Source organism: Myxocyprinus asiaticus, chromosome 18, assembly GCF_019703515.2.
Source record: "Myxocyprinus asiaticus isolate MX2 ecotype Aquarium Trade chromosome 18, UBuf_Myxa_2, whole genome shotgun sequence".
NCBI lineage: Eukaryota > Metazoa > Chordata > Actinopteri > Cypriniformes > Catostomidae > Myxocyprinus > Myxocyprinus asiaticus.
The window spans coordinates 26,287,010-26,863,725 of NC_059361.1; the positions used below are offsets into that span (position 1 = coordinate 26,287,010).

General features: G+C 38.2%; 17 protein-coding genes, 3 non-coding genes and 1 pseudogene across 38 annotated transcripts; 12 read left to right on the forward strand and 9 right to left on the reverse strand.

Moving 5' to 3' along the window:
* Nucleotides 1-770: 770 nt before the first annotated feature.
* On the reverse strand, nt 771-11,889 carry LOC127456007 (ras-related protein Rab-11A). 2 transcript variants are annotated; one of them, XR_007899774.1, is made up of 6 exons: nt 11,731-11,889; nt 9,825-10,020; nt 4,966-5,159; nt 4,717-4,797; nt 3,373-3,681; nt 771-1,683 (listed from the first exon to the last, which is right to left on the reverse strand). XR_007899774.1 is itself a non-coding variant. In XM_051724278.1 (5 exons), the coding sequence occupies exons 1-5, from the start codon at nt 11,768-11,770 to the stop codon at nt 3,545-3,547; spliced, it is 648 nt and encodes a 215-aa protein (XP_051580238.1). In that variant the 5' UTR covers nt 11,771-11,889; the 3' UTR covers nt 771-3,544. The 2 variants fall into 2 exon arrangements, 1 of the variants encoding a protein (XP_051580238.1); XM_051724278.1 differs by having other exon boundaries at nt 771-3,681.
* Nucleotides 11,890-16,774: 4,885 nt separating this feature from the next.
* Nucleotides 16,775-16,846, forward strand: trnaq-cug (transfer RNA glutamine (anticodon CUG)). The gene has a single exon. It is a non-coding gene; the product is annotated as a tRNA-Gln (tRNA).
* Nucleotides 16,847-25,142: 8,296 nt separating this feature from the next.
* Nucleotides 25,143-71,228, forward strand: LOC127455989 (C-myc promoter-binding protein-like). The gene is made up of 30 exons (XM_051724241.1): nt 25,143-25,346; nt 33,049-33,396; nt 34,116-34,362; nt 34,788-34,857; nt 36,519-36,688; nt 37,747-37,985; nt 39,620-39,686; nt 39,845-39,903; nt 40,144-40,288; nt 41,040-41,215; nt 41,987-42,087; nt 43,006-43,227; nt 45,565-45,710; nt 50,354-50,487; nt 52,341-52,473; nt 52,567-52,773; nt 52,907-53,035; nt 53,860-54,004; nt 56,932-57,054; nt 57,934-58,053; nt 58,622-59,547; nt 59,763-59,979; nt 62,331-62,422; nt 62,630-62,805; nt 62,935-63,040; nt 66,822-67,040; nt 67,162-67,276; nt 67,905-68,067; nt 68,192-68,256; nt 69,268-71,228. Exons 2-30 carry the CDS (start codon nt 33,086-33,088, stop codon nt 69,402-69,404), a joined length of 5,160 nt encoding a protein of 1,719 aa, XP_051580201.1. The 5' UTR covers nt 25,143-25,346; nt 33,049-33,085; the 3' UTR covers nt 69,405-71,228.
* Nucleotides 71,229-71,320: 92 nt separating this feature from the next.
* Nucleotides 71,321-99,084, reverse strand: LOC127455995 (sodium/potassium/calcium exchanger 1-like). Of its 5 annotated transcripts, none has more exons than XM_051724253.1 (11): nt 98,992-99,084; nt 96,897-98,107; nt 92,151-92,213; nt 88,531-88,593; nt 88,003-88,111; nt 81,348-81,431; nt 80,691-80,779; nt 79,217-79,483; nt 78,901-78,990; nt 74,277-74,443; nt 71,321-72,924 (listed from the first exon to the last, which is right to left on the reverse strand). In XM_051724253.1, the coding sequence occupies exons 2-11, from the start codon at nt 97,944-97,946 to the stop codon at nt 72,675-72,677; spliced, it is 2,232 nt and encodes a 743-aa protein (XP_051580213.1). In that variant the 5' UTR covers nt 97,947-98,107; nt 98,992-99,084; the 3' UTR covers nt 71,321-72,674. The 5 variants fall into 5 exon arrangements, with proteins under 5 accessions (XP_051580213.1, XP_051580212.1, XP_051580214.1 ...); XM_051724252.1 differs by having other exon boundaries at nt 80,691-80,782; XM_051724254.1 differs by lacking the exon at nt 92,151-92,213 and having other exon boundaries at nt 80,691-80,782.
* A 2,579-nt stretch (nt 99,085-101,663) lies between these two features.
* Nucleotides 101,664-111,360, forward strand: LOC127455999 (integrator complex subunit 14-like). Of its 3 annotated transcripts, none has more exons than XM_051724264.1 (12): nt 101,664-101,743; nt 102,282-102,562; nt 102,718-102,825; nt 103,942-104,097; nt 104,343-104,461; nt 104,568-104,710; nt 104,904-104,996; nt 105,094-105,238; nt 105,444-105,577; nt 110,314-110,432; nt 110,552-110,617; nt 110,772-111,360. In XM_051724264.1, exons 2-12 carry the CDS (start codon nt 102,341-102,343, stop codon nt 111,024-111,026), a joined length of 1,560 nt encoding a protein of 519 aa, XP_051580224.1. In that variant the 5' UTR covers nt 101,664-101,743; nt 102,282-102,340; the 3' UTR covers nt 111,027-111,360. The 3 variants fall into 3 exon arrangements, with proteins under 3 accessions (XP_051580224.1, XP_051580223.1, XP_051580225.1); XM_051724263.1 differs by lacking the exon at nt 101,664-101,743 and adding an exon at nt 101,904-101,962; XM_051724265.1 differs by lacking the exon at nt 101,664-101,743 and adding an exon at nt 101,991-102,010.
* A 98-nt stretch (nt 111,361-111,458) lies between these two features.
* Nucleotides 111,459-119,703, reverse strand: LOC127456002 (very-long-chain (3R)-3-hydroxyacyl-CoA dehydratase). 5 transcript variants are annotated; one of them, XM_051724268.1, is made up of 12 exons: nt 119,501-119,641; nt 119,001-119,248; nt 117,825-117,867; nt 117,680-117,753; nt 117,302-117,466; nt 117,003-117,051; nt 116,783-116,893; nt 116,272-116,399; nt 116,066-116,178; nt 112,830-112,936; nt 112,547-112,678; nt 111,459-112,127 (listed from the first exon to the last, which is right to left on the reverse strand). In XM_051724268.1, exons 2-12 carry the CDS (start codon nt 119,118-119,120, stop codon nt 111,982-111,984), a joined length of 1,188 nt encoding a protein of 395 aa, XP_051580228.1. In that variant the 5' UTR covers nt 119,121-119,248; nt 119,501-119,641; the 3' UTR covers nt 111,459-111,981. The 5 variants fall into 5 exon arrangements, with proteins under 5 accessions (XP_051580228.1, XP_051580232.1, XP_051580229.1 ...); XM_051724272.1 differs by having other exon boundaries at nt 111,459-112,162; XM_051724269.1 differs by having other exon boundaries at nt 119,001-119,239; nt 119,501-119,515.
* A 1,339-nt stretch (nt 119,704-121,042) lies between these two features.
* LOC127456134 (phosphopantothenoylcysteine decarboxylase-like) lies at nt 121,043-123,254 on the forward strand (annotated as a pseudogene).
* Nucleotides 123,255-139,229: 15,975 nt separating this feature from the next.
* Nucleotides 139,230-163,595, forward strand: LOC127455992 (uncharacterized). The gene is made up of 4 exons (XM_051724245.1): nt 139,230-140,999; nt 151,116-154,054; nt 154,984-155,020; nt 163,399-163,595. Exons 2-4 carry the CDS (start codon nt 151,153-151,155, stop codon nt 163,448-163,450), a joined length of 2,991 nt encoding a protein of 996 aa, XP_051580205.1. The 5' UTR covers nt 139,230-140,999; nt 151,116-151,152; the 3' UTR covers nt 163,451-163,595.
* A 3,466-nt stretch (nt 163,596-167,061) lies between these two features.
* On the reverse strand, nt 167,062-195,660 carry LOC127455998 (E3 ubiquitin-protein ligase arih1-like). 2 transcript variants are annotated; one of them, XM_051724260.1, is made up of 15 exons: nt 195,544-195,660; nt 194,314-194,653; nt 189,898-189,965; nt 189,670-189,814; nt 182,397-182,489; nt 181,942-181,997; nt 181,583-181,649; nt 181,093-181,199; nt 178,273-178,315; nt 177,218-177,289; nt 177,009-177,139; nt 172,752-172,809; nt 171,675-171,935; nt 170,738-170,850; nt 167,062-169,428 (listed from the first exon to the last, which is right to left on the reverse strand). In XM_051724260.1, exons 2-15 carry the CDS (start codon nt 194,596-194,598, stop codon nt 169,344-169,346), a joined length of 1,584 nt encoding a protein of 527 aa, XP_051580220.1. In that variant the 5' UTR covers nt 194,599-194,653; nt 195,544-195,660; the 3' UTR covers nt 167,062-169,343. The 2 variants fall into 2 exon arrangements, with proteins under 2 accessions (XP_051580220.1, XP_051580221.1); XM_051724261.1 differs by lacking the exon at nt 195,544-195,660 and adding an exon at nt 191,382-191,521 and having other exon boundaries at nt 194,314-194,453.
* Nucleotides 195,661-195,707: 47 nt separating this feature from the next.
* On the forward strand, nt 195,708-198,987 carry arl2bp (ADP-ribosylation factor-like 2 binding protein). Its single transcript, XM_051724280.1, has 7 exons — nt 195,708-195,779; nt 196,051-196,120; nt 196,212-196,273; nt 197,110-197,216; nt 197,301-197,386; nt 197,779-197,875; nt 198,148-198,987. The coding sequence occupies exons 1-7, from the start codon at nt 195,761-195,763 to the stop codon at nt 198,253-198,255; spliced, it is 549 nt and encodes a 182-aa protein (XP_051580240.1). The 5' UTR covers nt 195,708-195,760; the 3' UTR covers nt 198,256-198,987.
* A 199-nt stretch (nt 198,988-199,186) lies between these two features.
* LOC127456009 (plasmolipin-like) lies at nt 199,187-206,210 on the reverse strand. Its single transcript, XM_051724281.1, has 4 exons — nt 205,884-206,210; nt 202,420-202,593; nt 201,953-202,066; nt 199,187-199,631 (listed from the first exon to the last, which is right to left on the reverse strand). Exons 1-4 carry the CDS (start codon nt 206,013-206,015, stop codon nt 199,524-199,526), a joined length of 528 nt encoding a protein of 175 aa, XP_051580241.1. The 5' UTR covers nt 206,016-206,210; the 3' UTR covers nt 199,187-199,523.
* A 650-nt stretch (nt 206,211-206,860) lies between these two features.
* trnal-cag (transfer RNA leucine (anticodon CAG)) lies at nt 206,861-206,943 on the reverse strand. The gene has a single exon. It is a non-coding gene; the product is annotated as a tRNA-Leu (tRNA).
* Nucleotides 206,944-210,385: 3,442 nt separating this feature from the next.
* LOC127456471 (protein-glutamine gamma-glutamyltransferase 2-like) lies at nt 210,386-224,358 on the forward strand. Its single transcript, XM_051724988.1, has 13 exons — nt 210,386-210,668; nt 215,083-215,259; nt 215,625-215,855; nt 216,822-216,940; nt 217,356-217,484; nt 217,607-217,784; nt 218,717-218,855; nt 220,083-220,186; nt 220,357-220,599; nt 221,134-221,400; nt 222,471-222,631; nt 222,723-222,859; nt 223,390-224,358. Exons 1-13 carry the CDS (start codon nt 210,653-210,655, stop codon nt 223,565-223,567), a joined length of 2,079 nt encoding a protein of 692 aa, XP_051580948.1. The 5' UTR covers nt 210,386-210,652; the 3' UTR covers nt 223,568-224,358.
* Nucleotides 224,359-226,075: 1,717 nt separating this feature from the next.
* Nucleotides 226,076-246,375, forward strand: LOC127456239 (alanine--tRNA ligase, cytoplasmic-like). Its single transcript, XM_051724630.1, has 21 exons — nt 226,076-226,139; nt 227,251-227,407; nt 227,497-227,685; nt 227,902-228,047; nt 230,445-230,636; nt 232,441-232,585; nt 232,660-232,805; nt 232,899-233,007; nt 233,206-233,356; nt 234,265-234,389; nt 240,902-241,046; nt 241,151-241,329; nt 241,424-241,537; nt 242,319-242,525; nt 242,816-243,000; nt 243,691-243,799; nt 243,913-244,026; nt 244,128-244,247; nt 244,355-244,441; nt 244,970-245,083; nt 245,261-246,375. The coding sequence occupies exons 2-21, from the start codon at nt 227,264-227,266 to the stop codon at nt 245,438-245,440; spliced, it is 2,901 nt and encodes a 966-aa protein (XP_051580590.1). The 5' UTR covers nt 226,076-226,139; nt 227,251-227,263; the 3' UTR covers nt 245,441-246,375.
* A 501-nt stretch (nt 246,376-246,876) lies between these two features.
* Nucleotides 246,877-281,817, reverse strand: LOC127456423 (CMP-N-acetylneuraminate-beta-galactosamide-alpha-2,3-sialyltransferase 2-like). Of its 2 annotated transcripts, none has more exons than XM_051724904.1 (9): nt 281,501-281,817; nt 271,113-271,236; nt 266,080-266,137; nt 264,060-265,929; nt 256,334-256,527; nt 254,501-254,680; nt 252,845-252,890; nt 252,289-252,408; nt 246,877-250,483 (listed from the first exon to the last, which is right to left on the reverse strand). In XM_051724904.1, exons 4-9 carry the CDS (start codon nt 264,549-264,551, stop codon nt 250,310-250,312), a joined length of 1,206 nt encoding a protein of 401 aa, XP_051580864.1. In that variant the 5' UTR covers nt 264,552-265,929; nt 266,080-266,137; nt 271,113-271,236; nt 281,501-281,817; the 3' UTR covers nt 246,877-250,309. The 2 variants fall into 2 exon arrangements, with proteins under 2 accessions (XP_051580864.1, XP_051580863.1); XM_051724903.1 differs by having other exon boundaries at nt 271,103-271,236.
* Nucleotides 281,818-288,220: 6,403 nt separating this feature from the next.
* On the forward strand, nt 288,221-330,118 carry LOC127456504 (splicing factor 3B subunit 3). 2 transcript variants are annotated; one of them, XM_051725030.1, is made up of 27 exons: nt 288,221-288,346; nt 288,979-289,128; nt 289,318-289,473; nt 289,575-289,745; nt 289,918-290,090; nt 291,227-291,368; nt 291,764-291,876; nt 292,161-292,298; nt 293,218-293,321; nt 293,676-293,841; nt 294,133-294,228; nt 294,386-294,458; nt 300,191-300,342; nt 300,982-301,137; nt 301,223-301,378; nt 302,952-303,095; nt 303,609-303,731; nt 303,821-303,975; nt 311,542-311,716; nt 312,257-312,462; nt 316,507-316,663; nt 318,924-319,049; nt 319,696-319,908; nt 320,394-320,492; nt 326,812-326,955; nt 328,842-328,946; nt 329,308-330,118. In XM_051725030.1, the coding sequence occupies exons 2-27, from the start codon at nt 289,059-289,061 to the stop codon at nt 329,446-329,448; spliced, it is 3,654 nt and encodes a 1,217-aa protein (XP_051580990.1). In that variant the 5' UTR covers nt 288,221-288,346; nt 288,979-289,058; the 3' UTR covers nt 329,449-330,118. The 2 variants fall into 2 exon arrangements, with proteins under 2 accessions (XP_051580990.1, XP_051580989.1); XM_051725029.1 differs by having other exon boundaries at nt 288,238-288,346; nt 289,008-289,128.
* LOC127456550 (small nucleolar RNA SNORD111) lies at nt 292,819-292,894 on the forward strand. Its single transcript, XR_007899869.1, has one exon. It is a non-coding gene; the product is annotated as a small nucleolar RNA SNORD111 (small nucleolar RNA).
* Nucleotides 330,119-332,363: 2,245 nt separating the features above from the next.
* On the forward strand, nt 332,364-354,780 carry LOC127456509 (interleukin-34-like). 3 transcript variants are annotated; one of them, XM_051725040.1, is made up of 8 exons: nt 332,364-332,457; nt 337,642-337,776; nt 350,324-350,430; nt 350,698-350,775; nt 352,058-352,249; nt 352,604-352,766; nt 353,881-353,932; nt 354,095-354,780. In XM_051725040.1, the coding sequence occupies exons 2-7, from the start codon at nt 337,737-337,739 to the stop codon at nt 353,922-353,924; spliced, it is 624 nt and encodes a 207-aa protein (XP_051581000.1). In that variant the 5' UTR covers nt 332,364-332,457; nt 337,642-337,736; the 3' UTR covers nt 353,925-353,932; nt 354,095-354,780. The 3 variants fall into 3 exon arrangements, with proteins under 3 accessions (XP_051581000.1, XP_051580999.1, XP_051580998.1); XM_051725038.1 differs by lacking the exon at nt 332,364-332,457 and adding an exon at nt 333,088-333,549; XM_051725039.1 differs by lacking the exons at nt 332,364-332,457; nt 354,095-354,780 and adding an exon at nt 333,071-333,549 and having other exon boundaries at nt 353,881-353,935.
* Nucleotides 354,781-355,444: 664 nt separating this feature from the next.
* On the forward strand, nt 355,445-404,961 carry LOC127456512 (lon protease homolog 2, peroxisomal-like). Its single transcript, XM_051725042.1, is given in 15 exon segments — nt 355,445-355,763; nt 357,936-358,170; nt 358,948-359,079; nt 362,211-362,333; nt 362,420-362,583; nt 365,832-365,926; nt 368,463-368,721; nt 377,115-377,256; nt 379,442-379,592; nt 379,778-379,904; nt 382,769-382,896; nt 387,060-387,178; nt 391,450-391,657; nt 391,926-392,110; nt 404,032-404,961. Coding segments are annotated over 15 exon segments (2,523 nt in total). The 5' UTR covers nt 355,445-355,530; the 3' UTR covers nt 404,254-404,961.
* Nucleotides 404,962-405,980: 1,019 nt separating this feature from the next.
* LOC127456508 (E3 ubiquitin-protein ligase Siah1) lies at nt 405,981-452,685 on the reverse strand. Of its 3 annotated transcripts, none has more exons than XM_051725036.1 (3): nt 452,530-452,685; nt 420,027-420,083; nt 405,981-408,085 (listed from the first exon to the last, which is right to left on the reverse strand). In XM_051725036.1, exons 2-3 carry the CDS (start codon nt 420,034-420,036, stop codon nt 407,235-407,237), a joined length of 861 nt encoding a protein of 286 aa, XP_051580996.1. In that variant the 5' UTR covers nt 420,037-420,083; nt 452,530-452,685; the 3' UTR covers nt 405,981-407,234. The 3 variants fall into 3 exon arrangements, with proteins under 3 accessions (XP_051580996.1, XP_051580995.1, XP_051580997.1); XM_051725035.1 differs by lacking the exon at nt 452,530-452,685 and adding an exon at nt 426,263-427,090; XM_051725037.1 differs by lacking the exon at nt 452,530-452,685 and adding an exon at nt 420,176-422,591.
* Nucleotides 452,686-467,889: 15,204 nt separating this feature from the next.
* n4bp1 (nedd4 binding protein 1) lies at nt 467,890-493,536 on the reverse strand. Its single transcript, XM_051725031.1, has 7 exons — nt 493,038-493,536; nt 481,888-483,428; nt 475,192-475,322; nt 471,298-471,394; nt 470,996-471,103; nt 470,746-470,847; nt 467,890-470,650 (listed from the first exon to the last, which is right to left on the reverse strand). The coding sequence occupies exons 1-7, from the start codon at nt 493,344-493,346 to the stop codon at nt 470,350-470,352; spliced, it is 2,589 nt and encodes an 862-aa protein (XP_051580991.1). The 5' UTR covers nt 493,347-493,536; the 3' UTR covers nt 467,890-470,349.
* Nucleotides 493,537-576,716: the final 83,180 nt, after the last annotated feature.

Consider the following 576,716-nt stretch of genomic DNA (forward strand, 5'->3'; position numbering starts at 1 on the left):
GTTTTTGTTTTTTTAATTCCTTGACATTTCCGGGGGCCTGGATAGCTCAGTGAGCATTCACGCTAACTACCACATCTGGAGTCGTGAGTTTGAATCCAGGGCATGCTGAGCGATTCTAGCCAGGTCTCCTAAGCAACCAAATTGGCCCAGTTGCTAGGGAGGGTAGAGTCACATGGGGTAGCCTCCTCGTGGTCGCTATAATGTGGTTCTCGCTCTCGGTGGGGCGTGTGGCGAGTTGTGCGTGGATGCCACAGAGAATAGTGTGAAGCCTCCACACGCGCTATGTCTCCGCGGTAACGTGCTTAACAAGCCACGTGATAAGACGCGCGGATTGAGGGTTTCAGACACAGAGGCAACTGAGGTTCGTCCTCCGCCACCCAGATTGAGGCAAGTCACTATGCCACCACAAGGGCCTAGAGTGCATTGGGAATTCCAAATTGGGGAATTTTTTTTATTTTTTATAATAATTTTATTTATATATATATATATATATAATTCCTTGATATTTCCAGGTTTTCCATGACAGTGGGAACATGTTGAACACTGTAACTGCTCACTGCATTTGTGAGCACTTCTCTTTTAAATTAACCAATTCTACTAACTGTAGATATTAGATTATGACCACTTGGTCCTAAGGAACTGAAATAAAATATCCTATTGAAAAAGATATACATGACATAACTACGGTGGTTATAAAATGGTTACATCACAATTAGCTTTTTAAAGAAAAGGTTAAACACAAATTATAAGCCAAAAGAACAGCATGCACATTTTTTGAAATAACTACATATTTTATTTGCTCTTTTAAATTGGAATTACAGTGGACAGAGTAATAGTATATCATAACAATACAAAATAAAATCACAATACAGTGCAGACAAAAGAAATAAGGTGTTTGAGGCAATATGTGAAAGATGTGACAGTCAGAAAAGTAATATCCAGATAATCTTACTAGGTCACACCAGCTATGTGCAGTGCATGGGCAGGTCATAGTTGTGCCATCTGTACCCTAACATCATTGGCACTGGCCTCTGTTAGCACCAGAGACCCCTGCCTCTAAAGAACAGTTATACAATCAGAGTCAGTGTCCTAAACGTGGCAAGCCTCCAAACACTATACAGAAACTGACCCTAGCGCTTGTATATCACGTCTTTTTCTTTTTATGCCAATAAGTAATACAATACCTCAACATGCTGCTTTCATTCTAAGATCTAGATTTTTACCTTATAGGATAGAAGTGACTCGCTGAAAACATGACATGATTCACATGCACCTATGCAGCAATGTTGGTCCATTCTATTCTGTATCATTCTGTAATTACATTACTTGAGTTTGAACACAAGCTACTGCTGGTGGAAGGGCATACAATTCCATCTGGAATGTATTCTGGTACTATTGAGAATTCTCTTGCTGAACTATGTTGTTTTACCTGGGACTACGGTCATTAAAGTCAAAGGGATCGATAACCAAAGTGAAATTAAAGTAAATGACTTATGGGTTGCAGACTAAGATGTTGAGGTGTACATCTGTGGTGACCATTATAAAACATGCAATATAATTTAAGTCATTACTGATATTTTGTCACACTGAATAATTTTTTTTAGACAGCCATTAAGCAAAGATGAGCATCACAGCTTGTGGTAGTTTCCCCATCTGCTGGAATCAGGACAAGACTGTTGTAGGCTAAAACACATAATACATTCATAAATTATCACACTGTGTCTTAACGTTTAGCAGTCCCTTCACTTCGCCACGACGATTAAAGGCTACTAACTGAATTCAAGTGACTACCACAGAATAAATACAAGTTACAGGTCTTAAGATCATAAACTGTAGTGCGGTTAGTCAAATAGGAAATATTTTACAATCAGTGCAATAACAGAAAGTATCCAGTCTATTCCCTAGAGTGCTCTTGTGTGATGTGGTTGTCAGTTGGGCAGTTGGTTTTTTTCCTGTTCTTACTTTAACAACAGAGCGTGACCTGCAAAAGTACAATGGGTTTGAGGTGGAGGTGATAAAACAATGTTACATGTGTTTGTATGTTTAGAGGAAGTGACAAGCTAAAATGGTCTCTATTCCCTTGCTTCACACTCAGCAGGTTGTGGTAGTGTTATTTAGTTTCAATTGTGCCCAGGAAGTACTTGTGCCTGTTTGTGGGCATTGAAGTACAAGCAAAAGTTCTTTCACCTCTATTACGCTTTAAACCGCAGAGAAATAATCTTTCCACATTATATCACTTACTGTTTATTAAAAAATGAAATATGCAGTAAAATTTCTAAAATATCTCAGACAATAACAGAGTTTAAAAGGGACAGTTCACCTTACTCCAGTGGAACACAAAAGGAGTTGTTAGGCAGAATGCTAGCATCAATCACCATTCACTTTCATTGTATGGACCAAAGATGCAATGAAAGTGAATGGTGACTGAGGCTAACTTTCCGCCAAACATCTCCTGTTGTGTTCCACAGAAGAAATCAAAGACATACAGGTTTGGAACAATATGAGCATGAGTAAATTACAGAATTTTCATTTTTGGGTGAACTATCCCTTTATGTCAAAGAAAGGGTCAGTTATTACAGCGTAAATATAGCACTGCAGAGCATCATGTGATGAAGGCCTTACTGCACTGGCATGGAAAGCTGTAGAGGTGTTTAAAGCACATGCATGAAAGTGGAAATGTCTCATGTGATGTTCCATCAAGAAAGGCACTAAAACCACTTTTCTACCTCAAGGAGGATGCAAGAGATGCACATGATGGTGCAGTCGCATTAGCTATGGATTGGTCTGAGGCACTGTGCTCTGGATGATTCCAGTGCCACAAGCTTAAAGGAATAGTTCACCTAAAAATGAATATTCTGTCATCATTCATTCACCCTCATGCTGTTCCAAACATGCCTGACTTGCTTTCTTCTCCTCAATAAAGGTTACATGGGACTGAAGCAATATGAGGGTGAATAAATGAAAGAATCTTCATTTTTGGGTGAACTCCACCTTTAAGACCTCTTCTCTTGGACCTGATGGTGAAATAAAGAATGCAGTTCTGCTTTGTAAGTGACTGCAACTTAGCATTACATGCAATGGATACCATACTTGGATATGGCTAAAGGTGAAGTCTGTGGTCTTTGAGCCCTAATCATTGTCTAACATCTATTAACAGAGACGTCATCTTTCTACATCACAACATTAAATACAGCAATACCTCCAATACTGAACGTTTCTCCCCTCCACCCCAGACGCAACAGCAAAAATAGGGCTACTACTAGGGACATACATGAGCAAACTTCATACATTTGCAAATTAAATTATATATTAAGACATTTCAGTGAAGACCGGCAAAAATGATTATTAAAATTCTGCAATATAAAAGCCTACCATGGCAGGAAGAAACAAAACGAGCTTAGTCCAGACTGCAGGTGGTGACCCTTTGAGATTCCAGCTTTTGGAACCAGCCTCTGTGCTCAAGACTAGTTGTGCAGCTGCATCTCAGACCCAAAGCAGTCTTGAAGAGGAGGGGAGGGGGTGTTGCAGGTGGGTGGGGGTGCTGCTAGATGCTCTGGCAACATTGCATCTTTGGTTTGTTCTCAGTAGGCTGCACCTGGATGGACACCACGTTGTTGCTAGGTGACATGTCATTGTCTCGGCGGTCTGACATCTGCTTTTGGGACACAATCCGGTAGATTTCTGCAGGAGAGAGAAAGAGAGAGAGAGAGAATAGAACTAAAACACTGAGCAAAGGTCTAAATAGTTAAGTCTTCCTTATAAAGTCGTACACATATTATTGGTAGTGACAACGATTTACAAACTAATAATGAATACAGACTTTGTGTTGCCATAAAGGCCCACAACCAGTCATAAATAGATGTTAGAGCAAATGTAATTACAGCATTGCCTTTTAAACTTTTGTTTCTGCTCTGCAGATGCCAGGATCTGAACAGAGGAGCAAAAGAAGACAGAAACTTTTTATTGCAGTCACGTAAGGCTAGAGGAACCTACCCAAGCAAGGCAGGGCTTTTGAGGAGTCATTCAGCCACTGGCCAATCATTTACTATCTTTTTTTATTCCCTTTAGACTCCCACATTCTCATTTACTCAAGCCCATTTCAAAGTGTATTTTCCTTATTCACTTTTTCTATGACCATTAAGAAAATAAAAGTTTATTATCCTTAAAGGAATATTCCAGGTTCAATGCAAGTTAAGCTCAATCGACAGCATTTGTGGCATAATGTTGATTACCACAAAAATAATTTCGACTCATCCCTTACTTTTCTCTAAAAAACGCAAAAATCTGGGTTAAAGTGAGGCACTTACAATGGAAGTGACTGGGGCCAATACTCACTGTTTCAAAAGTATAGCCACAAGACTTAAATATGCATGTTTACATGATTTTTACAGTAAATTGTACAATTTTGTTGCCATGACGATGTAGTCAACAAACCCTAAAACGACTGTAAAAATGATATAAACAACTTTACAGCTCAAATAATACACAAGTTTTAACAGAAGAATTAATGTAAGTGCTTTTATAAAATTATAAGCTTCACTAAACCCTCCAAAAATTGGCCCCATTCAGTAAAGTTTTGTGCTAATCAACATTATGCCACAAATGCTGTCGATTGAGCTTAACTTGTATTGAACCCGAAATATTCCTTTAACCTTGCACGGCTGATACGATGTATATATTGAAACATTACTCTGGTCTTCTATGCAAAGCACTTACCAGTCAGGATGGTCTGAAAAGCAGTCTCTACATTGGTGGAATCCAAAGCCGAAGTCTCTAGGAAAGACAGCCCGTTTTTCTCTGCAAACATTGGGAACGTACATTAACAGTTAATAATGTTGAGAAGTACACAAAAGAAACTTAAGCTTACAGAATTCAAGAAGCCCTTGTAAAACACTGGCTATACATTCTTCCTATAATGCATCAGGAGTTCAAGGTCAACTTCTATGTTTTTATTGAGCATCTAACCTGCAAATGCACGTGCTTCATCAGTGGGTACAGCCCGAAGGTGACGCAAGTCACTTTTATTGCCCACGAGCATGATGACAATGTTGCTGTCTGCATGGTCTCTCAGCTCCTTAAGCCAGCGTTCCACATTCTCATAGGTCAAGTGCTTGGCGATGTCATACACTAGAAGCGCCCCAACAGCTCCTCGGTAATATCTTCATATCAACATGTTAAACAAATGGAAAGATAGGAAAACTGGAACCACTTTATATTATTCGTCTTTAACTACTTTGTACTTAAAAGGGATAGTTCACCCAAAAAATAAAATCTGAACACAAAGATTTTTAGGAGAATATCTCAGCTCTTTAGGTCCATACAATGCAAGTGAATGGTGACCAGAACTTTGGTCCAAAATTCACAATAAAGGCAGCATAAAAGTAATCCATATGACTTCATTGGTTAAATCAGTGTCTTCAGTAGCAATATGATAAGCGTGGGAGAGAAACAGATCAATATTTATGTCCTTTTTTACTAGAAATCTTCACTTTCACATTCTTCTTTTGTTTTTGGCGATTCGCATTCTTTGTGCATGTCGCCATCTACTGGGCAGGGTTTTATAGTAAAAAAGGACTTAAATATTGATCTGTTTCTCACTTACACCCATCATATCACTTCTGAAGACATGGATTAACCACTGCAGTCATATGTATTAGTTTTATGCTACCTTTATTGTGATTTTTGGGCTTTCAAAGTTCCAGCCACCATTCACTTGCATTGTATGGACCTACAGAGCTGAGATATTTTTCTAAAAATCTTTATTTGTGTTCAGCAGAAGAAAGAAAGTCATACACACCTGGGATGACGTGAGGGTGAGTAAATGAGAACATTTAATTCTTTGGTGAACTATCCCTTTAAGCAATTGATACAATGTACATATTATACGTGTTGTTGCATTTTACCTACATTTAAAGTACCTGATAACATCTGTAGTTACACTGTTAACCTTACCCCTAACCCTAAACTTACCCATACCTCAACCTCAATAGCAGCAAAAGTGAATCTTGTGAGAATTTAGCAAAACAACTTGTAGTTACACAATAAATACATTGTACTGTATGTATTTTAGGGTGGTTTCATATATAGTCTGTTTAAAATGAACCAAACCCAGTTCAGTTCGAGAACCAAAAAGGGAACCAGCTGCAAATGACCTCAGTGCTTTTGGTGTTCACAATGCAAGTGGACTTAAAGAGGACCAAGCTTAATTTTTGGTCCTTTTTGCATTGACGTGGTCTCAGACCCTTTGTTGTTCATACCACAATTCCTTTAGAACACAGACCCCAGTCACAATTACTGTATGTCATTTGGCTAACAATAAACTGGCACACATATAATTGTGATTATGATGATAAATTGTCACTAAGGTGCATGTGTGCTGACGAATGGGTGCACATTCACCTCAAGTAGTAATGTATATAACTTGGAATCACATAATAGGGCTATATGGTTTCCTTTAAAGCTTTAACAATTGAAAATATTGCACGGGGTAGAATGACATGAAAAATAATATTTTAAATGCTAAAATATTTCCAAATAGGGCTGCAACTAATGATTATTTTGATAATAGATTAATCTAACAATTATTAGACTATTGTGATTGCAACGATTAATCATTAGCTCTTAACTTATTATTCAGCTTGTGCCTGACTTAAAAGGCTGTATTAAATGTGCTTACAATAAAGAGGACAAAATCTCCTTTAAAAATACCTCTAAATGACATTCACTGAATTAAACTTAAGTTTAATTCAGTAAAGAAATTCACTGCAAAAAAAATCCTATTATCAAGTGTTTTAGTCTTGTTTTCCATTTAAAATTGTCTAAAAATCCTTAAAACAAGATACATTTACTCGAGAAGCAACATAAGATATTTAGACTTGCTTTAAGAGAATGTACCTTAAATAAGTGTATTTTGTACATAAGTGTGTTTTTTCACTTGACAAAAATATACTTGTATTCAAAATCTATTCTCTAAAATCAAGTCTAAATATCTTATATGCTGCTTCTCAGGTGAATGCATCTTTTTTTTTTTTTAAAGGATTTTTAGATATTTTAAAATATTTGTATTTTTAATAATATATTCAACATTCTCAGATAAAACATTTATCTTCTGCTGTATAGCTGCTAAAGAAAATGTACGTTGTTTTAAAGGAGTTTTAGATATTTATATTGGAAAACAAGCCTAAACAAAAACAAATCAAAAATGTATTTGTTGCAGTGTATAATGGGGTGAAGACTACCCTCTCTCACCTTTCTGTTTACTTCAATCCATCTTTAACTCACAAAAAAAAAAAAAAAAAAAAAAACTCTCTCGTATGAATAAAGCTGTGTATTGCCAATTTTCTTCGTGATAAGAAATGCACAGTGACACATACATTATGATTGAATAAGTCGCGAGCCATCACGTTCATGGTCTAGCTGCAGCAAGCATGCGCTCTCGAGGGATGAGCGTCCCTGCAACAGAGTGTGCATCAGATGTGTGCAGTTTCAGTCTCTCCCCCTTAGATCGGGACACTTGGCGCAACTCATAAAAGAGGCACTGACCGCACAGAGAAATGCCAGTTTGGAAATTTGTAGTCATTTACATGACCTGCTTCCATTTTATTTGAACTTTAATAAAGCTATAATGCATTAAATATAACTGAATTTAAGATGTAACACCGGGGTGTTTCCTTTAAAGACGCTCGACACGCAAGTTTTGCTTCAGCAGAGCAGCAGCTCCGGCTCTACTTATTCCACAATGAGAGTGCTTCTGTATTTACTTATTTGGTATTTTTGCATTATAATTCTCTCATACTTTGCGATCTACACCACCTGAAGCTGTGAAAGTTTAGTGTGCATCTGGACTATGAGCTGTGTAATTCTTCCTCTCCTCAGTCAGGCACAAACTGCAGTGCTGCTCTCGCGCATCAGAGTTTAATGTGATCTCACGTTACGTTAAATGAGATCAAACGACTATTCGACAATGAAAATTTTTGTCGACAATTTTTTTTATTGTCGACGTTGTCGATAACATAGACTAATCCTTTCAGCCCTATTTCAAATACTTAAAACATGTCCCTCTTTTTAGGTCAACTTTACATTTACACAGTTTATAATATAACCCAGACAACCCAGCCAATTTTATTCTATTTTAATCTATTCTAGTAATACACTAAGCAATAGTAATATATTTCTGTCCTAAATTCTTTACTTTCACATTATGTTAAGGGTCTCCGATTAAACCCACAAACCCTTATTTTGCATGAAAATATGTTTCTCAACAGAAATAAAGTGGGCGTCTCCTCCTGCATGTCATTAACACTGCATATATTAATGAACCTAAATCATCTGCCATTACGCAAACATTAAAGTGAAACGGAGAGCGTTGCTTTCACAATCAAAATAGCTTGTATTTTCGTGGGAATTTGGCGTGAACCTCAGCAAAATGCACACTCATCACAGCGCTCCAAAGCAGTTCATCTTCACATGCTCTTCAGAAGCTGCTCTGACTGCAGCCGGTTTTATATGGAGTGCTCAGATAACAACGCGGTCATGGCAATCATGGTATTTCAATATTCGTTTAAAATTCCATTATTTGGACAGTAAAATGTGAGTGCAATTTAAAGCTCATAATAATCACAGTTAGATAAAATAATCTCGATAAGGCGATTATGTAATGCAGCTGAATGGCAAGCCTCGAGGTACTTATGTCATAACAAAAAGCAAAACGGACTGGTACCTCTTCGCCACATAGCAACAATCAATCGAACCACAAAAGGACCCGCAAACAAACCGTACTGAATTCGGTTGGTTTGTGGGACCTTTTAGGGGGGTCTGAGATCATCTGGGTTGTTCATACACATTATATCACTCCGAGACCGTCCGGAGTGCTCAAACAAACTAGGTGTGAAAATGCCTTTAAATGTTAGTACAATGTTAGTAATTAAAGACACCTAATATAAAGTGAGACCGGCAAACTAAATATTATGTTCAATAAATGCACTTAAAGTCAACATGAAATGAAAATGTACCCCATTTACTTTCTTAATACAAAATAAGTCTTATTGTGCACATGTTATTCCAAATATAAGAGTAAGTCTTCTTAATCTGTTATCAAAATTTATTAATTAACCATTCAACCAATTCCTGATGGATATTTTTTTTTTCCTTATTGAATATCCTGTTTTACTCAAATACATCAGATTACAGAAGTAAAATTGGTTGTGAACTGTATTTCACATTGACTTTAATCTCAACACAGAGTCCAAACAGAACATTATTTTTTTTATCAAATGATTAAGAATGTCAATGAGGGGGGCCTGGGTATCTCAGCAAGTATTGACGCTGACTACCACCTCTGGAGTCCACGAGTTCGAATCCAGTGTGTGCTGAGTGACTCCAGCCAGGTCTCCTAAGCAACCAAATTGGCCCGGTTGCTAGGGAGGGTAGAGTCACATGGGGTAACCTCCACGTGGTCGCGATTAGTGGTTCTCACTCTCAATAGGGTGCATGGTCATTTGTGCGTGGATCGCAGAGAGTAGCATGAGCCTCCACATGCTGTGAGTCTCCACTGTGTCATGCACAATGAGCCACGTGATAAGATGTGCAGACTGACTGTCTCAGAAACGGAGGCAACTGAGACTTGTCCTCCGATTGAGGTGAGTAACTGCGCCACCACGAGGACCTACTTAGTAGTGGGAATTGGGCATTCCAAATTGGGATAAAAAAGGATACATTAAAAAAAAAAATTTTTTTAAAGAATGTCAGTGAGGAATGATTTTAAGAAATTAATTTAACAACAAGATAGTATTCTTTAAAACATATGCAAGAACAGCCAGCCTTACGCTGAAGTGATGGCTCGGTAACGCTCCTGTCCAGCTGTGTCCCAGATCTGAGCCTTCACTGTCTTTCCATCTACCTGAATGCTACGTGTAGCAAACTCCACTCCAATAGTGCTTTTGCTCTCAAGGTTGAATTCATTGCGGGTGAAACGGGACAGCAGGTTACTCTTCCCCACACCAGAGTCTCCAATCAGGACCACTTGAAAATGAAACGCATCATGGTTTTATATCTGACATCAAATCAGCAATATATCATATTATTTGAATAAGCAAGTGATAACAATACAAAATAAAGGAAGAGACCTCTTTAAAATAAGGAAATTATGCAAGTGCTTATGTCACAGCTTGATTTGTGTGTCAAATCACATGAATAGACTGAAATAGACTACTATGTGGGAGAGATGACCATTTTTGGTAACCATTTCTGTGACACAAAACTGGGATAATTTGATCAGCGTATACTTTGAAACAATTGCTGAACACCTAATAGCTAAATACAAGAATATCTCATTTGAAAACACCCACACAACGCTGGGACTAAACCACTAGATTTGAGGTGGTTTTACCAGCACTAGATTCAAGTCAAACATAAATTTCTTAACTGATGATGACAACAGAGCTCACATGGGTGAAAACACACAAAGATATGAAAACAATGTATGGCTAAGATGACTAAATGCAAAAAACAATAAGAAAATAATAATAAAAAAATCACAACTTGTTTCAGGAACTTATTCCAAAAGGGCAAACATTTCACAAATTACTTCATGAAAGAATAAACACTGATAAACACATACTTGTGTAACCGGTCCTATTCGACCCGCTCCGAGCGGGATTCAAACCGGGGTATCCAGCATGGGAGGTGGGCACGCTAACAAGGAGGCTAAAGGCTACAGCCCCTAGTGTCAGTCGCTAGTGCGCCTCTTGAGGCCAGGGGAGTGAGGTTTACATACTGCACAGCTACCTACCAGTTGGCTCCCTTTACACTCACCCGCTCTAAACCTCACTCACATCCGGGTCATGGCACCACTGTAACCGGTCCTACTCGACCTGCTCCGAGCGAGATTCAAACCGGGGTATCCGGCATGGGAGGCAGGAATGTTAACAAGGAGGTTAAAGGCTACAACCCCTAACGTCAGTTGCAAGTGCGCCTCTTGAGGGGAGTGAGGTTTACATACTGCACAGCTACCTATCAGCTGGCTCCTGTTACATTTGCGCAAAGAGAGGTCATATCAACTGACACTGTGTAAACATTATTTTTTTAGCTTAATAGATACTAACAGCAAGCTCATTCGAATAACTGTCATTTTCTGTTTAGTAAACTGTTAAAGACCGAGCTGAACTTCATCTTGGTGATGAAACTGACGTTGCTTTGTTCCTCAAATCGTACACAAAACCGACCAATGTTGACATGAGCACTATCAACGAGCAGACAACGCCATGAAAAACGAAACGAGATGAAATCAACCACACAGTGGGAATGGAGCCAGTTCATCAAAACTTAATATTATTATTGCGCAGATCTGATAATACAGGCGGTTTCCCATTTCCGCCAGCTCCACTCAAACTCCTTCAGCGACAGTACCAGCTAACAGCTTGGCGCTTCAAGGTGTGGTCCTACCTGCGGTGAACGCTGTTTTTATGTACCAACTAAAAACACACGAACATCATAAGTGTGTGGTGTTTGAGTTACATTTCAGTCCAATAAAGCCCGAACCCTCCAAATGATGCCACTCCAGCCACTAAGCAGGAGTTTGTTTGGGTTGTTCTGAGCGAGTTAGCCGGTTAGCTGGCCTTTACAGCTCGAGCGTTTAATAAACAACCATACTACCGTTTCCCGACACATAAAAACACGATCATCAGAGCCGTTTTAACCTATACACTCAAGACTAATGTATTTTATACTCACCTTTAAACAAGTAGTCATATTCGTCGTCTCTCGTCCCCATGTCGATCAAAACAAAGCTCAAACAATGGAAGAATTGAGAAGAAAAGCGGTGCTGACTCGTCCCTGTCTTCTCCGCTGCTGCACTGCAGTGTGTTTGTGATCAGGCTGTAGCCATGCTAACACGACTCCTGAAGTGTTCCGGGTTAGGACTTTTAAAACATGTCATGATAAAAGCCCCCTAGAAGTGTTTAATGTAATTTATTTCATTATATGTTATTAAAAAAATGCACCATTGGTTTGAAGAGAATGTGTCATTTTGCTCAGAATATTAAATGACTGAATGTTTGTGTGCACATGCTTTTTTTTGTTCTACGGGTTTAACCATTAAAGGAATATTCCGGGCTCAATACAAGTTAAGCCCAATCAACAGTATTGTGGGATAATGTTGATTACCAAATAAAAAATAAAAAAATAAATAAAAAGCAAAAATCGAGGTTACGGTGAGGCACTTACAATGGAAGTGAATGGGGCCAATTTTTGGTAATAACTCTTACATTAGTTATTCTGTTAAAACTCATGTATTATTTGAGCTGTAAAGTTGTTTAAACTGTCATTTTTACCGTCGTTTTAGGATGTTAAGGTTTGTTGAGATGACATCTTCATAGCAACAAAGTTGTGAAATTGGCTATAACTTTACACAGAAAAGGTAAGTAAGTGATTTTATCACACTAAAATCATGTTAACACACTTATTGTTTATGTCTTGTGGCTAAACTTCTGAAACAGTGAGTTATTTTAACGTTTACAGATTGGCCCCCATTCACTTCCATTCACTGGAATCCAGATTCTTTTTCTTTTTAAAGAAAAGGAGGGAGAAGTCGAAATACATTTTTGTGGTAATCAACATTATGCCACAAATGCTGTCAACAGAGCTTAACTTGTATTGAACCCGGAATATTCATTTAAAGCATGGGTGTATCACTAAACATTATGGACTCTTTTCAAATATCCGGGTTTGTAACGTGGAAGTAAACGATAGCAGGGTAAACTTGTATGACGGTAAATGGTAGACCAAATATAATTTTTTGTTTACATGTTTGCTTCAACAACAAAAAAATCTGCTATTAAGCTTTCACAGCTTTCCAAAAGTAGAAAACAAATAAAAATAGAGAGCGCTGGATAACAGCAGTCAGAAGAGAGAAAGAGGCCAAATTATATGTCACTTCCTCAGCAGCTGTATTAGAAGGCTCATCACAGCTGTGGGAACTAATGTTCTCACACATTTCTTCTCACATGTTTTTCAAACATATTCCAGTGTTATATAATACAAAGTACAATGTTATAAATTTATTGTAAATAATTGAAAATTTCAAATGATTTTTTTTTTCTAGATTTAAGATGCTAAAGAAGTCGGAAACACATCATCACAATCTGTGAAAAGGGTCCATTACATACCTAGGGTATCAAGAGACCCAACACATACTGTATATCAATCACAAATGGATCTACAAAATACCCAGATAGTGTAAAAGTTTCAAAGCATTTTCAGACAATTTGATCATAATTGAATAGAATATATTCCGATATACTTTGATGTATAATTTTTTTCCATATATGAAAGAGATAATGCAACAATCACAGAACAGGATTCATTATTTTCATACTGAAATTTCATGAGACGCAACTGGCTGCCAAACACATACTGAGCTACACAAAACACATAATCTACACTTAAGTATTTTCTCAGGCATTTGAGACCCAAAGGCCAATAGTCATATCATACTGTTCAAGTGTTGTACTTGCTATAATTTACATCTACGTTGTTTCTTCATCAAATAGCAATGTCAAATGTAAATCAAGTCAATCACTGAAACAACAGCCACCTTGAGTACCAAATAGCATGTATAATATGTATGCAACATACATGGAAAGCATATGGGTATATGTGTATATACCCATATGCATATTTATATATACAGTTGTGCTCAAAAGTTTGCATACCCTGGCAGAAATTGTGAAATTTTGGCATTGATTTTGAAAATATGACTGATCATGCAAAAAACTGTATTTTATTTAAGGATAGTGATCATATGAAGCCATTTATTATCACATAGTTGTTTGGCTCCTTTTAAAATCATAATGGTAACAGAAATCACCCAAATATTAAGCGCTATGTTTGGAGAGGGGTCAGCAAGGCCTATAGTGAAAAGAATACCATCCCCACTGTGAAGCATGGTGGTGGCTCACTGATGTTTTGGGGGGGGCTCTAAAGGCACGGGGAATCTTGTGAAAATTGATGGCAAGATGAATGCAGCATGTTATCAGAAAATACTGGCAGACAGTTTGCATTCTTCTGCACAAAAGCTGCGCATGGGACGCTCTTGGACTTTCCAGCACGACATTGACCCTAAGCACAAGGCCAAGTTGACCCTCCAGTGGTGACAGCAGAAAAAGGTGAAGGTTTTGCAAGTGACCATCACAGTCTCCTGACCTTAATATCATCGAGCCACTCTGGGGAGATCTCAAACGTGCGGTTCATGCAAGACGACCAAAGACTTTGCATGACCTGGAGGCATTTTGCCAAGACGAATGGGCAGCCATACCACCTGCAAGAATTTGGGGCCTTATAGACAACTATTACAAAAATGTATTGTATTATTAGGACCCTTTTGTCACTGTGACATTATTTTCAGGACAATTAATCACATTTTACCCTCCAGTTCTCATTTCTGTAAAACTTTTGACTTTGTCTCTCTCATTATTTTGTACAGACGATTCTTATTACAGCAATAAATTCTGTTGTGCAATGATTTTATATATATATATATATATATATATATTTACAGTTGTGCTCAAAAGTTTGCATACCCTGGTAGAAATTGTGAAATTTTGGCATTGATTTTCAAAATATGACTGATCATGCAAAAAAACTGTCTTTTATTTAAGGATAGTGATCATATGAAGCCATTTATTATCACATAGTTGTTTGGCTCCTTTCTAAATCATAATGATAACAGAAATCACCCAAATGGCCCTGATCAAAAGTTTACACACCCTTGAATGTTTGGCCTTGTTACAGACACACAAGGTGACACACACAGGTTTAAATGGCAATTAAAGGTTAATTTCCCACACATGTGGCTTTTTAAATTGCAATTAGTGTCTGTGTATAAATAGTCAATGAGTTTGTTAGCTCTCACATGGATGCACTGAGCAGGCTAGATACTGAGCCATGGGGAGCAGAAAAGAACTGTCAAAAGACCTGCGTAACAAGGTAATGGAACTTTATAAAGATGGAAAAGGATATAAAAAGATATCCAAAGCCTTGAAAATGCCAGTCAGTACTGTTCAATCACTTATTAAGAAGTGGAAAATTCTGGGATCTCTTGATACCAAGCCAAGGTCAGGTAGACCAAGAAAGATTTCAGCCACAACTGCCAGAAGAATTGTTCAGGATACAAAGAAAACCCCACAGGTAACCTCAGGAGAAATACAGGCTGCTCTGGAAAAAGACGGTGTGGTTGTTTCAAGGAGCACAATACGACGATACTTGAACAAAAATGAGCTGCATGGTCGAGTTGCCAGAAAGAAGCCTTTACTGCGCCAATGCCACAAAAAAGCCCGGTTACAATATGCCCGACAACACCTTGACACGCCTCACAGCTTCTGGCACACTGTAATTTGGAGTGACGAGACCAAAATAGAGCTTTATGGTCACCACCATAAGCGCTATGTTTGGAGAGGGGTCAACAAGGCCTATAGTGAAAAGAATACCATCCCCACTGTGAAGCATGGTGGTGGCTCACTGATGTTTTGGGGGGGTGAGCTCTAAAGGCACGGGGAATCTTGTGAAAATTGATGGCAAGATGAATGCAGCATGTTAAGAGAAAATACTGGCAGACAATTTGCATTCTTCTGCACGAAAGCTGCGCATGGGACGCTCTTGGACTTTCCAGCACGACATTGACCCTAAGCACAAGGCCAAGTTGACCCTCCAGTGGTTACAGCAGAAAAAGGTGAAGGTTTTGCAAGTGACCATCACAGTCTCCTGACCTTAATATCATCGAGCCACTCTGGGGAGATCTCAAACGTGCGGTTCATGCAAGACGACCAAAGACTTTGCATGACCTGGAGGCATTTTGCCAAGACGAATGGGCAGCTAAACCACCTGCAAGAATTTGGGGCCTCATAGACAACTATTCCAAAAGACTGCACGCTGTCATTGATGCTAAAGGAGGCAATACACAGTATTAAGAACTAAGGGTATGCAGACTTTTGAACAGGGGTCATTTCATTTTTTTCTTTGTTGCCATGTTTTGTTTTATGATTGTGCCATTCTGTTATAACCTACAGTTGAATATGAATCCCATAAGAAATAAAAGAAATGTGTTTTGCCTGCTCACTCATGTTTTCTTTAAAAATGGTACATATATTACCAATTCTCCAAGGGTATGCAAACGTTTGAGCACAACTGTATATGTGTGTGTGTGCGTGTGTGCGTGTGCGTGCGTGCGTGTGTGCGTGTGCGTGCGTGCGTGTGTGTGTGGAATCTAAACAGAGAGAGAGAGAGAGAGAGAGAGATAGCAATTTTTGGCTTTTTGTCCCTATTCATGAGAGAAAGGTTGAGGAATACTAAAGAGGTGTGGGCTGGGCATAACTTCAGAAAATGGATGAGGTACAAGGATGGAATGAGGTCAAGGGTCACTAAAAACCTAAGGGCATTGAAGGCACAAATCATGGAGAATTTCAGTTTTGTATGACATATAACATTGCAGTTTCGTGATGCGGGAACAATGCAAGGGAGGGCGACTAGAAGTTGTCCATATATTATGTATCGTTCACATACAGCGAGGGATTGAACCCGCGTTCAGTCGTGTCTTTATTTTGAAATGATGCTTTTAAGAGTGCGTTGCCATGTTTGTCACACTTCCTGGCAATAAAGGTTTGGTAAAATAATGAAACAAGTAACAAAGTGGACACAATTTATTAACAACGATGAAGTAATCGCGAAACACCCTGATTGAGAGACTATTGAGAGACTGTAATTTATCACGTAACTGTAGGGCGGTTCCATGGTGTAATGGTTAGCACTCTGGACTCTGAATCCAGCGATCCGAGTTCAAATCTCGGTGGAACCTGATTTTCTTTAAGCTTTGAATGTGCAGGATGCAGATTTTTTCTTGACATTACATCAATACACAACTGCACAAATAAACGTCTTTCATTTTGGGTCACATTATTAGCTCAAAACTGTAGCATCTGTGACTAACATATTGGAAATAAAAAACATATACAAGATTACATGTTCAGAAATCTGATTACCCTTTACCCGTGGAACATCAGTGACATTCTACCAAGCGTTTTATCTCAAAAATGTTTGTTGATAATAGATTGAAACAAGTATTTCAGTTTATTGCATATGACCACAAGAGTGCACTATTGTATGTATCTTGGCTCACACAGAAAGTCACAAAGACGTCTTGTTGGCATTCTTAAAATGCACAGAATAAGTGATTGCGTGGAAAAACATGGATTTGTCCGACAAGCCAGTCTTTGAATTCACGTTAACATAAAGCTGTACCTTAAAATAAATAGACAACAAGACTGTTCCTGGCAGCGGTGAAGAAAAACCCCAATGAGTCACACTGAGTTAGAACCACTAAATGACGATGCAGACCCCTGTCATATTTAAAATAAAGGTATTTCATTCATATTGAGAGGATAGTTTAAAAACCACTGTACATTTTAAATATAGTCTTAGCTAACAAAAGTATTAACATTCTACATAGTATTTCATGGCCTACTTGGTTGCACAATCTTAGCAACATAAAGCATTAGTCTGAAACCTGTGACTCATAGGCATAACCATATGCATTTCCTGGCAATGCTCTGACCTATTCTAGTGCCAATTTCAGTTCTAGATTCATCTGAGTTTCCCCTGCCTTTTCTTCATTATGTGGAATGCATGCTCTGTTGTATTCATATTGGTGATTGATTTGGCTGGAGAATCTTAGAATTGAACATTTTCCACATCAAAAGTTCATTGATTACCCAAGAAGTTAGGGGTTATGCTACTATTAACAGTTACAGAATAAAAGAGGTAAAAACAGCATTCAAACATTCCTTATTCCAGCATGTTTAATAAATAAAGTATGGGTACCTCCTTTCTTTTTCATATTATTGAGATGAATCTCTCAAGATGTCATGCTGGAGCAATACTGCTCATCTGATGTGGTTTTGAGCAAACTGTAACAAGATTTTGACTAATCAGGGCTGCATTAGTTACAGTATGTATACTCTACCAGGGTCTGCCAGTTATGTATTCTGATAGTTGCTGACTCATCTTTGGCAAGAGTCATCTGCTGGATAGTTGGGGGTTTTCCTTCACTGTATAAAGTGTTCTTATACAATCCACTATGATGGATGTAAAAGGCTATAAAGGCTATATGTCATTACCACCATGCAATATTCTGGATATTTAAGGTGTTTCCCTCTCATATTACTTTGACCTACAGCTGACATACACTGAAATAAATAATTTTGTGGTAAAGTAAATATAGCAGAAAAGATTATGTTTTTTCTACACTGAATAAGTTAAAGTGTTAACTTGAAATATTAAGTAAATTATATCTGTGCTCAATTTTAGCATGTAAAAATGAATGCTCTGGCTTACAAGTAAATATTATTTACGATTGTTTGTTATCTTTACAATACATTATCATGTTTCAGTCCTAAAGTAGGAAACCTTGTCATATTTATTTGCTAATTTTGAGTAAATTTTACTTAACTTTTCAAAGCTGGTGTTCCCAGCATGCACCAGGCTTGAATAATTAATGAGCTTGCATTCAAGTTTATATACACCTGTTTTTATCATTGATTTTGTTGTTACATTTTGTAACTTCTTGTTTTGTGAAGTCTGAAGTTCATTTTCAACTCAAAAATAACTGTTCATGATAATAAATAAATAAAATAAAAAATACCATGTCTAATCATGTTTTGCACACCAAGTGTTGAGGTCTGTGTGTGCAGCTCTGTATTTTCTTTCTGTTGACAGTAATGCATGGTGATGTTGTCTAATAGACTGCACAGCATGCATTAAGCTTCTCTGTGGAAGGCTTCCATATGTCATGTGGTACATGATTAAACATGTGCTTCTAAGGAAAGTTCAAAACATGAAACGTTCATATAAAATGTTGAGTTAAATTTTAGTACGTTTATTAAGGTCCCATGTACATCAGATTTGTAAGTAAAAGTTACTGTATTAACTGAAATGTTTAACCTAAATTTACTCACTCACTTTAATCAATAGTATGTCATGAAGTTAAGTAGATTTTACTTAATTCGATACCATTCGAATTTACTGAGAAAATCTGTGTGCAAAAACATGCGAAATAAAAATTAAATAAATTTTTCGTCATTTTTTTTTTTCAGTGTACATTCTTTAAGAAGTTGTATTCTCATACAGTGTAAAATAAAATGAAAATAAACTGTGTTATATTAGGTTATATTTCTTTTCAGCTTCTCAGACAAGCCTGTTTGAGCTTTCCATAAAGTATAATTCTCATGGCCTGTGCTACTTTTAAGATTGCTCTACTTTTGGAAGTGACAGGTTACTTTAGTATCCTCAAAGTTTCTTCAACTGCTTAAGTACATGTTTGCCTTATGTTGTCTGCACTTAACTAAACAATGGCATCCACATATTCAAGTTCAGGTTTCAAGTTTGAGGTTATTTGTCATTCCAGTCAAACACAAGTACACAGTTCACAGTGGAACAAAAGTACATTCCTCCAGGTCCACATTGTAATTAAAGAGGATACTGAGGTAGAAGTTGTAAACAGAATACAGTGCAAAGCATTTTTGTGCAGTACAGTACAAATAAAAATGTAATTAATTTGCAATTGTATCCCTCTCAGTGCTTATGCAATATAAATACATCAAGATGACATAGCTATGGTGGGATGAAGTAGTACCACTAGTGGGATATGTATATATTCTGTTTCAGACAAATACAATTTGCAGCCTGACAAACATTACTATAGCTAAACAAATGCATGGAGAGTGCTGAGAACCAATCTGCGAAGCTCTGTGAAACTGTGCTGAATACTGACTGGCACTGAATGTCAAGCAATGATTCTGGCAGAGTATTATCAAGAGGACACAATCAAACTCTGTGGTAGGCAGAGACCATCAGTGTCAGCCTTCATGCACTAATCAATTTGTTCAGCTGTTCCTCTCACAAAATGAGCTCAACACCAGTACTGGTTTTGGATCCAAATAAACACAATACAACTGAAAACTGCTCCCTGATGCTTTATTTAGATGTTTACATGCTCTGCAGCTCTTGAAATATTTCAGTATACATGTCACCAGCATAATCCAAATAAACTAACATGCTAGTTATTGGCATCTTCTGGAAATACCGGAGATGCTCACTTTTGTCATTTACTACTCTGCATTTTAGTCTTTTTGGACAGTAACTAAATTAACTTATTAAAGGTGCACTCAGTAACTTTTGCGTTTGTGTCATCTTGGACCTACAGTGACACCTAGTGGTGTGGATGTAGCATAATTCAAAATCAATAGTTTTAGTTATAGATGCCATTGTAGAAATTCACTATACACAGTCAACCATGATTAATTTAATCCAAGAGTGAAAGTGTCAAATAACAGGACAGTTACTGAGATTGAGCGAGTAGTATTCGGTGGGTCGTGTGATTCTAACATATCAGCACCAATGAGCAGACCCTCTCCATGTAGAATAAAACAGCTTTTAAAAGGTTACTGATATGACTGGAGTCTTCATTTCATGTGATTGCTCATTATTTTATACCTAAGTTTCAAAATCAAAAGTCTCAGCAATAAGATAATGCTGTGATGAACTGCAAAATGTCACATTTCTTTTACTGTTTGTAAAATCTTAGAAACACAAATCTCCTCCTCAGTTGAAAAATGTTTACTTTTCACATCAGTCTGCATCGCACTGAATTACCTTTCTTTGGACATTCATGTTCAGTTATGATGGATATTGTGAATAGTATGTTGATATGACCCAAAATTTTGATTAATACAGGCATACGCCAACTGTCTTATTCAGATTTTTAGAAACCAGAATATTGGCATAATCTGGTTATCATAATCAGGTTAATGCTTTCGCATGACGTGTACAGTACATAATCAGAATATGACTAAATTCTGATTAAATGGATATGAAAATGATGTCATCATTTACTCAGCCACCTCATGTGGTACCAAACCCATATGCCTTTTCTTTCTGTCATGAGACACAAAAGGAGATGTTAAGTAGAATGTCAGCCTCAGTCGCCATTCACTTTCTTTGTATGGAAAAATGTGGCATGTAGAACATTCTAACTAAAATCTCCTTTTGTGTGCAATGGAGAAAAGAAAAGTTTGGAACAACATGAGGGTGAGTAAATGATAACCAAATAATAATACTGATAATACTTTTTGGGTGAAATATCCTTTTAATATCTGAATATTAATGTAAGGACTTTCCTAATCAAAGAAGTGGAATAACAGTGCTAAATGCATGGTCAGTGTCAGTGCCGGTCCTAGCATTTTGGGGGCCCTAAGCAAAGATTTGTGTGGGGGCTCCCATCCCTATGTTTGTAACACTACTTAAAATGTCTTTGGCAGTTCCTGGTGGATTGGAGGCCCTAAGCAACTTGCTTAGTTTGCCTATAGGGAGGACCGGCACTGGTCAGAGTCATGGTAAAACACTTGTTGTACAGTACATTGAGTGCAGTAGTTTAAACTCCGGGGCAGACTGACACCATTACGATGTTCACAAGGTGCCATGAAGTTTTACATACCTTGCTTTTGCCAAGATGGCAACTATTTAGGTCTGTTGATGTGTGAGACTGCCATCTGGGTGGCCAGTGGCCTTTGGAATTGCAGAAAGACCGTAACACAAGGGCCTGGACGATGTCCTAATCCTTCTAATGTTTATGGGTTTTCAGAGCCAGCTGGGTGGCCAGACAGCATGCACTTCAGCTAGTTATTTATTTATTTGCATTATTCAGGTAGTAGGTGAAGAAACCTGAAGCACTTTAAAGACTGGTCCTAGTAGTTGTACTCTCTTGGGGCCTTTGCAGCACCATTTGTTCTTTGACCCTTCTAAACAAATACACACACTAGCAGCACATTAACCCACACAGAAGTTCCCAGATTAGGATATGTCTCTGCCATTTAGTATTGTAACACATAGCTACTGTATATACATATAGTTTTTCAAAATCAAACTTATTAAAAAGTCTCCAATTTGGAGAAAATTATACAGTATGTCAATGGCTGCACCAGCACATTTTTATGGGGGGACCTAACATTGTTGTTAGTTGAGGCATATTTTTTTGCTTAACAAACTGAAGTGTTGTACAACCCCAATTCCAAAAAAGTTGGGACAGTCTGAAAAATGCTAATAAAAACAAAAAGGAGTGATTTTTAAATTATATTCACCCTTTGCTATATTGAAACACTACAACTAAACATTATATGATGTTTTTACCTTGTGAATTGCATTGTTTTTTTTTTTTTTAAATGTACAGTAATTTCAAATCAGTTGATTGCAACATGCTCCAAAAAAGTTGAGACAGGGGCAATTTAAGACTAATAACAATTTGACGAGTTGAAATAACAAGGCGATGTGAAACAGGGGATGTTAAACAGGTGAGGCAATTGTGTCATAGTACTTTATACTATATAAGGAGCCTCCAAAATCAGCCTAATCCTTCAAGAGCAAGGATCATTCGAGACTTGTCAATTTGCCAAGAGATGCTTCAGCAAATTATCCAGCACTTTGAGAACAAAGTTCCCCAAAAACAAATTGGAAGGATTTGGGGCATTTCACCCTCTACAGTGCACAATATAGTTAAAAGATTCAAGGAATCTGGTCAAATCTTGGTGCGTAAAGGGCAAGACGAAAATCATTTCTGAATGCGTGTGAACTCTGATCCCTCAGACATCACTGCCTTAAAAAACATCATTCATCTGTAATAGATATCATGAATATGGGCTTGGGATAACTTTAGTAAACCTTTTTTAGTCAACACCACTCGCTGCTGCATCCACAGATGCAAGTTAAGACTTTACTATGCAAAGCAGAAGCCCTACATCAACACTGTCCAGAAGCGCTGCCGACTTCTCTGGGCTCGTTCTCATCTTAGATGGAAAGTAGAACAGAGTAACTGTGTAATTTTTGTCCGAAGAGTCCACATTTTAGAAAGTTTTTGAAAAACACAACCATCGTGTTATCCGGGCCGAGGACAAGGACCATCCAAGCTGTTATTAGCGTCAGGTCCAAAAGCCAGTGTCTGTATGGGCCAGAGGTGTGTCAGTGCCCATGGCATGGGTAATTCGCATACCTGCGAGAACACCATGAATGCAAACAGATATGTAAAAATTTTGGAGAAACATATACTGCCATCCAGCACCGTCTTTTCCAGGAACGTCCCTGCATTTTCCAGCAGGACAACTTCAAACCTCATACTGCCCAGATTACAAGTGCATGGCTGTGTAAGCAGAGAGTGTGGGTGCTAGATTGGCCTGCCTGCAGTCCTGACCTGGCTCCAATTGAGAATGTGTGGTGCATTATGAAGCACACCATACGTTAACGAAGGCCCCATACAATTGTGCAGCTAAAGACCTACATAATGGATGAATGGGGGGAAAATTCCCCATTCTAAACTTAACAAACTTGTGTCTTCAGTGCCCAAATGCTTAAGTGTTATTAGAACAAATGGTGATGTTTCACAGTGGAAAACACTTGACTGTCCCAACTTTTTTGGAGCGTGTTGCAATCATCTGACTTGAAATTACTGTACATACTTTTTAAAAAAAAAAAACAATGAAATTCACAGGTTGAAACATCATATAGAGGGCCTGGGTAGCTCAGCAAGTAAAGACGCTGACAACCACCCCTGGAGTCACAAGTTCAAATTCAGGGCATGCTGAGTGACTCGAGTCAGGCTTCCTAAGAAACCAAATTGGCCCGGTTGCTAGGGAGGGTAGAGTCACATGGGGTAACCTCCTCGTGGTCGCTACAATGTGGTTCACTCTCGGTGGGGCGCATGGTGAGTTGTGCGTGGATGTTGCGGGGAATAGCGTGAAGCCTCCACACGCCTAGGTCTCCGTGGTAATGCATTCAACAAGCCACGTGATAAGATGCGTGGATTGACGGTCTCAGACTCGGAGGCAACTGAGATTCATCCTCCGCCACCCGAATTTAGGCAAGTCGCTACGCCACCACGAGGACTTAGAGCGCATTGGGAATAGGGCATTCCAAAATGCCCTAAATTCCAAAATGGGGACATTATATATATGTATATATATATATATACATATATATAACATATAATGTTTAGTTGTAGTGCTTTCAATATAGCTAAGGGTTAATATAATTTACAAATCACTATTTTTTGTTTTTATTAGCATTTTCCATATTGTGCCAACTTTTTCGGAATTGGGATTGTATTTGCCTTGGTGTGAATTTTAGCTAAGGATTGCGACAGTCTGTCCTCATCAAGACCACCTAGAATGCCATGGAACATCTGAGTCAGTGGGCACAGTTTCAGATGTTGGCAGTTATACCGTTGCATTCAACCAGAGCAAAATATCTGCAAGCTCTCTGTCTGGTGTGACGGCTGCATCATAATTATCAAAGCTCTGCAAGAACATGTAGATGTGGGGGCATTGACTGATTTGGGCAGGGTCAATATAATGGTGATATGGTAGCAAATTGAACTTGTTTTACACAATATCTACTCTGAATTCTGAGTAAATATTTGAAAACCCCAAATGTGCACTGAGGATGTCAGTAGATTTTGGAATGGTAAAATATGTGCCGATTAATAAGCCTGGTCTATCACTAGTAACAATCTATCTCACACTTAAAGCAACACTGTTTAGCACAATGCAGATGGATGCCTAAAACAACACCTTAAAGGGAAATTTCACGCAAAATTTTTAATTCTGTCACCCTTGTGTTGCTCCAAAACTTTATGACTTTCTTCAGTGGAACACAAAAGATGGTAGGCAGTATGTTAATCTCAGTCACCATTTACTTTCATTGCTTTTTTTTTTTTTTCATATCAAAGATGGATCAGAATTTGCTGTCAGCCATACACAATGTTGATTGCAGACCTATTATAAAGCAGGCTATATGAGTTTTTTTTATTAAGGGCTGTTTATTTAAATCAAGATAGCAAGTCCAACACATTTCAATTGTAAATGTTAGTTCAAAAGCATTCTTCCAATAGCTCTCAACATCACAACCTTTATATGGACTTGTCGGGATGCCCCCACATTGAATCACCGACAGTCCCCGGAATGCTCAATGACGTCACAATTTGCTGGCAGTCACGTGTCCGTATGGCAGGTTTAGATAAGCGCTTGCGCGAGTCAGAGCGCATCTCTAAACGCGTATAGAGAAGATGTGGCATAGCCCTCTCTAATCGTGCCTGGGTTATATGGAGGATTATTTATATACGTGATGGAAGAAAATCTATTTGTCTGATGAAAATGGATGGGAATACACAGATGCTTCATCTGTCGCACGATTAATAATCAGAATAACGGTGCGCGTGTCAATGAGTGTATCCTCTGCATCGTCGTCCTGCTGAAACAGTGAGTGTGAATTGCTCATATTTGTTTAATGGTTACGTTTGGTGAACGAACCTTTGTACGTTTACCTTCTATTATTAACACAAAACGCACAATTGCCTGATAAAAAAAAGAAACGATTGATTTGGCGTGTTATGTATTTTATAGTCTATATTTAAAACGGACAGGCGATGGGGCGCCTGCTGTCAGTCATCACGCGACGATAATTGTGCGCTTGTTTTGATTCTGCTCGTGCATTTACACACCAAGCGGTGATAGTCATCAGTTATATTATGATTATGTAAAGTATTACAAATGTATTATTATTAAGGGAATTTTATTATTAAGGCTGTAGAGCGTCGAAATTAAATGTCATGGCCCTTATGATTTATGAGTTACTGTCAGACTGACCCAACCCTGCCTGTCTGGAAGCAATGTCATCTTCATACTTATTTCACAATATTTCACAATTTTAACTGTAACGCTCATGTTTGTCTATTGATATGACTTAACATGCAATGCTTAATTATCACTGCCACCCCTGAAATAGATCTGTATTAGAAGATAGGATCACTTTCATGTCAGTATTGTTGTTGTGATGGATGCAATACTATTTCAGTTGGCTATATATATATATATATATATATATATATATATATATATATATATATATATATATATATATATATATATATCCTATAGCCTCTCTCTCTCTCTCTCTCTGAGAGATATATATTTCAAAATACAGGTTTTAAGATTTCAATTACAAATAAAGAGATTATGGTATTTTGGCTGATGTGTTAATGTGATGCTCTAGTTGTTTCTTAATAGGAACCCGGTTGAGCAATTTTTCTACAGAGATATTTGCGGAAGGATAAGGAAGATTGTTCAAAGCACTCATTCTGAATCCTGCTGGTTTTCCTTTCATTCCTGCATTTAGAATTGGTTGTGATTTATATCTGAATTCAGAGGATTTTGCAATATCAGATTCATAAACATGGGCCTTAGGAAAGCAAGATGATGAAGTGTGATATATAGCCTATCCCTTGTGTATTCATCAAACCTACATTTTTTTTTACGTATACGTCATGGATGATTCATTAGTTTGTGTCTGTTGATTCTTCATTTGTTGTCTCTAGGTGTCTACATCTAACATAGCTTCCTCCATCTTTTCCTGTTCTGTTACATTTCATCATTGCTCAGACCAACTTTAACAATGCATTTGCCAGAGGCTTAAGTGTTGTTTCAGAGTGTCTGTTGTGAAATTTGACTCCTTGTTAATAAGCTTCTCATTCATCTTCTCATCAACATGACTGTTGAAGTCCTGCATTGGACAGAAATTGTTTTGAAACTGCAGATGTTTACAAGAATTTGTTCAGTTTGACATGAGGGAAGTTGTTGTCTGTTCAAGTTGGAAAATATGACATTACGTTTATATGTGTCACCAAACCGAAAAGTTTGAGATACAGGAAAAGACATATAATGTGGACAAAAAATGAGTGCCAGTCCTGTACCTCAGTAAAGCCTTACCGGGAAATAGCTTGCCTGCCTCCTCCTATCCAAAGTATGCAGATGTCTGCTTGTTTCTCGCCATGGTGCAAAGGAATCAAATGTCCGCCCCTGTGTCTTAAGCAGGACCAGATGCTCGGCCAAATGTGCTGCATTAGTTCCCCCTTCTTGTGTTTTCCTCTGCACCTCCCTGCTGTCCCAGGACTGTGTAGTATCAGGAGTCTCTTGGTCCATGGAGCCCACACAGCTATGGGCCCCAGCTCATAGCTCTAACACAGCTGGATGAGAATACGCTCATTTTTATGGGCAATCTATTAAATTGGCTTACCCGCGGGCTCCTATTTGCCAAAGGATGGTAAAAGAAGGGCAAGGCTTATCATATCATAACAGTCGTAAGCATGCTAATAGAATTATTGAAAGATGGTGCCTTGCTTTGTTGTGCTCTGGGTGTTCTGTTGTTCTGTTATTTTAGGATTTTATGTAATGAAGAAAAAGGTTGTTTAATAGACCAGTCTATTGTGTGCTTATCATAGGTAACATCATTTTGTAAATGAAAGATTTCTTTATAATGCGGTGCTTCATTCTGTTGGCATCATTCTGTTGTGTCATGCTTTCAGTTAAAGGGTTAGAAGGTCATTACTTTCTCCCCCTTCTTGTCGTATTAAACCTGTATATCTTTCTTCCATGGAACACACAAGAAGAAATGAATGTGTACTGAGGCTGCCAGTCCCTAACATTCTGACTAAGAAAGTCATACAGGTTTGGAACAACATGAAGGTGAGTAAATGATAATATAATTATAATTTTTGGGTGAACTGTTTATTTAAGATGGGAACTGTCCAGTCATTTAAATGGAAAAAGGAACCATTTAAAAAAAAAAAAAAAATATATATATATATATATATATATATATATATATATATATATATATATATATTAGTCCATTTCTTAGGAACGGTGTGTAGGAAGTCGGTCAGAGATCAGAGGACTTCCTTATTTTTCACTCGGCAGTCAAATCGGATGGCTTAGACACAGACTGTCATTTTCTTTCATGGGTTCTCCATGCCAGAATTTCCACTGCGTAGGACACATGCTGATTTCACTGATGAAAGAGCCATTTCCAATGCACTTCCGGGTGTTTTTGAGTCTCTCTTTGACGTTACCACGGTGTTTCTCAATAAGGGAGTAACATCCTACTAGTTGTCTGAAAAGTGTTTAGTGCAAGAGTGTTTATAATTACATCAGATAGCAATGAAATCTGCTTCAGGATATTCCAACTGTAGTTGGGTTTCCATCCACATATTTTTATGCACATTTGGGATATCGCATAAAAACTGCTGGATGGAAACACCAAGATGTGAATAAAATCTCCAAAATGTAAAAAAAAACAAACAAACAAAAAAAACCGTATAAAACGTATACGCTTTCTTGAGGGGGATGAATTTTTATTCAATAAGAAGAAATGCGCATAAACTATGATTGAAATACATTTACTGAATAAACTCCTATTGAATTTATTAGGAATGCAAGATGTGCATCAAAAAAAGTCATGTGACTGAATAACTGGTTCAGAACTGGACTAACCAGAGGACCAATCATTGCATCTGAAATGTTGCTCTGGTCATGCTGAAATAACAGTGCCCTGAATACAAACTCAAACTATGCCTAAGGTTTATTGACACTTTAGTAAAATATATTATAGATCCGCATGGCAAAGACGTAAGGAAAGAGGAACGCACACACATAGTGCTCCCAGAACTGTGGATGCGTCTCAGTCAGCTCCCTAGTTCAGTAGTCAGGGCACTGATAAGAGAGTCAACCATTTTTAGGGCTGTCTCCATCGCAAAATCATTCCAGGGCCCTGTAATGTTCGCTCCCTAAAAAATCCCACAATCACCATAAAAACCAGGGAGCATCGTTGCTCACTATATTCCCTTACCGGAAACGTTATCATGTCTTCTGAATTCTCTCAAGTTGTTAGAAGATGAGTACAAGTGTAAATATATAATGTCAAAGCCTTATTTTCTCTTTAAAAGAGATGTTGTTTGATATGTCTTTCTTCCATAAATCATCCATAAAAATCTTTTAAATATTAAAGTTGTTAAAAATAGGTTTAAAATACACTCCTTTATATTTGTATTTCTTTATTGTCATTTATCTTTTATAATAACACTGTACGTTTGAATATCTTCAACGAAAATGAACTATAGTGTCATTTATACAGCGATGGTGCTGATTAATAACAGCTGCGCTTGAATGTGCGAGTTTGTTATCATGTCGCAGGTACTTGAGTCATAAATCACAGTAGCTACAATCTCTCCGAAGGTGACGATATCATGGTTTTTTGCATAAATTAAATTCACAATTTGGATGCAAAGATTGCTAATAAAGTTGTAATTCTCTGCAGTTACATCCAATTTAGCATAGAATTTAGCTCTAATCTGTACATTTCTGTTTAGTTTTTTCCCCGTCTCCAGCAGTTGTCATTTAAAGGGATAGTTCGCCCCCAAACTAAAATTCTGTCATCATTTACTCGCACTCCTGTAACTCCTATAACTTTCTTCAGTGGAACACAAAAGGAGATGCTAGGCAGAATGTTTGGGACTGACAGCCTCAGTCACCATTTACTTTCATTGAGTAAAGGGTGAGTAAATGATCACAGAATTTTCATTTTGGGGTGAACTATACCTTAAATGTTTATTTTTGATTGTCAGGTTCACATAACATCATCATCACCTCTTCCAAAAGAATCAGCTTTCTGATAATCTGTGATTCATGTTTACTTGTTTTATGCAGGTAGTTTTTCTCTCCCTGACATTGTAATGATGAATATTTGCTGGTTTTTCTTCATCGTTGCCATGGTGAGGATTATAATTTCTCTGTGCTGTTGGTGGAGAGGGTAGCTCCAGCCTCGGCGGATGGAGTGGTTGTTGCACTGAGAGATTATGTCTATATATAATCTTAAATCTGTCACGTTACGTGACACATCTGCTACATTTTCTCCTCCGTGCGTTTGTTGGACTACCAATATAGCATCTGTCTAGAACAGTGTGGGTGTGATTCAATCTTGAGATGTTTCTTTGTTTATGTAAGCTGATTTTTTTTGTTTTGTTATTTTGATAAAAAACATGTATTCAATTTTAATTTTGTCATTATTTACTCCTGTTGTTCCAAACCCATACGACTTTCTTTCTTCTGTGGAACATGGGTGTATATCTTCATCTTTCTCTTGCTGGACAAAAGTTAAAGAGAGTGTTCTAGAGACCCCTCCTTCAACCCAAAGGTTTTATAAGGATGAGAGGGATTAGAGTTTTAAGGCCTGTAATTATTCTCGGCATTTTATCAAGATCATTAAGTCTGCTGACATCATGTCACCATTTTCAGAATGTTTGATAGAAATAGCTACTTCCTGATTTATACTGTTACCATCAATGTCACCGGTTCCTCATATGAAGCATTTCTTCACGTCAATGCTTGGTTATGGCAAAAGAACTAGTCAGTAGGTCAGTTTCATTTCCTTAAGCTCTTAAGCCGTGTCCCGTGTCTTTGTTGGCCAGTACTGTAAGCCACAGACAAGCCATTGGCTAGAAGCTGCAAGCCACCAAAACCTTTCAGACGGTGAAAGTGTATGTCTAGTATAATAATGTGGGTGATGTACACAGAGGGTAAAAAAAAAAAAAAAAAAAAAAGATGGAAAAAACAGCTTATTTAGCCTTTAATTGGTGATTTGTAGGGATTATATGACTTGTTACAATGGTAATCATAAGAGATTCCTTGTTCTGATTCAGATTGTACCGGTTCCTTAATGATGCTATTAACGATTCTTAGTAACATTTGAGGAAGCACCAAGTAATTGATCCTAAGCATATTTACTTTTTTTTTTGTATATTTATTATAAATAAAAATACTAAACCAGAACATTTTTAAAGCGCTGCTAATGTAAACTGTTCCTAATGTGTATATTTAACTACACATTGTCATAACCAGTGAGTAATAACTATGATTTAAGTCTCACAAACCTTAAAGCCTAAGTGTGCAACTTTTTCAGCATTAAAATACTGTTCTTTCTCTTATCCCAGCTTAAATCGAATTAACAATTTGTAATTTTCTCGAAAACCGAAACACTGTTTGTCTTTAGTGCTATAAAAGTTTGTTTTGAGTGGCCCGTCCAGTCTGACACAACAAAAGTAACTCAACAAATGGCATGAGTTGGGGTCAGGACTATCTGTTTGATCGACCAACGTAAGACGGAGGGTGTTTCACCCAAAAATGTAAATTCTCTCATAATTTACTCAGCCTCATGCCATCCCAGATTTCTTTCTTCTGCTGAACACGAATTAGATCCTGAACAGCTCTGTAGATCCTCACAATGCAAGTGAATGGTGGCCAGAACTTCAACGCTCCAAAAAGCACATAAAGGCAGCATAAAAGTTAACCATACAAGTGGTTAACTCCCTGTCTTCAGAATCAATATGATAAATGTGGGTGAGAAACAGATCAATATTTATGTCCTTTTTTATTATAAATTTCCACTTTCACATTCTTCTTTTGTTTTTGGCAGTTCGCATTCTGTGTGCATATCGCCACCTATTGGGCAGGGAGGAGAATTTAAAGTAAAAAAAAGGACTTAAATATTGAAAAAAGTTTCTCATCCAGCAGAAGAAAGTAAGTCATACACATCTGGGATGGCATGAGAGTGAGTAAATTATGAGAGAATTTTCATTTTTGGGTGAACTATGCCTTTAAAGCTGGTTGAAAACAATATTTATTTTTGCAATTCCGCTTGGTGGCGATAGTGGCGTAGGAATTACACACTTCAGCTTCAAGTACGCTCTACAGCATAACACGGTAGCAGTCCTTTGTTTATTTCAAATTGGATATGACCAAAAATAATTACTTGTGGTTCAGTGAGTATGTCAGATGTTAGGAAACTGCAGGAAACACTGTCAGAGCATTTTAGTACAGTGTGTCCACATTGGCAGAAGAATGCAGACATTTAATGTTACTGAATGTCATGAAAACCATTCGGTTCTGGTATTTGGAGCCAGTTCTTAACAAGAAAGAGTTGTCGATTCCCATCCCAAATGACCTGTACAGAAAGACAACGCTAGACACACACTGCTCCACACCAGCAGGCGCCCTGCTATTTACAGCACCATGAAGCCTTGTGAGAATCTGTAACTTGTAACTGACTCCGAGCGAGTAAACCTTGTGCATGTGCCAACCTGTGTGTTGTAAAAGCATCAGGGTTGTTCTGGAAGGGATTGGAGGTAACTGACACATCTAATTAAGATATCAGTGGTTTTATTGATAAGGAGGCTTTATGGCGGCAATTGACATACTGTATATTGATGCAAGAAAGAGGAATTCCCTTTGCTGTCTGAGCTCTTTTTTTTAAAAGTACATTGCATTCTTGCTGTGGAGTGACTCAGCAGATAACAACTGTAGATGCTTTCTATTACTCATACTTAAAAGCATAATAGAGTATATTCTTTTATCCTCAGCAGGAATGGATAATTGCTTCCGTATGTCCAGTTTATTTTTCTCACAATGCTTGTTACATGAGGTTGTGTTCTGAGCCTATGGGAGTGGATGTGTAATGGTCATATCCTTTTCTAAGCACATAAGAGACCAAATGTAACTAGATGAAAAAAAATGTCATGGCATTTCCTTGGAGTGCTGTATATCTCGCACTTTGCTGCTTGTGGTGATTTGCTTTTTAAAATCCCTCCCAGTTTGCCTTTTAGTTTCTATACAAGAATGTTTTCTTTCATGCAGATATTTATTAGAGATAATTCACAAAAAAAAAAAAAAAAAAAAGAAGAAAACTCAGTCATCATTTACTCACCCTCATAGTATTCCAAATCTGTTTGACTTTCTTCCATAGAATGCAAAAGGAGATGTCAGGCAGAATGTTAGCCTCAGTCGCCATTCACTTTCATTGTATGGAAAAAAGTCTATGAAAGTGAATGGTGACTGAGGTTAACATTTTGCCTAACGTCTCTTGTATTCCACAGAAGAGGAAAAAATAATACAGGTTTGGAGAACATGATGAACTATCCCTTTAAGCAACAATGTTTAGCCCTATAGTTGTACATTGCTTTCTAAGCAGATGGCACGCTGTAATATAGTCCTTTTGTGCTGTAAATTCCTCATCCTATTCACATCTCTCTCTTTCCCTCTCTAATTATGTATTTCTCCTCCCCTCTCTTCCCAGCACATATAAAGTCCTCCCTCTATGGGGATGATAGAAGATGGAGGAGAATAGCCCTCGTGTAGCAGACTACTTCGTGGTGGCAGGACTCACCCACTCCTCTAAGCCCCTAGAGGAAGACATCCACCCTGAGGAAGGCAGTCACAGGAGCTCAACTCAGCCTAAGGCTCCCATTACAGATGTGGCGGTGGTGATCCGCTCCTTTGGGGAGGAGGTACCTCGTGGGTATACCTGCATTGAATGCACACCCTCTGGCCTGCCTGCAGAACTAAATGGAGGTAGTCTCTTGGGGCCGCAGATCTTCCTCTGCTACAGGAGAGGCAGAGACAAACCGCCGCTCACAGACCTGGGGTAAGGCATCCATGCTTCAGATGTGTTTACATAATAGTTCTGTTACAAAACCTTGTGAGATGCCAACCTACCTAGACAACATTTTAAGACCTCGTAGTCTAGTCTCCCAGCCTGACCATCTAAAAAGTGATCAAAACCCCTCTAAAATCAGCCAAGAGACCAGCTGGACCAGACTAAGGAGACCTACTAGGAGACTGCTGTTTGTAGCATAATTATGCTGCCTTCATAGATACCTCATTTTGTCAAAATTCTATCCTTTGCTTACAGCGCAATCCCAGAATTTATTTTAACAAACAAGATGAATGACGGAAATGTTGATTACATACTTAATTTTAAACAATACTGCAAAAATATTGAGGAAAAAATAGTGCAAACTATGTGTTTTTATGCATATTAGAGTCTCATGTCGTTAGCTTAGCAACATGCTAATGCTAAATTCTATTAAAAGCAACCGTAAGCAAGTTGCTTCTGTTGTGCGCTTTGAGTGCTACTCGTGTGATGCTTATAAGTGACTGTTAATGGAGTTGCTGCCTATGTAGAAGGTTCCAAATCAGTCATTATTGAGGTTCCTTTAGAGTTGGGATGCTGCACCTTAGAAGGAAGCTTCCTAAGTAGGCAGTCAACATGCGAGGCAGCTCTCTTAGTTGTGAAACCTGTTGTATTATCACTTTTTGCAAAGAATTCCAGTTTCCTCATGGATTTTCCTTCATGTTTTTCAGGGTCCTTTATGAGTGGAAGGAGAAATTGAAGCCAGACTGTGACATTATACAGACCACGCCCTCTGGCCGTCCTGCTAATATCAGTAGCTCCTCCTCCCAAAGGATCTACATCACATATCGGCGTGCCTGTGAGAATCACTCTCATGCTACACTGGCTGTCACAGACATCTGTGTCATCATACCCAGCAAGGGGGAGACACCACCACATGCCTTCTGCAAGGTGGAAAAGAACCTCAACACTAGTATGGTGAGCACAGCAGTTTCCCTAGTTACACACTATATATGAAATTATGAGACATGATGAGAGAAGTCTTTCACTTATCAGTATATGAATCTGTCATTAAAGTCAACATAAAATCAAAATGTACCCTATTTTCATTTTTCTAGTGCATTTTTTTGGTCTTATTGTAAACGATTCATTGGTGCATCTTATTTCAAATAAAACAAATGTTTATTTGTAACTTTTGTAACATTTCCTCAGAAATAAATAACCTCTCGGGCTGTTGGATGGTGTTAACCAAATAGCTATTTAGGCATAGTTCACGAAGCCACTTTTCACGATGCCATCAATTCCTAATGGATCAAATGATATTCCGCCTTACATACAAAATGGGCTGCAAATGGCAAATCACACTGACTTCAAGTTAATTTCTGTTGTTCTTGCTTTTACAGTGGGGGTCCTCTGTATACTTGTGCTACAAAAAATCTTTGGCCAAAACCAACACACTTGCATTCAAAGCAGGTACTGTATCCAGGTCTTGAGTTGTTTTTTTGCCATTTTTGTTGTGCAGTTTACAAGGAACCGCTGGAGGTGACCGGAAGTGTTAGTGAGATGCCCATTAGAGCAGGAGTCATTGTTGCAGCGGGATAGTGTTGTGGATGAGTGATATCTGATACTTCCATGATACAAGAACCATATGATGTCATAGTTAAGCTGATAATTGTCTGTCTTTATGCTCTTATTTTCACTGTTGGAGTAACTACATAAAAGAAGCAATGCTACTAAATGAACTACAGTACAGTACACAACAGTAATTGAACTGTTTTCATAATACTATAGCTTTTTTCAGCAACAAGCTACTTTTTCCAACTAGTAGCTGTGTTGTTCAATGAAATGCCACATCACTGTTTATATGTCAAAGCTTCATGTATGTACACACGTGCAGCTTTACAGTTGAACAAACAATACTCATACAAGCTCTATTAAAGAGGTAGTTCACCCAAAAATGAAAAATCTCTCATTATTTCTCACCCTCATGCCATCCTAGATTTGTATGCCAAGAACTATAAACTAGAAGAACTAGAAGGTGCCAAGAACTATGAAGCTCCAAAAAGCACATAAAGTTATCCATAAGATTCCAGTGGATAAATTTATATCTTCTGAAACAGTTCGATATTTAAGTCATTTTCTTTTTTTTTTCTTTTTTTTTTTTTTTACTATACATTCTTCTCCCAGCCCAGTGGGTGGCGATATGCATGAAGAATGCAAATCGGCAAAAACAAAAGAGGAAGAATGTGAAAGTGGAGATTGATGGTAAAAAAGGGACTTAAATATTGATCTGTTTCTCACCCACACTTATCATATCGCTTCAGAAGACATGGATTTAACCATTGGAGTCTTATGGATAACTTTTATGCTGCCTTTATGTGCTTTTGGAGCTTCAAAGTTCTGGCCACCATTCACTTGCATTGTATGGACCTGCAGAGCTAAGATATTCTTCTAAAAGCCTTTGTGTTCTGCAGAAGAAAGAAAGTCATACACATCTGCGATGGCATGAGTGGGAGTAAATTATGAGAGAATTTTCATTTTTAGGTGAACTTTTCCTTTAATTTGTTCTTGGGAAATGCATTTGTTTTAGTTTTAGTGAATTGGTTCTTTATTCATTTTAGTGAATCGGTTTATTTGGATGGTTCATGCAAATGAACCAGTTAAAAAATAATTGATTCACTGATTTAAGTCCCTGTGCAGCATTTTGCCTCTATTTTTATTGTGAAGTATTTAGTTAAATGCTGATGTTCATCACTGTTTTCCATTCAGTTATATTCCAAATGTTTGGTTGTATTTAGTGCAATGCTGTCGCCCTAAAAAAGATTAATTAATTTATTTAAAAACCCTCAGTGCATTAAAATATATTGTACCATATTTTATTTTATGAGTAGCTTGTAGCTTGGGAAGCTACAGTTTTAAAGTAGCTTCCCCGACACTGCTCATTTTATATTCACAGTATACAGCAGCACCACACAGCTCTAGGCCTTAACTGTTGCCTGTGATTATCTTGTCATTTGGAAAACTGTAATTAAGTAATTAATTACAGAGTAAACGTGACAGTGATCAATGATCAGTATTAACTGTTGTTTTTAACGGAGCTAACAGTCAAATTGAGGGTTTTTTGATGTGTGCAGGTCTGTTGTCCAGATATCCAGAAGAAGACTATGATTCTTTTCCTTTGCCTGAATCTGTGCCCCTGTTTTGTCTACCTATGGGAGCATCCATCGAGTGCTGGCCCTCTCAAACCAAATATTCTCTCCCTGTCTTTTCCACATTCGTTCTCACTGGTGCCTCTGGAGAAAAGGTACACACACGAACATGCTTGCATGAGCACACACACACACACACTTACATGCGCATTCTGACTCGCTGTGGTTTTAGATCTTACTGCAGCACAATCTCTGATAGCATTCTTTAGGAAAATCAGGCACAGCGGCGGGTGAATCGTCTTTGCTGGTTTGGAGATGTGCAATGAATTTAAAGCAGCAAGAAACTGGTGCATGTGGAATATGAAGAACTTCCATAAATGGGCATTAAAAAAAAATTCTAAATAAGATGAAGATGTATTATTGGCATGTTTCTTAATGTATAGCTAAAGCTCAGTTGCAGTCTGCTCAGGTATGTCAAACACATCAGTGCACTCAGCTCACGCTCCTCAAGTCTCCTGGCTATTTGTGCTGCAGTATTCAATAATTTATTCATCTAGGTAAGCGACTTCAGAGAAATCTTGCTAAGCTGAGATGTTCCTGATCTGAGCTGCTTGAACAGAAAGCAAAAATAAATCTGGAATATCGCTTTATATCTCACCGAACAGATCTGAGTAAAGCACTTATGAGTTTTAAAACACATATAGTTGGTGATGCTTTTTGAATGTAGCTACTAAATTAGCTTTGCTCTTTAGAAGTTGTATTACATCAGGTGGTATCAACAAGGGTGCCTGTAAGATTTGATTTCGGGGTATGCACAGTAACCTGACCACATCCCACTCCCAAAATATGTATCTGTAATGACACGTATGCTATTTGCAAATAATTTTATATCACACGAACAGAGAAAATAAAGCCACTTGAGTTTCTCTGCAGCATGTCAAAAATAGAGACAAATCCTCTGTTGATTATTATCACAAGCACACACACAGCTCTCTGCTCTCTCTCGATCAGGAATCAATTGAATACCAAAAATCATATAATAATAATAATAATAATAATAATAATAACACCAACAGGCGAGCTCTCATAGCACTCATGGTGCGTACAGCTACATGCACGACTGGGCAGCTCACTCCTTTTTTGATCTCTAAAATGTTAACCTACTGTACTGCAAATGCTAGAGAGTTTTCATGAGTATGTCTTGTGTTCTTAGGTTTATGGAGCTGCCATCCAGTTCTACGAGCCCTACACAGAGGAACATTTGACTGACAAGCAGAGATCTCAGCTGGGCCTGCAGGATAACGGTCTCAGGCCTGATGGGTCCATGACTGTCCACACCAACAAAAGCATCTGCCTTCTGTCTCACTGGCCCTTTTTCGATGCTTTCCATAACTTCCTTACCTTCCTGTACAGATACTCCATCTCTGGTCCACACACTCTGCCCATTGAGAAGTGAGTACTAGGGCAAATAAAATACATGTTTAATAAAAATAAATGCAACATTGCATAAGATATTAACCCTTTAACCTCAGAAGGTGTTTTAAAGATTTCCTGTTTCACTGGCATGCCCAAAGTGAAAGGCTTATAACTCTACAAAAAAAAAAAAAAAAAAAAAAAAAAAAAAAAGAGGTTCAATTGTTTGGTATCATTTTAAAGAAAATGCTACAAATGTTTTAATGATCTAGATTATGATAAATTAATGAGACTCTCAGCCTAAGAATCTGGTCAAAAATCACCAAACAAATTTAGCCAAAAAGTGATTTGGGACACACACACGCACACACACACACACACACACATATATATATATATACACACACAGGGTGTAAATAAGGTAGCTCCAAAAAACTGCTTTTGTTTTGTTCCGAATCATGTCACCTGTTATCTGAGCAATATTTTGTGTTGATATGACAAAGCAATCAAAAGTTATATCATTACAAAAATAATTTAACCTAGTGTCCAAAAGCCTCTCCAAACAATAAAATATAATAATTGTACATAAGAACTTATTACACATGCAAATACAACAATGACCAAAGGTATGCTTTCTCTCCAAAGCATGCAGGCATGAGTAACGAGATCTCATTCAGATCCATTCATTGTCATTTGAGTCATCACTGAGTCTGTGTCATGTACTTGGCACCATCTCCTGGTGGCCATATGTAATTAGAGTGAATGATCCTCTCTGCCCATATTTGGATGACTTCCACCTCTGGTTGCAGCGATCCTAATTCAGTTTAGTGCTCCAAAATGCTGGACAACATACCACATCATTTCCGATGAAGTCACCTGATACAGGAAAGCTAATGTGTTTTTAGCCATGCAAATAGCACATTATGCTTCGTGTGGATTATCTAATGATCTGCGCATCCAAATACATTGTGTGTGGGCTTGTTTTAAAGATAATCGCCTCATCTAAGTAATGTGATATTTTATGTTCTGTTTATTTTTCATGAAGTTATAATCAAAAACGCAACTTAAAAAGCAACACCTGTTTGCATGTTACATTTATGCCAAAGACATATACGTAGCTGTTACTCGCTATGTTGTTGCCTGTGAGTAAAACAAATCGGCAGGTTGTATTCTACTCTTTGAGAGCTTTCCAATGACATATGACACATGGCTCTTTGATCAGTTTGATATTTTTACTGATTACAATAATATGTACAGTGCAACATTTTTATAAAAATGGAACACTTCCAATTTGTTTGCAAATTTCAAAGCACTTTTTCAGTATTGGTTATAATGCCTACATGCATTGTAAAGTAGAGCTTCTTAGCTTTAAAAGATACCTATTTTGTGTTGGTCAAGACTGTAGTTATTAATATCTTGATAATTATTATATTTTTACGTGCCCAATCCGAGCTTAAAGGGTTAAGACTTATTTTCATAGAGTGAATGAAGTTTAGTTTTCTTACCTCATTGGCATTTAGATTTTCTTGTTTTACTGTAAGCAAATATCTAACTAAATTTAATGAGGTTTATGCTTAAAACAAATACAAAGCAAAAAAAGTTAAATTCTGCATATGAGTTCACAGTCCTTTTGATTGTTGAACTTGTTTCATTTATTTTTGTTTTCCCCTCAGGCATATTTCTCATTTCATGCACAAGGTTCCTTTTCCTTCCTCTCAAAGGCCACGTATCTTGGTGCAGGTGAGTTTTATGCACATCATGCCTTTGTTTGACTAATGTTGTGCCTGAAATGGTAAATACCAATTGCACCATTTGTTCAAATATCTGCCAGCCCTGGCGTCAACTCTCTGCGACTGTGTGTTTGTGTGTGGTTGTGTTTGTGTGCTTGTTTTTCTCAGCTGTCTCCACATGATAGCCTGATGCTGAGCCAGCCTGTTTCCTCCCCCCTCCCTCTTAGGTGAGTCAGACACACAGACCACAGATACAAAGACCATATCAGGTGAATGCTGACTATAGTGTGTTGATGATTGGAAATTATATTTCAGTAGGACCTGGTCCAGTGTTATAACTTTATAACATTCAGTGGGGTCCAAAAGTCTGAGACCACATTGAAAATCTGAGATTGTTTTCCATTTAAACCTGGAAATATTTTAATGTGCATGTGGGTTATTTACATGCCTGTTTACCTTGCCCACAGTGGTGGAAGGCTCTCTACACTGCTTTTAAACCTCGGACCTAAGAATGCAGTGACTCTGCTGGTGTTGGCCGTGACTGAGCACAAGATCTTGGTGCATTCTCTGCGTCCGGCAGTTCTTACCAGCGTTACAGAGGCCCTAGTGTCGGTGAGTGGGAGAAGATTATGTTGAATGGTTGTAAAGTGGGAGTGATGATTACTTTTCACCTATAGCATTCCCAGTACTAATGGGAAGCTTATCTATTTCATTTACCTCTTCTTGGTGAATGTAGGACACCAAAATATAGCTTAAATTCCTTTCGCTCATGCTCAATATTGGTAAATATCCAGGGCACAACATTAAGATGAATTATTTTCTATAGTTCGTATTTCGACTTTCTCTGTCTATATTTTCTCTGGCCGTGCCACTATATGACAAATTACTATTTCAGATAGTTGTATTATATTAAATATGTTTATGTTCGTCTTTATTTAAAGAAGCTATAATTGAACTCTTAAACAGCAATAAATACATCAACACATTGTTTCTGGAAAACAAAACAGATTATGGTGTGAAAAATTAATGATGCTTATTTAAGATTATTTCAAGTAATCCTAGTTATTTTGCCAAAACATAATCCATGCATTAGCCAGCTTGATATTGTTACCTTTGAGGCATATTTAACTCTTCAGTTTGCAAAAACAATATTCAATACATCACAGAAATGTATAAATTTGGCTGACGATTGTTTGCACATATGTCAATGATCAACCAATGTAAGATGTAGTGTTAACGCAGCACTGGCCCAATAGGTCAAAAATAAAACTTCTGTCAGTTGGCCCAAACCTCTCTCATTCTGGCCATCCTTTTTGTTGAGCCCTGATATGTTAATATTGTTTTACTTCTTTTGTACCCACAGATGATTTTTCCCTTCCACTGGCCATGCCCTTACATTCCTCTGTGCCCCCTGGCCCTGGCAGATGTTCTAAGTGCTCCATGCCCTTTCATTGTAGGGGTGGACTCGCGTTACTTTGATATCTATGAGCCACCGACAGACATAAGCTGTGTTGACCTGGACACCAACACTATAACCCAGTGAGTGACCTTTTGACCTCTACATACTTCTGAGTTCCCCTGAGAGCCTCTCCTGACCTTTTACCTCTTTCACATAAATTCACAAAATAAACGTCGATTTCAACATAAACTTGAGAACGATTTCTCATTTCTGTACTGAAGAGTTTTTTAATGAAGTGTTTTCCAGCAGAAACTCTTGAGTAATGGCAAGTGTTAATTAAGTGAAATTCTGAGTAACAATGATCTTTATCATGATGCAGATGGTTAAAAGATCAGGCTAGAGATATATGACCACGGAGGAATGTTGTTATAAAAATATGACTCCCGGTACCTACATGTGTTGAACACATGCTCCTGTTTTTTTGGTCTGTTAGTATGTACCTAAATGTTTGTGGATTGTAAACAAAACAATAAACCACAAGAAGCCATGCATTCCAGTGCTTTTTACTGATTTTTGCAGAAAATAACTGTAACACACAGACTCTTGTGTATTGTTGCTTTAGCAACAATAGCAGTATGATAAAATATACAAATGTTCTATAAACAGTTACATTTGCAGTTTTAATGTTAAATGTGTGGTAACAGGTGTGCGTTTATAATCATTTTACAACAGCTTCAAATGCAGATCATCCAATCAGAATTTAGACTTTGAACTATTTGCTTCATAAACCTACAAAAAATTCTAAGGCAGCTTTTAATTCTGTTGTTCATGGGTTTGGACTTTACCACTTTTCCCAAAAACTGTTTACCCTTGCTGTCTCTCTAATGACAAACACGTGTGGCCTGTTTCAGCAAAGAAGAGCGCAGAGCCTTGACCTGGAAGATCCTGCCAAGAAAAGCCTGTAAACATCTGATCAACACCCTCAGCAAACTCTACCAGCAACTGGATGAGGGTTAGTGTGTGTGTGTGTGTGTGTGTGTGTGTGTGTGTGTGTGTGTGTGTGTGTGTGTGTGTGTGTGTGTGTGTGTGTGTGTGTGTGTGTGTGTGTGTGTGTGTGTGTGTGTGTGTGGTGTGGGGGTTGTCACAGTGGTGTCACCGGGAAAATGATTCACTCATTTCTTTCTCAGTTCTTTTCAAGGCAATATTAGTTCACCTCACTACACAAGAAATACAACTCTAAGTGGCCTTGTACTGTCCTTTTTGACACTGACAGTATCATTTTTATTACCTAACAATGTTTTATGAATGCTTGACAAAGAGCAAAACAAAAAAGTCATCCTTGAGATATGATGAGATTTAGAGATGGGGCAGTTTGATAGAGGAAGAGCATGGCACAAAGTTGTATTTTTTTTAATGTTGGGGTGTTATAGAGTTTTGACTGATACCTAAGATTTGATTGATGCTTCAGTCTTTGAACTAGGCTTAACCCAGGGCTTCAGTGGGTTTTCAGTTCTTCAAAATTTCATGTACAGAATGTACTGACATCAGCATGTCTCTTAAAACTAGGCCTAAACACTGAAATTATTTACTGGGAAGCTGTGATAAAAATAATGTATCTCTCTGCACTAAGTGACTGTGTTCCCATATACTGTATTTAATTGGGAACATTATGTGTCCGTCTATGTGACTGTTTATTAACAGATAGAGCCTATGATCTCTTTGCTGACCTAGCTGAAGTGATGGGAGTGGGGCTTATGCAATGTACCCATTTCTCAAAATGGGCCCACTATATCTTCATTGTTAAAATGTTCTACTTATGTAATCTGGACATTGTAAATTAGATGTGCATCAGTACATTTAGCAGTGATCTGGTCTCTTGCGTGACCTCTTTGAACTTTGCTTATATAACTTGAGTGTAAATGTTCTGCAGTTTATCAGATGAGTCGTGAGGACGGGCAGATGGAGGCGTTCATGACTGAGCGGGAACCTGGCAGTGGTGGGAAGAGTCTGGAGACCTTGGAGCTAGAGATCCAGGAGGCTTTCCTGCGCTTCATGGCAGCCATCTTGAGGGGCTACCGCTCGTACCTGTTGCCAATTACACAAGCTCCTTCAGAGAAAGCAACTGACGCCAGTTCACTCTTCGATCTGCAAGGTGAGCCATGTGCACGTCACCGGTGGTTCTCAACTGGTAGGTCGGGACCCAATAGTGGAAAGGTGCCCTAATACTCGAAAGCCATGCAAGGTACATGTAAAAGAAAATATGACCCAGAATGCATTTACAGTAAATATGGGTTTACATGCAATGAAGAAAACATGGAGATGTTTACATTATTTTTACTTAATTTACAGTATATTTTATTAATAATATTAATGTCAATGTTTGATTTCAAGGACATACTGCATTTGTCAACTTTGTACGATAAACAGTTTTGATATTGCATTGGGTTTCCGCTTAATGTCCAATGCAAAATCTGCTCTGTTGAGAAGACCAACTTAGACCAGCATGAATTTCCATACTGGTCCCAGCTGGATAGTGCAGATTTTTTGCTGGTCTTGCTGGTGGACCAGCATAGCCATGTTGTTAGCCAGTATTGCCTTTTTAATAAGGCTGGTTGACCAAGGGATGCTTGTGTAATCTGCATTGTTTGATGATGGTTTGATTATATAGACATTGGACATTTGTGGTAGGGTCGACTCTTCATTTATTCTCTGATGAAAAAATACATAATTTACACATTTATCATTTTGTGTAATTCTACAATTCTACAAATACATGTGTGTGCAAAATATATTTTCATAACTGTTTGTGGCGAGCAGGGTGGGGCCGAGCGGCGTCTGTGCAGAGTTAGGCTGGGAAGATAAGTGGTGAATGAGCTCCACCTTTGTGCCACACCAGTCTCTCGTTCCAGTGAGGGGCGGTGGGAGTATTTGAGGAGAGGAGACAGCGGCAAATGAGAGAGAGAGAGAGAGACGCACGGACCTGACTGTGTGTGTGTGTGTGTGTGTGTGTGTGTGTGTGTGTGTCAATGTGTCGGTGTGAAGCGACTGCTGAAAAGCAAGCCTTCTGTGTATTTTGTTTTGTATTGCTGAAAAGTAGTCTGTTATGTGTGACACTGAAAAGTGTAGTACTGTGGTGTGTAATTAAAGTCTCACGTGGATTGTCAAGCCTGTCCCAGCTTCCTGCTTTGCCATCATTGAATCGTTACACTGTTATACTTGCTCCATGCTGAAAACCAACATCCAAAACACAGCATATAGTATGCAGGTGACCAGCAATGCTGGTCTTTTCAACAGGGTGGGTCAGCGTGAAGCAAAAACCAGAACTAGAACCAGAGAGTCCACTGTAATTCATTAGTGGAATGCTGAAGCTCAGCAGCTGCTCAGATTGCTCAGATCTGGCCCCATGCCTGTGCAGTCTGGCGCAAATCAGGCTTGAAATTATTGTGGCAATTTTGGTGAAGACCCATTGGAAATTAGGCATGGCTGACATGTCCAACAAACTGCAGTGATTAATAGAATGTCTGAAAACACATCTGCAGCCTCTTATATAATCACTGTTTTTGACTCTCTTACTGGGTCTGTTCAAACTGAGCACACTTGCCCAAGACTCTTCGTTAGCTGAGTTTCCACTATTGGGCTAAGTGAGAGCATGCTAGTGTGCCAGGGCTAGTTGCATTCCCACTGTCACTTCCGGGGCATCATCGTGCCTCCTCGGGGCTTCCTTCGGGGCCAACAGCCAATGGCCTTTGGCCCGCCGATTACCCTTGGGCCAAAGAAGGCTAACTGGGGATTGAAGCGGGGTCAGAGGTTTCAGCACCAAGATACTCATTCCCCAATTTTTCATATTTAGCTACCAGGTTTCCTCAATAGATCAGTGGAGAACGGAGAATCGTCAGTACTGGTTAGTAGACGAAATCAGGGCTCTTCTGAACATTTGGGCTGATGAAAATGTGCAATGTCATATCGATGGTGTCTGCCGAACGAAGACGTGATTAAGTATATTTTGTTGGCAAACTTGTCAAGTTGTGTATTCAGTGCACAACAGTACGTGTTTGGGAAAAATTACAATGAAATTTCAGGCACAGTACACAGTACCAGAGTCTGATACCTAAGCTTGAGTTTCCTTCTTGCTTGTGAAATGGGTGTGATGTTGGCACCAGAGCAGCGTATTAAGGGCGGTTTTAGGGCAATGCTGTGGGGCTATTGACCCGATGGTGGGAAAGCAGATCGATTTTTGGTATCGCGGCTTGAGGTCCGAGGCTAATGGCCCCAGCTGAGCAGTTGATAGCCCTGGTTTGCACTGGTCCAATGGTGGAAAAGCGGCTAATGAAGACTTTGATGTAATTTACTACACGCCTTATAAATTCAGATTAAATGTTTAATTGCAACAGACAATAGTGGCTGTGATTCTAGTATACAAATCATGAATGCAATCACATTTTCTCTGCTTGACGTCCTTGACTTTGAATATGGATTTTGTTTTTTGCAGGCTTTTTGAAGAGTCGTGACCGATCCCATCAAAAGTTTTACTCCCTAATGACCAAGACTCAGATGTTTATTCGTTTCATCGAAGAGTGCTCTTTTGTCAGCGATAAGGACGCAAGCCTGGCTTTCTTTGATGACTGCGTTGACAAGGTATCAAACCTTTTGATCTGTATGTATATTTAGCTCCCGCTAAGAAATACACATCATCCCTTTATCTTGACTAGAACTGCTTCATTACAGAGTGCTTTTAGACGGCTCATAAATAGTTACCATTTTAAACTACACTCCAGGCTCTTTACTAAAAGTAAGAAATGGGCAACTATGTGAAAAATACAAAGGGTTCAATGGAGCACACCCTACATGAATTATTAAAACAGTAAGGGGAAATTATGTCATTATTAGCTGTGCTGGTATGATCCCTTGGGCTTGCTTATGTCATGTAATTAATTTTCTGTGAGTATTGTTCTCTCGTTCACTTCGGCTTTTCTTCTAAGTAATCTGCTTTCTTCCCTCTTTCTCTTTCTTTTTTGCTCTCTTTGCTTTACTGCTTGCTTGGAAAGCTATTCGGCACAGAGAAAGGAGGGAAGGTAAGCTGCTTAAATATGTGGCTCTTTTAACTTCAGATATGGGATGTGTGTAGGGAAACCAAACACAACACAATCACCAGAATAATTTACCTTTGGTAATAAAAATGCCCTTCACATTTCTGCATATCTGGAATGGCCTTGATCAACTGACATTTAATTATTACAGGTCTTGCAGGGTGAGCACTCTATTAAATGCACAGAGTCAATTCAGACTTTGTTTTGTAGATAGATTCAGTGTTGGGTGTAATGAACGCGGCTTCACGATTGCTGTTACCACAGAGATAGCCACAATCTCCCAGCTTAATATTGTGGAGGATGAGAGTTTAAGAGATTTAATGCCCATTACAATGAATATGCAACCTATTTGGGGACTAGATCTTTCAATCAGTCAAACGCCCACTTAGACTTTGGGAAACATTTATTGTTACTTGAACTGGTGCTATTATAATGCAATTCTAAATTTATACTGTGGAAGAATTTGTTTGGAAAATGGTAATAAAGCATTATTGTTACATATTGTTTTGTTTTCTTTCCTAAGAAGGAAATATGTGCATTTTGACAGGAAAAGTAGTATATTTAGAGTCAAATTTCAGCACTTTCAAAATCTGCGATTAATGCCAATTAACTATGAAAAATGATGCGATTAAACAGTATTTTACTTTTTTATTTTATTATTAATAATAAATTAAAATATATTTTAAAATATTAAATTAAATATTCAAGTAAATAGATTTGATATTATTATTTTAAGACTTATTTTTACCTCTTTTATACGTTTCTCTCTTTTTTGGGGTGTGTTTCACCAAGGGTGCATGGTCCTCTTAAAGCTCTGCACATACTGTATGTGCTTTCTACCTTTATTATTAAAAAGCAGTGCTGTTTAGGTCATAGTCTCTGCAGAACACTAAGAGTGATCTTGCCCGCATAATTAATTTTTCAGTACTTTGTGCCACTTCAGTCTCCCAATTGTGTTCTCCTGTCTCAGGATGCTCCAGACTGCACAGGGATCTAAAGTGATATTTTCAGTAAAACAAGTGTTGACAAATATACCCTGGGCTGGCTGTATTGTGCCTTGGTAGTACATTTATACCTGTCTTGACAGCACTGAGATGGAAGGAACAGACAATTTATTCTGTTTAGAGAAACAGTAGTCATCTCTTACCTTTCCTCCACACAAGGCTTTGGTGTGCAGTGAAAACTCTCTGCGGCACACTTTCAGTTATACTACTATCTTGCTCTGGCCTTCCCTCGTGTAAGGACCTTGGAGGACAGTTCTTTAGCAGTGTAGTGGTAATAAAAAGACAGCTTAAATTGATTTAAACTGGCATGGGTTTGTGAGTTGTGTTCACACTGGAGACAATAAAAGAAGAATGACAGAGCATGTTCCACTGTAGCCTGGCTGAACTTATTTGGTTAGTTCAGAAAGAGAGGGTATTTTTCAATTATAAGAAATCAAAGAACGAATTTGTATTTGTATGAAGACCAGTCTTGCCAAGCTACCTTGGAAGAATGAACTCAGAAGGACAGGAGGACGTACAACGCATCTATTGCAAGCTTTGAGATGTGCTGCGATCTTCCCGTTGAACAGTTGCCTGTCCCAGCACATTTTTAGCCAGTGAGAGAACTTCTGGCATTACGACCAGTTACAGCATTATTATCATAACATCAGTGATGTTTTTCAGGACTAGTGACACATTGAAAGAATAAAATCTGTTAAAACTCATTTCTTCCATGAGTTTATTACTTTCTTAAAATGATGCCCATCAAAACAACAAATGTTGATGGAAAAAGAAGTCAGACTTTAGCGAGATTACAGTGGGAAAACCTTGAGGGAAAACGATACGATAAATGACCTTTGTCTGCCAACGTAGTGCCACTATGACTTCTGGGACTTCAAATGGGTTCTTGCCCACAAGTCACCATCTGATGCATCCTGGATATTCAGCCTGATCAAGAACATATCCTGGTAATTTTATGCATTCTCTGTACTTACGTTCTTGAGTATTGGAATCTATGCCCACTGAGCTGCTACCGATTCTCAGCGGCATCTCTCCACCAAATCTTCGCAGAGAAGCAAGTTGCATCAACCTTGCGCTGAAAGCCTTGGATAACCCCAACCACCTGCTGTACAATGCCATCTGCAACCGGAACACCACGATCCTCCGCCTAGAAAACCAGCAGTCACCTTCTAACACGAGGCGCCTTATGAAAGAAGCAAATAATGACAATGGCACCATTGGGCTAACAAAAAGGGGCAAGATGCATGGCATAATAACAACCACAGACTGAAACAATTTATCGACAATGTATCTAACAAACCCGCTGGAAATGACCTACCCAGACAAGCCTGGGTCAAGCTAAACCGACTAAGAACTGGACATGGCCATTTCAGGGCCACACTACACAAGTGGGGTCTCGCTGATGACCCAATCTGCGAATGCGGCGAAGGCAAGGAGCAGACGGCTGATCACATTCTATATTCCTGCTCCCGCTTCAGGTGCCCCGGCAACTTCACCGATTTGGATGATGCCAGCCGCGACTGGCTGAGGCACCTGACTGTAATTTCTGCATGTTAAGCTCACACGAAAAGAAGTAGTATTGGAATTTAACTTCGGCAGTGGATGATGACGTCGAACAATGTCCACGAGAAAGCAAGAACAGAAAAGAATGCACATTGACTATAAATTCTCCTCCCTGCCCAGTAACTGGCGATATGCACAAATAATGCGAATCGCCAAAATCAAAAGAAGAAGAATATGAAAGTGGGGATTTGTAGTAAAAAAAGTCTTAAATATTAAACTGTTTCTCGCCCACACCTATCATATCACTTCTGAACATATGGATTTAACCACTAGAGTCTTATGGATTTATTCTTTTCTGACTTTATCTGCTTTTTGGAGCTTCAAAGTTCTGGCCACCATTCACTTGCATTGTATGGACCTACAGAGCTGAGATATTCTTCTATAAATCTTTGTTTGAGTTCAGCAGAAGAAAGAAAGTCATACACATCTGGGATGGCATAAGGGTGAAAAAATGATGAGCTATTCCTTTAATGCGTATCTAGTAAGCTTAGAAAGACATTCAAAAACGCTGTTGCTTTTTTGTTTCTTATAGAGGCCTAAATAGAGTTTCCCACTATCTACACATAAAATTCATGCTTTATTTGATAGCTTGCCTAATTTCCAATGTAGTTCATGGGCATGGACTTTAGAATGCATTTACAGTCCAATTACAGGACTTGTAGACAGATTTGTCTGAAGGCTAAATGTTTAGTGGCTCCTCCAAGCCCTGGCTTACCCATATACTGCACTGGAACATTTTACTTCCCTTGAGCAACACAACATTACATGTTAAGTCCAGGTCACTGCACTTGTGTCTGTGGCAGATGGGGGAGGTTTGGATGGAAGCTAGGAGGATCAGAGCATCTTGTTACAGATGTGAGATCAGTGGGCCACAGTGATGAGGGAGATTAATGTGCTCATTTACACTAAAACCTGTGCTCCATCTGATCTGAGGTCAGATGATCTGCACTTAAGGTCTCTTTGCCAGCTGCAGCATGTCCAGACACTAGAAAATCCCTTTGGCACAGTTTAATGGTGGGGTCAGACGTGTGTGCATTTCCTACATCAGTTCTCAATTCTGAGCAAAATCAGGTCTGGATTGACGTATGGATAACTTCATTTGAAATTTGAGAAAAAAATAGTAAGTTAGCATGTGACGAGACAAAATAGCAGTTCTGAGTCTTTCATTTGCCATTAATATTGTTTCCATTACCTCTCTCTACCTGGCTGGGCTATTAGAAAAACATTTGACCATGCCAAGAGAACCATGGGGGAAAGCGTGTCTAATGCCCTGAGGACTCTAGGAGCTATTTTCAATGTATATAATAGGCATGCATGTACAGCTCCTTTCTACTTGAATGGGAAAAGACAGAAATCTCCAAAAATGTTTGTCAAGATTACAATTCAGTAGCATATTTCAAATCAGCAATAATGTCTGACAGCAATGATATCCTACATTTTGCAACTTTAACTCAGCTCAAGCTTAAAAAAACAGTATTTTTTTAGACTAGTTTAACTAATACGCATGCATGTTCAAAGTCTTTTTTCAATAATGAAACTGTAGGCTTACATTGGCACTTACTATTTTATGTTTCTATAAAAATATAAGACAGTTTGTCGCTGATAAAGAGTGTGTTTACTCTAGGTGGACAGCGAGAAGCCTGAGGACACAAGGCTTATTGAACTTGACAAATCTCACCGCAGCGAGCACACGGTCTACATCACCCCTCCAGATCTGCCGGCACTGCCTGAGGGAGAGGAGCTGCCTGTGGTTTATAGGTACGGCAAACTCAAACAGACATGTACAGGATTCTGACACACAAATTTCCATGCATACTCCTACACAATACACAACAGTACATCACACCACAGACAGCATTGTAGTGACATCATATACAGTGTAATCCCCTTTCAAAACCTCTCCCAGTATGCAAAGTCTAGAATAAACCTTTCTAAAGATCCAGTGTGTACAGAATAGACCCTCCACAGAGAGCATGTGTTTAAATTAAGTGGATCTGTTATTAATGTAATGGTGTTTCTTGACTTTGAAGCTTAAGATTGTTACATTTCCCATGCATAAGCAGGCTCACACAGAATCTGCTCGTGCAGAAAGTGCCACTTGTTTCAGCAGAATTTGAATGCCTGTCATTTTCTAAAATGTTTCATTTCTAAATTCCCTTGGATGTTTGTGTATTAAATATTTTGGTTGATTTGAATATGCTTTTAGCTACCAAATAAGAATGTACCCTGTTGAAAAGACTACAATTGCTGGTCAACAGCATATGTTGTGTTGTGTTGTGTACCTAGTCTCAACCTCAGATGGCACCCCCACCGACTGCCCACAGTCCATGCTCTAACCATGCTCTGCTGTTTTAGTTAAAGGTTGGGCTACGTGAGACTACAGGCTTCCTAACTAGCTTAACCAGCCAATTAGTCAACCATCTTCATCTAAAAAAACTGGTGGTGAACAAGATGGCTGTGCTGGTCCACTAGCTAGGCTATCACCAAACCAGCACTAACCAGCATAAACTGGAAATTGGTCTAAGCTGGTCTTTTCAGCAAGGCAAGGCATGGTCTAAGCTCTGTATAACAAATTTTACTTAGTTCAAATCAATTTCGTAGAATTCCAAAGGTTTTTCCCTTGAAGGTAGAGTATGTAATTTATGCACTACTTGTGGCACCAAATGGAATTACAAAAATAAAGTATGTTTTTAAACAACCTCATCACGCCCTTTCACACTCTCTGATTCCATATGAACTAATATTCTATACTAAATAAATGGTGATAAATGTTTAACGTCGTATTAAACAAAACCATTTTTACACATACACAACGGACAGAAAGCATGGCAGAGGAATTGGGTTGTCCGATAACATTACCGGATTGAACGGCAGCTGGATGTGCGGGGGATGAATTTATCTGGAGCTCGACTGTAATGAGCTAACATGTGTGGCAATACATTGAGTGTAGCTTACCTATCGAGAAGAAATTCAGTAAGTTTGGCATCTCAATCAAACCCCAAAAATTCCCTCTAAGTCCTCCACCTTGTAAATGCAATGCCAATGTTCATTCTGATTTCACTCCGTTCTCTGTCTCTATCTCTTTTAGCAAGTCTTCGAATTTTGCCGAAGCTAAATTTATTTTCTTCTGTACACGTCTGCCATTGATGTTCATATTCTACTGGCTGAACAGCTTACTACAAGTAGCCACGCCCCAAAATCACGATATAGGTTGAGCTAGAGAGGGATGGGTGGAGATGTGCGCCGTTTTGATAGTGCCTGGGAGGCGCAATGTTTATATTTTTTGGAAGTAAATTGACAAATGGCTTACTTATAGTTGTTAATGAGCAATGAACTGGGATAGTAGAACATGTTTTGACATAAAAAAGTTACATACTTCACCCTTAAAATGAGTGTAGAAAATAAAAACATTTAAATAAAAAGTCTGCAAATTCTATTTGGGCCTAGTTTATCTGTATGTGGCATGTTCAGAGTAATTGAAAGAACAAAATGTCATGTTACTAGGTTTGTTTTTCATTAATTTATTGCTCAACTGCAAGCAAACAGTGGTAGAACAATGAAACAAAGCAAGGATGAAAAGTTCTTATATCACACTGTTGTTTGCCATGAAGCTACATTGGGTTTCCGGTACTGAACGCCCAACTCTGCGAGCTCCAGGACGGTCCCAGAGTCCCCAAGGCAACTTCAGCTGTGAGACACATCAGTCCCATCAGCCCAGCAGCCATTTTCAGACGCTCCCAACAGGTCACTAATCTCATCCTAATCACACCCATGACTTGCCAAATCTCTCCCCCACCTCTCTAATACCCCGTCCTTTCTCTGATCCGGCCTCCGTAGGAAATCAAATCAGCCCAGAGAATAGCAAAGATGTACTCCTCCATTCCTCAGATGTGGTCCAAGTGTCTGCTCAGGCACTGCCATGGTCTGTGGTTCATCTGCCTACCTGCGTACGTCAGTGCCTGCCACTCTAAGGTGCGGGCACTGCATACTGCCTACGATGTGCTGAGAAAGATGCAGGACAAAAAGTTGCAGCCCCCTGATGAGGTACAGTCAACTAATAGACTTTATTGATTGGTTTTGGTTATTAACGAGAACAGTTTGTACTGCACCCAGCCAGTGGAAATTTTCGTCCGTGTTTTGGTTTTGTATGTAACGTTTTGTTTCTGCTCTACTGGAGGTGTGTTACCGGGTCCTAATGCAGCTGTGTGGGCAGTATGGACAGCCTGTTCTGGCTGTTCGGGTTCTTTTTGAGATGAAGAAAGCCGGAGTGCAGCCAAATGCCATTACATATGGATACTACAACAGGGTGAGTGCTGGAGACACAAAAATATAAATCATTCTAGATAAATATGCATAGACAGAGCAGTCCTAAGGCACAATTATAATTGATTCTGTCTCAATGGGTGTTCGCACATATAGCGATTTTGTATTGTTGTTCGTTGTGGGCATTCCCGTTCCTTAATGTACAACTGGCCATAGTGTTTAAAAATCTGAGAGAATCATGAACCGTACGTTTTGACAGGAAAATAAGATGTCATTCTAATTTAACAAGGAATCAGTTGTCTTGCTGCTAAAAATGTACATTCTAGAGGCGAAAGCATTTGTTTATAAATTGCATCAGCACAGAATAAACAAGATGAACACATTTGCATAGACGCATTTTTCTTTATTGCGTTACTGGACATGCCCACATTGCATTTTGCTACAAACTGCCAACTCTCATTGAAAATGTATGATTTTTGGTCACTTTGTTGCTGCAAATCACTGTTAGTGCTCCAACTGTTTTCATGAGTAGGTGTTTTATTCTCATGCTCAAGGGCCTCAAGCTGGCAGAGAATCTGGTGTGTGACTTTGTTTCTCATGCCTATTATCATTTGACAAAAGCATAGTCTAGCAATCATTTCACTAGGCACCCACTTCTTTGCAAGATGTCCCATAATACCAAGAGGACACTCAGAGAGAGACATAAGTCTGGGCAGAGTGTTGTTCCAATTCTATCAAAGTAATTACAGCTAGTCCTTGAGAGAGAGCACAATCTTCTTAAGATAATAAGAGGCATTGCACTGTAGAATTATTGTGTTAATCTAAATGTGTGTGCGTGTGTGCCTCAATGTATTCTTCTTTCCCCAGGCGGTGCTAGAGAGCACATGGCCTTCCTCCACCAGAGGGGGTTACTTCCTGTGGGGAAAACTGAGAAATGTGCTCCGGGGTGTGGTGCTGTTTAAACAAGTGTGGAGGAGTCAGACCACCCACCCGAAAGACACCCATATGTCTGGTAAATCCAAACCACTGCCTTTCACACAAGTGGACTCATTCTTTAAATTGACTGTAAAAAATAAAGATTTAATTTAGGAATTATACACATGATTATGCTGACTTCTAAGATGCCTTCTTTTGGCCGAATTGTAAGGCAGCAATGCATGTACCCTTTGCTAAGAAGGCAATGGCTTTCAAAAAGACAAAGGTACAAGAATGGATACTTACTATCTTTCACAAGGGTATGAACTACAGTGCCATGAAGCATTGCGAATAGCATTATCGAAATAAAAAACAATTATAAAATATAAAACTATTGATTTTAAGTTGTTGATTATAAATATAGGAACAATATATTTTAAGTTAACTGCAAAATATTCAGATATATACAAATATATTAGTAGTTTGAGGGTGTAGGAAGACCGACTCGATTGCATCATTCACAGTGCGTCATGGAAGTGGGTGGTCACTGCTGGACTTGTTTGGCGGACTTTGTGGGCCGCATTTCTCTGATTGGTGGATCTCTCTTCAGGATTATGGGTAGTATAGTTGTCCACCAAGAATTCCACTATTAAACACAGACTGGGTCCTGGGTATCTCAGCAAGTATTGACGCTGACTACCACCCCTGGAGTCGCGAGTTCGAATCCAGGGTGTGCTGAGTGACTCCAGCCAGGTCTCCAAAGCAACCAAATTGCTTTGGTTGCTAGGGAGGGTAGAGTCACATGGGGGTAACCTCCTCGTGGTCACGATTAGGGGTTCTTGCTCTCAATGGGACACATGGTAAATTGTGCGTGGATTGCGGAGAATAGCATGAGCCTCCACATGCTGTGAGTCTCCGCGGTGTCATGCACAACGAGCCACGTGATAAGATGTGTGGATTGACGTCTCAGAAGTGGAGGCAACTGAGACTTGTCCTCCGCCACCCAGATTGAGGTGAGTAACCGCGCCACCATGAGGACCTACTAAGTAGTCGGAATTGGGCATTCCAAATTGGGAGAAAAAAAAAGAAATAACACAGACTGATGTTTCAACAAAGGCATATACCATCGATGAACAACCACAAAGTTCACACTAGGTCTGTCTTTAAAGTTTAAGTTATCAATAAAAATCAATTAGTCTATGGAAAAAATTAAAGAGATTTGTTCTTCTGGAACCTGTACTATTGTGCTCTATTGAAAGCAGTTGAGTCAGGTTTCCCATACACTTATCATGAACGCTATTTGTATGATGCACAGAGTTGCTGCCAATGAAGATTGTTCTAAATTGTTACTTATAGGGTCCCATTTCAGCAGGAATGTTGACGGGCTGTTCAGCCTGAACATGTTCTTGCACTAAACAAAGCTAATCGCAGCACAACGAATAGAACAGAACACAGGTGCTGCATTTTTAAAAGGTATTTTTAGCTTAACACGGCATCTAAAAAAACGCTCTAACGCAACATAGAAAAACAATAATCCCCTTAGATGCAGCTGCCTATGTTGGCAGAAGACAGCAAAGCAGCTCACTAGATTTTGGAACAGAAATATTATTAGGCAAAGGCCAGAATATTCAGACCAGTTCCCTAATAGCTACATAAATTGTTTCTGCAAAGTAATAATCATTCTGGTTCCTTATTCCTCAGCAGGCCTTTCAGTTTTTATTTAAAACAGCCGGTTATATTACAAGAGTTCAGTTTTGTTTCAGTGTAATGATATGCCTTGTTATTTCACGGGCCAGACTCGTCTATAGGGGACCACAAACTCAATATCATTTCCCACTGTTAGAAGAACTTTCCACCATTTCACACAGTGGTAAGTTTGCCTGTCCAGAGTTTAGTGCCTCATGGAGGCACAATCTCCCAGATATCTCCCCCCTCCTCACACAGAGCTGATCCAGCCTGCTGAACCAGAGAGGCTTTTATAGGTCTAATTAAGATGAGAGCAGGATAGCAGCCTCCTCAGCCACCACAGTTCACAGTCCTCTCTTGATGTAATCTTCTTTCCCACACAGCCCCCTGTAAACATATTACAAGAAGTGCACAAGGGGCTTTTGTAATTAAAACAAGCTGCCTCAACTTGCCCCTGCAAAAAAACTGTAGCTTTGTTGTGCAGTCTGAATTCATCTCACACATAAGGGACTAAAGTACTGATTGGCTGATGCATTTGTCGATTGCTTTTCTTGGTTTGTTGTTCCTTTGTAATATGATGTATTCTTTTGGCTTAGAGATTGTCATCTAAAGTTCATATTGCAAAGCAGTGGTTGCAGGTCTGTTCTGATAGGGTCGTGGACAGCAGGAAAACACAATGCTAAATATAACTAATTAAATGCAACTACCCATATAATCGTGCATTGTTAGGATAACAAAATAAATAGACTTATGAACTTTTGTCAATGTCAATGGCTGTGTGTCCTATCAAGCTCTATTGTATTTTTCCCCAAATTCAAATTAAAACCCAAATTATGCCCTCATCCTCAAACCATGAAACCATTGTTTATCCATTTATGAAATAAATTTACTAAGCAATTTTGTCATGCTTCATCAAATTATCATATTTACATTTATGCATTTGGCAGACACTATTATCTAAAGCTACTTTGTGCATTCAGACTATTTATACTAAACATTTTATCAGCATTTGTACTCCGTGGGATTCAAATAAACAACCTTGCCATTGTTAGCGTAATGCTCTACCAGCTGAGCTATAGGAACACAAATTATGTTAAGAATTTTGTAGATTGTTAAACCTCTGCAGTTTATGTTAATACTATTTTTTTCATTTTCAGGACATGTTTGTTTACTTTTATACAATAAACAATTTTGGTACTATGCTGGGTCACCACTTCACTACATCTGGGTCCTGAAGAAAAGCCAGTTGAGAAGCACTGTTGTAGTCTGTGATTGTTTTGAAACATGTTACTTATTAGTTCCCATGCTAACATGCTTTTTAATACTGTTCTCGAGCAGATGCCAGTGATCTCGACAGTGTCAGCCATGGCAGTCTGGACAGCGCTAACGATTCAGCAGAGCGAGTTTCGATTGATACAGACTTCACTAAAATGGATTCTAGTGATGACAGATCCAGCACAGGTACCCGGTCTGCCTTCACTCTCTCTCTTTCCTCTCTTCTATCATCGTTCTCTGCTCTCTACAGAACAGAACGTGCCTCCCTCTCCTTCAAACTCATCAGAAGTCTCTCCTAGAGCCATTATTTTTCACAGTGGGAGTGAAAAAATATCTCTCCTTCATGTAGCAGTTTTTCTCGCTTTTCAATCTTTTCTCTTTTTCAAGCACACACATTAGTCTCACACATCTGGTTCTGTGAATATGCTGAAAAATGTCATTAGAGAGAAAGGGAGCAGAGTAGAAAGGGTTTCTGGATGTTTGCATGGCACTTTGAAGTATTCTAAAGCTATAGGCATTGATGCACATTGAGCAGATCTGAGACATGAAATGTATGGTTTTGACAGAAGAGACTCAGACTTACTCAGGTTTTGAAGTAGTGGTACAGCAGAGGTCTGTCTGGAATAAAGAGAGACAGAGGCGAGAAAGGACAGAAGGAATGAGTAATAGTGTTATTTTAGCTCACCTCTGGAGGCAGTACTATGATGTTAACTTTATGCCCCATCAGCTTTCTCAGTATGACTCAAAAGCAGCCGCCCTGTGAGTGCATGTCTGTCAGTTTGTTTCTACCCTGTTACAGTATATGTGAGAGTATATCAGTACTTTCTTAATGTTATCTTGTGTTAAATATGTTTGAAGCAGTTATCCTAAGTTGCCCAGTTGCATCAAATCTCACAAAAACTTTCTAAAATTCTCCATTTGAGTAGCCCTGCAAAACCTCTTTCTAACATTTAAATATATGTCTTGTGCTTGTAGGTTTTGCACAAATTCTCTTAGCTTGTTTTGTTCTGAATTGCACACAAAGATTCCTCAAAGTGTTTGTTTGAAAGTATGGTTTTGTTCCAGGTGGTCAGTCTGATCAGGGTTACGACTCTCTGTCGAAGGATGAGGTGAGGTTAGGAGGAGGTGTGGAGCACAACTCCTCTCCAGACTTGAAGGAGAAGGAGGAGAGAAACTCTTGCTCATGTAAGTTACACATAATGCTCCTTTCCCTAAACATAGATGGCATGTTCACAATGACAAACTACCATACTACTCATACTACAAAATGCAAAATAAATGCATATATTTTCTAAGATGGTAATGGATATCACTTGCTTATTTAAAATGCAATAAGGTCATGTGACACCACTGTAGAATAATCATAATTTGAATGGTTAATTGTTGCATGCCACATAATCTGTCACATACTATTGTTTTGTTAAATAGTATATTCGCATTGTATTGTATATACTGCGCAGTATGCAGTACGCTAGTATTCGATTCTAAACGTGTATGGGGGTTCTGACTTTTGCACTGAACACCTCTTTGCTTCCACCAAGAGCTAAAGTGTGGTACTGCAAGTTATTTAACAGCTTTTTCTATTTGCCTTTTTTTGTATTTTTTTAAATTTTATTTTGTATTACTACTATTATTATTATTATTATTATTATGACACTTATGGAAAAAAAACACATGACTCCTTTTCTCAACTGCATATTTTAGCAAATGTCCCTTTTTTTGTATTTCTTGTCATTTTCATGGCAATATTCAGTGTCTCAGTCTGTGCTTGCAAAAAAAGAAGAATCATCCCTTGTGCTTGGATTCAATCCATCCACAACCATTGAGGAAACCAGTAATGACTTCTCTGGAGCCTTCACAAAAACAAAAAGGCCAAACTCCCTGGATATTTTTGGAGAAAAGCTCGTAAGACCCAGCACACTGAATATAACCCCAGATAAGACAGTGGGAGAGCTCAGCACTGAATCCATTGCAGTTTTTGAGCCGACATCAGTGTCAATCAAAAGGGAAGCAGTGGGGGGCGTTGTAAGCCCACCTAAACTTGCTGTGGAGAGGACTGTAAGCAGCACGGTTGCCATGGAGAATAGAGTTGCCATGGAGAGAGAACATTTTGGCATGGAGAGGAGCATGAGCTGCAGTGATGCCCTTGGCCGGGTGGTGAAGAGGATGGGTATTGAAGCAGGGTTTGATCCTCTCTCCCTGATGGCTGCTGAGACTGAGACCTCAAGTGAGGGCAATAGTGCAGATACCCCCACCGCACGCCGAGACCTGGCCGAAGAGATTCACCACTACATGAACAACCTGAGTAGCCCGTTGAGCCAGCGTTCTCTCAGTGTGGACTTGAGGGGGCTTCAGACCCCATCTCCACATAGCTCTCCTCACATATCTGCAGTGGTCAGCTCCCCCAGCAACTCCCACCGTCAACCTCAGCCACGAACCAGACTGTTTTCCTCGCCCTCCCTCCCACAGGGCCGCGCACAAAGGGTTAGGGAACAGCGGCCCAACTCCTTGGCCTCCCCACCCTCACCTGCTCATTCCACTTCTTCTTTCTCCATGGACTCTCTGCTCACGCCGACCTTTGACGTGTTCAAGAGCAGCTTCCTATTTGCTGGGAAGGGTGTCGCTGAGAAAGCCAGTCGTCTATATTCACGACTTTCCTCCCAAACTTCCATTGCACAGGTAAATATGATTACCAGTGCTTACACCTAGTATTAATGAGATAGTTCACCCAAAATGAACATTTGGCATCATTTACTCACCCTCATGTTGTTCCAAACCTGTATGACTTCCTTTCTTCAAAATTCTTCAGAATGTAATCCTTAGTCACCATTCTTTGTCATTGTATAATTTTTCCACAAAATGAACGTGAATCTCACTCCACTCTTGTACACCAGGATTTGAACTCTGACCGGGTCAGTGTGTCCTCGCTGGGGTCATGTGAACCTGATTGCTCCTCTCTGATTGAGAGTGATTCCTGTGTAGACCCCGACGGGCTCTCCTCCCCTCTGCGGGACGGCGCTCAACCCATCACACGGCCCAAGAGGAGCCCTCACAGGAGTCTCGAAAGTCCTTCTGCACCATCACGACTCTTCCACCAGTCCTCCCTCACTGGTTCGTATGTTGCATTCACTGTTCACTATACTCATGAAATAATCTAAATGTCAAGACACTCATCCTAGTTTTTATTCTATCCCTTTTCAACATCCTATATATATTCTAGATTTATCCTGTCCACTTCCAGACAGTGTATGTTACATTCATTAAAGGGAAAGTTTACCCAAAAATGATGAAAATTCTTTCATCATTTACTCACCCTCATGCCATTCCAGATATATATTACTTTCTTTCTTCTGCTGAACGCAGAGATTTTTGAAGAATATCTCAGCTCTGTAGGTCCATACAATTCAAGTGAATGGTAACCAAAACTTTGAACTTTGAACTTTAAAGTCAATCCATATGACTCCAGTGGTTGAATCAATGCCTTCTGAAGTGATCTAATCAGTTTTGGGTGAAAACAGACCAAAATGTAACTCCTTTTTCATTGTTCAACTTGCCATTTCAGTCTCTAGGCAGGGTCATGATTTCAAGCTTGATTACACTTCCTGGTGCTTGACACATGTGCAGGGTGCTGAATGGTGCTAGGAAGTGTAATTGAGCTTTGATGATGATCGCCAAGGAGACTGCTGATGTCAAGATTTATAGTGAAAAAGGAGTTTTTTTTGGTCTGTTCTTACCTAAAACCAATTGGATTACTTTAGAGTGTATTGATTAAACCATTAGAGTCTGATGGATTACTTTTATGCTGCCTTTATGTGCTTTTTGGAGCTTCAAAGTTCTGGCCACAATTCATTTGCATTGTATGGACCTTCAGAGCTGAGATATTCTTTTAAAACCCATTGTTTTGTGTTCTGCAGAAGAAAGAAAGTCATACGCATCTGGGATGGCATAAGGGTGAGTAAATGATGAGAGATTTTTTTAATTTATTTTTTATTTTGGGTAAACTATTCCTTAAATATTGTATATTACTATGAGTACTACAAGTATGTCCATACAACCTGATGGGGATTACTGAAATACACATCATGAGAAATACACCTGTGTCTTGGCTAAAAAAAAAAAAGGGAAAAAACATGTTTTTTTTTGTTCAGAAAAATTATCTTCATGTGAATCATTTTTGATTTGATGTCTTTGGAGGGTGGGGTTTGAAAAGACATTGTAAAGTTAGCAAAATGACTGAAGTTGGCTGAAATCAGGTACAGGACCTTTAATATTGATAAATAACATTAAATTTAAATAGCTCCTTCTGTTTTTGCAAATCTCTGAGGTTTCCCCTGAATAGCATGTCTGAATAGACTAAAAATAGAGGATCGGTTTGCTAGAAAATTACATATGATTTTTTTCCTTGAGTAATGCTTGGTGTATTCCAGTCTTTTGTTAAAGGTGCTGTTAGTCAATTTTTTCTTTCTTTTGGAGCACCACACTTAATATATCACATGAAATGGGTGTCCTCAGAAATCACACTTGTTTCTTTGACAGCCATAGTCACTGTAAATGGCAAAAAAGAATCAACCCACAGTTTTTAAAATCAGACTCTCTCTGCCTGTAAATCATTGTGCACGTTTGGGTTTGCTGACATGTTGGGATTTTGGAGAAAGTGTGTGAGATCGAAGCAGTGTGTTTGGTCTGTTGCGCTAGCTAAGGGGCTGTTCATACCGGATGTGTTCTTGCGTAAAAAAAAAACTAAACGGAGTGCAACATAATGGAACAAAAAGCAGGAGTCTGTTTTTTTTACTGTTTTAAGACGTTACAATAGTTAATGAAATCCGTCTAGTGCATGTTTACCATTGACGTTCAATAAAAAAAAAAGAATACATTCTGTTTAAACGGAAATCAAGTCTGGAGGAAAATCGCACCTAGGGATTACAGGGACAAAAGGTTGCAAAATAGTGAACGCAATGAAAAAGGGAAAAAAATATGCATAAGTACATGTAAAAGACTGAAAATTCACAAAACAAATGCAAATTGTAGAATTTAAATTTTGGGGGTTTCATTGGTACTATGGGTAGGTGTATGCAGTATGGAGTGCTGTGTGTCGTTTTTGAGGCTGGTCATTGTTTGTCCTCCAGCAGCTGCAGAAGTAGGCCAGCAGACAGAGCTGTGAGTGTGTCTGGCTCTGCAGTAATTGGGTCCGAGAGGGGCTTTTTATTCATGCAGACAGGGTTGTGCTGGAGTGCCTACCAATCAATCACATCAGCATACACGCTCTTATCCTAGACTTCAGTAGAGCATCTCCCCTCATTCAGAGCCATCGCAATTAGCATTCATAATCCCTGCCAGCAATCACCTTGAAATGTAACCTGTTTTTGGAGAAGAATTATCTCTGATGGAAAACAAGTAAAGCCTCTGTTTTCAAAGCACATTTTGATGCAGAGAGTGACTTTGTTCTGTCTTCTGTCCTTTAGGTTCATCACTGACAGTTGTGAAAGCGCTACAGACCCCAGACGTGTGTTCTGATTCCAACCTCGCTCAGTCAATGCAGAATTATGCTATTGAAGTGAGTTTATTGCATTCTGTATGAAATCTGAGAGAACAGAGCTTTCTTAAGATGAATGATTTATATTTGCCTTTCACTTTTATCCAAATCAACATTTTTTTTTTATTAGGTGATATTGGTCTAAGCTGGTCTTTTCAGGAGTGATGTGTTTAAATCTTTGTGTAGTGGGAGATATTAAGGCTAATTTGAAATTGTCTGCCTTGCCAGGTACGTATGTCCAGTTGTTCACGCTGTAACACCTGTGAGTGTCTGGTGTATGATGAAGAGATCATGGCTGGCTGGACAGCTGATGACTCCAACCTCAACAGCACGTGCCCCTTTTGTGGCTCCCCATTTCTGCCCCTGCTCAATGTGGACATCAGAAACTTGGGTGACCAGGAGAGGTAATTGTACACTCAGTGTGCAACCAAAACAAAAGAAATATTGCCACACAGAAAGGAATCAGCTTGGCTATTTGTCACAACTATATCATAAGCAACAATCCCTAACATTCATCGTACTGTATTTTTCAGAGCCCCCTCTCAAGTAACGCATTCTTGCCAGACAGATCTGGAAGAGGAACTTGCACAAGTTTGTGATGCCACTGGCAATCTATCCAGAAATGGCAAAAAAGACCCTGTAAGGCTGAATTTCTTGCTCTAACATTAATTACATTATAGTGTTTTGGATCATTAGATGGTGTTTAAAGCTGAAGTCTGTAATTTCTGCACTACTGTTATCACCAAACATAGTAAAAAAATTCAAACAGGTTTCCCGAACACTCCACCTGCAATGTTGCTGTGTCGGGCCTGTCTGAATGCTCAAATAAACAGAGCTATGTTTTAATAGTGCAACAGTGTTTATACTTTTCTGGAAACTACCCTATAAATACTGTAGCTTACTTAAAGGTGAAGTATGTAACTTTTTTTTAATGTTAAAATATGTTCTACTATCCCAGTTTATTGTTCATTGACAACTACTTTATAAGCAAGCCATTCGTGGTTTTACTTCCCGCAAAAGTATAAACACTGAGCCTCCCAGGCACTATCAAAACATTCATGTTTATATTTTGAGTGGCCCGCTCAGCTCCACCCATCACTTTCTAGCTCAACCTGTAGCGTGAGTTTGGGGCGTGGCTACTTGTAGTAAGCTGTTCAGCCAGTAGAATATGAACATCCATGGCAGACGTGTACAGAGGAAAAGAAATTTAGCTTTGCCAAAATTCAAAGACTTGCTAAAAGACACAGAGACAGAGAATGGAGTGAAACCAAAGTGAACATTGGCATTACATTTACAAGGTGGAGGACTCTGAGTGAAACTTTGGGGTTCGATTGAGACTTCGAAAATGATGAGTACACTCAAGGTATTGCCACACAAGTTAGCTCATTACTGTCTAGCTCCAGATAGATTTGTAAGATAATCAGAATATGTATCGTTAAGCTTACTGGTTACCAGAAGAACCATCCTACCTCATGTGCTGGATCCCTCACACACTAAGCCATCGTTCAATACGGCGATGTTATCGGACGACCCGATTCCTCTGCTGTGCTTTCGGTCTGGTGTGCATATGTTATAGTGGTCTTGTTCATTACGACGTTAAACGTTTATAAACTTTTATTCAGTATAGCCTATTTGTTCATAGGGTATCAGAGAATATGAAAGGGCCTGATGAGTCTAAGGCAGTGTTTCCCAACCACTGTTGAAAGATTGTCAGGTGTGCCGTGGAAAATTATCAGATTCCACAAAATAAATAAATGCATGAAAAAAAAAAAATAATTTCTGGGATCCAAACTCCTCACCTTTCAGAGAAATTCGCCGTTTTGAAACCATAATCGGTCATTTTTGTGATTGTGAAGAGCAGGGTTGAACTGGGAAGAAAATTCGGCCCGGGATTTTACATAGAAACTTCCCAAAAGTTGTTGAGCGGGGTGGGGGGGTGGGTTGTTGCTGTCCTTTTCTGCATATCGCTGCCCCCTTCCGCATATCGCGGCGCCGTTTTGTGGCGCATTCTGCATAACGTGGCGGCACATGCAGCCCCATTTCGCGGCCGGCCCACCGGGAAAAGTCCCGTTTCTCCCAATGGCCAGTCCGCCACTGGTGAAGAGCAGTGATTAATGTGCAAAAGTGACTGATATTTATACGCGTTAAGGGTCTTTCACATGACTCGCGTCAGCGCTGCAGAATACATTGAAGTCTATGAAGTGACACCACTTTACACCAAAGTGTTTTTCACACACACCTTTTTGCTTCACCAATAATGTCTTTGAGAGTACTAAGCAACAAGAAATATTTAAAAACTGTCCAAATTGGGGGCCTGGGTAACTCAGTGGTAAAATACGCTGACTACCACCCCTGGAGTTCGCTAGCTCACTAGTTCGAATCCCAGGGCATGCTGAGTGACTCCAGCCAGGTCTCCTAAGCAACCAGATTGGCCTGGTTGCTAGGGAGGGTAAAGTCACATGGGGTAAACTCCTCGTGGTCACTATAATGTGGTTCGTTCTCGGTGGGGCACGTGGTGAGTTGAGCATGGTTGCCACGGTGGATGGCGTGTAGCCTTCACACGCGCTATGTTTCCATGGCAACGCGCTCAACAAGCTACGTGATAAGATGCGCGGGTTGATGGTCTCAGACGCGGAAGCAACTGGGATTCGTCCTCCGCCATCCGGACTGAGGCGAATCACTACGCGACCACGAGGACTTAAAAGCACATTGGGAATTGGGCATTCCAAATTGTGAGAAAAAGAAAAAAATTTTTTTCCAAATTTGTGAAGAGACATTGAATGTCTCATAATTTCTTTTAATTAAATATTACCTTATTGTTTACGAATATCAGAGACCCCTGTTATTGAACTAATTTAAATTCACCAAGAAAACGCTTAGACCAAAACATAAACGAGTCCTTTTATTACTTTCTGCTATCAAAGCAACTGCAAGCTTTTTTTCTCTCTTCCAAATACATGTTTTCAATGTTTATTGTGCAAACCTCCCGCTTTTCTACGTGGCAAACTCGCCCCTCTGTGACGCTTTCTGCAACTCTTGTCATGTGGATGGCAATACGGCGCTTGACGCTTGGCGTTGACGCCTCGACTCAACTCGTGTGAAATGTGCTTTACGATGACGAAAGAACATTATTGAAACTCAAAATGATTATTATTTGTCTATTATTGTGGTCTTTTCTGATAAAAGCCATGCTCAGCAGTTTAAATAGGCTACTGTAGGAAAATGATACCGTAGATCTGCTTTGTGTTTATAATTCTTATAATGAAGTCAACAGATTTGTAGCCATGCAAGTTTTAAAAAAGGAGAAGGTAAGGACGTTATTGACACTCACTATTATTAGACTATTATTGTTGTCTTTTTGGATGAAAAATAATGCTCAGACTGAAAGAAGACTGCTTTGTTCTTTTAATGTTTAAACACTATAAAGTCTCTTTGTAGATTTCAGTCATGAACGACTCAAAATGATTCAATGACTCAATCATAGATCATAAGATGCTCATTTGTCGCCACCTAGTGACATTTCCAGAAGGGGTCACTGAACTAATCAGTTAATAAAACTGAACAAATTTGTGAAACAGAAGCAAGCCTCACCAAAATACTCTTTATTTTGCAGCTAATTCTGCACAGCTGTAAACTTAAATAAACTTGAATCACTAAAATAGCTGGAATTGGTGCTCTTCTTTAAAAAACAAAAATATCTCCAGAAAAAATGTTCGTGGACCAGTGATTGTCTTACCTTTTTTGCCCCTCATGATTTTGCATCCCTGTAATTTGTTGTGGCATTGCAAGAACAAATCTACAAATTAGAAAAGAAGCAAATTTGTTGTTTTTGCATTACCCATTTAGCGCTCTTACCACCTGTGACCTCACACAGCGTAGCCTACCTATGTGACTTGTTTTTTTTGCATAGCCGAATTTCAAACATTACAAATAAACACGCTTCTAAGAAGGACAGAAAACATGGACAAGTTCTTGAAAAGGAAAAATATTGACGATGGTTAGCCTATGTGGGATAGTGGTGTGCCGTAGAATGTTTTAGTCGTAAAAAGTGTGCTGTGGCAGAAAAAAGGTTTGGAAACATGCTCTAAGGGCTGTTGGCAAAGGTTGTTTAAAAACATACTTTATTTTTGTAATTCTGTTTGGTGCCACTAGTAGCGCAGAAATTTCATACTTCACCATTAATCAGGCATATTAAGATGGGATAAGAAAATTTATTTTAACATTGAAACAATGACACACTTCAGCTTTAAGCTTTCCAGAATTTTTTTCTTGTTCTTTGTCTTACTGTTTTGTGCATTTATCCAAGAAATACTAGGATTTTTAGATTTCTGCTCTATGTTGTGCTGATCTGATTGTTTTTGGCCAAAAAGTTTATGCTCTTTACGATGCTGGTAGTCAGTTTGATGTTTCTGTACCACAGGAGCCAGTAACCGTGCCCTACCTGAGTCCTCTGGTACTTTGGAAAGAACTGGAGAGCTTGCTGGAGAATGAGGGGGACCAGGCCATCTCGTCTGCAGCCATTGTGGATCACCATCCCATTGTGTTCTGGAACCTGGTGTGGTTTTTCCGTAGGCTGGACCTGCCCAGCAGCCTGGCAGGACTCTATCTGAGCTCCAGACACTACAGCAAAGATGCTCAGGTGGAACATTCGAGAATTGTCACGTGGTGCTCCAGCACTTGGTGTTTTAATGAATTAATATTTTTTAATGCATTGAATTTTAGTGACAGCTTGCATCAATATTATTTATGTTTTCTTGCAGCCTCCGCAAAGTGCATCAGAGGACAGTAAGAATGTCTTGGTCCAGATCCTGTGGGACAACCCTAAACTACATCAAGACCCCATCCAGCCCTGCTACCTGCTCTGGAAATCATATTGTAAGAATATGCCCTGCAAAGTCATGTGTACAAAGAAAAGTGAGCTTTATGACTGTAAATGTGCTTGAAAGCATTACCATATTTGAACAAGCTGCCGGTAAAACGCATAAAAAATTGCCTTAGATTGAAGATCCCTTACATGGAAGGAGCGGCGTGAGCCACATCTAGGGAACATAATATAATAGATAATTGTGTGGGCTCTTTTGATCTGAGCCAGTAAGCAACCACCTAGCTACCACACAGAAGTTTAGCAATGTACAAAAAAATCACTCAGAATACCTTAACAACAGCATAGCAATGCTCTGTCAACGTTGCTACTCACATTTCCTTCTGAAAAGGGAAAAATGTAGTTTTACGCTATAATGATGTTTTGAGTGTTTAGTTGACACATTTTACCCAAAACAATTTGCAGTACACGTTCTACAGGTTCAGACTCCCTTGGAACCTTGATCTTTGTTCCTAGGTACAAAAATGTTTAACTCAGCAACTCAGGCTTTCTGTTTTTTTGTGGGGTTGGGACATTTAATTTAGCAGCCCAAATGTTTAACTACAACACTATCTCTTTCTTAATGATATTCATGCAGAATACTGTGTGACTACATCATAGTGGGTGCTCTCATTTTTATAGGTGCAAATCCCACAGTATCTGCTGCGCTGTGGGAGGAGGAGCAGGCTGTGAGCTTGGAGCTGCTGCAGAGTGTCGTGAAGAGCATCCAGAAGAATGATGTCTATCAGCCCATGAGTCAAATACTGCAGCTACTGGGCACCAGATTGGGCTTTGTCAGACAACGGTAGGACCATAATTCTTGTGCCTCAAAATAAGTTTCATGTTTTGCTCCAAAAAAAGAAATAGAATTAAATAAGAAGCATTTCTAAATTCCTAATCATAATCTCTCTTCGATGTTTCATATACAGGAGCTTATATAGAGATATTCTCTTCTTGTCTTTGGTGGCTTTGGGCAAAAGTAGCATAAATATCGGTGAGTTGACTGGTTTTTGATAACATATTGTATGCCGATGAAATTCACCATATGAAAGGAATATTCCGGGATCAATACAAGTTAAGCTCAATCAACAGCATTTGTGGCATAATATTGATTACCACAAATTTATTTTGACTAAAAAACAAAAGAAAAAAACACAAAGTTACAGTGAGGCACTTAAAATTGAAGTGAATGGGGCCAATTTTTGGAGGGTTTAAAGGCATTAATTCTGTTAAAACTCATGTATTATTTGAGCTGTAAAGTTTAAATCATTGTTTTTGCAGTCATTTTAGGGTTTTAGAGTTTGTTGATATTACATCGTCATGGCAAAGAAGTTGGCTATAATTGGCTATACCTTTACACGGAAAAGGTTAGCAAGCGAATTTATCACACTAAAGTCATGTTAACACACATATTGTTCATGTTTGGTGGCTATACTTTAGAAACAGTGAGTATTTTAAAGTTTACTGATTGGCCCCATTCACTGTCATTGTAAGTGCCTCACTGGAACCCAGAGTTTTGCTTTTTTTTTTTTTTTAAAGAAAAGGGGCAAGTCAAAATAAATTTGTGTTGTAATCAATATTATGCCATAAATGCTGTTGATTGAGCTTAATTTATACTGAACCCGGAATATTCCTTAAAAAAAATGTAGCTTTTTTAGTCTGACCTAAATTGACCAAATTAACCTTTATCATATTAAAATAATTTTCCAGAAAAGCAGACCAAAAATATTGATGACTCTTTTACACACTGAATTTTGTCCAATCAAATGTGATTAAGAATATATAGTAGAATGAGAATATCCCATCCACTAATACCACCTGCAACCAACTACCAAATAGGGTGATGGCTGTGCTGTAACTAAAGCATATTGGCTATTTAAAAAAAAACAGTCCTTTGATACATGTCACCCAAAGGATAAACGTCAACAGGACAGAAAACTGCACTTGTCAAGTGATTTCATTAGGTCTTTATCAGTATCATCCCTAACATGTTTTATATCCACAGATGCATTTGATCGAGAATACAAAATGGCATATGACCGTATGACCCCCAGCCAGGTCAAGATGACTCACAATTGTGACCGGCCACCCAGTGCTGGAGTCATGGAGTGTAGGAGAACTTTTGGGCTGCCCACTCTGTGAATCGCCTTCATTTATAATCTCATTCCTCCCTCTTTCCTTACATCCATCATGTAGATCAAGGCATCCAGAGATCTAAGAGGTCTAAGGCCCAGCCACAGAAGGAAAAACTTTCATTCATATGATCCTAAACATTCAGTGTAACCAAAGCTACCTCTGGCTCCCATGAGGTCCCTTTAGAGACAGAGAAAAACAGTTCCTGGACATCTGTGTGACTGTCATACACTACCTGTGAATATACCACTTTCTCTTGTCTGAGATCATGTCCTTTACCTCGTATTTCCCCCCTCACATTACCTTTGCTCGTCTGCCTAATGTCTGGATCCTCAACCCTTCTTAGAAGCTTTGGGCCACATTCAAATACCCTAGATCCACTCAGGTAAACTTGAGTTGTGAGGTCATTCTAGATTTAAAGCAAAAGCTTGTGCTCAGGTCATTCCATCACTCTTTAGATCACATAGAGTGGATTTGGGACCAGTAGCTGTAGAACAATCAGATTGGATTCATGTTTAGTATAGAAGCACAATGAGCGACCCAAACACACATAGTCCGCTTTTGACCATCTATGGGCAGTTGTATATGTCACGTACAAAGAGACTTTTGTGTACAAAGTCTATTATTATTTTGAATAATTGTATTATACAGTTATATTTTAAAACTGGAATTTGTTATAACTGATATGTCTCCATTTGTAAAGAATATGCTGTGCGTTGTGTATAGGTTTCACTTTGAATGTGTAATGTTTGCTGTCCTGGTCCCGGAGACCAGTTGTATGGTGACTGTCAGTGACACTGTCGTTTTAATACCTGAGGTACAGAACTGGAAAAAAATATTATTACATGAATTATGAGACAGTTTACACGGTAATAAATATGTTTGATGGGATTTTGGACTGAGAAATGCCTTATTGCAGGATGGACCAATCATGTTAGAACAGGATGGAGAAAAACAGGGTATAAAAAGTAAAGTATATAAAAAGCGTAAAAATAGACTGTTAATGTGATTTTTACTTCCTGTTGCAATATTGTTACATAATCCCTTTTTTTTTTTTCTTTTGCTAATGAGGTTATGTCATTTTTATATTTTGACAATTGTTTTACATTATACAATGATGTATAAACATGGATTGCATTGTCAACGTTCATTAATTACCAATTTCATGAAGCATCAGGGTATACATGCACTTACAGTATTTAGACGATTCAAACTCTGATCAAAATAAACATACAGTAACTGAAACTATTGTTTTAATACTCTAAGTCTTGTTTCCTGATGATGTTTATTGAAGATGTACATTGAGTCTGGTAAGAGGATTGCTGAATTTTAAATGCTCCTGACAGGAGCAGTTTACCATCTTGGATTAAATAATATGTATACATGTAATGATACACAATTACTTACTGATGTTTTCTGCCCTAAGTGAGAAAAGTACAACAGATAATACTGCCCTAAGCATTTTGAAAAAAAGATTTGCAAACACTTTTATTTTTTTTATCGACCTGATGCTGTGTAAAACTACATATATACAGTTAACACTGCTGTTAATGTTTTAGCAGTTTTTATATCACCTGCTTTTTAACTCCATATGGCATGGTAGTGAAAAATTTGTGTATGGTGATTAGTTTTCTTTTTTTTATATAAATATGTTATAGAACTTCCTCACATTTTAATATGTTAAATATGTAACATATGTTTATGTTATAGGGCAATGTGCTTTACATATCAATTCTTATGTTACTTCTATTTATATTTGTATACATCATTTTGTCAGATCTGAGCCGGATCTATAAAAATGTTTAAAACTGTAAATAAACACACTCAAACTGGCTCCAGTATGTTTGTGTTACTGTCAATGGATTGTTTATTTACAAGAGAGTGAGACAACTGCCACAATTGAAATCCCATTTAATTTTGCGCGATACCGACAAGTGAATATTTACAATGAACAACTCTCAGAGACATCAATACAGTGAGCAACAGTCAGCAGGACAATTTTCTCTATTCTGCATTGTTCAAACAGCAACGTGGCATTTGTATGGAAATTCACAACTGTTTATATCAGAATAACACTGATTACATTAGAATAAGTTAAGTATTTTGATTCTACTTTTATGTTGAAAAAAATTGTAAATCATATTTTACATACAGCACAAGAGCTGCATTTAAAACGCTTGCTAATGGAATCATTTCCATATTACAAAAAAAAAAAAAAATTCCATTGCAGAACATGATTAAATTGATTAAATTACATAATTTACAATAAGCTCACAATTTTTCCAAATTTTGTGAATTCTTGCTTACAGTTTGGAAAGAAAAACTCACTCATACTGTAGCTATATCTAAAATCCGCAACATCAAATAATACAATCACAATATTAAATTCATCAAATACAGATTTGGAAACAAATTTTCATCACAGACAAAAATTAAAGGGGCATTTCCTGTTTCCGCCATGTTTCTATGTTGTGGCAATGGCATGTAATCTTTGTGATTCTGTTTGTTGTCAATAAATTTATATTTTGCATGCTTGTTTTAGTATAAACACATATTGAATTAAATAGTTAGTTGGCATCATCTTCTCAGATTTCCACAGATCATTATAGATTTCCATATTCAGTATACTGTGGCCCTGTCCCAAACAGCGTACTTAATGTGAATATGTGGTCTACTGGCTTTTGTTTGCATGTCTGTGATGTCCAGAAGACAGTAGGGTGTCCCATTTGTCATTTTACAGTTCAAAAGGGTGCTCAAGAGTATTTCCCTATGTGGCCTCAATACACCCTCGATATGACCTTTTGCAAAGCCCACACTGGTGCGGACCTCGTAGCAGTTGATTCAGCATTACATCAACAAAATGTGGACTCAGAGAGTACCATTTTGGACAGGGCCTGTGACGTTACAAACTATGAAACATAAATGAGCATTTCATTTTAAAGGGACAGTTCACACGAAAATTCTGTCATCATTTACTCACCCTCATGTTGGGATGTTAGCCCTTCATTGTTTACACTACAAGGGAAATGAATGGTGACAGACTAACATACAGACTAACAAACATTTTTGTGTGGGAAGAAAGAAGAAAGTCATACGTGTTTGGAACAACATGAGGGTGAGCAAATGATGAACGAAAACCTCACTGAGTCCAGGAATGCTTTAAATACATTATACTTTATATGTAAAGTGACAAATAAGAGCATTTTTAATGGTGATGCATGACATGAGAGTCTCCATTCAGTGCTAGCTGAATGTTAAGCTGTATCAAAACTGTTGTGCTCAGATGGACACAGGACATACAATGATCCGATCCTCCAGCATGACACTGAGCACCAGGAACACAAAGTAGAGGATGAACATGGTGAATCCCAACACTTTATTCATCCTCCACTTACAGGCAGCAATGGAGATGATGACAAAGAGAAGCATGATGAAGAGCAGCACAATAGCACAGAAGAGCCCATTACTGCTCACAGTCACAGGGGCCAGCGAATGACTTAGCGAGAACATCAACCAGGGCACTGGCAGCCTGTAAGAGTGATATAAAGTATTTGGATAGTTAAGCCACACTTATGTCAAAGACACAACAGAATTTCAAACCAAACACTCCAATTATTCATAAATAATATTGTATATGTTTACAATCTTATGATAAACAGAAAGTTAAAAAAAAAAAAAAAAAAAGTCCTAAATTTGTTAGTTCTGGCCTCCCAGCAAAAATGCTTATTTTCTTCTGCTAGATGGCAGCAAGTACTATGGAAAATATTTATTTCTCCATCACCTTCCATCAAAAAATGCAGATCCAAAATGTAGGTGGCACTCTAAAACATTTTAGCCCTCACAGATGTGCTTGTCCATAGACATTCAGTGTAATTTTCAGTTCATGCACCACCCCAATTGTTTCATCAAATATCTTGGCCTCTGAGTGGACTAGATCAATCTAGGTGTCATTAAAAAGCTGAGAACTTCCTCTTTGCGATGATATATAACAACATTTTATCAACAACAATTTTATTAACAATAGTCGATAACATATATTTCCGATGATTTGGTTAGCATGCTATTCCTGCTGGACTGCATATTTTGTTCTGAACATCAAAAATATAATATTGGATTATTCACACAAGCAAGCTCACAGACAAGTATTGGCTCATTTTGTAGAAAACTGCCTAAGTTAAGATCAGTTATCAAATTTGTGGCTATTTGAGGCTTACAGCAGCAGTGATCACCACATAAGAGAGACGTTTTTATTTGATGTCTAACAGAAATTATATTTCACTTTGTGATTCTTTTGAAAATCTTTTGAATTGTGGCATTTGGGAAACATAAACGGTATAGTCACATGAGAATCAGAGCTTTCATTTGATGTATGACTTGCCTATTTAAGTGCTATGTGAAAGACTTTTATATTCATATTAATATTTCTACCACATTATCTCTAGGTGGCGCTTATTTGCGACACAGATGTTTTTAGTCCTAATGTTGTTATTTTATGTAGCATAATTGCAAAAGTGATGGTGTTTATGAAAAGTTCAGATTCTAAGCTTTCAAATGATATGCCATATGCCTGACTTATGTAACTGTGGACTTTAAAGTTTTAAGGGTAAACTTAGTTTGCAATATAGCGTCCTCCTTTGGACCCATGGCATAGCTGATAAGATGAACTACACCTGACCTGTGATTACTCTGCTAGGGTTTAAAAGTGAAATTAGCTCTAAGAAAAGTCTATCATTGTTGTGTGCTGATGCCCCTTGGTTTGTTATTTTGTTATCTAGTGCAGTAAAATTCATACATTTTAAGTGTGGCTTATTCAAGATAACTGTGGATGTCATATTTCTGATTGATTATTTTCAAAACACCACTATGTTTTAATCGGCTTACCCCATGGTGATGTCAAATATGTTGCTGCCCACAGAGCTTGAGACAGCCATGTCTCCCAAGCCTTTACGAGCCACAATCACGCTAGTGATAAGATCAGGAATGGATGTTCCTGCAGCCAGAATGGTCAGACCCATAATCTCCTCTGAGATGCCGATGGTCTCACCCACCTAGGAAAGAAAATAATGATGAATAATGTGCACTGTATAGCAGTATATTTACTGAAAAATATCAGCGTATAAGGGAGGAACACAATGAAAGTGGCCCCAAAAAGTATTTGAACAATTATGCCACACTTAGAAATGTACTAATTTAATTGCATTAGATAATAAAAAATCAAACCAAATGGCATCTGAAAAAAATGTATCTTACACCTTTTAGTAGTTCATCACACATTGAACATGTGTAATACAAGTTAAGCTCAGTTGACAGCATTTGTGGCATAATGTTGATTACCACAAAAAAACTATTTCGACTCATCCCTTCTTTTCTGTAAAAAAATCAAAAATACGATTTACAGGGGGCCTGGGTAGCTCAGCGAGTAAAGACGCTGACTATCACACCTGGAGTCACAAGTTCGAATCCAGGGGGTGCTGAGTGACTCCAGTCAGGCTTCCTAAGCAACCAATTGGCCCGGTTGCTAGGGAGGGTAGAGTCACATGGTGTAACCTCCTCGTGGTCGCTATAATGTGGTTTTCGCTCTCGTTGGGGCATGTGGCAAGTTGTACGTGGATCGTGGAGAATAACGTGAAGCCTCCACACATGCTATGTCTCCGCGGTAACGCACTCAACAAGCCGCGTGATAAGATGCGTGGATTGACGGTCTCAGACATGGAGGCAACTGAGATTCCTCCTCCGCCACCCAGATTGAGGCGAGTCACTACGCCACCACGAGGACCTAGAGCGCATCAGGAATTGGGCATTCCAAATTGGGGAGAAAAGGGGAGAAATTAAAATAAAAAATTTACAGTGATGCACTTACAATGGAAGTGAATGGGGCCAATTTTTGGAGGGTTTAAAGCAGGAACTAAAAGCTAAATATTTTTCATTTCGGTTCATTCTGAGCAAAAACTGTATTTTTCCATTCCACTTCAGAAGTTCCGCAAAAATAATGGTTAATAATATTCTTTTTAAAATTACAGTACTGTGCGCTAAGGGGTGGGTGAAATACCAATTGCAGTGTTGCCAGATCTCGCAAGAGAAAAACAAGCCCAAAATAAGCTAAAATAAGCAATTATTTTTTTCCTTTGTGGTGGATTATCGGCAAAGAAATCATAACAAGCTGTTAATTAACAGTTACGTATAACTTTAATTACAAAGCTGCTTCTCAGACAAAACCCGATAGGATCAAATCTGTATTAATGCATTACATCTAACAATCATTTAGTGAAGATTTGGAAACAACTGAGAAAAGTACTTTTTACCTCTAATAATGTTTTCCTTGTATCTGGATTAGTCGTGCATGTATATGTAGTAATTATACATAGCTGTTAAAAAGGTCTTCATTCAGAGAATGCGACATCCACAACAGGCAATTAGGCAACGAAATGTGTCATGCAGCAGTTTCTTTCAGGATCGAAGCACGTTTCATTTTTTCAGGCAACATGAAGTGGTGCAGTTCCAAAAAGTTAACTGTGATAAACCCTTTGGCCTTTAGTTTCATGAAAAAATTATCAGAACAATATTAATCGGTTATAACCGGTTACCAGCATTGTATTTATTTATTTATTTATTTATTGTATTAACATATTTATTGATTCATCTATTAGAAAGGAGCAACAAAACATATATATATACAGAATCAATATTTAACCCTAACTATCCCTAATATTTAACTACTAACTATGTTTTTTAGAATCCTAGCCCACACTCCCTCCTCCAATACCAAGTTTTGATCTGAAGCTGAAGTTCCGTCCCCAAGACTCTGAATTAACAGGGAGTAATACACCGATGTGTCATGAACTTTTCCGAGTATCTGCCGCTTTAGGGGGTAAATTGGACGGTAACTCTTACACTCGCTTGGATCTTTGTCCTTTTTAAGAATTAGACTGATCCGGGCTTGCGTCATGGTTGGCGGAATCTTCATCTTCATCTTTTAATGATTCCATATATACCTCTAAAAAAATGTGGAGCCAGTTCTTCCAGATCTAAAAAATTCAGCAGCAAAACCATCTGGCCCCGGAGCCTTGCCTGTAGGCAAGGCCTTAATGACCTCATCAAGCTCCTCCAAGTTTATTTCAGAATCAAGATAATTTTTTTGCTCAGTCATCAATTTAGGGAGTTCTAATGGTTCCACAAATTTTCTAATATCTTCATCAGTAGGCGAAGATGTGGAACTATAAATATCAAGATAGAATTCTTTAAAAGCATTGTTAATATCAATGGCTGAGGTAAATATTTCACCACCAGCAGATTTCACTGCTGAGGGAATGGTAGAAAAAAACTCTCTCTGTTTTATATATCTAGCCAGAAGCTTCCCTGCTTTGTCCCCTGACTCAGTGTATGACTGTCTTGCCCTGAATAACCAAAACTCCACTTTCCATGACAAAATAGTATTATATCTGTATTTTAATCGGGTCAATTCTCTGAGGCCATCAGATGACATTTGGTGCTTCAGCTCTGCCTCTGCACTTTTAATATTCTCTGCCTAATCCACGAGTTCTCGTGCTTTGGATTTTTTGGTGAATGAGGCATATTGTATTACCTGGCCCCTAAGAACTGCCTTAAGTGCCTCCCAAACCATGCCCACAGAGGATACTGAGGACCAGTTGGTCTCCATATAAACATTGATTTCAGTCTTTAACATTTGTTGGAAATCAGGATTTTGCAAAAGGGATACATTAAAGCACCAGCTATATGATTTATTTTTCTCTGTATGTGGCAAAATCTCTAAACTCACCAGGGCGTGATCTGAGACTAAGATGTTTCCAATTAAGCAGTAGACAACAGATGAAATGAGGGATTTAGATATCAACAACAACAAAAAATCTATTCTAGAATAAATCTTATGAACTGATGAAAAAAATGTATAGTCCCTACCAGATGGTTTCAAAAGTCGCCAGATATCTGCAAGACCAAAAATTGTACACATTCTGTGAAGTGTCAGTGTTGCTCTAGGGGGCTTGCACACTTTTGCCATCAAAAGATTAAAGTCTCCTCCCAATATTATATCATGAGGGGTGCCAGCGGCTTGCAACATCCCTTCAAGATCTATAAAAAAGCACCGATCATCAGCGTTAGGTGTTTAAATATTAGCCAAAATCAACCTTTGTCCCTGAATGTCTGCTAAAACAATAATGACTCTTCCTATTTTATCTTTAATTTGTTTGAGAAATTTGAACTGTAGATGTTTATTTATCAGTATAATGACCCCCCTGCTCTTACTTGAGCCAGCACTAAAAAAAACATGTCCACCCCATATCTTCCCAAATTTTTCAGCTTCCTGCGGGGAGAGATGTGTTTCTTGAAGAAACACTATATCATATTTCTTACGTTTAAGAAAAGTAATAACCTTCCTTCTTTTTATGGGGTGCCCCAACCCATTTACATTCCATGTGGAGAAAGATAACCCACTCATATTAACAACTGACATAATGATATAATAAAAAAAATGTATTATGTATCAAAAGCAAGATTATACAGACCACATTCCCCATTAATGCAACAATCAAACCCCAAACATCCCCCTGAACAAAACAAACAGAAAAAATAAAAACGTGCACATTAACCCCGCGCATGACAGCGCCAACCAGCGTCCATCCCTCCAAACTCAAAAGGTCCATGTACGCATGCAAAAGCCCCCGTGACAACTTTGCCGTCAGATTGCTCAAGTCCGGTGCGTCTGCACAAATTTTGTGAGGCAAAATTACATAACAGAAAATACTTTGTAAAACAGACCCCAGCCAACAGGTAGAATAAACACAAAGAACATGTAGATTCATTCACAGAACTGTCTTGAAGGTGTGTTCCTCCACAAAACAACTTCCAGCTAAATAAAGCTGTTCAGTTTCCTCGGACAGACAGAGAAGTGTTCAGTGAGCCAGCTGTTATGAGTGCTTGCAGATGATGTAATCATCTTACATACAACGTTATGTCATCATGGCAAAGAAGCTGTAAAATTGGATTTTACTTTACACAGAAAAGGTAAGTAAGTGATCTTGTCACACTAAAATCATGTTAACACACATATTGTTTAAGTCTTGTGGCTATATAACTGTAACATTACGAATTGGCCCCATTCACTTCCATTGTAAGTGCCCAGATTTTTTAATAAAAGGAGGGACGAGTTGAAATAATTTTTTGTGGTAATCAACATAATGCCACAAATGCTGCTGATTGAGCTTAACTTGTATTGAACCCGGAATATTCCTTTAACTATAAACATGTTCCACTATCATTTTAAACAGTATATCTGTTGTTCTATAATTATAAACTCAAACTTTTTTTAAATGTTAACTGAAAAAAATTGTGCTTGCGTTATCTTTCTTTAAAATAAATCTACTTGCTTATGTATATTGCTATCTAATGCAAATACATGCAATTTTAATTGTGGCTCAAATGTCAAAAAAACAAAACAAAAACAAAAACAAATACAAAAAAAAAAAAAAACAGAGGTTTCTAAGCTGACCTGATGAGCCCACCACACCATAAGATAGGAAAATATAGCAATCCACACTATAGAGCCAAGGAAGGTGATGGCAAAGAATCTCTTTGATGCCTGTGAAACACAATTTACAATTTATTTAGCTATTATACATCCTCACAAAGCACAAATATTACATGAATAGAGATACATTTGAGTAATTAATTTTTCTTCATTTTTCCTCTTGATCGTTACCTATTTAAAATGTTATTGATATTTTAAAACAATGGCAACTTATCAGAAAGTAAAACATTGCTAATCATGTGATCGTGCATATTGGGATGTTTTGTTTGGTTCTTACAGGATTTCTGACGTCTGGAACTGTCAGCCACAATGGGAACACGATGGGCAGCAGAAACAAATACGTTGCTTGTTTACGTCTGGTGTCTGGCCATTCTAAGGACAGAGGTTCTTCACTATCCCCATCCTCTTCAGCTTCATCTTCATTTTCATCATCATCATCACTGTCCTCATCACTGTCGTCATCACTGCCATCTTCCTCACTGCTGTCTGAGCCGTCTGACCCTCCTGGCTTCTCTGATCCACCTCCTGCTGCAGTGTCTCCCTCCTTAACACAGAGCCAAAAACAGACTTGGGTGAAAAAAGTAATACCTCATGTTGTTCCAAACCTGTATGATTTTGTACTTCTGTGAAACACAAAAGGTGAATTTCTGAAGAATATCCTGAAGAACATCCTGGCCACTTTATTCCATATAATGAAAGTAAATAAGGACTGGGGCTGTCAGCTTCAAAATAAAAAATAAATAAATAAATAAAAAGCACCATTAAAGTATCATAAATATGGTCTATACATCTTGTGCACTATTTCCAAGTCTTCTGAAGACATCACACATTTGTGTGAAGAACGGACCAAAATTTAAGATGTTATTCCTTATAATCATTCCCTCAGCTTATTTTTAAAAAATCCGACAAAGCAAGAAATCTGCGTTTACATGGCATTTGAAATAATCACGTTATTTGCTTTCGACATCAAATCGTGAAAACGCATGCACACAAAAAGCACGCACATTGGATAAGCTGGTAAGAAGGCCGGTTAATAAGTTTACATGCAATGCGAAATCGGTGTAATGGACAAAAATCTACCCGTGTCTATCGATTTATTCGTACTATGTTTATGACCTTACACCGATAAAGGAAAGTCATTAGATGTGTTTACATGACCACACGCATTGTCGAGCATAATCGGTGTAAGTACATGCATGTAAATGTGCTCAGTGAGTTGAACTTGAGAACAGGATCAGTCCAATTTTTGAATAATCATTCAGATCAGTTCTGTGAACCAGATCAATTGATTCATTGAAAGGATCTGACTCAAAAGAATGATTTGTTCACAAATCGGACATCACTATGAACCCTCATGATCATATTCTTTTTGCTGTCAAGATGTACAGTGAAAAATGACATATTTCGGTCTGTTCTAACACAAAACCAACTGGACTGCTTCAGAAGACATGATTAAACTACTGGAGTCTTATGGATTACTTTTATGCTGACTTTATCTCCTTTTTGGAGCTTTTGGAGTTCTGGTCACCATTCACTTGCATTGTATGGACCAACAGAGCTGAAATATTCTTCTAAAAATATTTGTTTGTATTCTGCAGAAGAAAGAAAGTCATACACAGCTTGGATGGCATGAGGGTGAGTAAATGATGAAAGAATTTTAATTTTTGCATGAACTATTCCTTTAAAAGCACTCAAGTGTATCGGAGTGAGTCTATTCTTCTAGACTGTTTGAGACGCAGGAATGGGCCCACCTTTTGTGTCTCAGGTTTTTGATTGGCATCTTCTTCCTTGGCTGCAGCAGCCGTGTCTTTGGAATCCTTGGGTGGCTCTGTCTGATCACCTACTGAGATATTTTTAAATGTAAATCACAAAAAGAAAGCACAAATCCTGAAATACACATTCAGTCACGTTTGCAATCACTTCAGAAATGTAGCAATACTACAAGCTCCTCTCTCAGATATGGAGTGAAGATTTCCTCAATAGGAGTGAGGCACTTCAGATTGAATAATATCACTATATCATTTGGCAGCAATTTCAAACGCTACAGTTGTGGCACAAGATAATCCTCGCTGATTCCAAGCATCTCATATTTAATTCATGAGATAGAGCTTGGTCATTATGTCAGCTAATGTGTAAAGCAGCTCTCAAGTAGAAACAAATGGTGGAAACATGGAATGCGGGATGCTGTGTGTGAAGAGGGCAAAACGGGCCAAACTCCTGGCAGTGTGCCCTCTCTTTGTACCTTTCATCCAGTACACAGCTGGTGCGTTAACGCTCGTGGAAATGCAACATTGATAACCATTTTGAATATGCAACAGAGCTCATCTGTGAAAATAGCACAATGCACTGACCTCTCTACAAAGCTCTGTGCAATTATAATAGAACAGACTAAGATTATAAGATCTCACCTTCACCAGATTTTTCCTTCTTTTTGCTCTCTACTTTCCCCCGGGCCATGTCATTCAAAATCTGAGCCTTGTCTTTAAATTTCACTGCAAACCAGGAAAGGAAGAATATAGCTGTGATATTTTTCTTGAAATGTACTTGACTGACACTGTCAGGGTCAACAATGACAGTAGTACCACACATTAAATAAGCCCTGATTAAACAGGTGTAATACAAAACGATGATGTCATTTCCTCACATTTCACAGGCTACTACGAAGCAAACAAACACATCACAAACACTAAGCCCCTTACCTTTACATTCCAAAGAGCTTCTAGCCTTTGCATCGCCATTAAACACTGACTCTGAGTAAAAGTAGATTCATATACAATAAATGCCATAGTAAGTGTCACAAATCTTCCACGTAAACCTCCCAATATCCTTAAAAACCACTTATATGTGCATTGTTAAATGTTAGAACTTCACACTTCACACGAGTTTTGTAAAGCTTCATAATACATAAAGAAGGCAAAAATGCATTAGGGCAATTCTCGTGAAAACTGTCAAGAAAAATGCCCGGGTCATATTTAACCCCAAAAGTTTTGCATAAAGGCTATTTTAAAAAGACCAGTAATGCATTTTGACATTATTTTTATGACAGTTTAGTATATTTAAAACCCCCTCCCTCAATTATCAGTAGCCTACTGCACTACTGTAATGCAAAATCAATATTGATATAATACAGTATTTACATTAAATATATTTGTAAATATACATTTAATTTAATGATGCTGATTGTAATTTAAAAAACTAAAATCTTTGAGTCCAGACAGAATAAATTTCATTATTCATAATTTTTTATAATTTCATCATTCTACATCACTGTAATAAAAATAAGATTTTTTGGAAACACTTTACAATTAGGTTCTATTTGTTAATTACAGTATATGAGTTACCAAGAACTAACAATGAACGATGCATATACAAAAGTTGGTTAATGTTAATTTCAACATTTACTAGTACATTATTAAAATGAAAAGTTGTATATGTTAACATAAGTTACTGCAATATGAACTAACAATGAACAATAGTATTTTGATAAATCAACATTAACCAAGATTAATAAAAACAATATTGCTCATTGTTAGTTCATGATACCTAATACATTAACTAATTCGTGTTATCGATTTGTCTTGCATTAAAACAATGACAATAGGAATTTTTGCATTACAATAATGAGAACTTGGGGTGAAATAAGCTTAATTATCATGAAAATACACATCACAATGCAATTATTTTTTTTTTTTTTACTATATATGACCCACATATTTTTTTGTGAGATTCCCCCAAATACTGACTAGCAATAAAGTTACAGTGTATCAATACAGTGAACAGTAAGTGAGGTCCTTTCAAACTAGTTGTTAAGTTCTGTGATCAGTTAAACTTTATTAACCCCAATGTAGATCGCCGCAGCATATGAATGAATTGTACAAATAGCTTGAAAGATGTCTAAGTGACCACAGCCTGTAATTGAAGAGGGCCCTATCACAATAACAGGATTGAGCTGCAGGAGCCTGGCTCTGATCCAGCCTTTATGAGCTCAATCAAAAGCTGCTTAATAAGATGGAGCAGCACAGGGCTGGGAGGTTGTGTTGGGACCCTGAGAGCGCAGGTGCTGCACAACCTCCTGAGGACAGACTGAAGGTCATCAGCCACAGCAGACCCTTGACACCCACCCATCAAACCATTGACCCCATAGCGACTTCACCAACAGGGTTTCAGCTTTACACATATGCATGTCGGCCATCAAGGAGACATGCAAGATTTGAAAAATAATAGTATGATATCAATATTACTTCAAAGCACATTCAGCACATTCAGAAAGTATTCAGACCCCTTCATTTTTTTCAAATTTTGTTATGTTGCGGCCTTATGCTAAAACGCTTTTAATTGTTTGTTTGTTTTTTTCACACCAGTCTACACTCCATACCCCATAATGACAAAGCAAAACCAGATTTTTGATAACTTTGCAAATTTATTAAAAAGAAAAAACTGAAATATCACACTGACATAAGTATTCAGACCCTTAACTCAGAACTTAGTTGAAGCACCTTTGGCAGCGATTACAGACCCAAGTCTTTTTGGGTGTGATGCGATAAGCTTTGCACACCTGGATTTGGGGATTTTCTGCCATTCTTCTCTGCAGATCCTCTCAAGCTCTGTTAGGTTGGATGGGGACCATCGGTGGACAGCCATTTTCAGGTCTCTCCAGTGATGTTCGATTGGGTTCAAGTCCGGGCTCTGGCTGGGCCACTCAAGGACATTCACAGAGTTGTCCCTAAGCCACTCTTGTGTTGTCTGTGTGCTTAGTGTCCAGTCTGAAGTCCTGAGCGCTCTGGACCAGGTTTTCATTAAGGATATCTCTGTAAATTGCTGCATTCAGCTTTCCTTCAACCCTGACCAGTCCCCCAGTACCTGCCACTGAAAAACACCCCCACAGCATGATGCTACCACCACCGTGCTTCACTGTTGGGATGGTATTGTGCAGGTGATGAATGGTGCGTGGTTTCCTCCAGACATGATGCTTGGAATTGAGGCCAAACAGTTCAATCTTCATTTCATCTGACCAGAGAATCTAGTTTCTCACAGTCTGAGAGTCCTTTAGGTGCTTTTTTGCATGTCTTACACTGATGATAGGCTTCCATCTGGCAACTCTGCCATAAAGCCCAGATTGGTGGAGTGTTGCAGTGATGGTTGTCCTTCTGCAAGTTTCTCCCATCTCCACACGTGATCTCTTGAGCTCAACCAGAGTGGCCATCAGGTTCTTGGTCACCTCTCTTACCAAGGCCCTTCTCCCCCGATTGCTCAGTTTGGCCAGGCGGCCAGCTCTAGGAAGAGTCCTGGTTGTTCCAAACTTCTTCCATTTAAGAATTATGGAGGCCACTGTGCTCTTGGGAACCTTCAATGAAGCTGAAAGTTTTTTGTAACCTTCCCCAGATCTGTGCCTCGACACAATCCTGTCTCTGAGCTCTGTAGGTAGTTCCTTTGATCTCGTGGCTTGGTTTTGCTCTGACATGCATTTTCAGCTGTGAGACCGGTGTGTGCCTTTCCAAATCATGTCCAGTTAATTGAATTTGCCACAGCTGGACTCCAATTAAAGTGTAGAAACATCACAAAGATGATCCAGAGAAATGGGATGCACCTGAGCTAAATTTCAAGTGTCATAGCAAAGGGTCTGAATACTTATGTCAGTGTGATAGGAGTTTTGTCTTTTTAATAAATTTGCAAAGTTATCAAAAATCAGTTTTTTGCTTTGCCATTATGTGGTATGGAAAGTAGATTGATGAGAAAAAATATTTAAAGCATTTTAGCATAAGGCTGCAACATCACAAAATGTGAGAAAAAAAAATTAAGGGGTCTGAATACTTTCTGAATGCACTGTATATGAGATATACATTGGGGTCCAAAAGTCTGAGATTACCACATTGAAAATCTAGGAATCAAAATCCTTTTTTATTGTAAACCTGGAAATAAACAACACTTAAAACAAAGAAATACTATGACGTAAAACAATACAAAATATAAGATTTTGCACACTTTTGCATCTCTAGGTCACTAATTAAATAAGCAGATTTGTGACATTGACCATGTTAAGTACTTAGTACAAAAGGTTAGATTTCCTTGCTTCCATGGAAGAACACAAGATGTTCTTCGAAACATTCTCGGATCATTTTTGGGTAACATGGATCGACTTAAGGAGTCCATGCCAGCTCAAGTGCATGCTGTCATTAAACCGAAAGGGGGACATACCAAAGTAGAATTTCTGAAATTCATGTTGTTTTTTATTCAACTTTTTACTCAAATTGTTATGCTGATAATATAATGTTTAATTTTTAAAAAATTAAAAAATTGGTCTTACTCAAAATAATTAATTTTTCCTGCTTGTTCAATTTACTTAATTAAAATGAACTAAAGCAACACAATTCTAGAACATTTTGTCACAGCTTGATTTCATTGAGTTCTATCCATTTAATTAAAAAAAATGGAAGTTTACTTAATCCATTTGAGTTAGGACTATATGAATAATTTTTGTGGTGTAAATGTAGCATTTATCAAACTGGGCAGGGGATTTCCATTTCCCAGCATGCTTTGCATGGAACGTGATAGGGAGAGTAAATGTTAAAATTAAGTGTTATTTTATGTGTTTTTGTGCAAGATGAAAATTAAGGGGGAGACTTGTCAGTGTTTAATGTTTTATGTTGAGAGTCAGAAGAGTTTCTGTTATGTTGGTGTTTTTGGGGTTACTGTTATGGTGAAGAATGGAGCTTGAGCAAACAATGAGGACAGGTAGGCACTGCACATTAAATTATTTGCTTGCTTTCTTGAGCAAATGCTGTATTAATCACAGCATAGTTATTTAATTGCACTCTGTAGTGCTTCTAACCAGCATGTTTTTAGCATACTAACTAATAATTGGCGATACCACTTATTTTCTTTTTGATCTGATACCAATAATTTCAAGTCCAATATCGTTGATACCAATACCGATACTTTTATTACATTTTTTGGGATAAAATGGGTAATTTATAATATTATTTTTAGTTATAATTCAAGTAGTTTTTTTTTTTACATTTGTGAGCTTAAACAGAAAATTATTAGACGTCTGTTTTGTTTACCCTTGCAAAAACTAACCATGTTTTCACAACAATAACTATAGTTTAACCATGGTATTTAGTTAAACCATAGTTACCACACAATTAACCATACTTACTACTACAATATCACTGTAGTAAAACCATGGTGTCAGGCAAAAAACCCCAAACATGGTGGGTTACTATAATATTACTTTAATAAATTATTTTTTAAATTACATTTTAACAACAATAACACAAACTTGTTATAAGAAATGTCTTTAGATATGTTGTTATTTTAATGTGAATTTACTCCAGAAGCTGTTTCTTTGATTTTCTATCATTATCTCTACAAGGCACTGATCTCTCTTGTTTGAACGAGTCTTGTGACAGCGCAAGCGCTTGTCTGCTTGTATCTTTCAGCATTTATGCATGTTAAGATGAGCGGAAGAAGAAATAGTTCCCATCCTGCACAAGTATTTGCCAATATAGCCTAATCCTTTTTATTACACGTTGAAGCTTATGATTATTGTTTATGTTCATGGGAACCAAATGATAATATCCCTAGTTTAAAAAACATAAATGTTAGAATCAATATTTTTGTGTGAGGATCGATATTTTTGATACAACATCGGTATCAGAACTATCGATACTTTAGGATCGATCCGCCCAACCCTAATGCTAACATCCATTTTTACAAGCTAGTACATAAAGAAATAAAAAAAGAGATTTGAGTTACATTGACACACTTAATTTTGTTGGGTTTACCCAGTTCAGCTAGGTTCTCTCTAAACAAAGTGTTTGTGTTGAGATTACATAGTAATTTTAAGTTAAGAAATACAATTTTAAACATGTGGAACCACTGTCCACGACTGAATCAAGTTCAACAAAAGAGCTATTTTTTGAGTGCAGACTTTTGGATCACACAATATATTTAGGATGATTTTTAGCTCACAGTAAGAGATGATATTTTTCATTACACATTTGTTGTTATGCTAATATAATAGTGTTTCTACATACTAGTTCATCTCTGTCATTTCACACACAATTTCACTGAAATCCCATGTGGAATGAGAAAAAACGAATGTATGTTTAAATGGCGACAAACATGTTGATGTGACATGACAAAATATCATAGAGCCATTGCTGTAAGCCCATCCCTCTCTCACCACTATGAATTACTCTCCACTCCACAGACTGAGAAAGAGCTATTTATCTTCTTAGTTTCAATCTGGACTTAGTGCTGTCATCATATGGAACATGCTTTGCTAATCCATTTGTACTGGGAGAAGGACAAACTACACTTCTGAACTTCATGCAACACTTGTCTGAGGGAATAAACTACATCTTTATACAATTTGTTTATTAACTTATTATCAGTATCTGATCACAAAAAAAGGTGCTGGCAACAGTCTGTAAAAGGTATAACCATAAAAATCAGAAACTGTAGAATCTGAAGCCATAAAGAATGTGCAACTTCAATATCTATTTCTGGAGATGTGACAATTTTAAGCCCCCCTCTTATGTCCCTATCATTTCAATACCAAGAACAATGTATAAATAGTTTCATAAAAAAAATAATTTGTGAGACTAATCTGCTCATACAATATGCATCCACAAAAACATCTTAATTCATCCAAAAATAAAAAAAAATCTGTCATCATTTATTCACCCTCATGTTGTTCCAAACCCCTATGACTTTCACTGTTTCATGGAACACAAAAGGAGATGTTAGGCAGAATGTTAGCCTCAGTCACCATTTACCTTTATTGTATGGAAAAAGATGCAATTAATGTAAATAGTGACTGAGCCTAACCTTCTGCCTAACATCTCCTTTTGTTTTCAACTAAAGAAAGAAAGTAATCCGGGATTTTAACAACATTAGAGTGATTCAATAATGACAGAATTTATATTTTTGGGTTAACTATCCTTTAAACCACCAAAATTGTAACATGGTAACATCATGCAGAGGAAATCTAGAACGCTTCATGCTATGTTTGCTTAATGATTTCTAATTATGCAGACACAGACACTGAAGTGCTCTTACCCTCTCCAAGAGGATCCAGTGTGTGAATCATCAGCTGAAAGATGGTGTTTCTCATGGTGCTGTTGTGTAGAGAAGCAGAACTGCCCCCGCGCTGCAAAGTGGGCTTCAGCTACACAAGAGGGAAAAATGCTCATGCTAAATGATCATGTGAAGAAAATTTACATTTGCACCAGCAAATTATATTTGCCAGTAGTAGAATATAAATATAAATATTATACATATTGTTAAATATCATGTTAATAATTAATAATCTCATATTCATATAACAGAAAAAAATTGTCAAATGTTTTCAGGGCTATCATATGTGTATCTGATGAGTCTTTATGGTCTTTTAAAGGTGATGTGTATAATTTTTTTAAGCTAAAATACTCCTGTCCCAGCATAATATGCAGAGATAACTTAATGGACAAGTATGTAATTTCTACATTAGATGATTTCCCTGAAATGTGTAAAAACTGTGGCTCTGTAGTGCTATTAAAACTTTGTTCTGTTTGTTTGAGAAGCTTTTAATTTAATGGTTTATTTTACCTTTAATCGATTGTTGTCTTCTGGTTTAGGTGGCCTGTTGTCTTCACCTGAGGTCCCATTGTCCTGTGTGCAAAAACAATTTGAAACATTACAGAGTCACCGATCTGACCTTTGATTATCTTGAAGCCTTTTCTGCCTGACTTTCACCTCTTCTTTTACTGTTAAATGTAAGATTAAATGTGACTAGAATGCAGCAAAGTTGATAAAACACACTGTACATTCATGTCCTCATAGAATGAAATGGGACCATTATGAGTGAAACTCGTAAACTGGTGGTATAAACCATGCATGTGTAAACGGTCCTGCTCGACCCGCTCCGGTCAGTTGCTAAAGCGCCAGGGGAATGAGATTTACACATACTGCACAGTTATCACGTACCATACCCTGGCAGAAATTGTGAAATTTTGGCATTAATTTTGAAAATATGACTGATCTTTTATTTAAGTATAGTGATCATATAAAGCCATTTATTATCACATAGTTGTTTGGCTCCTTTTTAAATCTTAATGATAACAGAAATCACCCAAATGGCCCTGATCAAAAGTTTACATACCCTTGAATGTTTGGTCTTGTTACAGACACACAAGGTGACACACACAGGTTTAAATGGCAATTAAAGGTTAATTTCGCACACATGTGGCTTTTTAATTTGCAATTAGTGTCTGTGTATAAATAGTCAATGAGTTTGTTAGCTCTCACGTGGATGCACTGAGCAGGCTAGATACTGAGCCATGGGGAGCAGAAAAGAACTGTCAAAAGACCTGCATAACAAGGTAATGGAACTTTATAAAGATGGAAAAGGATATAAAAAGATATCCAAAGCCTTGAAAATGCCAGTCAGTACTGTTCAATCACTTATTAAGAAGTGGAAAATTCGGGGATCTCTTGATACCAAGCCAAGGTCAGGTAGACCAAGAAAGATTTCAGCCACAACTGCCAGAAGAATTGTTCGGGATACAAAGAAAAACCCACAGGTAACCTCAGGAGAAATACAGGCTTCTCTGGAAAAAGACGGTGTGGTTGTTTCAAGGAGCACAATACAACGATACTTGAACAAAAATGAGCTGCATGGTCGAGTTGCCAGAAAGAAGCCAATGCCACAAAAATCCCGGTTACAATATGCCCAACAACACCTTGACACGCCTCACAGCTTCTGGCACACTGTAATATGGAGTGACGAGACCAAAATAGAGCTTTATGGTCACAACCATAAGCACTATGTTTGGAGAGGGGTCAACAAGGCCTATAGTGGAGGGGGGGGGGTGAGCTCTAAAGGCATTTGGAATCTTGTAAAAATTGATGGCAAGATGAATGCAGCATGTTATCAGAAAATACTGGCAGACAATTTGCATTCTTCTGCACGAAAGCTGCGCATGGGTCCCTCTTGGACTTTCCAGCACGACAATGACCCTAAGCACAAGGCCAAGTTGACCCTGCAGTGGTTACAGCAGAAAAAGGTGAAGGTTCTGGAGTGGCCATCACAGTCTCCTGACCTTAATATCATCGAGCCACTCTGGGGAGATCTCAAACGTGCGGTTCATGCAAGACGACCAAAGACTTTGCATGACCTGGAGGCATTTTGCCAAGACGAATGGGCAGCTATACCACCTGCAAGAATTTGGGGCCTCATAGACAACTATTACAAAAGACTGCACGCTGTCATTGATGCTAAATGGGGCAATACACAGTATTAAGAACTAAGGGTATGCAGACTTTTGAACAGGGGTCATTTCATTTTTTTCTTTGTTGCCATGTTTTGTTTTATGATTGTGCCATTCTGTTATAACCTACAGTTGAATATGAATCCCATATGAAATAAAAGAAATGTGTTTTGCCTGCTCACTCACGTTTCCTTTAAAAATGGTACATATATTACCAATTCTCCAAGGGTATGCACATTTTTGAACACAACTGTATGTTGTTTCATTGCAAATAGTTGTTTCGTGTGATGTCACCATTAGGGTGATCCGTTTCCCTTTTGGTCAAGGTGGACCCTGTTAACTGTTATCTCAGGTCTTGTGCATGAGCAACTGAAGTACAGGTGTCTATGAATTTCTGTGGAGGATCAATATTTAAGTCCTTTTTTTATGATCAATCCCCACTTTCACATTCTCTTTCACATTCTTCTTCTTTTGTTTTTGGCAATTCGCATACTTCATGCATATTGCGACCTACTGGGTAAGGAGGAGAATTTATAGTTAAAAAAAAAAGACTTAAATATTGATTTGTTTCTCACCCACACCTATCATATCACTTCTGAATATATGGATTTATCCACTAGAGGATCATGGATTACTTTTATGATGCCTTTATATGCTATTTGGAGCTTCAAACTTTTGGTACCCTTTCACTTGTATTTTGAGGACCTACAGAGCTGGAATATATTTGTGTTCAGAAGAAAAAAAGAAAGTCATACAAATCTGTCTATGAATTTCAGTGGAGGAATACGTTTATTTAATAACTGACACAGAATAAGTTATAATCTTCATTATTTAATCTGTGTTATTGTATGACCTACATTTGAGTCCATTCAATTAAAACTATTAAGTTCAAACAACAACATTTAAATGGCAAATCTGAGTTAAAGGTATAGTTCATCCCAAAATTAAAATTCTCTCATCATTTACTCACCTTCATGCCATCCCAGATGTGTATGACTTTATTTCTTCTGCAGAACACAAATGAAGATTTTTAGAAGAACATCTCAGCTCTGTTTGTCCTTAAAATGCAAATGAATGGGTAACAAAATTTTTAAGGTCCAAAAAGCATATAAAGGAAGCATAAAAGTAATCCAAAGGACTCCAGTGGTATACATGTCTTCAGTAGCGATATTAGTGAGTGTGTGAAACAGATCAATATTTAAATCCTTTTTTATGTTCAATCCCCACTTTCCCTTTCACATCCTTCTTTTATTTTTGTCAGTTTGCATGCTTTCTGCATATCGCCACCTACTGAGCAGGGAGGATAATTTAAAGTAAAAATTGATTTATATCTCACACACACCTATTATATCACTTTTGAAGATATAGATTTAACCACTGAGTCTTACGGATTACTTTTACGCTGCCTTTATATGCTTTTTGAACCTTCAAAGTTCTGGTCACCATACGCATTGTATGGACCTTCAGAGCCGAGATATTTTTAAAAAAATCTTAATTTGTGTTCAGCAGAAAAAGAAAGTCATGCGCATCTGGGATGGCATGAGGGTAAGTAAATAATGAGAGAATTTTAATTTTGTCTGTTTCATCCCTTTAAATCTACTTGCATCTAGTTATCTTAACTTAAATAAATAAGTTCATTCTATATGAACACCAAGTTAAGTGAACTTAATTACTCAAGTTCTGGAGACGCCATTACTCAATTAAATTAAGGGAATGAGTTCATTTATTAGGGTTTTCAATGTACCATAATCTGTATGGATACTGTAAATATAAGAAATCAGGGTGCCTTATTGCAAGTGCTGATCTTTCTAAAAATATAAAGGGATAACTTCATGGACATGTATGCCATTTCTACATTAGACTGGTTTCCCTAAAAATGTGTAAAACTTCGGCTCTGTAGTGCTATTAAAACTTTGTTCTGTTTGTTTGAGAAGCCTTTAATTTAATGGTTTATTTTACCTTTAATTGATTCTTGTCTTCTGGTTTAGGTGACCTGTTGTCTTCACCTGAGTTCCCATTGTCCTGTGTGCAACAACAATTTGAAACATTACAGAGTCACCGATTTGACCTTTGATTTTCTTGAAGCCTTTTCTGCCTGACTTTCACCTCTTCTTTTACTGTTAAAGGTGAGATTAAATGTGACTAGAATGCAGCAAAGTTGATAAAACACACTGTACATTCATGTCCTCATAGAATGAAATGGGACCATTATGAGTGAAACTTGTAAACTAGTGGTGTAAACCATGCACGTGTAAACGGTCCTGCTCGACCCGCTCCGTCAGTTGCTAAAGCGCCTCTTGAGGCCAGGGGAACGAGATTTACACATACTGCACAGCTATCAAGTACAAGCTGGCTCCCATTACACTCACCCCCCCAAACCTTGCTCCCATCCGGGTCATGGCACCACTATAACCGGTCCTACTCGACCTGCTCCGAGCGGGATTCGAACCGGTGTCGACTGGCATGGGGGGCGGGCTCGCTTACAAGGAGGCTAAAAGCTACAGCCTGTAGTGTCAGTCGCTAGTGCGTCTCTCGAGGCCAGGGGAATGAGGTTTACACATATTGCACAGCTATCACATACCAGCTGGCTCCCATTACACATGTACACAATATATGCTTATAGACCATCATACTACACTGTAAACACTAATATTGTCATTACTGGAAAAATCAAGTTGTCTTAATTAAACATTAATTGAAATATCAAGTTTTGTGCTCATAACTCAAATATCTAAGTTCCATGAATTTTTTTCTCAAAAATCCATAGACTTATGATTTTAAGTGTTAATAACTATGGGGAATACCCACAATGCCTTGCGCTTGAATCATTTAATTATGTTTCCTTGGTCAAATGGACATTCATATAGCTGTTATCAAGAATTCATAGACGTGGGGTCCTGGATATCTCAGCGAGTATTGACGTTGACTACCACCCCTGGAGTCGTGAGTTCGAGTCCAGGGCATGCTGAGTGACTCCAGCCAGGTCTCTTAAGCAAACAAATTGGCCCGGTTGCTAGGGAGGGTAGAGTCACATGGGGTAACCTCCTCATAGTCACGATTAGTGGTTCTCGCTCTCAACAGGGTGCGTGGTAAGTTGTGTGTGGATCGTGGAGTGTAGCATGAGCCTCCACATGCTGGGAGTCTCCACTGTGTCATGCACAACGAGCCACGTGATAAGATGCGTGGATTGACGGTCTCAGAAGCGGAGGCAACTGAGACATGTCCTCCACCACCCGGATTGAGGTGAGTAACTGTGCCACCACGAAGACCTACTAAGTAGTGGGAATTGGGCATTCCAAATTAGGGAGAAAATTAGATAAGAAAGAAAAAAAGAAAGAAAGAAAGAAAGAAAGAATTCATAGACATTTTAGCTCTTTTGTAGTATTATTTATGTTGTTTCGTTGCAAATAGTTGTTTCGTGTGATGGTGATCCATTTCCCTTTTAGTCAAGGTGGACCCTGTTAACTGTTATCTTAGGTCTTCTTGTGCATGAGCAACTGAAGTACAGGTGTCTATGAATTTCTATGCAGGATCAATATTTAAGTCCTTTTTTATGATAAATCCCCACTTTCACATTCTCTTTCACATCCTTCTTCTTTTGTTTTTGGCAATTCGCATACTTCATGCATATTGCGACCTACTGGGTAAGGAGGAGAATTTATAGTAAAAAATAAATAAATAAAAATACCTAAATATTGATTTGTTTCTCACACACACCTATCATATCACTTCTGAATATATGGATTTATCCACTAGAGGATCATGGATTACTTTTATGATGCCTTTATATGCTATTTGGAGCTTCAAACTTTTGGTACCCTTTCACTTGTGTTTTGAGGACCTACAGAGCTGGAATATATTTGTGTTCAGAAGAAAAAAAGAAAGTCATACAAATCTGTCTATGAATTTCAGTGGAGGAATACGTTTATTTAATAACTGACACAGAATAAGTTATAATCTTCATTATTTAATCTGTGTTATTGTATGACCTACATTTGAGTCCATTCAATTAAAACTATTAAGTTCAAACAACAACATTTAAATGGCAAATCTGAGTTAAAGGTATAGTTCATCCCAAAATTAAAATTCTCTCATCATTTACTCACCTTCATACCATCCCAGATGTGTATGACTTTATTTCTTCTGCAGAACGCAAATGAAGATTTTTAGAAGAACATCTCAGCTCTGTTTGTCCTTAAAATGCAAATGAATGGGTAACAAAATTTTTAAGGTCCAAAAAGCATATAAAGGAAGCATTAAAGTAATCCAAAGGACTCCAGTGGTATACATGTCTTCAGTAGCGATATTAGTGAGTGTGTGAAACAGATCAATATTTAAATCCTTTTTTATGTTCAATCCCCACTTTCCCTTTCACATCCTTCTTTTATTTTTGTCAATTCGCATACTTTCTGCATATCGCCACCTACTGAGCAGGGAGGATAATTTAAAATAAAAATGTATTTATATCTCACACATACCTATTATATCACTTTTGAAGATATAGATTTAACCACTGAGTCTTATGGATTACTTTTACACTGCCTTTATGTGCTTTTTGGACCTTCAAAGTTCTGGCCATCATACGCATATTTTTTAAACAAATCTTAATTTGTGTTCATCAGAAAAAGAAAGTCATGCACATCTGGGATGGCATGAGGGTAAGTAAATAATAAGACAATTTTAATTTGTCTGTTTCATCCCTTTAAATCTACTTGCATCTAGTTATCTTAAATAGCTAAGTTCATTCTATATGAACAAGTTAAGTGAACTGAATTACTCAAGTTTTGGAGACGCCATTACTCAATTAAATTAAGGGAATGAGTTAATTTATTAGGGTTTTCCATGTACCATAATCTGCATAGATACTGTAAATATAAGAAATCAGGGTGCCTTAAGGAACACGTCACCAAATATAAACTAATTTTCAACAAATCTTCCTATTTTCCTGACATGAAGTAAAAGTCCCAACAGAGAGTTTGCTACAAAAAAATGACAAATTGGATAACTACGCACTTTTCAAAAGGATGCAGCCAATAAGCAATCTTCATGGTCTGTAGTAGGTTCATATGATTTCTATGTTATTCGGAATCAGAACCCATGCAGTGGAGTAACATCACATCTTGACATACGGATAAAATATTTGCAGCAAATCCATATAGAAATTTGTGCACTGAATTCTTCATAATTTTCCAAAATTACAGTAGACTTATTTATTCAAAATGGATGAAAGACTATAATGTAAGAAGTTGTGGCATTTTCATACATGAATCACATACTATATTCTCTGTTTCTATTGTTAGGGCTGCACTTTTAATCATCTGTGATAGATTCAATCCAGTGGGTTTAGTTTGACTGAGATATAGGTTCTCTGGGTCTAGTAAGCCTTCTTACACAATATAAGCTCCAATCACACTTATCAGATTTAAACACTCTATATGTTGCACAGTTTGTACATCACAGTACACCCTCAAAGAATTAAGAGAGCATCTTTGGTTAAGAGTTCCTAAAAGACATCATCTTACAAGCCCACAAGAAAAAAGAGGCTATAACAGAGACCACGTGCCAACGATACAAATTGGAAGGGAATTTCATTTCTCAAGGTTTTTACTAATTCATCATTAAAAAGTGTGTTTTGCAGTCTGTGGATGCACAACATTCCATTGATGTTTATGTTTAGTGTGGCCTCTGTCAATGAAGTATATCTATCTATATCAATCAGTCTATCTATATGTCTGTTTATCTATATGTCTGTCTGTCTGTCTATCTATCTGTTAGTTACAAGGTGAGATTGTTACAGTAATCTCTAGTTGCACATTACATATTATTATTATTATTAATTATATCATGTGCACTTGGTGTATGGTGTAACCGTTTCATTGGATGAGAAGCGTTTACAACAATCCACAGGCTCTGTTTTTCAATGCAGCTTAAAGCCTTTAAGCGTGAAGATGTTATGGCAGATAACTGCAAGTGCTGATCTCTCTAAACCTCCCTCTCACCACAGCATCTAAGTTGAGGGACATGAAGAAAAGAACTTATGAAAATGACCACACAATTTTAATGATGGCATAGTGTCACTACTACAGATGGGGATGTAAAATGTAAGCCACACGCACCTGCTCCAATACCTTGTCTATTACAGGACAACTCATTACCAATGTCTGGCCCCAGCAGACACAAGAGATCCTTTTTATTTCTGTGTATCAAAGGAAAATGCAAACACATGTGTATCTGCTCGATGAATAAACATAAGTGACTCACATTCACCCGAGTGGGATGCTATTATAGCTCTGTTATCACATCTATGAGCAGATATTATAGCAGAATAATTGCTGCTCCACACTATATGGTTTACCACAGCAGACATCATCAAAATCTATAAAATATAATCCAAACCAAGACGAGTTCACCGATCAGATCAAGTTTCATGTTCTGGGCTTGCATATCTGTGTTGCTGTGTTCATGTATTGTTTTTGTGTTCCTGTAGCTAAATTGGTAGAGCATGGCATTAAAAATGCCAAGGTTGTGGGTTGGATTCCTAGGGAATACATGTGCTTATAAAATGTACAGCCTGAAAAAACTGTGAGTCTCTTTGGACAAAAGTGTCTGGTAAACCAAATGTAAATTAAAAAATATCTATCTACAGTGAATTTATATGACAAGTTCACTGAGTTATACATTAAAGTCAAAAGAAATGGGGCGTACCTTCTCAGGTTCTTCCACAGCGATGACTTTGACGATGCTCTTATGTTTCCTGAGTTGAGTCTTAAAGGCTTTTTCAATCTGAACGTTGAATTTCATGAAGACCACATAGAGAGCATAACCACCCACCAGCATCATACTTTCCCACCACATAATGGTGTTGTCCAAGAAGAATATGATGAGCATTATGAGATCAAGGATGTAGAAGGAAACATCTCGAAAGAGAGGCCACCAGGTGAGGTGAAGCATCTCCCGAGAGAACAGAGCACACATTCCAATCACAAACAGGATATTAAAGACAGCTGAGCCAACAATGGTTCCAATGCCCACATTGCTATGGGAGATGAAGACACCAATCAAGGAAGTAAATAGTTCAGGAGCAGAGCCTCCAGCAGCCATGAAAGTCGCCCCAGCCACATCATCCGAGATCTCCAATTTGTCTGTGATAACCCCCAATGTAGGGACAAAGAACTCATCACAGACAATGGCCAAAGAAACAAACATGTATACCATTCCAAAAATGTGAAGAGAAACCCAGCCTTTGCGTCTGTCCTCAATGGAGAAGATGTCCTCCGGATATTCGCCCTTCATGTAAGGTGCCTCTCCGGGTCTGGAGGTTGTAGTGTTGGGCACAAGAGTCGTAGTATCAGTTGCTGGAGTGGGAACTGGGGTGGGTTTTGGAAGGTCTGGATCCACATAGATGCAATGGATGATTGTCCTATTTGTGGTTGTTGAAGGTGGATCTGTTGTTGTAGGTATGGTTGTAGGGGCTGCAGTTGTAGCTGTTTCAAACAGCTGAACCCCATCTGTGTGGTTGGAGTGCTTTGTCTCAACAGCAGTGGTCAAATTAGTTGTAACCTCTGTCACAGCCAACAGTCCTGTTTCCATAATATTTCCAGAGCCATCATCATGGTCCTCTGATATCTGTGGCTCTGGCCAGGGTTCTGGTAGTCTGGCTCTAATAGTCAGCTGATATAAAGAACAAAGGAAAACCCCAGAGAGAAGAAATATAATCCGGCTCAGATGAAGTCTCTTTCTCCGAGTCAGGAACATTTTTCAACAACGTTTCCTAAAGGGCACCAAATTGCTATTTGGGCAATAACACCCAGAGCGTCCAAAATTTTCCCCCAGAATATGCCGGGGAATGCAGGACTCTCTCACAGAGTGTTTCATCTCATTTTCTCTGTGGTGCAGGTTTTCTTTCACAGAACGTACTGTAGGAAAAAAATAAATAATTATATATATATATATATATATATATATATATATATATATATATATATATATATATATATATATATATATATATATATATATGTAAAATTGAATGCAAAAATTTTATAGATAACACTGAATATTGGATCAACAGATTACAATATCCATAAGACTCCTCAAAGTTGTTCCAATACTTGGTCTTCATCATACGAAGATATTTCACTGGACAGTAATATTATATTGTAAATGAACTACTCCATCATTCTGATCACTTTGAACCAGAAACACATTTTAAATTGCACTATAGTAAGAAGGAAAGTCAACACGTTCTAATGATATAATTATTATGTTTCTACTCCAAACGTTGTTGAGATATAATCATTTAAATGCTTTCTTTTTTACTTTAGTGCATTAAACTCAAAATGTGTTTCTGGGTCAAAGCGAATCAAAATTATGGAGCAGGTCACATATAATAGCATTTCATACAAATCTGAACTTTTTTTTTTTTTAAATCATATTGACAATACATGCACAAATGTAGTCATTCAACTTCTCAGTGAATATATCTGATGAAGAAAAACATAGCTTGCACATTTCTGTCTAAAAAAACAGAATGGACATTAGCCTACACATCTGTGATATTTCTATGCTTACCATAAACTAACCTTCCCAGAACGTTCTTAGAAACCAATAATCGTTGGTTGTAAATACAAGTAACACCAACACCAAGTGTGACCAACTCTTTGGTAGCATTGCTTTATCGTTACTGGGCTATAAAAATCACAATGTAATGATGTGAACCATATTTCCTAAGAAATGTAGCCTACAGAATTTATTCTGTCCTCAGATGCCAACTAATGTTTAATAAATTGAGGAAACCTACCGGTTGAGAGGTGCTGCGTGCGGCGGTGCGGTCTCACTGACAGCTGGGCTGCAGGGAAAGGCACGGCTGCTGTGAGCGCTGTTCAGGTCAATCAGGACGCACCGCAGGACAGCTCTTCAGCGTGGATCAGCACAATACCTAATACCTGAAGTCTTTTAATAAGAGGATTACATGTACCCTCTCCACACACTCTCATTATATCTTGAACCATTTTATCCCAGTTATTGTGCTCATTTACATTTCTTGAAGAACTGTGAAAAATTAATGCACAGGTCATTTGGCAATTTCAAAATTCTAATTAAAGCCTAAAATCTATGTAACTCTTGACTTCTTTTGATTTCTAAGTTTTTGTCCGTAGCATAGGCTTTTCCTTTAACTTTGAAGTTTTTGGACAAAGTTAGGACAAAGATCTCTTCTATATATATACACACAAAAATAAACAAACAGAAAAAAAATGTGACGGAAAAGAAAAAATAATAATGAGGTGCCAGTAATAAAAATGAATAAAGCCGCCTGCAATTTTTAACACACAAATTTAAAATCTCACCTTTTTACACATAGTGTGGACTAATTGCCAAAAATAGGTCTAATTTTTCTGAAAACCCCGCAATTAAAAATAAAAATTACAATTATTAATAAACAATATTGTATACGTTTACAATCTTATGATGAACAGAATTTTTTGTTGTTGTTGTTGTTGTCCTAACTTTGGTTCAGTTCACTCTTTATCCCTCCAAAAAGTCTTATTTTATTCCACTAGATGGCAGCAAGTACCAGAAAAATAATTCTTCTTCTATCAGTGTTACTTACATGGTTGTCTCAAACCCACTTTGGGTTGAGACAACCATTTAGAGGGCTGCACCAGTAGTGTAGTCGAAGGCATACGCCGTATGTCCACCTAAAATAAGTGATGATACGTATGGTCGCCAGAACAACGAGTAGGCTTTTGACCCGGAACTTTTTCAATCTAATAACACGATGCATGTTGTACTTTTTCTTCCAATATTATCAAATATCAACTGAGAGCAAATTCAGAGCAATAAAGCACATGCAATTGATATGATGTACAGCACATCACAAATATATACATACACACATCAAATAGGCTACATAATGTATTTTTGATTTATTTTTGATTTTTTTGTCACAACATAATTCCCATAGTTCCATTTATGTTATTCCATAGTTTTGATGACTTTACTATTATTCTAAAATGTGAAGAAAAAATACTGATAAAGAATGAGTAAGTGGCCCCAAACCTTTGAATGGCAGTGTATATTTCCGATGATCTGTCTACCATGCATTTCCTGTTGGACTGCATATTTTGTTCTGGACATCTAAGATATAACATTGGATTATTCACACAAGCAAGCTCCCAGACAAGTAAAAAAAATGGCTCATTTTGTAGAAAACGGCCTAAAATAAAAGCAGATATAATGTTTGTGGCTACTTGGGGCTTACAGCAGCAGTGTTTGTATTTGATGTCTTAGAGAAATCATATTTCACTTTGTGATTCTTTTAAAATCTGTGGTATTAGGGCAACAAAATAAACAGTGTAATTCCTGAGAATGGTATATGATCAGTTAAAACAGCCCCATTGGGGGGGGGCCTGGGTAGCTCAGCGAGTAAAGATGCTGACTACCACCCCTGGAGTCACAAGTTCAAATCAAGGGCGTGCTGAGTGACTCCAGCCAGGTCTCTTAAGCAACCAAATTGGCCCGGTTGCTAGGGAGGGTAGAGTCACATGGGGTAACCTCCTCATGGTCGCGATTAGGGGTTCTCACTCTCAATGGGGTGCGTGGTAAGTTGTGTGTGGATCGTGGAGTGTAGCATGAGCCTCCACATGCTGGGAGTCTCCACTGTGTCATGCACAGCGAGCCACGTGATAAGATGCATGGATTGACAGTCTCAGAAGCAGAGGCAACTGAGACTTGTCCTCTGCCACCCGGATTGAGGTAACCGCACCACCACAAGGACCTAGTAAGTAGTGGGAATTGGGCATTTTGGGGAGAAAAGGGGATCAAATTAGAAGAAAAAAAAAAGGAAAGAAAAACAGCCCCAGAGCAATAAATATATGCAATACACAGTCTATTTATATTTATCTAGCATGTCCTACCTCTTATGCCATTAAATTCCTTTGCACTATATAACAGATTTGTTATATATATATATATATATATATATATATATATATATATATATATATATATATATATATATATACACACACTACCGTTCAAAAGTTTGGGGTCACTTGCCTGAAATGTTTCTCATGATCTTAAAAACCTTTTGATCTGAAGGCGTATGATTAAATGTTTGAAATTAGTTTTGTAGACAAAAATATAATTGTGCCAACATTAATAAAAAAATGTTTTTAAAAAAGTTATTAAAATGGATGACTTGGACCGAATAATAATAATAATAATAATAAAGCAGCCAATAAGTGCCCAACATAGATGGGAACTCCTTCAATACTGTTTAAAAAGCATCCCAGAGTGATACCTCAAGAAGTTGGTTGAGAAAATGTCAAGAGTACATTTCTGCAAAATCTAGGCAAAGGGTGACTACTTTGAAGATGCTAAAATATAACACAGTCTTGATTTATTTTGGATTTTGTTTAGTCACAACATAATTCCCATAGTTCCATTTGTTATTCCATAGTTTTGATGACTTTACTTGTCACGACTTGTAGTAGTGACGATGATGAAGAGGTGAGAGGCGATGGATCTGTTTGCAGGCTTGAATGAAGACGGTAGTGAATCTTTCTTTCTCTCTCAAGATTTTCGATACAGTATTCAAGAAGCTTTATAGACATGACATTGCCAAAGCATAGGTACCATTATATATACACATGTATACACGATAAAAAAGGAAATATAGTAGGAACGAGTCAGTTATCTACTGTTTCCAGACGGTCAGCTTAGCACGGTGCACACTTGATAAAGAAGAAGGATTTTGTTTTCAACAATGGGTAAAACGTTAACGTTTTATTGAAACCGTCTACACACTGGTTATTCAGGTCAACTGGATGTTTTCGAAAATATCAAGGATCTATGTTTTTTTTACTCATTTCTAATGTTTTGACGTGCTTGTAGTCATATTTACAGTGCGAACAATTGCCAAAGTAACACTGATTATTTACTTTGCTCTGTAATACAAGCAGATAATAAAATGGATGTTTGTGTAATAATATCAAGCTCGGGAAAATATCCTGATTTGTGTTTTCAAATAACCATAACTTGCTATGTAAACCTGCTGTATAACACATGTGTCTGTTTTGTTTTTGACAGATATCTCGGGTGATTGTCCATAACTGTTTATCAAAGCGTGTTAAGCAGAGCTTGCCATCATGCCCACGGTGGTTCTTATGGACTCCTCGCTGTCCATGACGCGACCCGTGTCAGTGGAGGGCAACGAAGAGTTTCAGAGGAAGAACCTGGCAGTTCATGGACTGACCATGCTGTTTGAACACATGGCAACAAATTACAGACTGGAGTTCACTGCACTTGTCGCCTTCTCCTCCCTCTGGGAGCTTCTGGTGCCATTCACCAGAGACTACAATACACTACAGGTAAAAACCAGGCCTAATTGTCACACAGTCGGCAGTTCCATAAAACAAGTGCCAAAATGTCCAGCGCAGTGTGAATAAGTATGATATATGATATATTTTGTTTCTGAAAGTTGTTGGGGGTTATTTACTGTTCTCTCTCACTTAACGATTTGCAGGAGGCCTTGAACAACCTCGAAGACTACGATAAAACCTGTCTGGAGTCAGCACTACAAGGTGTTAGTAACATAGTACAGCAGGAGTGGGGAACGTCCTGCCCATGCCAGGTAACATATACAATACAGTACAATATGGATTTATTAATCCCTTTAGGCAAATCATAGGCACACATAGTGGAGCAGGCAAAAACAGGTAAAAGTAAAGACTTGATTAGATATGGTGGACTGTTGCATGGGAATAAGAATATATTATAGGAATACAATTTTCTATGAAAACACAGTGTTATGTACAATAAAATATATTATGAAATATACAATAATGTAAGTGCAATAACAACTGGCACAATTGTTAAACGGGAATAAATATTGGCTTCTTGAAAAATTACAGCGTTATGTACAATTAAATATATATTATGGAATGTGTAATATAATGTACTATATACAATATTGTAAGTTGAATAAGATATACAGTACATGTACTGTAACATTATATGAGAGAGAAAGAGAGAGCTGAATTTGTTTCTCTGACTGCATTTACAGTATATCAGTGTTCAAGGGATAGTACACCCAAAAATAAAACAATTCTTTCATTAACTCACCATTATGTCATCCCAGATGTGTATGACTTTCTTCTGCTGAACATAATCAAAGATGTTTAGAAGAATATTTCAACTCTGTTGGTCCTTTCAATACAAGTGTATGGTGACCAGACCTTTGAAGCTCCAAAAATCACAAAAAGGCAGCATAAAAGTAATCCATATGACTCTAGTGGTCAAATCCATGTCTTTAGAAGCAATATGAAAGGTGTGGTTGATAATCAATATTTTAGTCCTTTTATTTATTTAATTTTTTTTAAACTAAAAATCTCCTCTTTCACATCCTGAAAGTGAAAGTGGAAATTTATAGTAAAAAAGGATTTAAATATTGATCTATTTCTCACCCAAATGATTGCATCACTTACAAGACATAGATCACCACTGGAGTCTTATGGATGATTTTTATGCTGCCTTTATTTGATTGTTGGAGCTTCAATGTTCTGGTCACCATTCACTTGCATTATATGGACTGCAGAGCTGAGATATTCTTCTAAACATCTTTGTTTGTGTTCAGCAGAAGAAAGAAAGTCATACACATCTGGGATGGCATGAGAGTGAGTAAATGATGAGAGAATTTTAATTTTTGGGTGAACTATCCCTTTAATAGTGTACTTACGGTGGCCTGTAGGTGGTGCTGGTTACTGATGGTGCTCTGGGTATTGGCCGTGGTTCTTTGCGTCACTCGTTGCAAACACTGAAACAACGTGTGGAGGATAAGAAATTCCCACTGCCTTTCCCATTCCCTTCCATACTCTATGTCATGTGCATTGCCAATGCAGAGGAGGTACATCAATCTGTTTTCATCTTGTCTTTTTACATGTTTTAATTTGTGATTTATAATGATGAGCCATCTGACACAAGATATTTATTAAGGAAACTAACTAGATTGTAATCAAAGGATACTGTCATTACAGTGAACATACCAAAGTCATACAAGCATCTTACAGTATGTTGTTCATAATGGTATATATGACCTTTTTCCCTTTATGTGCTGTAATCTGTGTTGTGGTGTTTTTATGTCCCCTAAAGCTTCAAGCTACTGATGGTATGGATAACTTGGAGCAGTTGGTTAGTTTAAATGGTGGAAAGGGTCAGATATACACTATGGAGGGACCCCTCTGTCTTAAAAATATCCAGTCTATGTTTGGGTGAGTGATGTTGCTTTCAGTATAAACTGCCTTAAATACTCTCATGTATTTGATTAACAGGTTATTAAGAGTGATTAACAGGATCGCTGCTCTTGTGTCTTGGCAGTAAGCTGATTGACCAGGCATACTCTCCCTTCCATGCGGTGCTGCGTTGTGGGAACATGGCCTCTGATGTGCAGGTCTTTCCCAGGCCAGAACCTGTGCTGATAGATGAAGAGGTGGATCCCCTGCCCAAAACGGTTCAAACAGGTACTACCACAGAATTTTTTTTTTCTAAATAATCATGCTCTATTAAATATGAAAAATACCTTGCATCAAGATGTGCACTGAAACTTTGTTTCATAAAGCTAAGCAGCATCTGTATGTATTTTAGTTCATTGTACAAGTTTCCATTGTAAACATACATCCAAAGCTTGTGGTCATTGTTGTATTTTGTGTACAGACCTTGAGATTGTAGGCTTTATTGAGATTGGAGACATCTCCAGCCCTCCTGTTTTATCCAGACACTTGGTCCTGCCCATTTCTGTGACTAAAGGTTAGTGTTTTGCCCCATATTTGTTCATAAGTCATTTTTTCCCCCCACATTTTTAATGTTTAATACTCACACACAGGCATGTCCTTTTGATTGATAGAGGGGGATGAGATAGGTACAGGGGCCACTGATGAAACCGAGGAAGAACCCTCTACAAATCAGATGGCTGGCAAGAGTCCAAATTTCTGCGTTCTTCTACATGGCAGCCTAAAAGTAGAGGGCATGGTGGCACTTGTACAGCTGCAGTAAGAATGCCATAGGAAAATATTTCTCACCCTTTCATAAGCATTGTTGCACAGTTTCAAAATGTCTACGACGCATACATTTTACTGATATTGTATTCTTTTTAATGATGTGGTATTCTACTAGGTCAGATTTTACAAGAAGAATGGACAAGAAGAATGATTAATTACTCTAAAAAGAAAGTGTTCTCTGCCTCTGATTTATCAGGCCAGAGTGGTTTGGAATGCTTTATTCCCAGGCAGACAGTAAGAAGAAGTCCAATCTGATGATGTCACTCTTTGAGCTAGGTTTAGACCCTCTGCCCTGGTTGGGCAGAATGTCACAGCTTGGTCCTGCCTCAGGTAGGTTTTCACTTAGTATTGTTATACTGTATATCTCACTGCCACACATGCAAATCAAAATGAAAAAGGAAATGATTTAAGGCATAGTTCATCCAAAAATGAAAACAATCTTTGTTGTTTCAAACCCATATGACTTTCTTATGCAGAACACAAAAGGAGATGGTTTAATTAATATCATCTTTTCATTACAAAGGCTGTGGATAGTGCCGCTCTTTAAAGCTTAAAAAGCACTAAAAAACATCTTGTATGAACACGCGAGTCACTGTGAAAAGGCTGCTTTCATATCACTCATGAATGCGCAACAGACATCAAGAATTTCACTGAAAAATAACTTACATATCCGATTATTTCTCACCCAAAACTATTATATATCTCAGAAGTCTTGGAATATGACTACTTTAAATGGATAGTTCACCCAAAAATGAAACTTTTATTGTATGCAGATGATGTCATAATGTTTTTAACAGAAGTAGAAACTTCACTACCTGCAGTGTTAGAGGAGATAGATCTGTATGGAGCTTTTTCTGTATATAAATTAAACTTGAATAAGACAGAAGCTATGGAAATAGGGGACAAATTACAAAAGGGTTAGATTTTAAGTGGGATCGAACAGAAATAAGGTACTTGGGAGTGATAATTCCAAACAATTTAGCTAATTTGTATAATTGTAATTATGGCATATTAGAAAATACAATAAGACAAGATTTGAAATGGTAGAAAGTATTATCATTGTATTTATTAGAGAAAATTAGTACAATTAAAATGGATGTTCTCCCAAGATTCTTATTTTTGTTTCAAAATGTACCAGTATATATACATTTTAACAGTTTTAAAAATTGCCATAGTCTCTTTAGAAAGTTTAATTGGGATGAAGGGAAACCAAGAGTAAAACTTAAGATCTTAAAACAAAGTAATGGAATGGGTGGATTGGTGGATTTGGAGAATTACTATTATGCATCACAGGTTAAGCCAAATTTGAATTGGATGCATAATGATAACAATTCAAAGTGGAAGTTTATTGAGACTGGGTCAGTTGATGCAATTAGTACATTGATATTTAATGGGAAAAAGAAAAATTTGGATAATGTATTTTACTGTGTAGGTGAAACTTTTAAATGTTGGAGAAGAATTTGTAAAGTAATGAATATTAGAGATCAAAAGATGGTTTGCTTAAGAGAAATTGCACAAGATCCAGACTTTGCACCAAATAACTTAGATACATTTTTAAGGTTTGGGCTAGTAAAGGACTTGTAAGATTTTGTCAAATCTATGATGTAAAGGGAATACAGACATTTGAGAACATAGTACAAAAATATGCATTATCTAGAATATTTTATAGATGCATACAAATAAGAAGCTATTTGAAAGATTAAATAAAAATGAAAAAATTAGATGATATTCACCCCCCTTTCGCGGTACATGATTAAAGCAAGTAAAACTAACAAATTTGAAAATTTAATAGGACAAATATATAAAATATTTCAAGAAATTAATTATGAGACATTACATAGAATTAAAGTAAAATGGGAAATAGAATTAGATTAAAAAACATAACAGATGGGGACTGGAAACAAAGTTTTAATGAAGTATTTATAACTATGCTATTTCCATTTCTGGCAAGAATATGCTTGGAAAATGAACATTAGATATTTATAACACCAGAAATATCTAAATATAACCAGTTATCCTCAGGATGTGTGGTGAGCTCAAGGCTCATCATACACATATTTTTTACTCTTACAAAAAAAAAAAAAACGTATTCTGGACAGAAGTCATTCAGACAATAGAACAAACTTTTAAGAAATTAAACATAATAAAAGTTTAAAATACAGTTGTGCTCAAAAGTTTGCATACCCTGGAAGAAATTGTGAAATTTTGGCATTGATTTTGAAAATATGACTGATCATGCAACAAAAAAAAAAGGATAGTGAGCATATGAAGCCATTTATTATCACATAGTTGTTTGGCTCCTTTTTAAATCATAATGATAACAGAAATCACCCAAATGGCCCTGATCAAAAGTGTACATACCCTTGAATGTTTGGCCTTGTTACAGACACACAAGGTGACACACACAGGTTTAAATGGCAATTAAAGGTTAATTTCCCACACCTGTGTCTTTTTAAATGGCAATTAGTGTCTGTGTATAAATAGTCAATGAGTTTGTTAGCTCTCATGTGGATGCACTGAGCATGCTAGATACTGAGCCATGGGGAGCAGAAAAGAACTGTCAAAAGACCTGTGTAACAAGGTAATGGAACTTTATAAAGATGGCAAAGGATATAAAAAGATATCCAAAGCCTTGAAAATGCCAGTCAGTACTGTTCAATCACTTATTAATAAGTGGAGAATTTGGGGATCTCTTGATACCAAGCCAAGGTCAGGTAGACCAAGAAAGATATCAGCCACAACTGCCAAAAGAATTGTTCGGGATACAAAGAAAAACCCACAGGTAACCTCAGGAGAAATACAGGCTGCTCTGGAAAAAGACGGTATGGTTGTTTCAAGGAGCACAATACAACGATATTTGAACAAATATGAGCTGCATGGTCGAGTTGCCAGAAAGAAGCCTTTAATGTGCCAATGCCACAAAATACCCGGTTACAATATACCCGACAGCACCTTGACACATCTCACAGTTTCTGGCACACTGTAATTTGGAGTGGTGAGACCAAAATAGAGCTTTATGGTTACAACCATAAGCGCCATGTTTGGAGAGGGGTCAACAAGGCCTATAGTGAAAAGAATACCATCCCCACCGTGAAGTATGGTGGTGGCTCACTGATGTTTTGGGGGGGTGTGAGCTCTAAAGGCACAGGGAATCTTGTGAAAATTGATGGCAAGATGAATTCAGCGAGTTATCAGAAAATACTGGCAGACAGTTTGCATTCTTCTGCATGAAAGCTGCGCATGGGATGCTCTTGGACTTTCCAGCACGACAGTGACCCTAAGCACAAGGCCAAGTTGACCCTCCAGTGGTTGCAGCAGAAAAAGATGAAGGTTCTGGAGTGGCCAACACAGTCTCCTGACCTTAATATCATCAAGCCACTCTGGGGAGATCTCAAACATGCGGTTCATGCAAGACGACCAAAGACTTTGCATGACCTGGAGGCATTTTGCCAAGACGAATGGGCAGCCATACCACCTGCAAGAATTTGGGGCCTCATAGACAACTATTACAAAAGACTGCACACTGTCATTGATGCTAAAGGGGTCAATACACAGTATTAAGAACTAAGGGTATGCAGACTTTTGAACAGGGGTCATTTCATTTTTTTCTTTGTTGCCAAGTTTTGTTTTATGATTGTGCCATTCTGTTATAACCTACAGTTGAATATGAATCCCATAAAAAATAAAATAAATGTGTTTTGCCTGCTCACTCATGTTTTCTTTAAAAATGGTACATATATTACCAGTTCTCCTAGGGTATGCAAACTTTTGAGCACAACTGTATAGTTTTAGGTATATGTCCGACGGTTGTTAATAGAGATGAGCTGTATTTATTTAGAATATTGAGAATTACAGCACTAAAGCAATAACAACACTTTGGAGAAGACAAGAATCCCCTGTCTTAAAAGATAGATCGCTGGAGAGAGATATAAGGGCAGTCCAGACTGCCGGCAGGGAGAGGAGTGATGCGTTGGATGTGTGTGTTTATGTGGACATTTTGGTACATCACTGAAAAGTGCTATAAAAATAAAAGAACAGAGAAGGTGGAAATTCATTGGCTCCTGCTTCCTCAATTCTGGAGAGTCATGAACATGTTACAGCGGTCCACAAGCTTCATTGGTTTTGCTTTTATTTGAACATGCCAGCGTGCTTGCGTCACACGACAGGTGGCGTGAACTGAGTCCTGTCGTGGAGGCCCTTTGCAGAGCAACCGTAAGTAAACAATTATAGGAAAAGGACTTAAATATTGATCTATTTCTCACTCAAAGTGATTGTTTTGCTTAAGAAGACATTCATTAAACCACTGGAGTCTTATGGATTAATTTTATGCTGCCTTTATGTGATTTTTGGAGCTTTAAAGTGCTCATCATCCACTTGCATTGTATGGACGTACAGTTCTGAGATATTCTTCTAAAAATATTTGTGTTCAGCTGAAGAAAGTAAGACATACACATCTGGGATGGTATGAGGATGAGTAAATGATGAGAGAATTTTCATTTTTGGGTGAACTATCCCTTTAATGATACCTTTGGGTCCTTTTTTAAGCTTAAAGTTAGGCACTATTCACTGCCATTGTATTGAAAAGACGGGCCAAGATATTTTCATAAAAACATATTTAGTGTTCCGCATAAGAAAGTCAAATGGGTCCTGAACAACATGAGGGTGAGTAAATGATAACACATTTTTTTATTTTTGGGTGAACTATTCTTTTAATTATTATATTATGATCATATGCAGTATCATATTATTATAGTATTGTAATTTTTATGCAGTGTGTGCAAGTACATTTTTAAAACACTGAAATAAAAGAGATCAACCTGGATGATTCACTGTGTTCAGTAATATAGGTAAATACATTGGGATCAAGGATAACTGTTGCACCACACATTTGCATCATTAATTTTTTTTTTTCCTCTCACTGTTTGGTCCCTTCTGAGAGTAGAGGGCTTCTCAGACTTCATGCCCATAATAAAAAAAACTTTTGCTCGTTGTTTTGCATAAAGTTTTGCTTACTGGCCAACGGTAATTATCTATTCACTATGACTCTTTGTTTGGTTGACCTGTAGATGCAACTGAAAATCCCTATGGTGAAGATGACAGTAAAAGTCCTTTCCCCATACAGCCGAAACATAAGAGAAGCTATGCTCAGAATGTTACGGTCTGGATTAAAGCTAGTGGATTGCAGGTATTGACCTGAACATTACACCATATCTGACTAAAGAATAATGGTGATTAAGTGATTGTTAAATGACTGATTAAACATCAACATAATTAAAGTTGTATTAAATAATTAAATGCTCACAGACAGATGTACAGAAAATCCTCCGTAATGCAAGGAAGCTGCCAGAAAAAACACAAACCTTCTATAAGGTTAGTAATCAACATTTAAAAGTTTTGTGGATGTGTGGAATTTCTGCGGCACTAGTGTCGCCAAACGTAATGGCAAAAATAACTGTTTTCAAACGGGTTTCTCTAACCCTCCTTTATCCATTGGTTGTGGAATTTTGTATTTTCATAACTGAAGGAATTGAATCGACTTCGGAAGGCTGCTCTTGCCTTTGGCTTCTGGGAGCTTCTGAAGAGTGTTGCTGAACTGCTGGAGAGGGAGTGCACTCTGCTGCCTGACTCCGCCCACCCTGATGCTGCCTTTCAGCTCTCACACGCTGCACAGCAACTTAAACTGGCCAGTAGTGGAGACTCCAAGTATGCGGCCTTTGAACACAACATCACCCCCATGCTCACTGACTTCTCTGGGGGCGGAGGAGCTGAGAGAATGTAGGGGATCAGTGTACAATTTTCAGTGGACAACTATTTGATCTGCAAAAGACGAATGGACCTCTAAGAGTCCCTCAGTGCTTTTAAAGGTTTCTCAATAGGAAATGAGTTACTGCAGTCCTTCATACACACAAAATGTGGCATTTTCAATTTTAGTAATGTCACACCTCAGCAAAGCCAAGGATTAAGAGGAAAAGTTTGGGTTGCTGTTTTGGTGATAGAGATAGGGAACAATGAACTTTGTGACTTTGCACTCCATTCAAGGAAAGAAAGACCATTATTTTTTGAGTAAATAGCATTTTCTCACAGTGACCAAATTAATAAAAAATAAAATCCTATTCTTTTTGTCTACATGCATTGATTTGGATAACAAATGTCTGTTTAAATGTAAATAAAACCATGTATTACATGCTTTAGAGTAGTCTGAAAATCCAAATGATATTTCAGTGAAATTTTTTATTAATCATCATCAGTTGCATTTATACATACTTGTCCAGATCTCACAAATAATGACACTGAAATGATTATTACAATGCGAGTTCAATTGTTTCATGAGGTTTTCCCTGAGGTTAATGGTCTGTCTTGTTGTTATCAGTACTCCACAGAAATAACTACTACAACACCTCTCAGGGTATAACAGGAAGATAAAATGCTGCTTGTGTTTTCAGTCAAGTAAGCCTGTCACACAACTACTCTACAACATCAAACACTCAAAAAGCAAACATACTGCACACAGGTGTAATGACAATATGTATAAATAACTTCATTGTCCAGTTTAGAACTATTCGTTAGGTCATCAATTTCTCTTTCTAATGTTTCTATAGTCATTTGTATACAGTACAGCTTGGTAATTGTCCTTCAGTACTTTACTAAAGTGTAGAAAGTAAATGCACTTGATTTGGGGTTTGAAAGTAGAGGGTTTTGCATCAGTAATGTGTTCACTGTGAGAGAGGGGTATATCATATCATTGGTAAATGGAAAGGGAGAAAGGTTAAATCGCTAAAAAGAGATACAGGAAGAGAAGTTATGAAGTTGAAGCAGGAGTCTTCCCTTGGACGAAAACTCAGTTGGCTTTCCTCTTCTTTGTGCGAAACCGTCTCTTCCTCTGTTTGTAGAGGTGGTGAAAATTGATAAAGAGGCCTGAAATTGTTGGAGGTTAATTAATAAAGCATAGCACAGTTTTACTGTTAGTGATAAAAAGAGAAATGTGCTTGTATTTTATACAGTTCCCACAGTCTTGGAAAGCCTGGGAATATCAGATAATTTTAAATTGTGATTTCAAGACCTGGAAAAGTCATGGAAATTTCTATAGTGATTATAAATTTGTCTTTTTATGCTTAGCTCTAAATATTTCATTGGCTAGAAATTTCTCTTTGAAGCGTGCAATCTATATAAAATGACTTTTAAAAATAGTTTTTCCAAATACCGAACAACTGGAAAAGTCAAGGAAATTCATTGGTCAAAATGTGTGGGAACCCTGGTTTTCCATATAGCCATTTCCACATGCTATTATGCGGGCCTTACCCAGAAACATTAGTGCCAGGTAGATCTGCAGGATGTAGGAGAAGCTGAGCGATGTGCCTATGGCTTTAGGCAGAGGAATGCCGAGGAGTTTGGTTTCATCAAAGATGGGGATGGACTGAATCACTGCCACAGCTGATCAAAAGTAAGAGAGCTTAAGATGAAGTACACATATATATTGTAAGATTATTATTGTACAAAATGTGTCTCCATCTCATGAGGAGCCCGTCATTTGTTTTCTCCATGTGACAGTTGCTTGTCTAAAGATTAAGACATAAACACATACCTTCAGCTAGCACACCAAGAGGGTACAGCGGAATCCATATGGTGTATCTCACCCAAGTCAACAACTTCCATTCCGTATCAATACAGGCCAACATGTAGAAGGGATACCTATGATTCATTTTAAGAAAGGTGAAATTAGATATGTCTTTAACATTGTTTTTTTCCCAACTATTCCTTTAAGTTACAGCTGTAACCCTGGTTCTCTGAGGTAGTCAACATCCCACTTCTGGCAACACCAATTTATGAGTTATCGAGTGACTTGAGCTTGAGATAGAAGAAGTGGTGTGGATAAACTGGCTCAAACCACACATGAGAGACAACCACATCATTAACAGCAAAGAGCATAAAAGCTCTAGCTAAAAGCATTAGGCTCTGTCTTCTTTTATCTTGTTTTTTAACCATGTGAAATTGTAACATATTAGACACTGACCAAGTAAACATGACGAAAGCCCCAATATACACACCAAGATCAAAGAAATGCAAACTCTCTTCTGATGCACTGATGTTTTCATGATTAAATCCAAGACTGTTTTTATTTTCACAGGGTTTGGGAAAGAGTTAATACATTTTCTTGATCCTTTAACAAACTAAGGAGTTCACACAACTGTATAGGAAGTTGAAATATTAGTAACAACTGGCCTGAAATACACAAAAGAGGATATCCTGTAAATAAAGAAATTCATACTACACTGTCACTGACTTCCACATCATCTCAACACTAACAGAAACTACACTTAAAAAGGGACAGTACACCCAAAAAAGTCAATTCTGGCATAATTTAGTCAACCTCTTGTTCAAAACCTGTATGACTTTGCAGTGTAGGGCAGAATGAAGAAATCAGTCACCCTTCACTTTCATGGATCAACATGAGGGTGAGTAAATGATGAGAGAATTTGTATTTATTTATTTTTTTTTTATGAAAATTCTCTCATCATTTAGTCACCCTCATGCCATCCCAGATGTGTATGACTTTCTTCTGCTGTACACAAAGAAAGATTTTTAGAAGAATATCTCAGCTCTGTAGGTCCATACAATGCAAGTGAATGGTGACCAGACTTTTCAAGCTCCAAAAATCACATAAAGGCAGCATAAAAGTAATCAATAAGACTCCAGTGGTTAAATCTATGTCTTCAGAAGCGATATGATAAGTGTGAGTGAGAAACAGATCAATATTTAAGTCCTTTTTTTACTATAAATATCCACATTCACTTTCACATTCTTTTAGATTCCTACAACTATTCTTCTAAAAATCTTTGTTTGTGTTCTGCAGAAAAAAGAAAGTCATACACATATGAGAAGGCATGAGGGGGAGTAAATTATGAGATATTTTTATTTTTGGGTGAACTATCCCTTAAAATATATCTGATTTTACATTATATACTAAGCAAAAAAAGAAACGTCCCTTTTTCAGGACACTTTATTTTAAAGATATTTTTTTACAAATCCAAATAACTTTACAGATCTTTATTTTAAATGGTTTAAACGGTCACAACCACACCGGACTCAAATTCCCATTCCACGCTCCGCTCTCTCTCCCCTGATTATTAATTGCCCCGCACCTGTTTCCAATCCATGGCTCATCACTCTCCACTATAAATATTCACTCCGCCACTTCGTCATTGTCAAGTCTCTGCTAGGAAACCTTGACTCACTAGCTCTCCCTGTTCTAAATGTGAAGCTGAACTTGGAAGCAGAACTCCTCTCCGCTAACCTTCATCCAAGTCCTTCTAAAGCTCCTTCGTCTCCCAGAGAATTCCTGTGCTCACTTTTCATCAACCTTCCTGCGATCTCCAACTCCGTTGTCTACAAGCTAAGTTTGCCTCCTTACTAAACTGACTGTTCTCTGATCAGTGTGTTCAATAAAACTCCCGCATCTGGGTTAACCAGCCATCTGTGTCTGTGTGCTACGTTACAGAAAACAAAGTTTTCCATGCTTGTTCAATGAACCATAAATAATTAATGAACATGCACCTGTGGAACGGTCGTTAAGACACTAACAGCTTACAGACAGTAGGCAATTAAGGCCACAGTTATTAAAAACTTAGGACACTAAAGAGACCTTTCTACTAACTCTGGAAAAACACAAAGAAAGTTGCCCAGGGTCGCTGCTCATCTGCGTGAACGTGCCTTAGGCATGCTGCATGGAGGCATGAGGACTGCAGATGTGGCCAGGGCAATAAATTGCAATGTCCGTACTGTGAGACGCCTAAGACAGTGCTACAGGGAGACAGGAAGGACAGCTGATCGTCCTCGCAGTGGCAGACCACGTGTAACAACACATGCACAGGATCGGTACATCCGAATATCACACTTGCGGGACAGATACAGGATGGCAACAACAACTGCCCGAGTTGCACCAAGAATGCACAATCCCTCCATCAGTGCTCAGACTGTCCACAATAGGCTGAGAGAGGCTGGACTGAGGGCTTGTAGGCCTGTTGTAAGGCAGGTCCTTACCAGACATCACCGGCAACAACGTCTCCTATGGGCACAATTCCACCTTTGCTGGACCAGACGGGACAAGGGGTGATGGTCATGTTTATCGTCGATGGAATGAGCGTTACACCGAGGCCTGTACTCTAGAGCGGGATCGCTTTGGAGGTGGAGGGTCTGTCACGGTCTGCGGTGTGTCACAGCATCATTGGACTGAGCTTGTTGTCATTACAGGCAATCTCAATGCTGTGCTTACAGGGAAGACATCCTCCTCCCTCATGTGGTACACTTCCTGCAGGCTCATCCTGACATGACCCTCCAGCATGACAATGCCACCAGCCATACTGCCATTCTGTGCATGATTTCCTGCAAGACAGGAATGTCAGTGTTCTGCCATGGCCAGCGAAGAGCCCGGATCTCAATCCCATTGAGCACGTCTGGGACCTGTTGGATCGGAGGGTGAGGGCTAGGCCATTCCACCCAGAAATGTCAGGGAACTTGCAAGTGCCTTGGTGGAAGAGTGGGGTAACTTCTCGCAGCAAGAACTGGCAAATCTGGTGCAGTCCACGAGGAGGAGATGCACTGTAGTACTTAATGCAGCTGGTGGCCACACCAGATACTGACTGTTACTTTTGATTTTGACCCCCCTTTGATCAGGGACATATTATTCCATTTCTGTTAGTCACATGTCTGTGAAACTTGTTCAGTTTATGTCTTAGCTGTTGAATCTTTTTTTGCTGAGTTTATAATTATAAGATCACATATGTAACACTCTGTTTGTGAATGAATAACTCAAATACTTACCTGAATATTTCGATTGCACTCCACAGATAGAAGACAAAGAAGACCACTGGCTTGTTCTGCATATCCTCTAAGTTTCCAAATATGACAAAAAGTATGAAGTTCCTGCCCATCACCTTGGAAAGTTTGGCAAAAGAAAAATGTGTGTTTCTCACTGCTATAAAATGGTGCACAATGAAGAGCATCTATTTTGGTCACTAAACATATACCTGTATGAAAGCAGGGATGACTCCAGTCTTAACCAGCCCCACAGCAGGATTAATAACTTCCATTATTGCCAGCATCTGACAGAAGTACATCACATCAGCAATGGTATGAAAGGTGTCATAGAAAGAATCTGTTGGGTTGAGGATGTTTTAACACGTTATTGCTTGGTCCGAACCCCCTTTCTACCCTCCTCCTCTTGCCCCCCACAGGTCTCTTTGCGTATTGTATTATTTGGGTTCGAAACCCTGCATGTTTGCGAAAACCAGTGTGCCCATGTTTACCATCACACATAAACAGATCACTTCCTCTATATTGCTCTCTATGAATAGTATCTACAGAAATTTGCATAACAGGCCTGTAGGTCTTCTCAGAAAAATTAAAACGAGATGCATTTCCTGACAATGAAAAATGCTGAAACACAATCAGAAATACATTTTAAGTGGCCTGAAAGGAAAAAACGGACTATTTCAGCAGCTGTGCTTGTAAAAAAAAAAAAAAGAAAAAAGGACTTACCTTGCCCAAGTATGAACAAACGTACAGTCATATTGACAAAGATCCAGGAGAAGCCAAGAAACTGGACCAAGTTGTACATAAAGAGAAATCCTTTTTTCAAGCCAAGAAAAGCTGCAAAACATTAACATTAAAAGGCGTAATGAGCTTGTTGTTTTTTTTTGGTAAATAGAACCACACAACAGATTTATTTTCTACCCAAAGAATTAAAAAATATACTTACGGTCCTTTCGGACCCTTGACTCAATGCTGACTTTGTTTAGTTTCTCTTCCTGTATACAGAAAACACCAGACAGTCAACACATCAGACATTGCAGTATCGCATACAGTACGAACAGAATCATTCATGTTTTTCAATTAAAGCTGAAGTGTGCATTTCTGTGCCACTAGCATCACCAAACTTACTTATGGTTGTCTCTGCATATTAAGCTCGGATAGGTATTTTAAGTATTTTAACATTACACAATTCTCAGCTTTCAATCTATTTCGGTTAATGGCGATGTGGCCATTCCTCCTCTTCACCTTTTCTCTGAGCTCCATTTCTGCATCTGACTCGTCCAGCCAGCGGTCAAAATCAGGCGCTAGAAACCAAAGCTTCCTCTCCTGTTTAGTAAGCCGATCCCACCAAATGTGCTCCTGCTTCTTTATCGTAATATTCACCTGCCGCTGAGTGGATTTGTGTTTCACCTTTGCATAAAAATAAAAAAAACAGACTCACAGATTTTGATACACGATGTATGTGGTTCCAAAATAAACAAACAAAACAGCACTAAACATACTAATGCCTTTGGCAATGTAAATGTTCACTGTACATAGCGACTACTACAAATGTCTTACCTGTAAGTAAGAATTTCTTCAATTTTTCACAACTGCATAAATAGCATACAAGATGACTCTTACCTCTGGTTTAACTGGTTTTAAAAATTCCAGGCTGAATTCATATTCATTTTCTCCTTTTGCTCCATGTCCTTGGCCTTGTAAAAAACAGAATTAAGTCACAATAAAGTCAGAATGAAGAAAGACCATTTAATGGTTACAATTTTACCTCTGAAGTGCAGGATGTTCTCTTCTACACCAATACTCAGATTCTGTGAGATAGAGATACAAAACAAGAAGTGTGAGGTTTCAAGCTCCTCCTCTTACAGTACACTGTGCACTGACTTCAAATGCATGAAATGATTATGGAGCAACTGTAATGAACTGAATGCATAATGTAAATACATTCACTTAGTCACTGTTTCAGGGTTCCTACATTTTTAATCATTGTTTTTCATGACTTTTCCAGTTGGAAAAAAAAATCCATATTCACTATAGAAATTCAGTATTTTTTACTAACTTACATTAATTTTGCAGGTCTGGAAGTCACAAAAATTTCCAGATATTTCCAGGTTATTTCACGACAGTTGAAACCCTGCTATTTTAAGGAGGATTTTCATAAATAAGCATTCATTTAACTTCTTTAGCCTGTGATTATGGGGTTGATGTACACAGATGCACCATTTAAAGGGATAATTCAACCAAAAATGAAAATTCCCTCATCATTTACTCACCCTCATGAAACAGATCAATATATTAGTCTATAAATCTCCACTTTCACTTTTTCTTCTTTTGTTTTTGGCAATTTGCATTCTTTGTACATATCACCACTTACTGGGCAGGGAGGAATATTAATAGTAAAAAAGGACTTGATCTGTTTCTCACCCACACCTATCATATCGCTTCTGAAGATTTTAACCACTGGAGTCTTACAGATTACCATTATGCTGCCTTTATGTGATGATTTTTGGAGCTTCAAATGTCTGGTCACCATTCACTTGTATTGTATGGACCTACAGAGCTGAAATATTCTTCCAAAAACCTTCATTTGTGTTCAGCAGAAGAAAGAAAGTCATACACATCTGGGATGGCATGAGGGTGAGTAAATGATGAAAGAATTTTCATTTTTGGGTGAACTATCTCTTTAAATAGTGTTATGTTATAATGCTTTGACCCATATGTGGCAAAGGTTTGACTTTCCCTTGCAATTTTTCTACAAGCTTTTACAGAGACACACTACTTAAAACAATGTGAAAGCTTCCTAACCTGTTTTAACATATAGTTTACCATACACAACTTTATTTGCATATACAGTAGTCATAGCAACCATATTAGTACAACACCAATACCACATTTGTCCTAGTGCTCCCAGTGACAAAAGACAATGACATTTTATATCAGTTACCTTCATGAGAAGATAGGTCAAACACATGCCTTTTCCTGCCCTGAGAAAGAACAGAGGAAGCTGCTCCTTGTGTGTTCTCTCTGTCGTTAACTGGTTTGTTAATAAAACATGCCCTGCCATTGTAACTGGACCAGATGGCTTGTAGGTCCAGTAGGATCAAGTCCTGGTCTCTCTTTCAGCTAGTAACCATCTTTATTCTCTATGATCTTCATTTGATGATGCAAGCTTTGTAATCAGACCTACAGTAGCTGTCAATAATTCACAGATCACCCTTTCAACTCAGTGATAGATAGATAGATAGATAGATAGATAGATAGAAAGATAGATAGAAATTGCAATAAACACACAAAATTGCCAAGAATAAACACTATAGACGAAAATAAACATATTATATATATGATGACGTGAATGAAAAATGCCATGGTAAATATAAATAATACGTAAAATAGTATAGTGTCTAACTGTCAACAAAAAGAGTTTCCGCATATCAGCAGTCGTACCTGTGCATCACTGATTTCCACTCGCAGGTAAATCTCCCCGTGCCGCTGAGCCCAGTTTACGTGAGGCGTAAGAGCCTGCATTGCAAATATTCACATTAATAAACGCGCTTTATGCCAGCGTAACAATGAATGACATGCAGCACAAAATCGTATGTGCAAGCTGCCGGAAGACGTTTCCAAGGATTCTGTCATAGACCAGAATATTCTTCCAACGCGCGTGCGCACACGTGCATGTGATCTGAAAAAAAGGGAAGAAATAGAGGTTACAGTGAGGCACCTACTGTGGAAGTGAATGAGGTCAAGTTTTGGAGGGTTTAAAGGCAGAAATAAGCTCATAATTTTATAAAAGCACTTACATCAGAATCAGAAGAATCAGAATGAGCTTTATTGCCAAGTATGCTTACTCATACAAGGGAGTTTTCTTGGTGACAGAAGCTTCCAGTGCACAAATAATGCAACAAGGCAGAAATAATAAAAAATTGAATAAAAATAAAAAGCGAATAGAAAATATAAGTATATATAGAAATACACAATAAGACAAAAGACATTACATTAATTCTTCTGTTAAAACTCATGCAATATTTGAGCTGTAAAATTGTTTAAATTGACATTTTTAGGGTTTTAGTGTTTGTTGACAGTACATCGTCATGGCATGAAGTTGTGAAATTGGCTATAACTTTACACAGATAAGGTTAGAAAGTGATTTTATCACACTCAAATCATGTTAACACGCATATTGTTTATGTCTTGTGGCTAAACATTTGAAACTGAGTATTTTAACGTTTACAGATTGGCCCCCGTTCACTTCCAATGTAACTGCCTCACTGGAACCCAGATATTTTTTTTTATTTTTTTTTTTTAAAGAAAAGGAGCGACGAGTCAAACATATATATATTGTTTGTAAACAGTATTATTCCTCAAATGCTGTCGATTGAGTTTAAATGTTATTAAACCTGGAATATTCCTTTAAAGAGATAACATATTCCAACTCTGGAATGCCTTACTATAATTTGTTTACTGTTTCTTTGATCATGAATAATTATTTGAAAATCATTATGTAATGTATGAAGCAACATTTTCCGTTTCTGTCAGTTTATGTCTGGCATTTTGCACTATAATTGCACTCCCCGCCAGCGGTGCCGCTGTGGCCATTTTTAAAACAGAATTTACGCTCTTTCCTATTTCTCTACGGTTTTATCAACGTCATTCTAAGACGCTAGTGTTTACGGAAGTCGAGAAACCCTGGAGAATCCCAAACTAGAAGATGTGCTGAAGTTTAAACTGTGAAATTCAGTTTCTCAGTCCGAACTATAATATAAACATGAACTATACACATATAAGGTCTTACAAGATAAATACATTTAACCAAACAAATACATAAGCTTGCATAGTTGATATATATATATATATATATATATATATATATATATATATATATATATATATATATATATAATCATTATTATTATTTATTTATTTTTTATGCAGAAGCATTCTGAATTTGATCATGTGCAATTGGACTTGCAAACAAATAGTTAAAAATTTCTGATCCTGGTCAGTTTGACCGGTAGTGTTGCTGCACTCAAGGCGCCTTTGTTGGTAACACAACTACTTGAAATTCCAGGGGTAAGTTTATATAAGATACTGTGCAAAGGTTTTAGGCACTTGTGAAAAAATGTTGCATAGCGAGGATGTCTTCAAAAATAATGACATAAATAGTTTTCATTTATCAGTTAATGTCATACAAAGTCCAGTAAACACAAAAAAAGCTAAATCAATATTCGGTGTGACCACCTTTGCCTTCAAAACAGCACCAATTCTTATAGGTACACCTGGACACAGTTTTTCTTGGTTGTTGGCAGATTGGATGTTCCAAGCTTCTTCTATCTATTTAGACTGTCTCAATTGCTTCTGTCTCTTTATGTAATCTCAGACTGACACAATGTTCAGTGGGGGGCTTTGTGGGGGCCATAACATCTGTTGCAGGGCTCCCTGTTCTTCTATTCTAATCTTTTCTATTTGCAAAAGTAATGTTTGAGAGTCTAACATTTATATTTCCTACTGACACACTAAAGCTGAAGATATAAATAACCATCTTAAGACAAATGCTTTTGTGAAACATCTTATGTGCCTAAAACTTTTGCACAGTACTGTATATAATTAGTTCTGGCTCTGCAGGGCTCATAAATAGTATGAAAGATTTAAGCTGAGCCATATCTGTCATATCCTCCAATGCCCTTGCCATGTCACATATTTATCCACCAGAGTGTGCTGTCTGCCTGAACTGAAGTTATTATAAAAGTACAACATACTCATTAATCATTAAAACTCTTAATGACTGTCGCTCTCTTTTAAATACTAGAGGGTTTAAAAGATACTTTTCTGCTCTAAAGGTTAATGTGCGAGTGGTCACCACAGACAATGCCACTCATTTTTATGATCTCAATGAAATCCCTGTCCGTGTCTACACAGATAAGGAAGAGTGGGAGAAAGGTAAAGCCTTTAAAGATTAGGAGATGCATTCAAATTATAACACTATCTTAGTCAATATCTTATTTTCTACCGTGGAGTTAGATCCATGCCCAGACTGTCATGGTTAAATGATTCCTTACTGGACATATCCTGTATCCTATATGCTTTCCCTATATTTCTATGTTAGATGTGGACAAAGCGCTCTGATCCTGTGCTTCATATCAAACTTAGATATTGGGTGAACATTTTAGTCATTGCCCCACTGGATGCAAACACGCTTGGCAAAATTTCTAGTGGGATTTGTGACAACCTCCTGGTAGGTGGTATACATGTCATTCTGTATAGATTTTAGATGCATTATTAAGTTTGCTTTCCTGTTTTCTTATTAACAGACATGTGTAGTGTGCGCATGGGACACAAGCCGTCCTCTGCCATGTGGCAGCACCCTATCACTGCACAGCAAGTGACCACGCTTAAAGGCATTGGCTACATTGAGATCCCCTGTATTACCAAAAAACTTGTCTGTGGAGATGAAGGTATCTTTTTAATTGGTGTCATTTAAGTTTGAGTGGTTTTAATGAGGCATTTGCATTGATAAGGGAAGTTGGTGGACCGATAAGAATTCGCATCAATGTGTGAAATTGCTTATGCATTATTAGTTATCTGAATATCAAACAGCTGTAATCTGGTTTTAATTAGTATGCTCCCTGGTCAAAGGAAGATTTAATTAATTGAAGTTTCTCTTGTTATCACTCGTCTTACGTTACAGCCTTTGTATCTTCACAGGTAAAGGTGCCATGGCAGAGGTTTCAACTATTGTCGATACCGTCAAACAATACCTCCAGAAACCCGCTGAATGACCTCACTAGGGCCAGCGATCAGGAGAGACGAAGTTACAATCAACAAAAACAGACAAGTTTGAAGTGTTTTTATTATGTATACAGGTTTGATATATTAGTCTTTTACTATTATTGTGATACAATAATGATATTTTTTTCATGCATATTTGTAATGGTTGTATTCTTTATATCTATTGATGTTTGCACAGAAATTTCAAATAAATTATTCTTTTGGTATTGAAAACATGACTCTATGACAGATATCTAATTTCTTTAGTTATTCCTCAGTCTTGGGAACTCTTGTGCCCTGGTAACTGGTCCTCAATATGAAATGAAGTTCCAAACGTAAATTCGGTCCTGCCAATCATATATGTATATCTCAAGGATAAGTAAGCTGCTGCTTCCCTCACTCCAGTGACAATACTATGGGCATCCCTCTGCCTCCACATCACCAGCTTTATATTTCATAACGCCTGTATTTATTATTTAATTTTTTTTTATTCTTTGCTTTAGTCAGATTGTCCTGGGGGGATCTTAGAGCTCATGTCCAGTCCTGTGCTTGAGCCCCTCTGTTATGGACAGCACACCAAATCCATTTACCTTATACATTCTAGGATTAAATGAACCAACCGGTGAACTCGCGAAACGAATAAGAATAGATGATCAGAAGACTGCCACAGCCTATTTGTTAATGACCATCATAGTAATGACCACAGAACTACTATAATACTAATGACCAATTGAGAGACAAACAGGATATCATGTGGGATATCAATTACATTGCTACAGTGAGCAGTCCATAACAGAGGTAATGAGATGTTCCAATTTCAGAATGCAATGTTTCTGTCCAGCAGTATCAGATTGCAATGGATTATACTGTTTTTGTGTTCTCAATTCGAGCATGTATGCTGTATACAGACATAGTCACAATTATGCAAACACCTTGTTCTATATGTTCATTACAATCAATATTGGGTGTAATTCAATTACAAAGTTATTAGTTTCTGCAATCGAATTACTTTTAGTAAAAAAATGTGTTGAGTGGAAAAGTGTTTTTGAAAGTAACTTAAAAGTAAATAATTAGTAATGTGATTACTTTTTCAATTAAGTAATTAGTAAAGTCATCTGATTTCGCTTTTAGAGAAATAATTAATTTGTAGTGGATTGCTATGTTTAAGTAACTTAGCCAACACTGATTACAATATTTAATTTCAATAAAGTATTTCTTTATAACCTGCAGTAATTATTAAATCATACTGATTTCATATGCTTTCAAAAATACCTAGTCAGATTACTTGAGATTACTATATCAAACAAATCACCATAAAATTACCAACAAAAGTTTTGCTAAAACAAATTACATAATGTTCACACTATTTCAGATGTTGTATACATTTATAAAGGTTTGGAATAACATCTAATTTTCTCAAAGATAAAACAGCCTAAACTTAATAACTTCAGATAAAGCAATACAGTAATCAAGGTAAAACATTTTAATATAAATTTGACTTTGGGTGTAGATATACAGTAATTAGCTGTCAGAAAGAAAGCTCAAAGGGCTCATACTAAATTAGTTTCAAGATTTATTGTAGGGGGAAGAAAGCATGTACAGGAAACCATTCCTGTTGAAACCTTCGTGATTTGAAGTTTTGCAGATTCCTGTTTATGCACGATTTGACACCTGTTTAACTGTGCTGTAAATATGAACAATGTTCTATATTCAACATTCCTAAGATTTGAGAATATTTAAATTGAATGGGTTTCATCTCAAATATTTGTAAGATTCAAAAAAGCCATACATATATTGTACGTTCTTGTTCCATTTACCTACTTCCTCTACATAATTAATTTTTTCCATAATTCCTTTATATTTATGTCTCTACCTTGAGGCTGTACAGTTATAAAATGATGTATGAAATGTGATGATATTAAATGTACATATCTGACATTGGGTTTAGAACAAAGGGTGTATCTGTGTCTAATGGTTTAAAAGGATTGATAACATCCTGCTAATGTGTGTATAGGGATAAACAGCTTATGTGGATATTTCTAAGCCACTGTTTTTAAGAGACAGTTTAAAAGCAAATTTCTCTGGACCAGTGTCACATTGACCAGAACTACTAATGTAACCCTCTTTGCCAATTCGGCAATAATAATTTGTTACTTTATTTGTAATATTTCACTTTCTGTCTCATTTTCAGTAAGAATCATCACTGTTCTGCTTTTTTTTTTTTTTTTTTTTCTCCCAATATGGATCTTGAAGAATAAATACTCAGAGTCAGGTTTTGCAGTAAGCAAATGAGAGAGAATTTACTGATTGTTCTCTGTAGGTTCCATAGGCATCACAAGTCAACAAGATACAACAGTTAGAAAGACATTTTACAAACTTTCCAAAGCAATTATAGTAATATGCAAATTACATTAAGGGTGTCATCGTACCACATTTTATAGCATTCTGATAGGTCAATTACTTCAAACATTTTAACATATTACAAATATGGATTGTTTCCATCTTCATGCAAACAATAATTGTTAGCTACAACATGATTCAAGTTCCCATCCTTGGTTGAAACAAACTTTTGGTAAGATATCAGAGGTTAGCTATCAGTTATGGCTACTCCTTATTTCTTTATGTCAAAGGGGTACCAAGGAGAGCAATTAAAATCCTTGGAAGTTGTTTTCGACTATGGCAAAGTCACATTTGAGAGGGCACAATAACTGTAAATAATTCAGAGACATGAGTTTAGACATGCAATGTGTAGGTGTTATCTTCTCAGGAATAGAGGCCTTCTCCCCAAACTTGATGGAATGCCGGGCCTCACCATCTGTGGAACATTAGGACAGAGCACAGAGAGGAACAAAAGGGCACAAGAGAGCACACCATTGCTGCATCTAGTTGCCTACAATTATAGTAAAATCAGGAAGTAAATTCAAGTTTCAATTCACTGATGACATGAGGTAGATCATAATGAGGTAGGTGTTGTCCAGTCATGGTTACTTTTACGAACCATAAAACAAAGATAATAACAAAAAATCATAACTACAATCTCTCTCTCACATTACTGTTTGTGATAAATCAATCCTCAGTATAATCAAATGGTTAAATAGGGTATATGATTCATTATGTAATAGAAATGGAATAAATGCAAAACAACATAAAATGCACATTCTCCGGAGGCCGGGCTGAATGAGTAAACCCTGTTACTGCACTCCTGACATGGGCCAGACCCTCAGTCACCCCTCAGATTACATACATATTACTTGTACCTTTTAGGAAAAGAGAACAGAACATTTATTAATATAATAAGAATAAGTGAGGATTATGAAATATAAGATATAATTTTCAAGAGCAAAGAGGGATTAGAATTGTTCCCCTTCAGTATCTTTTCAAGACAAAAAGCAATACAATGTACAGTGGTGTCCAAAAGTCTCAGACAACAAGTGAAAGAGATTTTATTTTGCAATCTCTTTTTCATTACAAATTATTTTCTCAGTATAACTGTTTGAGTGAGTTTTATTAAAAAATGTATATGAATATACGATTTTTGTTCATTTGAATTTGAATATGTCCCCACTTTTGCTTTAATTACAGCATACACTCAAGGACTCCACAAGTTTGTGCCAAACATGATGATCCATGTTTTTCCAGCATGAATTGACAATGTTCCAAATTGCATCTTGTGTGCAAGGAAATCTGACCTTTTGAACAAAAGAGTTAATATAGTCAATGTCACAAGTTTGCCTACATATTTCTTTCTCATTTTACATCATAACATTTCTTTAAGATTTTTTTAAAATCCAAAAATGTTGTTTATTTCCAGGTATTTTCAATGTGGTCTCATCATAAAAAATGTGATTTAATGACTTTTAATGTGGTCTCAGATTTTTGAACCCCACTGTATATGTGATGCATTAGTGGGCAGGGCAGATGACTCTATCATGCTGAATCTCATCATATCAAAGAATCAGTAGGTTTTGAGTCAATTGAATCAAGATAATGCATAAATGTTTTTTAAGGCATATAATCAAAAAGTTGTTCATCCTTATTTGTTTAGCAAAGCAGCTGAGGTGTTGTCATCAGATCTAATCGGTGCTGCGTTTCACATGGCCCCCTCTCTGATGCTGCGACTTGTCCTCTTGTCATTGGCTGGCAAGCCAGACTTTAAAAACAGACACCCCCAACAGGAGGCGAAACATTTATCAAGTGGTGGTGGAAGGGAGTGACATTATAGTACTGGGTGTAATGCGGAGGAGGTTCCCATTTCTTGGCAAATCAAATGAGAGAAAAATCATCTCAGTCACATGTGGGTTGTAGACAGTTTCTGTTTCAGTCAAGGTCAGTTCACTGAAATGTTCTTTGTTGAGGATTAGCAGGAAGCTGACTGGGAAATACTGTATATTGCAAAACACCAACAGCCTAACTGTTGCACAATTTTGGTACACATGCACATCTCCCTTTATTCTCTCAAGGATTAAGAGCAATAGAAAAGGTGTTTATGATAGAAATTTCATTTTTGAATCATGACTGAACCAGTAACACTTTACAATAAGGTTCCATTTGTTTACATTATTTAACAACATTAGTTAACATGAACAATACTTTTACATCATTGATTAATTTTGGTTAATGTTAACATTAGTTACTGCACTATGAACTAACAATAGTATTTTTATTAACTTACATTAAAAAAGATGAATAAATGCTGTAAATATATACATACTATTTATATACAGCTCTGGACAAATTTAGAGACCAGTGCAAAATTATCACTTTCTCTGAATTTACGACTTATAGGTATGTGTTTGTGTAAAATTAACATTTTAATTTTATTCTATAAAGTACTGACAACATTTCTACCAACTTCCAAATAAAAATATCATCATTTAGAGCAGTTATTTAGAATTATTTAGAAAATGACAACTGGTCAAAATAACAAAAAAGATGCAGTGTGTTCAGACCTGGAATAATGCAAAGAAAACAAGTTCATATTCATTTTTAAACAACACAATAATAATGTTTTAACTTAGGAAGAGTTCAGAAATCAATATTTGGTGGAATAACCCTGATTTTCAATTACAGCTTTCATGTGTCTTGGCATGCTCTCTACCAGTCTTTCACACTGATGTTGGGAGACTTTATGCCACTCCTGGCGCAAAAATTCAAGCAGCTCGGATTTGTTTGATGGCTTGTGGCCATCCATCTTCATTCTGATCACATTCCAGAGCTTTTCAAAGGGGTTCAGGTCTAGAGATTGGGCTGGCCATGACAGGATCTGGATCCGGTGGTCCTCCATCCACACCTTGATTGACCTGGCCGTGTGGCATGGAGCATTGTCCTGCTGGAAAAAACAATCCTCAGAGTTGGGGGACATTGTCAGAGCAGAAGGAAGCAAGTTTTCTTCCAGGATAACCTTGTACATGGCTTGATTCATGTGTCCTTGACAAAGATGAATCTGCCTGATTCATCTTCAGCCTTGCTGAAGCACCCTTAGATCATCACCGATCCTCCACCAAATTGCGAGACACTGTGGCTTGTAGGCCTCTCCAGGTCTCCAGGTGTTGGTCAAAGCTGAAAATAGGACTCATTAAAGAAGATGACCTTACTTCAGTTCTCTACGGTCCAATCCTTATTGTTTATTGCAAACCTCAGCCTGGCTCTTCTTTGCTTCTCATTGATGAAGGGCTTTTTTCTAGCTTTGTACAACTTCAGCTCTTCCCCTAGGAGCCTGTTTCAGACCATCCACGCCGCGCACTTCACCCGTTTGCCATTCTTTTTGTAGGTCACTTGATGTCATCCTACAGTTGTAATTGACATTCGAATGAGTTGGTGGTCATCTCGGTCAGTGGAGAGTCGTTTTTGCCCTCTGCTGGTCTGTAGTTTGTTGTCACCAGTGTCTGCTCCTTGACCTTGTTCTTATGAACCGTCGTCTTTTATATTTTAAGGATGCCAGAATTTAACCCTTATTTTCCTCACTGAAAACTTTTCTTTTCAGCTCTTTTGGCATGGTCAGTAGTTATTTTTTGATTCCAATTACTTTTGAAGTATTAGTAGCACTGTTTTTGCCATCCAGCTGGTCCTATTGCAAGAGGATAGTGATGACCACAGCAGTGGTTTTTATATTTTTCCTTGTTAAATAAGATTGGTTCAGGTAATCACCTATTCAGTACCTCATTAAGTAGAATGTGGTGTGCTTGTGTTGGAATTCAACAGACACTGGAATGGAATGGCTGCTATCTACGTATATATATACACTATATTGCCAAAAGTATTCGCTCACCCATCCAAATAATTGAATTCAGGTGTTCCAATCACTTCCATGGCCACAGGTGTATAAAATGAAGCACCTAGGCATGCAGACTGCTTCTACAAACATTTGTGAAAGAATGGGCCGCTCTCAGGAGCTCAGTGAATTCCAGTGTGGTACTGTGATAGGATGCCACCAGTGCAACAAGTCCAGTCGTGAAATTTCCTCGCTACTAAATATTCCACAGTCAACTGTCAGTGGTATTATAACAAAGTGGAAGCGATTGGGAATGACAGCAACTCAGCCACGAAGTGGAAGGCCACGTAAAATGACAGAGCGGGGTCAGCGGATGCTGAGGTGCATAGTGCGCAGAGGTCGCCAACTTTCTGCAGAGTCAATCGCTACAGACCTCCAAAGTTCATGTGGCCTTCAGATTAGCTCAAGAACAGTGCGTAGAGAGCTTCATGGGTTTCCATGGCCGAGCAGCTGCATCCAAGCCATATATCACCAAGTGCAATGCAAAGCGTCGGATGCAGTGGTGTAAAGCACGCTGCCACTGGACTCTAGAGCAGTGGAGACGCGTTCTCTGGAGTGACGAATCACGCTTCTCCATCTGGCAATCTGATGGACGAGTCTGGGTTTGGTGGTTGCCAGGAGAACGGTACTTGTCTGACTGCATTGTGCCAACTGTGAAGTTTGGTGGAGGGGGGATTATGGTGTGGGGTTGTTTTTCAGGAGCTGGGCTTGGCCCCTTAGTTCCAGTGAAAGAAACTCTGAATGCTTCAGCATACCAAGAGATTTTGGACAATTCCATGCTCCCAACTTTGTGGGAAAAGTTTGGGGATGGCCCCTTCCTGTTCCAACATGACTGCACACCAGTGCACAAAGCAAGGTCCATAAAGACATGGATGAGCGAGTTTGGTGTGGAAGAACTTGACTGGCCTGCACAGAGTCCTGACCTCAACCCGATAGAGCACCTTTGGGATGAATTAGAGTGAAGACTGCGAGCCAGGCCTTCTCGTCCAACATCAGTGTCTGACCTCACAAATGCGCTTCTGGAAGAATGGTCAAAAATTCCCATAAACACACTCCTAAACCTTGTGGAAAGCCTTCCCAGAAGAGTTGAAGCTGTTATAGCTGCAAAGGGTGGGCCGACGTCATATTAAACCCTATGGATTAAGAATGGGATGTCACTTAAGTTCATATGCGTCTAAAGGCAGATGAGCGAATACTTTTGGCAATATAGTGTATATATATCGATCAGCCACAACATTAAAACCACCTGCCTAATATTGTGTAAGTCCTCCTTGTGCCACCAAAACAGTGCCAACTCACATGCTATTCTTCTCACCACAGTTGTAAAGAGCGGTTATCTGAGTTACCGTAGACTTTGTCAGTTCAATCCAGTCTGGTCATTCTCTGTTGACCTCTCTCATCAACAAGGCATTTCCATCAACAGAACTGCCACTCACCGGATGTTTTTTTGTTTTTGGCACCATTCGGAGTAAATTCTAGAGACTGTTGTGTGTGAAAATCCCAGGAAATCAGCAATTACAGAAATACTCAAACCAGCTCATCTGGCACTAACAATCATGCCACGGTCCAAATCACTGAGATCACATTTTTTCTCCATTCTGATGGTTGATGTGAACATTAACTGAAGCTCCTGACCCATATCTGCATGATTTTATGCACTGCACTGCTGCCACACGATTGGCTAATTAGATAATCGCATGGATGATTGTTGGTGCCAGAGTCTACGGTAACTCAGATAACTGCTTTGTATAATTGTAATGAGAAAAAAATAATCTCAGAATGCTATTCTGAAATTCAGGTTGGCACTGTTTTGCCAGCAAGAGGAGGACATACACGATATTAGGCAGGTGATTTTAAAGTTGTGGCCGATCAGTGTGTGTGTGTGTGTGTGTGTGTGTGTGTGTGTGTGTGTGTGTGTGTGTGTATATATATATATATATATATATATATATATATATATATATATATATATATATATATATATATATATACAGGGTTGAAATGTATTCCACTACAGATTACAGAATACATGCTGTAAAATGTAATTTTATGTATTCCGTTAGATTACTCAAGGTCAGTAACGTATTCTAAATTCTTCAGCACTGATAGATTTTTTCACTTGTTTTGACTATAAAAACTCTGTCAGTACAGTAAGACTAAATACACATGTTAAAAATACATTCTCTGAAAAACCTAAATATCTTATACAGTGTTGTTTCTAAAACAAGATAAATCTATTTGAACAATACAACATTTTTTATCAAGAATATGATTTTTGCCCTAATATCAAAGGTCTTACTAGAAAAAAGACATGATGATCCAACGTGAAAAAATATAATCGTGCCTGGTAACATGTGCATGTAAAATGGCTAGAAATAGCATTTTAGCTTAACGTAAAGCTGACAATTTACACAAGGTTTATTTCTGTTTCTTCTGCTCCAAACTTACTTCAGACTTACTTCTCTGTCTGCTCGTATGAATGTAACACATCATAAGAAAGTGTTTCACTGCTGTTCAAATGCACTTTGGATCGCATCATTTATATTTATAAATGTTTTCTGTCTGAAAGGACTAAATATTAAATGAAACAAATGGCAATAAAATGCAAAGTAATCTCTTCAGTAATCAAAATACTTTTTGAAAGTATTCTAATTACAAATTATTTAAATTGTAACTGAAGTGGAATACAATTATTTATATTTTGTATTTTAAATACGTAATCCCGTTACAGGTATTTTGTTACTCCCCAACTCTGTATATATATATATATATATATATATATATATAGTTCATTGTTGTTTCATGATATCAAATGCATTCATTAATGTTAATGAATGGAACCTTATTGTGAAGTGTTACCAGTGAACCTTATAATTCAGCATCTTCGTGAAATGTAAAATAAATAAATAAACTCTAAATGTGATTTTAAAAAGTAAGCAGGTGACGCACACAGGGTGCAGGTGTACCCCAGCTGACTGCTTGATGTTGGAGATGTCACTAAGGTTGAGTAAACACTTCTCACATTTCCTGCTTGTAGTCCTTTGGGATGTTGACAGGCCCATGGCACTGCTTCCCCAGATAGCAGAGAGGTAATAGACATGGCTGATGTAACTCTACAGCTGAGTGAACTCATGACACTAGGGCCTGGGCTACCAAGGTTTCATCACACATTTAGTATAAAGACATTGCACATTCAAAACTACCATGATTGTTCTGATTCTAAAGATGGAAAAACTCGCATAGTGGAAAAAATATTTTTGTAAACATTTATTAGGCTAAACAATTCACACACAGGGTACAACGGGGCCAAACACCCTGTGGAGTAAAAGCATTTTTTGTTTTTTCTCCCAAAACACTAAACAGCAACAAAAACTACCACAGTAGTTTCCTAAACACCTGTTTGTCACTATATACTGCAAAATATTCATCATCCATGAAATCACTGCGTGCAATGTCTAAAGTTTTATTTTGAGGTAATTTGATCTAACATTTAATAATTTTCCAAATGTTGCAAATTTATGTAGCTAATGAGAATCCCTGAAACTATCACATTTATTTAGAGGCAAAATACTTATTTTGCATTTTCAGTTTTGTTCAAGGTGATTAAATCAAAAGTTTTTAATAACTATCCAATAAGTGAAAGGATAGTATTTGGGGTTAAAAGCCCCCCATTAAACATGTTTAATGACCAGTGTTTTTCTTAAAAGTGCTATATGTAATATTTTTACTGTACTAAATCATAAAATGACCATAATATGTCATTAGAGAATTAGGAAACATGCTAAGTTGAAATACTGGCTTCTCCGATAACAATGCTACAGCCAGTATAGTCTACTTTGAAGTTTCCATTCTGGGCCGGAATTTCTGTTTATGTTTTGGCCTGTGTGATCCCGCCCACTGCCCACTCACCAATAGTATTTCGACACCGCCAGGTTGCCAGATTTTAACAAGTTAGGCAAACAACACTGCCCACTCATCAATAGTATTTCGACACCACCGGGTTGCCAGATTTGAACAAGTTTGCAGGCAAACAACACAGCGTGCTGTGTCGTGGCTTCTGCCGACTCTGTGAAAAATCACTCTCAAAGTCTTGGGGTTTTGATGCCAGAAGATAGACTTTATTATCAGAGATAAAAAGTCTGCAGAGCAACTGTAGCATCTGGGTTTATACCCGCTTATATACATATGATCTACCAAGGCGTGGCTAATACATTTCATACATGTCACTATTATTTATCATATTTTTACCATTTTGTTCTGTGACTTCAGTCTGTTGTTTTTTAAGAAGTGGACAGGAAAACTCTGTGGAGGGGCCTCACCATATATTTTCTCTAGTGTCAAAACAGGAGACTCAGTTTATCATATGTGAGCACATTCCATTCCTACACAGGCCCCTACACAGACACACACAGTAAGATACATGCTTGACCATCAGAAATAATTGTAGAATAAAATGGCTATATTTACATTGATTATACTTGATTAATTTATATTCAATTTATAATTGATTGTAAGATATTCTACAGCTGCAGCCATGGAAGCCAGCAAACGAACTGGATCAGAGATAACAGATTCCACCCGACCTAAAAAGCCTCGCCATCCATCTAAAAACCACAATGACCAGAGGCGTAGTAAAACAAGGATAAATATTGGAGATGCTTTTGGAAGATGGAGACAGCTTAAAGCCCAGAAATCCTTTAAAACGGACGCTGAGTTAGCTAATTCTGGCAACCCGCATGAGGTTCGAATCTGGGGCGGGGCAGACAACTCTCTAATTTGGACTGCAGTACCCATTTCAAATGCTTGTTGTCAATCTTACATATAGCACCTTTACGTGGGGCGAATAGATTTGTCATAAAAACATAAAAATGTACAAAGTGGTCTCACATTGACTGATCCATTCACAATGGAGTTTAATTTGTTTTTAGAATACTTGAGATGTATGACATGCCAAATGTGACTGAAATTGGTTCTGAAGTGGTTATTTTCAATAATTATCTTTATTTGTAACTCAAAAAAGCATCTTGCTGTCTCAAAAGTATTTACCCTCATTGACAATTTTTGCCCTATAACTTTTGTCCCTATATTTACAAGATATCACTTTAACTCCCCTGTGGGCTTTTTACCCCAAATGTGGTGTAAAAGGCTCCCTCACCACCTTTTTTTAAAAAAGAAAGAATTTTATTTAAAACAACCTTCCGGTATTATTTCTTTTCAGAGCAAATTATGTTGCTCCATCAATATTTAATAAAAATTCATGTAATTTTTTTCAATCTTGATACACTTTATGATCAGGGGGAAAAAAAAATCTTAAGGTGTGTCTTTAGCACGGTTGTACCCTATATGCTATCTCAAGCATTGTTTGTATTTTACCTTATTTAATCACAACAGTTGTTGAAATTTGTCTGATAAGTGTTCCAATTATTGACCTTCGGCTCACTATAATTTTTTCAACCCGATCTCATGAAAAGTCGTACATAATTTACGAGTTGGCTATTTCCTGTGGTCTCACACGATGTTGTTTGCATAAACTTGTACGACTTCTTCACGTGCAAATTCCCATATGTCTAATGTGGAAGAAAGTGCCAGTTCCGTGCACAAGGCGTTAAAGACATACTTGTTAATATTATGCCCTTACCCAAACCCCTTATCTAAACTTAACCAATCAGTAGAGTATGTAAACATGATAGAAAGCTGTTGTGTGTGACAGAAGATGTCCAGCGACATCTTTAGCTGTAGTGAAAGTCATAGGAATTCAGACGAGTGCAGTCGCACGATATCATACGAATAAGCCAAATTTAGAAAAGTCGTACAAATCCTGACAATTTCGCCATGAGAGTGTGTTGAATTTATTTATTTTTTCTTAATCATCCCAAGACAGCAGTTTGCAAGTTTTCAAGACTTTTCCATCAATTACCTAAATGTAACTGTGAAAACACCATAGCAGCATTGAATTTATGAAGTAATACAAACATAATCAAAGAAGATCCTATATAATTACACTACAAAAGATGGCCACTTTCCATGTAAATAAACAGTTGTTTCATATTAAGTGCTGTAGCTGGTGATATATACATGTTTAATAAGTAAAGTGTTAGAATGCTCATATAAGGACCTTTATACAAGAGCACTGAGAGTCTCAGAGCAAGTCTCACCTTTTTAGGTGTTATTTCAGCAAAACGAAAATACTGCAGATGTGTCAAACATCTTTTGAAAGAAATGTAGAGTACAGCAGAATATCAGGGTTTTTTTTTTTTTTTTTTTTTTCTTGTTTTTTTGCACAAAACTCTTTCAGATTTCAATCTCATCTCACCCATTCCCTCCTCCCCAGAACTGGTTTACTGTGTTGCAAACTGGGGGAACTCATGGTTTGGTTTCCTGTTTCCCTTATCTTGTTGTTTCACAGCTTTGCTCTATTTCTAAATTTTGTTTATCTCCCTTACATATTGATGGACTGTTTAGATAAAATTGTATCCCTGCTGAAAAGAACACCACTGCTGGTCACGAGATAATGTTGTGTTTTGGGTGCTGGTCCACCAGCATGGGATACTGTTGTGCTGGTGTCCTCACCAGGCTTTTAAACCAGTAATAGCAATCAAAATTAAATTAAAATAAATTTTATTAAAAAAAAAATGTGTATAGTAAAACTAGAGAACTCATGAACCCTTTTGACAGGAATGTTCCAGGTGTAGTACAAGTTAAGCTCAATTGACAGCATTTCTGGCATAATGTTGATTACCACAAAAAAACAAAAAAACATTATTATATATATATATATATATATATATATATATATATATATATATATATATATATATATATATATATATATTTCGACTTGTCCCTTCTTTAAAAAAAAAAAAAAAAAAAATCTGGGTTACAGTGAGGCACTTAATATGGGAGTGAATGGGGCCAATTTTTGGAGGGTTTACAGGCAGAAATGTGAAGTTTATAATTTTTCAGAAGTACTTACATTAAATCTTCTGTTATTTGAGCTGAAAAGTTGTTTAAATTGTCGTTTTTACAGACGTTTTATAGTTTTAGGGTTTACAGCGTTGCGTTTCATGGGAAAAAGTTGTAAAACTGGAAACAACTTTGCACAGAAAAGGTTAGTAAATGATTTTATCACACTAAAATCATGTTAACATGCATAATGTGGAACTGTTTAACATTTGCAAATTGGCCCCGATTCACTTTCGTTGTAAGTGTCTCACTGTAACCCAGACTTTTATTTTTTTTAAAGAAAAGGAGGGGCAAGTAAAAAATGTTTTTGTGGTATTCAACATTATGCACCAAATTCTGTCGATAAAGCTTCACTTGTATTGAACCCGGAATATTTCTTGACAGAACATTATCTATAACTCTTTGTTTCTAGATGAAACTGCTGACTCATTTTGAATAGTAGCATTAATAGCATTATCAGCATTTTATGACAATGAGAAAGAATATATAAATAAATAACATAATAACTGTGTGGAACAAGTTTTTGAAGATTCTTTGTAATGAGAAATGATTGATTCTTTTATTCATTGTGTTTCGCACATCTAATGGCATTGTTTTCATCTTCTCTTGTATAGAGTTTTATACTGTATAAACTCCTCATGACATGTGTGGATTGGCTCTAATGTTTAATGCCATGGAAACGCTAGGTGCTGTGGGGACTCCTGCTGAGACCCCGCTCTTAAAGGAATAGTTCACCCAAAAATGAAGATTTGCTGACTTTTTTGCTGAAGATTTACTCACCCTCAGGCCATCCAAGATGTATCTGAGTTTCTTTATTTGTCGACTGGGGTCGTGTGGATTATTTTGATGCACCCTAAATATGCATTTTGGACTGTCAAAAAATGGAGTACATTCACTTGAATTGTTTAGAGGAGGAGGCCTGAAATAAAATCCTAAAAGTCTTAAATTCTGTTTTGATTAAGAAAGAAACTCAGATACATCTTGGATGGCCTGAGGGTGAGTAAACTATCAGCAAATTTTCATTTTTGGGTGAACTATTCCTTTAAGGAAAGCCCCAAACGTCTGGGGAACAAAGGGTCTTTCGGAGGACACCAGCTCGTCTACACTACACAGTTGCAATCTCAACGGGCATACAATTAGGCACAGTTGACAGATATTTTGTACCTGTGATTCAACTGCAATCTAAAATGAAAGAGGTCATGGACAACTTTGTTCTTTTTCAGAACATAGATTCTAAAAATCATAAATTGCATTAATTTCCGGTTCAACAGCCATGCTTCTCTCTCTGTTGACAGAAAACACAGGTATCCTTATATTAGTTGCAAGGCTACAGTAGTAATGCAAAATATTGGTGTATGATGGCTGTGAAATACATTATTTGAACACTGTTTGATTTGGAAATAAACAAAAATCATGGACTCTGCAAATAAATGACCTAGTTCTGGCCTCCTATACCAATCATGGTCAACCGTTAACTCCAGCAGGAAGACTTGGTTCAATAAACAACAGGCTGCTGGATTACCTTATCTCTGTCATCTGTGTTGTGTCAAAACTGAAATGTAGAGACTCCTATTGACTTGGGACAAAAACGTAACAATAACCTCAAAGTATCTTCTGTATTAGCCTCTTATCATTTACCGCTTTTACTGTAGTGTACACCTGGAATATCCATAAATATCTTCATTTTGCAGACAATTTGTAAAACATTCATATTCACATATGATTGAAGCAGTTTCTTTTATACGGCTTTGTAAATGGTCATGTGCAATAACACATAGCTGAGGTAAATGGATAACTGATGTGTCTTATTTATGCCTTCATGGTAATGAATTAAGGCATCTTATTGTCCTTCCAAGAAATGTTTACTTTAGCTTGTTTTTGCTTATCAAGGCCAAATTTTTAAGACTGTATGAAAACCAAGAACAATTTTAATAAAGTCTTATTGGCAATACATATTTGCCCTCAGGATGATATAATATAACTGGATGATACATTATCATAGTACAAGTATTGACAGTCATCCCTTCAGACTTTGCAAGGTCAGGGAGGCATTGCAACATATTGAGTGATGGCTGGTAAAGTCCCTTCCTCTTCAGTGGTAGGATTCAGTGAAGATGTCTAATTCTATGAATCAATTCATTTAAAAAAAGAACAGAAAAAAACATCTTTCTGAATGCTGGTGCGCCGTATTTGGCATCTTTGGACCATTTTTGATAGTTCACATACTCTTGCTAACATTGAAAGAATCAAAGAAAGTAGTATGTCCTGTTTAGTGAATGCTGTGTGTCAAAGACCACACATGCCTAAATATCTTTCACATAGCAATCTAATAATAGCATCTCAGAATGCACAAGTTGAACTTTATTAGGACCATAGAGTTCCTCATAAAGTGAGTGTTTATTTAAGTAAATGAGGTGCAAAGCAGACATCAACAGCAAATAGATAAGTAGAATAAAAGGTGTTAAAAGTATCACAACATTAAAATAGTTTCACACAGAGTGCACTCAAAGTGACACTGGCCGAGTTAGAGATGCTTTTGAACAATGAGTCACTTACATACAATGTCAAGTACTTCTAGATTCTCCCACCCGCATGTTGGCAGAATATAACAATAAAATGGATTATTTTAAACCCATGATACTGTCTTTTTCTTTGCAAGGTCAGTTTGTACTGTAAGGGATAAAATTGAAATGTGTTCACTTCTAGTAATCATCACATATATTTTCATAATTGATATTGTGAGTAAATATCTGTAACCTTATATTCTTGTAAGAATAAATGAGTTTTACATGTAAGCTGAGCAGAGAAGGGCTCTTTCCCTCTCTGCTCAATTCAGACTAAGGGGATTCTAAGTACTGAGAACAGGATATAGCAAGGAGGTTCTTTTCAAAATGACATATTTTGGGAAAATGTGACATTTAACCAAATATAGAATTGTTATTATTAAAGAATTACTGATTAATGCATGGGAAAGTGGTAAACGCCTTCTTTGCATGGTATAAACTGAGTGTCCTGAGAGAGAGATTTGAAAAGTACTCCAGCCACATTTCTTCTGTTTGAAAAGGGTTGTTTATTCATCTCTCATGGAAAATTCCAAGACAATACAATTTAACAAAAAAATGATCATTTAGTCTCTAATACAGACAGAAAAGGCATGTGCCACAGGTAATAAGTCAAAAGCAAAAGGAATGAAGAAAAACACATTCTTTTAAGATCATTAGAAGATAAATGTTCTCCAAGGGGTCATTTTGGTGTCTGACACTTTAACATTTTGGTATCAATTTCTTACATCATGATTTTCAGTTTTAGTTCTATATTCTGTTTTGGACAACATAATCTCTTGTCCTTCAATTTTGTCAGGGTTAGCAGGATGACTGGAAACATTTGTCTCAGGATAGATAAAAAGGGAAGTATTACATTCCTCTAGACAGACACGTGGAAAAATGCCAGTATTCAGTTGGGCATAAAATAAAATATGCTGTTAGATCACGTCTGAGTCAGATGAGGAACAAAAGACCAAGACCTGTTTGAAAGTGTTGTACCATTACCTTTATTCTACCACATTTCTCTGCAGTTTTCCTCATCTACTGAACATTGTCTACTGAATTAGAAGTTCACTTGTTTATTGAGCAAACACAATTCCTACAACTTAGATATGATATCATAAATGTGAAGAGGTTAGTGACTCATTAATAAGAGGCATATTCAGATCATGACTCAAGAGTAAATAAACTTTGTGTATAATGTACCAGTGAAAATAATGTGCCTTATTAATCTCGCAAGTACATCACATAAACCAAACATCAAGTGGTAGAACTGGATGGCATATACTGTACAAACAAACACAGGTGTTTCACTGGTTTCCCCCTTTCTCTAATCAAACATGTTTTCAATATTGGTTTAATTTTAAAGGGGTCCTCAATTTCACTTTCCACCTTGTTAGTCTGTTGTAATATCACTTTAACCAACAAAAGCCAGGTCCAAAATTGCATCATCTTCCAGGAAGTGACGGGAGTCCAGTTTGTCGAAGTAAATGGCTTCCTTTTTCATTCCTTCTGACACAAGCTGTTCATTTAGCCAAGCAACCATACTGAGTTAAGTTTTTTCCTTACATGAGTTCATCTTAAATGCAAAATTTTAAGTAGTACACCATCTGCTATTAAACATGTTTAATGATTTTGTTTAGTAAGTTCTAAAGGAAACCATAAATCTGCAGCTTGGCTTACACAATATTCCTCCACGTGTAACCAAATATACAACAATGTCCAAAAGTATGACACAACTTTAAAAATCTGGGATTGTTTTTTTTTTAATTTTTTTATTATTTTTTTACTTGGAAATAAACTTAAAGTTTGGGGATGATGAAAAAAAAAATGAAGAAATAAGATGAAATATTTAATATTCTGCACTATTGTTTTTATCACTATTCAAATGTACGCAAATTTGTGACACTGATCATGTTAATGTCAGATTTCCTTGCCTCTATTGAAGCACACAAGATGCTCTTTGGAACATTTCAAATCAAGCCAAATAAAACTCTTTTATGTAGACCTAATAATATTTTATTACTAAACTGCAACCATTTCAATTGATATGCTTATACTGTGAGCTAAATATGACAACGTACCTTTATTTTTGTTGTTGAAATCTCTCACAAAACACTCACACATGCTGCCCGCCTCTGTTCCGAAGCCACGCCTTTTTTATTTCTTGTCGCCTTTTGATTGGCTAAACGTCCGGCAACCGATGTACCTCGACTGTTAATCGAAAAAACCTTTTGCAAAATATGCTGTAGCTTTTCCGTGGAAGCATGCTTTCTGTTCTCCGGTAAAAATAAAACAAAAAATAAAACATTTCACCCGCTTCCAAACCATTTGGTTTATACTTTTGCATGTTTCAGTTGTCATGGATTGGTGGGGACGGATAGGAATTTCAGAGCGTGAGGTGAGTGTTGACGAATAAAAATGGCTTTGGAATGATTAAAAAGTAAACAAAATAACCTACAAACTTTAATTTTATGTTCCTTTGATCAGCGAACATCAGTTCATTGATAAAAGTTGACAAAATTGTATTTCTCACGGGTTTGTCATTGGACTAGGAGACCAAGTGAGATGAATTGCCGCTTGTCATTTATCTCATCTTACAGTCAGACGTTTTATGTAAAAACAAACAAATAGAAGTCTTTTAAAATGTATGTTGGATCACGATGACCCGTCTAAATGTCTCGCGCTCGGTGGTCTCGGCCGCTTTTTTTTTTTTAAACCAAATTTCACAAAAGTTTTTATTTTAACTAAATGTTGACGGAAGTTAACCAGAACACTTACAAAAAGCGTGTCCAAAATGGTCTCTCCTCTTAAAATGTATTTGCATGAATATATTTGCATGTCCGCCTCGCACCCACAATAGAGTGTTGTCCTCAATTTGACAGTGTGGAATAAAGATCAGTACGTTAAGCTGCTTTTTTGTCTTTTATCATTTTAAAGTATATATATATATATATATATATATATATATATATATATATATATATATATATATATATATATATATATATTTTTGTAAAGAAAGTAAAAAAAATAAAATAAATAAATTTAAAGTATTTTGTGTGTGTACGTATATATATATATATATATATATATATATATATATATATATATATATATATAATTTATTTATTTTATTATTTATTTTTTATTTGAAGCATTCTTTCCAAAAAAGAGACAATTGCTAAGTCTTTCATTTGCAATCATAGCTGGAAATTAAACATATATAATCCATGACAGTTGTATTTTTATACAACATATGCATCCAAGACTATCTCAAATAATTCTTACATCGACCAAACCTCATTGATGTCAAGCAGCTCGAAAACTACCTGGGGGACAAGTGAATTTACAACAGCAATGTTCAACACATCACAGAAAATGCTGTCAAAATTCAGCATGCTCTTATAATGCTTAAAAGTGCTGTATGCGTGGGTAGCAAACTAGGTTTTGACACACAGCCATAGTGTGCTGAAAGATGTTATGGGTTATTTCATCACTTTGAGGCCCCCGGGTGGCCTCACATGGGGACTGTCTCCAGCACTGAAATCCCAGTTTGACTGCCACTCTGAACCCACGTTACCCTCCTGTGAGCATCATTATGCTCTCATGGCTCCTAGGGGAGCAACACTGGGGGGAATGGTCAGAGATTCTTTTATACTGCTATATCAACCTCCACCGCTTTACCATAAGAGAGAGCATAACAGTCAACTTGGATCATGAGAGTCTTCTAAGCCAATCATATAATGGCTCTGACGAAAATGAACCGTATTCAGAGTGTTACAACAGCTAAAACAGCTATTGTATTGTAGTAATTTCAACACATAGTTCAGTCCAAAAGGATTGTTTAGTGTAAAACATGTGGAAGATTAACGGACAGGTGGTCAATTCGTTAAGTGATGAGCTGTTTCCCCACAGAAGCAGTTTATTCAGCGTACTGAAGCATCTCCTCCATAGACATCCATTAAAAAAGAATGGCCTCTGGTCTTCTCACCAGTGTACCGCTGTGTTTTGCTTAGTTTTGCTAACCTTGTAGGCTCTCCCTTGGTAGAGGGACTCTGGGAATGTTATAGCTACTATATGCTATATGTTGCCTATACAGGCAAGTATGAAAGGTCACAAGGTTTTCAAGTTTCAAGATGCATTATCCCAGTGGTTCTCAACAGTTTTTGGTTGTGCCCCCTTTGAAACAAACAAAAAAACTTTCATACTCTCCACCCCCACCCCATTTTTCAAGTTTAAAAAAGATATACTTTTAAAAGATTAACATCATTTTTTCCCAACTTAATGTCACAAAAAAAAAATTTCAATTTTTGCATAGAAGTTACACTCTTCATTGAAATCTTTTTTATTTTGAGTGAACGTCAAACTGTTCTATTATTTTCTGTATAATTTTTCTGTTACATAAATACATAAAACATATTAATAATGCCTATATACTTGTAAAACATCCAACAAAAATATAAGTGTTTTGTGCCCCAAAACAATTTCTGCCATAATTTACTCACTCTTCTAGTTAAAACGAGTATAACTTTTCTCATCCTTGAAACACAAGATTGAGGGGTTAGAGGATTGTCAAGTTCCAAAAGCACCATAAAAGTCGTCCATATCACTTGTGTGCTATAGGCTACTTAAATTCTTGTGAAAATGTCTTTTTTTACATAAGCGCAGTGTAGTGAGCGCACATGACACTTCATAAGTATAAAAACCTCAGGCCGTTGAGAGCTGTGCACACAGGACGTGGTGCAGCGCCAGGCGAAAGTATAAACAAGGCTTCAGGAGAAACAAAAATTGCACACATTGGTTCTTGCAAGTATTGTCATAAATTTTGTGAATGTGTAAAAGTAAAAAGAGATTTGCATGAGCGGTGGCATGCCTCATACTTTGAGAACCACTGCATTATCCTATTATTTCATATTGTTCAATATTTTACATTCACCAGATACAAAATATTAATAATAAAAATACTCATTATTACAATATTTAAATATTGTTTTAATTGTTTTAATATTAACCTTATTTAGTGAAATCTTATTTCCTCCAACCTTACTGAACTGAACTCATAGTGCACTCCACCTTTTGAACATTTGTGTATATTCACACCTAATTGACTTATCTGTGCAAAGCTGCAAAAAACTCTTGCACACAAAGGAAGTAAGGTGCACCCACTGCTGTGAAGTAGAAAGGTGTGCCTGCTTTTTTTTTTTTTTCATTTTATTGTGGTTACCGCTCACGCATTTCTTCCTAATGTATGGGGGAGCCTGTCACATGATACTTGTGGAAAGTGCATAAAGACGTGTAAAAATAGTTTGTTAGGAGGCGTATTTAAAAAAAAAAACACAGAAAGGAAGGTACTGCTTATTAAGATAATAACCCACAGAGCTGAAGCTAGGAGAATATACAGAATGTTTGTAAGTATAAATAGTTAATCGTTCAAATCAATGTGTAACTCTTTATTTCACTTAAAGCGATAGTTCACCCAAAAATGAAAATTCTAATCTGTTACTCAACCTCATCTTGTTCCAAACCAAACCTGTATGACTATCTTCTGTGGGAACACAAGAGTAGATTTAGTTAGGAGAATGTTACTGTATGTTTCCATTGGCTTGGGAGCTGTCACTTCGGGTGTGTTTGTAATATGTAAAGCGAATGTGTATTGTCTATCACAGTTTTCAGTAAAAAAGCAATAATATTATCTTATATATACACGATTACAGTTGGAAAGATGCTAGTTTAATTTCCGAATGCCTAAAGTATGCAAACAGTGTTGGTTTTACTCATGGATTAATCAATCATTGCTGAATATGAATAGTGAATTTCTTCGATCAGTTTAATGGCATTGGTTACTTAAAACTTTTGCCTACCCTGCCACAGTATTGCCACAATGTATGCATGCAATCACCATTTGAAGACTGAATTAGGCTAAACATAATGATGTGATTAAAGCACTGAATCCAGCAAGAACTCTAGCATTATCATCATACTCTGAGCAATTTATTAGGAACTCCTGTACACCTACGTATTCATGCGATTATCTAATCAGCCAATCATGTGGCAGCAGTGCAGTGCATAAAATCATGCAGATACATAACAGGAGCTTCAGTTAATGTTCACATCAACCATCAGAATGGGGGAAAAATATGATCTCAGTGATTTGGACCGTGGCATGATTGATGGTGCCAGATGGGCTGGTTTGAGTATTTATATAACTGCTGATCTCCTGGGATTTTCACACAGAACAGTCTCTAGAGTTTACTCAGAATGGTGCCTAAAACAATAAACATCCAGTCAGCAGCAGTTCTGCGGACGGAAATACCTTGTTGATGAGAGAGGTCAACAAAGAATGGCCAGACTGGTTTGAGCTAACAGAAAGTATACGGTAACTCAGTTTTCCATTAATTACCTAGACTGTGGTGGCCCACCACATTTTCATAATGAACCAAAAATAATTTTACACTTCTCATAATAACATAAAAGATCTCTAACTTTGTGTTATGTGCCATTGCTTCAGCAAAGCATCTCTCACTCCCAGTCAGTCAGCACTGACTGACTGACCACCTGCACGCGCATGCTCGCACACGCACTGGAACTAATTATCGTCTCGGTTACGTACATAACCTCGGTTCCCTGAGATAAAGGGAACAAGACATTATGTAGCTACGCATATGGAGAGTGCCTTCTTACATGACCTAGTTGAAACCTCTCTACAATAATGCTAATATTCTAATATTGGCTATGGTGTTTGAGCCCCACTTGTTTTGGTGTGAAACTGTCCGCTATAAAAACAGGTGCACAAACACCATTTCCTCAGAATTTCTGACAGAGAACAAGGAGCGCATCGCTCGTGCCTCAAAAACTTGTAGTCTGGCTAGTGTTCGCAATGTCTCCTTCCCTTCGTCTCAGGGAACCAAGGTTACGTACGTGACCGAGATGTTCCCTTACGACTCAGTACACTTGACCTTGCATAGCTACCCATATGGGGAACAGAATCGCATCCCATCACGCCACACTACACGACATTACTTCCCAGAGAGGAAACATGGCGCTGCAGTCTTGTGGAACCACGACCGACATGAGTATGCCGCAGTGAGTGATCCTCGTGTTGGCCAGGAGGAGAGCACTCATAACGAATATATGAACTATAGTCATATAGTGTGAATTAACTCCTGAACCCAGTCGGTAAGGGAGTTTATTTATAATGAAAGTGCATGTGACTTTATGGTAAATTATAACGGCCTGAATGCAGGCGGTTGTGCAAATGATGGGGAGCCCATACTTAAAGGGAAGGGCATAAGTATATATATATATATATATATATATATATATATATATATATATATTTGGCCAATGAATAGCAAGTGCTCTGAACAGAGAGGCAAAACATATGTCTTGTAAGGACACACCATTCGTCCATGACCATGAGGAGGCCATGCCTCTAGTTGAGTGTGCTTTAACACCAATTGGGCAAGTCTTGCCCTGCGACTCATAAGCCAGGGTAATAACATACACTTTGAGTGTTGACAGGGTGAGTCCTGCGTTAATCGCTCTTGAAGAAATAATAGAATTTCATGTATGGGGCAGTTTACTGGGTCCTTGCCATTTAAGAGACACCAATCAGTGAACACCTTCCATTTTAGTGCGTAGAGGCGTCTCGTGGACTGTGCTCTGGCCGGTAAAGTGGTGTTCATGACTGAACACGTCAGTTCTGGCATGTGTAGTGCACCCCGTTCAGGGGCCATGTGTAGTGCGCCCTGTTCAGGGGCCACACATGCAGGTTCCACAGCTGGGGCTGGGGATGCCAGATTGTGCCTTGCGCCTGAGAGAGAAAATATGTGAATAAGACATACTGGAGGAAACGCATATTTGCCTTTCGCCGGCCATCTGTGTGCCATTGTGTCCGTTCCCAGCGGGGCTTGGAACTTCGAATACTAGAGGGGATAGTGGGCATTCTCCACTGAGGCAAATGGATTGATTTTTGCTTTGCCAAATATTTCCCAAATCCTCAATACAGTTTGATTTCTGCTTTGCCGTATATTTCCCAAATCCTCAGTACAGTTTGATTTCTGCTTTGCCGTATATTTCCCAAATCCTCAGTACAGTTTGAGGAAGAAGTCTCCTGAATTCCGCCTTGGCGATTTATATATGCCATTTATATATTGTACATGTGATAATATCTGTTTCTGAGTAATCATATTGAATGGCCGCTTTATGAGTGCGTGATTTAAATGTCTCAGATCCAGGATCGGCCGAAGTCAGCCGTCTTACTTTGGAACAAGAAAATAATGGCTGTAAAACCCTTTTTGTGCTTGACAGTTTGGCACAATCTCTATTGCGTTTTTCACGATGAGATTGTGTATTTCGGCTCGTAACACTGGCGCGTCTTCGGACGAAACTGTGTAAGAGTATAACCATGTTCGATCGTTTTTTGCACCCATTCTGAAATACCCATTAGGGCTCCCCATGCATCCGCGTAATGGGCAAATTGGTTTGCTCACTGTATATGATGCGACACTCACTATAGGAGAGCGGTTGTGCATAATGTGTGTGCTTTGAAGAGGAAAATGGCTCTTTTTTTGAGAATGTGTGAGCATCTCGTGCATTTGCAATGAATGCTGTATTCTTTTTTGCACTTAATGCATTTTTTATTGCTTTTATTTGAGTGCAAGACACAGAAACAACATTTTGAACAATACTGTGCATAACAATATTCCTTTCCTGACAAACAGAAGTGGGGAGATGGGGAACAGTGTTTGTGTCTCCAATCGAGCCTTTTTTAGATCAGACCCAGAGGGAACCACAGGCTCTGCTTTCCGCTTCAAAGGGTTGTGCCTGTCAGGAGCACTTTTGCTGCGTGTGCTGATATGCAGGTGGTGGTGAGGCAGCAGGTATGGGGCTTTTAGTTGGGCGCTGGCTCGAAACAGAGCGAGGGCGAACCGGCTGTGATATACTCCGTTTGGGCGTAAAGTGTCTCATAGCCTGTGACTGCTGCTGAGTCGTGATGTAACGCTCAGCAACTTTATTCACAGAGCTGGAGCATCCAATAGAGTGGCTTTTTCCTTATCACTCATTTCTGTGAGGGTCAGCCATATATGTCGATCCAGAACTGCCAAGTTGCCCATGGACTTGCCGATGGCCTTTCGTGGCATGCAGCGCTAAGTCTGTAGCAGTGTGGAGCTCTTTGAATGTCTCTGGATCGAAGCCGTTCTTGTCCATTTGCCTGATGAGCTTGGCTTGAAATACATAGAGCACCGCCATTGCGGCAAGACTGTTCAGGTTCATTTGGGGGAGACCACTCAAGGTGAAGCTCTTCGACCACCCTTGTAAGGACGTGGAGCATCTCCCTGTTTGTGGCGCGTGCACGTTCATCTCCCTTGCTGGGGGAGGGGTGGCAGCATCATCGACTAATCACTCGCTTGATGCAGCGAGAGTCATGACTTAGTCATTTTCATCCCCAGCGTCAGAACCGCTGCACGAGACGAAGCCTCCCGCTCTTTCAGAAGGCTAGAGCTCGTCTCGCACATAGTGTATCGGAAAACATGCGCTTCGTAGAGATTGAGGGGCTCGTGGGGCGTATGCCGCCACAAGGACCACCTCAAAGTCGTGCCTCCTTGTGTGAATCCTCAGGTAGCATAGAAGATGCAGGTGGGAGAGCATGTGAGGCTGAATCGTCCCTCAGAACGAGGGTGATTCACGAGCGAAGCGTCTTGAGACTCATGCCCTCACAGTGAGGACAGTCTGTCTCCATGGCTGATCTGACGGTGGGATGTGTCTCTCGCACATCTTTAAAAAGACTCGAACATGTATGTGACTCTTTTAGATATATAAATATATAAATTAATATATATTTATATTTATATCATACGATATACAATACACAATATACAGTTGGTTTGTAAGGATACACAAACCCTGCCGAAGGGCTGCGGGGAATCAGGATGCTGAGGCCCATTCACCAGCAAAGCGTCAAGCGGCGAGGCGGTGTGATGTTCGCCGGAGCACTGCAGGGGAGCGGAAAGTCTTCCCGTGAAGATTCCGCCCGCTGACTTGTGTATATCGATGGCGAAGGTAGAGGGCTTCTAGACAAGAGATGATCGCTGTCTTGAAGGAAGAAATTCTGAGGAAATGGTGTTCGTGCACCTGTTTTTATAGCAGACAGTTTCGTGCCAAAACAGGCAGAGCTCAAACACCATAGCCAGTATTAGAATATTAGCGTTATTGTAGAGAGGTTTCAACTAGGTCATGTAAGAAGGCACTCCCCATATGCTTAGCTATGCAATGTCAAGTGTACTGAGTTGTAAGGGAACTAACGTTAACGTTATTACCAGCAGCTTAACGCTTATCCTGGACAAATGGATTTTTGAAGGGGAAAGTGAAAGATAATTTTTCTTGCCCGACCGGACAAGCAGACTGATTAAAACGTCAATAACAAAAACAACCAGCTATATTTGTGATAGCCTAGGCCTGTGTCACTTATTAGAAAGTTAATATTCTTATTCTGCTGTTGAAAGTAATGAAGAGCACGTCATTTTATAATTCGCTAGTGATCCAGTAACAGCTGCGCCCTGTTTGATTGACAGGCAGTGCATGCGTGTGTTTTCCGAATATGCTCGTGCTAATGCGCGCCTGAACGGACAAATACATTTAAAAATTCTGCCAAAATGCCCGTCTTGGTGAGGTATTCATGCAATAGAGAGTGATGTCTAAATTGAATGTATACAGCGGAGAAAAGGCAGATTTGTATTAAAATGTCGGACTTAAGTATAAATGTAAGCTAATAGACCTGCTGCTGTCTAAGAAAACGAGAAAACACTCACTGTTCTTGACTGAGTAACTTTAGTAGCTTTAAAAAGTATTAATGTATTATAATCATACACTGAAGACCAGTAGTAGTTTTATGTTGCATTTTATTCTAAATGTTTACTTGAATACTTGATAGCCTACTGCTGTTAAAAACTTTTAAAGCTGTTAAAAAAGCACAGAATTTTCTTAATTTGTATTTATGTTCTATTATTTTAATCTATTTCTATTCATTGCTGTTTTTTATTGTTATTTTATTACTGACTGTTTACTAGTCTTGAATAATTACTTAAGAATATTCTTCCATAATTAACATATTAGTTAGTGTTATTATTTGGTTTTGAAGCTGGTATTGAGAATCGTCAAATTTCACTACAGACTACTGAAATTTTGGTATTGTGATAATGTATAGCCTTTATTGTACATGGTAGATCTTGCTGCAATAACATGATGAAAAAGTAGACCGCATTCCATAGAACTATGAGCACTCGTGGCGATGGAGACTTTTCTTTATTTGACTATCATATATGACATAAAATAATTATCATATGACAACATCTTCTCCCCTACCCAGTGCAGTTTGCATTTCTGTCGCAGAGAATTGAGTTGATTGCATAGGTACACTATTAGGTTGGGCAACGGTCATAATTTTAGTAAAATATACGACATGTTTTTGACATGTTACTTGAGCATGTAACTTAAATGTCCTTTTTTCTCTCTGGACATGTAACTTTTTTACTCGGACAAGTGAATGACCAATTTACTTGTCCGGAGGACAAGCACATGACAATGCTTAATGTCGAGCCCTGGCTGAAATGTATGCTCTCGTTGATTTTGTGTTTTGACCATTTGTGAACTGCGTTAAACTCCGTCTCGTTTATGCTTTGTGGGTGTGACTTTTTTGCTGTGTAATCACCATTCATATCTATACAACCAATGTGTTTATGATTAAATTAATACTAGAGCACAAAATTATTTACAAGAGCACAAATTTCTTCATAATTTTGCTCTCAAAGTGCACCAGATTCATGCATTTAACTTTAAAATGTAAAAAAAATTATTATGGGGAGCATGCCCCTGGACCCTCCTAGAGAGTCAGAGATCCATCCACAATAGTCTCACAAAATCCTGTGGGAAACACTGACTCAGATGACTGCTCTGTAAAATTGCAATTAGCAGAATAGCATCTCAGAATGCACAACATGTCGAAACTTGAGGCGGATGGGCTACAACAGCAGAAGACCATGTATGCACTTTATTAGGACCGTAGTGTTCGTAATAAAGAGCTCAGTGTGTGTATTTTGAAGCACTTATGACAGACGTTACTGCTTCAATTTCAAAGTGATTGGCTGCCGCCCACCATTTTCTGCTTCTCACATTTCTAAAATTTTCACACCCTCAATGCTTGCTCTGCTCTGCTGTCAATCCCACAATCCCCATGCGAGCGTGGTGCTCGATTCTCATAGGAATGAATTGAAAACACCCACTTAGCTCAACTCAAAATGTGCCAGTGGACACATACCGTTAGCCTCAGACACCATTCACTTCAATTGTACGGAAAAAAGATGCTGACCGAGGTTAACATTCTGCCTAACATCTCTGTTTGTGTTCCTTGTAAGAATTTTTTGGGGGTGAAGGATCCCGTTAAAATTAAGAAACAAAACCATCAGATCCTAACTTAAAAGCTAATGTTTATATTTCTTCTTATTTCCTTGTGTAGCTATGATTAAGCTGGGTCAAGCCACAGCTGGAAGTCCATGATGAGCAATAAGCAGATACGGAGCTTCATCGACCCTCTAGTTCAAAGAAAGATGGAAGGAACCATGGGGACAGTAGTCAGTGCAGGACACCCCAAAGCAGACAGCCTACCCCACTATTCCCACAACGAAGCTCTACCAATCAGCAGGACCTACTTCTCTTACTCTCTCAGTGGACAAGATGCCCTTGACTTTCCCTCTTCATGGGGCCCTTCTAAGACCTGCGTAAGAAATAGATTGAGCCCAGGGATTCACTCATCTGCCATTTACAGGCCTGAAAATATGTCTTTTCCTGTGGATGGTGGCCACTCTGCTGTACCGCAAGAGTTAGCAACAAAGCAAAGGTTGGCCTATTATGCCAGTAGTCCTAGACAACACAGCCCCAGAGCTGCTGGAGTCATCTCTCCAGTGGCTGTTCCCAAGGGTCACATTGGAGGGTCAGGCATATCCTCTACAGCTACAGAAAACTGTGTTGGGTTGGCTATTCCAAGACCCGTGTATGGTCATAGCCCCTGCTGCGCTGAGCGTGGATGTACTGCAAGCCATAACTATGTCATGGAACATGGGCCACAAAGGATGTCTCCTCGCATGTATGAAGATGAATGGGCTGCACATTTCAGTCATCTGGCTTACCTGCATAAACAGGGCCAAGAGGCTTTGGCACAGCAGAGGGTGTTGCATTTGGAACATGGTGTGGAGGGAGTACCTTTAAAGGATGGAAACACAGAGGGTTACCAAGGGATCAGATCAGATGGGCCCAGGAGGTCACTTCCTGTAATGGAACCACATCATAGAAGCTATACCTATAACACTACATATCCATTCATTCGTTCCACATCAGAGTACAGCCAGCATACCCCAATTCCCTCACAAATATACAAGGGTCTCCCCCCTGCCTATGACCCGGGGACATTAACACACCGTGGTGTTCCTTTCAAGGTATATCAGGATCGTTCTCGCGTTTCTAAATACACACAGATGCCTCCATGTCCCATCGTCTATTACCCTCAGAATGGCACTGAGGCTTACCGAGCTGATACCGATTTTATTACAGACAAGCAGGCTCAGCATGGTCACATGGGTGAGATTCATTCTCCACAGCCTGATTTGAACAATATGTCAAATTCCTGCTCTGCTGTCCCCCCATGTCATCCACTGATCACGAACTTTCCCACTTATCCATATGGAGTGCATTTAAATAGTAACCCAGCATCCCTGCATGAGAGGCCACATCCACCTTTCCCCATGCATCAGTCAGAGCGACCTCTTGATTTCTCTATACGAAGGATGCAGACACCTGACTCCCCTCGGGAGCTTTGTAGACAGTCTGGAACTTCTGGGGCTTTCCAACCCACACTGGCCCACTACAGATATCTCAATAACACTGCTGCTGAGAGGCCTAGCCGTGAGCTCTCAGAGATGGCTGGAACTGGCTCACTTGTAGATGGTGGCAAAGAATTTGGCAACATTCCCAAGTCTCATGGGCATTGTGTAGCAGATTCACCCAACAGTGATTCATTATCTAAAAGACACCGAGGGGAATGTGGAATCAGTAGTGAAATTGACATACCTAGGAAAAAACAAAATACTGATACAACCCATGAGCAGCCAGATGAGCCTCAGTCACCATCCTTCCCACCAATGCCAGTTATTAATAAAGTTTTTAGCTTGGCTCCGTATAAAATCTATTTTGAAGCTACAGGCATGTTGTCTCCACCAGGTGACTCAAAAAGTCCAAAGCCACAGCCTGAAGATACACAGCTTAAACAAGAGCCAGAAATTCAAAACAGTGATGTAGAACCAAATTCAGGTGAAAATAAGCTCAGCTTGAAACAAGAAGCTCAAACGTCACCAGCTAACAGTAATGGTCCAGTTGAAATTCCAGAGACTGTGACGATCAAAAAAGAAAAACTGGATCCAGATGAATCTGAAATGAAAGTGAGCATCACTGAGGAGGTGAATCATCAGGGTCATCATTCTGTGGTCAAAGAAGAGCAAGGGAAGTTGAACTCAAGTATGTCTGGCTCTGTGCCTTGTCATATTGTGATAAAGAGTAACTCTGAAGAAGAAAGCTATCCACCCTTAGTTAAAAAGCCAGAATCTCCAGCCCCATGCAAGACAGATCAAGTTGTGAAGGAGAATGTGGAATCTGTTCCAGTTCATTTGCTGCCCTCAAAACCTCCATTGGCACCTTCGTTTACCAAATTCTCTCTCAGTAAAATCTCCCCTCATTGCCTAAAATTGTCCAATTGTAAGATAGTCATCCCTGAGGTCCTGAAAGCTCCAGAAACCCAATCTGTCAAGATTCCTCAGTCTCCTGTGGAGGCAAAGCCTATCATAAGTAGCAGCAAACATGCCCATCATCAGTTTATGGAGCTTCACCAGTCCCTCTGTAGACTCTTATACCGCTGTGTTACTCATACTCCATGTCAAGAGCTTAAGGACTGGTTATCCAAACAGGACCTTAGAGAATCAGTCTCTCATCCAAGCAAAACTCAGAGAATCTCTGGCCTCCAAGGGTCCAAAATGAGGGAGATATGGCTGAAAGGTGAAGATGTGGTGATGGCTCTTCAAAAGGTTGTCAGCCAGCTACAGAAGTACATTGAAAGCCGCGAATGTCCCTTTCCCCATGTCATGAGGGCAGGCGCGGTGTTCATTCCCATGTTGGTGGTGAAAGAGGTGCTGTTTCCTCAGGTTCAGGGCACATTCATAGACCAGGTCCTCCAGGAGCATCGGGTGGAACTACGGCCCACCACTCTCTCAGAGGAGAGGCAACTGACTCAACTCCACCGGAAGGCATTTTCTTCTAAACTCAGGAGGCTTCTGTCCCTTAAACATCTTCCAGATATCTACCCTGATGTTGTCAACCTTCTCTACCATGCCAGTGTCTGCAAGTTCCTTGGTGAGTTTTGGATAGTTGACCTCTGTTATCGACTTAAGACCTCCTTGATTATGTATAATGTAAAGATACTGGAGGGGTTACAGTTGACTAATGATATTAAGTATTGAACTGCAATGTGAGAGAATGCCAGACCTTTTTTTCTTATGTAACTACAATTCTAAGTGTTTAATATGACTGCGCAAAATCTCATTTAATAAAGATTTGCATACCTCTAGTTTCAATTAAATTTTTACTTCTCAATGATTTTATCACCCATTTTAAAAAAAATTGAATTTAGTACTAAGGTGATGGTGGAACTGTTTTCTCTGTGGCTTGAAACATATTGTGGAATACTCAATTGTAGAAAGTTCTTAATTATCAGATTAGAGGTCTGCATTTTTATGGTTATGTAGACTAACAGGTTTCTCTAATATAAGCAGGGCAGAAGACATTTGTTTAAAACGTATTTATTTTCTAGGTTTCATTTGATGATTTGAGGAAATTTAGGACATTTCATTAATGCTCTATAGACACAATAATGATTCATGACTGTAACTGAAACTTTGTTAGCATTTTACTTGCCTTAAATTTCAGTTCCACATTTCTAAAGTATGCAGAGCTGTTGGGTTGCTTTGTCTCTTTGATGTTTGTCCTGTATACTCTTATATTCAGGTTGTGGCCTTGTTCATAGTTCCATAGTTATACAGTTGTACAAACTAATAATAATGAAAACTTTGCACAAACCTTGTTTAATTTTGAACAGTCTGTCACTTGAATTATTTTCATGTAGTTTAATTATTTGTATAGCTTTTTATCTTAGGATCAGCCATATGTAGTGCTTACCTGTAGTGACATCTCTTTTAATATTATTATTTTTTTTGTTGACATTTTTATTTTAAATAATACTTTTGGCATGCTTATTTTGATTTGATACACATTTGTTTTTTCAGATTCCACTGCTACAGATGGTGTCCATATATTGCCCAGGTACCTTCCTAATTACTTTGTCCCAAAAACCTTTTATCTTTCTGATCACTTAAAATGCCAAACTTTGTGTTCATAGTAAATCTATTGACATTTGCAGAGAGGCTTTCTATGTCTTCTAACTGCTCTTGCAGTCACAGTGTCTTTACTGATACAGTTTTATTGCAGGTGTTTATTAATCAAATATAATTTGGAGCGGAACAGTGCTATTCAGTTTCTGATGCATTGCATACATCTCGGCCTGGGAAATGAAGTTAGCATTAATTTGGAGGAATGCAGGGTGGGGGCTGGAAAGGCTTGCTATATACACTGTCATAACATTTCTCACTCACTGTTTTAGATCTTGTCTTATTAGGCCCTTAGCATCTCAGTTATCATTTATAATAGGAGATTTGTTTAATCACCCAAATAGTTTTTCGTACATTTCAGTGCATATTCAGCTCAAATTCAGAAAAATAGAATTAGTTCATAGGAAGTCTAACCTACGAAAATTATATAATTGTTTTTTTTTTGGGAGGTTCACTGGATCATGCCCCTTCTTGCATCAGGCATCCTAATCCTACTGCATTTTGATTTCTCAGTGCTTCCAGTCTATCTCTTTCTGCAGTGTGCTAATGCTTTTAGCTCTCATTTTTGACACCTTTTACAATGTTTTCTTTTTCAGTATGCTGTTGCACCTAATGGCTTGCTGTTCTTATTTGCAGTGTTGGGAAATATTGTTTCTAAAGCCCTAGGTATACTTCCAATTTGACGTGAACACTCTGCATACAGTCAAACGCGAGCCTGTCAAAGTATGCTCCATATAACTGTGCGCAGACTCGAGGTATACAAATGCAGGTATCTCCTGACCTCCTCAAACGCTCTCTTGACTTGCACAGCCACTGTTGTTGTTTTTACCTTCATCTCCTGATGTTTAGCAGCGATTACATCTTCTAGCGCTTCTTCCTAACAGCAATGGCTCAAAATGTAAGTGTTGCCACATTGTGGACCCACTAATGCTAGTAGCAATGTTATGCAACTCACATGTGCATTCTGCGTGTTCAAAGTTGGCGGTTAGAAAAATCGGGCTGCGCTCATTCAGTGCTCGCACACTCTGCTAATGATGAGATTTGTGTTCATGTCGGAGCGAAGCATTCTTTGGGCTTAAGAGTAACTTATAACATATACTGCATGGTTCCCATTAAAGTAACTATATATATTACATTGTTACATATAGTAGTATAGTAAGTAGGAATGTACACAAATAATCATTAAATATTCGACTAGTAAAAATACTACTCGAGTATTGCAGTTTGATTTTCCTTTGTGCCTTTGCCTGCTGTGGGCGTCATTAAAACTGCTTCTCTCACCTAAATCTTGCCGTTAGTTCTCTCAAAAAGAAAGTTCTGCCGTTAATTAGTGATTGTATTCCTTCAGAAGACTTGGAAAGTATGTTTCTATGTTTGAGTGCAAATGTGTTTTTTGTTTTTTCATTTTTGAATCTAGATCTTGTTTATGCATAGTGTTAATTTTTTCATAAGAAAAACAGGTTCAAAAGTTGAAGGTTTTATTTTTTTTTTACGTGTTAAGAGTATTCGACTACAAAATTACTCAAAATGCCCATCCCTTATCTTAAGTGTTGCTTTTGAGTTTGTTTACCAGATATCAGTTGTATTTTATGGATGCGCTTGTCATGTTCTCTTAAAGAGAACATGAACAGGAGAGTCACGTGATGCCATGCGAGATTCGGAAGTGTGAACGGCGAGCTTTGCGCACTTTGCTGGTTTTAATACTTTTTATGTCATAAACCGGTGAGATTCTATATACCCTGATTCTTAACTGTCCTAGGAAGACAATATGTCAAAGAATTCAAAATCCTCGGGCTCTGGAGACATTAAAAGACACTTACATGCAAAAGCTGAAGCCCCTCCAGAGGCCTCGAGCCTGGGACTCAATTTGGACGGTGTGGTGGAAAAAGATTCAGTGTCAACTGTCGAACATGACGGCAATGCTGACGAAAGTCGTTGCAGACCTGGAGGATCTTGCTGTAATATGTCGATCGATCACTGCCATGGAGACGAAATTCACTGAGTTGGTTACAAGAGTGTCGGATGTTGAGAAGCAGATTGATTATCTGGAGTTATCTGAGAGGGAATTAGCTGCTAATCCGCTAGCGACCAATGTGGACTTGGAACGTGTTTGGGAAAAGTTGCAAGACCTTGAGAATCGTAACCAGTGAAACAACATCCGAATTGTTGGAATCCCTGAGAGAGCAGAGGGTCAGAATATGGTGGAATTTCTGGACGAGCTCTTTCCGAGTCTGCTCGACATAACAGGCCATAAACTGGAAATCGAGCGAGCTCACAGGGTTCTGGCTCGGAGATCCACTGAGGGAGACAGGCCCCGATCAATTCTGGCCAAATTTCTGAGATCATCCGATAAAGATCTCATGTTATGCAAGACGAGGAGCAAAGGAAGTCTTTCTTGGAAGAACCACAACATTTTCATGTTCCCAGACTTTGCGAATTCAACGAGAGAAACCTGATCGATTCAAGGAATGCAAGAATCTCTTACATCAACGGAAGGTCACGTTTGCACTGATTTTCCCAGCTAAATTGAGAATAGATACTAAGGATGGCCGCAAAATATTTACTTGACCCTAACAAGCATTGTCCTTCATAAAGTCAGTGGAATGAGTAATTGTGTGGCGCTCACTTTTCAGCCAAGTGGACCTGACTCACTGAACATTCACTTGACTGTTCGAGGAAACTGGGCGCCTTTTTTTTTCTTTTGTGTTGGTTCCGCCTAGCGGCTGGAGTTTATTTTGTGTAGTAACACTCCTTCGGGACAGTTTGTGGATTAATCTGCACGTTCTTTGTGCTTGTGCCTCCTATTGGCTGGAGTTTGTTTTGTGGAGTATTTTTTGCAGGACTAGGTCATCTGCTGCACTCAAGAGCCGGCTCACTGAACATTTGTTTGACTGTCCGAGGAAACTGAACGGCTTTTCTTTCTTTCTTTTTTGCTGGTTCCGCTAGAGGCTGGAGTTTGTTTTGTGGAGGAACACTCCTTCGGGACAGTTATGCGGATGAATCTACACGTTCTTTGTGTTTATTCTGCCTATTGGCTGGAGTTTGTTGTATAGATTTTTTTCTGTTATGTAATTCTGTCTCACAAAATTTGTATAGAAACACCTTGGACTTCAGCAATCCGACGACAGAGTTGTCGCGGGGGCTCTCGTAGGTGTACATGGACTGTTTGAGTTTAGAGGGATGTCTGTTTGTTTGGTTGGTTCTGGGGGAAGTTCGAAGTTTGATTATTGCATTAATGTTGGAATGTGGTCTTTATAATTTTGACACACAGTCCATTTTTTCTAATATATAAAAATGTAAAATGTTTGTATGAGTGGATTGTCTCTCTCCATGTTGAATGTGAATGGGTTGAGGCAAAGTAGGAAGGTTATTTCTTTTTTAAACAGAAATAAATATGATATAGTGTTTCTTCAAGAAACGCATCCTTCCCCGCATGAAGCTGAAAAATTTGGGAAGATATGAGGTGGGCATGTTTTCTTTAGTGCTGGCACAAATAAGAGCAGGGGAGTTATTACATTGATAAGTAAACATCTACAATTCAAATGGCTCAAACAGAGTAAAGATAAATTAGGAAGAGTCATTATAGTTTTAGCAGAAATTCAGGGGCAAAGGTTGATATTTGTCTAATATTTATGCACCTAACGCTGATGATCAGGGCTTTTTTATAGATCTTGAAGGGATGTTGCAAGCTGCTGGCACCCCTCATGATATAATATTGGGTGGAGACTTTAATTTATTGATGGACTCAGTCCTTGATCATAGTGAAGCAAAAGTGTGCAAGCCCCCTAGAGCAACACTGACGCTTCTCAGGATGTGTGAAAATCTTGGTCTTACAAATAACTGGAGACTTCTGAACCCATCTGGTAGGGACTATACATTCTTTTCATCAGTCCATAAGATTTATTCTAGAATATATATATATATATATATATATATATATCTAAGTCCCTCATTTCATCTGTTGTTGATTGCTCAATTGGAAACATCTTAGTCTCAGATCACGCCCAGGTGTGTTTAGAGGTGTTGCCACGTATGGAGAAAAAGAAATCATATAGTTGACGCTTTAATGTATACCTTTTGCAAAATCCTGATTTCCAACATCTGTTAAAGGCTGAAATCCATGTTTATATGAAGACCAACTGTTCCTCAGTATCCTCTGTGGGCGTGGCTTGGGAGCCATTTAAGGTGGTTCTTAGGGGTCGGATCATACAGTATGCCGCATTCATCAAAAAATCCAAAGCACAAGAACTCGTGGAGTTGGAAGGGAATATTAAAAGTGCAGAGGCAGAGCTGAAGCGCCAAATGTTGCCTGATGGCCTCAGAGAATTGACCCGATTGAAATACAGATATAATACTATTTTGTCACGGAAGGTGGAGTTTTGGTTATTCAGGGCAAGACAGTCATACTTTGAGATGGGGGACAAAGCAGGGAAGCTTTTGGTTAGACATTTAAAGCAGAGAGGGTCTTTTTCTACCATTTCCTCAGTGAAATCTGCTGGTGGTGATATTTTTATTATGGAACCTTTAGAACTCCCTAAACTGACGACTGAGCAAAAAAATTCTCTTGATTCTGAGATAACCTTGGAGAAGCTTGGCGAGGTATTTAAGGCAAGGTTCTGGGGCCAGATGGATTTGCTGCTGAGTTTTTTAGATCTTATGCTGCAGAACTGGCTCCACTTTTGCTAGAAATTTATACGGAATCATTAAAGAATGGAAAGCTTCCGCCAACCATGACATAAGCCCGGATCTGTCTGATTCTTAGACAAAGATCCAAGCGAGTGTAAGAGTTACCATCCAATTTCCCTGATCCAGCTAGACATTAAAATATTGTCAAAAATGTTGGCTAATCGATTAAGTAAAGTTATGACATCTCTTATAGATATAGATCAGGTGGGGTTTATTCGGGGCCCCAGCTCTTCTGATAACATTAAGCGTTTCATCAGTATCATGTGGTCAGTGGTGAATGATCAGACTCCAGTCGTTGCCATCTCACTTGATGCCGAAAAGGCGTTTGATATGGTAGAATGGGATTATCTTTTTAAGATTTTGGAAAAGTACAGGTTTGGGAGTACGTTATAGACACCCGGTAGCGGCAGTACAAACAAATTGATTAATTTCAGATTATTTTACTCTGGACGGGGGCACCCAGCAGGGTTGCCCTCTTTCCCCATTATTGTTCCGTCTTGCCCTGGAACCATTAGCAGGGTTGTGGCGGGAGGTGTGGCGCATAAGCTTCTGCTTTACACTGATGATATTCTATTATTCGTCTCCCACCCTTCTAGATCTATGCCTTGCCTCCACAGAATTATTTATTCCTTTTCTAAGTTCTCGGGATACAAAGTTAATTGGTCTAAATCCAAAGCTTTGGCTCTGACAGCATACTGCCCGATAATGGCTTTTCAGCCGGGCGTCTTCCAGTAGCCCAAACAGGGCATTAAGTATTTGGGCATTTTATTCCCAGCAAATTTGTGTGATTTAGTTCCCTTCAATAAAAAGGTTTTCAAGCGATGTGGGCAGGTGGGCTTCATTACCTTTATCGATGATTGGGAAGGTTAATGTTATTAAAATGAATTGTATTCCAAAATTCAACTACCTGCTACAGTCTCTCCCTATAGATGTCCCCCTGTCTTATTTCAAGCAATTTGATAGCATAGCGAAGTCCTTCATTTGGAATGGGAAACATCCCAGATTACATTTCAGTAAACTGCATAGGCCGATTGACAAAGATGGGCTAGGCCTACCCAAGATTTTGTTTAATTATTATTCGTTCAGTCTCAGACATTTGGCTCAGTGATCACTTCCACCTTAGAGAGCCCTTCCCTGGATTTGTATTGAAAAGGAAGTTCTTGCCCCTATTTCTTGCCCCTATTTCTATCGAACTACCTGGAGAAGTTAAGTTACACCCCATTATCTCGCATTTGCTCTTGATATGGACAAAAGATTGTTTAATTTTGATATTTATTTAAATTTTGCCTTGAGCTTGTGGCCAAATTATGTATTAATAAGTCCCCTTTCTGCTGGTCAAAGTGGATTGTGAGGGAGGTTAATACACTCGGTGACCTATATGAGAGTGGAGTGTTGAGATCCTTTGAAAATTTGGTTCAACATTTTGGGATCCCCAGATCTCAGTTTTTTAGGTATTTACAGCTGCGCCACTTGCTCTGTACTATTTTTGGGAGTAGCATACACCCCCCTAAAGCAGCAATACTCTGGGAGTGGTGACTACTGCTTTTGGAAAAGGTCATGAGGCATCAGTGTATTACTCCCTGCTAATTCAGAGTCTGGGGGACGGAGCTTCAACTTCTCTCAAGAGATTATGGGAGAAAGATTTAAACTTGGTATTGGAGGAGGGAGAATGGGCTAGGATTCTAAAAAACGTCAAGTCTGCATCTAGAGACGCAAGGGTGCACCTTATGCAATTCAAGATTTTACATCGATTCTTTTGGACATCCTCTAGATTGTATAGGCTTGGTCTTAAAGTCACACCCACCTGCTGGCGATGCCAGTCAGAGGATGGAGACATAACCCATGTCTTTTGGGGGTGTGTTAAGATCCAGGAGTTTCAGAGTTTTGTGTGTGATGTATTGGGCACTCGGGTATCATTTTGCCCCAGACTCTGTATTTTGGGCTATGGGGCAGTCATAAAGAGTTGGGTCCTAACCAGTGTCATGATCGCCAGACAGATACTTTTAAGGGGATGGAGGTTGGCTGGAGTGCCCTCATTTCAGGAGTGGTGCTTGGAGATGGGGAGGGTGGTGGCCTTTGAAGAAGGATCATTTAGAAGACTGGGAAAGTTTAACTTGTTTGTGGAGAAATGGGGCAGATATCTGTCTTTTCTGGATGTGTGATTATTATATTTTGTGTGTGTGTGTGTGTCTGTAATCATGTATGATCACTGGGATGTTGTTGGGGGCCAGGATGGGGTTGGGGATTGGGAGGGGGAGGGTTAATAGTGGGGGTTAATTGTTGATTCTGTGTATATATGTTTTGTTTTTCTATGTTCAATATGTGAATCAATAAAAATCGTTAATCTGAAAGAGAACATGAACATGGCTTTAACAAATCTGCATTCAGAAACAGCTAGATTGAGAGCAATGGAATGGAAGTTTTTTTTACTTGACACACTCTCTTGAAAACTAAACACGAGACCAGACTGAGAAAAGGTCTCCCAATCAAAAGAAGTCTTCTAACAAACGTCTTATATGAGTTTTATACCAGTTCAGGCAAGATCTTACCACATCCAACTAATTCCCTGATTGGTTAAATTTACCACATTTACACATTATGTCATATTGAATATATGACCTACAATATGTTCTTGCCGATGACACAGATGTTTGGATAAAAAAAATAAATAAAAACTACAATTCTCTAGCTTGAAGCTTTGACTGTTAATCAAGGTTGTTAAACAGGTCTAGAACCATCCCTTTGATATCAATGCAACTAAACTGATAGAAAACAAAAAACCAGGGCAAAGATCACAAATGGAAGTAATTAAAAAAATGATTTTGTTTCTTCCTTATATTCCCTCCTTTGATTATTACCTCAAGATAATTCCATTGAAGCGTACAAAGTTTCTCAGGTAAACATTCTTAAATAATGCTGGGATAACACTGAATATCACATTTTGTTCATGTCAGCTTGAGTATATGCTGTCATTAAAGCTGAAGGAGGATATACCAAACTATTAAGAAACATTGACATTCATGTTAAAGGTGCTGTAATACATTTCTTTTATTTATTTTTATGGAAAGTATGCAAAAAATGCTCCTACTCCCTTAAAAATATTAATGAAATAAGTGTCGTGAGATATCTCACTGGTCTCTGATAACTCTAGACTCTGTAAACAGCAAACAAAAATGTGTCTGTGGTCAGTGACGCTTTAGCCTGTCAATAATTTTGGGCATTCTCATAAAATTGTAGTTGCAGCGAATTACTGAAGCTTAAAGCCAATTTTATACCATGCTGCTTATAACAGTTGTCAGTTGAGGGTGCTATTTTGCTGCTGTTGATTTTGACAACAGTTTCTGCTCAATATCTGTCTCAATAAAGCTCATTTGATATATTTTGAGTGCACAGTTTAGGAAAGGGGGGGCGTGGCTAATCCAATGGCTTAGCTTGTGGAAATTCTAGAATGGCTAAAATCTCTTACAGCACCTTTAATTGTTAATAGACATTGGCACTTCTTGTCAAAAAGGTTGCCAACCCCTGGCCTTGTTTCTTATGTATAATGATAATAATAAATAACTCTATCATTGTAGTGTTCAGTCAAGAACTGCTGATACTAAATTCTGATTCGGTTTCTTTCTACAGAGGCAGAAACCAGCTTAACGTTCAAGAGAGTGAGCACGGAGAGCTCAGATGACTCTAGCAGTTGTATAAATGGCTCTGAAGGATCTTCAGGACCACTTACACCAGAAACCACTACACATGTGGAGAAGCTTGAAAAGAGATATTGCCCGAAGAAAAAGAAAGGCAGGGTAAAGATTTCCTCTAAGAGGACATTTTTAGCTGATTCCAGTTCATCACAAGAGGAGGACTCCACCGAGGAACCAGAGAGATGGAGGATTGTCAATTCCTGCGAGACACAAGAATGGGAAGTACCTCCTGTAGCTTGCAATGAGAGAAAAGCACATGTGGAGGTAAATATTGAAGATGAAACCCAGGAAGAGCTTGATAACTCTTCCTGGGGCCGACCGTTGACCTCTGAAGACCTCTCCTCAGAGAGCAGTGATGAAGAGATGGAGAGCACTTCTTCGCTGTCCTATCAAAGTCACAGGTCCAGCACCGCAGAATCTCAGGGTTTGTCTAAGGGACCTTCCAGCATCGTCCTCAAGCTGAGGAAGGTCTTCTACGATGAGGGCCACAGGGGCAGAGATACTCATTACCAGAAGGTCACAGATTCTTTAGAGACTCGGGGAGATTTGCCTAGTAATGACAGATTCAGAAGCGTTGACGGCGGCCTTTACAGGAAAAAGAAGCACAAATCATCCAGGCACACAGACAGGAAGTTCTCCTCACACCTGCCCAGTTCATTCTCTCAAAACTGTCGCTACCTCTCCAAAAAACATAGTTCCAAGAGCAGGCGCAGATGGGTTTTGCGCTCTGCAGTGCAGTCTGCGCGTTTGGCCATGGAGGACAGATATCCTGACCTAGTGGGGAAGAGGATCCACCACTTGTATGAGGAAAATGACAAAACAGAAATTTGGTATAGAGGAGTGGTGGTGCGTATCCATGAGCCACACACCAACCCACTGAAAACTGTGTTTGAGGTCAAATATGATAGTGAGCCAGAGTGGCAGTACTATCTTGAGCTGCTTTTAGATTATAAGAAAGGATGGCTGAAAGTGGAGGACTGAAACTTGATACCTACGTCTTTGTTTTAAAGCTATTAAAGGGATATTTCTCTCAAAATGGAAAATTCTGTCATTGTTTACTCACTCTCATGTGCTCCAAACCGGTATGACTGTCTTGCTTCCATAGAACACAAAAAATGAATTTTTAAAGAGTATTCTGGCCACTCTTACATAAATGACAGTGACTGAGAAGTCTGGGGCTGAGCTCCAAAGTGTAAAAGACTTCTGTGCTTTCTTGCAGAAATCTAAAGTATTTCGATAGCTTTGTGTGAGGAACAGAAGGAAATTTAAGTCGTTTAGGTCAAGATTTTCGGTGAATAACGACTTAAATTATGGTGTGTTTCTTACAAAAAATCTATCGTATGACTTCAAAAGACTTGGAATATAACACGCAAGTCAAATGGACCACTTTTATTAAACTTTTATGGTGTTTGTTTCTTCAAAAAATCTGTGTTCCACAGAAGCAAGAAAGCCAAATTTGGAACAACATGAGGGTAAGTAATTACAGAATTTTAGGGTGTGTTCACACATGGCAGATTTGGTTCGATTAAAATGAACTCTGGTGCGATTGTTCTGTTAGTGCGGTTCATTTGAACAAGTGTGAACGCTGCCATCCGAACCTTGGTGCACACCAAACAAGCGGACCGAGACCAACTGAATAGTGGGTCTCGGTCCGCTTCCAAACGAACTCTGGTATGGTTTGATTGATATATGAACGCAGCATGGACCAAATCTAAACGGACCAGAAACAGGAAGTAATTTGCCTAATACTGACCTCAAGCATACCTGGTTCTTCTCATCATAGGAGCTAGGTTGCCCATTACAGTTCGGAACAGGTGTCAGAACCGCCGTCTGCCGTCCTTGCAGCATATCTTTGTTTGTATGTGCAACGGAGGAAATCCTGGTGCTGTTTTGACTCCTTTACACATTTTATTAGCTCTTCGTTTGTTCTGAGCTGGTAAAAATACCATCATATATACATATCTAACGAGTGCATTTCGCCCAGCAGCCAGCATTGTTTTGGATGTTTGGCAAGTTCCGCCGCAAAATATACATCATAAAAGCTGTCCAATCAGGTTGTGACTTTTTCCTGATGCCTTTTGTTTCATATCTTAAGGTTCAGTGTTAAAAATGTCAGTGTGAACGCTAAGCGAACCAGGATTAAATGTATCAGTTTCTTTTTTGGTCCGGACCAAGAGAACCGAACTACAAGTGTGAACACACCCTTAATTTCTGGTTGAACTATACCTTTAATGTTTTAACGTTTTTTTTTTGTTGTTTTTTTTGTATAACTCTGTTTCTGTTTTTCGCTTGAAATTTTTTTATTTCAAAATGTGAATCTAAATGTAATTGACCTATGAATCAGTCAAGCTTCTAGATTCATAATTATCAACTTAATTGACTGTATCTAAGCTGTGTGTGATCCATTTCAACCCTTTCCCCTGTGTTTCTGGTGTAAGTGTTTCAGTTGTTATTGTGAACTTCGGCCCTTTTTATAATGACAACTCCTTGGCAAATATTACTGGCAGGTATCATGTTCGTCATCTAGTTAAACATTCCAAGTAATCCACATTCTAGTTGAGTGATTGGGATCATAAGGAATGCTATAAAGTAATATGTTTTACTGTTTACAGAATTATTTTTTATAACGGCTGCTGTCACGAGTTTTATGTTTGTCTTACTGTTTTTTTTTTTTTGTTTTTTTTTTGTTTGTTTTTTATAACTGCATTTAATAAAAAGAAAACAAATATTTGGCTCATTGTTCAAATATACCCTCGTCAAGTGCCTTGTTTTTTTATCTTATTTATGTTAGTTTATTCTGTATAGATTTTATTTGAATATGTGACCAAAAACATTTAAATATGCCTGTGCCGGTTAGCTTATAATTAATATCTCTATGGCTAATAATAACTATTTCCTAAGGGACACAAATTGGTCTTTCTCAAAGGGGTGCACGGGGGATCCGTTTACCAGAAACTATTATCGTTTTTAAAGGGATAGTTCACCCAAAAATTTTAAATTCTTTCAGCATTTACTCACCCTCATGCCATCCCAGATGTGTATGACTTTGAACACAAAGATTTTTAGAAGATTACTAGCTCTGTAGGTTCATACAATTTAGGTGAATGGTGATCAGGCCTTTGAAGCTCCAAAGTCAGCATAAAAGTAATTCATAAAACACCAGTGGTTAAATCAATATCTTTAAAATCAAGTTGCGCTCTCCTTATAAATATATATTATTTTTACCATGTCAGCCTATATTTCGATCATCTCCACAAGCTGTTTCCTACTACTCTACCCCGATTATTTTGAATCTTTTTTTAGAAGCGTGTTGTCATATCAGTTAAGATTTGTCTCCCTCTTGTGGACATTTACAACAAAAACTTAGAAATCATACCAAGCTCTCCTATTGAGTCTCAAATGCTTTGTGGTGTCGTACAACATCTGTAAGCTTCTTTTGTAGACTGCATAATCCTTTGGATGAGATCCTGTTTTATATAAACAAATTCTACTGGTAGCTACTAACAAATGAGCCAAGGCAATAAAGACCTAGATAAGCCAAACGGGCTTTAACAAGCACAAAACCACATAAAGGGGGAAAAAATGCAAACTAGAGGAATACTTGCAACATTTTGCACTTTAATATTTTTCTTCAAAACGAACAACTAATTTCTTAGACATTTGTACACTATGTATATAGGAAATCAAAAAATGTAATAGCATAAAGACAAATGTAGAAAAGTATTAAACGTTTTTGGATGCTTATTGTTACTGTAAATGTTACATTTGGATGTTAAAGGACTACCAGACATGATCAAATAGGCATAACTGATAAGCAAACCAGTCTGAAGGGGACAGTTACACACACACAAGGGTAGTACAACCATTCCATTTTTTTTTTTTTTTTTTTGCATACTGTACGAGTTCTTACGAAATATTCTTTATGCATTATGCCTGTATGAAACCTCTAGCTATGTTTTAAACATCAAATAATGCACGTTTACCTGGAAGACCATCTCAGCACTCAGTTTACATGAAAACCAATTGCAATCGTCAGTACACAATGCAGAAAGATTAATAGGCAAACAAAAAATAACTCTTAATTGACAGCATTCCAAAAAAGAGAATGCATTTTAGTACATTTATTTTCATCTGAATTATACCAAAAAAGTGAAAGAAAAAAGTCATTATTTGTGAGCCAAACTTCCAGCCTTCCACCTGGCCCAAAAACTGGGAAACAAAGTCATCAGATAGAAATTGACACTTTGGTGTTGTCTGGATACTCCAACTTGATCTGCAATAATACTGTGTGCATGTCCCACCAGGGTCTAACCCCTGAACCCCTGCAGAGTACAGTCAGTGCTTTAATGGCTGTCACGGTGTATGCAAACACAGTTTGTCCAGTTTTGAACAAAGTGTACACAAATTCAATGTCATAGTACAAAGGTTACACCATATTTTCCCTGCAAACAATATCATGACTCAAACGGCCCTTTGAAAACAATTTTAGGTGCAAATGCGTGGTTATTTTACACAAAATGAATTAAAGCAACGAGGAGTCTCACTCTGACACAGCAGAGACTAGTTCAGCGGTGTGCAAAAATTGATAATGTGGAAAATGCCTAACCCTGTTTGTCAAAGGCTCCATCGAAACACTTGACAAACGCTGTCAAGAAAGCAGCTCAAAAGGCCTATCAGTACAATTTCATCTATGTGCAACCTCAAGCTGGGTCTGGGAAGAAGAATGAACTTCAGAGAGACAATGAAAATATATAAAAGGCTATATGAGTGAATGTCACTCAAGTTGGCTCTCAGAAAGTATTCATACAACTCTTAAAAATCATATTATGATACTAAATCTATCTAAGAGGAGGAGGATGACAGCGAAAGAGGCAGAGCAGAGGAAACCACTGTCCTGCTTTAAAAGCTTGAACTCTAAAGCAGCAGAAATTATTCTAGCCCCATTTCCTCCATCTATGAAGCCTGCAGCACTCACAACTTTAGACTTAATAGTAGGCATAATGCGCCACCTTGGCATGCTCTGCTTGATCTGGCAGACTACAGCCCTGCTCAGTCCCTGTAGAGCAAGGGAAACGAGTGTAGGGATGGACACAGACTACTGATATATACTTATATCAAGCATATGTCAAGTCCAAACTTCCTAAAAGGGGCGACAAAAGATAGGGAAAGACACTCAATCTACACAGCAAATATACATTGTTTCTGAATATTTGTAAAGATAAATATCTTTTAAAAATGATGAAAACACCTGCCACTCGTACTCTTTAACTTCCATGCATATGCATTATTTACAAATTAAAAAATACCAATTTGTTGTCTTTTTTTCTTTTTGTGTTTATATCAACGTTTGAAACCCAAAAGTAACCTCCTTACAATCAACATTCAGCAACCCAAACACAGATCTCGCCACACACGGCAGACACGGTCAGAATTATTAAAGCCATTTTGAAAAAAAAAAAAAAAGTTTTTCCATACACGCACGTGCGCACGCACACAAAGATAATATATAAAATAAAGTCAAAGAGAACACGACCACAAACAAAATTGAAAAGCAGGGAAAAGATTTTCAAGGGCAAGATTTTACAGTGCAAGCAAAATAAAAATATTTTGTCTTTTTGTTGGATTTCTCAGTCCTGCGCTTCACGTTGCTAACAATACTGTTGTACATGTAATATTTTATTTTTAATATTCTAACTTTTTTATTTAAATATAATTTACTCTTTATGCTTTTCATGAAACAAAAGACTGGAAAAATTATGCAATGCAGGGTGGTTTGCAAGAGAGGGGGCAGCAGAGGTTCTGTGCTGCTCCGTTTTCTTTGCATCAGCACTCTAGTGGGTGGAGTTTCTCTCCAAGAGTCTGTGGTGTGGAGGTGTAGCCTCAATCCTCGATGTACTCCCACAGGTCTTTGTCATAGCCTTCATGTACGTGTTGCAGCAGCACTCTTCGTCTGCTCTCACAGTATCTGCGCACAAGAGCATCACAAGCACTAAGCGCCAATTCAAACCAAGTCTAATTTGTGCATGTCAAAATTTAAAAATGAAACAACGCATCTCTATTTACTACATTACACCAAGTCAAAAATATCATACAATTATCATTGGATTTTCAAAAAGAAATAAAAACCAAATCTATACAGTTTTCCAGGCCTAGAAATGTACATTTTCAAATTCCCTGATATTTCAGGTTGTCCATGACCATGGGGAGCAATGGATAGTTCTCCCAAAAATTAAAATTCTTTCATCATTTACTCAGTCATGCCATCCCAGATGTGTATGACTCTCTTTTGTCTGCAGAATACAAAGATTTTTAGGAGAATATATCAACGCTGTAGGTCCATACAATGCATGTGAATGGTGACCAGACCTGTGGGAGAGAAACAGATCAATATTTAAGTAATTTTTTACTACAAATCTCCAATTTCAATTTCACTTTCAAAATGTGGAAAGCATTTGAAAGTAAAAGTGGAGATTTATAGTAAAAAATAAAATAAAAAAAGACTTAAATATTGATTCTCACCCACACCAATCATATCTCTTCTGAAGATATGGATTGAACCACTGGATTACTTTTATGCTGCCTTTATGTGATTTTTGGAGCTTCAAAAGATCTGGTCACCATTCACTTACATTGTAAGGGCCAACAGTGCTGAGATATTCTTCTAAAAATCTTTGTGTTCTGCAGATGAAAGAAAGCCATAAACTTCTTGGATGGCAAGATGTTGAGTAAATTAGAGAATTGTGAGTTTGTGAACAATTCCTTTAAGTTTTTCCATCATCACTGGTTGTATGGAACTATTTTCTGAAAAGAGGCTTTGGAACAATATTTATTGTGAAGAGTACTATATAAATAACTTTTTATTGAACTGTAAGTGTTTTTCTAATATTCTGATGTTGGGTAAAGAAAACAAAATCCGATATTTTGTGGGGAAAAAAAAGATTAGCTTTACATAACAAAAAAAGTACATATTTTCGTCTTAAATACAATGACAAATGAATGGTAATTATTTATCACACACAGTATACAGTAAATGGATCTGTTCATTATAACAATCTCCGCAAATGGGATGACAACATATAGCTGACTTTATACTTTAGGAAGGGGGTAATTTACCAGGGAATCATCATATTTGGGGTCTTTGGCATAAAAAGAGTTTTAAATCCCCTGGTTTAAGTGTCATCAGACTTCAATATATATTATGCCAATGATATGTTCATGTTGATTCATGGATGTAGTGTTGCTCTTCACAAATAACAGCGCACATGTATACTTGCCTGTATTTATCTTGTACTTTCTGCTTAATGTCCTGCAAAGAATCCTGCGAGATGTCTCGTTCCAGGTATCCAGACAGCACCTCAGTGGCATTCTCCAGATCTGCCTGGTTATTCTGGACACAAACACACAAACCAACCAACATTTAAAGCTACAGATTTCCCATGTTTAATAACACCATCCAAGACCTATATCAAAGCTGATGACATGCAGGCAATCACAGGTATCAAAGTTTACTCTCATTCGCCGCTTTTCCACTATCGGGCCAAATGAAGGCATGCTAGTGCGTGCCAGGGCCAGTTGCATTCCCACTGGCACTTCTAGGGCTTCAGCGTGCCTTTGGCCCAGCAATTACCCTAGGTCAACTGGAGATTGAGGCGGGTTAAAAGTCAAAGGCGGAGTTTCGCAGAAATTCCCAGGATGTGTATCCAGCGCACAACGGTACATGTTCCGGAAAAAAATTAAATAAATGCAGGCACAGTACAAATCCGTTAAAATGCCTAATGAACAAAGCGGTGCCCAAAGAAATTACTTTCTATGGTTCGGTGAACTTTCATAGATGGTCTGCTGGGACATTGTCCCGCTGTTAGTGGAGGGACCACTTGGGATATCATGGCAGTTACAGTCAATGAGATGTCAACACTAACTTATCTTGCTGTTTACATTCGATATAAACTCGATATTCTAGATAACATGATACCTCAGCTTGAGCTACCCTCTTGCTTGTGAAATGGGCGGGGTGTGTGACGTTGGTACAGCATCGGCATATTAAAGGCGGATTTCGGATAACGCTGCTGAGTTATTGGCCCGATGGTGGGAACGCATATCGATTTTGGTCTTGTGGCTCGAGGTCCGAGGCTATTGGCCCCAGCTGGCCAGTTGATAGCCCTGGCTCGCAAAGGCCGGATAGTGGAAAAGTGGCTATAATCTCCTGTTTACCTCGAAGATAATGGACTGGTTGTTCTTCTTGAGGTAGAACGCAAAGACGTAGGTGAACATGAGCGTGGAGCGGCACTGGCACAGCACGTCCACGGCTTTCTTCAGGAACTGCACCTCGATCCATGACATGTTGTGCTGCTGCATCTCCTCCATCTTCTGCTTGACCTGTGCGTACAGCTTGTGCTCGAAGCGCAAGCTCTGCATGTGGTTCATGTAGCGGTTACAGTAGAACAGGTACCTCTGCAGGGCTGCCCTGGAACGCTGCAGATCACATACAAGCGATCACATGCACACAATCACACACTGCTTTGTCGGAAACTATATAATTGTAATATTAAAATGTATTAATATTAAAGCTGAAGTATGTAACTTTTTTGTGTTCAAATATTTTCTCGTATCCCAGCTTAGGATACCCAAGCCATTTATAGGTTAATTTTCTTGAGAACTGTAAACACTGCGTCTCTGAGGCGCTATGAAAATTCCTCTGTTTGTTTTGACCCATGACCCATCACAAGAGAGACAATAACATTGACTCGACCAATGGCATGAGTTGGGGAGGGACTTTCTGTTTGTTGGATCATCGGCAGAAGGAGAGTGAATTCAGAAAGCTGTTTTGAAAACTATGTTTATTTTTGCAATTCCGTTTGGTGGCACTAGTGGCACAGAAATTACATACTTCAGCTTTAAATAATGTTTAAATTAAAATTAAACGTGGCAACTGTACCACTCGATCGTGCAAATGTTTAATAACAAGCCTACAATTAACATGTTTGGATTCCAGCACAAATGGACTGATCAGGGTTCCCACAATTTGACCAATGAATTTCCATAACTTTCCCAGTCATTTGTAATACAGTATAAGGGTTTTTAAAAATAATTTTATAGTGATAACACTAACAAAAAGTAATTTCTAGCCTAAAATATTTTAAACTGTGAATAAGCTGCGAATAACTAGAAAACAATATATTCACTATTGAAATTTCTATTGTTCTTCCAAGCCTGGAAATCACAATTTTAGAATTCTCTAATATTTCCAGTTTTTCCATGACTGTGGAAACCCTTATTGATATTATTTACCTCTTGAGCATCCCTTGCTGCCTTGGCATCATCCTCGTTATAGCGATTACAGTTGTACCTTTGGTTAAAAACATATTCCAAGTATTAGTTTTATTTGCTATTTACAGGTGCATCTCAATAAATTAGAATGTCGTGGAAAAGTTCATTTATTTCAGTAATTCAACTCAAATTGTGAAACTCGTGTATTAAATAAATTCAATGCACACAGACTGAAGTAGTTTAAGTCTTTGGTTCTTTTAATTGTGATGATTTTGGCTCACATTTAACAAAAACCCACCAATTCACTATCTCAAAAAATTAGAATACATCATAAGACCAATAAAAAAACATTTTTAGTGAATTGTTGGCCTTCTGGAAAGTATGTTCATTTACTGTATATGTACTCAATACCTGGTAGGGGCTCCTTTTGCTTTAATTACTGCCTCAATTCGGCGTGGCATGGAGGTGATCAGTTTGTGGCACTGCTGAGGTGGTATGGAAGCCCAGGTTTCTTTGACAGTGGCCTTCAGCTCATCTGCATTTTTTGGTCTCTTGTTTCTCATTTTCCTCTTGACAATACCCCATAGATTCTCTATGGGGTTCAGGTCTGGTGAGTTTGCTGGCCAGTCAAGCACACCAACACCATGGTCATTTAACCAACTTTTGGTGCTTTTGGCAGTGTGGGCAGGTGCCAAATCCTGCTGGAAAATGAAATCAGCATCTTTAAAAAGCTGGTCAGCAGAAGGAAGCATGAAGTGCTCCAAAATTTCTTGGTAAACGGGTGCAGTGACTTTGGTTTTCAAAAAACACAATGGACCAACACCAGCAGATGACATTGCACCCCAAATCATCACAAACTGTGGAAACTTAACACTGGACTTCAAGCAACTTGGGCTATGAGCTTCTCCACCCTTCCTCCAGACTCTAGGACCTTGGTCTCCAAATGAAATACAAAACTTGCTCTCATCTGAAAAGAGGACTTTGGACCACTGGGCAACAGTCCAGTTCTTCTCCTTAGCCCAGGTAAGACGCCTCTGACGTTGTCTGTGGTTCAGGAGTGGCTTAACACGAGGAATACGACAACTGTAGCCAAATTCCTTGACACGTCTGTGTGTGGTGGCTCTTGATGCCTTGACCCCAGCCTCAGTCCATTCCTTGTGAAGTTCACCCAAATTCTTGAATCGATTTTGCTTGACAATCCTCATAAGGCTGCGGTTCTCTCGGTTGGTTGTGCATCTTTTTCTTCCACACTTTTTCCTTCCACTCAACTTTCTGTTAACATGCTTGGATACAGCACTCTGTGAACAGCCAGCTTCTTTGGCAATGAATGTTTGTGGCTTACCCTCCTTGTGAAGGGTGTCAATCATTGTCTTCTGGACAACTGTCAGATCAGCAGTCTTCCCCATGATTGTGTAGCCTAGTGAACCAAACTGAGAGACCATTTTGAAGGCTCAGGAAACCTTTGCAGGTGTTTTGAGTTGATTAGCTGATTGGCATGTCACCATATTCTAATTTTTTGAGATAGTGAATTGGTGGGTTTTTGTTAAACGTGAGCCAAAATCATCACAATTAAAAGAACCAAAGACTTAAACTACTTCAGTCTGTGTGCACTGAATTTATTTAATACACGAGTTTCACAATTTGAGTTGAATTACTGAAATAAATGAACTTTTCCACGACATTCTAATTTACTGAGATGCACCTGTATGTCTCAGTCATCATCAGAAACATGTCTTCAAAACAATCAGCAGAAGTTGTTTCCAAACATGCTGTGAAACACTCGGTGGCATATTGAAAATACACACTGGCCTCATCACTGGGATACTACTTCTGAATCTCGGTGATCCCCAGTTTAATGTGTCACTCTCTAGGTTTTCCTAAGTGATATCTGTATGTGATGGGTAAAAAGAAGTGCACAGACAACTATCTGGAACAATGAGGAGGGGCAAGGTAATCTGTGAGTTCTTGAGTAAAAGTGGGACCTGTTGATCAAGGATGTAATCACTGACTTGGGAGAAGGTAGAGGAGGAGCATTTTAGTCATCTGAGTTTAGGGAGCAATCATATGCAATGTAATTTAATGTGTTTGGAGTAGTCTTTCTATAAATGCTCATCGGTATTGTTGCCGAATGTGGGCATATAATACTGCTGAATAATGGATAAAATGCTCTTTAAAAAATGTTAAAGAAAGAAAAATACATTTTTTGGATAAAAAAATAAAATAAAAAAAATAAAAACATTGTAATTATAGAAAATGGCTACTAAGAAATACTAGTGATGGATCGAAATTAAACTTCTTGGCTGAAACTGAAAATTCTGGACACACCGCAAAACGAAAATAATAACTTTATTTAATTAAATAAATTCTAAATAGTATGTTACATTATATTACATAATTACAATATAATTTAACATATGTATTATAAATAATAATAATTATAAATAATATAATTTCTAATATTCACTTAAACACATTAAACTACCATAAAATTTAGGCTCAAACAACTTTAAAATATTAGATAATATTTTTTAAATATTGCAAAACTCTATAAATGTAAAAACGGACTTTTGGCACATCTTTATAAGCACAAAGTGATAATAAAGTGCTTACAAATATACAAAGGACAAATGCATATTTTCCATTTCTAATAGTTTCCTTTTATCTGTCCATCATTTATGTTCTCATTATTGCAGGTTAGTGAGGGGAAATAAACTGGGTTTCTCAGTGACAGTGTCACTCACAGATCCAGTTTTCGATGGAAAGCATGAATTTGTGGGTATGCGCTCGACTGCAAGTGTGGGATGTCAAGCGGCTTGTATTGGACACTTCCATGTGTTTGACACCACTGATGTAGAGCGGCTTGAACAGTAGGGGAGGATATCTGAGCACTGCGTTTAGTGTGTATACAAAACAGCCTCCCAACATCGGCACAAGCACGGGAAATGCTCTTTATTAATGTGGTAATAACTAGGCTTGAGATCGATGCCTTTTTCACGCATCTATAATCGGAAGATTTTCCCGATGATTATCGATATATATCAGGATTTTTTCAGATATAAATAGGGCTGCTTGTTGCACAACAGTATTTGTCTCTTCAGACATATTTCTCAAGACAACTTTGGTAAGGTGTGAACGGCAGGGTAAGTTAAAGGGGGGGGGGTCGTACACCAGATGTTTCTGGTGGACGACAGCACGTACTAAAATGAGAAACAATTATTTATTTTCAACAAAGTACGAACATACCGCAAACGCACAGCGTCAACATTCTGAAGTGCCACGGTGCGCAACTCACATTTACACTGTCATTTAGCAGACGCTTTTATCCAAAGCGACTGTCAGTTTTAAATCCGGTATATTAAAACAACAGTTTCTGTTTACATTTTTGGTCTTAATTTTTGGGCTTTTTTCTCTTTCAGACAAAATTTCAGTGCATCCCTAAAAAATACCCCAAAAAAACAAAACATTGTAATTATAGAAAATTGCTACTGAAATAAAAAATAAATACACAAGCAATATTGAAGTTATAGTTCACCCAAAAATGAAATTCCATTCCACACCTACATGTCTTTTGTGAATGAGAGGGTGGGGATTGTGACTGTTTTGTCTCCAAAAAGGACAAAAAAGTACAGTAAAATTAATCTTTTGCATCCAAGTCTTCTAAAACCATACGACAGCTTTGTGTGAGGAACAGACCAAAATGTATGTTGTTATTCATTGAAAATCTGCCTTCACCTTAAAATCTGTCCCGTTAATGATACTTGTGTCTTTGTTCATATGGCAGATGCACAGTAAACACTCAACGCCATATAAGAAGAAAGAGGAGAAGAAACTGCTAACAAACTTCATCGGCTCTCACAAGTATCATCAACATGCCAGGCTGTAATAAGTTAACTATAAGTTGAATGAGGTTTCAGAGTTTTTGGGCAGTCTCCCACACCGCTCTAGCAATATGTAGCTCTTTGAGATCCACTAATTACACAAATATTTAAAACAAAAAATTTGTATCTATATAACCATATTCCCTCCAGAATCTGTCCAGCATTATGATTAATTGGCAACCCACATTAAATCAGGACTCAAGCTGTAAAGTCCAAAGACAGGAGCGTTGGCAGGAGCGTTTCTAAAGTAAAGGCCAAACAGGAATGCATTTTGATGCCTTACTGCCTAAAACAATCAAACAAATCAAACAGAATGAATTCAGTATTAATGTTACTGTCAGACTTGAAAGCTCATTGGGGAAGAGAGTCGAGTTGAGGTTAGCAAAGGATCTGTACTTACCAAGCAGATCCATGTGGCTCCCAGGGACCCAGGCAAACCCAGCAGAATTCTGCTTTGCAGTTCTGGTTCCGACATACCATGTGGTTGCAGCCACCGTCTTTCTCTATAGTGACGTGGCATTTCGGACATTCCTGTCACATTACATGGCTATTATCTCTCTGGATCATCATGATGGGAAAGATTGCCAACATCAAAGCCAAACTACTGACCTTTGTATTTGCAGCAATCCAGTTTGATGTCTCGCTGTCATCGTCACATTTCTTAATCCATTTCCTGAGCCACTGAAAAGGAAAGGGAAAATAAGGCCAAAGGACATTATTCTTCTAACAATATCAGGATAATCAGGATAATTAAAGGGACGGTTCATCCGAAAATGAAAATTACGTCATTATTCAGTCACCATTCACTTTCAATGAATGAAAAAAGATGTAACGAAAGTGAATGGTGACTAAGGTCAACATTCTGTCTAACATCTCCATTTGTGTTCCACAGAAAAAAGTAATAAAGGTTTGCAACAACATGAGGGTGAGTAAATGATGACTTGATGAGAATTTTCCATTTTGAGTGAACAAGTGATGGATTCATGCTATGGAATATTAGATCAAAACAGCTTTTACAAGAGCAGGAAATTGTGGCAACACTTATGAAGGGTTAAATGTTTCCTCTGAGTGGAAAATGATTGTAATCCCCATATGAGAAGCACAAGGGACTAGATGCTTCCTTTGTTTTTGCCAACAAGGCAAGTCTCTGAAGAGCCTCTTGATGCTGAGAGTAGGAGAGGTGGCAGTCTGTTCACTTTCTTTGTTCAGACAGAAAAACACTTGCCATACCATTTCCAGATTTGAACCCCCCCCACCTTTCCACAGCAATTTCTACATTTAACATGTGCATTAGTTTTAAGTGCTATCCTTTGTATACTTCAGAACAGAAGTCCATTATCAGATCAAGCATGGCATTGGAACTGAGGAGTTCTTCTACTGAAAAAACAACTCAGTGCCTACATTTAGTCAGAACCTTCATGTAGGCTTTCAAAGTTCACATAACGAGGAGAAATTAAATAAGGGTGAAGTTATGAAAAGTATGATCCATGTTTGTTGCAAGAAACACAGTAACAACCAAAACTGTGCTAACATATGAAAAACACAAGCCATTGCTGAGAATAAACATACAATGACAAAAATATTGCTCGATAGATTTAAACACTCACACCCCCTTTGTGCAATTCTAGCCGGCTTTAAACATCAAAGATATGGCCTGAACATACCTTACACTTTACTGGATCATGCCAATTTTCTCCACAGTTGAAGCTGCATTGGGACATTAATTGAGAGCACGTTAGCAATCTCTCTCATGAACATGTAAATCATCTTTGTACAAAAGCTTCTGAACAATTCATGAACACTTTGCCAAGTCTTTGTCTTGTATTTCCCTCAATTCCAAAATTAAAAAATTTGTTAAAAAAGGTTTAAAAAAAAAATAAAAATTCTCTGCCCACTGGATGTAATCTGTGTGTGAGGAGGGGTACACCATAGCAGGTATTCAGTTTTGGAACAAGTCACTGAATTAGGGTTAGCCAGAGGGGAACTGGCTCCCCCAGCTGACCCTGGTTTCTCCCAAGGTTTTTTTCCTCCACTAACATCTTGTGGAATTTTGGGTTCCTTGCCACAGTCACCTTTGGCTTGCTCACTGGGGCCTAAAGACAAATCATTTTTAAGGCATAATGTTCAATCACGTTTTCAAATGAAACTGCTCAATGAGGACTTTAAGACATTACACACATTACAGCATGATTGTCTGTAAAGCTGCTTTCAAACTATGTGTATTGTGAAAAGTGCTATACAAATAAAAATAAATTAAATTGGAATCAACAGCTGGTTCTTATAGAACCGGCTTTAATAAAAAAAAAAATTTAAAAACCTGAAACTGAGTTATGATATTTGGTTCTGTTAATGCTGATGTGGACAGAACACAGTACTAAAATACTCTAACACTATCTACAGCACCACAGAAAAAGACATCCTATTTTAGCCAAATCTGAACCGAATGTGATGAGAGGGTTCTGTGAAATAATACGAGACTGTAAATGGACAACACATCCTTCTGTTTTGTTGTCCTCGCTGGTTACACACAACAACAAACATACTGTGACACCAGTGTAGTCCAGTTTTATAACGAATTACTTTTATGAGCTGGTTCTTTAGTTTAGAAAGACTCCTTAATTAGTCTTGAACTCAGGAGTTTTTGGTTTGAATCGGTCTAATGACTAACTCACTCAAACTCCAAAAGAACCAAAAAGTGTTACAACACTAATTTGTACCTAAAGCTTGTGAGACTTAAATGAGTGTAAATACTGACTGGTTGTCACTATGATGTGCAATAAATAGTACAGAACCTTCTTTAAAAGTACTAAAATAAATTTTAAGGGGAATCACTAAGGAGCCTGGGGCTGGATTCACGGAAATGTTCGTGAATTTGTGAGAAAAAATAAATAAGAAAATACTTGGGATCAATTATAAGAAGTTCGTAAGAATGTTCCTAGGAGCAATTCTTGGGGAAAAAAAAAAAAATCTTGATGTTATCAAATATTTTCTTTAGAACATCTAGCCGCTAATGAATTTGCCTTGTCTAATAAAACAAATTCAATACTTAAACAATGGTAAATCGTAACAATAAATGTATCCATCTATTAATCTTTTTTTTTTAACTAGCAAGCACATTTCTACCATTTTTATTTTATTTTATGTAGTGTGTGAGATGTGTTACTTTTAATGACATTAACCTTCATAGGAAAATTTACTTGCTGTAAGTAACCATTTGACAACTTTTATTTTAACATGGAGGAAAAGAAAAGAAACAAACTTCTGTAGACAAGAGCTTGGGGTTCTCATTGAGGAAATTACTGCAAGGAAAAAGTACTCCTTGATAATTATATCACATCAGAAAGTAAGAGGTGAGCATGGGAAAGGGGTGGTGGTGGACAGTCTCAACTTTCTAATGATATAATTATGTTTCTATGGACTCAAGTTCTTGGAAAGAGAGAGCGCTATGCCACTCATCTGTTTGAATTGACTAGCATGATTGGTCACCACAATTAGAAGCTTCAAAACAACATTTATTGTTTGAATTTCGTGATAACATTTACATGGTTTGAAAGCTGAAAATAATAAAAAAAGAACACAAAACAGTAAAAAACGTGTTTTGGTCTAAAATCGATAATTGCAACTTCTGACTTCTGAAATAACCCATTAAATTCATTAAACATCTTACTTTTGGGATTTAAGACAACTGTGAGGTTTAACTTTAAGATGTTATTTACAAAGTTTTTTAAGAAAAATATTTTTATTTGAATTCTTATGTTTTTTTATTAAGAACAATCTTAAGAAACAGATAATAACTTTCTTAATAAGTGTTTTTGGAGAACATAAAAAATATATTGTTCAAGAAGAAAATGGAAGTTAAGAAGAATTTTCTTCTCAAGAACGTTTCGTGAATCAGGCCCCAGAATCTGTAAGTGGAATTGGAATCAGAACCATCATCATTAAATTCCCTACAATTCCCAATCTTACTCTGTTTCACAAAATTAAACATGATGTGTGATATTCTTCCGATCTTAAAATACTTTCGCCTATCCCAACTATACGTAAGCAATTCATAGGTTGATTCCCCTAAAAAGTGTAAACTGTGGTGCCATCAAAGCATTTCCCTGTATATTTGAGCTCTCCGAACAGCCCAACATAGCAATAATGGCTCAACCAATGGCATAAATTGGGAGTGGAAGCATCTGTTGGTTTGACTAATGGTAAACAAGAAACATATTTGAAAACAGTAACTATTGTTGCAATTGTGTTTGGTGATGGTAGCAGCACATCAATTACACACCACCTTTAAAGGGACAAGTAAAGGTCTTCAAAAAGTTTGCTGTAATAACTGGATATGGTTAACCAGTGTCATCTAGGGATGGAGTGTTCTGTGTTCTAGTGTGTCATTGGCCTGATAGAACATCCCTGAGCTGGTGGAAGCCCTAAACCTAATCTGAGGTCAAGCTCCAGAAGTATCTGATCTCATCAGCTGTTCAGTGTCTTACCAAAATTGCCGACCACACTTGCATCGTACAGGTTTGGCATCTGGGTACTGTACTTTGACAACGTGATGACAGTCAGGTGCCGGACACCATTTTAACAGTCGGTTGCACTGCAGAGGAAGAGGGATAACAGTAAACAAACTTTACACCTAAGAAGTCTCAATTGATACAAGTACGATACATAATTCTGTATAATTTTTTTGTTTGGTTTTTCATGATAAAACAAGTGATAATCTGTTTAAAAAAATTAAGACAAAAAAGTATGTGGACACTTTCAGATTGTTAAACTTAGTGGAACATGTCTATTATGATGAACTACACTGGTGGTTACTATGTTAGGGCAACTATATGAACCTGAAGGAGACTGACTTGCAGATGTCACCATTTTATATTTTGTCATCTAATGCATTGGCATTCGGATATTTTTAAGTGTCCAAATACTTTATGGGGCCACTGTGTATAATAGTGACTTTAAGGTGAAACAAAATCCTACCTCTACAAAACTATTGGTTATTAAATGCTGGTACTTCAACTTCACTTTTGAATCTGTAATCAGTCGCCTGGAGAAAGAATTTAAAAATATTTAGATCATGGAAAAAACAGTCATGCATACTTCTTAATACTAGCCTACATAACAATATAAGCAGGGAGATCATATGTAGGTTAAGACAACTGTGCAGATCAAGAATAATCTAATTTAATCGACAGGAGGTGGCATGTTGTGACACCTCTAGCTAGGTGTCCTACTTTAGCCTTCAGTAAACTCTATAACACATTGAAGGAACAAGACAGCTCATTCAATTAGGTTTTCAGACATCACAAGCAATGGTGATTATTTTCTCAAACACTTACATGACCGTGTTGTCATCCACCAGAATATCACAGCTATGAGCAGGACAGGAAATAGTCTAGAATGGAAACAACAAGCTTGTGTTACAATAGGTCAGAAGAACAGGCAAAATGTCAGTTGGCATGCAGGGAAAAGCTTTTATAGCAAGCGTGAATTGATAAGAACTAAATAGCTGCAGGATTTACACCAGCCTATCAGCTTCGCTGAGACTGTCAGGCTCCACTGACAGACACTATGTAGTCATACAAGCTGCAAGAAACTAAAATCTGAATTCAGCATACTAAATTCAAACAAAAATACACAGGATGTTTCTGGAAAGATTTTTATGACATTAAGGCATAGTCCAGACATTAATGCAAAGTCTAGACCAAGAGACTGATTAATGGTTTAGTACCTAGGAGTTAGTTGAAGGTCTGAAGGCATTGGTGCTATATTTACTAAGACTTGGAATATGTACCTGTCCCATTCCTTCCTCTATGATTTTGGTGGTTAAGTAATCTCCCCAGCACTGCATGCAAAACTTGTGCCCACATTCCAGACCGGTGAAGTACTGCAAAAGAACAACAACAACAAAAATTTAGATTGGGAAAGTTACAAATAATGAAACGAGCAAGCTCTGAAATTAGTAAAAATGGTGATTATTATTCTCAACATTGAGAAATATATTTTTTTTTAACTTCATTTTAACCTGACAGGACAGTGAAGAAGTGATAGGAAACAATAGGCGTGACAGGGCCCAGACTCGAATCTAGATTGCTTGTACTTAAAGCTGACGTGTGTAATTTTTTCAATATTAAAATTCTATACTATAAATAATTCATTTGTAGGTTGATTTCACCTAAAAACGTAACAGTGGCGCTATCAGAAAATTTCTGTTCGACTGAGCGGCCCATCCAGCCAAACACAGCACCACTGGCACTGCCAATAGCAAGTTTGGGATGGAACAATCTGTTTGTACAATCAAATGTAAGACCGGAGGAGTTTTCTGGAATCTGTTTGAAAACAGTGTTTATTCGTGCAATTCCATTTGGTGACGTTGCCTCTTGCGTGACGCAAGCATGTTGCATGTTCACATGAGAACTGACCTAAGTCTTTCTAGCAAGTCAGTCCACTGTCGGACATTTTTGGAACATTCCCAGGAGACTATTTCCAGTCATGCCAGTGCAAGTCCTATATACTTGAATGGGGAAAGACTGAAATCTCAAAAACGGTTGGTCAAGATTACAATCAAAAAAACATATTTCAAAAATCAGCAATAAAATTTGATAATATTTGAATCATAAATTATGCTTTACCTAATTTCATGCTAAAACACGCAATTTTCCTGGCTTGTATAGCTAATGCGCATGTGCGTTCGAGTTTATTGACAGGTGATGTCTGTATCTAAAATGTGATTGGCTCTTTTACCTGTGAGGCGGGACTTCCTTTTTACACATGACCATTGGGCGGTTAGAGTTCCCTGGTTGGGCGTTCCAATTTCTCCCATTCATTTGAATAGAAGTGGCCCGTCTCTCCTTAATAAATAGTCTATGGAACTGACACGATACAACCAGAAGTTGATTTGTTTACAAGAGACTGCAGTTCACAGCGCGCTTGTGTCATGCGAGAGGCAGCGTGAACCAATTCTTCTCATGAATGTGCTTTGGAGAGTGACCGGAAGTAACAATTATAGCAAAAAGGGCTTCAATATTGATTTTTTTTCCTCACCTAAAGTGATCGTTTTGCTTTAGAAGACATTATTTTAACTACTGGAGTGGTATGGATTACTTTTACAATTATTTTCTGTGCTTTTTGGAGCTTTAAAGTGCTGATCATCATCCACTTGTATTGTATGGACCTACAGAGCTGAGATATTCTTCTACAAATCTTCGTTTGTGTTCTGCTGAAGAAAGAAAGTCATACACATCTGGGATGGCATGAGGGTGAGGAAATGATGCGAATTTTTTTTTTTTTGGGTATTTTCGGACTGTGTGCACCATCCACCAGACCACGTCACCAAATGTCTTTCCTGTTTTAAGGTGGTCAACAATCTTAGCTAATTTAACTCAATAACATGATAATATTAAATGACAAACACTGTACTACACTGCCCATAACATGTAAAAAAAAATACAAAATAATGAGTGCTCCTGAAACACAATGAGCTTTGTTCCCTTCAACAGATCAATACAGCCAACAAGACTTTTGTTGTTTTGGCTCAGATACGAATCTTACAAAGCAGTTCTGAACAGGATACAAAAGAGTCAGCTATACTGCTTATCTACTACTCTAACAAAGTGTCCCTTTGTCATGTGTTTTATAGTCTCTGGCTCCTGTGTAGTAAAGGCCAGATTCTCTCTCAAGAGGAACACGCGATGAGTTAAGGAGGATAAATCAGCTTAATATTTGTGATAGGTCTGACGCAAGCAGAGCATTGCTTACAACATCATCACAGGCACTAATGATATGTAGAGAACATCTCATGGGAACTGAGTGGTGGTCAGCTTTTAATGAATGAATACATGAAGATCAAAATGAGAATTTGACATCAAGTAAAATTAAATGGCCTAATAAAACAATATATTACATATTCCCACAATCTGATTACAACTCTGTTATGCAGAACTATCAATATCAAACCTTTGACAGTTACATGTTGCCTGGGATAACAGATGCATTCAGTAACTTTGTCCTCATAAAAAGTTTTACTCTTAAAAATATATACGTTTTATTTTTACTAAGAGCTGGGCTGCCTCATTAGGGCCATAGTATTGAGATCACATGACCAGCCAAACACTACTCATTTCATCTCAGAATCCCCACTATTATTAGACACTTTTGCTCACAGAATAAATTACTCATGGCTTGCAGAGAATAGAACATTTTTACAATAGCAACTGCAACTCTTGCTTTTGCATGATGCTGCTTTCACACTTCAAGGTGCGAGTATAAATCCAAGACATATTGGCCAATGCAACACAAAAATGACTGAGTGTACCTTTAAGTTGCATTGTGTGACCCCAAATTAACCTTGAAAACCTCAGTTTATTTTAAGCACACAAGCAGTGTGACAGGAACTTCCACTGGTTGCTGCTACCATTTAATACTTCATAGTCATGATTCAAAGGATTGAATAGAATGAACAGCTCCCAAATCCCAGCTGCAGACTAATCCAGAGTTTTTTTTCAGATAGCTGCTGTCTCTCATAAAAAATGATCAAAACAATACATGCATCCATGCACACACTTAATCTATCCTCTCTCTTTCACTCAAACACACAAAACATTTCTCAGGGTTCCCTGCAAATCCCAAGACCCGCTTGCTCCTCTGCTCTGTTGCTTTGTACACAATGAGTAATCCAGTGAAGAGATTAGTGGTGAAAGCAGCTCATTAGAAATCCTTCCTCCTAGCTGAGGAACTGTAGTGTGTAGCACAGAGTGGCCTAACATGCAAACACAGATATGTATAAATGCACAGCATATCACCTCACACATATCTCACAATGCAACAGCATTAAGTCCATTTGGAAAACAACCGGTGCACACTGCTAAGCAATTCACAACACTCAATGAAACCTTGAACCACTGAATGAGTTTCCTAAAAGTAGATGATATCTGTGTGCATTGTATGTTCTGCACTGATTTTGGGAGGAAATCTGCAAAATTCTGTGTAATAGTTTTGAATGTCAGAGTTCTTACACTTGTTGCGCAATGAATTTCTAGGACTTTTCCATGAACATTCCACTCATTTGTGATTATTGGATAAGGATTTTTTTAGACTCATTCAGACAATTTTGTAAACCACTTTGACTGATTCATTAAAAAGGACTAACTCAAAAGAATTATGTGCTCACAAATCAAACATCATTATGGCTTGCAAGCAAGTTTACTCTAAAGCATGTGGACATACAGTGCATTCAGAAAGTATTCAGACCCCTTCATTTTTTTCACATTTTGTTATGTTGCAGCCTTATGCTAAAACGCTTTAAATTATTGTTTTTCACATCAATCTACACTCCATACCCCATAATGACAAAGCAAAAAATATATTTTTGATAACTTTGTAAATTTATTAAAAAGAAAAAACTGAAATATCACATTGACATAAGTATTCAGACCCTTAACTCAGAACTTAGTTGAAGCACCTTTGGCAGCGATTACAGCCTCAAGTCTTTTTGGGTGTGATGCGACAAGCTTTGCACACCTGGATTTGGGGATTTTCTGCCATTCTTCTCTGCAGATCCTCTCAAGCTCTGTTAGGTTGGATGGGGACCGTCGGTAGACAGCCATTTTCAGGTCAGGTTTTCATTAAGGATATCTCTGTATTTTGCTGCATTCAGCTTTCCTTCAACCCTGACCAGTCCCCCAGTTCCTGCCACTGAAAAACACCACCACAGCATGATGCTACCACCACTATGCTTCACTGTTGGGATGGTATTGTGCATGTGATGAGTGGTGCCTGGTTTCCTCCAGAAATGGTGCTTAGAATTGAGGCCAAACAGTTCAATCTTCATTTCAACAGACCAGAGAATCTTTAGGTGTTTTTTATATGTGTCTTGCACTGAGGAGAGGCTTCCATCTGGCAACTCTGCCATAAATCCCAGATCAGTGGAGTGTTGCAGTGATTGTCCTTCTGCCAGTTTCTCCCATCTCCACACATGATCTCTGGAGCTCAACCAGAGTGGCCATCAGGTTCTTGGTCACCTCTCTTACCAAGGCCCTTCTCCCCCAATTGCTCAGTTTGGCCGGGTGGCCAGCTCTAGGAAGGAGGAGTCCTGGTTGTTCCAAACTTCTTTCTTTTAAGAATTATGGAGGCCACTGTGCACTTGGGAACCTTCAATGCAGCCGACATTTTTTTGTTGCCTTCCCCAGATCTGTGCCTCGACACAATCCTGACTCTGAGCTCTGCAGGCAATTCCTTTGACATCATGGCCTGGTTTTTGCTCTGATATGCATTTTCAGCTGTGAGACCTTATATAGACAGGTGTGTGCCTTTCCAAATCATGTCCAATCAATTGAATTTGCCACAGGTGGACTCCAGTCAAAGTGCTGAAATATATTAAAGATGGTCCAGAGAAATGGGATGCACCTGAGCTAAATATCAAGTGTCATGGCAAAGGGTCTGAATACTTATGTCAATGTGATATTTCAGTTTTTTCTTTATAATACCTTTGCTAAGTTACCAAAAATCTGGTTTTGGTTTTGTCATTATGGGGTATGGAGTGTAGATTGATGTGACAAAAAATAATAAAGCATTTTAGCATAAGGCGCCAACATAACAAAATGTGAACGAAATGAAGCTTTCTGAATGCACTGTATTTTAGAGCCAAGCATAACTAGCATAATTAATGTATAGAGCCTATTCATTTTAGAAATGCTCAAGAGTGAATTTTTTCATTCATTTTTTTGTTCGGTTTTTTAAATAGCCAATTTTAAAATTCCTTGATATTGCCATGACTGTGTGAACCCTGAAATATATATATATATATATATATTTTTTTTTTAAAAAGGTAAATGTGTTAAAACCAGTGTATGAAATTAACTTTTTTGCCAACCAGCCACAGTGGCAGGTAAATGCCCAATTTTTAATTATATTCTGCTCACAAAAATTTTTAGAGTGGTTATCTGATTTACATAGCCTTTCTGTCAGCTCAAACCAGTCTGGCCATTCTCCATGACCTATCTCATCAACAAGGCGTTTCTGTCCGCAGAACTGCCACTCACTGTTTTTTTTTTGGCACTATTCCGAGTAAACTCTAGAGACTGCTGTGTGTGAAAATCCCAGGAGATCAGCAGTTACAGAAATACTCAAACCAGCCCATCTGGCACCAACAATCATGACACGGTCTAAATCACGGTTATCACACTTTTTTCCCATTCTGATGGTTGATGTGAACATTAACTGAAGCTCCTGACCCATATCTGCATGATTTCATAAATTACACTGCTGCCACACGATTGGCTGATTAGATAACTGCATGAGTAAGTAGGTGTACACTTGTTCCTAATAAAGTGCTCAGTGAGTGTGCATACACTACCGGTCAAAAGTTTTGAAACACTCATTCTTTATTATTATTTTGTTCTTCACATTTTAGAATAAGAGTAAAGTCATCAAAACTATGGAATAACAAATGGAACTATGGGAATTATGTTGTGACTAAACAAAATCCAAAATAAATCAAAACTGTGTTATATTTTAGCATCTTCAAAGTAGTCACCCTTTGCCTAGAATTTGCAGACATGTACTCTTGACATTTTCTCAACCAACTTCTTGAGGTATCACTCTGGGATGCTTTTTAAACAGTATTGAAGGAGTTCCCATCTATGTTGGGCACTTATTGGCTGCTTTTCTTTATTATTTGGTCCAAGTCATCAATTTCAAAAACTTTTTTAAAATAAAATTTTAGTTTTATAATTAAATAAATTAATATAGTGGCACAATTAGATTTTTGTCTACAAAACTAATTTCAAACATTTAAGAATACACCTTCAGATCAAAAGATTTTTAAGATCATGAGAAATATTTCAGTCAAGCGTTTCAAAACTCTTGACCGGTAGTGTATATATATACAGTACTGTGCAAAAGTCTTAGGCACATAAGATGCTTCACAAAAACATTTGTCTTAAGATGGTTATTTATATCTTCAGCTTTAGTGTGTCAATAGGAAATATACATTTTAGACTCACAAACATTTCTTTTGCAAAAAGAATAGAATAGAAGAACAGGGAGCCCTGCAACAGATGGCATGGTCCCCACAGAGCCCCCCCCCCACTGAATAATGAGTCAGTCTGGGATTACAAGAAGAGACAGAAGCAATTGAGACAACAGGTACAGAGAGAAGACTGTGGCAAATTCTCCAAGAAGCTTGTGTGTGTGTGTGTGTGTGTATATATATATATATATATATATATATATGTAACTTATATTTTTATGTAATTTTAGAATATAAATATAATACCAGGCCATTATTATTATCATAATGATAATTTTGCAACATTCAAATGGAGGCTAAAAAGTAGACAAGCACAGAAGAGAAACTTCTTGTTCAAGAACCATTTCAGAGGGGATGACACATGACAATTCACCTGTAGTCCCAATGTCATTGCATCCTGAGTTGGTCTGAGATCATATGCTGCTCTCTCATAGATGACACTATTCTTGCAAATTGTTCCCAGATGAATGATAGGGAACAAATAGTGAGAACTGGTCATATGCGCATGTTTCACGCGTGAGCGCCAATAAACTTCTGAAAACGTTGCGAATAAGACAAGCGCATCGACGGCTTGTCTTTTGTCTGTTCTTCAAAATATTATAAAGTGTTTCTCCAAACATGCATCTTTGTGTCTAATGGAATTTCTTGTCATTTGTCACTTGGTGATGTTTTACAGGTTGCCTGCCACAGTGGTGGGTAGATGTGCAAAATTACCCACCACTGTGCATGAAATTTGGTGGGTAACGGGTGCTAATTTCATACCCTGGTTAAAACGCTACTGAGTATTACACTTATTGGTGTTATTAAATAACACAATATAGCTGAAAGCATTATCAAATTAGCCAAAATATCCCATAAAAAAAAGACTCAAGGGGCACAGGATGCACAGATGTGTGTGAATGACGAGTGTTCCAATTGAGGAATTCTGCTGAAGTTCTGCTGGTGAAAATTCTGTGGAACTACTTATAATCTATCAGCAGTATGTGGAAACAGATTAATCAGAGAAAATCAAAAAGTGATTCCACTGGGGGACACTCACCGAGTTAGGATAGTTGAGATAGCAGATCTGACATGGCATGTCCTGTGCCGACGATCTTGTGTTCATGAGGCGCGTCCGAGACTTTTTGCTGGGGTTTATAACGTGACATTCTGAAAACAGCTTGTCCAGGTTACCGTCAAAGTACCTGCAGAGAGATAAAGGTTAGACTCTTCTCAAATTTTGCTGGTCCTGAAAAGAAATCATGAAATGGCTCCGGAGAATATATACCTCTCCATCAGCTTTTCTTTGTCCCAGTTGAAATGACTAAGTAGTATTCTAGTGATTGTAGCAGGATTCTGTAATGAGAGCGATATGCATTCAGCATTAGGTGTTGGATTACACAGAAAAACAGGCTTTACATTTGAACTGCTTGACAGCTGCAGCCAGACTAAGATTTTTTGGGATGTATGATGATCCTCTATGCAAAAGCTAAGTCTAATCAGTTAGAAAAATAAAGCCAGAATAAGTCAGAACAGGGTGAAGGTCTGTGCTGAGTTTGGTTGATGTAGCTTGAAAACTCTAAGAGTTGCATTTAAAAATGTTGGTGGGGAAAGTCCCTAACACTCATTTGTACAAAAACAGCATGTTGGCTCTGTTAAGACAACATAATAAAATACATTTTGGCTATAGTGCTGATGTTTTATTATTCAATTACTGTTCTTCTGTCTACACAACGTCATGAGAACAGGTCAATATTAATACATTCCAGATTAATTTATTGGTTGTTTGAATGGACATAAACACCTCATATTCTGCTTAAATCATGACTGAATTTGTAATATGATGGAAAATATAACAATTTTAAAAGAACTGAGCAATCCAGTCAACTGGAGGTCCATTTAAGACTTAATTAAAACCCCAACTGGTTTGTTGGCTGGGTTTTTGGCATAAAGAGCAAAATCCACAAAGCAGGAATGACATGATTTGCTTAGACAACAACAGAGTTCACCTTTGTATTGTTAGAAAGACAAAGCCTGATCTGCAACACACCATCAAAAAGTTTACCTAGGCAAACATATCAAAGTGCATAATATTGACAGGTCATACAGACTCCAAAAGGATATGGGGGGGACATGATCAGCATAACCTTCTGATTTGCAACCACACTTAGGTTGTTCTCATTCCAGCTCTTGGAGATCAACCTTCCAACAGAGTTCATTTCCAAACCCAAATCAAGCACTCCTGAACCAGCAAGCCAAGGTCTTTTAGGGATTTTTGCTTTTTAAAGAAAAGGAGGGACGAGTGGAAATTTATTTTTGTGATAATCAACATTTTGCCACAAATTCTGTCGATTGAGCTTAACTTGTATTGAACCTGGAATATTCCTTTAATTCCTGAACGGATATCATAGAACTTAACCTGTATGAAGTGAATCACAGTCACAGGTTGAAGTCATTAAAACTCTTTTTTTTTTTTTTAACCACTCTACAGATTCAATATTAGCAAACTATAGTTCTGTCAAATCATTTAGAACATCTACTTTGTGCATGACACAAGTAATTTTTCCAACAATTATTTACAGACAGATTGTTTCACTTTTAATTGACTATATCACAATTCCAGTGGGTCAGAAGTTTACATACACTAAGTTTACTGTGCCTTTAAGCAGCTTGGAAAATTCCAGAAAATTATGTCAAGGCTTTAGGCAATTAGATTCTGATAGGAGGTGTACTGAATTTGAGGTGTACCCGTGGATGTATTTTAAGGCCTACCTTCAAACTCAGTGCCTCTTTGCTTGACATCATGGAAAAATCAAAAGAAATCAGCCAAGACCTCAGAAAACATTGTGGACCTCCACAATCTGGTTCATCCTTGGGAGCAATTTCCAAATGCCTGAAGGTACCACGTTCATCTGTACAAACAATAGTACGCAAGTATAAACACCATGGTACCACACAGCCTTCATAATGTTCAGGAAGGAGACACACTGTCTCATAGAGATGAATGTAGTTTGGTGCGAAAAGTGCAAATCAATCCCAGAACAACAGCAAAGGACCTTGTGAAGATGCTGGAGGAAACAGGTAGACAAGTATCTATATCCACAGTAAAACAAGTCCTATATCGACATAACCTGAAAGGCTGCTCAGCAAGGAAGAAGCCACTGCTCCAAAACCGGCATAAAAATAAGCCAGACTACAGTTTGCAAGTGCACACGGGGACAAAGATCTTATTTTATGAAGAAATGTCTTCTGGTCTAATGAAACAAAAATTGAACTGTTTGGCCATAATGACCATTGTTACATTTGGAGGAAAAAGGGTGAGGCTTGCAAGCCAAAGAATACCATCCCAATCATGAAGCATGGGGGTGGCAGCATCATGTTATGGGGGTGCTTTGCTGCAGGAGGGACTGGTGCACTTCACAAAATAGATGGCAGCATGAGGAAGGAAAATTATGTGGATATATTGAAGCAAAATCTCAAGACATCAGCCAGGAAGTTAAAGCTCAGTCGGTCTTCCAAATGGACAATGACCCCATGCACACTTCCAAAGTTGTGGCAAAATGGCTTAAGGACAACAAAGTCAAGGTATTGGAGTGGCCATCACAAAGCCCTGACCTCAATCCGATAGAAACTTTGTGGGCAGAACTGAAAAAGCGTGTGCGAGCAAGGAGGCCTACAAACCTGACTCAGTTACACCAGTTCTGTCTGGAGGAATGGGCCAAAATTCCAGCAACTTATTGTGAGAAGCTTGTGGAAGACTACCTAAAAATGTTTGACCCAAGTTAAACAATTTAAAGGAAATGCTACTAAATACTAACAAAGTGTATGTAAACTTCTGACCCACTGGGAATGTGATGAAAGAAATAAAAGCTGAAAGAAATAATTCTCTCTACTTTTATTCTGACATTTCACATTCTTTTTTTTGTTGTTGATTTTCTGCCCTTTCCTCCCCAATTTGGCATGCCCAATTCCCAATACGCTCTAGGTCCTCATGGTGGCATAGTGACTCACGTCAATCCAGGTGGCAGAGGATGAATCTCAGTTGCCTCCACATCTGAGACCATCAATCCGTGCATATTATCATGTGGCTTGTTGAGCGTATTACCACGGAGACCTAGCGCGTGCGGAGGCTTACGCTATTCTCCACGGCATCCACGCACAACTCACCACACGCCCCACCGAGAGCGAGAACCACATTATAGCGACCACAAGGAGGTTAACCCAACGTGACTCTACCCACCGGGCCAATTGGTTGCTTAGAAATCCTGACTGGAGTCACTTAGCACATCCTGGATTTGAACTTGCGACTCCAGATGTGGTAGTCAGCGTCTTTACTTTCTGAGATACCCAGACCCCGACATTTCACTTTCTTAAAATAAAGTAGTGATCCTAACTGACCTAAGACAGGGAAAGTTTTCTATGATTAAATGTCAGGAATTGTGAAAAACTGAGTTTGTGTATTTGGCTAAGGTGTATGTAAACTTCTGATGTCAACTTTACCATAAACAAGGAAAATTATAGGTAATGATACAACTTCACATTAAGGAAAATTGCCAGAGCAAAATTTACCAGTATTTTCAAAATTTCTAAAATGGAAATTTTAGGTGATTTTCTGGAAAACACTATGTGTGAATGGGACTAATATGTCATCTTGCACATGTTCAGCTTGTGACAGTAACGACGTAAACAATTCCTGACTACATTGAACGAGTAGAGCTGATAATGACTGACGCTATAGCAAAGAACTATAGTACTATAATATATATATATATATATATATATATATATATATACACATACATACATACATACATACATACACACACACATACTATACAGAATCTATAGTCATGTTCAATTCATCATGAACTAGGCCTGATTTATAAATACTGGTGAGTAGGATAAACAAAACAATCAAACTGCGGGTAGCTGAATGCCATGTCAAGTTCCCGCCTTTCGATAGTTATTACTCCAAACAGAAGAAAGCAAACATCAGTCATTACTACTGCGTGCGTACGCAAAACTAATTTCACCTTGATGGGATATTTTTGTACTTTTTAATCTAACATAACCAGCCATGATGACGCATCGGTTCCGCCATGCTGTATCGGGTCCAACTAAGCTAGATAAGTAACTCTCACATGCTAGCATAACCTAACCCACATTCAAGCTAAACAGATGAAGATGATGAGCTCTTCTTCATCAGACTATTAACAACAAGCCCTAAAGACATGAAACATATGACGATATGCCAATATTGTCTTTGATGTTCTCTGGAACAGGTTTGCTTGTGATTAGCTTCCTAAACTAGTATGACCATAAAAGGGGACTTTGATAATATAGAGCGGGTGGACCTTCACTATGATTTTGGGTGCAGGTAAACTGAAAGCTGGTACGGCACCTTATGCCATTACTTGCTTTGTTGACCACCAGGGCTTTGAAGGACTTTTAAGGACAGGGAAAGAGCTGGATGATGCACACATGCTCTTTCAACACGGTGATCATGACGATATATTTATAATGATGACGTTTTACATTTCTGTTTGCTTCAAAGCGCAGCTGATGCTTTTGACCCCATTTTTCACTTCTTTGGTGCTGCCAGCGGGGGCAAAGTCTTACAAAATAAGGGGGGATTTTTTTCTCATTTACAACATTTGTTTATCCAGGGCGATCTGACCCAAAGAGGTGCCCGGAAAACACTTACCTGGATGACCTCGTTGACCTCCCGGATACACTCCACCATATGCTGCAGAATTTGCTCGGCGGTGAGAACTTCAAAACGATAGTCTTCCTCATCCTGTCCGGGCCCGAGGCCACTGCCTCCGGTCTCTCCGCAGTCGTCTCGGTCTCCGCCGGCCACTACGGGATCGACCAGCTCCACCTCCCCGAGCTCCAGGGTGTCATCCGCGGGATCCTCTTCGCCGCTGTCTTCGCTGCATTCCTCTTCCTCGTCGTCGAATTCGTAATTGTAACCCTCATCCGAGTCCATGACTGGGTTCCGTTAAATATTATGACACGCCAAGTGACACAAGTTAGAAGTGTATCTTTTGACAGATGGAGCAAAACAAATGTCAAAGCCTTCTTTAGCTTGCTAGCATTCCAGCAGCAGAGAAAACAACAACACAGAAGCGACGCTTCTCCTGGGCCAACAAAGAGACGCAGCGTCACGGGCCGACGCTCAATGACGTCATGTGCGTGACACAAAAACAAGACTTATGTCAAATAACGTTCTTTCAAAATCGATTTTGATGATACAATTTTAAATGACATGTCTGTACCCTCCTTTTCTTTCTTTCTTTCTTTCTTGTCTTACTATTATTTTCTTTGTGTGTCCTCTTTTTGTTTATCGGTGTAAGTAAATATAAAAACTTGCATCTTCTAATATGCAGATGTTGCTTGTATCTGTGAACTGTTTACCATAATGTTAGGGCAAAAATATAAATGTTTTTTTTTTTTTTTTTTTTTACTATATGCTTATGAACATGAACAAGATAATGTTTTTATTCTTTGTCTACAACGAACATCATGTTACTTAGAACAATACAACAAGTAAAAAAGTGGCAATCGTAAAATAAAATAAAAATACAAAAAGAGGAAAAAGGTGCCACTCCATATATGTCAGGACATGAGTTAACAGAGCACGTGCTCTTACATTAAAGTTTCAAAACATGTTGTTAATTAGAAAACCCAACATGCATTGCCCAAGTTTCGAAATAATACACAAATACAGGTTATGGCAACATATATATTAATAAACATTATGTCCTGACTCTCAATAATAATAAATCAGGTCAGTGTTCATGTTCAAAATAATAATAGGCTAATTTTGAGTGCAACACAAAATAATCTAAATCTAACCTGTTTTTCACTGAGGTGCCTCTCGCTTCGGTATAATCTGTCAAGACATGTCATTGTGTAAACATTAAACACTTACCGTCTGACTTGCTCAAAGAAAATTAAAAAGAAGAGACCACTTTGGCTATAAAAGCCGAGGTAATAGTCCGGAAATTCCTTCTTTCTGGTTTGGCGGTGTCCTCATGTGGTTGAAAGGGCGGAACTAGAAGAAAGCAATTTTGTTTCTACCGGACACATTTCAAATAAGTACGGGTTCCACCGTTGCCGTGGCAGCAGCGACTTCTGGACGATTTATTATGGATGCTCGAGAGACAAGTAATCTCTTTGTATATCATTATAAACCTTTGAACTGAAAATAATCAAGGGTGTTTTTCAAACCCCAAAATCAACCGTAGTGTTGTGTGTTACCGTCCTGCTGTTTAATATAACGCTTCAATGGGCTTACAAAGCATCTAAACGACCAGTTAGTTTATTGAAATCTGGTAGACCAGTTTGTCGTCAGATTTGTTTGTTCGTGGCTGGATTTTGTATCTCTGATTTTAAAAATTTCTGTTCTGTTGTCTTAACTTTTTATGAAACCCACAAGATTTGCTGGGCGGAGACGAGAACATAGTTGAAATGCAGAACTTGGAGGAAGAAGACTTTGCAGTATCAAAGTGAGTAGTATACACTTTGTGCTTTTCGGGTCAACTTATGTGTAACTTTATCAACAATTCTTCTTTTATCCATAATATTTTGTCTCTCCAGGTCATCAGATGCTGATGCAGAATTTGACATGGTAATTGGGAACATTGAAGATATTATAATGGGTATTTAAATATTAATTATTCTATTAAACCATCTAAATATGAATATTCTCTACTATTAATTTATTAAATGAGACCCTCAACCAGTACTCTACTCCTATGACAAATCCATTCTCTTTCTTTTGTATAACTTGCTGAATGTCATGAAACATTTCAAGAACATGATACAGTCGACATTTGGGGGAAATGTGCTTGTCTTAAAGGGATAGTTCACCCAAAAATGAAAATTCTCTCATTTCCTCACCCTCATGCCATCCCAGATGTGTATAACTTTCTATCTTCTGCAGAACATAAATGAAGATTTTTTAGAAGAATATTCAGCTCTGTAGGTCCATACAATGCAAGTGAATGGTGACCAGACCCTTGAAGCTCCAAAAATGACATAAAGGTAGCATAAAAGTAATCTGTACGACTCCAGTGGTTTAATATACTGTATGTCTTTGGAAGCAATTCATTCATTTTGGGTGAAGAACAGATAAACTTTTAAATCCTTTTTTACTAGTTAAAAAGGACTTAAATATTGATCTGTTTCTCACCCACACCTATCATATCACTTCTGAAGACATGGATATAACCACAGGAGTCATATGGATTACTTTTATGCTGCCTTTATGTGATCTAAAATGATGAGAGAATTGTTATTTTTGGGTGAACTTTTCCTTTAAAAATATAATCTCAATGCAAAAAATAAATAAATATTGTCCTAAAAAATTGGCCTAATTTTCTTATGTAAATATATATTTTCTTGATATTTTTCTTTTCTTTTGATTTTGGGGTAAAATGCGACCAAACTGCAATATCCTCTGTGGTCAAACTGACACATGCAATTTTCTTCCCAGAGGATGAATTCCAACATCTTCAGCAGTCTTTCATGGAGAAATATTACCTTGAGTTTGATGATTCAGAGGAGAACAAGCTCAGCTATACACCTATTTTTAATGAATATGTACGTTGCACTTTTTACCATACATTTATGATGATGTTAAGATGAAAATGTTTCACTGTGATTTTTAAAATTTTGCTTTCTTAGATTCAAATCCTAGAAAAGCATTTGGAACAGCAGTTGATGGAACGAATACCTGGTTTCAACATGGATGCCTTCACCCATTCACTTAAGTATGCTACATGATTTTATCTGCCTTAAATGGATAGACAGGGTCATAACCACCAAAGACATTGGGCAGGTTCCTCTCAATGTTCAAATTAGTGGTCGACCAACCTTGGTTTTTCAATGGATGATTTATAAACTATGATGTTTGCATCCTTTATGCTAGATAAACATATTGACTGTTGATTCATAATGCTTCTTGGCAGTTCAACGCTGTTTTTCACTACCATCCCAGTCAGTCTAAAGAACGTCTTTATTATGTAATACACATAATTTACCACTAGATGGAGGTATTTGACAGTAATGGTGACAGAAATTGCTTTGCGCTCAACACCATAACATGTAAGTCTACTTCTGTCTCACTTTTCTTCCCTTTTCCCTATGGATGTGTCATCCTCAGGCAGCACAAAGATGAAGTCTCAGGTGACATACTTGACATGCTTTTGACCTTCACTGACTTTATGGCCTTTAAAGAGATGTTCATTGATTACAGAGCAGTAAGTAAAAATCTGTTCTGATTCTTTACATTGCTGCAGAAGCAGAATTCAAAATGTAAACAGTAATGTGTATATTCAGAATTGTGAATGGTTCTTCTACTATTTGGAGGAAAGCTGTTCTACCCAGTTCAAATGTAATTCTTGGCTACAATAAAATAACCTTCTAAGATAAAACTTTGATTCATATTTTATTTCCTACTAAAATTAACAAAAGATATAAACTTGCATGTAGTCTGTGACAGAAACTTATTCGCCCAATATTCTGTTTATAGGACAAGGAGGGTCGAGGATTGGACCTTAGTACCGGACTGGTGGTGAAGTCTTTAAATCACGCTTCCTGTTCACCTTGGCATTCCAGCATGGCCTCACAATTTAGCTGAACCAATGAAAATGGACACCTTATGTAAATTAACTTCATGAGTTCACAAAGACCCCCCCCCCCCCCAATTTATTGTAAATTCCTTTCTGACAAATTGCAGTGTAAAATATTGTTATAGCTGGCCAGAAGGGAATCCAAGTTTAATTTAGGTTAATGTTTAAACTTAACATTCTGAACTGGTGAACTGTCAGGTATGAGTCTTCTAACAGTATTCATGTGATCTGACAAGAAATCCAGGCTTTCTTAGGTGTCAGTCCTTTGCAGCAAAACATTGCTGTTGCTGACCTTCATTAATGTAGAAAGCTGTAATGAATAGTCCTCTGCCTGAAGTCTGTGAGCCTCCCTTATATAAAAGTGTGCTCAATGTGGCCAGTTTATATATTTTCACTCCCACTCTCTATTTTAATACCTTTTAATATTACCAAAATAATTAATTTCACTTGATTAATAAAAAGGGCTTTTGCAATCAAAATGTCTAAATCATTAAGTATTATAAAATGTGCTTGGTATGATGACAGTTTCTAAATAGTTTTGAAACAGGATGGCACTGATGACACTACCTACTGCTTTTAGAGAAAAATGATCTAGTGGTCAAATAATCTCATTTTGTTTCTAAATTGATGTTTCTCTATGGCATTTACCCTGTTTTGGATGGCGTTGGAAGTGAGAGTGGGAAAGAAATGACCACCAAACTATATTATCTATCTAAATAATACTTAATGTTGTTGTGTACAGTACAAGTTTCAGCCTTTTTTACTCTCCTCTTTACTTAGAATGTGTTGTTGTGTATATTTGTTTATGATGTGTATATACAGAAATGTTAGAGTGTGTGTGTGTGTGTGTGTGTGTGTGTGTGTGTATGAAAGAAATAAATGCAATGGTTCTTTAATAATATTTAATCAAAAATTGTCATACTTGCTTAAAATGAATAATCAAGTAATGCACACTGAAGTATGACTTTATAGTAATGTAGGAACCTCACCACTTAAGTACATATTTTCTCATGTCATTTACATATATGCTGTGTGTGTTGTTTTGTTGTTGAAAGTCTTGGTACACACAATCTCCATGTTATAAACCATTTATCAATACTGCTGGAGATAGTTAACACTAGTTATGTCACATTTGCCAATATAGTGGGGTTTCTTCACTCTGTCATACCTGAAGAGAACTTTCAGTGATTTTAAATAATCAGAGTAAAATCCTAGAGCTGTCCTTACACAGGAAATGTGTGCGTCCACAATGAGAGTGTGTTGATCATAGAAACGTCTACACAGGCACTGTGGTTGCAGCTGCGTTTTGGCTATCACCCCTCCAGCCCAAGTAGGCAAAGAAGCTGCTAGCTGTATATAATAGTGTCACCACTATGGCAAAAAACTGCAAGAAGAAATACAGTATATAAATAAAAATAAATAACACCCATGTCATACTACAATGTATTATATTTAAAGGAATAGTTCAACCAAAAACTGCTGAATACAAAAAAAGATTGTTAGAAAAATATCTCAGCTCTGTAGGTATACAATGCAAGTGAATGTTGGCCAGTGTAGTAACTATGCAGTTCACAAAACAAATGGCTTGTTTTACACATTTATGTTTTACAATATTTGTTATGAATAAAGGCCTGTTCATACCAAGTACGTTTTTTTCGATGAATTGTTCGTTCCGAACAAGCTTTTGAACGGGAACAATGCATTCCTATGACGCTATTCACATCAGATCCGACAAATCGTCCGCCGACAATCCGAAGTTTTTTATTTATTTATTTATTTTTAATTTTTTTAATTTTTACGGGGAGTGGTCCGATTTGTTTTTTCTCTTCAGACTGCGATGAAACCTGACTGACCAATAAGAAAATATATTTTTGTCATTTTTCCAGAGTCGCTGCAGCTGCTCAATCCAGCATGTTGGTGGCGCTAATCAACTGGTAAACACCAGCATTGGACGTACAGCTGATAAATTAAATACTTAAATAGTTGCAGTTCATGAACCCCTTTGTACTGCAAACATAAACTCTTGAAAATCTTTTTGAAAGTCTGCTTATGGTGTTTTCTTATTATTTTAATATTATGCATCATATTTTATAATATTCCTGTTATTCGTAATGCACATCATTCCTTGTGTATTTATATCACTATACACTGTGTTACATTATCCAGGCATTATAAAAAGAGAAGTTCCCTTCGGGAGTCCATTTGGAATATACTTGTAGCAAAATACATGTGCAAATAAATATCTAACAGCGCTCTTTACTCATCTCACTCGCATAAAAAAAACAGTTATGCCAAATTAGATAATAAATGCTTTAACAGCATTAAATATATGAATCTCTAGCACTGACAGCTGAAAGGTGTGGAACAAGGAGCTCTAAAATACTGTGTGGGCAGGAGACTGGTTTGTAGAAACAGCAACAGCGCCACCTACTTTAAAGGAGTGAAATCGTTTTTCGTTTAATTTTTTATGGTCTCGGTGTAAATAGACCTTCCGTTGGAAGTTCATCTTGCAAAATCATCAAGAATTTGGAGTGAACAGGCCTTAAGTACGTAATTCAAAAAAACTCAACATAAGTTAAACCCCAGCTATTTGTTTTCAGGGCTTATAATTGTTTTATATATGTATGTATCTTGAGTTGTCATCATGCAGATGAGTAGCTGACATGTCCTGCACTGTGACATGCTATACTCCATCTAAAACTATTTTAGACTTTTTGCTATTTTTATTTTGCCCATTCTTTTATAATTTGTATGCATGAGCACATATTAATAAATTAAAAATGGTGAAAAACAAGATGACCAGTAACAGCAGCACTTTTCCTTGTTTAATCAAGTAAACTGTAATACCTTGATGCTGATAAAAAAATAATAATAATAATATCACGGACATGCTATGTGCCAACTTCCCAGACCTGTAGATTTAAAGATGTAGTAATAATACTAATAAAAAAAAAATTCACCTGTTGACCTTTACACATGGAGAAGATAAGAACTATGGTTGCAGTGTCTCCATAAACTTGCTCCACTGTGACGCCACTGCAGTACATTATAGGTTTGTCATATGCTTACAATGTACACTGAACTCGGAGCAATGTGCTTTTAAAGCCCTATAAAACACATAACCTTCCACAAAATAATCTGGTAAACACTTTTTCTCCTTTCTTTCATCAATCCTCTCTGACAGTGTCATTGTTACCAGACTTTTTATTTGACCTTTTTATGTATAACTGTAAGTGAAATATGAAGTATGCTTTGAACAATTAACATGCTTTGAAGTTATATTGTTAAAGGGACAGTTCACCTGAAAGCTTCAGTCACGATTTACTTTCATTTTGTGGAAAAAAAAAAAAGATGCAATTAAAGTGAACAGAATATTCTGCTTAACATCTTTTGTGTTCCGCAGAAGAAAGAAGTTTGGGTGAACTTTCACTTTAATCAACATTTCTTAGGAAGTTAGAGGCCCTCTCTGTAAGTTTGTCATCCTAATTTAGGTCTTGGAGATGCAGGCTGTTGTTAACGCTTGAATCACCTGACCTGGGTAAGCAGTGTGATGTTATGCTGTTATCAGTGGGTGTTTCACAGATAGTCTTTGCTTTAGGATTGAGGTAGGATGTGTACAGTAAGACACACCTCAGAGCTACTCTGTCAGCTCATGGTGTTTGTGTATGTATGTGTAGTGTATGTCCAAGAAATGATTTTACTCACTGCAGAAGCTCCCAGATGGCCATGGAATATATACCAATAGGGTGGGACTGAAACTGCATCAGCCAAAAAGGCAGTTAAGTACAGAACAGTTGCAACTGCATAGAACACAAAGAACTGCAAGGAGGGGAAAAAAAGTCAATGAATCATGGCTTTGCAACAAAAAACTAAACAAATGGGTTTGATTACAATAGTTCATCCAAAATAATCATTATTTACTCGCCTTCATATTTTTCTAAACTTGTATGACTTTTTTACACTTAAACACAAAAGGAGATAAAGATGAATAAAAGATTAAATGAAAGTAAATGATGACTGAACCCAACATTCTGCCTAACATCTCCTTTCGTGTTCCATGGAAGTAAGAAAGTCAAACAAGTTTGGAACAACATGTGGGTGAGAAATTATGAAAATTTTGGTGTGAACTATCCCTTTACTGAAACTATCTCCTCCATGACAGTGTGTCTTACCACTAAAGGCCAGGGCACTGACGGAAGCTTCTCATGCAAACTCAGTAATAGAATGACGAACAGGGCGATGCTTAGAATCCACAGTGTCACACTGACAAACATCACCCAGCCATAGGCAGGAATTGTGCCGTAGTAAGTACTGGCAATCAGTGCCCACACCAGTAATCCAACAACCTGAACATGGGATGAGATGAGTGTGTGTTAATGATCATTCAAAAAAATACAGTCTCTGACCTTCTATGAGTTAGAGCGGACAATAAAACTATATGAGGTCTATATCTCTGGCATGATGACAGAATTATGCAACATGATTACACAGGAAATCGACATGCTACTTCTGAATTTTAATATTCCCTGAAATCGACTCCATTCTGCCAAATTACTAACAAGTAGTAATGATGTAATAATGATGAATAATGGAACCAGGAAGTAAGCACATTTACTCCAAGAAACCAGAAGTATTCGCATTCACATAAACAATAGTGAGCACAGTTCGGAGGATGCCTTTTCGCTCTTAAATTACATTTTAACTCCACTGACGGAGAATACAATTTTCCTTGATATCGAGACATATAAGAGGTAACTGTACTGTAAAAACATACTGTAAATTTCACAGCTCAAAACTCCACAGCATTTATAGTCTGTTCAGGACATCATGACACATTGCTCATTTGTATTTCCACATCCCACAACATGTGTCATCACACCCTTGGCCCCACCCACTGGTGCTCAGTTCAAGTCAAGAGAGCAGGCCTTCCATGGCTAACTATTCCTAACATAACACCAAAGGGGACCCATCTGGACTATTTTGATTTATTTTGCATATGAACATGAACTACACAGAATCTTTAACCGCTGCCATATATCTCGCTGCTTTTAAAAGACACGCTGTCAAGTTACAAGGCTGAAAGTAAGAAGCAATTCTCTTTCATTCAGCTGCTGCCTCTAGTTGATTTGAGCACAAACGCATCATGGACGCGTTCTTTCGCCCAATTGCGCTATTTGTAATTGTTGGTGTATATAAACATAGGACATCTTTGATGATGGACAACGGATGTCTTTAACCGTCTAATATATTCAGATGCAATGTGTTGGATGTGCGTTATGTGTAAACCCTGTTGAGGGGCTTGTTCATTCTGTTCCGATTGAGTTTGCTGAATCTGGGGGGCTGCATGATGTTAGCCAATCATAACAGTGTGCGTTCACATTTAAGTTTTAAGGAGGTGCTTAAAATCTGACAGATGGCCAAAAACAGGGTGGAAAATGATCATATATTACTACATTTGGACTGTTTTGGTCTAAAACAACTTTTATAACATTATCATTGGACCGAAGGGAAAATAATAAAATTATAAAAAAATAGCACTTCCCCTTTAACTTCGCCATCTTGCCTTCTCTCGACTCCAGTGTCTCGCACACTCACTGCCTGGAGATGGATGAAGTGAGCTCTGCTGTCTTCACTCTCATTGGTAGTTGGTCCAAAATGATGCACGTCAGTTGCATACATTTTCTCAACTTTGTCTTGTCACTCAACATGGTGATCTCTGTCGCTAACAGTTACTGCACCTCATGTCGTTGGAAGCTGCTCTGCTCTCATTGAAAATGAAAGGGATTTTGTCACTTTTATGCGCAATGTCACCGGGGGTGTGAATTGGGCTTTAGGGTTAGGGGGTAGGGTTGATAAAATATTCATACCTGTTGACTGCATTAAATCAATTGCAATTACAACTCATTTTTGGCACCACCCTGTGGACATTTCTCCCGGAAACTGGTCAACAACTCTTTCAGCTTCAGCCACTGGGGGAAGTGGTTCGAATTTCAGTAAGCACAGTAGAGGTCTGCACGGGCTTTAAAATGAAGACCGAATCCGACCCCTAACTGAGACCGTGTGACCCAACCCGACCGATACTGTCAGATTTTAAGCCCCAACCCAACCCGTAACATCAAATTTTAAGCTCGAACTCGACCCAAACCCGAAATCACTCACTCTCTTTATAATTTCTTCTCCAAGCAAGTAAATTTGTTACAATAGGCTGTATTTTATGTAAGCATCATAGGCAAAATTCGTAACAGTATAGTATCAGTAAACATACACAGTTTTAACAAGGTACCACAACCCCTCAGCATATCAGAGCAGAAGGGGTAAAAACAAAAACGGAGGTTTGTGGGGTCTCGTTGGGCTCAGGTTGCAGACCTCTACAGCACAAACCAGTTTTTTGCATCAGAACATTTGACCTCCTCTCACCGAATTCACAGTGTGATCAGTCTGAATTATTTTTTGTCACTAGATGCATGATAAGCTTTCAAATGAAAGTGACTTAAGTGTGAATCATTCTGATTATACTCATCAGAGACACAACCCTATAAACATCTACTGTGTATTAGTCAACAATTACTTCTACTTTTAGCACCATATTTACTGTTAGAACTGTAAGTACCGATGTATGCCCTAAAGAATGTTTTAGCATAGTTATAATAAATAAGAACAAATAAGAAAAAAATTTTTATAAGCAGGCCATTTATACAATGAATATCAAAAGTTCATAATCTATTATTCAACTGATAAAGCTCTCAGATTTCATTCTATGTTTCTGACACATGATACAACAGACTTGCTCCTAAGATAGCTATTAGAGTACAATGTCACAAAACAGTAACATCTCAGGTCAAAGATACACTAAACTTCAACTACACAAGCCTGCTACATTTATATTTACTGTGTTTTACCAACTGTTTCATGTTTTCCTCAGTTTTGTTGTATTAGGGGTATTAACCCATTGCCCAGTGAGAAGACAGATAATGATCATCTTCATAACTACTGATATGCATAAATTTTTTACAGAATGTACAATTCAAAAAGCTAATTATTTGCTCATAGTCATATAGTTATTGCGGATTGGTTTATTGCACGTTTGTTAGTATAGCTTAATCTAGTTATAAACTTCCTCAGGAACACAGAGCCTTATTCTTGTGGCTCTGTTATACAGTTATCTTGGCTCCATGAAGAAACACACCTTATGCTAAGTACATAGCACAATATAAACACTAAAGCCACCCCTAGCCAAACCCTGTGTAAGCATGCACTGCTGACTTTTGTAATAAATTGAACATTGGCATAAAATCCTAGTTGGATGAATCATTATGGCTGTAATCCATAGTTCACAAGTCTGGCTAGTTTTATCAACCAGTGCCTACATTGTCCTAGTATGGGTTATGATCCAGAGGCAGACTACGTTTCTCATTAATATTGGCATTCTGCCACAGTCACATAGGCTTCAGTTCCACCACCTGAATGGGTTTTTGTATGCACAGAGAAATAACAAAGAAAAATGGGTGTGAGTGTTTTACAAAGGGAGAAAGAGTCGATTTGAAGTTAAATGAAGTATAAAAACTCAAATGTATAATAAAGCTGTGATTAAGCATGAAAACAAATAAAAAAATATATAAATTTTTATCCAACTTACAATCTCAGCCAGAAGAAGGATACCAGGAATGGTCTTGATGAAGTTCGCATTACCGATTGAAGGGATTCCAAAGCTTCTTTGAGGTTCAGGTGAGCTTGTCTGAGTGTTAACCTTCCCAGGAAAATCAGCCATTTCTTCTCTGTATGAAAGACTTGATTTTATGAAAATGTTGCTATGAAAAAAGGTGGAGCAGAGAGGAAGACATGCACCTCAGAGGAAACACACTGAACCAGGTAATACCGGTGTTGTCACTACCCTTGAAACTCAGCCTACACAGAAAAAGTTTTTCTCTCTGTTCCTCTCTCTCACTCCACCTCCCTCCATACACCTGTGTGTAACTGCAGTATTTACAGTGTGTTCATATAATATGTCATGCTGTTACTTCTGTGTACCTAGTGTAATAAATAACTTAAGTAAGCTGTAATAAAGTCTCACCCCTACTCTTATAAAGAAGAGAGCAGCATGATCACTCACTAGACCTAGAGTTAAAACGTGGTAAATAAAAAAATAGATAATAAAAAATAAATAAATAAATAAAACTATGTAACTTATAACACTTTTATTTATTTTTTTGCATAGCAAAAATGCCATCACGAACATCAGAAGTCGAAATCTTTGACAAATTAGGGCAATTTTATATGCAACAATACTTGTAAAACTTAGTTAATAATATTACAAATTCTTTAAATCTCTTATTTACTTTAAGCGCGCACAGGTCGATAACTTCTAGTAATATCTATTTTTAACATCGCGTTTAGGTAATTGACTTGGTATTATGGTAGTAGAATCTCTACTCTAAAACCCTCAGCACCTCATACATCCTCCACTAACCTGCACTGCAATGATTTTTCTACAGCACTCTGGTATTGAACTTGGCCACTTGTAAAGAAATGCAACTGTTATTAGTCGCATTAAGAATGTGTCCGCCGAGAACTCATGAGTTCACATTTTCAGTTAGTGAAGAAAAAAATGAATATTGTCAGAAGTGGGATTCGAACCCACGCCTCCAGAGGAGACTGCGACCTGAACGCAGCGCCTTAGACCGCTCGGCCATCCTGACACTTAAAATAATCATATACAATGATATATAGAATAATAGAAAGGGTATTTTGTTACATATTAAAGCAAAGTCAGAATTAAATGTATAGTTGATTGGTGACATTATACCGTCAGCCTACATGCACACCACGACTGCACCATAATTTCATGATGCCTCCCGATAACTTTACAACAAGCCCCAAACTTACAATGATAGGGTTGCCACCCGTCCCGTAAAATACGGGATCGTGTTTAAAAATAAAATGATGCGTATTTTGTCCCGTATTTAAGTTGGTTAGATGGCGTCACGGTGAAATATTTCCAGATCGCCAATTTAACATTGATATCAGTTGGAAAATTTGCCTACGCTGGGTAAAGGACCGTCTGAAAAGTCCACAAATGGTGGTAAAACTGTGGAGTTTTTTTTATATATAAATGTTCAATAAGATCAAATAATGTATGAATACAATCATAAAGACAAGTACAGGTGAAGGGAAAAAAAATAAACAAATAAAATAAATAAAAATTATTAAAAATAAAATAAAATATGTATAAACCATCCAAAATGTATACATAGATAAGATAAAGAAGACAAATAATCGAAAATTTTTAAATAAATATATGATAAATTATGTATTAAAAACAATTATAAGTCTTGGGTCAGGAAAGTTCTCATTTTAGCATAAAGTATAAGAAAGGATATGCAATTTTTTTATTATTAACGCATATAAAACTGTGGAGGATGCTGTTAGGGGCCGTGATATAAATAATGATTTAAATAACCGAAAACAATTCGTTCACTTAAAAAATTCATTCAGATGCACCGATTTTTTAAACAAACAAAATGGACGAAATGGCGGAAGAATGACGAACAGTATGCTACATAAATTGCTGATCCACGTGCATGGTAAATAACCATGTCAACATCATGTTGTATGTTGCCATATGCTAAAAAGTGATTTTAAGCCTGTGAAAATATTAAGACAAATAAAACATACAACGTTTAAAGATAAGCCAGTTGACCTCATATTAGACAAACGTATTAAATATATTTGAGATATAAAAATATCTCTTGTATTAGACCAGGGCTATTCTATTCCATTTTACTTCTAACCCTACACTAACACACCTGCTTTTACTTTCAGGTAATCCTGAAGACCTTAAAGGGATAGTTCACTCAAAAATGAAAATTCAATCATCATTTTCTCACCCTCATGCCATCCCAGATGTGTATGACTTTCTTCTACAGAACACAAATGAAGAATATCTCAGCTCTGTAGGTCCATACAATGAAAGTGAATGGTGGCCAGAATTTAGAAGGTCCAAAAATCACCTAAAAGCAGCATAAAAGTAATCCAAAAAATTTCAGTGGTTAAATATATGTCTTCAGAAGCGATATGATAAGTGTGGGAGAGAAACAGATCAATATTTCAGTACTTGTATACTATAAATCTCCACATTCACTTTCACATTCTTTCACATAGTGAAAGTGGAAATTCATAGTAAAGAAGTATTAAAATATTGATCTGTTTCTCACACCAAAAGTGATCGCTTCAGCTGGAGTTTTATGGATAACTTTTATGCTGCCTTTAAGAGATTTTTGGAGCCACTGTTCACTTTCATTGTATGGACCTGCAGAGCTGAGATATTTTTCTATAAATCTTCGTTTGTGTTCTGGAGAATAAAGAAAATCATACACATCTGGGATAAATGATGAGATAATTGTCATTTTTGGGTGAACTATCCCTTTAATTAGCTTGTTCAGGTGTATTTAATTAGAGTTGGAGCTAAACTCTTCAGGACGTGGCCCTCCAGAACCTTCATAAACCCCCAGGGTATCAGAGTGTTTGTACTTCCTCTCATCATGTTAAAATTTTATGCTTTCTACTGACATCAAAGTTTATGCTTCAGTACCACTATAGAATGGAAAGCTCTGACCAAATACAGGAAACAGGAAATTCTGTGTTATTGGCAATAATAATAACTTTAAATCAGTGCTTGAAACAGCATAGTGCTTTACAGGGAGGAAACAATATTTATTTTTTCAATCAGGGGTGTAGCAAATATTTTAGAAATGTCTACATTAATAATCCCCATTCACATTCATCTCCCCCACTTTCCAAATTATTCCAATGCTTATACAGGTTTCCCCCTTTGAATAAATTAAAAATCCCTGCAAGAGAGCCATTGAGAGAACAAGGTGAGATTTATCAAGATTTCCCATCATTTTGTCGCATGATTGTTTATTTTGCAGAAGAGGCGGTTTGGGTGGAGTTTTTGGCTAAGTGTTACACTCACAAGCACAGAATTATGTTTTTGTCCATGTGTAGGTGTGGAAGGGTGTTGCCTCCAACCATATCAGCTAGACAGAGATCCTTCTGTGTGGTCAAACACCACAGAAGTAATGTGACAGCATGGTGAGAATCCACTGCCGAGTTTGTGGCTACAGAGGTCATTGTTCTTTTCTATTTCCACTCCAGACAATACAGTAGACACATGACTTTATTTAAGGAACTAGAATTCTAATGACCAATGTGACTCCCATTTGTTAAAAGTCATAATATCAATGAGGAAGCCTACTGGAATTTAATTAAGTCCACAAAGTGCAGAGAAATTTCTCACTAAATAACGTCAGAAGTTTTAGCTGTTTCTCTTAATTCTCACCCATTGATCCCTTTGACCTCTGAGTTACACTAAGACGTCAGACACTTCCAACCACCAAATTACAGTTTACACCTTATAGATAATGTAAGTTAAATCATTGCATGATTTGTTTGTACACAATACTACCAGTAAACATTATTTGTCCTGATGGAAAGATTTCTTCAGAATTTTACAGAGAATGTTTGGGGAGGAGAAACTAATCGACTCAATACTTTTGAATTGTTCTTCTGAGTTAGTAAACCAATACAGTGCCTTTTTATAAAGAAAAGCCTTTGAATGCATTTAAGGACCCATCTGGTTTCATGCTGTGGAGTGTGGACCTTGGGGGAGGGAAAAAACACTGAAGTGAAATGTGTTACTTTCACTTGTTTATGCCAGGAAAAGGTTTTTAAATCCAACATTTGTAGTTTGACTCATGTTGCCTCAAACATGCTGAAGCATTCATTTGGCTTGTCTTTCTCCCACTGCTAAAATTAGTGACTTACTTAAAAATAGAAAGTAACAAACCATGAGTCAAAAAAAACAGGGATGGAGGTATTATGGAATACTGTGGAGGTATTCACTATACAGCAAAACGTCTCTCTTTTTAACAAAGGCCCCTGTGTGTGACCCAGGCCCTTACGGAAAAGTGGCAACTGTTCCAGCAAAAGAAATGATGCAAGTTGTAGTAAATTCTCAAACCTTGATTCTCTTTCCATAGGGGGAAATACTGACCAAATCAGAGCCCGTCTCTCTCTCTCTGTGTCTATACATATACAGTCAGAGATCAGTCTGTGTGCACACACTCACACCTCTGGCTGCTTGAGAATCTTGTATGTGTGTGTGATGTTAGAGGTCATAAAGGTCACACAGAGGATGCGTGAGTCAGAGTATCTCATACTGAAAGCTTGAAAGAGACAGGAAAATGGGAAGTAAACGATAGCATGGGGTGTCAAGGGCGTGGACTCTCTTTCATTATAAAAGGAACCCCTCAAATGCAAAGAAAGAAGACAGTTCTCTACTGAAATTTACAGCACGAATCAAGAGCAGGATTTCACGAAAAAGTTACTTAAGAGAAGTATCCATCAATGGCCAACCATAATGGTAAGGAATTGCTTTAAAGCTCTGTTAATTAATATGTCTGCGGTTCTATATACTTAGTAAATTTCTTGGCTCAAAGTCAGAATTGAGGATAGTCACATGACTGAGAGTAACAATACAGTATGCTATTTTGTACATCCACCTGTTACACATACTTCACACACACAACATTAAAAAGATACCCTTGTTTTCTGTAGAGTTGCTGAATTCAAATTAGTATTTTTTTTATGTTATTTTAATTAGATATTGTGAAGCCTTCTAGTGTTATGGCATGTGCTATCCAGTAAAAAAAGTTGTGTATGTAAACTCACATATATTACTACATAAAGATATACATAAAGCAGCAGTGTACACTGTAAAAAAATGGTAAAAATGGTAAAAGACTGTAAAAATGCTACAGAAATAAAACCTTAATTGATTAACAAATATTAACTGTAAAATGTACAGTACAATTTTTAAATATATTTTAAAAGACAATACAGTAGTTTTTACAATAAAATGCAGTTTTTGTAGATGTAAAAAGTATGATTTTTCCGTATAATTAATAATGAAAATTTACATTGTTTAACAAGAGAGTACGTGTACTTTTTACAGTAAATTATTGTTAAAATTACAGTAAAAAACAATAATCGGGCGTTCCCACAATTCCCTGCATTACCCATTACATTTAATTGCATTTTATGGGAATATTTATGTTGCTTTGGGGTGTTCTGTTTTATATTTATTGTAGTTTAGTTAATGTTTATTGCATAATTTTAATTTCACATGTGTTACCCTGATGGTATTAAGTGTTTGTGTGAGTGACACTGAGCACTGTCTCTTCATGTTTATTGGTCATTGCTACTGGAAGAGCCACAATTGGTGAACTTCATGACATCATGTGCTTTTCTGTAATTTTCACGGTGATTAACAAAACCTTATAAAGTAAAAAGCAGATTGTTACAGTTTCAGAAGGTTAATATCAAGTTTTTAATTTATTTTTTAATTTTTTAATTTATTTTTTTTACAGTGCCAGCGTGGTCTAATGTAATTTACAACAGTTTTAAATTGTAAAATGTACAGGTTGTTCTGTAAATTTGTTTACATTTTTACTGTATTTTTTACATAATTATTCTGGCAACCACAGCTGCCAGTTTCTTTTTTTTTTTTATTATAGTTTTACAGTGTAGTCAACAGTGACACAAATAGTGCTGGCAATGTACAGTACTTTTCCATTGCCGCTCTTGACTGTAGGTTTCATAAAAAAACATTTGCCATCCAAACATCTGCAGATCATCAATGATCTAATCCACTATGTGGTCTTTTTACCCTGGTTCAGATTACAAAGATATTACCTCTTTCCGTTAAATCATAACCTACTCAAACTGTGGCAGTATGAGATAAAAGTCCTATTGAAATGCTCCTGGTTGCAATACTTATTTTAGTTCTGTTTCATGCTGGACAGATAGGTTTGAGAGGGTTAGAAATACCCTGCATTGTTTGTACAACTATGGAAGCAGGTTATAGGCTTATTGGCTGACTGTGATATTTTGTTTGGTCCGATATAAAACCTCCTTGTGAGGTCTGAGCTTTCTAACCTCAGCTTTGACTGAGATCAAGAGTGTCGTAACAGTAAGAAAAAAGTGAATATAGCAGCAAGCAGCAATGTATGATTGTCTTATCAGAGGAAAGGATTAATCTTCAGATTCACATCACATTCAGCATATTCAAAAATTCTTTAAATAAGGAAGTTACACCCTTGCAGCCACAACATAAAACTTTACATGTCATAACAGTTTATTATATGCTCTGTCTTCCTAAGAATTTGTCATACTGTTTGGTCCCATCTCGTATGCTTATCATCTCGTATACAGGTGCATCTCAATAAATTAGAATGTCGTGGAAAAGTTCATTTATTTCAGTAATTCAACTCAAATTGTGAAACTCGTGTATTAAATAAATTCAATGCACACAGACTGAAGTAGTTTAAGTCTTTGGTTCTTTTAATTGTGACGATTTTGGCTCACATTTAACAAAAACCCACCAATTCACTATCTCAAAAAATTAGAATATGGTGACATGCCAATCAGCTAATCAACTCAAAACACCTGCAAAGTTTTCCTGAGCCTTCAAAATGGTCTCTCAGTTTGGTTCACTAGGCTACACAATCATGGGGAAGACTGCTGATCTGACAGTTGTCCAGAAGACAATCATTGACACCCTTCACAAGGAGGGTAAGCCACAAACATTCATTGCCAAAGAAGCTGACCGTTCACAGAGTGCTGTATCCAAGCATGTTAACAGAAAGTTGAGTGGAAGGAAAAAGTGTGGAAGAAAAAGATGCACAACCAACCGAGAGAACCGCAGCCTTATGATTGTCAAGCAAAATCGATTCAAGAATTTGGGTGAACTTCACAAGGAATGGACTGAGGCTGGGGTCAAGGCATCAAGAGCCACCACACACAGACGTGTCAAGGAATTTGGCTACAGTTGTCGTATTCCTCTTGTTAAGCCACTCCTGAACCACAGACAACGCCAGAGGCGTCTTACCTGGGCTAAGGAGAAGAAGAACTGGACTGTTGCCCAGTGGTCCAAAGTCCTCTTTTCAGATGAGAGCAAGTTTTGTATTTCATTTGGAAACCAATGTCCTAGAGTCTGGAGGAAGGGTGGAGAAGCTCATAGCCCAAGTTGCTTGAAGTCCAGTGTTAAGTTTCCACAGTCTGTGATGATTTGGGGTGCAATGTCATCTGCTGGTGTTGGTCCATTGTGTTTTTTGAAAACCAAAGTCACTGCACCCGTTTACCAAGAAATTTTGGAGCACTTCATGCTTCCTTCTGCTGACCAGCTTTTTAAAGATGCTGATTTCATTTTCCAGCAGGATTTGGCACCTGCCCACACTGCCAAAAGCACCAAAAGTTGGTTAAATGACCATGGTGTTGGTGTGCTTGACTGGCCAGCAAACTCACCAGACCTGAACCCCATAGAGAATCTATGGGGTATTGTCAAGAGGAAAATGAGAAACAAGAGACCAAAAAATGCAGATGAGCTGAAGGCCACTGTCAAAGAAACCTGGGCTTCCATACCACCTCAGCAGTGCCACAAACTGATCACCTCCATGCCACGCCGAATTGAGGCAGTAATTAAAGCAAAAGGAGCCCCTACCAAGTATTGAGTACATATACAGTAAATGAACATACTTTCCAGAAGGCCAACAATTCACTAAAAATGTTCTTTTTATTGGTCTTATGATGTATTCTAATTTTTTGAGATAGTGAATTGGTGGGTTTTTGTTAAATGTGAGCCAGAATCGTCACAATTAAAAGAACCAAAGACTTAAACTACTTCAGTCTGTGTGCATTGAATTTATTTAATACACGAGTTTCACAATTTGAGTTGAATTACTGAAATAAATGAACTTTTCCACGACATTCTAATTTATTGAGATGCACCTGTATATGTTAAGATAAAAACCTAAAGAGTAAAACAATATTTTTTTTAATAATCCTGTTAATTTTTGGTCATTCCGACTATCCCATCACAATTTACTGAGATATGGATGTCCAAAGAATATGAATGCAAAATGTTATGTAAATCAGTACATCAGTGAGTAGAAGATTTCTAAATATTTCACCAGAACAGTGGAAAATCCAAAAACATGGACGTCATTGTTTATTGGGATGGCAGATTTGTTCTTTATGAGTCACACTTCTTAAGTGTGAAATGTGAAGTCTGTATCCTAAATGGTTTGCAAGTCTGGGCCTTAAATAACAACATACCTGTTGATAGACAACCACATCACCTATGCATCCCATTATTTGATTATAAATTAAATTTATTAATTTAACCACTGAAATAAACTGCATGCAAAGTTTAAAAGTTATAGTTGATTAAAAAAAGATGAATATTAGAAAAATAAACCCACTATGAGAAGCAATAGAGGTCCAAGCAGTGATATTTCTAATTAAAACACATCTTCAGAGCTTTTCTGCCAAAGATTTCCTGAGCATTTAAATAGATGAAATCAAAGTCTTTTCCAGCAATACAGTCCAATGTCGGCCATCCTTGGAATGCTCTCGGGACCGAAATCTCCAAAACGGTTGGTCAAGGTTACGATCAAACAACATATTTCAAATCGGCAGTAAAATCTGATAACACTGGAATCATAAATTGTGCTTATTTATCTCAGATTATGCTAAAAAAAATGCAATTTTCCGTAAAAAACGTTGATTGGCTCTTTTACCTGTAAGGCGGTTCCAATTTCTCCTATTAATTTTAATAGAAGTGGCCCATATCTGCTAAATAGTCTCTGATGATACCAGAGATTAGAAAGATTTTGCATGATAAACCCAAGTCCTGTAAACATTTTAAAATATTAAAGAATTACAAAATGGATATTTAGGATTTTGTTATAAATTGCTTTCCATTCTTTTGTGCCCAGCTCTACTGAGTGTAATAGATCTGCAGTGTTATGAGAATAACCATGCTCACCATACAGAAGAGATGGACACTGAGCGTCTGCTGGTGCGCAGAGGTCAGCCCTTCTCTGTGGTGCTGCAGTGTAATGAACGTATCCCGCAGCCTCCAGACCACCAGCTCAACCTGATCCTGCACCTGGGTGAGTAAACTTACAGGCCAAAATCATGGGTAATGGAGAGTGTAATAGATGTAAACAGTGCGGGTGACAAATAAACCAAGTTCCTCACTTATTTTATGACCCACATTAGATGGATGACCTGTTATTTTATTTTCAGCAACTGGGAACACTGTCCCAGGCCCTGTGACAAAGGGGACCCACTGAAAAAGTCTTTGTGTTACAACAACAAACCTACTAAAAGCAATATAACAGTTTGCTACAGTGCTTATAATTACAGCATACGAGTTGTTTTGCGGAAAAATGTTATCAAAATTATTGTAAAGACAGTATTAAAATGGTCTTGTACAATGTTAAACCATAATTATCCTCTCATGTTTGTGTTACAGGTAAGAATAATGAGGTGGTTTTGAAGGTGTCAGATTCAGAGCAAGACCATGAGAAATGGTGGTTCAGCCAACATAATGCCCAGGGTGAGGTGATGCTGACCCTTCACAGCCCTGCTGATGCTCCTGTGGGTCTATACAGTATGGCTGTGGTTCTCCTCTCAGCTGATGGACAGATCATGGAGCAAACCAAGCCTCAGACTTTCTACCTGCTTTTCAATCCATGGTGCAAAGGTGAGCAGAAAATTAAAGGAATGGTTCACCCAAAAATGAAAGTTCTTCTGTAATCGTTTACTCCCCTTCATGTTATCCAAACACCCCTTTCTTTCTTCTGTGAAACACAAAAGGTGTAGATGATCCTGACTGCTCTTTTCCATATAATGAATGGGATGTGGTTTAAAATCAATGAGGTTTGGTCTTGAGAACCAATCAGGTTTAACGTCATATATATCAAACCTGGTGCATTGTGTCTAAAGACACAATATTTGATTTGAGATCTACAACAGAGGGTGAGATTTTATGTACATAATGACTTAAATTTTGGTCTGTTTCTATGGTTTCAAAAGGGTTTTTGGTAACATTTTACAATAAGGTTGTATTCGTTAGTTAATCACATAAGTTAACACAATCTCACAATGAACAATACATTTTTAACAAGTTGTATGTTAACATTAGTTAATGCATTATGAACTAACATGAACTAACAATGTAAAACAATATAATTAAAAAATTAACATTAACCAAGAATAATAAATGCTTTAAAATTGTTTTTCATGATTAGTTTGTGATACTGAATGCATTAACTAATGTTAACAAATATTACCTTATTGTAAAGTGTTACCAAGTTTTAATAGCGTAGAAGCTGGATGGTTTACTTTTATGATACTCACATACTTGTGGATTTTGGAGCTTGACAGTGTCAGTATTTCTTTTTTCCATGGAACACAAAAGATGTTAGGCAGAATGTTAGCCTTAGTCACCATTCAATTTCATTGCATACTTTTTCCATACATTGAAAGTAAATGGTTACTGAGAATAAAATTCTGTCTAACATCACCTTTCGTGTTTCATGGTCTAAGTTTTATGTTTTGGCAAGTCATATTTTCTCATGAAGATAGAAATATTCAAATGATATTACATAATTATAACATACATGGTCATTTTGGCCTTATAAATCACAATTATATTTATTTCCTGTAGAGGATGCAGTGTACCTCCCTAGTGATGAACTGCTGCAGGAGTACATTTTAAATGAAAATGGGGTTTTGTACCAGGGCTCATGGGATGACATTACCACCGTGCCCTGGAACTTCGGACAGGTAACATACACATGCATTCACATGAGATCCAAATTTTTACAAATCCCATCTGTCTGTTTATTCAGTCTTGTGGTAAGTGCCCTCTCTGAGAAAGTGTCATGGCCTGAGATGACTGACATAAGGTCAGGATTTATGGTCAGTGTTGCATGGTGGTGGAATCCAGATGAGGCAGCATGTGAATTGTGACAGATTAGTGGCAGAGGAGCTACAGGGAGCTTGTCTGCAGGGTAATCATCTCCCGGTAGATGTCAAACATTTTCTGCCACAAATGTCTGTCTCACAATCAAGTGCTTGTTCCCCTTTCAGTCAGAAAGAAATTGGAGGCCTGAGGAGGTAAAGGGAATCTAGATTCGCCAGAATGTGCTGAACTTAACAGTAAAATATGTAATTTCCCTGGTAATCTCTTTTCAAACAGTTTGAAAAAGACGTGGTGGATATTTGCTTTGAAATACTGGACAATTCACCTGCAGCCATGAAGAATTCAGAGATGGACATCGCCAATAGAGCGAGCCCGGTTTATGTTAGCAGGACTGTTACAGCCATGGTAAGACATATAAAGATGGTTATTTGCTCTCTCTGCCCCTGTTATAATCATAATTGACTTTTCACTGTATTGAACAACAGATACATTTATGCCCATTTGTATACAAACTGTATATTTGACAGGTGAATGCTAATGATGATCGGGGAGTGGTATCTGGGCGCTGGGATGGAGAGTACAGTGATGGGGTGGCACCCACACATTGGACTGGCAGTGTACCTATCCTGAGGCACTGGAGTGAGGGTGGGGGTCAAAAGGTGCACTATGGCCAATGTTGGGTATTCACTGGGGTGGCCTGCACAGGTAAAAAAGCAACTTCAGGGCCGTTTTCAATAAACAATTTTAGAGTTTCCAAAGATAATCAGAGGCTGCTAAAGGGCTAGTTCACCCAAAAATGAAATCCTCCATGGAACACTAAAGGAAATGTTAGGCAGAATGACTGCCTCAGTAACTATTCACTTTCATTGCATCCTTTTTGCATTTAAAGAGGTCATGACATTTCTTTTTTTATTATTTTAATATTTTTCTTGAGGTTCACTTGTAATATAAGTAAACATTGTTTTGCACAAAAAAACAGTCATATGCAGTATTTGTAAAACATGTTCATTTTTTACCTTCATTCTGACCCTCTGGAAGAAATACTCAATTTTGGTGCTGCTTCTCCTTTAAGACTTGACAGTAAATGCCCACTGTTATAATTGGCTCTCTGCTCTTGACTGACCTGCTGTCTACTTGCCATCTCACTGCTCACCCCTACTGGGTGGGGCTACAGAGGTGATTAAAGGTAAAGTAGGCATTGATGTGTTGTTGTGCAGGCGGTCAGATGCAAATGTCTACCACAGTGTGATGTCACAATGTGGAGGAAGTAGAAAACGAGTCGTTTTGGCAGCTTGGTTTCAACAAATGCTCTTTTTGCAGTGAGGAGGAAGTTTACAGTTCTGAAACTTACTGTAGGCCTATGTTTTTATAGTACAGTGACTTCTTATATGTCAAAATATCAAGGAAATTGTATTCCTAATGTCATGACCCCTTTAAAGAAAGTGAATGGTGACTAATGTCTCCTTTTGTGTTCCACGGAAGAAACAAAGTCATAATGGTTTGGAACAACTTGATTATGTTGACAGAATTATGACAAAATGTCATTATGACAATGACAGAGTTTTCATTTTTGGGGGATCTATCCCTTTAATAATTCCTGGGTCTCACACTTGGTATATATTCTGCCTTTTCCACAGTAATTCGCTGTCTTGGCATTCCAACCAGATGCATCACTAATTACTCATCTGCTCATGACACTAACGCCAACATTGCCGTGGATTACCTTTTCAACGAACAGCTGGAAAGTGTGTCTGAAGGCAGGAAGGACACAATCTGGTGAGACGTGGAAAAAAGATTTCACACAAAAATGTCATAGGTGTACGCTGTAAAAAAAAAAAAGTCAAGTAACCCAAGAATGTGCTTCATGTGGTAACATCTAAATTAACTGCTTTTAATCAAGTCATAAAATTCACATTTCCACTTTTTAAAGTGTACCCACACTGTAAAAACGTGCAGTTTCTATTTCTTACCTAACTTCTTGAAAATGTGGTTTTGTTGGACTAACCTAATATTGTCAGGTTGATTCAGTCATGTTAATTGAAATTTTTGACTTACATACTGGGCATACAACCAGTTCATTAATTTAGCTATGCTATCTACATTAATTTTATAGCTCTCTACTCTTATGCATGATGACAGTTGTCTCGTTTGTCTATTTTGTTTCTCCTAAGGAATTTAAGGAGAAACATCTGACATACCTGTATGTTGATGAGACATAATGGAGAACTCCATTTAAACAAGTGAATGAATGAATGAATGAATGAACGTTACATTTATATAACGCTTTTCTGACACTACACTCAAAGCCCTTTACACAGTGAACAGGGGACTCTCCTTAACCACCACTAGGTGGTCTCCTTAATGTCTTAATATCCCTTTAAGGATCTCTCCTTAAAGGGATAGTTCATCCAAAAATGAAAATCCTCTCATTATTTACTCACTTTCATGCCATCCCAGATGTACATGACTTTCTTTCTGAACACAAATGAAAAAAATCAAATAAAGGCAGTATAAAAGTAATCCATAAGACTCCAGTGGTTTAATATATGTCGTCTGAAGTGATGCAGTCACTTTGGGTGAGAAACAGATCGATATTTAAATCTATATATTATAAAGTGGATATTTATACTAAAAAAAGTACTTAAATATTGATCTTTTTCTCACCCACACATATCATATCGCTTCTGCGGACATAGATTTAACCACTGGAGTCATATGGATTAGTTTTATGCTGCCGTTATGTGATTTTTTTGGAGCTTGAAAAAGGTCTGGCCACCATTCACTTGCACTGAGTGGAACTACAGAGCTGAAATATTCTTCTAAAAATCTTTGATTGTGTTCTGCAGAAGTAAGAAAGTGATACACATCTTGGATGGCAAGAGGGTGGTAAATTATAAGATAATTTTTTTTTTTTGGTGAACAATTCCTGTAAAGAGCAACCTCTGAGCAATAATATTTTCCTCTGGGTAGCCTCTGACCTGTGAGTTTCATCTACTTTTTCAGGAATTACCACTGTTGGATTGAGTCCTGGATGAAACGTGATGATCTCCCGGAAGGTTACGATGGATGGCAGGTGCTAGATCCAACCCCTCAAGAAAGGAGTGATGGTAGGCTTTAGACTACAATACTGTGAATGATTAGTAGCTATCTTCTTATTGGTAAGCTTCTTCTTAAAGTATTAAAAAAAAGCTTCCAGCGTACTTCTCCTCTGTCACATCCCTCTATAGACTACAATGTAAACTAGCTCTACTCTGCCTCTTCATCCATGTTCTTACAGGGGTGTTCTGCTGTGGGCCTTGCCCAGTCCGGGCGGTCAAAGAGGGCGAGGTTGGGTTAAAATACGACACCCCATTTGTGTTCTCTGAGGTAAACGCAGATCTTGTCATCTGGATTGTTCATCCAGATGGGGAGCGAACTCGAGTGTCCCAGAACAGCATAACCATAGGGCGGAACATCAGCACTAAGAGTGTGTATGGAGACTTCAGAGAAGACATTACTGCAAACTACAAATATCCTGAAGGTAACATACATCAACCAGACTGCCTGTAGTATGCACTCATTTCATTCACATGTATTGAGCTGCATGAACTAAAACTAAATTCATTTTTCACTTACCTGTCTCCTCCTATTCTGTTAGTCAACATGAAGCGATGATAACAATATATTACATACGTATGTGACATATTTCAGAGTAAAATGTTATTCAATGAGAAAAGAAATGTTGTGTGGGACTTATCAATTGGGAATTGATTGGATTGTGAAAAGTAGTCTCTATATGTCAGGTGGTTGAAAAATAAGAGGGCTTGATGATGTCAGCCATAATGGAAAGTCACTTCACAGGCAGAGCAAGTGATTATATTTTGATGAAAGATTACAAGAAACTTGTTTTTTTTTTTAATTTTTTATAATGTGTATAGATGAACCGTTCACAATTAGACCAGCAATGTTTATTAAGAAATTAAATATGGTCAATTTTGATTTCATGTTGGATTTAAAGTATATTTTTACATGCCGACTGATAAGTATCACTTTCAAATCTTCTGTCCTTTGACAGGCTCAATGAAGGAGCGAGAGGTTTATAAAAAAGCAGGAAGACAAGTGGCTCAACAGAATGAAGATCCAGGACAGCTCGAGCTCTTCATCAAGCATGCTCCAGCTATCCACGGCACAGACTTTGATGTGATCATAGAGGTGTATAATGCTGGTGGGGAGGACACAGATGCACAGCTCACAGTCACATCGAACGCAGTAACTTATAATAGCATCCACAGGGGAGAGTGCCAGAGAAAGACAACATCTCTCACAGTGCCAGCTCACAAAGGTATGACCAGGAAACTAAAAAAAAACCCATCTATAGTGGCCCCCAAAAAGTATTCTGACACTTTGGTAGAATTTCCTTGCATTAAGTGACAAAATATAAAATCAAGTGGCATCTGCAAACAAGTGATTTTCTCACTTTTATTCCCTTTTATTCATTTTTAGAGGTTGTATAAAATCAGTACCTCTCAAGTTCACACAGGTGTCTTAGCAGAATAACCACAGTTGTGTAGCACATTAAAGGGATAGTTCACCCAAAAATAAAAATTCTCTCATCATTTACTCACCCTCATGCCATCCCAGATCTGCATGACTTTCTTTCTTCTGCTGAACACAAACAAAGATTTTTAGAAAAATATCTCAGCTCTTTAGGTCCATACAATGCAAGTGAATGGTGGCTAGATCTTTGAAGCTCTAAAAAGTATATAAAGGCAGCATAAAAATAATTAATAAGACTCCAGTGGTTAAATCCATACCTTCAGAAGCGATATGATAGGTGTGGGTTAGAACCAGATCAATATTTAAGTCTTTTTTTAGTATAAATATCCACTTTCACTTTTACTTTCACATTCTTCTTTTGTTTTTGGCAATCCACATTCTTTGTGCATATCGCCACCTACTGGGCAGGGAGGAGAATTTATAGTAAAAAAGGACTTACATATTTTTCTGTTTCTATCATATTGCTCCTGACTATAATGATTTAACCACTGGAGTCGTATGAATTACTTTTATGCTGCCTTTATGTGCTTTTTGGACCTTCAAAGTTCTGGAAACCATTCACTTGCATTGTATGGACCTACAGAGCATTTTCTTCTAAAATTCTTTGTTTGTGTTCAACAGAAGAAAGAAAGTCATACACATCTGGTATGGCATGAGGGTAAGTAAATGATGAGAGAATTTAAATTTTTGGAAATAAAAATAAAATTTAAATACCATGTTGTTCCACCTAGTCTTGAAAACAGAATAATCTTAATTTTGAACAATATATATTTATTTAGTTTATATATTGAAATATTAACTTCTCATTTACAGCCATTGACAGTAAATTCAAAAATATGTTTGCATCACTTTTAGCTCATAAAGTGGTGCTGCGACTTCAATATGACCATTATGGAGCATGTGTGTCTGAGCATCACATGATAAGGGTCACAGCGCTACTCCAACCCAGTGCACAGGACAACATCATCCTGCAAGAAATCAACATACCCTTGAAAATGCCAACACTTCATATCAAGGTAACGAACTGTTCCACAGATTCTAGCACAACATCCTTGGCTCTCAGTGCAGACCATTTTCCCTAATAACTGACATTTTTCTACATTCTAGATTGTTGGAACAGCGATTGTATCACGTAAACTGACGGCACACATCTCCTTCACCAATCCGCTGCCTGTTAGTCTTAAAGGAGGTGTGTTTACTGTAGAAGGGGCAGGACTAACAGAAGCAAAGGAAATAAAAACACAGTATGTACTGGTTTTAGCATTTTAAAAATGAAAATATTACTACAGTATTAAAGTGGGGATTACTGGTGTGGAATATTACTGGGAAAATATCACTTAAGTTATATAAATTTATTTTGGCGTAATAAACATAGTAGAGAGAATTGTTGAACTCTTCATATAAGTGGAGACAATACAAAAATGTATAAAAAAATCACAAAAGTTACAAGTGCGGACTGCATCTTTTGTCATTTTTGAGTAATAAACATGACAGAGTAATGTCACATTATTACCCAATCAGTCAGAAATTTTCTGCCTTGAAAAAAATTCTACTGACCTGACTATGCTATATTTCAGTGTGTAATCCAACCAATAAACTTCACATAAATTGCCTGGCAGGACATCAAGAACTGGCTTGTTTAGCCTTATGATCCTACTGCAGTGTCTCAGATATGATATGAGCTATTAGCCGCAATCCCAGGTCACTGAATTCAGTTGTCAAAAAGACATGCAAGCTATGGTTGACTTATGTGAAATTTCTCTTTCTCCTATAGTGGTAATATTGAACCTGGTCAGAATGTGATGGTGAAATTCTCTTTCAAACCTACCCGTGTTGGACTGAGGAAACTGCTTGTCGACTTTGACTCAGACAGACTGAGAGATGTCAAAGGAGAAGCCACTATTATTGTTCACCATAAAAAGAAAAATATGAATGCTCTCCCAGAAATCTAGGCAAGCTTGTCAATTAAGAGAGCAATAGAATATTCAGTGTAATTCACACAGTTTTAAAAGAGAAAATGAAAGAGAAAAACTAGCTTACAGTTGTGTTAGTTTACCCCAAAAATGAAAAATCTGTCATTTACTTGCCCTAATGTTGTTCCAAACCTGTATGACTTTCTTTCCTCTGTGGAACACAAAAGGAGATGTTAGGCAGAATATTAGCCTCAGTCACTGTTTATTGTTTTTTTTATTTCATATCTTTTTTCTATACAATAAAAACAAATGGTTACTTTGGCTGTTAGTCCCTAACATACTGTCACGGAAAGTTATAAGGGTTTGGAACAACATAAGGGTGAGTAAATGATGAAATAATTTTAATTTTTTGATTGAACTATCCCTTTAATAACAATATGTTTGTTTGCTATTTATTTTTATAGTGTGTAAGGCTTATTGTACTTCCTGTTTAATTTTGTTGTTTCTTAAATAAGAATATGTTGCTCTAAATATGTATGATTTATCCATATCAATATAAATATAATTATCTATAACAAAAAAAGTATATCATGATATTAGCATGCTTCTTTTTTGACATGTGCCATGGCAATATCATGTTTTTATACGTGTACCATAGTAATACCATGGTATTCTTTGAAATACCTTGCAATTACCATGGTACATGAATTTGGTAGTCATTCACTACCATGCAGTATATCAAAGTACCTTTGTTTTTCAAAATTGTACTAAGGTATCGCCACACCACATCCCTTTTCGTAAGGGATGTATGTTGTCCCCCCCCCCCAGCTAAAGGCAACACCAAATAAAACAACTGAAGATTTTAGAAGCTAAACGTAACTTTTTAGACTTTTTAGTTACTCTTTAGCAATCACAGATTACTCTGTGATTGCAAAAGAGTAACCTTATAAGCGAGCAGGTGACATTTATTACAGGTACATTTGTCTGTAAATGATACACTGGGGGGAAAAACGGAAAATGTAGTTTGTTCGATTTAGTAAACCATATTATTTGTGATCTACACAACAAAATTGTGTTCCTCTTCTAAACTTGTTTTCTTTGCTTTCGATTAATGTAATTTTCTAAAATATGCACTCTACTAGATTAAATCATGTAGGGTGAACGTGAACCAATCAAATATGTTCAACAACATGGGCAAAGGATTTGGGCAGGGGATTTGTTGTTCCCAGCATGCTTTGCGTGGGATTTGATGCAGAGAGTATAATTTTGAAATTAAGTGTTATTTTATGCATTTTTGAGCAAGATGAGAAGAGGGAGACTTAATAGTGTTTAATTTTGTCATTTTGGGATTGAGAACCAATTTAGTTATGCTGCGTTACCATTGTGGTGACAAGTGGAGCTTTTGGTCAGGCTGAGGATGGGTACACAAACAGTATGAAGTATGTTTATGTTACTTTACTCAAGAAGCAATTACTAATTAGTATTTAGCATGCTAATAAATGGTTCTTCTATTTACCCAATAGCTATATAGGAAACCAAACAACTTAAGTATGTGATACAAAAATATTATGTCAAACTGATAAAGTTAATCATGTTAGGAACACATATAAAATCACATTAAGGCTACTTAATTGGGTCATTTAAAAATAACTTCATTCCATTATGTTGAAATTACATATGTTTTCTGACAAACAATTAATGAGCTAAACCAAGAGGAAAAAATATGTTGTTGTAACTTAACTGATTCATGTGGAACCAATGTACATGATTAAATCATGTAAATTCAGGGGATTTTTATTTTCAGTGTTATGCCATTATTGTCATATGGATTATCAACTCATATGGTCTAAAATGATATGGTTTACAGCTGGTTTCAAAACTTGTCCTTAGTGTATAAAGTATTTTTGTATTTGATCGCCGCCTGCAGTGAGAAAATGCTTACTATAAACTCTATGACACATCATCATACACATTATTGCAATTATTATTATTATTATTATTAATGTCGTTTTATGCGTGTTTTATGTAAAATACATACCTGTGCCTTCCATCATAGGTAGGTAATGTTAAACCATGATGCCATGTTTGGATGTTTGTACATTTGGTATTAATAATTTTTTAAAAACATAAAGTAACACTTGCGATTGACACGTTTAATATGACTGTCGCGACTATACCTTTTAAACAGATTGCATTGTTATATCACATTCAGAACTGGCGCAATATAGTGTAATATTGATACATGTCTCCATTTTTAGATTCAAGAAGAGAAATGCTTCTAAACTAGGACAATTTTTTTAAATGGCATTATACATTTCGGTTGTATGACACTTGAGATGTTAAAATAAAGATGATTATAACGTAAATATGACTCCACTGTTTCTTTATCATTGCATCATACAACTCCGTTTACTGCCCCCACTGACAAATCCAGTCGCGTCTTTGTATTGATCGACAGCATGCTAAACCAATAGAATCTACGTAAACTGGACGATCGCCTTTCTTCAACCAATCATCTATGTTGTGGGAGGGACTTAAACTCTCCTTTTGGTTTCAACCGGCGTGTGAAGTTGTGTGACTGGTTGCTAAAACGGTTTAAAGAATATTATTCGTAAGTATTACTTCCGTTGTATTTGTTTCGTCAAGCAGTATTTCATCATGTTATATTATATGTCTTTCCGGTCTTTACCACGAGACTGTGTGAATGAAATTATGCTAGTTTTAGTGAATGACTGAATTGTCAGCTTAGCCTTGTCTCGAGCCATGTCTCGTGCTTAGGGAAACAGACAATTGTACCAATAAATCTGAAAGACTTAACTATACATAAAGACTTTATTACATATGTAGTACACTATTCTGATAATATAAATCAGGATGGAGATGTTGATATGCACTAGCATGGGTTCTGACCTATGACAGGTCAATGCAGTGCAGTAGAAAGCATGCTAGCATTCTTTAGTTTTTGCATTTATCTTATTATCTTTTAATATACCTTTCATTTTTTTCACTTCTTATGTCTAGTATTGCTTAGTATGCATGAAAACTGAGATCTGCTTCTGTAATTCTTCAGGGAATGAAATCTTGTTGTTTTAGGATGAATAACTTATCTAAATCCTCTGAACCTCCTCTAGGAGCATAGAGTGACATTATCTATGGCTCTTCATCTCACTTTTTTCTGTGCCAAAGCTTTCTTCTGTTGTCAGGTGAACATCTTCATGTGCAGGTCTTGGTTTTGCTTGTGTGAAAGCATCATGGTCCTTGCTGTTGAAGGTCTGATTCTGATGATTCTTCACAAGAGTGTTTCATAGAGAACTGCCATTTGACATTGTTAAATTGCATTTTTACTGCAGTTACTTGCGTCATATTGCAAAATACAGATGATTAAATATTGAAAATCAAGTCCACTATATTTCAAATCAAATATGTGTCCATTTGGTCTCTGTAATTATATTAAAAAGTTTTGGTACACTGGATAGTACTGGTTCTCAGACCAGTGTGAAGATGTGTTTGCAGTTTAGTCCGCTGTTCCACAACGGATCGGTTTCTGGCATGCATGATGGGTTGAGTAGCTATGAGTTGTGTTGTTATTTGGAAAATGTCTTGATCTTTTGGGACAGTATGGGAGTGGCGCTGCAGCTACTGCAGGGATTTCAGCTGATTGTTGTTAAACACTCTGTTGAGGACTAACTCCATCTGCTGAAAGGTTTCCTGCATTATTCCAGCATCACCACCAGCATGGACTCTTCACTGACTGGTGCACAGATCCGTGAGAAGTTCATCGACTTCTTCCGCCGTCATGAGCACCATTACGTCCACTCGTCGTCCACGATTCCTCTGGATGACCCTACTCTGCTGTTTGCCAATGCCGGCATGAACCAGGTAAAGAGATCTGAGTTTAGTTACAAATTAGGTGTAACATAAGAACATAAATGATAGGACACTTGATTAAACCTCCACCTTCTCTATAGTTCAAGCCTATCTTCTTGAACACCATCGACCCATCTCACCCTATGGCCAGACTTCGCCGTGCTGCAAATACACAGAAGTGCATTCGTGCAGGTGGCAAACATAATGACCTGGATGATGTGGGCAAAGATGTGTACCATCACACTTTCTTCGAGATGTTGGGCTCTTGGTCCTTTGGAGACTATTTTAAAGTAAGAGATGGAGAGAGTAGAGTGTTTGAGAATTAGATATACATTATAAAATTGTAGCCTGTATTTTTTAGTACTGATGCCTGGTGTTTTTATGGTTGTGAAGTTTTTATGCTTTTATATTTATGTGCTGCTAAAATTATCATTGAAACAGCTAAATATGGCCTTTTTCCCCCCGTGTACCTTCATTTCTTTCTCCCTTGCTCACTCTGTCTCTAGCACCTGGCCTGCAAGATGGCACTGGAGCTGCTGACACAGGAGTTTGGCATTCCTATTGAACGCCTCTACGTCACCTACTTTGGTGGTCATGATGATGCAGGCCTGGAGCCTGACCTGGAGTGTAAGCAGATCTGGCTGGACTTGGGGTGAGTACAAAATCTGTTAACCACTTAAAGGGATAGTTCACCCAAAAATGAAAATTCTCTCATCATTTCCTCACCCTCATGCCATCATAGATGTGTATGACTTTCTTTCTTCTGCTGAATACTAAAAATGATTTTTAGAAGAAAATCTGAGCTTTATAGGTCCATGCAATGCATGAGAAGATTGGCCAGAACTTTGAAGCTCCAAAAAGCACGTTAAGGCAACTCCAGGGGATTAAAGCATATCTTCAGAAGCGATATGATAGGTGTGGGTGAGAAACGGATCAATATTTAAGTACTTTTTTTACTATAAATTCTCTTCACTACCCAGTAGGTAGCGATGTGCACGAAGAATGCAAATATCCAAAAACAAAAAGTGATTTATAGTAAAAAAAAAAAAAAAGGACTTTTTTTATATTTATCTGTTTCTCTCCCAGACTTATCATATCGCTTCTGAAGATATGAATTTAACAACTGGAATCGTATGGATTACTTTTATGGTGTCTTTTATATGCTTTTAAAAACTTCAAGGTTCTGGTCACCATTCACTTGCGTTTTATGGACCTACAGAGATTATTTCTAAAAATTTTCATTTATGTTCAGCAAAAGAAAGAAAGTCCTACACATCTGGTATGGCATGAGGCTGAGCAAATGATGAGAGAATTTTCATTTTTGGGTGAACTATCACTTTAAAGTCCCTCTCCAATCACTGGTTTAACCCCTAAAAACTCATATTTGTTCAATATGTAATCAAAATTACATATTTAATAGTTTTTTTTCCATGAAAATAATCTCTCCATGCCTTAAAATGGCTTAGATATAACTCTACACCTTTGCCTTATTTAGTATGCGCAGATCTATGAATATGTAAATTAGTCCCCGCCTCCACCTCCATTCACCCCTGCACCGCTCGCCTGCAGCTCGGGCTACCTGCTCACCTTCAACTCTGTTCACTGTAAAAGTACTAAATGCTACACAATGGCAAGTGGTAATATATGGCTGAATTACTCTAATATGTTCGAACCAGAAACTGATTCTGAAGAAGAAGAGCAAATTGTACAGGGACGCCTACAAGTCGATTATCACAATGGTAATGTATTTTATGTATCGCTCTCTACAACGTTAGAAACATAAGTTACGTTTAATAGATAAAATGATCCTTTGGCTTGACTACGTTATCAAACAGCTAATAATGTGTTGCTAATGTTAGACAAACCTTGTTCCCGTTCGCCACCACTGACAAGTTAGCTACCATGTAAAGATAAACATCCAGATGTGCTGTTAGGAAGAAACGCTTTGAACAGCATAGAAAGTCTCTGGAGAAAGACATATAGTTCATCATATATCAACATTGTAATATACCATATGTATATGTTATTGAGTAACGTTTGCCGTAACTTTCTTCATCAATATACCCAATATAAAATTTCCTGTCAGCATTTGACATGAATCATCATGTAACTTGGCATGCTAATGTTGGCTAACTTTATCTAGTACACTGGAGATTTGTTGGACACAGTAAACAGATAAAACACAAGAAAAAGAAACTTACCGGTTGACCAACATGTTGGCTCATACTCGCTGTGTCCCCAGGATAAATTGATGGAACTGCGTTGAGCTTCAATATAAGTTTAGTGGAAAAACTCATCTGTTTTTGGGTAAAATTGTCAAAACACTTCTCTGGAAATTGACTGCTGCAAATCCAAGTTTTCTCTGGAAGATTTGCTGGGACATTACGATTTTTCCAAATATACTGCACTAATTTATCTCGGATTTTCAGATCCTTTGGTAATACATGAAGGCTCACCATTTGTCCTTTCTCAACTTTGCATCAGAAAACAGAACAAGTCTTGCAAAATACCGATGCGTAGCAACACCTGGCTTCTCCTGATACCCCTTGCTTCGCCGCAGCATATGCTATTGATATGGAAATCTCCACCCTGCAAATTGACGGGTTTGGTTCCTTAGGTTTGTGACGTATAAAACCCTGGCTGTCTGAATCCGTGTTTTTGAGACTGTCTTTTGTACACTGCAGTTCTAAGGCAGAAATGCTCAGTCATGGCGTTGACTGCTGATTTCATCATGGTATGTCTTCTAGCATATAAAAAACACCATATGGACATGTAAACAAGGTTAAAAACTTGATTTTCACTGGAGGGGGTCTTTAATACTCACCCTCATGTCATTTGAAACCCGTATAGCTTTCTTTCTTCCATGGAACACAAAGGGTGATGTTAGACACAATGTTAGCCTCAGTGACTCAACATTCGCTTTCATTGTATGGGAAAAAAGATGCAACGAAAGTGAATAGAGACGGAGGCTAATACCCCTTTAATGTAATTCATTTTAAACTGAAATTTGAAGAGATTTATAAATGTTTATTGATTGTCTGTGTCTCAGGATGGAGGAGAGTCGTATCCTGCCAGGCAGTATGAAGGATAATTTCTGGGAGATGGGGGACACAGGTCCATGTGGACCCTGCAGTGAGATCCACTATGACCGTATTGGAGGCAGAGATGCTGCCCACCTTGTCAACATGGATGACCCCAATGTGCTTGAAATCTGGAACCTGGTGTTCATCCAGTTTAACAGGTACATTTCAGCTCGTTTTTTCAATACACTGCTAACTTTGTAATTAAACGCAAACACACAAAAGCTGTGTGTTCTATGTAATTGTATTGTAATGTGATGAGGATAACACAAACCCTGTTACCACCAGTGTTGTCATAGTTTTGGATTTTTAATACAATTTATATTTCTATTTTATATTCAATTTGTCATTCCAGATTAGTTTTTTTTTAGTTTTCACAGTTATTCTGTTAGTTTTTGTTTAGTTTTCATTTTCTCAGTTTCAGTTTAGTTAGTTTTTATTTTAGTTTTAGTATTTTTTATGGCTGCAAAAGCTGAACATTTACTGGTATCATTTAAAAAGTCTAACATTATGACATTTGTCAGGGCAGTCCTGTGTTATCTCTGTCTGGTGGTATTATTATGTTTAATTTGGATTGTAAATGTTGCAAATGTTATAATACAGGGTGAATATGAGTAAAGTGACAAAGGACATTTAAACTTTATCCCCATTGTATCCATATGAATTTGCTTAAATCATTATTATACATTACTAAATTAATCCTTGGGAAATAAGCAATTAAAGAGAGAGTTCACCCAAAATGAAAATTCTCTCAACATTTACTCACCCACATGCCATCCCAGTGTGTATGACTTTCTTTTTTCTACAGAACAAAAATGTATATGATTAGGATATTTCAGCTCTGTAGGCCCTCACAATGCAAGTGAATGGTGACCAGACCTTTTAAAGCTCCAAAAGCACATAAATGCAGCATAAAAGTAATGCATAAGACCCCAGTGGTTAAATCCATATATTCAGAAGTGATATGATATGTGTGGGTGAGAAATGGATCAATATTTAAGTCCTTTTTTACTGTAAATCTTGACATCAGCAGCAGTCTCCTTGGCGATCATGATTTCACGGTTGCACTCTCTACTAGGAATTATAATCGAGCTTGAAATCATGATCGTTCCTGTTGACTAAAATTGCAAGATGTACAGTGAAAAAGGAGTTACATTTTGGTCTTTTCTCACCCAAAACCAATTAGATTACTTTAGAAGACTTGACGTAAACCACTTATGGACTACTTTATGCTACATTTGTGTGTTCTTTGGAGCTTCAAAGCTTTGGACCCTGTTGACTTGTGTTGTATGGACCTACAGAGCTGAGATATTCTTCTAATATCTTGTGTTCACCAGAAGAAAGAAAGTCATACACATTTGGAATGGCATGAGGGTGAGTAAATGATGAGAGTATTCATTTTTGGGTAAACTATCTCTTTAACTTTTTGAAGTTTTACATTGATGATTTTACTTTGAGATGTGTGGCAGAGCTTATTTCATGACCACCGGTGGGAAAAGCAATGGTTAAGAAAATGGCAAAAAAAAAAAAAAAAATTGGGTGTAATGCTTGTAAATGTTACATTATAATTTATGATGTAAAAGTGTATAAGAAAATATAAACTTCAAAAATTGAAGACATCCTAAGCTTTCTTCAAAGATATAATGTAAGGTTGTGTGTGTTTGGATCATAATTCAAAGCATCAAGAAATGGAAGATTTCCAAAAGTGTCCCACGTTGCCCATATTCACTAAAATGAATTTGAGACTATTTTTATTTTAGTTAGTTTTGGAGTTATGAAAAAGTATTTTAGTTTAGTTTCAGTTTTTTCCAATAATTTTAGTATTCATTTTTATTTTAGTTCACAAAAATGTTTTTATTTAGTTTTAGTTTCAGTTTTCGTTAACTGTAATAACACTGATTACCACATATAATTCTTTGCATGCACAAACTTCTTAAATGTGTGTGGCTCGACCTCTGTAAACAGGGAGTCAGAGACTGTGCTAAAGCCTTTGCCCAAGAAAAGCATTGACACAGGAATGGGACTGGAGCGTCTGGTCTCTGTACTGCAAAACAAGATGTCCAACTATGACACTGACCTTTTCATCCCTTATTTCGAGGCCATTCAGAAGGTATGGGCAGAATATTAGAAAAGCATAGAGACATTTATTGTCATTTAGACTTTAAGAATATTCTTGCTTCTTAGGGCACAGGTGCCAGGCCGTACACAGGAAAGGTTGGTGCAGAAGACACAGATGGTATTGACATGGCATACCGTGTCCTGGCTGATCATGCCCGCACTATTACTATTGCCTTGTCTGATGGCGGCAGACCTGACAACACGGGCAGGGGGTGAGATTATGTTATGGTTTACTTTATCCACATAGCGTGTCTGTCTTTTGATACACATTAATATGTGTATGTGACCCTGTTATATGTGTGCAGCTATGTGCTGAGGAGGATTCTGCGTCGTGCAGTGCGATACTCTCATGAGAAGCTGGGTGCACAGAGGGGCTTCTTTGCCTCCCTAGTGGATGTTGTTGTTGAATCCCTGGTAATGCCTCTACCTCTTAGACATGCTCAATTTTTTTCTCCCCACTCTATGCACATTAAGAGTCCTCCCTTTGGCCCACACTGCACCATTGAAATACACTTTCATTAGATAAACTTTTCATCATATAGAGCATCTTGCAGAGTGTTGTGTTCATGCTACATTTCTCTAATGGTCTTTTAACGGTTTAACTCTCTATAGGGTGATGCCTTCCCTGAATTGAAGAAAGACCCTGATATGGTGAAGGACATCATTAATGAGGAAGAGGCACAGTTCCTCAAAACACTTAGCAGGGGACGCCGCATTTTGGACCGCAAGATCCAGAGTCTAGGAGACAGCAAGACCATTCCAGGTCCAAGCACATACTACCACAAAGATCCATGACTGCTTCTTCATAGATGAGCTGATTTTATGGTATACATTAGGGATGCTCCCATCGATCAGCCACCGATCGGTATTGGCTGATATTCACGTCCTATGACTCGGTAATTTGGCCGATCGCATAAACCGATCGCTCATGGCGCAAAAGACGCACGGCTCCTTTAAGACTTGAGCAGCACTCTCATGGCATCACTGAGTGTGGAGAATACTGGCATAGTGTTGTAAGACAACAAACTTGATTCAGCAGTTAAGAACGATGCCGTGGGAGAGGTATGGCGAATATGAAAAGTTTGTGTACTGTTAATTTGGTGTTTCATGCGCGACATGGCAAAGGGAAAATAGTGCAAGCTGTGAAACGGTCCTTACTAACGTTCATGGCGGCAGCTTCCAAGTCTCCGCCAGGCATAGGCATGAAATAATGACAATGAATCAATAACCAAAAATGTCACATTGTTTAATTGCACCTATGGGTTATCAGTTTGTCTTCAATTTGACACCAAGCTTGATTTTTTTATAGGGCTATCTATCTTATTATAGAGAATATTTTGGTAGCCTATACAGTTTTTTTTTTTTTAAAGTGTTATTTAAAAATAATAATTATAATTATTTAATAAGCGTTTTAAACTTAAAAAATAAAATGAAATAGTCAGCAAAAACTAGGTAAAGTGATATTACTGGGGAGAAGAAAATTCAATTAAGAGTGTCAGTGTGCAGACAGCTTATATATAGCCAGTTATGACAGAGATCTTGATAAAAGGTGAAATGATCAGTATCGGCCGATCAGATGACAAGAAGAACAGTTATTGGTATCAGCTGTAAAAATCCTGATTGGAGCATCCCTAGTATACATTTTATATAAACATTAAGATTGTTGTTTAGGTGACACAGCCTGGTTGCTTTATGACACCTATGGTTTTCCTCTGGACCTTACTGCTCTGATCGCTGAGGAGAGAGGGATGGGGGTAGACATACTGGCCTTTGAAGAGGAGAAGAAAGCTGCTCAGGTTTGAATAAATTAATTCATTTATAGGATCCATTTAGACCTTGCTTTGACATGCGTTTTATATTTTCGGATAGTATCTGGATATTCTTTAGCTGGATTGCATCTACACCTTGTAGTCAAATGTGTCTCATCTGAGATCTGATCAAAGTTACCCGTGCAAAATGGAAAACACTACTTACATATTACATTAGAGCTTGTGGTAACTGTCTTAAAGTGAATTTTAAAAACACTGATGGTGGATAATTCAAATTCTTTCTACCACTTAAACAGTCAGGGTTTTTCCTTCATGTAATAGAGAGACATGATATTCCAAGTGTATACCAATGGAATGATTCATGGGATTTTGTTCATTGTTCATGTAACAAGATTGCAAGATGGCAGTGTCTGTTTTGTTCTTCACATTGTAATGGCTGAATTAACAGTAAAAGACAAGAACCTGCAACACAGCGCTTTAAAGCGGTCAATACATGAGGAATAAAATTTTCCTTGATCTTTTGACATATAAGAGGTCATTGTACTATAAAACTCTACGTTTCAGAACTGAAAACTTCCTCCTTAATTTAAAAAGAGCATTTATTTAAACCAAGCTGCAAAAACGGCTCATTTGGAATTTGTGGAATTTGTGACATCACAAGGACCAAATACATCTGCATATGACTGCCTCTTCAGCAAGACATCAACCTATTTTTCATTATTGCACCCTTGGCCCCGCCCAGGTGAAGAGCAGAGAGATGGGCCTGTCATGGGAGATTCATCTAAAGTGAACACAGGACACCTTTATGTGCCTATCTGGATTTAATTTTTTTTCTACATAAACGTGCATGGCTTTTACCCTTATCATACATCTTGCGCCGCTTTTAAAAGACGCAATGTCAAGTTATAACTCCCCATTGTGTTCCATTCAGCTGCGCTGTCATGCTGTTTTGAAGGCATCCTGGACCGTTTTTGCACCAATCTGTGCTATTTTTATTTGTTTTTGTAAACATACACTCGTTGGACGTCTTCTCATTTTCTGGCAGTGTACGCCACGTTTTAAGAGTGGTACAAGTGCAACTTTTAAAAACGCGTCTCATTCTGCTGCTGCATCTGACTGTGTGAAACATGCAGTCCTGTGTGTAAACAAACATGGAAGATTTGAGATTTTAAGACCAGCATCTCTGCTTTGGTCTGTTGAAGCACCTAACGTCATGAAATGTATGATTCAAACTTTGCAAAGGAACTGTTATTGAAGGATGGGGCAGTTAAAATACTATTGGATTGCAAATTCGTAATTTCGTAATTTTATTCACGAATATTTCATATTAATATTTTATGGTTCTGCTTGAGTGAACAGTTTAATATATTCAGATGAAATGTGTTGGGTGTATGTTATGCATTTACCCTGAAATGTAGTGTGAAGTTTGTTCATTTTCTTTGGATTGCATTTCAAATACAGCTGTATTGGAAGGGCTGCATGATGTTAGCCAATCACAACTGTGGGCGTTTACATTGAAGTCTTAAAGGGCCAGACAGCTTAAAACCAAGCATTTCAGACAGAGGGCCAGAGACAGTGTGAAAAAATATTATGTATGACTGTTTTGGTGCAAACAAAAAAACTATACTAAAATTATAAGTGGACTTCAGGGAAGATAATAAAATTATATATATAAAAAAATAAAAATAAACTAACAACGGATGACTGCAGCGTAACCTCATCACATAATTAATATTTACGGAGTTGTTTCCAGAAAATGGAAACCCATGCTCATTTACACCTTCTTTGAATGTGGTCAGAATCCGTTCCTGACCACCTCTGAATGTGGTTTGAGTTATCTGATCACGATTCATTCACAATGCATCTTGGGTGCATTTACACCTGTCATTTAATGTGGTCAAGTGCAATCCGATAGCGATCCGATCACCAAAATCACATTTTAATGCAAGGTGTAAATGGGGCCATAGTTTCCATTAAGTAATTTATAAAAAACCCTAATATAAGAGGCTTTGTTTAGACAGACAGTAAAAATACAACTTCGTTTGGCATATCTGACTCCAGTCCACTTAAATCGGGTCGGGAACCTATGGCTCATGAGCCACAAGTGGCTCTTTGTTAAAAATCAAGTGGCTTGCCAGGTGTCTCACCATTTACCAACACATGCTCGTTTAAAAGTTTCTAGAGATAATTTTCCTGCAGAAAGTGTGGGTGTATTGCAAAGCTTGAAGTCAATGACACTGTTCTCCCGAATTTGTCGTACAGCCTACTCCTGGTGAACAAGGTTTGAAATGAACACCCCGCAAATGCAGATTTTTCATGTGGAGTATTTTGCTGATTTACCAGCCACTGTGGAAGGTGACCTGTAAGACATCTCGGAACAAGAAATTAGACACAAAGATGCGTGTTTGACGAAACGTGATAATAGTTTGAAGAATAGATGAAAGAAAAGCTGCCGATGCACGTCTGATTTGATTTGTGTGTGCAGTGAGCTCCGCTGTTCACGAGTGCAATGAAAGCGCTTCTCCTAGACACGCACATTCATAGAGTTCTAGGCCTCGTTTCCAAATAACTATTGATGTTAGCGGTTAAGAGCATTTTCTACAAGCGATTTTATGAACGTTCGTTATTTTTTTATGTGCGCCCAGGGTGTGAAATAGCACCCAGCAAATGTGGCGAGGCTCAATCCAGTTCACGAGCTCCTCGTCCAAATGTATTTCATGCGCGAGTAATTTTGCTCATCTACCCACAACAGGTGGGTGACCTGTAAGACGTCTCGGAGTGACACATGACAAGAAATGCTGTTAGTCAAAAAGACGTGCTTGAAGAAACACACTATTCTATTTTTAAGAACAGACAAAAGAAAAGCCGTCAGTGCTCGTGTCTGATTCGCTGTTTGTTCAGAGGCGTGCAACGGGACCCTGTCTCATGAGCAAGCGCATGTAAAGTGTTATCACTCCTTTTTCTGTTTCATTCAACTGAAAACTGTTTGGAAGAATAATGTAGTCTTATGAGAATGCTGCAAATGATCTCCGATCATCTCGTGAGGTGCTGTGAGTTTCGCTTTATTTCCACGGAGCGGTTTGCTCTTACACATTGTGAACGCAACTCTGCAGGTTCAGTAATATATACACTATATTGCCAAAAGTATTCGCTCACCCATCCAAATAATTGAATTCAGGTGTTCCAATCACTTCCATGGCCACAGGTGTATAAAATGAAGCACCTAGGCATGCAGACTGCTTCTACAAACATTTGTGAAAGAATGGGCCGCTCTCAGGGGCTCAGTGAATTCCAGCGTGGTACTGTGATAGGAAGTCCAGTCGTGAAATTTCCTCGCTACTAAATATTCCACAGTCAACTGTCAGTGGTATTATAACAAAGTGGAAGCGATTGGGAATGACAGCAACTCAGCCACGAAGTGGTAGACCACGTAAAATGACAGAGCGGGGTCAGCGGATGCTGAGGCGCATAGTGCGCAGAGGTCGCCAACTTTCTGCAGAGTCAATCGCTACAGACCTCCAAAATTCATGTGGCCTTCAGATTAGCTCAAGAACAGTGTGTAGAGAGCTTCATGGAATGGGTTTCCATGACCGAGCAGCTGCATCCTAGCCATACATCACCAAGTGCAATGCAAAGCGTCGGATGCAGTGGTGTAAAGCACGCCGCCACTGGATTCTAGAGCAGTGGAGACGCGTTCTCTGGAGTGACGAATCATGCTTCTCCATCTGGCAATCTGATGGACGAGTCTGGGTTTGGCGGTTGCCAGGAGAACGGTACTTGTCTGACTGCATTGTGCCAACTGTGAAGTTTGGTGGAGGGGGGATTATGGTGTGCGGTTGTTTTTCAGGAGCTGGGCTTGGCCCCTTAGTTCCAGTGAAAGGAACTCTGAATGCTTCAGCATACCAAGAGATTTTGGACAATTCCATGCTCCCAACTTTGTGGGAACAGTTTGGGGATGGCCCCTTCCTGTTCCAACATGACTGCGCACCAGTGCACAAAGCAAGGTCCATAAAGACGTGGATGAGCGAGTTTGGTGTGGAAGAACTTGACTGGCCTTCACAGAGTCCTGACCTCAACCCGATAGAGCACCTTTGGGATGAATTAGAGCGAAGACTGCGAGCCAGGCCTTCTCGTCCAACATCAGTGTCTGACCTCACAAATGCGCTTCTGGAGAATGGTCAAAAATTCCCATAAACACACTCCTAAACCTTGTGGAAAGCCTTCCCAGAATAGTTGAAGCTGTTATAGCTGCAAAGGGTGGGCCGACGTCATATTAAACCCTATGGATTAAGAATGGGATGTCACTTAAGTTCATATGCGTCTAAAGGCAGATGAGCGAATACTTTTGGCAATATAGTGTATCTTTGTATTAAAGAAACAAAGACAAAAGTGATTTAAATCAAAGTAATACAAGACACATTCACCTTGAGCCTAAAATTGAGTTCTATTTTCTTTTCTTTAGGCAGCATAAACTGTATTACCAAAACGCAATACAAACACATTTGATAAGAACACAGATTTGGCAGCATTTTTTGGGAACACAAGGGAATTTATTATGATGATTATTGTAATTATCTTTACATTTATAATAATTTTTAGTTCTTAATTTGTAGCTATTAGTAATTTTTCACCTGTAGTCCTTGACGGATGCTTGTGTGATAGCAAATGGGGCTGTTGGAGATGGGAAATGTTTGGATTTGGAGTGGTTATATGTAAGATTTTTTTAATCACTTTGTTATTTTAATTCCTTTTTTCATTTCGTTTAAAGTGCAATTTGAATTTAGAAATGTCTAAGTTTTTTGTGTTTTAATAAATTAATTTTTAAAGCAAAATCAATAAAGCAAAAATATTCACCGACCCTTGGGAGGGGGGTTGACCATATAATCAGATATCGTGATATTTTAAAGGTGATTATCGTTAAAATATATTTACATATCGCCCAGCCCAAAAGGGAAGTAACATTTTTCATGAACAATTGTAAAATGAAGTAATTTTATGGAGACTCGCACAAACGCGTGTACTCAATTCCATATTGCAATATCTTACCTATTAATTTTTGCATATTTGTTTGTTTTTGAGTAGTCTGTGGGCAATATAAACATTTTATTTTATTGAAAACTTTGAAAATAGTAAATTATTCGTTTGTGCTATGGCTCTTTCGAAAAAATGCATTGACCAAAAATAAAATAATTTGCTGCTTAGTGAAAAAAAGTTCCTGACCCCAATGTTTGTAGTTTGAACTAGGGATGTCAAAAATGCCAGTACTTCATGGTCAACACTAAAAAGATGTAACGATACAGTGTTTCTACAGTAGTTCCTGAGTAATGACTCTGTTTGGTACCTGTGCACTGTCTGACCGACATGTGGCTGCTTTCTATGTGCACGCCTGGACGGAAGAGCACTTGCATTCTCTTTTAAGTCTCTTTGTAACATGCTTAAGTCACTACTATGGCACTGCCTGGACAAACAGATTAGATTTCATCACTCGCAAAATAACAACTAAAAATTGAAATAGGATTTAAAATACAAATTGGAATTGTGTTTCGTGATGAAAGTTGTGTTAATATAAACTAGGTCTGGGAAATTTTATGTGTTAATTTCTGCAATTTAATAGTTAACACGTAAAAAAAAAAAAAACGCTATTAATGCAGTATCCATTTTTTCACTTCCTGAAACTTTCCCCACTTCTTTTTTGGCTACAATTGGCATATATAAATTTCTAGTTGGTACACATTAGACTCGACTGCACATCCTAGCAAAGAAATTGATTGTGTGAAGCAGTGCACGCTTATTCATTGTGTGCAACGCATGTCCCGGCATGATAAACACGGGAGCAGATTTACTGTACGGAGAATGGAGACTTCAACCGCAAGTGGTGAGCCAGGTGTGGGAGTGATACGGGCAAGCTGCAGAATCTCTTCGCATCACCAGAAAATGCTCAATAACTTTAATCTGAACCAGTATTAAAAGCGAAACCTCACGAGACAGACCCAGCATGTGCGCTATAGAGACTGAAAAGCAGCCAGAGAAAATAGTTTTCAGCCAATTAAACTTCAGCATTCAATTTGTTTTATATCTGTATGTATAGCCTTATAATACATTGGTAATGTAGAGTTTATCTTGCCAATAAAGCTTGATTTGAATTGAATCTGCCCATTTGATGCTATTATTAAAAAAGTCCACTGGAAAACGGCAGAAGATTTTGCCCATCTTTTAATTACAGCATGTCCACTGATTTTATGGCATTTATTCATTAAATGTTTTATACCTTTAAAAAACTCTATCTGGAAAAAAAACTGAACATTTTATTATGTTTATATTTAAATACTTTAAATAAATTATGACTAATCAATATCTTGAAAGTTCTTTGAGACAGTATAAAATAAATGTATATTTTAATGTTTGTTTTAATGTTGCATGTTCCATGATTAATCGTGACTAATCACAGAAAATGTGCAGTTAATTAGTTAACATTTTTAATTGATTCACAGCCCTAATATAAACAGGTATAATTAAAGTTTCTCCATTTGTGCACACAGTTGAAGTCTCAGGGCAAAGGCTCTGGGGACGAGGACCACATCATGCTGGACATTTATGCCATTGAGGAGCTGAGGAACAAGGGCTTCCCTGCCACTGATGATGGCCCCAAGTACCACTACTCTTCAGATGATAGGGGCAACTATGGTAAAAGTCATACCAATGCTATTCTTGTTGATCATCACAATTCAGTATTTGTGCATGTTCTGTAGTTGTTGTACCTTTATGACTGGTATGTCCTTCTCATACAGAGTTTGAACAGGTGGTGGGCACAGTTTTGGCTCTGAGGAGGGAGCGTGCATTTGTTGATGAGGTAACCACAGGTCAAGAATGCGGAGTGCTGCTTGATCAGACCTCTTTCTATGCTGAGCAGGGTGGACAGAGCTTTGACGAAGGCTACATGCTCCGAGAGAATGACTCCGCTGAGGATGTAAGAAATTGTTTTTAAAGCAGTTTTGCAAAGGAGTTGAACTGTCCAGAGGTGTGTTTAATTTTGCTTGTCACATTTGGTTGTGTTCTTTTAGAGGATGGAGTTCACAGTGAAGAATACTCAGGTGCGTGGAGGATATGTGCTGCATATTGGTACAGTGTACGGTACACTGAAGGTTGGAGACCGCCTAACTTTGCATGTTGATGAGGTATGAAACACCTTTTGTCATTGATTTTATTACATTGATCTTTTTGTTGTTTCTTTGCTGTGTTGCGAGAATCATCTTACACTTTTCTAAAAAGGCAAGATGCATCTAGTGATTTGTCTGACCTCTCATCAACAAAGCATTTCCGTCTGCAGAACTGCTGCTCACTGGATGTTTTTTATTTTTGACACCATTCTAGTTAAGGGAAATGCTGCTGTGAAGAGACAAAATTGCAGCAAATTAGACCATAATTGATGTTTAAAAGGATAGTTTACCCCAAAATGAAAATTCTGTCATCATTTACTCACCTTTGTGTTTTTCCAAACCCAAATGACTTTATTTCTCTATTGGAATACAAAATGAGATGTTAGGCAGAATGACAGCGTTAGTCACAATTCACTTTCATTGCATCTTTTTTTTTTTTTTTATACAATGAAAGTCAATAGTGACTAACACTGTCATTCTGCCTAATATCTCCTTTTGTGTTCCATGGAAGAAATAGTCATAAGAGTTTAGATACACGAGAGTGGATAATTAATTGCAGAAGTTTCATTTTGGGTAAACTGTCCCTTTAACAGCTATGTGGAGTTGGAATTTGGACCAATGAGATTTTACTACTACATTAACGACAGGCAAATTGTTCTGTCGTTCCTGGTTATGACATAGTGTTAGAATTAATGTTTAAAGGTAAAGATCCAAGATACACAAAATACAACCTAATTACTCACTCACTCACTCACACTCTCTCTCTCTCTCTCTCTCTCTCTCTCTCTCTCTCTCTCAGGCTCGTCGTAGGCCCATCATGAGTAACCATACCTCCACACACATGCTTAACTTTGCTTTGCGTTCAGTGCTGGGTGAGGCAGACCAGCGGGGCTCACTGGTTGCTCCTGACCGTCTGCGGTTTGACTTCACAGCTAAAGGAGCCATGAGCACAGATGAAGTGCGGCGCACAGAGGAGATCGCCGGCACTATGATTCGTGATGCCAAGGTCAGACCATTCAGCAGACTCACAATCTACCAAGGCAGTCACTTTTCAATCAAATGCTATGCATTCATATTACTTTAAAGGCAGTCAAAACTTTCTCCATATGTATTCACTGTGCAGATTTTATGAAAACAGAACTTTGCATTTTTGCTCTATTCAACCTTTTGTAATCTTTATCAAAGGGTTATTGAAAGCAGCATCAAAGTTTTCTTGTTGCTAAGAGCAAGAGTACTCCGTATTCTCTTGTATCTTCTCAAACTTACTGAATTGCATCTGTGTATCTTTTCCTTTAGCCAGTTTATGCTCTGGATGCTCCCCTTGCTGCAGCTAAAGCCATCCAGGGTCTGCGGGCAGTGTTTGATGAGACGTACCCTGATCCTGTCAGAGTGGTGTCTATCGGCATACCTGTTGAGGAGCTGCTGGCTGACCCAAACAGCCCTGCAGGCTCCCTCACCTCCATCGAGTTCTGTGGTGGAACGTATGAACAGCAGACTTTGATATACACTTCAAATGTGTTATAAGTAGGGCTGGGATATATATATATATATATATAATATGTATGTTTTCGCTAAGAAATTTTGCTGCCAGCCAATGTGTCCAGGAATGATAAAGTTTACCGGACAAACTGGAAAATAATCCGGCCATTTCATTTTGGACTAAAAAGGTTTTTCACACTTTTATATAATAATGTTGATCTATATCCACCAATATAACAACTCATAGTAATAAACAGCAATATATTTACAAATATTTTAAAGCATGTGAAACACCACACCTCAATTTTCAGTAAAGATGCAAAAAAATTGTTGAATCAGTGTTTTTAACCTATTCCCTAAAACGGACAATTCAAAGAAACTTGTTTGAACTTTGCCCTGGTTCGCCAACTCTTTAGGCATTTTTGCTAGTGAGGTTTAAATCAAAGACGCTATTAAAACCTCTATCTCAGCACTTTGCTTGAGTCATTAAAAAGAAGTGGGCATGAAACAGGTCTTAAGGAATGACACAGACATTAAGACCAATTAAAAAGTGCATTAAATATCATTGCGACATTCATGATGTTGATTATCTTCATAGCCCTACTTATAAGAAAGACATAAAACCCTCAAGCATAAATTGTGTGAACTCCTCTGCTCTGAGTTCTCAGTTTGTTCTTTTTTTTTACCCGTAGGCACCTGCAGAACTCGAGTCATGCTGCACCATTTGTGATTGTATCAGAGGAGGCCATCGCTAAAGGAATCAGGAGGATTGTGGCAGTCACCGGAGCTGAGGCTCAGAAGGTTGGAAGGGGCAGGGTTTACATTAATTTCCTCATTCTCATTTTGTACTGAAACTTTGTCTTTGTAGGATGTGATTCCTGTTGTTATTGACAGAGGAATGTTTATGTTTTCAGGCACAGAGGAAAGCTGATTCCCTCAAGCTGGGCCTAGATGCCTTGGCAGAGAAAGTGAAAGTACAGACTGCCCCCAATAAAGACATTCAGAAGGAGATAGCTGATATGACAGAGGTAAGAAATAAGCTCCTGTGTGTTTAGAATGAAGACTGTCTAAATCGCTGATTTCCACCATTTAAAGTGTACCGAATGTGTGTTTGTGTGTGTATATTCAGTCCCTGGGCACTGCAGTGATCTCTCAGTGGCAGAAGGATGAGATGAGGGAATCCCTGAAGGGTCTTAAGAAAGTCATGGATGACCTGGACCGTACCAGCAAGGCTGATGTACAGAAGAGGGTACGAGCTCTAGATATAATGAAAGAGCTATCTGTCAGGGTTCAATTACTCAGAGATTTTTGGAAAGTGAATGACTGACTGTAAGCAACATCATGGTCTTTATTTAGGTCCTTGAGAAGACCAAGGAGATCATCGACAGCAACCCTAACCAACCTCTGATCATCATGGAGATGGAGAGTGGCGCATCTGCAAAGGTAACATTCCCACCTGTCCTTTCAAATTAGAATAGTTAAACTGAAAAAGAAAATCAGAAAATCTTAGTTAACCTGAAATCAAATTTTAACATATTTAGCTTCATTATACTTGTTCCCTGTCTTATCAAAATGTAATAACTTTGCTCTGCCTCTGAAACAACTTTCCTTTTCGGCTGACATCTCCTAGGCTACTTGGCTACTGGTTAATGTTCATCGATAGCCAAATAGATTTTTTCATAGCTTTAGGCTACTGTTGTAGAAAATGCAGCCTTTCTAAAATCTTGCCAAGAATAACTGAGTAATTTAATGTTGGATATGCAACTGAATGTGAACTTGCATTAAGGTCTGACTTCATTCTGGAAGAAAAAGCCCATTTTTCATGGTCCAATCAATTCCTGATGGAAAAAATCAATTTTTGTATTTATTTATTTTTTATTTAATGTCCGGTTTCTCTCAAAAATACATCACATTACAGAATTAAAATTTGTTACGAATACCAATTCATGTTGGCTTTAATATCTCCTCCAGGCTTTAAACGAGTCTCTGAAGTTGCTTAAGACAAATTCTCCCCAGACTGCTGCAATGCTGTTTGCTGTGGACAACGATGCTGGCAAAATTATCTGCTTGTGCCAAGTACCACAGGTAAGAAGAGAACCTTATCTTAAATGAGGGCTGATAGTTCTCTTAAAATATTTAACCAGCCTTTCTTTAAAATTTAGTGCTGGTTAAATATTAGTGAGACTACATACATGCATAAATAATCACCTAAAAATAACTATAGCTGTATTTTTCATCACTTGCTATTTGTGTGTTTACCAGGATGTTGCAAACCGCGGCCTGAAGGCCAACGAATGGGTTCAGGAAGTGTGCCCTCTGCTGGACGGAAAAGGAGGTGGCAAAGACATGTCCGCCCAGGCCACTGGTAGAAACACACACTGCATACAGGAGGCTCTGCAGCTGGCCAATCAGTTTGCCAAACTTAAATTGGGTGAAAATTAAGGAAGGAGAAATATATAGGTGGGGTTTAATCTAGAGATGAGAGCTTTCCTTTACCTGCTCCAGCACTGCCTGTTGAATTTTCAACTGGACATTCCAGGCTGGAAAATGTGAAAATTGTATAGAACTGTCTCATTTGTCTATTATGGAAAGGAAGGGAAATTATTGGCGCCCTCTCTCTGTTCAGTGGGGACTGCAGCTGGGCAACACATGAGTGTAACTGATCCATTAAACCGTCCAGTCTCTCTGCAAAGCATGCTCTTTCATTGGAATACTACATTTAAATCAACAAAGTTAAGTGTTGTGCTGGTAGCTACAAGCTCTCTCATGGCCATTGTTGTCTTTCTGAATATATATTGAGGAAGAAAATCATTGTCATTTCCATCCTAGTTGAACTTTTTATCATAACATTTGCCATAACACTTTAAGCATTATGGAGATCTGTCTGTTAAATGAGAGGGATGTTTTAAGCAAACTAAAGGTTCAAACTAAATAAATGCTTAACTTTTCACTAGTTCTTCTAGCTTCTGTTTTAGGGAAATCAGCCATCAATCACCTGTCACATGAAATGTATCACTGGTCAATGGTAATAAATCGTAATGATTTATGCAAGGATGACTTGCGTTCTTTGTGCATTGGAATGGTGTACTATGTTGGTTACTGTGATCATATTGCAAATGCCACAGTTAAAACTATGGATACAATGGAACTTTCCTTCTGTGTAAAATCTTTTCTAATGCCCTCTGATTGTCGAAAAAGGCTTTGTTTGTCTTCAGATGACTGTATTTTAATTATCAAGATCCTGATAAAAAGAAAGAAACTGTGAAAGAAAACGAATTTTCTTTCAGTTGGACGGGTGCGACCAACTCAAGTGCTGGTGCTACCACTCTTAAATGTTAGGGTCTGGAGCCATGTAAATAAATGGATAACTAAAATTATTTGCTGTGGCATTGCAAGAATTAATTTGCAAGAACAAATCTAAAAATAAGAAAAGATGCAAATTTGTTGTTTTATTCATTACCCAATTAGCACTCTTGCCACCTGTGATCTCATTACCGTACCTATGTGACTTGCGTTTTTTTTTGCATAGCCGAATTTCAAATATTACGAGTAAACACGCAACTAAAATGGACAGATAACATGGAAGTTCTTGAAAAGGAAAACTATCAACGATGGTTATGTGGGACAGTGGGATAGAGGTGTGCCATGGGATTTGTTTAGTTGTAAAAAGTGTGCCGTGGCAGAAAAAAGGTTGGGAAACACTGCACTAGTAAACACTCTTACAGGTGCTTAATCATGTGAATATCTTACATCTTAACTAATCCACCATCCAGTTAACACTAATAGCAGGTCAAATTAAGTCTAAAAGGAACATCATGGAAAAAAAAAAAACAGTTAACTTCAATTTACAATCAATGAGTCACAACAAAGGACAAAACCATTTTAAAGTGTATTTATTTCTTTTAGCATAAAGATTAAAAACAGTCCATAATTACACAGAGACTGAGATTGTGAAAAGAAAGAGAGCACTGACCAAACAGTCACTATATCAACACTAATGAGAAGATAATGAGAGCATACACAGTAGCACAGTGAGGATATGTAGAGTCTGTAATGAGGGATTACTGCTTTATTCAAGGAACAGGATTCAAGATCAATTAACTTGATAGTGGAGTTCTGTTCTAAAGGGAAATATCTTATTACCATTACCTAATTTTTATTTTATTCTCAATTTTTTAGCTTGTGCCTTTCACTGCTCTATTTCTTAGAAGCGAAAGGGTAATTGATTGTGTTAAACTTGCATCGCTCACTCAATAACATGTCTTTATCCTGAAGGAGAATCATGTGATCGCAAAAAGCGATAGATAAGCAGCATTTAACTGAATTGTTGACCCAAAAGGAACTTTCTCATCATATACTCACCCTCATGCCATCCCAGATGTGTATGACTTTGTCTTCTTCTGAACACAAACAGATTTTTAGAAAAATATCTGCTCTGTTCAGTCAATCTCCACTTTCACATTCTTCTTTTGATTTTGGCTATTCACATTCTTCGTGCATATCATCACCAGCTGGACAGGGAGGAGAATTTAAAGTAAAAAAAAAAAAAGGACTTTACAATAGATCCGTTTCTCACCCACACATACCATATCCCTTCTGAAGATATGGATTTAACCACTGGAATCATACGGATTACTGTTATGTTGCCTATCTGCTTTTTGGAGCTTCAAATTTCTGGCCACCATTTACTTTCATTGAATGGACCAACAAAGCTCAGATATTTTTTTAGGAAGAAGAAAGTCAAGCACATGAGGCATGAGGGTGAGTAAATGTGAGAATTTTCAGTTTTGCGTTTTTACTGGCTTGGTAGCTGTCTTCCCAATTCTTTGCCACTATGGAAAAGATCTGATCATGCCATTTGACCACAGATCTTTACAAATGAAGAGAACAGAGAAGGTGGACATAATGTAGTCTTTCAGAAAATGTCTGAGGACTTCCTAAATATCTTTCTGCAGTATGATGTTCTTGTGGAAAAAACCTAGAAACAAAAGCCCTCCAATCCAATTAATACTGAATTCTACTGAATACTTTTGCAAGAATGGTACATTGAGAACCTTCTAGTACAAGACAGTCTAATGAACTTCAAAATGCAACTAATTGTCATTGATACAAATTTTCCAAACACCACCTAAATTTCTAACAACAAAAGTTTTGTAATGGGATAAAACTCTTGCGACAATCTGCACATTTCAAAATTCTGCCTAGGAGAAGGCAGTCATCCTATGCATCCGTGACATTAGAATTTCACTGTGAAACACGCAATAGTAATCCTTCAGAATAGGCTTAAATATAATAAAGCCACTGCAGGCTTAACTGCGCAGTTCAGATTCATCCACCTAGTAACTGTCAAAAAAAACAACTACGTGTTATTGACAAAGTGTATAAATATCGAAACATTATTGGCTTCATCGTGTGCCACGGGTCTGGATTTTCTAAGGATTTCAGGAGACTTAAAAAGCAACAGCAAATGCAAGTAGGTAGCTCTTAAAAGCTTGGAAGATCTTCAGGTAGGAGAGCTTTTCCTTCCCTGATCCCAAAGGCACGACACTCAGCTTAGCACTAAGTAGAACAGACATGAGGATGAGATGGTGGTGCCCAGGAGAAGCTCTGAATTATGTTTCCATAGCATGTGTGGGTGGAGGACAGCTGGTTGGTCTGTGCCCTATTTTAGGGCCCAGATTTGTGTGAGAATGTGTGTCAATAAATGCTCTGTAAGAAGACTAAAGGGGAAAAGAAATAATAGCATGTGTTTATGCATGTTCTAATGAGGTTAGCTGTGCACTGGAAAGAGAATGTGTCCAGAAGCAAGGACAAGGCACGCAAGCATGTATGTGTGCATTTACACACTGAAAAAGCTGATATGTCTACATTGGAAAAAGAACTAGGGCACCTGAATGTAAAAACTTGAACTAGGACTTGCCGTTCTCGCAGTTCTCTCTGCTTAACGCTTTGTACCGTCTTCAACTTCTATAAATGTAGCAAACTATACTAGAAAAACCAAAATCTTGTGCTGAAATGTCAAAAGATTACCTTGATGTAAATGGCTAAAGAGCAGCAAAGGAGTGTCTCCAGTTAAAATACTACAGGCTATACAAGTATATCCATGAATTTTACATGGCGATACGTTACGTAGCAGGACAAGACTTGTAAGTTGCCCTAAATGTAATGCACTGGGTTTCACAGATGAAATCTATTAAATTTCAGCTACATCCAATGCTTTTGCCATATGAAATTCATTTCCTTTTCCATCATTAAACCCTTTGTTCCAGCATATTAACTAAGTTAAATTTTTTAAGAGAGTAGCTCAATATTGAAGCTCTACCATCTCTAGAACAATCACCACAGCATGATTTATCATTCTGAATGTTTCTAAATGTATGCCATGTATATTTCATAATATATTGCTCATATGTGTTCATATCGGACTGCGTCAGTAGTTTCAGTTCAGTTAACATCCTAGTGTTGAAGGGGGGTTGCAGCGTGAAGGGGGGGGTGGTATTGTACTTACTTGTTTTGACTATTGGTTACCCCCCCCCATCCCCCCTGGAATCTACGCCCCTGCTCAACATAACTAGCAAAAATGATCCATGTTCAGATTGCTGCAAGCACACAGTGATGCAGGGTCATTGCAAACTCTTAGCATGATCGTCTCATAAACATTAACAACTAAAGCGTAAAATATACAGTAAGACAAAAAGCTTGGTTTAACAGCAGGAACGTGTAAACTTCCACTCAGCCACATGCACCTGGTGACATGAGGAATTAACAGCTGCAGTGCGGAGCATTATAATATCATGGAAGTGAAACAACACACCACTGTGTCCAAGCTTTTAGTTAATGAACCACAGAGGACAACAAGAGTACTATGATACACTATGGTGATTGCTGGTCTCATCCATCTACCCGGCCATGCCGTTAAGCACACAGTAGCTAACCGATAACCAGGCTGATGCATTTTACTTCCTGCGTCATCACTAATCAACAAATGTCAAATGCGAACATATACCTAACATGCTCTTTAGTGGTGAGGAGATATTGGCGTCCCTTGCTAGTCAAGTTCCTTTCCCTGGTTGAGGTAGGCCTGCAAGCAACAGTGCAAATTACTAGTATCTCCTCTCAAAACCACCACTTCATGGGAAATGCTGCCCAGAGTTCTGTCCAATCCGGATAGCCCAGAATGGTAATAAGATCATGAAAAATCACTTCTTGATCACTTTGAACAGGCACTCAGAGTGTGTCAAGTGGATAATGGGTGGTTTTGTTTGTTTTAGTCAATCATCTGGCCAATCTCTTTACGAGTTGTACACATATTCATTTTCCAGGAAAGACTGAGATCTTGCCAGCCTTGGACAGCTTGTCGATGATCTGGGCTTCGTAGTCTGCATCATGGACACCTGTTTTACGGAACTCTCCAGAATAGCGGTTCTGCTCCCAATAGTGGTGCCAGTTTCCCCGGCTGTCCGCTCCGAAACCAAATACATTCACCTATGGGGACAGACCAAGAAACATTCACCACTACTAACAGTGCTTGGAAATCCATTCAGACGAACAAGCTCTGGAAGATATTTTCAATGAATGTCAAGTATGGAATATATTTACTTTGAATTTCATTGCATACACTCACTGAGAACATTATTAGGAAGACAAATGGAATTTGCATGTGTACAAATGTATGAAGACACTTTAAAAATAGTTACTTACTTTACCTATATTTTGTCAAATGCTGGGCTTAATTATTACTAGACAAATACTTATTATTATAAGATGAATAAAACGTTTAAGAAAAGCCTAAATATCTTACACTGTGCATCACAGCACAACATTTCCACTGTAATGTTATTTTTACAGTATGGTCTTCAGTCATTTTTACACATTCAAAAATTGGGGATTGTGTTTTTTGTATACCTGTATAAACTTGTCTTAAGTGCATTTCACCCGTCTCTCCTTGTTGAACACTACTGACTCACATGCCGAACTGAACAAACCACAAGCATCATCTCATTCAGTTGTTCAGCAGATCTTCGTTCACTAATCATTCGTGAACGAGTTTACCAGTATATTCAGTTCGTTCACGAATCACATCTCATCTTGTTCAGACTCAAATGACCGACTATTTCAGTGAAGGAGCATATTCATTCAGCGGGTCAAACCAATGATATGCTTCTTCACAGCATGCACACGAATGCGATTGGCTCATGCTATAGTCAGTCTTTACAGGCATGAAAAGCAGAAGAGCTCATTGGCTTCGAAAGGGAGAGACGACAGTGAACGACAAATATGAGTCAGTGTATGGAGGTGAACGAGAATGATTCGTTCACTTAAAAGATTTGTTCAAAAAGACAGATTCGTTCACAAATGAACCATCACTATTAGGAACACTATGGTCCTAATAAAGTGCCAGACATGTTCTTCTGCTGTTGTAGCCCATTCGCCTCAAGGTTCGACATGTTGTGCATTCTGAGATTGTATTCTGCTCACTACAATTGTACAGAGGGGTTATCTGAGTTACCATAGCCTTTGTGTCAGCACGAACCAGTCTGGCCATTCTCCGTTGACCTCTTTCATCAACAAGGCATTTCGGTCAACAGAATTGCCGCTCACTGGATGTTTTTGGCATCGTTCTGAGTAAATTCTAGATACTGTTGTGAGTGAAAATCTCAGGAGATCAGCAGTTACAGAAATACTCAAACCAGCCCGTCTGGCGCCAACAATCATGCCACTGTCAAAATCAATGAGATAAAAAATTTTCCCCATTCTGATGGCTGATGTGAACATTAACTGAAGCTCCTGACCCGTATCTGCATGATTGTATGCATTGCACTGCTGCCACATGATTGGCTGATTAGATAATCGCATTAATAAGTAGGCGTACAGGTGTTCCTAATAAAGTGCTTGGTGAGTATAAGTGAAGGTAGTTGACATACCCTGCAGTGTGACTCACATCTAAAATTATTTTCAACAACATTTTGCCAGTTATGAACAACTTTTATGACCAAATATTAATTGAGAGAATACATGGAATTTTTGAACTTTTAAAAATGTATTTGTCATGCTGTAGGACCATGAACTAGTGAGGGAAAAAGGGAGATTAAAAATAGTGAAAAACTTGAAAGAAATGGTGACCACCAGTTACAGGACATAAAATAAATTATACAATTTCTATTATGCGTGTATGTATTTAAAAAAAAAAAAAAAAAAACACTACATCACTAATGGATCAATGAACTGATTTAATAACTTCTTTGCATACAAGGACTGATGTACTGTGCTATCCTGCCCTTGGGTTTTACCTCATCACACACATGTAGAGCAAAGAACAAGACTAGCATGCCAGTGGAAGGGTAGCGGCCATGATGGCGTGTCCACCGGTCATGGATGTATTTAAAGAAAGCTGGATTGAAGATCTGCACCTACAGGACATTATATGAGGATCCAATTAACAAACTTAATACATGAGGAGATTTGTAGAGGCACAGTTAAAGATTGAATACAAGATTGTTCCCAGGTAAAACAGAAATTAAACTTCTGTCATCACTTACTCACCCTCATGTTGTTCCAAAACCATATGACTTTCTTCTGTGGAACACAAATGAAAATCTTAGGTATAATGTTAGTCACCATTTACTTTTATTGCATCTTTTTTTCCATACAATGAAAGTGAATGGTGACTGAGGCTAACATTCTGCCTAACATCATTTGTGTTCAACAGAGGAAAAAAAGTCAAAGGGGTTTGGAACAACATAAGGGTAAGTGGACAAAAGTTGTTATTTTTGGGGAAACTATCCCTTTAATTCATATAGTACAGATGTGAAAGGTGCGAGATGGGATGAGAATACAGTATATTACCTTGTCTTTGTCCACGCGCAGAAACTGCTTCACTGGAGCGTAAGTACTGAGAAAGAGGGAGACATGAAGAATTAGTTTTCCCACTTCAGACTTCTATTTTTCTTTTCTTAAAGACCTGTGAGCTGAACTGTTACTGACTTTCAAATGTTTCTTAGTGAAGCAGAGAATATTGTTGAACACTGCAGTGTGCTCATGGACAGAATGAAGGAATGTTTAATTGTCACTTCTCTTTTGTGTGTTTGTCACTATTCTATTCTGTATCACAAAGAGTTCAGTTATTACAAGAGTGACATTCTATAACAGAATTCACTACTGAAAATTTGTAAGTGAATTATTAAATCCAGTGTCTATTATTGTATTTCTATTATTATTTTGATTTAATCCTATTCCTTAATTATATTATTTAGTATATGTTAAATATAAATATGACTGACGTTTGAAGAATGCATTGTATTGGAATCGTTCCAAATAAAGAGAAAAAAGTAATGTGTACTGAACTGATCTGAACTATTTGTTAATGCAGTGATTCCATTCAGCATAAATCACAAAACTCTGCCAGCCACTAATATAACTTTGGTTTGTAATTATCAAAAACCAACAGGTTAAAGGAATAGTTCTCCCAAAAATGAAAATTGTGTCATCATTTACTCACCCTCTTGCCATCCAAGATGTGTATAACTTTCTTTCTTCTGCTGAACACAAACAAAGATTTTTAGAAGAATATTTCAGCTCTGTAGGTCCATACAATGCAAGTAAATGGTGGCCAGAACTTTGAAGTTCCAAAAAACACATAAAAGCAGCATTAAAAAGTAATCCACACAATTCCAGTGGTTAAATCCATATCTTCAGAAGCGATATGATAGGTGTGGGTGAGAAACATATCAATATTTAAGTCCTTTTAAATGATAAATTCTCCTCCCTGGCCAGTAGGTAGCGATATGCACAAAGAATGTGAACTGCCAAAAACAAAAAAAGAAGAATGTGAAAGTGAAGATTTATAGTAAAAAAGGACTTCATTATTGATTTGTTCTCACTGGAACTTATCATATCACTTCTGAAGACATAGATTTAACCACTGGACTCTTATGGATTACTTTTATGCTGCCTTTATGTGCTTTTTGGAGCTACAAATTTCTGGCCACCATTCACTTGCATTGTATGGACCTACAGAGCTGAGATATTCTTCTAAAAATACATGTTCTGCAGAAGAAAGAAAGTCATACACATCTGGGATGACATGAGTGTGAGTAAATGATGAGAGAATTTTCATTTTTGGGTGAACTATCCCTTTAAGCTGTTGGCCTCCATGTTTCTCATTAATAGTTGTGAGACACCAAAGATATGCTCTGGTTATCACCCTCAATCACTGCAGTTTTAGGAGCAACTTCTGTATTCTGTACATGCATGGAACGATAATTTCGGGTATTCACTCCCACAGCTGACACTCACAAAATGTCACAGTCATGGCCATTGTCACTGTGTGCATTTCAGAAGGTAGAATCTTATATGTGGGTCCAAATTTGCTCTATAAGAAATCTCCGGTTATGCAATATTGACGATGTCAGAGTGACAAAAGATGAGAGAGAATGTGGGTAGGAAAAAAATCTATGTGTAGCTGTTTTTCTTTCATCTTTGTGTCAGTGTTACTCTTCTCACAAGCGGATCTGGCCGGTGGAGAGGGCACTGGTGATCCACAACAGGTCAAGAGTTTTGAAGGGCACCAGCACAAAGCTAACATTGGCCGCCAGGTTCTTGGCACTCTCTGGGTACATGAAGTGGTGTGTGGTTCGACTGCCTGCATCTTCTTCATAGCCTACAGTGGGAGCCAGGTTTATCCTGGAACACACAGACCCCGAGTGATTTAGACTATGAGCATATTCCCTCACTTCTTGGAAACAGGTTTTGGAGAGCATGAAATGCATTCCACTGAAACAAACCCTGAACCAACAGAAAAGCGGCATTCAACTTCATGTACGGCTTTCTATTGAATATATGCATCTGTTGCTGATGAATGTCAGATTTCACCCACTCATATTCTCTCAACAAAACACTCTCATTCTCTACCTATCTTATGCATCTACTCACTCAAACTCCGAGAACTACCAGTACCTTACATTTCTAAGAAATTATGTTTATGTAAGTGTTTTGTTTGCATTCATATGCATGTAGAATCTCAGGCATCAGGATTTAACACAGCTTTAGATCTAATAGTCCTGGAGATTTAAATGCACAACATCAAATGTACATGCCTCTCTCTCTTTATCTTCTTAAGACTCAAAGCTTCTCTTAAAGCAAGGGAAAAGATTTACCAATCAAATCTCAAAACAAACCAGTGTTTTTCCCCCTCATATCATCAATGTCTAATAAACTGAGGCCAAAGAACATGGCACAATCCTCAGATTTATAATGAAAACTTTGTTTATAAAACTGCAAGGAAGGCAGCTCTGTTGTAGCATTTAGCACAGTTGGAGACACTTTCATTTTCATTTAGCAGTACCGAATGTGTTCATTCCTAATCAAAAATTCACACCAATATGCAATACCAAAGTATTGTCGTGTGGCATTGGGTATAACACAAAGATGCTAGCTGATTTAAAACATTGTATTGAAATGTTTTCAATGAATGGAAATTTCCATTCACCAACAAAGAGCCACTGCAACTTCATTTGACTGAGAGAGAGCACTTAACCCATCTATTAAACAGTGTCAAAATGAGAGCCAACAGCAGTTAAACACAAATAAAGAGACAAAGAGACAGCTGCTGTAGGGCAAAAGAAAGAGATGGATACGGATAAGGACGGGGGATTAATTTAACAGTTCTAAGCTGAATCAATAAAGGCTTCACTAAAAATAGCCTTCATCTCTTTCTGTTTCTCCGTCTCTGTGATCTCAACTAAACATACACCATCCTTCAGTGTCTCCCCCAGGTCATTATTGTTCTTCTTTCTTTTAGCTGCGATATGCACAATTTGCCCTTTGCAATGTTCATTCGACTGAAACCTGCAATAGTAAATGTCGATCCACCATCTCTGACGGTGACCTGTACCCCAGAAAATACTCATTCTAAAGAAAAGGGCATTTAATTCATGTTTCTTGGCAGTTTCAAAACAACAATAGATTTGGATCCAATCTCTTTTTTTATATACCGTTTATATAATCTCATATGTGAAAAGGGTTCCCACACTTTTTCATCAATGAATTTGTATGACTTTTTGATATCATTATGATTCAAACCAATGTGCAAAAGAATCATTTAGAACAATTTGTGAAATGGTTTGCCTAATTAATGCAACAGAATTGACTCTAAAGAACTATTGGCTCACAAATCATGCATCATGTCTTACAGAGAAATTTTTACCCAACACTCTTTTCTGAATTTCTGTTTTTCCATGACTTTGGAAATGCTGTATGAATTTGGAATACTACCACAAATGACCATTTTCTTTCCCTACTTTATTTTCCCAGTACCATTTCAAGACTTTCTCTCACCTCATAATGAAGTCATGGCCATCAATCACTGGACCATAACCTGTCCCGCGGAGGTTACCCGAGTTTCCCACCACGGCACAGCGTAGACAGCGAGCAGGGTCCCACGAACCATATGGGGAATGGCCTGGAATTACCTGGAATAGTTTCTGTAGAACTTGCTGGATATTGTGGGGTTTGAATTGAGGCTGCAACATCTGCACGGTGCCCAGAGGGATGGGGAGAGAGGGAAAAAGAGAGAGGGAAAGAAAGAAATTAACATAAGGTTGGGCAGTTACCTTCTGACTTTTAGCCATCTGCACACCTGCCTGTGCACACATGCATACTAAAATAAACATCCAGGCAGCCAATTAACCACCAAAGCTCTCTGCCAAAAAAAAAATTCAAAAAAAAAATTCTAAAAAAACACGTGTGCACATTTGAGCATTTTAAGCAATATCGCCCGAAAGCCAAAAGTGTTATAAAGCACCACAAAATAATGTGGTTGCTTCAGCAATTGCATTTTTCTTCTCACATTTGATTTTTATGACACAATCAGTAGGTTTAAGGTTCAGGGTATGTAAGTAGGGTTTGTTAATTTAAAACCTCCAAAACCTCACCTGTTTTTCATTTGCTTTTTATGACAGTATTGGTTTAGGTTTAGGGTAGGGAGGTAGGCTTTGTTGATTTGAAAAACTTGATAAGAGTATTAAACATAAAGACCCCATGAAATAAAAATTAAAGGGTTAGGGGTTAGGGTTAGTGATCAGTTAGTAGATCATCGTTTGATTCCCACGTTAGTGTAAAAGCGATCGAACTCTGTATTGAGATCACTTTTCAGTTTCAGTTGGAAATACGTCAACAGACCAAAGAAAACTGCGCTCTTCAAGCAGTGGTGTAGCCAGAAAATGACTTTTGGGTGGGCCAAAATAAAAATAGGTGGGTGCACATATATTTAAATAGGTGTATATATACAGAGATTTGTGTAGCTACGCTTTAATTTTCCACAACAGTGAAGTAGCGCATTTAAGCGGTTAATTCTGTATTTGTTATGTTTTTCAAGACGCGAGTGGCATTTTGAGGAATTGTCTTTAGTCTGTTTTTAATGCTGGGGTCATATCCCTCAGTAAGTCTGAATATTTCCAAGGCATGAGATTCCAAGGATACGACATGACTTTCTGTTAACCCTTAAACTCTATGGAGTCCAAAGGGGGGCGCTATATCACGAAAAAAGTATACCCATATATATAAGTCAGGCATATGAGGTATGATTTGAAAGCTTAGAATCTGAACTTTTCAGAGATAAACATCACTTCTGCATTTATGTTACTTAAAAGAACAAAATAAGGCCTCAAATCATTCGCGTTGAAAATAAGCATCCCCAGAGGTAATGAGGTAGAATTATTTATATAAAAATAAAAGTCCTTCACATAGCACATAAATGGACAAGTCATATACAGTATCAAATGAAAGCTCTCACTCACAGGAATGTGAATGTACAGTTAATGTTGACTTATGTGATGAGGAGAAGGGTGTGGCTGGGCCGTGATGACGCACGCCCGGTGCCGAGTTGTCCTAATCAGCCGGGAGGGGGATAAAGAAGAGCCAGAGGTGCCAGTTCGAGAGAGAGAGAGAGAGAGAGAGAGAGAGACACACACACGTGGCCGCTGTGTGTGTGTCTGTGTGTTTATGTTTGTTTAAGCTGATTTATGTCATTAAAGTTATGTTTACTGTTCTGCCGGTTCCCACCTCCTCCTTGCCCAACTTGTGAACCCTGTTACACTGGTGCCAAAACCAGGGAAGGAGAAGGGATGCGCTGTCGTGGAGTCCTCGCCGCTGCTGTCCGCCAGGGGACGGAGGAGTCACTGCCGTCCGCCAGGAAGCGGAGGAGCCATTACCGTCCCCCAGGGGTCAGAGGACTCGCTGCCATCCAAAAGGAGAGAAGCAGCTGTTGTCTACTAGGGGGCGGAGGAGTGGCTGAGGACCAGGCGACGGCGTGTCCGGGGACCGGCGTGCAAGTTTTTCTCTCTCCTCTCTCTCTCTATCTGTCTCTCCCCCTCGCTTTCCCTCTCCCCTCTCTCTCCCCTTGTCTCTCCTAGGGCTCCAGAGAGGTGGGGAAGACCTGCAGGCAGAAGAATGGCCGGAAGGGCAGCACCTCGCCAAGTATACCAAGCCGGAGGTTTCCCCTGCCTGAATCGAGCGGTGGAGGAGTGTGACGAGGAGGAGGGCGTGGCCAGGCCGTGAGGATGCATGCCCGGTGCCGAGTTGTCCTAATCAGCCGGGAGGGGGATAAAGACGAGCCGGAGGTGCCAGTTTGAGAGAGAGAGAGAGAGAGAGAGAGAGAGAGAGAGCACGCAGCCGCTGTATGTGTATCTGTGTGTTTATGTTTGTTTAAGTTGATTTATGTCATTAAAGTTATATGTTGACTGTTCTGCCAGTTCCCGCCTCCTCCTTGCCCATCTTGTGAACCCCATTACACCCTAATACCACAGTTTGAAAGATTTTCAAAACAATCACAAAATGAAATATTTCTTTAAGTCATCAAATACAAATGTCTCTTTTATGCTGCAATAACTGCTGCTGTAAGCTCCAAATAGCTTAAAAAGCTATAAAAAGTTTATATCTGCTTTTACCCTAGGAAGTTCTCTAAAAAATGAGCCATTTTTGACTTGTCTGTGAGCTTGCTTGGCTGAATAATTCAATGTTATATCTTAGATGTCCAGAACAAAATATGCTATTCAGAAGGAAAAGCATGCAAAACAAATCATCAGAAAATATGTTTTCTACAATTGATGACCAAATGTTTTATATCATCACAAAGGGGAGGATCTCAGCTTTCTAATGACACCTAGATGAGCTTCTAATCCACTGAGATGCTAAGATATTCAATGAAAGAACAAGGGTGGTGCTTGAGCTGAAAATTAGACTGAATGTCTATGGACGAGCACATCTGTAAGGGCTAAAATGCGTTAGAGCGCCACCTACATTTCAGATTTGTATATTGTGGAATGTGATAAGGAAAAAAAAAATTTTTTTCTTGTGCTTTCTACCACCTTGTGGAATAAAATTAGACTTTTCAAAATGAGGTTGAGTGAACAGAAGTAGAATTACATGTTTACAAAGTTAAGCCAAAAAAATCATAAGATTATAAACATACAACATTATTTATGAATAATTGTCTTTTTTTATTATTATTATTATTATTTGGGCAGTTCTCTGAAAAATTAGACCAATTTTTTGCAGTTTGTCCAAAGTATGTGTGAATGGTGAGCTTTTAAAATGAGTGTGAAAAATTGCAGGCGGCAGCCCAAAAATGCACCAGAATTTCTTTGGAACGATGTGTATCTTGAAAAGTGCTATACAAATGACTTCACTTGAATTGTGAAGTTACCTTTGTTCCTCATCATTTTCTCTGTGTTTCTGAGGGGAAATCTCCTGTTTTGTGCACACCCTGACAATATCCAGTACCAATTTGAATAATTCTGTTGTCCAATCGTCTTAAAAAAAAATAAAAAATTAAATATTATAACTCAAAACAATTGTTTTACTTTGCCTGTTTGCCATGCTCACAGTCACTTACCGGCAGACAACTACTGCGCTGATGATGTTTCTAAGAGTTGATTGATAGCGAAGCAGTCAATTAGATCACATTGCCATTTATTTATTTTATTTTCTCAGTTTCACAAATTTGTTATGATTTTTTTGAGAACAGAATTAAATTCTTTTTTTTTTTTTCTTTACATTATATAAATATATATTTGTAGTCAGTGAATAATCTCTAATATTCCGGGTGGGCCTGGACCCAGTGGCCCACCCGTGGCTACACCCTTGTCGATAAGGTACTTCGCGGGAACTTTAAAAACCGCAGCTCTTTGGGAGAAAATTTAACTCGCTTTGAATGGAGTTATACAAACAATGAACCGTACCAGTGTTTATATAATAAATAGCAGCACTCTTAGAAAGTCACTTGTCCAATCAGATTAGAGGACCAGAACTAACTGTTGTATAAGACATGATAATTCTAAAAACCAAGACCAGTCTTTTTAGAAGTATCATTTCTTTTGTGTTTTACTGACATCCCTCCATAGCATGACTTCTTTCCAAATCCCTTCTCTCACTTCAGCCCTCCCTCCCCACTTCTCTCGATCCCTGCCCCCTGCTTCCTCTCCCTCCTGTCCCCCTCTTACTATCCCCTCGGCCAGTGGTTGGCAGAGTTCACAAGCTCTCTGCTGGACTCAATAATTCTTGGCAGATGTTCCCTGGGTACAAATGCCAGCCGGTGATTTAAGTCCAGTACACAGAGACTAATCGAGGGAGGGAGCCATTGTGTTTGTGTGTAATTAAAAAATGTATTGGTTGGTGCTACTTCCCTAATCCTCTTTACTTTTGCTCATTTAGTGGACATTATTTACTCCAGCCTGGCAGAAGTCCTGAAATATTTACATTAACATTTATTCATTTGGCAGACGCTTTTATCCAAAGTGACTTACAAAAGAGGAAAACATAAGCGAATCACCTTAAGGAGACAGTGGTATGAAAAGTGCTGTATTACAAAGTTTCACTTTGATAGCATCAGAATAGTATTCAAAACAGAATAAAGTGCAACAGGAATTATTATTATTATTATTTTTTATTTTTTTATTTTTTTTAATGACTGGTTAAGTGCTCATGGAAAAGATGTGTTTTTAGTCGTTTTTTGAAGACAGAGAGTGAGTCAGCTTCACGGATGGAGTTGGGAAGGTCGTTCCACCAACGTGGTATGATGAAGCTGAAAGTCCGGGAAATTGTTTTGGTGCCTCTGTGTTGGTACAACAAGGCGACGTTCCTTTGCCGACCGCAGGCTTCTAGTGGGCGCGTAGCTCTGCATAAATGATTTTTAGGTATGCTGGAGCAGACCCAGTGACTGTTCTGTATGCCAGCATCGGAGCCTTGAATTTGATACATGCATCAACCGGCAGCCAGTGGAGAGAGACAAGGAGTGGACAATAAAACAGGCTTTGAAAGACATTGAATGAAGGACCCGAACCCTACGTAGGGTCCAGAATATCATAGAGAGTTGGATGGGCTCTTTTGACTTGGGACAGTAATGAATCAACAAGCAACCACCCTAGCAACCGCATAGCAGTGCACTAATAACCCTCAGATCAGTCAGACAACCACTCACAACACCCTAGCATCGTGTTTGTATCTAGCAACCATCCTCCCAGTCCTCTTACTTAAATCTGTCCACTTCCGTTGCTTAATACACTAAGGCACCCTCTCTGGATTTAACTCACTCTGAGGCAGAATTACAGACATACTCTTTTCAGCTGACACACTCATTTTAGTTTTTCCTCAGACATTACTTACATTCTCTTTAATAAAAATAGCCTCTTGGTTTCCTGTCACATAAATATAATGCATAAGCACATTCGCAGAGCCCTAATCTTTCTTTTTTTAAAGGAGAGACACACCCCAAACTGAGGTCTCTTTTAATAAAGTAAAGCAAGAACTCACATACTACAATTTTACAGCCACTGCAAAGAGCTTTGAGTAGTTTTTTTAAAATTACACTTAAATTATGTTCTATGTGAGGCAAAAAGCATTTCATAAAATTAACCACAACAAAGTCTAACAACAGTCTAACCACAACAAAGTAAAAGGATTCCTAACACTGTGCCCAAACCAGGTTCAAAACATATTTTCAGGGATAAGCAAATTGTCTGTCCAAGCTGAGCATGAAACTGTTGCACAATGTGACACAAATCACAGCCAGTCAGAGAAATTTGATGTTTAATTTACAGTTATGAGTGGGATTTTGGACCAATGAGATGTCACAGTGGGCGGGGCTACCCATAGCAATGCTACAGAAATAGAAACCAAGTGAAACAATGACAAAATGTCCTGCCATTTGTTGCTTATCAAGGTCATGTTTGGTTATGACAAAAACTCAGATTTACATGGAAAGACACAATACCATAAAGAAATCTGATATAAGGCAATATACACTGCCTGGCCAAAAAAAAAAATAAATAAATAAATATATATATATATTTTTTTTAAATCACAGTTTGGATGTAAATAAGCAGATATTTAAGAGCTATGATTGGATCATTATTGCAGTGATTAATATGTTTCAGCTGTCAACAATTCTTTTAACCCTAACTGATGCAGTGTGTAGCTTCTAATTTCTTAAACAACTATGTCGGAAGACGTATCCCGTGGTCGTGGAAAAGATCTTACTGTGTTTCAGAAGGGGCAAATTATTGGCCTGCATCAAGCAAAGAAAACAACTAAGGAGATTGTTGAAATCACTGGAATTGGGTTAAGAACTGTCCAACGCATTATTAAAACCTGGAAGGATAGTAGTGAACTGTCAACTATTCAGAAAAATGATGAATGATCGTGATCGGAGATCAGTAAAATGCTTGGTGAAGTCACATCATAAGAAATTGACAGTAGGACTCACAGTTATGTTTATTAGTGAAAGTAAGAGCATTTCCACACGCACAATGTGACGAGAACTTACAGTATTGGGACTAAACAGCTGTGTGGCCACAAGAAAGTCACTAGTTAGTGAGGCCAATCGGAATAAAACGACTTCAATTTGCTAGGGAGCATAAAGATTGGAACAATGGAAAAAGGTAATGTGGTCTGATGAGTCCAGATTTACCCTATTCCAAAGTGATGGGTGCGTCAGGGTAAGAAGGGAAGCGATGCACCCATCATGCATAGTGCCCACTGTACAAGCCTCTGGAGGCAGTGTTATTATCTGGGGTTGCTTTGGTTGGTCTGGTCTAGGCTCAGCAACGTTATGTGGCAATAAAACGAAGTCAGCTGACTACCTGAATGTACTGAATGACCAGGTTATCCCATCAATGGATTTTTTCTTCCCTGATGGCACGGGCATATTCCAGGACAACAATGCCAAGATTCATCGGGCTCAAATTGTGAAAGAGTGGTTCAGGGAGCATGAGGAGTCATTTTCACACATTAATTGGCCACCACAGATCCTGACCTTAACCCCATTTAAATTCCACTATTATTTTCCCCAAATAATAGTGGAATTTGAACTGTGTACTGTATCTACACTCACTGAGCACTTTATTAGAAACACTATGGTCCTTATAAAGTGCCTGACGTGGTCTTCTGCTTTTGTAGCCCATTAGCCTCAAGTATCAATTTGTTGTGCATTCTGAGATGCTATTCTGCTCACTACAGTTGTACAGAGTGTTTATCTGAGTTACCGTAGCCTTTCTGTCAGCTCGAACCAGTATGGCCATTCTCCCTTGACCTCTCTCATCAACAAGGCATTTCCGTCTGCAGAACTGCCACTCACTGGATGTTTTTTGTTTTTTGGCACCATTCTGAGTAAACTCTAGTGACTGTTGTGCGTGAAAATCCCAGGAGATCAGCAGTTACAGAAATACTCAAACCAACACTTCTGGCACCAACAATCATGCAATGGTCGAAATCATTGAGATCACATTTTTCCCCATTCTGATGGTTGATGTGAACATTAACTGAAGCTCCTGGTCCATATCTGGTTGATTTTATGCACTGCACTGCTCATTACACTAAAGCAGAAGATATAAAATAGCCATCTTAAGTCAAATGTTTTTGTGTTCTTATGTGCCTAAGAATTTCGCACAGTACTGTATAAGTTCATATATGGCCATAAATCAGATTTCTGTATGTCACTTTATTGGTTCTGGTGTGGATACAATGTAATGCTAAAAGTAGTATTGAGTATTATAAGAGGATTACTTACCACCCACCAGTAATATACATCTGAAGGCAGCTGAATGTTGTCCCGTGTCCACACAGGTAAGACATCTGGGTCATAGCTCTCATCGAACCAGTCGGAGACGCCCGGGTCGCCCACACACCGATCACAGGCACATGTCTTCTGCTGGGTGCTCTCGGCAGGATTCACCCGGTGGGAACCAGTGTAGCTGGGCACTAGCTTAACCCTATGTGACTCTTCCCATCCCGCGGGTTCCAGATAAGGCAGGACAGCTCCTCCTCTCAGCGAGAAGGAGAAGAAGAGTGAGGTGATAAAGAGGAGGGCCAGGGATCCCAAGAGCACACAGACTCGCAGGGAGCATCGCCGAGCTCCTCGTTCTCCTGCAGCCGCAGTTGTAGCTCCAGCTCCAGCTGATACCCAGGGCCTTGGCTCGCCTGTCCTCTGAGACCCCGCAGCCCAGACCCAACCCAAGCCAAACCCCAAGCGTCCCTCTCGCTGCTGAGGCACAGACGGCATGCGCCCGCCCCACTGCCATAAACCTGCCCCTGCCACTGTGCTCAGCCTGGACTCTGTACTACTCAGCGTACTGGCCAACAGAGGCTTCAGATGAAATAAAACAACTTACTCTTTCAGTGAATCACACAAAAACTAGTGTCTGTGAAGCACCACTGCTGCAATCTCCATATGCCAGTCTCCTCCTTTCAATGTGTCACAAGTCTACTATGGATCCTTTTACCGCTCTCAATTTTAGTTATCTCCGTGATACTCAATGGGATCACCTCTAGATCTCTCTTTTGGCACGTCTTGGAACTGTCTGCACAGTTGAAACACACCAGTCTTTCACCTCTAAAAATCTGTCTGCTTGTAGGCGTTCTTGTGATGTGTTCTACTCTCCATGCAGTGACAGTTGGAGGAATAGCCTCCTCTGTGGTTTTGACATCTCAGTGCCAGACAAGCAAGGCTGTCATCCGTGTCTGTGCCATAACGGTTCTCTATGAGTCGAGGTTTGTTGGAGTGTGTCTCTGTAATCCTGTTTGTCTGCTTCAGTACACTCCGTCTAGCTAGCAACTATGCCGAGATGAAACTCTGCGGACACTGGAGAAAAAGGGTGGAGTTGCCTCGATGGCTTGTAGTTAAGCACTTTTCTAGGCATCTTGAATAAAGCTTTCATTTAAATACTACAACACTTTCCAAACATTCCCTCCACTGTCATCCTCTGTAGTTACTTATCCAGTAGGTATCCAGCCTTTAGTGTTCTCTCTTTAGTGTTCTTCGCTCTCTGTACTTTCCAATTTAGGCCATTTAACAGTCAAAAAGTTGGTTTGATAGTTTGACCACTTTGACCCTTTCCAGCTCCCTGCATAATAAAAAACTGGATAAAAACTCAGTAATAAAAAATGTAAGAAACGGATTTAATGATAGAAAGCACAAAAAAAGGGTTTGGGTGGTCACAGGAGAGAAACGGTTTAGAAAGTAATGACCTGCAAGAAGCTGGATTAAAGAAAAACACAACCAAAAATATGTCAGCACTCTATCTGATTTCCTTCTAACACTGCATCTGTCTAGCAGTGGAGTACATACATGTCCTGTCGCAGTACCAAAACCAGATTCACAATGACAGCTCTTAACTGAATTGGTATGGTGGGTCAGGTGGGGAACTCTGATTTCAACAAAGCTGTGTGCCCTGGCTTGTTGTTGTTTTGTAATCTCCAAATCTATAATCTATGAGATGCTGCTGCTGGTCCACCTGTGTGAGCTTTTGCTCTCTTTGCCAGTTTGCTGCCAGAGAGACCTATCAGTCAGAGAGGGTGAAGTGCATCAGGATCAGAGTCATGGTGACATCCAGATGTTGGTTTCTACAGTTGCTCTATTTAATTCAAGGTGACCTACCAAACTACAGGGAGACAAGAGTACAATTACATATTGCATAAAAAGACAGTGATGCAATTATTAATGTTCATTATGTTATTTTTTGTTTGTTTGTTTTTTTTCATAATTGTGATGATTATTTTTAGTATGCCCAAATTCTAAGCTAATGCTTTACCTGATTAGGTCTCATTCAAATGGTCAGAAAACTGGTCCAGTACTTTTCTATGGTGAAACTGAAAAACGGAACACAATAACATGTTTACCACTATGACAAAAAAGGTACACAATATTGCCATACATAATTAAAATACAAATTCATTAAGTCTCACTCTCAAAAGACTTTATTCATTTTAACCCAAATTCAAGTAATAAATAAAACTTTGGAATGCACAAGAAACAAAAATCACAGTGTTTTAAAAAAAGATTCAACTTTTATATTATCTTGTTTCCATGTACCACATCGGCAAACGTACAGTGAGGTACAAAATTCTGATTCCACATTGAAAGGAATTAGAAAAATTTAAGACAAAGCAAAGTTATGATGTAAAATTAAGAAATATTTAAGATTCTACACTATTTCTTGATCATTAATAAAATGAAAGCACATTTGTGACACAGACCACTGTACCTTCTTTGCTTCCATTAAAGCAGGGGTTCTCAACGGGGCGGGCTAATGCACCTGTATGGATCTGTGTAGATGGATATGGCTCAATGGACAGAGCAGCGTGAGCGCAAAGCTCTTAAAGCTCGAGCTCTTAAACGCGCAGCTTTGAGAGAATCAGTGAGAAGCAAGGCACAAGAAGCGGAAACCATTTGAATTCGGCACAGAATTCTACATCATCAACCTTGAATTTACTATAGTAACACTAACTGTAATTTAGGCAGATTAAATTGATAATAAATATTACCATATCAGTACTTCAGCTCTATTAAATTTGTCATAGGCTACATTAGGGGAGAGAAGGAATATAATTAAGTTTCATTACAACTTATAAATATTAATATTTTGTATTTATTGTTTTTACATGTGTTTAGAGTAGGTCTACTGTTTATAATGACAAAAATGCCAAAGTTTGTTTTATAGAAATCATGTTACATCTAACCATGGTAGTGAAGAAGATCCATGCTTCCATGTGCTTACTATGGTCTTGTTACAAATACCACTGTTAAAACTATAAAAATAAATAATTAACGAATAAATTAAAAATTTCAAAAAGGCAAATGTAAAATATATGAACAATATCACTTTTATTATTAGTTTCTGACTTCACATTTTCATTTTATAGGCACCAGATATAGCCCTCCATCTGCTTTGGTCTCACATTCATGCTGAATTTATTAATAAAACTTTAAAATTATGCAATGCATCGAAGTTGCATGGAGCAAATTAAGCAAATAACACAAATATTGAGTTTTGTGTTTTTTTCCCTCTTTTTTTGGTACAACAAAGTCTCCGCTTTCAAATTCTGTCACATAATTGGGGGGCATTCATCAAAAAAAGGTTGAGAACCACTGCATTAAAGCGCACAAGATGCTCTCTGGAACATTCTCAAATCATGCTGGGATAACACGGATCATCAGGTTTTGCACAAACTTGGGAGTTAAGCTCGACTACCTCGAGTGCATGCTGTCATTTAAAACAAAATGGGGATAAAATACAAAGAAAAAAATGTCTCAATTTGTTATGCTGACAATATAATGTGTATCAAAAGAAATTGCATTACATTAGAACTGTATTAATTTAGAAATTAGAAAAGAATGCAGAATAAAGGCATTTTGACTAGTGGTCTCAGACTTTTGGACCCCACTGTAGATAGCATTTTGAGAAATAAAAGAATCTGAGGAACAAAGCAATAAAAATAGGCATTAAACAAATAAAACAAGCTGACTTAAAGCCCTGTATGCCTACTCTCTATGACCAAATATTCAAACACATGCAGCACCCCATGAGGAGGAATAACAAGCTTTTTGTTTTTAATTGCACTAAATATTTGACATCTTTTTGGTCTGTGGTATATTATAAAATATCACTTCTAATAAAGCAGACTGTTTTCTGCCATCTATCTGTATTTTTCCTTTTCTCATTTCATTTCCCAAACCTTCTTTCCCCTCATTTTTGTTCAGAGACTTCCATTTCATAATCTTAATGGAAGTCTGTCTCTCACACTCATTTTCAGCAGGCACACATTCTCTGTGGAACAGCTACTGAGTAAATTACCAGAGCTGAAGATGTGCTCGCAAAATAGTAGAAGAACCAATTCAAATGATTTTAAAAATTACAACAACATCAATTGTATTTTAAGTTTGTAAGAAATATGCACAGGCAGTTTTGACAGTAAAAGCAATTGCAATGTTAAGTATTTAAACATACATCAGTGTGTCGCCAACAGCTTTGGAGGACTATTGTGAGAAATCAAGCAAACAGGTGTCCTTGCTGCTTTCACTGCTGCTGCTGCTGAGGCTGATTAAATCAGAAGATTGTGATTGCGTGCGTGGGTGAGCCGCTCGAGATCACATAATGCTCTCCTTCCTTTCCAATTAGACAAATTAATTCCAGATTTCATTTTCTCTGGCAGCAGCAAAGCCCTTGCCTACTTGTCTGACAAGTTTCTATCCTTAAAGCCGCCACTTTAAGATGATGTCTTTCAGACACATAATGTTAAAAGGCAAAAAACGCCACAGGCTCCATCATCTAATGTTGCTACAGCAATTCCCGTGTAATAGCGTTTATTTCTGCTACAGTGTTTATGCGGCTGCTTGCTTCTCTTACCAGTATTATATTTTTTTTCAAATAGTTGATTATCAAGGAAAATCACACTTTATTAAATTATATTAATAGCTATTAATTGGAAATGTAATTTTATCTGTTGTTTTAGTCTTATTTAACCCTTTATGATGTATAATTGCTAATAATGTATATGCCTTTATTTTTTTTATCCTATTTATTTTTTGAGTGTTTTGTTTCTCAATTCAGATCAACATTCAGTTATTTTATTTAATTTGGAACCATGTGGATATGGGTGTTTGTTATTATTTGTATTGTTCCTTGATCATTTTTTAACACAAAAAAGTTGTTAAAAAGTCTATTTTCATTTGTTTATCTGATATATGTATGAATAAGTTATAGTGCACAATGGCTAAAGGCCCCCCGGGTAAAAAGGCACTTGTGATTTTATTTTCTCCCAAAACACTAAACAGCAACAAAAACAGCCACAGTACTTCCCTTAACACCTGTTTGTCACTATATACTGCAAAATGTTCCTGATCCATGAGGTCATAGCGTGCAATGTCGAAAGTATTATTTTGAGGTAATTTGATCTAACATTAAATTTTGTGGGTTTTTTTACATTTTATAAATAGATAATAGCTACTGAGAATTATCAAATTTATTTTAAGACAAAATAATTCTTTGTAATTTTCAGTTTTGTTCAAGGTGATTAAATCAAGTTTTATTAATAACTGTCCAATAAGTAAAAGGATAGTATTTGTGGTAAAAAAAGACCCCCTGTTGCAGGGCTAAAGGCCCCCATAAAACACATTGTTTTTCTTAAAGGGATAGTTCACCCAAAAATGAAAATTCTCTCATCACTTCCTCACCCTCATGCCATCCCAGATGTGTATGACTTTCTTTTTTCTGCTGAACACAAACAGAGATTTTTCTAATAATATATCAGCTCTGTAGGTCCATACAATTCAAGTGAATGGTGATCAGAACTTTGAAGCTCCAAAATTACACAAAGGCAGCATAAAAGTAATCCAGTTGATTCCAGTGGTTTAATCCATGTCTTCAGAAGTGATATGATAAGTGTGGGTGAGAAACAGATCAATATTTAAGTCCTTTTTTATTTTAAATCTCCACTTTCACATTTTGAAAAGTGGAGATTTATGGTAACGCCTACAATATTAATCTGTTTCTCACCCACACTTATCGTATCGCTTCTGAAGATATGGATTTAACCACTGGATTACTTTTATGCTTCCTTTATGTAATTTTTGTACCTTCAAATGTCTGGTCACCATTCACTTGTATTGTATGGACGAATAGAGCTGAGATATTCTTCTAAAAATCTTTGTTTATGTTCAGCAGAAGAAAGAAAGTCATACACATCTGGGATGGCATAATGGTGAGTAAATAATGAGAGAATTTTTGGGTGAACTATCCCTTTAAGTGGAGTGAATAGATTTGTTAAGAAATGTGTTCAAAGTGGGCTCGCATTGACTGATCCAATCACAATGGAGATTAATTTTTTATAGAATATTTGATGTTATGAAATGCCCCTTTTCTGAAGTGGTTATTTTAAATAAACATTATCTTAATTTGTTACTCAAAAAATTATCTTGCTGTCTCAAAAATATTTGCCTAAATTGACAAATTTTGCCCAATAACTATTGTCCCAATAATTACAAAATATTACTATAACCCCCCCCTGAGGTCCTTTTACCCCACTGCTGTGAATGTAAGGATTTTCCTTTACAATTACATTTTAAGGGGAATTTCATATACTGAACTTTGCCCCATTTTGTTTGTTATCTCTCTATTTTGTCCTTGTAATTCGTTAACCAATTTTGTATATTTGTTTTATCTGCTCAAAATGTATTTGATCTATAATTCTGGTTGTTAACTTTATTCATGATAAACAGACTTGTGGACATAGAGATGTTTGAGTGAGAATTCAAGAAAAACAGTGAGAATTTCAGGGCAGCTGGTAACACCTCATAAATATTCCTATCTGTATGATACACAAATGTACAGACATCACCTTTTATAGCACTGTCTAAAAAAATGTGTGGATGAGTGCCATATATATATAATCTCAAATGAAATGTAATATCCTCTTAAAGCTGAATGATGTTCCCAGTTGGTTCTGTTCATACTCATGCTTAATTTCCTCACCAATGATCACAACCTCCTACGTCCCTCCAATCTCCAACTCCCCATCTTCCCATTCATAATAGCAAAAGCACAGTTACAGTATGCTCGACTCACAATGTCTAGCAGGCAAATGAGACATGTAATGGTCATTACTCTCTCTCGGTCAACACATCTAATTACAACATGCTACACTCAAAAAGTGCCTATAAAGAACTTCCTCTCACTGTGCTCATCAGACATATTCACACTCATATTAATGACTCCATACAGTTCATGCTTTTCTAACAGAAATAAATGGTCTAGGAAAAATTCAACATCCACTTACCTTATCTTACTTTTTCTCTTTTGTTGTCCAGTCGCTTTTTGCAGGTCTTTACCAATGTGCCTGCTCAGCAAGGGTGAGCCAAACACTATAGAGTGGGTGTCTGTGTTGCCTTGGAAACGAAACCTCACAGCTGGCTGCAATGGAAATGCAATAGAAAGAGAAGAGCAGACATTCACTTACTGGGTGGGCTTGCACGTTCTGACTCACAGCAGGTCAGGTTGCTATCACCGATTCACCAGCTCAAATTTAATGTTGTCTGTCTATCTTACTATAAGGTTGAAAGCAGGGAGGGGAAATGATGGCTGTCCAGTGACTGTAGGGTTAACTCTCTCCCGGATGAGGATTAATCTAATCATAAAATAGTAATTTTCAGGAGCTTGGCCCAAAGGCTTAATCTAATTTCATGTTTAATGGATTAAACCCTTTTAAAGCTGGATACATTATTGCTTGTTAGGTGTCTCCTGGGAAAAAAGTGATTATTTTGTCATATTTTTACATTTATAATGCAGACTGAATTTACTATTTATTTTAATAAACATTTGCTTCCAGTGTGATGTTCTTTTCTGGTGTGATGTGTTTTCCACAGTTACAAGCCTCAAAGATTCTTTGTTCAGACGTCTAAAATATGAAATCTAATGAGCATAGTTCATTCTTGAGAATTTGGCCAAAAATATTGGATGTTTTTATTTTAGTATTTCCAAACATTTTGGTAGTATTTTTTACCATTATGCCAAGCAAAGGAACAATTATCTAAACAAAATCTGAAAAAGTGGATTACTAAAAGTGAGGCACTTAAAATGGAAGTGAATGGGGACATTCCGTAAACGTTAAAATATTTACTGTGTCAAAAGCCACAAGACATAAACAATATGCATGTTAAAATGATTTTAGTACGACAAAATTGCTTACTAACCTTTTCTGTGTAAAGTTATATCCAATTTTACAACTTCGCTGCCACGACAATGTAAGGTTGGTGACAAAAAACGTAAAGGTCCTCCACCTAGAACTGCAGTCCACCACAAAAACGATGATTTAAACAACTTTAGAGCTCAAATAATACACACGTTTTAACAGAATTAATTAAGCGCTTTTATAAAATTATAAGCTTCACATTTCTGTCTTTAAACTTTTCAAAAATTGGCCCCATTCACAACCTTGATTTTTGCTTTTATTTATTTTTTTAAAGAAAAGGAGAGATGAGTCTAAATTAATTTTTATGGTAATCAACATTATGCCACAAATTCTGTTGACTGAGCTTAACTTGTCTTGAACCCAAAATATTCCTTTAAATTAAAAACTCTGACCTCTTTTGGTGCCAGTGTACATTATCAATACATCATTTTCCACATAATAACTGTGGTCATGACAATCGTTGCAGAATTCACATAAATTCACTTCATAAGTGGAAGATGATTTGCAAAATGGAAGAAACTTCACAGTGCCTACATCAGTTTTTGCATCATACCGTCACATGAATGACATTGCTCAGAGTCACAATAATGGAAAAAAAAAAAGAAAAAAGTATAACTGTATATCTCCAAACCCTTTTTAGCCTTGATATTCAAGCCACAAACTCAATGAATGATGGCCCAGATCTCTGCCTGTGAGGCTACCACTGGAAAACCAGTAAACGATGCCTACATCTCTAATTAAATTCAGAAGTACCCATTTTTTCCTCTATTAAGTCTTTTCATTTTGTTTAGCCTTTAGGCTCATTCATCTTTATGTTCTCTCAGATATTACAGGCTTTCTGATTTCTGTATTATTCTTTTTGATCAGTCGTTTCTTCTTTAAATACCCTCTCAAAGGAAAATCCATTTGTCTTGTGCACCCAACATAAAAGTAGAACTAGATATAACCTTAGGTGTATTTTGACTCATCCAAACAAGTTTCTGCCTGAATGATGTCACAATTATCTTGGGCATAGATGAGAAAAGTGAACTTCTCATCTAAGAGAAATCATTCTTACACACCAAATTGACAATAATCTTACTTTTTCATGCCACCACTTTTGACTAAGTGTCCTTACATTGCACATGCAAAACATTTCTTCTTGTTATTTTTGCTGTGTTAATGTGCAGCAAATCTGTGCTAATTGGGACACTGCCCAGAGGAAGCACTGAATCAGTTAACAACATACACAGCTCAACTATCTGTGCCCATGAATTGTGTTTGTGCCCAAGGGCAATGAGTTATTATGCTCCCTTTCGTTGAGTCATATTCTCCTGGGGCAACTGTTGACCCTTCATCATGCCTTGCTTGACAGACCAGGCTACAGCTATCCACAGCAGAAGCCACCAGTCAGGTCCTCTGTGCCCAGCCCATTCAAGCTGGTCTATTATGTTAAACTATGTTAAATCACTCACACGTCTCTGCTATGTAGTGCTGGCCATAACTGTACTGAGTAGAAAAGAACATTCACAGACCTCAAAAGGCACTTAAGGATTTTTCTTGGCAAGCCCATAAAAAATGTTGCACAGTGTAAAATGTGGTAACCTGCAATTGTTCCCATAAGGAACAATGTCTTCCTAATCTTAAATTATTTTTGTTGGTGTAACTTAATGTAATCAAGTTAAATAAAATTTTTAACTTACACTGAAAAATTTAACTACACTGATTTATTTTTAGAGTGGGGTTTATTTAAAAAAAAAAAAAAAAACCTAGGAAACAATTTCCATGCAGAAATGCTAGTAAATTTAACAGACCAAGTAAAAGCTACACACAATTCTTAGTGGCTTTAATTAGAAATGGTCAAGTAAAGTTTACTTCAAATACTCTGTTTCAAGTAAATCACACTCTTTGTTTGTACATTTTACTCAAGCAACGTAGCACAGATTTAAGTCATGTTTTTAAAAGTATACTAACAGTTCAATGCTTTTTTAACATAGTCATGTAACACATGACACACAGAAGCCATCCTCAGGAAAGCTTAATGCATACTATATAGTCTATTAGACAACATCCCTTCGCTTTAATGGTGACAGAAACAAAATCCAGAGCTGAACACACATACATCAACACATGGTGCACAAAACATGATGACGGTAACAATGAACAGCTCATTTTTTGATCATGAACAGCTAATTTTGAGTAGAAAATGAACTTCAGACTTCACAAAACAACCAAATGTAACAACACAATCGACAATAAAAATGGTGTGAATAAACTTGCAAACAGTGAAACCATTCAGGCTCATTAATTATTCAAGCCCTTGCTGGGAACACCAGTTTTGAAAAGTTCAATAAAATGTACTTATTTATTTTAACTGTGAAATGTACTTAAATTAGCAAATAAATATGACAAGGTTTTCTACTTTAGGATTGGTACTTGATGAAAAATTGTAAAGATAAAACAATCATAAATAATATTTACTTATAAGCTACAGTATTCATTTTTACAAGCTTGAATTGAGAACAAATGTAGAATTTACTTAATATTTTCAAGTTCACGTTTAAACTAACTTATTCAGTGTAGAAAGTACTTAATCTTTTCTGCTATATTTACTTAATGGAGTTTCATAACAAAGTTTCACATTGCCAGAGTAAGCATACATAAACAACTTCTTACATCCATGCTGTGACGATTCCTCCAGCATCCCTCCACCAGCCCAGCTCCTCCCATCTATTCTTTAATAACTCAACAGGTCCTGGGTGGGGGGATGGGATATTCGAGTTTGGGTCAAGTCTCGAGCCTCGAGCCCTCCTCAAGGGACAGCGAGCCAAACACGTTTACACTATCCTCATGGCAGTATTACATTAACTTGCAAACTACTGAAACCACAAATTCATTTTATTAAGTGTAGTTAATTTTGATGTTATCACATGAAGCACATTTTTAGTAGACTGTTTAATGGCAGGCTCCATTGAGACAACACACCCTATATACAGTATTACTGCTATTGGTACGTGTTGTCACAAAAAGTCAGTGTGTGTTCAATTGTAACGTTTTTCCTGTGCAATAACGATGGGAATGTTCATATCTTTTCTGCAGCCAAAACTTTCAAGTATGTTAACCTAAAAATATGCTTCATATGGTAACATGTAAATTAACGTTATATTCAAGTCAAAAATATTATTTCACATCACTGAATCAACCTTAATTAATCAGGTTACACCAACAAAACTAATCTGAAGGTTAGATCAGGTAGAAATACAGTAGCTCCTTAAGGTAACAATTGCAGGTTACCACTTTTTACAGTGTAAACAGAAACTGTAACACTTGGGACATTTGCCCTAGCAGCCACTAGAGATTGCTAGGTTGTTTAAGACATTTAGTTTGTAGTTCTGCGTTTTCCTGGTCTAGTCTTGTGATATCATGTTTCACTCATGTTCATGTGTTTTGTTCTCATTGGTTTATTGTCTTGTTAACTTGTTATCAGTTCTGTTTTGTTACTGGTTCCTGTTTAGTAGTCTTTTTATCTTATTATTAGTGAAGTCTTGTCATTGGTTGTCTTTGTCATGTGTTTCCCCTGTCAGTAGGGTTGCCACATTTGAAGATTTAAAACAAGGGACACTTCAACGAGGGTGGAGGAATCACGGCCCCTAACCACATCATCCACAGTTTTAGCAATAAATGTGTTAAGAGTTCATATGCGTAATTCATAAAAATTGTATACCCTTTCTTATATGCTGAAATTAGAACTTTCCTGACCCCTGACTTATAAAAAAAAAACAACACTTTTATATGTTAAAAATATATTTATTTTTATCTTTTCGATTATTTGTCTTATTTATTTATACATTTTGGTTGGTTTATATATTTTTTTTTCCTTCACCTGTACTTGTCTTTATGACTCAGTGATTGTGTTCATACATTGATCTTATTGAACATTTATATAGAAAGAAATCCACAGTTTTACCACCATTTGTGGACTTTTCAGACGGTCCCTTACCCACCGTAGGCACACTTTCCAACTTATATCAATGTTAAATTAGCAATCTGGAACAATTTCACCATGACGGCATCTAACCAGCTTAAATACGGGACAAATCGCGTCCCGTATTGATTCGATATGGTACGCATAATTTTATCTTTAAATATGGGACGATCCTCTATTTTACGGGACAGGTGGCAACCCTAATTGTCAGTGTATTTAAGCCCTCTTGTTTGCATTAGCCCCTTGTCGAGATTGTTGATTGTAACCCTGTTTCTTTGTCCAATTTATCCAGTTCTGAGTCAAGTCAAATCGTTTGGTTTGTTTTGGATTCATGTTTTGGATATCAGCATTGTAAATAAATCTGCAATTGGGTTCACACTTCAGCTACTTCATCTCATGTCTGTTCCTGTCTTCAGCCTGCCAGAATGTTACAGAAACTGAATTTCAAAAATAAACCTATCCTGAGAAACAATCAGTGGGGTTAGAAGTAGGGAAACAAGGAAAAAAGGAAAGGAAAAATCTGAAAAACAGTTTATATTAAACCATTGTAATCTAAACTAAAGCACATCACCAATGGATTTAACAGCCACAAAGTCTTATTCTTGCATAAATAGCCTCACAAGAAATGAGTTTGTGCGCCCTGGGTGCTCTTAACAGCTGCAGCTGCCCAAGTGCCTGACTCAGCGACCCTATCACAGCTCAAGGCTCTAAAACTGTGTGTGTAGCTCCTATTCAGGGACTTTCAAGGATTAGGACAGGTCAAGCTATAGTGACTCAGTTCCAACACTCCAAAAAAAATTAGAAATAAACTAACACATTTGGTGAGTTTTTTGATTAAATCAAATGGGAAATAAATCTCCCATTGGAATAAAACAAAACAGACTATTCAAAATTCATTTTCCAAAAATAAGCCTTAATATCTTATGCAGTTCTGATTCTCTGGAAAATGGATGTGTTCTACAGGAGCTTAGATATTTTTTAATGGAAAAATTATTGGAATTAAGGATTAACAAGGATTTTTGCAATAATAATAATAATAATAATAATAATAATAATAATAAAATGTAATGAGTTACAAGTCCACAAATCAAATGTAATCAAACACAGGTCACAATGCCCTCAGCTACCCACTCCTCACACCTTACTGACCTTGTCTCCTTTGCAGAGTCGATGCCTAACATCTTCTCAGTTTTTCCCTGTAGCATTTTCATGAATTATCAATGCTTCTGTGGCAGTACTATCTCATATCCCTGTCTCTTTCCTACTCCCTCTTTCTTTCTACAGTATCCTTTTCAAATTGGCAGGTACAGAAAGAGACACTTTTTCAGCCTACTGTACCCCATATTCTATGTCTCCATTCTCTTAGTCATTCTTTCTGTGTTGTTCTCTTTTTTTATTATGCTTTTCATCACTTTTTCTGCATGACACAATGTTTCTTCTCCTCTGCTTGAAAATGTCTCTCTCCCTCACTCGCTCATCCATTAGAGATACTCTCAGGCCACCTAGACAGGGGCCTGGTGCCAAGACCTGTCGCAGAGCCCATCGATCGTGAGGAAAACCAGGGGCAATGGAGCTCCGGAGCACCACAGCAAAAGCACCACCACACACCGGGTTTACAGATAAAACCCTCACACTGCAGAGGAAGGTTTTGATGTTATGAAAGCATTGCAACGACGAATTGAAAGGTTGTGTGCCTATCATACCTTTATTAAATCTGTCAATTTCCCAAATTAAAATAAGCCCTAGAGCTATTCCATTAACATTCAATTTGGATTAGCATACAATTAGTAAATGACGGAGGTTACAGTTGTGTGTGATCGTTCAAAGTCACACTGCAATAATCTAATCTAACTAATGTGTTTAAATAGTGAGGGCTTGGGAGGAAAGCAAAAAGTGCTATGTTTACTTCCAGTCTTAATTGTAAAATGTGCTTTATGTAGTAACATATAAATGACTTGATTTTATTTAAGTCACAAATATTATTTAATATAACTGAATCAACCTGACTTCATTTGTTTACACCAGCAGAAGTAACTTTAAGGGTCAAGCCAGACACATTAGCATTGTGGCAATGTTGTTGCCACGTTCCATTTTCACTATTGCAATGTTGTTCGCTAGGAGTTCTCCACACTGCAACAATGTAGAAATGTTGACCATGCTGTCATAACATTGTTAGAAGGTTGTCTACATTGAGACAATGATCTGTGTTTGCTTGGATGTTCCACAGAGGAATAGTTCACTCAAAAATGACAATTCTGAACTGATCCTTAAATTGCACATTTTCACTTTTTACAGTGTAGGCTGAACTAAGAAAATACATTTCTGATGTATTACTGATGTGCAACCATTACATTTTAGTTGATCTGATCTCTGTGAAAGACAAGTCTTCCATCTGTTTGGGAGCAGAGAGCAGGGAAAAGAGGACACGCACACACACATACAGGTTTACATGCCTTCATAGACAACTGCTCTACCGTGTTCTGGCGCAGGTGCCCTATTTATTATTTCTGTACAATCCATGTGGTCTCTAAATAAAGAATATAAATCCAATTTAACTGTAAAATGTTCTACTCTCGAATTGAGTCATTTAAAGTGAGAGGAACTCATTTCAGGTGACCCTGCTATTGGAGCACCGTGAACCAACCACTTTGAGTGCCTGATTGGAAAGGTTTCCCATAGAGTAACCTATTTAAGCGCTCTCATGTGTGACTCGTAAACAGCATGCTCTATCTGTATAGAGTTTTAACCTAGTTAGGACAAATTCAGCAGGACTTTTCCTGGCTCCTGAAATTCCCAAGGTGCTATGTTAGCCAAGTTACAGAAGATGATGAACATCTATCAAACAGACTTCCATTTGGAATTTTCAAATTCATTTCAATGATCTATATTCTCATCTGATTCCTTTCTTGTGTCCTCATTTACACCTTAGTGACTTTTGAAAAGATTGTAATAATAAGGACATGCCTGCAACACATCCAGTGATTAAAATATTCAATGCAATGATTTATTCATTACAGGGTTTCACCTCTGTGTCACTGTGAATGATGCTGCAGCTGGTATAAGAAATAAATGGTCCTCTATTATGCCTTAGGAAGTCCACAGCTCCTCATTTAAATGCTCAAGTTGAGTTGATATCCACATTGAGCTACAAAACAGATTCATTATGACTACTTGTCCACGCTACGTGATATTTCTGCAAATAAATCATAGGCTGAAAAAGAGTCATATAACCAGAGCCATGCTATTAAACCCAACAGCAAATGTCCTTTGAGATTCTGTCACTGAAAAGGGTGTAACCAATTAAGAAATGGTAAATGAATATCACATATAATTAGCAGTGATTTATGTGCTGATATGTTCCAGAATTAATGTCTTTGTGTCCTGTGTTGCCGCATAGTTGATAAATGATGTGTTTACTGTTTTACAGTGACATATTTTTTGACAGTCCTCTTATATTGGTCTAAATGTTACACAAAGAAAATCCCATGCTCTACCAGGTTCCTTCTGTTGTTTCATAGCTACTTGTATATAATTCAGATTCTAGGAAATTAACTTTTAAATAAAATTTTTATGAAATAAAAATGATCAAGGACTTCACATTAATTTAGAGACACAATACTTACATATCTAATTGTTAATCTAAAAAAATCTGCAGCACTTGAAAAATCATAAAGGAAATAAATGTTTTGTGCAGTTGCCTTGATATAACATATTAATAAACTAAGACAAAAATAAAAACATTAAAAACACACTGTAAAAAGTGGTAAATTGTAATTGTTGCCTTAAAGGGATAGTTGACCCAAAAATGTAAATTCTCTCATCATTTACTCCCCCTCATGCCATCACAGATGTGAATGACTTTCTTTTTTCTGCTGAACACAAAGATTTTTAGAAGAATATTTCTGCTCTGTACGTCCATACAATGCAAGTCAATGGTGGCCAGAACACAGAATGTCTAAAAATCACATAAAGGCAGCATAAAATTAATTCATATGACTCCAGTGGTTAAATCTATATCTTCAGAAGCGATATGATAGGTGTGGGTAAGAAAGAGATCAATATTGAAGTCCTTTTTTTCTCTATAAATTCTCCTTCCTGCCCAGTAGGTGGCAGTATGCACAAAAAAATTTGAAAGAATGTGAATAGAAAGTGGAGATCTCCACTTTCACATTTTTCTTTTGTTTTTGGCAATTCACATTTTTGGTGCATACCGCCACCTACTGGGCAGGAAGGAGAATTTATAGTAAAAAAGGACTTGATCTGTTTCTCACCCACACCTATCATAGCTCTTCTGAAGACATGGATTAAACCACTGGAGACATAAGGATTAATTTTAGGCTGCCTTTATGTCCTTTTGGAGCTTGCATTACAAGGACCAACAGAGCTGAGATATTCTTCTAAAAATCTCTGCTTGTGTTCAGCAGAAGAAAGAAAGTCATACACATCTGGGATGGCATGAGGGTGAGGAAATGATGAGAGAATTTTCATTTTTGGGTGAACTTTCCCTTTACGGAGCTACTTCTACCTGACCCTTAAAAATTACTTTTGTAATGTAGTCAAGTTGATTTAGACATCTTAAATAATATTTTTTGACTTGAATCAAACCATTTCATTAAGAAGTTTCCACATGAAGCACATTTTTTAGGTTAACATTTTTTAGGGCATGTTTTATCAAACATTTAGAACATATTAAGCATATCTAGTTTAATAGTCACTCATTTCCCTGTGATAATTTATCTAAACACATAAAAGCACTTTGCAGAAAAGGGAGTGGGAAGTGCTTGCCTGCTATAATTTATGAACTCTTGGTCTGCCAGGCTGAAACTGCACAGGGTTCATTCATGTACACAAGTGATGTTGGAATTCCAGCTTTGCCATGGTCAATATATTTAGGTTTAGTGATTACAAACTCTCTGGAAGGGAAAGGAAGGGAAACTTCTCACTGGAATCACATATATGTCTCAAATTGGAGTGAATTACACTTTTTCCCATTAGTTTAGAATGAGAATGGGATGTGTAATACATTTTTGTCATCTTTCTGGTCATTTGATTTCAGTTTATTGAGTTTGCACTCACATTTTTTGAAGTTTATTTGTGCCTTTACTTTGAACTGAATAGGGACCAGACAAAGACTTAATTTGGTTGCCCCATCACATCAACCCCAAGAAAATTCCTTACTACCCCTTCCTTCTTTCCTGTATCTAAGCAACACTGGCAGATCAGTAAGGGTGGGTTCAGAGTGGAATGAGACCCTCACTTAAATAAGATGAGCTTGGACACAAAGGGGCAAGCCATGGGTCCCTCTTGAGTGCCTCTATGCATGATGCGGGTCAGCGACCACACTAGCTACACAATCTGGGACTATCTTCATTACACACACACACACACACACACACACACACAAAGAGGAGGAAAAGGGGTGAGACTGTGATGGATTGAAAACCATGCAAGCATTGACCACAACAGGTTACAGCACACAAAAATGACACATGCATATTATCATGATGATCATGTTTCCTTACCTTATAAATGCATAACACTCCATCCAGTTTTATTCTTAGTAAAACTAGGATAGGGCAGCTTTTGGAAATAGAGACCCAGTTCACGTCCTCTCTGGAATGTAAATTTCTGCAGGCAGTTGTTGCACTAAATGAACAGCATTCATCTGATTATTCACATAGATTCTAAGTCGGTGGTCGTTTCCAGCATACACGCAGTAAAATGAGGCAGATGTGCACTGAGATTTTGTCCTGCAGTATCTTATTTTATCGTCTCTAAGCCCCTTTGGACAGTGTGCAACCATGCAACTCTCACAACGCTGCATGTACTCCGTCTGTATACAGAATATCGTGCTGGAGCTCAGACAACACAGCGCACGGCATCCCCCCCCATTATACTTCCCCCTCCCTCCGACCAGACACCCCTTACCCCACACTATCCAATCGCTTTAATCCACAATATTTCTGAGTCCCATGTCGCTTTGCGGGCGATGTGGGCGGAACTTCCGGTTAAGCGTACACAATCCTTAAGTTATGTACTAATGCAGCATTACAAATGACAGAAACGTGAGAACAAACGATCACAGAATTATAGCGAGGCGATATTGTTCTTTCCCACCTATCTGTTAATGATTATGGGTTTGAGGAATATAGCCAAATATCGCAAATTGAAGCATTTTAGTTATTGTGTTGAGTCTTTATCCATCCATAGAAGAACCTGAGCAGACTAACCTGTAAAGCTATGTGGCCTATTAGCGCCTTCACAGCTGTAAAGTTGGACATGTTTTGAGAACTGTAGATAATTATGTTTATTTTGAAGCATATATTGAGTCTAGTCAGAACCTGAAGAGTTTGTACTTACTGCAGATACAGGGGAGGTCTAGACAGCAGGATGCTCGTAAATTGCAGGACTCTGGCGATGAGACTGTCATGCTGCCATTTTTCGAATACAATTATTTTGCAGGAGATGAATGTGTAGTAAACTCAATCTAGCTTTATAATTGTTAGTTTACGTACATAATCTCCGTATCTAAATGCTATAATCTACATTAAATGTTTTAGTGTTGACTGAACAACTGATCCTGTTGATTATTTATTTATTTATTTTATTGCAATTATACATCACAAAACAGGGAACATTCAACAGCGTAAGACACAATAACCAGGGTGAACACACACAGAACATACATAAAAGAACAAGGACAAGGAGCAAGATTCAAGACAGAATAGGATAAAATAAAAAACACTAAACAAGAATGCACTAAAACAATACATATTTTGACATAGAAAAACATGAGGATTCAATCTTTCTATTTTCTTTTTTAAAATATTTGAAGCTCTGGAATGATTTCACAAAATCACAGAGAAATAAATTAAAGGAGGGCTTACATTTTTTCCATTTACATGTATGAATATGATATTTACCAAGCAGATTCAAACTGCTTTAAAAAAAAAAAGAGGATATCTTGTTGAACAATAGGAGGAATTGTCTCAATTTTTACTGACAACCACTTATATGTGTTAAGCCAAAATTATGAAGTAAATTCACACTGAAAATAAAAAGGTGATCAGGTGTTTTAGGGAAGAAAGAACAGAGAACAGAAAACACAAGGATCCACCTCGAAGTGAAATCTTTTCTGTAAAAAAATCACCTACAGGGTAAATCCTCAATAGGATTTTGTAATGAGTTTCCTTGACCTTTGGAGCAACAGGGTATGCAAGATAAAAGCTGAAAGATTTATCCCTTACTGAAACTTTAACATCTCCTAGAAAATAACACTGAAAAATCACCACCGATAATACGCTTAAACTCTTACTACACTTATTATCAACTACTTCCAAATGACATATTTTCATGGAAGGCAGAGAAACAACAGGCCTAGATACAGGGTCAGATAAACTACTTTGAATTATTCTTAACAAACCAGTGGGTATAGCTTTGCATACTTTATAATAACCTTTCATTGTAGTTCTAACTCTATATTTATTAATACAATTATTATAAGATAAAAAAAAATCCCTTCTGCATTTAATAAATCTTGAATAAAAAAAATGCCTTTGACATACCAATTACTTTTAAAAAGAGACTTCCTATTGATAATTACAGTCCTATTATTCCAAATTGTGGAATTGTGAGGGGAAAAGTTGTGGGTAAATATCATTTTCCAAAAAAGCAGTACTTTCAATTTCAAAGAAGTTGGGTTTCAAATTCAGAAAGTGAATTGCTGGCAGGAAAAATGCAGGAAAGAGGAAAATCATAATATAATTAATTTCAAACGTGATAAAACATCTCACTACTGTACATGTCTCATCTAATAATTAGTCTTCACCTGTAGAATTTATCCTAGCATCACAGCATGAAAACATTTGAAAACATTGTCACTACTCAGACAGTTCAGGTAAAACACTGTTCCTTTTTATACTCAGTAATAATGTCATTTAAAAACGTGGAGCATTTACAAAAAAAAAAAATAATAATAATAATAATAATAATAATAAAATTAATAATAATAACAATAACAATAATAATAATACGCTGAATAGAAATGAACAAACTCTTAAAATGTCTAATGAACTTTCAGCACATGTACACACACCTGTTAGCACAGTAATGCTATCTTTATGTAATTCATTGCACTCCGTTTCTGGATGTCTATCGTAGCCGGACCGTAATGGTGGATAATATAAGTAATCCCCGCTGTTGACTTCTTGCCAATAAAGTGAAAAGAGCACACAATCCTTCTGTAGGCAGCCACTGGAAGCAGCAGCATCTGGGACAGGAGCGCTTTGCTTTGTGAGAGGTTTCTGATCATAACTTTATTGTTTTAGATAAAACTTTAGTTTCGCTTGATTATTAGGATAACCATTAACTGCATACATTGTCCATTTTATACATTTTACAACATTTAAAAAGCAAAAATCTTGCATGACACGCAAGCAAGCAGTGACCGGCTACACACAAAACACCAACCAATCGCACTTCCGCTAGCCAACCGGAAATTCCGCCCACCATGCGAAATACAGAGGCAGGCGCATCCTTTGAAGGCTGCAGTATACGGAGTGTCCTACTTTAAACAAGTATCGGTTAAATGAGACGGCCTTCTTAGGACAAACGGAACGTAACATGGTTGCTATGACAGCACGCCACTCTTTAACAAGCACGAGCGCTTTGAGTGAGAAGGGAACAAAGTCCCTCTGGAAGGGAATGTATGAGGTACATTTTAGGAGAGTTATAATGATGTAAAGAGAAAAGAAAATAGATTTTACAGGTGTACTTTTAGTCTAATACTTTATTTTAATTATATATTAATATAATTATACATATTATATACTCTGCACCCATCTACTGAGGTACTTCAACTTGGGAATTAACATTCCTTGCGTTTGAACATCATATTTACGGGCAAATTGGCGTCATTGGTTTTTTTTTAGACATTTCCGTTGAAGCAAAGAATTGTGGGTTGTGAGTGCCCACGAAGGATACATCTCATGCATCCTCCGAATTCCCCTGAAAGAAGGCTGCATTCGAAGTGTCCTACTCGCTTTTATGAAACGAGACAGTCTCGATGACGTATGCGGCCGACAAATGCGACCTACGGAGGATGCATCCTTCCAAACGAGACACAGTTGACTCGCTGAGAATATTGCGTATAGTCTACCAGTAGCCTATATGTAGTCCTTAACAGATTTATTGCTAAACTTGTGTTTCTGAAACATTAGTTCGCATTTGTGATTAATCAAGTAACTCACCCAATTCATTTTATATTCTTATGTATTTAATGTAACAACCGCTGAAAAAAAAAATGAGGTTCGTAAAGCATTCGAGTCTCCCTACATATGATACTACATTTCCCAGCGAGCATCACTGATGGTGTTCACAGCAGCCCATTAGCTGTTATTGAGAATGGATGCTCAGAAAATAATGCAAACTAATCACAAAAAATTATGATATTTAAGAAAGCACTCGTAATTCTCAGTAAACCTTTCGTATCTTTTATATTTAATGAATGTCCTAAAAAAAACAGCAATCTGTTTTAGTACAACCAGTTATATAACCTACAAAGCAGCTTATAGTTCTTATGATTTTGAGGTGTGTAGTTTTCAGCTTTTACTCTCCCAAATGCCTATGTACTACAGTGATTTTTTAGCGTGTAGCTCTTACAAATCACAATTGGTGCAATACTGCTGCCTTGAGGAAATGCTTCTACATTAGTCTACTTTGCACAAATGTCACACACACACACTTGTATTTTCTCATTTTATTTGATCATAAATCACAGAAGTAGTATATAGATGGAATGGGATGAGTTATACATACAATCTTTGCCTCTGTGCAATGGGGTCATTTCAAGTCTGTGCTGCTTGAGCAACCTCAGACACATTGTGGATTAATTATACAGTTGTTATGGGAGTAGCTGCTTCTCTTGGGTCATTTCTCCAAAATTCATTGACATTTTGAGAACATAGGATGATGTACTGTAGCATCCAACTGTAGGATGAAGCAAGGGTGGGTCTGTTAAAGAAGTAAGCCTAAAGCTATGGGCCCACTGCACAGAGCCTTTAGCTAACACTATGCCAAAATATGAAATGAAAAGTAGTAATAATTAAAAATAATAATAGTATTTCCAAATATAATCACACCACTCAGTCACAGCACACTGGATGTTTTGAACTTCTATGGATAGATAATTTCTGATAACTGTTTCATTAAAAGTGTGCCACTGGCAACAAGTTCAAATGTTTTGGGCTCAGTCTCTTGTCATTTCTGGCCATAAATGTCTAGTAATATAAAAGTGGAACTTGTTTCAAATAGCTTTATTATTGGTAGTTGTTTTTATGTTGTAATGGAAAGAATGAAACATTTCACCTTGGCTTTAACAGTATGTGGTTATTTTCTGGGATTTCCACTGTAACCACAACATCACCCAAACTTATACACGCCTGCAAAGAGAGAGCAAGAAAGGTCAAAATATGGCCTTAAATGCGTGCCCGTTTCGCCAAACATTGTTACATACTTGGGTCATTAGAGACCTGACATGTATATCTAACACAAATGGATCTACAAAATGCCCAGATAATGTGAATTAAAAAAAAAAAAAAAAAAAATTAAGACAATTTGAAAATAATACAATATAATTTACTCTGATATATTTTGATGTATTATTTTTCATATATCAAAGAAATTATGCAACAAGTATAGAACAGGTTTCATTACTTCCACACTACTGGCTGTCAAACACAAACTGAGCTACGTATAATGCATAATCTACACATAAGGAATTTTTATATACACTTGCAATAGTTTACTTCCACATTGGTTCTTCATAAAATAGCCATGTCATATGTACATCAAGTCAGTCACGGACATATCAGCGCCACCTTGAGTAAGAAATAGCATGTTTAATACTATATGTACTGTATATGTGCATATGGAATTCTGATAACACACCACTGTCACACAGAAAATCAACTTGATATAGTAGACATGTGTATGAATACAATACACTCACTGAGCACTTTATTAGGAACACTGTCCTAATAAAGTGCACAACGTGGTCTTCTGCTGTTGTCCGCCTCACGGTTCGATGTGTTGTGCATTCTGAGATGCTATTCTGCTCACTACAATTGTACAGAGTGGTTATCTCAGTTACAGTAGACTTTGTCAGTTCGAACCAGTTTGACCATTCTCCGTTGACCTCTCTCATCAACAAGGCATTTCCGTCCGCAGAACTGCCACTGACTGTATGTTTTTTTTTTTTTTTTTTTTGGCACCATTCTGAGTAAATTCTAGAGAATGTTGTGCATGAAAATCCCAGGAGATCAGCAGTTACAGAAATACTCAAACCAGCCTGTCTGACACCAACAATCATTCCACGGTCAAAATCACTGAAATCACATTTTCCCAATTCTGATGGTTGATGTGAACATTAACTGGAGCTCCTGACTCGTATCTGCATGATTTTATGCATTGCACTGCCGCCACACAATTGGCTGATTAGATAATCGCATTAATAAGTAGGTGTACAGGTGTTCCTAATAAAGTGCTCAGTGAGTGTATTTGTCTCGTAATAAACAAATAAATATATACCCTGTGATAGTAAACGTATATAGATATGAAATAATCATAAACATATGACTTAGGGAAGTGCAAAAAAACACAACCCTATTACATATCTAGGGTCTTTAGAATATCAGTATAAGCAGTTATTTAATTTTATTATTTTTTTTTAAATAATTTTGTCATTTTTTATTTTTTTGTTACACTATTCAAAGAGAAAGGTTGAGGAATACTAAAGAGGTGTGGGCACATCTCCTAAAAATGGATGAGGTAAAGGGGGTGGAATGAGGTCCCAGGTCACTAAAGACCCGATGTGTGCATTAAAGGGTTAAAGCTATTTTCCCTCAGCCAAACTGTATAGTTGATGAAACAGTGACTTTGCTATTTTCTAGAGTAAATTACCATATATAGTGTATATGTGTGTGTGTGTGTGTGTGTGTGTGTGTGTGTGTGTGTGTGTGTGTGTGTGTGTGTGTATATATATATATATATATATATATATATATATATATATATATATATATATATATAAACAACGATAAATTTAATATCACATTCCATAACAAAATCGCAAATCGAAATAATATAAATATATGAAAAATCTTCTCGATTTCTACCACGTTCTAACAAAATCACTTTTTATGTGCCTACATTTTCTCTCAGGCATGTATTAGGCCAGCCCTGATATGTGACACAGTACTGGGAGGCCCTCTGTCGTTCAAGCGCCGTTTCGAAATAACAAGCGACCAGGCCAATGAAATATATAAGTTTCTCATCCGATTGAAATCTACAGCATCCTGGTTGCTGTTTCGGTAAGTAATTTTCATACATTACCTGAATAACCTTGCCTATGTTGTCGTACATAAATCTGCGTTCAAAATTAGCAGTTATGATATTCTGACTACAAAGTTTGTTAGACAACCGGCTATTGATGAATGGGCAGCTGGATAACTCATGCAAGCTCAAGTCCCGGTAGCGTTAGATGTTGTGTTTATTTGCTGTCTATGTGTAATAAAATTACACTAAAGTACAGTTACATGAACAATTGCTTTGCGGATTGTTTTATTCACGGAGGTTGACGACGGCTATTGTGTAGAGAAACTAAGGAACTCTCTCACTGTACAGTTTTAATATAGTCAAATATACATAACGTGGTGTTACTAAAATTATTAGGGGGAATGTTTCACACTAAACTTGTGTTTTAAAGTCAGTATACTGAGTTTATGTATACTGATATTATTATGGTAAATAATTTGAGTCGCAATGACAGGACTGCATCTGCTTAGGCCACAAATGTAAAGCTTACTTAGTTCTGCAGTGCTCGAAGCTTAACTTTTCCGTTGTGCCTAAGAAACACACGTTTTTGCCTTTCAGGTAGTCATTTTGCTTTCCTCAGTCAATTTCCAGAGACCGTTTTTGTTTGTCTTCCCCTGTGTTTACTTAGTAAGGATTGTCTTTGGTACGTGGTTGCAGGTGCTGTTTTAGCTCTTTTGTCCTGAGCCTGAAGGTCCAGCAACAGCAGCCATGTTTCTGTACAACCTGACCCTGCAGCGGGCCACTGGCATCTCCTATGCCATCCATGGCAACTTTTCAGGTATATCACATGGGTCATTTGACTATTCAGCATAACATTTAGTCCTGAGGAAATCTTAAAAACAATGTTTACCATCTGTATTTGTTGGGTTTCTGGAAATTCTAATTATAGTCTGAATTGTAACAAGTTCTCATCTAAGGTTGTTTTAATAGCTAGAATTAAGCATGCAATTCTTTTCTTTTACTCTAGGAACTAAGCTGCAGGAGATTGTTGTTTCCCGTGGGAAAATTCTGGAGCTGCTGCGTCCTGATGCCAATACAGGGAAGGTCCACACACTGCTTACTATGGAGGTGTTTGGCGTCATCCGATCCCTAATGGCCTTCAGATTGACGGGTGGAACTAAAGGTGAGTTCATGTAAAATGCCACTGCAGTGGAAGTGGCTATACTGAATACCTTCTGTTGCTGTGGATTCATGTTAATCTCTTCTCTCATCTTGAAATTTTAGACTATGTTGTGGTAGGGAGTGACTCTGGTCGTATTGTAATCTTGGAGTACCATCCATCCAAAAACATGTTTGAGAAGATACACCAGGAGACGTTTGGCAAGAGTGGCTGCAGACGCATCGTACCAGGACAGTTCCTCGCTGTAGACCCTAAGGGCAGAGCTGTTATGATAGGTAAAACTACTGTAGTTCTACTACTGTTTTTATTGGGTGGCACTTAAAGAAAGAGTGCAGTGCAGTTCATGATGCATTGGGAAAGCAGTTCATCAAAATAAAATGCATTGAAAAAGAAACTCAAAACATTATTTTTATATGCATTCTTTCCCATTCTTATGTATTATTTCAGGTGCCACAGAGAAGCAGAAGTTGGTATACATCCTGAACAGAGATGCGGCTGCCCGCCTCACCATCTCCTCTCCTCTGGAGGCACACAAGGCCAATACACTTGTGTACCACGTGGTTGGGGTGGATGTGGGCTTTGAGAACCCCATGTTTGCCTGCCTAGAGATGGACTATGAGGTCAGAGTCATTTTTGAGAGATTCTGTAGTGGAGGGCACCTTTACATTATTGATCTGACCAAATGCAGATTTGAGCAAGATGCATACACAAGCAGCAAGCTGAATATTAAAAAAAGATGTATTACTAATTGAGGTCTATTTAAATGTGTCCTATACCTGGCTACATTACTTAATCTCCATGAAGAGGATTTTATGTAATTCATATCAGGCTGTGACATATCAGACAGGGATTTTGATCATATCACCATTAAGGCCCTGATATACTTTCGGAGAAGTTCTTCGTTCAGGGATAAAAAGAAGTTCTAAACAGCCGAGCAACGGTATATTGTTTACGAATATTCGGACACCCACCACGCCGCTGTGGGAGGTGTTTAGAAGTACATTTAAATATGAGGACGCTCAGTAAAACCTTAACTAATGTGACATTAAAATATGTAATCAATGACTTTATGCCTCATTCTATAGAATTCACATGAGGTCAGTAAAGAAGCTGTTTTGACCACTCGATGTTGATTTAAAGTAATATTTATGCACTAGAAAAATGTTTATTTGTCTTGTTTAGATTCTGAATTCATGAAGCTAATGCACTAACACAGCCATAATATGCACCGATTACACTCTGTTATTGTATTTTATGATGACACTGGTACAACTGGAAAGATGGGTGTATAAAAGTGTGTTAATGTGCAGAATACAGACAAAAGAACGATGACAGGCATAGGAATATCTTTGGGCAGATGTGTGAATGGCTTTCACTGCATATGGCACATCTCAATAGATTTGTTTCCTTTTGGAGACTAATTAAACAAAAAAAATCGCATTACATGGTCTTGCACGCCGGTGTGTTCATGTTGAATACTGACTGAAAAATTTATACAAAGTAGTAGGTGGGGCTTCAGGTCACACCTACCGATAACGTGGACCAATGGCAGTAAGAATGTGTTTAGCAGACGGTTAGACGTTTTACTAAAAGTTCACCCAGGTGAGCTGTTACGAACCACCAAAATTAACTCAAACTCCCCCTTCTTTTTGGCCAAATGATGTCATACCCATTAGTTCTTTGATTTTGTATGAACTATATCTTGGCTTTTAATTGGTGACATGTCTTTAACCCATGGTGTTCAACGGTTTTACAGGAGGCGGATAATGATCCCACAGGTGAGGCTGCCGCAAACACACAACAGACTCTGACCTTCTATGAGCTGGACTTGGGCCTCAACCATGTGGTGCGCAAGTACAGTGAGGCGCTGGAGGAACACGGCAACTTCCTCATCACAGGTGGGTGTGACCTGTCAAAGTGTTAGGATTTACTTGTTGATAATGATTCACAAGATTGTGTTTTACAATAACTAAAGCAGAAATCATCTGCTATCTAATGCTTGTTTCATCATAATTGCTGCCAAGATGATAAGGATTGAAGTGTGACTCAATTTATTTTCCCTGTGTATGAATGTAGATTACCAGTAAGGCTTTCTGTTGAGTTGGAACAATGTTCTCTTGATGCAGAAATGATGAATCTTCATGTCTCTTCTCTGACTGTTTGGTGAAGAGTGTTGTGATATCTTATGATCTTGCACTCAGTAAAAAACAGTTTTGCTTTCAGAGGAGACTAATTTAGCTGAGTATCTTATAGGTTTCTATGTTAATCTGATCCTTGTCCCTCTGTGTCATAGTTCCTGGGGGTTCTGATGGACCCAGCGGTGTGCTTATTTGCTCTGAGAACTATATCACCTACAAAAACTTTGGGGACCAGCCAGACATTCGTTGCCCAATCCCACGTAGGAGGGTGAGTTTGTTTGTTCTGGAGCTTAGTTTTAGCACAATACACTAAACATCCACCTGTTTATTTGTGAACCACAATGAGTTTTGAAATGATGAGCATTCATGTCTCTTCTCTGACTTTATTTTTGGAGACACACAAAAGACCTCTGATCTTAATATTGTCGTGTTGGTTATGTCTACTCTAATAGACTTCTAGTTTTCAGTTATTGTGCTTACAGAATGAATTAAATACAGATGTGATGACTCTGCCTTTCTCATTTTTTTCTGATACTTTTTTGCATGTAACAGAATGACCTGGATGATCCGGAGCGAGGCATGATATTTGTCTGCTCTGCCACCCACAAGACCAAGTCCATGTTTTTCTTTCTGGCCCAGACAGAGCAAGGAGACATCTTTAAAGTTACCCTGGAGACTGATGAAGAGATGGTGAGAGCACAGAACTAGAGACTTGTTCAGATCATCTGTCACATTAATTAGTTTAAGGACATGTAGAGGTTTTCAAGAGTAAATTTATTTACATTGCTATACTTGATGCAGGGTTAGGTGATTTAACAAGACATCTCTTGTTAAACGTCTCAATATTATTTAGCTTTTTGATTGTATTCAATGTCTCAATTTACATTTTTGCTCTGAAATGGCTTAAAAGGGGATTTGTCTTTCAATCAGAGGACCATCATTTCAACCAAACATCCATTGTAGCCAATTAGATTCTAAATGTTTAATGCTATATGTTAAAGTAAGCTATAGTAAACATCTAGTTAAAAATAGTCAAGGCATGTTTTTCAAATAGTTTTGTAATATGCAGCAATATGACAATACATGATAATAAACAGCAATGTTTTATTACAAAAATATGTTTAGCTAAATATTTTAATGGTTGTAAATCTAAGTGTATTTAAGTGGATTACCAGCAAGGTTTTCTGTTGAGTTGAAATAATGTTCTCTGAGGCAGAAGTGATGAATCTTCATGTCTCTTCTCTGACTGTTTGGTGAAGAGAGAGTTGTGATATCTGATCATGCCATGTAGAGACATGTGCGAACATTTAAGTGACGCAAATAAATCACTGAATAAGAGTTTTGAATTGATTTATTGAAACAGGAATGAATCAATTTTAACAACTCTAAAGCCCTGTTTGCATCTGATGTTCAGAGACGCTATTAAAACGTCCTGATGCCAGAACACATGGAGGGATTCGCACAATCATTGTGAATATTTTGTGAATATTCAATATATCGTAGAGATATCTTTGTAAATACAGGCCCTGTAGAACATTAGAATTTGAAAATCTGGAATGTGATATGCTTCGTCTAGATGACATTTTGTTTGTTTGTTCACATCTTTTAGGTAACAGAGATCAGGATGAAGTATTTTGATACCATCCCAGTGGCTACAGCCATGTGTGTTTTGAAGACTGGCTTCCTATTTGTTGCCTCTGAATTTGGAAACCAGTAAGTTGTATTTCTATTTGCATACATTGTTCCAAATCTGATGATTTAAATGGTCTTTCTGTCTGTTTATTTGGGTACCTAAGAGTAAATGAACACTTAATATATGGTGGCATTTCCTTAAGTTATTGCAACAAGTTGCTCATAGAAGCTGACACCAGTAGAAGAGAAATGTGGGAGCAGTAGTTTCAATATCTTGAAATCTACATTGTGTGAAAGTTACCAGCCTTCACCTATGCTCTGCTTAACCTGATACTTCATTAATCTGCCTGCTGGGATGCAATTTTGAACACATTGTGTTAAACAATACTTTGGAAGTGTGAATGCAAAACAAAACTTATGTTTTGTCATTTTTAGTTACTTGTATCAGATTGCCCATTTGGGTGATGATGATGAAGAACCAGAGTTTTCCTCTGCCATGCCTCTGGAGGAGGGAGACACATTCTTCTTTCAACCACGTCCTCTAAAGAACTTGGTACTGGTGGATGAGCAAGAAAATCTTTCCCCCATCATGTCCTGCCAGGTGTGTGAATGTGTTTTTTGCAGTCAGTCAACTGAAAGTGAATACATTTGAAATCAAACTAATGCTTGAGTGGCTGCAGGTCTGTGTCCAAGTTACTGATGGAAATTATCACAATTTGTCATGGAAACAGATGTTTAGGAATAAATAACAGTTTAGATGGTGTGTAATTGGGAAATGCTTGTTTTCCAACTCTAGTTACGTTCAATCAGAAATCTCATCCATCCCTTAAGTATCTTCTTAAATTTAGCATAAAGTGATGATAAACTAATTGAAAATGTGCTTTTTCTACAGATTGCTGATTTGGCTAATGAAGACACCCCACAGCTCTATGTATCATGTGGTAGAGGACCCAAATCTACACTGAGAGTTCTGAGACACGGACTAGAGGTTTGTGTTAAGAATCACATTTCCGTGACAACTCTCACAACTTGAAACTTTGACACCTGTACTGTGCAGCTTGTGTGGTTTTACACTTCAGCTTCTAGGAATTTCCAGAGGTTATTGCTATAGAAATGTGTTAAAGTGTATTGCATATTTTTTTCAGGTCTCAGAAATGGCAGTTTCTGAGCTGCCCGGTAACCCCAATGCTGTGTGGACTGTTAGGAGACATGTTGAAGGTGAAAGTCATCCATTCACATATGTTTTGTGTGTGTATGTATGTATATATATATATATATATATATATACAGGTGCATCTCAATAAATTAGAATGTCGTGGAAAAGTTCATTTATTTCAGTAATTCAACTCAAATTGTGAAATTTGTGTATTAAATAAATTCAATGCACACAGACTGAAGTAGTTTAAGTCTTTGGTTCTTTTAATTGTGATGATTTTGGCTCACATTTAACAAAAACCCACCAATTCACTATCTCAAAAAATTAGAATATGGTGACATGCCAATCAGCTAATCAACTCAAAACACCTGCAAAGGTTTCCTGAGCCTTCAAAATGGTCTCTCAGTTTGGTTCACTAGGCTACACAATCATGGGGAAGACTGCTGATCTGACAGTTGTCCAGAAAACAATCATTGACACCCTTCACAAGGAGGGTAAGCCACAAACATTCATTGCCAAAGAAGCTGACCGTTCACAGAGTGCTGTATCCAAGCATGTTAACAGAAAGTTGAGTGGAAGGAAAAAGTGTGGAAGAAAAAGATGCACAACCAACCGATAGAACCGTAGCCTTATGAAGATTGTCAAGCAAATTCGATTCAAGAATTTGGGTGAACTTCACAAGGAATGGACTGCGGCTGGGGTCAAGGCATCAAGAACCACCACACACAGACATGTCAAGGAATTTGGCTACAGTTGTCGTATTCCTCTTGTTAAGCCTCTCCTGAACCACAGACAACGTCAGAGGCGTCTTACCTGGGCTAAGGAGAAGAAGAACTGGACTGTTGCCCAGTGGTCCAAAGTCCTCTTTTCAGATGAGAGCAAGTTTTGTATTTCATTTGGAAACCAATGTCCTAGAGTCTGGAGGAAGGGTGGAGAAGCTCATAGCCCAAGTTGCTTGAAGTCCAGTGTTAAGTTTCCACAGTCTGTGATGATTTGGGGTGCAATGTCATCTGCTGGTGTTGGTCCATTGTGTTTTTTGAAAACCAAAGTCACTGCACCCGTTTACCAAGAAATTTTGGAGCACTTCATGCTTCCTTCTGCTGACCAGCTTTTTAAAGATGCTGATTTCATTTTCCAGCAGGATTTGGCACCTGCCCACACTGCCAAAAGCACCAAAAGTTGGTTAGATGACCATGGTGTTGGTGTGCTTGACTGGCCAGCAAACTCACCTGACCTGAACCCCACAGAGAATCTATGGGGTATTGTCAAGAGGAAAATGAGAAACAAGAGACCAAAAAATGCAGATGAGCTGAAGGCCACTGTCAAAGAAACCTGGGCTTCCATACCACCTCGGCAGTGCCACAAACTGATCACCTCCATGCCACGCCAAATTGAGGCAGTAATTAAAGCAAAAGGAGCCCCTACCAAGTATTGAGTACATATATAGTAAATGAACATACTTTCCAGAAGGCCAACAATTCACTAAAAATGTTTTTTTTTTATTGGTCTTATGATGTATTCTAATTTTTTGAGATAGTGAATTGGTGGGTTTTTGTTAAATGTGAGCCAAAATCATCACAATTAAAAGAACCAAAGACTTAAACTACTTCAGTCTGTGTGCATTGAATTTATTTAATACACGAGTTTCACAATTTGAGTTGAATTACTGAAATAAATGAACTTTTCCATGACATTCTAATCTGAGATGCACCTGTGTGTGTGTGTGTGTGTGTGTGTGTGTATATATATATATATATATATATATATGGGATAGAATGCATGTTTACTGCTGTCCAAAATAAGGTTGATGAAATTGATATCAGTGCAAATCTTTAGCTGAACATTAGACATCTGGCTATCTCACATCCTCATCAACAGGAAGGAAATGTAGGGAGGAGTTAACTCCTTTTAAGGCTTTGGCTAACAACAGCAATGTAGGTATCATAAGGGTGTACGATATGATTTATTTTATATTACGCCATAAGTAATCTTTTATCACTCATAACAATGTAGTTGTTGCTGCTGCTGTAAATTCATCCTCAAATTTTATATACATTTAAATGTAGAAATGTCTATTTACAATAATGTTAATTTAGTATTTAACAAATTGAAGGAATTTCAACTCTATTTCTTTTGGAACTTAATGGATCAAAACCAAAAGATTATTCATGACATAAGCCTGGCATCAGGTCAGAGTCAACTGCTTCACATTATGTAACATTTAGTTAAAAACTCTAAGCAGCTATGCATTAAAAGTAAAATTGGATAAGCCACATTTAAAGATGCTATACATGCACACCTGTGATGGTGTGATTGCACATCAGTTCAATTCTACAGGTGTACATTTTTGTAAATGATTGTTACAGTAGTTTAATAGCTCACATGCACAAACATGGACAAGTAAATCTTAGATTCAATGCTTAAAGCAAGTCTGAATGTTGTTACGTTTTAGAGGCAAATTCTGCGCTCAGTGCACAATGATAGCTGTCTGGTATTCACCTTATTGCAAGTTGTACTCTCAGGAACTGTCACTCGTTGCCAAATAGTTCTCAGAAATCATGTGATTTGCTATTAAATTTTTGGCCCGTGCTTGCTGCCTGAGCTCTGTAATGTTTAGACTGTGTTCTGTGTACTAGAGTGTTTGAGGGAATCAGTTTCATTTTGACTTAGCAGTCTTGTGAGAGTTAAGCAAATAGTGAAATACTGTTTCATTCTTAATAGGGGCTTGTTCACTGCTCCTGCAGGTTGTTTGCATTGAGTTTTATAATGCTACTTAAACACCCTTTTAGCTCTTCAGAGAATAAATACAATCTTTTGAAGGAAATGAACACATGCCAGGGTGCACTGTCGAACCAATGATTAAACTTAGATATTTGTCGTCTTACAGTGGCCATGTTTACATGCAACCAAATAATCTGTTTAGAATCCGACTGATAGCTCAATCGAATTGAAAAGCCTACATGTAAACACAAAAATGATCCGATTGAGATGGATCCGAATGAAATTTCCGATTGAAGGGGGTGGTAGAGACCTAAAATAATCAGATTAAAATACAAATACTAGCCATGTAAACGTTTGAATCATATCATATCAATCATAATCAAATTACCTTGCGCTCATGCGCAGAGATGTGGTGCGTATGTATGTTTATACATGATACTCTTCGCGGGAACCTACAATGTTCTTTCATGACAACACATAAAGCAAAAAAGAATGCTGTGTCATTCTTAACAGGGACTTTAAGCAGCAGGTGTGGTTACAGAAAAATTTTTCTCCCCAATTTGGAATGCCCAATTCCCAATGTGCTCTAAGTCCTCGTGGTGGCATAGTGACTCACCTCAATCCGGGTGGTGAAAGACAAATCTCAGTTGCTTCCGCGTCTGAGACCGTCAGTCCGTGCATCTTATCACGTGGCTTGTTGAGCGCGTTACCGCAGAGACATAGCGCGTGTGGAGGCTTCACGCTATTGTCCGCGGCATCCACACACAACTTGCCACGCGCCCCACCAAGAGCGAACCACATTATATCGACCACGAGGAGGTTACCCCAAGTGACTTTACCCTCCCTAGCAACCGGGCCAATTTGGTTGCTTAGGAGACCTGGATGGAGTCACTCTGCACGCACTGGATTCGAACTCACGACTCCAGGGATGGTAGTCTGCGTCTTTACTCGCTGAGCTACCCAGGCCCCGAAACCATAATTTTTAAAGCATTTCTTTGCCATAGTGACAGTCGATCGAACGTGACAGATTAGGGAAGTAAATGTTAGAATATGTTTTGCAAGAGATGATGCGAAGTGAACACAGTAAATAGCCTAAACATACTCCTCAAAACTTGTTATATTACACCGATCAGCCTCATCATTAAAACCACCTGCCTAATATTGTGTAGGTCCCCCTCCTGCCGCCAAAACGGCACCAACCCGCATCTCAGAATAGCATTCTGAGATGCAATTGTTCTCACCACGATTGTACAGTGTGGTTATCTGAGTTACCATAGACTTTCTCTGTTGACCTCATCAACAAGGCATTTCTGTCCACAGAACTACCACTCACTGGATGTTTTTTGTTTTTGGCACCATTTGGAGTAAATTCTAGAGACTATTGTGTTTGAAAATCCCAGGAGATCAGCAGTTACAGAAATACTCAAACCATCCCATCTGTCAAACGATCATCCATGCGATTATCTAATCAGCCAATCGTGTGGCTGCAGTGCATAAATCATGCAGATACGGATCAGGAGCTTCAGTTAATGTTCACATCAACCATCAGAATGGGGAAAAATTTGATCTCAGTGATTTGGACAGTGGCATGATTGGCCAAGTCAATTGACCAATTTAGGTGGCTTTATTGTCATTTCGCTATATGTAGAGACATACAAGGGAACGAAATGCCATGCCTCACAGGACCACAGTGCTACATATATAAACATATTACACATAGACCTTCTAACTTTACATGTACTATACATTTAGTATACATATACTTTCAACATATACTTTTGGTTTACAGACAATTAACACACACAGTGCAACAGTACAGGAAAACAGTGCAAAGATGGTTGGTGCCAGATGGGCTGGTTTGAGTATTTCTGTAACTGCTGATCTCCTGGGATTTTCACGCACCACATTCTCTAGAATTTACTCCGAATGGTGCCAAAAACAAAAAAACATCCAGTGAGCGGCCATTCTGTGGACGGAAATGCCTTGTTGATGATAGAGGTCAACAGAGAATGGTCAGACTGGTTCGAACTGACAAAGTCTACTGTAACTGAGATAACCACACTGTACAATTGTGGTGAGAAGAATATCATCTCAGAATGCTATTCTGAGATGCGGGTTGGTGCTGTTTCGGCAGCACGAGGGGGACCTACACAATATTAGGCAGGTGGTTTTAATGTTGTGGCTGATCTGTGTATACGTTTATAGGCTTTGAATAAAAAAAAAAACTCAAATATTGGTAGACTATTAATAATAATATATAGGTTTTAGACGTTGGCTATTTATATCGTACAAGAGTAAAACTCTTCTTCTGACAGTTATTTATCACTGCGAGCATCACTTCTCTTGCTGTTTAAAATAGCCTACCTTTTTTTTCTTGAATAATGAAATGCTCCATTCCGCCGTCATTATTGCTTAGTGATTTTTGCGTAGTGTCCTGTCCGCAGATGTTGCTTAAAGTCCCTATTATTTTGTTTCCATTTCACATCTGTAAACTCCTTTTAAGGACAGCTCTTACCCACCTGTCTTTGAACTTGCATCCAGAGATGCCTGCGGTTAGATTGAAGGAGGAATGGGCATGAGGCAAATACATGGTAAAGGCAGACAGGGTATTAGACGCTGCTTCTAATTCTTCGTTTGCCAAGTAGAGTGAGTAACAAAAGAAGAAATCTTTTCTGGCATGTTTTTTTTAAAATTATTATTATTATTATTATTATTATTATTATTATTATTTTTTTTTAGATATCTCAAAGCAAAAACACCAATTACAGACTTTGGTGCCACTCATTTTCTCAGGCTTTCTCCGCTTCAGAACGCAATGATTGACGCTCTTCGCATGCGCAGATGTTTTGTTCAGAATACATGTAAACAAATATTTGTATCGGATTGCAGTTTAGGGGACATATAGAACAGCACATTTGGAATCTGCAGTTGGATTGAATTTATTTGGATTGACGAAAATTAGTGCATGTAAACATCCAGTGTTGGTTTGTTTTTCTGGTTATATATTAGCCCACATGTGGCAAAACATTCCAACCAAAGAACTGCTAGAGCATCGTGGGTTTCCTGTTCACAGATGAGTTTGATGCTTACATCATTGTGTCCTTCGTTAATGCCACCCTGGTGCTGTCTATCGGAGAGACTGTGGAAGAAGTGACGGACTCTGGTTTCCTGGGCACAACACCCACCCTGTCCTGCTCGTTGCTAGGGGAAGATGCACTCGTGCAAGTGAGTTCTACATCAAGTTCCCAAACACAAACACGTACAATATGCCATTCAACCCCATTTTAAAGTTTATTGGTGGCTTGTTGTATATCAGACTCCTTTGGGCCATCGTCATAATTTTATGACTTAATGACCATATTTGCATACACCATTTTCTGTATTGTGGTTAAGCCCTTATTCTGAAAAGACATTTAGACTTGCATGCTCCACAGCTATTGAAATGTTCCGGAACGCATGTAATCAGCATACTACACATATCATTAATATAATTCATCACATCAGCTAGAATTATCCTTGTTTGGACATGCACAGATATAAATGAATGTTCAGTCACAGTGGAAATTCCAATTAATGTGTTAAAATGACCCCAATTTCTGTTTAATAAAGGCGTATGCCATCTTTTGAATTCAAATTTCTAGAAACCCGAATGTTTCTTTAAATTGCTTATGGAAATCAGTTTAATACATTTACATGACACTTGCATAACCAAAATATGACCATTCTGATTGATATTGGAATATTCTTGTGCTTGCCCATCTCCATGTGTCGGAAACACCTTGCCAAATGTTCGTAAAAAGCTCTATCATTCTCTTTTTTCGATTGTCTCTCATGGACACTGTTTTGTCGCATTTGCTGCAACAGGTCTACCCTGATGGGATCCGTCACATCCGTGCAGATAAGCGAGTCAATGAATGGAAGACTCCTGGGAAGAAGACAATTGTCCGCTGTGCTGTCAATCAGAGACAGGTGGTCATTGCTTTGACTGGAGGAGAGCTTGTCTATTTTGAGATGGACCCGGTATGTATGTCTTAATTATCACAGTTTCATATTTAGTTTTGAAGTGTCCTGCCTGTTAAGATTCTTCCCCTCTCTTTTCCCATAGTCTGGGCAGCTCAATGAATATACCGAGCGGAAAGAGATGTCTGCAGATGTGGTGTGCATGAGTTTGGCAAACGTGCCCCCTGGTGAGCAGCGCTCCCGTTTCCTGGCTGTTGGGTTGGTGGACAATACCGTCCGAATCATCTCCCTAGATCCATCCGTAAGATGCTAACTGACCTGCATTCATTTGACAATCTGCTGACTTGGGCATCCTTTATCCGCCAATAGGTCTGAAATTAGTCGACGTTATTGGCAACATCGACAAAAATTTCCGTTGTTGATTAGTCGTTTGATCTAATTTAACATAACATAAGATCATATGAAACTCTTATGATGGCGCACAAGAGCAGCACTGCAGCTCGTGCCGGATTAAGGAGAGGAAGAAAACACAGCTCGTAGTCCAGATGCACTATAACCTTTTCAAACATCTACAGGTGATGTAGATAGTGAAGTATGGAATTATAGAAAAATACCAAAAAAGTAAATACAGAAGCACTCTCGTTGTGAAATAAGCTAAAGCAAAACTTGCGTGTTGAGCGTCTTTAAAGGAAACACCCCGGTGTTACATCTTTAATGCAGTTATATTTAATGCATATTAGCTTTATTAAAATTCAAATAATAAGGAAGCAGGTCATGTAAATAACTACAAAATCCGAAACTGGCATTTCTCTTTGCGGTCAGTGCCTCTTCTATGAGTTGCGCCAAGTGTCCCGATCTAAGAGGGAGAGACTGAAACTGCACCCGGTTGATGCACACACTGTCGCGGGGACGCTCATCCCTCGAGCATGCACGCTTGCTGCAGCTAGATCATAACGTGATGGCTCGCGACTTATTCAGTCATAATATATGTGTCACTATGCATTTCTTACTGGCAATACGCAGCTTTATTAATAAGAGTTTTTTTTTTGTTTTTTTGGTGAGTTAAAAATGGATTGAAGTGAACAGAAAGGTGAGAGAGGGTAGTCTTTGCCCCATTATACACTGCAACAAAATACGTTTTTGTTTTCCAATGTAAATATCTGAGACTCCTTTAAAACAACGTACATTTTCTTTAGCAGCAATACAGCAGAAGATAAATGTTTTATCTGAGAATGTTGAATATATTATTAAAAATACAAATTTTTTAAAATATCTAAAAATTCTTAAAAAAAAAAATGCATTCACCTGAGAAGCAGCATATAAGATATTTAGACTTGCTTTTTGAAAATAGATCTTGAATATAAGTATATTTTGTATTTGTATTTTGTAGAAAATACACTTATATACAAAATACACTTATTTAAGATACATTAGCTTAAAGCAAGTCTAAATATCTTATGTTGCTTCTCAAGTAAATGTATCTTGTTTTAAGGATTTTTAGACAATTTTAAATTGAAAACAAGAAAAAAACTTTTTAATAGGATTTTTTGCAGTGAATATTTTACTGAATTAAACTTAAGTATTTTTTCCATTTAATTCAGTGAATGTCATTTAGAGGAATTTTTAAAAGATGATTTTGTCTTTATTGTTAGCAAGCACATTTAATACAACCTTTTAAGTCGGGGCACATGTTGAATAGTCGGTAAAGAACTAATGATTAATCGTTGCAATAATCACCCGAATAATCGTTCTAATAATCGTGAGATTAGTCGATTATCAAAATAATCGTTAGTTGCAGCCTTACCCACCAAACACTTACGGTAACAGTCCTTTTGATGTGGTTTTGTGTATGAAGTGTGTACTTTGTTGCACAGGATTGTCTGCAGCCATTAAGTATGCAGGCTCTTCCGGCTCAGCCGGAGTCTCTTTGTATCGTGGAGATGGGTGGAGTGGAAAAGCAGGATGAACTTGGAGAAAAGGGCACCATTGGCTTCCTTTACCTCAACATTGGACTGCAGGTAAGAAACTCACTTGTTTATTCTTTGCTTGTGCTCTGGGTTGATAACACAGAGGTTTCAGGTCCATTCCCAGCTAGGAGTGTAACAGAATTTTGAGCATTGTAGAAGTCTTGTGGTCTTCCTTGCACTTTTGTAGTCTTGATTAAGGTATTCATCCTCATGTTGATCCAGAAGGACTTTTCATGCATTTAGTGTACTCTTAAAGGGATCGTTTACCTAAAAAAACGTAAATTATTGTCATTTCCTCAACCTCATTTTGTTCCAAACTTGTATGACTTTCCTCTGTAAAACAAAAAATATGTAAGGCAGTCAATGTTAACTTTCATTGTACGGTAAGAAGATGCAATGAAAGTGAGTGACTGAGGCTAACATTCTAAAATCTCCTTTAGTGCTCCATGTGACTTTCTCTCTCTCTCTCTCTCTCTCTCTCTCTCTCTCTAGTCTTGCTAAAACTGCTTTCCTGGAAGATTCTTGTTATTGCTTGAGTCTTACCCCAATCGCCTCTTGTTTTAGAATGGGGTGTTGCTGCGTACAGTCTTGGACCCAGTAACTGGAGACCTGTCTGATACTCGTACTCGTTATCTCGGTTCTCGTCCTGTCAAGCTTTTCAGAGTCCGGATGCAGGCCCAGGAAGCTGTGAGTCACCTCAAAGTTTCATTTCTGGTAAAGATTATCTCATAACATGCCAATTTGGTATTTATTCGTGTGACCTTTAACCACTACAGGTGCTGGCCATGTCCAGTCGCTCTTGGCTGAGTTACTCATATCAGTCTCGATTCCACCTGACCCCTCTGTCATATGAAACCCTGGAATATGCCTCAGGCTTTGCTTCTGAGCAGTGTCCTGAGGGAATCGTTGCTATCTCCACCAACACACTGAGGTAAACACGCACATACTGTGCATACACTGCCTAACATCAGCTTTGTATTTTCTGTTTGAACTTTTGAACTGTTTGCAAAATTGTCCATTTCCACATTAAAGTCTATATAAATATTAGAGAAATACCAAGCACATTGTGGTTATTTTATTTTTGTTTCAGTTCCTGCTAAGTGTGGTATATTTGTAAAAATGTGTGACATTTGTAATATTCTCCTTGACCAATGAATTTGCCATATTATATCTTAAGTAATTTGTTTGGTTTTGTGGGTGGACAGAAATGGTATTCAACCTCTGAATAGTTTATCTGACTGACTGCTGCATAATGACATTTTATTTACATTGGGCAGAATAGAGACATGAATTTTGTTTACTGTTAAGTCATGGAATCGTGCTGTGATACAGGTGTGAGTTGCAGTTAAAGGTTACGTGTGTAATGTTTCTGTATTAAAGTGCTTTACTCCTAATTAACAATTTTATACTCGTATTTGAACTCCTGAAATTGTTCATCTCAACCTAATGGGTAGAGAAAACTATAAGTAAGCCATTTATAGGTTCAGTTACTCAAAACTAACACCCTAAACAGGCTCTGTGGCACTTTCCATTTTGTTTAAGCGACCCGACATGTCAACATTAGACCCTTTCCCACCTACAGTCCTGTGACCTATTGCACAAAGCTGGTTTCAGTAGCTACCCAGGTAAGTTTGAGTTTAGTTTGAGCAAACTCTGTTTTTTAGGGCTCCTGAAGGTGGGTCGGTTTTTACCAGTGTTCATCGCCACACGGCTAACTGTTTCGGAGCAGGTTAAAATTAAAGCATGCTTCGCAGAGAAATTTATTTATTAAATTAATTTTAAATTATATATTGAGATTTTGATATACCTACATACTGTATTAAGATACAGTTGAAGTCAGAAGTTTACATACACTTGAATCATTAAAACTAATTTTTCAACTACACAGATTTCATATTAGCAAACTATATTGACAAGTAATCTTTATATTGATGTGCAAGTTATGAATGTCCAACTCAAAATAAAAAAAAGAACTGTTGAAATCTCACAAGCCTGAAGTATGACATTAGGCTACAAAACGCAGTCTAAACTGTCTCTGGAACTGTTAATGTTTAAGGATCAGGTGAGGCTTAAATCAAGCAGTGCAGTTACTGACTAGTATGACAATGTATAATTAAAGCTGCATGAGAGTTGTAATAATTGGAATTTTATAAAAGAATAAACAAATTAATGAAATATGCCATCACATTTCTTGTTGGATTGTAATTATCTTAAAATGTCTGCAATTACATGTATTACATATCTGATTTATTATATCTGCTCTGTAGAAATCTGAAATTATCTCATCATTTGGTAACAGACTGCAGAGGGTAGTAAATACAAAAATAATTGCATTTCTCATTTCCAAATAATTATTTTTAAAGAAAAAAGGTACTTAAAGAATTACTGGAATCGTTACTGGAACCGTTAAGGAACTGGAATCTTTAAGAGGAATCGGAACCGGAATCGTTAAATTCCTTACGATTCCCATCCCTAGTCAGAGGTTTACATACACTAAGTTAACTGCCTTTAAACAGCTTGGAAAATTCCAGAAAATGATGTCAAGCCTTTAGGCAATTAGCTTCTGATAGGCTAATCGGAGTCAGTTAGAGGTGTACCTATGGATGTGCAGTAATGTGCAAAAGTCTTAAGCACATAAGATGTTTCACAAAAGCATTTGTCTTAAGATGGTTATTTATATCTTCAGCTTTAGTGTGTCAGTAGGAAATATAAATGTTAGACTCTCAAACATTACTTTTGCCAATAGAAAAGATTAGAATAGAAGAACAGGGAGCCCTGCAACAGATGTCATGGCCCCCACAAAGCACCTCACTGAACATTGTCAGTCTGAGATTACATAAAAATATGGAAGCTATTCAGACAGCCTAAATAGATGGAGAATTCACCACAGTTCTTCTAAGAAGCTTGGAACATCCTATCTGCCAACAACCAAGAAAAACTGTGTCCTGGTGTACCTAGTAGAATTGGTGCTGTTTTAAAGGCAAAGGTGTCACACTGAGTATTGATTTAGCTTTTATGTTTACTGGACTTTGTATGACATTAAGTGATAGATGAAAACTATTTATGTAATTATTTTTGAAGACATCCTCACTATGCAACATTTTTCACAAGTGTCTAAAACTTTTGCACAGTACTGTATTTTAAGGCCTACCTTCAAACTCAGTGCCTCTTTGCTTGACACCATGGGAAAATCAAAAGAAATCAGCCAAGACCTCCACATGTCTGGTTCATCCTTGGGAGCAATTTCCAAACACCTGAAGGTACCCTGTTCATCTGTACAAACAATACTACGCAAGTATAAACACCATGGGACCACACAGCCATCATACCACTCAGGAAGGAGACGCATTCAGTCTCCTAGAGATGAACATAGTTTGGTGCGAAAAGTGCAAATTAGTTCCAGAACAACAGCAAAGGTCCTTGTGAATATGCTGGAGGAAACGGGTAGACATGTATCTATGTCCGCAGTAAAACTAGTCCTCTATCAACATAACCTAAAAGGCTGCTCAGCAAGGAAGAAGCCACAGCTCTAAAACTGCCATAAAAAAGCCAGACTACAGTTTGCAAGTGCACATGGGGACAAAGATCTTACTTTTTGGAGAAATTTCCTCTGGTCTGATGAAACAAAAATTGAACTGTTTGCCCAAAATGGCCATCGTTATGTTTGGAGGAAAAAGGGTGAAGCTTGCAAGCCAAAGAACACCATCCTAACCGTGAAGCATGGGAGGTGGCAGCATCATGTTGTGGGGGTGCTTTGCTGCAGGAGGAACTGGTGCACTTCACAAAATAGATGGTATCATGAAGGAAATTTATGTGGATATATTGAAGCCGTATCTCAAGACAGGAAGTTAAAGCTCTGTCGCAAATGGGTCTTCCAAATGGACAATGACCCAAAGTTGTGGCAAAATATTGGAGTGGCCATCACAAAGCCCTGACCTCAGTCCGATAGAAAATTTGTGGGCAGAACTGAAAAAGCATATGCGAGCAAGGAGGTCTACAAACCTGACTCAGTTACACCAGTTCTGTATGGAGGAATGGGCCAAAATTCGAGCAACTTATTGTGAGAAGCTTGTGGAAGGCTACCCAAAATGTTTGACCCAAATTAAACAATTTAAAGGCCATGCCACCAAATAATAAAGTGTAAACTTCTGAACCACTGGGATTGTAATGAAAGAAATAAAAGCTGAAATGAATATTCTATTATTCTGACATTTCACATTCTTTGTAATTAAATTTTTTTTTATTGATTCAAAAGTACACACAGAGAAAAACAACACATACATATCAAATCAGCATTTGATATTTAACCCCCAACGAACACCCCTGTGGTCACATATAATACTTATTAATAATACTATAATAATAATTATTATTAAAAAAATTTATATATAATATACATAATTAAACTAGACTTCCAAAAATGCTAAAATAGTACCCCATTTCCTGACAAACAAGTTTCCAAACCCCAGCCTTCTATTTACCACCTCCTCGAAAGCCGCCACCCTCCCCATCTCCTCGCACCACTCCTGAAATAATGGCGCTCCGTCCAACTTCCAACCCCTTAAAATAATCCGTCTGCTAATCATGACATGGGTCAGAACCCAATTCTCTATATGTCCATCCCCCAAATTTATGACTGCCCCATCACCCAAAATACCAAGTTTGGGGCAAAGTAAAATCTGAGTGCCTAAAACATCACACAAACAACTCTGAACTTTTAACCAAAATTCTTAAAAGATATCAACACTCCACTCTCATACAGGTCACCGAGTGTAGTAACCCCCCTCACAATCCATTCATAATTTTGGGTTCAGCCATATGCTTGAGGCAACATTTAAATAAATGTCCAAATTAAATGCAGTGGACACTTTTGTCCATACCGAGTGCAAATGCGAGATAACGGGGTGTAACTTTAACTTCTCCAGTTAGTTTGATAGGTTTTGCAATGGTGAAATAGGGGCAAGAACTTCCTGTTCAATACAAAATCAGGGAGGGGCTCTCTCAGGTAGAAGCGACCAATGAGCCAAATGTCTGAGACCTAATGCATAATAAAACAAAATCTTGGAAAGGCCTATCTTTGTCAAATGGCCTGTATAATTTATTGAAATGTAATTTTGGGACGCTTACCGTTCCAAATTAAGGACTTCGCAATGCTATCAAATTGTTTGAAATAAGAGAGGGGGACATCTACAGGAAGAGACTGTAGCAGGTAGTTGAATATTGGAATACAATTCATTTTAATAACATTAAACTTCCCAATAATAGATAAATGTAATGAAGCCCATCTGCCCACATCGCTCAACCTTTTTAGTAAGGGGTCAAAATTAACTAACTAACTAAATCATACAAATTTGCTGGGAATAAAATGCCCAAATATTTAATGCCCAGTTTGGACCACTGGAAGATGCCCGGTTGAAAAGCCGTCGCTGGGCAGTACGCTGTCAGAGCCAAAGCTTCAGATTTAGACCAATTGACTCTGTATCCCGAGAACTTGGAAAAAGAATTAATAATGTTAATGGCGGCAAGGCATAGATCTAGTAGGGTTGGAGACGAATAATAAAATAGCTGCATAAAGCAAAAGCTTATGCGCCATACCTCCCGCCACCACCCCTGGAAAATCATCTTCCCTTCTTATCGCGGCTGCTAATGGTTCCAGGGCAAGACAAAACAATAATGTGGAAAGAGGGCAACCCTGCCGGGTGCCCCTATCCAGAGTAAAATAATCTGAAATTAATCCATTTGTTTGTAGCGCCACTACCGGGTGTCTATAAAGTAACTTAATCCATCCAATAAAAGTATTCCCGAACCTGTATATTTCCAAAATCTTAAAAAGATAATCCCATTCTACCATATCAAACGCCTTTTCGGTGTCAAGTGAGATGGCCGCGACCAGATTCTGATCATTCTCCACTGATCACATAATATTGATGAACCGCCTAATGTTATCAGAAGAGCTGCGGCCCCGAATAAACCCCACCTGATCTATATGTATAAGGGATGTCATAACTTAATCGGTTGGCCAAAATTTGACAATATTTTAGCTGGATCAGGGAAATTGGACGATAACTCTTACACTCGCTTGGATCTTTGTCTTTAAGAATCGGACTTATCCGGGCTTGTCATGATTGGCGGAAGCTTTCCATTCTTGAATCATTCCGTATAAACTTCTAACAAAAGTGGAGCCAGTTCTGTAGCATAAGATCTAAAAAACTCAGCGGCAAAGCCATCTGGCCCCGGAGCCTTGACTGTAGGCAAGGCCTTAATTAACTTGCCAAGCTCCTCCAAGGTTGTCTCAGAATCAAGAGAGTTTTTTTGCTCTGTCATCAGTTTAGGGAGTTCTAATGGTTCCACAAAGTTTCTAATATCTTCATCAGTAGACGAAGACGTGGAACTATAGAGATCAAGATAGAATTCTTTAAAAGCATTATTAATATCAATGGCCGAGGTAAAAAGTTCACTGAGGGAATGGTAGAACAAGACTCTCTGCTTTTTATATTTAGCCAAAAGCTTCCCTGCTTTGTCCTCTGACTCAAAGTATGACTGTCTTGCCCTGAATAGCCAAAACTCCACCTTCTGCAACAAAATAGTATTATATCTGTATTTCAGTAGGGTCAATTCTCTGAGGCCATCAGACGACATTTAGCACTTCAGCTCTGCCTCGGCACTATTAATATTCCCTTCCAACGCCACGAGTTCTCGTGTTTTGGATTTTTTGATGAATGAGGCATACTGTATGATCCGACCCTTAAGAACCACCTTGCGTGCCTCCCAAGCCATGCCCACAGAGGATACTGAGGACCAGTTGGTCTCCATATAAACATTGATTTCAGCCTATATCATTTGTTGGAAAACAGGATTTTGCAAAAGGGATACATTAAAGCACCAACTATATGATTCTTTTTCTCCATATGTGGCAACACCTCTAAAGTCACCAGGGCGTGATCTGAGACTAAGATGTTTCCAATTGAACAATCAACAAATGAAAAGAGGGACTTATATATATAAAATATCTATTCTAGAATAAATCTTATTGACTGATGAAAAAAAAAATTATAGTCCCCACCAGATGGGTTCAGAAGTCTCCAAATATCTGTAAGACCAAGATTTTTACACATCCTGTGAAGCGTCAGTGTTGCTCTAGGGAACTTACACACTTTTGCTTCACTATGACCAAGGACTGAATCCATCAAAAGATTAAAGTCTCCTCCCAGTATTATATCATGAGGGGTGCCAGCGGCTCGCAACATCCCTTCAAGATCTGTAAAAATGCCCTGATCATCAGCATTAGGTGTGTAAATATTAGCCAAAATCAACCTTTGCCCCTGAATTTCTGCCTAATTTATCTTTAATCTGTTTCAGACATTTGAATTGTAGATGTTTACTTATCAGTATAATGACTCCCCTGCTCTTACTTGAGCCAGCACTAAAGAAAACATGTCCACCCCGTATCTTACCAAATTTTTCAGCTTCCTGTGGGGAAAGACGCATTTCTTGAAGAAACACTGTCATATTTCTTATGCTTAAGAAGAGAAATAACCTTCCTTTTTATTGGGTGCCCCAATCCATTCACATTCCATTTTATTTCTGTTAAAGGGAATTGTAAAATTAGTGCAATCCTCTTGAGTAGCAGGCTAGTGGCTAGTTGTTTACAAATTTACATTTATGCATTTGGCAGATGCTTTTATCCAAAGCAACTTACAGTGCCCTGATTACAGGGACAATCCCCCTGGAGCAACCTGGAGTTAAGTGTCTTGCTCAAGGACACAATGGTGGTGGCTGTGGGGATTGAACCAACAACCTTCCGCTTATCAGTTCAGTGCTTTAGTCCACTACACCACCACCACTCGGAGGTGGTGTAGGTTTTGGACTCCTCCTTTCTCAGTGGCATAAGTTTTTGACCAATCACAGGCTGCAGCACCTCCCACTGTCTGCCACAGTCCCTATTCCGTTGTGAGAGCTAAAAACCTCCCTATAACAGTTCCGAGAAACTATAGTTCCCTGGGTTCGAAATTGACAAAGTACTAGTCCCAGGGGAAGTACCTAAAACAGGCTTTAGTACCTCCAGTGGGAAAGGGCCTATTGCCTCCACCAATGGCATCAGTTTGGGACTCCTTTAGTTTCGTAATACATGTTTGTCCAAATAATGACTGCTGGGGGCAGTGGTTTGAAAATGGTCATTATTTTTGTAATATAGTTTGGTGCCACTAGTTGTGCTGAAATGACACCCTGCATCTTTAAATCTGTTAAATAGTTTTATTAAGTCTTTGTATTTATGAGGCCTGCACTAGTAGCACCTCTGTAAATGGTTTGTGATAACATCCTTGATGTTTGAGTCAGTCACCATATGATATTCCCAGTGTTTTTTGTTTTCCAAATTACAATCGGGAAACTGGGAGGTTTTGACTTCACGGCTCTCTTAATAACTAATCTAATTTTGACGGTCTAATCTTTTAACAGTGGTGTTGATGTATTCAATGGATTGTCTTCCCTCCCTCAGGATTTTGGCTCTTGAGAAACTGGGTGCTGTATTCAACCAGGTGGCATTCCCACTGCAGTACACACCTCGCAAGTTTGTCATCCACCCAGAGACCAACAACTTGATCCTGATTGAGACTGACCACAACGCCTACACTGAAGCCACCAAAGCTCAGCGTAAGCAGCAGATGGCGGAGGTCAGTGAAACTGCCCTTTACAGGGCAACGTAAAGAAGCAACGCTTTTGTTGTCCCCCTCTATTTTTGTCTCCTCTGCAGTTTTCTCCTAATCTCTGTCCGTCTCTCCCCCTCCATGTCTTGTGTCCGATTCATATGCTCATTTTCTCAATTGAGTCATTAGCTAAGGGGAATTGCATTGCTTTCTTGCCGGAAGTTGTTTGTCATGTTTGTGGTGCTGTTTCGTGGCTGCCTAATCATGATTCTTGTTTGCGAGGGTAATTCCAAGTAGAAAAGCTGTAAAAGTGACAAGTCCGATGAAATGTGAAAGCCGTGGTTACTGTGGTGGTCGCTCTTATATAAATCATGTTTATGCAACTATGCTGATGTGTAAATGCTTCTCCAGAAAGAATAAACAAGTCAGTCCAACAACTGGTGAAAAATGAATGTTTAAGTTTCTGAGTGCATTGCAAAACAATCGCAACATTTTCTCATTTGTCAAAATGTCTCAAAAAGGTTTTCAAATATCACATAAATAAAAGTTATTTTCTGCCCACTGTAGGAAATGGTGGAGGCTGCAGGAGAAGATGAAAGGGAGCTGGCTGCAGAAATGGCAGCAGCCTTTTTAAATGAGAGCCTTCCAGAAGCTATCTTTGGGGCACCTAAGGCAGGCTCTGGGCAGTGGGCCTCACTGGTACGCCTGATCAACCCCATCCAGGGCAACACACTGGACCTGGTGCAGCTGGAGCAGAACGAGGCAGCCTTCAGGTGAGGGAGGTTCAGAGAGTGAATAATGGATTAAAGGGGACATATACATATTAACAGGATTTGCCTTGGTCTTCTAACGAGTTTGATGAACTATACTCTCACAATGCAAAGTTCCTTCGCCAGGCCACCATTTATTCACAGTTTAGAATGTGTTAAACAGTGTCCTGTCCAGATGTGATGCAATAAGTGAATAAAAATAAGTGATGAAAGTTTTCTCTTCCATGCAAATCAGTGTTTTTGTCCTGACCAGCTGTGACAAGAAAGTGTACATTTTGACAATCACTTGGTTTCTGTATTTGTGGTTTTACATCAGGTAGCCTCGCCCACCTTGATATCTCATTAGTCCTAAATTCCGCTCCACATAACTATCTTAAACATGGTCTAATTGGTTGATTATTGTGCTGCATCTTTATTTTTACTTGCGCATGGACAGACAAATTGCTTGATGCTGGAACATTGTTGCACCTGCTTAGGATACTGACAGTTATGTCAGAATCATGAGCGCATGTAACACATGACTGCCCATGTCGACATCAATGCATATTCAGTATTTGACTTGACGTGCCCTCATAAACTACAGTGTGAACTTCTCGGGTGCACAGAGGTTGGCCAGTCACAGCAAGGCATTTACATATAAGTTTTAAAGGAACAGGAGCATAAACAGCCTGTTTAATTCAGAGGCAAATTGTGGATGGGAAAAGATTATGTAAACCTATATTCGGTTTGATCTAGGTGCAAAATATGGCCTTTTTATTTTTCCCGAATGCCCAATTCCTACTATTTAGTAGGTCCTTGTGGTGGCGCGTTTACTCACCTCAATCCAGGTGGCGGAGGACAAGTCTCAGTTGCCTCCGCTTCTGAGACAGTCAATCCGTGCATTTTATCACATGGCTCGTTGTGCATGACACCGCGGAGACTCCCAGCATGTGGAGGCTCATGCTACTCGCCACGATCCTCGCACAACTTACCACGCACCCCATTGAGAGCGAGAACCACTAATCGCGACCACAAGGAGGTTACCCCATGTGACTCTTCCCTCCCTAGCAACTGGGCCAATTTGGTTGCTTAGGAGACCTGGCTGGAGTCACTCAGCACGCCCTTGATTCTAACTCATGACTCCAGGGGTGGTAGTCAGCGTCAATACTAGGGATGTGTGCTACGACTAATTTGACTGTCGTTTAAATGGAAGTTTTGTAACCGACTAGTCTAAAAGTAAGAAACCCCCAGAAGACAGTCAAAAAACTTTGTGTGTGCATATGATCCATTTGAAAAACTTTATCTATGAATCAAACAGTCAAATCCCATAATTAATGCCGCAAAAAATAGGCCATAAATATGCGGTGCGTTTGCCTTGCGTTATGATCATTTAACATTTAGGCTGTCGTAAAAAAAAAAAAAAAAGCATACACTCAGCGTTAACCAATATAGGCATATTTATTAAAATTAACTGGATCAGTGCAGGACCAATAAGTACAAATAATCAATAGCCTGTTATTAACAGAATTCTTCAAATAACATACTAGCCAACATATTACGTCAACATATGTCAAAAACAATTAACAGGTGACCACTATTCTGTTAAGAAAGTTAACAATCAAGGAATAGCATAAAATCGGCCTTTTGAAAAACGTAATTCATATAGGCTATATTGTCCAAAAAAAGACAACCATTCTCAGAATAAAAATGTATATGCATTGAATATTAAACCGTTTAATAGTGAATTTATTAGCACTTTGTTGAAATTATGTGAAGAACTAACTGTAACAAATCATGTGGAACTGATATTCATATCCATAAGAGTAAAACAATAACAAACAATACCCATTTCACTTACTCAGACCATGTATTTTTGTTGAGTGAAATTAACATGTCATCGTGGTCTGGTGAAAGACGGGACCTGAGGCGATTAACAATAATCCCTGCACTTGAAAAACCCTGATCCGCAGGAACTGAAGTCACAGGCACGCAGAGATGACGACTAGCAAGCTGATGGAGCTTGGGAAAGCGCCTGGCCATCCCACACCGCCACTGAAGTGGGTCTTCGCTTAGTGGGATAGACGGCTCCTTCCAGTAGAGCTCCAGCTCATCTTCATGCATGGACTGACCGTAGTCATCCCCAAAGAAAGAGCACAGGCGCATTTTCTTCTGTTTTGGAGTGCTGGTGCCATATTCTTCATTAACAGTACTGCTGTTATTATCATCATTTAATGGGAGGCTGTGATACAGCGCTGTGATATTGTCTCTTACAGCCTGTGTCATGTCCACTTGTAGAAAGCGAAGATGCTTGGGTCGAGTGCAGAGGCAAGCAGTGCTATACTTCCAGCCTTTTCTGTATCCACGGTACCCATTCTTCTCTCCAGTGATGCTGCAACTGTCCCTTTGAACTCGGCCACTTTGCTTGTATCACCTGCTGCTGGGCAGAGATGCCTATAGTGGAGGATTTAGTGATTAAATAATTTGCAGATAATTATCATTTATATATTTAATGTAGTCTATATTTGCCTATATTTATTTACCTGTTCAGTAAACTCATTGTCACAGGACACACCATGGAAACTGACACATATGCCTCACTACATAATACAGTAGTAGCACTTTTGAGAGACTCCAGTAAGGGTAGCATGATTTCTATGGTCATCCAGTTTTCATCGGACAACTCCATAGTCCTGGCCTCTGAAAGTTTGGTGACGGATCTGTCAGATAATACAGCAGCAATCGCCCATCTCTATTCGTGTAAGTGTGCAAACATGTCGCTGACTGAATTCAAGTGAGTTTTGCAGGACTGTATAAGTTTGTGTTGGGGCAAAGCTAGCTGTTCTTTCTTTTTCTTGAGTGCAGCAGTTGCCACAGTGCTATGGTGAAAATGGCTCACCAGTCTTGTGCATGCACCAATTAACAATGTCATGGCTTTAGCTTTAAATCCATCCATTACTGCTAATTGCAGCGTGTGGGCGAAGCAGGCAACTGACTCCTATTCGAGTAGATCTTTGTTGGCTAGCACTATTTTGCTTGCGCTGTCATGGACACAGGCAGTGACCTTGCTGTCCAGACCCCAAATACTAATTGCTCTTCGGAGGTGCTCTGCCAAGTTGTCCGCGGTATGTCGCTCATCGAGGGCGCGAGTCTGTAGTACCCTACTTACGAGTTTGCCATCGATGACAAAGTGGCACGTTATGGTCATGTAAGACTCTGTTGTTAAAGATGTCCAACAATCCGTTGTTATTGCTACATACTCTATCTTCACCATGGTCTCTTTCATATTTGCGAGTATGTTCTGATGCGCCAGCTTCAACCTTGACGTGATCATTTTCCGCCCTGGTATTGTGTATTCGGGCTCGATGAAGTCCAACAATTTTCGGAGGTCTCAACAAAACTGAGTGGTAGCATGTCTCTTGCTGTCATCTCTGAGATGAGCTCAGTTATTTTTTTCAGAGTGGACAGGATCACAGCGGCGGCGAGTTGACGTGAATGACGCGATGGGTGTTTGCTTGCTTCGGCTAGTCTCTCCTATGCTAACACCTACGTGTCTGTACTGAATATGGTTATGCATGGCTCCAGTGGAATTATTATATGCCAGTTTGACATGACATATCTTACATAAAACTTTTGCATTTTCTTCTGAGTCAAAATACTCCCACACCTTGCTCATCTTTCGAGTGGTTATTTTTTAGCCCATCACGATCTGACGCGAAGAAAACGTATGCGAGGTCTGAGGTAAAATAAAAGATTTAGTTTTCGCTCCAGATATACTTTTAAAAATAATGTATTATTTTTTCAAACGTAACATTAAAATGACAGTAATTTGAACGATTCTTGTATTTATTTATTTTTTTGTAATCGACTATTGTTTTCAGTGTCGACTAGTAGCAGCTGTACCGTGTAGTCGACTAGTCTCGCACATCACTAGTCAATACTCGCTGAACTACCCAGGCCCCCAAAAATATGTCCTCTTTAAGGTAGCCCTCTTGCCATGTCTTGTATTTATTCTTTCCCTCATCTCAACTTGTTTTTTTATGTCTGTATTGTGTCTCTTTTATTCTGCAGTGTGGCTGTATGTCGCTTCTCCAGTGGAAGTGATGACTGGTATGTGTTGGTGGGCGTAGCCAGAGATATGATACTAAATCCTCGCTCCGTTGGTGGGGGATATATTTATACCTATCGGCTGGTAGGGAGTGGGGACAAGCTGGAGTTTTTGCACAAGGTGAGTAAAATTGGAAATGACTTGGCATTAGATCACTAATTGGTCCCATGTGTGAGCTGTGGGCTCAGGAATTTGGAATTTCCCACAAATAATAAAATGTGCCCAAGATATGCTTTTAAGCATGGCAAATTGCAAAAATAAACTTTTTGGTTTTGGTGCTCTGGCCAGGGCTCCTTTTCCATTAAATGAAAATGTTTTTATATTTATGTTAACTGTTATAGACAAAGTGATTCTTTGTTCCAAATCCATGTGTCATTGGGCCGGATTTACAAAAATCTTTTTTTGTGGAAAATTATAAGTTTGTAGGAAGGTATCTACAGTGCTGTGAAAAAAAATATTTGCCTCCATGATTTCTTCTAATTTTGTATATTTTTCATACTAAATTAAGATCTTCAAACAAGATAACATGAAACAAAGGCAACCTGAGGAAACAAAATACAGTTTTTATATATATATGTATGTGTGTATATGTGTGTGTGTGTGTGTGTATATAGTATGTAATTTTTTTTGCCAAGTATGCTTACACATACAAGGAATTTGTCTTGGTGACATGAGCTTCCAGTGTAAAACAATACAAAAACAGCAGCAAGACATAGATAATAATAAAAAATAGTTATACACATACGTACATACAAACACAGACACATACATACATACACATACGTAGTGCAGTCTAATACAAATCTGTTAGCAGCAACAACTGCAACCAAATGCTTCCGATAACATGGAGATCAGTCTTTTACAACGCTGTAGTGGAAATTTGGCCCACTCTTCTTTGCAGAAATGCTTTAGTTCAGCCACATTGGAGGATTTTCAAGCATGAACTGCCTGTTTAAGGTCTGCACACAGCATCTCAATCAGGTTCAAGTCAGGACTTTGACTAGGCCACTCCAAAACTTTCGTTTTGCTTCTTTTGAGCCATTTAGAGGTGGACTTACTCCTTGCTGCATAATCCAGTTGCGCTTGAGCTTCAACTCACGGACTGATAACCTGAGGTTATCCTTTAGGATTTTCTGGTAGAGAGCAGAATTCATGTTTCCCTCAATTATTGCAAGTCGCCCTGGCCCTGAAGCAGCAAAGCATCCACACCATCACACCACCACCACCATGCTTGACTGTAGGCATGTATGTATACATAACAGTATTTTTGTGGAATTCTGTGTTTGATTTACACCAGATGTAATGGGACCCCTGTCTTCCAAACAGTCCCACTTTCGACTCATCAGCCCAAAGAACATTCTCTCAAAAGGTTTGAGGATCATCAAGGTGTGTTTTGGCAAAACTCAGACAAGCCTTAATGTTCTTCTGGGTTAGCAGTGGTTTTCGCCTCGCAATTCTTCCATGGATGCCATTTTTGACCAGTGTCTTTGTCCCTCTTTTCTTTAAGTGAGAGGCCTGCTGTTCCTTTGGTGTTGTCCTTGGCTATTTTGTGACTTCCTGCATGAGTCATCACTGTGCTCTTCTTGGAATTTTGTAAGGTCGGCCACTTCTGGGAAATTTCACTACTGTGCCAAGTTTTCTCCATTGGGAGATAATGGCTCTTACTGTGGTTCTCTGGAGTCACAGAGCCTTTGAAATAGCTTTGTAACCCTTCCCAGACTGATGTATTTCAATCAACTTTTTTCCTCATAATTTCTGGAATTTCTTTCGATCTTGGCATAGTGTGCTACTGGTGAGACCTTTTAGCCAACTTCATGCTGCTGAAAAAGTTCTTTTTGGGTGTTGATTTGATTTGAACAGGGCTGGCAGGAATCAGGCCTTGGTCTGTCTAGTCCAGCTGAACCTCATTATGAATGCAGTTTCATAGATTTGGGGATTTGGTAACTAAGGGCAAATACTTTTTCACACAGGCCCAGTTGGTATTGGATAACTTTTTTGCTTCAGTAAATAGCATTATCGTTTAAAAACTGTATTTTGTGTTTAATCAGATTGCCTTTGTTTTATTAGATTTTGTTTGAATTTTTGAAAAATTTTAGTATAAGATTTACACGAAAACAGAAGAAATCAGTATGGGGGCAAATACTTATTCACAGCACTGTAGCTATAAGCTTTGATGGTTTAACAAAAAAAAGATGAGCATACGTCTTTTAAGGATTACAAAATATTAACTTTCTTCATAAGTTAGAAAATAAGAAGAAATGGTAGTTAAGAATTGTATTATTCAAGTTTTGTAAATCTGACCCCAGCTAATTGGCAGCTCCCCTTAGAACAAGACAAGTGTGAAGGTGAATTGATTTTTACAATGGGTTATGATTTACAGACGCCTGTGGAGGACATGCCCCTGGCTATTGCTCCCTTTCAGGGGCGAGTGTTGGTGGGAGTGGGCAAACTCTTGCGCATCTATGACCTGGGGAAGAAGAAACTTCTCCGCAAGTGTGAAAACAAGGTGAGGAGTCACAAAAGCCCTATCCCAAAGGAAGTAAATTACTAGTTTTTTTATTTTTTGTTGTTGTTTTTTTTAAAGCTTTGAATGAGTAATGTCAGTGACACACTGGTCTTAAACTCATCATCGTGGATTCATAACCACATGAAAAGCATTAAAACCGAAGCTCAGAACGCAAAGTTTGGCAAGCATTATATCATAAGGGTATTTCATCACTCACCCTCATGGTGTTCCAACCCATATGACTGTACTGCAATTGTTATGTTGAGCATTTGGCTAATAAAACTGACTTCAACACAAGATGATTTTAGGCAGAATATAAAGCCTCAGTCACCATTCACTTTTAATGTATAAGAAAAAAGATGCCATTCCTAACATCTCCTTTTGTGCTGTATGGAATACATGTTTGGAACAGCATGAGGGTGAGCAAATGATGACAGTTTTAATTTTGGGATAAACTATCCCATTAAAGTTTGCCACCCTATTCCTTTTCTCTTGAATATTTTTATTTTAAATATAGCATTCCTGTAAAGTATAGTCTTATATTTTGATTTGAATGTCTGCATTCAGTTTTATTTTTATTTTAGTGCTGCACATAGTACACACTTCTAAACTACATGCACTTAGTGTCATGGTCTTGTTCTTGCAGCACGTTCCAAACTTAGTGACGGGCATCCACACCATTGGGCAGCGTGTGATTGTGTCTGATGTTCAGGAGAGTCTATTCTGGGTGCGCTACAGACGCAATGAGAACCAACTCATCATCTTCGCTGACGATACATATCCACGCTGGGTCACGACCGCCTGCCTGCTTGATTATGACACGATGGCCGCCGCTGATAAGTTTGGAAATATCTGCATTGTGAGTCTCGTCACTTATTTGGTTTTGGGAACTTTGAGATTACTAGAATTACAGATGTGCTGGATATTGAGTATATTTGCCAGGCCAGTGTGAACAAACCTATAATTCAGATTTGTACATTTCTTCCTTTTTACATTTCAAAATGCAGATGACGTCCATTTTCAGGGAAATATTAGATCAGTTTTTAAAGGGATAGTTCCTCCAAATATAAATGATATTATAATTTACTCAGCCTCATGTTCCAAACCGTATTACTTTCTTCCATTGAACACAAAAAGAGATGTTAGGCAGAATTTTAGTCTCAGTCACCATTCACTTCCATTTGTATGGGGGAAAAGGTGCAATGAAAGTGACTGGTGACATCTGTGTTCCATGGATGAAAAAGAGTCATACTGTTTTGTGTGAACTATCCCTTTAAAATCTAATAAATTGAGGTGTTATAATCAATTGCTACAGACACATACTGATCAAGTGTTTATATTCAGGTCCGCTTGCCCCCCAACACCAGTGATGATGTTGATGAGGACCCCACAGGTAACAAAGCATTGTGGGACAGAGGCTTGCTTAACGGAGCATCACAAAAGGTAGATGCATCTGCTGATCTCTTTACTCAATACCTTGTGTCTAACAGACTCCAGAAATTGCTCAAAAGAGCCTCTGCATTGAGCTGTCCATGACGGCTTGTTTCTTGGTCAGTGTTTTTTGTCTGTCTGGTTGGTGTTGTGGTTGCTTTTCCCCACACACACCCAGACCTGCACCCCAAAATATATTTGGCTAGACTCCACACACTGGTTCTGAAATCTAAGCAACAAATCTTGTCCCATAGCCAAAGATCATTATGTGCAAATAAGGAGCATAAAAAAATTCAGGTTGACACAAGGGAAAGTCCCTATTTGCCCACCAGTGACTTGCACCTAGCTTTGATGGACAGGCCAAAAGCATGTGTAAGCCAGACAGAGGTGGACTGGGTGGGTTGTTGTGAATGTATTACTGTGAATCTTCTCATTGTTGCATGTCTGTGGGGGCTGCATTGTCATTTGTCAGATGTGGGTATATGTAAGTAAATTAATTGGAAAGCTGATTTTTTTTTCGATGATCAAATTCTTTCTCGTATTAATATCTCCAGCTTAATATGCATATAGTATGGCTATAATAAGTAAGCCATTTGTAGATAGATTTCAAGTAGTTATATTATCATCATTATTAGCCTTTCACCAATATATCGGTATCGGCGTATATGTTTACCGATATGCGCAGATATGAACTTTTTTCAGAACATATACTGCAGAAAACAATGCTTTAGAATTGGTGTCATTACATAGTTTATCCAGCAGGGTGTGCTCCGACTCCACTGTTTACAGAGATGACTCTGAGCTGACGGTGTCTCTGCAGACAGGGCGGAGTTCAGCGGTGCGGAGTTGAGCACACTCTTCTCTGTAAATTGCTAACTAGTTTGTGAAATACATACTGGAAAGTTAATGAACAATGACCATGTCATTTTATATAACTAATATAACGTTAACCCTGTCCCTGACAACCATATCACATCTGTTTATGTTAGCCAGCTATAGTTTGTCAGTGCAGTCAGTAATAGGGATGTGCGCTACAACTAATTTGACTGTCGTTTAAACTGAAGTTTTGTAACCGATTAGTCTAAAGAGAAACCAACCTTCAGAAAACAGTTAAAAAAAAAAATGTTTTTATGTGACCCATTTAAAATACTTAATCTATTCCAAATCCGATGCTAACTTCTACTGAAAAGGGGCATTTATCTGCGACGTGCTCGCCTTGATTTATGATCATTGTACATTAAATATAGACCACGACACGCATTAACTGAATCAACATTAGCGAATATTTAATAGACATATTTATTGAAAACAATTGAATGAATAGTGCAGGATCAATGGAACAACCCTAAAAGCCTGTTCAAAATGGAAATCACCAAGTAAAAGTTACTTAACATATTAAAACAGTCAGGACATTGTTGAAAATAATTAACAGGTAGACTAAGCCAAATCTATGGGAGAGAAAAGAATGCGCTGAAAAGTTGCGCGTATTTCACGACGTGCAGTCGTGTATTAGCCCTTGATCTAAAATGACAGCTGTTCGGTATAGAACGTTAACCAATAACAGATATAAAAAAAAAAAAAATGTCACTAGAGGATAGAAAAAATAGGCCTGTGATGTAGCCTGCATTAAACTTATTGTATTCTAAACATGACGTGCACACAGAATCAAAGATAGTTTAACACGTTAAGTAGTCGGCACCTCGTTGAAAATAGCCTTCTTAATCAGCAGATTAAAAAAATTGCATACCTAGTCTAAAACAGTTATTTTCTAGGCTACTTAAAAGCATACATTTTTTGATGAGTAAAATTAACCCGTCGACATGGTCTGGTGAAAGACGGGACTTGACTCGGCCATCCTGCGCTTGAAAAAGCCTGCTCAGCAGAAAAATATCATCCAAGCATGCACAGATGTAAAGAAGACTCAAATGTGAAAACATCCATAGGGACTTTCAAACATTTGGAAAGCCGATTCCCGCACCACTGATGTGATTTCATAACTACTATGCTGAGTTTGCTTGTCTAGCGAGAGGATATTTTCCTGCGCGTGCCGCGGGTGAGAGAGGGAAGAAGCACGCGCAGCCTGAGGTGAAATTAAACTCTGTATCTGTTCCAGATATTCTCTTTTATATATATATATATATATATATATATATATATATATATATATATATATATATATATATATATATATATATATATACATATATACATATATATATATAATATTTGTATTATTAATTCTATTTAAAATATGTAACATTAATATGACCGTAATTTAAGTGCAGCCTCTATAAAAATATAAAGCCAAATGTAAATGTGTAAAAATTATTATCAGTTTAATGGGGGGAAATATTAACCGACTAGTAATTCCAGTGTCGACTAGCAGCATCAGAACCGTTTAGTCGACTAGTCTCGCACATCCCTAGTCAGTAATGTAGCAGATTGAATGATATCATCAACATCAGAGCATCTTTTTGCAGCTCAACAGACAACGGTGCGGTGGTGGATTGTGTCTGAGTTTTGATTTCACGCTACGTTGTTACCTAGTTGGTGAGACGCATTGCTGGTCCATCTTTTACTCTCCATGACAAAGAGCTCATCGCTAACTAGCTAACCACGTAGCTACTTTCATTGCTTTTCAGCTTAGTGGAAACTAATGTGTAAACGTATTCACCAAAATGTTTTGTTCAGGATTCACAGTTTGGTGGCCCCTTCAACCGAACAGTTCCAGTCGTTGCATTTATAAAATGTAATATTTATAAGTCTGGTTTTCCAGATATTAAAATAGAACCATAATAAAAGTAGATTTAATAAATAGTATATTTGCCCTGTGTAAATAATAATATATAGGAACTGTATCTAAAAGGAATAAGGGGTGATAAATAAATACTAATACAACAGGCTGGAAAAATAGACTTTTATTCATTTTAATATCCTATATATATTTTGAATGTGTTGAAACTTGACACCGGGCGACACACCCAGAAAACTGCACCGTTAGATCGGTTTCATACTGAAGAGCCGCTTAAAAGTACGTGTTTTTTTTTTTTTCACTCATAAATGTAAACGAGTGTAAATGCCAACACCATCATATATGTCAAAAGGACTGAAGCCTGTCAACCAAAACATGAGCTCATTGATATCATTAAATGAGCCTGCTTTTTTTTTTTTTTTTATTCCATTCGTTACTCCTGGTCGGAGGCTTCCGTAAATATTTAGGTTATACGTAGGGTTACGTCCTACATAAATGTAATGGTGCAACGCTCAAATATTTAGTAGGGCATAAATTTTGACTTTGTGCCCATTTACGCCACAACTAGGCTAAGTTGTAACGTACATATAGCTGGTGCAACCGGCCCCTGATGTTTTAGCTATTTATTTTATTTTTATTTATTCTATATTTTAATGGTCAGCAATTGAGTGATAAAAAACATACAGTACTGATGTTTATTAAGCTATTGTATTTTTATTTATTCTTTATTTTCTCAGTGTTCATTTCTAGAATTTGTTGACAATGTATAATAATAATGTCAAATATTCTTTGATTAAAAATATTTAAAAAAGCAGCCTTCTGAGTACCTTTGCATAGTCATATCGGTGCAAAATCCACATAGAAAAGGTCTGCACTTATATCGGTAATCTGTGAATTTTCCCCCTCTAAAATCGGTATCCTTTCAAAAATCCCATATCTCTCTGGCTCTAATTTAAAGTTTAAATACTGTGGCGCTATGTAAAATTCCTCTGAGCGGCCTGTCCAACCTGACACAGCAACATTGGCTCAATTAGTGGTGTGAGTTTGGGTGGTACTGTATTTTTACTAGGGATGCACCGATATTTCGGATGGTAAAAATTTTGGCCATAAATTGCATAAAATGCTGTTTTCGGCCTAAAGTGGGGGGGAGTTTACATACACTTTGTTAGTATTTGGTAGCATTGCCTTTAAATTGTTTAACTTGGGTCAAAAATTTTGGATAGCCATTTTGGGTAGCCTTCCACTTGCTGGAATTTTGGCCCGTTCCTCCAGACAGAACTGGTGTAACTGCATCAGGTTTGTAGGCCTCCTTGCTTGCATATGCTTTTTCAGTTCTGCCCAAAAATTTTCTATTGGATTGAGTTCAGGGATTTGTGATGGCCACTCCAATACCTTGACTTTGTTGTCCTTAAGCCATTTTGCCACAACTTTGGAGGTACGCTTGGAGTCATCACCCATTTGCGACAGAGCTTTAACTTACTGGCTGATGTCTTGATATTGCTTCAATATATCCACATAATTTTCCTTCATGATGCCATTTATTTTGTGAAGTGCACTAGTCCCTCCTGCAGCAAAGCACCCCCACAACATGCTGCTGCCACCCCCATGCTTCACAGTTGGGATGGTGTTCTTCGGCTTGCATGCCTCACCCTTTTTCCTCCAAACATAACAATAGTCATTATGACCAAACAGTTCAATTTTTGTTTCATTAGACCAAAGGACATTTCCCCAAAACTGAGATCTTTGTCTCCATGTGATCTTGCAAACTGTAGTCTGGCTTTTTTATGGCGGTTTTGGAGCAGTGGCTTCTTCCTTGCTGAGCAGCCTTTCAGTTTATCTCGATATAGGACTTGTTTTACTGTGGATATAGATAATGATCTACCTGTTTCCTCCAGCATCTTCACAAGTTCCTTTGCTGTTGTTCTGGTATTGATTTGCACTTTTCGCACCAAACTACGTTCATCTCTTGGAGACAGTCTCCTTCCTGAGTGGTATGATGGCTGCTTGGTCCCATGGTGTTTTTACTTGCATACTATTGTTTGTACAGATGACACGCTCCAAGTCTGCCTTGGTCACCAGTGGTTTAGCAGCTAATTCCCTCTCCAGTGACTCCAGATAATCGATCCATTTCTCAACATCCACCACTCTTGTAACCTTCTCAGTGAATGTAGTCTCCATGGCAGTGATCAATCGACGTATTGCAGCAAGATCCTCCATGTCAGCAACGACCTTCGTCAGCATTGCCGACACAAGCCGGATCAGTCTGATTCTTAAAAAGGACAAAGATCCAAGCGAGTGTAAGAGTTATCGTCCAGTTTCCCTGATCCAGCTAGACGTAAAAATATTGTCAAAAATTTTGGCTAACCGATTAAGTAAAGTTATGACATCTCTTATACATATACATCAGGTGGGGTTTATTCAAGGCCGCAGCTCTTCTGATAACATTAGGCGTTTCATCAATATTATGTGGTCAGTGGCGAATGATCATACTCTGGTCGCTGCCATCTCACTTGACGCAGAAAAGGCGTTTGATATGGTAGAATGAAATGATCTTTTTAAGATTTTGGAAATGTACGGGTTCGGGAATACTTTTATTGGATGGATTAAGTTACGTTATAGACACCCGGTAGCGGCGGTACAAACAAATGGATTAATTTCAGATTATTTTACTCTGGATCTTTTCCCATTATTGTTCTGTCTTGCCCTGGAACCATTAGCAGCTGCGATGAGAAAGGAAGATGATTTTCCAGGGGTGGTTGCGGGAGGTGTGGTGCATAAGCTTTTGCTTTATGCAGATTATTTTTTATTATTCATCTCCAACCCTACTAGATCTATGCCTTGCCTCCACAGAATTATTAATTCCTTTTCCTAGTTCTCGGGATACAGAGTCAATTGGTCTAAATCTGAAGCTTTGGCTCTGACAGCGTACTGGCCAGCGCCGGCTTTTCAGCCGGGCATCTTCCAGAGGCCCAAACTGGGCATTAAGTATTTGGGCATTTTATTCCCAGCAAATTTGTGTGATTTAGTTAGTTAGTTAATTTTGACCCCTTACTAAAAATATTCATTAAATCCATTTCACATTCCAGGTCCAGATACAATAAGAAAAAAAAGATCTGCCAATAGAACTGTCTTCATTTTTGATGAACATTTTAACTTGAATTGCTGTTAATTCTGCTGCTGCCTTGTAGAGTAGTTAAAGATTTTCTGTTTACTCCACTTTATGATATGTGAAGTTATAGAAAAAGTGGTTTTGGTGCATCCTTAATACCATTTAGAATGTAATTATTCTGAACAAAGTCTAATTAAAAATTAAAAATGTGTTTGTTTTTTCAGCCCAGTGTGCCCAATTTTCTGTTTTGTCCAAAAATGTTTGTTTTGGTCCATCACTAGTTTGTACAACCAATGAAGGCAGGCCGGGAGTAGTGACTATTTTTTTAAATTACACTTGCTGACCCTAGTGGTGTGGAAATTACACTCTTCAGCTTTAAAAAAAAATGTTTTTGTGATTTGTGTTTTTGTTGCCTAAACATTTGAACTACTCATGTCCAGTTTATAATTTTTGTTCTCTTTCGATTGCAGGCCGAGGTGATAATTAACTATCACATAGGAGAGACTGTGTTGTCCCTCCAGAAAACCACCCTCATCCCTGGTGGATCAGAGTCCCTGGTGTACACCACACTATCAGGAGGCATTGGTATCCTGGTGCCGTTCACTTCTCATGAGGTACAGTTTCTTGAAGCACAAATAACCAGTAACATAAGAGTGCAAATGTGCAATGGTCCTCTTTCATAAGTCTTAAACCACGGAAGCAGAAGAGGTGAGGTTCTTTGGGCACTTGACTTCAACCAGGCAGTGTAGGGACTGTAACATTTATGGCGCAATTTCAGTTATCAAGCCAAACCTTTATGCCGTTGACCAAAAGGTTTGGCATAATTATTTTAATATACAGGTGCATCTCAATAAATTAGAATGTCGTGGAAAAGTTCATTTATTTCAGTAATTCCACTCAAATTGTGAAACTCGTGTATTAAATAAATTCAATGCACACAGACTGAAGTAGTTTAAGTCTTTGGTTCTTTTAATTGTGATGACTTTGGCTCACATTTAACAAAAACCCACCAATTCACTATCTCAAAAAATTAGAATATGGTGACATGCCAATCAGCTAATCAACTCAAAACACCTGCAAAGATTTCCTGAGCCTTCAAAATGGTCTCTCAGTTTGGTTCACTAGGCTACACAATCATGGGGAAGACTGCTGATCTGACAGTTGTCCAGAAGACAATCATTGACACCCTTCACAAGGAGGGTAAGCCACAAACATTCATTGCCAAAGAAGCTGGCTGTTCACAGAGTGCTGTATCCAAGCATGTTAACAAAGTTGAGTGGAAGGAAAAAGTGTGGAAGAAAAAGATGCACAACCAACCGAGAGAACCGCAGCCTTATGAGGATTGTCAAGCAAAATCGATTCAAGAATTTGGGTGAACTTCACAAGGAATGGACTGAGGCTGGGGTCAAGGCATCAAGAGCCACCACACACAGACGTGTCAAGGAATTTGGCTACAGTTGTCGTATTCCTCTTGTTAAGCCACTCCTGAACCACAGACAATGTCAGAGGCGTCTTACCTGGGCTAAGGAGAAGAAGAACTGGACTGTTGCCCAGTGGTCCAAAGTCCTCTTTTCAGATGAGAGCAAGTTTTGTATTTCATTTGGAAACCAAGGTCCTAGAGTCTGGAGGAAGGGTGGAGAAGCTCATAGCCCAAGTTGCTTGAAGTCCAGTGTTAAGTTTTCACAGTCTGTGATGATTTGGGGTGCAATGTCATCTGCTGGTGTTGGTCCATTGTGTTTTTTGAAAACCAAAGTCACTGCACCCGTTTACCAAGAAATTTTGGAGCACTTCATGCTTCCTTCTGCTGACCAGCTTTTTAAAGATGCTGATTTCATTTTCCAGCAGGATTTGGCACCTGCCCACACTGCCAAAAGCACCAAAAGTTGGTTAGATGACCATGGTGTTGGTGTGCTTGACTGGCCAGCAAACTCACCTGACCTGAACCCCACAGAGAATCTATCGGGTATTGTCAAGAGGAAAATGAGAAACAAGAGACCAAAAAATGCAGATGAGCTGAAGGCCACTGTCAAAGAAACCTGGGCTTCCATACCACCTCGGCAGTGCCACAAATTGATCACCTCCATGCCACGCCGAACTGAGGCAGTAATTAAAGCAAAAGGAGCCCCTACCAAGTATTGAGTACATATATAGTAAATTCACTAAAAATGTTTTTTTTTTTATTGGTCTTATGATGTATTCTAATTTTTTGAGAAAGTGAATTGGTGGGTTTTTGTTAAATGTGAGCCAAAATCATCACAATTAAAAGAACCAAAGACTTAAACTATTTCAGTCTGTGTGCACTGAATTTATTTAATACACGAGTTTCACAATTTGAGTTGAATTACTGAAATAAATGAACTTTTCCACGACATTCTAATTTATTGAGATGCACCTGTATTTTTCATTATTTTTTCACCTTTGGGTGGTTGAGGTTGTACCTTGTTGTTAACTTGATTTGAGCAGTTTTAAAGGTTAATTTCTCTGTCTCATCTGTCCTCAGGATCATGACTTCTTCCAGCACTTAGAGATGCACATGCGCTCTGAGTTTCCCCCTCTATGCGGCCGAGATCACCTCAGCTTCCGTTCCTACTATTTCCCTGTGAAGGTCAGAGCTAACATACAAAACACAATGCTTTACAGAGCTTTAACGGAATAAAATAGTCATGGCTTATTGCGAATAGCGCATTTGTACAATGGCATCGGTAACCAAAAACTACTGCTTTCTCCTTTCTCCTGATTCTCCTCATCTACGCTGCTAGGTGTCAGTGTAAGTCCATGATGACCATATTGGTCAGTGCAACATAAACAAGAAAATTGCTGAGTGCACCTTTATGATTAACAGGAGTTTTATCTATTCTTGTGTAATATCTTATAAGAAAAGATACAGTGACCAATAAAGCATCACTTCTCAGAGACCTACTGAATTCTTACTGAATTTGCATTTATGTATCCATTTATGTCTCCAGAATGTGATCGATGGAGACCTGTGTGAACAGTTTAACTCCATGGACCCCCATAAACAGAAGAGTGTGGCTGAGGAGTTGGATCGCACACCTCCAGAGGTGTCTAAGAAACTGGAAGACATCCGAACACGCTATGCCTTCTAATGTCCTCATGTCGAGCAGGCAAACTATGAGAAATCCCACTGTTTTCCCAGGCTTCCCATTGCTGTGGCCCCAAAACTTTCCTACCACAAGTATAGGGGCAAGCTGGGAGCTGTCACGGTCACTGACCCAGTCCTGCTTGACTACCAAAAACACAAACTGCTATTGGTACTGTACTCGGTACAAAGAAACTCAGTTTTACCTTTTAGTTTACTCTGAGCAGTTACATCTGGACACAAATATTTCCAGAGGAATGATTTTCATGCAGAATACTACATCAGATCACCCATTACACAAGTATGGCACAAGCAAAATAGGCATAACCTCGAAAATGTCTATTACTATTTTTTTTTAGTTACTGCAGTGCAATTAAATCCACATTTTATTGAATGAATCGTATTCTGGGTAAAACATTCCAGTTATTCATGTCTTGAGTATTTAAATTGTGTTTCTTTGAGAGTTAGAAAATGCTGATCCCACACTTGTAAAAAAAAACATTGTAAAATAGCTTTTGTTTTTTTATTGTTTTTTTTCAAGGGAAATGGCAAATCTGTTTTAACTTGCTGTTTTTGTATTATGTTGGAGCCCTAATCACCTAAAAGTGGAAAAAAGCAGAAATATTGCAGTTTCATGAGGTGTGTGAAAATTTTGTAAATAAAACTTTTTACTTTGACCTGTATTTCCGTGTTTGTCAGAAGACTTGCTGTTTGTCTTACTTTAACTGAACACACAGGCAAAGCAGGATTACTCTTAACTCCTGTGTTTTCCTTAAGGGCTGTTGGCTATATGTGTTTTTTTTTTTTTTTGTTGTAATAATGGTCTTTGTGTACTTGTGTACATGTACTTTTCTCATGATTATGAGTCACACTTGTTTGTAATGCATTAAAATTGTTACACTTTAGTAATCCCTTGATGCAAAGAAACAAACAAAAAAAAGTATTATGCAGTATTACTCTCAAATGTGAACATTGGCTTTATTTCATCCAATTTACTAAATGTTAAGCAGAAAGTGGTTGGGTCATATTTAAGGTAGACACACATTTGTATTTGTATACACATGATCCCATTTGAACTGATGTTTAAGAGATGTTTTTTTTTTTTTTTTTCATTCTAATGAGAGAAAAATGCTAAGGATTTATTTTTGTTCTCCCAAAAACACCCTACTTAAAATTGTGTTCACACATAGTTTTAGGTTTTTTTGAGCTCACAAATTAACACTGGCAGTGTGTGAAAATTTAGTGATCTCTTATTAACACATTTGCACATTTCAGTGCAGTGCATTGCATTAAGTCAACGTTTACTTTGCTAACTCATTCACTAATCTAACCAGAGTACTCGTCACTCTTGCCCTGCAAAACCTTTTGATTATATTTGTAATGTAATCAGCGTTGAAGCACTTTACCGCAGTAGTTTACACATAACTACACGCTGCCAATCTCCATTTTTGGCACCAATGATTGTTTTGTTGATAAATCATTATTTTGTGTCATTGTCTGATATAATTGCTTTAGGACAGTAGAATCATGTCAACAGTTTTTTTTGTCATCAATTTGCTGAGTCACATCCTGATTGCACTAATACCCACAGTGTCATTGGAATAAAAACCCTCTACCATACTCCCCCGCTGACTTTAATCACACCCTTAAGTAAAAATGTTTTTCTATTCTTTTTCTAAAAAATTCCTGCAATGTCAATTTGTAGTATAGAGTTAAGAATTGAGCAACAGGAGTAAGGCCAGAAAATGTATAAGCATTCTGAAGACTTGAGTTACATGATGTGAAGTAGTTTGTTTCTTTTTCTAGCCCAGTGTGTAAATCCCTAGTCATTTGTTAGTTGTTTTATGGACTATCAGACTTGACCTGATGCTATCACAGGAACCTTTAAGTGCTGCTGAGTATTGCCAACCAAAGGTTTTCAAAGTTGTTCATGTGTTTACTGCAAGTTGTAATGTAAATTCTGGTGATTGGACAACTTTCAAACTGAATGGACCCCAATATTCTGTAAAAGTCAGTTTAGTTTATCAAAATCTATTTGACGTAGTCCACTTTTTTTCTGAATTTTTCAGCTCTGTTGGTCCTCACAATGCAACCGAATGGTGACCAGAAATTTCAAGCTCCAAAAATCACAAAGGCAGCATAAAATAATAAATTCCTTACATTTATATAGCACTTTTCAAGGCACTCCAAGCACTTTACATAGTATATGGGGAATCTCCTCAACCACCAGCTATTGGTGGAGAGTAGAAATATAGTGCCAATTAATGCATGGGATTATTAGGAGACCATGATAGATAAGGGCCAATGGGGGGAATTTGGCCAGGACACCAGGGTTACACCCCTACTTTTAACAAGAAGTGTTCTGGGATTTTTAATGACTACAAAGAGTCAGGACCTCAGTTTAACATCTCATCTGAAAGACAGTGCCTTTTTACAGTATAGTATCCTCATCACTAAACTGGGGCATTAGGACCCACACAGACCACAGGGTGGACACCTCCTCCAGGCCTCCCTAACACCTCTTCCAGCAGCAACCTTAGATTTCCCCAAAAAGTCTCCCATCTAGGTACTGGCCAGGCTTAACCCTGCTTAGCTATAGTGGACAACCAGGCAAGAGCTGTAGGTTGATATGGCTGCTGTAAGTAACCTATATGACTCCAGTGGTTTAATAAGTCTTCTGAAGTGATGCACTCTGAGTGAGAAATCCTTCAATTCTTTTTTACTCTTAACCTCCACTTTCACATTCTGAAAGTGAAAGTGGAGATTTATTTTATAAATGACTTAAATGTTGAACTGTTTCTCTCCCACACCTATTCTATTGCTTTTGAAGATATGGATTAAACCACCAGAGTTTTATGGATTACTTTTATGCTGCCTTTGTGGTTTTTGGACCTTCAAAGTTCTGGCCACCATTAATTTGCATTGTATGGACCAACAGAGCTGGAATATTTTTCTAAAAATATTGTTTGTGTTCAACAGAAAAAAGAAAGTCATACACATGTTGGATGGCATGAGGGTGAGTAAATGATGGGAGAATTTTCATTTTTGTCCGAACTATCAATTTGAGAAACACATTTAGAAGTTTCTGTCACATTCTTCTTCCTTTGGGGGTTTCCATATTGACGTGATGTAATCTGGGATGACAGATGGTGTTTTGGCTGTTTTATTATTTTGGGTGTTGTTGAGGGGCTTTGGAATGCTCCTCTCATTTCGTTAGCTCTGGCCTTTGTTAGGATAACACGGATAGCTGTGCCGACCCCTAAAAACAGATTATAGGTACCACAAAACAACGGGGCCATTGTGGCCATTGACAATGCCATCCTACGAGCAACGCATGTGCGCACGACGCGCGTTGGTCATCCATATGCCCACTCATTGTCCATTGTGTTACGAGCTGACTTGAGAGGCGCTTCGGAGGCCGAAAAAGACGTTTTGTCAAGATATCCCCACTGTGTACAACTGTGCCAAGCCTGTCACCACAGTAAATGTAGGAATCGGTAATGTCCGTGGGTGAATGAGGTGAGGGAGAGTGGAACAAAGACACATTGGTGCTGGTAGAAGTGATACTTGGCTGCTCGTTTCTTAGGTATATGACTGACAGAACAAATGTGCCGATGATAACCGGTTTTGCACTGTTGCAGCAGCCGAATCTCCGGCTGGTGTCAGTTTTGTGGTAACTCCGACTATTTTATATACCGACATCAGTGGTTGTATAGCATAGTTTTCTTCGTTCTTTGAAGTTCAGATAGGCTGTAAACGCTTTTGCTCGCATCCAGCAACTGATGTGTTAAGTTGAGGCCACTGAAAAGTGAAAGTAACGAGAGCCCCATCTACAGACTCATTATTCAGTGTTCTACTCGTGGTACTTTCGCGTGGAGGCTATAGATGGGCGTGTAAATATTTAAACCTACAGAGGTAACATAAAGAAAGGGAGTTTCCAAGTCATCTGGGAGGACATTGCATTGAAAAAGGGGCTACTTTACTTAATCCAGCATTCTGCACGCCTGGAACTGTCAGCGACATATTCACAAGGTTAAGCAAACAATTATATGCTGTTGACTATAATGATGGTTTCCTGGTGAAAGAACCTGGCTCGTCGCATCGAAAGGTTTGTGGCTTATTTATTTTCATTGCGCTGTTTATTAAGCGCGTTCGTTGTCATTAATGTGTCTGGCAAAGAGGAGAAAACACGTGTTTCATCGAAATCTAATTTAATCATAAGCGGTTTTAACCACCACGCAATTGCGTGTGGCCCCGGACACCGGGGGGCCCTGCCCCGGTAGGAAAGCGCTGCAAAACCCGCTTGAGGGGGTGACATTATGTTCTGGGTACACTCGCTAATACGCTGTTGTAAGCGCTCTTAGAGCGGTTCATGTTAGACGTCCGCTAACCGGTTTGTAATTTATGAAAAAATATACAGGACTTCCGAACCTGTTTCGCCCATGAGTTAGGGGCCGTTCACACCGAACGCGTTTTTGCGTGCGTCTGCTCTGATTTTCAATTGTTTTCCTATGTAAACACACGCTGGGCGAACGACCATACCTGCTGCACCGTGTCTCGCTGTTTCTTCAGTGTCTCACGCAGGACTGGAATATTTTTAGACATTGTGTCAAGTTAAAACGAACTTCAGGTTTCAGAAATACATGTCGAGACGCCTGCGTTCCGTTTCAGTCGTTGCGCTGCGTCTTGACTGTTTTTAGCGCAGGTGTCACAATTCTGAACAAGTTCAGGCTGCAAAGAGGTGACTGTTACAATGTTAACATTTTTCCAGATTATACTTCACCAAGCAAAGTTTAAGCGCTTGATAAACGGCAATCTCTCTCTCTCTCTCTCTCTCTCTCTCTCTCTCTCTCTCTCTCTCTCTCTCTCTCTCTCTCTCTCTCTCTCTCTCTCTCTTCTAATGTGCTGAGGGGCTGCCGCGCCCAGGGGCGGGTTTACGGTTTCTGAGGCCCCAATAAACCGACCAACCGGAGCCCCATTTCGAAACATTTTGCTTAAAAAATGACTATATTTATTTTAAATCATAATTTTAAATTCTTCCTATCAGACATTGTGGCCAAGTACATTCAAAATGTTTAATGATATAAAAATCTTTAATTATTTAAAGATAATTAATGCATGTTTTCCAGTTTTCCAAAAAACAAAAAAAAAAAAAAAAAACAAAAACAAAAATTTTTTTATCAAGCGCTGAAACTTTGCATGGTGCAGAATAATCTGGAATCGTGTTAAAAATTGTAACAGTCACCTCTTTGCAGCCTGAACTTGTTCAGAATTGTGACACCTGCGCTAATAACAGTCAAGACGCAGCGCAACGACTGAAACGGAACGCAGGCGTCTCGACATGTATTTCTGAAACCTGAAGTTCGTTTTAACTTGACACAGTGTCTAAAAATGTTCCAGTCCTGCGTGAGACACTGAAGAAACAGCGAGATGCGATGCAGCAGTCAAGGACGTTCGTCCAGCGCGTGTTTACACAGAAAAACAATAGAAAAACAGGTTAGACGCACACAAAAATACATTCAGTGTGAACAGCCCCTCATCCGTTCGCACGTGTCTGTGAGTGAGAGTGCGCGGGCGAAACAAGTATATATCTATTTATATATATTATAAATATTTATATACATAAATTACAAACCCGAACCCAAAGTCCTACTGACCCGAACCCGTAGGCTTCGTGAACCGCTCTGAGACCGCAGCATATTCGCGCTTGTACCCAGAGCAACATCACCTCTCAAGCGGTTTTTGGGGAACTTTCCTACGCAATTGCGTGGTGGTTAATACCGCTACTGGCCGTGCCTTGTATGTTTACTGTTACAATACTGTTACTAATGTTGCATACAATGCTTACATAAGCCTTTTGCAACATGGTGAACAATACACTGCTGCATTAGAGCATAAGCTCCAGGTGAAAGTAAATAAGACAGAAATATACTACTATTGTGTACAACAAATCCTCAAAGTAATAATAATAATAATAATACTGTATCATACTGTATTATAATGAATAATTGTTTGGTTATAATAATAATAAATAACAACTGAATTCCAAAATGTTAATGTGTGCAGTAGTAGGTTTTGCACACCCTGTTCATGAAAAGAAAAAAAAAAGTGTTTTGTAAAAATATATGTAGGTAAATATTGCTTTTTATCACTGTATTGACGAAAAAACTGGAAAACATGCATGAATTATTTTTAACTAGAATTTTATTTCATTAAACATTTTGAATGTACTTGGCTACAACGGCTGATAGGATGATCAGTTTTATGTTCAAAACTGGGCCCCAGGTTGATCGGTTGCTTGGGGCCTTAGAAATCATAAACCCGCACCTGAGTTTAATTAATGATTGACATAATGTTAAAGCACTGTCAATTGATCTATTGCTTTTGATTTATTATATTTGAGATTACAGGTGAATTACAGGATGTTCTGATGATATAATTTGATCAGTAGTCTACATTAATTTTTGTGTTCGGCTTATGTGATCGGCTTATGTGAATGCTATTATTGTTGTATAATGTAGTATCCTAAATATTGGCGTATATTATCTGTGTTTTTAAAATGTATTATTATTATTATATACTGTATTTATATTTGATATAGGCCTACTCTCCTTATATATTTTAAAAAAATGTATTAATTATTCTTCGGATTTTTGGATTGCAATAGGAGATCATCTTAATTTCTTGCCAAAGAACACCTATTTAATTCATGTCAAATTAAACAATATACACTGGCGGCCAAAAGTTTGGAATAATGTACAGATTCTGTTTCGGAAGGAAATTGGTACTTTAATTCACCAAAGTGCCATTCAACTGATCACAAAGTAGTCAGGACATTACTGATATAAAAAGCAACACCATCACTATTTGATCAAATCTAGACAGGCCCCATTTCCAGCAGCCATCACTCCAACAACTTATCCTTGAGTAATCATGCTAAATTGCTAATTTGGTACTAGCAAATCACTTGCCATTATATCAAACACTGCTGAAAGCTATTTGGTTCATTAAATGAAGCTTAACATTGTCTTTGTGTTTGTTTTTGAGTTGCCACAGTATGCAATAGACTGGCCAATATTAAGGTCAATATTGGGTCACAAATGGCAAAAAAGAAACGGCTTTCTCTAAAAACTTGTCAGTCAATCATTGTTTTGAGGATTGAAGGCTATACAATGCTTGAAATTGCCAAAAAACTGAAGATTTCATACAAAGGTGTACACTACAGTCTTCAAAGACAAAGGACAACAGGCTCTAACAAGGACAGAAAGAGATGTGGAAGGCCAGATGTACAACTAAACAAGAGGATAAGTACATCAGAGTCTCTTTTAAGAAAAAGAGGGACAAGTCGAAATAATTTTTTGGGGTAATCAACATTATGCCACAAATGCTGTTTATTGAGCTTATCTTATTTTGAACCCGGAATGTTCCTTTAATAAAAATAAAAAAACGTACAGGTGCGTTAGATGGATACAGTGCATTCACATTGTCTGAAATTCACAGCTCTGTACTTCATGCTGTTCGACCCATATTTTCTATTTTATGTAATAGGTTTGCTAATTTCCCATATCAAAGAAACTAATATAAAAGTAGTCTACGGATGACACTTCTAGTAAAGAGACAAAAAATGTTTATAATAAAACTCACATACTGTTCCACTTATTCATCAAATGCTCTTAGATATTAGTCAGCATCCAGCTGTCTATGTTAAGAATTTGCTATACTCCCATTAGGATTAAAAGGAATTTTTATTTTTCCTCTAGAATGAGACAAAAAAGAGACAACATCTGAATTTGTTTTACACAGCTGCATAGGAACTGCAGAAGAAAAACAGAGGAACATTATTGATAGAAGTCCAGTCCTTTGGATGAACAGTGAATGTCTTTCCTATGTTTTTACAACTTTATTTTCATTTCTTTCTTTCTTTTTTTTTTTTGGTCAATAAAATCAGATGTGTTAGGTCTGTCTCTTTTTAGATATTGCATCCTATCATCAAAAAGGACAGTAGGCCTAGATGAATTTAGGTGTGCCATTCATGGTTCTTGCTTGGGTTTTCATTGTCCAAAAATTTCAAAGAAAGTGCAGTTGCGTGCACTTCATGTCACAGTAGTGTGATATTTTACACTTAATTCTGGTTTGATATCAAACTATATAAGTGGTGTGACATTTTGTCTGACTTCACTCTGCAAATTATTTTCCACAGAACAAGAGGACATAAGAATTTTGTGGAATCCAGAGCAGTTTGTGTCAGGGCCCCATCACAGTGCAAAGGCTAATAAGCAGAGAAAAAGCAGAACCATGTTGCAGTCTGAATGCCGGCTCCTCAGGGTGCTGTTAGGTAAGTGAAGTCCAGTGATTCAGTGAATTAAACTTTAAACAGTGTGAGGGTGTATGTCAATCTGACCCTGGAGAGATAATATATATTGTTGTGAGGAAAGATTCTGTTATCTTTTTCTGGGTTTGATGAATTAAAGCAGACACGTGCAGCTATTTAGAACTGTGATGAGTTGTGTGGGAAATTTGGATGTCACAGCGTTAGACATAAATATACTTTGCAGTAGCTGAAAAAGGCTACATAATACGATTGATTACTTCCTCAGCTTGCAGGAGAGAGACTCTTGTACACTTATGCAAATGACAAAGACCACTGATATGTCCAGATGGCAGTGGGAATTTCAGTGGCTGGTTATGTGAGCTAGATTAGGCAACAATTTGTTAATACATGTTATAAGTGTATGAACATTTGCATATTTGGCCACCTTCTTTTTCATAAAATGAGTGTCAGGCTGAACATACAGTATGCTTGAAGAAAGCCACTGCGTATGATGCTGTCACAGTAGAACTAATGGCCCAAACAAACTTCACGCAAGTACACAAACGCGAGCGCTTCACCAACGCAGGGTCAACACGTGGTCCCATTGTACACAAATTATGTGCTCTCTTGCGTTGCTCTGGCAGTTACAAATCTTGGACCACAAGGGGGTGAAAGAGTTTTTTAGGTGCCACGAAACCAACATGTTGACTGTTGAGGAGTGTGCTTTTGTATTTGCTAAAAAGACAACAGAATTATGTTTGTATAATCTAACTTGTTCGGCAAGACTCTCCTTAAATTGCTGCTCCACCATGACAGTTGTTGATTGAAAAAAGAAAATCTGCTGTAATGCCCCTTGCGGCAACGCTCTGACACATTTCACAACATAACAACGCGTGAAATTGAGCATGCTTACGTACTTACATAGAGTATGTTTGGGCTTTAAGAAGTGAGTTTTAATGTCACCACTTCCTGTGCTGGGGAGAGTGAGCCAGACAGACTGATGCATAAGGTAAAAGAGAGGGAATGGATGCCAGAATAAGTTAGTTGAGAGGTGGGGTTTGAGTGGTTGGACTAAATAGTCCAAGTCCTGTGGTACAACAAATTCTTCTAACCCTCGGAAGTCTTTTTCATGGTCTCTGAGACTTTGCTGACTGTTGGTGTCTGTGTAAATGCCTTTAGTGCAGCCACAGAGGCCAGAGGATCGCAATGTGATCCACAGCAAAGTGACAGATGACTGCTGGTGCCCTGTCTTCCACTGTGGGCTAAGCAGTCAGAATGGCTTATCTTTAACAATAAAAGCCTCCTGTTAAAATAGATACAGGATCAGTCCGAGCCTTGGCCTCAGGTTTACTAGCACAATTCCTCTTTAATTTTGACTTTTATTTTCTGGAAAAAGTTTGACATAGGACCATCTCATGCCTGTTATGTCTGCTGCCTTTGACCACATGTAGATTGCAGTAGATTAGTGAAGGAGAAGTTGTTGTGTTGTGGCCCTATGGCTTGTAAATATTCATTCATTTTTTTGGCTTATGTCTGGCTGTGTTTTTTGAGGAAAGATTAAGAGAAATCAATTTGGAGGAGATCTTGAGATTTTTGTTTTTCTTCTGTGCAGTATTTCAACACACCGTTCTCCTTGTAAGTCGAGCTGTGGTTTGAATCTAGGAGTCACAGTAGCAACCTTTCACACTTTATCTATGTCACTTTATGCGTCATCCCCTTCAAAGAGACATCTTCAGGTCACGTGAGGCCATGCGAGGGTTGGACGTGTGAACGGCGAGCTCTGCGCACTTTGCTAGTTTTTAATACTTTTTATGTCATAACCGGTGAGATTCGAAAGATTTTTAACTGTTTTATGAAGACAGTATATCAAAGAAAATTTGGGAAGATATGGGGTGAACATGTTTTCTTTAGTGCTGGCTCAAGTGAGAGCAGGGGAGTCATTACATTGATAAGTAAACATCTACAATTAAAATGTCTCAAACAGATTAAAAATACATTAAAAAGAGTCATTATGGTTTTAGCAGAAATTAAGGGGCAAAGGTTGACTTTGACAAATATCTACGCACCTAACGCTGATGACATGGCTTTTTTATAAATCTTGAAGGGAAGTTGCAAGCCGCTGGCACCCCTCATGATATAATACTGGGAGGAGACTTTAATCTTTTGATGGACTCAGTCCTTGATCATAGCGAAAAAAAAGTGTGCAAGCCCCCTAGAGCAACATTTACTCTTCTCAGGATGTGTAAAAATTCTTGGCCTTACAGATGTTTGGAGACTTTTGAACCCATCTGGTAGGGACTATATATTTTTTTCATCAGTTCATAAGATTTATTGTAGAATAGATTTTTTATATATATCTAAGTCCCTCATTTCATCTGTTGTTGATTGCTCAATTGGAAACATTTTAATCTCAGATCACACCCTGGTGAGTTTAGAGGTGTTGCCAAATACGGAGAAAAGAAATTATATAGTTGCCACTTTAATGTATCCCTTTTGCAAAATCCTGAATTTCAACAAATGTTAAAGGCTGAAATTAATGTTTATATGGAGACCCACTGGTCCTCAGTATCCTCTGTGGGCGTGGCTAGAGAGGCACTTAAGGTGGTTCTTAGGGACCGGATCACAGTATGCATCATTCACCAAAAAATCCAAAGCACGAGAACTGGTGGAGTTGGAAGGGAATAAGTGCCGAGGCGGAGCTGAAGCACTAAATGTCGTCTGATGGCCTCAGATAATTGACCTGATTGAAATACAGATATGATACTATTTTGTTGTGGAAGGTGGAGTTTTAGCTATTCAGGGCAAGACAGTCATACTTTGAGTCGGGAGACAAAGCAGGGAAGCTTTTGGCTAAATACATAAAGCAGAGAGAGTCTTTTTCTACCATTCCCTCAATTAAATCTGCTGATGGGGAAATATTTACCTCGGCCATTGATATTAATAATGCTTTTAGAGAATTTTATCTTGATCTTTATAGTTCCATGCCTTCCTCTACTGATAAGGATATTAGGAACTTCGTGGAACCATTAGAACTCCCTAAATTGACGAAAATTCTCTTGATTCTGAGATGACCTTGGAGGAGCTTGACGAGGTAATTAAGGCCTTGCCTACAGGTAAGGCTCTGGGGCCAGATGGTTTTGCTGCTGAATTTTATAGATCTTATGCTAAAGAACTGGCTCCACATTTGTTAGAAGTTTATATGGAATTATTAAAGAATGGAAAGCTTCCGTCAACCATGACACAAGCCCGGATCAGTCTGATCCTTAAAAAAGGACAAAGGTCCTAGAATGGATCTTTCGAGGTCAGCTAGACGTAAAAATATTGTCAAAAATTCTGGCTAACCTATTAAGTAAAGTTATGACATCCCTTATAAATATAGATCAGGTGGGGTTTATTCAGGGCCACAGTTCTTATGACAACATTAGGCGTTTCATCAATATTATGTGGTCAGTGGCGAATGATCAGACTCTGGTCACGGCCATCTCACTTGACGCCGAAAAGACGTTTGATATGGTAGAATGGGATTATCTTTTTAAGATTTTGGAAATATACGGATTCGGGAATAATTTTATTGGATGGATTAAGTTACTTTGTATACACCCGGTAGCAGCGGTACAAACAAATGGATTAATTTCAGATTATTTTACTTTGGATAGGGGCACCCGGCAGGGTTGCCCTCTTTTCCCATTATTGTTCTGTCTTGCCCTGGAACCATTAGCAGTTGCGATAAGAAAGGAAGATGATTTTCCAGGGGTGATGGCGGGAGGTATGGTGCATAAGCTTTTACTTTACGCAGATGATATTTTATTATTCTTCTCCGACCCACTAGATCTATGCCTTGCCTCCATAGATTTATTAATTCCTTTTCTAAGTTCTCGGGATACAGAGTCAGTTGGTCTAAATCTGAAGCTTTGGCTCTGACAGCGTACTGCCCAGTAACGGCTTTCTAGCCGGGCTCCTTCCAGTGGCCTAAACAGGGCATTAAGTATTTGGGCATTTTATTCCCAGCAAATTTGTCTGATTTAGTTAGTTCATTTTGACCCCTTAATAAAAAGGTTTTCGAGCGATGTGGGCAGGTGGGCTTCATTACATTTATCTATGATTGGGAAGGTTAATGTTATTAAAATGAATTGTATTCCAAAATTCAACTACCTGCTACAATCTTTCCCTATAGCTGTCCCCCTCTCTTATTTCAAGCAATTTGATAGCATAGAGAAGTCCTTCATTTGGAACGGTAAGCGTCCCAGATTACATTTCAATAAGTTACATAGGCCGATTGACAAAGGGGGGCTAGACCTACCCAAGATTTTGTTTTATTATTATGCATTCGGTCTCAGACATTTGAACCATTGTTCGCTTCCACCTGAAAGAGCCCCTCCCTGGTTTTATATTGAACAGGAAGTTCTTGCCCCTATTTTGCCATTGCAAAGCCTTTCTATCAAACTAATCGGAGAAGTTAAGTTACACCCCGTTATCTCGCATTTGCACTTGGTATGGACAAAAGTGTCCAGAGTGTTTAATTCAGACATTTATTTAAATGTTGCCTCTAAATTAACTAAATTATGTATTAATAAGTCCCCTTTCACCTGGTCAGAGTGGATTGTGAGGGGGGTTACTACACTCGGCAACCTGTATGAGAGTGGAGTGTTGAGATCTTTTGAGAAATTGGTTCAACATTTTGGGATTCACAGATCTCAGTTTTATAGGTATTTACAGCTGTGCCACCTGCTCTGTTTTGTTTTTGGGAGTAGCACACACCCCCCTAAAGCAGCAGATACTCTTGGAGAGGTGATTACTGCTTTTGGAAAAGGTCATGAGGCGTCAGTGTATTACTCCCTGCTAATTCAGAGTCTGGGGGATGGAGCTTCAACTTCTCTCAAGAGATTATGGGAGAAAGATTTAAACTTGGTATTGGAGGAGGGAATGTGGGCTAGGATTCTAAAAAATGTCAAGTCTGCATCTAGAGACGCAAGGGTGCACCTTATGCAATTCAAGATTTTACATAGGTTTTATTGGACCCCCTCTAGATTGTATAGGCTTGGTCTTAAAAACACACCCACCTGTTGGTGATGCCAATCAGAAGTTGGAGACAAAACCCATGTCTTTTGGGGGTGTGTTAAGATCCAAGATTTTTGGTTGAAGGTTCAGAGTTTTATGAGTGACATACTGGGCACTCAAATTTTACTTTGCCCCAGACTTTGCATTTTTGGGCGATGAGGCGGTCATAAATTTGGGGGACAAACATATAAAAAATTGGGTTCTGACCAGTATTATGATTGGCAGACAAATTATTTTAAGGGGTTGGAAATCGGACAGAGCGCTATCACTTCTGGAGTGGTGTGCGGAGATGGGGAGGGTGGCAGCTTTCAAGGAGGTGGCAAGTAGAAGGCTGGGGTTTGGGGACTGTTTGTCAGAAAATAAGGTAATTATTTAGCGGTTTTGGGGGACTTTCGGGGAAGAGATGGGGGGAGAGAGGTCTAGTTTAATTATGTATGTTTATTATATATATATATATATATATATATTGCAAAAAGAGACATCTTCACACCAGTATCTTTAACATACTTCACAAAAGCCACCAAAACATCAAAAATAGTAATTGACTTTGTAAACATCATGAATTATTTAATGCCCATAGTTAACCTATCCTCAAAACATTTCTGAATAAATGTAAAAGTAACATGTAGCTGGGTCTTAATACCAGACATAGAAGAAAACAAGCTATGAACTTTTAGGGTGCTTTCACACCCGAGTTCGAATGACGCAAAAGTTCATTTCGTTTGGATAATGTGAACGCTGTTTTCTGAACTCGGGTGCAGTTTCCAACATCAATTACTATTGTTGATGTTCTGGTGTGAAGTATGTTAAAGATACTGGTGTGATAATGTCTCTTTGAAGGGTCCGCTTGAAAAGGTAGTCTGGGGTAGAGGTAGACCGTTATATCCAAAAAGAAACTATCGGTGATCGAAAAAATCTAAGCCAATAGTTTAGATTTTTTTTCCTCATTATTCCTCTGTGGCGGATGCTGGAGGATTCTACAGTTAGAAAGGATTGGTTCAACAGTACAAAAGCAGCCTCTAGACGTGAAATAAAAACAATCACTGACACCTCATGGGGATTTGCTGTATGTAAATTTGTGATCATTGACAATATTCACTCATATATTTATCCTCATTTCAATGCTTATTTTAATTAGACAAATCAAGTGTTCTAAATTTAAGTGAGGGCATGCAAAGAAAAATGTATAGTGTATATCGCAATGAGCCCCATCAGCACATAATTTACGTCGTATGTCCAACTTCATTCCCTGTGAATAATAATTAACCTTATTTCTCATTACACCTTACCAGATTAAATATATATTTACAAATCCCTTCATCTAGTGAATACGTAGGCTATAAAAAGCTTAATAACAGAGCCAAGCCTTCGCCATTTTAAAACAAGAGTCCCCGGAGTGTTTCGGGCTTGTTTATAGATAAAAGTCCTTTGTTAAGCACCCAATTTTTTTTTCTTTTCTGGTTAGTATTGGGATTTTGGTTGCACAATAAACTGCCTCTGTAATTTTATTAATTTTGGACTCTTGTTGCCTCTGTATTTGTGCCCGTCATAGTAAGGAATGACTTAGAAAATATTTTTATATTCTATAAATCGATTTAAAAAACTATCAGCTGACTAATCGGTTACCCTATCCACCACCTTAGTTATCAGTATCTGCAAAATACTGACCTCTAGTCTGGGGTACGGTTCATGTGAACTCTGGTATGGTTTGCTGCTGATTTAAACGCAATCATACCAAATAGCAGAACCGCTTGTGATGATGTATAATTTGCATCATTGTAAGCAATAATTATTATGGTATAATGCATTTCTCATACCTGCTTGTGTCCAAATAAATTGCCTTCAGAGAGCAGCTCACATTCTTCACATTTCTTGCAACACATCCATGGACTCGTGGCAGACAAACGCTAACATTCATCACACCAATGCACATTCATTGCATCCGTTGCAGACAAACATGCGTGTCGTTCCGTGCATGTAAAGTTAAGGTGGTAAATCCAAAGAGACTACTAATTTAATAACACAGTGAAGCTGATGTCTTTTTGAGTTGTTACCTAGTTTCAGTGGTAAACAGCTCCTGCTTGTATGCTAGTCACATTGATGATGTAATCGGGCCGCGGTTCGGACCCAAATAATATGATGTGAACTGAGACCAGCAGGGGCAGGGGGAGGAAACGAACTCGGGTTCAGTCCAAACAAATCAAACCAAGTGTGAAAGCACTCTTAAATGATGGCGCGGACGATTGGCAAACAGCCGGGCTTTGAATTGACAGGAGATGGCAGAGGGAAGTGACAGATCAGGAAGTGAGCTAGGAGGAATGGAAGTAGGTGGCGGGAATGATGAAGGGTGGAATAATGTGCAGAAGATTAACCGTAGACGAAAGCGTAAAAAACAAAGGGAACAAAATGCAAGTTCTCATTCGGAAGAAACTGATAATGAGCAAAACATAGTAGCAACAGGAGAACAAAATGATGAATACAAAGTAATCATTAAACTGGTTCAAGAAGGTGCCTCATTGGTGAGTGGAACCCAATTCAGCTAACTAAAGCAATAAACAAACTGATGGGTGAGGTTAAGAGTGCAAGAGTTTTGCGTAATGGATCACTATTGATTCTTTGCAAGGACAGTAATCAACAAGGAAAGGCTATCAAATTAAACAAGATTAAAGGGAAGAGAGTGCAAGGAACACTGATTAATGATAAAAAGATGGTACGAAGAGTAATTTCGGGAATACATACAAGTGTGCTGATAGATCAGATTAAAGAAAATATGATGTGAGGGAAAGTGGCAGAAGCAAGATGCCTCAAAACCACTCGTAATGGCGAGAGAATTGATAGCCTGTCAGTTATGTTGAAACGCGATGAGGAAAGAATACCGTCGAGAATATCTACGAGGTCAGGCCCTATATTCCTCCGCCATTAAGGTGCTTTAAATGGCAGAAATATGGCCACGTAGTGGCAGTGTGCAAGGGCAAACAAAGATTTGGAAGATGTAGTGGCGAACATGAATATGGAAAGTGTAAAAGGGGAGCTAAGCTTAAATGCTGCAACTGTTTGGGGGATCACAGTCCTGCTTACTGGGGGTGCGAGGCCAGTAAGAGAGCAGCAGAAGTTCAGCGACTGAAAATTTCCCAAGGGATTACGTATGCCGAAGCAGCTTTTTGTGCGGCCAGGCAAATCACACGCTGAGAAAATAAGTACAGAGAGCAACAAAATGAGACCATGTGAGGGATGTAGTAAAGGAAGACACACTGATTGTGGGGAGAAACAAGTTTGTATTGTTCATGGTTGATGTCATAAACTATTCTGCACAAACAGATAAGAAGACTGAAAAACAAAAACAAATAGTAAAATCAGCAGAAAAATATCTAGGAGTCATAGGTCTAGGATGGGAAGCAGTTGAGGAAATGTTATGTGGAGGGACATCTAGCTCACCGTCACGGGGTGATGGTACATTAATTATTCTGCAGTGGAATGCAAGAAGTCTCATTGCCAATGGTCAGGAATTTAAAAAAAAATGGTCTCAAACTTACAGGATAAACCTAATATAATATGTGTACAGGAAACATGGCTAAGACCTCAGTGGGATTTTATAATACAGGGTTATACAGCAATTAGGAATGACAGGATGACTGGGAAAGGTGGTGGTGTGGCAACATTTGTGTGAAATGGTACTAGGTATAATCTGATAAATTTAGGAAAAGAACACGAATCAATAGTAATCAAGATCTGGACAGAAAAGGGTGAAATAACTATAAGTAATTATTATAATCCATGTAATAGAATGTGCCTTGATACATTGAATACTGTGGGTAAATACAGGGTAAAGTGATATGGTGTGGAGACTTCAATGCACATAGTGTACTGTGGGGGAGTGAGAGAACGGATACAAATGGGTTAATCATAGAGGAATTTATAGAGGACAAGGGATTAGTATGTATGAATGATGGGAGAGGTACTAGGTATAACAGTATTCAAAATAAAGAAAGTGCAATCAATTTAACATTGGAATCAAATGGACTTGCGGGTGTTACAACATGGGAGGTGTTTAGTAAGTCACCAATGGTGATCATTATCATATAAGAATCAAGGTTGGAATAGAAGTACAACAAAAAGAGGAGATAAAGATATCAAGATGGAAATTAGACAAAGCCAATTGGGAAAAATTTCAAGCACTGAGTAAGGACAGATGTGAACATATGTCAAATGGGAATGAATTCAATAAAAAATTGGTTGCAGTCATTATACAGTCAGCAGAGGAAACAATACCGAAGGGATCAGGGAACAGAGGTAAGAAGAGTGTACCATGGTGGGATGAAAATTGTAGGCAAACTGTAAAAAGAAGGAACAGGGCATTTAGACAGTTAAAGAAACACCATTCTTTAGAAACATTAATTAATTACAAAAGATCACAGGCAGTAGTTCGGAAGACTACAAGAACAACTAAACGTGCATTCTGGAGGCAATATTGTAATAGGATAGGGAGAGAGACACAGCTGTCGGACATGTGGGGAATGATCAGAAGAATGAGCGGAATTAAGAGAAACGATACAATACCAGTGTTGCTAAGCAGCAACAAATCAGCTGTAAGTAATATAGAGAAAGCAGAGCTTTTGGCAGAAACATTAGTGAAAATTTATCAGTAAGAGCTAGACAGTGTAGGGACAATACTCTAGCACAGAATCCAGGTGTTAATGTAAGGAAAACTATGTCAAGAGAAAGCTTAGACTTACCTTTTAGTTTGTTTGAGTTAAAAAGGACCATTTTAAATACTCGACAATCATCACCAGGAAAAGATGACATTTGTTACAGTATGTTAGCACATATGGAAGACAGTGCACTCCTTGCAGTATTAAAGTTGTTTAATAAAGTTTGGGACACAGGGAAAATTCCAGTGGCATGGAAACAGTCAATCATAATGCCAATTTTAAAACCTGGGAAAGACCCATCAGACCCCTCAAACTATAGACCAATAGCACTTACATCACAATTAGGGAAAACTCTGGAGAGAATGGTAACTGAGTGAATAAAATTTTCTAGAGAGTAGAGACCTTTTTTCTCCTTTTCAAAGTGGTTTTCGCAAAGGTAGAAATACAATGGATCCTATCCTAAGCCTAGAGTCCAAAATTCAGAAATAGTGGTAGTAGTCTTTTTCCATTGTCGAAAAAGCATACAATATGTTGTGGAAGGAAGGACTGCTTATCAAATTAAGTAAGTTAGGTGTGGGCGGCAGGTTATATAACTGGGTGTTGGACTTCCTATTTAGCAGGACAATAGAGGAGAGGTAAGGGTAGGTAAAGAATACTCAAAAGTATATCAAGTAGAGAATGAAACCCCACAGGGCAGTGTTTGCAGTCCAGTGCTATTAAACATCATCATTAATTATATTTTTGAGCAAATTGTTAAAGGTATAGGGAAATCGCTGTATGCAGATGATGGGGCTTTATGGATAAGGGGACGGAATCTAAAATATATAGAGAAGAAAATGCAGGCTGCAATTGAGATGGTGGAACAGTGGGCAAATAAATTGGCTTTTAAGTTATATATAGCAAAGTCGCAAGTGATATGTTTTTCTAGACGCCATAAGGCAGTATCCTTGAAATTATATGGCCAAACACCAAACAGGCCAATGTGATCAGATTTCTCGGGGTATTGTTAGATGAAAAGCTAACATGGAAGCACCACATTGATAAAGTAAAGGACAAGTGTAAAAAGGTCAACAATCTATTAAGGTGCCTGTCAGGACAAGACTGGGGAGCAACCAGAGCATCACTGTTGAATATTTACCAGGCCCTTATGAGAGCTACATTAGACTATGGGTGTATAGCCTATATGTCAGCAGCAGAATGTCACCTTAATAAGCTGGATACGGAGCAGGCACAAGTACTAAGAATATGCAGTGGAGCATTTAAAACATCTCCAGCAGCTGCTAACTAAGTTGAAACGGGGGAAATGCCATTACGGATAAGAAGAGTGAAACTTATGCTAGCGTACTGGATTAATCTGAAGCGGCATAATAGCTCACACCCAATAAAGAACATCCTGGAGGACTGTTGGGAGCACAATAAAACCAATTTTAGAAGCTTTGGATGGATAGGAAATATAAAAGCAGAAAAAAAAGGTTTGTGTAACATAAAATACAGTCTGACAGTTCCATCTTCATTTATTCCTCCATGGTTATTTGTGATGCCATCAGTAGATTTAAATATACAGCAACAACTGAAGAATAAATCCAAACAGGTACCTGCTGGGAGGGTAGCAAAAAATTACATTGAACAGCACTTTGTAGATAAGCTGATATTATTTACAGATGGCTCAAAAGACCCAGAGACTGGACGTATAGGAACAGCAGTTTTCATCCCATAGTACGAGGTAACAATTAAGGAAAGAACTACAGATATTCTATCAGTATATGCTTTTGAGCTTGTAGCTATTTTAAAAGCTTTGCATTGGTTAGAAGAAAACAACATTAATAATGCTCTAATTGCATATGATAGTTGGGCAGCACTCACAAGCATTAGATCCGTGAAATCATGCAGACAAGATCATCTATTTTAAATTCATCATTTAATATACAAACTACACAATAAGGGTCTGATGGTTTGCTTTGCTTAGGTTCCTGCTAATGTAGGAGTAGAAGGAAATGAGGTTGTTGACAAACTAGCCAAGCAATCACTCAAATTGCAAACAGTAAACATGAAAATTCCGCTGAGTAAAGCTGAGGACAAAACAATTATAAAGAGTCAAGTGGGGAAAATATGGCAAAAGTACTGGGACATAAACGATACAGGCAGACATCCCTATAATATACAGAATCGTGTTGGTTTGGGAAGGAGGCTAGGCAGGAACTGAAAGGAAGAAGCAGTCATTACCCATCTCAGGACTGGACATACTGGACTTAATCAGACACTTCATAAAATAGGTAAAGACCCAACTGGTAGATGTGCACACTGTGGTCACCCTGAATCTGTTCAGCATGTGCTGCTGGAATGTAGGGGATATGAAAAGAAATAATATCAGTATTAAAGAAAGCTAAGCTAAATGCCATTATAGGAAACCTCCTGGGAGAGGCATCATGGGGAATATACAGTCACCTAATTGAGTATCTGAAGGAAACAGGGCTAATAGAAAGAATTTAGGCCCTTTTTCTCTCCTCCTCTCTTTCTTTTCCCGCTAATTTACTGTTCCACACTCCATTCCGGTAGGTGGCGATAATGCACTTGCAAGCTGGTTTGCCAACCGCCAATCAAACCAAAAGAAGAAGAAGAAACACTTAAATTACAGATAAAAAAAATCTCTTTTAGGGACTGCATGTTACTCTCAAGTGATAGAATCATCTGAAAAAGGAATTTTTGAAAAAGGAAAGTTGTGTGTGTTTGTGTTTAATGAAGCCAAACCATGTTATTATGCTATGCATTTTTTATGTAAGGTTTAAGGACACAACAGAAATCATTTTAATTATGTTTTGAAAAGCAATTACTTTCTTTGTTTTTTTTTTCTTTCACTCCTGTAGGTTTTATTTGTGTATTACTAATGTGCATGAGTGCAGCCCCAGATCTCTGTGGACCTCTGAAAACAGTTAGGGACAGCCTGAACTCAACTCTTAGGAGACGCTATATGGTAAGCAGATGCATAATGCCTTTGATATTGCTTAGTTATATTCTGAAACATAATGGGGAACATATGAAACTGAAATATATTGGGCTCTTGTAAAGCTTATATGGATATATGTTGAGAACATATATAAACAAGTCGTGGTCAATGTCTGAAAAAGAAGAACTTGCATAAAGTGGAGAATAAATGTTTTAGTATGTGTCACATAGGCTACTGTGAGATAATAGGAATGATTGACATGCCATTAAGAGGTTTTACTTTTAACATTTACAGAAAATGAACTTTCCCATTAACTATACCATTCAAGTGCATTATGAGGAGGTGTATAGGCTACGCAACATTAGCAGACTGGTGAGTCCTTAGCCCACTGACCCTGTCCCCAATCGAACCCTCTGAATCACTTCCCACCATCACATACAAGCCACACTCTTCACAACTTCCCACATTAATTTGCTATTTTTTCTGTTTAAGAGCCGGTGACTTAGGCTACAGTCAGATTCGGGTCATCATTTTAAGACTTATAAGGGATTTAAAAGTTATGACTCGACATAAGCAGAGATATAATTGTGAATCTAACAAAACATGTCTGGATATGTCTGGGTAATATTTCACTCCAAAATCAAAAACAAACTAACTAACTAAATAAATAAAATACTGTATAATACAGTAAATTTTTACTGTGATTAAAAACATTATTCAAATCAGCATAAATTAAAGGCAGTACAACAAATACTATTATGATGTATAAATATGTTACAAGTTTTTTTTAGCAGTACAAGTATGAAAATGAGATTTTCTTTGCATTACAGTAATAAGTATTTTGTAGGGAAAATGTGCTAAATTGTCATAAAAACAATCATCATAATGAAATCATCATAATGCAAAAAATCTTATTTGTGCTAAAACAGGCTTCATTTTCTTTATGCAAAATAATATATATATATATATATATATATATTTTTTTTTTTTTTTTTTTTCGGTGAAATATTCTTGACAGGTTTCACAAGATTCACGCACAAATGAGTTGTAAACAGTATGTTATTAGCAGTATAGTTTTTTTAGCCAGCTATGTTTTATAGCTGTCTTTTATATGAATTTTTTTATAAGCTCAGTGTCACAGCCACAGACATCATGAATCTCTGGATATTCGGACATTTGTAGTTGAACAAAATGATTATTTATTTTTCAATGACTCTAAATACTGCCATGTATCCATCTTAATGTTGCTGTACATCTAACTCCAAGACAATAAAAAACAAAACAAAAAAAGGAATGTGAAAAATGTATTTGCTTTTTGCATATTCTATTACTATTCCCCATGGGAGTGCATTTTCTTTATAAAATCTGAGGCACATTACAAAATGATTTATTCATACTTCTTTTATAGAGGCTTGAACACTTGAAGCCATAAATTCAGAACTTAACTTGACCCGAACTGGCATAAACACTGTGACCTTTAAACCTAGCTCAATTCCATCATTACTCGTAAACTCGTACAAGGACTTATAAAATATCCCATGTCTGTATATCACAACCATTATAATCAAAATGAAAATGTTCCTCATCGGATCAGTTTCCTCTCATCTCACTCTTTCTGTCTTATCTTGTTCTTTCCACACTTTCTGTTCTTTAGAGGAATGAATCTCTGGTGGAGCTTAGAGATCTACAGGATTTGTGGGTCTTGGTTAGTCAGCAGGGTATAAAGAGGATTTTAAAGGTCCTGCCTGAGAGGCATCCTACACGCCGTAAATACCTCTCCAATCTGGAGAACCTCTTCAGAGATTTCCAGGTGCTATATATCCAACAGAATCCCAGAGATGAGGAGGTTAGAACAATGATGTCATTTCTGATTTTTCAACAGCAGTTAATGCATTACGAATCATTCTAGCTTTCATTGCCACTCCTTACTTTGATAGTCTCATAGCCAATTTTTGGACACCTAAGGTTTCTCTTTTTAAATACAATTATCTGTCGCATTGATGTTTATGAAAGAAGCCTTCTAATGGATTTGATATCACAAAGGCTTTGTAACAAAGGGATGTTGTTTTCCAGATTGTCTAAAACGAAATTGGATTTGATCTTTTGAATGTGTCCAGTCTATGTTGCAGATGTTACTTCTGAGTAATCTGTTTTAGTAATGTAAAAATGTGTTTCTGTGTTTGTATCTCTGTCAAAACAGAGAGAACTTCCAGAGAGCATACAAAACATCTGTGATAAGTTGAGGGACCCATATTACCAGGGATGGAAATCTGTTACACCAAAGTCCTTACTAGACAACTGTTATCGGTCCATGCTTTGCCTTTTCAAAGACTGCTTCTCAACAGAAGATGACAGTTATGACTGTAAGTGAAAACGGTAGACCTTTAGAAAAAAATGTATCACTTGAACCCTGCAGGGGACTGTCCATTCACTGGTGTTTTTTGTATGCAGATTTCAGTTTTTTGACTTACCCTTTTTGAATTTTACATTTGTTGGACTGTAGTCTAACATATTGATCTGCTAAACATTGATCCATTAAATTTACCACCTATGCAAAGTCCCTCTAAATCGATTCAACAAACAGAGAGTACTTGTTTTTGTAGTCTGGAATTGGGAATTTTTGGGAATTGGTGGTACTCACTTACTCATTGTTATTTGGAGGTTTGAGGTAAGAGTTGAGGTCCATCTAATTATTTTTACCACTTGGAAAGATTTGGGGAATTTATGATTCCAACCACAAGAAGGGTACTTCCACCATTCCACCAAATATTTGTTCCACACCCTCCCCCAAAATGTATGCACACAGTAGCAACAGCTTGTGCTGTTTGTTGATGCGTGTCTGTGGTCGACCATTGGTCTTTGTGAAAGAAAAAAATGTAAGGGGATTGAATCTTTATCCCCTTCATTATAAATGAGATGTTTGCATGATTCAGCCTTTGTCTAAGATGGTTTGAAGGATGTAAAGCACCTAAAAAACCTCCGCATGTCCTTACTGGCCTGAACATGCCTGGTCTATGCCTTCTACCAATTCTTTGAGGTGTCTTGAATAGCATTAATGGCATTATGTTTTTTTAAATATTTTTGGGGGAGCCATTGTAATCTTGAAGGAATAACTAACTAAAAAAATTACAATTCTGTCATCATTTACTCACCCTCGTGTTGTTCCAAAACTGTATGACATTCTTTCTTCAGTGAATGATGAATGACAGCCTCATTCATCATTCACTTTTATTGCATCTTTTTTCCATACAATGAAAGTGAATGATGACTGAGGCTGTCATTCTGCTAAACATCTCCTTTTCTGTTCCAAGGAAGAAAGTTATACAGGTTAGGAACAGCATTAGGGTGAGCAAATGATGACAGATTATTTGAATTATCCCTTTAATAATTTCCTTCAAATATTCTAATGTATTACCTTCAATTATATCTTAAGGTTGTGGTCACTTATACACAGTGTTTCTCTTTGTTCGTTTCTAGATTGTGAAGTCCTCAACCGGAGGAAAGAAAAGAAGACAACATAGCAGCAGATGTGAGCAGATCTGATCCTGTTCTTATGTTTTTGGCATAGGTGTAAATGGGTGTTACTTGGTTTATGTAGTGGCATGCAACGTGCTTATGCGCCTTTTGTTCCAGTGAAGTAATTGACTATTTCTTTTAAAATGTAATAAATATTATTTAATGTGTTACCCAGATGGAAAAAAATGCAGCAGCCAACTTGCCACTTGGAAGACACTCTACTGACCCCGCAGCTATTGCTCTCCATCATTCAAAATCATACCCTCATCCTCCATCCACCCACCTGCCCACTTAAGTGTTTGCATATTTATATTTAAGCAGTGTTTTGCTAATGTATGACCAAGTATGCACTGTGTGTGTGTTCTATGAAGGAGAGCAGATTTTATTCTCTACTGTAGCATTGTCTATTGGTAATTCCAAAAAGTATTTGCCACTGTGACTTACATTTCTTAGGAAAATAAATCTGGCGTTTTTGATGTATGCCAAAAGAGTATTTTATCATTACCATGTTGTAAATGTTCCTGAATTTGTTTAGGCTAGATGTATAGTAACATGGAGCTTCTTTTGTATCATTTGCATGCAAATGTTGTGCTGACTGCTGGCTTGGTCGGCATTGTTGCTTTTAACCAGAGTTTCTTTACTTTTATGCTTTACTGCTGGTTCAATGTTGAAAGATTGCACCAAAGTATTATTAAATGTACTATAAAAAGCTGTTTAAGGTGATCAAGTGTATTAGATACCAGATTTTCACATGTTTTATATACAGATTTTAATCAAGGTTATTTATTTGGACTCCTGCCATAGAATGTTCTGGTAACTGTTGTAATATGGCTTGGAAAATAAATCACCCCCATGTGTTCACATGCATCATTTGGTGTAAAATATGGGTTTGGCTTCTTTACAATTATACTCTCACCTTTCACACAGGGGTGTAGATTCTGGGGGGGTGGGGGCACAATAATCAAAACAAGCCATTACTTAACCCCCCCCCCCCCCCACACACACACACACACACATTATTTATACCATGATCAGTGGAAACATGTAAATGCTTCACGCTGCAACTCCACCAATGTTCATGCCAAATCTACACCCTTGCTTACACACACATACACACCTTAGCTAAGTGAGGCCATACCATAAACTTATATATTTGTAAATATAGTACTATAGGCTAACCATAAACCTAAAAGAAATGTTTACATTTTTAAAATAATAATAATTAAACACATTATTAATGAAAGTTTTTCCAAATGTGGATGTCAGATTTAGCCTCTGAATTTTTTGAATAAAACATTTTTTTGTTTTTGTTTAATTTAATAAATATTATTTAATGTATTTATTAATAGATTTCCCTATCGAGGACCTCCCGGAATGTCCCCAAAGAAACTTGTGGGGACATTTGTGTACATTTTCCCACTTTGGATGCATTCCACGTGGTTTCATAAAAGTAGGCGTTTCCGTTTGCACTACTGATATTGTCCTACTGTACCTTCCATAGTTCAGATTCCTGTTTTCATTTGCCCCAGTTATACGATGAAGGCGTTCCGTACAATTTAGTGCACTACTATTACAAATTTTAATCTAAAACATCTATCCAAACCCCGCACAATGTCCTCCAGCAGCAATATTCAGATCCCTAGCCGGTTGCCTTTGCTGTGTACACACGCTGGAGTACTTTTGCCCGGCTCGACAATGCGAATCAGCGTCGGTACGTCAAGAAACATGCAGTTAGTGAAATGCAGACTGCTGAAGGGGACCTCGCTCAAAAGCGCCATTATTGGAGTTATTCCTAACACCAGAGACCCCGAGCACGACAACGATGAGCTCCCGTCCTTACACAGGTGGGTCTGTGCTGTCAGAGACGGTCAAACCAGCTATAGGATCAATGAGTGACACCCGTGTGATGCAACTGTCATTGGGTTTCGTTGAACTGCAGACATTATGCTCTACAACTCTTCCTTTATGTCTTTAAAAGTGCTCATATGAAATAATAATCCAGCTGACATTCTGTCTAGCGAGTCCCCTTTCAAAAATGTACCATCGTTGTCATAGTTTCCACCAAAACATCAACGTTTCTACTGTTATTGTAACTACAAACTGAGGTAACTTGGTAGCTAGCACTGTTAAAGGAATATTCCGGATTAAATACAAGTTCAGCTCAACCAACAGCATTTGTGGCATAATGTTGATTACCACACAAATTAATTACGACTCGTCCCTCCTTTTCTTTTAAAAAGCAAATTCTGGGTTCCAGTGAGGCACTTATACAATGGAAGTGAATGGGGCCAACAAATAAACATTAAAATACTCACCATTTCAAAAGTATAGCTATAACATACATAAACAATATGTATGTTAACACGATTTTTGTGGGGGGGAAAAAAATAGCTTACTAACCTTTTCTTTGTAAAGTTATATCCAATTTTACAACTTTGTTAACATGACAACGTACACTGTAAACCCTAAAACAACTGTAAAATGATGATATTAACAACTTTACAGCTCAAATAATACACAAGTTTTACCAGAAGAATTAATATTAGTGCTTTTATACAATTATAAGCTTCACATTTCTGTCTTTAAACCCTTAAAAAATTTGCACCATTCACTTTCATTGTAAGTGCCTCACTGTAACCCCAGTTTTGGCTTCTTTTAAAGAAAAGGAGGGACGAGTCTAAATAATTTTTTGTGGTAATCAAAATTATGCCACAAATGCTGTAGATTGTGCTTAACTTGTATTGAACCCGGAATATTCCTTTAAGAAATTAAATTAAACAACATAACTGAATGCTTCTTACACTGTTTGAAGGAAATCCCATACTAATGTATGTTGATTTTACAGTAGTAACAATACTAGCTATGGTGTGTTTTGGTGAATATTTTAAGACATTTCACCCGTCAGAGCCCCGCCTAAATATTCATCCACTTGAAAACATAGATCCATACTATAAACTGCCAGTAATGTAATTTGTTTGCCTGTAAATGTTTTCAAAATGCTGACATATGTATTGAGAAACAGGCCTAGCATAAATGTTTTATCCTATTTTTAAGTCATACAGTAGCTGAAAGCTCTGTTACACAGGATTTGATCCAGATATTCAAGCATGTGGGGCAGACAGTCTGCTGCCCTCCCGAACTCCACAGTGCCCCTCTGTTTTCCCAATGGAAATCTGTGGTCAAATATGATACTGCAACGAGCACTTATTGAGACCCATTGGGGCAGAAATAAATCTGCCCATAAACGTAGTGCCAGGTGGCTTCTGCCCTACCTATATCTGCGGTCACGAGCCGCTGCTGCTATTATGATTGAATGAATTGAACTGAATGTTGCATTTATATAGTGCTTTTTCAGACACTACACTCAAAGCACTTTACACAGTGAACAGAGGACTCTCCTCAACCTCCACCAGTCTGCAGCATCCACCTGGATGATGCGACAGCAGCCATAGTGCACCAGTACACTCACCACACACCAGCTACTGGTGGTGAGGAGGTAAGTAGAGTCATAGAGCCAATTAATGGATGGGGATAATTAGGAGGCCATGATTGAGAAGGGCCAGTGGGGGAATTTGGCCAGGACACCAGGGTTACACCCCTACTCTGCCTTGGTTTTTTTTTAATGACCACAGAGAGTCAGTACCTCGGTTTAACGTCTCATCCAAAGGACAGTGACTTTTTACAGTATAGTGTCCCCATCACTGTCCTGGGGCATTAGGACCCACACTGACTGCAGGGTGAGCACCCCCAGCTGGCCTCCCCAACACCTCTTCCAGCAGCAACCTTAGTTTTACCTTCAAACCTGCTTAGCTTCAGTGGGAAACTGGTCTTGAGCTACAGGGTGATATGGCTGCTGGCTATGATTGCCGATAGGATAAAATTCCTCATAGCACTCAATGGTATCGGTCATTAAAAATCAATTTTGGTTGATCACTATAAAACATACATGAATGTCACAAGGTAAGATTGATTGTGTAATACAAGACTCATTTCATTAATCTATTCTGTCTCCTTAGCATTGGCACAGCTGGACTGGCAATGCAGGTAGTGGGCAGTAACTGGCCAAAACCTCACTACACATTGCTCATTACTGGCCTGTGTTGATTCCGTGTGACCGATCTGCTGAAGGAGAGACCTTTCCCAGTGGCCGAGGTGGAACAGCTAGACAAACTGGAGCAGTACACAGATGGAGATCAGGGAGATGGAGAGCTGGGGGAGCTGTCGCAGAGGTTCTGTCAGGCTGCTGTACAGGTTAGAAAGTTGATACATGCAAGTAATGGGATGTGCTGGTTGTTGTTTGTGTTTATTATGTTTTGATGTTGTGTTCTGTATGATGTCTCGGTGGTACATTGATACAAGCACAGCCTTATATTGAGATTGTACTCTGACCTCTAGCTGCTTGTGCAACATAAAAGTTTGAGTTCATATTCAACTGTCTAATGCTGTTAGAGGACTGTAGCTGTAGCCTATATTTGTGTAAATGCGTTCTGTAAACAGTGTATAACCTTTTTTTTTTTTTTTTTGGAAAGGTACTGGAAAGTACAGCTGAGGGTCAGGGGACAAGATATGTAAAACATAAATTTCATGACATCTCTAACTATTTGAATGACTATAAAATATGATAAGAATAATTTATTATAATAATATAAATGTTTTTTATGAATGTTATTACAAAGTTTTCCTAGAAAATCTATCTTTTTTATTTTCGGAGTCCATGGGTTGCCTGAGAGTTTTTACCAAATACCTTCTTTGTCTTTTAGCAATTAAATAGCCCACCTGGGGATTTGATTGATGTCTTTGGATGGACGTCTCAAGAATACTATTTAAATAAAGGCAGCACTTTGTATATATGTAGCTAATGGCAGCCAATGTTTTGGCCCCAGTCATCTGTAGAGTGAGTCATTATTTAAAAACTGAATGAATGAAATACAGCCTCTTTATTTGTTGCCAAATGCTGCAGGATGTTTCATTGTCAGTCAGCTTTTCAACCAGCCTATTCTAAGTGCCCTCTGGCTTCTCTTTGTCCAGCTGGTCGGAATGCTGGACATGTCAGTACCTGTGGTGGCGAAACTCAGACGACTTCTGGACAGTCTGCCTAGAGAAACACTGCCTGATGTCCTTGCCTCCATGATCCGCACTTCAAACAAAGAGAAACTGCAGGTACACCAGTAATAAGGTTTGTGCATGGTTCTGGAGTCAAGTTTTTTTTTTTTTTTGAACCATACTGTATTGAGTTTGTCTTTATAACATACTGTATATAGTTTATTGATGTGTAACATGTCAGTGAACTTTTTTGAAATGTATGTAAATGTATAAAGGGAAAGTGTATATTTAATGTGTTGTGACAGGTCACCATTTCTTCACTTTTGCTTTTTTATAACCTTTTATGACTGCAATAGTTTATTGCAAATGGTGCTGCAATGTAACAAATAATTTTAAAAGTACCGGTACATATACTGTATAACTGTCAATTTAATATGAGGCCATAATCTGTGTGTATTTTCCATTTCCCTTTTTGATTTGTAACTAGTAACACCTAGTAAACATGCAAAAAAGCTATAAAGTCAGATTAGTTTTTTTTTTTTTATCAAATTGTTTATTATGTTTCCAGGAGTGTTGGTTATTCATGTTTTTCAGACGTTACAGACGTTACATCAGAAATTAGCATAATTAATTTGGATTTAAAGAAATGGCCAGCATCATCTGATCACTGCCAATCATGTTAAAATAAAAATAGACACTATAAATTCTGAATCTAAGCACTGATTGCCATTGTCCCATGTTTGCCAAACATGTTGAGTGGTTCAAACATCATCTGCATTCTGAAACTGAACTTTTGATAGGATGTTTGGATTGAATGCACTTAGTTGCATAGATAGATATAGGATGCTCCTTTGCAACCTATTTAGTGAATGACTTAACCTCCAGTGTGCTTTCTGTCTGCACTTCTCTCAGAACAGTTCGAAATGCAACTTATTTTCATTCTAACTCCATATAAAGCCTCTGAAAGCAACATTTTTCAGCTTTTGGATGAACCCATTGATTCTCAGTGTGATAATGCACAGTAAATATAAGATTTCTTTTAATTTTTTATTCCCTTTTCTCCCAAATTTGGCATGCCCAATTCCCAATACGCTCTAATTCCTTGTGGTGGCGCAGTGACTCGCCTCGATCCAGATGGCGGAGTATGAATCTCAGTTGCCTCCGTTTCTGAGACAGCCAGCCCGCGCATCTTGTCACGTGGCTTGCTGAGCGTGTTACCGCAAAGACCTAGCGTGTGTGGAGTCTCACGCTATTCACTGCGGCATCCACGCACAACTTACCACGTGCCCCACAGAGAGTGAGAACCACCTTATAACCACCACGAGGAAGGTAGCCCATGTGACTCTACCCTCCCTAGCAACTGGGCCAATTGGTTGCTTTGGAAGCCTTACTTGAGTCGCTCGGCACACCCTGGATTCAATCTTGCAATTCCAGAGGTGGTAGTCAGCGTCTTTGCTTGCTCAGCTACCCAGGCCCCAGTAAAAAAGATTTCTTATTGAAAAATGCACTAAAGTACACATTAGTGTACATTGTGTTTAGTAGCGTGTCGTTTCGTGATATATCGCTCAAATTTAAAAAATGGAATATCGGATGAAACTAGAGATGCTAATCTTTTGAATCAAACAGGTTTCAATGTAAAAACGTAATTTTTCTTACCAGATATACACTATATTGCCAAAAGTATTCGCTCATCTGCCTTTAGACGCATATGAACTTAAGTGACATCCCATTCTTAATCCATAGGGTTTAATATGACGTCGGCCCACCCTTTGCAGCTATAACAGCTTCAACTCTTCTGGGTAGGCTTTCCACAATGTTTAGGAGTGTGTTTATGGGAATTTTTTACCATTCTTCCAGAAGCGCATTTGTGAGGTCAGACACTGATGTTGGACGAGAAGGCCTGGCTCGCAGTCTTCGCTCTAATTCATCCCAAAGGTGCTCTATCGGGTTGAGGTCAGGATTCTGTGCAGGCCAGTCAAGTTCTTCCACACCAAACTCGCTCATCCATGTCTTTATGGACCTTGCTTTGTGCACTGGTGCGCAGTCATGTTGGAACAGGAAGGGGCCACCCCCAAACTGTTCCCACAAAGTTGGGAGCATGGAATTGTCCAAAATCTCTTGGTATGCTGAAGCATTCAGAGTTCCTTTCACTGGAACTAAGGGGCCAAGCCCAGCTCCTGAAAAACAACCGCACACCATAATCCCCCCTCCACCAAACTTCACAGTTGGCACAATGCAGTCAGACAAGTACCGTTCTCCTGGCAACCGCCAAACCCAGACTCGTCCATCAGATTGCCAGATGGAGAAGCGTGATTCGTCACTCCAGAGAATGCATCTCCACTGCTCTAGAGTCCAGTGGCGGCGTGCTTTACACCACTGCATCCGACGCTTTGCATTGCACTTGGTGATGTATGGCTTGGATGCAGCTGCTCGGCCATGGAAACCCATTCCATGAAGCTCTCTACGCACTGTTCTTGAGCTAATCTGAAGGCTACATGAACTTTGGAGGTCTGTAGCGATTGACTCTGCAGAAAGTTGGCGACCTCTGCGCACTATGCGCCTCAGCATCCGCTGACCCCGCTCTGTCATTTTACGTGGCCTACCACTTCGTGGCTGAGTTGCTGTCATTCCCAATCGCTTCCACTTTGTTATAATACCACTGACAGTTGACTGTGGAATATTTAGTAGCGAGGAAATTTCACAACTGGACTTGTTGCACAGGTGGCATCCTATCACAGTACCACGCTGGAATTCACTGAGCTCCTGAGAGCGGCCCATTCTTTCACAAATGTTTGTAGAAGCAGTCTGCATGCCTAGGTGCTTCATTTTATACACCTGTGGCCATGGAAGTGATTGGAACACCTGAATTCAATTATTTGGATGGGTGAGCGAATACATTTGGCAATATAGTGTAGTTTTGTTGGCGTTTCTCCCAAAGACAAACTCCGCTGCGATCTGCACCATGTTGTTTTGTCACATGACTCGGTGCGTTGAATGTTTAACCCTTTACTGACAGCACAGAGTCTCCTGAACTGAGATTAGTCAGTTTAAATTAAATGCGTATAGCGAAACCCAAATACAATGTCCACGCATGTGTACGAGGGGTCCCACAAGGTTAAAGCTGGAGGCATGATAATTATAAAAGAATAATCAAATTACTGATAATAATTGTTTTAGATAGAGAATAGCATGTCACATTGCAGGTCATCTGTACCGTTATGTTTTAAAACGAATGTTGTTTTTGACAGGTGTTGGATGCAGTAGACTTAGAGGAGCGGTTTAAGAAGGCTCTGTCGCAGCTCACAAGACAAATTGAGGGGCTCAAACTGTTGCAGAAGACCCGCAAACTCAGACCTGGCGATGACAAGAGAGTAAGCCTTAAAACGTTTTTAACTTCTACCCTCACCCTTCTCCACAACTTTCTGGTCCAACCCGCAGTTCTTCCTCTTTCTCTTAGTTGCAGGCCATCCGTAAAGGTGGAGTGTTCCCAGGCCGTCAGTTCTCACTGGAGGATGAGGGTGAGGATAAGGATGGTGATGATATGGCTTTGCTGGAGAGGAAGGTTAAGGCTGCAGCGATGCCAGAGTCAGCACTGTACGTGTTTCACAAAGAGCTCAGACGGTGTGTATTATCCTTTATCAAATCAAATCAAATCACTTTATTGTCACTCAACCATATACACAAGTGCAACAGTGGGTGAAAGTCTTGGGTGCAGTTCCGAGCAACATAGCAGTCATGACAGTGATGAGACATATACCAATTTACAATAAACATCAGATTTACACAACACAATTTAAAATCTAATATACACATAATTACACACAACACAATATACAGTAATAATATACAATGTACAGTATACAATACACACAATATAGAATACACATACAATATAGAATACACAGTATACAATAAAAATAGAATATATAAAATATCCAGTATGTTGTATTGTACTGTATTGACATTCAGGCTGTCAGCTGATCATTGCCAGTGTGTTGTTAGGAGAGAATACAATTTATGACAGTCCAGTGTGAGATATTAAGATTAATAAAGTGCAGTGCTGATGTATATTGATCGTGAGAGATCAAGAGTTCAAAAGTCTAGCTGCTTGGGGGAAGAAGCTGTCATGAAGTACCACCTAGCTAGCCCTCGAAATGAATATATAAAATATCCAGTACCACCTGCCTGATGGTAGCAGTGAGAGCAGCCCATGGCTCGGGTGGCTGGAGTCTCTAATGATCCTCCGAGCTTTTTTCACACACCTCCTGGTATAGATGTCCTGGAGGGAGGGAAGCTCACCTCCAAAGATGTGTCTGCCAGTTCGCACCACACTTTGCAGGGCTTTGCGGTTGAGGGCGGTACCATTGCTGTACCAGGCAGTGATGCAGCCAGTCAGGATGCTCTCTACAGTGCTGGTGTAGAACCGTGTGAGGATGTGGTGGTCCATTCCAAACTTCCTCAGCTGTCTCAGGAAGAAGAGGTGCTGGTGAGCCTTCATCACAACGGCCTCAGTGTGGACGGACCATGTGAGCTCCTCAGTGATGTGGACACCGAGGAACTTGAAGCTGCTGACTCTCTCCACCGGTGCTTCATTGATGGTGATGGGGCTGTGTTCTCTGTCTTTTCTCCTGAAGTCCACCACAAGCTCCTTGGTCTTACTGACGTTGAGGGAGAGGTTGTGCTCCTGACACCAGCGTGTCAGAGTGTGCACCTCCTCTCTATAGGCTGATTCATCATTGTCAGTGATCAGGCCTACCACCGTCGTATCATCAGCAAACTTAAGTCAAACTTTAATCCTTCTATCAATAGAAATGTGCAAATAGTGGTCATTTTGGAGGAAACCTCATTTCATGTTCACCCACTGTCTAAAGAGTAGAGTTTAAACATAACTATATGCGTCCAACTACAGGTGCATCTCAATAAATTAGAATGTCGTGGAAAAGTTCATTTATTTCAGTAATTCAACTCAAATTGTGAAACTCGTGTATTAAATAAATTCAATGCACACAGACTGAAGTAGTTTAAGTCTTTGGTTCTTTTAATTGTGATGATTTTGGCTCACATTTAACAAAAACCCACCAATTCACTATCTCAAAAAATTAGAATACATCATAAGACCAATAAAAAAAAAATGTTTTAGTGAATTGTTGGCCTTCTGGAAAGTATGTTCATTTACTGTATATGTACTCAATACTTGGTAGGGGCTCCTTTTGCTTTAATTACTGCCTCAATTCGGCGTGGCATGGAGGTGATCAGTTTGTGGCACTGCTGAGGTGGTATGGAAGCCCAGGTTTCTTTGACAGTGGCCTTCAGCTCATCTGCATTTTTTGGTCTCTTGTTTCTCATTTTCCTCTTGACAATACCCCATAGATTCTCTATGGGGTTCAGGTCTGGTGAATTTGCTGGCCAGTCAAGCACACCGACACCATGGTCATTTAACCAACTTTTGGTGCTTTTGGCAGTGTGGGCAGGTGCCAAATCCTGCTGGAAAATAAAATCAGCATCTTTAAAAAGCTGGTCAGCAGAAGGAAGCATGAAGTGCTCCAAAATTTCTTGGTAAATGGGTGCAGTGACTTTGGTTTTCAAAAAACACAATGGACCAACACCAGCAGATGACATTGCACCCCAAATCATCACAGACTGTGGAAACTTAACACTGGACTTCAAGCAACTTGGGCTATGAGCTTCTCCACCCTTCCTCCAGACTCTAGGACCTTGGTTTCCAAATGAAATACAAAACTTGCTCTCATCTGAAAAGAGGACTTTGGACCACTGGGCAACAGTCCAGTTCTTCTACTCCTTAGCCCAGGTAAGACGCCTCTGACGTTGTCTGTGGTTCAGGAGTGGCTTAACAAGAGGAATACGACAACTCTTAGCCAAATTCCTTGACACGTCTGTGTGTGGTGGCTCTTGATGCCTTGACCCCAGCCTCAGTCCATTCCTTGTGAAGTTCACCCAAATTCTTGAATTGATTTTGCTTGACAATCCTCATAAGGCTGCAGTTCTCTCGGTTGGTTGTGCATCTTTTTCTTCCACACTTTTTCCTTCCACTCAACTTTCTGTTAACATGCTTGGATACAGCACTCTGTGAACAGCCAGCTTCTTTGGCAATTAATGTTTTTGGCTTACCCTCCTTGTGAAGGGTGTCAATGATTGTCTTCTGGACAACTGTCAGATCAGCAGTCTTCCCCATGATTGTGTAGCCTAGTGAACCAAACAGAGAGACCATTTTGAAGGCTCAGGAAACCTTTGCAGGTGTTTTGAGTTGATTATCTGATTGGCATGTCACCATGTTCTAATTTTTTGAGATAGTGAATTGGTGGGTTTTTGTTAAATGTGAGCCAAAATCATCACAATTAAAAGAACCAAAGACTTAAACTACTTCAGTCTGTGTGCATTGAATTTATTTAATACACGAGTTTCACAATTTGAGTTGAATTACTGAAATAAATGAACTTTTCCACGACATTCTAATTTATTGAGATGCACCTGTATATGCCGACAGTGAGGAATGCTGGACTGGGTTTGTTACTTTGTAATTAGTAATTTATTAAAATAAACATGCAATTATTATTGCACATATTATTTGATTAGTTAATATTTGGTTTCTTTAAATATGTGGCTCCCAGAGGCAGAGTCCTTATCTTAGGTAGTTTTTTCACTTAAGTTTTAAGGCACTATTTCCTGTTTTACGCAATATGTATTGGGAAAAGTGCTATACAAATAATTTTGACCTGATTTGACTTGACTTTTCAATGTACATTTCATTGTAACCATTTACGTATTCTGTTTGTCAGTAACAGCTCTTGTGTGGTGTACATAGATGTTGACTTGTGATTTGTAATGACTGTATGTGACCTTTAATATAGACTAAAAAAGATGCCGCAGTCCATGCCAGAGTACTCCCTCACCCGCAACTACCTGGAGATGATGGTGGAGCTGCCCTGGAGCAAGAATACCACAGGTAAGGAAGATTTTATTAACATAACACTGGTACCTTCAAATGATATGAAATAATATTTTTATATCCTCAGACTTAATGGAATAATTTCACTATCTGTCCAAATTGATTACATATTTTTGACTCCAGAGTAACTGAATCCTCTCTGTTTTAAGCTCCGTACACACATGCAACGACTTTATCGCTTGATGTTGCTAGTCTCTCTTTTGTTAAGTTGCCAGTGGGCGTTCCAGCTGTTGTTGCTCTAACGTTATTGGTGGACTTCACGTCTGGTCATATCTTTTGAAAATATGATCACAGATGAGATATATTGCCAGTAAAAAAGATATCACTCAGATGCGACAAGGAATTCGTCTTTTTGTTGCTAAAAATGAACATTCTGTAGTGGAGAGTGGTATTATATGAACTACAGCAGTGCTCAGTGCATTAAATCATTAACACAATGACTCAATGTATTAAATATCAAACTCACTCATACTGCCAACAATTTCTAAAAACGTCATTCTGTTTTGATAAAGAATCAGTTTTCTTGTCTCTAAACATGCACATTCTGCAGGGGAGAGTTTTTAATATTAACTGCAGCTGTGCTCATTGCATCATATCATTAGCTAAATGAACGATCTATCTATGTATGAATTAAACTCACTCAGACTGCCGACAGTTTCTTTTCCACGCATCATTTTTATTATAGCCATGGTTAGGACAAATCATTACAGACAAATCATACTGAACAGTGTAAACACTCACAGAAACTTTAACTTCTCTGTGTTGACTGCACTCGACTAGGACTAGGAGATGGATGACGTGTGCTCCACTGACACTTCTTATCTCCTATTGGTTGTGGCTGTCAAAAGTCACTCCTCATTTGCATAAAGTTAAACTTTTCTCTTTGTCATGTCCCTCACCACACCCACATCTAGTCGCAAGAGGTCACTGTCGCTTGCTGGAAGTCGTCATCTCTCATTGAAAATGAATGAGATCTAGTCGCTTTGTCGCTGGAAGTCACTGCATGTGTGTACAGGGCTTTACGTCAGCACGTCCTGACCTCATACATGCTCAAACCATTAATCTTACGACTCAAAACACATAGCATCAAACTGAACTTTTCAGGTAATGTTACAACTTCTCATTCAGGGAAATAGCCAGAACTAAATTGACTTGTATTTTTGAATGGGTCATGTTTACAAATGACCTCTAAACTGAAAATTTCAGGTAATTTTCTAGAAAAGGCCGTATATGTGTGAATTTTGTTATTATTTACACTTTTTCCATCTAGAACAATTTTAATTGCAGGTAAAATGTTTGTAAACTGATTAAATAAAAAAAAAAAAAACTTTTTATATCAAATGTAATATTTATTTTTAAGTGTAGATAAATATGCCCGTTCCAGTCCATTATGTCAAGTAAATGCCTGCATTGAGTTTGGCCACCAGAAGAGGGAGAATTGGAGTTGTTTACATGTTTAATTCTTGTCATGTTCTCCATGACCACATGGGGCACTCTGAAAACTCAAGCAGAGTACATTACCTGGCCAAGCACAGCTTGAGTGTTTGACCATATGTTAAGAAGTATTAAACATACCTTCAATTCATTCATGTTCTTATAATTTCCATGTGCATAGCTAAATCATTTTGTTTTACCTATTTAATGACACACATTCACACACATAGACAGAAGTGTATGCATTCCTTACTGTCCTATGGTTAAAAGTCTCCTGGAAAGAGGATCTCTGACTTTCCATGAAGAGCTTAGACTCACACAAACATGTGATTGAATACACACACATGCATAGAATGGCATGCATACCTCTGTATTTCCCTTGCTATATGTGTAACAGACCTTGAGGCTAGAATTCTGCTGGGAAAGTCTCATGTATGTGAAGTACACTAGCACAGTATTTTGAGCTCAGCGCTTAAGGGTGGGACAGCATTAGAGGAAAACTGATTTTGAGAACTGACGATCAGCGCTTGATAGAGTCTGGTAATAGAGAGGTCTGTTATACTGGGATGTAAATGGAGAATAGACATTCCATGATTTGTGAGAACCATAAAAAACATTCTGTGCCAAGTTTAAGTTTACTTTATGAGGTATGGTTATATGAGGTGGTGGAGATGCATATGTCTCTGATAAAATACTCACATTCCATTCAAAATCTTTACAACATGTGTGCGGCAACAGCGGGCTACACCGTGATATTACTCGTGTAAAGTTTCAAAAAGATCAGTAAATGAAAATAAAATGAATTAGTATAATAAAAGTAACCCACTTTTTTTTTATTTTTACTTTTTGGTAAATGGTGTATGCATACACAATTTATTAGTGGTGCTTGAACAAAGAAACAATTAAATGGGTGAAAACATCCCACAGACCTGTATTGTAAGAGGAACCCCAGAATATCATATAAGATTTGGGGGTGGGCTTTTGTGACTTGGGCAAATAAGCAACCACCTAGAAATCTTCCAGAAATGGAATGTTAACTCCATATTATGAGAGATTATTTCTACATTATGTTAACTCTTTAGGATCTTTCTCTGATCAGATCGCCTGAACATCAGTGCGGCACGGTTGCTCTTAGATAATGACCACTATGCCATGGAGAAGCTGAAGAGGAGAGTGCTGGAGTATCTGGCTGTGCGACAGCTCAAAAGCTCTCTTAAGGGGCCCATCCTGTGTTTCGTGGGACCTCCTGGAATGGGAAAGACCAGCGTTGGACGTTCCATCGCCCGCACACTGGGTCGAGAGTTCCACCGCATCGCCTTGGGAGGAGTCTGTGATCAGTCAGACATCCGTGGCCACAGGTGAGAGTTCAAACAACAAAAGATAATTCATTTCGAGGGCTAGCTAGTCTCCAGAGACTAATTTCTCAACTTGAGCTTTCCTCTTGCTTGTGAAATGGGTGGGGTGTGGGATGTTGGCACCAGGGTGGTGTATTAAGGGTGGGTTTTAGGGCAACGCTGCAGGGCTGTTGGCCCTATGGTTGAAATGCAGATCGATTTTGGTCTCGTGGTTTGAGGTCCGAGGCTATTTTTCCCTATTTTTCAGCTGGAAGGATTCACCCATAATATATATCTGCCTAATTTTCTTATCGGATTGATAACGATAACTTTAAAAAAATCACATTTATCAGCCAATACTGATATGGCTGCCGATATATCGTGCATCCCTAATAGTTTTATATTTTTCTATAGTTTTTCAGTTGATTACCTAATTTGCAAAGCTTCATTGGATTGTAGTTTGTTCGGTCAAATCAAAGTTTGCAATGTTGTGATTCACCTCGGAGCTGATTGGTTTGGTTTATGGTTACAACTCTTAAGAAAAAAAAAATGTACAGGCACTGATGCGCTCTATTGGCTTTCTTTATGAAACTGGGAGTTGGGGTGCACCGCCTGGAAACAAAGTTGTGTGTATAAGGTACTGGGTTACCACAATTAGCACTTTTTTTTTCTTCTTCTTCTTTTTTTTTTTTTTTTCTCCCTTTTTCTCCCCAATTTGGAATGCCCAGTTCCCAATGTGCTTTAAGTCCTCGTGGTGGCGTAGTGTCTCGCCGCATTCTGGGTGGGGGAGGATGACTCTCAGTTGCCTCCGCGTCTGAGACCATCAATCCGTGCATCTTATCACGTGGCTTGTTGAGTGCGTTACCGCATACCGCATCCACGCACAACTCACCACACGCCCTCACCACATGCCCCACCGAGAGTGAACCACATTATAGCGACCACGAGGAGGTTTCCCCATGTGACTCTACCCTCCCTAGCAACCGGGCCAATTTGGTCAGCATGCCCTGGATTCGAACTCGCGACTCCAGGGGTGGTAGTCAGCGTCTTTACTCGCTCAGCTACCTAGGCCCACAATTAGCACTTTTGAGGATTTGCCAAAGTTGTGTCAAATCTTTGAAAAATACTCAGAATTTTTTTCTAGGCACATAGTAGCAAATAAAGTAGTAAAATTATATATTCCACTTTTTGAGTTATGTCTGTTAAATAATCAGTACTTATTACTTTTGGACAGGTTTAAATTCTAATTACAAAGTCTACACAATTTTTTGTGAATTTCTTTCTGAACAGATCGTGGGCAGATACTGCTGCGCCATTATATAAAGTGAGTTTTTCCATGCTGGCATAATATTGTTGTGTGAACTGTTTAAAAAAATCCTGCCCTGAAATCCTATGTTAAAGAGCCCTTATTATGCTTTTTGGTATTTTACCTTTCCTTTAGTGTGTAACATAGCTGTTTGTGCATGTAAAAGCACAAAGCACAAAGTCCATGCAAAAGGGAGTTATGCTTTCCCACAGACAACACTGCTCAAGAACTACACGAAACGGCTGGTTTGTAGTCAGTTTGCAGCCATTTCTTCCGTAAAGTATCTACATCACTATGTAACACATTTGCATAATGTGTAGCTAAGGGCTACTTTGGCCCACCTGCCAGGATGAGTTGGGTTAGTGTTGTCGCCATGTCGAAAAGATGTTGTTTTCTTCACTGCGAAAGCAAAACCTCTTTGTTTGGACTTCCAAAGGCAGACGAATTGAAGAATCAGTGGTTAAAATTTTTTTTTACCAGTATTCCTCAGCAGTACAACCACAACCAATGCTGGATTTTCAAGATGGTTACTCCTGAAAGATGGTGCAGTTCCCATTTTGTTGGGACAATCTGGTGCTTCAGGATCACAACCTGTAAGTAGGCTTGATTATTTGTGGATTTATCTGCTACCGAGAGTTCAAATGCTGCGATTTGTGTTGCAGCTACGGTTTACACCCAGTGCACTGATGTAGGCCTCTTGCTATATAACATTATTGTTTTGGTAAGGGTTTACTAATTAGCTTTGGGCCGCTTTTACCTAAAACTGTGTAACAAAATGATCGATCTCAAGAGTCTTATATAATTATATAATTACAAGCTGTAATGGTACGGCCGCTATCCGCTAAGGCTTTGCAATGGCAAAATAGGGGCAAGAAGTTCTTGTTCAATGCAGAACCAGGGAGGGGCTCTTTCAGGTGGAAGCAACCAATGAGCCAAATGTCTGAGACCAAATGCATAATAATAAAACAAAATCTTGGGTAGGCCTAGCCCCCCTTTGTCAATTGGCCTATGTAACTTATTGAAATGTAGTCTAGGGCGCTTACCACTCCAAATGAAAGACTTCGCTATGCTCTCAAATTGCTTGAAATAAGAGAGGGGGACATTTACCGGGAGAGACTGTAGCAAGTAGTTGAATTTTGGAATACAGTTCATCTTAATAACATTAACCTTCCCAGTCATCGATAAATGTAATGAAGCCCACCTGTCTACATCGCTCGAAAACCTTTTTATTAAAGGGTCAAAATTAACTCAATATTAACAAATATGTTGGGAATAAAATGCCCAAATACTTAATGCCCTGTTTGGGCCACTGGAAGGCGCCTGGCTGGAAGGCTGTTACTGGATAGTATGCTGTCAAAGCCAAAGCTTCGGATTTAGACCAGTTGACTTTGTATCCTGAGAATTTGGAAAAGGAATTAATAATTCTGTGGAGGCAAGGCATAGATCTACTGGGGTCAGAGACAAATAATAAAATATCATCTGCGTAAAGCAAGAGTTTATCCGCCATACCTTCCGCCACCACCCCTGGAAAATCATCCTCCTTTCTTATCGCGGTTGCTAATGGTTCCAGGGCAAGACAGAACAATAATGGGGAAAGAGGGCAACCCTGCCGGGTGCCCCTATCCAGAGTAAAATAATCTGAAATTAATCCATTTGTTTGTACCGCCGCTACTGGGTGTCTATAAAGTAACTTAATCCATCCACTAAACGTTCTCCCGAACCCTTATATTTCCAAAACCTTAAAAAGATAATCCCATTCTACCATATCAAATGCCTTTTCGGCGTCAAGTGAGATAGCAGCGACCAGAGATTGTTCATTCGCTACTGACCACATGATTTTAATGAGACGCCTAATGTTATCAGAAGAGCTACGGCCCTGAATAAACCACACCTGATCTATATGTATAAGAGATGTCATAACTTTACTTATTCGATTAGCCAGAATTTTTAACAACATTTTTACATATAACTGGATCAGGGAAATTGGACGGTAACTTTTACACTCGCTTGGATCTTTGTCCTTTTTAAGAATCAGACTGATCCGGGCTTGTGTCATGGTTAGCGGGAGCTTTCCATTCTTTAATGATTTAGTATAAACTTCTAGCAAAAGTGGAGCCAGTTCTGTAGCATAAGTATAGTATTATATCTGTATTTCAATCGAGTCAATTCTCTGAGGCCATCGGATGACAAATGGCGCTTCAGCTCTGCATTTTTAATATTTCCTTCCAACTCCACAAGTTCTCGTGCTTTGGATTTTTTGGTGAATGAGACATAGTGTATGATCCGGCCCCTAAGAACCACCTTAAGTGCCTCCCAAGCCACGCCCACAGTGGATACTGAGGACCAGTTGGTCTCCATATAAACACTGATTTCAGTCTTTAACATTTGTTGGAATTCAGGATTTTGCAAAAGGGACACATTAAGGCGGCAACTATATATTTCTTTTTCACTGTATGTGGCACCACCTCTAAACTTACCAGGGCGTGATCTGAGACTAAAATGTTTCCGATTAAGCAGTCCACAACAGATGAAATGAGGGACTTGGATATAAAAAAAAAATCTATTCTAGAATAAATCTTATGGACTGATGAAAAAAAATGTATAGTCCCTACCAGATGGGTTCAAAAGTCTCCAAATATCTGTAAGACCAAGATTTTTACACATCCTGTGAAGCGTCAATGTTGCTCAAGGGGGGCTTACACACTTTTGCTTCACTATGATCAAGGACTGAATCCATCAAAAGATTAAAGTCTCCTCCCAGTATTATATCATGAGGGGTGCCAGCAGCTTGCAGCATCCCTTCAAGATCTATAAAAAAGCCCTGATCATCAGCATTTGGTGCGTAAATATTAGCCAAAATCAACCTTTTCCCCTGAATTTCAGCTAAAACAATAATTACTCTTCCTAATTTATCTTTAATCTGTTTGAGACATTTGAATTGTAGATGTTTATTTACCAATATAATGACTCCCTTGCTCTTAATTGAGCCAGCACTAAAGAAAACATGCCCACCCCATACCTTCCCAAATTTTTCCACTTCCTGCGGAGAAAGGTGTGTTTCTTGAAGAAATACTATATCATATTTCTTACGTTTAAGAAAAGAAATAACCTTCCTTCTTTTTATGGGATGCCCCAACCCATTCACATTCCATGTGGAGAGAGATAGTACACTCATATTAACAACTGACATATTGATATAATAAAAAAAACTGTGTGTCAAAAACAAAATTATACAGACCACATTCCCCATTAGTAAAACAAACAAACCCTGAAATTCCCCCCAAACAAAACAAACAGAAAAAAGAAAAACGTACGCATTAACCCCGCGCACGAGAGCGCCAACTGGCGACGATCCCTCTAAACTCAAAAGGTCCATGAACGCCCACAAGCCCCCACGACAACTTTGCCATCGGATTGCACAATTTTGTGAAGCAAAATTACATAACAGAAAATACTTTGTAAAATAAACCCCAGCCAAAAGGAAGAATGAACACAAAGAACTGTTTTAAAGGTGTGATCCTCCACAAAACAAATTTCAGCTGATATAAAACCGTTCAGTTTCACAGATAGGCAAACGAATGTTCAGTGAGCCAGCCGTTATGAGTTCAGCAGATGACGTAATCATTCCAGTGTCCTGTAAACGGAACAAGCTCCAGCCGCTAGGCGGAGCCAACACAAAAAGAAACAAAACCGACATCCCGGTTCCCCGGATGGTCAAGTCAATTCATTCGGAGGCCACATAAAAGTATATACCATGACTTACTCAATCCGTCAACTTTATACAAGACATCCTTTGTGTGAGCATGTAGATATTTTGCAGTCATCCGTAGTGTCCACTCTCAAACTGGCCGGGAACTTCCATGCAAAAGTAATCTTCCGTCATTGCAAAAGTTTCTTTAAGGAAAGTGTTATTCACAAAACAAACTCCAGCCGCTAGGCGGAGCCAATGCAAAAAGAAACCAAAATGACGCCCAGCTTCCTCAAAAGCCAGAGTAAGTACAGTGAGTCGACCCACTCACATGAGAAACATCCAATGGTTTACTCACCCATTGATTCTATATAAGACATTGCCTGATTGGGACATGTAAATACTTTGTGACCGTCCTTCGTTTCTATTCTCAGTTTGGCCGGGAACATCAATGTAAAAGTGATTTCACGCTGATGCAAGAGATTCTTGCATTCCTTGAACTGATCACGTTTCTCTCTTGTCAAACTTGCAAAGTCCGGGAATAAGAAAATATTATGATTCCTCCAAGAAAGCTTTCCTCTGCTCCTCGCCTGGTGCAACACGAGATCTTTATCGGATGACCTCAGAAATTTGGCCAGGATCGATCGGGGCCTGTCTCCCTCAGCAGATCTCCGAGCAGGGACTCTGTGAGCTTGCTCAATTTCCAGCTTGTGGCCTGTTATGTCGAGCAGACTCGGGAAGAGCTCTTCTAGGAATTTCACCATATCTCTGCCCTCATGCTCAGAAATTCCAACAATTCTGACGTTATTCCAGCAGCTTCTATTCTCAAGATCTTCAAGCTTTTCAAGAATACATTCCAGATCAACTTTGGTCGCAGGCGGATTAGCGGATAATTCCCTCTCCAAAGACTCAAAATAATTGATTCATTTCTCAGCATCTGACACTCTTGTAACTAACTCAGAGAATTTTATTTCCATTGCCATAATCGATCGCCGTATTACAGCGAGATCCTCCAAGTCAGCAAGAACCTTCGTCAGCATCACTGATATGTTGGACAAATGACGCTGGATCTCCTCGCCCGCCGCGCCATCCAAATCGAGTCTCCGGTCTGTAGGCCTGTCGGGGCTTTCATCCTGAACACGTAAGTGTCTTTTAATGTCTCCAGAGCCCGATGATTTTGACTTCTTCGCCATGTTTTACCTCAAAGAGCAAATGTGTAACTGGGTGTATCGAATTTTACCAGATTATAACATGAGAATAATTAAACATTTAGCAAAGTGCGCAGATCTCGTCGTTCACATGTCTGCTTCTTGCATGGCGTCACGTGACCTCCAGAAAGCTATAAAATTCAAACTTACCACTGTGAAATATCCTGCTCAAGTCGTGCTTGCAAAGGTGGTTCGGGTCGATCAGCTTGTTTTTCCAAACTTTCATTATCGGACTCGGACTCAAACTGGTACGGCAAAAACCGATGCTACTGTTACCATTGTTACAATTGTGTTTACAGCTGTTAAGGAAGCCTGAAACTCAGTTATGGTAAGGGGCGTTACAGTTCCGACACGCGGTTGACCAATCACAACAGACTGGGCCAGCTGACCAATCGGAACACTCTGGGCTTTTCTGAAAGGGGGGGCTTTAAAGAGACAGGAGCTAAATCAGAGCGTTTGAGCAGAGGATGAATATAGGCATTGCAGCAATGTACAGTATGAGAAAAATAATGTGTTTTTTGAACATTAAAGCATGTAAACATTCTAGTAGACCCCCAAAATAAAATCATGAACCTGTAAATTAGCATAATATGGGTTCTTTAAAACAAATTGAACTGTGGTTTTTATCTTTACGTGTCAGTCAGATAGTCCCTTCCTGTTTAAGTAGATGGTTCTTCACTAGAATAAACTGTTAAGTGGACCATACTTTATGCTGATAGTCAAACGTTTGTAGGCAGGATTATATGGTATACAGTTTTGAACAATTGTTATTTTGAAAAATTATTTTTTGTTATAACAAAGTTATTTTGCCATCTTTCTCATGTAATTTAGTTCCCCATTGTATTGCTTTTTGTGACCTAACCCTGATGTAACTGTTATTTACCCTGGTGTTAGGTTATGACTAATCATTCAGAAATTTGAGGCTCAATATAACCATTTCTTAATATAAACATTTCTTTGCCATTAAATAGTGAGTCTTAACCAACATGTGAAGCATCTGGTGATGCAAATGTGGTCAGATGGGCCAGGCTGAGGTTTCAGACTATGATGAGGCCACCAAAGAGACATGATGTAATGCCTTCAATAAAGGGAGAAACTTTAAACCTTGACCTGCAACGTGATGTTGTCTTTGATGTTCCCTCTGACACTTCACTTCTGTCACTATAGAAACTAGAAGTTGCACATCACAGCACCCTGCAGGCCTAGGCAGGTCTCAGACTTTTCTGATTGGTTAACATCAAAGCTCTAACAAACTCACACTCACGAAAAATGTATCCTAAGGATAAACGGCACTAATAGACTTTTCCCACACACTCACTGCCTTTGTCTCTTTATTACTTGCCTCTTTAAAAGAGTGTGCATTACTTTACTACAGTAGAGTGTTAAAGGTAAAATGGAAATGTTACAGCCCCTAATGACTGTTATTAGGGCACAACTCAGTCTTCGTATCCTGTGCCAACTCAGTGGGAGTAAATGCTATTAGTGATCTTGTTTTAGTGTTCTCAACTCTTTGTGAGGAGGTCTTCAAAAGTATTTTGAACTTACTGGATTTGTTCACACAGTCAGTGTTTGGAATTGACAAGCGTATTTACTAACAGGTGTGACTCCCTAATTGTCCTGTTCATACAGCTGCATACTGGAGCGGATCGAATAATTTTAGTAGGAACGAGCAGCTGAAATCAATCCCCTTTTTTTATTCTTGCAATAGCTGTCAATAATGGTTGTAACCATAGTCAAATTGACTAAAGTACTGTAAAAGTCAAAGATGGCGACTTCCATAACACCAGAAAGTCTCCTTGAATGTTCACAGATTATACAAAGTTATTTAATAAACGAGTCCAATTGAGGTATAAGAAAATGTTTTTTTTTTTTTTATTTATAACTGAATGCAGAACATTTTGGTTGCGCCCAGACCACAAAGCTAGTTGGAGCAGCTCTTATGGAAAGACAGCGATTGTATCTAAAACCTTTGGATGACTCACAGCTCATCTCTTTGTGAGTTACTGGAACCCCAAATGAAAAAATAAAAATAAAATGCTTCACATGTATCTTGTTTGTCTGATTTTAGTCTACCCTTTTCATGTTTCTTTTTCATTTTCGCATTTGATCTGATACAGATCTTACCTTGCTCCTTTGTTGTACATTCTTCCTCTTTAATCTCTCCTTTTTTCCCCTCTCCCACTTTTAATTTTTCTCCATCTGTCTCTGTCCTCAGACGCACGTACGTGGGTAGCATGCCTGGCCGCATTATAAATGGACTAAAGACTGTTGGTGTAAACAACCCTGTCTTTTTACTGGACGAGGTGGATAAACTGGGCAAGAGCCTGCAGGGAGACCCTGCCGCCACCCTGCTGGAGGTGAGAGAAACTATATACAAATAACAGTACTGCAACCTGCCTATGGATGGATGGATGGCTGGATGGATGGATAGATGATACAGTACGTAAATGTAAGTCTATGGGATGTTTAAGTCTGATTAGTTTGAAAAAAATATAGCACACTTAAAAGGGTCATCTTTTGACATATAAGAGGTCATTGTACTATTAAAAACTACTGTAAGTTTCAGAACTCAAAACTTCCTCACTGCAAAAAGAGCATTTGTTGAAACCAAGCTGCCAAAACGACTCGTTCTCTTCTTCCTCCACATTGTGATGTCACTCTGTGGTAGACATTTGCATCTGACTGCCTCCACAACAACACATCAATGCCTGCTTTACCTGTAATCACTCCTGTAACCCACCCAGTAGCTATGTGCAGTGAAATGGCAAGTAGAGAGCAGGCTAGTCAAGAGCAGAGAGCCAATCATAACAGTGGTGCAGAACAGTAAACATACTGTCAAGTCTTAAAGGAGAAGCAGGGTGGAAAATGCTAATGTTTTACAAATATATGACATATACTGTAAATGACAAATATATGACAATATATGTTTTGTTTTTTGCAAAAATCTTTACTAATGTTATAAGTGAACCTCAAGGGACATGTCATTACCCCTTTAAGTTCAATCAGACTGCATGACTGTGGCAAGTTTGCCAGCATCAAGTTTGTAGATTAGCTACAGCATGGGCCCATGTCATTGAAGAGATGTTAATCTTGAAGAGTGATATGGGAAGAGCGAGAACAGACTTCAGAACATATCCAATGATATACTTTTGAGTTGGAAAAATTGGAGAAGAAAGAGTGCAAATTACCTGACAGATACTTCTGTTAAAGCACCAGACTTTCAATAAGGTCAGGAAGCTCTGTTCTAGAATTGTATGACCCAGACCCACTGTGCAATAGTTGGACTTTTTGCAGGCTAGACAATATTATGAAGACTGTCTTAAAGATTAATTTATTTGGAACAGAGTTCAGAATCAAAATAGACTTTGGTGTGCTCAGACATGCTTTCAGAATTACGAAAACATTGACTTCATTGTATTTCAGCCTACTGGAAATATTTGAAATTAAGCCATGTGTGGTCTGCAAGGTCTGCTTGTTGGTAAGTGCATGCATGCCATAGCACATCAAGGTAAGTTAGTGGAGTTTGATGTTCTGATAGGAACCACTGAGTGTATAATCTGTGTAAGAATGCATCACCGGAGAAATTTCATAAATGGATAGTTCCCAAAAATATAAATCTATCATAATTTACTCACCCTCATGTTGTTCCAAACACATATGACTTTCTTTTTTCCATGGAACACAAAAGAAGATGTTAGGCAGAATGTTGGGGACTGACAGCCACAATCACAATTCACTTTTATTTTATGGAAAAAGAGTGGTATCAGCATTCTCCAAAATGTGTATTTTCTCTCTGCCCTTTTACTTTGAATGAGCATGCATAATATCACATACACACACCCGATTACACATCAGTCTGTTTGTTTTCACCAAGATAAATATGCAAATGTATCTCATACGCGCTCTGACGCAGCTTTTCCTGCTGTGCATCTTTGTATCTGTGATTGCAATCCTCTTATCTCTAAGTATGACAGGCTTTAACAATAATCCAGCAGAGTGAGAGAAGTGCATCTTACAATTTCATCATAGATTAGCTGTCTGCATTCTGGAATCACGCGATCACCACTAAAAATCATCCGGGGGAGTGGTGTTCATCTCGTACTGTAAAGTCAAGTGATCGTTCTCATTGTGCATCAGATAGAGGGAGAGATATAGAGGAGTTTGTTACAGGGCAGACATGACCTGGCAAGCTCAGCAGAAAGATGAGACATTGAGCTTGTCAGAAGCTGAGAGTAAGCAGGCTTATTTTAGAAAAGCATTTAAAAACACATTGTTTTATGGTGGTTGTTTGTAGATATACTGGTAGGTATCAAGAAAAACAGTATGATAATGAACTGGGGAATGTTAGTATATGTATTTTAAAACCTTTTGTTTTGACTTTCTTTGGGGGGCATCAAGCCTTAATTAGGGGGCTCAACCCCCCTTCCCCGCTTAATTTCACATCATGCACATCTGCCTAAATTTTGTAAAAGATTATTGGAATCTTTTCTGAATGGGAAGACCAATGCACAAATGTCTCTCTCTAACTGCAGTCATTATCAGGTTTTGGACCCAGAGCAGAACCACAGCTTCACTGACCATTACCTCAACGTGCCTTTTGACCTCTCGCAAGTGCTCTTCATCGCCACTGCAAATACCACGGCGACCATCCCCTCTGCCTTATTGGACAGAATGGAGGTCCTCCAGGTGCCAGGTCAGAGTTCAACACTGGACAAAACAGGACAGCAGGACGTGGCATTGACGATGTGACATTATTAGTGATTGATTCCTGATGATTTTAACTTGAATACAATGAACTCAATCCCATAACTGAACAGATGTTTTTTGTAGTTGAATACTTGATTAGTTTAGTGTAATTTATGTGCTGTGTCTTATTAGGGTACACCCAGGAGGATAAGGTAGAAATCGCCCATCGGCACCTGATCCCTCATCAGCTGGAGCAGCATGGACTGACCCCACAACAACTTCAGATCCCACAGGACACCACACAGGATATCATTAGCAAGTATGCATTCTAGGAATGTGCAAAACTACATATTTTCAAAATCAACTAATCAACTAATTGGTCTTAGGAAAGTCTTGTATATCGGTAGTTAGGCTGGTTTTGAGTTCACCTGACCCCGATTGGATGTGTTTCATTATAGGGGTTTACGTAAGTTGTGTTCTTACATAAAAAAATTGCTAAATGGAGTGCAACAGAATGGAAAAAAATGCAGTGGGCTTGGGCTGTTCTTTTAAAAGTTTTATTATTTTTAACTGGACGCAACGTCTTAAAACACAATGCTCATCGCAGGATACTCAAAAACAACTCAAGACGTGATGCATTGGCCAAAGACATTTGTCTGAATATTTATGGCTGTAGATGAATTTAACAATGCAAAGTGTCTAATAGCTAAAGCACAACATGCTAATTTTGGCACATTGGTAAATGTGCAAAAACTAAATAAGCATATAAGAAAACATCTAGAAATTGTCGACTTAGGTCGGTTGTTGTACAACTATTCGACCATCATGATGCATCTCTAACACACACACAAACACACACACACACACATACACTGTGTTCTATATTCTAAAGAGATGTGAGATAATAATGCTAACTTTTAACCCACTTGGAGAACAGAAGGAAGAGATTAGTTTCCAGACAGTTAAATTAGTCAATGAGCAGTCATTGTCAATTAAGAACTAATCACACACTAACAAATGAATCCAGCACTCCATCAACACACACATGATGGTATGCTGGAATTAGCTTTCTAAAAGCCAAAATTCCACCAACATTGACTCTGAATGGTGAAAATATGTGAGATATATGATCGACGTACACTAGCGGTCAAAAGTTTTGAAACACTTGACTGAAATGTTTCTCATGATATTAAAAATCTTTTGATCTGAAGGCGTATGCTTAAATGTTTGAAATTAGTTTTGTAGACAAAAATATAATTGTGCCACCATATTACTTTATTTCATTACAAAACTAAAAGGTAATTAAAAATAAAGTTTTTGAAATTGATGACTTGGACCAAATAATAATGTTCTGAGTAAATTCTAGAGACTGTTGTGTGTGAAAATCCCAGGAGATCAGCAGTTACAGAAATACTCAAACCAGCCCGTCTGGCACCAACAATCATCCATGCGATTATCTAATCAGCCAGTCATGTGGCAGCAGTGCAGTGCTATGATAAAACCATGCAGATATGGGTCAGGACCTTCAGTTAAGGTTCACATCAACCATCAGAATGGGGAAAAATGTGATCTCATTGATTTGGACTGTGGCATGATTGTTGGTGCCAGACGGGTTAGTTTGAGTATTTCTGTAACTGCTGATCTCCTGGGATTTTCACGCACAACAGTCTCTACAATTTACTCCGAATGGTGCCAAAAACAAAAAACATCCAGTGAGCGGCCATTCTGTGGACGGAAATACCTTGTTGATGAGAGAGGTCAACAGAGAATGGCCAGACTAGTTCGAACTGACAAAGTCTACGGTAACTCAGATAACCGCTTTGTACAATTGTGGTGAGAATAAAAGCATTTCAGAATGCTATTCTGAGATGCGGGTTGGCACTGTTTTGGCGGCATGAGGGGGGCCTACACAATATTAGGTAGGTGGTTTTAATATTGTGGCTGATCGGTGTGTATGCTCATCATGATAACCGTCATAACTGGAAAAAAAAAAGTATCCTGCAATAACGCCGTTGAGACTAATAACGCAATTGCTTATTAGTGATCTGTGTTACTTCACCACAAAACGCTAAAGAGGGTGAACAAATCTTTATGACTTATCACTGGAGCAGTTTTGGAGTTAATTGTTGATATATCTCTCTTGTTTTTGAACATATCTCATTTAAGTGTGATGTTGAACACTCGAAGAGTTTATAAGTTGACAGTGTCTTTGACAGTGACAACAGAACTGGTCATATCTATTTTCTTTATTGCAAAGAATGTTGGAGAATGTGGCTCTGTGAAAGATTAAAACCAAATCATGAGAAAATTTAACTGTTACACCCATAATTTATAGGCTTTTTTATATAGGCTTATATTATATAATATTATAAAATTAATCATTCTTACTGTAAAAATGTTCACTATAAAAATGTATTATATATATTATATATCATAAATAAACGTACAGTATAAGAATTACTATAAAAATTAATAGTGTGGCCCTTGCTTTGCGTCCCCTGAACTTTCCAAAGTTGAGTAGCCCTGCACAACAGAATGGCTTCAAAAAAAACATACACCTTTTGAAGTGGCCCAGTCAGAGCCCAGACCTTAACCCAACAGAGAGCCATTCACACCAGACATCCTAAGAATATGGCTGAGTTGAAGCAGTTCTGTAAAGAAGGAAAGTCCACAATACCTTTTGAACGTTGTGCAGATCAACAAGAAAGACAAGTAATGTGAAAATACTGAACGAGGAAGAACTTGTTATTAAGAGGTGTAACACATGGAATTTATTTGTTTACAGTTGCCAAGAAACATCAAAACTTTCCACATTAAAATCAAATGTATAAGTATTTATAAAAACCAAAAGCATAAATATTTATAAAACCAAAGCATACCAACAGCACATCTAAGAACGGAAAAGCAAAGTAGTCTCTGTGTTAAGCAGTTTGAACAGAGGGTCAGCTCGGGTCACAGATTGGGCTGTCCAGACGGGTCTCACTCTCTCCTTCAAAAAGGTATCTGTCAAGCTTCACTTTTAAGTGTTTGTAGTTCATCGGGGAGAGTCAACTAGACACACATTTGCAGAACTAACTAAATACCTCAGAGGTGCTAATTTTTGGATGATTATCTGCTAAAAAGCAATCAATATATGGCCCAAGCCCACCAATATGAGTGATTTGTGTTTATGTGTGTTTGTAGGTACACACGGGAGGCAGGCGTGCGATCTTTGGAGAGGAAGATTGGTGCCATCTGTTGAGCAGTGGCTGTAAAGGTCGCTGAAGGTCGTAAGATCTCTAGAGCAGAATCCCCCACTGAACAACATGCAGGTAAAAGTGGGACTCAACTTTTGTAACTCATCACACAGTTTTTTTTGTAGACTAAGGAGTGAGTGTGGGTACCCCATGCTGACAAAACATCAAACACTCTCACTCAAAAAACTAGTCTCACACTTCAGTTTCAAACACATTTTTAAAACCTAAACACACACACACACACACACACACACACACACACACACAAGCACATATTGGTCATCAGTCTCTCTAAGCATGGACCCCTGAGGGGTAGAGGAGGCTAAAGCATGCTAACAGACACCCCTCCTTTTTGTGTCTTGCTGCAGCTGCTCTTCTGTAACAGGAGTCTTAGCACTGCCAGTTAACACAGTCAGAGAAAAGAGGGGAGGGGCTGGTTGGGGCTCTGTTCAGACTCTGATTTAGCTCAGCTGTTTCCCAATTCTCCCCTGCATGGCCAATGTGTGAGGAGAGATTTAGAGACATGAAGGTCAGGGGTTTTCTTAAATGGATAGTTCACCCAAAAATGACAAATCTCTCATTTACTCATCCTCATTTTGTTTCAAACCTGTATGACATCTCTTCTGTGGATTTTTGAAGAATATCCTGGCCACTTTCCTCCATACATTGAAAGTGAATAAGAACTGGGGCTGTCAGACTCAAAATGTCAAAAAAGCACCATAAAAGTATCATTAAAGTGATCCATAATTTGGTTCCTTTAACTCCTCTGATCTCTGTGTGGATGTATTCCTGTTGCCAGGCGTCATTATTGGTGCCTGAAATAAAGATTTGAAATGTTTTATGTATCCCTCAATCCCTGTTGATTTCCCCGATCCTCTGCTGCTCGCTGTAGCAGGTGTTGTTCTTAGTCTTCACATCATGACAGCTCTTATTTGCTTCCTGCTGTTATCATCTCGACTCTCATGGTACATTCAGTGTAGCTCAGTTCTCTTATGGGTCAGTCTCTGAGTTACAGAGAAATAAAAGAATAGGTTAGTTTGTGTGTTAACCCTTCTGATTTCTCATATAAAGAGTCTCATTCTCAAAAGAATAGAGCTCTCCAAAATGAAAATGTTGTCATAATTTTACTCATGTTGTTTCAACCCCATATTATTGTTTGGAGATCTTTGGTAAACTGTCTGAGCTTTTGTTTTCCATGCAGTGCAAGTGGATGGTGATTTATAGTGCCAATTTCTAAAAAGGACAAAAAAGCACAGTTAAAGTATCATAAATATTGTCCATATTATTCATAAGCTACATATTGGGCCCTATTTTAGGAGTGCTAGCACTATCCCATAAGACATAAGCGCAATGTCAGTGGGCATGGCCATAAAGTTTTGGTATTTTTGTGCAAGCATGCGCTAAGTCTAGGCACAAGTGGGTTTGGCGAAATCGCATGTGCAAGGTGCTAATCAGGTCAAGCGCAATTTAATTCTGAGGTTCTTCTCCGGCACCGTCTGCGTCCTATTATATAGTCCATTCTGTGTCAAGCACCAGCAATATAAACAAAGACAGCACATTCATAAGAAGCTGATAGTGTAAATGGACTCTATGCAATGAATTAGAAGAATAGAAATATGGACATACATTATTTTGTGCATTAACTGCGTCCTTGTTAAATGGGACACGCTCCTTTTATACGCATGAAAAATTTGATTTAGGATATGGATGTAGGCTCTGTTAAATTAAAGAGAATGTCAGTGTTATTAATTATTTTCATCTACTGACACAAAAAATATTTCTAAATTCAAATTACATTTCAAAGAAATGAAAATATAATAAAAATAACAAAGTGGTAAAAAAAAATCATACCAAATACAAACATTTTACTCACACCAACTTCTTTCACCAGCCCATTTTGCAGTGACATCACTCTACGACAACAGGTGGAAAAATACCAATACAAGTTAGATCATAAATACAATTGTAAATATGAACATAATAATAATACTAATTGAAAAATAAACCATGACCTGTAGATAGTTTAACACAAATCTCATACATTTTATTTTTCATAAAAAGGCTATTGTCAGGGACATAATTTGATGTTCCACCATATTTTCAGAGTTAGGACATGAACTTTATTACCACCTGCTGGTGGAATCTCCAAACTGCAAATGCAGGAACTGAATTTAGACTTTGCGCTGAAAACAGAGGTGGTATTGAAACGTTTTAGTGCAATGACCTATTTCTCAGGAAAATATCAAATTGCGCTTTGTGCCACTTCATTACTATAGCCCACAGTCTTTGTGCATACACCCACATATAGCACAGACACTCCAACCCAAGGCCACCTGTGCTTTGATCTGGCACGAAAATTGGATAAGACATAGCGTACGGTCGCTTACGAAAATAGAGCCCTTCAAGTCTTCAGTCGTTATTCACTGTATATTTACCCCTTGTTTTTAAATAAGTGTCAATCAGTCATGTGACGTGAGAACCAATGTGCCGTCAGTGATGTCCAACCTGCCGTGATGCATCCAAAAGTGCAATTTTTTAATTAAACACAAGTGCGAATGAGATTTGTGAGTTCCAGCGGAGGAGAAAATCAAAACCAAAAAGGGAATATTTAGCTGCAAATAATGTAGTAGAGGACTTAAGTAACTCTTCAACTTTCACAGATATGCAAACAGACGTGCATATGAACAAAATTCATGTTTTAAATGTGTTCTCCAGAAATATTATTTTAGAAATATGTGAAACAAGTAATGTGCTTAAAAGTTATAAACATAATTGAATGTCAGTAACTGTAATCTGAATAGAAGAATTTTTAAATGTAGTGTTACACTACTTTTTGAACAAAAAGTAATAAGATTACAACCAACACTGAACAGCAAATACTATTATTGGTTAATATTATTGTTTCCTACTCAGTCAGCCTTGGTTATGTCAGCAGAAAAGAAAAGTTGTTTCAGAATTTCAGAATTTGATCAATTATTAAAAAAACAAAGTTTTTTTTCTTAAGAACAACATAGATGAATAATGCGCAATAAGACCAGCGACATTTATGAAGAAACTAAATAGAGTCAATTTCATGTTGTCTTTAACATCAGCCTGGCACACACATTTCCTTTCTTTGTTCTTCAAAACATGACACTCCTCCTTTGCATGTCATTAATGGTCTAGTCACATGACCTGTGAGCAGCAAGGGGCATGTACATTATAGAGAGTCTTGCTCAGGGCTATAACACTACACAACACACACAGAAAAATAGACCCATACACCCTAAAGCTATTTTCCTTAATATCTATAACATGCAGTCCACTCACTATTGTTTCCTCACAAAATTAAGATAGCACCTGCTCTCCCCCATAGCTGGACCCCTGTGGTATCATTCTAAAGCCCATAATTCTCCATTATTTCAGACAGTGGTCTTTCTCTCTTTCTTTTCAGTATTCTCCCCTCCGGCCCTTGTGTATGTCACCTCCCTTAATGGAATAGACATACAGCTGGCGCTGTAAAATTTTATTGCCTTTTTTTGCTCTAGTAATTCAGTCTTCTGGAGTGTGGTTCTATCTCTGCTTAAATAAAGTTTACTTTTAGTTCATGAACTGTCAGTCACTCATAGTGTACATGGTGTCATCTTCGTAATGTTGATACATGAGAGTAACAGACAGCGAACACGCAAACCTAGCATTAGCTGCTTTTTCACCATTGGTCTAAGCACGATAAAGGTTCCAGTTGCATTTCCACTTGAGCACAGTTTGGTATGGTACAATTACAGACTGTTCCCAGCGCAGATTTATCAGCACGCTTAGCTTACTATAAGTGTTCTTGTGGTACGTATTTAATGACTTGGCGACTCGAGATTGGTCACTTGCCCAGTTAGTCCATTCTAATCCTGATTTTGCAGCACCATAATGGAAAAAGTATCTGTAACCTTGTCATCAAGTCCGAATCGTTACAGTCCGGCATGATTCAGCAAAGGTAACCGTTCCACTTGATGGTGGAATAGCGTCTATTGATATACTGTATAACGTAATTTACATTTATACATTTGGGAGAAGCTTTTGTTCAAAGCAGCTTACCATACATTCAAGGCAGACATTTTATCAGTAGGTTTATTTTCGGGGAATCAAACCCATGTCCTTGGTGTTGATTGTGCCATACTCTACCATTTCAGCAATAGGAACCCTGTAGCTCCCTTGTATCTAGCCACTTGTTTACAAGTTTACCATAAATTCTTTCTATTTTTCAGACCAGACTGCAGAGAGCAAGGAGGATGATTTTGGGATAGCAGCACCTCCAGAGATGCCCATTGTTATCGATCACATTGCCCTTAAGGATATTCTTGGCCCGCCACTCTTTGAGATGGAGGTTAGCAGCAGATACATTCATGAAAGCTCCTTGTATCTCTGCAGGAAATGTTTGTAGAATATATAGCACGAACTTCAAACTTCACTTTAACTTTGTGTACCAAGCTGATAAGAAAGCAACAAGTCACAAGCATTTTTTCCAGAGTAGGATAACACATTAGCAAGATAGTTTTATTACTGTTTTTAAGTTGGAGTTTTTGCTCCCAGTTTTTACTAGTGGGACTTGCTAAGGCAGGCATTGCTTTTTATGATTGCTGATATGTAGGGTTAGGGATTTCAACAAACCCCTAACCCTAAGTATCTGATCCGATTCACAAGCTCGTGATTCGATTCCGATATTGATATCGAATCATATGGGTATATTTCAGGTATAATATATGGTTTGCTTGCATATGGAAGAAATTCTCTCCCAACTAATGCTGTTAATTAAACAGGGAACCTTCTAACTAAGTACATTGCGAAAATATAAATTTTATTACATATAATTAGATTTTATTAGTTTTTCATCACTGATCACATTTTAGCTTTTTATAAATGGAAAAAATCCATGTGTTCTATCAATAAATATTATATTATATTGCATATATAATACTTTGTTACATGTTTATTGTTTAAATGCATAATTTGTACTATTAATAAATATTTACATTGATTTGTTGATCACGTGTTAAAAACCGGTACTGTCTCTTTTTAAAAAAAAACCTTTTTTTACCCAATTTGGAATGCCCAATTCCCAGTGCGCTTTTAAGTCCTCGTGGTCGTGTAGTGACTCACCTCAATCCGGGTGGGGGAGGATGAATCCCAGTTGCCTCCACATCTGAGACCATCAACCTGCACATCTTATCACGTGGCTTGTTGAGCGCATTGCCACGGAGACATAGCGCACGTGGAGGCTTCATGCCATCCACCGCGGCATCCACGCCCAACTCACGCGCCCCACTGAGAACGAACCACATTATAGTGACCACGAGGAGGTTACCCCACATGACTCTACCCTCCCTAGCAACCGGGCCAATTTGGTTGCATGGGAGACCTGGCTGGAGTCACTCAGCACGCCCTGGGATTTTGTGTTGATTCAACAAGGTGCCGCTCATTAGCCGACCGCAGGCTTCTGGTGGGAACATAGCTCTGCTGAAATGATTTTAGCTATGCTGGAGCAGACCCAGTGACTGTTCTGTATGCCAGCATCAGAGCCTTGAATTTGATACATGCATCAACCAGCAGCCAGTGAAAAGATACAAGGAGTGGTGTAACTTGCGCTGTCTTTGGTTCATTGAAGACCAGACGTGCTGCTGCATTCTGGATCATTTGCTGGGGCCTAATTGCACATGCAGGGAGGCCTACAATGATAGCATTACAGTAGTCCAGTCTAGTTATGACAAGTGACTGAACAAGAAGTTGTGTGGCATGTTCAGAGAGGAAGGGTCTTATTTTCCTGATATTATAGAGTGTAAATCTACATGATACATAGTGCTGTCTTTGAGATGTGGTCTGTGAAATTGAGTTTGTTATCAATGGTTACCCCTAGATATTGGAAGGTGTTATTGTAGTTGAACCCAGCTGAACAATGATGTTGTGTTCAACAGCAGGGTTGGCTGGAAAGACGAGGAGCTCAGTCTTTGCTGGGATAAGTTGCAGGTCGTGTTCCTTCATCCAGGCCGAGATGTCTGCCAAACAGGCAGAGATTCAAGCAGTCACTGTGGTGTCGTTGGGCTGGAAAGACAAGCAGAGGTGTGTGTCATTGGCGTAGCAGTGGTAAGAGAACCCATGTGCTTGAATGATGGGTCCCAGTGATGTTGTGTATATAGAGGAGAGAAGTGGCCCAAGCACTGAGCCCTGAGGTACCCCAGTAAGTAGCTGATGTAACTTGGACACCTCACCTCTCCAGGCTACTTTGAAGGACCTACCTGAGAGATAAGACTTAAACCAGCCAAGCACAGTTCCTGTGATTCCCAGAGTAGAGAGTGTGGACAGTAAGATCTGATGGTTGACTGTGTCAAAGGCTGCAGAAAGGTCCAGTAGAACCAGGATGGATGACCTGGATCCAGCTCTCGCCTGTTTCAGCGACTCAGTGACAGATGGCAGGGCAGTCTCGGTGGAATGTCCACTTTTGAAGCCTGACTGATTTTCATAAGTAAGTAGAGTAAGTAGAGATGTGTTAATTATGTGTGTGAGTGCAGGTAGGATGGATGGAGAGATGGCTTGGAGAAGGTGGGAATGAATGGGGTCAAGGGGACAGGTGGTGGGGTGGTTGGAGAGTAGTTTAGAGACCTCAGTGTCAGTTAGAGTAGAGAACAAGAGGCGGGTGCTTGAGAGGGTGTGGTGCTGGGAATGTATTGCTGATGCCTGTAACCTTATTAGTAAAAAATGTGGCGAAGACATCTGCTGTCAGTGAGGTGTCAGGCGGTGGAGGGGGAGGACAGAGGAGTGTGTTGAATGTTCTAAATAGGCTGCGAGTGTCTGTGGTGCTGTTGATCTTGTCGTGAAAGGACGTTTTTGATTTAATGTTATCTGAAAGAGATGCAAGCAGAGACTGATACTCAGATCTGCTGTATCTTTAGATTTCCGCCATCTCCTCTCAGCCGCCCTGTGGTCAGTCCTATGTTCATGAAGAACATCAGAGAGCCAGGGGCTGGGCAGTGTCATACGTGCTGGACTAGCAGAGAGAGGACAGATGCTGTCTAGACAGGTTGTTAAAGTAGAACCTAGTGTGTCTGTGGCATTGTTTACATCCAGGGTGGAAAATATGTTTTGTGAGGGAAGAGAGGTAGAGACAGCAGTGGAAAGGCAGGTGGTTGAAAGAGAACGGAGGTTACGGCGAATCGCATATAAAATAGTACCCCCAATCAATTCCACACTGTGAGGGATAGATATTCTAATCTGATTAAGAAAAAACAACACTGGTATGGAATCGGGATCTGTATCGGCCAATACCTAGATTTCAGATATCGGAATCGGATCGGGAGAGAAAAAATGGTATCGGTACATGCCTACATACAGTATGATTTTGGGACCAGAATATCGTAATGGCTTTCACACTTGAAATTGTTAACCCAGGGTCATTCTTAAGACTGGATAAACAAAATCCTGGGTTATCTTGTTCATGTTTTAATCAACTAATAGTTAATTTAATTGAAATACAGTAACTGTAATCTGATTACAAGAATTTAAAATGTAATGTGTTACACTGCTTTTTTACTAAAAAAGTAACTAATTACTTAGCTATCGGATTACACCCAACACTGCCAAGCACCAGTAACCCCAAAAAACACAACTGTATTCTGGAAATAAGACCAAACGTTTGCCACCAACGACTACCCAAAGTCGCTTATAATAAACAAACATGGCAATACTGGCATGAAAGCTTCTGCAGCTGTACAAAGCGCATGCATCTTTAATAGGGCTTACCTCAAGGCATTATATGATTTGTTGTGTTACCAAATAACTTTCTGTAACACTCTAACACTGCATTGTTTCACACTGTATACCTTTGGCACCGCAATGCGGGGTTAACCAGAGCAGGGTTTCATAACACAGGCTTAAAAGCGGGGTTTAAAAAGACTATAACCCAGAGTTAAGCAAAGTGTGAAAAGCCATATAGAGACTTGTGGGTAGGGTCTTTTGAATTGGGCCAGTAAGCTACCCTAGAAAAAAACAAAAAACAATGTATTAAAAACATTTAGAACTTCTTTGCAACTGCATAGCAACTACCCACAACACATTAGAGGGTATGAGGTTTGCATGAGCAAGTACTGCTTTCATTTTCTTCAGCAAATGTAAGAAATCTTTGAAATTTAAGGACAGTGTCATTTTATTTTTATTTTTTTTAGCATGGTCCTGTCATTACTCCTATAACACTCATTTGTCCACAGACATTTAGGACTGCTACTCCAGGCCCTTTGTGTGCTGTGGTGTGCAGTTCTGTTTCACAGAGGAGAAGTGCTCTCTTTTCTCAGTAATGGACCTACATTCCTGCCATGCCTCTGGGGATCAGGCTGGAAAAGGCCAGAGGCAGTCAGAGAAGAGCCAAAGTCAGCCTGTTTGAGTTCTGCTGAACTATCACACCGATCTTCTCCTTCAAACCTTTGTGCTTGTATTGCACTTTCCACAGTTAGTTGTACTTGAGTATAAAAGCAAAGCAAAGTTGTTGTTTTTTTTTAACTTTTGGTTCTCCTTTAATGGTTCTCCCTCCAGACATGCAGTATGTTCTTAAAATATCAGAGGAACCTTGTGTTTCAGACTTTTTCTAAATTTATATGACCATATGTGTAGGTATCAGAGCGACTGATCCTACCGGGTGTGGCGATTGGCCTGGCCTGGACTCCGATGGGTGGGGAAATCATGTTTGTGGAGGCCAGTCGTATGGAAGGGGAAGGGCAGTTGACCATGACAGGACAGCTGGGGGATGTCATGAAGGAATCAGCCCATCTAGCTATCAGCTGGCTCCGCAGCAATGCCAAGACTTACAAACTCACAAATGGTAAATTATGGACATGTACACACTCAAAAATCTATTGCAAAAACAGCAAAACTAGGTGAGACCCACATCCAAATACCAGCTATTCCAACCCCTAACACTCTATAGCCTCCTTTTGTTAATCATTGTATAATATTTTACGCTTTGCTCATTTTTAACAGTTTTCATTTCCACTCTTACCCAATATAACTGCCACATGTAATATCTAAATTTTTTGGTGAAAGTGAGACTGATCTACTAAAATACTGTATGCTTGTTTGAAACATTTGAGGCAGCGTTGATCTTCTGGAGGGTACCGACATCCACTTGCACTTCCCTGCAGGTGCCGTCACTAAGGACGGACCCTCAGCTGGTGTTACCATAGTAACGTGCCTGGCCTCACTGCTGAGTGGGCGGCTGGTGCGCTCTGATGTTGGCATGACTGGAGAGATCACTTTGAGGGGAATGGTGCTACCGGTGAGGAAACCAAAGCAATTTTCACAATCAGACCTGTAAGGTTTAAAAATCTAGGGCAAATTCCAGCCTCATGGAAGTCTATTACAGTGGCAAGAAAAAGTACGTGAACCCTTTGGAATTTAGCTGTTTTTCTGCATTCATTGGTCATAAAATGTGATCTCATCTTCATCGAAGTCACAAGTATAGACAAACACAATGTACTTAAGCTAACAACACACAAACAATTATAATCTTTCATGTTTTTATTGAACACATCCCATTTAACATTCACAGTACTGTGGAAAAAGTAAGTGAACCCTTGGATTTAATAACCCCAACCAAGCATTTCCGATAGCTGCGGATTAGACCTGCACAACGTTCAGAAGGAATTTTGGACCATTCTTCATTACAGAACTGCTTCAGATCAGCTATATTCTTAGGATGTCTGCTGTGAATGGCTCTTGAGGTCATTCCACAGCATCTCTATTGGGTTAAGGTCTGGGCTCTGACTGGGGCATTCCAAAAGGTGGATTTGATTTCTTTTAAAGCCATTCTGTAGTGGATTTACTTCGATGTTTAGGGTTATTGTCCTGCTACATCACCCACCTTTTACTGAGCTTCAGCTGGTGCACAGCCACCCTGACATTATCCTGTAGGATATCTTGATAAACTTGGGAATTCATTTTTCCCTCGATGATGGCAAGCGGTCCAGGCCCCAAAGCTGCAAAGCAGTCCCAAATTATGATGCTCCCTCCACCATACTTGGGATGATGTTTTCATGCTGGTATGCGGTGCCCTTTTTATCCCATCTGTAGTGCTGTGTGTTCTTCCCAAAGATTTCATCAGTCCACAAAACATTTCCCAAACAAAACATGTTTACCACCCTTTCATTCAACACTGTACGTTCATTCAAATTGAATCACGCCTGCTACTACAAATGGCCAAGGTAAGCTTGCTTACTAAAATGAGTGAGCCAATCAGAAGCTCCTTCCTTCAGTCACGCTATCTGATATGATAGATTTTTGTTTCGCGTCAACACATTTAACTTCATAACTAATGCGTTATTAAGCGCTAAAATGAATATCTGCATTGTAAGCATTGAGGACCTATGCGGATTTGGCAAAGTTAATTTAAATTAATCGAGAAAGAGAGGCTATCGGAACTTCAACAAGTGGGCGACTTTTATAACAAAGTGATGGAGATGTTCATTCGCAAGGAGAGACTTATGGATTTTGTGTTCAAGTAAAGGTAAGTTAATATATTTATTAAAAATCTGTGTTATGCCCCCTAAAGTGGCAGATATTCTGGAAGTGGTGATTACTGCCTTTGGAAAAGGTCATGAGGCATCAGTGTATTACTCCCTGCTAATTCTGAGTCTGGGGGACGGAGCTTCAACTTCTCTCGAGATTATGGGAGAATGATTTAAACTTGGTATTGGAGGAGGGAGTGTGGGCTAGGATTCTAAAAAACGTCAAATCTACATCTAGAGATGCAAGGGTGCACCTTATTCTATTGGCTTGGTCTTAAAGATACACCCACCTGCTGGCGATGCCAATCAGAAGATGGGGACACAGCCCATGTTTTTTGGTTGAGGGTTCAGAGTTTTATGTGTGACGTATTGGGCACTCAAATTTTATTTTGCCCCAGACTCTGTATATTAGGCGATGGGGTGGTCATTAATATAGGGGATATATACATAAAGAATTGTGTCCAGTGTTATGATCAGCAGACAAATTATTTTCAGGGTGAGGGACATATAATTTGTTATAATTTTATTCTTTGTGTGTATGTTCTGTTTCTTCAATCCTGTTTTTTTTTTTTTTTTTTTTTTTGATCAATAAAATGTTAATATAAAAAATATCTGTGTTATTGATACTAGGTCATTGTTTCTGGTTAGTCTGAGGCTATGAAATGGTGATCTGGCAATCATGTCCTTGTGTTATGATCTGTCTGTTTTATAGTTCTAACGTTATGGTGCAGTGTCTGTTTAAAACAATATTAAGGGATTTAGACTGCCGTGTCTACATTATATTTGCCTTGTGCATTCAGGTTATGATTGTTGTCTTTGGTGGTCAGATTAGTTAATTGCTGCTGTCCATTCCAGTGTTTCTGAATTGTGGGAAGAGTGACGTGAGAGGCCTATGATGTTGAAACTAGTAACTGGCAATCTTTTCTTTATCTTTTTGTTGTATGTCAAAACAAGCTCTTCTGGCACTGTGGTTCATTGTATGATTTAATGGACAAAAACATGCTCAGCTCAATATATGACAATCTTTCATTTGTGTGATATGAGCAATATTACTGTCCTGAATTTAAAGCAATTTGGTCATGAAGTTCGCCACTGTGACATAATTGTTTCCATTGACTGGTGAGTTCAAAGGCAACAATTTACGTCTATAACGTTTCCGCTACATTACACTCACCCGTATAATGTGTTTTGGGCACAGCGTTTAGATTAGATTAGATTCTACTTTGTCACTGAACACAGTACAAGTACAGAGCCATTGAAATGCAGTAGCATCTAACCAGAGTGCAAATAGTAATATAGTATAAAAATAAATGTGGGTAAATTGAAAATTGCAAATCAGGTACATATGAAGTGCAAATGATCTTAGTGCAAAAATTTTACATATATACACATATGTGTATCTATAATTCTATACATAAGCAAGTAACATATAGTGATACAATATATGTAAATAAGATAAAATATATAATATATACAAGTAAATAATATGTATGCACAAATATAAATAAATATATTAGTTATTACTATTATAGAGGCACAGAATAGTATGCTGTGTAAGTGGCAAGAGTTATGTAGTTATATTGAGAAGGGACAAGAATGTGCAATAGATCAGTCAACAGTTGTTATATGGGTGTGTGTTGGGGGGGGTGGTTTGAAGATTAGCGCTTGGCTTCAGAGTTCAGCAGGTTGACAGCTGAGGGGAAAAAGCTGTTCCTGAGTCTGCTAGTATGATAGCGGAGGTTTCAGTGGTGCCTCCTGGATGGAAGAATAATGTGTATTAAAAATACTTGATGCTTGCCCAGTCTCAAAGCCCATGGCACATGCCTGCTGTGGACAGATGAATATCTAAGCTTTTCAAGATAACTTTGTAACCCTTTCCAGCTTTATGCAAAAATTCTTGATCATAGGTCTTCTGAGATCTCTTTTTTGCGAGGCATGGTCCACGTCAGCAGATGCTTCTTGTGAATAGCAAACTCAAAATGTTTGAGTGCTTTTTATAACACTTTAAGCTCTGAAGGTGTTTTTAAAGATATCCTGTTTCAGTGGCATACCCAGAATTAAAGGCTTATAACTTGACAAAAAATAAATAAAAAACCCCAAGGAGGGAAAATTGTTTAAACAAAATTGAAGTTTGCAATATCAGTGATATTCACCTTATTCAGCCCCACCCCTTTTCCATGCTCCGCTCTTCCAAATTTTGTCATCTAACTTCCTGTTTGTATTGAAGCTACTAAGAAGAATCGATCAAAATGGATTATGTATGGGAGCACAGAAAGTATTTTTCCCCAAGAGTTGATGGTGTGAGTGTACAGCTCCTCTTTACTATGTGAAAATGCTAGTGAGGTGTTTTACTGTCACTGAAAATGTTATTTTTTTCAACACCCCAGGAGGTACATTGGACCTTTCAGATTACATTCAATCAGCTGTGACACCCCGTCCTGCTTCCCCGTCCCGGTTTAACGCTCAAAACATCTGCTCACCTTAACTATAAGACGATGGGAAAATGACACGAGAAGATGGTCAGAGGTGCTGTACAGAGCTAATGACTTATTTTTAGTGTTGTCTCTTGGAGTTTCATGAGCACAGAAGCATATCAGTATGTCCACAGCGTGAAGGTAGGATCTTGTGTATTTATGAATGAAGTATTCTTGTTTAAAACCTTCCCACTCTGCTTCCAGTTCTTATGACATCCCATGAACACTTCAAAATACTCATGATAACTTTTGACAACTCTATAACCTGTAAATCCACTTTGCTAGCTAATTACACTTGGACATCAACACCACAGATATCTATATAGAACCGCTAGAACAGAAGTTTAGAGACAAAATTTTCAAGATGGTTGCACGCTAGTTTCTCTGGCACATAAGGTGAATAGTTAAGCTCTACTCAGCACGCGCCCAGCTCAACCGATCTTTTGTGACACGCGTTATGATATCATCAGAAATATATTTATCAGCAGCCTATCAAATCTGTATGAATTGTGAGGTGTCCATTTTCATGAGGATTTACATTAGTTCTCTACATTGCTGAATCACGCTAGAGAGGGAATTCAACTGCAAGAGGATGTTAGAGAAAAAAACCAACAAATAATAATATCGGAGCATGGCTGATGTTATGAGAGCGGCAGTCGGTCTGTGTGCGGGTTCATACATGTGTGCTCAAGCACGGTCTGTCAGTCAAACCTGCACACTTGCAATCTCACTTTAGAGTTACTCAACACACTGGAAATCGTCTCTGTTACGTATGTAACCTCAGTTCCCTGTGACGAAGGGAACGAGACATTGTGTTTATTAACGCATATGGGGAGTGCCTTCTTACACAACCTAGTTGAAACTGCTCTACAATAATGCCAATATTGTAATATTGGCTATGATGTCTGGGCTCCACCTGTTTTGGTGCGAAACTGTCCGCTATAAAAACAGGTGCCCAAACACCATTTCCTCAGAATTTCTGACTTGAGAACAAGGAGCGCATTGCTCGTACCTCAAAAACTCTGAGTTTTGTAGTGAAGCTAGCGTTCGCAATGTCTCATTCCCTTCGTCTCAGTGAACCGAGGTTATGTAACAGAGACGTTCCCTTTCGACTCATTAGACTTGACATTGCGTTAACGCATATGGGGAACAGAAACCCATCACACCGCATTACACGACATAACCTCCCAGAACGGAAGCATGATGCCGCAGTCTCGTGGGACAGCAACCGACAAGAGTATGCTGCAGTGAGTGACCCTTTTGTTGGGCCAGGATGGGAGCACTCAGAACGAATATATGAACTATAGTCATAGTATGAATAAACTCCTTCATGAACCCAGTTGGGAAGGGAGTTTATTTATAATGTAAGTGTTTGTAATTTGGCCAATGGAATAGCAAGCGCTCTAAACAGAGAGGGCTTGTGAAGAGAGAGACGTTATGTCTTGGTTGTAAAACCTTATGAATGTGTTTTGAGAGGACCATCCTGCTGCAAAACATATGTCCTGAAAGGACACACCATTCGTACATGCCCATGAGGAGGCCATGCCTCTAGTTGAGTGTGCTTTAACATGAATTGGGCAAGTCTTACCCTGTGACTCATAAGCCAGGGCAATTGCATCAACAATCCAGTGAGAAAGTCTTTGCTTGGAGATGGACATTCCTTTTGTTTATCCTCCATAGCATACAAAGAGCTGATCAGACAGTCTGAACTGGCATGTACACTCATTGTATGCATGTAGTGCTCGCACAGGGCATAACAAATGCAATTATTGTTCCTCATACAAATTAATGGAGGAGGGAAGAAGGCCTGAAGGTGAACCACCTGCGCTCTGAAGAGCGTGGTTAGGACCTTAGGCACATAGCCTTTTCTGGGTTTGACAGTGGCTCTTGAAAGACCGGGGCCAAACTCAAGACATGAATTGTCGATTGAGAGTGCATGTAGGTGACCGACCCATTTTACCGAGGCCAGAGCCAGCAGTAGTGCGGTCTTAATTAAGAGCATGCACAAATCAACAGAGTCCAAAGGTTCGAAGGGGGGCCCTGCAAGATCTTTTAGGACTAAAGTTAAGTCCCAAGTCGGGACTGTAGCTGGCCGAGGTGGGTTTAATCGTCTTGCTCCTTTAAGGAACTTTATGATTAAATCATGCTTGCCTACAGAGGCGCCGGCTTCATGTGCGTGATACACAGATATAGTTGCCACATACACTGAGCATTGATGGGGTGAGTCCTACGTCTAATCACTCTTGAAGAAATATGAGAATTTCATGTATGGGGCAGTTTACTGGGTCTTTGCCATGTGAGAGACACTAATCAGTGAACACCTTCCATTTTAGCACAGACGCGTCTCGTGGATGGCGCTCTGGCCTGTAAAATGGTGTTCGTTTCTGAATGTGTCAGTTCTGGTGCATCTAGCGTGCTCCGTTCTGGGTCCAAACATGCAGGTTCCACATCTGGGGCTAGGGATGCCAGATTGTGTCTTGTGCCTGAGAGAGTAGATCCCTCCTCAGCGGTATTTCCCATGGCGAGTTGTACAGCATCTCTATCTTTTCCAGAAACCATGGCTGGTTGGGCCATTTCGGCACAACTAATAGAATCGTTTCCTTGTCCTCTCTGACTTTACATGTGACAGAGTGAATCAGGCATACCGGGGGAAACGCATATTTGCATTTCGCTGGCCATTTGTGTGCCATTGCGCCTGCTCCCAGCGGGGCTTGGGACTTCGAGTACCAGAGGGGACATTGGGCACTCTCCACTGAGGCAAATAGATCAATTTCTGCTTTGCCGAATATTTCCTAAATCCTCAATACAGTTTGAGGTGAAGTATCCTGAATTCCGCCTTGGCGGTTTATATATACCACAACTGTCATGTTGTCTGAGCGAACCAGGACATGACAGTTTGCTATTTCTGACTGAAAACCTTTAAGGCTACAAATACAGCCGATAGCTCTAAGTGCAATGTGACAACTTGCCCCAGCATGACACCAGGCTGGTAAAACACAGGAGCTGTCCATGGTGCTAAAGCAGCTATACAGCGGCGAGATATAGTGATGCATATGTGCCCTTGGCACCAAGCACATCGTGTCATAAATCCCAATGCTTTCTGAAACAGCTTCAGTGGAAGTGTTCTCCCAAGTTTGAACTGAGACAGACAATGTAGAATGGCCTGAACGTGCTCGCTCGTGAGGTGCACGTGCTCGCTTCTGCTCGTGGAGTCGCGGCGGACTACAAAATAGGCGATTTTCTTGGCTTTGTGAGAGCGTGCTCTTCACCCAGTTCACATTGAGGCCCAATGTGCTTAGATGCTGAAGCAGTAAGTCTCTGTGCTGGCATAACAGAACCTCTGATTGCGCCAGTAAAAGCCAATCGTTGAGGTAGTTCAAGATGTGCACACTGCTCAGTCTCAGAGTGGTGAGAACCGCATTGATGCACTTTGTGAATATGCAAGGAGCCAGAGACGGTCCGAAGGGCAGGACTTTGAATTGATACGAACGCGAATCTCAAAAACATCCTGTGATGTCCTACAATTTGGATATGAAAGTATGCATCTTTCAGATCTATCGACGCAAACCAATCGCGTGGGGTACATGTGATAAGATCCATTTCTGAGTAATAATTTTGAATGGGTGCTTTGTGAGTGCGCAATTTAAATGTCTCAGATCCAGGATCGGCCGAAGTCCGCCGTCTTTCTTTGGAACAAGAAAATAACGGCTGTAAAACCCAGCCGTTATGTGAAAAGTATTTCAGCTCGTAACACTGGTGCGTCATCAGGTGAAACCATGGAAAACAGAATGCCGTTGAAACGGGGGTGGCCGGCTTGCAAATTGGATCATATTACCATGTTCGATAATTTTTTGCACCCATTCTGAAATACCCATTAGGGCTCGCCATGTGTCCGTGTAATGGGACAGAGGGCAATTGTTTAATGGATGATATAATGCGTCGCTCACGATTGGGAAGTGGTTGCGCATAATGTGTGTGCTTTGAAGAGGAAGAGGGCTCTTTATTGAGAATGTGTGAGCATTTGCAACAAATGCTGTATTCTTTTTTGCACTTATTGCATATATTTGAGTGCAAGACACAGAAACAAAATTTTGAACAGTATTGTGAACAACAATATTTCTTTCCCAGCAAACATTAATGGGGAGATGGGGAACAATGTTTTGTGTCTCCAGCCGAGCCTTTTTGGAGCAGGCCTGGAGGGAACCACGGGCTCTGCTTTCCGCTTCAAAGGGTTGTGCCGTCAGGGACGCTTTTGCTGTGCATGCTGATACGCAGGTGCTGGTGAGGCAGCAGGTATGGGGCTTTTAGTCGGGCACTGGCTCAAAACGGAGCGAGGGCGAACCGGCTGTGATGTACTCCGTTTGGGCATAAAGTGTCTCATAGTCTGTGACTGCTGCTGAATCATGACGTAATACTCAGCAACTTTATTCACAGAACCTCTAAAGAGGCCGGCTGGAGACACTGGAGCATCCAACAGAGTGGCTTTTTCCTTATCACTCATTTCTGTGAGGGTCAACCATATATGTCGATCCAAAACTGCCAGATTGCCCATGGACTTGCCGATGGCCTGCGCAGTGACTTTCATGGAATGCAGCGCTAAGGCTGTAGCGGTGTGGGGCTCTTCGAATGTCTCTGGATCGAAGCCATGCTCGTCCATTTGCCTGAGGAGCTTGGCTTGAAATACCTGGAGCACCACCACTGCGTGGAGTACTGATCCAGCTTGTCCTGCCGCTGAGTAAGCTTTTCACGCCAGTGCGAAAGTTTGTCGACATGGTTTGGAAGGATGTATGTGACATGATTTCCACGCCCTGTTACTCGCTGGGCAGAAGTGTGCCGCTACTGCCTCCTCCACAGAGGATAATTGGGCATAACCGTATTTTCCCCGTGATCCACATTTAAGAAGATGTTGTCACTGCGCGAGCACGCTGAGAAGGGTGCGCACCAGGACTTAGATAGTTTGTTATGAACTTCGGGGAAGAATGGGGCAGAATTGTGGGACGCTGCCATTTGACGGCGTCCGGACTGTAGGAAACATTCATCAAGGCGAGACTGTTCAGGTTCCTCTGGGGGAGACCATTCAAGGTGAAGCTCTTCGACCGCCTTTGTAAGGGCGCGGAGCATCTCCCTGTCAGTGACGCGTGCACGTTCCTCTCCCTCGCTGGGGGGAGGGGCGGCAGCATCATCCATTGACCACTCGCCTGCTCTTCCAGAAGGCCGGAGCTCGTCTCGCACATAGCGTATTGGAAAACATGCGCTTCGTGGAGATTGAGGGGCTGGCGGGGTGTGTGCCGCCACGAGGACCACCTCAAAGTCATCCTGCTCGACCTCGCGGCCCCGCCGTGCCTCCTCGTGTGAATCATTGAGTATCGCAGAAGAGGCGGGTGGGAGGGCGCGTGAGGCTGAATCGTCCCTCAGACATCTTTAAAAAGACGCAAACACACAAGTGACTCTTTTAGATATATAAATATATATATTTATATTTATATCGCACAATATGCAATACACAACTGCTTTGTAAACCCTGCCGAAGCGCTGCGGGGAATCAGGAAGCTGAGGCCCGTTCACCAGCGAAGCGTCAATCGGCGAGGTGGTGTGATGTTCGCCAGAGCACTGCAGGGGAGCGGAAAGTCTTCCCGCGAAGATTCCGCCCGCTGACTCGTGTATAACGATGGCGAAGGTAGAAGGCTTCTAGACAAGAGATGATCGCTGTCTTGAAGGAAGAAAGTTTTATAGCGGGCAGTTTTGCACCAAAACAGGCAGGGCTAAAACACCATAGCCAATATTAGAATATTAGCGTTATTGTAGAGAGGTTTCAACTAGGTTGTGTAAGAAGGCACTCTCCTTATGCGTTAATAAACGCAATGTCAAGTGTACTGAGTTGTAAGGGAACTGTCCAATATCTTGACAAGCTCAATAGAGATATGTACTTGTCATGACAGCAGTATTTACAAGAAAAAATAACAGTTTTTCCTATAGTGACGGCATTGAGACGCCTCCATGCAAATGCTTTTTAATGATCTACTTCGGCGTGAAACGCTAAGAGGGGTGAACAAATCTTTATGACTTATCACTGGACGACTTCTGGTGCTAATTTTGGATATATCACTCTTGTTTTTTAACACATCTCTGGTGTATGTTATGTTGTACACTCATGATGTTTGTTAGTTAACAATCACAGTGGCAACATAACTGATCTATATCAGAAAATCGAACTGTTACACCCCTTATGTTTAAAATAATTACTAAAAGGGATAGTTCTCCCAAAAATGAAAATTCTCTCATCATTTTCTCACCCTCATTCCATCCCAGATGTGTGACTTTTTTCTTCTGCAGAACACAAATGAAGATTTTTTGAAGAATACCTCTGCTCTGTAGGTCCATAGAATTCAAGTGAATGGTGACCAAAACTTGAAAGTTCCAAAATAGCATATAAAGGCAGCATAAAAGTAATCCATAAGACTCATACAAGGATACAAAGAAAAACCCACAGGTAAACTTAGGAGAAATACAGGCTGCTCTGGAAAAAGACGGTGTGGTTGTTTCAAGGAGCACAATACTTGTTGACCCCTCTGCAAACATAGCGCTTATGTTTGTAACCATAAAGCTCTATTTTGGCCTCGTCACTCCAAATTATAGTGTGCCAGAAGCTGTGAGGCGTGTCAAGGTGTTGTCGGGCATATTGTAACTGGCTTTTTTGTGGCATTGGCTTCTTTCTGACAACTCGACCATGCAGCTCATTTTTGTTCAAGTATAGTCGTGTTGTGCTCCTTGAAACAACCACACCGTCTTTTTCCAGAGCAGCCTGTATTTCTCCTGAGGTTACCTGTGGGTTTTTCTTTGTATCCCGAACAATTCTTCTGGCAGTTGTGGCTGAAATCTTTCTTGGTCTACCTGACCTTGGCTTGGTATCAAGAGATCCCCGAATTTTCCACTTCTTAATAAGTGATTGAACAGTACTGACTGGCATTTTCAAGGCTTTGGAAATCTTTTTATATCCTTTTCCATTTTTATAAAGTTCCATTACCTTGTTACGCAGGTCTTTTGACAGTTCTTTTCTGCTCCCCATGGCTCAGTATCTAGCCTGCTCAGTGCATCCACGTGAGAGCTAACAAACTCATTGACTGTTTATACACAGACACTAATTGCAATTTAAAAAGCCACAGGTGTGGGAAATTAACCTTTAATTGCCATTTAAACCTGTATGTGTTACCTTGTGTGTCTGTAACAAGGCCAAACATTCAAGGGTATGTAAACTTTTGATCAGGGCCATTTGGGTGATTTCTGTTATCATTATGATTTAAAAAGGAGCCAAACAACTATGTGATAATAAATGGCTTTATATGATCACTATCCTTAAATAAAAGACAGTTTTTTTTGCATGATCAGTCATATTTTCAAAATCAATGCCAAAATTTCACAGTTTCTGCCAGGGTATGCAAACTTTTAAGCACAACTGTAATTGTCTATATGTCTTTGACAGTTATGTTGATGTTGCTTATATGCCACGTTTTTGCTTATGACTTAGCTGTTACTCGCTATATTTTTGTCTGTGAGTAAAACAAATATTTCTGATTAGTTTGATGTTTTTACTGATTGCAATAATATGCACAGTGCAATTTTTTTAGAATAAATTATCCAAACGGGACACTTCTGATTTGTCTGCCAATTTCAAAGCGCTTGTTCAGTTTTGGTAATAATGCATGCATTGGAAAGCAAGCATCTGAGCTTTCAAACAATACCTATTTTTGTGTCGGTCAAGACTGTAGTTATCAGTATTTTGATGATTATTTTTTTTTTCTCACTGGCCAGCCCATTTGAGCTTAAAGGGATTATTGTAGCTCTAACTCACACATCCAATGTCGTTTCATTAATTGGATGCCAGGTTTGCCAACTTCTGACTCTAATTAGCTTTTGTTGATGTCATTAGCCTAGGGGTTCACATACTTTTTCCAACCAACACTGTGAATGTTTGAATGATGCACTCAGTATGTACAAGCAAAATACAGTATTTTGTGTTTTTAGTTGTTGCAGATTATGTGTGTTTACTATTGTAACATAGATGAAGATCAAACCAGATTTTAAGACAAATTTATACATAAATGCAGGTAATTCCAAAGGGTTCACATACTTTTTCTTGCCACTGTATTTAAAGATTGTTTATCATTAGAAGTCATTGATATACATTGTCAACTCATAAGATGTGTCTCGTCTCTCTACAGGTAGGCGGCATAATGGATAAAGTCTTGGCAGCTCACTGGGCCAACCTGAAACGAATCATCATCCCTAAGCGCAATGAGAAAGACTTGGAGGAAATATCTGCCAATGTGCGAGCTGACCTGGATTTTGTTTTGGCCAGCACTCTAGACGATGTCCTGAATGCAGCATTTGATGGGGGCTTCCCTTCGGCTGTCAATCATCCACAAGTTGTTAGCAAACTCTGAGAATGCAGTTGATAGACAGACAAACTAACACACACAAAGATGCAAGACATTTTCTTCTCAGAGGACTTTAAACACAAACTAGCACTTAATGTTTCTCTTATCTGCAAGGAATAGCTTTTTGCAGATGAATTGGATTTAAATTCCTTATTCTTTTTCCTCTAACTCTTTTAATAAAAGATCATTTATCTATTGTGACAGTAATTAATGCAACTATGTTCCTGTTGAACTGACAATATAAGCTGATGTTGGCAAAGCTGACAACGAGCAGTTTATACTGTAGATAATTACAAGTATCTGCCTTATTTTTAGAATATTGCATAGGATATTAATTGCGATTCTTAATTGGTGTAATTTATCCATGTCAGTGTTCTTCATATAGTCTTCATTTTTGTCATTCATTAGTGTAACAAAGAATACAATTATTAAATGTTTATATGGGAAAATTTTATAGTGTAGTGTTTAGCATGTAGAGAATTAAGTACAGTTTCACATAAGCATATAGATTTGGTTATGATCTGTCAAATTTGATACATGCGAGTTCAAGATCTTATAATTTCCATCATATTTCCATAAAGTTTATGTACAGGGTTCAAATAATGGAAATGCTTTCTATGTAGTATTAATCTGAATGGATATACATTACACGTTATGCAGTTTTCTATTTGGACACATAAAATGCTATAAAAGTAACTTACCATGACATCTAATCCACATATTTTGCTTCAGTTTGTAGTTTTTATTAATACCTTAATTAGATGTTTTAAACCGCCAACAGTTTACATTCGACCTTGTGGGTAATAAGAACAATGAAGGCATTCTTAGTTCCTGAATGACAGATTTTCCCTAATTATGTAAGGCTTGTTTGGAAATGTCTTTAGGTTAGTCAGTTTAACTGAAGACTGTCAGTTCCACATGGAGGGTGAAGATTTTAAGTAGTATTTTGTACAAAATTGCTCTTGATACTACGTGTTTAAGTACCTGTTTGAGTAACCTTAAGCAATATAAAACAACTCTGTTAAATCAGTTTGATTATAGTGACATAGGAAAGTAATTTGCATTCTAGCAACACATTAATAGAGCAGATGCATGAGAGGATGGCAATTAGAAAGGCTCGAGCAGTCCTTCTCAACTGGTGGGTCGCATGTGTAGTCTAATAGGGTAGCAGATAGTAGGGAAACAAAATGCTAAATGTAAATAAAATGGAACTAACCACATAATCATGGCATAGTTTGGATAGCAAAATAAATGGGATAATCTTTTAAAAAGGGAGAAAACATACTACTTTTTGTTGACATGTCAACAAAAAATAGTATGTTTTCTCCCTTTTTAAAAGATTATCCTATTTATGTGTCCAGTGAAGCTGTAAAGCATTTTGGTGCAAAATCTAAAAGCCAGACAAATTAAGCAGATACCAACATAGACAGGTTGTCTAATCTGTTGGGTTGCCACTTGATGTCCAATGATTTGGATCCTGAAGCACATTCATTGGAGAACCACTAGCCTAGACACAGGGAAACAGACAATGCAGACATCAAGAATGTCTAATTGCACAAGGTAAGAATAAAAAAAATAATTAATTGTAAAGTATCTAGATTCTACATGGAAGTATTTGTTTGCTTTAGACATATGCTTGAGGATGACATGGAAATAAAACCAGATAAAGCCAGCACTAGAAACTGGAGGTAGCATCAGCTGTGCATTAGAATAGAGTGAGAAAACTCAAGGTATGAAAAAGATAGATTTATTTACTGGCAAAATAGAACAAAAACAAACAATAAAACTAAATAAAATTAGAGATCAGGACTAGCAACAGTACAATGTATCCACAGAGATGTTTGGCTTTGCTTCACCCTATCCTTGCAAATACAGAAATACAGACATACAAAGAACAACAGCAACAAAAATATTGACTTACAAAAAGAGAAAAAGACATCTGAAGAACAACACTATCTACAAACACTGAAGATTAGCTACAAGGTTACAACAGCCTTTTCATTTCAATTTCTTATGTCTTTAAAAAAATGATTATGACAATTTCATTATAATAACTGTAGTAATTGCCCTTGTTCCTATCCTGATATTGAATGCCGTGTTTACTCCAGTTTGTAATGGAAGGGTTCCATATCAACTGTGTGTGGTCTCGCCCATGCTGTACAAATTTAACTCAGCTGTTAACAAGTTTAAAATGTGTCCATCATCTTTAAAGAAATGAGTTGCTTAATTTTTGTAACATGGCTTGATGTGCATGAGCCAAGTTCTGACTGTAACCATGCCTTCAAAACAAACAGGAGACACTGCAGTGACAGGTAGAAACAAACGACTTCTAAAATGAAATCTGGACTTATAACTTATCCAGTGGTCATGCACCAATTACCAGAACCTTTCTGTATCATTCTAAAGGTAGGTAAAGTTAGCAGGGGAAAAAAAAAAAAAAAAAAAAGAAAAAAGGAAAGATGACTAGAATAAAACAAAAACCAAATATCTGGAACTAAAAGTTAGTGTTTTCTGAACTGAAATGCAAAACTTATTGGGAAACAAAACGGAACAAAAACTTGCTCTAAGGGTTGCACATTTTGAGCAAACCATCCCCAAAATTGATCAATATTCCCCAAACGCCATAAAGCTCGGTGTGCCGTTCCGTCGTCCCAAACGCCAAAATGCAAATGTCCATGCCACAAAAGGCGGCTTTCCTATACCATCAAGGGCAATGACTTTTGCTCTCAATAATGTACAATACATTAACTTATATAATGCTGTAGCATAAAACTGAGAACTTAGGAGCAAAGTCTGGTTGGACGTGCCAAGCTTCAAACAATATTTTTTTTTTTTATGATTACTTGGAACGTACAACAGCAAAAAGTTCCCTAGGTTAGCTATGCCCCAATTCCCAATGCACAACTCAAGGTATCTTGCGTTGTTTTGAAATGTTGTTTGTCTGCATGTAGGTATGTGTGTATTCAAGTACGCAAAGCTGTTAGTCCTCAGCACATGGATATAGTGACGTTGATGCCCAGGTTGCCATTCTCTGCAAACAGCTGAGCGATGGAGGTATCAAACACCAGACAATCACTGTTCATTATGGCAGTGGCGATGCCCTCGTGGATGGAGCGTGGCGTGGCCTCCCAAGTGAGTCGCCGCCGGTGGCCATTCAGCTCAAGCCGATAGGCAAAGTTTTCCGCCTGTTTCCGTGTGCCGATCAGCTGTACAATGGCAAAGAACTGTTGGTGACCATCGTATTTCTCCTGCTTCTCCAGCACAAGCATAAAATGGAAACCGAAGCACGACTGCATCATGACCCAGTCCACCGCCCCAGGCAGGTTGATGTCTGTGGCCAGGAAGACAATATCCTCACCTTGTAGTGTGGTTATGGACTTGTGCTGGTGCAGCAAGTGGGGCATGACAGCATCAAGCGAGCCCTGCCACTTGCATGATGCGCCAGGACACGGGCAAGAGTATGGCCGGAATTCACAAAGCTCTTCATGCTCGGCTTTGTCTGTGTGCGGTAGGGTGACTTCGCAGCCTGACGAGGCATACTTGCAGGGGAACAGCACGGAGTTGGCTACTTTTTCCATAGCCAAATTGCGGATTGACCCAAGCGGGCCTCTGCAGGTAGGGCAGCAGGTGAGTTTGGGCCGACAGTTGCTACAGACCAAGTGGCCGCTCTGGCACTGCAGGATGGGGGGCAGCACATAGTCGAAACAGACCGGGCACTCGAACAGACTGGCGAGGTCACTGTTGGATGCCGTGGTGCCCGACAAGGTTGGGACGCGCTGAGAAGGAGGACACTTAGAGGTTCCCGTGGGCAGCGCTGTGGCAGTCTGGCGACTCATTTCTACAGAATAGAGAGAGGGAAGATGGAGAAGAGAGTTGGAATGGTTAACACAGATGAAACCAAAAGAAAATGAAGGTGCATGCATTCTAGGAATGTGCAAAAATACATATTTTATTTTTCTTAGGGAGCATTGATATAAGACACGTCCTGGTGTTCAAAAACAACGGAACGCAACAGAACGTCAGGGGTTCGATACATATTTTAAAAACCCTGACTATTTGTAAATTGAATTGGAGCATCAGAGTAAAATGTGCACATTTCTGCTGATACACACAATCGTACATCTAAACAGAGCTATGACAGTCTCATCAGTGCTATGAGCCAAGGAATGCCTTTTAGATATGCTCGCCTGTTCTTCATGAGTGGCTCAGAGATATAGCTGTCTAGTGCAACCAATAAATAAAGACTGGGGAAGGCTCGGGGCAGCTATTTCTGGCATGAGCAAAATGCACAGATCTTCATGTGTGTTTAAAGACAGACAGGAAGAGTTAACTCAGATGTCGAAAGCGCATTTCTACTGCAGACGGGTTACTATGGCAACTAGTTGCAGTGAGCAGTGTGTATGGAACAACCTGTGGCTATGACGGTGGGACTGGGGCTCAATTCTTCCCTGCTGAATGACAAAGGTGTGATCAAGCTCTAACAAACCACCATAATAAATAACCTACATCTTTTAATAGGTAGCAAAAAAACAATGGCAAATCAGCACTGCATAAGAGAGCAAATCAAAGCCTGTTTTCAGATTTAACACAGACATCAATTAAGTGTTGAAGTGTACATTGAATCAGTGTACAGTAAATCGTCTCTTATTGAGGAATATGGACAGTGCCAGAGAGGGGGGCAGGGATGGATGGACGGCGAGCTGTACGTGCATGTAGGTGGCTTAGAATCTGCTAGTAAACACATTTGCTCTGATAAAGCCCAAGTATATTTAGCGCCCTCACTGAGCAGTATAAAATTAGCACAAGCACAACAGGCCTGCTGCTAGCATCACTTCCTCCATGCCTTTCTAGGCCTTTAGTCCAAGACCAAGGGTTCAGAGGGGAAAAAGAACACTTTTGTTGCCAAGGGTATAATTGCAAAGCTTATGTATGCCTGCTTAACATGATTAACATGTTCTGGATCATCGTCCTTGTCCTGGAACATCATTCTTATCTACCAATCATTGCCATCTCAGGGTAGGTTTAGGGATAGAGCTATGCTAGGTTGATAGGATTGTTTCATAAATAACAAAGGGATTTAGGAACAAGCCATATTTGGGTAGGTCATGTTGTATATGCACCTCTGATTTTCATTTGACACATGAGAAGTCCAGGCTTGAAATCCCAAACAAGCCCCCAATTTACACCCGAGCGTGTGGGGAGATGGGCGTTTGCACACTTTCAACCAACGTGGTCCATACTCGGAGCTGTTGTGGAGAGTCAACAGCTGGGTTTCTATCCATATATTTTATGCAAATTTTGGGATTTATTAAAATCACATTAAGCTACTGGATGGAAACACCAAAATGCAAATAAATTCTCAAATGTGCATAAAAATCGTATACACTCGCTTGATGTGGATAAATGTTTTTATTCAATAAGATGGCTGATTGCTCTTGTACACTAATCTTACGACAGTACCGCTCCATTAAGCAGAGGTTTAACAACATCTGAAGTGATGCATGTGTTTCACTAAGAGAGAGAGAGAGAAAAAAAAAAAAAAAAAAAAGTGTAAATGAATTGGATTGCGGAGATTGTTTTATAAAAAATAAAAAAAAAAGTACAGGTCCTATCAAGTTAAGAGTTACAGTTTGAGAGATCCAGCCTTTACGGTAAGAAAGGATTATTTATGGTTACTGACTTTCGTAAGTTGTGGTTGGCAAGCAAAATAGACTACTTCAGCCAAGGCTAAAAAACAGTCTATCAGAAATCAGTTTCCCAAGGGGGGGAAAGAGAATTCCAGAGTAGCATGTTCAAACATCATATCTTTTTCCATTCTTCTGATGACTTGTCTTAGATGCTCTTCAATATAGGCTAATTTGTAAGAGTTAGAGGTAATTCAATCAAATTTAATAATAAAATAAAAAAAGCCATAAGTGTACAATCTAGATTGTTTTTTTTTATCAAGCTATAATGTATATCTTGATTGTCTGCCATTTGTTTTTCGTTTTAGTCCACTGTGCCAAAAGTGAGTTGCCTACACATTTTTTCTGGAACAGTCTGGAAAGCACTCTTTGTGGAGAAATTATATAGCACATAAATAGTCTTGACAGTAAAAAAAAAAAAAACCTGATAATTTTTTTTTAAATATAGAAGTGTGCAGTAGCAGTCCTTGTAGCATTGCCGGTTTTCTTTGTAAAGTCAAAAGAACTGGGGCAGGTCTCTTTTCTCCAGCAGTGCTGAGCTGCTGTTTCAGTGGAAAGTTTGCAGTCGATCACATATAACAGGAAATCCTGGAACCCCAGATGAAGTGGTTAGAGCAGACTCGTTGTCAGGTCCTCTAATGGAGTTAATACAGAAGAAAAAAAAAAAAAGGGAATATTGCAAGCCTATGGTGCCCAAGCTTGGGTTTAAAAACACTGCAATGCCTAAAACTGCTAGGCTATTCTGTCTCAGGTAGACAGTTAAACAACAATAGGCCAGGTAACTTTAATACACAAGATTAATAGAGCTTGAGCCAAGAGATTAGGGTAGAATTAGTCCCGAGCTGTGACAAAGTCAATGGAGCACAACAGTGACCACACACTTTTTCAGCCGTCTGGGTTCCGAAGTATTTTCCCCATTCATTTCTTCAATAGACTTTTAATAAAATCCTTCATAAGAGTTGAGCAATGAACCAAACCAACCAGCTCCGAGGTGAATCACAACCTTTGTTGTGAGACAAAAAAGTATTTCAAAATCAGACAGAGAGACAAAGGTACAAGTCTGTGTACTTATCGTCTTTCATGAAGGCACAAACTACAATCCCATAAAGCTTTGCGAATGATGTCATTGAAAATAAAACTATAGAAATTTATAAAACTTTATTTTAGGTTGTTGTTCATAAGTATAGAAACAATATATTTTACGTTTATTGCAAAATATCCAGATATGTACAAATATATAAGTAGTTTAGGGGGAAGGGAGACCAACTCGATTACGTCATTTACAGTGTCATGGGAGCGCGCGGTCGCTCAGAGCCACATTTCGCAGCGGTTCTTTGATTGGTGGATATTTCTCTGATGTACCATGGGTAATATAGTTGTTTACCATGAATTCCGCTATCAAATGTGATTTTTAAACAATGAAGCTGAGATAACGCAGACGGATGGCATCAACAGAGGCATATACCATCGATGAACAACCTCGTAGCTCATGGTAGGTCTGTCTTTAAAGTTTTATATGTCATCGTTGAAAATCAATTTTTCTATGGGATAAATTAATGGGATTTTTACCATGGGTCTTGGCTCAAACCACGTACCACATTCTACGCAAGTACAGATTCACATTCCAAAAAGTGTCTTGATGAAATTCATAATGCAATGCATGTGCATTCTCACCATTGTCACAATGGCCACTATAGAATTTTGCTAAGCACAATAGTTAAGATTATAGCACATTAGTGTATGTGGTTTTCTATTGTCCGTTTTCTCTTTCAGGTAAACTACTGTCAGAATAGATTTTTGCTGAGCACATTAGTTAAAGATTGTTAGTTAAACTGCCAACATGTTTATAGCTAGCTACCTGAATAACAACATCAGGTTTAATTGCACAGACATTTAATAGGTGACTAGAGCTGGGAATCGCCAGACACCTCACGATACAATGCACACTGCGATGTCACGATTCGATATATTGCTATACGTATGTCACGATACGATAGATCATATCATGATTTGATTACAATTCACAAGATTTCAATTCAAATTCATTTGGGAATATTTCTGTTCTAAAGTCCATTTTGCTCACATACAGTAAGAATGCTGTATAATTAATAACAGCATTAGCTGAACGAGAATTTGTTCTTTCAGCTAATGCTGTTTTTTTTGTTGTTTTTTGTAATACTTTTTTTTTATTGATTCTACATTAAATAAAGAAGAGCAAAACATATATATACACACACATGAAATCAACATTTAAACCCCACAACCACCCCTCCCAATCCCCAACCCCACCCTGACCCCAACAAACATCCCTGTGGTCACATATGAGTATATACACAAAAAGCAAACAACAACAACCACAAATATATATAAGTTATTTATATATATATTTATATATAATAGTCACACACATTTATACCTCCACCTCTCTCTTTTCCAACAGCAGTAATCACCATTCCCAGATTATATGACGCTTTAGGGAGGTGTATGCTACTCCCAAAAATAGTACAGAGCAGGTGGCGAAGCTGTAAATACCTATAAAACTGAGATCTGGGAATACCAAAATGTTGAACCAAATTTTCAAAAGACACTCCACTATCATATAAGTCACTGAGTGTAGTAACCCCCCTCACAATACACTGACCAGCAGAAATGGGACTTAATACATAATTTTGGATTCTGCCATATGCTAGAGGCAACATTTATTTAAATGTCAGAATTAAACACTCTGGACACTTTTGTCCATACCGAGTGTAAATGTGAGATAACGGGGTGTAACTTCTCTGAATAGTTTGATAGAAAGGCTTTGCAATGGCAAAATAGGGGCAAGAACTTCCTGTTCAATACAAAACCAGGGAAGGGCTCTTTCAGGTGGAAGCGACCAATGAGCCAAGTGTGAGACCAAATGCATAATAAAACAAAATCTTGGATAGGCCTAGCCCACCTGTCAATCGGCCTACGTAATTTATTGAAATGTAATCTGGGACGTTTAACATTCCAAATGAAGGACTTAGCTATGCCATCAAATTGCTTGAAATAAGAGAGGGGGACATCTACAAGAAGAGATTTAATAACATTAACCTGCCCAATCATAGATTAATGTACTGAAGCCCACCTGCCCACATCGCTCAAACCATTTTATTAAAGGGTCCAAATTAACTAACTAAATCAGACAAATTTTCTGGGAATAAAATGCCCAAATAATTAATGTGCTGTTTGGGCCACTGGAAGGTGCCCGGCTGAAAAGCCGTTACTGGGCAGTACGCTGTCAGAACCAAAGCTTCAGACTTAGACCAATTGACTCTGTATCCTCAGAACTTAGAAAATGAATTAATAATTCTGTGGAGGCAAGGCATAAATCTAATGGGGTCGGAGGCGAATAACAAAATATAATCTGCGTAAAGCAAAAGCTTATGCGCCATACCTCCTGCCACCACCCCTGGAAAAATCATCTTCCTTTCTTATCACGGCTGCTAATGGTTCCAAGGCAAGACAGAACAATAATGGGAAAAGAGGGCAACCCTGCTGGGTGCCCCTATCCAGAGTAAAATAATCTGAAATTAATCCATTTGTTTGTAGTGCCGCTACCGGGTGTCTATAAAGTAACTTAATACATCCAATAAAAGTATTCCCGAACCCGTATGTTTCCAAAATCTTAAAAAGATAATCCCCTTCTACCATATCAAATGCCTTTTCAGCGTCAAGTGAGATGGCAGCGACCGGAGTCTGATCATTCGCCACTGACCACATAATATTGATGAAACGCCTAATGTTATCAGAAGAGCTGCGGCCCCGAATAAACCCCACCTGATTTATATGTATAAGAGATGTCTTAACTTAATCGGTTAGCCAGAATTTTTGACAATATTTTTACGTCTAGCTGGATCAGGGAAATTGGACGGTAACTCTTACACTCACTTGGATCTTTGTCCTTAAGTATCAGATTGATCTGGGCTTGTGCCATGGTTGGAAGTTTTCCATTCTTTACTGATTCCGTATAAACTTCTAGCAAAAGTGAAGCCAGTTCTGTAGCATAAGATCTAAAAAATTCAGCAGAAAAGCCATCTGGCCCCAGAGCCTTGCTTGTAGGCAAGGCCTTAATTACCTCGCTTTACCAAGCTCCTCCAAGGTTATCTCAGAATCAAGAGAATTGTTTTGCTCAGCTGTAAGTTTTGGGAGTTCTAATGGTTCCACAAAATTTCTAATATCTTCATCAGTAGACGGAGACATGGAACTATAGAGATCAAGATAGAATTCTTTAAAAGCATTATTAATATCAATGGATGAGGTAAATATTTCACCACCAGCAGATTTCACCGAGGGAATGGTAGAAAAAGACTCCATTTATATCTAGCCAGAAGTTTTGCTGCCTTATGCCCCGACTCAAAGTATGACTGTTTTGCCCTGAATAGACAAAACTCCACCTTCCGCGACAAAATAGTACTATATCTGTATTTCAATCGGGTCAATTCTCTGAGGCCATCAGACAACATTCGGCGCTTCAGCTCTGCCTCGGCACTTTTAATATTCCCTTCCAACTCCACGAGTTCTCGTGCTTTGGATTTTTATGAATGAGCCATACTGTATGATCCGACCCCTAAGATCTGTCTTAAGTGCCTCCCAAGCCACGCCCACAGAGGATACTGAGGACCAGTTGGTCTCCATATAAACATTGATTTCAGCTTTTAACATTTGTCGGAATTCAGGATTTTGCAAAAGGGATACATTAAAGTGCCAACTATATGATTTCTTTTTCTCCAAATATGGCAACATCTCTAAACTCATCAGGGCATGATCTCAGACTAAGATGTTTCCAATTGAGCAATCCACAACAGATGAAATGAGGGACTTAGATATATAAAAATAAAATATTTTTTAAAAATAAATTCTAGAATAAATCTTATGGACTGATGAAAAAAAAGAAAAAATGTATAGTCCCTACCAGATGGGTTCAAAAGTCACCAAATATCTGCAAGACCAAGATTTTTACACATCCTGTGAAGCGTCAATGTTGCTCTAGGGGGCTTACACACTTTTGCTTCACTATGATCAAGGACTGAGTCCATCAATAGATTAAAGTCTCCTCCCAATATTATATCATGAGGGGTGCCAATGGCTTGCAACATCCCTTCAAGATCTATAAAAAAAAAAAAAAAGCCCTGATCAGTGTTAGGTGCATAAATATGAGCCAAAAATCAACCTTTGCCCCTGCATTTCTGCTAAAACAATAATACTCTTCCTAATTTATCTTTAATCTGTTTGAGACATTTGAATTGTAGATGTTTACTTATCAATGTAATGACTAGTTTTGTTCATAGTTTAAGTACAAGGACATGCATCAAGTGACATTATTTTTGGTGTTGACGTCAACAACAAAAGCTACAGAAAGTTCTCTCCCCCCTTTTAAAAATTGAAGATCATATTTACTTATATGAACCCATTATTATCCCATTTGTTTCCTAATTTCAAACAATTCAAACAGTACATATTACACATTACCATGATTAGGTCAGTGTAGCTAGTCTTAAATAATAACAATAATAACAACAAATTATAGTATTTATGAAAAAATAAATACTAGCTGAAAAACATCTTAACTTTACAACTGCCACTGTTGATATAAAATGAGGTCTAATAGATTCTACCTTTAGATTATTTCATATGAAACTATAACATTGTCAAAATATAAAAGTTACTTTTACTCGTAAAATCGTGAAACAATTTTGTAAAGGTGAAACGTAATGATTTGATTTGATTTTTTGGTACATAGCACAGTGTTGCTCTTTTCCTCAGTGCTGTTTGGCATGTCAAGGCTGCCTACTGTTTAAGAGGTTCGACTTCCTCCGTAATGCTTTAAACTAGAAGTCTCACTAGAATTTAAACTGGTCACATCAATTTTGAGGTCTGCACGCCGCAATATCGAAGGAAGCCCGGTTGTTGCACGCGCACACCAGAGAGAAGAGCAGATCATGATCGTGAGCTGGTTCCGTTACACTCGTGCGAAAGTGCAGATGAGAAGCCTTTAGCCGATTGCGAGATTATCATTAAATCTGCTTCGGGAGTCCTAAATAGGCTATCACTTGGACAGCCGTCAAAACATCATCAATGGGAGAACCATGGCATTGTTCTTTCTCTGGTGTCCGCGACCCAGTCCGAATAGACCTGCGACCCACCAGTTGAGAAACACTGCTTTAACTCACTCTCTCTCTCTCTCACACACACACTTATGTCAGACCCCCCTCACCTCGCTTCTCTCTGACATTTTCTCCGCTGCATGTGTGTGTGTGACGCAAGTTGACGAGTCTGACAGGCAGTCGAGGAGGAAAGGAGATGCGCACACACAGGTAAGATTCTGTCCGGTTGCTTTTTTTTCTCAATACCGTAAGCAAGCAAATGTACGTGGTATGAAAACAGTCAATTTTCATACTGTGGTATACCGTGAAACCGGTATACCGCTGCAACCCTACTCGGCTGCATTGAGAGCATCACAATGACTTATTCCATTGACTTTACAAAAAGACATCGCTTGCTGTGGGCATGTAAATATTTTGCGGCCATCCTTAGCATCTATTCTCAACTTGGCCGGGAACATCAGTGCAAAAGCGACCTTCCATTGATGTAAGAGTTTCTCGCATTCCTTGAATCAATCACGTTTCTCTCGTCAAATTCGCAAAATCTGGGAACAAGAAAATGCTGTGGTTCTTCCAAGAAAGCCTTCCTTTACTCCTCGCCTAGCGTAACAAGATCTTTATCGGATGATCTCGGAAATTTGGCCAGAATTGATCAGGGCCTGTCTCCCTCCATGGATCTCCGAGCCAGGACTCTGAGCTCGCTCAACTTCTAGCTTATGGCCTGTTATATCGAGCAGACTGGGTAAGAGCTTGTCTAGGAATTTCACCATATCTCTGCTTTCTTTGTCTTCAGGAATTCCAACAATTCGGACATTGTTTCACCGGTTATGATTCTAAAGGTCTTCCAACTTTACCCAAACGCGCTCCAAGTCCATCTTGACTGCTAGCGGGTTAGCAGCTAATTCCCTCTCCGATGACTCCAGATAATCGAGCCATTCCTCAACATCCAACTCTTGTAACCAACTCAGTGAAATTAGTCTCCATGGCAGTGATCGATCGATGTATTACAGCAAGATCCTCCAAGTCAGCAACGACCTTCGTTTGCATTGCCGTCATGTTTGATAGTTGACGCTGAATCTCTTCCACCACACCGGCCAAATTGTGTCCCGGGCTCTCGGCCTGTTGCTCAGGGGCCTATGCTTGAGCACGTAAGTTTCTTTTAATGTCTCCAGAGCCCGAGGATTTTGAATTCTTTGACACTGTCTTCATAGAACAATTATGGAACAGTGCGTATCGAATCCCACCGGGGGTAAAACCAGCAAAGTGCGCAGAGCTCGCCGTTCACATGTCCGAACCTCGCATAGCGCCACGCGACTCCCGCTAATGCTGTTATTAATTATACAGGGGACCATCTAACTTTGTAAATTATGGAAATCTTAAACTCCATGTATTCCATCAACAAACATGAAGTCTTGAAATTGCATGCTATACATTGCATATACTATACATGATATGAATATCGATACATGGATCTAAAGTCTCGATACATTATCATGAGAAACATGTATCTATATTTGATTGTACAGACACAGCCCTAAAGGTGAACCTTGAGTACTGAGGTTTGATAGTCACAGTAACGCATAAAGTAATTACAAGTCAAAATATAAAATGGAAGCCTCTAGTCTTATAAATAACCCGTTAATTATGATTTAGTAACTTAACTACTTCAAGTTAACCCCCCCCCCCGCCAAAATGAAACAAAAATTGAACTGTTTGGCCATAATGACCATCGTTATGTTTGGAGGAAAAAGGGTGAGGCTTGCAAGCCGAAGAACACCATCCCAACCGTGAAGCATGGGGGTGGCAGCATCATGTTGTGGGGGTGCTTTGCTGCAGGAGGGACTGGTGCAATTCACAAAATAAACGGCATCATGAAGGAAGGAAAATTATGTGGATATACTGAAGCAAAATCTCAAAACATCAGCCATGAAGTTAAAGCTCGGTCGCAAATGGGTCTTCCAATTGGACAATGACCCCAAGCATACCTCAAAAGTTTTGGCAAAATGGCTTAAGGACAACAAAGTCAAGGTATTGGAGTGGCCATCACAAAGCCCTGACCACAATCTGATAGAACATTTGTGGGCAGGACTGAAAAAGTGTGTGCGAGCAAGGAGGCCTAAAAACCTGACTCGGTTACACCAGTTCTGTCTGGAGGAATGGGCCAAAATTCCAGCAACTTATTGTGAGAAGCTTGTTTTGGCTACCCAAAACGTTTGACCCAAGTTAAACAATTTAAAGGCAATGCTTCCAAATATTAACAAAGTGTGTGTAAAGCATTCATTGACATTTCACAGTTAAGTGGCTCACCAGTTCCAGCAGCTGAAAAGGCTCCCCACACCATGACACTTCTTCCTCCATGCTTTACTGTGGTAAAGATGCATTCACTATTGTATTTCTCACCAGATCTTCAAAGACACCTCTCTGGAGCATCACCATGCAACTCAAATCATGATTCATCACTGCACACAACTCTGCTGAACCACTCTGAATCAAAGTTTCCACATTCTGCCAAAAATTTCATTCTGTCTATGATGTTTTTCAGAGACAGCAATGGCTTTTTAACACATCTACACACAAAACCTACACATTGTTCTTCTTGAAAGAGTCTTGTTTTCTGAGGTCTTGAATTCTGCTGACAGTTTTTTAGGCTTATTTCCCCTGTAGTTGAGAACTGTAAATTTCAGCAGGTAGTCACCCCTGCATGAAGAGGCTTTGGGCTTTCCAGATCCTTTCTTTCTGGCAACATTACCTAGTGTTTCAAAGCACTGACCTATTCTCTTAATAGCTGATAGAGAAATAGGGATCTTCTCTGCCTTTAGGGTCTTGTAAACTTCAGAATAGCTACAGTTCTCCTGACGCAGACCAGCTATGCAGTTTCTGACAGCAACCCCTGCATGATATTTTGCTTTTTTGGGAGCAGAGTTTCTCACTCCTTTACCTTGGGACTCATAACACTGCATATTGTAGATCTCTTCCAGCTCTATCACTCCTGATTCCATTTATAAGCTTGTTTATGAGCTTGTTATCAGGCTAGTGAGGCTAATTAATGGCATACTTCATTACAGAAAATGAGTTAGCAAATTGAAATGTTATTGTACTCTGGCTTGGCGTTTTATCAGGTTGAGTATTAATTTGGTCTGCTGCCAGATTCCAAGGAGATGTTTGTGGTCAAAATCATATTTCACTCAGTAGGTGTTAGCATTTGGGTTGTGCTTGCTGCAGTCTTTGCAATGTGGTTAGTAGTCTGCACCATTATACTGTATATTGGGTATTATTTGTATTCTTGATCTGTAAGCAGTATTCTGTAAGAATAATAAAAGCTTTGTGGATTAAAATTTATGAGTAACATTTGACTAGCTCTAACTGAATCTCTGTATGTGACTTGTATGTACAATGGACACAAGCTTGTACAGTACACATGTACGATTGCAGAAGTGGTTTGTGGGGTATACTCTGGGATACGTTCCAATAATATGAACTGATGGGAATGATTTTGGACTAGTTTCATTTGTAAACAAACAGCCTTCTAGAAGACCATTCTTTGGAAGAAGTCCATGAAATTGATGGCAGGCACAGACAAGAGTTTAGTAAACATAGCATTGGTGGATGAAAAGATTATGGTCAAGCAGCATTATGGGCCACTCTGGCCATTTCTGTATGAGAGAATGAGGGTCTGATTGTATATATCAGCCCTGCTCTTCCAGATGGTGACTGGGTGTGATTATTGACGCTTTTTTTGGATGCTGGACAAACTCATCATCTATCGCACCCCATTTATTACCATATTCTCTCCACTGGAGGCACTTTTTTTCCACATCCCCATAAACATGAATTGAAGTATCATGGCCAAGAAAAACCTAACACTGTTGCAAGCTTCAACAACTCTATATTTCAAGAGGCCTGAAAATTGGCAGAAAACTGTTACATTTTCTGAAAATACAACAGAACACTAAATTTTAACACTTGCCTTCGTCCATATGATTTCCAAGTACGTCTTTCTTCTTTCCTTGAAATGTGTAGACCCCTGTAATGAGACAGAGAGAGACAGAGAAAAGGGGGTTGGTTAATTTATTTTTAATAGACAATAATTCTAGATCTAGTACTTTTAAATCTTACTTGTAGAGCTGCTTTCCTAGTTTATTTTTCAAGTGAACAAGTGTTGTTTTCCATGAAGAATAAAGTTAAGGGGAAAATCAGGTCTCACAGCTAGTTAGTGCAGCAAAACAAGTCAGTTCATTCATAGTGTAACAGTGTGTCTCCATGCTATTTAAGTGCCATCCAGCTTCTCATCATAATGTTCATGGATACAGGGAGTTCAAGTCAAACACAGCAAACAAAAAAATCTCAGTAGCTTTTAACCTTGTGGGGTAACTTGCAACTTCATAAATAGCAACTGCTTAAGTGTTACAAGCCCCTCTTATCAACCAAATATCCATCTGAGAACAGAATTACTTCAAAGATTCCCAAAACATTAAGCATAACATTTCTAAATGCTCTAATATAACTGACATTTCAACAGTACAATGTAGTTTTACTTTCTCTGAACTTCAGTTGGTGTTCTCTTTAGTTAGTCACTGAGTCTTATGTTCTGTGGCATATACATTCCTTGCATTTTAGTATTAAAAGATGCACAGAGGGGCGTCATGCACCTAATGTTTTTGAGGGGGCACCAGGGTCAACCAAACCCAACCCACCACCACCACCACCGTCATTAATGCAAAGTTCATATTGCTGCAACAAGCAGTATAAATCACAGGAAACGGTATAAAACACCCGTTTTAATCAGTATTTGTATCAGTAATGGTTGCATTCGATTGCATTTTTACATCTTCAGACAGTTTTACATCGCCTTCTTGTGCTCATCACTTTTGTGCACATATTTTCCATCCACAACATAAGAGGCTGTGCAAAATGTGTCTAAGCTCAATAGAGTGAGCTTAAGCCTATCTCAAAATAAGGTGAACATGTAGCAATCCCTTGAATGAGGATTACTGTAAATGTAGTTTTCCATGTTCAGTGTAAGTTATAGATAATAAAACTAAATGAACTTACTAAAAGAAAATTAACCAAATAAAATGGTTTGAATTTTGTGTCTTGTATTTCTCTATAAATCATCCATGCAAACTCAGTAGATTTGAAATAGTTGTCATGGCTGGGGGGGCTTGGTTGACACTTAAAAGCACTCAAGTAATTAGTTATTTTTAACATGCATCTATTACCATTACATTCTATTTTATAAAAATGAAAAACTTTTTCAAGAAAAAAAAAAAAAAAATTTCACAAATCGCAATCCTTACGATTTCACCGTGACAGTGTGTTGGTCTTAGACACCAAGCACAGCCCTTCAATAGGATAACAGACATTCAAAAAATAAATAAGCTTAACTATAACCTTTGTTTCTTCAAAGTCATCAAAATCAGAGCAGAAAATTCAGACAGTAAAATATTGATGTGGTGCTTTGTTTGGTGTAGCGGTGTTTTTCACACTTAGATGCATGTTTTATCAATACCTCTTTTTGTTTGAGTCTTCATAACAGAATAAAATTCATCAACAAATAAAAACACCTAGTATGCCTAAAACAGCATGTGGGTAGTAAAATTACGCATAGCTGCTCATAAAATTGTTTTGTACTTAGTATTAACTAAGTACAAAACAAGAAATATTAGAGCACTAATAACACAAAACCAATAGATATGGTGTAATAGTACATTTACAATAGGCGTGAAATAATGTAGATATTTAATGAGGCGCAAATTTAGCCTACCTCTTTCATAAATGAATTCCAAGGGCTAAACTCTTAAGTTTGACCTCTAATTTCAACTACAGAGTATCTAAACGTACATTTAAAAAAAATCTAAATATAGAAATAAAATGACATAAAATATCAAACATCAACTTTAGAACAAACCAAACATTACATTTACAAAAGGTAGCCTAACTCACTTGTAGATGATAGTCTAAGTCTAAATTCCAGGACAAACATCAGTGTTTCAAAATACTACGATAATAAATGAATATGTAGGCTATAAAAAAATAAAAAATAAAACAATCTGTCGATGCATTAAAATAAATAAAGATCTGAACAGGGCATTGAATTTTAAATACAGGCCTCACCACGTTAAAATGAAATGTGTTTTAAATGCCAGCTTTTTATAATCCGCAGAGAGGTTTTTTTTTTTTATTCATGAGAGAATCAAAAAGAAAATAAGGTTCCGCCCAAAAATGCTCACAGTAAATAATAAAAATATTCTTGACATTTCACAGAAAATTCGCAAGGAAAGGGAACGAGGATGTACAATTTTATAAAAGAGAAGAACCCATTAGACGAGTCGCTGCACCGTTTACAATAACAGTGACTGGACGAATACTGTGGAAATGTCGCCAAGCAAACCATATCTGTTTGTCTTTAATCTTCTAAAACATGCCAAGAAAACACGGAATACTGTCTCTTCCTCATGCCAGTTATCCCAATCGCCATCACTGTTTGACACATTACAGTTTTACCCTGGACAGAGAATGTAAAAAGCACAGATCATCTCGATATGTTCAGCCGCCCACAGCCTCTCTCAACGGATCCAAAATCTGCTGCTACAGAGGAACCATGTAAAACTGCCTTTCATTACTTAAAAAAAAAAAAAAAAAAAAAAAAAAAATATATATATATATATATAAAAATAAATAAATAAAAAAAATGGTTTTTATAAATGGCTGGAAAGGAGAGGAGCTGCTGCTTTCTTTAAACATGAAAAAAAAGTGTTACGCTGCAAAACCAGTCAAACGCATTTCAGCACCAAAGGAAATGAACAGCAACTGGTCAAACACAATTATTGACAATCTATATTAGACTATGAAAAAAAGACTGACTGTTTCACTGAGACAGCAACCCTCTAAGATCATGTTGGAGAAAGAATCGTCATTGGTTAGTAAATTTTTGTTTTTACTCGCCAGACTTGACGACATGCAAGCATAATGTAACTAAAAAATATATTAAGCAAACAGAGAGGGGGCCTCTTCATATATATATTTCACGCATTATAATACATTGTAATGTATTTTTTATATTTTGTTTTATGATTTTAATCACATTTTAGCTTTTTAAAAATGTACAAATTTCACATTATCAATTTATATGATGTCATGAAATCGCATTTTTTAATAATGATACAAGTTGTTGTCACTGTTTGAAATTTCATACACATTTTTAACAAAATAATTAACAAGGTAGGAACCTAATAATGAAAATTAGGGGTCACGATTGTGAAATTTGGCTGACAATTAATTGTCAAACAAATAATTGCGATTATGACGATTAATTGCCTGTTTTAGGGCTGATTAATTGTCCGTTTTAGGGCTATGATGATTAATTGTCTGTTTTAGGCATTTCATGAATGACGATTAATTACCATACAAACTCACTATTTGTGCTTCATGCACACAACAAAGTCATTTATACAAATTTAGCTTGGGTCATAATAAAATAAGGGTATATAATTTCCTTTTCAGGCTTCAAAAACATATGAATGACAGTCAAATATAAAAGTATACAATTTAAAATAATTAAAATAATATTTTAATTTTCAAAATATGTCTAAATAACTAATATCTAGCTTATTTGTCCGATTTACTTTTGATCCATTGGACTTTGTCAATGTTATGTTTTCTTTTGCTTCTTTTGTAACCCAGCCAACCTGTATAGCTATTATATTATGCAATAGTAAAATATTTCTGCCTTAAATTCTTCACATTCACACATTATTTTAAGGCTCTCTGATTAACTCACAAGCCCTTATTTCTCGTGAAGGAAGACTTTGAGATTCTGTTTCTTGCATTTTATCATCTCCACAGAAATAGAGCAGGGCATCTCCTCTGTCTCACTGCATGAATAAACCCACAATGACCACGGACATTTGCCATTACATGGCCGTTAAGCGAAACTGGAGCGCTTTGCGTTCACAAAATGAATACGTTTATACCTTGTTTAAATATTCGTGGGAGTTTGGCGCAAGCCTCTGAAGACTGCGTGCACATCAGAGTGCTTGAGAAGTGGTTCATCTTCACATGCTCTCAAGAGAGCTGCTCATGATGTTCGCGGTGCGGTTCCCTGAGATGCTCGGAGTTCAACTGAATGAGACAAGGGCTTTTTCCTGTGTGCTCATGAGACAGCATGCAGGGAAAAAGGAGGCTGAATCCAGCTTCATAATCGACTGCTTTTTATTAAGTAAAAGGGCCTCGGTGCTTCGACACCACACAACTCTATCACTGGCAAGTGAAATGTTAATATTTACTTGCCAGTGGCTAATAAGACATTTTTTTTGGTTGCATAGTGCGAAATTTACTCGCATATGCGAGTGATTTACTTGCAATGTAGAGGGCTGGACAGACAGAGTTAGAAAAAGTTAACTGCACATAAGTTGATTTAATTAATTAGCTTAACATCATGCTTTCCCATATGTGCTCGACCTTCCCCGTGAGCACAATCCAAGGCAGCCATGGGACTTTGCCTTTAGTGGAAAAAGCGACTCAATTGGACTGATAAAAAAAACCTAAAATTTAGAATGTGAAAAGATTTCGCCACACACACATTCTTTTTTACATGCAACAATCATTCAATTTAACTGTCAAAAAGGTACAAATATGTTTTTGGAAGTTCAAATAATCCATTTAAAATCCTCTTGGCTCAAATATCTGAGGGGGCAAGTGCCCCCATACTTTGAATGGGCATGTCACCTCTGGTTGCACATACTACAAATGTTTTTCCTATTAGTACAGTATTTCTGTTTGTTGTAGCTACAGTGACTGAACAACAAATTATCTAAACAGAAGATGTGTCAGCCTGGAACAATTGAGATACAAAACAAGTACAGATATTTCTTCATACCATGATGTTGAGCAAGGGTGCACACAGACCCTTCACCATACCCACTTTTTTTGTGCCCCTAAGAATACAGCTTTACTCCATTTTAGCTTTTCTAATGCAAAGCCTATTAAATCAGATACAACAACCTTCCCACATGGTTTAGCACTAATGCACAGACATCACAATGTCTAAGCTTTGCATTGATTTCTCCACATTAGGCACACTTCAATATATCATCAGATGCCATTCAGAATGGAAGGCAGATCAATACGCATTAAAGTATCTGGTGAAATCATTCAGCGGTTTAAGAGGTACAGAAACCAAAATCAGGTGAATGGTCAATAGCAGGGATCAAAATGACCCAAAAATAAATAAATAAATAAAAATCAACACGGACAGAACAGCTAAACACTCAAATTTCATTTTAAATGTCAACATGCATAGACCCTAACTGCAATAAAACCCAAGACTTAGAGATGGTTCACCCCAAAAGGAAAACGGTCATCATCGTTTGTCTCAGTTACCATTCACTTTCACTGTAAGGAAAAAAGATGCAATGAAAGTGAATGGTGACTGAGGATGTCCTTCTGCCCAACATCTCATTTTGTGTTCCACAGAATAATCAAGACATTTGAGTTAGGAACAACATGAGGGTAAGTAAATGACAATCTCTTCAAGTTATAAAAGCCATTCACCAGCCATTTGGTAACCTGTCTGAATGTACCAAAACTCAGGACCATTTCTATTTACTAAACGATCAAATGCAGTTACTCAGCCATCAGCAAAAGCTTTGGGCTGAGAAACAGACACAAACTGAGATAGATGACTACGCACAGGTCACAGAAACATATGTGAACCTACAGTCTCAGTCAGTGTTGCCTGAGCAAGCAGATGAGTCCCAGCCTGCCCTCAATGTACTGTCTCACTTTAATGTTCAAGACCCTGGTACAATGCACACAGTAGATTTGATGACAGCTCCATTGAAACCCCACTTCCACACCATAAACTCAAACTTTCCACAAATACAAAGAGAAAAAAAAAAAAAAGGATGGAAGAGGTCTCAGCATCTTAACATAAAGGGAGGAAAGAAAATAGCAAGAGTTGTCTCTCAAAACAGACAACTTTCCCTTCTTTGTCCTCAGCAGAAAGTCTAGGAATGAAACCGGTGGCCCTAAGAAAACCAACTGTGTGAATGGGCGGTTTTCTTTCATAAAGAGGTAAGCCTGGGGTTAACGCGGTTAATATGACATGAATGAAACCGAGCCATTCCACATGGCCTGCTTCACACAGGTGAGTGGGTGGTGGTTGTGAGCATGTACGTGGTAATGAGAGCATGTTGCCGTTACCTTTAGGTTTACTAGCAGTTCGGGCCGCTATGCAAGAGAAGAGCTTTAACACGCCCTTCCATGAGTACACAGGCTGCAGCTTAACAGTGGCAGACATTGGGAGCAGACTGACTCTTCATAATGCTCTTTCCATAGAAACAAAATAGCCCATAAGCAAGGGCGGCTCCTTTCCCATTTCACACTTTCTTATCGTCTTCTTTTAAAACCGGTGCAAAAACAGCTCCAACAGGTCGCCCAGGGCCGCAGTAAGTTATCCCCACCCACAACCTCCCCAGAGGAGGAAGGGATGAGTCTCTCCTCAACACCTACACATTTGTGGAACTAATTCTAGCAACCCTCTAGTTGATTCCTTGAGAGTGGAGACCAGGAGATCTGTGTTTTACGGTAAAAAAAGAAGTCCAACTTAGGACATGCACAAAGAAAGTTGGTGGATAAAAATTAAAAAAAAAAAAATAAATATTTATACACAATGATTTGCTGTAATCCAGGAATGTTACACAAGTAGATCCAGCTCCCAGCGCCTGACAGGAGACTTAAGAAGCAATCCAGGGAGAGAGGAAAAAAGCAAAATACAGGGGTGAGCCGAGTTGATTCATATTCCCCCTCTCTTAAAAGCACATTCCAGGACACGTGTAAGAGAGACCACTCCCTGGACTTTCTAAATATCCTGTCAGCTCTCCAGAGGAGAAACCAGAGAGAGGGAAGCAATGCGCTGTTGCACCGAAAAGTGAACTCTCAGAACGACCGCAGAAGGGAGAGACGAATGAGGCAAAGTCCCAGCTGCACCGTCACCACTGTTGAGGTTGAGGAATCAAATGTCAGACTGAAGTCAGCATGCTTGCTCGCTAGCTCTTTCTCTCCCTAAGAAGAGGAGGAGTGGGACCTGTTCATGGGCCTAGCCGTGTCAGATTGCACAGCTCCTCCTCCTGCTACTGCGGTCGCTGCCTCTATTCACGCCTTTCAGACAAAGAGACTTTACAGCATGGCACTTCTAAAAGTTAGACAAGGTGCTCATAGGGACCAAATTAAAAAAATAGCCTAATGTAGCTTTACAGGCACATTACAGGGATAATTCACCCACAAATGGAAATTGTCATTTACAGTTTAATGCATTTGAATGGAAGAAAAAAAAAAAAAAATCTTTGAGAGGGAGAATGTGGCAGCTTACAATAAATTTAATATCACCAGTTTTGCTATATAGAAGCTCAAAGCATAGACAACACAAGCCACATCATATTCAGAGAACAAAAATGTTTACAACTACACATCACCACTCACCATGCTCACTATACCCAAAATACATCAGCACTGAAACTGACGTTAAGGCCTGAAAGATAAACACCACTGCCGTTTTCAGCGTGTCACTACAAGGCTCTGATTGTCTTGTGACCTCTGGTCCTTTAACCCAGTCAAAACATGCCCTGTAGATTCAACTAGTGATGATACAACCAAAACAATCAATTCCACAAGGTTATGTTCGTGGATCCTCTTACTGAAACCATGACCGTTGCATCTCATCTCCTTGAGCTTCTATTGTAAAAGGTGTTAATCTGCAGGATCTTTTGATCTTCCAAAACAGTCTTTTCCCTTTTATGTAAAACATCTGTTAAATATGGAGCTGTTAAGTACAAAGAACCTGATATTACAAAATAGGACTGGGTATTTGAACAATCTCGATATCAATTCTTAAATCCCAAGATTGATCTTTTACTTGATATGTAAATCACTTGCCTAGACAAATTTTGCACTGACTAAAAATATCTGTGATTAGCCACTGGCTGGTAATTGGCTAAGAAGTTCAGCATCCTTTCACTGCGTGTTGAGGGTAAAGGTTTGCTTTGACTCGTTCACTGTAAAGAGTGTCCAAAGACAAGATCCACGTAATCCATTTGTCATGAAATGTCTTTTAAAATCCTTTTTGTTCTTTACAAACAGTTGTTGATCAAAAACAAAATATAAACATTTATTTTTAATCCTGAACTTACATACAGGCCCCGTTTCCACCTGGTATTAAGATGCATTTCAGGTGATCCGATCACATGTGGTTAGGTGAGACACAAGGCTGTTTGCACCTGGTTGTTTAAATGCATCGCCTGTGACCACTTGTGTTGGGATTTGGAGTGGGGGGGGGTCTCCGTTTCATGACGACATACAATCACTATGTCAGTGTGTTACTGCATGGTTTTAAAGCAAAGTCGGTAAAGACAAAGAAAGTGAAAAAAAGGCACACTGTTTCTTCCAGATGCCATTGAAATTTAATCCAAGCACACACGCAACGTCAAGCAGAATTATCCATTATTTTAGTGGATTACCTGTATTAAAGGAGCTTGGTGTTCATGCTTGTCATCTGTATTGATACCAGCGCTTCACTGCTGCCGGGACGCATACAAGATGGATTAGTGTTTACACCTCAAATGTGATGTGGAGTCTAGACTTGCCATGATATCATAATTTTCACACCGGTGCGGTGTTCATGTTCAAACTGACTAACACTGGTATTACCGCTGGTTGGACGCTAAGTGGTACTATGGGGTAATTTTTGTTAAGCAATAGCCTACACAACACAAGGCAGCTTGATTTCAAACTTTTAACTTTTATTTTAACAATTTCTAATGAAACTAAATTAAACTAATTAAAATGTGTGTTGTTCAACTTTATGAAAGATGGCTTTTCAATAGTTGTGAAGGGCTTTTCAACAGTTGTGAAGGGCAACATCTCTTTGGCAAAGAACCTATTTCATCCATGCATTCTCTCCAACATGGGCTACCGGTTGGGTATTTCGTTGTCCAGTCAAATACATCACTTATTATTGGTTGTTGTGGGTTTAATGTTGCCGTTTTATTACCTTTCATCACAGCTGCTTTGGAAGGGTAATGACTTTGAATGCGTGTGAATACATTTGTTTTGTTCCCTCCTAGGGCTGGGCGATATGCAAGAAATGTTCGATGTTTTTATTAAAAAAATAAATAAATAAAAAAATAAAAATAAAATAATAATAATAATAATAATAATAATAATAATAATTCAAAATTACATCAGTTACATCAAATACTCCAGCTGAGGGATCTGTGAAAATTCTTGCTTTAGTGATTTTGCATTGAAAATTAAATTAACAAAAAAATTAAACCAAAAAAGGCATTTCTAAATTCAAATGAAACAAAACTAAAATAGTGATAAAAAAAAAATCATATATAACCTTTATATATTTACACCTTTCCATTTACCGTCATGCAAGTACCCATCTATGACAACAGGCGGAAAATTACTAATAAAAATTAAGATCTAAAAACAATTATAAAATGTAAACAATTATAATAAAGATGATAATCACTGAAATATAAATCATGGTTCGAGGTGAACGTGCTTTAGTATTATTTTATGATTTAATCGCAGATGTATAGGCTATATATAAAGTGACCCTGCAGAGTTGCACTCAAGGAACTGCTCTGTGAAAATAAATCTAAAACTCAAAAGCATCTCCTGAGCTGAGATGGTCTGAGGTCATTTGCAGCATTCTCATGGACGACATTATTCTTGCAAATTTTTTTCAGAAGACTGAAACAGAGTGAGAACCCTTTACATATACACGTGTTCCACTAGACTGCGCTCCTTCAAACAAACAGTGTTGTTAGACATGCGCACAGACGGCTTTTCTGTCATCTGTTCTTAAAAACATAATAAAGTGTGTTTCTTCAAGCACGTGTCTGTGTGTCTAACAGCATGTCTTGTGTCATTCTGAATCAGAAACGTCTTACAGTTACTCACCATGCACATTATATTCACTACCTGCAATTAAATGTCTTCTGTCAGTGCGTGTACTTTGCTGCCTGTGTAATTTGATACGTTGGTAAAGAACATCTGACTTTCAATTAGGGGTGCAAATCGGATGTTTCATCACGATACGATTTTATATCGATTCTCTTGGCCTGCGATCCGATATGTGCTGATACTTCAAAGTCCGCCGTGATACGATTTCGATTTGATTCGATTTGGGGCCCTGCGATCGATATTCCGATATTATGTGCCTATTTTACACAATCAATCAATCAATAAATAAATAAATAAATAATAAAAAAGTTGACTTCCGGCTGAGCATGTGAGTGAGAAGACACGTGTGAAGTGAGCTCCCAAGCATTTTGTCTTTCAATTATATCTTTCAGGCTACCTGAAGCTTTTAACACATTGTGTTTTTTTTTGTTGTTTTTTTTAATTACTCATTCTAAGATTGTAGCTTGGAAAGATTTATGGCTTCTGAAAGGCAATGGAAACTTAAATCGTCAGCAACCGTGACAGAGTCATGGTGACAAGCTGCCGTTGGATCTGGAAAATCTCCGTGCCACTCTGATCTCCAAGCTATCATCTACCATTGCAGAACAGGTAAAAGCAGCCATTGACTCCGCTCTTGCATCTTTTGAGTGTTTTAAATAGAGCATTGAGTCACAAGGACGGCACACTGACGAGCTTAATCAGCACTTGAACGACTACAGCGACCACATTGTAGCACTGGAACAGAGGGTGCTAAAGTTGAATTCGGCTAACAAACGACTCACCAACAAAGTGGAAGACTTGGAGTCACGCTCTCTGCGTTGCAATCTTCAGGTCATCGGCACCCCGGAGCGAGCAGAAGGGAGTGATCCGGTTACGTTTGTCAAAATTTTTCCAGGATGTGCTCGGATCAGAAATCTTTCCAACTGCCCCACTGCTGGATAGAGCACACCGTATTGGCCCTGCGGCTTCAGCTGACCGGGAGAATCAAAAGGCCTAGAGTGATGATCGTGCGGTTTCACTACTTTAACGTCAAAGAAAAGGCTGTTCGGCGTGGGAATTGGAACCAACTCTATCAGAGCCGTAAGGTCTTCATTTTCAACTCCAGCGTCGCTAAGAGGAGGGCGGCATTTACAGCTGTGAGAAACAGCCTGCGTGAGAAGAACGTGCGGTTCTCTCTTAGATTCCCCGCTCGCCTGCTGATTGGCCTCTGCGATGAGAAGCTTCATTCACTGCCCCACAGAAGCACAGTGATGGTTTAACGAACGGTATTCAACATTCTAGGTATCTTGTAGATATAATTATGCAAAGGACACCATTTTATAAGCAATTGTACTCTGATAACTGATAACTTAAGAGCGTTTAGGCAAATATATGTTTTCATGTCGCCTGAAATGAATGTTCTCTATGTTACTCCACATGTTCGGGAATGACTTCATGCGACAGATTCGAATAGATATGGTTTACGAGCATCAGATGTTCCAGAGATTTGGGTTCTGCCTCCATTGTTTAGGAATGGAGAGAATAAATTGAGTGATGTTCAGGGTAGGGTGAGGGGAAGGATGATGGGTGTTTTTTCCCCAATTTATTTATTTACCTCTTTTTTTTCCTTCGCTTGTGGCCTCCTCTCTACTTATATATTAACCTAACTTGATGGACAATACCAGAAGCTCAGTTAGATTCTTGAGTTGGAATGTGAAAGGACTGAATGGTCCCATTAAAAGATCCAAAATTTTGACACATTTAAAACTACAAAAACCTGACGGTGTATTCCTCCAGGAAACTCATCTGCACCTCAAGGATCAATGCAGACTCCAAACTCGCTGGACATCACATGTTTCATTCCAACTTTGATTCCAGGTCTAGAGGAGTTGCCATTTTGATTAATAAGACTGTGCCTTTTTCTATTGACAATGCCAATAGAATGGTAGATATGTAATTGTGAAAGGGGAAATTTCACAAACACCATTAGTTTTGGTAAATGTATATGCCCCAAACTTTGATAATACTCTCTTTGCTCAGAATTTGTTGTCAAAGATCCCAGCTCTAAACACACATCTTTTGATATTTGGGGGAGATTTAAACTGTGTTATTGATCCAGATTTGGATAAACCAAGTACTGTTATGAAAGTTCCCTCTGCCATGTCAAAGATATTTTCTGAGTTTATGGTTCAGAATAGTTACAATGACCCATGGAGACACTTTAATCCCACAGCGAGAAAATAATTCATTCTACTCATGTCCATCAATCTTTCTCTCGTATAGATAAAAAAAAAATTATCAGTAGTTCTTAATTCCTCAGGTTGTAAACTCTGAATATCTACCCATTGTTATTTCAAACCATGCCCCTCTAAGACTTTTTTCATATCGCACTCCTCGACCGCCCTGCAGGTTCAATTCTTTGCTTCTATCTGATTCAGAATTTTGTGAATATATTTCTAATTCAATAGATGATTTTCTCCTTACTAATCGGACCGATTCAATCTCTTATTCCTTACTTTGGGAAACTTTAAAGGCTTTTTTAAGAGGACAGATAATCTCTTACACTGCTTATGTTCATAAAGAATGGAGGAATAGGATTAAAAAGTTATGACAATATTCAAGCTTTAGATGACCAATATGCTCATAACCCCACTCCTGAGCTACATAAACAAAGGCTTAATTTGCAGGCAGAATTCAATGTTATCCACAGGTAAGGCAGAGAGACTTTTGTTATACACGCATGGCAATTACTATGAATATGGGGATAAGGTCGGTCAACTCCTGGCCCACCAGCTGTGCAGCCAAGTGGCTTCGCGCTTTATTACTCAAACTGCACAGCCCGGTGGCGCACTAACCTCAGATCCTGTGGAGATTAATTTGACTCTTAAAAACTTTTACTCCTCTCTGTACAAAACTGAGGCTTCTGACCATTCAGAAGAAATGAACCAATTTCCTGGGCGCATTAACTTCCCTAAGGTTGATTCTCTTTTAGCATCTGAAATTGATAGACCCATTATTTTGAGGAGATTATTAAGTCAATTAATTTGTTGCAATCTAAGAAATCCCCCGGCCCAGACGGGCTGCCTTCCAAATTTTATAAGAAATTTCATGCTAAATTGGCACCACTTCTTTTGTCTATATTTGAGGAATCCCTAGAGCTAGGTATGTTGCCCCCAACATTGAGACAAGCATCTATAACTCCATTGCTTAAAGATGGGAAGGACCCAACTTTATGTAACACACAGAACTATTAGCCTCCTCAATGTTGATGTTAAGATTTTAGCCAAAATTTTGGCCTCTCGTTTAGAGGCAATACTTCCTAATATTATCTCAGAGGAACAAACCGGATTTATAAAAGGACGGTATTCATTTTCTAATATCGTACACTTTTTAATATTTTATACTCAAGACAAAACAGTAGCTCCTCTGAGGTGATCATTTCGTTAGATGCCGAAAAGACATTTGATAGGATAGAATGGGTTTATCTTTTTAGGGTACTGGAAGAGTTCGGTTTTGGGGATGGATTGATTTCATGGATACGTTTATTATATGCTGACCCTCAAGCTTCAATTTATACCAACAATGTTAAATCTGAATATTTTACTTTATCACAGGGTTCGCGCCAGGGATGCCCCCTATCCCCATTACTTTTTGCCATAGCTATTAAGCCCCTTTCAATAATGCTTAGAACACTCCCTGCATTTCAGGGAATAATCCGCAAGGGAATTGAACATAAATCAGCCTTATTCGCTGACGACTTATTACTCTACGTTACCGATCCAATTGCATCTATTCCTGAGATAGTATGTCTATTAGATGATTTTGGGAAATTTTCTGGGTATAAACTGAATTTACAAAAGAGTGAATTGTTTACCCATAGATCAATCTGGCCAAAAACTAAAACAGAATGACATACCTTTCCACTTGGAAAGTTCTAAATTCAAGTACCTTGGTGTTAATGTAACCCTTTCTTATTCTGCCTTAAAGGCAGCAAATTTTATACCTTTAGTTTCATACATGAAGTCAGCTTTTTTAAGATGGGCAGCTCTTCTATTATCTCCACTAGGTAGGATAAATGCTGTAAAAATGAACATTCTCCCAAAATTTCTTTACCTCTTTCAAGCCATTCCTTTGTTTCTACCCAAATCTTTCAAGAATATAGACCAATTAATCTCCTCTTTTATATGGGCAGGAAAAACTCCTAGAGTTTCCAAAATTTTGCTCCAAAAAAGTCGACTAAGTGGAGGGCTTTCCTTGCCCAACTTTATGTATTATTATTGGGCGGCAAATATTCAGAAATTGGTGTTCTGGGTACAGGCCTCCTCTTTGCCATGGTGCCACTTAGAAGCTAAGTCTTGTATTTCAACATCTCTCCCTGCTATGGTGTTCTCTTCTCTCCCTTTGTCCCTTTCACATTACACGGATAACCCAATAGTATGCTCTTCTCTCAAAATATTCTTTCAATTTCAGCGTCATTTTAAATTTACCTCGGCATCAACCATGGCTCCTATTCGTAATAAGCATCTCTTTCTTCCTCCCTTTTCAGATTCCATATTCTCTTTCTGGGAGAAGAAAGGTCTGAAATGCTTTTAAGATCTTTTCATTAATAATGTGTTTGCAAATTTTTCTGAATTATCCTCATCATTTAATCTGCTTCCCTCTCACCTATTTCATTATTTTCAAATTAGGCACTGTACCTCCTCTCTGTTCTCTGGGTTTCCCTCTCTGCCTACAAAGTCTACATGGGAAGACTGAATCCTCATATGGATGGGATTATCTCAAAGATATATGCAGTTATCTTGTCAAGGGATAATTCTCACAGCATTAAAACTATCAGGGCTTGGGAAGAGGAACTTGACTTAGAGTTTGAGGATGACTACTGGAGTAGAGTATTAGACAATGTACGTACCACCACTTCGTGTGCTAGACTTAGCTTTACACAATTTAAAACGATTTACAGAGCTCATCTCTTGAAGACAAAACTTTCTAAAATATATCCCAATGTTTCAGATTTGTGTGATAAATGTAAACTTTCACCATGTAACCTTAGCCAAATGTTTGTATTTTGTCCCAAGTTGTAAAATGTTTGGAATTCTTTCTTTATAATAGTTTCTGACATCCTAGGGGTCAAATTAGTTGTTTGCCCTTTGGTTGCAGTCTTTGGTGTTTCATCTCGGTCTCAGACTTTAAGACGTAGACAGGCCGACGCCATGGCTTTTGCATCCCTTCTTGCTAGGAGCAGAATACTGTTATCTTGGACCTCCCCACAACCCCCTTCTATTTCAGTTTGGCTCAAAGATTTAGCCTTTTTTTTTAAACTTGAAAAAATTAAGTACAATATCAGAGGTACAAGAAAAATGGCGACAATTTATTAATATTTTTTTAATGATTTACAAACCGTAGACATGGATTGAGTGGAGGTGTGTGTGTGATATATATATACACACACATACATACACACACACACACACACACTTTTTTTTTTTTATCATTTCAATTATGCATGTATGTTTGCTTGTATTTAGAGCCATGTCGGTGGAAAAGGGCTATAAGCCTAAGAACATGGGCAAAACATTACCAAATTTTGGTCAAAAATAATCCCTTAGGCCTATTAGTTTATCATATCGCAGTTCAATTCGCAATTGCCATATTTTTCAAAATAAATCTCAATGACCAAATCATGCAGCACAAGTACAAAGCTGCAATCAATGCAGGGAAAGTGCACATAAACAAGAGGGCTGAGGGCAGGGTAGAGATCCTGCCCAGCATTTCCATTCTAAATGAGGGCCCAGGCAAAATATTTACATGCAGGTCATGGAGTTCTGGGTAGAGTAAACAGCAGACCTCTTCTCCACCATCGCAGGGATGCAAAACAGGTTTCCAATGGAAATCTATCCAAGATCATCACGAGAACACACCTTGGTAGCAGCACCACAAACAGCATAAGCATATGGCCGTTGTACACTCCAAGCTCATTACACATGCACAAATCTTGAATTAAAAACGTACGCACTGACAGCCAAGGACAATTGCAGCCTTAACATACAATGCACATTACAAAGTATATCATTCGCTGTGAATATCAACACCATAAACAAAAGGAATACAGCTGGGAGAATTTAATTTCTCTCTTGCAGACAGTATTCACAAGTTTTATCCTTCATAATACATCCTTCACAGTCCTATTTTAAAAAAGCATTATAATTAATTACACATCACTATCATCACACTGCCAAACCGACTACATCTGCATGACCATCTTCAATACGCTCGGCTCGAATTTGGCCTCTAACTTCAAATGGGAAACAGAAGCTTTTCCATCTGAATACAAATGAGCAGAACATGCACACTTCGTTAGCGATTCTATCCCATCCATTATCTCATGCTCATCTTTTTTTTTTTTTTTTTTTTTTTTTTTTTGCTCTAAGTCCTCGTGGTGGCATAGTGAATCACCTCAATCCGGGTGGTGGAGGACGAATCTCAGTTTCCTCCACATCGGAGACAGTCAATCCGCACATCTCATCACGTGGCTCGAGCACATTACCACGGAGACAGAGCGTGTGGAGGCTAATGCTATTCTCCGAGGCATCCACACACAACTCGCCACATGCCCCAATGAGGGCGGGAACCACATTATAGCGACCACGAGGAGGTTAACCCAATGTGACTCTACCCACCCTAGCAACTGGGCCAACTGGTTGAGGAAGCCTGACTGGAGTCACTCATCATGCCCTGGATTTGAACTTGCGACTCCAGGTGTGATTGTCAGTGTCTTTACTTGCTGAGCTACCCAGGCCCCCTCATCTCCTGCTCATCTCTAAGATATCTTTTCAATGGACAGAGTCCATTAGAGCTCTATGCCGTAACTCTATATGCAGAGAGCACTGGGCTGGGCTGCTAAGGTAACCTGCAGCTATAACCATTAACAGATAGGTGCTGTGGGCAAGCAGGGTGGATCTAGACATGATCATAACAATGTTGCACTTTTTGTATTAGTGTGCGATTTTCTATTTATGTGAAGTGCCAACAGGGGATGAAGACTTTGTGCATCTTGAAAATTCAAGAGCTTTTATGTAGTCAAAATGTATAAGTGCTAATAAACAACGCCCACTCTGTCTGATGTGTGACAAACAGGAAAAGCTTCACAAGCCAAAACTGTCTACCAAGAGACATGTCTATTTTGCAAGCATGCTATTACAGTGGCAAGAAAAAGCATGTGAACCCTTTGGAATTACCTGCATTGGTGTATAAATGTGTCTTAAAATCTGGTTTGATCTTCATCCAAGTTATAATAATGAACAAGCAATCTGTTTAAACCAGGGGTCGGCAACCTATGGCACGCCTGCCAGCATTGGCATGTGGAGGGGTAATCACTGGCACGCCAGCAACGACGAGAGAGGAGTAGACTATTTTATTTATATAAATTCTGCACCTGCATTCCAATCTACATCTTGATGTAATCCTTCTTCATGATAACGCAGCAGGTTTTCATGAGCTGAATGGGAGGGTAATCAAAAAGTTAAAATGTGACTAGACTGCAGTATACCCCACAGACTCGTGCAGCGTGTGCAAGCCATTCGCACATCACGAGCTGGCAGCGCCTCACGTTTGGTTAATCACTAAGTAAACGTGCCCGCTTTGCTTCAGTCACGCTGCACGGATGACAGCCTACATTCCGTGCTTAATTTTCTTTTTGCTTTCAGGACAACACGTGATGTAATAAGGAAAACACCACTATTAATCCTTGAGATTTCCAACCCACCATACAGTTACACCCTCCTTAAACTAGTCACACTCAAAATTACATTAAACGATTAAAAGAGAAATCATAAACCCACATTGTGTGGTTAAAAAAATCTGAGTCTATTCGAAATGAGTTAAATCTGGAAATATTGGAGGAATTTGCAGGTGCAATTCACCGAAAAGGGCTAAATAGTTGATTGGCTTGTGATGCCCGAATGGCTTGCACGTGCAGCATGAGTCTCGTCACACATTAATAATGTTTAGTCTCCCATACAACTGATGAAAAAACGCTGCATGATCACGAGGAAGGATTACATCAAGATGTAGATTGGAATACAGGTGCGAAAAATTTCAAACAAAATAGCCTGCTCCACTCTCGCTGTTAATTGCGTGCTAGTTATTACATGATAACAATGACATAATACAAGAAATATTTAAGATTCCACACAATTTCGTGATCAATAATCAAATAAGAAAATGTGACATTAACAGTAACTCATTTTGTACAAAATTACAGGTTTTCTTTCATTAAAGCACTTTCACAAGATGCTCTGTGAAAATTCACAAGCAGGATCATGATTTTATCATAATCATCAGGTTTTGCACTCAAACTGTTATGCTGATATCATTTGTAATGAAAAATGATTAAATTAGAAAAATGCAAAATAGAAACATTTTTACAAGTGGACTTGTACTCTTGTACTTGTACTTGTAAAATCGCATACATTTGCATGTTTTTTTCATTGACCAGAAAAAAAAAAAAAAAGGCACTCCATGTCAAAAAGGTTGCTGACCACAGGTTTAACCTAATAACGCACAAATTATTGTTTTGTTATTTATTGAATACATCATTCAAACACTAGGGGTTCACAAACAATATGTGAACCCCTAGGCTATTGATGTCAATAAAAGCTAATTAGAGTCAGAATTTGGCAAACCTGGCATCCAATTATTAATAGATTGGAGGTGTGGGTTAAAGCTACTTTGACTTATAAAAAGCACTGAAATATTTTGAGTTACCTATTCACAAGAAGCATTTGCTGACTTGGACTATGCCTTGCAAAAAATGAGATCTCAGAAGACCTATGATCAAGAATTGTTGCTTTGCATAAAGCTGGAAAGGGACACAAAGTTATTTCGAAGAGCTTAGATATTCATCTGTCCGCAGTTAGACAAATTGCCTATAAATGAAGACGATTTGGTACTGTGGCTACTCTCCCTAGAAGTGGCCATCCAGCCAAGATGACTCAAAGGGCACACCACAGAATGCTCAATGAGATTAACTTAAAAAAGAACCCTAACAACTCTGTTCATGACTCTACGGAAAACAGTAAACAGGCATGGTGTCAATGGCACGACACGACGAAGGAAGCAGCTGCTTTCCAACAAAAACATTGGTGTGCGCTTAAATTCACTACAGAATAATTATAAAAAATTAAAAATAAAAAACAACAACCTTTTGGAGTGGGCCCAGTCAGAGCCCATCCCTTAACTCAGGGGTCGGGAACCTTTTTTTCCCAATAAGGAATCAATTTTAGAATTTTTGGTCGATGCATTTTTTTTCAAAAGAGCCATACCACAAACGAATAATTTACTATTTTCAAAAACAAAGTTTTTCAATAAAATAAAATGTTTTTATTGCCCATAGACTACTCAAACAAATATGCAAAAATTAATAGGTAACATGTTGCAATGTGGAATTGAGTACATGTTTATGCAAGTCTCCATAAAATTTAAAAAATAATATTTTAATGATAATCGCACTTAAAATATCGCGCTATCCGATTATTTGGTCAACCCCCCTGCTAAGGGTTGGTGAATATTTTTGGTTTATTGATTTTGCTTTAAAAATGTAAATTTATTGAAACAAGACATTTCTTAATTTAAATTGCACTTTAAATGAAAAAAGCAATTAAAATAACGAAGTGATTAAAAAATAATCTTATATATAACTACCTCCCCAAATCCAAACATTTACTGTCTCCAATGACCCCATTTGCCATCACGCAAGTATCAGTACGTGGCAACAGGTGAAAAATTACTCATAACATACAAATTAAAAATTTAAGACAATTATAAATGTAAAAGATAATTATAATAATCATTATAAAAAATACGCCTAATAAATTCCCTTGTGTTCCCAAAAAATGCTGCCAAATGTGTGTTCTTATCAAATGTGTTTGTATTGCGTTTTGGTAATACAGTTTATGCTGCCTAAAGAAAATAAAATAGAACTCAATTTTAGGCTCAAGGTGAATGTGTCTTGTATTACTTTGATTTAAATCACTTTCGTCTTTGTTTCTTTAATACAAAGATATATATTACTGAACCTGCAGAGTTGCGTTCACAATGTGTAAGAGCAAACCACTCCGTGGAAATAAAGCGAAACTCACAGCACCTCACGAGATGATCGGAGACCATTTGCAGCATTCTCATAAGACTACATTATTCTTCCAAACAGTTTTCAGTTGAATGAAACAGAAACAGGAGTGATAACACTTTACATGCGCTTGCTCATGAGACAGGGTCCCGTTGCACGCCTCTGAACAAACAGCGAATCAGACACGAGCACTGACGGCTTTTCTTTTGTCTGTTCTTAAAAATAGAATAGTGTGTTTCTTCAAGCACGTCTTTTTACTAACAGCATTTCTTGTCATGTGTCACTCCGAGACGTCTTACAGGTCACCCACCTGTTGTGGGTAGGTGAGCAAAATTACTCGCGCATGAAATACATTTGGACGAGGAGCTCGTGAACTGGATTGAGCCTCGTCGCATTTTGCGGGTGGCGGGTGCTATATAACACCCTGGGTGCACATAAATGACGAACGTTCATAAAATCGCTCGTAGAAAATGCTCTTAACCGCCAAGATCAATAGTTATTGCGAAACGAGGCCCAGAACTCATGTGTGTGTCTAGAAGCACTTTCATTGCACTCGTGAACAGCGGAGCTCACTGCGCACACAAATCAAATCAAACGCGCATCGGCAGCTTTTCTTTAGTCTATTCTTCAAACTATAATCATGTTTCGTCAAACACGCATCTTTGTCTAATTTCTTGTAAAATATCACTCCAAGAAATCTTACTGGTCACCTTCCACAGTGGCTGGTACATCATCAAAATACTCCGCATGAAAAACACGCATTTGGCGGGTGTTCATTTCAAACCTTGTTCAACAAAAATAGGCTGTACGACAAATTCGGGAGAAAGGAAATCAAAACAGTGTCACTGACTTCATGCTTTGCAATCGCACCCACACTTTCTGTTGGAAAATTCTCTCTAGAAAGTTTTAAACGATCATGTGTTGGTAAATGGTGAGACACCCGGCGAGCCACTTGATTTTTAACAAAGAGCCACTTGTGGCTCATGAGCCATAGGTTCCCGACCCCTGCCTTAACTCAGAGATGCTGTGAAATGACATTAAGAGAGCAGTTCACACAAGACATTTTAAGAATGACTGAGTTGAAGCAGTTCTGTAAGAATGGTCAAATTCCTTTTGAACATTGTGCAGGTCTAATCCGCAGAAACAAGGTAGCCCAATAATAACACTTAAGAAAAAACAAAAAAAAAAAAAACAAAAAAAAACAAAGACAATTAGCCCATTAGAAGCAGCAACTGCAACATCTAAATCCAAAACATGCTAATCTAGAAATGCAAAAAGATCAACAGCGTTGTCATGGAGAAAGAGAAAGTACACTGAAGGACAGTATAGACTAAATACACCCACTTCAGTGCACATACACAAGCTTATACACACAAACAATAAGGTTTCTTGTCTGCTACACAGAGACAGATGGTCGACCAGAATTATGACCATGTAGTGATTATCTAGTAGACATTCTGGTGCACAAGAAGGTGGAGAGAAAAGCAGTGTGTTTTAGTGAGAAAAACTGGTAGAGAGAAGGATGCAATGGACTAGAGAGTGAAATGGTTTCTATCCCTGCTCAATACTCCTGTTTCAGCTATTGTAAACGGCGTAAGGTTCCTCACCATTACCTCAGAGCTGTGGAGTCCAACTTTAAAAGACAGATGTCATTCTTGTGGGAGGAAACCAAGTGTGTGCAGCTTACCCTATAGATGACCAGTCAAGAACATAAAAGGACACAAAAAAAAAAAAAAAAAAAAAAATCACTCAAATCACTGATAAATCTGGGCTGCAGGCAAGACTGATGTCTCAAGATCCACACATTTTATTAGGCCAATGTTCAGCTTCCCAACATAGCAGCGCTTCCAACCATGAATGATCATGTATGGCCTAAAGATGTGGAATAGGTTAGTTACAGAAGGGAACATACTTTACCCTACCAATTGCAACTTAACATCAATTACTGTAATCGATAGGGGAGATGTTTAAATAGATTTTAAGATACAAAAACCTTACAGCACAATCCAGTCCCAAGCTAGCCTGCAACAATGATCCAACCAGAACATCTCCATGGCAAGTCACAGCCGCTTTGTAAACACAACGGAGTGATGATCACATGGCCAAGTTCAAGATGTCTGCGAGCAAGAAAGCTTAAAAATAAATCCTGTGTCTAGCAAAGACACAGGCATTTGACGTTAAGCTTCTTTAGGTTTCAAAGCAATCACATCCATATGCATATCTGATGATTTAGCTGTAAAATCTTGAGCCTGAATGTGCATTATTGAGACCCTACACGAAGTGTTGGTCGATAGCTAGCTTTCTATACGTTTTCCTTAAAGCTGCACTATGTAAGATTTTTTGGTTAAAAATGAACAAATTGCCATTATTGATTGATTACATCAATAGTGTTCAAAACAATGTCTTTACCTTACCCCGATTTACTACGGTAAGTCTATAAAAAAAATTATTTTGAGCTCTTGGGTTCGATTTGGCGTGAAATCACTGGCTCATGACGTTCATCCTTGCATCGTTACATCATGTCCGCACTCCGCACACACAGGAAAGTACCATCGGCTGTCTCATGTTCCAGCTGGAGAAACTACCTATGCTGTTCAGCTCAGTTCAGTAACGCTCGCACAGTTCAGGACAGCATCATTGCAATCTAGATGGATGTTTATCTGTTATCCATTTGGCGAAGATGTTTACCTGCTATAAGGCTAGGATATGTTTTCTGGTAGGGTTGTTGAAGCTTATATTGCTTGTCATGCTTTTAAGAATCGAATATTACTCGTGTGTTAACTGATCACGGTATCTCTACGTTGTCCGGTGAAGTTACTGTGACATGTTTAATATGTATGACTTCTGAAATTGACTACTTGTAATTGTTATATTGCATATTTAAGCATATTATTTTTAAGTTTAATGAAGTAAGTTTTATCCCCATCATTACTGAATCCTCATTTTATGTTTTTACTTTATGGTGTTATTGTGTGCATTGCATAGACATGCTATTGTAGTAACCGAGGCTGGACAATATAATATAAAAATAATAAAGGCTTCTATTTATCACAAGCCATATCACGAGTTTAACCTCTTAAATTGAAAATTGTAGTACAATTCAAACATTAAAGGAATAGTTCACCCAAAAATTTACTCACCCTCAGGCCATCCAAGATGTTCTTCATCAAAACAGAACTTAAGATTTTTAGGATTTCATTTCAGGCCTCCTCCTTTAAACAATGCAAGTGAATGTACTCACGGTCCAAAATGCCTATTTAGGGTGCATCAAAATAATCCACATGACTGCAGTCGACAAATAAAGTTCTTCTGAACCCAAACGATTGATTATTTTTAGAAACAAAACAATACACTATCGGTCAAAAGTTTTGAAACACGACCGAAATGTTTCTCATGATCTTAAAAATCTTTTGATCTGAAGGCGTATGCTTAAATATTTGAAATTAATTTTGTAGACAAAAATATAATTTTGCCACCGTATTAATTTATTTCGTTATAAAACTAACATTTAATAAAAGTTTTTGAAATTGCACTTCCAGGAGTGCCAACACAAATATCTCATATCGTGCACATCGACAAGTGCACAGAGAACAAATGAATGGCCACTCTTTGCGGTTAATTTAATCATGGTAGACATCCGTTAATTTATTAAAGTTGCTTTTCCACACCATTCAAAATAATAGACGGCAGTCACGGAATTAGCCCACAATACAATAAACATCATTTCTGTGCACAAAGATGTTTTAAATAAAAATTAAACACACAATACTAGGAGAAAAACATCAGTGTGCTTTTTTGGAACACTAACATATAACCCAATTCTATAAAATTGCTTACTTTTGAAAAAATGCCGGCAAAATTCCCTGTATTAAATTAAATTACCAAACAAAAAAAGCATTAAATTAAAAAAAATAAATCACCAAATGAAAAAAATTATATTTTTTGACCTATATAAGCCTTTTCTTTACACAAACTTAAATTAGCTTTACCCTGTTCTGTAGACAAAAACAAAAACAAAAAAGTCAGCTGAATGACATTCTCAGAATGTTCTACACTTTTTTTCAAGACTATAAACTATCAGAACTATTTGCCAATGCTGAGTTCACTTTCAGAAAATGAGCTTTTGAACATTTTAAAACTTTTAAATATTTTAAATCTAACCCTCTTTACCTCGGATCGCATTTGCTGAGCTTCTTCAGAAAACATAAATTGCATTATGTCGTTAAAATTAATTTTAGATGACAATCAAGTTCAGTTGGTCATTAAAAGTTGCAGGACAAATATGTGGGACATAATGCAGTTGTGATGGCAATGCTTTAGATTAGATGATTGTTCAAAATAGCCCATTGAATATCAGGAATGTATCATATGTATACCCTGATTTTACACCGCATCAATTTTTCTTTAATAGCTGTGCACACAGCATATACACGTCGATAGATAGTCCTTATACCAAGACCTAAAGTTTCCCCTACTACTTGGTGCAGGTTGCCAGCATGAACAGGGCCATAATTCGCTTTCAAGTTGGAACCGTTTTCAACCTGCGATAGGCGCATAAGGAGGACCAAAATTATAGTCCTATCAGAAGGGCAACTGCTCCCTTTTGACTGCAATTCCTCCTCTTCTGATTGCTTTTATTTGTGAAATTAAAATGATAGTAAGCTGGCTAATTTCAATGAATTGTCTCAATACTCTCCCCATTTTACCAAAATTTCGGAAAAATGAGGGACATCTGGGAGGCGAATTAGCGATAAACACACATTTCTGTATGGAAACAGCTTAGGGGCAGATTTCTTTTGTGATAAACCAAAACTTATGCGACAAAGTGTTTTTTTAGGCATGACGTCATCACGCATACCATTTTTATCGATAAAAGGCCATTTGAATGGAAACAGGCAGAAGACGGCAAATTTAGCTAATTTTTTTTACGCATTTTCACTTTGTCGATAACAAAACAGCGTGAAAAGTGATTGGAAACTAGGCTTGTGATGCATGCTCATGAGAGGGATGACGTAAGCTCGTTGGTAAGGTCACACATCATGTGGAGGCAGGAAGCACATCATTGTTTACAAGATGAGTGCTGTACAAAAGTTTAATTGTCTTTGCTGTAGATTTGTATTTGAATAAGTGTACTGTTCAAAATAGTCATTTGGTGTGTGTATCCTGGATGCTTCAACCTTCAGAAACCCCAAAGAAAATGCACGGCAGGAAAAATATTAACTTTTCATCAATTGCCTGTACATGATCATGAGCGATTGAAGCTCTGGCTTATCACGCTGAACCTGGATATCAGTACACCCCTACATTCTCTCAAATATTGGAGGGTGTGCAGTGAACATTTTACCCCTGAAGATTTCAGACCATCGAAAGAAGAGTCGATATCTGAATTTATCGGCTGTGCCCGTGCTGTTTTTCCAGCAAACTCAGGTATGTGTGAAAACGTTGTCATTGTCACACCTCCCTCAGGCTCTGCACCTCCCTCAGCGCTCCGCTCCTCATCACCAGATTTCTAATTCACCGCACCTGCACTCAATTCACTCACTCATCACTGCCTGCATAAATAACTCACCTTCACGCCAATTCACTGTCTCACTGTGTAAACCCTGTAAATCCTGTGACTCTCAGTAAATGCTCTTGCACAACTACAACTTGTGTGGCTTGAATTCCTGACAGTCATATAGGCTACATATTTCTACTAAAGAAAAATACAAGTAGATAATGCAACGGCACTGCTCCGAAATAAAGGATGGTTATTTACTGCAGTAATGTTTTTTTTCTAATTATTATTTGGAAATTATTATTTTTTTTTTATATTGTTTTGAAATTGTTTTGGACTGTTTTGGTTTGTGAACGGCGCTTGGTCTGTGCAAGTTTCTCTTGTAAACAATAACGTGCTTCTTGACTCCTCCACGTGACGCGTGACCTTACCAATGAGCTTACATCATCCCTCTCATGAGCGCGCAGCAGAGATGTACGGAAGTGAACATTTGTAGTTAAAAAGTATATAAATATTGTTTTGTTTCTAAAAATAATCGTTTGGTCGTGTGGGTTATATTGATGCACCCTAAATAGGCATTTTGGACAGTCAAAAAATGGAGTACATTCACTTGCATTGTTTAAAGGAGGAGGCCTGAAATGAAATCCTAAAAATTCTTAAATTCTGTTTTGATGAAGAAAGAAACTCAGATACATCTTGGATGGCCTGAGGGTGAGTAAATTCAGCAAATTTTCATTTTTGGGTGAACTATTCCTTTAATAGTAGATAAAACACTTGAATAATCATATTAAGATCTACTGGTGCAGGGCTCCAGACTGTGATCAAAAATAATTTAATGGGACTATAATTTAAAATCTAGCCACCACTGGCAAATTCTCCTGGTAATTATTGATTTGGATTGGAGTAGCACAATAAACTGCATATGGGATTTCATTCAATTTGCACTCTTGTAGTCTCTGTGTCATCTGGTAACAGTAAAAGACTAAGGCAATATTGTAAAACAATTTTTATATATATATAGAGAGAGAGAGAGAGAGAGAGAGAGAGAGAGAGAGAGAGAGAGAGAGAGAGAGAGAGAGAGATCAAGTTTTTGACACTTAGGACAATTGAGGGACTTGTTCACAACTATTACACAAGGTGCACACATTCATTGATGCTGAAGACAAACTACTATATGCATCCTATACTTTATGAAATTATCCGTAATGTAGATTGTGAAGAGCATTTTTAAAGGTGCAGTATGTAAGATTCAGAAACCCTTGTTATTAACGACACCTGTGGCCGTTAAGTGAACTGCAGCCAGCTACCTGTTGCTCGTGCACACACAAAATAATGCACACGACGCGCAGCGGAGTGACTGTTGCACCTCGGGTGTGCATTATGTTTAAACAATTTAACGGGCCGGAGTCAATTATTCCGCTTATACCACAGTTACCACACCTGAAGACATTTTCTGGTTTTCATCCCTAAAATGCTCTTATGAGAGAAACTACTTTCTTCTGCCACAGATTCAGCATCTTTAATACAGCTCAAGCCTTCGTTGTTATTCGAAAATGTCACGTTAAAACTAGCAACGGAGGCTTGTGCTGCTTTACTCGAGGACGTACTGGAGTAACAAGTTAGTGCGTGAGTTTGTATTTGAGGGATCGAAAGAGAGAAACTCAGAAAATGAGATCTCTGGGATTACCTTTTATCTCGTCAGAAGTAACATCGCTTCAAAATCAAAAAAGATGCGTGTCACCATATTCCCGTGGTAAACCTTAACTTTTTTCATCCCTACTGAGATGCAGGAGTGCGCTGACATGACAACTCTGTTTTTCTCTCACGAGTATGTCTGGGCCTTAAGTGTGTGCGTTACGCATATAATGTCTGTGTGTCCACGAGTGTGAGAGGGAGAGCGTGAGGGTTTTTCCCACAGATATTTCAGATAATATTGAAACTGTTATACTGATCAAGTGCATCTAGCTTTTATACAGCTCAAGCTTTCTTTGCTCATTCGAAAACGTCACGTTAGAACTAGCAACGGCAGATGCGCTGCTTTTCGTGCATAGGAGTAAAAAGGCTGTGCGCGCGAGCGTAAGGGTGGGTGGGTGCGTGCGTGCGTGCGCGTAAGTGTGGGGGAGACGGAGCGTGCGGGCTCTTTTTTACCTAAATTTAAATAAATGTAGAATATTTTAGACATTGGTTAAAGTAAATTGGTTAAGGACATCAAACAATGTCTTTGTTTTAACTGGTTATTTTGTTGTGGAAGCTTGTAGGGCTCTCTGAAATAAATAATTTGGCGAAGTGATATGGAACCTGTATAGCCGTGCGTTTCCTTAAATTATTGCAAACCTTAGAACATCCGTGAACCAATCAGAATCAAGCATTCAACAGACCCATGGTATAAATTCGTATAAATTATGAAAGGGGTGTGAACATTTATGAGACAAAAGGGAATGCAAACCTATCTTCTCAACTATATACTGTATACTGTTTATTAAACCTCCAATTAATGGGTTATCAACTATCTAAATAGAGCATTTCTGTGATTTGGCGACTAAAAACAGCCATTTGGCTCCTTAATGTTTCAGTTTAGGAGCCAATGGCTTCTTAGTCATTTTTTTAGTCTGGAGCCCTGTGGTGGTGGCTGAGGAGAGTCCCCTGTTCTCCATTTAAAAGTGCTTTGAGTGTAGTGTTAGAAAAGCGATTTAAGTGTAAAATTCCTTAAAATATGTAAATAAGAGTGTTGTTTATCTTTATCAAAGCAAGTAATATTTCCGTTTCAAACGTTTAATCGTATAACATAACATCAACGTGAAAATAGCCCGTTACGACTCGATACAGCTCCAGCCATGATCACACATAGGCGATGTCAAGGTACAGCTGAAGTCAGAAGTTTACATACACTTAGACCTAGAAAAAACCTATTTTTTAACCACTCCACAGATTTAATATTAGCAAACTATAGTTTTGGCAAGTCTTTTAGGAGATCTACTTTGTGCATGACAAGTAATTTTTCAAAAAATTGCTTAGATTGTTTCACTTTTAACTGAAATCAAAAGAAATCAGCCAAGACCTCAGGAAAAAAAAAAAAAACTGTGGACCTCCACAAGTCTGGTTCATCCTTGGGAGCAATTTCCAAACGCCTGAAGGTACCACATTCATCTGTACAAACAATAGTACGCAAGTATAAACACCATGGGACCACGCAGCCATCATACTATTCGGGAAGGAGACGCATTCTGTCTCCTAGAGATGAATGTAGTTTGCTGCGAAAAAAGCAAATCAATCCCAGAACAACAGCAAAGGACCTTGTGAAGATGCTGGAGGAAACAGGTAGATAAGTATCTATATCCACAGTAAAATGAGTCCTATATCGACATAACCTGAAAGGCTGCTCAGCAAGGAAGAAGCCACTGCTTTTACCGATATGCATCGATATGAAGACTTTTTTTCAGAACACATAATGCGGAAAACAATGCTTTAGAATTGGTGTCATGGCGTAGTTTGTCCAGCAGAGCACGCTCCGACACCACTGTTTACAGAGCTGACGGTGGCTCTGCAGACAGGGCGGAGTTGAGCTGTGTGTCTTCACAGTAAGCTGTTAACAAGTCTGTTAAATACATACTGGAAACTTAAACAATGACCCCATCATTTTCCCTTTTCAATATAACTAATATAACGTTAACCTTGTCCCTGACAACCATGTCACTCATGTCTGTTTGCTGTTAGCCAGCTATAGTTTGTCAGTGCAGTAATGTAGCAGATTGAAAGATAAACATCAAAGCATCTTTTTGTAGCTCAGCAGACAACAGTGCAGTGGTGGATTGTGTCTGTTGAGTGTTGATTTCATGCACGTTATTACCTAGTTGGTGAGACACAATGCTGGAAAGTAAAATAAACAACATCCGTCTTTTACTCTCTGTGACAACGAGCTTATAGCTAACTAGCTTATTATGTAGCTACTTTCATTGTTGTCAGCTGAGTGGAAGCTAATGAGCAAACATGTATTCACCAAACTGTTATGTTCAGGATTCACAGTTTGGTACCCCCTTCAACCGAACAATTCCAGTCGTTGCATTTATAAAATGTAATATTGAAAAGTCTGGTTTTCCACCATTGAATGTTTCCCCTGAACTTGTATAGCAGAATACGGTATAACACAGCTGCCACTGTTTATCTTGACTTGGCAGTATTAATATAGTCAGCCTTTGACTGATCCTAAACAGTAGTACTTATGTTTATTTAACTGTTGTATTTTTATTTATTCTTTATTTAAATTGTCAGCATTTGACTGATACTAAACAGTACTGATGTTTATTTAGCTATTTATTTTATTTGTATTTATTCTTTATTTTAATGGTCAGCATTTGACTGATACTAAACATACGTTTATTTAGCTGTTTATTTATTCTTTATTTTAATGGTCACCATTTGAATGATACTAAACAGTACTGATGTTTATTTAGCCATTTATTTTATTTTTATTCTTTATTTTAATGGTCAGCATTTGACTGATACTAAACACAGAACTGATGTTTATTTAGCTATTTATTGTATTTTTATTTATTCTTTATTTTCTCAGTGTTCATTTCTAGAATTTGTTGACAAGGTATAATAATAATGTCAAATATTATTTGATAAAAATATTTAAGAAAGCAGCCTCCTGAGTACCTTTGCATAGTCATTTCGGTGCAAAATCTGTGAAAAATCCACACAGAAAAGGTCCGTTTTCATTCCAGCTCAAAAGTTAAATATATCGGACACCATAACGGTGAATGTTCCCTCTCTAAAATCGGTATCGGTCTCAAATCCCATATTGGTCGGTCTCTACTGTTTGGCCATGACCATCATTATGTTTGGAGGAAAAAGGTTGAGGCTTGCAAGCTGAAGAACACCATCCCAACCGTGAAGCGTGGGGGTGGCAGCATCATGTTGTGGGGGTGCTTTGCTGCAGGAGGGACTGGCGCATTTCACAAAATAGATGGCATCATGAGGAAGGAAAATTATGTGGATATATTGAAGCAACATCTCAAGACATCAGCCAGGAAGTTAAAGCTCGGTCCCAAATGGGTCTTCCAAATGGACAATGACCCCAAGCATACCTCCAAAGTTGTGGCAAAATGGCTTAAGGACAACAAAGTCAAGGTACTGGAGTGGCCATCACAAAGCCCTGACCTCAATTCGATAGAAAGTTTGTGGGCAGAACTGAAAAAGTGTGTGCGAGCAAGGAGGCCTAAAAACCTGACTCAGTTACACCAGTTCTGTCTGGAGGAATGGGCCAAAATTCCAGCAACTTATTGTGAGAAGCTTGTGGAAGGCTCCCCAAAACGTTTGACCCAAATTAAACAATTTAAAGGCAATGCTACCAAATACTAACAAAGTGTATGTAAACTTCTGACCCACTGGGAATGTGATGAAAGAAATAAAAGCTGAAATAAATAATTCTCTCTACTATTATTCTGACAATTAAAAAAAAAAAAAAAAATCTTCTTCTAAATTTTTTATCCCTTTTTCTCCCTAATTTGGAATGCCCAATTCCCACTACTTAGTAGGTCCTCGTGGTGGCGCAGTTACTCACCACAATCCGGGTGGCAGAGGACAAGTCTCAGTTGCCTCCGCTTCTGAGACTGTCAATCCACGCATCTTATCATGTGGCTTATTGTGCATGACACCGTGGAGACTCCCAGCATGTGGAGGCTCATGCTATTCTCCGCGGTCCACGCACAACTTACCACGCGCCCCACTGAGAGCGAGAACCACTAATCGTGACCACGAGGAGGTTACCCCATGTGAATCTACCCTCCCTAGCAACCGGGCCAATTTGGTTGCTTAGGAGACCTGGCTGGAGTCACTCAGCACACCCTGGATTCAAACTCACGATTCCAGGGGTGGTAGTCAGCGTCAATACTCGCTGAGCTACCCAGGCCCCGACAATTTACATTCTTAAAATATAGTGATCCTAACTGACCTAAGACAGGTAATGTTTTCTATGAGTTAATGTCAGGAATTGTGAAAAACTGAGTTTAAATGTATTTGGCTAAAGTGTAAACTTCTGACTTCAACTGTAATCTCAAATTGGGAGATTCACCCGCCAGAAGACCAGTGCCAGAACACGACTGACGTAATGTATTCTTCCGCAAATTGCTTGCAATTTTAAGTTTCAAACACAGATGTCGCTAGACAGTACAAAGTTACGTAGTGCAGCTTTAACATTTAAATACTAGGGTTTCTTTACTATTGAATACTATAAGTAATAAATGTTTACAACCACCCATATACACAACGTGCAATCATCATCACGATTTATACTGAATTTAACAGTTATCAAAAATGTTAATCCATTACACGCTGACCTAGTTAACCCCTTCCGTCTCACACGTGTATATCGAGTCTGACTGCTTTTGCACTGCAATTTCTCACAAGTGATAAATAGTGTCAGTCTCTATCCATCTATATAGTCAGTACTGATTGAAACTGTCTCATTTGATTTAATGTGAATTAACGAGGCCGCAACCTCACAGTTAAGACAGAAACAACCCACAAACAGCACGCTGCAAGCATCCGATTATTAAGAGGAAAATATACCGAAATAGTCACATTACAAACAAACTGCACGCTGCAGTTTAACATTAGTCTCAGTTAGCACCCAGAGAGGGCTAGCAAAGCAAGGCTAATAACGACTAAATGTACCAAATCTCAGCGTTTAAGATAATTAATAAACACTTCGTGACTTAATATGAACCACACCAGCAATTGTAATGTATTTTTAGAACAATAAGTCCATATAAGATGTGTTTTAATGAGTAACACAGTAAAAGGTTCGATAGCATGTTCGGCTAACCGCTGTCCGCTAACCCAGTAAAATCAACAACAGAGCCATTATCCTCGAATGGGGGATTTAAATCCACCGCTTACCTCTCGAGAAATATCCTTATGCTGCCAAAATGAACAATTAAAAGAATAGTCCAGCACACGTCGGTCCTCGTTGAGTTATACGTCCCTTAATCGCTTGAATGGTTGTTTCCACATTCGCTAAAAGGAGACGCTGCGGTCGCCCGGCAGTCTCGGTGTCGCGCGCTGACTGAGGCTGTCGAAATTTATTTTTGCACGAGAGCGGCGCTATGGGGGCTACGTGAACGCGCCTCCATGAAACTTAGGCCACATGAACGCGGGAAGGGGACCAACGTTGTGTCAGCGGACAAAAATTAAACAACCTACTTGTAACGTTCTTCTGACTGCGAGGAGGCAACATAAATTGGGGAGATTATGGCTTATGGTGTAGTGCAGGGCTAGTCAACTGGCGGCCAAATCCGGTCCGCCAATCATCTATGTCTGGCACTCAGACTGATTTTTGATCAAATTATCTCACCATCTGAAATACCAGAGCGCTCTCTGTGCAAAACTTATCATTCGCAGGCGTGAGCCTCAGCCATCAGCGGTGATTTTAACAATGCTCAATGGCGCATGCAACAGCATTCCGCTGTCATCAATTGTCCAGACCTGAGCGCGTGTTTAAACCTTTGTGGGGATAGTTTAGTTACGCTGCTTTGCGAAACATGGATCACACTGTTTAGGTGAGCATTTGATAGCGTCTTTTTCAATCAGATGTATTTATATAAAATTGCTTATTTTTGTGGAGTGCGGTCAAATCTACAGATGTAAAAAAAGATCACCACAGTTGTTACAGAAATGCTGTCAGCACATATGCACATTTTAGGCAACAAAAGAGAAAACGATTATGAAAACCGAACATTCAAAGAAAATGCACTGAAAAGTGTGCATTTATTCACTATTCTTGAATTGTCAAACGATCGTGTATCATCTGTTCAGGGTCTGTAGGGCTTGGGAAAATATGATAATGTGAAACTGAACCTGCAAATATCCTGATTATATTTGGTTCTATACATCTGTAAGTCAGCCCTCTCCATCACGAACAGCACCAACTCAGTTTGTTCTTCTTTTGCCAATGATTACCTGCACAAAAATCTGGCTCCTGCACTGGCTATTGTGTGCAAATTCACAATATCTGCAGGACTCATTTTTTCCTCACTGAATAGGATAGCAGAGAAAATGGAAGAATAGATATTTTATCTCTTTTTTTCCCCAAAAAAGAAAATTACATTGAAATGCATTCTTAAGTAACATGACAGTTTATATGACAATTGTTTTCATTTGTGGGTTGATATTGTGAGTGGGCTTTAGCAGGCCTAAATGTTTCTCAGATTTAATTTTGTAAACTTTTGTGAATTTTTAAACAATAGCCCTAAAATATTAAAATGATTATTATGTTGTTGTTGTAGTTGTTTCAAAGTAAAGTGGATTAAAAAAAAATATATTTGTTAGTTAAGAGTATAAATCATGTTTACGCTTCAGCCAGATCTTATGAAGGAATTTATGGCCAGACCTTAAACAATTATAATTCAGTATACTGTATACCCATTTTAATGTGAATAAATGGATGGTATTAAGGGTGTATTTTAAGTAACATGTTACTTGTGATGAAAGTGTTAGCTAAGATAAATACGGAAAATGTTTGGCCCCTGCCAAGTTTTCATCTGGATAATCTGGCCCCCACAAGAATGAAGTTGAAGAGCTCTGGTGTAGTGAATATACTGAATATCTAGAACAGTCTGTTGATTTCTATGGATTGCATAATTGTAACTGAGCACTCGTTGTATGGTGTGTGCAGGGCAATTTCTAGCTATAAGCCTCCACCTAGGGCCCCCGAGACACCAGCGGGGCCCGCAAAGTAAGGTCGTTTTTTTTAATTTTCTTTATATTTAGGGCCCAAGCACTGAAAGTGTGGAGACCCTATTGTTCTTCTAAGGATTATTATTAGGGCCCAAGCACTGAAAGTGCTGAGTCCCTATTGTTCTTCTAAGGATTATTATTATTAAGGCCCAAGCACTGAAAGTGCGGAGACCCTATTGTTGTTCTAAGGATTATTATTAGGGCCCAAGCACTAAAAGTGCAGAGACCCTATTGTTCTTCTAAGGATTATTATTAGGGCCCAAGCACTGAAAGTGCGGAGGCCCTATTGTTCTTCTAAGGATTATTATTAGGGCCCAAGCACTAAAAATGCAGAGACAGATTTTTTTTTACCAATATTTACACTGTATTACATAATCGGTTATCGGTTTTGTAATATCGGTTTCATGGATCAATGGCGCCATCTTGTTGATTTCTCGTGAACAGTGCGCAAGAGCATCATTACAGCAGTGCCTTCAATGGGAGACGGAGACAACGGTGTTCAAAGGTAAAGTAACTGGCTTATGTAATTATTTATTGTTTGAATAAATTATTAAATGTTATTCAATGTAACAGACATTCGTGCTCAAGTGAGATGTATTACAGAATTGCTTGTGTAGTGAGAAATAGCCAAAGATTAACTTGCACGGTGGCAAGCAAATTGTGCAAAGTCCACAAGCTGTAACATTTTACTTTAACAAAGACTGTTGGCTGAGTGTATGATGGCAACAAAACGGGCTAATTTAATTATTTGTTGCCTATGCACCTTGTTAATCTCGTAAAGCAGATTGTTCATGTTTGGGCATATTTGGGCAATTTCCATCTAGCCACCATACATAGCCCAGCCAGAGAAGTTTTGTTAAGCTATTTAACTTAACAAGATACTTTTGTTAAGATTCAACTCCCTAAACTGTATTTACAAACATTTCTTCACTGCTAATCATCGCATCCATGTATATTACAGTGTGTATTACAGCTCTGTGCAAAATAATCAACTATCTTCGCGACTCCGTTCCGGTACAAGTTGAGTGTCAGCTTGTCAGATATTTGTGAGGAAAATACTTTTAGCACAACAAACATATCTAAGAGGTGCTTTTGTTGAGTTAGGTAACACTAAGAGAGGAGACGTGCGTGTCATTTGCTACCGGACAGGTTGCAGACGTGCTGCTCTTTGTAATAACATAGTAAATACTGTTCCATCAGTAGGCTAGGTATTTCGTTGCCAAAATTAACTAGACTGACAGAAACGTTATTAATTATTCCGATGCCATTTCAGATAGACTCCGTAATTGCTTTGATGTATTCACAATTTTTCTCAGAATGTAAGAATGTAAGCCTACTTATTCCAGGGAACTAGTTGGCTGTAGCCTTATAAACAATCCCTAAACCTTTTAAAACAGTAGTTTAAAATGGACAATTAAATATATGCAATGTTTTTAAAATGGTTGACATTTTTATAATTTATTTTGTTGTTTGTTAATTTAATATTAATACTATTAATAATAATAATAAATTATTCTTATTATTTTGCACTATTCCAGAAATTCAGACTCCTCCCTTTGTTAATATTTGTTTTAGAAATTAAAGTTGTTTTGTTTAATAGTATGGGAGGAGTGAGTGAAAAAATTAAAAAGTATTATTAATAAAGTAGTTTTAGTTCCACCATGTTGTTTGTTATCACTGTGTCAAAAAAAAAACCCCTAAACAAACACAAAAAAATTGGATAAAAAAGAAATCGGTTCTACAAATCGGTTATCGGACGCTTCAGCATAACAATCGGTATCGGTCTTGAAAAACCAATATCGGTCAATCTCTACTTTATACACATATAGATCTCATCAAGCTGGACAACTTTCGTGCTGACAGTCATAATCTCCGCCCAACAGGAAATCAGCCATTTTGGATTGTTTGAAAAATGCATGCTCTGGAATTTGAAATCCTCCTCGTAGGGATTTCATGTTACAGGTACCAATTGTAGGCGACATCATGCCAAGACATTGACAATGCTAAATTGCAAACAGATTTGTGATATATTGAACTGTGTTGCCATGGCGACGCGATAAAGTAACGTTAAAAATGGGATACAGGAAGTGTCTCATATCTTCTGTGAGTATTGTGTGATTTACATCAAAATGTAACCGTATGTTTGGCCTTGGGGGCTGATCACATTGATGTGGCTATTGTGGGTCACAGTCGTAGCGCCACCAACTGGCGGAAGAAAGTGTGACACTTTTAACAGATTTTGAAATATCCCTCTTATTTTTACCTGAACTGCTTCACATTTTTTAGAAGAATGTCAAAACAGTGCAGATTCTGAAGGGATACTTGATATCTTAATAGTGTTGCCATGGCAATGCATTAAATGCCATTATTCCTTTTTTATGTATATTTACATGCTTTTGAGGTACTTGGCATGCTTGAATTTTCATTATATTTTGCACACATATCAGAGATGTTGGCCATTAGGCCTGGAAAAAAGGTAACACATGGGCGTGGCTGGGAGCTCTGTATTGCCACCTTTTGACAAAGTGGTGGGGTCAGTTTCTTCTACGGTCACCAAACTTGTTACATATATTGTACACATCAAGCTGGACAACTTTTAAAATTACAGTCATTAGCTCCACCCAACAGGAAGTCAACTATTTTGGATTGAATGTGCATTTTTTGAAAATTGCAGGGCCTGAACTTTTGAATACTCCTCCTAGGAGATTCATGTGACTGTCACCAAATTTAGGCAACCTTTTGCCAAGATATTGATGATGCTAAATTGCAAACGGATTTTTGATATATTGAATGGTGTTGCCATGGCGAGGCAATAAATTAAGGGCAAAAATGTCGACCAGGAAGGTCCTTATATCTTCTGTGTGCATTGTATGATTTTGATGAAAATTCAGCTGTATTTTTGGTAATGGGGCTGATCACATTTATTTGGCTATTATGGGTCACGGTCATAGCACCACCAACTGGCAGGAGGAAATATGGCACTTTTAAAAGACTTTGAAATAGCCCTCTTTTGTGTACATGAATTGCTTCAAAGTTCTTTAGAATAATGTAAAGTCTAGGGGTGCACCGATCGATCAGCCACCGATCGAAATCCGTGATCAGCGATTGACCGATCGTGCCTATATTTAGGGCTGATCTTTTTTGCAGCACGCAGGGAATCACACATACGCTGCTACTCTAATAAATCAGCGCTTGCTCAGCCCTTGAAGCATGGCAAAGTGACCTTTGGAGGGTGCGTTGTTGGCAATTCTAAGCATTCATGAATTTAAACTTTCAGACATGATGTAATTTACATGAATATTCCCTTTTGTTTTTTAAAAATGTGTAAGAATTACACGTGTATGAATATTAAGTTGCCCATTTTCTAGAGTCAATACGGTAGTTATTCTGACTCGCTGCACAGTGAGCATGAAGAGGATAAAGAGGCTGCTAACAGATTTAAAAATGACAAATAAACATGCAAATACAAATCTGAGTACATGTGATGTAATGCGAGTCTTGACAATCAGACGTGTGGAGCGATAGAGACTGTTTGAGCCATCATGAGCGCTTTCACTTTCACTCTATTGGTGCTATTGGTGTCAATCAAACATACAGCTCTGCAGGTGGTCTCAATATCTCATCATCAGTCACTCATCTCAACCCTATTCTGTGAGGATCCCAATTTAAATCAGATTAATGTTGGTCACATCACCACTAATCACAGCAATTACATTTTAACCTTAACGGCACCAAGTCTTCATGCATTTGCTTAATAATTAGTGATTTGAGTTACAGCAAAATGCCAAAGACAGTAAACAAATCATAGATATTAATAATTTCCCACTGGATCAGTTTTAGAGCTTGTAATGGATATATTTTTTCTTATTTTTTAACATATCTCTGCTGTTTGTGATGCTCTCGTGGTTTTTACTGGTTGCCAGTATGTGACAATGACCTTTTGATATTGACAACAAATCAAATCAAATCAAATCACTTTATTGTCACACAGCCATATACACAAGTGCAATGGTGTGTGAAATTCTTGGGTGCAGTTCCGATCAACATAGCAGTCGTGACAGTGATGAGACATATACCAATTTACAATAACATCAAATTAACACAACGCAATTTAAACATCTGTTATACATAATTAAACTCGACTTAAAACATCAAATTAACACAACACAATTTAAACATCTGTTATACATAATTACACTCAACTTAAAACATCAAATTAACACAACACAATTTAAACATCTGTTATACATAATTACACTCAACTTAAAACATCAAATTAACACAACACAATTTAAACACCTGTTATACATAATTACACAACTTAAAACATCAAATTAACACAACACAATTTAAACATCTGTTATACACAATTACACTCAACAATATACAAATAATAACATACACTGTACAGTATACAATATGCTGTTTTTGTTTTTTTTTTGTTTTTTACTATATAGATACTATATAGATACACATTATTCAATAAAAATTAAAATATATATGAAAAAAGTATATATATAGAATGTACAGTATTGTACTGTATTGTACAGACTGTACAACAGACTATTCATAACTGTTTTCAATATGAATATATGTTAGCAATTCACAATTAATATAATTTTAATGTAATTTTGATAATACTTTATAAAAAGGTTTCATTTCTTTAACAATAGTTAATGCATTAGGTATCATGAACAAACAATGAACAATAAACTTTTTATAGCATTTATTAATCATAATGTTAGTTAAAAATACAATTGTTCATTGTTAGTTCATGTTAGTTCATAGTGTATAAATGTTAACTACTAAAACTTTTGATTTAATAAATGTATTAGTATATGTTGTAACTAACATTAAGTTAATTCGTTTATGTTAACTACAGTAATGTTGTTAAATAATGTTAACAAATCAAACCTTTTTTAAAGTGTTACCGTAGTTTTACTGTGTGGGGCATAAACATGTAACTGCAGCATATAACTTGTAAAAGTGTGGCAAAGGGCACTTTCCTTTTGGTGTAGTGAATACTGTTTCCTGTTTTTTCACAAATTTCCTGTTCAGTGCACCACTAGTCAAGACACTGCTGATATAAATTTGTAAAGGGATATTTGATATCTTAAATACTGTTGCCATGGCAACGCATTAATTGTTATTATTCCTTTCTTCCTACATTTGGGTGTTTTTGAGGCACTTGGCATGCTTAAAATTTCATGAAATTTTGCACACACATCAGAATACAAATTGTCGTTGGCTATTATGTCTGGGCAAAAGTTCATGCATGGGCATGTAGGGAGGGGCTCTGTAGTGCCCCATTTAAAATGGGTGTGTAAGATGGCCTCTGTAGCACCCCCATTTTCACCTACAGTCACAAAAATGTGTACATATATAGTTCTCATCAAGCCGGACAACTTTCATAATTATAGTCATTAGGTCCGCCCAACAAGAAGTCAGACATTTTGTATTTTTTTTGAATATTGCAGTCTCTGAACTTTTAAATACTCCTCCTAGGTGATTCATGAAACTGTTACCACATTTAGAAGACATTATGCCAAGACATTGAAGATGCTAAATTGTGAGCAGATTTTGATATATCGAGCAGTGTTGCCATGGTGAAGCATTCAATTAATGGTGAAAAATGGGAAACAGGAAGTGTCTGTATCTTTTGTGTGCAATGTGTGATTTAGATAAAAATTGAGATGTATGTTTAGTCTTGGGCTAATCACATGGATTTGACTATTTTGGGTCACAGTCATAGTGCCACCAGCTGGCAGCAGGAAGTGTGGCTCTTACAACAGACTTTAAAATAGTCCTCTTATATTTACTCAAATTGCTTACATTTTTTTTTAGAATAATGTCAAATGCCAAATTCATGTGTCCACCTTGCATTGTTTTCCGAAAGTCACCGGGTGGAAATGGACCAGTTGTGCTTGGGCCTGTCATCGCTGCTTGCAGCTATGTTCGTTTTTTTAAATTAAATTGTTTGGATATAATTATTTATTGATATTTATAGTCATTTATTTTTAATTTGTATTGTTATTATTGTTAGTAGGAATTTGCTTAGGGCCCCCACACATCCAATATGCTCAAAAGCGGCCCTGTGTGTGTGGTAAGGGTGTGTGTCAGTGATTTTAGTCAGCCTAACAGTCTGTGGTGTGGTGTAATTAAGCAACTAGGTCATTTTCCCATACCATTCTATTTTTTGCTGTGTCTACTTAAAGGAGTTCAAATTATTTATTGACTGAGGACTCCTGAAAGGTCCCTGTCTAGAATGAACAGGGATACCTGCTGTCATTGGGTACTTTCTTTTAAGGTGTCCTATTCTATTTCAGATGATTATCACCATTGTGTGTTCTACGTGTCTGTTCTCATGAGTTGAGTGATGCTAAAACACAGTAAGTCTCTTTCTAGGCACCAAGAAGGCCTACAGCTATCCCATCAGATGTGGAAAAAGTGCACACACCTTTTATAAGCAAAATGGCACATTGAAAAATAATTGCCAAAACTACAAAGAAACTAATCAAACACAAGAAACACAAGAGAAAACACGAAAACCACATTCAAATCACAACTATGAGACAAAAGGCAGAAGACTTTGAAAGTTTGTAAATATCTGCTAGCCAACTATACAGTATATTTATATACATCAATAAATGTATATTCTTGCATTTAAAAAAAAAAAAAAAAAAGAAAAAATCAACTTCACTGTAGTTTTTATTATTCAGTAATCAGTTCTACTAAAAACCTAAGAATGTTATTGCAGAATTATAATGTGTGTGTGTGTGTGTATATATATATATATATATATATATATACACATACACACGTACACATATATATATATGTGTGTGTGTGTGTGTGTGTGTGTGTGTGTGTGTGTACGTGTGTATGTATTTTTTATATACTATATCTTTGTATTGTAACCCAGACACTTCCATTGCTGTCATTCCTTTGTACAAAGAACTTAAAGGGATAGTTCACCCAAAAAATGTAATTCTCTCATCATTTACTCACCATCGTGCCATCCCAGATGTGTTTGACTTTCTTTCTTCTGCTGAACACAAATTAAGATTTTTAGAAGACTATCTCCGCTCTGTTGGTCCATACAATGCAAGTAAATGGGTACCAAAATTCTGAAGCTCCAAAATGCACATAAAGGCAGCATAAAAGTAATCCATGTGACTCGAGGTTAAATCTATGTCTTCAGAAGCGATATGATAGGTCTGGGTGAGAAACAGATCTATATTTAAGTCCTTTTTTACAATAAATTCTCCTCCTTGCCCAGCAGGTGGCGATATGCATGAAGAATGCGACTAGCCAAAAACAAAACAACAAGAATGTATAAGTGAAAGTAAAAAAAAAATTATAGTAAAAAAGGACTTAAATATTGAATGGTTTCTCACCCACACTAATCATATCACTTCTGAATATATGGATTTAACCACTGGAGTCTTATGGATTACTTTTATGCTGCCTTTATGTCCTTTTGGAGCTTGAAAATTTTGGTACCCATTCGCTTGCATTGAATGCACCTACAGAGCTGAGATATCCTTCTAAAAATCTTTGTTTGTGTTCAGCAGAAGAAAGAAAGTCATACACATCTGGAATGGCATGAGAGTGAGTAAATGATGAGAGAATTTTCATTTTTGGGTGATCTATCCCTATCTATTTATGTGGTACTTCTGATGTTATTTTACTGATATGTATGTTATTTTTAATGACAGGGCTTTAATAAAGACAAGATCAGATATGTACAGTGTTGGGGAGTAACGGAATACATGTAACGGGATTACGTATTTAAAATACAAAATATAAGTAACTGTATTCCACTACAGTTACAATTTAAATCATTGGTAATTAGAGTACAGTTACATTCAAAAAGTATTTTGATTACTGAAGAGATTACTTTGCATTTTATTGTCATTTGTTTCATTTAATATTAAGTGCTTTCAGATGGAAAACATTTATACATATAAATGATGCGATTCAAAGTGCATTTGAACAGCAGTGAAACACTTTCTTATGATGTGTTACATTCATATGAGCAGACAGAGAAGTAAGTTTGAAGTTTGGAGCAGAAGAAATAGAAATAAACCTTGTGTAAATTGTCAGCTTTATGCTAAGCTAAAATGCTATTTCTAGCCATTTTACATGCACATGTTACCATGTTTTTATCAAGAAAATTCACATTCTATCATAATTTCTTTTTTTCTAGCAAGACCTTTGATATTAGGGCAAAAATCATATTCTTGATAATAATTTTTTTATTGTTTTCCTGTAAAAATATCTAAAAATCCTTAAAACAAGATCAATTTGATTTATCTTGTTTTAGAAACAACACTGTATAAGATATTTAGGTTTTTCAGAGAATGTATTTTTAACATGTGTATTTTGTCTTACTGTACTGGCAGTTTTTATAGTCAAAACAAGTGAAAAAATCTACCAGTGCTGAAGAAGTAATCCAAAATATTTAGAATACGTTACTGACCTTGAGTAAACTAACGGAATATGTTACAAATGACATTTTATAGCATGTATTCTGTAGTGGAATACATTTCAAAATAACCCTCCCAACCCTGGATATGTACATACAACATTACATTAAATGTAACTTTAGATTCTGTTTGTTCCATGTTTTGTTCCATAGTTACAGACGATAGGAAAACAACACATATTTTTTTCCATGCATCTGTGAGACATTACCATTAAACACATAAGCAGTCTCATCTGCCTCAGGTAACTACTGTATTTACCTAAATTGCCTAAAACAGGTGTCGAAAGTAGGTGAGATCCTGGCAAATATAGCCAATACTCTTGCATGTCTCAGAGAAATAGCACTAGAGCTGCCAATTACAAAATGAAATCATTTTCTATGACTGTAGACCAGACAAACCTCTGGAAGTGTGTCAATAAGGATGAAACATGAGCCACACCTATAGCTGTATATGAATTATGACTAATTATGAGTCATTTAGTTAGATCTTCATTGCCTGTCTAGCACATCATGGACAAATATTAACAGGCTTTAATTAGTCAAAAGTAATTAAAAAAAAAAAAGACTGCAAAATGGAACACTGTAATGGGTAAGGATGGGCAAGGAAAAAGCGGGAACCGGCTGAACAGTCAACAAAACTTTTCATGACATAAAAGAACTGAAACATAACATAAAACACATAGACACGCACACAAACAGCGGCCGCGTGTGTATCTCTCTCAAACTGGTGCCCCCGGCTCGTCTTTATCCCCCTCCTGGCTGAATAGGTGACTCAGCGCCGGCTGTGCACACTCACGGCCCGGCCACGCCCTCCTCCTCGTCACAAACAGTAATAAATTTAGTAGACTTTCATTGTACATTAGCCCTGTGTTCTTTTAAGCCTCCATATTTGCCAACTTGTTCACTGAGAGGAAATTACATCATTGTTTACAGGTCTGCAGCAGATGGAGGAATGGGAGAGGCCCCTCACTTAGACACGGTAGCAACCAGTGTGCCACACTAAGGATACAAATCAGCATTTAAGCCATACATAGTCTATTTTTCTCTCTGCCTAAGAGCAGACCAGAGTATTAAAATACCGGAGAACTCCAGATCTCACTACATCACTGTCTATATGACTGCAGCCTGAAACTGCCCTGTCAGCAAACTCCATAATGCAGCCATTTCTTCTTTACATTATAGAAAAATTGTTGCATTTATTTCTGTGACTGTACATGAGATACATGTGAGATAATCCTTGTGATGTTCCAAACCCTTATTACTTTTTTCTTCGTGAAGCATAAAAAGAGATGTTAGGCAGAATTTTAAGTCTCGTTTACCTTTCACCTTTAGTGTATGGAAAAAAGATACAATGAACGTGAATATCTATGACATCCAAACATTCTGCCTCACATCTGCTTTTGTGTTTCACCAAAGAAAGAGAGTCATATGGGTTTGTAACAACAGATACAAGAGTAAATTATGATCTTTTCCATTTTGGGTAAACTATCCCTTTCAGTTACTCTGGACAATGAAAATGTTTATATGTTTTTGCAACTCTTCAATCAAAACAATGCTCAAGTATTGACTATACCAAAGATGAAACCTGCCTCTGTAGTCAATCAACATTTGATCTCGGTCTGCTTCTATTTGCATACTTTGGACACAGTCCATCGCCACAAACTATCTGGACTATGATAATATTATCTACATTCCCTAAATCTTTTCAGCCTCTCTGCTAATGTTAATCTGTGCTAACAATGCCCCTATTCAATGAGGTCTACTGGAACAAAATGTTTCCATGCATACTTGTGCAAATTTTGAATGACTTGCTACATCGATTCTGGGCTTCTGTTCAGTCAGTCCTGCTTCCTTTGTGTAAAATAAATATCTTTCCATTAGCATGTTTACGGTTAAAGATTAAAAGGGTATATATCTTCCTTACTGGTTATCCCAGCAGATATGAGTGTTGCTGGGTGAGTTTAAACCGATGGGTACAGGAGGGTGGGGGAGGGCTGGTATAGGGATTAGTTATGTAAGCTAGTCCAATCAGAGGGAGAGAGAGAGAGAGAGAGAGATGGAGGACTGTGGCAATATTAGTAAAGTTAGGGAAGCAAGCAAGTGGGGAAATTTGGTGGGAGGAGAAATTCTGTGTTCCTGAGAATTTTGAGCTTTTCTGGAATGCTGATGGTATTTGAACCGCCTGCCCATGACCGAACAAAGAAAGTTTTCTCTTACAATGTTCGGCAGAAAAAGGGACAGATGCAGAAACAGATGGGAGACTGAACTGATGATTTCAGATTTTCTTTATGCTTTCTCAGTCCGAAAGTCCCCATTTTCAGTGAAATGTTTTTTTCACTCATGGCTAAACAATACAAATGTTTGAATAATTCTCATATACTTAACTGATTACGACCTAAACATATATGCTCAAATGAAGTACCATTTATACTAAATAAATCTGCAAATACAACAACAAGAAGGAAATAAAAAGAAGATCCAGAGCGTGATAAATTAACAAATGAAACTAGAACAATTAGGAAGAAAATATAAAATGTATAATCACTAATCTGATCTATTGATAGTTCATTTTCTATGCAGCTCTTGAGTAAACTTTACACTGTCCAGCAATTTTAAGTTTACATTTGTTTATCAGTTAAAATGGCCTTGTTTTAAGCTTTTACACACATCTGAAAGCATGTGATGTGTGAAAGCAGCATTATATTTTCTATAGAGAAAATAGTTTCCTAATTGCCATTGTAACAGCATGCAGTTGACCAGTAAAACTCAATTCAAACTACAGGCATGCTGGATTTGCATATTGAGGTAGGGTTAGTCTCATCTTGTGTAACTTAAGAGAACCTGAGCCACAAGTGATGTCACAGAGGAAGACAGGGACACCCCTCTTGTCACAATGCCAAAACTATTTCCTAAGACACTTTTCCATCCTTAATCAGTTTTGACAGTGATCCATACTTCACAAATAATATTTGGTGATAAATTTGCCAATATCGATGTCCACAATATTTGTTCAAAAAAGTAAAAGATGTTTTTTTTTTCTGACATTTCTTATTAAGACAGGAATATGAAATGTGACCATGTGCACCCATGTTATGATGTGGATTAGTAACTAACTAAACTTTAGTTCACTGTGTTCACAAGCATCTGAATGTACATGCTTTGAAAGGACACTGGATTTGTGAGTTCAGTCCTTTAAAAAACTGTGATGTCGCCCCCTACTGTCATTGACGTTCACATGCAGTAAAACTTCCACTCTCAATAGAATAATCAATGAAATCCAGTTTGAAGAGTGCGTCCTGCCCCATTAAAATGCGAATACTACCCGCTACTTTTGTATGTTAAAAAACAAGAACAGAACTGAGAAGTCGTGATAAACACATAAATGACCTTTATTAACACTGCCTTTCAAAAAAAAAAAAAAAAAAAAAAAAAGCAAAGCTTTCAGCAGTCATACTGTGAGATACCCACAGTGCCTGCCGAGTCTGTGATGCTTCTATGGGTTCATTCCCAAAATTGAATACCAACTCACAAAACCCAACACTACACATACAGGTGCATCTCAATAAATTAGAATGTCGTGGAAAAGTTCATTTATTTCAGTAATTCAACTCAAATTGTGAAACTCATGTATTAAATAAATTCAGTGCACACAGACTGAAGTAGTTTAAGTCTTTGGTTCTTTTAATTGTGATGATTTTGGCTCACATTTAACAAAAACCCACCAATTCACTATCTCAAAAAATTAGAATACATCATAAGACCAATAAAAAAAACATTTTTAGTGAATTGTTGGCCTTCTGGAAAGTATGTTCATTTACTGTATATGTACTCAATACTTGGTAGGGGCTCCTTTTGCTTTAATTACTGCCTCAATTCGGCGTGGCATGGAGGTGATCAGTTTGTGGCACTGCTGAAGTGGTATGGAAGCCCAGGTTTCTTTGACAGTGGCCTTCAGCTCATCTGCATTTTTTGGTCTCGTTTCTCATTTTCCTCTTGACAATACCCCATAGATTCTCTGTGGGGTTCAGGTCTGGTGAGTTTGCTGGCCAGTCAAGCACACCAACACCATGGTCATTTAACCAACTTTTGGTGCTTTTGGCAGTGTGGGCAGGTGCCAAATCCTGCTGGAAAATGAAATCAGCATCTTTAAAAAGCTGGTCAGCAGAAGGAAGCATGAAGTGCTCCAAAATTTATTGGTAAACGGGTGCAGTGACTTTGGTTTTCAAAAAACACAATGGACCAACACCAGCAGATGACATTGCACCCCAAATCATCACAGACTGTGGAAACTTAACACTGGACTTCAAGCAACTTGGGCTATGAGCTTCTCCACCCTTCCTCCAGACTCTAGGACCTTGGTTTCCAAATGAAATACAAAACTTGCTCTCATCTGAAAAGAGGACTTTGGACCACTGGGCAACAGTCCAGTTCTTCTTCTCCTTAGCCCAGGTAAGACGCCTCTGACGTTGTCTGTGGTTCAGGAGTGGCTTAACAAGAGGAATACGACAACTGTAGCCAAATTCCTTGACATGTCTGTGTGTGGTGGCTCTTGATGCCTTGACCCCAGCCTCAGTCCATTCCTTGTGAAGTTCACCCAAATTCTTGAATCGATTTTGCTTGACAATCGTTAGGCTGCGGTTCTCTCGGTTGGTTGTGCATCTTTTTCTTCCACACTTTTTCCTTCCACTCAACTTTCTGTTAACATGCTTGGATACAGCACTCTGTGAACAGCCAGCTTCTTTGGCAATGAATGTTTGTGGCTTACCCTCCTTGTGAAGGGTGTCAATGATTGTTTTCTGGACAACTGTCAGATCAGCAGTCTTCCCCATGATTGTGTAGCCTAGTGAACCAAACTGAGAGACCATTTTGAAGGCTCAGGAAACCTTTGCAGGTGTTTTGAGTTGATTAGCTGATTGGCATGTCACCATATTCTAATTTTTTGAGATAGTGAATTGGTGGGTTTTTGTTAAATGTGAGCCAAAGTCATCACAATTAAAAGAACCAAAGACTTAAACTACTTCAGTCTGTGTGCATTGAATTTATTTAATACACGAGTTTCACAATTTGAGCTGAATTACTGAAATAAATGAACTTTTCCATGACATTCTAATTTATTGAGATGCACCTGTATATCAGAGACAGCGAAAAGTTGACATGGCAACAATGACAGTTAAAAGTATTGTACTATATTTTCACCGTAGTGTCAATATAATAAAATGCTTTTATAGTTTTAAAATGACGTGGCATTTTTCAACTGTACACTGTAATACTTTCTCCATTTCATAATGCTGTTCATTAGAGCCAATAAACCCACAGCGCCCTCTGATGGTCACAATTGGGACAAAGGTCCACATCAACTCACTGCTCTGGTTTCATGTTGGCTATTTTATTGAATGGTGGATTGCACAACAGGGAAATGGAAAGGTAGTGGCAGGTAGCTGAGTAATCTGGAAACTTTTGAAGCCATTTAACCTGAACTGATTCATAACCTCCTGGGACACATTGGGGGTCTCCTGGGCTTCCTAAAAATAGCTTACCATTGTCTCTCACCATCATAAAAGTAAACATGCGTTCCATTTCAAATTTGTATGCACTTCCCTCAGTGAATTAACTCATTACTTACACTGCACGAGTAAGCCCGCTTAGGAGCCCACCACCGCTCATGCAATAAGGTTTAAAGGAATATTCTGGGTTCAGTACAAGTTAAACTTAATTGACAGCATTTGTGGCATAATTTTGATTGCCACAAAAATGAAAAAATCTAAAAAGATCAAAGTTACAGTGAGGCACTTACCCAAGTGAATGGGGCCGATTTATGGTGTCTTAAAGGCAGAAATGCGAAGCTGATTTTATAAAAGCACTTACATTAATTCTTCCGTTTATTTTAAAGCTGTTTAAATTATCATTTTCAAAGCCGTTTTTAGGGTTTGTTGACATTACAGTCATGGCAATGAAGTAGTAGTCACGTTGGGTTAACCTCCTTGTGATCGCTATAATGTGGTTCTCGCTCTTGTGGGGCGCATGGTGAGTTGTGAGTGGGTGCTGCAGAGAATAGCGTGAAGCCTCCACATGCACTAGGTCTCCGTGGTAGCGCGCTCAACAAGCCACGTGATAAGATGCGACTGTCTCAGGTGCGGAGGCAACTGAGATTCGTCCTCCGCCACCCAGATTGAGGTGAGTCACTACACCACCACGAGGACCTAGAGAGCATTGGGAATTGGGCATGCCAAATTGGGGAGAAAAGGAAAAAAAAAGATATGCAATCTGAAAAAAATTAATTCAATGAATCTAAGTGGTCATAAAAAAAATTGACACCTTGGCTGTTCGCGGTCAAAACTGATCAACCGTAGGAAATTAATGGGAAAGACCTTTTTTATATGTGTTGAATACAATTTATATATCAGGCACAATGCTGAACAAACACACAGAAATGAAGGGGTGAGACTATAAAACATCCAGAGTGCAAAAGATTCACACGCACGCACGCACGCGCGCACACACACACACACACACACACTCGCATGCAGAATGCATGCACACACACAATCACATGCAGAATGCACGCACACAGTCCCATATACATACAGACCCCCACTCACCCACCCACCATTTTTACTGCAGTGAAGTTGCTTTTTTGCATATGCAAATGATTGTGAAATTGAAAAATGTACATGTAAATAAGATCTAAATAACCTAAAATCCCAAAAGAAGTGCATAATTTTATTGTTACTACTTCAAGGAAGATAGTGTTATAACATTTCATTAAAAAAAAAAAAGGGGTACACCTTTATTGTATCCGGTCAAAAATGACCGCAAACAGCCAAGGTGTGGACCATTTTTGAACAGCTAAGGAGGGTTAAAGTGAAGTGGAATGCAGCCAGGAACTAAAATTTGGAATAAGGAAGTAATGTTACTTTAGACATACTGGGGCAATTCTATCATGCAAGCAAATGACAGGGCACTTCAGTAGTGCACTTCAGAGTGACTGGAGACTAGAACTTGTTTGACTCAATAATGTTGATATTCACAAAATGTTAAAAACAGAAAACAAAACCATATCAAATACAACAAATAAACATTTGTCCTTCAGCAGTAATTTCAGTAAAGCCAGTTCAACAACTGTGTAGCTGGAACACCTTTTAAAATAATGATTTTTGAAAAGATAAATTACAGAAAAGGAAGATTATTCTTCATAAATATTTACATAAAATATATGCCACTCTCGCATAGTTAAAGTTTCCTCAGAAAACAAAACATAACTGAAGTTTATTGTGCTTGCAGTAATTGTCGAGGGCCCAAGATATCTAAATTAGTTGATGGAACAGAATCCCTCAAACAAATAAATGCTTGTAGCAGCGCTTTTCAAACATGGTAGTCTTTAATAATAAAAAAAAAAGTCATGTGACCTCCATGCACTTACACTGTTGTTTGTCGCAATCACATCTAGGACTAGGATGTAGCCAAGAGTGTAACTGTACTGGGTGTGTGAGTGTGCATTAGCCCAGCAAAAGGCCTGACAACGCATTCAGGTCCCTCATATATGGGTTGTCGCTGAGGATTCGGTCAATGCGCTGCTTTTGGTCAGGAAAGATGTCGTACAACTTCCTCTTGAGCACTGTGGTTTCTGAGGGCGATCGCTGGGGTGGTGGAGAGGGGGATGGCCGAGGGTGGTGCCAGTCAGGAGGGCTGGACTGTGGCCAGTGCAAAGGGGAGGGGGGCGTTGACTGCATTGCCTGGGTGTATACTGATGGAGTTGCCTGAAGGTCTGTCCTCAAAGGCGGCATGATAGGGCTACCTCTATAAGAGGACAGAATAGTTATGAGGAAACCATATTCTTCTGCTCAGAAGCCTGTGAATGTTTGACAACCCTGAAAAGTGTATTTTTAACTCACTGTCTCTCCTTAAGCAAGAACTCATCTAAGTGAGGTCCATGCTTTCCAAGTGGGTCATCTGGGATCATAAAGTGGTCTTCAACAAAGGTGAACTGCAAAAGTCTGTAAAAACAACAACAACATACATTTAGCTCTAAATCTGAGGGAATATAAAAAGATTATTAACAATAAGAGTTGAAAGCTTTGAAAGTATTCTAGATAACATCTGGCTGTAAAGAAGTACATGAAAAAATATGGGTATACTGCTGACCTCTCCTGAATGATCCTTCTCCACGCTTCTGACTGGTTCACAAAGTCCCTCAGGTTGTCATTGGTGACGATGACCCCTCCTGTTTTCTCAGCCAGATGAAGCAGGAACCTGATAAAGTCATAAATCAGACTGGCTGGATAGATAGACAAATGGGAATACTGCCTCTTTTGATTAAACGCACTGAATCTGAGAGTGTTTCCTGAATACATAATAAAAAATCTGTATGTAAATGAATCAGAGCCACAAGCTACTGAAGTCAAAGTTGTGTGGTAATATGTTAAGTTCTGAGCTGGATCTTGTACCTGTCATCATGGGAGGAAATCCTCTGTCCACACACTTCTCTTGATGGGGTGAAAGAGAGGAGTCGCAAGTTCTCCAGTTGGGTCAGAAAGTTTTGTTCTGTAACAGTAAGAAGACAAATATTTTTACACTCAATTTTTTTCAGTATATAGTGGCAAGAAAAAGTATGTGAACCCTTTAGAATTAGCTTGTGTTCTGCATTAATTGGTCATAAAATGTGATCTCACCTTCAAAGTCACAAGTATAGACTAGCTAAAAACAACTGTAATCTTTTACATCTTTAAACACATCCCATTACACATTTACAGTGCTGTGGAAAAAAAAAGTGAACCCTTGGATTTAATAACCTTAACCAAGTGTTTCCGTTAGCTGCGGATTAGACTTGCACAACATTCAGAAGGAATTTAAGACCATTCTTTCTTACAGAACTGTTTCAGCTCAGCCATATTCTTAGGATGTAGGGTTGCAGCGGTATACCGGTTTCATGGTATACCACAGTATGAAAATGTATGGTTTTCATACCATGTACATTTGCTTTTCTACGGTATTGAGAAAAAAAAATGCAACCGGCCAGAGAATCTCACCTGCGTGTGCACATCTCCTTTCCTCCTCTACTGCCTGTCAGACTGTCAACTTGTGCCACACGTACACATGCAGCAGAGAAAATGTCAGAGAGAAGTGAGGCAAGGGGGGTCTGACATAAATGAGTGTGTGTGTGAGTGAGTTAAAGCAGTGTTTCTCAACTGGTGGGTCGCAGGTCTATTCGGACTGGGTCGCGGACAGCAGGAAAAGAACAACGCCATGGTTCTCCCATTGAAGATATTTCGGCAGCTGCCCAAGTGATAGCCCATTTAGGACTCCCGAAGCAGATTTAATGATAATCTCACAATAGGCTAAAGGCTTCTCATCTGCACTTTCGCACGAGTGTAACGGAACCAGCTCGCAATCACGATATGCTCTCCTTTCTGGCGCGCGCATGCAACAACTGGACTTCCCTTGATATTGCGGAGCGCAGACCTCAAAACTGATGTGACCAATTTTAATTCTAGTGAGACTTTTCTGGTTTAAAGCATTACGGAGGAAGTCGAACCTCTTAAACAGTAGGCAGCCCTGACATGCCAAACAGCACTGAAAAGAGCAACACTGTGCTATGTACCAAAAAATCAAATCAAATCATTACGCTTCACCTTTACAAAATTGTTTCAAGATTTTACATGAGTAAAAGTAACTTATATTTTGACAATGTTATAGTTTCATATGAAATAATCTAAAGGTAGAATCTATTAGACCTCATTTTATATCAACAGTGGCAGTTGTAAAGTTTCAAGATGTTTCAGCTAGTATTTTTTCATAAATACTATAATTTGTTATTATTACTATTATGTAAGACTAGCTATACTGACCTAACCATGGTAATGAGGAGCCTTCCTCCTGTGTAATATGTTCTGTTTGAATTATGTTTGAAATTAGGAAACAAATGGGATAATAATGGGTTACAGGTAACGTTTTTACTATGGTGGGTCACCACTTGATTTCCAATGTAAAATCTGGGTCCTGAAGCAAAACCAGTTGAGAACCACTGAGTTAAAAGGTACAGACAGGAGCAGTCTGGCTGCGCTGTCATGCACCTACAGGACATTACTTTAAAAGCTCACACAGCTGATGTTATTTTTCATTTAGTAGTTATATAACATGCTATAGTTACATGCTATTTTTTCTTATCATGTTTATAATTCGGTTTATTATTATAATTCTGTTAGCTTTCTTTTTTTATTCTATTTATTTTCAAAAGGGAGACTTTTTTTTTTTACACATACTTCCATTAAAAAAAATGGTTTCAAGTTTCAATTATAATAAAGCATTTGTTCAACCAAAAAAAAAAAAAAAAACCTTCTGTTTTCACTGCTTTAACTGTCATTGTAACTGATAATAATAATTGTGTAATACTGTGATAACGTGAAACCGTGATAATTTCTGAGACGGTTATCGTACCGTGAAAATCTTATACCGTTGCAACCCTATTAGGATGTCTTGTGTGAATGGCTCTCTTGAGGTCATTCCACAGCATCTGTATTGGGTTAAGGTCTGGGCTCTGACTGGGCTATTCCAAAAGGTGGATTTTCTTATTTTTTTGAAGCCATTCTGTAGTGAATTTACTTTGAAATTTAGGGTCATTGTCCTGCTGCATCTCCCAACTTCTACTGAGCTTCAGCTGGTGCACAGCCGCCCGGACATTATCCTGTAGGATATCTTGATAAACTTGGGAAATCATTTTCCCCTCAATCTGGAAAGTATTCAAATTGTCCCCGCAAGCATTCCAGGTCCCAAAGCAGCCCCAAATCATGATGCTCCATGCACCATACTTCACCGTTGGGATGATGATTTCATATTGGTATGCGGTGCCCTTTTTACGACATGTGTAGCGCTGGGTGTTCTTCCTAAATAATTCAACCTTAGTTTCATCAGTCCACAAAACATTTTCCCAGTAGTGTTGTGGAGTGTCAAGGTGGTCTCTGGCAAACGTCAGGCGTGCAGCAATGTTTTTATTGGAAAGCAGCGGCTTCTTTCGTGGTGTCCTGCCATGGACACCATGCCTGTTTAATGTTTTCCATATAGTAGACTCATGAACAGAGATGTTAACCAGTTCCAATGATTCCTTCAACTCTTTAGCTGTCACATAGGGTTCTTTTTTTACCTCACTGAGCATTTTGCGGTGTGAGCACTTTGAGTCATCTTGGCTGGACAGCCACTTCTAGGGGGAGTAGCACAGTACTAAATCTTCTCCATTTATAGACAATTTGTCTAACTGTGGACAGATGAATATCTAAGCTTTTCAAGATAACTTTGTAACCCTTTACAATTACAATAAATTCTTGATCGTAGGTCTTCTGAGATCTCTTTTTTGCAAGGCATGGTCCATGTCAGCATATGCTTCTTGTGAATAGCAAACTCAAAATATATGAATGCTTTTTTATAAGTCAAAGTAGCTCTAACCCACATCTTCATCTCATTTAATTAATAGGATGCCAGGTTTGCCAACTCCTGACTCTAATTAGCTTTTGTTGAAATCAATAGCCTAGGGGTTCACATACTTTTTCCCAGCCTACACTGTGAAGGTTTGAATGATGTATTCAATGTATACAAGAACAATACAATAATTGATGTGTTATTAGTTAAAACAGATTGTGTTTATTCATTATTGTAACTTAGATGAAGATCAAATCAGATTAAGACAAATTTATACATAAATCCAAGTAATTCCAAAGGGTTCACATACTTTTTCTTTGCCACTGTATAAGTCTTTTCCACCTTGCTTTTTCAACTTTGTGATCACCACAAATGTATGCAAATTCAACAGATCCCCACAATATTTACAATTTTGTCTTATTTATTAAATGATTCCACATAAATCTGAGGGAAAAATAACCAATATCAGCTACTCAATATCCATAGGCCAGTCAAATTGATCAAGTGAAATGTCCTGCTGCTGTCTTGCAGTGAATTCCATTTCAAAGTGAGCATCAATATGGAAAAAATTGTTTGTGTTCACAGAGTGATCATGTTTATAAAAATATTTCCTACCAAGTTGATTACAAAACATATAAATATATACTGCATACTGTTTGTCTTGAGCCTAATAATTGCATCCTTGCTGCATATTCATTTATTATGCACTGACATTAAATACATAATTATTATCATTGAGTTTTCCCTACAAAACACAAAACCTACAAAAAACAGAATACATTTTTTTTTTTTTTAGAAAAGCCACAGCAAATTTTGATTTTTCCGGCCGCAACAGTAAGAAAAAAGTTCTGTGAGATCTTGGTGAGACTCATATACTGTATCTATCAAATGTCTAGCTGTTAATATCAAGAGGTCTATTGAGCTCCTACCAGTGATGTTGGGGTCTCTCTTCTGTCTCCACTGAGGTACAAACACAGTGATTTCTCTGTGACCTCTGCGCCAAAAGGCCTCTACAGCAATGGCAATCCCACGACAAGAAAAGATGCGATGAAGTCCATGCCTGGGGAGAGCCAGAAGGGAGGTCAAATGTCACAATCAGTTTGGTGGTTAATGGCTATGTTTGGAATAGTATGAAATCAAATTATTCATTCTATTTTTGCAGTATGTATACTGTGCACAGTATGCAAATTTTCGGTATATAAATAATAGTTTAATACGAAACTGTCGGACAGCTGTCCGTAACTCTCTCTCTGTCGCACTGCCGTCTCCGGTTTTAGGATTAACCCTCTCAGGATTAATCAGCCTAATTAGGGGCCGGGTGTGCGGAATCACGACCCATCCCCGCCCTCCACCCTGCTACAGTTTGAAATTAGTTTTGTAGCCAAAAATATAATTGTGCCAGCATATTAATTTATTTCATTATAAAACTAAAAAATAAATTTAAATTTTTTTTTTTAATTAAATGTTTTTAATAAAAAATAAAAAATAATAATAAAGAAAAGCAGCCAATAAGTGCCCAACATATATGGGAACTCCTTCAATACTGTTTAAAAAGCATCCCAGAGTGATACCTCAAGAAGTTGGTTGAGAAAATGTCAAGAGTACATGTCTGCAAATTCTAGACAAAGGGTGACTACTTTGAAGATGCTAAAATATAACACAGTTTTGATTTATTTTGGATTTTGTTTAGTCACAACATAATTCCCATAGATCCATTTATGTTATTCCATAGTTTTGATGACTTTACTATTATTCTAAAATGTGAAAAACCTAATTATAATAAAGAATGAGTGTTTCAAAAGCCTTTCCATTAAACTAACCAGAGAAGTTAAATCACACCCTGTTATTTCACATTTGCACTCGGTATGGACAAAAGTGTCCAGAGTGTTTAATTCAGATATTTATCTAAATGTTGCCTCGAGCCTATTTCTAAACCCCAAACTATCATTAATAAGTCCCCTTTCTGCTGGTCTGAGTGGATTGCGATACATACACTCCGTGATCTTTATGAGAGTGGTGTGATGAGATCCTTTGAAAATTTGGTTCAATATTTTGGGATCCCCAGATCTCAGTTTTTTAGGTATCTTCAGCTACGACACTTGCTCTGTACTATTTTTGGGAATAGCATACACCCCCCTAAAGCAGCAATACTCTGGGAGAGGTGATCTCTGCTTTTGGAAAAGGCCATGAGGTATCAGTGTATTACTCCTTATTAATTCAGAGTCTGGGGGACGGAGTCTCAACCACTCTCAAGAGATTATGGGAGAGGGATTTAGACCTGGAATTGGAGGAGGGAGAATGGGCTAGGATTTTAAAAAACATAAAAACTGCATCTAGAGATGCAAGGGTGCACCTTATACAATTCAAGATTTTACATCAGTTCTATTGGACCCCCTCTAAATTGTATAGGCTTGGTCTTAAAGACACACCCACCTGCTGGAGATGCCAATCAGAGTATGGAGATTTAACCCATGTCTTTTGGGGGTGTGTTGAAATTCAAAAGTTTTGGTTAAAGGTGCAGAGTCTGGTATGCGAGGTGTTAGGTATTCAGGTATTATTCTGCCCCAGACTCTGTATCTTGGGTGATGGGGCGGTCATTGACATTGTAAGTAGACACATAAAGAATTGTGTCTTAACCAGTGTCATGATTGCCAGGCAGATTATTTTGAGGGGCTGGAGGTTGGCTGGAGCACCCTCTTTTCAGGAGTGGTGCTCAGAGATGGGAAGGGTGGCGGCCTTTGAGGAAGTTACATTCAGAGGAACGGGGAGGTATAAAGTGTTCGTGGAGAAATGGGGCGGGTATTTGTCATTTGTGGATGTGTGATTATTGTTGTTGTTTTTTTTTTTTATTTGTTTATTTATTTATTCTTTATGTATTTTTTTTTTTTTATGTGTGTGCATGTGTGACTATGTCATTTAAGACCACTGTTATGTTGCTGGGGTTAGGGTGGGATTGGGAGGAGTAATAGTTGGGGTTAAGTTTGATTCTGTGTATATATGCTTTATTTTATGAGATACATTTATGTGAATCAATAAAAATTGTTAATCAGAAAAAAGAATGAGTGTTTCAAAACCTTTGACCGGTAGCGTACAGCAGACACCACACAAGCCCACAATGCAATGCACTTAACTTGACCATCCATTTCCAATGAAGAATGAACTGACAGTTATATAAACCTTGATTTGTAACATTCTTGACTCGTTTAATCAGACTTTTTAAAAAAAAAAAATTTATAAACAAAATTAGATTAAAATGAAAAAAGTATTTCCATCCAAACATGTCAAGTTCATCTGAAAGTCTGATGAAATAACTAAAGACAAAAGTTTCCCTCTTGAAGATCAACTTGTGCGATCAGGAAATAGCACTGAATTAAATTTCACAATGTATCTACACAGTGATAAAGAGATAATGACAGATGTAAATGAATCTGAAAACAGTTGTCTGTCATTTACTTTCTTTTGCTTAACTAGTCTCAGTTAGACTCAAGTGACGCAAAAGGGTGCAAAAATAGATGCACATCTTCATCTATTCATAGTCGTCAGACAGAATGACACATGTATAGATGTACTCCAGTGTACACACACACCCACCCGTCCACACACAGACACAAAATTGAACTGCAGTGGGGTCATAGGGAACGTCCCTCTACAAGAGAAAGATATTTTAAACAGGAAGTGTTACTAAATCAACTACCGCTGACGTAAAGAGTAAAATAACTTTCCCAGTCTGGAAATGTAAATTGCTAAATATGCAAAAAATCTTTCATTTCTCCCTTGTATTTATGACCAGAAATACCAAATGAAAAACCCCTGTGATTTACCTCTAACTCATTCTTATGAAGATCTTATCCAATAAGTCTTCACTCTGACCTGAAAATCTAACACTGAAATAGTCAGGTGAGACAAACAAGGACCTAATGGCCAGGACTGTCCTTTGTCCTAAATTACAGGCTGTGCTTGTATAGAGTGAAACAGTAATCACCCACTTTTTCAGTGGCCGTGGTTCAAAAAGTATTTTTTCCCATTCATTTTCTCCATAGGGATTTCAAAAAATTCTTCAGTTAAGTTCTAAGCCATGAATCCAACCAACCAGCTCTAAGATGAATCACTGAACAATAATGAACAACATTACAAACTTTAATTGGAAGTAAAAAAAAAAAAAAAAGGTTTATGAAAATTGAAAAAAGACAAATGTACAAGACCATGTACTTATTGCATTTTTACAAGGGAACTACAATCCCATGAAGCATCGCAAACTATTGATTGATAGGACAGCTGTTAATTAAACATTAAAAAATATTTTTATGTTTATTGCAAAATACTCAGATATATACAAATATATGTTTGACATTGTAAGAAGACTGACTCGAATGCATCATTCACAGTGCTTCATGGGGGTGGGTGGCTGTTTACTTTCGGAAGCTGACTGTTGCGCTCTGTACAAAATGAATGCCATTTTTACTTCCGTAACCCGATTGTTGCACTCTGTATAAAATGCATGGGATTTCTACTTCTGAAACTCAACTGTTGCGCTAGGATTTTTACTATCATACCATCTAAGAAAAAAGCAAAAATGAGAAATGAAACAGAAACACAATCCTGGATAAGTGCCACACCAGAGCCATGGATGACATCATTACACATGAATCAGGAATTGCTGCATTTACACTGCACCAGTTTCGTGCCAATGGCCTTTGACCTGCTGGTGAAGGCTTAACTGTGCCACTGATTTCTCTTTCATAGTGACATTAAGGCTTCAACCCCAAATGCAAGATATCAACACCTTTCTTTCTTATCTGCTGCACCAGTGGGAATTACTGATTACAACATATTTGAGCTGCTTTGGCAACAAGAGTTCACTGGCAGATTTAGATGGTCTCACTGTCATACAAGCATACAAGTCAGCCCTGAGGAACTCTATGTGAGCGCTTGTCTGCAAGACTCGTTGAACATGTGATAGGCTGACTGTTCAGTGCTCTGCATGAATAATATGGAGTAATTAGTCAAGGTACAAGTGCTCTGCTTCAGTGCACCACTGTCCAACAAAGGACTTTTTCTCGAGCAGCTAAAGACAACTTTCGCATTACGCATACCCACTCTGTCTCTTTAAATTATTTGACTAAGTGGAAATATTTCTTAAAAACTCAAGCACACCCCACGTTTCACATCTTTCTAGTATATGCCCATGTCTTTTGTTAAGGAGAAAGGTCTTTTAAGAGCTCCTACCTTACACCTAACCCCACAACTATTACTACTGAGCTAAACAAAACATCCTTAAAGGATATTTTTCCTCTCCTTAATCTGGTTTAAAGGAATAGTTCACCCAAAAATGAAAATTTGCTGATAATTTACTCACCCTCAGGCCATCCAAGATGTATCTGAGTTTCTTTCTTCATTAAACCAGAATTTAAGTAGATTGGAGTAAATTATCAGCAAATTTTCATTTTTGGGTGAACTATTCCTTTAACACATCAGTTTCCATACTAGTGCATCTTCTAAGAACCTCAGTCACCTCTGGTTAGCCACTTAAAGGGCATAAGAAGGGGCTGACAAGGGGAGAGCCCAATTGAGAGGTTGCCTTTTAGGGGGGAGGGAGGAAGGGGTGTGTGGGTGAGAAAGAGATGCAGTGCTTCAGAAAGGAAGAAGGGGGTTGTACCTGGTTTTAGGTTTTCAAACACTTCCAAACAACAGTTCATAAACTCACAAAGCTTTAAGATCTTTAAGAGTGCCCACACAATCAAAAACATTTTCACACTTCCTTGAATTGTCTCCAATAAAAGCATCAATCACACCCTTTACAACAATTTGATTACACAAGCAAATGCTAAACCTAAAAATACTGAAATTATATGAATTCATATGACATTTAGTTTACTAATATCAATGTAATTTCCAAACCCATATTGTGATAATTGCAATTAATTGTTCATCTGTTTGGCATTTATCAGTCATCATTCATCTGTAAAATTAATCTGTGATCATTATCCACAAATATCACAGATATGTAAATATTCTATGGATCTACAGTCATCGTTCTATATGGCCCGAATCAAGATGGTGACGTTTTTAGTTCAGCCCCTAGTTACCTTTATTTGGCTGACGTGCGTCACTCACGGCAAGATGGCGGTGGCATTGAGTGTGCTTCGCGGAGCTCCTGGTGAAGTCTCCCGTAGCGATTTATTGTTTTATCCGCGGCAAGAGTGCTTACCGTCGGCGTTATACTGCGATCGCGCACTCTGGATTTCGCAAAGTAAAGTATCCTCGTCATTATGTGACTAGCTGACAGTCGTTGAGATGCTGCAGGGAAGACTGTAAGACGAGTGTAAACTTCCAAAACCTGAACTGGATTGACGGAGTGGGAGCCTCCAGCCCTGTACAATGCCTAAGAAGTCCCGGATAATATGTACCAGACTATTAAGCAAGGAGTCGTGAGTACAATTGTGGATTACTGTTTGACTTGACTGTTGACTGATTTTGATAGGGGGAATATTTTTTCCTTTTCTTCCCTACTACTTTGACTATTTGAACTGTCTTTTACTGCTGATTATTTACTGTTTGGACTAACTAATTGCCTGGTGAACTGGACTAATGTTTTTTTTTTTTTAGCCTATTTTGTGGCTGGACAATTTTGAATTGATTTTTGTTTTTTCTTTCTTTCCTTGCTAAATAAAAAGGCAATTTTGAGACACCTGAATTTGCTAAATTTTGAATATACAGATTGGAATGTTCTCTCTTTTTTTTTTTTTTTCTATTTAAGAGCAAGAGTGGTTATTATTGCATTGATTACCGGTGTGTGAACCTTCATCTCATTAAGTTATGGGTTTTGTGTAAGACACAAGATCTTTGTACGTTTTTTTTACTTTGAACTAATGACAGAAATCCTGTCTGTCACCCAGCATACAAAACAACCCAAACTAAGAGTTGGAAAACGTTACAATATGATCTTCTTCAGTGGAACACAATAGGAGAATTCTGAGGAATCTTCACATAGTTCTTTTCTAAACATTGATCAAGGGTATTTTGTTAAACCTCAAAAAGGACAAAAAAAGCACCATAAAAGTAGTCTACGCTACTTGTGCATTACATTTCATGTCTTCTAAAGCTATATGATTGCTTTGTGTGAAAAAAAGAAAAGAAACAATTTGTTATTCATTTAGCAATTTCCCCTCCACCACAGCACTTACATCACATTTGCGTTCAGATTCAAATATGGCGTAAGTCGCACCATGTTTGCCATCAATGTCGCCAAATGGCATTGGTTCTCTTGATCAACTGAGAGCTATGGTGGAGAGGAAGATTTTCAAAGATGAATGACTTTTTAGGTCAGTTCCTCTTACAAAGCTTTTATATGACTTCAGAAGACTTTGAAGATTGTGTTTTTGAGGCTTGTAATTCCCTGGTCACTGTATAGTTTCGTTAAATGGAAAAGAACATCAATTTGTAAAATAACTCATTTTATGTTTCACTGAAATAAGTCATACATCTTTGGAACAACATCAAGGGTGTGTACATGGTAACTTTCATTGTTGGATGAACTATTCCATTAAGAATCTAAAAGAATGAGAGAGTCTAAATTACTGTTGCCTTAATCCTCCTGAAAATGACACAGTCTGATGGAAACTTACGCCATTGCCACATTGCTGCCATCGATGATGATGTGTCGAAGATCAGGGCAACCCGGTTCGTTCTGTAGGACTAGTCGGTAGGGGGTTCTCAGGGACTGCTGGAAACGAGACATACCGGTGAGGGGTGTTGGTTTAGAGGTGCTAAGTGCTTCCGAGCGAGGTGGAGGAGCCCTTCCAGGAAGAGTCTGGTAAGAGCAGCCTGGTCGCGTGTCCGTGTTCCGGAGGGGAGGGCCTTGAGAGGAGCTGCGGAGAATGGTCACACTCTCCATCCGCACAGGAACCATCGTTTGAGAGCTTCCACGTGGCAGGTAATCAAACTTGGGCTCTGACTTCAAATCTAGCCCTGCATTTCGGGGCTTTCTCTCCACCTCTGCCAAGTCGTTATCATCATCATCAATTATGATGATTTCACACATGTCATTCTGTGCACCATTGTTTCTTTTGATAGTCGCCGAAGCCAGTGGCACGTGGCTTGTTGGGTTTTTCTGACCTAAGCCATTACTGCTGGGAGGCCTAATGTTTTCTTTACATTTGATCTCTGTGAGAGCTCGCATCTGCACTCGTTCCTTTTCTTTGAGCCTGGTACAGGTGGAGGTGGAGGAAGTGTTTGCAGATGGGGAAGGGTCGGGTGTACGAGAGGTCCGCTTGGAATCCTGCATGGTCTGAGTCTTCTGAGTCTCCTCCACAATCTGTTCTAGCAGCAAGAATGTATCTTCCATCTGGCCCGTCTCCCGCACCACTCGCTCCACCACCTCCTGCTGGTAGCCCATGGTTCTGAAGAAGTTAACTAGGCATCGCAAGTTAGTTTCAGGACTCACCGTCTCACCCTCGTTCATCACCTCTCTAGAGTTCTGCCCCACTGCACCCTGCATCCCCTTTGCGGCTGTTATCGCATGAGTCTGGCTGGGCTCTTGTTGTCGTTCTTCCCACTGCTCTTCTTCTCTCCTTTCCAGTGAGTATTGTCGTTTAGTGTCTCTCTGCTCACTTTCAGATGAGCGCCGCTTGCAGCAGGGCCGACCGTTCAGACCAGTCATGATATCAGGAGTGGGTGGAAAGGACTTGTCCTCAAAAGTGGCATCCAGGATACGGTTGGATAGGTCCGTTACGGGTGTGCTGGTCTGAGACCGATCCTGCTCTAGGTCTATGATAGCCATAAGCTGGGTTGGACTTTGAGCCAAACCCAGAAGTTCCTCTTTGAGGGCACTGGGAAGCAAGAGCAGCTCCATCGCATATTTATCAGCCCTGTCCTCAACAAAGGTCTTAAAGGTGCGCTTAATCAAGGGTTCCCTATCAGCAGGCAAGCTCCTTTTCTCCTGAAAGAGGACGACAAACTGTTGAACACGACTTTGCGCCATGACGACTCCCTCTGCACAACCAATTAACCTCAGTCGGCCTGGTTCCACCACTTGAACCTCTGCACTTGTGTCTCTAAGCAACCGGTCCAAAAAGAGTCCACGAGCACCAGCAAAAATGCAATGCATGTCCACCGGGTAGCACTCTTCCTTCTGAAGCTCTGGGTCACACAGGCCTTTCACATACTCCTACAAAACAAACACAGTGGGAATATATTACAAAATGTACATTGCAAAGTATAATGCCCCAAGTATACTGCAGATTCTATAATTAATATTCTGAGAAGCAGAAATTAGTCTAATTGGTTTCTTAATTTTAAAAAGCACAAAAAAAAATTATGGTTTTTCAAATATTACTTTTCATGTAGTGTGTTATATAGCTGTTTGTGAATGTAAAAAAGTCTGCAAAGTTTCAAAAATCAAAGTGCACGACAAATGGAGTTATTGACTCCCAAAAGAAAGAACCGATTCTGAACACCTGAAATGAGTCGTTAGCAATTCCAGACTTACTTCCTGTACTAACCTATGTAATTTGGTAACAAAAAACCCACCTCTGGTCTTCACTGGCTGCTCGCGAACAGCTTTGACCCACCTTCAAACACTACACTATGCGGTAGACCAATTACAACAGACTGGGACATCTGACCAATCAGAGCAGAGTAGGCTCTCTGAAAGGAGGAGTTTATAATGAATCGTTTAGAACGGATCACTGAACGAGTCATTTGACACTGGGGAAAAAAAAAAGGTAATGCTGCAATTTAAATTATGAGCAAATTAAAGTGTTTTTTGACCTTGGATGCATGTAAATCTATTGTATGAGACCTTTAAAACAAAATTAAGCTTGTTTAAAAGCCATAATAGGTACCCTTTAAAATAGCATGAACATGTGATAGGCTTTACTTACTGATTTAATTTCAAGGACAGGGCCTAAATGACTGTACACTATGTACAGCAACCTCTTTCTAGGGAGATTACATATAGCCATTATCATATCAATAAGAGTGTGAATGGCCTTACAGACTATTGCAAGTATAAAAACCACACCCATATGTAGACTGTTGCAAGTTAAAACAGAGCTACTCATTTCACAATGTTCCAACACTCAAAGTAAAAGAAAACATTATGCCGGAGTCCTTGATTTGTATGTACACACAATTTTGCTCAACACACTATCTGACAGGTAGGAAAACAAACTAGCTACTATATTATAAAACACAATAATCTAGCTAATAAGAATTAGAGTGTATTACTGGGCCTCTTTTGGGTTCTTTAACTTAAGACAGTCAGTCATATCATAAGAATATGCAGATGTAGTAAGTGGGTGTGCCTATACTTTTTCTCTTACTCTTTCTTGACACAATAGAAGAACGTAAGTAACAAAAACAACGCAGGAACCCCTTGGGGTGGACCATTCTGCCCCGACTCTGCTGAACTTTTTTCTTTGATCTGAGCGAGCAATTACAGTAAAAGAAATACTCATATATAGTACCAGTAATGATAACAGGCCAAAAACCACTACTCTGAGTAGTAACTAAAACCGAAAGTGAAATACACTGGGGGGCCTCCCGTCTTGCCTTGACTAAGCAAAGAGGTCCAAGTCAAAGACCAATGAGAAAATCCATGACACTGGTTAGGCGAGAAGCAGATACCTGTACCTATTTGGTGCTTTAATTGAAATGGGAGTGGTGACTTCAGTTTAATCCATGTTGATGCACTAGTCTGTCAGGCATCCAGATATATGACTGAATAATTAGAGTCAAGAGATTCCACATAACCGAAAATAGAAATAAATCCAATTATCAAAATGTTTTAGACAGAGAATCCGTGTAGGTCTGTGTACTTTTGAATCCATTATTTTTTACTTTTTAAACCCCAAAATTAAAAATGCGGTTTCTTGAAGAAAAAAAAGATAGACTGACTTACTACAGATGAGATTTTTACAGTTAGTCAGTCTATCCACTGGGAAGTTGATGTTGATTAAAAAAAAAAAAAATTAACCACTCCACATATTTAATATTAGCAAACAATAGTTTTGGCAAGTCATTTAGGACATCTACTTTGTGCATGACACAAGTAATTTTCCCAACAATTGTTTACAGACAGATTGTTTCACTTTTAATTGACTATATCACAATTCCAGTGGGTCAGAAGTTTACATACACTAAGTTAACTGTGCCTTTAATCAGGTTGGAAAATTCCAGAAAATGATGTCAAGCCTTTAGACAATTAGCTTCTGATAGGAGATGTACTGAATTGGAGGTGTACCTGTGGATGTATTTTAAGGCCTACCTTCAAACTCAGTGCCTCTCTGCTTTACATCATTGGAAAATCTAAATAAACCAGCCAAGACCTCAGAAAACAAATTGTGGACCTCCTCAAGTCTGGTTCATCCTTGGGAGCAATTTCCAAATGCCTGAAGTTACCACGTTTATCTGTACAAACAATAGTCAAGAGATTCCACATAACCGAAAATAGAAATAAATCCAATTATCAAAATGTTTTAGACAGAGAATCCGTGTAGGTCTGTGTACTTTTGAATCCATTATTTTTTACTTTTTAAACCCCAAAATTAAAAATGCGGTTTCTTGTTGAATGGTTTTAACACTGATGAATAGAATAAGCAGATACAAACTCATTTCATTTTCTATTTAAAAATTAATAAAGAGAAAGGGGGAAATTGCTTAATTTTCATTTTCTTTAAAAAATTAATTTACTGCTTGAATATTTGATATGCACATGTGAGCAGCACTAAAACGCCCCTTTTATCTGATTGATCAACCCGCCCCGTCTTCTGTACTGCCTTAATACTATCAGCCAGAGTTAGATTGCTCTGCAAATTTGTCTCAGTTTTCATTAAATGTTATCCAAACCTGAACCACCACTAACTGTAACCTATGCATACCATATGTATTAAAATCTTGCTGCTTGGCACATCATGGTGTTGTTGCCTCTTAATGGATGATGTGTGAGAAATCAAAAGCCACATCACTTGGCCATATGCTGACTGGGGGTTGGTCTATTATATATTATTTTTATTTGTAATAACATTGTATGATTTTGTAGTACCTGTGTATTTGTGTCCCATTGATAAATGTAATAATAAAAAAAGAGTTCTGTTGCTTTGGATAAAAGCGAATGCTAAATTAATGTTTAGGCATCATGAACATGGATCGGAGTGGACATAAAATTCTAATACCTAAGATTCAGACACAATGCTTTAAACGCTGTGTGGATGCCTTACACGCATTACACAGCGTGTAAAATCAGGACTGTCCCTGTTATTGGGACATCTAGTCACCCTATCTCCATAAGTGCAATGTTAATTTCTGCAAGCCATAGATTGCTGATAGTGTGTGCTACTGACGTAATTGCCTCAGCCTGGATGAACATTTAGTAAATATATTATTAAATGTAAAAAATAAACCTGTGTTAACTCATTAACTCGTGGGGCTTTAATATAAAGTGACGCAATTTGTTTAAATTACATTTATCAATGGGACGCGTCACTACAAAATCATACGTTATTAAAAATAAAAATAATAAATAATAAACCAACTCCCAAATAGCACATGGTCAAGTGATGTGGCTTGCAACATCTCATGCATCGTCCATTAATGGCACCTCGCAACAACACCATGATGTGCCATGCAGCAAGATTCTAATACATATGGCATGCATAGTTTACAGTAAGTGGTGGTTCAGGACAATATTCAATGAAAATTGAGACAAATTTGCAGAGTGATCCCAAATCTAATTCTAGCTGAAGGCAGTAGGATACAGAAGACGGGGCAAGTTGACCAATCAGATGAAAGGGGAGTTTCCGTGCCGCTCACGTGTGCGTATCAAATATTCAAGGCGAAAATAAATTTTTTAAACACTGAAGGAAAACAAAAATTGAGCCTTTCTCCTCAATCTCGTTTATTTCTTTTTAAATAGAAAGTGAAATGGTCAGCAGGAAATTAGTTTGTATCTGCTTATTTTATTTATCAGTGTTAAAACCAATAAAGAAAAAAAAAACACAATTTTTTTGTTTTTCATTTTTGGGTTAAAAAAAGAAAAAGAAATGGACACAAAAGTACACGGACACATGTATCATTAGTTCATTTCATATTCAATTAGGAATTCAAAATAAAAAAAAATACTTATTTCATTATTTGTTTACAAAACCAATATTAAAAGCAAATAATGACTTGTTTTTTTATCATTTCGATTTAATGCTCAAGCTAAAAATAGGAAATTGGCTGTGACTTTGCGTTTTTGATTATTTTATTTGACTAATAAATGGCTTGAATATTTGATTCACACATATGGGTGGACCTGAAATGCCCCTTTCTTCTGACTGGTCAACCTGCACCGTAGCCTTCTCAATGCTGTGAGACAAAATAAAAGATCTCTGCTGTTTAATTGTTCAGATAAATTTGTCTCAGTTAATATTAAATTCTTTACCATTTATTCTCCAAAGCTCGCCACTTTTATTGCAGCTGAGCTATCTTTCTCATCAAGTAGCCAGATTTATCAGACAGCCCTACACATAAACCTGCTGTCTTTGGTTTGGCCAGTTTGAAAAGGCATGGTTTTAAATGAGATGATGAAATTAACCATACATTCATAAGACTATCGAAGCATATGCCTACATTGTTAAGACACAGGCTTATGTTTAACTGCAGGGTAAAGTTAGTTTTAGGTTTGTGGATATTCATCTACAGTGTGTAAGGGATCATCTGAAAACTCCACCCACAGCTAAAACGTCACTGGCATCAGAGCAGTCATTTATTTGACTACTGACTTGCATGATCTATCATAAAAAAAATAAAAAAAAACATTATTAAAAAAAAAAAAACAATCACAGGTTGTAGTAGATAGCCAGAGTGATAGCTGTGCATATGAATGTAAAGTATTCACTTATATTATGAAAAAAAATAAAAATAATCACTAAAATTAACAAAAACATTTTTTTTTTTAATACAACCAAAGGTTGTAGTAAGTTCCCAGTAGATAGACTGACTTACTACAGATGAGATTTTTACAGTTAGTCAGTCTATCCACTGGGAAGTTGATGTTGATTAAAAAAAAAAAAATTAACCACTCCACATATTTAATATTAGCAAACTATAGTTTTGGCAAGTCATTTAGGACATCTACTTTGTGCATGACATGAGTAATTTTCCCAACAATTGTTTACAGACAGATTGTTTCACTTTTAATTGACTATATCACAATTCCAGTGGGTCAGAAGTTTACATACACTAAGTTAACTGTGCCTTTAATCAGGTTGGAAAATTCCAGAAAATGATGTCAAGCCTTTAGACAATTAGCTTCTGATAGGAGATGTACTGAATTGGAGGTGTACCTGTGGATGTATTTTAAGGCCTACCTTCAAACTCAGTGCCTCTCTGCTTTACATCATTGGAAAATCTAAATAAACCAGCCAAGACCTCAGAAAACAAATTGTGGACCTCCTCAAGTCTAGTTCATCCTTGGGAGCAATTTCCAAATGCCTGAAGTTACCACGTTTATCTGTACAAACAATAGTACACAAGTATAAACACCATGGGACCACGCAGCCATCATACCGCTCAGGAAGGAGACACATTCTGTCTCCTAGAGATGAACATAATTTGGTGCGAAAAGTGCAAATCAATCCCAGAACAACAGCAAAGGACCTTGTGGAGAAAACAGGTAGACAAGTATCTACATCCACAGTAAAACGAGTCCTATATGGACATAACCTGAAAGGCTGCTCAGCAAGGAAGAAGCCACTGCTCCAAAACCGCCATAAAAAAGCCAGACTACAGTTTGCAAGTACACATGGGGACAAAGACTGTACTTTTTGGAGAAATGTCCTCTGGTCTAATGAAACAAAAAATTGAACTGTGAGGCTTGCAAGCCCAAGAACACCATCCCAACTGTGAAGCATGGGGGTGGCAGCATCATGTTGTGGGGGTGCTTTGCTGCAGGAGGGACTGATGCACTTCACAAAATAGATGGCATCATGAGGAAGGAAAATTATCTGAATATATTGAAGCAACATCTGAAGACATCAGCCAGGAAGTTAAAGCTCATTGCAAATGGGTTTTTCAAATGGACAATGACCCCAAGCATACCTCCAAAGTTGTGGCAAAATGGTTTAAGGACAACAAAGTCAAGGTATTGGCGTGGCCATCACAAAGCCCTGTCCTCAATCTGAACAGAAAAAGCATGTACAAGCAAGGTGTGTACAAACCTGACTCAGTTACACCAGTTCTGTCTGGAGGAATGGGCCAAATTTCCAGCAACTTATTGTGAGAAGCTTGTGGAAGGCTACCCAAAAAGTTTGACCCAAGTTAAACAATTGAAAGGCAATGCTACCAAATACTAACAAAGTGTATGTAAACTTCTGACCCACTGGGAATGTGATGAAAGATATAAAAGCTGAAATAAATAATTCTCTCTACTATTATTCTGACATTTCACATTCTTAAAATAGTGATCCTAACTGACCAAAGACAGGGAATGTTTTCTATGATTAAATGTCAGGAATTGAGAAAAACTGAGTTTAAATGTATTTGGCTAAGGTGTATGTAAACTTCTGACTTCAACTGTATGTGATGGTTAATAACTGGGCCCCTCAGAGTAGCGTCACACATCTATGTTTCTGCAACAGCCAAATACGTTACAAGCTGCCAGATTCAAATCGGCTTTTGCGCCAACACAGGCCGAGCTGGTCAAGCATCTTTTATTTATAATCGCACAGTAACAGTAACTCATACAGTCTTTTAAACCACAGAATAAGTTTATTTTATATACATACATACAACTCATCACCACAGTAGCATGATACAAAGTTTACAGCTCTTATAAGCACAGTCAATACATCAAACGCGATCTTCCTCCGATGTGTGCTACCATTTGTTTACATTATTGCGGTTGTCATTCGTCAAACAAACAACAACTAAAAGAGTCACATAATATAATTATTTTATGTAACAAACAACCAAATTGTCACCAAAGTACCACGATAACAGTTCACAGCTTGTATATGCACAGCCATTATATCTAAACGCAATCTTCCCATGAACGCAATCGTGTCTGCTGATTAGGTGCAGATGTGGTTTTCATTCACACAAACAGCAACTCAAACAGTCTTTTCAGGCACACACTGTTTGTTTTCTGAAACAGACAGCCAATCACAAAATCACCACGATAACAGTTTAAAACTCATATACTCACAGTGAAAACATGCTGATCGAGCGTGATTTTCTGATGCACGTAGCCAAGTCGGTTTACATCAGCACTTGTCTCACATACAAACATGCAATGTCTGTGATGTCAAACAGTGCATAGGCAAACTTGACTGCTGATATTATTTGTTCATTTGTTCTTTACAGCTATAAAAATGAAAATAAAACAAAAACAGTACAGCAGACATAACCCATTTGTTCATGTTTACTATATTATATACAGTATTTATGACAAGAAATCAAAAATTTAAATAAAATAAAAATCCTTGTCTACACTCTGCCCCCCTCTACCAGCTGTGCAGTGACACATGCATAAATAACTCACTCCAGGGGGCACTGCAGAGGAATTTAGACCCTTCTCATGAAAAGCTTAATAGTGAGTGGAATTTTCAGATGGTCTCTAAAGTATGCTAAGCAATGAAAGTGCATCGGAGCATTTTCAGTCATAATTCTGCAGCCACACCAATTGACAGTTCTGAGTGCAGTGTTTTATGTCTGTATATTATAGTTATATACCATTTATTTATATACCATAACATCAAGCCAAGTGTGCGAAATCTTTGCAAACTTGTCGCCGGCAGAGTGCGCGGGTATGAGAAACAGAATATCCAAAATATATCGAACCTAAAACTAACTTTACCCCGCTCTGGGATCTTAGGTGTTATGGACTTGCTTATCATGTAAATTCTGCTAAATGAAATTCATGAATGCTCATCTCTCAAAAGCTCGACCTGTGAAAAAATCTGCATTTACACATAGCCTTCACATTTGTCCGATAATAAAAGGCACATAAAACTGCCGTGTATACAACCCAGTAGGTAAAGGCTACCCATATTCCCATTCAAAAACATGGATGTCGGAATGATCTGAGCTTGAAATTAGTACTCTTCACTGCCATGTAAATACATATGGTCTTATAGTAAATATTAAATGTAATATTATCTTCAAATTTATTTATTATTATTATTATTTATCATTTGTTATTTACTGTTGTAGCTGTTATAATTCACTGGCATGAATGCTCATCTGTCTTGGATGCACCCTACATTAAGATTGTATATTCCCTGAACCGCATCTTGCTTTGTTCATTGCACTGCAATATGTAAAAATTATTTCAATACTCTTTGATGATTTCTCATTTCAAAAACACACGAAACTCTGGTGTCAAATTAAAATGCTTTTTTAAAGCAATCCATCTATAGCTGCCTTAGACTAATTATAAGGACAAAAGGTGTCCCGACTGTAAGTCCACCGTGACACCGTACATGACTTGTAAAATCGGGACTGTCCCCAGTTTTAAAGTTACGTCTGGTCACCCTAAATGCGAATGCCAGACCCAACTACAGCCGATTCTCCAGTGCAGTGTGGACCACCAGTGCCCAACTGATCAGCTGCACTGCATGGTACCACTTATAAATGAATAAAACAAGTTGTGTGGCACGAAGAAGGATAACTGTGAGAAGACATTTGGCACACAGAGCAAGGGATTAATCTTAATAAACATCTTAATAATGTGTGTGTGTCGCTCTTATCAATTGCTTCACGTGGCAATGGTTGTCCTAATGCTGAATCGAATGAAGACGAAACCCTGTCTGCATTCAGTGAACATTTTACGCTTGTGTGTAGGCACGGTGTCTGACTATTTGATGAGAGAGATAGCTCAGCTGCAAATGTGGCGAGTTTTGGGTAATAAATGGTAAAGAATTTAATATTAACTGAAATGAATTCATCTGAACAATTAAACAGCAGAGAACTTTTATTCTGTCTCACAGCATTAAGGAAGGTGACGGTGCAGGTTGACCAACCAGAAGAAAGAGGCGTTTCAGGTCCACCCATTTATGCAAATGAAAATATTCAAGCCATATATTAAAGAAATCAAATAATCAAAACGCTATTTCCCGTGGCTATTTCCCCAATTTCCTATTTTTAACTTTAGCATTAAATCGAAATTAAGAAAAAAAAAGTGTTTAATATTTGTTTTGTTTACGAATAATGAAGTATATATATATATATTTTTTTTTCGATTTTGAATTCCTAATTTAATATAAAATTGTGTACAAATGTAGAGGGTTGGATCATCCGTAAATATGTGTGAAAGCATACTAATGTGTTTCTCCACTGAGACCTTATGAAATAAACCGATACGAAAACCATTTGCACTGACTATGACGCCGGATGTTCATGGTTTGGTGATCCTTATCTTCAAGTGACGTCACAATGAAGCACAATTGTGATACCTTGTGACTGAAATGCTGAGTTACGTGACAGTAAACACGCTTTTAGTTGGCTAAGTAAAAGACTGATTATACAAATTATTTTGGTGGGGTCAGTCGCAACATACACAAAAGCCTCTTTACAACACACTTCAAGACTTGATTTAAATGTCAAATACAGACAGACATGTGGCTGTCAGAGTCCAGTCCCTGACATCAGCTTCCTCCAGCTATTGCTTTGCAACTTTTATTCAAGTTTATGATAATACTTTTTTCTTTTACATGTGACAGACAAACAAACAAGCTGATCGATTAAAGCAGCAACACTGTTTACCCTAAACATATTACACTTCACTTTTACCTACCTTCGCTTTTAACACATCCTCCTTTTCCCCCTTCAACTGGAGCCAGATCTGCCTGGAAGCTTTACTTCCGTGGGCTCCAGTGTGATCCAGCAGCCCAATGATCGTGAATGTCACTTGAAAAACCTGCTCGACTTTGGGTTTGGTGCATCTGAGCTCTGCTTGTTTGTCCTCATGGACTGTAAACTCGTCAACGGTGAGCGACTCGGGCTGCGTTCTGCTGGCGGTCGGGGACTGCCTGCCTCCCGGCGGCTCTGTGCAGGTAACCTCGGTGATTCGCTTCATCCCGAGGAGGGGCCGCGTTGTTGACATTTAAATTTTGAGCTATAACAATCTATGTAGATCACAGCGACTTCTCTTTAAAAACACTCCTGGAAAAATGAATCGTTTACCCCCTTCATGTTCGCTTCTCTTGACGTTTATCAATACCGCTCTAGTATCAGTATTTTGACGCTACTCTCGGTTAGCCTGCTAGGCTACATCTCATGCCATCGCACCCGGAAACCCCCTCTGACGCCATCAACAGACGACGACGTTTGCAGATGTCATTACGCTGATTACAAAAAGTGGTAACCATAGTTACCGCCAAAATAACACAGTTACTGATACAACATTGTTGCTACTTGAAAGTAGTAATTAAAATAATAAATCAAAATAAAATCTTATTAAGTTATTGTAATAAGCTTTTGTCATTTTGTTCAATTTCTTGATGACAATGGAAGCTTATACCAAATCACCACAGTTTTATTTTAGGTACAACAACAGTGTTAACTATGGTATATTGGCAAAAACATGGTTATCATGGTAATATTTGAAATAGAATAAAAATATACAACATATAAAAACATATTATTAGTAAATACTACTCTTGTTTATTAGTATATATATAAACAACTAGTATATACAGTATTACTATCTATCTATCTATCTATCTATCTATCTATCTATCTATCTATCTATCTATCTATCCATCTATCTATCTATCGTGTCAGGGTTCTGCCCTTAGTTTTGTTTTTTTCGCCCTCTGTGGCAGAGCCCTGACATGTATGTGTTCTTTGTCTGTGTTGTGTATTGTGTCTGGATTCAGTCACTTTTGGGTTGGTTCGGTTTATTCACTCTGTTGCTGGGTCTGGTCACTTATGTTTTGTCTCATGCTGTGTGAAGGCACTTGGGTTTGTGTTCCCTTAAGACTCAGTACACTTGATATTGCGTGCTAATGCAAATGGGGAGTGTCCTTCCACACGACCTAGTTGAAACCTCTCTACAATAACGGCAATATTCTAATATTGGCCACCTTTTTAGGTGCGAAGCTGTCCGCTATAAAAGCAGGTGCGCAAACACCATTCCTCAGAATTTTCTTCCTTCAAGACAGCAATTCATCTCTCGTCTAGAAGCCCTCTACTGCTTCGCCGTCGACTACACAAGAAGATTTTGCGCTCCCCTGCAGTGTTCTGGCGAACATCACTCCGCCTCGCTGCATGATGCTTCGTTGGTGAACGGGCTGCTTCAGCATCCTGATTCCCCGCAGCGCTTTGGCAGGAGTTGTGTATCCTTATAAAGCAATTGTATATTGTATATTGTGTGCATAAATATATATATTTATATATAAAAGAGTCGCTTATGTGTTCGCGCCTTTTTAAAGATGTCGTTCCATAAGTGTTCCTTGTGTAAGAGGCACATCCTGCCATCAGATCAGCATGAGAGCTGCATTCTCTGTCTGGGCCGTGCCCACGCAGAGTCAGCTCTCATTGAGGCAGACTGCCCTCACTGCGAGGGCATGAGTCTCAAGACACTGCGCTCGCGAATCGCCCTCATTCGGAGGGATGATTCAGCCTCCTACGCCCTCCTACCTGCCTCTTCTATAATACACGAGGGATGACACAAGGAGGTACGGCGGGGCCGCGAGGTCGACAGGATGAATTTGAGGAGGACCTCATGCTGGCACATGCCCCGCAAGCCCCTCAATCTTCATGCAATGCACAGCCTCGTCTCGTTCAACAGTTCTGACGCTGGGGATGAAGACGATGTCTTTCGCTGCATCAGACGAGTGGTCAGTGGATGATTATATCGCCCCTCCCCCCAGCGAGGGTGAGGAGCGTTTATGCGGCAATGACAAGGAGATGCTTCGGAGATCCCCCCCCAAAACAGGCGGTAGCCGCACATCTCTGCCCGGCGAGTAGCAGGGCGTGGAACTCATGTTCCACGTTTATCTTTCTAAGCCTTGTCGACTAACGTCCGCACTAGCTGGAAGAGCATACTCAGCGGTGGGCTAAACTGGTTCAGCACTCCACGCGATGATGGTGCTCCAAGTTTTTCAAGCTAAGCTCCTCAAACAAATGGACAAGCAAAGCTACGATCCAGAGATGTTCAAAGAGCTCCGCACCGCTATGGACTTAGCGCTGCGAGCCACGAAAGTCACTGCACAGGATTCTTTGGATCGTCATATCTGGCTGACCCTCATAGATATGCGTGATGTAGGAAAAGCCACTCTATTTGATGCTCTGGTGTCTCCAACTGGCCTTTTCGGAGGCTCTGTGAATAGACATCACGACTCAGCAACAATCACAGGCTATGAGACATTTTATGCCAAAACGGAGCAGTACTTCATCACTGCCGGCTTGCTCCCACTCTGTCTCAGTCCAGCACCTAGCTAAAAACCCCACACCAGCTGCCTCAGCGCCACCAAATTTTGCACAACTGCTTCCCAATGGTGAGCGGAACATTATATCTATATATATATAAAAGATTACAGCGCTCATTGCACATGCACGAGACACTCACACTTTTTCAATAAAGAGCTTTTCCACTTCAAAGCCTCACATTAATGGTGAGCGGCGCGTTATATCATGTTATGAACATACCAAATTGCCCTCTGTGCCGTTAAGCGGATGCGTGGCGAGCTCTTACTGGCATTCTGATTGGGTGCTAACTTACGATCGAACATGGTTATACGATCCAATTTGCACGTTGGCTGCCCTGTTTTAATGGTGATCTGTCTTCCACGGTTCTGTCCGAAGATGCTCCAGTGTTATGAGCCGAAATACACGATCTGCTCGCAAAGAACGCAATAGAGGTTGTTTCATATGAATTTATGAGCCTGCTGTCCATTTGCTGTCCATGCTGTGCAAATGCGTGGCAAAGCTGGTCTGACCACACGATATGCCTGTGTTGCACGCACAGACTGTGACACACACAGCAGGATTTACAGCCGTTAATTCCTTGTTCTAGAGAAGGAAGGTGGGCTTCAGCCTATTCTAGTTCTGAGATGCTTGAATTGTGTGCTCGCGATGTGCCCATTCAAAATGTTAACTCAGAAACAGATCTTATCGCATATCCGTCCTCAGGACTGATTTGCGTCAATAGATCTGAAGGACGCGTACTTCACATACCAGTTACATCATGTTACAGGTGGCTTTTTAGATTCGCGCTTGAGGGAACTGCGTATCAATTTAAAGTCCTTCAATTCAGTCTGTCTCTGGCTTCCCGCACATTCATGAAATGTATCGATGCGGCGCTAGCCCCATTGAAAATGAATGGTGTGTGTGTTTGGAATTATCTCAGCGATTGGTTATTACTAGCCAATCAGAGCACACAGAGACTTGCTGCTTTGCCATATGGAAAATCTGGTCTAATGTCAACTGGCGAAAAGCTCACATTTCCCCAGCCAGTAAATCTCCTTTTTAGTTCATGCATGCACACCTCATGAACGAGCGCGTACAGACAATTCCGCTTAAACTGTGTAAAAAAACATTACCACTGAAGTCATTTCATTTTCATGTGCATCGTGGTAACTCGCCACTGTCTGGCTGCTCTAGTACCATGGACAGCGGCAGCCTTCTACCAACAGGGTGTTATACTGGGTTTTCAGAAAGAAAGTGCTGACCACAAATGCATCCAACACAGGTTGTAAGTAATGGATGTGTGTAATGGATGCCGACTTTCGACACCTGGAAACAGGTCCCTCAGTCAGAAAATTCTGAGGAATGGTGTTTGTGCACCTGCTTTTATAGCGGACAGCTTCGCACCTAAAAAGGCAGGGCTCAAACACCATAGTCAATATTAGAATACTGGCGTTATTGTAGAGAGGTTTCAACTAGGTCGAGTGGAAGGACGCTCCCCATATGCATTAGCACACAATGTCTCGTTCCCTTCTTCTCAGGGAATCGAGGTTACGTACGTAACTGATATGTTTTCTCATTCCCTTGTGCATTCGTCTCTGTCTTCAGTGATAACTCCACCCTCTCATATGCCTTGTTATCTGTCTAATTATTCGTTTATTTGTTTCACATGCCCTCCTCTTTATCTCCTTGTTTTCTCTTATATTTAAAGCTACACTATGTAACTTTTGGCCCTCTAGTGGTTAAAAAGTAAAACTGCATGAGTCTTGCAGAAGAACGTTGTTTTGGTTGTGCTTCGGCTCTGCTCCTCTGTGCGGATGAATGTGGTTCGAGGCACCGGTGTACACATGGATACAGGCCATCTTATCAGAGCAAATGGACAAATGAATAATGTAAGAAAGGAAAAGACGAATATCCGAAAACATGTCATCTGAGCAGGTAAGTGCCATATCATATGCTGTTGTTTTCACTTATTGGAAACATTGATGTTTTGAAATAAATGACATTACAAAAGTTAGGCAACGTTCATTAACATTAGACATAACGATTGCTAGTCTTATAAGGTCAAACATTGTAAAGTTTTTATAACTGCAGGATATTCTGGCCAAACAGACCATGGTAGTAACTAATTTATAGATCGTCATTGTTACCAACCAGTGGTCAACATCATTTGAAGACTTACATGCCCTTTGCAAGCCTAGGACTAAAGGATTAATTTATATAAATTATTGCTGTTACAAAGAAAAATACACACGTGTGCTAGCAAGTGAAAAGTTCTTCACCTATTACAATATAATTATTGTATGTCACTACACACACACACACACAGATGTGTGTTTGATTACACAACTATACATATACCATATCAATAAAATATCTTACCTGTTGAGTAAGAAAAAAGCCATCTCTGGGTCGCTTTTAAATCATTTCTGTTGTCGCCACCTCTGAAAAGCCAAGCCGATGTTGATTCGGGTTTTATTACAGACTCTGTCGACTTTTTGCATGTTGACTTTGCTCTGTTTGAGGTTTCTTTGATTTTACAACCGGTGATTCCCCGGATGTTTGCTGTTTTGAATGATCCATGGTCAATTTTTCTTGTTCATTGTGACAACAAACTCTCAGCTTCACGCTACTCCCACACCATACACATGCTACAATAGCCGGAGCTTATATAACGTGAATACGCACGGGCGAATGATGTATGTATGCAGTTTTGATAAATTATAGGTTTATCTAAGTGTATTTGGGTAAAGACATGGTTTGGAAGATGGATTTTTGTTGCACTCTCTCATTTATAACATTTTGTTATTTTTTTAACAAAAAAGTTACATAGTGTAGCTTTAAGCTCCTCTCGTGTTCAATCCTGTGCCAGATTATTTTATGTGTTGGTCCTTGCTACTCGGTCTGTCTATTCGGTCGGTCATCGTTGTTTGCTGCCAGTTTTTTCAGTTTCTCTGTTTTGATTCATTTATCTCCTTTGTGAGAGTTTTTGGTTTGTATTTTGTTTATTTTTTTATAACAAAGCCCATTGAATTGCCTCCTGTGTTTGGGTCCTTCCCTCATCACAATCCTGACATACTCCTCTTCAAGCTTGTTAGCATTTCTTGTCTGTCTGTCTGTCTGTCTATCTGTCTGTCCCCACCACCTAAGTAGAAACTAAAAGGATTTAAATGATCAAAGTTATAGGGCAAATTCTTTTATAGCAGAGGCTATTTGCACTAAGTGTAAATAAGTCTTACACCCATGTTTTATTTAGTCTAGTGCCTTGCTAAGTGCAAAAAAAGTGTAAATAGCAACAAAAAGCGTCTTCTTTGCACTAAATGCAAATATTGTTAGATGCTATTTGCACCCCAGTGAAAATAGTGGCAGGTACTATTTGCACCCCTAATTAAATACAAGCATACAGTATCACTGCAGTGTTTATTGTGTTTACTTAGAGTCCCACAGGCACCCTACACCAACCCCTACCCCTAAACCATACAAAAATGTACCATGGTTTTACAACAGTAACCATAGTTTCACCATGGCATTTTGTAGTAAAATCATAGTAACCACAAAATTAAACATGGTTACTAAATTAACACCATATTACCATGGTTAATTGCCTTAAAACTATAGCTTTCACCAAAAAACATGGTTACTACAATATTACTATATTAAAAGCATTTAAATTTACCCAGATCAAACCTTTCTCTCAACTCCCTTACCTTCACCATGATCAAATCACTGCAAGGAAATCAATCTATATATTCATTTTCATTTATTATTATAAGTAGTATTAAAGGAAATATTAATAGTGGAGACAAGAAACAGGACAGGAAATAGTGGGACAAAAGACAGATTCGAACCTGTGTTGTCCACAGGAAATAAAAGCACAATCACACTGTCTTTACACCCCATGCCACTTCAACAACATTAGTAGGTGCAGTATTACTTCTATTTCTGTGTTTTCACCAGACTCTTGGAGTGCAAATAGCAGTGCTGTAAATAGTCACTCCATTCTTTTATGTATTAAAATTTTATTCACAATAGATTGCTAAATAGATTTGTGTTCAATCTTTGTATGTATTATTTACAGGGCTAGACTTCTTCGTCTAAGTAATATCTATAATTATTCCTTATCATTATCATTCTTTAGTTTTCTTATTATTTTCAGGATTATAAGCTATTTATTTTGTCAAGCATATGATAAACAAGTGTTTATTATTGTAGTGTATGATTTGTTCCTTTAACCAGCAAATACGTCTAACACCTGTGTTTTTATTTGTTGGTCTAGTGCCTCGCTGGCTTCCTTTTTGTCTTTTTCCTAACTCATAACAAGTTTTGCTGCTTATAAACGCTTGGAAGTCCAAAGATGGACTATGCTAATAACCAGATAGTTTATCATTGGCTCTGCCATTTTTCTATCAGAAAAGACATCCATCCATTCATCTTCCAAAGCAGCTTGTCTTATATAGGGTCGTGGGTAGTGCTGGAGCCTACCCCAGCTGTCTCAGGATGAAGGCAGGGAAACCAGAAAAGACATGTTTGTTCTAATCTTCTAATCTCTTCATATCTAAAAAAAAATTCCTTTATGGAAGGAATTGATGTTCTAGGCCCTTCTTCTAATCTCTTTTTTCCCTGGAATAACTGATCATCCTGTGGTGTGAATATTTATAGTTTTGTAGACAGTGTGTGTCACACCTGGCTCAAAGATGTGACAATAAAGGGAGACGACACGGCAAAATTAACTCAAAAAGAATATATTACAACAAGGATAAATGAAACCACATAATAAAAAATATCCGTAACCAATAATGTTAGTCAGTAATGACTCCAAAACAAATACATAAATGAAAAACAAAACAAATGTTCTCAGAAACTGGAGCACGGGTCTGGCAAACTGCCTAAGCGACAGCTTAGCGGCGGCATCACTTCACAACTGCACGTTGCTTAAATAAGGTGCCATGAAGAGATTCAGGTGCGCTCAAATCACGCCCCAATCACCAATCAGACCTACAAACGACAAAAGAAGAAACAACCAAGACCACAATAACTGGGTCATAACAGTGTGTCTAACAAAAAAATATTTGACCTCGGAGAGGTCAACTAAAAGCTATAAAGGACCTCACACCTGTTTCACAAGAAATTTTTGATAATAAAATGGTAGAGACAATGATATACTTTGTTATTAACAATCTTGTTATTAACATGGACACGTTCATCTTTGGACTTCCAAGCGTTTATAAGTTCTCTTTGTTTATAATCTGTGTGTGGCTGCTTGTGCAACTTATTTTGATTAACAGCCTGTTTTCTTTTTTCCTGTTGGAATCATGGTGAAAGCTTTGCATTCAGTAAACTCTTTGGGCTGAGTTCAACCTCTGAATGTTTATTGGATCATACTGGTCTCTTATTTGGAGACAGAAGCTTTCCAACATCGCCATATGGCCCTGTTTCCACCTGGTATTAAGATGCATTTCGGGCGATCTGATCACATGTGCTTAGGTGAGACACATAGCTGTTTACACCTGGTCATTTAAATGCATCTCCTGAGACCACTTGTGTTGGGATTTGGAGGGGATGGTCTCTGTTTCATGACGATATACATCAATCACCATGCCATTGTGTTACTGCATGATAATAAAGCACAACAAAGTCAGAAAAGACAAAGAAAGCATGCTGTTTTCCAGATACAGCTGAAATTTAATCTAAGCACAAACGCAACATGTCAAGCAGAATTATCCATTATTTTAGTGGATTACCAGTATTAAAGGAGCTTCAGGTGTTCGCGCTTGTCATCTGTGTTGATATCAGACACATTAAAGTAGATCCGTGAAGCTCTCGTGATTGTGTATATATCCACTCTTTAAAATTCTCTGATCAGATGGTTTTTTCCTTTAAAGCCACTCCTAAACAGTAAAGTTTAAACTCTTGTTTAAGCACAGTGGTTGATTGACTGGTAAGGGGTGGTGCTTCACTGCTACCGAGATGTGTACAGGATGGATTAGCGACCTGTATTTAAAGCTGACCACAATTGATCGAATCACCCGAAACGCATCTTAATACTAGGTGGAAACAGGACCATATTAGTAGCTGCTTTTTGACAGTTAATTTTTGATTGTACACCTGTTTGTGTCTACATTTACAGGACATGATCTCTGCATTTACATATGTGACAGCTCATTCACAGACATAAAACTTTTACACCTGACTTTCAGGGTACAACTGAAGCTTGTGCATCAAAAGAAGTACTTTTTTTTTTCTTTGAAGCTCTCAGGGACAGAGAGTGTGTGGGCACTGTATCTGAAGGAGGGGCTGAAGGGGAACCAGAACAAAAGCAAGACTATTATAAGCATACAAGGCCATGAGATATTTTGCTACATAAAAAGCAGCTATTCAGCCCATTCACTACAACAGTCTGTTATCCATTGAGGGCCATGGCAGAGCACTCTCTCTACAAACAAGAAATTAGAAATATTCAAACAGCACAAAAGAGTGCTCGCATGACAACACCCACACACGCTGTACATCCTTACTGTCAGTCTGTCTCACACTTCTCTCAATCTTTCCATGAATTCAACAATCTAAGGATTCTATGTGTATGTTGATTCTCTGCAGTTTTATGAACAAACTAGAACTGGGCATTCTTATGAGTAATGCCCGACCGAAAGGCTAATCGATATTAGCCTTTCAAAAGTATATCGGTATCGGCGTATATGTTTTCCGATATGCGCAGATATTAAAACTTTTTTTTCAGAACATATAATGCAGAAAACAATGCTTGGGGTGATTAAACTAATAACATAGTTTGTCCAGCAGAGCACGCTCTGACTCCATTGTTTACAGAGCTGAACTGACGGTGGTTCTGCAAATAGTGCGGAGTTAAACGGTGTCTTCATGGTAAGTTGCTAACTAGTTTGTGAAATACATAGTGGAAAGTTAATAAACAATGACCCCATCATTTTCCCTTTTCAATATAACTAATATAATGTTAACCCTGTCCCTGACAACCATGCCACTCATGTTTATCACATCTGTTTAGCTATAGTTTGTCAGTGCAGTCACTAACGTAGCAGAAAGGTAAGCAGAGCATCTTTTTGCAGCTCAACAGACAACGGTGCGGTGGTGGATTGTGTCTGTTGAGTGTTGATTTCATGCTACGTTGTTACCTAGTTGGTGAGACGCAGTGCTAGAAAGTAAATAAACAACGTCCATCTTTACTCTCCGTGACAATGAGCTTATAGCTAACTAGCTAACCACGTAGCTACTTTCATAGCTTGTCAGCTGAGTGGAAGCTAATGTGTAAACATGTATTCACCAAACTGTTTTGTTCAGGATTCGCAGTTTGGTACCTCCTTCGAACAATTCCTGTCATTGCATTTACAAAATTTTATATTTAAATGTCTAGTTTTCCACCGCTGAAAGTTTCTCCTGAACTTGTATAGCAGAATACGGTGTAACATCACTGCCACTGTTTATCTCTTGACTCAGCAGGTGTAAATGCTTCTTGTTTTACAACCTGCCCCTAATTGACTGGTAGTATTAAAATAGTCAGCATTTGACTGATACTAAACAGTAATACTGATGTTTATTTAGCTATTTATTTTATTTGAATTTATTCTTTATTTTCTCAGTGTTCATTTCTAGAATTTGTTGACAGTGTATAATAATAATATCAAATATTCTTTGATAAAAATATTTGTTTAAGAAAGTATCCTTCTGAGTATCTTTGCATAGCAAATCGGTGCACAATCCACATAGAAAATGTCTGTTTTCATTTCAGCTCAAAAATGAACTATATCAGCCACCATAATGGTAATCGGTGAATTTTCCCCCTCTAAAATCGCTATCGGTCTCCAAAATCCCATATCGGTTGGGCTCTGCTTATGAGCACTCAGTCGCGGCCCATGCATTTTAAACCTAGGCCTTCAGTGCGATTCATGCCAGTAAGAAAACACAGTTTCACAATGAATAAGACACCGTATGCCCATCATACATTATGTGGCAGTCAAATAATAATACCAATTTACATTTTAAAAACACGTCCATGCACGAAAGCTAGAACCAAGGAGGTCTAATATCAAGAAAAAGCTTGAATAATATTTGCGATTTAAATTTTGCTTGCAATACATTTTGTGTCGTCAGGGTACAAACTTGAACTCCTGTTGTTGCTATAACAATGCAAAAATCACTTACCAGTTTGCTTGAAGTGAAAATCAGTCTTCCTTTCCTGTTTAATTAATCAATCGCATGATCATGTAGAACATCTCAGGTTTGTAAATCCATAAGAATCTCTTTCTCAACGGCAATAACAGCAGTGATGACAGCCGACTCCTCAGCAAGATCTTACACTCTTCACTTTCAAATTACATCACTTAAAGGGTGATTGTGTCACTCAAGGCCAGCTAGAATGCCTCGACTGGGACATATCCTAAAGACCACACCCACCAAGAACAAATCAATCAATCTGATTGGCTGATGAATTTGACAATCTGACTTTAGATGCCTATTCACTATGTTGAGGGATTCTGTGGAAATTCTGAAGGCCTGACAGGGTGGAGCTCAAACTCACGTGCTGCTTCGGCTAAGGAGCAAGGCTTCGGGCATGCGATTTGTGAAACAGTTGTCACACTTTGCTTGTAAGCATCGAGAATAAATTCTGATTGGATAATTATTATAAAATTTTTTTTGCTATTCGTTTGTAGATGAATTAGGAGTGAAAGCGATTGCAAATACATAGGCAAAAAGGTCAATGAGAATGAAAGGATGAAAAAATATTTATTTATTAGGTATGTTACGCCAGCAGAGAAGGCTTTGCTGGCCCTGAGAAATCGCCACTGTGATCACTGCAAAATGACATCACATCCATATCTGGAAAGGAACATTATTATTAGAGTTATTTATTCAGTTATTTAATATTTAACATTAGATACTGTATTCTAAAACAGTAGTTCTCAACTGATAGAGAACTACTGACCCTAAATGAGTTGCAGATCTGATTCTAAATGCAAATAACTAAAATGCAACAGCTCTTATAATCATACATAGTCAGGGTAGCAAAATAAATAGGCTCAGAAACTTTTAAAAGTGAAGAGAAAACACTTTTCATACCTTTTGCTGTTGATGTCAGAGGCCATGCATCAAATCTCTATGGTATTTTGACGCAAACACACATGACTTGGTAACATGGCTAATGCTAATACAATATTTAACCTAGTGTTTGTTCCATGTGTTAGACTGGTAAATTACACTTCTGCTGTTGTATATGTTTTTACAAAATCGTCAGTATTCTTATTCACATAATCTTTGGCATGATAAACACAGCAAAGTCATGTTAATAATTTTGCATATTGTTGGGCCTACCCAGTTCATGGTGATACAAAATTTCAATATTTGACTTTGAGGAAATTTTTGCCCATTTTGGTACTGTGTTGGGTGGCTACATGTAAAATCTGGGTGCTAAAGCAAAACCAGTTACGAAACACTGTTCTAAATGCTCATAAATGTGCACTTCTATACTACTTGGTTTTGAATACCATGTCGCTCATCTGCCATAAGTGTTGGTTTTATAACCACTAGATGGTGCCCTCTCTCTCTCTCGCTGTCTCTCTCTCTCTCTCACTATGCATGCAGTTTGGACCATGTCTGCCTTTGTGTTTGTTCCCTTCCAGCTGCAGCGTGACTACTGAGTGAGATCCAACTCACAGATCGATATGTCTCATTATTTGGAGTCCAGACGCACAGATCAGGAGAATAAAGTTTTTATCAAAGTTCAGAGAGAAGAGATGTTGTGTTGAACAGTACAGGAAAGGAAAAGTACAGTATGTCCATCCAATGGGAGATGTTACTTTAATATCTGTGATCATACTGTCTGTCCTCCACATCCATACAAGCAGTTGAAATATGTCAATCTTATTATTGGAGGAGAAGATGGCATAGATTATTATTCATGCAAATATTGCGTCTAATTGACGTTATGTTTTTAAATCACTGCCCGTCAACTGTTCCTGAACCCCCAGCTGGTGCCTGCCCCAAAACACACACACACACACACACACACACACACACACACACACACACACACACACACACAAACTTGTTTTTATTTAATTGTGGGGACTCTCCATAGACTTCCATGCATTTTATGGATTTTATACATCTAAATCTAAATATAATTTCTATCCCCTAACCCTACCCCTAAACCTAACCCTCACAGAAAGCTTTTGCATTTTTAGTATATACACTATATTGCCAAAAGTATTTGCTCATCTGCCTTTAGACGCATATGAACTTAAGTGACATCCCATTCTTAATCCATAGGGTTTAATATGACGTCGGCCCACCCTTTGCAGCTATAACAGCTTCAACTCTTCTGGGAAGGCTTTCCACAAGGTTTAGGAGTGTGTTTATGGGAATTTTTGACCATTCTTCCAGAAGCGCATTTGTGAGGTCAGACACTGATGTTGGACGAGAAGGCCTGGCTCGCAGTCTTCGCTCTAATTCATCCCAAAGGTGCTCTATCGGGTTGAGGTCAGGATTCTGTTCAGGCCAGTCAAGTTCTTCCACACCAAACTCGCTCATCCATGTCTTTATGGACCTTGCTTTGTGCACTGGTGTGCAGTCATGTTGGAACAGGAAGGGGCCATCCCCAAACTGTTCCCACAAAGTTGGGAGCATGGAATTGTCCAAAATCTCTTGGTATGCTGAAGCATTCAGAGTTCCTTTCACTGGAACTAAGGGGCCAAGCCCAGCTCCTGAAAAACAACCCCGCACCATAATCCCCCCTCCACCAAACTTCACAGTTGGCACAATGCAGTCAGACAAGTACCGTTCTCCTGGCAACCGCCAAACCCAGACTCGTCCATCAGATTGCCAGATGGAGAAGCGTGATTCGTCACTCCAGAGAACGTGTCTCCACTGCTCTAGAGTCCAGTGGCGGCGTGCTTTACACCACTGCATCCGACGCTTTGCATTGCACTTGGTGATGTATGGCTTGGATGCAGCTGCTCGGCCATGGAAACCCATTCCATGAAGCTCTCTACGCACTGTTCTTGAGCTAATCTGAAGGCCACATGAACTTTGGAGGTCTGTAGCGATTGACTCTGCAGAAAGTTGGCGATCTCTGCGCACTATGTGCCTCAGCATCCGCTGACCCCGCTCTGTCATTTTACGTGGCCTACCACTTCGTGGCTGAGTTGCTGTCATTCCCAATCGCTTCCACTTTGTTATAATACCACTGACAGTTGACTGTGGAATATTTAGTAGCGAGGAAATTTCACGACTGGACTTGTTGCACAGGTGGCATCCTATCACAGTACCACGCTGGAATTCACTGAGCTCCTGAGAGTGGCCCATTCTTTAACAAATGTTTGTAGAAGCAGTCTGCATGCCAAGGTGCTTCATTTTATACACCTGTGGCCATGGAAGTGATTGGAAAACATGAATTCAGTTATTTGGATGGGTGAGCGTATACTTTTGGCAATATAGTGTATGTGTAATAAGCCATTTCCCTCATGGGGACCACTGGCTGGGCCCCACAAGGTTGGTGATCTCAGGTTTTACTATCCTTGTGGGGACATTTGGTCCCCTCAGTGTAGTATAAACATGTACACACACACACAAACACACACACACACACACACACACACACACACACACACACACAAACACATTGGTCTACCTATCATTGTGAGGACTTTCCAAAGACATAATGATTTTTATATTGTACGAACTATAGATTCTATCCCCTAACCCTACCCCTAAACCTAATCTTCACAAAAAACTTTCTGCATTTTTACATTTTTAATAAAACATCGTTTAGTATGTTTTTTAAGCGATTTAAATTATGGGGACACTAGAAATGTCCTCATAAACTACATTTATAGCATAATACCCTTGTAATTACCAGTTTGTAACCTAAAAAATTGTCCTCGTAAACCACATAAACATGCCCCCCCCCCCCCTCCACACACACACACACACTTATAATTACAAAAAAAGCAAAGCATTGTTGATGGGTACTTGACGCAAAACATGAGCTTTATCAATATTAATACTTTAGGTTAAAACTTAACTTTAATGCAAAGTGTATATTTTAGGTTCTCAAACTGCTCCGTAAAATGTTTAGCAATTTTAACGGAAAAATAATGTAAAAATGCTCATAATTGCTCATAATTGGTCATCTGGTAGTTACCTTTCCATGTACGGTGAAAAAAATTTATTTTGTTTAATAAGACAATACATTTATTTGTACAGTAAATTACTGTTAAATTTGCAAGTGAAAAACAATAATTTTGCATTCCCAGAAGTCCATGTGACCCATAAAATTTCATTATATTTTATTGAAATATTTATGTTTTTATGTTTTAAAATCAGTTATGTACATTGGGGTGATTTATTTTAAATTTTATGTTGTTTAGTTAATGTTTATTACATTATTTTAGTGTCAAGTGTGTTACGTTAAAAGTGTTTTGTGTTTGTGTGACTGACACTGCATTGTCTATACATCTTTATTGGCCATCGATCCTGGAAGGGCCACTTTTGATGAAATTTATGTCATTGTTTGGCATTGCTTTACCACCTGTTTTACTATGGTGGTAACAGTACATTAAAAGTGCAAAGCAGATTTTTGTAGTCCCAGTAGGTTAGTATATTAACATGATATAATTTAATAATATATACAGTAGTGAACTGTAAAATATACAGGCACCAAATAATACCTCTTAATGCCTGAAACTTTTTATTTTTATTTTTTATATGGTACAAATATTCCATGTAGTAAAGAAGTCATAAAAACTGCATGCATAATAATTATAAGGGAATTAGCAAATAACTAATTAAAATGGTTTTAGATGTAGTATATAATTTCACACTGCAGTACAAGTTACTGATTAGATAAACTGATCAGATTAGTGGCATGTTGCATTCACTATTGTAAGGCGGGAATTATCTGAACGGCTTGGGTGATCATTAAGAACCCACTGCCGGCTGTGCACTTTGTGCAGTCTCTCTGGCTGGCCCTGAAGCTGGAAGCAGCTGGTGGCCTTTCGGCTGCTGGGCCCGAGCTGTCTTGACCCTGAACACATGGTCCACTTTAGCTCTGATTGGCTGGGCTCAGGCCACAGCTGTGCACAGCACAGGTCAACGGCTGAATCAGCTATTAATCACAGCAATCAAGATCAATATCTCTGTTACTCTGAGAATAAAGGTGAATATTAAAAAAAGAGAAACCTGAAAAAATTCAATTAACAGTTTTTACTCTCGTATAAATGTATACACAGAATCTTATATTCTACTCCATCTTTTTTCTCCCCCTTATCACTTTCTCAGTCACTTGTCCCAACGAGTGTGAGAAAAGGAGGGGGTGGATGGTGACTTCACAGTCTCTCTTACAGGAATACATAGCAAAGCCACCTGCTGCTCTTTGTGAGATATAAAGGGAAAGCTGCATGGCGGGGAAGTAATGCCATGCGGTGGAATTCATCTTGTCATATGTCCCACTGGAGGTATGACTCTCTGGGTGATTATTTTGGACCAGGCCTCCAGATGGAGCTCTCAGCAACTTGAAACACAGCAAAGGACAAATTAGATTACTTTAGAGGGAGGCCAAACAAAGGCTATTTTCAGAATAGTTTACTACATACTACTACTATTGCTGCAGTACATAGTATGCAAATTTTCTGTTTGCATAGAATACACGGACTACCTACCACATGTGTGAAAATGTGTTCAGTAAGCTAGTATTCCATTCTAAACATTGCTTATGCTGTGTTCCATTCAAAGTTGGAATGTGACATTTTCCTTCTTGATACCATAAAGGCATTCCATTGCCCGATGCTCGGAAGATGACACATAAGCAAACAAAACTGCAACACTTCTGTTAGCTTAGCAGGGTGTTCCATTGTCAACAAAGAACTGTCCTAAAAACCAACTTTTGGGGGATCAAAAGTAACAGTCAGAATCTGGTGTGGCCACCAGCTGCATTAAGTACTGAAGTGCATCTCCTCATTATGGACTGCACCAGATTTGCCAGTTCTTGCTTTGAGATGTTACCCCACTCTTCCACCAAGGCACTTGCAAGTTCCTGGACATTTATGGGGGGAATGGCCCTAGCCCTCACCCTCCGATCCAACAGGTCCCAGACGTACTCAATGGGATTGAGATCCGGGCTCTCTGCTGGCCATGGCAGAACACTGACATTCCTGTCTTGCAGGAAATCATGCACAGAATGGCAGTATGGCTGGTGGCATTGTCATGCTGGAGGGTCATGTCAGGATGAGCCTACAGGAAGGGTACCACATGAGGGAGGAGGATGTCTTCCCTGTAATGCACAGCATTGAGATTGCCTGCAGTGACAACAAGCTCAGTCCGATGATGCTGTGACACACTGCCCCAGACCATGACAGACCCTCCACCTCCAAATCAATCCCGCTCCAGAGTACAGGCCTCTGTGTAACGCTCATTCCTACGACAATAAATGCGAGTCCGACCATCACCCCTGGTGAGACAAAACCGTGACTCATCAGTGAAGAGCACTTTTTGCCAGTCCTGTCTGTTCCAGCAAAGGTGGGTTTGTGCCCATAGGCGACGTTGCCGGTGATGTCTGGTAAGGACCTGCTTTACAACAGGTGTACAAGCCCTCAGTCCAGCCTCTCTCAGCCTATTGTGGACAGTCTGAGCACTGATGGAGGGATTGTGCATTCCTGGTGTAACTCGGGCAGTTGTTGTTACCATCCTGTACCTGTCCCGCAGGTGTGATATTCGGATGTACCGATCCTGTGCAGGTGTTGTTACACGTGGTCTGCCACTGTGAGGATGATCAGCTGTCCTTCCTGTCTCCCTGTAGCACTGTCTTAGGCGTCTCACAGTATGGACCTTGCAATTTATTGCCCTGGCCACAGTCCTCATGCCTCCATGCAGCATGCCTAAGGCACATTCACGCAGATGAGCAGGGACCCTGGGCATCTTTCTTTAGGTGTTTTTCAGAGTCAGTAGAAAGGTCTCTTTAGTGTCCTAAGTTTTTATAACTGTGACCTTAACTGCCTACCATCTGTAAGCTGCTAGTGTCTTAACGACCGTTCCACAGGTGCATGTTCATTAATTGCTTATGGTTCATTGAACAAGCATGGAAAACATTGTTTAAACCCTTTACAATAAAGATCTGTAAAGTTATTTGGATTTTTACAAAATTATCTTTAAAATACAGTGTCCTGAAAAAGGGACATTTTTTTTTTTTTGCTGAGTTTACTATACTACACTTACAATTACTGCAGTAAATAGTATGCATACTGTGCACAGAATGCACATTTTTGATAGAATACTCGGATAACCAACTACATATACCAAAATGAGCAGTATCAAAGTCTTTCTAGCAAGTCATCCACTGGCGGCCATCTTTGGAACACTTTTTGAAGCTACACTGCAAAAATTGATTTTCAAGACAAGTATTTTTGTCTTGTTTTCCAGTAAAAATATCTAAACATTCTTAAAATGTGATTTATTTATTTGACAAGCAAACTGGCATAAGGTTTTAAGTCTTATTTTGAGAGAAATCTAATCAAATTTAGTGAGATTTATGCTTAAAACAAGAAAAAAACTGTTTGCTAATGGGGTAAGTAAAATAAACTTAATGCAAAGGGAAAACAAGTTTAATTTGCTTACCCCATTGGCAGATTTTTTTTCTTGTTTTAAGTCTAAAGTTCACTAAATTTGGTCAGATTTGTCTTAAAACAAGACATAATATCTTATCCCATTTTGCTTGACAAGCAAATAAATCATGTTTTAAGAATGTCTAGATGATTTTACAGGAAAACAAGAAAAAATACTTTTTTTTTGCAGTGTATTCCCAGTCATGTGCAAGTGCAGCTCCTATCTACTTAAATGGGAAAAGACAGAAATCTCCAAAACGACTGGTCAAGATTACGATCAAAGAACATATTTCAAATCAGCAGTAAAATCTGACAACAATGTTATCATAAATTGTGCTTCTTTACCTCAGATAAAAAACCAAAAATGTTCTGGCTTGTATCGCTAATGCTCATGCTCGTTCTCAAGTTAATTGACAGGCGATGTCTGTATCTAAAAGGTGATTTGCTCTTTTACCTCTAAGGCGTGACTTTCTTTTCTACATCCGTTGACCATTGCATTCCAGTTTCTCCCATTGATTTTAATAAAAGTGTCCCTTCTCTGTCTCTGGAAGTATACAACAAAGTTACTGAGTAAAATACTCTATCCTACAATGCATGCACTTGACTTTTGGATTATAATCGTTTTTATTTCCAAGATGATAACTGAATGCCACATGCTGCATTAACTAATTGATTAATTAATTATCATGGAATAATGCAACTGTTTTGCTTACTATTTAAAAAATAATAGTAAGCAGTGTACTGCGCAGTATTCTGTAAGTAGTAAGCTAGTATTTCATTCTGAACATAGCTACAGACTTTAACACTCTTTCTATGGTAGAAAGATCTAATTTGCTTCTCTGATGTGCTGTAGAGTCAGTAAAAAAAATACAAATAAATCTTGCGTGCAAGAGTCAGACCAAGAGATGGACCCAGGTGGATGGGGAAGTGCGGATGAAAGGTGTGTGACAGGCCAGATGCGTGTGACAGGTGTGATGGACAGCCCACTAAGCCCAGCTCAGCGTGCCCATCCAGTTGGGAGGGAAATAAATATAACACCACATAAAAGGCAGATCATGAATAATAAAACAGCCATAAATTACATAATCTGGCCAAATGATTTATGAATTTACAGTGCGAGATGTCCCGGCCAAACTGTAAATATTCATGTGACAAACGCTAAGCTCTATTTAATTGTGATTAATAGTAATGCATGGAAGCGGGCCTCATAACTGCCAGCCTTTATTACAGGCAGCTGGCTGAATGCAAATGTTATTTCGTGTAAGATTAGGGAGACAATTAGGGTCTTTCAGGCGTTCTTTAGCACCCCTGACAAGAACAGGGCTCATAAGAGTCAACACTTTAGCCCTGGTTCCAGAGACAATGTACTGGGTTTGCAGGACGCCTGTTGATAAAAACAGTGGATACACATAAATCGTCACAATATCCCTGGTAAACACTTTATTGGAGAGAAAATATGTGTCCTGTTTATGGTGAAGTTGTATGTAGGACTTGGAGTGCCACTACAAAATAAAATGAAGAATGATATTCTTCAATAAAATGAAGAATGATATTCTTCAATTTTTTCATTCAAAAATAAGAATGCAATTACATCAATTTTCAAATTAATGAATAAATATACATAAATATAAAACTGTTCATTTAATTCCTGTTGAAATGTTCAATTAAATGTAACAATAAAATAATACAATTTTAGCATTTAAAAAAGCATTTGCCAGTGGCCTTTTCTTTATCATTTTTCAAATCATGTTTTTCTTTATCCATTTGCCATAATGCCATATTTTTCCCAATATTAAAGCTTGAAATTAGATCAAGCTGTAACATCCGAGGTTGTTACCCCTCCTACCAACCACCAGAGGGAGCCTTCTCCCATTTCTTCTCTGCTCATTTCCTGTTTTCACCATGTATAAATAGCCATTCACTTCCATTGTTTCCTAGTGAAGTATTGCCAGTTTACCCTGCCTTATCAAGCGGTTTTTCCATTGAAATTTTACTGTTTGTTCTCATGTTATGACCATTGCCTGTTTTACTGGATTTACTGCTTTTTGGATAACCCTTTTTTTGTTTGCCTGATTGGACTGATTGGTATATTGGATTTAACTGCCTGCTTACCAACTACGTCTATCTGCCTGCTGATTTGGATTGTTTGCTTGTGTTCTCTAATAAACTTCCTGCACATGGATCTTAACACCATCTCCATGGCCAGTTCATTACAGAATACTTTGCCTACCATGGATCCAGCGGAAGTTTCACAGCTCCAGGACGCATTCGCACACCAGTGCAAGGGTTTAAAGGGTTATCAAGACCAGCTGAACAACTTTTGAGCTGCCAACAAATGTTTGACTTATTACCTTCACTCACTGCCAGCTCCCCATGCTGAACCGGTAAGCTTTGCTCTCCCTGATAAGTTTGATGGTTCTGCTGAAACATGCCGGGGTTTTTTTTATGACAATGCAAAGTCTGTTTTTCCAATCAAACTGAATAATTTAATCATGACACCAAGAAATGTGCCTTTTATGATGTCACTGCTTACCGGTAAAGCATTTGATTGGGCCGCCGCTGTTTGGGACAATGATCCTCAAGTCCAGGTCTCATTTGACTACTTCGTTCAACAAATCCACAACGTTTTCGAGTATCCAGCAGGTGGTCAAGATATCTCTGTTCAGCTGCTTCATCTACGCCAAGGTCTTAAATCTGCAGCAAATTATGCAGTTCTGTTCAGGACACTAGTGGCTCAGAGAGGGTGGAATGATGTCGCTCTGAAGACTGTTTTCCGCGAAGGGCTTAACCTAAAACTCAGGGCAGAACTGACATGCAAGGGTGAGGGTACTACTCTTTCTGAATTCATAACCATGACTATCAAGATGGATAACCTGCTTTGGAATGCTCCACAGCCTCAGTTTCTCTCCATCTCTAATTCTACAGTCTCCATACAGGCCCAGGCATCCACTGTATCACCTGATCCCATGCAAGTTGTTGACGCTTGTGTCTCTATGGAAGAACACCAATGTCGACAAAGCTTTTCGTTCTGCTACTACTGTGGTATACCAGGTCATCTTAATGCTGCATGCCCACACAAGAAATCAAGTTCCATGAAGTCAAAGCAGCATGTGAGTACTCCGAACTTTGTATCACCAACCTTTCACAGGTTTTTATTGCCGGTAGAGGTTTCCATTGGTGATCTTGCAAGATGTTTTTCAGCATTAGTGGATTCTGAGGCTGCTGTGAATCTCATTTAATCAAGAGATCATCCAAGAGTTCAATATACCCATCATTCAATGCTTCCCAACGATCAACATCACCACTATTGACAATGCTCCTATTGGTACTGGTATAACCCAACAGACCATTCCTATAACCATCAAGATTGGACTATTTCATGTGGAGAACATTTCACTAGATGTTATCAACTCACCCAAGCACGCTCTTATCATGGGTCATCCTTGGCTGGCCATCCACAACCCTTCGATATCCTGGAACCAAGGTGAGCTCATGCAATTGTCAAATTACTGTCATGAACATTGTCTCCATGTTGCTGTTTCCATGCCTTGTCTTACTACCGGTGTGGAAAGTCCTGAGTTACAAAGAAAAACCATGATACGTGAGGAATATGCAGTGTTCCATGATGTGTTTAGTAAGCTTCACAACTTTCTCATTGTCCATGGGACTGCGCCATTGAACTTCTTTCCAATATGGCCCCACTGGGAAGAAAGGCCTACCCATTATCACAATCTGAGACCCTCGCCATGGAAAATTACATCAAGGAGGCCCTTGCCTCCGGTTACATCTGTCCCTCCGCCTCCGGTTACATCTGTCCCTCCACCTCCCCAGCAGCTGTAGGCTTTTTCGTGGAGAAGAAAGTTGGGGGTCTCCGTCCATGTATTGATTATCGAGGCCTGAACTGTCACCAATAAGTACCATTACCCACTTCCCCTCAGCCCTTGAACAACTCCGTGAGGCAAAGATCTACACCAAGCTTGATCTAAGAAGTGCTTATAACCTCATTAGGATCTGAGAGGGAGATGAGTGGAAAACTGCGTTCTCCTATCCTGAAACATCTCGACCCCAATCTTCCCTTCGTTGAAGTAGACTCTTCAGATTGTGGGATTGGAGCAGTTCTGTCACAATGTCACGGTACCCCAGGCAAGGTTTACCCATGTGCCTTCTCCAGAAAGTTAAACTCCGCAGAATGAAACTATGATGTGGGAAATGATGAATTGCTTTCTATTAAGGCAGCACTCGAAGAATGGCATCACTGGTTAGAGGGGGCAGTCCACCCATTTCAAGTTATCACCGATCACAAGAATCTTGAATATATCAAGGCAGCCAAGAGATTGAACCCACGTCAAGCCCGATGGTCATTGTTTTTCACCAGGTACAATTTTACAGTCACTTACCACCCTGGCAGCAAGAACCGCAAGGCAGGTGCACTTTCACGTAGACACGTCTGTCACCAATAAGTACCATTACCCACTGCCACTTATCCCCTCAGCCCTTGAACAACTCCGTGAGGCAAAGATCTACACCAAGCTTGATCTAAGAAGTGCTTATAACCTCATTAGGATCTGAGAGGGAGATGAGTGGAAAACTGCGTTCATCACCACCAGGGGGCACTATTAATATTTGGTCATGCTGTATGGACTTTGTAATGCCCACTCTGTTTTCCAGTCGTTTATCAATGAGATTTTCAGAGACTTATTGAATCATTGTGTGGTGGCCTACATTGACAACATCCTTATCTACTCTCAAGACACAGCATATATAGCATGTCAAGACGGTCCTATCGCGTCTTCAGAAACACCAGCTTTTTGTCATGACAGAGAAATGTGAGTTTCATACCTCTCATACCACATTCCTAGGCTACAATATCAGCCACCAAGGTGTAGAGATGGATGTCTCCAAGATAACTGCAGTTACCGAATGCCCTCGACCTTCCACACTCAAGGAACTACAGCGGTTCCTGGGATTTGCAAACTTCTATAGCCGTTTCATCAAACTACTGTATCATTGCAGCACCACTCACATCTTTGCTCAAGGGTAAGCCAAACAAGTTGCCATGGAACGATGCTGCGTACCAAGCCTTTGTCTCCCTCAAGTCAAGTTTCATGACTGCTCCTATCCTGAAACATCCCGACCCCAATCTTCCCTTCGTTGAAGTAGACTCTTCAGATTGCAGGATTGGAGCAGCTCTGTCACAACGTCACGGTACCCCAGGCAAGCTTTACCCATGTGCCTTCTCCAGAAAGTTAAACTCCACAAAACGAAACTATGATGTGGGAAATTAGGAATTGCTTTCTATTAAGGCAACACTCGAAGAATGGCATCACTGGTTAGAGGGGGCAGTCCACCCGTTTCAAGTTATCACCGATCACAAGAATCTTGAATATATCAAGGCAGCCAAGAGATTGAACCCACGTCAAGCCCGATGGTCATTGTTTTTCACCAGGTAAAATTTTACAGTCACTTACCACCCTGGCAGCAAGAACCGCAAGGCAGATGCACTTTCGCGTAGACATGATCCACCCACGTCCAACCTCATCCTGGATCCATCCTGCCACCATCTGTCATCAATGCACTGATTAGTTGGGATATCATGGAGGAAATACAATGAGCACAACAGCATGAACCGTCACCACCTAACTGCCCCCCAACCAAGCACTACGTACCCCAAGCTCTGCGTCAGAACTATCCAGTGGGTCCACACTTCCTTGAGCACAGGACACCTTGGCATCCAAAGAACTATTACCCAGGTAAGTAATTCCTTTTGGTGGCCATCTTTGGTTCATGATGTTACTAACTATGTGAGGTCTTGTCAGGTGTGTGCCCAATCCAAGTCCCCCAGAGAACTGCCCACGAGGTTGCTCCAACCACTACCAATACCTCAAAGACCATGGTCCGACCTGTCCATCGACTTCGTCACAGACCTGCCAAGCTCCAACGGATACACTACCATTCTGGAAATAATTGATCGATTTTCAAAATCATGTAGACTTATCCCTCTCAAGGGTTTAACCACTGCCATGGAAACTGCTAATTCTTTGTTCCACCAAGTATTTAGAGTCTATGGATTACCAGAGAACATCGTGTCCGATCGAGGTCCACAGTTCACGTCCCGAGTTTGGCAGGTGTTCTGCAAGCAACTGGACATCAATGTGAGTCTCACCTCTGGCTATCACCGTCAAGCCAATGGACAAGTGGAACATTTAAACCAGGAGATTGGCAGATATCTTCGGAACTATTGTAGCCATGAACAGAAGAAGTGGATCGACTTCCTGCCCTGGGCCGAATATGCACAGAATTCCCTCACTCATACCTCTACGGGACTAACCACCTTCCAATGTGTGCTGTGTTACCAACCCCCGATGTTCCCTTGGTCAAGAGAACCTTCTACGGTGCCAGCGGTGGACAATTGGATTAGGCGAAGCGAGAGGGTGTGGGACAGCGCGCATGTCCGGCTACAGCGAGTGCTCTGAGCACAACGCTTCCAGGCTGACCGACAGAGGTGCCCCCATCCCATCTATCAGCCAGGACAGAGGGTCTGGTTATCCTCAAGGCATCTCAAGTTGTGGCTACCCTATAGGAAGCTCAGTCCAAGGTATGTGGATCCTTTCAGAATTATCTTTTTTCAGCATTAGTGGATTCTGGGGCTGCTGTGAATCTCATTAATTAAGAGATCGTCCAAGTGCTCAATATACCCACCATTCAATGCTTCCCAACGATCAACATCACCACTATTGACAATGCTTCTATTGGTACTGGGTGGGTTCTGTAGCATCCATGTTGTTGCCCCTCCTACCAACCACCAGAGGGAGCCATCTTCCGAATACTGATCGTCTCCCATTTCTTCTCTGCTCATTTCCTGTTTTCACCATGTATAAATAGCCATTCACCTCCATTGTTTCCTTGTGAAGTATTGCCAGTTTACCCTGCCTTACCAAGCGTTTTTCCATTGCCTTTACTGTTTGTTCTCATGTTATGACAATTGCCTGTTTTACTGGATTCACTGCTTTTTGGATAACCCTTTGTTTTGTTTGCCTGATTGGACTAACTGGTATATTGGATTTAACTGCCTGCTCACTGACCATGTCTATCTGCCTGCCGATTTGGATTGTTTGCTTGTGTTCTCTAATAAACTTCCTGCACATGGATCCTAACACCGTCTCCATGGCCAGTTCATTACACAAGCTTTTGTAAAATAATCTTTTAACAGATGTAAAAGACATTTGTCTTGGTATGGATTTCTAGAAAGATAAAAAAACAGGAATCAAACCTTTAATGACATTTAAAGAAATGAAGAAAATGAAGGCTTTATCAGCTTTGATGTTGATATTTTCACTTCGCCTCACTTGACTAACATGTTCTGTAATTGTTAATTTAATCTCTATTCAACTTAGTTACAATATTCACCCCCTTATTTGATCTTTCTTCATTCTGTAGGTTGCCATTATGTTATGAGACACACATGTCAAGTCTTCAGAATACCCAAAAAATGAGCTGATAACTTATAGCTGATAGTTCAGGCCAAGTGATGTTCTATCAAATTTAGGTGAAGAACGCAGAGAAGCACAACATGCACTTGGGGAAAACATTCTCTCACTTTGACTTCACCTCATGAGGTGTGGCTCTACATTATTCACTGAAGAAACAACAAATATGTAGACTCCTTACCTTACAGCTTGAGACTGAGTAATATGATCAATTTGTCACAACATGGTATTTTATAATGTACAAAAACTGACATGAATTGGAAATGTGGCTTAGAAATCACACTTAGCTCCCAACAAATGAGCTATTATGTGACATATAAGAACTAGTATGTTCATTGCCATATATGATTTCTGTATGGGAAGGCATTTGAAAAACCTTTTTAATGCAATTAAGCATTTTTCTTTTGTCTTATCTGTTATTTTTTTTTATAGTCACTAGAGCTGTCAAAATTAACGCATTAACGCATGTGATTTAAAAAATGTTAATGCATTAATTTTTCTTAATCGCGATTAATGCATTTACCGTTAATAAAGCATTAACCAACCACACAGTTGGGACTAGGGTGGAACCTTTGTAATGTGTCCGCCTGGAGTCATTACACTAACGGACACACCACAACAGCGACAGGAAAGGACCTAACGCTATTTGTATGTACAAAACAAGCCCAGATGGGACTTGTGACAGAAAGCAAGTACTTTACAGCCTCTGTAAGGTGCAATTTATTTGCCACAGAAGCAGGTCAAGTCTTAACTACCACAAAAATGCAAATGAGATGTTGTCTGCAGCACTTTTATATGTAGAGATCAAAGCCAAAGTTGATGCTGGTGTTTATGTGCTGATGCGACTCATGACTCCTGAACTTTCAGTGCTTTAAAAATCTGTGATTAATAATGAAAAATTATGCGATTAATCACAATTAAAAAATGTAATCGACTGACAGCACTGTCACCTTTCAAATCAGTCATTTACTCCTCTGTAATGATGGCATGATTTGATTTTGACCTGACCAAAATTGGAGTTTTTGGTCGCATGGCGAGAGCATGAGAGGCATGCATTATCACACTGATTGATCGACAGCGTATTGAACCAATCAGTGTTAAGGCAATGTCTCCCCTCACGTGACTTTTCACCTATATTCTGCGGTTATTATCCCTCACATTCACGCCAAGGTGGAGACCTTATTCACAGCAGCGCTATCTTTGATTTTTGATGGGAATGACAAAGAGGCTGTGAGGGATAGATGTGCAGTCTCTTCAATGATTTGTACAGTTGTTTAAAGTGTTTTTGGATCGTTCTGCTGACAAAACATTGAAAAATTTTAGTAGACAAAAAAAAAAAACTTCAATGAAAATTCTATGTGATCTAGGATCTTTTTGATAGCTTTATACCATGCATGTCAATAGCTGCGTTTCCACTATAGGGCCAAATGAGGGCATGCTAGTGCGTGCCAAGGCCAGCTGCATTCCCACAGTCACTTCTGGGGCTTTATCGTGCCTTCTCTGGACTTCCTCGGGGCCAACGGCCAAGCACCCTGGCCCACTGATTAGAGCTCTTCTGAATATTTGGACTGATGAAAATGTGCAATGTCAGATTGGCGCAGATTACGAAGACATGATTAAGTATATTGTCACCAAACTTGCTAAGTTGTGTATCCAGCGCACAACGGTACAGGTTTGGGAAAATATTTTTAAAAATTGCGAGAACAGTACATATCCGTGTTCATTGTGTTCAAGGGTTAGCTAGTCTCCAGAGACTGATACCTCAGTTTCCCTCTTGCTGGTGAAATGGGTGGTGTATGTGTCGTTGGCACCAGGGCGGCATTTTAAGAGCTGGTTTTAGGGCAACGCTGTGGGGCTATTGACCCGATGGTGGGAATGCAAATTGACTTTGGTTTCATGGCTTGAGGTTTGAGGCTAATGGCCCTGGCTGACCAGATGATAGCCCTGGCTTGCACTGGCCCGATAGTGGAAAAGTGGCTGTTGAAGGGACGGTAAGTCTATCCCTCATTAATGTCAAAAATCAAAAATGCTGCTACTGTGAATAAGGTCTACACACTCCGGTCTAAAGACACTGTCTCCCTCTGAAACTGTATCCGCTGGTGTTGCCATTTGACAGAGTTACGTAGACAGCATAAAAGTAATCCATATGACCCCAATGGTGTAATCCATGTCTTCTGAAGCGATCTAGTCAATTTTAGATGAGAATAGGCCAAAATATAACTCCTTTTTCACTATAAATCTTGACATCAACGGTCTCCTTGGCGATCATGATTTCAAGCTCGATTACACTTCCTAGTGCCATCTAGCGCTGGGACTTGTATTCAAAGTCTTTTGAAGCCGTATAATCACTTGTGTGATGAACAAAATGAAATTTCCCAGCTAACAAAAAAGGACCCCAGAACGTCCCCTGCGAACGTTCCCTGGACATCTTCATGTAGGGTCCTTTAGATGTCAATAGGATGTTCGGGGGGACGTTCGCAGGACTTCCAGAAGACATTTGGGAACCTTTAAGTGACGTTTGCTACCAGTCATTTGAACGTCCTCTTGACGTCCTTTGAACGTCACTTTGAATCAATGTCATTAACACCATTGAAAACACAAAATCGATCCAAATGATTTGCCTTTTGTTGAAACTATGTTGATTTCAGCTGGGTAAAACTATACTATACAATCGACACATTTTCACTTTCCATTTTAAAATCCCAAATACTTTAATGAATAAATCAGCCTATTTATGTAATCATTTATCAAACACACAGCAAGTGTAGTTTATTTTATTTATGCAAAATATTAAATCTTTAGAGTAAATATTTTTTTTCTGCAATACATAAATCTTAAGTCTACTGTAAACAGCCAAATCACACTGGTGCAATCACAGATGAATGTATAATAATAAACAAATTACAGGCTAATTAAACAAGTCTCAAAGTTACAGATTTAAAGAGTTCACCCCTCAGATATTTTAACTATCATCATATACACACCCTCTTGTTGTTCTGAACCTTTATGACTTTTTATTCTGTGGAATGCAAAACGAGAATCTCAGTGAACATTACATTTTATTGAATTTTTTTTCTCCCTATAAAAGTGAATGGTGACTGAGACTGAATATTTCAATATATTCCACTAAAGACATACAGGTTTGGAACATACTGAGCCCCTCTGAGAGTACAGGGAGTGTTTTAAAAAAAAAACTTATTTAAAATGTATTACATTTTTTTGCAATCCCTTGCAATAAGTTTTGTGCTCTCTCTTCAACTATTAAACTATGGTATTTGTAATGAAACCATAACCAAAAAAGTATCATGGTTTTACTATAGTAACCGTATATGTAGTGAAACCACAATAATAATACAGGACAATGAAAACCAAGGTAAAAAAAACAAAACACTTGGTTACTGTAGGTGCCAGATTTTAATTTAAAACCTTGTATTCTTTGGGACTTTTATTTATGGTTTGGATTTATTGGTCTTTGGATTGAGACTTTTATACTGACATTTGCCCACGTCACCTGGGGAGTTAATATGGTGTCTTCCATATGCTCAGGAAGACTCTCTTAGACAGTTTTGTACCACTTCTATTCTGTTGTTTCTGTTGCTCTTTAATTTGTTATTGGAAGGCTTACTACATTGGAACCTTTTTTTATGTTTGGAAATGTTATCTTTTGAGCAACTTGATTTCATTCTGCTGTATATCGCCTGCCTGCCTGCCGGCCTGCTTGGTCGCCTGCCTATCATTCTGCCTGCCTGCCTGCCTGCTTGCTTGCCTGCCTATCATTCTGCCTGCCTGCCTGCCTGCTTGCTTGCCTCTCTCACCATCACTGAACACAGGTATGACTCACGGCCGAACACAATATTTATAACAAAGCGTGTTACAACTAGACAGCATCTCAACAGTGGATTAAACGTTTTGACCACTACGTAAGTACAAAACTGGTCTTTTGGAGTGCTTCTGAAACTGGATTCTGGAAATGCAACCTGCCTTTAACCACACTGATGTGTTGAATATCTGCTGAATTGTGAGCAAACACTTTATTTTGAATTTAATATTGGAGTGTATTTTATGTGTTGGTGTGGTTTGCCTGAAGTGGTTTCAAAGTAAACTTGACTATGTTTCAATTGAAGTTGGTGACAAACATTTCAAACAATGAAAAGTGCTGATTCTCCCACTGAGGCTGCCGATACAGCCGCCATAATGGAGGAAAAATTAAGGGAAATTGAGTGTTTACACATGAAGACTAAATGAGTTAAAAGAACTAATGGACAAAGGTAATGCTGCTGATGTGAACAAAGGTGTTCAAACTCTATTTTGTGCATTTAATTAATTTGATGAAGCTCATGTGTTTGTGCAACAAATGTTAAGTGATGATGAAAGAGAACATGATCATTTTAACTGGTATGTGCCAAAAAGGAACACTTATTTGTCATTTCTTAAGGAAGTGGAAATATGGAAAACCAATCAACCTGATCCTCAAGAAATGATTGCACCCTCTGACAGTGTTTCAAATGTATCTAGGAAATCAAATAAATAAAAAGGTTCTTCTATATCTGTTGCATCTTCTGTATCATCACCATGCATAAAAGCTGAAGCTGAGAAAGCAGCTCTTTTAGAACGTGCTATTGGGTTGAAAAATAAGCAAGCTTTGGAAGTGCAAAGAGTTCTCACTTGTAGGGCAGTTCATCTGGAAGTGGCTCATTCTCTGTATACAGACTCCTGTATAAATGCATTCAGGCGTTTCATTTCTAGAAGAGGCCAAGTGAGAGAGCTAAGGTCAGACAATGGATCTAATTTGACCTCTACTGAAAAGGAGTTGAAGGAAGCTTTAAAGTCTTGGAATGTGGAACAGATAGAAAGCAGTCTCCTTTAAAAGGGTGTGCAATGGACATTCAATCCCCCTGCTTGTAGCCATCATGGAGGTGTTTGGAACGATTGATCCGAATGGTCAAAAGGCTTTTCTTGTTACAAACCAGCAGCCTTTGGATGATGAGTGTTTTGCCACAGTGATGTGTGAGGTTGAATCCATTATGAACAGCTGTCCCTTAACCGTTTCAGATGATCCCAACGACCTTGAGCCATTAACCCCAATCACTTACTCCAAATCAAGGTCTAACTCATTACCATCAGGATTATTTAGAAAAAAGGACTTGTATGCCAGAAGATGATGGCGACAATTACAATATATCGCTAACCTTTTTTTGAAAAACTGTATATGATATTTGTTGTTCCTCTCATGCAGGAACAACAAAATGAAACCATGGTTAGCCGTTATGAAAATTAAACATGATATTACTACAGAAACTGTAGTTTAACCATGGTATATTTAGACACACACAAACACACACTAACCACAAAATTAACCATGGTTATTGCAATATTACAAAATTAAAACCATGGTCAATGAATTGCAAGGAAAAGGAAAACGTATTGCGAGGGCATGCAAAATTATTTTAGAAAGAGCTCCATAGGAAGAAAATAGATGACAGAGTAGATGACAGGATTTTTAAATTATCCCTCGCACAGTAGGCATTTTATAAAGATATGTTACCCTTAAAAACAGAGGACAGAGAAAAATAATGGATAAATTATTTCCCTTTGGAATTACCAATTATTTCTGAAAGCAAGTTCATTGCTCTTACGATATTCAGTTCTTTATGTCCCTGAGTTATATTTACATACATCTATTTCTAAAGAGAATTTTAGAAAGCCTAAATATGCCTTTTGGACTGTCAAACTGGGATGGCTTGAAGGTAAGTAAATCATGAGAGAATTTTCATTTTTGGGTGAACTATTCCTTTAAGCCCAAAGTATACTTTGGTCAGATGTGGACACACAGGACGCATGACACAAATCTCGTCATCAGTAGAGTGCTGGAGCACTGAATGTGCGCAGCCCAATTTTTCTTTGAATGCGCATGCGCCTGGAATTATTTGCATGAATTAGTGGATCCACAAGGTGGCAGTACTTACATTACATGCTTTAAAGAAAAAAAAAACATATGTTTTTATAAATTAATTTGAGGTATTTTATGCTCTTGTCCTTTTTAAAGGAATATTCCGGGTTCACTACAAGTTAAGCTCAATCGACAGCGTTTGTGGCATATTGATTAACACAAATTTATTTTGACTTGTCCCTCTTTTTCTTAAAAAAAGCAAAAATCTTGGTTACAATGAGGCACTTACAATGGAAGTGAATGGGGGCCAATTTTTGTACAGCCACAAGACATAAAGGATATGCGTGTAAACATGATTTTAGTGTGATAAAATCACTTGCTAACCTTTTCTGTGTAAAGTTATAGCCAATATTACAACTTCGTTACCATGACAAAGTAATGTCAACAAACCCAAAAACCCTATAATGACTGTAAAAGTGATGATTTAAACAACCTTACAGCTCGAATTGGACACAAGTTTTAACAGAAGAATTAATGCAATTGCTTTTATGAAATTATAAGCTTCACATTTAGGTGTTTAAACCCTCCAAAATTTGGCCACATTCACTTTCATTGTCCCCCATTGTCTTCCATTCTAAGTGCCTCACTGTAACCTCGACTTTTGCTTTTTATTTATTTTTATTTTTTTTTAAGAAAAGGAGGGATGAGTCGAAATTAATGTTTGTGGTAATCAATATTATGCTACAAATGCTGCTGATTGAGCTCAACTTGTATTGAACCCGGAACATTCCTTTAAATAAAGTATGTCAGTTTGGTTTTCATCGCATCTCGTGACTAAACACCATGACGTTATGTCGCACTTTTTGTCATGAGGGATGATGAGAGCCAATGAGGTTTGATGTTATCAATGCAGTCACCATATTTGATTTTAGCAATTTCAAAAAAAAATTGATTTGAGAGTGAAGAACGATTTATGTTAATCATACAAATTAATTTTATTGCTTCAGAAGACTTGGAATATAGCGCATGAGTCAACAATTACTTTAACTTTTTTTATTATTTTTTTTCATTTTTTTAAACGTTTCCTTTTTTGTCCTTTGAGTCACAGGTTTTTCCAGCCAGAGTCACTGTTCACTGTCATTATGGCTAAAAAAAAAATCCTGTTGTTAGGTGGGTTTTCACTGCAGCGGTAGGAATGCCAAGGTGACTGAAGAAATGAAAACAGCATGATGGTATAAAACTTTGCATTTCTTGTCTATTACCACCTTCTGCTACTTGTACCAATGATGGAAATAAGCGAAGTTAGAACAGAAAAATATGTGGGAGAGCCACCAACTGTAACACCAACTGTAACAGAATTGTTACCATTTGCAGACCCCCAATATACAAACACCACAGCCAATGGGCTGATAGATCACTAGCAGCACCCTCTGTATGTTTTGGAATGCAAGAGGTCTGTCTTTATAAGGAAATGGGGTTTGTAAGACAGAAATTAATTCCTTTGTTAATTTTCAACCCTACACTCTTTAGACAAAAAATGTCAAACAGGTTTAAAGCGATATTAGGGTTAGTTAATAATGTGGGTGAACTTTTCTTTTAACCTCTTTTTTCTTTTTTTTTTTTTTCCAGAAGGAATAGCAGCATACCCCAAACAAACACAATCCTGCTTTGTCACAGATACAGTCGAGAATGAGGCTACATGCAGCAATGACATATTACAAGCCAAAAATTGAGAACACAGCATGAACAACACAATTATCTCAACCAGATCGATACTTGTGATATTTATGGACATCACAGTGATGTGCGAAGGTTGGACTCTGGGGACAGTGTCTGTCCTCACTCTTAAGGGGACTCAGATGTTCACCAGTGGCCACCCACTCCACATCCCATGCTCAGGGAGTAAAGGCTCTGCGGGGGCTGATTCAGCAAACATGCCTCTTCTTCTCAGCCACAGATTTAGACCTGGCAGCTGGGCTGGATGGTAATTGATAGCAACGCTAGGAATGGCACAGTGCTTGCAGGTGAGGGAGGGGAGGGGTGGGTTGTGTGTGACTGTGTGCCACTCACACCAATTGCAGTGGTTAGAAGAAGCTGGCCACAGAAGGCAGGGGAGGCGCGGTGGCGCACACTAGTCAATGAGCGCGCAGGGGAGTCGCAAGGATGAGAGGTAAAAGTCCTTGTGCTACCGATCGTAAAACGACCCCCTCCTGTCTTTTTCTTTTTCACTCTATCCCTCTTCTCTAAACTCCCACTCATTCATTCTCTCGTACTCATCCACTTGTCTTCAGCTGTCTGAGGTGTTAACCCCATGCTGTAGCTTTGCATATTGTGGACAGCGTTTTGTTAAGCTGTGTTGGGCCTCATGTATTCAGATAGAAGACAAATCAGGCCTAACACAGTCGTAAAACCTAACTGAGGCCCACATACAAAGTCATAAATCTTACTGATAAAAACCGCACCAAAATCAAACAAAGGGAGTCCAAAACAGACTACTAGCCTCGTGGCACAAGGAAGTAACGTCTGACTTGAAACTGTGGCCATACAATCTCCATCTCGCTGGACGAGTTGAGATTACTCTGTGTTCCACTGAACACTCTAACAGATCCGAAGGAGACTGCCGAGCAATCCGCATCTTCATCCGTTTGCCTGCAGAAGTGAAGAGAAAAGATTTCTCTTCTCTCTTCAATCAAGTTGATGTCGCTGATTTCTCCACCAGCCCGCCGAGAATCAGCAGCCGTACCGCCCGCCGACAGAGCGAGGAAACGGCCTCCTGTCATCACCCGAGCCTCGAGGATCCGAGTCTGAGTTAAAGGATGGATGAACCCACATTCTAGCTGCATCCTCATGCGATACAAGTAAGAGGTTTACGTCTGGGCAGAGATAGAATATTGTAGTGTGTTATTCTTGTGTATCAAGGTTATTGCTTGTACAGTTTACGGACCGCCGAGTCCGCTCATGGCTGCTAATAATACTCAAGGTATTGCTTTAATGTACGGTTATCATGAATGAGATCTGCTGTGTTGTAGTCCAACCACATTGGACTGTTGTGAGACCGGCACACTGAGTTTATCCATTAAAGAATCAAAGACCGCGGGATGGTTTACGAGCCGTCCACCGCGTCTTTGAGTGATAAACTAACAGCTGCTTTCTCTCCCACAATCGCAAAACCGGCTTTGGTGCCGTCACTTAATTCTCTCTCTCTCGTACTAACCACACACACGCATGCACGCGCGCGCGCGCGCCCCCTCACAAACATTCTCGCACACATTTTTGGCTAGTAGATAACTTTGTGATAAAGCTCAGCTTTGTCCCTAAGCTATCGTACAAGCGGATACACGCGGTAAACTGGCAGACGCCATTGACCGGTTTCTCTCCGCCCACATTCGCGGCCATATTCTCTGGCCGGAAATCTCGCGTGACATACTCTCCACGAGAGTCACGTCCGCCATTTTGTGCGCGTCCCTCCTTACACACACACACACACACACACACACCTTCCTCATGTGTTATAGGATTATTTTGGTTACCATATCTAATCATGTCACTGTTTAGTTTGTAGTTGTAAGTCGGAAGTTTATTGACTGCATTTTATTGATTATCAATTGATATTACTGCATAAATAAACTTTGTTATATTTTAAAGAGAAGTGTTTTGGTTTGTTTTGCATACACCTGTGTCAAATGCTGACAGGATGTCAGTGCTCGGATTCAAGCCTTCATTGTTTTTTTTTTTTCGAAAATCAATGTCGATTTTCCTAAGAGAACAATCTAATATTGAGACTGTTATACTATCTGGTTATTAGTCCCTGATTCCAGGGTGGTGCCCCAGTGATATTTATCCTTATTAATATTCTATTGATTTTGGGTAATTGATAATTTTCTTTGATGACTGTTGAATTTGAAGGATCAATAAGCTATTGTTAATTTTAATCAATGTTTCATCGATGTTAACAATTAATGATTATCTTTGATAATTGTTGATTTAAAGGATTAAAAAAAGCTAACATTGATTCAAATCAATGTTCTATTGATTTTAATAATTACTAATTATCTTTGATAATTATTGCTCATAACCAAACCCGCTCCTAAACGTAGCGCACTACATTTACTGGAGCCCCATATGAGGTTTTAATGAGTTAGATTAGATTATATTATTTAATTTAAATATTAATTAATAACTAAAGAAATAATCATTAATTATTTCTGATAGTAACACTGATCTAAACAACCAGTAAAGCCCTACAGCTGACAACATGCTATCTACAGTGACATCCCTCTGTGGTGGACAGAATAAATGAAGACGAATAGCAAAAGGGAACTACAGCATGTTAATTATAAGAGTATAAATTAATTACAAGAGTGCTGTTGTGTTGAATGTCAGCACAGATGTGATTCGGCCATTCAGGCACAAGGCTGCAGGTGATCACAACCATGCTGATATTAAGCGGTGTTGGTGAGTAGTTACTGTAACTAAACTTAACTAAATTTCTCAGTAGCGTGACAGTAGCTCAGCTAGTATCACAATAGAGTAGCTTTTCCAGTTACGAGTTACATTTTTCAATGAGTAATTCTGTAGCGTCACAAAACACCACATTTGTCACATTGTATTGCAAATGCAGCAATGGAGCCGGGCGAGTAATTAAACGCATTCATCTAAACCGTCTTCTCTCAGGTAGCACTGAGAAATCCAAATAATTTAAGTCAGGGGTGCTCATTACGTAGATTGCTTGAAGCCTTCTAATCTACAGTACATCTGTGTATGACACAGTGTTTTCTCCTCTTTTCCTTGTCAGTAAGCCATTAACTCATCAACTCAAATTTTTTTTTTTTTTTTAGTTTGTTTGTTTGTTTGTGCTGCCACCTGCAATTTTTCACTCTCAAATTGAAAAGCTCACCGTTTACACATACTGTGGACTAATTTCCAAAAATTGGTCTAAATTTTTCAGAAAAAATTTCAGAAAAATTAAAAGGTAAAAACAGATATAAAGTTAAGCAATTTGGGGCTTACAGCAGCAGTGATCGGTGCATAAGAGACGTTTGTATTTGATATCTTTCAGATATCATATTTCACTTTGTGATTCTTTTGAAATTTTTTCAAACTGTGGTATTAGTGCAACAAAATAAACTGTACAGCAGTCAGCAGTTTCTGCATGCACCCGATCTCTAAAATTCTGTTACATTTATATACAGTACATATGTAAAATGTGTGCAAATTGTTTTTCCATAAAAAAACAAAAAAACAAAAACATTGTAATTATAGTCCCACATAAACTTACAAAATGTAGATCATGGTAAGTTTCTTGCTGGCATGGTGTAGAGTACACTACTAAGAACTTGATGTTAAATATGTATTTAAATTAATAGGTGTCATTAACGTTACTTTTATTAGGTTACTATGGAAATTGTTAATACTTTATTATTGCTCTAACTAGTAAACCAATTCATAATACGCAATAAACTGTTAAGCACTGTAGCTAATATGAGAAGTAATGTTCACGTTAACACACTATCTTGTATTACCAAATATAGCCTACATAAAATATTAATGGTTATTTGTTTTATTTGTGTACTATTATATGCTTTTCTGTATATAGTGAATTTTTTTTTCCTATTTAAATATAAATTGAAATGATTTGCTATCATGAGAAAAAGGCACCACCGACAGCAGTAAAAGGTCCACACAATTTTTTTCTTAGGTCTTGGCTGATTTATTTTGATTTTCCCATGATGTCAAACAAAGACGCACTGAGTTTGAAGGTAGGCCTTAAAATACATCCACAGGTAAACCTCCAATTCAGTACACCTCCTATCAGAAGCTAATTGTCTAAAAGCTTGACATCATTTTATGGATTTTTCCAAGCTGCTTAAAGGCACAGTTAACTTAGTGTATGTAAACTTCTGACCCACTGGAATTGTGATAGTCAGTTAAAAGTGAAACAATCTGTCTGTAAACAATTGTTGAAAAATTACTGGTGTCATGCACAAAGTAGATGTCCTAAATGACTTGCCAAAACTATTGTTTGCTAATATTAAATCTGTGGAGTGGTTAAAAAATTAATTTTAATGACTTCAACCTGTGTATGTAAACTTCTGACTTCAACTGTATATATTACACAAATATATACACTGGCGGCCATAAGTTTGGAATAATGTACAGATTTTGCTGTTTCAGAAGGAAATTGGTACTTTAATTCACCAAAGTGGCATTCAACTGATTACAAAGTATAGTCAGGACATTACTGATGTAAAAAAACAGCACCATCACTATTTGAAAAAAGTAATTTTTGATCAAATCTAGACAGGCCCCATTTCCAGCTGCCATCACTCCAACACCTTTTTCTTGAGTAATCATGCTAATTTGGTACTTTATCACTTGCCATTATATCAAACACAGCTGAAAGCTATTTGGTTCAATAAATGAAGCTTAACATTGTCTTTTTGTTTGTTTTTGAGTTGACACAGTATGCAATAAACTGGCATGTCTTAAGGTCAATATGAGGTCAAAAATGGCAAAAAATAAACTGCTTTCTCTAGAAACTTGTCAGTTAATCATTGTTTTGAGGAATGAAGGCTATACAATGCTTGAAATTGCCAAAAAACTGAAGATTTCATACAAAGGTGTACACTACAGTCTTCAAAGACAAAGGACAACTGGCTCTAACAAGGACAGGAAGAGATGTGGAAGGCCAGATGTACAACTAAACAAGAGGATAAGTACATCAGAGTCTCTAGTTTGAGAAATAGACGCCTCACATGTCCTCAGCTGACAGCTTCATTGAATTCTACCCGCTCAACACCAGTTTCATGTACAATAGTAAAGAGAAGACTCAGGGGTGCAGGCCTTATGGGAAGAATTGCAAAGAAAAACACACTTTTGAAACAGAAAAACAAAAAGAAAAGAAACATAGTGGGCAAAGAAACAGACACTGGACAACAAATAACTGGAAAAGAGTATTATGGATCTTAACCCCATTGAGCTTTTGTGGGATCAGCTAGACTGTAAGGTGTGTGAGAAGTGCCCGACAATACAGCCACATCTATGGCAAGTGCTACAAGAAGCGTGGGTTAAAATGTCACCTGAGGATCTGGAAAAAACTGACAGCTAGAATGCCAAGGATCTGCAAAGCTGTCATTGCTGCATGTGGAGGATTTTTTTTTATGAGAACTCTGAAGTAGTTTAAGAAGTTGTAATAGTAATAGTTCACATTATTAATGTCCTGACTATACATTGTGACCAGTTGAATGCCACTTTGTTGAATAAAAGTACCAATTTCTTTCCATAAGAGTAAAATCTGTACATTATTCCAAACTTTTGGCTGCCAGTGTATATATACGTTTAGCAGGGAAATAAATTTACAGTACAAATTATGGTTTTTCCAGGGATGCTTGTGCATCAGACGCTGGAAATGTCCCGCCCCTTACTGAAATGGAAAATATGATTGGTTAACAAATATCCAATCACGTCTGATTGGTGGATAAGCTTAGTCTGACTGTCTGCCATGTCTGAGCCATCAGTTGTGCTCACGCCTCCCACTGCTCTGTGCGCTTTTATAGAGAATCTCTGTACACTTTTTAAAATAAAAAACAATTTACTCAATGGTGCTGCGGCATCGCATTAGTAGACTGAAAAAATTCCGGGTCAAAAGACTACTCGTTGTTCTGGTGGCCATGTGTATTATCATTTATTTCAGGTGGGCATACGCAAAATCCTAAGAAAGGTAGGTGGGCATAAGGCGTATGCCTACATATGCCCTAGACTACACTACTGGGTTATAGTTTCTCTGACCAATCAGGTCTCGGTTTCCTCATGGATATGAATGACTCTTCTCCTGCCATACTATGTTTCAGAAATTCGCCCCTGCGCTGTCTGACTGACAGGCACCGGCTTTCTGTGTGTGTGCTTATCAGTGATGGGTGTAATCCAATTACAAAGTAATTAGTTAATGTAATATTACTTATTAGTCAAAAAAGTTTACATTTTAAATTCTTGTAATCAGATTACAGTTATTGACTTTCAATTAATTTTATTACTTTTAAGTATTACTTTTAAGGTTATGCTTATTTCTGATATATTATGTAGAATACATGAATTATGACCCCGTAACAAGCCATTGTGAAGAAGAAATGTGAGGTGCTGAGTGTATTTTGGAAAAGTGTTTTAGAAAGTAACTTAAAAGTAAAGTAATTAGTAAATTGATTACTAATTACTTAAAGTAATCTGATTACAATCTTAGATAAATAATTAGTAATTTGTAGTGGATTACTATTTTTAAGTAACTTACCCAATGCTGGTGCTTATGTGCTTTCACAATAATGCAGAGACATGCCTGTGTACCGGTCAAATACACTTTAAAATGCCTGTCTTGGTGAGTTATTTATAGAAACACTGTATGTTAAGTAAACATAAACACCAGGGCAAAAAAAGGGAATTTGTATCAAAAATCAGACCTGTGTATTAGGACTTGAAGTATAAATGCAGCCTCAAAAACCTGCTAATGTCTATGTCATTAGTATTAATCAAACAACAATAACAAGAAAACAACCATTCATTGCTCTTGGCAGGATAACTTTAGTAGCTTTACAAAATATTAATGTATTAAAATCAAACATACAACTATTAGGTGATATTATTGAATTCTTCTGCTTGCAAAATTAAATAATATCATCTGATTGTTATATATATATATATATATATATATATATATATATATATATATATATATATATATATACATATATATAAAATGTTTGCTAACTAATCTTGTTTTTTAAAGAGTAGCTTGACTGTTTAACTTCTTTAAAGCTGCACTGTTACATTGTGCTCTCTAGCAACATCTGTGGTTGAAACGTAAAATTGCAAGCAATTTGCAGAAGAACACTTTACGTCAGTCGTGTTTCGGCACTGCTCATCTGGCGAATTAATTTCATGATTAGAGCTTACCTGTACATATCCTGTGTGTGATCATGACTGGGAGATATAAACTATTTTCATGTTGATTTTATGTTATACAATTAAACTGAATTATTACTTGCTTTGATAAAGATTAAAAAACACTCCTATTTACATATTTTGAATGAATGAATTTTACACTTATAGCACTTTTCTGACACTACGCTCAAACTGCTTTTACATAGAGAACAGGAGACTCTCCTCAACCAACACCAGGTACCAGTATATTTTAATAGGATTATTAAAGTTTTTTTATCTACAATTAATGTTTGTATTGTACTACACTTATCAATTTAAGAGTTGAAACTATGGCTGATATGAGATCAATGGAAGACTTTATTATTTTTATATTATATTGTACAGCCTCAGTTGATAATGCAAGTGAACCGTAATACTACTATAGTGCGTCTATGCAATGCACACTATAACACCGTAAACTAAAAACATAAGAGAGCAATCAATAATGATGGGGATAAAATAAACTTCATTAAACATGAAAATTTTATGCTTAAATATGGAATAACAGTTACAAGAAGACAATTTTCCCAACTGTGATAGATAGTACAACAGCCTATGTGATATTGCTTAACACGCTGTAGCCCCCTTCTCCTATTTGTTTTCATTTATTGATACGTTTTATTTACAGCACAATTGCAATATTGTTCTTACACTACAGTTCTAAGTTAATATCGAGCAACTGGCATTTTAGACAGGGATACCCAAAAATAAAAATTTATTAATCTTTTATTTACCTTCGTGGCTGACTTTCTTCCATAAAAAAAACAACAACAAAAAAAACTACAACAACTGAATGTTAGGCAGCCTCAATCACCATTCACTTTCATTGCATATTTTTTTCAATACAATAAAAGTGAATGGTGACTGAGGCTAACATCCTGCCTAACATCTCCTTTTTAATGTTAAACAGAAGACAGTTAAATGGGTTTGGAACAACATGTAAGTGAATTAATGACAATAGAGTTTATATTTTTGAACTAATCCTAAGTGTTGACATTAACGTTGCTTGCCACAGAAACCTGAAAACCTCTCATGTGCACCATTCTGTATCAGCCTAAAAATACTATATATAAATAAGAATAATAACAAACCACAGAGGTAGCTGTACTACACTCATACTGTTGCAGTCTAAGAGCAATAGAGTGGTAGGGAATTATCTCACTTATAAAAGGAACAGATGCTCCAGACCACTCAACATGGCTGACCCTCTCATCTTGGACCACCTCCCCAAAACAGACCAACACTTCCCACCCCTCCCTCCTCTTCTGCAGGTTCAGCCCGGCATGGGAGAGCAGCCATTGAAGCCAATTAGCAAAATCACCACAGAGCACTTTTACTCAAGGGGTGATGGGCTCATTAAGCATTAAGAATTCATGACATTTAACTCCTCAACATGGCATGCACACAGCGTAGAGGGCTCTGATTGGACAGACATACAATAGTCTGCTTTTTTCCCAAGCAATCAACAAAAATAGACCTCTCTCTCAGCTTTGAGAGCTCTGGGACAAACAGGGCTGCACAGACCATTCTTGCCTAGCAGTTCTTACTTTAACTGTATGTGTGTGTGCGTGTGTGTGTGGGTGTGAGGGATCTTTATGGCTCACAGGTGTGCCATTCTGCACTGATGGAAATTAATAATCTATGAAAACAAATACGCATACACATACATGCGCAGTTAATTTAACTGACTGGTTATTGACCAGCTATTAACAGTTAATGGAAGCTTGTAATAATATGAGGTAATAAAAGAAATATTTTGCCTTTGGGAATTCAACACAGAGAAACCGTTTTAGCATGATAAGATGTGGTAGGCGGGTATACTGTTGAATATATACTGTATGGTGGAAGAGTTGTCACTGTGGGTTCCCCTATATTTACACACACACTTAGCTATCCATAGACTATACGTATATGCTAAATATAGACTGACCCTAACCCAAATCCTACCTTTACCCCTAAAATAAAAACTTTTAGCATTTTTTGAATAATAATAATAAAAAAAAAAAAAACATTATTTTCTTTTTTTTTTTTTAAAACAAAACAAAAAAACCCAAAAAACAATATATATATATATATATATATATATATATATATATATATATATTCATTTTTTTCTAAATAAGGGTGACTTTAAAGGAAGCTTTTGTCAGGTTTAACTTCTTGGGACAAATGTGCCCCCAAACTATATTTTTGTACACACACAGACAACACAACATAAATGTGCATTTAATTAAAGGTGTTATTGTATAGAATTGGACTGCAATTCCGACTAACCACTCAGATAGCAAACTGACATAGAATCAATGCAGGATCGATGTCTCTCGTGGCATCGAAACGACGCTGAGCTCTGACGTGGATTCCACATCTTTTTGCTCATCGAAGTCACTTTGAAGCTACGTCATTCTCGCCATTGAAAACTAACATAAAATTTATCTAATTGGGTTGCTTACCTGATGTTGAAACGTTGATTTCAGTTGGGTGAAACGACGTTAGGCTATATTGTCAACATATATTCTACTTTTGTTTTTAAAATCCCAAACACTTAAAAATGAATAAAGCAGCCTATATACAGTTGTGCTCAAAAGTTTGCATACCCTGGCAGAAATTGTGAAATTTTGGCATTGATTTTGAAAATATGACTGATCATGCAATAAAACTGTCTTTTATTTAAGGATAGTGATCATATAAAGCCATTTATTATCACATAGTTGTTTGGCTCCTTTTTAAATCATAATGGTAACAGAAATCACCCAAATGGCCCTGATCAAAAGTTTACATACCCTTGAATGTTTGGCCTTGTTACAGACACACAGGTTTAAATGACAATTAAAGGTTAATTTCCCACACCTGTGGCTTTTTAAATTGCAATTAGTGTCTGTGTATAAATAGTCAATGAGTTTGTTAGCTCTCACGTGGATGCACTAAGCAAGCTAGATACTGAGCCATGGGGAGCAGAAAAGAACTGTCAAAAGACCTGTGTAACAAGGTAATGGAACTTTAAATATATATATATATATATATATATATATATATATATATATATATATATATATATATATGCCCAACAACACCTTGACACGCCTCACAGCTTCTGGCACACTGTAATTTGGAGTGACGAGACCAAAATAGAGCTTTATGGTCACAACCATAAGCACTATGTTTGGAGAGGGGTCAACAAGTATTGTGCTCCTTGAAACAACCACACCGTCTTTTTCCAGAGCAGCCTGTATTTCTCCTGAGGTTACCTGTGGGTTTTTCTTTGTATCCCGAACAATTCTTCTGGCAGTTGTGGCTGAAATCTTTCTTGGTCTACCTGACCTTGGCTTGGTATCAAGAGATCCCCGAAATTTCCACTTCTTAATAAGTGATTGAACAGTACTGACTGGCATTTGCAAGGCTTTGGATTTTTTTTTTTTTTTCTAAATAAGGGTGACTTTAAAGGAAGCTTTTGTCAGATTTAACTTCTTGGGACAAATGTGCCCCCAAACTATATTTTTGTACACACACAGACAACACAACATAAATGTGCATTTAATTAAAGGTATTATTGTTGTTGTTGTTTTTGCTTTGTTTTTATGTATGTTTACTATAATGCGTCTATAACAATATCAAATGTAGATTTAACAAGTCTTATCAACATGCATACTGTCAAAGGATATGTTTCTTTGAGGAAAAATAAAATTGTATATTTAAGCATTTATGTGTGTGTGTGGGGGGCTTTGAGGAGGTAACAGACTACACAGGGGGTAAAACAATAATATGACAGAGATTAACCACTTCACTTATTTGTTTCTACATTAATTGTGTTACCCATAACCAGGCACCTGGGGGATTTCAGGGGGAAGGCATATCACAATATGCATATTCTCATTCCTCAGGAGATTGATATGTCAAGGATATCAGAAGTTTGCATTATTTAGTTGCTGTATTAGTGTGTGCATGAAAATCTGTGTGTGCATACCCTACACTAAAACCAGAATTTACACAGTAGTTACACATATAACAAGGCAAGGGATAGAGGTAAGTTATGAAGTCTTTTCAGGTAGGCTAAAGTCAAGTTTTTATTGTCATTTAAATAGAGAAACAGGTTCACTGTACACTTAAATTGCTTGCTCTGTTCTCAGATGCGAACTTTACTAGCAGAAAAGAAATTTACAGTAGAGAAACAGACAAATATAGTCTACTGTATACACAGATTTTAATTTCCCAAAACTTCACTAATGTTTTTCCCCAATTCCTGTGACTAAAGTTGGCATATATAAATTTCCTGGAGGTTTACGCTGAACTTGACTGCACATCCCAGCACAGAAACTCATTGCGTGGAGCAGTGCATGCTTATTCATTTCACGTGACATATATCCCGGACATAAAAAACGAGAGCGTATTTACTGTATGGTGAATGGAAACTTCACCCGCTAGTGGTCAGCCAGGTATGGGATAGGTACGGACAAGCTACCGTATCTCTTTGCATCGCCTGAAAATGCTCACTCACTGTCATCTGCGAACCCGTACGAGAGAGACCCAGTTTGTGCGCGACAGAGACTGAACGGTAGCCAGAGAATATAATAGTTTTGAGATGTTAAACTTCAGCAAACTAAATTCAATTTGTTTTATATCTGTAGGTCTATGTGTATAATAATGCATTGGCAATGTACACTTAAAGGAATATTCCAGGTTCAATACAAGTTAAGTTCAATCAACAGCATTTATAGCATAATATTGATTACCACAAAGATTTACTTCGACTCACTCCTCCTTTTCTTTAAAAAAAGCAAAAATCTGTGTTACAGTGAGGCACTTATACAATGGTAGTGAATGGGGGCCAATGTTTTTGTTAAAATACTCACTGTTTCAAAAGTATAGCCAGAAGACGTGTTAACATGATTTTAGTGATAAACTCGCTTACTAACCTTTTCTTAGAGATTCTCTGCAACTGATCAAGTTCTTTGCTCTTGCAGTTCATGTTATATTTGCACAAATTTAATTTTGAAGAGAACTTGCAAGTAGACAGCCATCCATTTATAAAGCAGAAAAAAGTATTGTGTGGTGTAGGTAGGACTGGAATAGATGTCTGTTCAGGTTGACACCGGTTAAGGCCAACATCTGTAAAGTCTGTCTTCAACTGGGTCTCACAGAAAAACAGAAGACCTGCAATTAAAAAAAAACAAACAAAAAAAAAAAAACAATGCAATTCAAATATTGCCATATTACCCACTTCAGTATCAAATCTTATCTGGTAACAGGAGTATTCCCAATACTTATTCCCAATACTCTGGCAAGAAGCCTTGCCAGAGAAGATATCAGGTGTGATGTGGATGAGAACATGTGGCCAAATGCAGAAGACCGGGCAGATTAGAAGATTAGATGCATTTACTAAACCCAACAAAACAAAAATGTAGAGAGGCTTCAAAAGAAACTGCAGTGCAAAACACTATCTATGATCAATACAATATACTGTCTATTGTATAAGGGCAGACATGACACATAAAATAAAGCAGTTTCTGTAATTCCATCTGATGTTAGTGTTTTTATGACATTGTGCTATGATTGACTAAATGTTTCTGTTGGAAGAGAACATGTGTTAGTGTTTTGGAATAATTATTTGATTTTGAGACATGTTTGCAGTGTTTTGATAGACATAGTGTATTGTGTTAGTGTATTATTGTATTTTGAAAATTAGTGTTGGAGTTTAGTTTACAATGTGTGATTTTTAGCATGAAATTAACCGTTTTGCCAGTTGTGTGTTGTAGGTGTGTTGGTGTGTTAAGAGTTTAGGAAAACTGTTAAAAGTATTGAAAAAATTGTCATAGCGATTGTAAAAAAACTGTAAATTACATTATTTTAATTAATGGCATATTTTTTCCAGATCAAGATAGAGGTAAAAATTATGGAATCACTCAATGTTGAGGAAAAATGTATGGAATCATCAAAGCTTTGCAGGATGGAGCCTTGTCATGGACCAATTTTTTCAATTTCCACCATAAATTTTCAGTCGGATTGAGATCCAGACTGTTTGCTGGCCATGTCATTGAGTTGATATGCCTTTTCTGAAGAAAAGCTTTAACACTCTTTTCTCTGTGGCAAGATGCATTATCATCCTGAAAAATGACTTCATCATCACCAAACCTACTTTCTATTGATGGAATGAGAAAAGTGTCCAAAATTTCAATGTACACCTGTGCATTGACTGTTGAGGTAATGATTGCCATCTCCCCTGGTCCTTTACCTGACATGCAACCCCATATCATAAATGACTTGGGAAATTTGATTGCTTTCTTCATGCAGTCATCTTTATATGTTTCATTAGAATGGCACCAGACAAAAATTCCAGCATCATCACCTTGGCCAATGCAGATTCGTGATTCATCACTGAATATCACTTTCATCCAATCATCCACACTCCATGATTGCTTCTCTTTAGCCCACTGTAGCCTTGTTTTCTTCTGTTTAGGTGTTAGTGCTGGCTTTCGTTTGGCTTTCTATATGTAAATCCCATTTAATTCAGCCGATTTCTTACAGTTCTGTCACAAACATTGACCCCTGTTTCCGCCCATTTGTTTTTCATTTGTTTTTTTGTGCATTTTCTATTTTCAAGGCATATTTCTTTGAGTTTTCTATCCTGACGCTTTGACGTCTTCCTTGGTCTACCTGTATGTTTTCCTTTTATAACCTTCCCGTTTTGTTTATACTTGCACTGACTGGGAACAACCAATTTCTTTTGCCACTCTCCGTGTTGGATTTCCTTCTTGAAGGAATTTTATAATCCTTTCCATTGTTTCAATTGACAACTCTCTTGTTGGGGTCATGTTTCCATTCAGTTAGCCAAGTCCAACATCACATTAAGGTCTGTAAGCACTCTCTTTTAACTGCAGGCTAATTTGCAATATTAGACTTGTGCTGGTATTTGTTTAAGAAATGCAAATTACAAGGTGATTCCATAATTTTTTCCTCCACATTGAGTGATTCCATAATTTATTCCTCTAATTGATCTGGAAAATAATATGGCATTAATTAAAATAATGTAATTTAATTTGTTTGAGGGATGTTTCACAAAGCCAGAATATTCAGCTATTAAACAAAAATTGTTTTGTGTCATATCTGAAATTTGTTTATTTGCTACAAAGTAAAAACGATGGGTGAACATCCTCTAAGTGTGGTGATTCCATAATTTTTGCCAGGGGTTGTATTACCAGTCCTACCACTAATCATCATCATAAAATCATCATATATAATCCTTTATTAAAACACAAAAGACACCAACTGTTTCCCAGCACAATATATAGGTAAAGCAGATGACAATGTATTTAAATGTATGTGATATTGTTGTGAGACATACAATTGTAATATTATAAAGAAAAATTGAGACGTCTCCGTTGCATGCTCATTTGGACCTCTATGAACATTAGTGCAGAAAATGCCACAAGGTCTGTCCCTAAAATTAAAACAAAGTCTTTGAGAAAGTAATTATTGTTTTAACATTTATTCACCTTGTGTGTTATTGACACATTATGGCACGCGTGGCACCATTGCAGGCTCATGCACGTCATAGGACATTCGCGAGTGGAAGACAGGTTAATGAATGAACTAAAGTTAAAGTTTAGAAAATATGAGTGAAATTGATCATGTTGAAGTTGACCATCTACAAAAACTGAAATGAGTCCAACATGGTGAATTATCTAAATTCACCTCAGTTACCAGCTGTGCAAAATGGTGACTTCTCTGTCCAAGTTTGAACATAGAACAAACGTAAAGATTTCAACCAAATGGGTCGGCGGTACATGCTGATGAATCAACCTCATTCTGACGTTGAATATATGTTCTATTTTCGACCTAACAACATTCTGAATGATGTACCAACCAAATAGTGAATGCTGATTCAACATTAAAAATTGATCGAAGACTGATCCCGACCCTTACAACTAAAAATTTATGTTGAATCGACGTCTCCTTGCAATCTGGGCATCCTGTCACCTTTGAAGGAATGCAATGTGAAGGTTGTACAAAGTAACATTTATCTTTAAAAACTATATCAAAGTAGAAAGCAAGCACAACACCGCTACAACATGGGCCGCCATCCTGATTGTTTTGGGTTAAATGGATCACATGACCGCATCACATGACAACAAATACGTCATCGTTTTTGAATATTTTACCTGTCCACACTACAAGCAAAGACATATATATATATATATATATATATATATATATATATATATATATATATATATATATATTTTTTTTTTTTTTTTTTTTTTTTTTCAATTTTATTCACTTGGGAAAGCGCTTTCAAAAAGCCACCTCAGTGTGGATGGAAGGCTTAAATGTAACAAAATGAATGCGTTTTCAAATGAAAATATATTTGTGTGGATGTGGCCTTGGGCATAACATTCTGTAAAATTCTTTGAAATAATATGTATTGTGAAAAGTGCTATACAATTAAAAATGACTTAACTTGACACAGCAGAACCATTTAAAATGAAGTAGTGAAGGCAGAAAGGAAAGGTGATTAAACATTTTGAAAAAATATAAAAATCGTGATTAAAAAAAAAAAGATCATGGACATGTTGTGTCAACAAGCCATGGACCATTCAACACAGTCTGTTAGTCTGTTATTACTCAACCTATATTATTCACAGAAATTGCTATACACCGGAAAAGAACCTTGAAATTTGACAATGAGGATCTTTAAACCTAATCTTTTTCACAGACATGGAAAGTTAAATCAAGTTCACAGCTACTCAGCTTGTATCCTTTTTCCATACCCAATCCCACCATGAACAGGCGATGGGACCCCAGGGCAGTGTTTATTTCAGAATAGATGGCAAGCAATTAAAGGGCTGTTCACCTAAGTGTCTGTGTGACAAGAATAGGTACTCACTACAGATGAACCACAGACAAATCAATACTGCCAGGAAGACAAAAACAGCATGAGCCAGAGCAGAAGAAAAACAACAACTTTAGACCATTGGCCTTTTTCGTACGTGCGTGAGTGCTTGCATGAATCGCGTGAACACTGCGAGTGTATGTTCTGGACAGTTACAAGGTGGTTAACTACTTCATCTGTTTCTCAGGATTGTTATTAAATTGTCAGGAGAGGAGAAAGAAGAAGTGAGGTCTGACGGAGAAGGAAGCAATGAGGTCTCGTTGAGGAAGAGGAAGTGGGATCTGGTGGTAGAAGACAGGCAGCATCCAAAAGCTAAGGCAGCTGCTTTGCTGCCTCACTGCAGTCAGTCAGTCAATGACTTCACACTCAGCGATTTGCATATGAAGGCGCCTTGTAAGGACACTGGTTTTGCCTTCCAAGGCAACATAATATAATGTCTAATGATCTAAATCATAAAACAAGTGGATCCATGCTGCCTTCAAAAACTGACCAGATGAAGACATCTCAGTAGTCATGAGTCCCTGCCTTGTTGCCTTCCTACCTCCCTATACAGCTTCTGAAGGCAGCATTTTTCAGTTTTCAGACACAACCACAGTAAGGTCTGGTGGTAGAGGAAGCAGTGAAATCGGGCAGAGAAAGAAACAGCGAGTCTGGGTGAAGAAGAAGTGATGGGATGTGGTGTTGGAAGAAGCACTGAGGTCCTTATGTGCGCAAGTCTCCTAAGAGTAACAGGAACTACATCAGTTAATTTGTTCTTTAGCATCTGCAGGACACAAAATGTACAGTTTAACTTACAAAGGTGGCTATTATGTTATCTGCACATGTCAAATATTTTGAGCATAATTCTTAAGATTATGTTCAAACATGTATGTTCCTCTCTGCAGCAGTTACCGAAAAGAACCTAAAACCAAAAGTCTATTAACTACCAAATGCACTAAGAATGCCTAGCATAGGCACACCCACCATTTTGTAACATCAAAAGAGAAGAGAGGGTTTAATTGAGTGTTAAGTTAGAGGAGAGGCTTGAGGGAAAAGGCTTATTTAATCTGAAGGAGCTGTCTGCCCTAATCTGACCTGTACACGGAGGTGAGTGTATTATTACTTGGCTTGTTAATGCATCTGTGCAGAGGGAGAAACTGACCTTTTCTCACAGGAACTAAAAGACTATAATTAGCTGCTGAAAGGGAAGATCAAGTCAATAGCTGCTGTACACATGGAAGGAAAATATAATAGCGTGCTCAGAATTCACATATACAGATGGCGATATCAGGTCTTAAAGGGACAGTTCACCCAAAAATAATTTACTCCCCCATATGACGTCTCAAACTTGTATAATTTTCATTCCTCAGTGGAATACAAACAAAGATATTTGAATGGAGATATGATGTCTGTTTATCCATACAATGCAAGTGAATGGTGACCAAATTTTCAAGCTCCAAAAAGGACATAAGGGCAGCATAAAAGGTAATCCATACATTTCCAGTGGTTTAATCCATATCATCGTCTTCTTTTTCACTATAAACCTTGACATCAGCTGTCTTCTTGACAATCATGATTTCAAGCTCGATTACACTTCCTAGCGCTTGATGCATGGCGTTAGAAAGTGTAATCAAACTTGAAATCATGACAGTGCCAAGAGACTGCAATGGTAAGGTGTACATTGAAAAAGGAGTTACATTTTAGCTTGTTCTCCCCCAAAATTGACTGGATCGTTTCAGAAGACATGGATTAAAACACTGGAGTCTTCCAATGGAGACCCTGTTTCCACCTGGTATTAAGATGCATTTCGGGTGATCTGATCACATGTGGTCAGCCCTAAATACAGGTCTAAACGGGGTCTAAAACGTTTTGTGATCAGATAACAGAAACCACATACGAAAGTGGTCAAAAACGCATGTGTCCACATCGCATTTTAGGTGTAAACGCTAATCCATCCTGTATGTGTCCTGGCAGTAGTGAAGCGCACCCCTCACCTGTCAATCAACCGCTGCGCTAAAACAAGTTTAAACTTTGCTGGTTACAAGCTGCTTTAAAAGGAAATAACCGTCCGATTGGAAAATGTAAAAAAAGCGGATACATACACAATCATTAGAGCTTCACGGATCTTCTTTAGTGTGTCTGATATCAACACAGATGACAAACACGAATGCCAAGCTCCTTAAATACAGGTAACCCACTAAAATAATGGATAATTCTGTTTGACATGTTGTGTTTGTGCTTAGATTAAATTTCAACTGCATCTGGGAGAAACAGCAAGCCATTTTTTTCATGCTTATTTTGTCTTTTCTGACTTTGTTGTGCTTTAATATCATGCAGTAACACAATGACACACTTGACTGAAATGTTTCACATGATCTTAAAAATATTTTGATCTGAAGGCCTATGCTTAAATGTTTGAAATTAGTTTTGTAGACAAAAATGTAATTGTGCCACCATATTAATTTATTTCATTATAAAACTAACATTTAATTAAAAAAAAAGTTTTTGAAATTGATGACTCGGACCAAATAATAAAGAAAAGCAGCCAATAAGTTCCCAACATAGATGGGAACTCCTTCAGTACTGTTTAAAAATCATCCCAGGGTGATACCTCAAGAAGTTGGTTGAAAAAATGTCAAGAGTACATGTCTGCAAATTCTAGACAAAGGGTGACTACTTTGAAGATGCTAAAATATAACACAGTTTTGATTTATTTTGGATTTTGTTTAGTCACAACATAATTCCCATAGTTCCATTTATGTTATTCCATAGTTTTGATGACTTTACTATTATTCTAAAATGTGAAGAAAAAACAATTATAATAAAGAATGAGTAAGTGTTTCAAAACTTTTGACCAGTAGTGTATCTTGTCATGAAACAGAGACCCTCCCCTCCAAGTCCCAACACAGGTGGTCACAGGAGACATATTTAAAATACCAGGTGTGTCTCACCTGACCATATGTGATCAGATCACCCGAGATGCATCTTAATACCAGGTGAAAACGGGGCCTTGTGGATAACCTTCATGCTGTTTTTATATCCTTTTTGGAGCTTTAAAATTTGCTCACCATTCTCTTGCATTGTATGGACAAACATTTTATTTTAAAGGGTATCTCCATTAAAATATCTTTGTTTGTGTTCTGTGCAAGAAAGAAAGTCATACGAGTTTAAGATGACATAAGTGAAAGTAAATGACGAGAGAATGATCATGTTTGGGTGAACTATTCCTTTAACTGTTCTTACTTCATGCCTATGCTATTTTAAATTCATTTGATATTTATAGTAGATAATAACATTTGCATCAATTTTACACTTATTGAGTTTAGCTGCTATATGATATAATACAATTATTTGTCATATTCAGTAGAGAGCAGAGGTTCACATCCCTCAGCACTGTTCTCCTGTAGCTTAGTAAATGGTGGCACTACATTTTTTTACTGACATTTACCGTAAATAATTACAGATTTTTTCTGTCTTTTTCATAATAAGAGAATATACCTGTAAAATACAGAAAAAACAATTTTTTCAATAAATCTGTTGTAAAAGTACAGTCAAAGTCTGTAACTTTAAATGATAAGAATCCACCGTTTTATAACACGACTCTACAATTTTTTTATGAGTGTTAATTTAGTAGATATCAGTGTAAAAACACTGTTATCAGTGTAAAAACACTGACCAGTAAATGGTTTTTTTATTACATTTTTCCAGCTCTGTGCGCATTTATTTAAAAACACAGAATTTTTGTTTTTTACGCATGTTTGCTGTACATTTTAAGTAATAAGCACATTATAAAACCTAATGAAAATACATTTTACAGAACTGTTCTATAAAATTACTTCAAATGCAGTGTAATAAAAAAATACGACAACTGCAACTTAACAGTAATTTTCCGTTTTCTAACATTAAATGCATGGTAAATTTATTTAAGTTCCACATCAACAAAGACATTACATTTAACCAAAAACAGTAGCTTAACATCTGCATTTGACCAAACCTGGACTTATGGTCAAATATTAATGATTTAAAAGTAAAAATATATTTGGACAGGGATATTTTAATCTCTATGCTCTAGCACAATACTTGTTTTTATTATAATGCACTGGTCCTTCATACACACACAGAAACACCCACTGGGAATAAAATAATAAAGGATATTTTGATTCAAATAATTTAATAATGTCAAACTGTTAAAGCTAGGGTGTGCAATCTTTTCCAGAAACATTTTTTGTTATACTGGTTGAAAGTCTCTTCACATCCTGATAGCAATCAATAATTTAATATTATATATATATATATTCTGTGGAAGGGACAGGACTAAAATAATGATTGACCAGTCATTGCATTCGGTCCGAATGTAATGATAGGATGTCCTTCCTGTCTGTCAATCTATATTTGCATACCGCCGTGCAACTTGTTCGCGCAGACAATCACACGTCATCAGCGCGGGTTCCTTGACGCTTTGCAGAGTGAGCGCGAGAATGGAAGGCGAACCACCAGTAAAAGGAAACAAGAAAAGAAAGACCGTGTTAGAAACTTCTACAACGAAAAAAACGTCTGGATCAAGAGCGTGCTAAAAGCAGAATTAACATTGGCATTGCTTTTCCACGCTAGAGGCAACTGCGGGATTCAAAGGGCCTGACAAATGATGCCATGGTTGCTGTTTTTCTTTTGGACAAGTAATTACATGGTTTGATTTGTTTTTGATATATTTTGTTAATGTAATGAAGTATTTAGCTCATGTAGTTTGTGTACATTTACAAATTATCTCAACGCCAACAGCAGCTACGGTGTAAAATAAATTGTTATTTTATTTTTTATTTTTTTAAAAGTAAATCCGAAACCGTTGTGATCGATTCCACCAACACGTCTCTCCTCCTGGCGCTTAGACTCTGCTCTGTGTGTGTGTTCATGTGTGATAGAGGAGGCGTGGTTTTGGAGACACCTCTGAAGCGAGGGCGGGCTCTATGCTTTCAAAGCTAGCTTGCTAACTGCTAGCCTCTCTGGATTACACACCCTAGCTTTAAGTAATTCCTTACCCCTCTCTTTAAAAAAATGTGGTAAATTGTAATATCATCTTATATTTGGCAGAATACAACTTTATTGTAAACCACAGAAAATGAGGTCAGCAAACAGTTCTGTGTTGTGATTGGACAAAATCGCTGTTGTTGGAACTGTTCAGCCAATGAATGCCCGAGAATCAGTTGTTTGAATCTGAGCACCCGATGCGCCGCGGGAGAGCTGTCTGTCTGAAGAAGGAAGAGACAGCCTGGCTGCACAGAAGTCTGTGTTCACGTCAAATGTTAATGTTTAGCATCAACTAAAGGTAAATTCTTGGTTTTATTTTTGTCAAATATCCGCTGCTTTGCTGGAAGTGAAAACGGCTTACTTTGTTTTTAGTTACTTTATTATGAAAAGTGGCGTTCTGATGTCAAGCAAGTGCAAGCTAACAGCAAGGTTAAGCTAAGTTGTCAAAGTGTACAGATTTAAGCTATCAAAACAATACCAGAGCTGAAGTTTTAACCCCTTTAACGAGCTGAGGGACGTTAGTCTTAGAAATTTAATTTGATGATGGATCTGTTAAATTCAGTACAGGCAAACAAACTTTACTCTGTTTGTAGTGGTCGTTGTTGTATTATTGAGTTTATTTTTAATGTGCTAACTTGGCAGTAAAATTGAAAGATGCAGTTCGCTCTTGATAGAAGTCCAAAGAGCTAACGTTACATGTGATTATTGTTATTAAGGTGATAATGAAAACCTTGTTAAATTTGAGTGGCATTTTGACACAGAAAATGTGTGGGAACCGTACTTAAATAGTAATTACAATTAACCCTTATAGTGAATAGTGGATTTGAACCCTTAGAGTGAATAGTGGATTTTAACCCTTATCTTAGTTCTGTGCTTTTTTTTTTTTTTTGTCACTTCTGTCCCTGATATGTCAGAAAACCTCAGTTCAATCCAGTCGTCAGACCATATTTTGCTGTGTTCCCACATGTCTTCAGAAGATTCTTACAAGCAAACGGACGTGACCAAGGTATGTTTTTTGGTTGTGTTCACACAGCATTAGAAAATGGAATAACCAAATTGATGCAGTATGAAGGATGGAATGTTAGTGCTACAGCTACACATACTATGATTCAATATTTTTTTTTTTTATGAATTTGCCAGCAGGTTATATCATCAAACTACTTATTATGCCAGACAACACACTCTTAAGTGTTAGTTACAATGACAGAGCAGAGAAAAGTCATCAAAATTCAGTAACTTCCAGTTGATCAGCTAATTCAGATACTAATACTACAATTACTGATGATAACAATAACAACAGTTATGACAGTTCATGATTTCAGATTTTTAAATTTTACATTAAAATTGTATGCATGCTAAATTGATCTAAAAAGTGCACAGGATGTGTCAGAATTACTGTACACAGGTTGCAGGTTCAAACAGATAAACGTTTGAAACGTGGCGGTGGCCACTGGTTTAATGATGGCTAACAAGATCATTGAGAGAAGCCGCCCACAGTGTCCAAAGCCTGGAGTTATGGAATTGTCTTCCTTATGGATACCTCCTAAGATGACTGACATCTTTCTTAGAGTTAATGTTAAAACTGTTATGTAGTGACGGCTAAGGGTGAGTGAATTGAGACTGAAGAAAACTAAAGTGCCCAGTGATAATGAACAGTGACATGTCATTCTATGAGATATTTGATGTAAGCATTTCATATAATTAAAGGTATGCGATTCCATGACAATACCATGACAAATACCATGATGTAGAGTGAACAACGACACAGCAAGTAATGTAACTAACGTTAGCTAGGTTGCGGGTTAGCAAACTGTCTTTACAGTTGCTGCTGCGAAGCTAACAGCCAGAGAGGATGAGACGGTTTCCCAGAGCCAGCAAACCAGCTCCAGACAGTGATACTCACAACTCTTCTGTTACTATAGCTAACATCACAACAACAGCATATCTTGGCAAGCTAGAAATTAAGCTGAATGTCCGTGGGCATGTAATGTAACGTTCCCTGACACACAAATCATGGCTGGAGTAGTGTTGTGTGGCTCGGTCTGAGCCACTTTGTTTATTTCCCATTTACAGAGCCAGGGCTGTGTACAAACACTGGAGTATTTTTTCAGCGCACACACTGAACGGACAGCTAGCATACTGTGAGGAGATATTCACTGAATTTGACAAAAAGACGTGTATTGGATTAGAATCGCATACCCCACCTTCAAAGTCCCAATACTTTAAATATTTTCAGCACACTTTCCATCTTACTGTTACTGTTGAAAATGCACTAAACAACTGTGTGTAGGCCCCTTTTTAAGGACTGTAACTACTGTTTCAGTATCAGGTTCTGTGATTGGCCCTTGTGCTTTGTATTGTGCGGGGGGGGGGGGGGGGGTTATATATGTAAAAAATATTAAGAACACTTTACCCTATTATTTCACCATTTTAGTTCTACTTAATTCTTAATTATATATGTATATACAGTAGTGCTCTACCCTTGGAGAATTGGTAATATATGTACCATTTTTAAAGAAAACATGAGTGACAAAACATGGCAACAAAGAAAAAAAATGAAATGACCCCTGTTCAAAAGTCTGCATACCCTTAGTTCTTAATACAGTGTATTGCCGCCTTTAGCATCAATGACAGCGTACAGTCTTTTGTAATAGTTGTCTATGAGGCCCCAAATTCTTGCAGGTGGTATAGCTGCCCATTTGTCTTGGCAAAATGCCTCCAGGTCATGCAAAGTCTTTGGTCGTCTTGCATGAACTGCACATTTGAGATCTCTCCAGAGTGGCTCGATGATATTAAGGTCAGGAGACTATGATGGCCACTCCAGAACCTTCACCTTTTTCTGCTGTAACCACTGGAGGGACAACTTGGCCTTGTGCTTAGGGTCATTGTCGCGCTGGAAAGTCCAAGAGCGTCCCATGCGCAGCTTTCGTGCAGAAGAATGCAAATTGTCTGCCAGTATTTTCTGATAACCTGCTGCATTCATATTGGCATCAATTTTCACAAGATTCCCCATGCCTTTAGAGCTCACACACCACAAAAACATCAGTGAGCCACCACCATGCTTCACAGTGGGGATGGTATTCTTTTCACTGTTGACCCCTCTCCAAAAATAGCGCTTATGGTTGTGACCATAAAGCTCTATTTTGGTCTCATAGCTCCAAATTACAGTGTGCCAGAAGCTGTGATGCGTGTCAAGGTGTTGTTGCGCATATTGTAACCGGGCTTTTTTGTGGCATTGGCGCAGTAAAGGCTTCTTTCTGGCAACTCGACCATGCAGCTCATTTTTGTTCAAGTATAGTCGTGTTATGCTCCTTGAAACAACCACACCGTCTTTTTCCAGAGCAGCCTGTATTTCTCCTGAGGTTACCTGTGGGTTTTTCTTTGTATCCTGAACAATTCTTCTGGCAGTTGTGGCTGAAATCTTTCTTGGTCTACCTGACCTTGGCTTGGTATCAAGAGATCCCCAAATTTTCCACTTCTTAATAAGTGACTGAACAGTACTGACTGGCATTTGCAAGGCTTTGGATATCTTTTTATATCCTTTTCCATCTATATAAAGTTCCATTACCTTGTTACGCAGGTCTTTTGACAGTTCTTTTCTGCTCCACATGGCTCAGTATCTAGCCTGCTCAGTGCATCCACGTGAGAGCTAACAAACTAATTGACTATACACAGACACTAATTGCAATTTAAAAAGCCACAGGTGTGGGAAATGAAACTTTAATTGCCATTTAAACCTGTGTGTGTCACCTTGTGTGTCTGTAACAAGGCCAAACATTCAAGGGTATGTAAAATTTTGATCAGGGCCATTTGGGTGATTTCTGTTATCATTATGATTTAAAAAGGAGTCAAACAACTATGTAATGATAAATGGCTTCATATGATCACTATCCTTAAATAAAAGGCAGTTTTTTTTCATGATCAGTCATATTTTCAAAATCAATGCCAAAAGTTCACAATTTCTGCCAGGGTATGCAAACTTTTGAGCACAACTGTATATATGTATATATAATGTGTGTTTGTGTGTGTGTGTGTGTGTGTGTGTGTGTGTATAGATATATATATATATGTATGTATATGTATGTAACTATGCTATTTTTTTCTGTTAGTCAGACAATGTCTCTCATCAACAGCAGCTTAATGCTTCATTTGCAGCTCAGTGGGCAGAGGGAGTCAGGTTTGACACACAGTGCTCTTTTTATTGAATAGAATTGTTTTGAGTCATGAATTAAGAATAGATTTAAATCTAATTGTAACACCAAGAATCTGAATCAAACTGAATTGCCCCAAATTCCCACCCCTACATGGCAGTACCACCATGTCCAAATAATATTTTCCTCATGCAATCCTAATCTGAATCTTTTAATAAATGTATACTGATACAGTCCATACTACAGATAAATTGAGAATTATATAGAAGGTAATTAGTGCCATTATTCACATTATTGTTTATATTCTAGATACATATTATTATACATTTTTAAAACCTTAGAAGCATTATTGTAAAGATCCACAGTAACCATTTCTTTGCTTCCATTTGGTGTTTATTTTGAATGGTAGGTTCAGTTGTCATGATTGTTGAATTTCAACTGTCAAAATAAAAGATTGAAAGCATGTATTGTTGTTGCGCTTTTATTGTTCTGGCCAATAGCTTCACATTTTTTTTTAAAAAGCAATAGTGTATTGGTTGCTATGTATTTATGTAAAATTAAAGTATACCATTCTTTTATCTGCTGAAGTAAAATGTTCACATAATTAAGCATATTGATTCCTGTATAAAACCTGTAATTTGAAGTAATGTTGCATATTTAACGGTTATTTGATTTTAGAAATTTAAAATTTTCTGTGAATTTCTGTGAATATATTGAATGATCACATAAAATAAAAGCTTAGACCTGTGAACACACTAACCATAAACTTTTATATAGGGTTAATTACATGTAATTTTACATTATTTTTCTGTATTTAACCAACAGAATCCAGTGCTGTAACAGTGAGATCTCATGGATAAACAGTACATCGTAATAGTTTGTAGGCAGGTCAACCAATATTTAACAGTTATCCACTTTAAATTTATAGGTTAAGAACATTTATTGACAGATTACCTGTGTTGATATTTTTTAAATAAGATTTAAAAAACAGTAAAGTGACTGTTAATTTAAATAATTTTTCTTTATTTTACTTTTAAAAATGTGTACTTTGACAGGCGCATGTTGTAGATTGATTGAATAATTATGTGAAACAACATAATTCTGCTGTTATTTAAAAGATAGCAACCTTCAAACTGTGGGCTTTAATTGTATTTATGCAGTATTTCCTTGATTTTATTACATTTCAGAGATGTTTTCTAACAATAAAAATGTGTAATTCTGCTAAAATTTGGTGGTAAAATGACAAAGAATATATACAGGGAAAAGCTGTAATTTTACAGTAATTCATTGTTGAATTAAGTATAGTATTTAACTGTAATTTTATGGTAACTGTTTGGCAACTTTTGCTGCCGGACATTTTACCGTTTTTTTTTGTTTTTGTAATTTACTCTCTACTAGGTGATACAGAGTAGGTGTTTTTAGGTGCTATTATTGTTTATGGGTAAAATTTTAAATCAGGCCATAAACATCTTTTCTAAACCAGTTTAAGCCAAGTGCACACTACACAGCTTGCAGTCAGCATCTAGTCCTTTGTTTTTCTGTTGTGTTGGTATGCACACTACTCGACCATTCATCCCATTTTCAAACTATGATCCCGAAATTAATTCACAAACTTACACACACCTACGAGAGAGTTTATTTGTGGTAATGTCAACAAACAACATTAAAGACAGGCTTGCGCATGCTCTTGCACAGAACGGGAAAAACAGCTGAAAATAATGATGAGACAGTGGTTTGGGAGACGTGTGAGATGATGATTATTATTTTTTTTGGTCTGCTTCGCAATGCCTTGCTCTCTATTTATTTCATTGGCTGTTGCTCATTGCAGGTCAATTGCTCATCAGGACAGTGTGCATACTTGACGGCTTTTTAGCCAGATTTCAAGTAGGTTTGAAATCCGTCAATTGTTGGGGCGAGTTGCAGGAATGCACACACTACATGACCATTGGTCGTGCAGTCTGAGACATCTAGTAGCAGACCAGTCACCGACTTAAAATGTTAACAGAGACAAGCTTGAGTCGTGTGTTGTTCGCTAGGCTTTGAGTAGGAATTCAGGTTGATGAGATACCCATGTGCTTATATGTTGCAGAACAGAAATTGCACGTCTACTCATTTCTACTAGTTGTCCGTAAAAGTAGTCGAATGATGCACATGAGAAAGCATACATATCTCTAACTAAAGTCAAGTGATCCATGACTAGTCAACATGCGCCCAATGCATCAACTAGTGTCAGAACTAATCAACTAGTTTTTTTAGTAGTTGGTGCAACCACCTAACATAGAGAGAGATCAAATTAATTTCTCATAACTTAGATGGTTGCTTACTGAAATAGACCTATATTAAAAAAGAAAGAAATCAGACATGCCAAACCAAAAAAATGTAACCTCTCATTTAAAAGTCAATGATTTAAAAGCTCAGTCTCAGGAGGCAATAGAACTGAGAGTGATTCACTCCGTCTGAGCCATCATCCTGTTCCCATAATGATTTGCTCCTTTACAACACAGTGCAGCAGAAGATTGGAAGGAGACTATAAGCAGTGTGGTAACTGCACTTGGACTCCCAGAAGTATGGACAGGAGAGTTTGGAAAGCGGAGAGGGGCTCTGTCACAAACTGGGAAAGTGCCACGCAGATATAAATTAGCTTATGTCGTTGAAGGGGTCCCCAGCTGGCTCCCTTGCACACGGAGAATAATTACACTGATTTCCTCTTCTCTTCCCTGCCACTGCCAGACATCAGAGTCACCAAGTTAGAAACAAAACCCAGTTATACTGCTCACACAGCTGTGCACCGTAGCCTGTTTATGTTTTATCTCACACACAGACACATACAAATAAACTCTGGCCTTTTGTTAATTATCTCATGGTACCATTCTTGTAAAACAACAGTTTAAAGAAGGCTAAGCTACAGGTAAGGAGAGCAACAACAGAAAAGTTTCACTTTGAAAGGCTGGTAATTAAGTTTTGACTGTCTCAGGTTCCTGCTGCCTTGATGTTCCCACCTGTCAAACATGTTCATTATCACATCAGAAAATGTGCAGAGATGACACAATGAGAAAAAAATGTTTCCTGAAAAAACCCCCAAAAAACCAAGAGGTGTTGGTTAAGATTTACTGTATGAAACACTTTCAGACATTTTATCTGAGCTTTAAGATCTTTTAATTTAGAAACCCAATTCCTGTTGGTTCTGTGTTACAGTGATGCCCAGCTGTCATACGTCAGTCTCTCTTTGTGGGGTTTGTGTTCTGGTTATTGTCTTTCATTAGGGTAAAACCATGGGCATCATGCACCGATTTTTGTTTTGTTTGAGGTGGCACCAGTAGTAGTCCTAACTCACATGGTACCTAAGGAGAGATAAGACATGACTAAGGAAAAAACAACAACAAACACTTCTTAACAACTTCGTTCCCTTTCAAGTCAATCATTTCGACGCTGCATCAGTAGCTGATGCTATGGGAACTCTCTGAAGACCTTTAAATTCATGCCAATTTATTGGCAAATGGCACTTGATACTTCTCTCCCCCCCCCCCCCCCCATTGCTAGCATATAAATCGGAGCACAGCCCCATTTCATCTGAATTTTTCTCTTTTCATATCACAAAGTCATCTCTAGTGTTCGGGACACATGAATCTTCGGTTCGCCCGTGTAACTGCACACCTTAACAGTGAGTGGATTATTTATACCTCCTTGCTTGTGCTCTGACGAACAGAGGATCCTGCCATGTCACAACAAAACGACCCTCGAGAGGGCCTGGTCAAAAAAACAAAAAACAAACCTCTGTGTCTCTAATGCAGTCCTCTCAGTTTCCTCACCGTCGCGAACCAGATACGTGTTGATGGCATGACGCAGGTCGCTTTCAGTGCCTGTTTGACTGTTGTTGTCAACATGTCAGAACACTGCTATATCACAACATGGGGAATTAAGGTGTATGCAGTGCTTTGTTCTGGCCTCAAGAAGGCCTGTTAATGCCTAAATCTGTGATTTCATGGGCAGTACTCTTGCTTCTCCATTGACAGGCGGGAACAAGTTGTGGCATATCGCAGGTCACTTGATGCCTGTTTTTACTATTGTTGGTGATGTCCCAGAAAGCTGCCATGTCACAACACAAGACCTCATTGCCAATGTGTGAGGCATGAGTGCTGGTTAAACTGGCAATGGGAATACGATACAAGTCTTGCAACTGTTGTATTGCCATTAATGGTGTGCCAGAAGACTGCCATGGTCTAGTAAAAATGAAGCATTGTGGCTGCATGAGGGCCACCAGCTCTAATTGACTTAGTCACCAGTGGTGAGCATCGTGCCGGCGTTGATATGTGCAGAAAAACCCCTGTGCCCATTGGACAGACCCATACAGGTGCATTAGCCGAGGTTGTGCCTCCGCCTGTGTATTTGACGATGCTAAACCAGATACTTCAGATGCAACGATAGACTTCATAATCAGATGAACTGTGTTACAAATGCGTACCAACCGGTATAATTGAGAACCAACTGATATACTCCAAGTCTAGATAAACGTTTTAATGTAAAGAGGAACTTTACAATATATTTGACTATTATGACTCATAAACGCCCCCCATTTGTAACCTAACGCCCCCCTCTCTAATAATTTGCTCTCAGCGCCTCCTGGCATCCTTTGAATGCCACCTGGGGGGCTGTACCTCCTCCATTGAGAACCCCAATTTGTACTTGAAACAGCACACACTTGAGCTGCCATAGACTAATGGCAAAACCTAATGATCTATGTTATCATGATTTCAGAATGTTCCAAAGGGTATCTTTGGAAATCTGGTTCTCAACCTTTTTTTTTGATGAATGCCCCCCTTACTTCATTCCCTTACCCCAGCCCAAAATGGCAAAACCATGGATCTGGGAAGTCGCCAAATATATTAAACTTTGGCCAGGGTGTGAAATTAGCGCCCGCCATGCGCAAAATACGACAAGGCTGAATTCAGTTCACAAGCTCCTCTTCCAAATGTATTTCATGCGTGGATCATTTTGCTCATCTACCTGCAACAGACGGATGACCTGTAAGACATCGCGGAGTGACACATGACAAGAAATGCTGTTAGTCACAAAGACATGCGCTTGAAGAAGCACACTTTATTATATTTTTAAGAACAGACAACAGAAAAGCCGTCAATGCTTGTGTCTGATTCGCTGTTTGTTCAGAGGCATGCAGCACGAGCATGTCATGTGGAACAAGCGTATGTAAAGAGTTTTCACTATTTTTTCTCTGTATCATTCGTCTGAAAACTGTTGCCAAGAATAATGTTGTCTGTGAGAATGTCTGTGAGAATGCTGCAAATGATCTCCGATCATCACGGGACAGGAGGAGCTGTGAGTTTAGTTCACTTTATTTCCACATTGGTAACATGATTGTGAACGCAGCTCTGCAGGTTCAGTAATATATACAGTATCTTTTTATTAAATAAACAAACACGAAATTGTCATATCATAAAGTAATGCAAGACACGTTCACCTTGAACCTAAAATTTCGTTTTATTTTATTTTATTTAGGCAGCATTAACTGTATTACCAAAACGGAATACAAACACAAATTTGATAAGAACACATTTGGCAGCATTATTTTGGGAACACAAGGGAATTTATAAGGCTTATTTATTTTGATTATTATTGTCTTTACATTTATAATTGTCTTTAGTTCTTAATGTGTAGGCTATTAGTAATTGTCCATGTGTTGTTTTGACAGATGCTTGCGTGATAGTAAATGGAATTGTTGGAGATGGTAAATGTTTGGATTTGGGGAGGTGGTTAAATAAGATATTTTGATCACTTCTTTATTGTATGGCTTTTTTCATTTATTTTCATAAATTTAATTTAGAAATGTCTTTTATGTTTTTCGTGTTTCAATAAATTAATTAAAATTTTAAACCAAATCAATAAAGCAAAAAAATTCATCGGACATCGCGATATTTCTTTTAAGCAATTATCACTAAAATATTTTTTACATATTGACCAGCCCTAGACTAAACCTTGCTTTCTTGAATTCAAACAGATGGAGGGCTATATCTGGGGCCTATAAAATTAAAATATGAAGACAGAAACTAATAATAATAGTGATATTGTTAATATATTTAAAATAATAAGTGAAAAGACCAATAATATTGCATATTTTGTCCCACTGAAATACTCATTCTACATTACAGCATTGATTTTGAGTTGGATGCAGATGTAAATTTACTGGTATCAACAACAGTAAGGTTATCTATAACATTTATAAAAAGTAAACCAGTTATATTTTCTTACACTCAAAAAAACAGGAGGGGGGATTTTTCCCCTTTTTCACCCAATTTGGAATGCCCAATTCCCAATGTGCTTTTAAGTCCTCATGGTCATGTAGTGATTCGCCTCAATCCGGGTGGCGGAGGATGAATCCCAGCTGCCTCCGCATCTGAGACGTCAACCTGCGCATCTTATCACGTGGCTTGTTGAGCGCATTGCCACAGAGACATAACATGTGTGGAGGCTTCACGCCATCCACCCTCCACTCACCAGGCGCCCCACTGAGAATGAACCACATTATAGCGACCACGAGGAGGTTACCCCATGTGACTCTACCCTCCCTAGCAACTGGGCCAATTTGGTTGCTTAGGAGACCTGGCTTGAGTCACTCAGCATGCCCTGGGATTCAAACAAGCGAACTCCAGGGGTGGTAGCCAGTGTCTTTGACCACTGAGCTACCAAGGCCCCCTATGCATTTCTATTTCATCTTTAAAAAATAGTGTATTTTGCATTTTCCCTTTTGAAAATTGTAATTTATTCATTAATTATTTATTTTTTATAGTTTTAACAGTGGTATTTGTAACAAGACCATAGTAAGCACATGGAAGCATGGATCTTCTTCACTACCATGGTTAGATGTAACATGATTTCTATAAAACAAACTTTGGCATTTTTGTCATTATAAACAGTAGACCTACTCTAAACACACGTAAAAACAATAAATACAAAACATAAATATTTATAAGTTGTAATAAGAATGTATTATATTCTCTCACTCCCCTAATGTAGCCTATGTCAAATTTAATAGAGCTGAAGTACTGATATGATAATATTTATTATCAATTTATTTCTGCCTAAAGTACAGATAGTGTTACTATAGTAAATTCAAGGTTGATGATGTAGAATTCTGTGCCGAATTCAAATGGTTTCCGCTTCTTGCGCCTTGCTTCTCACTGATTCTCTCAAAGCTGCGCGTTTAAGAGCTCGAGACTGGTCTGTGAGTAAAAACACACCTGCTTTGCGCTTGTGCTGCTCTGTCCATTGAGCAGTATCCATCTACAGACCCATACAGGTGCATTAGCCGAGGTTGTGCCTCGTGTGTATTTGACACTGCTAAACCAGATAATTCAGATGCATTGCTAAACTTCATAATCTGATGAACTGCATTACAAATGCGTACCAACCCGTATAATTGAGAACCAACTGATATACTCAAATTATTCTTAAGTCTAGATAAACGTTTTAATGCAAAGAGGAACTTTACGATATATTTGACTATTATAACTCATAAACGTGATTTTAATATGCCATAGCATCAGCAAATGACACAGCAACGAAGTGACCGAATTTCTAGAAACCAAGGTTACGTAACCAGACCATTATTTTATTACAAATTATATTATTAGCGTAGCAATTTGAGTGAAAAGTTAAATTTATGAAGTTTTATAAATGAACAAAAATCCATTTGTACTTGAAACAGCACACACTTGAGCTGCCATAGAATTCCCAAGTTTGTGCAAAACCTAATGATCTATGTTATCATGATTTCAGAATGTTTCCAAAGGGCATCTTTGGAAATCTGACCTTTTGTTTTAACATTGTTAATATCACAAACTTGCTTATTTGAAGTGATCTAGAAATAGTGCAGAATTAAAAAAAATGTATTATTAAATTTATTATGTTTCTCTTTGTTACATTTGACAAAATCCTGAAATTTTCTCATTATTTCCAGGTTTAAATTAGATTTAAAACACTTTACAATAAATTTGTATTTGTTAACATTAGTTAACTACATAAGTTAATAACATGCACTAGCAATAAACAATAGTTTTTCAGCACTTATTAATATTGGTTAATTTTAACAGTATACTAATACATTTTAACATTAGTTAATTCATTATGAACAAACATAAACAATGAACAACTGTGATATTATAAATGATTACGAACCAAGATTAATAGATGCTGTTAAAAATATTGTTCATTGTTAGTTCATGATATCTTATGCAATAACTTATGTTAACAAATATAATCATGAGGGTAACACAGGACAGTGGGACAGAGCATGCGTTGAGATGAACAGGGAACAGGGGGAGGGGGCAAAGGTAGAACCAGGTAGCCTCCAACCTCATCCCTCTCCTCCCACCACTCTCTCTTCTATTAAAGTTATTTATTCTATTTTAAGCCTATTTATGCTATCGGTGACTCCTCATTATCCGCACGCAGCTCAGCAGGGATGACAGGAAAGAATCCCCTGAAAAACAGAGCGAGGGATGACCCTGCCCTCCTTCTCATCCCCCTCTTCTCTCCACGCACCGCTAAATTGCCTATTATTTCACCATTTCAGCCCATCCCGTGTCTCCTCTGTCGGTACGTTAATGAAGGGCGAGGAGAGTGGGAATGCAGGTCCCTGCACTGTGCAGCCACTCATTAAATGGAGAGGATGCTTAATGCCATGGAGCTAAGCAGTTTAACACAGCAAGAGAACATGCCGTCTATCTAGACTCTTCTCAGACTCACTCAATGACTCCTCAAGAGCAAAGCAGACATGCAGCATGTCGCCTAGGCCCCAGCGGACAACATCTCCCACAATTCCCTGTGAATATGCAAATGCAGTTAAAAGCTCCTGCAAGCCGGCAAGAGGCATCCCTCTGTCCTCTGGTGACCCCATGGAGTCAAAGTATAGAATTAAATAAATAAGTGGATTGAACGCTCTACAGAAAGAGTGTGAGTGACTGTAGACATACTCTTGTGGCCTTCATCATCAATAAAGCAAAAATTAACATTAATGATCTCATGAAATTCCTCGACAGTTTCTCAACTTTTAAGAGTAAACTAGCAGATAGATTGCTTCAAAACAAATAGACATGGATTAAAAGTCACAAAACTCCAATTGTGATTTCATGGGGTCTTTAAACTTTCATAATCAGTACTGAACAAACAGACATTTCTTCTATACTATAGAATTACCAAAAGGTACTTAAAAGACCTGTATTTTGGCTGTTTGTTATCACAGCATCATGTTATTCAGCACTGGGTTGGGTAAGAGCAATGCAGAGTAAGTAGAAATTGTGCCTGATGTATCAGCCAAGTGGCGCATCAGTTGACCCGCTGTAGTCCTACACCGTCCACTCTGACTTGTACTGCTGAGACATGGCCATCTGTCAATCACTGTGTCAGGGCACACAATCTGCAGTGGCCCCTCTTGCATGACCTCTGACCCCTGCTGGGAGTCTGCGGCATCACTGTCAGCACTGCAACATAACAGAAAGTTCTTTATGATGGCGATGAAACTCATTTCACTGTCAAATTCATATTTTTATGTTAATATTTTGCTTATTTAATGCTTGCAATAAAAAAAAAAAAAAGAAAAAGAAAAAAAGGATATCTGAGGTAGCATTGCATTTTCTCAAAGATTATTTTACAATCTATGCATCATATTACATTGTATTTGGGCTAGAGCCAGTCACTTCTCAGATACAGACATCGCCTGTCAGTCAACTCGAGAATGCGCACGCGCATTAGCTAGACCAGGCTGACAGTGTTTTTTAGCGTGATCTAATCTAAAGAAGGACATTTTAAGATACCATTGTTGTCAGATTTTACTACTGATTTGAAATATGTTATCTGATCGTAATATTGATCAGCCATTTTGGAGATTTTGGTCTTTCCCCATTCAAGTAGATAGGAGCTCTACTTTCATGTCACTTGTATCTATAGAAAATAGCTCCCTGGGAGCGTTCCCAAGATGGCCAGCGACTGAACTGACTTGCCTTAAAAGGGACGTTGATCAGCTGTTTTTATATTCTGCTTATGTTTTACAAATTTACAAGCAAAAATGCAACAAAGAGAGACAGAAAGACCCTGTTAATAACTCTGTGCTTTTTTTTGCCAGTTTTGATAATGTATATATTTGGTATGTGAGTAAAACAATATGCTTGCTGTATTCTACACAAGATCTTTCTGACATCTATGATGTTTTAGATGTATGCTTGACATTATAGTATATAATATAGTAAATAATCCCATTTCATAAATTATGAAAACTGAACACTTCTAATTTGTCAGCAAATTATAAAGCAACTGTTATTGCCTATTTGCATTGTAAAGTCCAGCTTCTGAGCTTTAAAGTAACACCCATTTTGTGTTGGCTAAGTGAGTAGTTATTAATGAATTTGAATTTTTTTTTTTTTTTTTTTTTTCAGCACGGTGTCAATGTTTGCCAAAATATTTATTCATTATCATTTAATTGACTCAAGAGCACTCACCAGAGCAGAACTATAAATGCAAACCATCACACTGGCCACTATGCAGAGCCTACAACGTACTGTATGTTCGAAGCAGAATTATAAACCGGCCTTAATTCCACCTGACATTCTGCAAAGACCTGGATGAATAAAAACACTCTTAAACCAGCCTAAAGTAAACCAGATAACCTTAAATTGGCCTAAGCCAGTTTTAGAGGGTTTTTGAGCACTTTTCAGCTGGTCAGGCTGGGAGACCAGCTAGACTATCTGAGCACCAGTCAGGCTTTGAGACCAGTTATGACCAGCTTAAATGGGCTAAGACCAGAAAACCAGCTTAAGCTGTTTTTTTCAGCAGAGCAAACACACATAAATTCATTTTTGTTTTTTTGAAAACACACAAATACTTACATAGAGAAAAACATGGGTGTATGCACTAATTTCCATAAGTGCCAATCGTGCAGAGAGAATAAGTGCTGGAAACTATCAAGGGTATGATTAAAAACTGCAACTGGGCAAAATTACAGAGGAGTCTAATCAGCCAGACTGTGCAATATCAGCTGGGGCCGCTTCAGCATTCTGATTCCCCGCAGCGCTTCGGCAGGAGTTGTGTATCTTTATAAGTAATTGTATATTGTTATATTGTGTATATACATACAGTTGAAGTCAGAAGTTTACATACACCTTAGCCACATATATTTAAGCTCAGTTTTTTACAATTCCTGACATTTAATCGTAGAAAACTTTCCCTGTCTTTGGTCAATTAGGATGACTATTTTATTTTAAGAATGTGATATGTCAGAATATCAGTAGAGAGAATGATATATTTCAGCTTTTATTTCTTTCATTACATTCCCAGTGGGTCAGACGTTTACATACACTTTGTTAGTATTTGGTAGCATTGCTTTAAATTGTTTAACTTGGGTCAAATGTTTTGGGTAGTCTTGCACAAGCTTCTTGTTAATAAGTTGCTGGAATTTTGGCCCATTCCTCCAGACAGAACTGGTGTAACTGAGTCAGGTTTTAAGGCCTCCTTGCTCGCACACGCTTTTTCAGTTCTGCCCACAAACTTTCTATCGGACTGAGGTCAGGGCTTTGTGATGGCCACTCCAGTACCTTGACTTTGTTGTCCTTAAGCCATTTTGCCACAACTTTTGAGGTATGCTTGGGGTCATTGTCCATTTGGAAGACCCATTTGCGACCGAGCTTTAACTTCCTGGCTGAGGTCTTGAGATGTTGCTTCAAAATATCCACATCATTTTCCTTCCGCATGATGCCATCTATTTTGTGAAAGGCACCAGTCCCTCCTGCAGCACCTTAACTGAGACATTTTACCATTCTGTGAAACGACAGGGGGCAGCCCAGAGAAAATATAATCTGAATCAGCAGAAAGTAGTAGTGAGAAAAATGTGTTTGCCAGAACAATGTCAGATCACAATGACTTAAAAACCTTTACAAGAATCTGTGTAATAAAAGCATCAAACTTAAATTTGATTCTGTTTTTGTTCGATATTATGGCACCGGACAAATACTTGTATCATGCCTTAAAAATGGTAATAGTATATTTTTTGACCTTATAATCCAATACATTTATACAACCATATAGATATGTGTGGTGAGGAAGAGGGCGTGGCCAGGCTGTGAGTGTGTGCACCTGATGCCGAGTAGCCCAATCAGCGGGAAAGAGTCAGGAGTGCTGGAGAGAGACACACATGGAGCGGTGTGTGTGTGTGTGTATGTGTGTCGTCATGTTATTATTTTCCAGTTCAGTGTTTTAAGTTGTAATTAAAGTCTTGTTGAGTGTCAGTCTGGTTCCTGCTTCCTCCTTTACCAATGAACGAGAGGCATGACTGCTACAATATGCTAAAGTATTAAACATTTTTCAGACAAACTATAAAAAACAATTAAAAACTAAAACACAATTGTACAGGCTTATTCATGAAACATGAGTATAAAAAATTTGTGTGTAAATGCATTCTTATGTAAATTGTCCCACTGAACTAAATTTGAACACAAATTTGTTCAAGCTCGTGTTTGCTGAATAAGGCAAATGTACTTAATTTTCATTAACCTGTGTTAGTTTTTTGTGCCCTTAATTTTGTTTTGTCAATGTAAAAGTCTTACGAACCTTTGTAATAAAAAACAACAAACTTCTATTTCTATTTATGTAAGATTCTTTACCCATAAGATGAAATGGTCGGAAAATAAACCTAATTTTAATGTATTTCTGATAGAACTGCAGTGTTATCATAAGATGGTAAAGCTATGTAAAAATAATAAAGCAAAATGATTTGTTAAAATGTCTGCTTAACAGATTATTGATCTTTGTCTTTTGAAACCTCTCTTTTTATTTATTTTATTACTATTATTACTTGTTTTACATAATACTTTTATTACTTTTATCTGCATGGACAGATCATAATGTGCCTGTACAGATGTGTCTGTTTAGCCAATGTAGCCTCGAAGCAATTCATTTTGAATGCGGCACCGCACACACTGTTTGCCCGAGTCACAAAAATTGGAGTGTGCACGACTGCACGAAATGTGGGCTTGCAGTGCCAACGTGCACTTCCGCCAATGCCGCAATGACATAATTTTTTGTCATGCGCAACCTCGCGAACAAGCGGCTGTGTCGAGTATAAACCAGGCTTAAGAGGTCATTGTACTATAAAAACATACCATAAGTTTCAGAACTCAAAACCTCCTCTCCAGCTGAAAGGAACATTTATTGTTTCCACCCTGCAAAAAAAGACTCCTTTTGAAATCGGTCCCACAGCGAAATATTCAAGGGCGATCCTCTCTCCAGGTCGACAGGTGAAATGATTGGGCCGAACCTCTCGTATTTCCCATTACACAGAATGCGTATTGAAGTGGCCACACTACAGAGGTGACCATCAATTAAAGATGGATACAGATTTATTAACCCTTCACATTTGCATCTTGTATTAGCTTGGATTATTTGCATGGTTCTCAGCTTTATCTAGCATTATTCTATTACCAAATCTTGTATGCCCAATAATTTAAGTATTAGCTATTTTAGTCAGAACAACTGTAATAGTCTGAATGTGTGCTTCACATACAGTAAATTGGGACATTTAGCTATTAATGATTGCCTAGATTGAGTGCTTTCAGGGGATTTTACTTGCACAATTCATTCTTTTATTCTTGAAAAAGACTGTTCCACAAGTGTTGGCAGGTGTGTTTGCACTTCAAAGATGTTAGCTAATCATAATACAGTGGGCTTGTAAATTTAAGTCTTAAAGGGGACAGCACAGAAAACTTAGTGTTTCAGACAGAGGGCAATAAACAGGATGGAAAAAGGTAATTTAATACTATATTATGACTTTTTTGGGGGCACAAACCTTTACTAACATTATAAGTGAACCTCAAGGAAAATAATAATGTAAAAAAAAAAAAAAAAGCCTGACATGACCCCTTTAATAATTATTACACAGGTTCATAACAAAGGAATAATACTGTAATGAGACACTGCTGTTCTTTTTACTTTGCAAGAAGTTAAATACTCATTTTTCAGCCACACATTTGCATAAATACACATATTTTTAAGCAGGCATTGCCAAATGTAATAAAGCACATGCTGCAAAATTTATAGAGGGAAATGAGAGGGGTAAAGGAGGAAAGTATAGGAAGACATAGAGATTATTCAGGAAAGCCAGAGGATAAAACGAAGGAAACTGCATATGTAAAAGTTAAAAGGAAGGTAAGGAGTGAGAAGCTGTAAAACTCACAATTATAAGGAAAAAGAGAACAGACGGAAGCTCAGACTGAAGAATAAATGAATGTGATGTGGATAGATATGAAGTGGAGTAAGAGCAAGTGCATGAGAATTGGAGATTTACGAGATATAGTGTGGAGAGATCAGATGGAGGGATGAAGTGATAAGTGGAAGAATGAGTGAGGCACTCTGTTTTTACAGCAGCAATCAAACAATGATGTTCAACGGCATTTAGAGCTGGGCAGGGACAGCCCAAGGCATTTAACTATTACAACATATATGATGGAAGGCATGTGGAAGTGTGTGTTGTGTGTGGAACAACTTACATCCTGTCTTAAATCACTATGCTTTTAGTTCTGATATTTGGATATTAAACACATTTTTAACCTTGTTGACATTAATACACAATTGTAAGATATTCCTAACAAGCAGAGAGAAATATTCTTACAGGTCTGTATTTCTATTACCAAGACAGACACACACACACACACACACACACACACACACACACACACACATACCCACAAAAATACTCACACAGAATCCCTGATGAAAGTCTCCCACACTCCAGAGTAGATGTCATGTTCCAGTGTAGCAGAGATATATGGCACATTAAAAATGAATAGGGAAAGGTGGAATGTCTGGGATTGAACACTATGTTATACCTTGCAGTGCTTCCTCTTTGGCATACACACATAATTTTTCACTCCCACTTTGTACATCTATCCCCCTCTTCCTCTTTCCTACATTTAAACAGTCTTTTTGTTTTCAGGGGTCGCGATATGCCCTGGCATTATGATCAGCACTAACAAGGCGAACTCCCTTTCAGCTTGCACTCACAAAAGCAGGTGACCTTTATTAAATCGCAACAAATATCTCAAAAACATTTCCATATATAGAGACCATGCAGGTCACACATTTCATTATGTACACTGCACCAACAATAATCTACACCAGCCTGATTTTTTCTCTTCCTCTCTCTCCTCCCTGTTAGTTCTTTTTCCTATCCGGCTCGGGTACTGTCTTTGTGCGTGTTCTGGACATTTAAGAGAACTGTCACAGCAGGGGACAATTTCAAATCAAATTCCCCTCATCAAACAGTGAGAGAAGACTAGGAAGGCCAGAGAGAGGGGAGACAGGAAAGTACAAGGGTTGGTCATGATGTGTGTTTGATCCAGGAATGAGAATTGGCAAAAAAGAAAGTGTAAGCCCATAAGAGGAGGGAAGAAATAAAAGCAAGAAAGAAAGAGAAGAAAGGTAGGAAAGAGGAAAGGAAAGAGGAAAGCAAAGAAGAATAAGGAAAGCAAAGAAGGAAGGAAGAAAAAGAAGGAAAGAAAGAAGGAAGACAGGAAGAAAGGAAGAGAAGGAAGGACAAAAGGAAGGAAAGAAGGAAGGAAGCAAGAAAGAAAGCAAGCAAGCTGGAAAGAAAGAGAATGAAGGATGGAATGAAGGAAAGAAAGTAGAATAATTAGAAGGAAGGAAGGACAAAAGCAAGAAAGAAAGAAATAAAAAGAAAGAAAGAGAAGGAAGGTAGGAAAGGAAGATGGGAAGGAAGGATGGATGGAAAGAAGAAAGGAAACAAGAAAGAAAGAAAGAAAGAAAGAAAAAGATAGATAGAAAGCAAGCAAAAAAGAAAGAAGGAAAGAAGAATAAAAGAAAGATAGAAGGAAGAAAGAAAGAAAGAAAGAAAGAAAGAAAAAGCAAGAAAGCAAGAAGGTAGGATAGACGAAAGGAAGGAGGAAATCAAGCAAGAAAGAAGGAAGGTAGGAAAGAGGAAAGCAAGAAAGGAAGAATGAAGGAAGAAAGGAAGGAATATGGAAGAAAGAAAGAAAGAATGAAAGAAAGAGAAAAAATGAAAGAATGAAGAAGAAAAAAGAAGGAAAGAAGAAAAGAAAGAAGAAAGCAAGAAAGAAGGATGGATTGAAAGAAGGAAGGAATAAGGAAGGAAGAAAGAAAGAGAAAGAAAGAAGAATACAAGAAAGATAGAATGAATGAAGGAAGAATAAATGAAAGATAGATGGAAGGAAGAAAGAAAGAAAGCAAGAAATAAAGAAGGTAAGGAGGAAAGCAAGAAAGAAAGAAGGAAGAAAGGAAGGAAGGAATATGGAAGAAAGAGAAAGAAAGAAGAATAAAAGAAGGAAGGTAGGAAAGAGGAAAGGAATGAATACGAAAGGAATATGAAAGAAAGAAGAACAGAAGAAAGCTATATAGAATTAAGGAAGGATGGAAGGAAAGAAAGAAAAATAAAAGATAGATAGAAGGAAGGAACGAAGGAAGGAAGGAATCAAGAAAGAAAGGAAAGAAGGAAGGAAGGAAGGAAGGAAGGAAGGAATGTAGTAAAGAGGAAAGGAAGGGGGAAACAAGAAAGAAAGAAAGAATGAAGGAAGAAAGAAAGAAGAATAAAAGAAAGATAGAAGGAAGGAAGGAATAATAAAAGATTGAAGGAATGAATAAAGGAAGGAAGAAAGAAAGAAAGAAGGGAGAAAATAAGAAATGAAAGAAGGACAGACAAATAAAAAATAAAAGAAACATAAAAGAAAGAGAAAGAAAGAAAATTCCCTTGAAGGAATAATTTTACTAACAATGAAAAGATGATGAATGAAGATGAAAAGTCGCATGGACTAATTTTTATGGTGCATGTTAAAGTCAAATGTGTTTGAAATGTAATGAGGGTAAATAAATGGTGTCAGAAATAATTTTTTTGAGTGAAATATTCCTTCAGTATCATCATAGAAAAAGGCCTACTTCAAACTTTGAAACAGATGCAACATCTCACTGTCAGTATATCCATTTGCATATTGTATAGTGAATAACTGTTTCAGAGCATGTTTTAAAGAGCCCTTATTATGCTTTTTGGGATTTTACCTTTCCCTTAGTGTGTAATATAGCTGTTTGTGCATGTAAAAGGTCTGCAAAGTTCACACAAAAGGGAGTTATTCTTTCCCACAGAAAACACTGCTCAAAAACTACAAGAAAAGGCAGGATTGTAGTCCAGCCATTTCTTCCGTAAAGTACCTACGTCACTATGCAACACATTTGCATATTGCCCACCTAAGGGCTACTTTGGCCCGCCCGCCAGGATGAGTTGGGATAGTGTTGTCGCCATGTCCAGAAGACGCTGCTTTCTTCACAGCAAAAGCAAAGCCTCTTTGTTTGGACTTCCAAAGGCAGACGAATTGAAGAATCAGTGGTTAAAATTTATTTGTACCACTATTCCTCAGCAGTACAACCACAACCAGTGCTGGATTTTCAAGTCGGTTACCCCTAAAAGATGGGGCAGTTCCCACTTTGTTGGGATAATCTGGCACTTCAGGATCACAACCTGTAAGTATGTTTGATTAATTGTGGATTTATCTGCTACTGAGAGTTCAAATGCAGAGTTTTGTGTTTTAAATTTTGCTTCGGTGTTCACCCAGTGCAGCTGTAAGCCTCTGCTAACCTGATAGCTAATGTTATTGTGTTGAAATAGTTTTGCTAATCAGCTGCGGGCCCACTTTTACCTACAATTGTGTATAATTATTCTGATGGCTTGTCATTCTTACTATCATGAATAGTGATCAAGTGTGGAGATGGATTTATTTTTACAAATGGTATTTTATGTCTGCAGTCCATGGTAGTGCTCTGCAAACTTACTATGTAATGTTATTGTTTTGGTAAGAGTTTACTATTCAGCTGTGGGCCGGAATTGACCTAAAACAGTGTAACAAAATGGTCGATCTCAAGAGTCTTATATAATTATATAATTACAAGCTGTAATGTTACGGCCGCTATCCATGGTAGTCCACGGCTAACTTGCTCACTAACCGGGAGTAAGCCTCTGTTCTCCGTTCATATCTTGGGTGAAAAAAGTTTGGCTACACCCATTCCAGCAAAAGTACTCTAACTTAGATGCACTACATGCCTTTTACTTGAAGCTTTGTTAGGTTCACAATAATCAGCAGTGTACTTGTGAAACGTCCTGCCCAAGTAGTGCTTGCGAAGGTGGTTCGGGTCAATCAGCTTGTTCTTCCAAACTTTCATTATCGGACTCAAACTGGTATGGCAAAAACCGACGCCATTGTTACCATAGTTACATAAGTGTTTACAGCTGTTAAGGAAGCCTGAAACTTAGTTATGGTAAGGGGCGTTACATTTTCGTAGAACACACGCTCTACGCAGTTGACCAATCAGAACAGACTAGGCCAGCTGACCAATCAGAGCAGACTAGGCTTTTCAGAAAGGGGGGCTTTAAAGAGACAGGACCTACATCAGAGCGTTTGAGCCAGAGGATGAAAATAGGTTTAGCAGAAATGTACAGTATGAGAAAAACAGTGTGTATTTTGAACATTAAAGCATGTAAACCTATTCTAGTAGACCCCCCAAAATAAAATCATGAACCTGTAAATTAGCATAATATGGGCTCTTTAAGATTATGGAGGCAATGTAGAGAACAAGAGACAGGTGTTATCACAATGGTGAGTGTATCAAGCAAATTACTAATGGTAGCACCTAATAATCATCCACATTCACAGCCATCTCTCCTCACATTGCTGTCTGAACACCTTAGCCTTAAGTGAGTCCCATGAGAGCTTGTATAATTCTGTCCTCCAGTCTATAGAGACACACGTACGCTCCCTCTAATGTTCCTACTGAGAAACTCAATGGTACAGGGCTGCACACGTAGGACAAGAGAAGACTATATTGTTGCCTGACTCATGCTGACAGGCAGGTGACAGAGATTAATAGCCCCTCTATTGACTGACTAACTTGCAGTTCCTTATTGTTGGCTTGGCCCAAGTGCACAATGCTGTTATTAGAGGTATAATTGCAAAGACATTTAAAGCGTTTTCCCTTCGGGGATGGTGGAATCCAATAAAGCTTTCATAAGAACTGAGGTATTGCGCTACCCCCACACACAGACGCGCAGGGCTCGAGTTAAGGGGGGATGTGAGGGGATGCCATCTCCCTTGTTGCAAGAAATACCAAAAAGGATCCTTCTTGTAAACCCCCATCCCCCCCCCCCCACCTTACAATCCCCATTAGATGGAGTTCTTATAACTAATCATGCAAGTAAAATATTTAATTTTCTACATTTGATAAATAACAGGTTTTAAATATGGCTGATTAGCCAGTCAGAATTAGATTTCGACGTGTGGGGTTGCCAGATTTCTATAGGTGAAATCCCCCAATCAGATCTGGACACTTGTACAGTTTGGATATACAGTATTTTGCCAGGGCGACACTTTAGTCACGCAATCTGATAACCTTGAGCATGCGAGTGCTCTCTCCACTGCAAAAAGACACTGGTTTTCTGAAAACACTGGCAAACATGTTGGAGTTTAGCGATAGGTTGACTTGTCCCTCCTAGTGTTCTCATGAAACTTACATCACTGAAGGTAATGCAAGTTTTCAAAAGTTTCTCACACTTTCAAAAATGGCCAAGAGAACAGTTCTAGAAAATATTTTGTTTTTATTTAAAGAGAAGAGAACAGAAGGCAAGATATTGCTATGACGAGTGTACAGTTACAACATGTAGGCCTACATGGTTTTAATTCAAACAATTTTCAGGGTTTTGCCCATAAAATGCTATTGTGTGTATTGTAATTATAAACTTCCATACTAGTTCAGTTATTGGAGTAGAAAAAATGCGTGTCTGTGACAGTTTGCGAGCGATCTAAAAAAATTATCATAACGTGGATTCTTTTCACAGAATTCATCATAAACTACAATGACAGAGGGTAAATGGTGCATATTATGGCCATGTGTCCTAAGGGTCAATGAAGTGATGCTCATGTTTGTCCAGACCTATTAAAAATGCAATTCACACAAACCATTTACTTGAAAACACTTCTTCTATGATGAGCATATTTCCAATTTCTGAGTTTAAAGTCATATTGATATTTTTTCTGGGGCTTAAATAAAAAATGTCATGTGGTGTCCATAGACAGTAAAAAAAGTCAAAGTCTCATTAAAAGCTAAAATTCCTGAAAAAATAAATGTTGGCATGACTAGTGCACAATAATCTGTTATTGTTATTTTAAAAAATTGTGTTCTAAAATATAATTCATATATAAAAATACTTTTGTCCACCAAATCAAAGTCATTGGGTGAAACCAAAGTCTTTCCAGCAAGTCAGTCCATTTTTGGAATGCTCTCTGGAGACTATTTCCAGTCATACCAGAGTAACTCCAATGTTCTTGATTGGAGAAAGACCAAAATCTCAAAACCGGTTGGTCAAGATTATGATCAAAGAACATATTTTAAATCAGCAATAAAATCTGGCAATACTGGAGTCATAAATTGTGATTCTTTACCTCTATTATGCTAACAAACGCCATTTTCCCAGCTTGTATAGCTAATGCGCATGAGCGTTCCACAGTTGATTGAAAGGTGATGTCTGTATATAAAAGGCGATTGGCTCTTTTAACTGTAAGGCAGGACTTCCGTTCTACATCCGTTAACCATTGGGCGCTAGAGCTTCTTGGCTGAGCGTTCCAATTTCTCACATTCATTTTAATAGAAGTGGCCCATCTTTGCTAAATACTCTCTAGTGAAAGCAACATGGTAGCCATTTTGTTTTTTACCATAAAAACCGTAAAACAGAGCGGACACCTGAGCTCTTTACTCAAAAAATTCTAAATTCATATATATATATATAAAAGTACCTTGAAAAATGTGTTTGAAAACTTAATGATTAATGATTAAGTTGTTTATACTATCATGTATTCAAGGTGCAATGAAAGTATTATAATACTTTTTACTTGGTTAAAGCACATGCCAATTTTCAAGTTTTATTTATTTATTTATTTGTAGAAAATGCTATAAAGTTTTTCAGAAATGTATGAAACAAAATTGGACAAGTGTTCTAAAGGACATTTTTAAAAGTTGTCTCATTTGAACACCTTGAACATCCTTATTTGTCAATGACCAATAAGTATTAGACCATTATCTAATAAGTATTAGATAAGTATTAGTATTATATCTATATCTATCTATCTATCTATCTATCTATATATATATATATATATATATATATATATATATATATATATATATATATTCAGACATTTTGCTAGACATTTTAATTAGAGGCGCAGCTCTGCTGTTCAAGAGACGCAGGCGAGGGAGACTCCGTCTGCTGCCTTGTGCTTCACAGAAACCTGGCTGAGTGAAGCCATTCTGGACAGTGCGTTACATCTGCCAGGCTTCCAGCTGTTCAGAGCGGATCGCATCGCAGCGTTAACGGGGAAAACGAGAGGCGGTGGAACATGCTTTTATATCAATGAAAGTTGGTGTACAGATGTAACAACGTTAAAGAGGATGTGCTGTCCTAATTTGGAAGCGCTCTTTATTAACTGTAAGCCTTTCTACTCGCCGCGGGAGTTTTCCTCGTTTACTCTGGTGAGTGTGTATATCGCGCCAAACGCGTGTTTGAACACAGCGCTGCAACAGCTGGCTGATCAAATCACAGACACGGAACAACAATACCTGGACTCAGTTATTATTATTCTTGGGGATTTTAACAAAGCAAATCTCACACGTGAACTGCCCAAATACAAACAACACATCATATGCCCCACCAGAGACAGCAACATACTGGATCATTGTTACACAACAATAAAGGATGCATATTGTTCAGTCCCTAGAGCAGCTTTGGGACTCTCTGATCACTGTCTAGTTCATCTTCTTCCAACCTACAGGCAGAAATTAAAATCAACCAAGCCAGTAGTAAAGACTGTAAAGAGATGGACCAATGAAGCAGAGTGGGAACTACAAGCCTGGTTCGATTGCACGGATTGGAGTGTTTTTGAGGCTGCAGCCACAGACCTGGATGAGCTCACAGATACTGTTACATCATATATCAGTTTCTGTGAGGATATGTGCATTCCTACTAGGTCTTATTTAAAGTTCAACAATGACAAACCGTGGTTTACAGCAGAGCTCAGGCAGCTTCGTCAGGCCACAGAGGATGTTTACAGGGGTGGGGATAAAGTCTTGTACAATCAGGCCAGGAACACACTGAACAGGGAAATCAGAGTGGCAAAAAGAAGATACTCTGAGAAGCTGAAAAACAAGTTTTCAGCTAACGACTCTGCATCAGTGTGGAGTGGCATGAAATTACAGGACTCCTACCCCCAACCCTGTAGGGAACCAACAACTGGCTGATGACCTGAATGTGTTCTACTGCAGATTTGAAAGGCCCAATCTCACACCCCACACCCACTCTGACCTTCACTTCACACAAACACCAACACCTCCTGCAACCCCCCTCCTCCCCCCTTCTGCTACTCAACCTGCACTTAAGATCTGTGAAGATGATGTGAGCCGCATCTTTCAGAAACAAAAGACGAGAAAGGCTTCAGGCCCAGATGGCATCTCACCAGCGTGTCTTTGATCCTGTGCTAACCAGCTGGCCCCCATCTTCACACAGATCTTCAATAGATCACTGGAGCAGTGTGAAGTCCCATGCTGCTTCAAACGCTCAATCATTATTCCTGTCCCAAAGAAACCAAAAATCACAGGACTTAATGGCTACAGACCTGTCGCCCTGACGTCTGTGGTCATGAAATCACTGGACCTTTCTAGATCCCCTTCAATTTGCTTATCGAGCAAACAGGTCTGTGGATGATGCAGTCAACATAGGATTGCATCATATCCTGCAACATCTGGACAGACCAGGGACATATGCAAGGATCCTTTTTGTGGACTTCAGTTCGGCTTTCAACACCATCATCCCAGCTATACTCCAGAATAAATTACACCAGCTCTCTGTTCCCATGTCTATCTGTCAGTGGATTTCCAGCTTTCTGACGGACAGGCAGCAGCTTGTGAGACAGGGTAAACTCACTTCTAGCACCTGTACAATCAGCACTGGTGCCCCCCAGGGATGTGTGCTCTCCCCACTTTTATTATTGGGTGCCCCCTGCCCCCCTTCAAGAACTATACTCTTCCAGAGTGAGGAAAAAGGCTGGAAAAATCACTCTGGACCCCACTCAACCTGCCCACTTCCTTTTTGAACAGTTGCCTTCTGGCTGATGCTTCAGAGCTCTGAGCACCAGAACTGTCAGGCACAGGAACAGTTTTTCCCCTCAGGCTATCCATCTCATGAACAGTTAAATTGCCCCATTGAGCAATAACTATGTGCAATACACAGTTTAGTCTTTCTTATATTTATCCAACACACCCAACTTCTTCTGCCATTTCATTCCTCTAAATAAAAAATAAAAAATAAAAAACATTTGCACCGTACATAACAGATTTGTATTTGCACTGTACATAACAGATTGTATTAGATTTGCACTACCCATGTGTATGTGTGTATGTATGTATGTGTGTGTCTGTACGTATGTGTATAATTATTTTTATTTTTTATTATTATCTATGTCTTGCTTCTGTTTTTGTATTGTTGTACACTGGAAGCTCCTGTCACCAAGAAATTACAAATTTCAAACTAGCTTCTAGTCACCAAGAAATTACAAATTTATTACACATACACAAATTCCTTGTATGTGTAAGCATACTTGGCAATAAAGCTGATTCTGATTCTGATATATATATATATATATATATATATATATATATATATATATATATATATATATATAAAACAGTTATTTGACAATCTCCCTTGAATTTTTTTTAACAAATCGACCACTGCAGATGCGCGCGCACGCACACACACACACACACACACACACACACACACACACACACAATGGCGGGTGAAAGATGGGAGAAATATATAAGAAATGTCTGCATCAAGACAATAAATGATTTATGGTGCATCGCACAACCCTAGTATAGTTGATTTATTAATAACACACAATTAGTTGTAAATGAAAACTGCCCAGCCAGCAAAATCAAGTATGCCTGAAGTTTAAAATGAGCACTGCTAAAGTTTAGCAATCTTATGGCTTTATAGGACTTGGAATACAGTGAATGAATTGTATGTACAGTACTACATTCATGGTGCTTTGTTGTTTCATGCTTGTATGTTCACTTGTGTTTTGAAGGGCGTGTAGGTGGAAGATGAAAAAGGGAGGGCTGCTGAATATGCAGGGATAATCTGGGATCTAACTCAATTGTTTTGAAATGAAGTTAGCAACCTAAGGGGAGTAAGAGCCAGGGGTCAAAATGGGCCCTGCCCTCCCTATCAGCATGGAGGCAGGACTGATCCCTCTCCATCCAGCCCTCACCAGGGCATCAGTGACACCTGATTCAGGAGTTTCAACAAGAACACCTTTACATTTTCAACAACAACAACAACAACAACAGTGTTGTGCAATACAGCTCACAAGGACACATACAAAGACAAGTTTGTTTTTCTATCATGGTGGGGACTTTCCACTGACTTCTAATGTATACTGAGCTAATTATATTATCTATCTCCTAATCCTACTGCTAAACCTAACCCTCACACAAACCTTTTTGCTTTTTTACATTTTATATTCTTTTGTATATTTTTAAGTTTTCCTCATGGGGAACCACGTTGTAGGTGATTTCGGGTTTTACTCTCCTTGTGGGCATATTTGTATGGAAGTCGGATCCCGCCATGTAATACAAAAATTAAAGAGGCAATTCACAATTGCAAACAGTGTTGTATAAAGTATCCATTTGTCATACTTGAGTAAAAGTAAAGATACCTTCATGTAAATTGACTCAAGTAAAAGTAGCTCATGAGAAAATGACTTAAGTAAAAGTATATTAAGTAAAAGTAACTGATTTTAAATTTACTTAAGTATCAAAAGTACAAATAAATTGCATAAATGACGCAACAGTTCATTAAACCCATGGCAACTTATTTGATTGGTGGTGCTCATCATTTACTCACCCTCATGCCATCCCAGATGTGT

What these genes read in the sequence shown, in the direction of transcription:
- LOC127456007 (XM_051724278.1), bottom strand. Translation starts at nt 11,770, where the DNA reads ATGGGGACGAGAGACGACGAATATGACTACTTGTTTAAAG. An exon ending in ATATGACTACTTGTTTAAAG is followed by an intron (nt 10,021 to 11,730) that starts GTGAGTATAAAA and finishes TTCATTTTCAAG; the next exon opens with TGGTCCTGATTGGAGACTCT. An exon ending in TGAAGCACGTGCATTTGCAG is followed by an intron (nt 4,798 to 4,965) that starts GTTAGATGCTCA and finishes CAATGTTTGCAG; the next exon opens with AGAAAAACGGGCTGTCTTTC.
- LOC127455989 (XM_051724241.1), top strand. Translation starts at nt 33,086, where the DNA reads ATGGAGGAGAATAGCCCTCGTGTAGCAGACTACTTCGTGGTGGCAGGA. An exon ending in CACACTCTGCCCATTGAGAA is followed by an intron (nt 37,986 to 39,619) that starts GTGAGTACTAGG and finishes TTTTCCCCTCAG; the next exon opens with GCATATTTCTCATTTCATGC. An exon ending in GGAGAGAAACTCTTGCTCAT is followed by an intron (nt 58,054 to 58,621) that starts GTAAGTTACACA and finishes GGCAATATTCAG; the next exon opens with TGTCTCAGTCTGTGCTTGCA.
- LOC127455995 (XM_051724252.1), bottom strand. Translation starts at nt 97,946, where the DNA reads ATGTTCCTGACTCGGAGAAAGAGACTTCATCTGAGCCGGATTATATTT. An exon ending in ACTGGATCCTCTTGGAGAGG is followed by an intron (nt 81,432 to 88,002) that starts GTAAGAGCACTT and finishes CCTGGTTTGCAG; the next exon opens with TGAAATTTAAAGACAAGGCT. An exon ending in TTCCAGACGTCAGAAATCCT is followed by an intron (nt 78,991 to 79,216) that starts GTAAGAACCAAA and finishes TGTGTTTCACAG; the next exon opens with GCATCAAAGAGATTCTTTGC.
- LOC127455999 (XM_051724264.1), top strand. Translation starts at nt 102,341, where the DNA reads ATGCCCACGGTGGTTCTTATGGACTCCTCGCTGTCCATGACGCGACCC. An exon ending in AATATCCAGTCTATGTTTGG is followed by an intron (nt 104,462 to 104,567) that starts GTGAGTGATGTT and finishes GTGTCTTGGCAG; the next exon opens with TAAGCTGATTGACCAGGCAT. An exon ending in GCCCAAAACGGTTCAAACAG is followed by an intron (nt 104,711 to 104,903) that starts GTACTACCACAG and finishes TTTTGTGTACAG; the next exon opens with ACCTTGAGATTGTAGGCTTT.
- LOC127456002 (XM_051724268.1), bottom strand. Translation starts at nt 119,120, where the DNA reads ATGGCAGGGCATGTTTTATTAACAAACCAGTTAACGACAGAGAGAACA. An exon ending in AAATGGAGCTCAGAGAAAAG is followed by an intron (nt 117,052 to 117,301) that starts GTGAAGAGGAGG and finishes TTCTGTATACAG; the next exon opens with GAAGAGAAACTAAACAAAGT. An exon ending in CCTGGCACTAATGTTTCTGG is followed by an intron (nt 112,128 to 112,546) that starts GTAAGGCCCGCA and finishes CTCTACAAACAG; the next exon opens with AGGAAGAGACGGTTTCGCAC.
- LOC127455992 (XM_051724245.1), top strand. Translation starts at nt 151,153, where the DNA reads ATGATGAGCAATAAGCAGATACGGAGCTTCATCGACCCTCTAGTTCAA. An exon ending in CAGTGTCTGCAAGTTCCTTG is followed by an intron (nt 154,055 to 154,983) that starts GTGAGTTTTGGA and finishes TTGTTTTTTCAG; the next exon opens with ATTCCACTGCTACAGATGGT. An exon ending in GGTGTCCATATATTGCCCAG is followed by an intron (nt 155,021 to 163,398) that starts GTACCTTCCTAA and finishes TTCTTTCTACAG; the next exon opens with AGGCAGAAACCAGCTTAACG.
- LOC127455998 (XM_051724260.1), bottom strand. Translation starts at nt 194,598, where the DNA reads ATGGACTCGGATGAGGGTTACAATTACGAATTCGACGACGAGGAAGAG. An exon ending in TAGAGGAAGGAATGGGACAG is followed by an intron (nt 181,998 to 182,396) that starts GTACATATTCCA and finishes TTTCCATTCTAG; the next exon opens with ACTATTTCCTGTCCTGCTCA. An exon ending in CAGCAAGGGATGCTCAAGAG is followed by an intron (nt 171,936 to 172,751) that starts GTAAATAATATC and finishes TGTGATCTGCAG; the next exon opens with CGTTCCAGGGCAGCCCTGCA.
- arl2bp (XM_051724280.1), top strand. An exon ending in CATTGAAGATATTATAATGG is followed by an intron (nt 196,274 to 197,109) that starts GTATTTAAATAT and finishes TTTTCTTCCCAG; the next exon opens with AGGATGAATTCCAACATCTT. An exon ending in GCCTTCACCCATTCACTTAA is followed by an intron (nt 197,387 to 197,778) that starts GTATGCTACATG and finishes TGTCATCCTCAG; the next exon opens with GCAGCACAAAGATGAAGTCT.
- LOC127456009 (XM_051724281.1), bottom strand. Translation starts at nt 206,015, where the DNA reads ATGGCTGATTTTCCTGGGAAGGTTAACACTCAGACAAGCTCACCTGAA. An exon ending in CAGTGCCCTGGCCTTTAGTG is followed by an intron (nt 202,067 to 202,419) that starts GTAAGACACACT and finishes CCCTCCTTGCAG; the next exon opens with TTCTTTGTGTTCTATGCAGT. An exon ending in GCCATCTGGGAGCTTCTGCA is followed by an intron (nt 199,632 to 201,952) that starts GTGAGTAAAATC and finishes TTCTTCTTGCAG; the next exon opens with TTTTTTGCCATAGTGGTGAC.
- LOC127456471 (XM_051724988.1), top strand. An exon ending in CAACCTGATCCTGCACCTGG is followed by an intron (nt 215,260 to 215,624) that starts GTGAGTAAACTT and finishes TTTGTGTTACAG; the next exon opens with GTAAGAATAATGAGGTGGTT. An exon ending in GGCAGGAAGGACACAATCTG is followed by an intron (nt 218,856 to 220,082) that starts GTGAGACGTGGA and finishes CTACTTTTTCAG; the next exon opens with GAATTACCACTGTTGGATTG.
- LOC127456239 (XM_051724630.1), top strand. Translation starts at nt 227,264, where the DNA reads ATGGACTCTTCACTGACTGGTGCACAGATCCGTGAGAAGTTCATCGAC. An exon ending in CCAATGCCGGCATGAACCAG is followed by an intron (nt 227,408 to 227,496) that starts GTAAAGAGATCT and finishes CCTTCTCTATAG; the next exon opens with TTCAAGCCTATCTTCTTGAA. An exon ending in ATCGAGTTCTGTGGTGGAAC is followed by an intron (nt 243,001 to 243,690) that starts GTATGAACAGCA and finishes TTTTACCCGTAG; the next exon opens with GCACCTGCAGAACTCGAGTC.
- LOC127456423 (XM_051724904.1), bottom strand. Translation starts at nt 264,551, where the DNA reads ATGCCGTCTGTGCCTCAGCAGCGAGAGGGACGCTTGGGGTTTGGCTTG. An exon ending in ATGTATATTACTGGTGGGTG is followed by an intron (nt 256,528 to 264,059) that starts GTAAGTAATCCT and finishes GGCACCGTGCAG; the next exon opens with ATGTTGCAGCCTCAATTCAA. An exon ending in TCCACCGGCCAGATCCGCTT is followed by an intron (nt 252,891 to 254,500) that starts GTGAGAAGAGTA and finishes CCTCTTTCTCAG; the next exon opens with TACTTACGCTCCAGTGAAGC.
- LOC127456504 (XM_051725030.1), top strand. Translation starts at nt 289,059, where the DNA reads ATGTTTCTGTACAACCTGACCCTGCAGCGGGCCACTGGCATCTCCTAT. An exon ending in CCCCCATCATGTCCTGCCAG is followed by an intron (nt 293,842 to 294,132) that starts GTGTGTGAATGT and finishes CTTTTTCTACAG; the next exon opens with ATTGCTGATTTGGCTAATGA. An exon ending in CAGAACGAGGCAGCCTTCAG is followed by an intron (nt 312,463 to 316,506) that starts GTGAGGGAGGTT and finishes TTTATTCTGCAG; the next exon opens with TGTGGCTGTATGTCGCTTCT.
- LOC127456509 (XM_051725040.1), top strand. Translation starts at nt 337,737, where the DNA reads ATGTTGCAGTCTGAATGCCGGCTCCTCAGGGTGCTGTTAG. An exon ending in TACGCAACATTAGCAGACTG is followed by an intron (nt 350,776 to 352,057) that starts GTGAGTCCTTAG and finishes TCTGTTCTTTAG; the next exon opens with AGGAATGAATCTCTGGTGGA. An exon ending in AGAATCCCAGAGATGAGGAG is followed by an intron (nt 352,250 to 352,603) that starts GTTAGAACAATG and finishes CTGTCAAAACAG; the next exon opens with AGAGAACTTCCAGAGAGCAT.
- LOC127456508 (XM_051725035.1), bottom strand. Translation starts at nt 426,359, where the DNA reads ATGTCTGCCACTGTTAAGCTGCAGCCTGTGTACTCATGGAAGGGCGTG. An exon ending in AACTGCTAGTAAACCTAAAG is followed by an intron (nt 420,084 to 426,262) that starts GTAACGGCAACA and finishes GTCTCATTACAG; the next exon opens with GGGTCTACACATTTCAAGGA. An exon ending in TGGAAATCATATGGACGAAG is followed by an intron (nt 408,086 to 420,026) that starts GCAAGTGTTAAA and finishes TCTATTCTGTAG; the next exon opens with AAATGAGTCGCCAGACTGCC.
- n4bp1 (XM_051725031.1), bottom strand. Translation starts at nt 493,346, where the DNA reads ATGTCAACAACGCGGCCCCTCCTCGGGATGAAGCGAATCACCGAGGTT. An exon ending in GAGAGACCCCAACATCACTG is followed by an intron (nt 471,395 to 475,191) that starts GTAGGAGCTCAA and finishes TTACTGTTACAG; the next exon opens with AACAAAACTTTCTGACCCAA. An exon ending in AGAAGGATCATTCAGGAGAG is followed by an intron (nt 470,848 to 470,995) that starts GTCAGCAGTATA and finishes TTGTTTTTACAG; the next exon opens with ACTTTTGCAGTTCACCTTTG.